The 567923-nt window shown below is 40.3% G+C and overlaps 9 protein-coding genes and 1 pseudogene across 18 annotated transcripts; 6 read left to right on the forward strand and 4 right to left on the reverse strand.

Annotated features, from left to right (window-relative positions):
- The first annotated feature begins 25000 nt into the window (after positions 1 to 25000).
- LOC107525964 (AP-3 complex subunit sigma-1-like) lies at positions 25001 to 25789 on the forward strand (annotated as a pseudogene).
- A 10152-nt stretch (positions 25790 to 35941) lies between these two features.
- Positions 35942 to 73796, reverse strand: PPM1A (protein phosphatase, Mg2+/Mn2+ dependent 1A). Its single transcript, XM_087820062.1, has 6 exons — positions 73386 to 73796; positions 50083 to 50936; positions 47465 to 47582; positions 43234 to 43342; positions 41551 to 41608; positions 35942 to 40572 (listed from the first exon to the last, which is right to left on the reverse strand). The coding sequence occupies exons 2-6, from the start codon at positions 50914 to 50916 to the stop codon at positions 40543 to 40545; spliced, it is 1149 nt and encodes a 382-aa protein (XP_087676188.1). The 5' UTR covers positions 50917 to 50936; positions 73386 to 73796; the 3' UTR covers positions 35942 to 40542.
- A 51010-nt stretch (positions 73797 to 124806) lies between these two features.
- DHRS7 (dehydrogenase/reductase 7) lies at positions 124807 to 140671 on the forward strand. Of its 4 annotated transcripts, none has more exons than XR_001602101.2 (7): positions 124807 to 124939; positions 130681 to 130833; positions 133109 to 133215; positions 133683 to 133922; positions 136404 to 136526; positions 137652 to 139157; positions 140479 to 140671. XR_001602101.2 is itself a non-coding variant. In XM_016198212.2 (7 exons), exons 1-7 carry the CDS (start codon positions 124807 to 124809, stop codon positions 140521 to 140523), a joined length of 1017 nt encoding a protein of 338 aa, XP_016053698.2. In that variant the 3' UTR covers positions 140524 to 140671. The 4 variants fall into 4 exon arrangements, 2 of the variants coding, with proteins under 2 accessions (XP_016053698.2, XP_016053697.2); XR_001602102.2 differs by having other exon boundaries at positions 137652 to 138382; XM_016198212.2 differs by having other exon boundaries at positions 137652 to 137867.
- Positions 140672 to 143930: 3259 nt separating this feature from the next.
- Positions 143931 to 175056, reverse strand: PCNX4 (pecanex 4). Of its 4 annotated transcripts, none has more exons than XM_016198206.2 (11): positions 174810 to 175056; positions 164759 to 165503; positions 161104 to 161283; positions 160505 to 161019; positions 160146 to 160246; positions 159898 to 160020; positions 157419 to 157779; positions 154689 to 154792; positions 151811 to 152847; positions 151266 to 151452; positions 143931 to 144804 (listed from the first exon to the last, which is right to left on the reverse strand). In XM_016198206.2, exons 2-11 carry the CDS (start codon positions 165445 to 165447, stop codon positions 144553 to 144555), a joined length of 3549 nt encoding a protein of 1182 aa, XP_016053692.2. In that variant the 5' UTR covers positions 165448 to 165503; positions 174810 to 175056; the 3' UTR covers positions 143931 to 144552. The 4 variants fall into 4 exon arrangements, with proteins under 4 accessions (XP_016053692.2, XP_016053694.2, XP_016053695.2 ...); XM_087820091.1 differs by lacking the exon at positions 143931 to 144804 and adding an exon at positions 147732 to 148009 and having other exon boundaries at positions 174810 to 175055; XM_016198208.2 differs by lacking the exon at positions 174810 to 175056 and having other exon boundaries at positions 165331 to 165418.
- Positions 175057 to 201572: 26516 nt separating this feature from the next.
- Positions 201573 to 290809, reverse strand: LRRC9 (leucine rich repeat containing 9). The gene is made up of 33 exons (XM_087820109.1): positions 290690 to 290809; positions 284027 to 284105; positions 283552 to 283770; positions 282304 to 282444; positions 281703 to 281766; positions 281368 to 281438; positions 277554 to 277736; positions 274435 to 274590; positions 271336 to 271532; positions 270070 to 270201; positions 261280 to 261456; positions 260837 to 260954; positions 258772 to 258904; positions 256747 to 256869; positions 255660 to 255775; positions 252513 to 252725; positions 246969 to 247088; positions 243274 to 243465; positions 242053 to 242178; positions 239988 to 240122; positions 238783 to 238960; positions 236460 to 236680; positions 234988 to 235110; positions 227028 to 227158; positions 224943 to 225051; positions 224136 to 224275; positions 220848 to 220984; positions 217797 to 218014; positions 215874 to 215942; positions 211391 to 211531; positions 207308 to 207452; positions 202707 to 202875; positions 201573 to 201612 (listed from the first exon to the last, which is right to left on the reverse strand). Exons 2-33 carry the CDS (start codon positions 284072 to 284074, stop codon positions 201573 to 201575), a joined length of 4485 nt encoding a protein of 1494 aa, XP_087676235.1. The 5' UTR covers positions 284075 to 284105; positions 290690 to 290809.
- Positions 290810 to 305499: 14690 nt separating this feature from the next.
- On the forward strand, positions 305500 to 459451 carry RTN1 (reticulon 1). 2 transcript variants are annotated; one of them, XM_087814173.1, is made up of 9 exons: positions 305500 to 305740; positions 383854 to 384627; positions 390841 to 391590; positions 452678 to 452885; positions 455791 to 455929; positions 457268 to 457337; positions 457816 to 457862; positions 457948 to 458006; positions 459230 to 459451. In XM_087814173.1, exons 1-9 carry the CDS (start codon positions 305500 to 305502, stop codon positions 459270 to 459272), a joined length of 2331 nt encoding a protein of 776 aa, XP_087670299.1. In that variant the 3' UTR covers positions 459273 to 459451. The 2 variants fall into 2 exon arrangements, with proteins under 2 accessions (XP_087670299.1, XP_016053758.1); XM_016198272.2 differs by lacking the exons at positions 305500 to 305740; positions 383854 to 384627; positions 390841 to 391590 and adding an exon at positions 438551 to 438619.
- A 6121-nt stretch (positions 459452 to 465572) lies between these two features.
- Positions 465573 to 507015, forward strand: CCDC175 (coiled-coil domain containing 175). The gene is made up of 18 exons (XM_087815589.1): positions 465573 to 465729; positions 467657 to 467742; positions 469640 to 469751; positions 471986 to 472121; positions 475280 to 475508; positions 483575 to 483684; positions 487279 to 487360; positions 488978 to 489114; positions 490996 to 491106; positions 493996 to 494067; positions 495119 to 495254; positions 495774 to 495905; positions 499196 to 499334; positions 499866 to 499945; positions 501287 to 501439; positions 504060 to 504162; positions 505588 to 505631; positions 506857 to 507015. Exons 1-18 carry the CDS (start codon positions 465573 to 465575, stop codon positions 507013 to 507015), a joined length of 2178 nt encoding a protein of 725 aa, XP_087671715.1.
- A 4403-nt stretch (positions 507016 to 511418) lies between these two features.
- JKAMP (JNK1/MAPK8 associated membrane protein) lies at positions 511419 to 523946 on the reverse strand. Of its 3 annotated transcripts, none has more exons than XM_016198204.2 (7): positions 523848 to 523946; positions 521745 to 521836; positions 521007 to 521161; positions 519180 to 519341; positions 517439 to 517620; positions 514026 to 514102; positions 511419 to 512198 (listed from the first exon to the last, which is right to left on the reverse strand). In XM_016198204.2, exons 1-7 carry the CDS (start codon positions 523849 to 523851, stop codon positions 511980 to 511982), a joined length of 891 nt encoding a protein of 296 aa, XP_016053690.1. In that variant the 5' UTR covers positions 523852 to 523946; the 3' UTR covers positions 511419 to 511979. The 3 variants fall into 3 exon arrangements, with proteins under 3 accessions (XP_016053690.1, XP_016053688.1, XP_016053689.1); XM_016198202.2 differs by having other exon boundaries at positions 519180 to 519386; XM_016198203.2 differs by having other exon boundaries at positions 519180 to 519386; positions 521745 to 521818; positions 523848 to 523944.
- Positions 523947 to 524089: 143 nt separating this feature from the next.
- On the forward strand, positions 524090 to 533816 carry L3HYPDH (trans-L-3-hydroxyproline dehydratase). Its single transcript, XM_016198201.2, has 5 exons — positions 524090 to 524638; positions 528163 to 528332; positions 531210 to 531332; positions 531422 to 531559; positions 532686 to 533816. Exons 1-5 carry the CDS (start codon positions 524122 to 524124, stop codon positions 532809 to 532811), a joined length of 1074 nt encoding a protein of 357 aa, XP_016053687.1. The 5' UTR covers positions 524090 to 524121; the 3' UTR covers positions 532812 to 533816.
- A 3093-nt stretch (positions 533817 to 536909) lies between these two features.
- Positions 536910 to 538373, forward strand: GPR135 (G protein-coupled receptor 135). Its single transcript, XM_016198251.2, has one exon. The coding sequence runs from the start codon at positions 536910 to 536912 to the stop codon at positions 538371 to 538373; it is 1464 nt and encodes a 487-aa protein (XP_016053737.2).
- The last annotated feature ends 29550 nt before the right edge of the window (positions 538374 to 567923 follow it).

Here is a 567923-nt window from a genome sequence, read left to right on the forward strand (position 1 = left end):
TAACAGATTATAGTTATCACCTAACAAAAACATAGGCAATCTGACTGAAAGGGTAAGCTCAATGCTTCCTAGTCTTTGCATTATCTCTGAAAGCGCTAGCACTTATCCAATTCACTTTTGTGTCCATACTAGACTAGAAGATCCTGAAAGATCCTCTTCAGCTTATCAGAAGTAGAAAAAGGATCTTCTCCCATCACCTCCACTTGACTCTGGGCCTTTGTGACCCTGCCAAAAATAAAGATAACATAAAGAGGAAGAAATGTCATGAAATGTGTGATTTTCTGGCCAGTGACTTGAGCCCCCTAGAGTTTAGACATGATGGGCAGTGGATTCTTTATGCCACGGAACATGGGCAGTGAAGACAGAGGGCTTGTCTCTTTCATGCTAAGAGGTAAAAAGCCTTCCCTCCCCTTCTCTAAATACCTGACTTTTCCTCAGTCATCCTCAAGATTATGGGCCTCAGTCACTGAATTTACAAGTCAATAAACTTAGAAAGTGTATTATTCACTATGACCTAACCCACTTATAAATTAACCATAAAAGAGTAACTCTCTCCATAAGAAAGCCAATGTTTTTCTCGCATTCTACTACTGCAGGCAACTAAGAAAAAGCTGCTTGTTTTACATAACTACAAATTTGTTCTGAAAATCTGAAAGACTGAATTTTGCTAAGTACAGATTTTGTTTATTTCCATTTCCTGGGTGTTACCCAGAGAATGTACAAAGGAATAATTGTAACCCAACAGTAAATGCTAGAAAACAGGCCAGAAAGTCTACGATCAGAGGTGTATGGCTTTGCTGACAAAGAAAAATATCCCTTCTTAAAAGTGAGTTTCAGCCCGGCCGGGCGTGGCTCAGCGGTTGAGCATCGACCTAGGATCCAGGCGATCGGAGTTCTATTCCCAGGCAGGGCACATGCCCGTGTTGCGGGCTACAGCCGATCAATGACTCTCATCATTGATGTTTCCATCTCTCTCTCTCCGTCTCCTTTCCTTTCTCTGAAATCAATAAAGATATATTTTTTAAAAAAAGTGAGTTTCAAAAAGAGTTCTTTTACATTTCACTGTAATACTACAAAAAAATAAACAATATCCGTGGTTTCCTTTCTTTAAAAGAGTATAGGTTTTTCAGTTTTCACCATCAACTGCCACAGCTTATGAGATAGTTCGAAATGCTCTGCAGTTACCTGGTTTCACAAATGCTCCCTTGAAATGGCTATAATGGGAGTTGATCATATTTCCTACCAAGGCAGGATTCCCAGTGCCATAGATAGCAACTGGCACGTGCGTTTGAGAAGTGGGGGCCTCCAGGACAACAGTAAAAATGGGAACCCAAACTTGCTGCACTGTGAGAAAGGCTCTATCCCTCATGGTTGCTCTAGCCCACATACATCACGAGAACAGAGAAGTATTATGCACCGTGTACGGTCACTTAATAACTGGGAACATTTACTGAGAGTGTGCTTGGCACTGTTCTGAGTACTTTATGTGTAAGAAGTTCTTCCTTTAATTATAACAACCTTATGAATAATTATCTCCATTGCACAGATGAGGAAACTGAGGCTTATGCAAGAGAATTGTCCCAGGTCACAAGATGACTCAGAGGCTCACTCAGAGGATCCAGCTGAGGTTTGCTTCTCTGAGAGCCTAACCCGTAACGGGTGCGCAGGAAGCCCCGGTGCAGTTGCCTCTGTTGTTGCCACCTGCTGGCCTGGAGCGACCTTTGCCCGGGTGGGAACTGGATGTCAGTGCTGGCCGATCAAGATCTCATTCCATCCTGCTCTTCTTTCTAGAACCGCGAGGCACAGAAAGGTGAAGTGAGGGAGCTGGGACTCCATCTCCGGCTTTCGCTCCCCTGTCCTTGTACCACACTTCTCTCTGCTTTTGACAAACTTGCCGATTTCACTGGTAGCTACTCTAGCACCTTTACTATTGGCAAAGTTATTGGGAGGGGAGCTTTACTATTTAATTGCAAACTAAGGGCTTTCTCAGTTCCAGTCCCCCTGCGTCAAGCATTTGTTATCTCAGGTAGGATCACTGCACCTTGACTGAGTGGCTGACAGACCTTCAGTTCTGGAGAACAAGAGTGCGTTGTAGACCGGTTTCCCTGTCACTTATATTACTGGATACAAGATGAGTCGACTTGTTTGCTAAGATGGTCTAAACAGCTCAGATCGGCTGTACCACAGTTTGGTCACTTTGCTCACCTGAACATGATTTAGACCAAAAGAAAATATTCTGCCCACATAGCTATTTCTCTCCTCTTTACCTTATGACACAGAAGGTATCTGGAGGGTGGAGCTAGGCCACACTCACCCTCCCTCCCTGCGTCCAGTCCATAAATGCCATGGCCTCTCTGTTAAACATCAGGCAAATGATGGCCTTTTCTGGTTCTAATCCCCAGGATTAAACCTTCCAGGGGGAGAGACGCCCAAACAAGCAGGGATAATAAAGTGTAATCATGAGAAGGGCAAGTTGAGGGGTTTGTGTGAGAACAGAGGAGGGCACCCCATTCAGGTCGGAGGCCAGGGGCTGATGAAGTCTTGTCAGAGGAAAGACTGGAGACCTGAAGGCCGGATGAGAATTACTCAGAGTGAATGTCCTGAGGAAGGGGAGAGGAAAAGGTAAGACAGGCGTCGAGAGAGAGGACGGCACATTCATGGAACCGGGAGGGGTCCCCAGAGCTACTGGTAGCCACTGATTTACATAAGGGCTGAGGGCCTCCTGCAAAAAAGACTTTGTCCTTGCCAGCTGGGGTTTGGAATAGGCGGCTGTAACCAAAAACCAACTGCAGGAAACGCCTGCAGGAAACGTGGTGGGAGGCAGCCTGTTTACGTCACGTGTCGTGCGGTGTGGGCTTCTGTGCGTGCACAGGAAAGACTGTGACATTTTGGGGCTCAAGCATCCTAGCAGTGGAACACCTTCCCCTCTACCCTCAAGCTGAGTACAACTCAGAAAGCACATGCTTCTTCTCACTGTTCCTGGTGGTAACTTGGATCTCTGGCCTTACAGTGCAGCCCCCACATTCCAGTCCTATTGGTCTCAGGGCATCCTGTCCACGTGCATGGAGCCAAGGAGGGTTTTTTGTTCTGTCCACATGGGGGCAGTAGTGACAGGAATGAGCGTAAAGCAACACTCTGCCCGCACAACACGTTTGTGAACTCTGGAGGCAGAGCCCTGGCTCAGGTGGCAAGAAAGAGGGTATCGCTCAGTATGTATTATTTGGGAGCTCAAGCAACCTTGTTCTGGGACCCAGACAGGCAGAAGTGAAAACAGATTCTCCTCCCTTCATGAGAACAATGGTGCCCCTGGTATTGGGACATGGCACGGCCTCAGCCCTATTGCTGGAGGTGTTCCATAGCCCAAGGGTCTCAGGTCTGGGTGGTTCTTGCTAAATGTTAAAATGTAGCACAGTATTTTGTAGACCATCTGTAAACAGGATGAGCTGACAGGAACTCAACCTGAAAGTCCCAATGGCAAAGAAATCAGCATGTCATTGACCAAATAATGTGTATGAGCAATGGCTAAGCCTCCCTCCGGGACAGAGCTCTGGATGTGAATCCTGTTTCCTTTACTTGATGCAAATAAACAAAACTACCTAAGGAAGACCACATCTTGCTCTTGCACACAACACCCCAAGTGGCGAACCCCTTGTGTCGGGTAACAGAGGCAGTGCAACAATGGCAGGTGCCAGCCTGAAGGGAAACCTCGATGGACTTGTTGGATCCTGACGTTGAGGAGTTATGATTTGGCCGCCACCAGCTGCCATGGATGGCTGGGACTAATAGGAGGATTCCTGTAAGGACCTTGGGTTCCTAGAAATACTTTAGAAAGAAGGGACTAGGTAAAACAAGGCGTTTTTTATGGCCAGGTAGGGAAAAAGGGACTTGGGGGCCACTGAAATTTGGTCATAAATCTGTTTACAGCCCTCTCACCAGCTGAGGAAGGTGAGAGGTGTGGGTCACATCCAGAAGACGTCACTAGCATGGCTAATCGTGATAAACTCCTGGAGCTCAGAGCTGCTTCGTTGAGTCCACTGTAGTACTTACTGCATGTCTTTCACAAAACAAAATGTTATAAATATTTGACAATGTAATGCCTGACTTCACATCTTGCTCTTTTATCTTTCTGGAAGGAAAACTTCCAGCCATGAAGGCATGAGGATTGTGGTGACACAGAATAAGGTGTGTTCTCACTCCCAGGCATGTGCTTGCAGAGAAACGTGCTGAAACTCCCCTCCCTGGGACATCAATATCTCTGAAGATTTTTTTGGACAAAAATTGAACACTTTAACTAGTAAGTAATTTAAAACATTCTGAATTAGAACAGGCATGGCTATATTAAGGAGTCGTATATTTTTTAAAAAGCACACTGAATCCTGCATATGGTATAAGCACTATGCGAAACTCAATATAAAAATAAGATAAAACAACTGACTTCAAAGAAATACCAGGCTTGAAAAAGGACCCTTAGAATCTCACCTCACCTCCATCCACCCTCCCTACCCCCCACCTCTTCATCTTTACTGCCTTTGGCCAGTGAAGATACTTGAGTAGCAAAGTCTGAAAAGCAAGTGTGTGTGTGGGGGGGTGGGGGTGGGGGGGTCATAAGATACAGTCCTAACTTTCTCAATAGTAACAGTCCACTTTCTACTTAATAATAATAGCATCAAAAATAACAGCTAGTGTTCATCAAATGCTTACTAAGTGCTAAGTACTTTTAATGCCTTAACTCCACCCCCCACGCATACATCATTTGAGGTCTATACTATCGATGTGTCAGTTTACCCATGAGAAACAGAGGAACAAGACAACTGGAAGTTACACAGGGACTGTGGGACGGATCTGGCTTTCAAACCCTCAGCAGTCTGGCTTCAAAAATCCAGCTATGCTGCCCCCTGCTGGGTAAATAGGTTGTTGGTCCTAAGCCAAAACAACCAGCTTTGGGCTGCGCTGGTGGCCAAGGGGGAAGGAAAGGGGTGGCCTGGCAAGAAAGCTCTGCCCCAAGAGTATGCTTTATATTGGCAATGTCCAATGATCCCATTTGTATTTTCTTGAGAAAAGTGTGAATGTTAAGACAATCAGCAAGAATTAACAGGCAGATGCAGTGAGGAAGCTGTCTGAGGGGAAGCAAAGCAGGAGAAAAGAGGCAGAAAATGATGCAGGGAGAAGAAAGCCGAGTCCCCAAGCCCCTTAGCACCTGGGATAGATGACATGGTGGCCAAGTCCCTAGAGCCGCCCTTGGGAGCTCACATCTGCCGTTGAATCTGCAACAGTGAGAAACAGTGCTCTGCCTCTCCATAGGCTGGGGAAGGGAGGGCAGCTGGCTGAGGCGTTTCCTAGGTCTCCTCACGGGCCACATAAACTTTCAGTCACCCCCCAGCATCTAAGGTGGTCTGATGGGCTCTCTATTCTTTTCAGCCTGGAAACCTAACACAATACCAATTCGGTGTAGGGGTTTGGGTAAATCCCTCCTCTTTTCTGGGGCTCAGGTGTCTTTTTAGTAAGTAAGGCAGCTGTGTTCTCAAGCAAGGGAGATATTGCCCCACTGAGGGCACTTGGAATGTGTGTGTTTGTGCGGGGTGGTGGGGGGGTGCTGCTACTGGCAGTCAGCACCCCGGGGCACCTAATGGCCCAGGCATTTAATGCCCCTGCTGAGAAACACTGTATGACTCAAAGTCTATATGGTTATTTCTTTTATTTAAAAAAAAAAATTCTATTTATTGTTGAAAGTATTACAGATGTCCCCTTTTTTTTCCCGATTGAGCCCCCTCTACCCTGCACCCCCCCCCCCAGGCCTTCACCACACTATTGTCTGTGTCCACGGGTTATGTATATATGCATGTAAGTTCTTAATCTCTCCCTGCCCCCCTCCCCGTTATTTCTTCTTATAAAAGTATAAATAAATCTATTTTAAGTTTGGAAGTTCCACTAAATGGGCTTCTTGGAGTTGAATGTTAAAATATTAAAGGGAAGCAAAAAAATAGCTCATGATTTATAGGGAGCTTTCCAAACAGGCTTTTAAGCACTGGGTGATTTTCTAAAGGAAACAGCTTTGCTATGACTGGGAGATTTCTGGCGTGTTTCTAATGCCTGTGAGCTCTAAAGATCTAAAGCCATGATCACATTAAACACAGATGTCCTGTGAGCCGGAAAGCATTCTGTTGATAAAATTGTATGGCAGAATTTTCTTGAGTTGCAGAAAAATAAATAAATATTTTACTTAAGCCATGAGTACCTGGTCTCATTTGCCTGCTAGTGAGGGCTAATGGGATGTTTGGCAAAGTCGGACTGGACATACTTTATTAAGGGCCCTTTTTGTAGGGCCAACTGCAGTTGCCTTTTTTGGTCCTCTCGGGTCACACATGAACCTGTGACAAATTTTAGGCATTCCTTACTGCCTGTGTTATTTTTGTCTTATCTGAGAAGCAAGCGCCTTATAAGTAACTCGATTTTTTAAAAACTTGTTTGTATCCTAAGTGATTTCTGTGAAATGGTGGTTTGATAAACCATTTATATTTTTAAAACATACTTTAAAACATATGCATAACTGTTATAAAGTTTTAAAGTTCATATATTACCTTAAATCATCCTGAGTAAGTGTAACTGTAACTATAATCTATAATGATAAAACAATGGATTTTTAAAAATCCAGATTCTATATAGAAGACAGAGGGATTAAAGGGGAATATGTAGACCCATGTTTGTAAATGGGCACATACAAGTTTTAGGATAGAGTTGACTTAAGCCTGAGTGTGAATGTGTGAGTGAGTGTGTGTGTGCAATCAGTTATATCTAATATGCCTTGTGGCCTTATGTGGCATTCTGGTATTAACTTTCAAATACTCCTTAATAAGTAACTGGTAAACTGCTCAGCCACTGTTACCGAAATGAATTACTAGTACTGTCAAAAGCAAGATAATTTGACAGGTAGGTTAGTCTGTTCTGGCTTATCTAGGGCAGATATACAATTTCTTTCAGGCTTTGGAAACCACTGAAACAGATCCTGTGGCAGAGATGAGGGGATAATTATGCTTGGCCATAGAGCTTAAGGTGGGGAAGAAGGGAAGTGAGAACATGAGGGGGGTGAAGGGGAGTTATAAGTGTTACTAGATTGTGGTCCCAGTGAACTTGGGTACCAGAGGCCCTGCAATTTCTGTCTGACCTAAGAGTTCCCCAGGATGGAGTCAGAAAGCTCATGTTTCTTAATGCCTCATAATCAAATTTTACTCTATGCACAGACCCACATTATTGGGAGAAGCCTGCGTGTAGCCAAAGACCCTGCCACCAGAAGAACTTAAGTTCATAAGAAAGAATTGGAACTTTCTCCTATTTCAAACATGGGTTCCTCCATCAACTCTGCTTTTTTCTTTGAAATTACTGAGTAATCACAATAATACCTTCACCTATGTGGAGGACCCTTATGTCAGATTCCCATTAAGTCAAAAGGAAGGATTCTGTTTACAGGAGATTGTCACCGGCCCCACTGCCAGTGGACACTGGCCACAGGTTTTTTTGGTTTATCTTGCTTCTTGCAAGCTCCACACTGACAGGGATTCTCACCCGTTTTGTTTAGTGTGTGAGCATCTGGACTTAGCACATAAAAGGCTCTCAATAAACATTTGCTGAATGAATGAATGAACCCTGGCCTCACTTAGTTTCAGTGAAAAGCACTGCAGAGTGACCAAGGAGAAAATAAAGCAGCCTGGGTCCCTGCCCTGTGTGGATGGAGCTTGAAGTCTGTGAGGTGGGAAGAGGAGGCTTCTCCAGGGCCTCTGCCTCACAAGCCAGAGTGGTCAGGGGAAGGAACCCCCAGGCGTGTGGTCATTCTCGCAGAAAGTCTGGACACAGTTCCTCTGCTCCCTCTCAGGACAGTCCCCATTGATTTAGAGATGAGCCACCTGATGTATACAGTTTGTCTGCCCTTCACTCTTCAATGGTGTTTGCAGCTTGAAAATTATAGTAACTGTGGCTATATTCAGTCCTCAGAAGCCTCCAGTACCGTCCCCCTTGGCCCCGGCCACCTCGGAAGCCTAGCTGCCCCTCCCTGTCTTCCAGGAAGTGTCCCTGGCTGCCGGTGCTGGCCAGTGCCATTTAATTGTATTATTTCCAATAAAAGTATTTCTAAAAAATATATATCTCTAAAAGCCACTTAAGTTTTCTACTTTTGTAGGACTTTCCCCATCTGACTAAATCTCCCCATCAGGGGGAAAGAAGTCATCTGACAGCTACCACAAGCTAAGTGTATGGATGACTGATTCGGGGTTTGGAAAAATAGGTTTGCCACCTGGACATCGTGGCTGAGACCCATTACGCAAAAAGGCAAGTCTCGGACGCGGCTGGGTGTCATCGTTCGTGCCAGCGCGCCTGCTGCTTTACCAGCGGCCGCGGGGCCTCCGAGGGCTGCGGGGCAGCGCCGCGCCTCCTGGGCGCACCCCGCCCGGGCGCACCCCTCCCGGGCGCACCCCTCCTGGGCGCACCCCGCCCGGGAGCCCTGCGGCGCGCGCCCGGACGCAGGCTGGCGCGGCTCAGTATCATCGCCCGAGGAGATTACGGGGGTCCGTGTCCGAAAGCGGGGAGCCTCCTGAGCTGGGCACCGGCTGGGGGTGGGGGAGCGGGCCTGGAGGGCAGATGGAGCCACCGAGGGCCCCCCACCGCGCAGCCCCGCGGGGGAGTTAGACCGGCGGGCGCGGGAGCCCTGCTGGGTTGCGGGGCAGGGAGCGCGGCCAGGCGGCGAATCCCGCACCCCCGGGGCCTGGGAGCGGGGCGTCCGCAGCCCACCGCCGCCTCGCGCAGCCCCGAGTGCCCGGGGCGTGCGGGACTTGTCAGCGCGCCCTACATAGCCGCAGACAGCTGCCATCTGTTATGCTTAGTAACAGCCCGCGCTGCTCCCCTCCCCCCGAACGAGCCCGTCTTGGTCATTAAGCCCGGAAGTTATTTTTTAATGACTCCCACTCCCTCTCCAAAGCCGGCGCGGCCCCGGAGGCAGCGGCGAGTCTCCCGCACCGAGCCCGCCCCCCGCCTCCGGCGCCCGCCCGCCCGGGGCTACCGCAGGCGCTTCAGCCAGAGGCTGGAGCGCGCCCCGCCGCGGGCTCCGGGAAGAAAATCCGCGGGGCGTGCACCATTTTCATGCACCGCATTTCAGTCCTGCAAATTCGAAGTGTAAATTGGGCTAGAATATGATTGTGAATGAGACCAGACGTCATGATTAATTTATCACCGTGCTCCAGATACATCAGCTAAAATAATATGAACTTGAAGGAATGGTTCTTCCTGCCTTTGTTTTGCTGGTGAACTCGAAAGAATAGATCACTAGAGAAATAAAGGAGATAGGATTCCACGCTCTTCTTGAATTGGCAAAGCATGAATGTTATTAAACATTCTCAACCAGGTTTCTTCCACCAATTGAAATGGAATTTGCCCACTAACACTTTACATCGGCCTATGTTCCATTCTCATTGACACACCCTGAGCTGTTGATAAACATTGAAAATGAGCCTTTTCATATTTCAGGCAATATTTGCGATACCTAAAGTTCTGATTCCTCAACCGGATGAATGTCAGAATTGTCAAGGGCATATCCAAGCAAAATGTGGTCCATGAACCAGCAGCACAGCAGCATGTTCGGGATTGTTAGCAACGCAGAATCTCAGGCCTCACCGAGACCTGTGGGATGGAATCTAATTTTAACAAGACTTACACATTAAAGTTGAGAAGATGTAGCTTTTTAAAACCATAAATACCTTTGCCCAAACACCTATGTAAGCAGCCCAGGTGACTCTTATAAGTGAGTTTATCTGTTTGGTTGTCCATGAATTACAGAAGCAAGGAAGCTGATGAATTATTTGGTTAAATACCAACACACTGACAGCTTCATAAGGAAGACTCAGAATTGGGAAGGTAGATTTTCTCCTTGTAAAACTGGCTTATTCACTCCCAGACTGAGTGTAAGCATGAGAAAATTTGTTGCTTGGCCATTAAAGTCATCCCTCTCCCCATTCAAATGGTCAGACTATTTATCACAGTACCTTTCATTTGGAAGGACACAAATGTCCTTTATGCTGATGGTCAGCACTGTTTAGGGCTGTATTGGAGGACTGGACTTCACAATAAAGGAGGGATGTGGAGACCTTGGCAAAGGTTCAGAAAAGATTCCTAAAGTTTATTTTTAAAATTCAAAGTGAATCGTCAAATTGTGTAGCACTATCTAGAAAATGGTCCATCCACTGATATAAACAACATAGAGAGATTTTCACTTTTAGGGAAATAAATATTAAGGAGGAGAAAAGAATGTCTCTGGGGCACAAGTTCTCTACCTTGGTGGCACATTGCAATCACCTGGGAAGATTTTTGAAATTCCATTGCCAATTAAGTTGGGATCTGTGGGCCTGACCCAGGCATCAGTACTTCGTAAAGCTTCCCACATGATTCTGATGTAAACTAGGGCTGAGGAGAGAGCAGCATGCCTCTAAGTACTGTGTATTAGTGCCCAGCAGGGATTTTGTTAAAATGCAGGTGCTGAGTCAGCAGGTCTGGGTGGGGCCACAGCTTCGGCAGTTCTGACAGGTGCTCAGGTGAGGTCAAAGTTCTGCTCATGCACCAGGCTTTGAGTAGCAAGGTTTTGAAACTAGAATAAGCTCTCTCCCCATAAGACTCCGTGGTCTTATTTCACACCATCTCACACTTCCTATGGTTTTATGACATTTGTCAACACGCAAAAGAGATAACTTCAACCATCCTAATCCAGTGAAAACCAACATCAAGAACACGGCTTTGGATGGAAATATTTAACAATGATCAATATGTCCTTGAATGGAAAAGTATTTACAGAATTTAAAGAGCAGCAATGTTCCTGACTTTTCTGGACAATATTACAATTCTCATTCTCATGTTACTCTTCCCTCGAAATGGCTTTAGTAATAGTAGGGTCACCATATGGTATCTGGTCAAGTACAAGAGCAGCTGGGTTGCTGGCATTGCTGCAGCTGTGCTAGTAACATCTGGTCCAAAGCAGAGCCATCTCAGAACCTAAAGGTTTCCCTGAGTTCAGAGCATAGTGAGAACCAGCCACTTTGTCAAGAGGTCCCATTTAACGGTCAACATAATAGGGCAAGTGAGTAAAGCAAAATTTTAAAAAGTAAGCATATCCACAGTGACAATAATAGCTAACCTAAATGACAGAGCTTTGCTTGTTCTATCTCATTTAGTCAACCTGATGGGGTGGTTACTTTATTACCCCTATTTTGCAAATAAGACAGCAGAGCTTAGACATGGTGAGACACTTGCCTGAGGCCTCACAGCTAGAAAGTTGTGGAGCCAAAATCGGAACCCACTTCTGTTTGATGCCGGAATCCACGCAGTGAGTTCATCCACGTGATAAGTCTAGCCTCCTGTTTGGGAGTTTCTATGGATAGTTCTGCTGCTATAAGTGGTGTGTTTATGTTTGCCCTAGACTGTGGTCTAAATATCTTCAAAAAAGCAGCCTTTAAAATTTTTAATTAGCCTGGTTCCCCGAAGATAAAGCTCTTTAAAGGTCAGATGTTAACTTAATCCTCTTTGGGTTATCATTGAAAAAGATCAGCCAAATTGACCTTGACAAAAGCGCCTCAGAGGCGTGGGGACAGGCAGGCCCTGGATATCAGTGGACACAGACAGCTGCTGTTACAGGAAGGGGCATTTTCTGTGCTTTTGATAGCAGGCAGATAGGCTTTTCTTGACAAGAGCCTGAGTGAAAAAACTTAATATTCATCTTCAGTGTGAATGAATCATGTCCTCCTGACATTAGATCCTCCGCCCGGGGAACACCAGGCTGGCCGCCGAGGGGCTGCATGAGGCCGACTCAGTGACCATGAGAAGAAACAGAGCGTGAAGGAGGCCGAATTCTGTCGCCAGGAAGGGCGGGCTCAGCACAGCTCACTGGCCAACGGGGCTAGCCAGCCACACAGGACAGCAAAGGACCTCCGTTCATGTAACACATTCGCTAAGTCACACTGACAGTCAGGGTTTCTAAGATTTCAACTTTAAATGCAGAATTTGCCTGAGAAATAAAGATCTATCCACTTTGAGTCAACACGGGAACAAACAACTTCACACATGACAAGCATAAAGCACCACTGAGCTCTGGGCCTCTGCAGGTGAAAGAGGGAGGCATCCTGACCCCCGAGGCCTGCAGCCTCCCTCATCCACACGGGGAGAGTGGAACAGCTATGACCACCATTGGCCGGGTGGAGGCACCAGCTTGGCCTACCAGAGCCCTTCCCTGGGGTTTTTAAAACTGGCAGTGGAAAAAGGAGTCTCTGTCTTCCCAATGGCAGTGGAGGAGGGAAGAGGCTCAGGAGCTGCAGCAGCCCCTCTGCCTCCCACAGGAGGAAGCTGGCCTGCCTGGCACAGCCGATAAAAAGGCCAGGGAGAGCTCCCATGCACATCCCAGTTGTTCCTGAGGCCCAGTTGTTCCTCAGATTCAGTTGTTCTGTCTAGATACTCTGAACTAACAAATCCCCCTGCCTAATCTAGTTTGGCTAAGTTTCTATCACTTGTCCCCAAGCAAGTCCTGACTCATCCAGAGGAAGTGTGTGAAATCTGATGTAGCCCTCCACTTGGTTTTCAGTGTCCTTTCCTCCAAAGTGGACAAGCAGCACCTTTCTGCGGTGACACTGTTTTCTCCCATTCCAAACCAGCAGCCGGTGGCTCCTTCCCAAAGGATTTGGCCTTCAGTTTTCTGCCATATGGTCTTAAGAAAAAACTAAGAGTTCTAAAATGTCTCCTCTGGAGAAAATTTGCATTTTTTTTTAAAAGGAAAAAGGAATGCATTTTAACTCAATAAGCTGGTGAGTGCAGGTGACAGCGTGTTTCCCAGCTGCTGCGCACATATCACAGTGTAGACCCTGGAAGGTTAGGAGTGGAAGAGGTGGGCATTCATGGCACCTGCCTGACAATGTGTGAGGCACATTATACAAAAGATCCCTTTTACATGAATCTTCCCAATCACAGATAAGAATTGCTAGCCCACTTTGTAGTGTAGCTGAGAAATATGATTTTTAACTATTTTCTAATCCCTCTACCCATATCCTTTCTCTTACCATTCAAACATTCATGAGGACTTCCTATATGCCCTCCCCTTAGGGTAAGACTAAGAAAGAAGGAAATTCTTGGTGTTTGAGTTCAAAGGTAGATTTTAAAAATCTATAGCAGATTCATCTCACTTTAAAATGTAACAGTCACACATTTGATTTTTTTTTTTTTTTTTTAAATTCTAAAAGCTTTTTCTAAATACTCAGGGCTAAGGACAAGTGGACCTAGAGTCTAGACTTTATTCTATAAACCAGGGCCAGCAGGCTATGGCCTGCAGGGGTAAAGTTTTGGAAATAAAATTTTATCGAAACCCAGTCACACCCATTTGTTTATGTATTGTCTATAGCTACTTTTGCACTAAAACAACAGAGTGGTTGCAACTAAGATAGTATAGTACTCAAAGTCTAAAATGTTTATTATCTGACCCTTTTGGGAAAGTTTGGGGGATAGTGGACATCGTGACCTCTGTTTTCCAGTCTCTTCAGTCTTGTCTTTGCAGTAAATTCTGGAGTGTTCTTGGCAGGTTCTCACACATAATACAGATCAGAGAACCTCTGCATAAAACATAGAAAGGAGGAAGAACTCAGGAAGAGGTGGTATTTTCTTCCCCAAAAAGGAGATAAGGTTTGCCCTGCAGGAGGAGGGGAGAAATATAAGGAGGGATAACTAGAGCTTAGAAGTTTCTGGGTTCTGGAGAACTTTCTGAGTACAGATCCACCATCCTGAACTAAGTCCAAAAGAGAGAATGAGAAATAAAACCAGAGATCAGCTTGGATGGAATGGGAGAGAAGAGGAACCTTTGCCTGCTGGTGACCACATGAAGGGTCTGGCCGCAGCCTGAGCGCAGAGTGGTATGCAGGAGCATCCAGAAGTCTCCTGTGTCCCCTAAAAAAGGCTGGAGGTGACTGAGAGAGCTGGCAGCCTTGGGAGAAGTCTGAGTTATGACATAGGAATGCCATCAATAAATTGGCTGGAACATATATATGTGAGAGGCCCCAGCAGGACAAGAGCATCAGCAGGCAGAGCCAGTACCCAAGTGCCGACAAGGACTGAGGATGTCACGTCTTGGATGCTCCACCCTTAATGCCAGAATAATGCTCAGAGCCCCAATTTCACCTTCAGAACTCAGATTACCCCTGGAGAGAGAGAGAGGTAGAGGGTGGGATCGTTGTCTGAGTGGTTTCCATAAAGTGCTGAGTGGGCTGCCTGCAGCCTTAACCTCACTGTCACCAGTAGCTTTTAGCTCATCTTTCAGAAGTTCTGCCCCAGTGACGTGTCAGCACTGGGACATCAAACTGGTGTCCAAGACAGCACCGTCCCACAGGCCTTTCTGCTCCAATGAACATGGTCTATAGCTGCACTGTCCAGTACGGCCGCCACCCCCCACAGGTGGCTACTGGGCTCTTGAAATATGGCTGTGCAACTGAAGAACCGAATTTTTAATTTTATTTGATCTTTATTAAGTTAAGTTATAATTCAAATAGCTATAGTATAAATCTAAGAGATTAGGTTATTTCCCAGGTACAAAATGAACTAACACCACTTTAAAAATTAAAAGGAGTAACTGGAGAGGTCCAGTGTGAGGGCCAGTGGGCATGGTAGACCTGCTTCCTAGTCTCTTCGGTCTCGTCTGTGGAGTGAATTCCTGGAGTGTCCCTGGCAGGTCCTCACACGTCAGACAGATCAGAGAACCCAGATGAAGATGGAAAACACAGATTGTTTGACAGGAGGAGGCCTCAAGAGCTTTTATTTTGATCCTCACAAGCCACCTGGTGCTGGTGTGGGAAGATGGACAAAGAGATCGGAGATGCGGAAACAAAAACAGATCTAAGAAGACACCCAAGGTAAGGAATACGAGGTGGAGGGGCAGGGCTGGGCGGGAGGTGACGCAGCCCCCTCCGCTGCCCGGTTTCCGCTCGCGCTCAGCCCCCTCGCCACCCGTCAGTCTCCCACACCAGCTGTATTTGGCCTGCCTTCATCCCTCCTTTCCTCCCCATCCAAGCCTGTAATTACTGCCACCAGGTGTCGTTTCTCGTTCTCGAAGCTGTGAGTGGTAATTTGCCAACCTCCACGGCTGTTTCTTTTTAATAACAAGATAGGCTGGGTGTAATGTTACATCACTAAGGCTCCTTAGACAATGGGAAAGGAGATGGAATTTACCCAGGAACAAAGGAGGCTGCAGCTCGCTTCTCTTCAGCCTTAGATAATCCTGTGGGATCGACTGCGGGGCTCGGAACAGAGGCGGGAAGGAAGGGGCTTGCTGCAGAAGGTCCTGGTCGCTGCTTAGCAGACCCAAGCGCGACATTTACTCTAGCGCCAAACTGAGATTAAGGTGAAGCAGCCAAGGGCTGCTGCTCATCCATTTCGGTTCGCCAGTGGGGCCCACAGAGTGGTTAGCAGAGTGGACCCGAGGGCATGCTTCCTGGGCTCAAGCCCTGGCTTAACTAGAGCTGCCCCCTCGTGCAGGTCAGGCACCCTCTCCAAGCCTCTATCACCTACCTCATGGTGAGAGATTTAGATGAGATGCTGCATGGGAAGCACCTCGTGTAGTCCCCGGCACAGGGGACACACAGTATCAGTCACGTGGTGGAGCTCGTTTGCTTTGCATTTTTTGGCCTGTGCAAAGTGGGAGAGAGTAGCCGTGTGCTTTGGACGTATCCCACCCGCTAGGCCGTCATGTCCCATATCTTGGAGAATGAAACGGTGCACCTGAAGCTGGGTTTACGTGTTTCTTGCTTCTGTGGGCTTCCAGGCAGGTCTCTTTCCTTAGGAAGGACTGAAAAAGCCTTGCATGTCTTTCACCTGGCTCAGGACACCTACCCTGCTGGATTGAGAGGCTGGGAAGTCCCCTCCAGTGAATTAAGAGATAAGAAGGGAGTAATTAGTAAATCACTTTCATCTTGGATGAACAAATGACATATCGTGACTCAAATATGAGGGACTACAAGGTGTGTGTTCAGTGTGTCCCCCTGCTTTGGGGTTTCTTGGCAGTTGAATGCTGAGGTACCAGCGTCCCTGGCAGGTTCTCTGTCTCTTTGAGACCAATGCATTTTCTAAGCAGCCAGTTCTGGGGGACATAACAGTCGTGTTTCAGAAATCGGGTTTCCCCACCACTCCTCGCCACCATGCCTGCTCCCTGCCCACTTTCCTCTCTCTGAGAGACATTTAGGAAGGACTTAGCAAGTCCAGGGTTTTGGAATAAAGTGGAGTGGTGAAGTGGAGCACCTGGGGAGGGGTAGGAACATGAGCGAGGACAGGGCACCTGCCCTTGGGTGAAAAGCGTGATGATCAGCCAACCATTCCCCTTCCCTGACCAACCTATGAGACTTCGTGATAAGTCCTGGCAACAGCTGAAAACACTGTCTGTCCTCCATTTAAAAAACAAGCAGTCATGGTTAAAAAATAATTAGGCCAAATTTAGTCACAGAGATACAATTCATTGTCATAGTCCTGGGCAGCGGGGGCAGCCCGAGGATGGGCACTACCCCCTCTGCCCTTGCTCCTAGTTCCATCGGAGGGGAGACCACAGGTTGGCTTCTGCACTCCCAACGGCCAACAACCTGCCTAAATACATTTCAAAGGTGATTTTTCCAAAGTCATGCTTACCACATGGTGATCTTGAGTTTTTGTGGTGAAAAGATTAATTTTGGCCAATTTAAACTCAAGACCCAAATGGAACTTACAAGCAACATTTGCAGGGCTATATAAAATATCTCTTGCTATTCATTCATTCAGCTCGACTCACTCTGGCCTGGGAAGCATACGTCTGAGGCCAAGGGCTCACCCTGTGCTTGGGAAGCGTGGGTGGGAACCCTCAGGTGAGCCTTCCTCCTGCCCATGGGGACCAAAGGTGGCTCTGTAGGGGCTGGAGACACTCAGGGAAACTTGCTGTTCAGAAGAACCTCCCACCAACCACTGTGGCTATGGCTTTAAAGAAATTGAAGATGCTGTGAAGAACCCAGCAAGACATGTTCATCTGAATCCACAGATTCCAAAACAGACATGGGGGCTGGGCCCATGAAAGAAGTGTCAGCTGACCTGCTGACAAGCAGAGGGTGGGGTTACTGGAGGACTCAGTGCACACAAAGCTTCCTCAAGTGCTGGGTGTGTGCCTCCCATTAGTCCAGCCAAAGTGCGCCTGGGCTGAGGGCAGCCCTGGGGGAATAGTTAGGAGGGGTTTGGAATGACAGGGGCAGCTCTGTGGACTCGGCCCCTGCCGTGCTCTCCCCCATTTACAAAAAAACAGCTGCATCACAGACTGGCTGATCTTGCTCCCCAACCCCTTGGTCGAGCAGAACTGGGTGGGACATGGAACATGCCTGGGAGACTCCAGGATGGGACTTTATCTGTTGTCTCCATAGTAACAACTATCACTTATGGAGCTCCAATTAGGGAGCAGCCCTGAGTTAAGCCATTGACCACAGGCTTGGCTCAGGGCAGAACTAACATCCCTTGTCAGCTGGACACTGCCGGTCTTCCACTCCCTGCTCATTCACAGGCTTGTCTCCTACCTGTACAGCATCTAACACTGCTCCTCAGCGACAGGAGTGACGTCTTTCCTACAACTTTATCTTCTACCGAGATTAGCTCAGGGGCTTGCATATACTGTTGGAAACGCTCAGTAAAACCCTCCACTTACGTAATGGATGTGATGGGACTGAGTGCCTGCCACACTCACAGGTGAGCTTGCCTTATCCCACGTGATCTTGCTGCCCAGGTTGAAGGTTGGCCCTTGAGGTTAAGGTGGCTGTTTCACAAGCTGGCTGTGGCCCAGGGAGGGAGCTCAGCTCAGCAGGACTTGAGAATGGATGTTGACTGGCCAGCCACTCAGGTCCTCTCCTCGGGGGAATTTGCATTAAAGGTCTGCGGAGGAAGCCTATCAGTTGGTGGCAGCCAGAGTAGTAGAAAAGAGCTGAGTCATAAATGGGGTGGAATCTTGAAAGTGACCAGCAATGGCTGCCCACGGAGAAGGCTGGAGCTGTTATACCCTTGAATGATATAACCCCAAGGCTTTGTTTTTCTAGCTAAAATTACACGCTATATTTAGGAACATGTTTACTCTTCTACAACCATCATCCAAAGACATAAATGCTGTAAGAGATTTTGGGATGAAAAACCACCAAGCAGTTTCTAAGCTGAGCCCATTGTTTTGAAGTTTCTAAGTGCTTTCCATGGCCCCGCCCTCCTCTTCCCTCCCCTTCCTAACCCAATTCCATGGCCTCACCTGGCTGACTGGAATGGGAACTCTGGCCATGCAGACTATTCCTAGACTATAGGTCACTGCCTTGCTCTCCAGACGGGATAGGGGTTGAGAAATCAAGCTCTATTTGGATAAGTTGTATTTATGTCTGGCCAGGGAGGGGCATTCCTAGGTTATGGTAGATCCAGCTTGGCGTCTGTTTCCACTTAGTGCAAACAATAGATGCCTTCCAATCTGTGGGTGCTTTTTGTCGATACCTCAGTAATTTAAATTTTTTCCTAACGTGCATTGTCTTTTTCTATCGTCATTATAGTTTACTTGTCCCCAGATATTGGCGAATTGAATATATTTAATAAATCTACATATATCTATATGTTATCAACATAAGATGCAAACATGTTTACATGACAAACATTGCTTACAAATGTGACATGATAAACAACAAAAGTGACTACATTCTAGAAAATAAAAGAAGTCTTGGATTCAGCTAATAACATGGAAAGCTGATACTATAACGTAATCTATAATCTCCTTTCCCAGATCACTGCAGACCTGAGGACATCCAATGTGGATGCAGTGAGAATAAAATGTCACTGAGTTTTCCTTAGGATATTTTTATATTAATGTTGTCCAGAAGATGAAGCAGTTCCTGAGAGTTCTGACTGCAGGTTGGTGCATATGGGCTAGGAGTTAAAAGGGTAGGGTTGTCAAGAAGCAAGGGACCTCAGATTCCAGTCAAGATGGACTATCTGGGACCAGATTTATCTTTCCACATGAAGCAATTAAGGAAACAGACAAAATATTTGAAACAAAGTTTTTTGGGACATTGGACAATCAGGCAGCAAGACACATGGATTGAAACGTAAAACATGAGCCCCATGAATGCCCCAGCATCCTGCCTGGGAAAAGGCTGTAAAGGGAGGGAGAACCATGTGGGGCCTGGTGACCTCCCTGCATTGAGCAGACAAAGTTGGGAATCCAGGGAAGCCAAGGCCACTAAAATTCTTAGGAAAGAGCGCCCGAGAAAGCTGAAGAAGGGAAGAGCTCCAGAGATCCATGCAAGTCTGCAGAGAGGTCCATGCAAGTCTTCAGCTGAGTACCAATCAGCACATGCATGTGAGAAAACTTAAGGCCAAGGACAGAACCCCTCAGCACTGGCAAAGGGTAAAAATATTCCATATTTTCAGTAGCAAACTTTGTTACTTCAGTTTGGGAAATTTAAAATGTATCACTCTCTATTTGATGAATAAAGATGACTAGTTAATGATAAAACTCTTTTCACACTGGCTACTAGGAAGCCCCAAACCAAGCAGAGCCCACACAACATGCAGTCCATATACTAGCCTTACTCCAGGCTTAACAGTACTTTTGCTATTACTGCTTCCTGTCTTAGTCGGTATGGGCTGCTATAACAAAGGACATAGAGTGGGTGGCTTATAAGCAACAAAAATTTAATGCTCCTAATTTCTGGAGCCTGGAAGTTAGAAATCAAGGTGCCAGCATGGTCGGGTTCTGGTTAGGGCTCTCTTCTGGGTTGCAAACTGCCATCTTCTTGTGTCTTCACATGGTGCAAAGAGAACTAGCCAGCTCTGTGGCCTCTTCTCATAAGGACACTAATCCCATTCATGAGGACTCCACCCTCATGACCTAATTACTTCTCGAAGGTTCCACCTCTAAATCCCATCACATTATATTGGAGATTATATAGGGTTTCAGCACGAGCTTTATATATGAATGTATGAAACCAACGAACATTCAGCCCACTGAACTTCCCTTCATCCCTATTCTCTCTCTCAAAAAAATAATCACTGGATTATAAATTTTTGAAAACTACCTTTTAGAATAAGGCATTAAAAATGTCAAATTGGGAAGAGGAAACAAGATGGCGGCGTAGGTAGCAGCTCCACCCACTGCCTCCCGCAACCACATCAAAATTACAACTGAAGTGCAGAACCACCGTCACTCAGCCTCCTGAAATCTGGCTGAACAGAAGCCCCACAACCAGGGACCTGAAGGAGCATCGAGACCATAGGAGGGGCGGAGACGCAAGCGGATTGGGGCTGCAGGGTAAACCCAGGAGGGAATCTTGGCGGCAGAGGTTTCCCGGAGGAGGGAGGAGGGAGGGGTCCCAGCCCCACAGCAGGCTCCCAGCCCAGGGCTCCAGGGTCGGGAAGAGACGTCCCCACAACTCCGGGCTGTGAAACCAGGAGGGATTGACCCTGAGGGTCGCGGAGGCTGCGGGAGCCCCAGCAGCTCCTCCTAAAGGGCCCGGCACGGACTCACTCGGACGCTCCCTCTGAGCCCAGCGCCGGGCGGCAGCCTGAAAGGACCTGGGACACTCGGGGAGGAACTGACCTGCCTGGAATCCGGGCGAGAGGTGGAGGGGCGGCTTCCTCCCAGGCAGAAGGGCTGGCGGAGGCCATGGCTCCTTGGCGAGTCCTCCCCGCACACAGCCGGCAGGCAGGCGCCATATTTGAATCGCCAGCACCTGACTCTCACCTTTGGCCCCGCCCCGTGATTCCCGGAGGCCCCGCCCCCTCCACCTGCAGCTCATCCAGGCCATTTCCAGGGGCTTTTCTGTGCAAGTGGCCTCTCCAGCCCCATGCTTAGGACTTTCCAAAAATCTCTCAAATAAGCAGCAGCGAGCCCCATACGGCTTGATAAGTGACCCAGGCCTGGCACTAGCGGCAGCCTGCATTGGCTCATAGCTTGGCCTCTGCTGGACACCTCCAAGCCCAGCACAAGTAGCAGCTAACTACGGTTTGCTGTGTAGCTCATGCTGGGTGGCCCTGGGCAAATCACTGGCAGAGGCTGACTTTGCACCTCCGGGGAGGCCCCAGAGACAGTGCACCTGGTGGTCAGACTCAACCACGCTGGATTACAACCCTACCACATCCACGAGTGACACACTCAAGGCGCGCACTTGGTGAACACCAAAGCTCCGCCAAAGTAGATCCTGCTCCATAGGGGTGGCTCCAGCACAGCAGCTCTTTGGCTGTAGTTGCAGCTGGTCCTCACAGCCAATTGGTCTGGGGGTCAATTCCTCCCAGTGATGCCAACAGCAACCAAGGCTCAACTACAACAGGACAGAGCACACAGCCCACATAGGGGAGCACCTAGAAGGCCCAGCTCAGGTGACTGGGGAGGCTGAGCCACTGGACCCCACATGACACCTACCACACAAAGCCACTCTACCAATTCCAGGAGACATAGCAGCTCTACCTAATAGATAGAAACAAACACCTGGAAGCAGCCAAAATGTGGAGGCAAAGAAACATGTCACAAAGGAAAGAACAGAAGAAATCTCTAGAAAAGGAACTAAATGAAATAGATCCAAGCAAGCTAACAGATACAGAGTTCAGAATTTTGTCTATAAGGATGCTCAAGCATATTATTACAAAAACAACTGAGAAAATCGATGACATAATAAAGTACCAATTTGGAATGAAGGCTACATGAACTGAAATGAAGAATAATTTACAGGGAATCAACAGTAGAGTAGAGGATGCTGAGGATCAAATCAACAATTTGGAACATGAGGAAACAAAATTTACCCAACCAGAAGAGCAAAAAGAAAAAAGAACCCAGAAATATGAAGATAGTATAAGGAGCCTCTGGGACAACTTCAAGAGACCCAACATTCATATTATTGGGGTACCAGAAGTAGAAGAAAGAGAACAAGAAATTGAAAACGTATTTGAAAAAATGATGGAAAACTTCCCCTGCTTGGGGAAAGAAATAGACTTACAAGTCCAGGAAGCACAGAGGGTCCCAAACAAGAGGAACCCAAAGAGGCCCACAGCAAGACACATCATAATTAAAATGCCAAAGGTTAAAGACAAAGAGAGAATCTTAAAAACAGCAAGAGAAAAGCAATTAGTTACCTACAAGGGAGCCCCCATATGACTGTGAGCTGATTTCTCAACAGAAACCTTGCAGGCCAGAAGGGAGTGGCAAGAAATATTCAAAGTGATGAAAAACATGGAACTACAGCCAAGATTGCTCTATCCAGCAAAGCTATCATTCAGAACTGAAGGTCAGATAAAGAGCTTCACAGATAAGAAAAAGCTAAAGGAGTTCAACACCACCAGACCAGCACTACAGGAAAAGTTGAAGGGTCTTCTTTAAGAAGAAGCTAATGAACAAAAGAATCTGACGAACTAAATAGATTCAGAGACATGGACGCATGCAACAGACGATCATATTTCAGAGGAAAGAGGGAAGGGGGGTGGAGGGTGGGAAGAGATTAACCAAAGAAGTTATATGCATATGTGCATAACCCATGGACACAGACAATGACAGGGTGAAGGCCTGGGGAGAGGGTGGGAGCGAGGTGGGGGGGGTAAATTGGGGGGATATATTTTTTCCATTGATTTTTAAAGGCAGAGAGAGGAAGGGAGGGAGGGGGAGAGAGGGAGAGAAAGACCAATGTGGGAGACACACATTGATTGGTTGCCTCCCACATGCACCCCAACCAGGGCTGGAGATTGAACCTGCTACCCAGGTACCTGCCCTTGACCAGGAGTTGAACCAGCAACCCTTCGGTGTGCAGGCTGATGCTCTAACCACTGAGCCACACCAGCCATGGCAGGACTCATGTTTTAAGGGGGAAAAAAACTAGTTTTGACTTTTGGAAAAGCTAATGAAGCAAAGATTAGCAATGAAAGTATGTCTATAACTTTCAGGGTTGATGGAAAATAGAAATCTGTAAGATGTAAAAGGGAATAAAATACTTAAAAGGAGGGGGAAATTGATGTAATGTTCTCTGAGATAAATGCTTTTGATAACAGATTATCAATATCTACTCTACTTGCCAGGGTACACTGTCCAGACTCAAGGCCAAAAATGCTGGGGTGAAGGAGACAGGAATGCTTGGGGAGGGGTAAAGCCTAGAGATGGAGTAGGAATCAGAGTCAGATGGGATGGCAGTTAGTCAAAGGCAAGGCTCAGGACTGGAGTGGGGACCAACGGTGGGTTGAGAATATGTTGGGCCCCTGTGTTAATTTTCAAAAAGCTGAAAATTGGAAAAAGGGAAAACCTTTCCTTATAGTAGAATACAGAAAGAATGGAGTTGGAAAATCAATTATGTTAAAACTGGTGAGAGTTTGATTCAGAACAGACTATTTATAGTCTCAGTCTCTCTGCAAATTATACATTAATTACAAAGGGGAAAAACAATGACTGGAGGAAGAAAAGCAGGCATCACCTTATCTGAGAGATCAAACATCACGTCACCAGTAATGAAACAGACAGATGACATGTGCCTCCTGAGTGATGCACCAAGGACATGACATTAGTTCTGCGGTAGTTCTGCCAAAGTTGTGTAATCTGCAACTAATAATGAGAAAGCATTGGACAAACCCAAACTGAGGAATGATCTCAGAATAACTAGCCTCTACTTGTCAAAAGTGGCAAAGGCATTAAAGACACAGGCAGGCTCCATAATGAGGAAGCTAAAGGGACATGGCAGCTGAGTGCAATGCATGGTCCTGGGTTGATCCTTGAAGTGGGAAACAGAACTATGGGGGAATTGATAAAAATTTGAATGTGGACTGTGGATTAGGGAACTATTTTATCAGTGTTACATTTCCTGATTGTAATAATCGTATTGTGATTATGTAAAATATCCTTGTTCTCGGGAAATACACATTGAAGTATTCAGCGGTAAAGACGCACGTTTTCAAAGTATTTTCAGATTGTTCAGAAAAATTGTATCTATACATACATATATACACACATATATACGTAGGTCACAGAGATATCCTGGACTTGGCACAGACACTGACACCACTTTGTAGTCAGTGTCTCTCTGGGGAGAGGCTAGTGCATTATGTGAGGCAGGAGCATTTGGGGAGTATATGGATGAAAAGGGTGTGGCTGTCGGGAAGCCAACCAGATGAATTATAGCAGACAATTGCCGTAAATTGTTGCCCAGCATTCACTCCCTCTTCCTGTGTTGATGTCCTTTGGGAAATCTCTTACACAGCATTATGTATAGTCTTGGTGCTTCACTAAATTTTGGTGTCTGTCCCACTATGAAGCAAAGACAATAGACCTTTCCTCTAATTACTTTGGTTCCCGCCCCTTTCCAGGCCTGGTTTTCCAGCCTTCCTATTCCTGAGCTTCTAATGGCCTTTCTATAAATTTCACTCGTTGCTTTAGTTATCGAGAGTCAGGATCTAATGCCTGGAAAGGAAGGGCCCTAACTGATCCATCACTGTGTGGCAGGCACAGTGCTAGGCGTTTTGTACACAGTGTCTCACCAGTTCTCACAGCCTCAGGGGGAAGGCAGGCATATAAAGGCTAATTGCCGGTAGCAAGAACCGCAGAACCCATGGGGGCTGTAAGAGCTGTGACTACCGTAGGAATCAGGGTTGATCTTCACCAGCTAAGCAATAGGAAGGGGAAGCAGCACTTTGCAAGCCTTTTGTCTCCAGCCTGTGTGTCCAGTGTCAGGTGACGCAGGAAGAAAAAAGGAATGTGGACTGTGGATTAGGGAATCATAAATACATCATAAATACAGCTGGTAACCTTTTCAACAAACGGTGCTGAGAAACTGTGTATCCACGTGGAAAAGAATGAAGCTGGACCCTTACCTTACGCCATATACAAAAATTGACTGAAAAATGAATCAGGGGTGGGTGGGGGAGGATCCCCACTGAGATCCCAGGAGAGGGCGGCCTGAGTGCTCGCCCCCAGCGCCCACCTGGTGAGCCTGGCTCCGCCCTGAGCAAGGCGATGCTCATCTTCAGCCACCAGGGGAAGCCTCGGCTCTCCAAGTTCTACCAGCCTTACAGTGAAGAGAACGGCGAACCGTCAGGGAGACATTCCATTTTTATCTAAGAGAGATGAAAATGTTTGTAATGTCCTAGTATTATTATTATTAATATATATATATTTTTACTGACTTTAGAGGAAGGGAGAGGAAGAGGGAGAGACAGAAACATCATTGATGTGAGAGTCATTTGATCGGCTGCCTCCTGCACGCCCCCTCCTGGGGATCGAGCCCGCAACCCCGGCATGTGCTCTGACCAGGAGTCGAACCCCCATCTCCTGGATCCTAGGTCAATGCTCAACCTCTGAGCCACGCCAGCCAGGCTCCTAGGATTATTAATTGGAGGATCTGACAACAAACTGATTTACAGACATGCAACGTTATAGTTTGTCTTCTGTGTGGATTCTTCAGAAAGTGAACTTGGCATTTTAGATCGAATTCAGGCATTTGTGGAAACATTAGACAAGTGTTTTGAAAATGTCTGTGAGCTGGATTTAATTTTTCATATAGACAAGGTTCACAGTATTCTTGTAGAAATGGTGATGGGATGGTATTGGAGGCCAACATGAATGAGGTTGTTATACAAGTTGATGCACAAAATAAATGAGAAATCTGAGGCTGGCTTAGCAGGAGCTCCAGCTCATGCTGTATGAGCTGTAAAGAATATGAATCTTTCTGAGATCCCAAGAAATATTAACATTGGTGGCATCAGTATAAAAATGCCAAACCTGCCCTCTTTTAAATAAAAAAATTTAAAGGCCACTCCCAGGTAAAATCCAGGGGGCAAGTCATTCAAGTTTACCATGCAGTTGTTTACGAAAAATAGAGGAGAGTCTTTAACTTTTGCTTTTGGATTTAAGTCAGGGTACTGTGTAGAAGTTGTGTAAAATCAGTATGGCTGTTCAATGTTGTTTTTCTTGCACAGTGACTTTGAAGAAATTGAATAGTTCCACTGTAATTTTTTAAAAAGTTGACTTGAGAGAAACATCGATGTGATAGTAACATCGGTTGGTTGCACCCTGCACATGCCCTGAGCAGGGACTGAACCCGAAACCTGGGTATCCACCCTGACCAGGAATGGAACCCACCACCTTTGATGTACAGTACGATGCTCCAACCAGCTGGGCCGATTTCTTTCTTTCTTTTCTAAACTGCATTCCTATGCCCACCTAAGGCATGCCTCCATGTATTGGCAACAACAGTCTATCGAAAAGTTTGAGACATTTCTTTGAATTATCTACAACCCAAAATGTTGGTGTTTTGTATGGATGACAAGCACAGCATTCCTTAATTCTTTTTGTTATTTGTCATGATTGTTATTTAAAGAACCAAGTATGTATTGCATGAAAACATGATGACCTTTCCCTCTTAGTTTAAACTAACTCCAGGGTAGCTGGACTTCTAAAGCACCTTTCTGTTTGCCTGATATCTACTTTAGTGATATTTTTTTACAACCCTCTGACTCAGCTAAGTAAATAAAAGTATATTTTAACACTTAAAAAATAAAAAAATAAAAAATGGATCAATGACCTAAATTTAAGAGCTATATAACCCTTAGAATAAAACATGGCTGAAAATCTTCATGACCTTGGATTAGACAATAATTTCTTAAGTATGACACCAAAAACACAGGCAATAAAAGAAAAAAAAACTGGACTTCACCAAAATTAAAAACTTTGGTGCATCAAAAGACACTAGAGTAAACAGCATAAACATCAATAGAGTAAAAAGACAACCCACAGGAGAAAATATTTGCAAATCACCTCTCTGATAACTATTAATATTCAGAATATATAAAGAACTCCTACAACTCAACACACCAAAAAACCAAACCACTCAATTTAAAAAATGACCCAAGAGCCCTGGCTGGTGTTCCTCAGTGGTTAGAGTGTCAGCCCACAAACCAATGAGATTCGGGTTCAATTCATGGTCAAGGGCACATGCCAGGGTTGTGGGTTTGCTCCCCACCCCCAGTCAGGGTGATTGAGGCAATCGGTTGATGTGTCTCTCTCACACTGATATTTCTCTCTCCCCCCTCCCTTCCACTCTTTCTGAAAAGCAATGTAAAAAAGCACATGAAAAGATGCTCAACATCGTTAGTCATCAAGGAAATGCAAATCCAAACACAGTGAGAGACCACTGCACGTGGATTAGGATGGCTATTATTCAAACAAACAAACACACAAACAAACAAACAAACAGAAAATAAGTATTAGTGAGGACATGGAGAAACTGGAACCCTCAAGCATTATTGGTGCGAATGTAAAATGGTGTAGCCCCTGTGGAAAAGTTGGGCAGTTCCTTAACAAGTTGAACATAGAATTAAAATGTCACATAGCAGTGTCACTCTTAGATATACCCAAAAGAGAATTGAAAACAGGGACTCAAACTTGTATACACCAATGTTCATAACAGCATTATTCATGATAGCCAAAACCCAAGTGTCTCTATCAACGGATAAATGGAAAAATAAACTAGTATGTACAACATGGGAGTAATATTCAGCCATAAAAAGAATGAAATTCCTACATATGTTATAACATGGGTGAAACCTGAAAACATTATGCTAAGTGAAATAAGCCAGGCACAAAAGGCCAAATAGTGTATGATTCACTTACATGAAATACCTACAACAGGCAGTTTCCTAAGACAGAAAGAACAGCAGTTGCCCAGGGCTGAGGGGACGGGAGGGGAGAGTGGAGAGGTACCGCCCAACAGGTGCTTTCTCTCTGGGATAAAAATGCTCTGGAAACATAGTGGTGATGGTTAAACACTGTGAATGTACTTAATGCTATGAAGTTTTATGTTTAAAATGATAAACTTTATTATGTATATTTTACAATTAAAATTATGTCAAAAGGTAATAAAGCTGGTAAGATCTTCCTTAAGAAGTTAATTTGGGTGGTTAATGATGATCAAAGATGTTTGAAAAAATACTGTTTTTTCCCCAGCTTGAGAACTTTTTTACAGGTTATTTTAAATCATGCGGGAAGATAAATCCAGTACATTTTGTGAATATTCTTCAACATATACAATAACCCATATTTTTAGAATTTCTATTTCATCTTTTCCCTACACCACCAGAAAATGTTTAGAAAGACAAACATCAAATTTGGAGGCTTAAGGTAGTCTAACTTAAAATATAGGCTCTTTGGCAAACATAAAATTCACTTTAGCGCCCCAGAAACACCTGAGATAACATATCATTATCTAGAGAGGTTGAGATAATCACGTTCCTGCTGGCGTGTGAAAGTACAGAGACAGCACGAACTGTTTGCACACGAACTGCCTACTGAGTCTCAGAGGCAGAAACGCCGACTGCAGCGTGGATGGCAGAGGCTCTGCGAGGGGCAGCTTCAGCACGTTTCAGGGGTAGCGATGGCAGGGCTAATGCATTTAATATTCGTTAGTAATTCTCCCCTGCAGTGTGGGGCAGACTGCTGCAGCAGCAGGAACGTAAGTGTCCAGTGGTGAGCACAGCCCACACTGTTGGGTTTTGCTTTTGTTTTTTGCTCCCACTTACATTCAAAGAATTTCTACTCCAAAGAATCACATGTACTAAGAAGAAAATATGTTGTTTTACCTCATGTCCCAGCCACAACTGTGTAGGTTACTGCTTTAGAATGGAAGGAAGCAGAGCACCGTGGGTGGAGGGAAGCTTTCTGATGAAAACAAAGGGTTTTGTAATGTTTACATCCAAATGATCATATTCACAATGAATGGGCTTTGGTAATAGCTTTAAAAGAAGCTCAAAAATATGCACATAATGATACATTTTAAGATAGTCACATCAGAAACAAGTTGCTAATAAACTTAAGGCCCTGTTTAAAATTATGAGATATGTTGTCCATTGTTAAAACTTGGAACATGATGAACTCGCAAATACCTGACGGCTTTTAGCTCGAACTTCATCTCCTGGATATTGATGCTACGTTGTTTTGGCCGGGAGGGTGGTGGTGGCAGAGGCCGCAGCGGCTGCGCAGCTCGAGCAAACAGGAAACCTCAGCCAGCATTTCGTGTGGCCCCCGCCTCTGCCTGCAGACGCGCCTCAGGGCGCAGCTCCAGTCGGACCACAGCGCCGGCTCGGGCTGGCCGGGTGCTGGCCAGGCAGCCCCGCAGGGCTCGCTGAGGTTATGCAGCATGTCTTCCACGGAGACCCACAGGTCGGCCAGACCACTGCCCAGGCTCTAGACAGCCCACAGCTCTTCCTGAGCCCCTGAACACTACACTTGGGTGGGGGACATGACATTTTTCTGATTGGATAATCAGCCAAAATTATTTAAAGACGGTTACGTCTGGGGCAGCACTGCAGTGGGTGGTGTATGGGCAGACAACTTCATGCATTATTGAAATGCCGCTGCACTGGAGAGTAAAGCTGATTGGAGGCAACCAGTATCATGCAACTCAGGGAGAGCCCTTTTCAAGAAGCAAAGCACATAAAAAGCAGGCTTTCTTAGGGATGTAGCTCCTTCTCAGTCCCCTTAGGTCAGTGTGGGGAGTTCCTGCTAAGACCAACATCCTTCCCTACTTAGCTTGCCTGTTTCTTCTACTTGGGAAACTCTTCCTCTGCCTATACAAATTTAACCTCACCCTAAACGGCTGGTGTTCCACTTCATTCCCAAAGATGCAGGAACACTGACCTCTCATGAGAGGTGATCCCTCATGGTCTCAGTCTCTCTGCTACTGGCACTTGTTCATGTAAGACTGTCTCCGGGAGCGTACAGAACACCAACCTCATTTTCTGCAGGAGCATACACACCCACAGGCTTATTCAGCCATCACATGCATATTGGGCCACCACGGTTCACAAGTCTTCCTTTTCGTTCAAGTACCCTTGAAGTTAGATGTGACTTTGGCCAATGACACAATCCAGGTAGAGGGAACAGCTAAAGCAAGTGCCTGTAAGACCCTAGGGTTTGAGTGAAACAGGGAAGTTCTGGGGACAGCCAGCAGGGAGCCCAGTGTGGCTAAAGCAGACTGGGTCAATGTGAGAGGTCACAGGGACCAGATCATATACGGGGCTTTGTGGGCCACTGCAAGGACTTTGCCTTTTACTGAGTGAAACAGGAGCCACTACAGGGATTTGAACAGAGGATATAAAGCGGGGCAAAGGAGGGTGCAGGCACTCACTGGGGATGGGAGGGGAGAACAGACTTTCAGCGTGACTTTCCAACTGAATCTTTACTGCCTAAGGATTTTTTAAGCTGCTCAGGTCATTCTCTTGCCGGTAGGTGGCAGGTTGATAACCTGAGAATAAAACTGATAATAAAAGGGAAATCTGCAATCCTTATCTTAAACCTTATTTTAACTACTTTACTAATCAAGCATACAAATGATAGTTGACAAGTGAAGTTAGATTATTTCCTCCTTCCCCTAATACTTGGGGGGACATAATGGAGGGAGAACAGAGACTTCACTAACCCTGCATTGTTGACTGCTAAAAAACCTCACGATTTATGGGGCCTAAATTGATGAATTCCATTTGAATATCAAAAAAATAGAATTTTCTTTACTTAAAAAAAATACCTGTTTTTTACTTTAAAACCTCCTCTTTTTGCCCTTAGCATTTATCTCCCTTTCTTTCCCTCCTCCAGTCTCTTTTCCTCTTCCTTGTCAAAAGAGACAACGGCCAACTTCACTAAATTTCAGGTAAGAGTCTAAGATAATCAGATTCTAAGATGAAAAAGTACAATTATTTTCACATATACAAATTTTTATACCTGAATATGATTTTTGAACAAGTGTTTGACTTTCAGTCCAAGAAAAATAAAATAGCAAGACAGTGCAAGCAGATTCAGAGAACCAACTATGTGATCTTCAAAAATTGCTACTGCTTTCTTATCTCAAATTATGAAGACTTTCCCTCTAGGAAGTTTATTTCTTGGAGCCCTGCTCTCCTGAGGTGAAGGATTTACCAACACTGTGGTCCCTGTCAGATGCCAAATCCATCTGGTTGTGAAGCAGGCAAAACTTTCTGAAGATCAAGTTGAACCAGTAACACTAGTGACAGGAACTGTGGGGTTGACAAGGATTCTGATATATGCATATGTAACACACTTATAGCCATACTGTCACTAAACAGTCCAGTTGTAAAAAAATCAGGACAGAGCACATGGCAAATCCTTATGATATCCAAGGATGCAGAATTCAACACCCTCAGATTTTTCTTAAAAAATATTTCCAAAAATCCTAAAGCAGAATGTAGTCTAGGACCTTCAGCCTCATTCTATGATCTAGGTACAGAAGCAGTTTCATTGCCCATATTAAATGCTAAGGTCTCTCTCTCTTTTTATTTTATTAAGGATCATTGTAGCAAAGAGTCTGTCAAAATACATTAAGAAAGGCAGACAGTTATAAAAGATGAATTTATATCAGTTACATGAGACTTTTATTTGCCTAAAATGACAAGTTTCAAAAAGCCACTTCCCATGTGCTTCTACTACATCCAATCACTAGAAAATTTGTTTTGTTAGGCTTGTTCTGGAGACTTTTGCTTTTAAAAAACCTTTCAGTTTTGATAGTAAGCAGTTAAAATATCAATGGCTAAAATAAGAATTCTGCTTTTATAATGATATATAGTAAATCTTTGTTTTCTTCATTAAACATAATCAAATACACATTCAAGACTGTTATACTGAGCATTTACAAGACAGACAATCCCAGAATGGTTTCAGTATGCTAATGTAAGGTACACATACAACTTCTTTGACCTAAAACAGTCACAACTCTTCTAGCAAACCCTTTGATTTTTAAATACTAGACAATTTTAGTCAACAGCTACCAAAACAAATTGCAAAATATAATACAAAAAAGATGCTTAGGAAGGGCACAGCATGGCTACAACCTAAGTCAGAGTTTGTCACCTAGAACAAAGTTAGAGTCCTTAACAAAGACTGCACTTAAGAATAGCTCAGAGCCCAGTCGGGCGTGGCTCAGCGGCTGAACATTGACCTAGGATCCAGGAGATCGGGGTTCGATTCCCGGTCAGGGCACATGCCCGGTTTGCAGGCTAGGCAGCTGATCAATGGCTCTCTCATCATTGATGTTTCTATCTCTCTCTCTCCCCCTCCTTTCCTCTCTCTGAAATTAATAAAGATATGTTTAAAAAAAAAAAATAAAACAAAAAATAAAATGCACAGTTCAAGAATTAAAAAAAAAAAAGAATAGCTCAGAGACTTCAGTGATGTCTCACAGTCATAGGCTGAGTTGGATCCATGTATCTCAACACGTTTAATAAAATACTTGAAAGGAACTCTCCACTCACCTCAATTATACAATTCAAAATAAAACAATAAAATCATTTTCCCATCTAATCTTTATGTTTTATTACAATCCTGCCTGAAAACTAAATTCAGTATTATTTCCTTTCCAGGTCATTGCTGATGTAACATTTCTCATACCAATGTCTAAACAGAAGTTGAGCATCTATGAAAAGTTGGACAATAAATCAGTAATTTAAAATAAGTTATATATTTGGTATTATCTATTCTATCAAACTTCATATTTGCAAGTTTGTTCAAGTATATATGGCTTTTCTTTAAACCTGTCATCCAGTTCTAAGGATCAATTCTAAGGAGACATGATTAAATGGAAATATAAATAATGAGAAGTAATGACTTGTAATCAGATCATTCAAGAATTTCAGAAACTAGTAAGTTGAACCAGATAAAACTGCCATTTTGGTAGATCAAAAATGGTCAAATATTGGAAATTTTATTGGTTTGAATTAACACTAGTAAAAGCTTTTGTGCAGTTACCAGGAAATCCATAGGGAAAATGCTTTGGTCTGAAGACCCAAGCCTGAACCTAAACTACAGCAGAGAATGAACGACACACAAGTAGTGTGTTTAGCAAATCCACTATTTACGTAACAATACAGTTATTAACATGAAACACACCATCTAACAAAAAGCTTTTTAGATACTTTCAATCACCTTAATAAGGTATCAGAACAAATAAATATAAATTTCATGTAGACAACAAGCAGCAGCAGAGCACAAGTTTTGTGGCAAGTAAACAAAGTCCTATGGAGGGCATGCAAACCAAGTTTCTCTGGGGTAATTAATCTACAAACACTTTTTAACTGGAATAGAAATTTCTGTCATTTGATGAGAATTTCAGTTTGAGCTATTAAATGGTAACAAGGGAAAAAGAGAAAGATGAGTACCCCAATATTAGTTTCCCAGTAAGTAATCAAGGAGAAACATAACTGAAATAAATTTTACTAAAAAAACAAACAAAAACAAACCCACAAAAACCTAGCTTCAACTTTCAAATAAAAAACTAAAACAGGTACTAGCTACAAATAATAGCCAAATAAATACTTATTTGCCTCAACCTTACTTACGACCTTTGGTTAGGAGGCCTCATTATTGTGTTTTCATTACAAATTTTATAACAAACAAAATTAAGTTCTTGCAGTCAAGCTTATAAAATCAGTCACATTTTCAGACAAAAGCAAACCAGGTAATACAGCCACTAATATAATTAGCAGAGGAAGTAAGCATCCTTCTCTCTCTCTCTCTCTCTCTCTCTCTCTCTCTCTCTCTCTCCTACAAAGTGGGCACTACACCAGGGATAATATGTGGGGAAGTTCTTTTGCAGACCACTCCCAATTCCCAATCTCAACTCTTCAAGAGAGTAAGAAATATATAAATCATCTGTAAGAAGACAATGGGAATGTTCTTGCCAGAGGAACTACCTCTGGCGCTTCTTTATTTCTGGAATGTTTTCATTGAAAAAAACCATCAATCAAACTTACTGGCTTTTAGTAATCTTCCTAAATTCAGGAAGAGATGGGTCTAGTTCAAATTGTGACTATCAGATACATCTTTTATAGCAAATTAACCAAGTTCAGTTAAAAAAATTTTTTCTTAGGATCTCCTAATAATTTCAAAATTTCCAGGTTTCTAGACAGAAAAAAAATGCTGCCTGCAATACCGATAACAAATACACACACATTATGCAACTGCCTGTTTATTTAGTGGCACCAGTTCTGCAAACTAGAGATTTCTACTTTTCATCTCACATGTAATTTGCAACCATTCACAGGCTGAATGAAATTTCTCCAACGGACTTGAAACAAAAAGTACACTCTTAAAGTTAGAACTGAACTCACTTATTTTCTTTGGGCCAGGAAATGGTATATAATACAAAATATTCATTTATGGAATTTCTTTAAAAGTTTGGATCACATAAACTGCAAAGAGTGGGTGAGTTACTGTGGAGAATTTTGTTATACACTGTATTTAGGAAAAATATTTCTGCAGTTGTATTAGCCTCTTTACATTTATAGATTTAAAAAAATCAATCTATATATTATGCAACATACTATTAACATGTATATGGTCTCTCCCCTCATTTATACAAATTAAGAGAAATCATTTCAAGAGTGAAACCAAACAGAACAAGGTATAGTACTACAAACAAGGTATTTTCCTGCAGGTATGTATGCTGTTGACTTTGTTAACGGCTAACCAGCTTATGAGTGGTTTCAAAATTCCCACAAATGGGGAATTAAATAAGCTGTAACTGAACATCCAATTTTGGCATCAAATGCAATAAGCTAATGAATTTTTTCATGGTAGTTATATTTTAGTAGAAATATCATTAATCCTATATATTGGTGGCTGTATGTCAGATCCTATTTTAACATTCTGTATCAGTTAAGTAAATATCTAATTTTTTGGAATCTGAATTGAACATTTAATGAACTCTAACACCAGGAAGCTCAAAATCTTAAAATCGGAGTGAGATCTGACAGTTAAATCTGTTGTTTGTGAATATCTTGCATCTGCACCATGAAGGTCAGAAACATTCCAGCAACACTCAATTTCTGTTTTACCTCTTTTTTGTTGACTTTCAAAGTGGCAACATCAGAGAATAATGTTACCCTCCAAAACTATCCTTACACTATTGTTTCACCTTTAATCACTCTCCATTTCCCCAAAACACAACCTTTAAAAAGACTATTTTAATGTCAGATTCCAGCCTAGGACTACATCTACCTCCTCTATTTTTAAAAAGAAACAATTCCTTAAGAGTCAAAGTAGTTTGATGTCCTTGAAATATTTATGGCGTTGCAGGAAAAAAGCTAATGCCCTGTTGTGCAATAGTATGGGATCTTAACCTGAACCACTGCAATACTGTATACTTTGGGGAGTTCTGTACATTTTCCTGGGTAAGGAAGTCCCTAGGACTCATTAGTCTCAAAGGGCCTATAACCCTAAGACTAAAAACAATTACTATAGTGAATTTATGCCTATATACCTAAACCTAATCATTACCCAATCGCCTACAAAAATCTAACTTCAGAGAGTACCATACAAACGCAAATGTTATTAAATGTATTTTACTGGATCAGGAGGACCATGTAAAAAGAAAGGAAAAACTAATTTTTCTAAACATTTAGTTTAATGACAAAGCTATCAGTAGAAACTGGGTTTGGAGCAATGAAAAGAACTGAAGTTTGGGTTTTGTGGTGAAGAAACACTGCATTCGTTTTTCTCAGCTGTTTCTATGTTGAAGGAGCAGTAATTTTTATCATTTTTCCCTTAGTGGAAAAATCAAATTATCTTAAGAAGCAACTGTTGGTTCTTGCAGGTTTATGTAATACAACAGCTCTGAATAATACACAGCTGGGTCCAAGGAAGATCTTCCTATGACTTTAAAAATAATTAAAAGTAATCCTCCTCTATCATCCTCACTGGCATAGCCCCACTCCTCCATCTCCCAAGTTTTCTTATTTTTGGCCCAGTGTTACATAGTATTAATTGGCCTTGGTGAGGTAATATATTAAGTTTTCTTGCTAAAAAATAGAATTGGCCAATTTCAGTTTGGAAAAAGACAGAAAACACTAAGGGGCTAGTCCAGGAAATGAAGCAACATTTCATGCAGGATAAGGGGGGAAGGAAGGGAGTCATTTTATTATCAATTTAAACAACCTTTTCCCCCATCTAATAAAAGTGTAAGTTTTCAACTTCAACTTCAATACATTTGAGGTTTTCTTACTGACACGCTCCTAACCTGCTGGTAACATAATTAGGAAAAGATGAGATCAGAAGCCACGAGTTTAATACATAAAGCAGGTAAAAGGGCAATAATCTGTGTTGAGGTGAACAGAAGCGGAAATGTTCATTTGACAATGAAATGGAGCCTAATGCCTCTCATCATTTCTGCATACAGCATTCTATCAGTAATAACTAACACCTAACTGACACACTATTTTGACCAACAAAACAATACAGTATTATACTCATAACACACAGAAAATGTATTCTTAAATATTTCAAGCATACTCTGAAGTAATGTTTAATTTAAAACAAATACAATCCAAAACTCATGGCACATTACTGAAAGAAATAAAGTAAACTTAGGCTTCTAAAATTTTAAACTATAAAGAAGTCTTCCTAAATCCTAAAAAAAACCACCCTAATTAGAAGACTAGATGACTAAAAAAATGGTCACCTCACCAGCAGGACCTGCAAGCAAAAGTGTATTAAACTCTTTAAGGCTCCTTAAACCTCAAATGAGTGACATTTATATACTGAAATATTTACATAGTATTTTCTGATACCAAATTCTAACATAATACTATACAAATAGCAATCAAAACATTAACAGGCTTAAACCTCTCAAACTTTATGAATTAAAAGTATACACATCATTAAATGAAAATTAAAACAAAACAAAAAAGAAAACCCTCAACCAATTTAATTTCTTTCGGAAATCACAAACTGAATTCCCATATGAATTTGTCCAGTAAAGACAGGCAGTGTAATTATTTTTAAAAATTAAAACATATAATAATGATTTAGCTAATATTGGATATTAGCACTGGCAGTATGTTTTCAAGAACAGTTTTACTTAAACAAGATAAATTTAGCTATATCTATTTTTTAAATGCCTTAAACTCAAAATTCACCAAAATTCCCAGGGTTGTAGAATTCTAAGAAATCCATTACTTTTTTCTCTTACTTGCTGCTCTCCAGCAGGAGAGTAAAGGCCATTTGTTAAAGGCAATCAAGCATACTGAAAGGACTTGAGCTTCATCAGTCCAATTTTATTCCTATGCTGAGCAAAATTTTCTTTTGAATGAGATTTTTAACTTTGTGGAAGAAATAAACAGATTTTCAAGTGAATAAAGGAAATACAAATCAGTTCTTTAGGGCAGATACCTGCCTTGTTCAGAAAATGATCTGGCAGACACTAGGTGGACATTAACTATTTTTTTGGATGAGTGATCCAGTTATATTATTAACATACAATATATTATAAATTCTATTCAAATCTAAACTCCTTGAAAGCAAGGACCTATTTATTCATTTCTTTATAGTACAAGATGCTTTGCTGAGAATAGTGTTTTGCAGGTAACTACTCAATACATTTTGCGGAAAAACTGAGTTATCAGCTGAATTAATAATGGTCAAATGGATGATCAATAAAAGTAATGTTATAATTAAGAGCATCTGAATTACATAACTGATTTATTTTTCGATCCAAATTTCTTAATGTTATTTAGTTTAAAAAAATTAAGTGGCGGAAGCAGTACACTAATTGCATAGTGCTCTAGAAGCAAGTTAATGCTTTATAATTAAAAGTGTTCGAAATAGTTCTAAAGCTGAGTAAGAAAAATACCTCTAGGATTTTTACAAGTTAATGCTAATATTGAGAATTGATTTTGTTATCTGTAAAAGTATATTCCCTAAGAAAGTAGAAATTAAGAGTTTACCTTGCTAAAACAGTAAGAGATCAGTGAAATTCTTTAATGTTAGGGTAATAAGAATCTGCTATACAAAATGAATCTCCTATTAAAAGCAGCAAAGTGGATTCATCCTCTTAAGACATTTAAATGAAAGCACATTTTGAATAGTATATCATCATCACACATGAACTTTTTCCCTCCAAAGAGAGTAACATACAACACATCAAAACTTTTGAGGCATTGCCCTGAGATGCTAATTATCACACAAAAGGGGGTGGGAAGTCAAGAATTTAAGTGGTACAAAAATGAATTGCACAATAGAGGTGCAAAAATGCCTTTTAAAAGTGCGGTGGGTTCCCTACCACCACAATTATCCCCAGGAATGAAGAACACGTAGTTTGCTGTTATAACGTATAGTTTCTGTGTTTTTATAACGAAAAACTGTATCTAATATGGCAATGCTGACTCATGTGGAAAAGATTTAGTCTTCTTAGATCACACTTCCTATAGTTTTCTCTCACTTCCAAGCCTAATTTCAGTACTAATAACTTTAACAGAGGAATATTTTAACCTCTTTTTTATTTAAGATTCTCAAATTTAAAAAGGCTCTATATATGCTGTTATAGTTTAAAATAAGTTCTATCATATATCTTACTTGTGACTTAAGATTTTTCATTTCAAAAACTAATTCAAGGTTTTGAAATTTCCAGAACTAAAAACTTGAGTCTACTTAAAAAATTAAGGACCTGGCCTGCTGTAACAGGGATTTAGTTTTCAGTACCAGTACATCTGGTAATCAATCTATACTAGAAGCACTGCTGTTTATTAAATGTGCATTTAGATGCTTGCAAAGCCATAACTTGAAACATTATCATACTTCGCACTCTACCACAGATTTAGACAGTAAGCATTTATTTGTAAATTACGTACGGAATTGGTTCTGTAATTCCAACTGTTATGAATTTCTAAATATAAATAGTACTTGTTTTTCTTCATTCATGCTAGATTAAGATATAAATTAAATACAATTAAGTTACATATAATCGCCTCATGAATAAGAGGGATAATGAAAAAATTTTGCTGGTACGTAACTACTTAAATCTGAGACATTTCACATTACTTTTCCCACTATTCCCCTAACTTTACATTAGTTGTAAGGCAATATATACAAATATGTATATTTCCAAATTATGGAAAAAACAAAACAAAAATGATTATATTACCTTTTATACACAAAGTTTTGATTTTGTGTTCAAATGTCGTATTTTAATAGTTTCTAGTGGGAAATCTGCCTACTGAATGATTAAATTACATGGTGATAAATACAATATTCAACCTAAAGAGACAAAAAATACAGAAGGGCACAGAACAGTAGTCTTTTCAATGTGACAGATTTAAAAACTTACTTTCACATGCTTAATCAGTGGAATTTGAGCCTAAATTAAATTAGGTTATTTTTATATCTATAGTTCTTTAAAACTTTGAAAGTTATTTTTAAAGGCCAACAACTAAATATTATCAACATGCTATATTTCAAATCACAAATACATCTTAACTACTTGGATTCTAAAGACATGGGCCAATTAAAAATCACAGGCAAACACACTCACAAACACACACCACCTACCATAGTGTTAGACTGTCAAGCTCTGACAATTATTTTAATTAAACAGTAGGCAAATTCAAGCTGATACATATCTTAATGAAAAATAAGCAGCCAGAAAGAAACCCATTTAAGAAATAGATCAAGGAACAACAGAGACTTAAATCTTTTAGTCTTGCTAATGGAAGAGAAACAGTTCCATCTATGCCTTGAGTAACAGGATGTTCCAATTAAGAGACTAACATCTTTCCCCATGAGAAACTTCTCACTTACAATGGCATGGTGTTTTAAAAGGGCAAGGTAAAGGAGGAATTACACATACATGATTAAATTTCTTGTTTGTTAAATCAAGCTTTATTGATAAAATGGAATTCAGAATATCTTCCTAGGAACAGCAGCAGGCCCAGCCAATCATGATAGCAAAATGTGGCAGTCTCCTACTATATGTAGGAAGCTGCTGCTTATCAATTAATAATTAAATGTAAGGACTTGTAAAAGAGGTGCAAAGAATCAAGGCATTTTAGCCCCAAGACTGATATTCTTATGAATATACTGTATAACCTGCAATACTCATGGCAACAAGTAGAGAACAACCTAAAAGACAGTTAAATGAAGGGACCAGCTATATCAACAATGCCAATCCCGCTGCCAAGAACATTAAGATAGTTTCTAATTAATTCCCTGGATGCTCGGCTTTATCAGATTTTGGAATTTTTCTCCATAATCATGTGCACAGTTGAGCGTCTAGCTGACATGGCTGCTGCTCTCCCTGTCCCAACCCCAAGATCAAACTCAACATGACTTGAAAGGTCTATATATCTGTTGAATCACACAACAAGCCAAACATTTCTTATAACTTTGATAGTGATTTAAAGCAGTTCATAATTAAATATGAGTATTTTGTACAAGGACAATTACACTTTACAAAAAACAAAATCATACAACAAAAATTGCTGGAGTCTGATTTACAACATGAATTATGGTTTGAAATCACGTTTACATAAGTCTCAAATTTACAAAAAAATAATCAGTTCTGGGCTAGCTGTTGTACTGCTGAAGTTCTCTGGTGTATCACTCTCACCCATGTCATATGCCCTTCTTTAAAGTTGAGGATGGATGTTAAAAGGTTCAATGAAGTTGAGCTGTACTCTCCTTTGGAGGTGAAGGTAAACTCCATGGCTACTTGAGCAGTTTTACCACATATCATCAGCTGATGTAGAGTCCTTTATAAAAGGAAAGAGCAAAACAAGAAGCTAAATTAAAGCTTAGAAGTGCCAAAATACATTATTTTCTGGATAATGCAGGAAGATAGGTTTTGTAAAGCTGACTTTCAGAATATGATTTTTATAGTATATGTGTATATGTGTATATGAAATATCAATATTTAACCTTTCCAAAAAATTGTTAACCTTTTGTTTTGTAATAAACTACTACTTGAAACATGATTTACCATGAGGTTGACCAAATGTATTTCTAAACCAATAAAACTACTAAAATTTTTATTTTTTCTTCAATAAAACTCAATTTATTTTATTAGAACACTACTTTTATAAACTTTTTATTGTATAAGAGATTAAGACCTCAAATAATATGAGATTTGAGGAGGCTTCATAATGCAATATATAAAATATTTCAGAGCTTGCCCAAATGATTTGAAGTTACCACTTTTCTGTGCAAACCATATTATAAAACAACTGTAACAGGAAACTTAATTAAGAATGGCATTCTAATGTCTATTTACATGAACAGAATTCTCTACTTTAATATTTAATTAAGTATTATGCACTTCCGGTTCTTGGCAAAGGTATTTCCAACCATAAAAATTACTTAAGTGGAGATGGGCATTCTGAAGTTCTGTTGCAGCTGCTTAAAAACTCAGAATAATTCAAGATTCTGAGTAGAGATACTATTCTCAACTTCAAAAAAATGTTTAGTGGAGGCAAACCTGAAGTTGATTGCTTGTAGAGGCTTAAAAAACCCACAATTGCAAAGGGACTTTCTTCTTTTTTAAGAAAGGTGGCCACTCACCATGATTATGTCCTCAATCACTAGAACTGTGGTGCAGGCAGAGTTCAGAGCAATCAATCAGGGGTGTGTGTAAAAGAATGGGTGCAGTGCACAGCTCTGCAAAAACAGGTAGGAAGGATATGCATTTAGAGTGGAGGGGAAGGGAAAGCAGAGGGAACTAAAATGCTACTTACAGTGTCATCGTTTTTGTAAGGATTCAGTCTATTGAAAACGGCTTCAATTACATTCCGCCTAAATTTTAAAAAATGCAGAAAGTTAATTCTTCTTCAGAGCATAAAACTGTTAAATAAATCACAGCCAGGTGTTCATTAAAATGTCAAAGATAATCTTACACTTGGAAATTATTTTAGTTCTATTTCTTGCTGTCAATAAGTGAACCTCACTTTAAGATACTTGGGGCCCAAAGTAAATTTACTCTAAAATGTAACATTTCTACCAACCTGATTACTAGAAGACTAAAAAACATGATTTTTAAAAAAAATTTAAAAAATCAGCCTATATGGTCTATTTCTACTTGAACTGGCTTAAGTGGTTCTGAGTAGGCAATGATGATACAGTTCTTAAGATATAATACTAATAATATATTCTGGTTAAAAGTTGAATGTTAGTTTTGAAGTAGAAGGAACTTCAACTTCTGTGGTAGTAAAATAATTTATATATATTTTACATTTAAGTTTGTGTTTTTTTGTACTACCCATTTAATACAGCTTTATTAAAACTGAAATGTGGCCCTGGCCGAGTGGTTCAGATGGTTGGAGCGTCATCACCTACACCAAAAGGTCTCAGGTTCAATCCCTGGTCAGGGGGCATACGGGAGGCAACCAATCGAAGCTTCTCTCTCCTCCTAACAAAAGAAAAAAAAAAATCAATTAAAACATATCCTTGGGTGTGGATTAAAAAAAAGAAAATGAAATGTGAAATATGACATTTCCTTGATAAATCCAAGAATTAGTTTTTGAATAATATTTTGGTAAAAAAAAAAAATCTGTAGTGGGATTTATAAATTACAGCTTCCCTACTTCCAAAATCAATTTGAAATAATTTTATAGACAATCATTTCACAGAAGGTCATAAGGGAAGAAAAGGTTTCCAAAAATAAAAGCTTCAAACAGGAAGTTTTATAATGGCTATTTAGTGAGAGGGATTATAAAGAATATGGCTGCCCTTACAGAATACAGTGGAGAATCAAAGAAACTAGTCAATATATCTTTGTAGGTCAATTATATAGATACCTGAGGTAAAAATGTTTTAAGCTTTAAATTATAAAATGGCATAAAGTCTCCACTTTAGTTTATAAAGATGTTATCTTAATATTTAACACAGGTAAGTCTAGCTCTATGAAATAAAGGGCAAAGAGAAAAAGGCAAGAAATGCAACCTTACACCAAAACCCAACCTACCAGCAATCAACAACTAAAAATACTGGGAAAAGTCAGATGAAAAAGAATGGCCCTGATGGAGAAAGGTGCTAATCTCTGGGGTAAATTATCCAGAGTTTTTGACAAGATCAAATTATAATAGTAGGAATAATGACACTTAGAACTTTGTAGTGCTAAAAAATTCTTTCACTATATTATCTCATTTATGCTATACAAGGAAATCAATATAATCCAAACCTCCACTAAAGACAGCCTTCAGTGTAATTAGTTAAAAACAGTAACATTCTGATACCTATTCTAAACAAGCACCATATATCATTAATACTGAAAAACATTGAACCACAAATTAAATGTTCTGTAGATACAGGTAATTGTCTCACTTTAGAAATTAGGTCAATATACATTTAATCAACAAACACCAAACATTTTCATGTACTATACTGAGATAAATCAAAAGGGTGTGCAGAATGTAACTTACTTGCTTGCCAATTCACCTCCTGGTGGGAGGCTGGGGATGTTCTCAGTTGCTAATGTGCGCATCACATGGACTAAGTCAGGGACGCCTTCCCCCTGCTTCTTTATGATTTCTGGGAATCAGAAGTACTTTTTTTGTAAGTGTTATCCAAGTTTAATTTTAAAAAACTGAAACAAAGATAACTTAGGTTTTTAAAGATGGCATTTACCACATCTGAGATTTTCTATACTGGTGTTAAGAAAAAGAAATCAAGTTGACCTTTGAAAATTTATGACAAAGGGATACACAAAATGAAACAACAAATATTTTCCATAATTAACTGCAAAGGATGAAAATAAACAACAAAAATGTAAAAGCAAAAATTTCATGTTAAAATCAATGTATTATATAATCAGAAATATGTGTGTACAAATAAGAATATTCTTCTTAAATGCCAACTAGTTACTTCTGAGATCAACTCCTCTTTAGACTGGGAACACGTTTCCTGAACTTTGCCCTGAAAACACACTACAGATTTTTTTAAAAAAATAAACAATTTCAAGATTTGAAAAATAACAAAGTAACCTTTAAGTATAGGGGAATTTACTGATCATATACTAACGCAAATTATTTTTACATATAATTTTATATTTGTAAAATGATCCATAAGTAACATGTGCAGATTAGGTTAAGTACTCAAACACCATTCTCAGTTTAATTTTTGTCTAGCATATCTTTAAGCGATAAAGAGATATGTAATACCTTTTCCTTAGTTGATTATTTGAACAAAGCCTATAGAATGGGAAAAAAGTCTAAATTTCATAACAAAATTTTTAAAAAGAAAAATGATATATCATACAACTGCATTTAAAATCATTAATTTCAAAATATCCAGTTATTAAATGAGTATAGTGATATGATCTGCAGTGTTGCCATGCAGATGCATAGTTATTCATACCACAGAATACCAACAACTATGTACAAGCAACTTAAAGAACTCTCAAACTATTTACTTTAAGTACAAGAAGTCTTTACTTGAAGTTTTAGCATATTTATGCTAAATGCAAGATCATGCCAAAGGTATTTGTGTAAGTTTTGTTCAGTTTTTTGTTTTGTAATGTTTATACTGAGAGATTTTCTTTGTCACCTTTGGGGCGAGAAAATTATCATTCTAGTTCTCAATTTGTAAATACCTTTGAAAATAACAATGCATATAAAGATCTTTCATCCTTTGATCAAACCTTAAAATATTAATTCATCCTTAAAGCCACATATTAAAAGACAGACAATACTACCCATATTTCTTTAAAATGGCTCAAACTATCCTTTTAGAATTAAGGCCAAATTTTACCATCTATTATATTTTGCCTTTAAAAAAGAACAGTCTTAAATCTGAACAAAAAGCAAGGATCTCAGATTTGGTTTGCCAAGTTCCTTTATTGTGTAATCTTTAACATCTAGTATATTTATTCTACATGGTTCTAGTGCTGGAAATCTGCTGTACAAAAATAAAGGGATTTGATGTTTACCTAAACCGCACAATTTCACAATCTAAAGCTGTATTACACTTAACATACAGACTCTGCTAAGCCAATACAATTATTGGATAGATAACTAGACATAATAGAAATGAACACTGATGATATATTCAATCAATGATGGTTTCAGGTCTAAAAAACATTACCTTGAATCATCTGTTTGATGTATCTTACATCTCCATTGTTAAAATATAAATAAGGGTATTTTAGTGGTGAAGAAAATTACAGGAAGACAAATTCTTAAAAAAAGAATTTAAGACTTTAAAAACTGTTAATACTGCCTGTTCCACATGGGATAATACATTTAAACTACCTGGCCATTAATACTACACTAGCCTTGCTTCTTTCTGCTTTTAAAAAATAAAAAGAATTTTAATAAGTATTCCTTTAATTGTTCTTGGACTATACATTTTAATTAGAATTGTAAAAAGCCTGAATGCCTTTATTGAAGAACACATATGTACAGAAGATAGATGTTTCACATACTCATATATAAACACATTCTGCTCCTCCCCATTTCCCTTTACCAAGTCTGAGGGATTCTAGCAGTTATCTCCAAATTAGCAACTTTAAAGCTTGGGTAGTCAGTAGCAAAGATTTAAAAAGTACCTACATACAAGTATAATCTTAAATTGGCTTAGAAGGGCCACAGCTTTAGGCAGTATGGTTTAAATTATGAGCTGAATCTTTTCACAACCCAAGAGACAAGTTTTAGAAGGGCACAGATAATAGTAGGAAAGCTGAAAAACCTCTGCTCTTTTCTGCAATGTAGACAGAAAAGCCAAAAGTATTCAAAACAATTAAAATGAAGTTTAGCAGGTCACAATAATTTACCAAAGGCACGTATTTATAGAAAAAAAGAAGAAGGTATTCGGTGTCTGTTTTAGAAAATGTAGTATTTTTCGCTTTTTAAGACATACCAACTTTTATAATGCAAATAGTTACATTCTTTCTATGTTTTTAAATATAGTAGTGGTTTTAATTAATGTAATACTTATTTTCCAGTTGCAGTCTCATCAAATCTACCTTAGTATCACATAATAATCCCCAACTGAATGGTACAAGTGTAGCACTACAACATATCAAAAACATTGAGTATTAGTGTAAACGGTTCAGGTCGCAATTCTTGCTCAATAATAAACAATATAAAACTTAATAGTGTAACATAAAATTATGTATCTAAAGCAATTATTTAGAATTGCATCAAAAACTTAAGCGTGCATACTAAAAAGAAAAGTAGCAATTTACTTCTAAAATTTGATCCCATTTCATAGTAAGTAAAACTAAAGTACTTATTCTTGTTTCTTTAAATTAGTAAGAAAACATATATGCCCAAGTTACTTTAATGTGCTAATAAATATCAACTAATCCCAAAATATATTCTTCTTACGGCTTCATACTTTTCCACCTACCAGCAGTTTAAACCAATATGATATGACTTGGTACCATTCTAAATATTTTATTTTACTGTATTATATATAAATAACTTACATTGAAATGATTCACTTAAAATGTAAAAATTCTAAGACCCTTGGTGAGGAAACAAACTCATTGAATAGCATGTCCAATGAATGAAATACTAAACAGTACATACACACAGTACTAAATATATCACTATCAAGTGGAGAACTATAAAAACATAATAGCAGCTCTAGATAGAACCACAAATCAAAACCAATCATGATTCTAACATCAGATTGATTATAATTGATATCAAACAGTAAAAAGGGAGAAAACAAAATTAAAGTGCAGATTTATTTTAATAATGCAGGCACGGCAGCATATAATAGTGTGGTAGGTCAATGCTTACATGCTATTAGAGGTCTTTAATGCGCAAATTAATGACATTGGGAGTGCAAGATGCTTTTTACTGCTATTATAGGTGCGTCAAATTTTTATGCTTAAAGAAACTGCATAATTTACATGCTTATGGCATATATGCAGTAAACTGGAATTCTCTGAGATTTAATATTTATACCAAAGAGTAACTGCATTAAGGATCATTTAAATTTTTTCAAATATTTAAAGGCATTACACTTGAAAGTTACAAAATCTTTCTAATTGTCTCAAAGTAATTTGCAGAATTCTGACAAATACACTCCTGGAATTCCAAACTTATTTCTTAATTATATTCAGCATTTACATCTCTGCCAGGTAGAGACCTAATATGTCTTCTATTCAAGGTCTTTGTTTCCAGGCGTGGCAGTTTATGACTGTGGCAAGAAAGCCTTAAAACAGTTTAAAATAAAAATTTTAAAGTGGTGGCACATGAAAGTTTAATAACCAGGCTGTGATCTTCAAGTTATTAAAAAAACAAAACTCCTAAAGATCTTAAATTCATATACACAACTTTACAAAGATGGCAATCAAATTATCACCATCATAAATAATATGTTTATAATTAAACCACAAATCAGACTTTCCTGGCATAAAATTAATCATGCCAGTGAATTCATCAAGAATTTTAAAGCATACAAACACTTGAGCCTTTTTAAACAAAAGTATCCTGAACAGAATGTACAGGGCCACACCGGTTGTTATTTCTAGTATAACTGTGATAAAAACAATCACAAACATCTAAACAGCTACTACAGAAATGCTCTTTCTCACTAAACACTAGATGTCAAAGGCATGTAAAGATATAAAAGCTAAAATGTTAAAGTTTGTGTTGAGGTTTTTCTTTAATAAAGCTACTTATTTTTTGTTAAATGATCCACCTTCTACTCTGCTTTCCAGGTACTTGTCCAACTCTGCCTCCTTCTTCACTGCTTCTGGCGATACTTTGGGTGCATTTGGGAAACAGATCAATATCACACTCATGTTGTCTCGACTTCCCTGGGAAGAAAAAAGTTTGAGAAAATATTTTGGTTTTCTTTTTGCTCTTGGAAGCCTTGAGAACCTTTACAGCCATTGCAATTATAAATATATTTGTTTTAGTGAAAACATAAATTGTTTTTAAGAAGAAAAACACACATGTGAAAAACTACACATGTGAAAATTACACCTCTCCTAACACATATAGCATATATAGTACACAGTATAACCAACACTATAAAAGACAGGATTGAAGCCCTACAGGTTTAATTCCACTGCAACATCATTTTTAAAAATTCTATAAAACAAAAATATTTCTGAACATTTACTGGTGGCCTACTCAACTTGAAGTGATACCTAAAGACAAACACACATATACACAGACATTCATTTAATTCAACAAAATGGTAAATTCCAGTGGTATTCCTCAAACAGGATTTGACCTGTAGCTACATGTATACTTGACAAATTTACATTTAAAATAAATGGTAGGGCTAATTAATTTGCTTAAATAGACATGGAATTGGAAGTAAAACTACATATATAAAGTTTATAAACCAGCTTTTAACTTTCATAATTCAAAAAAATTGACAACTTTTAGAAAGCACATTCATTTTTAAATACACCTAGGTATTCAAAATGCTGTAATTAAAAGATTTGAATCGATATTGGACACCCCATACTTCCCCTTCCTATTAGTAATTGGAGTTAACATTTACATTTTAAATATTTAACTTCCACTATATGGGAAAATTGACCTTATACCATTAGTTTAAGCAAACAATACAAAGAATTTAATAATAAAAAATCTTGGGGGAACTGTATAAAATGTGGCAAAATGATATGGTATTGAATAATTTTTTAAAAAAAAGAATAGTTTTTTAAAAAAAGGAGAGAAGAGAGAAACACTTACGTGAGAGCACAACATTCATTGGGCTGCCTGTGCGCCCCCTACCAGGGATCAAGCCTGCGACCCAGGCATGTGCCCTGACCAGGAATTGAACAAGCAACCTTTTGGTGCACCAGATGATGCCCAACTGAGCCACACCAGCAAGGGGTGAATAATTTTAAAAACAGAGTAGAATACAGAAGAGAAAAACTGGAACCTGAGCCATAATCTACCAATATCTGAATCTGACAATTCTCCTTAGAAAACAAAGAGCTTTTAATTTAGCTAACATACTTAATTCTCAAGTGCTACAGAAAAAAACCAACAAATAGATTCTATTTATGCATACTAAAAGGGACAAAGAACATGTGCATCACCCCAAATTCAGAAATCAACAGTGTACACTAAGTTGTGGCTCTATTGATTTTTTAAACTTAAGTGTTGAATGTTACATAAACTTGATTTGTGTTGGATGTTACATAAAACTAGTTTTAATTAAGATTTTAAATAGAGTTGGCAGTGTGCATATAAAACTACAAAGAATATTGACTTTCTATTTCTGCATGTTAAAAGAAAATCAAATATATAGCCTTAGAAGAGTTGTACATAATCAACATTTGTGTAAACAATCAAAGAATTAGTCAAGGAGCATTACTGACAAAAGAGAACTGTGGTAGAAAGAACACTAAACCTAAGTCAGGGCTTAGACTCTGGCCTTAGTGCTACCAGAGAGGTAAATTGTATAACCCTGTAGAAGTCATTTTTAACTTCTCTAGGACAGGGAGCAGCATGTGTCCAGTAAACACTATTTGCTAAACTAGGCACTTCATATGTATACATTAGCTCATTAATTTAGATCCTTAACAGTCCTGAGTTAAATACTATTATCTCCATTCAATAGCTAAGACAGGTTGAACAATTTGTTCAATACTCTACAGTACAAATGTAATAGAGGTAAGCCTTGATTCCAGGTCTGTATGACTTTTAAGTCACAGAGCCTTCTCTGGTTTCAGCTTCCTCTGTAAAATAAAGGTGCTGGACTGGCTCATCTACATACACAATCCCATCTGATCATTCCAACAGCCCCACGAGACAGTGTATTAATATTTCTTACCTTTTTTACAATTAAAGAAACTCATTTTCCAGATACTTTAGCTTACCTAAAGCCATACAGTCTTATAACAAGTTCTTCTGACTCTACGTCCAAAACTGTATTACATTACACCAACTGATCACTAAATTCTCCTTGTTGGTGCTACAGATTCATTAGGCCAGTCTCAAAGCACTAAGTGTACTGAAATATCACATGGTAAAAATATTAAAATTGGAAATACTTTTCATTTACAGACACTGAGGCCTAACCTCTTGCTATCCTTTTTTTAAAAACATGCGCTTTTATATAATCTTTTTACCTTGGACAATGCTACACAATATTAAAAAGTTCAAGTTAGTCATGGTTACTAAAAGACTAAATATTCATATTATAATTCCTGCATATTTGGTAACGGGGTAATTTATTTATATAAAGTGTTCCTATGTTTCATAACTGGTGAAGTGTATCCTGCAATTATGCCAAAATCTTATTTTTGAGAACTACCAGGTTCTAAGATGATTAAAAAAAAGTCTAGCTACCTTATACAAACAGGTGTCGACTACTTCATTGCAAACTTTCTCAAGGTCATCAGTGACTTCAAGTCTGGATCTTACAAAATCACAGAGCTCTTCATTTCCCATAACATCCCAGATACCATCACATGCAAGGATAATGAACTGATCATCTTCTTCAGATCTTTCAATATCATGGACTTCAGGCTCTGGTGAGACAAGCTGCTCTGTAGGACCTTTTCCATGGACACATTTGTAATCAAAGTCCCCAAGGGCCCTTGATACAGCCAGAGAGCCATTCACACGCTGAATCATTACAGAACCACCTGCATTCTGAATTCGTTCTTTTTCCAGCGGATTACTTGGTTTGTGATCCTGTGTGAAGAAGTGAACTTTCCTGTCCCTACAAAGTAAACCTCTTGAGTCTCCACAGTTAATGAAATAAGTATGTTGAGGAGAAATTAAGACACCCACAGCTGTTGACCCACTTCTATCTGCTCCATGTTTCTTCTCTGACATAACTCTCATGTGTTCGTCAATCTCCAGAAAACCTGTTCTGATTCCATTCTTTACATTTTCCACAGAAGGTGCTCCTGCAGACCCTTTAAAATCCTGGTTATTGGTGATGTGATCTAACAAATGCTCACAGCAGTATTTGGCAACCTGAGAACCAGCATGCCCATCATACACAGCAAAGAATGACCATGTTTCAAGTCCACTTGGCAAACCAATCACAGCTGTATGTGCATCCTCCATTTCAACTCGCCAGCCCTGCATGCTGCTTAGCCCATATCGCAACCCATTACCCTGCCCCTGGGCATTATGTTTTTCCATCTTTGGCTTGTCTAAAAATGCTCCCATTATGTCTTGATCCTTTAGTTCTGCAAAGAAAGAGAAATAAGAAAGTTAACTATTTTGTAAACAAACTACATATCCAACAACCTTTTTAAGAGTGAAGGAAATACAAAGCTAGCTTTCAATAAGGATTCACAACTCTCGTGATAAGCAGACACTCATTGTATCACTATTGCTTACTTGGAACCTGGAGATCAACAAGGAAGAACTGGGGGAAATGACTGATCAGGAACAGCTAAGTGGACACCAGGCAGAGAGAACGAAAGCACCAGGATAAAAATGGCAGATCCGACCCTCTTCAAGGCATAACCACTAGAGGCAGAAAGAAGACTTAGCAGTAGCCATCAACTTTATACATAAACTAGGCCATGCCACATGGTTAAGGATGCACTAAACATGTCTAAGAACTAAGTTGTATGTGTATGTATTGAGAAAAGCTAAGTGAATTCACAGGATATACTAAAAGCCTACTAACTCAAAAATCTTAGTGGAACATTAAAACATTCCAAAGTTTGATCCCAAATTACCTAGTTTTATTCCTATTCCATCAACCCTCTGAAAAAGTAAAAAGTGATTTACTCACAAAGGTTCAAATCTGCATGCTCTTTCCTTTAAGCCTTTGCTCATGTCAGTCCCCTTGACTGGAGTCCCTTGCCTGTCCTCCCTACTTATAAAAAAAAAAAAGCATACTCATCCTTTAAAGTCTACTTAAATTCTACCTTTTCCATAGGTTTTTTCAGTCTTTGATATAGCTAGTAAGTTATTAAATTACCATAAGTGGTCTAACTTCAAATTTCAAGTTGCAAAGCAATTATACATACATATAACAAAGCTTATATATAACAAATCAATCTACTGGTATTCTATTAATCTAGTGTTAATAACATGTATCATTATTATTGTACTCCGTGATCATCAGGTATAAACTGTAAAGGAGATGAAAGGGTCTATGGACAGCCCTGTGGAAAATCCTGAAAGTTCAGCTAATCTAATCCTTTAACAATAATCAAAAGCTAAAACACCTGGTCTGGAATGGACCCACAAAAAGCAAGCAGACAGTTGGTCAGGACTGTGGTTGGCCTTTACTTGAGCAATAGCCTAGGAATGTAGAGACTTGGGGTCTAAGTCATCAAATGAGTCATAGCTGAACACAAAGTAATCTGAAAAAATGATAGAATGAGATTTAATGGAGATGAAGGAGAGATGGGTAGTAGGGAGTAGGAACGGGAAAAAGTACCTAGGTAAATCAGGATACAGTTATGAGACTAGGGGATTAATGATGTTCGTGATGCTAAGTTCTGAGAAGCTAGGAGAAGGGAAGAAGAAAAACGAAAGAAATAGTTTACCAGCAACCTCTTCCTATTCCTTTTCCTACTAGGGTCAAACTAATACACAGGCAGAGAAGTCTGGCTGACTGGTCCAATAAAATAATCTCCTGCCTACTCCTCTGCCCCCTATAATAATTCCACTAATGGAAGGTAAATAATGAAAACTAGTCATCTTCTTACATTGGTATTCATCATTACCATTCTGATAACTGAGTTGATACACATTATGGCAAGGGTGAGTATTTTCACTGAACAAAGATTAACATGATGACACCTTAATGGCATTAAGAATTCTAAAAACTCCCAGTGTTTTACAAGCATTATCTCACTCATTCTCCTCAACAACTCTTTAAATTATATAATAACATTATCTCCAATTTATAGATGAAGAACCTTAGTGATACTAAAGAACTTGGTCAAAGTCATTTAACTGACAAATTTAGAGGAATCAGCACTCTATTTCAAGCCTGCCTGACTCAAAAGCACCATTCACTACTAAGGCAATGGTCTACAAAAAAATTATCTGTGGACCTTCTGAAAACGTAGGTATCTGAGGAAAAGATTAGATGAAACGCCTAGATAGGTAGGTAGGTAGATGATTGGGCCAGGTGAAGGTATGTCATCTGCTGAAGGTAAATAGCAAGTTGCCTTATCTCTGGTACCTTGATTCTTTTAGCTGGCTAAAGAGAAAGGGAAAGGTATATTTAAGATGCTTGATGCCTCCTAATGTAGCATTCCTTATCTGTACAATGGGCATATTAATACTTACCTCTGAATGCTGCTTCAAGATTTAAGTGAGGTAATGAATGCAAAGTAGACATATAGAGTCTGACAAAAATTAGGCACTCAGAAAATGGAAACTAAGCATTACTACATTCCTATACACATAGGCACACCTAGTGTCAGGTAATTCTGATTATTACCTAACAGGGTCCCGACTGTGTCTTTTATAGAAAAATACAGGAGTTATTTTCTAGATATACATACGAAACTACCAAACAAATAATTCTTTAAAGATAAACAGGGTACACTTCCTAAAAGTAAAACCCAAACTTTTGAAATACATATATTAGAAATGTAAAAATGTAACAAAGTCAACCATCTGATAAAATTTTAGGTCCAGCTCAATAGCAAATGTAAAATATAGTCATTGGCAAATTAATTTTGTGGTTGAACTTGAACATACTGAAAATAGGCGATTCAGAAATCTTATCTCCTGGGATTCTAAGTAATTTGTAGAACTATAGCTACATAAATATGGCAGGTAGTTATGTAAATATAATACTTGCTAGACATTATTTACTTATAAGTGAACTACTAAAGAACATTTTATGTAGTCAAATTATTAAATTGGCATATATTTATAAATAGTAGACCCCCAAGGGGATTCAATTTGTCCATGAAAGTTTAAGTTTCTGAGAGAAATTTTAGTTCTCACCCAATCTTAAATCTACTCTGAGCACATGGTGGGTCTCATCAAAACACTAGCATTATCAGTTGATCGAACTTTTCAAAATGAATTCAATAATGATACAACCAGAAAATTTGGTGGGCATTTTGATCTTTTAAAAATTTAACTCCCAAATTGAAAAATTGTAAGGCTGGGCCAGAAAGTCATTCATTGCCCTGGCTGGTGTGGCTCAGTTTGTTGGAACACCATTCCTTGCACTGAAAGATACTGGGTTTGATTCCCAGTCAGGGCACATACCTAGGTTGCAAGGTGTATACGGAGACAACTGATCAATGTTTCTCTCACATCTGTTTCTCTCTCTTCCTCCCTTTCTCTCTAAAATCAATAAACATATCCTTGGGTGACGATTTAGAAAAAAAAGTGAAAATCAATATATTAAATATTCAAGAAGTGAAGAGTACAAACACACATACACACAAAACCTAAGGAAAGCTGAAGAAGTGTATTATGAAAAATTAAGGTAAATAAAACAAATTATATGAGAGAAAAGTGAGTAAAATAGGTAAATCACTAGTTAGCCTAATTGAGAAAAACACTACTATTAAAATTGGAAACTAAACAGGCTATACTTACCTCACAGATAGAAAGGTGTTTTATTTCTTGTTATATATTTTATAAAACACTGTGCAATTCTTTGCTAATAAATTTGAAAACATGAAAGAAACTGACAATGTCCTTGGAAAACAAATTATCAATTTTTTTTCAAGAACTGACAGCATATTAAGACCTGTAACTCTGGAACAAAATGAAAAAGTTATCAAAGAACTATCCCTCAAAAAGAGCTCCAGGGTTAATGAAAAACAAAAAGACTGAAGAACCGCCCTGGCTGGTGCTTCTCAATGGTTAGAGAGTCAGCCCATGCACTGAAGGGTTTCGGGATCTATTCCTGGTGAAGGGCACATACCTGGGTTGCAGGATCATTCCTGGTCCTGTCAGGGACATGTGGAGGAGGCAACCAGTCAATGTGTCTCTCTCACATCATGTTTCTCTCTCTCCTTCCCCCCTTTCCCCTCTCTAAAAATCAATGGAAAAATATCCTCTGGTGAGGATTAACAACAACAACAAAAAAGACTGAAGAACCATTGCAGGTTAAAGAAAACCATAAAGATATTACAACAAAGTGTAATGTGTGATTGTGCACTGCCTTATATATATATTTGTGTGTGTAAAGAGAATATACACATGCATACAGAGAGGGGAAAAGAAAGTTTATAAAACAAATGTGGCAAAATGCTAACAATGGTTGGTCATTAGGTTTGACTGTCCTTCCCCCCCGCCCCAAATTTTCTGAAAGTTTAAATTACTTTCAAAATAAAGTCATTAAAAATAAAAGTGCATTGGGCAAGACAATTTCATAACCAAGACCTTTCAAGCCATAAAAGAAATATAACTCCCAAATTATCTAAATTACCTAGAACAGAGAAAAAACTTCCCACTTCTTTTAACAAGCCTACCATAATCCTGACATAAAAACTGACAAAGATAGCACTAACAAACCTATAATCTAAACACAGTCATTAACACAGATACAAAAAACCCTAAGTAAAACACATTACAAATCACCAAGTAGCATTTATTTTAGGAATTAAACTATGAGCCAACATTCAGCAACCTATTAATGTCATCTTTTAAAAAGTTCAAAGAAGAAACACCATACTATCATCTCTTCATATGCTAAAAGGGATCTGATAAAATTAATTCTGTAATACATATTTCAAGCCAAACAGAAAGCATAGTGATTAGAACAATTGCCAGAAAACAAGGATACCTGCTCTTATCCCTATTATTTAGCAATGTCTAGAAATAGTGATCAATGCAGGAAGTCAAGATTTTTTTAAGAGGTATAAAATTATGAGACGAGATCAAACTATTATTTGCAGATAACGACTATATGATGGCAAACTCAAAATCTAAAACATAATTAGGAATAAAGAAAGTTCAATAAGGTTACCCTATTATAGAAATAATAACAATCACTTAGAAAATATAAGTATATCTAATTTTTGTTCCCAAATCTTGATTCCAAATTCATATGAAAGAATGTTTGAGAATAGCCAAAAGAGTCTAAAAACATGAGAATTTGCCATATCTAATGTTAAAACAATTTAAGAGGGAATTGATCAGTGAAATAGAACTGAGAGTCCAGAAAGGGAACTATAAAAACAAAAATTCAATAAATGGTGTTAGAACAGCAGACCTACACTCCTGCCCTCCTATGGAGGGTAGCTGAATCCCTATCACACATCTTAAAATAAATATCAGGTGACCGAAGATTTAAGTTTGAAATACTAATAAACCATGCAAGTATATCTAGGCAGGTATTTCTATAATCTTATGGTAGAAAAGGACTTGATTTAATATAAGTACGACATCAATGGCAAAAACGAAAAGACTGACTGCAAAGGAATAAAAAGTGACTCCAGAGAATAAAACCCCTACACTATAAAACAAAGCTCATAAACTTGAATGGTATTTTTAAATAAGTATTTGCAATATATATAATAAAGACAATATTCCTAAAATAGACAAAAGGCTCCTGTAAGACAATAAAATGAACAACTGAAAGGAAAAGAACTGGGCAAAGAACAAGAACAGGCAATTCAATTCATAAAAAAATACAAATGGTAATAAATATGTGGAGCAATGACTACCAATCTCACTAGCCATTAAACACAAATGTTTTTATGTATTACTTTATCAAAAATTCAAAATTTATTAATACCCACTACTGGCAAAGTAGTAAAAATATACCCTTTTTGTAGGTAGGAGAGTAAACTGGTACTTTTCTGAAGGATATGTAGGATACACATTCATCTTAAATGTTGACTTCCATTTAAATATTACATATTTACACTTTGAAGTGCTCCTGTTTCAAATGTATTTAAAAAATAGGTTAACTAGAAAATAGAACATTAAAAGACTGAGCCACCTGCTAAAGATAAACTCTTAAAATACAAAGTACTTTGTGAAGCTGAAACTCCTGGGCTCAAGTAACAGCGATGGACAGAAAGTCCACATACAGAAGGGAACAGTAACAGGGACTAACAATGTCCCTGTGAAAGGCTGGTATAGACCCCAAGTTCACTGAAGTTATGTGCTCAGATCTTTTAGCCTGTGTCCTGAAGAGATATGGCTAATCTTTTTTTTTTAATTGAATTTATTGGGGTGACATTGGTTGGCAAAACCATATAGGTTTAAAGTGTACAACTCAACAAAACATCATCTGCACACTGCATTGTGCACCCATCATCCCAAGTCTCCTTCCATCCCCATTCCCGCCCTACCTTGGCCCACCTCCACCTCCACCTACCCCTCCATCCCCCTTTCCTTCTGGCTATCAGCACACTGTTGTCTGTATCTATGTGTTATGTATATATAGTTTTTGGCTACTCCCTTCACCTTTCACCTAGGCCCCCCTCCCCCCTATAGCTGTCAGTGTGTTCCATGTATCCATGCCTCTGTTTCTATTTTGTTCATCAGTTTATTTTGTTCATTTAGATTCCCCACATATAAGTGAGATAATATGGTATCTGTCTTTCTCTGACTGTCTGAGATAAGCCTAATCTTGATGTTATCAAGAATCAGGGGAACCAAGCTTTCAACATAAGACATGGTTTCAGACTGGACACCCACGCCAAGGCCAAGATGCAAAAACATCAGATAAGAAGGGTGAAAAGAAAGAAAACAAAACTAATCATTTGTTTAATACGAGACTGCAAAACCAAACTCCAACATACATGAGAAAAACTAAACTAAGATGGAGAGCCAATAAAATCAACCACTGTAGGAATTCAATCTAGAAGGAAAAATAGCCCTGGCCGGGTGGCTCAGGTGGTTGGAACGTCATCCCGTACACCAAAAGGTTGCAGGTTCCATTCCTGGTCAAGGCACATACCTAGGTTTTGGGTTTGGTCCCCAGTCAAGGTCGTACAGGAGGCAGTCTACTGATATTTCCCTCTCACATTGCTGTTTCTCTCTCTCTCTCTAAAATCAATAAAAACATATCCTAGGGTGAGGATTAAAACATAAAAATCAAGAAAGAATAATTTGTGAATAATTTATAATGTGTATGTTTAGGATCCTCCCAAAGTAAAAAAGAACAGTAGACATGAAGGGAAATTTTTTTAAAAGTCAGAAATCAAACCAGAATAGGTAGCTGTTAAAGAGAAACAGAGAGACAGAGAGAGAACGTGAACAGGAGAGAGTCACTGAGAAACAAAACAACTGAGGCCACATAAACTCCAGATGAACAAAAATCAAGGTGTAAATTAGTAAATTGGAAAATAATGCTTAAGAATTGCCTAGAACACAACACAGAAATTAAGAAGAAATACTGGAAAAGCAATATTCAAAGACATGAAGGCTAAGGAATTTTCTAGAACTGAGGAAAAAGAGATGAGTCTTCAGATCAACAATATACTTCGAAGAATACCCACAGATAATACAACATACACATACTTAGGATTATGGGAATGTGTTTGGAACATAAAAAACAAGACAAACAAACAATAAATACTAACATTTATATCACACTTAAAATATGTAGGGCTCAGTCCTAAGTGCTTTACATATACTAATCATCACAACAACCCCTATGATACAGATACTATTTCATTATCTCTGTTTAGACTTGACCAAGGTTTCATAGTAAGTAGTGGTGATAGGATACAGAATAGGAATAAAAAAGAGACGAACTACCAGAGAGAAAAATTATATACAAAGGCATAACAATTACGTAGAGACCAGACTTCTCAGAGATCCAACTCTGCCAACTTTCATAATATATACAAATGAAATATCATCTTGAGGGTGCTCATAGGAAGAGGGAAAAGCCTATTAACCAAAAATTCTTTATTTGCTTTAAAAAGGAAATTATAATGTGTAAAATATACTTTCAGACAAAAACTACCATACTCTGTCACTAATAAGATTACTAAAGGATACACTTTAGCAAGAAGAAAAGTGAACCAAGGAGTGTCATACAAGGAACAGTAAGTACTATAGAAACTGGTAAAATATAGTTGATTACATTAGGTGTTAACTAGAAAAAAACTTTTATGTTACAAAAAGGGGAAATAAAATTGTTGGTAATTATATAAATGATGGAGGAATGTTTATTAGTGTTTAATCAAGTATGAGCTTATAAAAAAAAAGATACAAGGAAACAAGCTGCCATGAGTAGGAGTTAACACATAATAAGTATCCCTTAAAACTTCATGTAATTGGAAATAGCAAACATAAGATATAAAATAACTATGTATGAAATGTTTAACAAGATTTAAAAAAACAACAGCAGTAAAACGAGAAAGAAGAAATTATTTTAAAAATTACCAGGCAAACTGGGAAAGAATTAAATACCACTTCGGAAATTTAAAAAACAAACAAGAGATATTAAAAATTCAAAGGGTAACTTAAACAATGGGTTAGAAACAGATGCAGTAAATTAGCTCACTGAGTTCAAAAAAATTAAAAAATAAAATTATGTTCACTTCAAAAAAACTTCAAGCAACAATGACAGAAAGGGGGAGAAGAAAAAAAAAAAAAAAAAATCTCCAATGATAGTAAATAGCATATTCTACAGATGCAGGAGCTAAGAAATTTAAGTTTTGGACATTGACACCCATGGAAGTCCAACAACTATTAACTAATCTCTATGTTCAAAATAACTCCCTGGAATTGGCTATGTATAGTAATAGTAGGGTTCTGTAGACTCTTAATATCAATACTTATTCCACTAAGGGAATCAGAAAACACCAGCAAAATAATGGTACCTTATTCCTATATAGTAGAGCTTAATCTCATTGAACAAATGCTCTACTATTTTGTTTTTTTCTAAATACAGTTAAATCATAGCAATCTTTAAATTCTCACATCTTTAGTTAAAGCCAGAAATTTCTTATAAGATCCTTTAGTTTGTAGTTCACAGGATCATGGTCTCTGTTTCTCCAGTCTCCCTTAGGACTAAATTTTCACAGGTTTTTCTGGTTAAATATTCTTGCAATAAAGCTCAATCCTATACACAGTTAAATCAACAATTATTCTTAAGCTTCTCCTTCTACAATGTAACTAATCTAAGAAACAGTTATGAAGATTTACAGTTGACCCTTGAACTACAAGGGAGTTAGGGACACTGTCCCCCTGTACAGTTGGAAATCTGAGTATAACTTTTGGCTCCCCCAAAACTTAATTACTAATAGCCTACTGTTGACCAGAAGCCTTACCGATAACATAAACAGTCAATTAACACTTATTTTGTATGATGTATTACATACCGCATTGTTGTTTTTTTAAAACCCTCACCCAAGGATATGCTTTTATTGATTTTACACGGGGGGAGGGGGGAGGAGAGAGAGAAAAAAAAAACAATGCCCTGCCACAGTGGCTCAGTGGTTGCACATCAACCCATGAACCAGGAGATCACAGTTTGATTCCTGGTCAGGGCAAATTCCTGGGTTGCAGGCTTGATTCCCAGTGGGAGTGTGCAGGAGACGGCTGATCAATGAATGACTCTCTCTCATCACTGATGTTTCTATCTCTCTCCCTCTCCCTTCCCTCTCTGAAATCAATAAAAAGCCGTGGTGCATTCATACCATGGAATACTATGCAGCTGTGAAAAAAGGGATCTCTTACCCTTTGGGACAGCATGGATGGAACTGGAGAGTATTATGCTAAGCGAAATAAGCCAGTCAGAGAAAGACAAGTATCACATGATCTCACTCACATGTGGAATATAATGAACAAAATAAACTGTTGAATAAAATAGATCCAGAGACAGAAGCATGGAACAGTGTGATGAATTTCAGAGGGAAGGCGCAGGTGGGGGAGTGGATGGGGAGAGATTAATCAAACAACTTACATGCATAATCCATGAACACAGACAATAATATGGATGAGGCTTGGGGGTGGGGCAGATTTGGGGTGGAGGGGACCAATGGGGGGAAAAAGGAGGGACATCTGTAATACTTTCAACAATAAAGATAAATTTTAATAAATAAATAAAAAAATAAGTAAAAAAGAAGTATGATCTGTTGCCTTCCGTATACACCCTGAAGGGATCGAACCCAAAACCTATGTATGTGCCTTGACCAGGAACTGAACTGAAACCTTCCGGTGTACAGGATGACGCTCCAATCAACAAAGCCACCCAGCCAAAGTGTATATTGTATTTCTGCAATAAAGTAAGCTAGAGAAAAGAAAAGCAAGAGAAAATAATTTATAGTATTTACTGAAAAAATCCGGGTATAAATGGACCCATGCAGGTCAAACCCATGTTGTTCAAGGGTCAAATGGTCAGGGTGGGCAAAAGTAGGTTTACAATTGTGAGTACACAAAACAGCGTTTATCCTTATACTATTCTTTATTATTATAATATTACCCATACCAACTGTAAACCTACCTTTGCACACCCCTGTATATGGAGTTCTTTAAGAAAGGAATATGTGCTTTTAAAATAAATCATACACACAGATATTTGGTTAACTTGGTTTCCAATACTAAAAACATTCATTTAAATCAGATTATACATTTTATCTGTTAAATAACAAATTTCAGTTGTTCCAAAAAAAAAAAAAAAAAAGGTAACCTATCTACATCGCCAGCTCCTTAAAAAAGTTACACACAAAATACTGTAGGAAACATTTCTGATCAAGAAACTGAACAAAGGGATTGAAACATTTCATCCAAGTGGTCACATACAGGTACTAACAGTTCCTATTAGTTTGTACTTCCCTCCTCCCAAATTTCCATTTTGCTTATTGTAGGACTTTACTCACTTTAAAACTCTATGTGGGATTCTGGCTCTTTTGAGGTACTTCTACTGACTGTCCTTAAAAATCTCATTAACAATTCTAATCCAACCAGAATGTCCCTGATTTATCAAATCAAATAAGATTTTCTTTGGCAGCGACAACTTCTCAATTAGCAGCCATACTCTAGCTAATTCTAGCCCTCTGAAGCAGCCCACTGAATATGGCGCACCCAGAAGAGGATTCTGCCCTTCCAATTAGGAATCCCCAAGGGGACAATGCCTTTAATTTTCTGTGGGACTTGTTTGAAGAATAATTCCAAGGTAAAATGGGTTTCCCACTCAGCAGTTGTTCAAACCTGAAAATCTTGAAACAACCCAAAAGACAACACATGACTACGATTCAGCTTCAAAATGCCTACACAGTCCTAGCAGGTTTTTCTTGGTGGTTAGAGCGTGAGCCCATGGACTGAAGGGTCCCAGGTTCAATTTTGGCCAAGGGCATGTACCTTGACTGCAGGCTTGGTCCCACATTGGGTGCATGCAGGAGGCAACCAATTGGCGTGTCTCTCTCACATCGATATTTCTCTCTCTCTCTCTCCCTCCCTTTCACTCTCTAAAAGGCAATGGAAAAAATATCCTCGGGTGAGGATTTGGGGAAAAAAAAAAAAAAAAAAAGCCTACACAAAGTTCTGGGAAGAAAAAATGTCAAGGGTACTAATCCTCATAAGAAAATTAAATTATCATTTGTGCTTCACTTACATTATCGCTAAGATTCAAAATTTAGAACTGAAAATTTTAAGAATTTTGCCTATCTTCTTAGCTTCTATTACATTATAACATCTTTGCCTTCTATGTCTTTCCCTCTAGGTCTTATTCTCTCCAAAGCAGCTGCCAAGTTTTATTCTTCTTTCCACAAATTCAGTGTCCTTGCAAATTTTATACCATTTTTATTCCTGCTCTTACCACCTTGTCCCTCCCCAGTCTGAGCAGTCTCTTCTATTTTCCGTCTTGCTTTTAATTCTTCCTCATTCTTGGGCTTAGGGGAATAAAAAGGCAGAGTTCAGGCAAGCCAGCTGCAAAGGGAAACATTTTACTGAACTCATGCAAATATGAGTTTGAGAAGTAGAAGATAAATGGCCACTACAGCAATATTTTAGGGAAAGCTGGGGGGCTACTGAGCAACCCACCGTGAAAAGCACTATTACAGGTGAAGATGAATGGTACATACTCACTGAAGTTATATTAGTGAAAAGCCTGAATCTTGGTTTAAATTTGCATACAGCCTTCCAATTATTGAATAATTTTTCCTGGTCAGAGGAGAAAATAACCATTATTTAAGCTACAAAAGGAGGCTAAATTATTCTTAGCAGGCTGTCTCTCATGAGATATACAAGATGTTGATAAAGGCTAGAAATCACTGGTCAAAAAGTTATGTGGATTCCACCTACAGGAAATATCCTAAAGACAAAAACCTGCAGAGACAGAAAGATGAGTGGTTAACAAGGGCTGGGGGACATGAGAAGAGAGAGTGACTGCTAATGAGTACAAGGTTACTTCGGGGGTGATGAAAATGTTCTAAAATTAAATTGTAGTAATGGCTGCACAATTCTGTGAATACAATAAAAACTACTGAGCTATAAAATTTTTTTTGAGCTATAAATTTTAAATGGGTGAATTTTATGCCATGTGAGTTATATCTCAATGATGCTATTTAAAAAGATTACTACAGCTTTATATGGCTTTCTGTATCTATATTTTTTTTTACATAAGGTTAAAAAGATGGCAACAGATTATATGCATTAATATGGAAAATACCGTATTAAAATGTTTTTAAAGATTAAAAAAGTTCTCTGAAAATTCCTCAGCTGCCCAATATTTTCTCAGCTTATAGCTTCAACTAAATATTTACTTCACTCTTTCAATTAAATATTTACTCAACCTTCTCCAACAAACCAAATTTCATCCAAATGAATTCTAATACAAGACTGTTATTGAGTTAAATAATACCCTAATTTAAGTGCCCTAAATTAAAACTTTAAAAACAAAATTTCAAAAAGCAAACTAGCCCGGCCAGAGTGGCTGAGTTGGATGAGCACTGTACTGTGCATCGAAAGGTTGCGGGTTCAATTCCCGGTCAGGGCACATACCTGTGTTTCAGGTTCAATCCCCAGTTAGGGCACATACGGAAAGCAACTGATCGATGTTTCTCTCTCTCTTTAAGCATGTCCTGGGGTGAAGATTTAAAAAAAGAAAAAGGCAAATCAAAATCGACCAACCTAACTAACTCAAATAAGGCACATGACAGGTCATTTTTTCCCCACTAAATATTACTAAAAAATAATTAGCCTTTGCTGAATTTGGTAAAAATTTACAAATAGCTAAACCACAGTCAGTTTGCACAGATATTAGAAGCAGTTTCAATTACATAAAATGTGTGAGACAGAGCTGCTACTTTTAATGTTTCCCTTCATGTGTCACGATTTTTAATGTATCACCATCTCCTAGACATGTGTTGTGATCTGAATTATATACTCCATAAGGTAGTCTTTATAAATTTCTACAAAGATATGCACCACACAATTTTTAAAAGTAAACTTTATTAGTACATAATTGCCTGAAAAATATCTAAGCTAAATTTACTTAGAGAGTTCTAGTGACTATAAAAATTAGATACTGACCTATTTTCACTAACAATTATAGTACAAGCAAATCACTGAAAAGATTTAGAGGGCATAGAGCTACTTAGTTTTTAAAGTTTTCTAAGAGTATATTGGTATTCACAATCTCAACTTGCCTCATCTGTTAACTACTTCAAATTTCTCAGTTTTGGATAACTTGTGTTCAAGCTGAGAAGTGGATTCAATTCTCAGTTTACTAACTTTTAATCCTTGTATATATGTGTGAGGCTGTAGACTCAGTCTGACCCAGAAAACAACTGACTTCCTCAGCCAATCCCTCCTTTTTTCTTTTGCTTAAAAACAAATAAAACCCCTCACACAGAGCATTTAGAAGTGTTTGCTGATAACCTGGTACAATTAAGTTGAAAGAAGGAATAATAAAACATTAAATATTTAAGATGGTAAAAGGTCATCTCACAAAATATGTGGAGGTTCTAAATATTTGACTCAAGTGAAATGTCCCCACTGGAAAAAGGACCAAAAAGTATTTGTCTCTAAGAGACAGACTTCTGTCCATAAAAGCTAACATTCTAAAAACAGAATCATTCACTGAGTCAACCCATGAGATGCTTTGTGTGTATGGAAAAGGGTCCTGAGAGAGTAACAGAAAAAGGTTCTTTTTTAAATGAAAATTCCATCTTTCTAAATACATGCAGAAGCGCGCACACACACACACACACACACACACACACAAAATCTCCTATACTTGATTAGCCAGACCTCAAATGACATAGCCCAAAAAGACATTTCTCAACTCCCTCCCACTTCTCCTACCCAGTTCCGTGTCTCAGGAAATAGATCTACCATTAGTCATGAGCTCACAGAATCCTGTATTTCCTTTATCACAGCACATAAGACCCTGTGAATGAATTATATCTCACTTTAGATTTTAAGATCCATGAGGGAAGGGTTCGTGCCTTTTTACTCATAGTACTTGCCACATCGTGACACTTGATTAATATGTAAGACAGATGAATGACAGCCATCACTGTGACTTCTTCCTTGTCAACAGAGTTAGGAATTCTTTTCTACCCAGGTATTCCCATAGAAATTGGCCTGCAAACAAACTGTATTCTGCCATTTCCACTTTGTTACTCTATAGAACACACATCACACTAAATGACTCAGTAGTTGTTGAAGTACTTGCTTATATTATCAGGAAGCATGTATAAAGATGGAGCAAGCGAAGACAACAGATATGGAGTAATACAGGATTAAGCTGTGGGTTGACCACAAAACAAAAGCTGCCAATTCTAAGATCAGCCTCTTGACATCCAAAACAGCCTTAAAGACTCTCACAGCAAGGATAACATTCTACCGCTTTATAAAAAGTGAGCATTTTATTTACTGCCTATATACATTCTGAAGCATGATGGCATACTTCAGAGATATTTTTCTAAAGCCTGGTTAAGTTTTATGATTCTGTTTGCAAAACAAAACCAAAAAATAATATACAGCCTTTCTTTGCTTATCATTAATATTTCCACTTCTGAATTTTGGTAACAAAGGTAAATAAGCAAGCTTCATCTCCTATTGACAAAATACCAAATTTGATGGAATTTTTTTACCCCTCATGCTAAAGAAAAGGAGCAAAGTTAAGAAAGTAAGACATTCATTCATTCATTCAACTTGGTAATGATTTATGGTTCTTATTCTTTGAAATAGCACAGCAGTTCTTAAGCATATCCTTTAAATAAATATTAAGCCACATACAGCATGACTCAAAACAAAAAACAAACAAAAAAAACCCTGTTTATCTACATCCCTGCCTGAGACAGTAATATCACTAATGAAAACAAAGCACCAGCCTAAATCTAAACTGGATTACACACGGTCTATGCTCTCTCATAGTCTGCTATATTTCTGGCTCACATTCAATTTTACCATGTACTCATCAGAAAATGAGCAGGAAGACTCTAAGATTCAACAATCATATACTGAGCATCAATTTAAAAAGAATGAAACTTGGTCCCTGCTTTCAAGGAATTTATTTTTTATAAATCTAAATATTAAAATGTTCCATTTACAGTCTAGTCTCTCCTGTAAGCCCAATTAAGTAGCTTGTATTTAAAACGATCTTAAACTCACTAAACATTTCAATTGAATAAAGGACTAACAAAACCATTTATGTCAGTGGGTTGCAAAGTAGTGGACATGAATAAAATAAGCCATTAAACAAAACTGTGTATGGTCTGTGGTACTAGTATTATAGCTGTATCATATATGTTTTTTTTAATATTAAAAATTTAATAGTTCTTCTTGGTGAAAAGTTCTAAAAAGGAGCTGACATGACACGCGGTATTGGAACTTCAAATTTAGCATACACTTTCACTGCAGAGCCCAACTCAATCACAAGATTCACTTTTTGGGTAAGATGAAACTATAATCATACCCTTCCTATACAAACATTTTCTAACCCATCACAACTGCCAACAGATTCTTTTAACAGTAGCAACAAAACTGCAGTGACCCACATATATAATTACTTTGAAAGATCCAATGATGTTTTGTTTTTTGTTACTAGCTGTCAAACTTCGTACAAGTAACTTATAACCTGTTTCAATTTCCTCATCTGTTAACATACAGGTACAATTACTATGTATCCTATATAGATAAGAATATTTAATGAGATAGAACTTGAAACTTTCTATAATATTGTTTTGCATATAGTGCTCAATTATGCTCTATCACTGTTACTAGCTAATGTCAAGGCTAGAAAAAATGAAGATGCACAAAAAGAATCAATGATTCTGATCTCCTTAGTATCATACTCCAATAAACGGATTTAAGCAGCCACAGACTGCCTATATAAAATTATCCACTTAAATATTCAATAAAGAAAATTTTACATGTATTTTCTAAATACTGGAAATAGTTTAACAGTTTGATAAGGTTTAAAGTTTAGCTTAGAGGTTTTAATGAAGGCTATTCATATATTAGACATTGCTTTGGTTCACATTAAATCAGTTGATAGTTGCTAATACAATGTCTAATAACTGTGATTCCCACAATTTCTCTGTGTAAAAGGACGTACAGTTCATAATACTTGTAAATGTAACACTGGAAACAGAGATGCATGATTATGAATGTCCTGTTAAGCTTCAAAGCCCAAACATAGAAAATTAAAATGAAATCTTCAGGTCCAGAATCAGCCAACCTAATTTTTTATACCAACATAAACTCTGCTACATTTCAGATTTGTATAATCTTCATTCTTAAATATCCAGGTTCAGCCAAAATAATATATAAGTAATATAATAATCATCTGCTCCCAGAAAGCTAACTTCTTCCATCACCTCCAAGAGCAATCACTTCCACTCTAATGTAGATTTTGCCTAACACTAACAAAACATCTGAATGTCTGCTATCCACAAAGCACTGTGCTAGGCTTTGGGTATAATAAAGTTATTGTACTTTGCCCTATGAATTTTATAATTAAACTAAACACACAATTATAATTAAAACACAAATACCTAACAGTAAATCATATGATTAAAGCCATACATATAATACAATAGATACTGCTATAGAAGTACAGAGAAAAGGAGAGAAGAAATACTCTGGTGATCAGGGAAGGTTTTGTGGAAGAGGAAATATTAGAAATGAGTTTTGATAAAGGAGAAAACAAAAGCTGAAGAAGGAAGGGAAAGAATTCCAAGCTATCAATCAGCATAAACAAGGATCCACTGAAAAAAAGTACAGGGTGTGTTCCAGAGATGGCAAGTGTACCAGTTTGGTTGAAATTAGATCAGTCCTGAGTACAATCATGGAAAGTGTCAAAAGCCAAACCAATAATATAAACTTTATTCTAGAGGCAAAAGAAGTCATTAAGTATATTGAACAGATATACAATATGATCAAAACAGTATTTTAGAATTTTGTGATGTTTATAGAATAGGGGAGGGAGATGCAGTATAAGATGCTAGTGGTAAAGAACAGTTAGAGTTCAAAAACCATGGTTTGGGTATGAGGTAAGAAGAATGGAATTGTTCCAATGCAATTCTTCCATTTTAAATAGCCTAGGACTCACATATAAAGCTTTAATGCCTTTTATGAAAACTTGCTATTTTTTTGTACAGGGAAAACTAAGTTAATTAGAAAAATTTTGTTTTCTTACTTTCATTTTTCCTGTAGAAGTATCTTCTTGCCCATTTCTAATCACAAACTGTTAACTCTTCAAAATACCAACCCTTGTATTTCCCTCACTGAACACTGTAGTCTGAACATTCGCCTTTGCTCTACTCTCTTCCTTTTTACCCTCTATGTAACCACCTACTCCCACCTAATCATGAACTCCAAACCCATGACTTTCCTCCAGCTTCCTAGTCAAACCTCCTCATATTCAACTCTCCCATTACCTCTTAACTTTTAGTCTATTCACATGTAAGTACTATAACCCACAACCTTTACAACCTCTTCTAAAGACTCTACTCACACTCTCTCTCCTTTAGTTCTTACAGCTTCCAGACTCAACAACTAAAATTATACTCAGAACAACCCTCTCATACCCATTAAGTCTCTATTCCCCCAGGTATCTCAAGATTTCATGTGCTCGGTAACAGCATTTGCTCAATAACAAGAGCTACCACATTTCTTTGGTACTTTCTCTTCATGGTAGAAAATATGTCAACTTCTTTACATAATTATTTCATTTAATCTTCAAGATTACCTTATGAGAAAGGCTTTTCCATTTGACAGATAAAGAAAGTTGAGGCTTAGAGAAATTAGTAGCTTGCCCAGGATCACCCGACTAGGAACTTTTACCTTCTCTTCATAGCCTTCAATGTGGCTCTACGGACTGTGTGTACTCAAAAACATTTCCCTTAGTATCAATCATTTGAGAACATTGATTCCATTTCTCAATTTGAGCAATGATAGTTGAAGACACAAAATTAGCTCTGGGAATGAGGAAATGAACTTAACTTCTTAAGCCTTTTCTGAATGTTTTAGAAGGGACCCTTGTATTGAAAGACTAAATTTACAAAGACTTAATTCTAGGAAGCTGGATCAGAAGTATTAACAGTCAGTTTTTTACATTTTAATTCCTAGGAACAAGAGGGCTCATCTAATTGGAAAAAAGTCACTCAGAAACATTTTTAAAATATATTTTTTATCTACACAGATCTAATCCTGGCATGTAATTTCAATTCCGAGCCTATATTTCATTTGTGAAACAGAGATAACATATATTTTAGAGGGCTGTGGTGAAAATTACAGCCTGACACAAATAAATGGTAATAAATTACGGCTTTTATTATTCACTTTCTTCTGATCCACGAAAAGTCAGCCCCCAGCTGACGTATCTTTTCTGGGGCTTCTACTGGGAGACATCTTTTTTTTTTTTTTTTTTTTTTTTTTTACTCAAAGCATAGGTGGTCAGAAAACCAAAATAAAAGTAAACTGAAATGTCAGAACAAGCTGCTCTTCTCTTTACATTAGCCCCTTCCAGGTGTTTTAAGAATGCAAAAGCTATCTTTTCCTATCTCTTTTTAAAATGTCTTACCAAGCACCCTATTCATGTGAAATACATTATGTCCTTTAGAAAAAACATACTGCTGAGGGTGGAATTGGTCAGATTGGCTATTTGCTGAATCTCTTTTAAATAAAAATATGTATGTTCAAATTAAAAAATAATAATAAAAGTAGTGTGGTCTCATAGGATTTTAACTCAAATCATATCAGCCACAAAAACTCTAATGACTTTCAAACTGGATCCTAAATATGAATGCAACATAAACTTGGTCAATGGATTCCAAATAAACATATTAGTAATTATAAAAACTCAAGCTCCCTCATTTATTGCACATTTTACTCAAGGAATGTTTAAAACATTTCTAATTTTATAAACACAGTATTAAGTCTACTTTACTAATACTGTATATGCTAATACGTAGTACCTTTCAGTTCCTCATAAAAACTCTAAAGTCTATTACAATTTAGATAAAGGTATACCGTCTCTTAACTGTTTATTTTCTCCAGCTCCTCCTACCTGCCTCAGCAAAACAAAAGCTAGGTAAAGAGATTATCTAAGTAGTACAGAGATAACTAGGACATGCAAAGGTCAAAATCAAAAAGGGATATATCCTGGAGACTCAATAAAATATAAAATTGTCGTCGCTTGAGTAATATGAAGTACAGTAGATATTAGAAAGAGGAAAAAAAGAATATAATCAATCTTTTGATTGTGATACAATTTAACTCAAGCTTTTTTCATAAGGACCCAGGTGAGGGTAAAAATTCAGAGAATTTATACATTGAGACTAATAATAAAATAATAAATGAAGCAACTGAATTTTAAAAATTTTTGTCACCAACATCATTTGAGATGGGAAACAATGTATTCTGGCATAAACATACTACCCAAGGAATAGGAAGACACAAACTTTTACCTACTTTACCTAGTTGCCTCGTAACACCTTCCCCCTCCCCCAACTCCATATATTTTACAAGGCCACACCTTGTTTTATCTTCTAGCCTAACCCTTGTTGGACTCCACTTGAGTTGATTTTTCTCACATGGCTGACTCTTTCCTCTGACTGGATTAAGGATGGAACGTAGTCAAGAGTAACATTCATTATCAAGTCATGTCATGCCCTCATTTTATATACTTGTATCTATCAAACATTGTGATACTTGGGGAGGGTGAGGGAAGTAGAGTAACTAACATTCACGGGCAGGTGCCCATGTAAGAGTTAGATAATCATTTGGGGTGATTAATCTAAATATCACCTTATAATTAATTATTTCTACATGATCACAGATTTATATCAGCTCTCATGAGTGAGAATTTCAGAGATAACAAGCTCCCTGTGGACCTATGTCATCTTTAGTTTTAAATTATTAAGTAAATAAACATTCATAGTTAAACCAGAATCAGCTATACTATTAGCCATTATAATAAATAAATAGTCTAGGTGTAATCTGAACATTCAATAACTGTAGGTTTTAGTAACTACTTAGCAATATTTACCATGTGACAACATGATGTTGTTATAGATTTCTTTAAAAGAAAAAATAGATATTAGGGAAATTTTCAAATGGAGGTTCGTTAACAAGATAGGGAATACCCAACTGGAACTGACAGAAAAATCTTAATTATGTGTTTTCATAATAGCCTTCACATCAAACTACCAAGGGCCATGTGATTGTTCAAACCTGTAGTCTCAACCACCCTTTGTCTCCTATGGAATCTCGATCCCCTTTCCTCCCAACAGTTTTTCTAGACTTCCCAATCCTAATAGAAAAGTCAATATAGTCTACCTACTGGATTATCTTTCCTAAAGAACAATCAAGAACTTAAAATTCTTTTAACTAAGACAAAACCCCAGACAGAAAATCAGCTTCAGAATGTTGAAACATCAAAGTACATACCGGGCATTTGGTCAAGGCATATTGAACAAGATAATAAAAAAATTTAACAACTGGACAGTACATTTGATAATATAATCTACCCTTTTGGCTTTACTGATTTGTAAGTTGAAACTCAAAAGGTTAAAGGACTTATCCATGGACACAGATATTTTGGAGCACAGCCATGACTAAACAATTCTCGTCTCCTAGTGCAGTGTTCCCTTCAACAGTTTATACTGTAATTATGGTCATCACTCAGCCCTTCAAACTACAACATAAACAGATACAATCTGTGTTAAAAAAAACAAAAAAAAACACATATATATATATATTTATACATATGCCATGTAAAAGTTTTGATGACTGCAGCATTTAACCATGTTATTTCTCAAATATATAATGAGTACCTCGCCAAACTTTACCAGTCTTAATATACCTCTCCCATAATGACTTTGCTGATGTGCAAAAATGTTTAGATATCAAGTAAAAAAGTCTTAAGCAACTTCCATGTGCAGTACATTAAGTTAAAAGCAATTATCCCTGCACGATTGTTAAATTAGAAATAATGTGAGTTACACATAAGAGGGTCACTATCTTCCTAGCCAGTTTTTTAATCTGTAAAGAGTTACAGAAATACAATATTTGGCAAAGGCCCAACATGTAAAAAGACAGAAGTATAAAAATGAGGTTGTTTCAGTTAAGGAGATGGAGAGCAAGCCCTGCTGGAGCTCTGAGGACTCCGGAACCCCTAAGGCTCAGCAGAGTACTGTTTAAATAAATAAAGCCTCTGACTCTTCAGAGCTCTTTGCATCTAAAAAGTGGTTGTATTTAAAATCCCAACGTGCAAATTTGAAAAGATTACGCCTTATTCCTCAAAACAATTTTTTAAATTTCTAATTTCTTTCAATGTCAAAATCATTTACTGTGGGGAAATATATCTCCCATTGACTTTATACTTCCGATACTCTTCCCGTAACTTAATAGAATGCCTTCGGCTCATTAGTTCAATTAGCAGAAAACTTAAGGGGGGTGGGTGGCGTATAGATCTCCTGTCTTGGACAACTGAAGTATGACCTCTGTGGATTTTTAAGTACCACGTGGTGCTTGAGGAAAAGGAAAAATGGTGATGGAATTTTCAAAACGTATCTAAAACTGTGGTTGGTAGAAGGCTCTCCACAGCCAGAAAATAATTCAAATCCACAAACAGCACAGAACCATACCTCAACCAAACGCTAATATCAAGAACTTTTACCCACACAATTTACACGGTTAAAAAGACGAGAAGAAATCAGTGTGGTTTTACTTCAATGGATCTGTTCGATGCCTTAATAATGAATGAATCGGAGGCATCACTGACGAGTTCTGAAGGAACCTCACTCTCAGCTCTGCCCCCTGTAAAACCTGAAGCAAATTCTACAGATTCTGGTGCGTCGAGGCCAAGTTCGGTCCAAAGGCAGCCCCCCGCACCCCGCCCTTCTCCCTGACGGCCTCCCTCCCTGTAGTTGGAGCCCAGGGCAGCGGGGCGGGTGGGGGCGCCGGGAACCCCCTAGCCGCTCGGGAAAAGTTCCGCCGGCAGCTCTCGCGCCGGGCCCGCCCGCGGCCCTTACCCACGTCCCCGCCACCTACACCAAACCCAGCCGAGGGTCGCGCCCCCTCCCCGAGCAGCAGCCAAAACACCCCGCCCCCGCCTCCCCGCCGACGCCCTCGCGGAGAGTTAACCCCTCGCCGCCCGCCGCCCGGCTCCGAGGAGGAGGCTGGGCCAGGGGGAGGAGTTGTCGCGTCTCCTCCCGGGAGCGCCCCGGCAGACGCCCGGCTTGTTTACAGGCCCCAGGCCCCAGGCCTGGCCGCCGCCGCGCAGGCCCGCGCCGCCCGCCCGCCCTCGGCCCGAGCTTCGCGCTTACCCGGAGCAGCCGCGGGCGGGCAGGTCCCTGGTCGGCCGAGGCGGCGGCGGCGACGGCGGCCGGGGAGGGGGCGGGATGGGGGTCACCGCGGCGGCTGCGGACCAGGTCAGGCAGGGGAGAGGGGAGAGGAGGGGAGGAGCCGGGCTGCGTCCAGGCCCCCGGCTCTCGGCGCCCTCGCGGCTCAGATCATCCGGGCGTTGGAGCGGGAGGCGGAGAGCGGGTCCCTGAGGAGGAGGAGGAAGAGCCGAAGATTCATCGCTTTCGCGCCCCACCTGCCTGGAGCCCCCCACCCCCCTCCCCAACCACTAGTTCCTGAGCTGCAGCCGCCCGAGCACCCGAAGTTGCGGGCCGGGCCGGCCCGAGACCAAGACCACTGCTTTGTCGCTCTCGCGCGCGCCCCCGCCCCTAGAGTCGCCGCCGCCGCCTCGAGCGCGTACCCGCGCAGGCGCGCTCACGACGGAGCAGGGCCGCCCCTCCCCCACTCCTCCGCCCGGCCCGCCCCGCCCCGCCCCGCCCCGCCCCGCCTCGCCCAGCCGGCTCAGCCGCCGCTATTGCTGCGGTGCGGCGGAGCAGCCGGAGAGACCCGGATGTCGTTGGGCAGGAACTGCGGTGAGGGCCGGCGGGCTGGCCGGGCTGTGGGCAGGGGAGGGGCAGCCGTAGATGACGCGACGGCCCTACCCAGCTTTTCCCACTGCGAAGGCCGGGACTTCAGGCCGAAGTCGCTGTATCCCAATCCCGGGTCGGAACTGGGCACCGGAGCTGGACAGTGTTGCGACTGTTAGGAGCAGTGGAGAATCGAGCCTCTGCAACTCGGGCAGATGCTGTCCCCGGTCTCGGAAGCTCTCCCTAGGACGTCCGCGCCTCCCGCCCCGGCGCTCCCACCTGTCTGCAAATAAGCACCCCACTTTCCGCCTAGATGCGGTCCACAGAGCCCGGAGGACCGACCCTGCCCCTTCCTCCGCGGGCGCGGGCGCGGGCTGTTCGCCGGGCAGCCCGAATGCGCGCTGAGTTCCAGGCCGCCGCCAGACCCCCTCCCCCAGGGCTCTGGAACCATTCTCCCCCGGTGACCCCAGGAGATCCATGCAAATGCCCCAGCCACACACCTCGTGTCCCGAAGAGCAGCGACACACACACCCTACCGCCACCCACTCACATGCACACGCACAGGGCACATGCGCTCAGTTTCTGGCAGGTTTTCTGTCTAACTCGTGGAATCCCACATTGTATTTGCACGTTAGGCAGTCACATGGTTCTCTCACTGGGGACCTCCAACGACCTCCAGCGAACTTAAAGGAAGATTTTTTCAAAATCTAGAATATAATTAGAAACGTAACAGCTGCTTCTATGAAGACTTAGAGATCAGCTAAACCTAATTGAAACTGCACGTGCAGGGAGCCAAAATCCAGTTGAGCTAGCTAGACTACGGAAAACCCGACCCACGCTGTTTGCAGACGCCGGGGATACAATGACAAACCCTAGCCGGCCAATGAATCAGAACTTGGGAGCAGTACATCACCAGCTCGGGTTCCCATTGGCTGGGGAGCCTTTCCTCTCTTGTCAGAAGCTTAACCTGTTCATGGATTTGACCTACACCACATTTGCAGGAACAGAAGTTTAAAAGAAATATCCATGTTTTTTAAAAAATGCTCTAGTATATGCAAAGAGAAAAACAAATACGGACATACTTCGCTGTAGGAGACGGATACTTTAAAAAGAACACTGAAAAATATCAGTCAAATTGGGTTCTGGCCAATGAAATGGTAATTTGTGATGAGGCCTCTGCATTTTAACTCAGGAGTATACTATAGAGAGCAAGTCGTATGTCCTAAAACCACTGCTTTGTTGCCCCAACTCCTATTTTGTCTTTCTGTCATCAGCAACCATTTAGCTGCTTTTAAAACTGTAAAAGCCATCTCCAATTTCTTCAATGTGACTCTTTTGGGAAGATTCTGTTCCTTTCACTTTTAGGCCTGGGACCCAGCAACTGGATCAAACAGGATCACTAAACGGTCACTGGCAGGCCAAATCTTCAAGGAACCTCGAAATCACCCTACCCAATGTGTTTGGGGTTAGAATTCCTTAGAGTAAGATATGAAGATGGATCATTTCCAGGTATACAAAGTAAAAATGAAATTCACTTCTGCACTTAGTCCTAGTATCATGTGAGGGCACATTTCCTAATTACCTCTTCACACACTTGCCAAAAAAAAAAAAAAAAAAGGAAAATTAAATCAAAGATCTTTGAAACTGCCTTATTGGAATCCCTAATACTTCAGACAAGTAACAGCATGATTAGCATGCTAGTGGACTCATTACCATTCTGAAATAGAAAAGCTCATGTGGCAACTGCTTTTTGGAGTGTCTTAGGAAACAAACTTTGTTATTCATAAGACAGAACCAGGGTTGCCAATGGCAGTAGTGGCATTGAACTTGAAGGTCTTGACTGCCTTTCTACTTCCTTTAGGAATCCATACCTTTCTTCTCTCTGCTTTATACTTATAGGAGAATCTGGGTTAATTATAGCAGAAGACAAAAAAGAGAAAATATGAACATAAAGAGATTTTTAAGGAGTCTGCACAGTGTACCAAAAATTGCCAATAAAACTGCATTTCCCTCTATTTCTTATTTCTCAATACAGCTTGCAGGGACATATTGGTATGAACTAGGAAACTCGTGGGTTGTAAGATTAACATTTTAAAATTTATAACAAAGGAATCTTAATATTGTCTGAATAAATATGCTTGATATTATAATATCCCCTTATAATAAATATTTTCCCTAAATATTATACTAAATATTTCCTAAATATTATACTATTTAGAAAGGGGCAAAAAGAAATTCAAAAAAAGAATGTTAAAAGTTTTCTTTTGAAATACAAAGATTTGTTTGGGCCTACACATGTTAGGGATATTCATAGTTTTAGTGAAACAGTGGGAATAGACTGCCATAACTGTAGTTTAGTATAATTTTTATAAGTATATTTTAAAACTATCCTACTCTGCTTTGGAAATCTGTTTATATTTTAATTACCGAAGAAGATTTTCTGAAAGATTGGCTTTCAAGTCCTGAATTTAAGTATATGCTTTTAGTCTAGTAATCGGGAGGCTTGGGGTGAGGGCAGGGACTGCAGCAAGGAGTCTGAAGCTTGGACCAATCAGTAATACTCTCTCCTCCTTTTTTCCCACAACCATGATTTAAAGGAAAGGTTAACATTCCTGATTCCAAAATTACTATTGTGAGTCCACCCAGGAGGGTCACTCCTGAGACAGCCTTGCTCGGGCTTCTCAAAATAAATCTCAGCAATTTAAGCGCCTCCTCAAGGGAATCCCTGAGGACCCCCCTCACCTGACCCATTCATCCTTCCACACTGAAGCCAGTCACTACTGAGTTCCGAAGCCAGCAGCCATGGGTGCAGCCCCCCCTCTACCTTTCATGTTTCCTCACAAATGTCCTCTTCATTTGTCCTCTCTCTTCTTTTTGTTACTCTTTCCTTCTTGTTTCCTTTTTATCTCCTTTACCCTTTATCCCAACCTTCTTTTCTTTCTTTTCCTTGGCTTAGTCCAAATTACAGCTTCTGCTAACCACTTTCTATTGAACCAGCACATAGGAGAGAGTGACTCGTGCCCCTAAACTAATCTTGTTGGGGGGGTGCCCCTCACTCTAGTCCCCCTTCCTCCATCTCCCCCCTCCCCAACACATCAGGTCATGAAAAACTTAGCAGTTTAAAGGACTGTCGCAGAATGAAAGAGATTAGAGAATTCTGTCCTGTGTGACATCACTGAGGGAACTCAGCAGTCTTCTGCTGCCGCCTGGGCTCCTCCTGGTCCCTGAGAGAAATGTGGGCACTGTGAGCACCACGGGCGAAGCCTTGGAGAGTCTGTAGAATAGGCTCTTGCCTCAAGAGAACCATATACGGCCACAGCCTTATAACATTGATGTGGCTCTTGTCAGACAAGTTCATCTGTTCAACAGATAATTGTGTGCCAGCCCCTGTGCTGGGTGCTGGGGTTAGATAATGACACCAATGGGCAAATGCCCAGCTCCCAAGGAGCTGATATTATAATGAGGGATAGAGACAAAGAAGTAAATAAACAAGGAAATTGTATGTTGTGCTCGGTGCTGTAAAGAAAAAAAATAAGGAACTATGTCAGGGAGATGACTAGAAACAAGGAGACCCTTCTAAGAAGGTAGCATTTGAGCTGAAGGATGAGACCCTTCAGCTTTGCAAAGAATCACAGGCGAGCTTTCTAGGCAGAGGAATCAGCATGGGCAAAGGGCTTGACGTGGGAAAGAGCTTTGGCAGAAAAAGAGTTGTCTACAGACTCAAGAGAAGTTCAGCAAACTCAAGGCAAATGTTTTATAAAGTCACTCAACTTTAGAATTTCAACTTAGGATATTTGGGATACTTAATCCAGTTTACAATTAGGAAACTGCCTTGAGCAGAGGGACATGATCCATACAAAATAACTTAGTGAATTGGTTTAGGCCAAAAAAGCAAAGCAGCTTGAAAAGTCAAAATTAAAAATCAAAGGGCCTTTATGTAATTATTGAAATTAAGAAACATTCCACAACCCCCAGGGAGAGTTCTCTTCAAACAATCCAAGAGCAGCTAGAAATGAGTAAATTATAAACTTTGAAAAAAATTGTTTTTCTCCCAATATAGATAGCTGTGAGTAAAGACTAGGAAAAATTTGGACTTCTTGACAGCATTTTTTTCCCCTGGGTGTTCACTGTCTAATGAGGGCAACAGCGAAGATCTCAAACTAAACCATACCTTTGAAAGCTGCAACACATTTTGCATGGTTAGCAACGGTGGCCTGGTTGAAATCTGGCTCTGCACTGCCACTTAGACCAACCAATTTAATACTCACAACTCCTGTGAGCAGGCAGGGCAAGGACCGCTGTTCTCATCCTTAATAGGAGAGAAAACTGAGTGTGAGAGGGGTAGCAACTACTCAGAGTCACCAAAAGTAATGACGGGTACCCAGGTTTTTCCCATAGCCTATGGATCAAGCCTAGCTTTTATATGCCAGTAACAAAGGTAGCAAGGAGAGTCAAGAGGTGGAAAGAGCATGGCATGGTGTGTGCAGCTGGCTTGTATTAGCTCAGGAGAGCTGGCTGTTAAATTTTTAGGAATTTTGCCAGCTGTAAACTTCCAATTAAGTAAATTTTAAACAAAGGTAATGTATACTTAAAACTCGTCACTCTCAAATTATTTTAATATAGCTTACTATTATTTATACTTGAGGTCACTTACGTGTATTGTGTGTGTATGGTAAAAATTCTCTGTAATGTGTTACTTCACATCTCTTCCCAACATCGCATTCAGTGACTTCACTTTGCTTGCTTGAAATTGGCTGTGGGGGTAGTATTTACACCATAGAAGTCAGCAAATGCCACAATCAGGGTTTGACTTATTGCTTTGTTGACTGTCTAGACCTAAGAAAGTGACGAAGAAAATATTAATAAAGCAGATTAAACTTAAAAAGCATGTTGTTGTATATAGCCGTTACATGGTGAGTAGCACAAAAGCATCCGATTCAGCAAAGAAGTCACTCACATCATGGACAAGTATGTTCCCATATAGTACACTTTTGTTGTTTCACTTTTTTTTTTAAACTCCTCACTTGAGGATATTTTCTCCATTGCTTTTCAGAGAGAGTGGAAGGAAGAGAGAGAGAGAGAGAGAGAGAGAGAAACATCAGTGTGAGAGAGACACATCAATTGGTTGCCTCCCGCACTCACCTGGACGGGGCCAGGGATCAAGCCTGCAACCCAGGTACATGCCCTTAGACCAGAATCAAACCCGGGACCCTTCAGGCCGCAGTCCGATGCTCTAACCACGGAGCCAAACCGGCCAGGGCTGTTGTTTCACTTTTATCTTAAATGAAAATATTAACCAACAGGCATGACAAAGTACATTGGAAGAGCTGGTTATTAAACATTTATCAGCACACCACTGGATCTGCATCCACTGTACCAGCTGGGCCACTTACTGGCTCCATGACTTTAAGCAAATCACTTAAATTATAAGTCTCAGTTTTATTCTCCACAAAATACTTCCTCTCATGATGTATTATGAAAATTAGAATAGGTGAGTCACCCTTGACCACCAAGTCCTTCTTCCTCCTCACTGGTAGACCTGTCCTCTCACTAGTTTGTATATGGATACATGTTTTCTCGGTCTCCCTCGTATCCTAGAGCAGTTCTATATGTGTGTGCCAGCACACACTGATATGTCTTAAATGGGTCATAGACATGACAAGGTATTGATCCCTTAAACTCTTGGAACGTTCAAGTGAGGTTCAGCTTCTGAAGCCCTGAGATGATCCCATCTGATCACAAGCAACCTCATTCAGGTACCCTTTGTGTCACAAAAACATTATCTTTGTATTTGTATCATGAAGTGAAAAAAGTTGGAAAACACTGGCTTACAGCATGGGTAATGTGATGCAATTCTGATAATGGAACCTGAGGGAAAGTACTGGGGAGATAGATGTGGGAGAGATTTTTCTCCCTAAGAAGAAGAGTCACAAGAGAGAAAATGCCTTCTTCATCCATATATATCTATATGTGAGCCTGGAACTCCTGGGTCATCTTGCCAAGAAGGGGAATGATGGCAAGAATCTGAGTCTTTCACATTATTGAGCCATTGAGCTCATCCCTGGAATTATCTACCTTGGTAGCTTTTTTTGGGGGTGGGGTGGGGGTGGTGGATAATAAATGTTCCTCATTGTTTAAGCCACTTTTATTTTTGTATTTGGTCATTTGTAGCTAAAATGACCCCAATACAGTAGAAGAGCTGGTATGTCCCTGACACTCAGTGAGTGCTCAGAAAGGTTAATCACCAAAACAGATCCTTTACCTTTATTTTTCTTTATTTTTTTAAATTGATTTTTAGAGAGAGAGGAAGGGAGAGGGAGAGAGAGAAACATCGATGTGAGATGGAAACATCGATAGGCTGCCTCTCGCATGCCCCCACCGGGGATGGAGCCCGAGGCCCAGGCATGTGCCCTGACGGGAATCAAACCGGCAACCCCTCAGTGCACTGGCCAACGCCCAACGAACTGAGCCACACTGGCCAGGGGAATCCTTCGCCTTTAGAAAAGCTGCCAAGGTCAGCTGTGCACTAATCTTATCCTTTAAATATTCAAGGTATTTTTAAGTATTTAGATTCACTGTTAATCTCTAGCTTTTTTTTTTTGGATATATCAGGAATCGAACCACAATCTCCTGGATCCTAGGCTGATGCTCAACCGCTGAGCCAAGCCTGGACGGGCTTAATCTCTATCTTGATCATTACTTTTAGGAAAGAATAGTAAAAATGATAATTGAAAAATGAAGTCATTTTAATCTTGAGCACAATTACAGAGATATTAATATGCATTTTCTTTTCTTCAGGATCTAGATAAACTAGAGCTCTATTACAGAAAAAGGTAAAAATCCATTTGTGTTCTGCAAAGTAGAACTAGAACCAATTCGTGGGAATTACAGAGAAGATAATTTTAGTTCAATATAAGGGGATAGGAATGACCTTGACCTAGAATGTGCCAACCTCCATACCAGGCCCCTTATGGGTATTATTTATTTCTCACAATAACTTCGCAAAGAAGATGCTATTTTTTCCATTTTAAAGACGAGGAAACCAAAGCAGAGAAAAAGAGCTCTTTTGCAGACCTAATACCATCTGATTTCAAAGTCCCTGCTTTTTCTGTTGCAGAAGCTGACTGGATCTTCTCAATAACTTGCTCTCTCCTTGAGGCCCCTTCCAATGCATTTTCCCATCCAAGAAAAAAGAACAATTCCAACAATGATATCTTTACTGAAGATGTGTCTTGGTGAGACGGGAGAGGAGTTATGCTGCACATTACACAGAAAAAATATTTCTCAAGCTTCGTGTAAAATTGTTACTTTTCCTAGAGTTTTGTTTCCAGCTGTACCTCCTCCATTTTCCTGCTCTCTCCACTCAAGGAAAACTTCTCTCTTACCTTCTAACACATTTTCCTTTCCTTTTGACACATTCCTTAAAAATCCCACTTAGCAAGACAAAAGTTAACACAATACCCATTGACCCCCATCCCACAAGTCACTGTAGAGCCCATCATCCCGCCATTGGTACAAGCAGGGCAGAGGCCTCTTTGTAGAAAAGCATCAGGTAGTGGGAAAAATTCAGGTTAGCATCAGGCTGAAAACTTAGTAGTTTATGGTAGGGACCAGTCAAGTCACTGTAACTGTGAGTTGAGGCTGGATGTGGGGGAAGAGTGGAAGGTAAGAGCAAAGGCCCTGGGGTGGAAGTAAGAATGGCATATCAAGGGACAGACAGAACTCTGGGATGTCTGGGGCATAATGAAAGAAGGAGAGAGTGTTAATGTAGGCAGGGTGCCTGTAGGCCACAGTAAGGATTTTGATTGTAAGTGTATGGAAAACCACTGGAGGTCCTTATGTAGGGGAGTGACATGATCTGATTTATGTTTTGCTCTTGCTGCAGTATGGAGAAGAGATTTTAGGAAAGCAAAAGTGGAAGTAAAAAAATCCTTTCAAGTCAGTTTCATAAATCCTTACAGAGGAAGCAAAATTAGTTTTCAGCTTTTAATGGCATCCAGTGATTACATTTTCATGATAGGAATATGGTCTCTCAGAGATCTCTTGTTCCTGGGGCTCATGTTTTCATTATCTGGGAACTGTACTTAGATATTTTTGCCAATGACTCATCAAGTAACCTTTGTCGGTAAGGTTAGTAAAATGTAGCAAGGAGTACCTTACAGGAAAGGCCAAAAGTCATTAGTTTCCATTTAAGTGGTTCTATATAGGTGAGTACTTATTGCCATCAAAAAAATGCTCTAAGAATCTCATTACTCTCTCTTTCACTACTCACTACTTTCCCAACACACATCTGAAGCTGAAAATTAATTCTAATTAATTTACAGCTTGTATATCTAGCAAAGATGATAGTACTTAGGTGTCTTACCTAAGGCACACATTTATATCTTAATATGAAAGTCTTTAGATCTATTACAGTTGAGTTTTAATATTTGGTAAGCAAATTGCCTTGACATGCGTTGGTGAGATAGGGTAAAAGAAATTTAAGAAGGGATTTTAGCAAAGACCTCAATAATATCAAAGATGAATTCTACTTCTTCCACAACCATGCTTAGATCCAGTCTTGCTCATGAATCTTTGAAAGAAATACATACACTTCGTATATTCAGTCGTATTTGCTACTGGATTTTCTGCACTTAATCTAATGATCATATATTGGTGGTCTCCAAAGTAAACCTAGAATAGGCCTTTGACAAAAGACCATGACCAATTTTATGTTTAATCTTTTAACTAGTACATTATAGATAACCCAAGAAATATTTTATAATAAAAATTATATGGCTATTATATTACAACCATGGAATCTATGGTTTCTACATTGATGAGTCAAACAATAACATCTGCCTATGGTGCCAAATTCAGCCTATGCACTAGATGGTGTAAAACATAAGCACCTACCATTGGAAAGAATAATCCATCATTCAGAACCAAGTACTCATTCAGAACCTACCATGTGTCAAACCATTAAACATGGAGATGGATGCAAATAATAGCTGCTGTAATATATTATAAGCCTCCTATTTACCAGATTCTTATATATGTCCTATCAATTCTATTTAAAACATCTGTTAGAAATAATTTGTTGTTCAAATTACATTTTATGGCAATTGTAAGCTCTTGAAAGAAATATTTAATAAAATATATGCATCTGTACTTTTAAAGAACCACATGTACATCTCTTTGGGGTGAGTAAAAGTACTGACCTTTGTCCAAGTAGGCAAGACATACAAAACTCTTTTGTGTTGTCAGTCACAACAAAAGCATAGATTTAAGGGAACATTGTGAGTACTTGAAACATGCGATGCCAACAGAAAAATTTTGACTTGATGTAAAGAGCCAGTGATTTGTATGGCCTGGTGAGTCATGTGTATCATATCCGGGGTATGTACCCATAAACACTGGCTTAAAGGTAGAGTCAGGCTATTAGACTGTCATCACTAAACTCATCAGCACGTGTCAGTCCTGCCTGAATGTGAAAGCAAAAACTAAAATACAGAAACATATGGAATTGACAACACATAAAATTTCTGCCACCCTACACTTGGGTTCTCAAAGGCAATGTTACAAAAGGGTGTTCAGAAGCCCAAGAAATGCTCCTTGTAATTCTGTCTAATTTGGATTAGCTAGATCCTTCTTGGTTTTTAAATATTTGTTTGAAGTGTATTAAGGGCAAAAACTTTCACTGATTTGTCAATAAAATGCTCTAGATGATGTAAATCTTAACCCCCATCTATGAAAAGAATTAAGTTAGTCAACTACCAAGTATGGAATAAATGTCAGACCCTATTAAAAATGGCAAGACATGCAAATAATAGCTACAATTTTTTGAGCATTTCCTGTTTGCTAGAATCTTTATTTCTACAGTATCTAATGTAATACTGATAATATCCCTTCAAGGTAGCTGTTTTTGCTCTATTTTGCAGATGAGAAATAGAGGCTCAGAAAGGATAAGTCACTTGTCAAATTAATAGGGCAAGTGAGTGGATAGAATATGAAGTCCATGTGATTCTAATTTTTGCTTTTTTTTTTTTTTTTTAGTAACACAAAACTGAAGTTTAAAGTATAATATTGGTGTCTATTAAAACATTAGGCTATACAAAGAGGGTTTTAGTCTTGGCTTCGATACTATCCTACTGTGTGCAACTTAGGAAAGTCATTCCATCTTTTTGAATTTCAAGTTTCCCCGTATGTAAAATGAACGTGTTGAATCAAATAATTTTCACACTCCCTTCCAGCTTTAACCTTCCACCACTCTGTCAAGGAAAAATCCTTGACTCTGGAACCGGACACCTATTTCCCCTATATTCTAACCCGTATTTCTGTCCTCCATCTCAGTATAATCTCTTCTCCAGACCCAGAATCTGGAGCAAGGTTGGACACATGACTTAAGTGGCCCAGTTAGAGTAAATCCCAGGAATTGTTTGGAATTCATTAGAAGAAAGTCGCCCTGCTCTTCTGTGATTGCTAGTGGTAGGGATATTGAGTCAAGTCCATGCCTAGAGTCAAGTCCTCCTCTGGAATATTCAGTTTTTTGAGGCAACATACTCTCTGTTCTTTTTTTTTTTTTTTTTTTAAATATGTCTTTATTGATTTCAGAGAGAGGAAGGGAGAGGGGGAGAAACATCAGTGATGAGAGAGTGATTGATCGGCTGCCTCCTGCACACCCCCGACTGGGGATAGAATCTGTAACCTGGGCATGTGCCCTGATGGGGAATCGAACCCCGATCGCCTGGATCCTAGGTCGATGCTCAACCGCTGAGCCATGCCCGGCCGGGCTCTCTGTTCTTTATTAAGCCAGTTTAACTAAGTATTTCTGCCTGTTGATTCATAGATGTCATAATAGGGATACCCTTGAAAAAAAAAAATGGGTTGGATTTGCATGAGGAGTAGACTCTTCAGTAAGGATAAGTTATGCCCAGAACCCTAGAGAAGGGAATGGATTGGAAGCAATGTGTGAAGAGGCAATTAGGTTTCAGGAAGAAAAAGTTGTATGAGACCTAATTGTCAAAGATTTTGAAAGCCTTCAGGAGGACTTTAGACTTGATGGTTATGTCAGATTTATTTTTTGAAAAATACCCTTATGATATTTTCTTTTTCACCTCTCTTCTTCCAGACCTTGCCATTCTTGGATCTTCTCCCATTGATTTTGGGCAAGTGTTTGGATCTTCCTCAACAAATAGAATGTGATTAAAGTGACACCGCCTTACTTCCAAGGCTGGGGCAATAACAAGCATTAAAGTTCCTACCTGGTTCTCTGTCTTTCAGGCCATTTACCCTGGGAACCACGCTACCGTGTTGTTAGGAAGCACAGGCAACGTGGAATGGCCTCTTGTAGGTGTTCTAGTTGCCTGCCTATTGTCTCTGTCCCTAGTTCCTGGGAAGCAACCTCTAAAACCTTGGAATTTCCCAAGTGATAAGAGCGCCTTTGCTATTCCTTACACTCCCTGATAGGTGAGTAATGGTGGGCCCTTAGTTTAAACAAAGAGGATGACTCAGGACAAAAGCTGACCACCCCAGAAAGACCAACCACGTGATTAGAAGGTTGGGCTTTGGGCCCTGGCCGGTTTGGCTCAGTGGTTAGTGTCGGCCCTCGGACGGAAGGGTCCCGGGTTCAATCCCGGCCAAGGGCACGCACTTTGGTTGTCCCCAGCTCCAGTCAGGGCAGGCGCAGGAGGCAACCAATCACCTGGATGTTTCTCTCTCTCTCTCTCCCCCTTCCCCTTTTTCTGAAAAAGCAAAGGAAAAAATGTTCTTGGGTGAGAATAAAAAGGAGGTTGGACTTTTGAACTGAGGGATATTAGATCAACCTACCAGGAAGATCTAAGGACTTGGAGGCTGAGTCACACGGCCAATGATTTAAATAATCATGCCTGTGAAATGAAACCCTAATGAAAACTCTGGATGCTGGAGTTTGGGTGAGTTTCCACAGTTGGCAATACTCTGCACATTGTCACACACTGATGTGCTGGGAGAGGAGGCCCAATGTAATGAGAGTCCTTAGGAGGGGGAGGTGGTAAGGGCGGAGTCAGAGAAGGAGATGTGATGATGTAAGCAGAGGTCGGAGTGGTATGAGGAAGGGGTCACAAGCTAAGGCGTGCGGGTGGCCTCGAGAAGTTGGAAAAGGCAAGGAAACGGATTTTTCCCTGGAGCCTCCAGAAGCAGCGTGGCGCTACAGACAAATAGTATTTCTGACCTCCAGAGCTGTAAGACAATAAATTTGTGTATTTTAAGCCACTAAGATTATGATAATTTTTTTTTTTTTTAACAGCAGTAAAAGGAAACTAATGCATTTAGTCCCCCCTTATATGCAGGGTATAAATTCCAAGATCCCCAGCCGATGCCTATAACCCTGGATAGTACTAAACCTTATATCTACTATATTTTTTCCTACATGCACATACATACCTTTTCACTTAAAAGAAGCACTTTCAGGTTTCTCTTTAGCATATTTGAATTGCCAGAATCACTACTTTTGCACTTTGGGGCCATTTTTAAGTAAAATAAGGGTTTCTTGAACACAAAAACTGTGAGACTAGGACAGCTGATCTGATAACCCAGACGGCTCTGGGTAGGTAGCACATACAGCGTGGATACACTGGACAAAGCGATGATTCACGCTGAAGGTGGAGCCAAACAGGATGGCATAAGAGTTCATCACATTACTTAGAATGGCCTGCAGTTTAAAACTCATGACTTGTTTATTTCTGAACATTTCCATTTAATCTTTTTGGACTGCTTTCCTAGGGTCACCATAACAAAGTACTACAAAGGGGCTGGCTTAAACAACAAAAATTTATTGTTTTACAGTTTGGCCCCAGAAGGCCAAAATCAAGGTATCATTGGAGGCCACGCTCCCTCAGAAGGCAGTGGGGAAGGATCTGCGCCAGGCTTCTTTTTGAGCTTCTGAGAGTTTCTTGGTTTGTGGCAGCGTAACTAAAATCTTCACATGGCATACTCCCTGTATATGTCTGCCTTCAAATGTCCCCTCTTTACGAGGACACCATACTTCAATATGACCTCATCTTAACTCATTACATTTGCAAAGACCCTGTTTTCAAATAAGGTCACATTTGGAGGTACTGGGATTAGGGCTTCAACATAGGAATTTTGCAATGACACAATTCCACCCACAACAGGGTTGTAGGTCCCAGGAGACTAAAAACAAAGCTTGTCAAGAAGATGGGCAGGGTAATAATAATACCTACCTTTTATTCTCACAGGGACTCTTCAAGGTGGGTGTTTTTACTTCCACCTCAAAATGAGGAAACTGAGGCTGAGAGGGGTAGGCAATTTCTCCCCATTAGCACAGTTATGCAGCGCCAGAGCTGGGTGCATACACAGATTTGTCTGGCTCCAAAGACCAAGCCTTTAATCACTTTGCTCTCTCACCTCCAGGATTCATGAAAAGAGCAAGTGACCTGGTTTGTAGGCCTAGTTCTGCCATATAAGAAGCATGAGACAGTCAATAAATCATTTAATTTCTCCAGGGCTTAATTTTCTCTTCAGCAAAATGAACCTAATAATAACATGTGGTGAAGTACAAGTGCTTCATAAACTGTAAAGCATCCTGCCCCCATAGTAAGTGTTGTGCAGAGTGGCATGAGCATAAGGCAAAGACAATTAGCATGTGTTCTCAGTGGAGAGTGAGGATATATTTGTGTTCCCTAGGTTTTCAGAGTTTGTGCTGCCTTTTATGACACTCTGCCTTCCTTACATTGAGTCTCTCCATCAGCCCGTACACCTATTTTCTAAGATCTTCCCCCCAATTTAGACCTGAATTTTGTTGACTACCTGCCGTAAGTGGACATATAATTTTCAGGCTACATTTAAAAAAAAAAATCAACAACAAATTTTCTAAGTTGAAACCATTGTTTCACTGAAACAGTTCTTTGGGTAGTTATGGGGGAAAAAATAGTGTCCAAAGTACTACAGACTGGTGGCTTATAAACAACTGAAATTTATTTCTCAGAGTTCTGGAGGCTGGGAAGTCCAAGATCAAGGAGGTGAGGGTCTGGTGAGGGTCTGCCTCCTGGTTTATAGAAGGCCATCTTCCCATTGTATTGTCACATGGCGGAAGAAGTGAGGCTCTGGGGTCATTTAAAAAATATGTATGTTTTTAATGATTTCAGAGAGAGGAAGGGGGAGGGAGAGAGAGATAGAAACATCAGCGATCAGAGAGAGTCATTGATGGGCTGCCTCTTGCAAGCCCCTGACTGGTGACTAGGCCTGCAACCCGGGCATGTGCCCTGACCAGGAATCAAACCGCAATCCCCTAGATCCTAGGCTGATGCTCAACCACTGAGCCATGCTGGCCGGGATCTTTTAATATTCTTTAAGGACTTGATTTTTAATTACTATATAATAGTTTAGGCTATAGATATATTACAATCCATTTAACCAATTCCTTATGGGAGAATATTTAGATCATTTCCATAATTTTGCTACTCTAAACAGGGCTTAGAATACCCTTTAGCTTAAATGCACACACTTCTAATTATATCTAAGGACATGTCCTGAGAAATGAAAATACTAGGTTGGAGAGCTTTCTTTATATATTACTATATCAGTGAAGCAACAGAAACCATTTCGGGAGTTTCCTGCAAGGTGTTGGGCATCCCACAAATTTGTCAGGAGAGTTAGAGCCTCAAGCTTAGAAAATGGGCAGGAATGGAGACAGACTGTGCAGCCAGAGACCCAGCCAAGGCCATGCCACAGACCCAATGCAGTGGGGATTCCTCTGTCATTGCCCCTGAGGCTGAATGAGAGCCATGCTTGCTTTGCCACAACTGCTGGTGCTGGGCCTGGATTTTGGACACTGGACGTCATTACTGGCACCACTCCCCTACAGATCCTTGAAACTGATGCTACTGCAGCCAGAAAGAGTTCTGCTCTCTCCCAGCATATCAGCATGACAGGCAACAGACAAACAATCTTGGGTCATCACATATTAGTGCCCAAGCCTAGGAGCTGGCAATGAGAGTACCTGGTGTGTGTACCTCCCATAGAGAGAGAGATGAGGCCTGCCTTCTTCCAAGACTTGCAAGGCAGGAGAGTCCTGTAATTGTCAGTTTGATAGGCAAAAAATAGTACCTTAATATTATTTTAATTTGCACTTATTTATTTGCTAGAGATAATGAACTTTTTGGATAGACCCATTGGTGATTTGTGTTTTTCTTTTGTTAACTGTCTAATTATATCTTTTGATGACTTTTCTATTCAAATAGTTAGCTTTCTATGGGGGCATTTATGTGTCATTTTTGTAAGTGCTCCTTTAGTGGTAAGAATATGAACATTTTGACAGCTATATATGTCTCATCTTTCCTCCAATTTGACCTTTAACTTCATTTAGGAATTTTTAATTTTAACCTGCAGAAGTTTGCCACTTTTATAAAGCTAAGTCTATCACCTTTTCCCACGATGTTTCCTTACTTTACCTTTAAACTTTGGCTTTCCCTAATCAGGAGTTAGATAAACATTCACCTATATTTTCTGGCTAACCCAAGTAAATCTAATTTCTAAATCTTCAGGTGACCTAAGCTGCAGAAAGGAGATGTACATTCTAGATTATGAGAGGAATAGGAATGGTGTGGGCCCAGGTATTAAATGCCTCCTCTTCACCCCAGCAGTGAGAAAGGGATTCTTAGGAGCCCTAGGCTTATGGGGATGGCCAAACACCTGACCCCGGCACTGGACAGATGAGACCAACAGCAGTTTATTAATCACATATACTTACAGCCTGGGGGGAGAGGACACTGAACTGCATGCAAGGCCATATCGGGGTTGCACTTGGGGACAGAGTGAACAAGCAGGGGCTGTGGGAGGCAGGCTTTGTAGTATCAAGAGGGAGTGGTGCCCCCGGATTCCCACAGAAGGATGTGATTGGCTTGTTTGAATAATTCTGTGAGCTGGCAGGGAACTGAAACCCTCTACTTCGGGATAGGCAGGCACCGTGCCCAGTTTTTGATAAGAAGGGTTGTTTGGCAAGGAGGCCTTATCCACAGGAACAGAGTGGGGTGGGGAACTTGCAGTTAGGCCATTCAAGGACCTCTGGATTTTACAAGATACCAAGGCAGCACATAATATTGAGTCTTAATTTCACTTGCACTTCAGGACATTGGTTGATGATGGGCCCCAGTGGTTAGAAGGGGAGAAAATTCCAGGAGAGAAACTTAGGTCCTGAAAAGAAGTTACTTTAACCTTCAGAAATCAGAGATCTCAAAACAAAATGGCAGAAGGAAGAAAATTATCATGACAGGTTGGGAGCTGGGGGTGGGCAAAATGAATGAGACGGGTCAAAAGGTACAAACTTCCAGTTAAAAATAAATAAGTTTTGGGGATGCAGTATACAGCCTGGTGGCTATGATTAACAATACTGTATTGCATATTTGAAAGTTGCTAAGAGAATAGATCGTAAAGGTTCTCATCACGAGAAAAATTGTAACTATATACAGTGATGGATGTTAACTAGACTTATTGTGATCGTTTTGCAATATATACAAATATCAAATAATTATGTTGTACACCTGAAACTACCATGATGTTATATGTCAGTTATATTTCAACTTAAAACAGAAAAAAGAAAAGAAAGGGGAAAAAGGCAGGGTGGGAGTCAAAGGATTGAGCTAAAAAGGATACCACCGTCGCATCACGCAGGAGACTGCTGAATGCCCCCCAGCTCATGCCCATTGAATTCAGTAATGGAGACGGTGTGTCTGTAACTCAGCTCACCCTCTATGAACCGTCTGTTCCCTTAGTCAGTGCTGCACAGTGAGGGAGGAAGAAGGGAAAATCGTGGCCCTGGTCCCTAGAGACCTTCATACCCCGTCACTCCGGTGATGACAGCTGTAGAAAGCAGCCAGAGAAACTTCTGGGGGCTTCCCAGGGGTGTTTGGCCATGATCTGACATAAGGCGCTGGGCGGTACTTTCCAAACAAGACAGACCTATCTGGGTCCCGGGGTTAACAGCGTAAGGTACTAGGTCCCACATTACTCACTTTTCACCAGGTATTAGACGAGCACCTACCAACCCCCCAGAATTTTGTATCAGGTTGCTTAGGACAGAATCCCTTCCCTCAAGGAGCTTCTAATATCGTTGGGAAAATAATATTATTTTATATGAAATGGCAAGGTATGAAAGTGTATTAATATATTCCAAGAAGAAGAGCATGGAAAAAGAATGCTGTCGTAGAAGTCAGTATATTTTCTTTATATTGCTTACATTTATGCTTTAAATAACTTACTATACAAACACATTATATGGTGAGACGCTTTTTTGGGGTTAATTTTACTAAATTTATTGGGGTGACACTGGTTAATAAGATTATATCAATTTCAAGTGTTTAATATTATAATACATCATCTGTATATTGCACTGTGTGTTCTCCACCCAAAGTCCAGTTTCCTTCTGTCCCCATATATTCGACCCCCTTTACTCTCTTCTACCTCCCCCACCTCCCTTCCCCTCTGGTAACAACCAAACTGTTGTCCGTGTCTATGAGTGTTTTTGTTTGTTTTGTTTGTTCATTTGTTGCTTCCCATTTTACATCCCATATATGAGTGAAATCATATGGTTCTTGTTTTTTTCCAGTGAGACACTTTCTTGACCTATGAGCTGAATCTCTTGTGCGCCCACAAACTAATACTGGCTAAAGTTTCTTGTCGCTTTGGAACGTGTTCATTTTAGCCCAAATATGTACAAGCGCCAGTTAAGGGGGGTTGGGTACGGTAGGGAAGACCCCTCGCTCCTCTTTTTTCTGAGTAAAATGACAACCCCTGGGCCCGGCAGCGTTCACTCCCTCCAATCCTCCATTCTCCTTGCTCTCTTCCACCCCCACCCGCAGTCACTTCAGAGACACCTGAGGGCAATTAGAGGAATAGATTGGGGTTTGGTCATTTGGAAGATAAATCAGATAAATCCAGAGGGTTTAAGACAAACTCCTGGCCAAAGGTAGAGTTTGAATCATACTGAGTAGGTTTCTGTCCTTGCTGGGCACAGAACTTGATCATATCAACATTAGCCCAAGAGTTCTGCCTCAATTCTGTGTTACTTTTGGTCCCTAGGTCAGTGGTGGGCAGTCTTGGCTGTTCCTCAGCCACTTGTGGGTATTTTGACTATAAAAGCCCAGGTCCTGTCCTCAGAGCTTCTGGTTTAGAGAGTCTGGATCTTGTCCTGCAAAATCCATTAGTGTCAGAGTTGAGATGAAGAACAGGCATTTACTTAATGTAAAGGGAAAACTTTAAACAATCATAACTGATCAATAATATAATCATCCTTTCTGTGAACTCGTTACTGGAAAGTTTTCCAGCAAAGGCCAAATTTATGAACAATTACTCCTCTTTCTCTGTCATAAAACATAACTATACCCTAATGCCCCTTTTCTACATTATCTCATTAATCCGCACAAATGTCCTGTGGGATAGGTGTCATTATTATTCTCATTTTGCAAATGAGAGAAGTGAGATGTAGGGAGTGTAAATTATTGCCTATGATCAAATAGTCAAGAAAAGGTGATAGCAGGACTACTGTGGGGATAATTCCTGATCTCCTACCCCATGTGGCCTCAATTTGAAGACACGTGCTGGCCCAAGGAGATGGCTGAGAGACTTGGCCATTTGTCAGTTCATTTAGGGACCCTTAGGTCTAATGGAGATCAGAGTGGGATGGGGTGGGGTCACCAGAGCCAGAGATTTCACTGCTGCAGATTTTTCTTTGCTAGTTCCTCTTGCTTACCCATCTCAGGCCCTTGACTCCTTCTGCTTGGTAATCACGGAGGAAATAATTGCTACCATTTTCTAAAGGCTCCCCATGTGCCCAGGACTTTGTGAACTGAGTTATATAAGCTATTTTACCATTACAGCAATTCCAGCAGAAAGATATTAGATCTATTTTACAGATGCAGAAACTGAGGCTAAATGTCTTACCCAGAGTCACATGGCAAGCCATGAATCAAACTCAGATGTATTTGTGGTCAAAGCCTGTGCCTTACAAAGAGGTCTCTTTTGGGGCAGTGATGTTCTGAAGGGCAGGTAGGTAGACATGAATTATTTGCACCCTTCGTATCTCTCACTATCTCTGTGTAGGCAAGTGTGAAGGCTCGGGGCAGCACCGTGAGGGCTTTGTTTTAGCCCCAAAGATGACATTTCATTGGGGCTTCTCCGACTGAACAATTATACGATATAAGAGGCTCTAGGATTCCTGAAATTCAACCGGCTATTAGGTTCACGGCAGGTACAACATAAAATGTGCACGTGCACACACACTCACAAGATTATATGTGTAGAGGATGACCAGAGCATGGGTGCTGGCCCTGTCTGCCGCCCTACATTTAAGAAAGTCCAGAGAAAACGTAGGCCGACCCAGGGCTTTTTTGAGGACATAGTTTTACTCTACAGATGAAACCGGTTGCCAGACACTTAGATCTTCTAAAAAGCCTTGAAACCAGCTCCACTCTCCTCATCCTCTGGCCTCAAGCCCTCTTTGGCAGCTATGAATCTGCTCAGGCCACATCCATATCACCAACCCTCTCCCTGAGGACTTTCTAGCTTCCCAGAGAGGTCTGGGGTCTGCAGTGCCGGCATGGAGCCCATGCTCCTTGGGTGTCTAAAGGCCACTGCCACCATTCAGGGCTAAGAACAACAGGAAAATCAAGACTTCCAAAGGGCACGCTGGTCCTCTCTTCTGCACTTGGGACTACAGCCCAGTTTAAAGCATGAGATGGACAACTGTCCACTTCTGGTACTCAGAATCGCACTTTGAGTGCTGAAGGGTTCCTCTTGACGGCCTACTCTTGCGCTTTCTAACATTCAATGTGCCGTCTGTATTGGTAGTCTTCTGGCTGTACCCTCCCCAGGACACAGGGTCTGGGATTGTGCAGGAGCCTTTAGGTACTAGGCACTCTGGGGAGGGCATGCATGATGGCATGGGCCTCTTGAGGGTGGCAGCCGTTTTCAGGATGTTGTCAGTTTGGCTCATGACTTTGGACTCAGACAGACTTGGGTTTAGATCCTGACTCTGCCCCTGAGTAGCTGTGAGCTCTTAGGAAGGTCACGTGCTTCGCTGGCCTTTGTTTCCTCCTCTGGAAAATGAGGGCACTAATGCCTGCTGTGCATTATATGCTAATATATATTATATGCTAATGAGCATTGCGAATTTCCAGTAGGGGGATGACCAAAACCGAACACGGAGTCATATGTGTCATTTAGGCCTCACTGTGAATGAGCTTAATCAAAACCTTGCCAAGGGAGTGAGAGATGGGGAAGTAGAAGCTGTGGGCTCTGAAGGTGAGGAACTCTGTCTCTCTCCAGCCTTCCTCCAAACAGAGACCCTGGGAGCAAAGTCAGGTCATGCCTTGTATATGTGAGGCAGGTGGACTGAGGACAGCTCACCCCACAACTGACGTTCGGCCCAGGAACCTCAACCTAGACCTGAGTTGTCTTTACTGCTGTTCTTACCAAAAGACTTCTTACAGCAGCGATGGAGGGATTTCATGTTTGTCGTCTTTAATAAAAAGTGACTCCAACAACGCAGTGCAAGGTTGATGTGTCCCAAGAAACAGACCTGTTCTCTGTCTGGTTTTGTTTTCTTTTATTGCTTCTGAAACCCAGCATTCCTCTTTTCATTGCTGGCTTGGGATACAGGGCAGTACTGGTTTCTCTCAAGTGGATTATCTGTTTTGAGTTGATTGAAAAAATGAAGCTGGCTCAAAGAAGGGCCAGGTTAGTCCTAAGGATAATGACAATAGAAATAAAAGGGTGACACATAAACCAGATGGGCATCCAAACCTGGTTGGTTTCCTTATTCCAAGTATTGACTCTGAGAAGCTGTGTTTGAATCAAGCCTGAAACCTCACAAAGGATACAGCGTGAAATGAGATCGACTAGAACAGAGCTGGAATGTTGGCTGTGATTCCTGGTGGTTCCAAGGTGTCCCCGCGGTATCAGGGGTAGCGTTTACAGGCAGAGCCAAACTGTGAATTACGAAGAGTCTGTCTCCAGCCCTTCTTTTCCATCTCCAGCTGGGAAACTCAGACTGCCCCAACCCCCAACTAAAGGCCGCATTGTCGCTTCCCACCTCAGCCTGTCCAAGGACCTAACTTATTTCCATCCCATTTATTCAAGTCCTGATCCTACTTTTAAAACTAATCGCTTAAACATGTGACTTCCTCATACGGAAAGTATTTGGATGTTGACGAGGGTCTTCTGCTGAAACCAAACAAGTCACTCTGGTGGTGGGAAGTCAGACAGTAGGATAGATGCTTCAGGGCAGATTGCCCTTCGGGTTCCTTCAAGCCCCACGCTGGCAGCTGCCTGCCTGGCATGGTGGGCCTGGTGCACTTACAGACCCTTGCTGCGGAGTAAAGGTAGGTCCAAGGGCAGCCCTGCACCAAATGGACCCGAGAATAGAAAACAGCACATGGAGATGGTATTTTGTCCATGGGCTGGGGATTACTATCCTAAGCAGCCAGTAGAGTTTTACACAATGAAACAAATGTGTTCTGCACTCTTAACGTTTAAATAAACATGGAGGATTTATTTCTAGCCATAATGTAAATTGGTGATGTGGAAAGTTATGAAAAAAGAGTGCATGCTAAAATTTCAGACCTCCTGGTTTCTGTCAGCATGCTGTGTGCTTAAGTAACACTGATTTCTACATAAATAACAACCTCTTATACAATATTTGTAAGATATTTTACTTTAAGAATTTCCCCCCTTTTAAAAAAAAGATACTGTTAATATGAACAAAAGTTTATGAAAACTAACATCAGTAAACCAAGGACAAAGTACTATATATATATTTCCATTTGAGCTTTTGATTTGCTGTATTTATGTTTAAAATTACAATGGAATAGTCTAGCTGGTGTGGCTCAGTGGTTGAGTGTTGACCCATGAACCAAGAGGTCATGGGTTCTATTTCTGATCAGGGCACATGCCTGGGTTTAGGGCTCAATCCCCAGTAGGGGGCCTGCAGGAGGCAGCCCATCAATGTTTCTCTGTTATCATTGATGTTTCTCTCTCTCTATCCCTCTCCCTTCTTCTCTCTCTACAATCAATAAAAACTTATATATATATATATATATATATAAATTACAATTGAACACTGTGACCCAAGATATCCATTCCTAAAATATACCATGGAATAGTGCCTTTCCAATCTGTTTTGACTTTGACCTTCAGTAATCTATTCTACCCTGTGATCCAATACACATATACAAATACACACACAAATGAAGTTAAAGTTTCATAAAACAAAACTTATACTTGTTATATGCATTATACCCTAGCATTTCCCATTCTATTCTCTTATATATTTTTCTTTCTTCCTTTTTTATAAAAATTGATATTACTACCTAGCAGCAAGTTGGGACCTACAGTTTGAAAAAACATTGCCTTAGAGAAATTCTTGTGCATATATATGAAAATGTCCACAGCAGCATTGTTTGAAATAGCAAAAAAGTGAGAAATGCATATGGCTAATGAAAAATGTGCGTAAAGTAATTGAAGGGGTATGACTTGCACTAGGTATTAGGAAAGAGCTGTCTTAGGAAATGACATTGAAATTTAGACTAGAAGGCAAAGCCTGGCAAAGAGTGTTGTACACTGAACAGGCCTTGAATAAGCAAAGAACTTGGAACCCTCAAGGAACTGAAGGAGGCTGATGTGGTTGGGTTACAGTGAGCCAAGGGAAGAGACATGGGATGAGATTGGGATGGTAGGTGCGAGATAAATTATGCAATACTTTGAAGGCAATATTAAAGATAGCGGATTTTTATCCAGGTGCAATGGGTTTCCACTGAAGCATTTTAAGCTGGGAAATGACATGATTGAATTTATCTTTTCAATCACTGCCCTGGCTCTTGTATGAAGAATGGATTTTAAAAAGAATGGAGGAAAATAAATGAAGAAACTATCGTAAGAGTCTTTAGTGGTTTGGATTTGGTTAGAGTGTAAACAAAGAGAAGTGGATTGATGCTGAGAATATTTTACAGGTATAATCTATAGGACTTGGTAGATGACTTATTTGGGATTGAATTGGGGCCTAAAGGAGGGAGATGAGATTGAAGGTAAGGACTACGTCAAGGATTATGTGCCTAGTACTCTAGCAAGAACATTTGGGTAGATGAAGATGTCATTTATTGATGAAAAACACCAAAGGGGGGACACATTTGAGTGGGTAAAGATTATGAGTTTGGTTTTGTAAATCTTAAGTCAGAGGTACCTGTGAGCCATTCGAATATAGAAGCTAACATCTATGCAAAGCTGGAGCTCAGCAGGGAGATCAGAATGGAGATACACATTTGAGAGTCAGCAGCCTATACAGACAAGAACAGTCTGGGAAGACAGAACAGAGAAGAAAAGAGGAGAGAGACTAGGATAGAGCCATGACTTTCAGAGGTGCCTTGAGAAGGAGGAATCAGGCCAGGAGTCTGGTCACAGGGATGACAGTAAGCCAGGAGTGTGCAGTCTCATAGGAGCCAAAAGAGGAGCATGGTTTAAGAACTGGTCAGTTGTCAACAGTGTCAAATGCTGCTAAGAAGTTAGATATGATGAGACTGAGAAGTGTCTTCTGAATTTAGTAGCATGAATGTCACGGTAACCTTAGCAAGAGCTGTTTTCATAGATTGGTGGGGGTAGAAGAATGAAAGGAAGAGACAGTGAGTACAGATAACTTTTGTGAACCTTGGCTGGAGAGGAGAGAAGAGTGGTGGGAATACAGACAGAGGAGAATGGATCATCAAGGGAGGTATTTTTGTTCGTTGTTTGTTTGAGGGTAGGAGACATAAGAGGATGTTTGAATGGTGTTTGGAAGATTTGGTTAGAAAATAAGAGGCTAACTAGGCAAAATTGAGAAGATAACCACCAGAGCAAGGTGGTCAGATAGAAGGAAGATCGTGTGTAGCAGAATGACTTTCGATCTGCGGAGAGATGTCTCCTCCACTGTGGCAAAAGGAGAGGAAGAGGGCTGTTGGGGGGTAGTTCCTGTCTGGTGAACGCGACACTCCTTGTCAGATGAGTTAGGTGTGGATGCATTAGCTGCAAGTAACAGAATATCCAACCAAAAGCGGCTTAAACAAATAGTTTTATTTTCCCCCCTTAATGTAAAGTCCAGGGCTGAGCAGGTCTGGGGATGGCTCATCAGCAACATCATTGAGGACACAAGCCTTTCCATCCTTCCATCCCATCATTCTGCGTGTGACAATGAGACCTCCCCCAACCTGCTTTTACAGATGCCTTCTCACAAGAAAGCATCAAAACAAAGAAAGGAAGATTCTTTTTTAAGGAAAACCCTCTGCCATATTCCTCTGAGGTCTCTCATTGGCTAGGACTTGGCCACATGCTCGCCCCTAGACCAATCACTGGCAAAGGGGACTGGGGATACTATGACTGGCTTACCACAGTAGTATTTAACCATTTCGCTTGGGACTCTAGAAGAATTTTGAAAATTAGGTACCTCCTTTCATATGTTTAAGTTGACATCTAAATAGTTTCACCCAAAATTTAAATGGTTAATAAAAATGTAATGTCAATGAGCAGAAAAAGGGGAGACATCTATAATATCTTCAACAACAAAGATAATAAAAAAATTAACTTCTGCTATAATACAAAATTGCTATTAAATAATAAAACTCATATCATTCTTTCAAATGTGTCCAGTAAAACACAAATACTATCGTGGTTTGATACTATTATTCATTAAAACATGAACAAACTCTTCTTCAACAGTTGGACATTTCATCAGTTATTTTTCTTCTTGAAATCATATTTTGAAATGCATCTTTTGATGAAATGCATTTAAAAATTCGTTTCTTTATCCATGGATGAATATCATTTGTTGCTTGAAAGAAATAAGGTTCAGAGTCAAGCCTGTTCCTATTTTTTGTTTTTATAGACGTCAATGCTGAAAAACGTACATGTAAATAGATAGATGGTAATAAAAGAAGTTTAGGCATGCACTACTATTAAACTTTTTGAGTTCTTTGTGAGTTACAGAACAAAATCCCAGTTACCTATAATCAAAATCATTTTTAGTTATCTATTAAGCTTAATTAGGTCCTCTTTCAATATGGTTTGAAAGAAAGAATTGGAATCTACCTGATTTGCAAAGAAATTTGTTAATCAGGTATTATTCATTCGTTTTCTCAATACCTGAGAAAAAAATTTAAAAGGCCCTGGCCGGGTGGCTCAGTTCGTTGGAGCATCGTCCCACACAACAAAAATTGTAGGTGTGATTCCCAGCCAGGGCACATACCTAGGTTTCCGGTTTGATCCCCAGCTGGGCATGTACGGGAGGCAACAGATCCATGTTTCTTTCTCACATCAATGTTTCTCTCTCTCTCTCTCTCTCTCCCCCTTCATCTCTCTCTAAAAGCAATTTAAAAAAAGCATGTCCTTGGGAAAGGATAAAAAATATAAAAAAGAAATGTCTTTTACTAAATGACAATTATACCAATCACTCATTTAGCTCCATTTGTTTATGGAGCTTAAATTGGCTCAAATCTGTTAAAACACTCTGTAAAATTGGAAATTGTATATTGACATATTTTTCTTTTAATCTATAAACAAAAATATAGACATTCATACTAAATTTTATGTTTTTAGGTCTAATCAAAGGAAAATGAAACAAGTATACCAAGAAGCAGATACTTGGGAATTACAATTTATAGATAGATTAATAATTTTATTTCACGATTGAAAATGATTAAGTTTATAACTATGCATTTGGCACAGTTAGAATTAAATATTTTCATCTAGAGGAGGAAGCCAGCCTTATATCCTAGGTTGTGTTTTAAGAACTTATTGCCCTACATTTGTACATTAATAGAAATTCTACTTTTTATAGTGCAGTTGAATTTACTTTGTGAAAAGCTACAGAAAATGAAAGAGAAAGAGGGGCAGAAGTTAATAAGCCCTTTGTAAAGTCAAGTTTACAGAAGGATTATTAATGTTTGTTATTACTAGGGCTTCCTGGAAAGTGCCCCCTGGAGTTGTGCAATGTTACCGTAGTAGCTGTTAAGGGCATGGTGGAATCTAGTACACAGTCTTGTTGGGATAGTCCAACATTTACAAGGATGGTAGGTATAAACACATTAGCAGAGAAGTGTCTGATGCTGGCAGCCAGTAAGAGATGTTCAGTTAAGAAAAAGTGAATGTGAATTTACACCCAATAATGTTTTGGTAAATATTAGTGACAATGTTTTCCTACTAGCCTAAACAAGTGAATAAAACATGGACGCTGACCCACGTTCCTTTTATTCTAAGCTCTATTGTTTACCCGTTGGAAGTCAGCATAGAAGTTTCCACCTCTTTCTTAAATCCAACAAAATATGCACAATTGAAGACACAGATGGAGACTACTCATTTGAAAGTGCTTTCTCACTACTGTGAGTGGTGAAGAGTGAGAGAGACCAGCTTTGATGCTGATTGAGGTTTGCCATCTTAAAAATACGAATTTCAAGATAGGAGAAATCTGGGACCCTCACCATGGATAAACTCAGGTACACCATCTTTAAAATTTCTAAGTCGTTAAATGAATATTGTCATCACTCCCACTGCCACACTCTACAGTATATCTTAATTCAAAACAACCCAATATAGTCCAAATTCCCCATTTCTAAAGCTGCACTTAACTCTTAAAGGAAATATGTTATAAAGGCACAAATCTCTATCATGGGTTTATAGTGCCTTCATTAAAAAAGCTTCTCTGATCTCGACATTTTGAAATATCTTTTGATTTATAGCATCATAGCTTACATCAGTGTAAATCACCCCACAGTAAGATTTATGAAAGGTGACATGTATTAATTTCTTCCATAAACTCAAGTGAGGGTAATTTCGAGAGGGGAGGTGAGAACAGAGGACTGGTAAGGCATTTTCAGGCAGATCAGTTCAGAAAAATTTGCAAAAGATAGTTGAAGATCTGTGTGCATATTTCCTTGGAAAGTCTTTGTGTTTCCCTGAAGGTTCATATAACACAGATTAAAAACTGATGGCTTAGCCCAAATGTGATGCCATCTCACAGATACAAAATCAGGATTCTGTAAACAGAGACAAACCTCCAATGTTTGCAACAGGTGTTTTTCTGAGAGTGAGGAGGAAAGCGAGTCAGAAAAATAGCAGCGGCGGAGAGTGGGAAGTCAAGCTTTCTAGGGAACAAAAGTCAGCTCGCCGGGTCCTGTGGACCACCTGCTGAAACCTGTAGTTGAGATGTTATTGCCATACCAGCCTGGATTGCTTTTGTTATATTTATGACAACACTTAGTGGCTTAGGCACTGGCAAGAAGATATGCACCACATTTAAACTATCCCCCCAAAAGGGGAGAAAATAGTTGCAAGAAGAAATTCTCTCGAATGGGGAATGCCTGCCAGTTTGTAGGCAAGGGAGAAGGCATTCAGAGAGACAGAAGTGGTACAGGTCTCATGTGCCGCTGGCTTGTCACACCTAGGAGAGAAAGAATGAGGGAAAGAAGGGGGGGAGCAAAAAGGAGAGAGAAAGAGGAGGGGGCAAGAGACCAGAGAGACAGTTTACAAAGTCGACGGGGAGGAGGTTCAGTTGATATTACACACACACACACACACACACACACACACACACACACACACACGCACATATGGTTCCTATCAATTGCATTTGTTCCTTTCCTCAGCAGCCACCCCCTGACACTGTCACGGATGACCATGGACCTAATCTGAGAGCTTTGGAAGACCGTCCTCCCCTGACCGCACATTTTCTGTCTTTTCCTTTCTCCCTGTGCTCTTACCGCGGGCACGCGGCCTGCTCAGCTCAGCCTGCAGCCCGAGGGCTCAGCGTAAGGCCTTCTCGTTTGCTCCGCTCTTCGGCTGCTGCTCTTTGCGTGGAACCAATAGATCTGACCTACTGCCATCCACATGGTCCTGCCTGTTGGGCTTCTTGTAATCTCCTGCTCTCATTTTTTAAGTCTGGCAAGGTTTAAAGGGATGACAGACACAGGAAGAAAATGCAGCTAAGTGGCCCAGGAAGGGATTACGCCCAAGACTTTGACCTCTTTACCCTGTGTTCCTCACAAAAGGAAAGAGTAGTCATTGGTCTCAGTCGCTCCTTCCCAGGTTCTCTTCTGCAGCTCAAGAAAACCAAGCCTAAAAAGCGCTCCTTTCTCCTGAACTCATTTTCACCTAAACAATCATGAGAACGATTTAATTATGTGACAATGAACTGCGAGAACATAGAGTCCCACTCCTTTGTGGCAGTCTTTTCAAGCAGAGTTTTCATTTGCCAGCAGCTTGATGTCTGACGCTCCTAGGAAGATCCCTTTAAGATCTAAAGAATAAAAGATGCCCCGAATTTGATGATCTGTGAGTTCCCCGTTAAGTTAACCAGTGTTCTACCAACTGTGAAATGAAACAAAGAACAATAGGACAAGTTTTAAATGATTCCTGAAAAAACCAAAACTGAGCACTATTAAAAGACATGGCAAAGGCTATAAACAATCAGTGGAGATGGGCAAATATGTAGTAAAATTTAATATATGTATGTGTCACTTGGCTCAACAATTCTTTTCTTTCTTTCTTCTTAAAAATTCTCATCCAAGCATATTTTTTCCATTGCTTTTCAGAAAGAGTGGAAGGGAGAGAGGAAGCGGGGGGCGGGGAGGGGGAGAAAGAGAGAGACAGAGAGAGACAGAGAGAGATCGATTGATTGCCTTCTGCGGGGCCAGGGATTGAATCTGCAACTGAGGTTCGTGCCCGTGACTGGAATAGAATTTGAGACCCTTCAGTCCTTGGGCCGATGCTCTACCACTGAGCAAAACCAGCTAGGGCTCAACAATTCTTTTCTTAGGAAATTAATGCTTCGGGAACAATTAGTGCAAGAATAATGTATGACAGAAAGATATTGTAATGACCTAAATATCAATCAACTAGATTTGTCGAATAAGTTATGGTACAGAAAATATAATGGATTACTATCAAGTCATTAATAAAGATGATGGAGTGCGGCATTTATTGACACAAATAGGTGCCCACAACATTATGTTAAGTAAAAATGCTGATGATAGAAGAGTGTGATACCACTGTGAAAAACCTGGAAGAGACGTACTACAGTGCGGCAGGGTGAGCGGAGAAGCTCACGGTCTTCTGTTTCTATACCATTGATTTTTTATAATAAGCATTCATGGCTTTCATAATCGGCAGAACCACTAAAACCATTCCACTCACAACCCCCATAAAACACAAAGAAATAAAAAGTATACGTGTGAACTAGTAAGAACTGACATAAAAGGTAATGCTGCTGGCCCCCCTTCCCCCCCCCCCCCCCCCCCCCCCCCCCCCCCCCCCCCCGGTACTAGAATTCAAGGTCAGCATCACTATGGCCGTGAGGCTAAAAGGTTTGATGTTTCAAGAACTTTGCTGAAGAAATTCACAGGCCTGAGGATTTCAGGAAAATCAAAAAGCTGTCTCCTTTTATGGTGTTGTGTGTGTGTGTGTGTGTGTGTGTGTGTGTATGTTTGCATGCCCTCAGGCATAGCTTCTCATGCATCTGTTCCAATGAACCTCAGAGCCTCTGGGTGAATGTCAAGGGTGAGGACGCTTCACATTCCCCCCCTCCCTGGTCCCCAGAGGAAGTCCTCCTTTCAGAATGTGTCCCCAGCACCAGTCCTGGGAAAACTCCCCATAGAGGAGGTTCTCCCCACCTCTTCTCCAGGGACTCTCTTCTTCCTCTAACCTCCTTTCTCATCACTCTCTGTCACCTGAGGCTACTCTCCAACTGTCTGTTTTTGTCAATTGTGGTCCCCCACTTTACCCACCTTCCTCTCACAGCCCTCCTCCCCGGGCTCCAGAATAACACATCCTTCTACTCCTGTTGCCTTGTTGAACCACAACAGCATCGGGGCCGGGCAACTTTCTTAGGAGGAGGTAAAATCCCACCGTAGTGTAGGTAATAAATACCCTGACAAGTACCATGTCACCAGGGCTCCTCACACCCTAGCAAATTAACCTGGAATAAACAATCTGTGATAGTGTAATTTTAGCCAGAGTTACAGGCTAATAAGGAAGATATTTTGGGTGGAAGGAAGCTAGTTAGTATCAATATAAGGACTAGAACCCTTGTTTCCCTGTCTCCCAGTCCAGGGCCCTTCCAGGAATAATTTGCTGCCTCTTGTTTTCCCCTTCTTTGAGATTTACCATGCTTAGATCTATTTTATAATGTAAAGAAAATTCCATCCTCTGTCACTCTAAAGGGGAAATATATATTGCTATAGAATATGCACACAAAGCTGATTTGAACAGTGTTTTTGTCATTGTGCTGTATCAAAGGCTTATTACATTATAGTATTTCCAGTTTAAAGAGAAAAAAAATCAAGATATTTTAACCCCAGCTATATTGTTTGACAGATAGTGAGCCCTGGAGCCAGGCTGCCTGGATTTAGTGAGCCTATTACGTGCAACAGCTAGCTCAGCCACAAGTTAGCTATGTGACCTTGGGCAAGTTTACTTAACCTTTATATGTTTCTATTTCCTTTTCTGTAAAACACAGACAGACAGTAAAAGTACCCACCTTATATGGTCACTGCAAGCATTAGATGAGTTGATGCACATAAAAACACTTAGAATAGTGCCTGGCACAAAGTACTCAATAGATATTCCCTATTATAATTCTCAGTTGGAGAAATGAAAGTATGGGTCAAAATCTACGTATACATTTAGTTGGATGTTCAAGTCAGCAAAATATGTCACATATATTGTGAGAATTATCAGTAAAACTTTTAAAAAACAATAATAAATAAAGGCTTGCATTTCTGGGTATTACAATATGTAAAAACAATCTATTCAATACAATCAATGAAATAAAGTGAGACTATTGCAACAGTAAACAGAACAGTGAAACAGAATAGAAATCATTGAAAGCAATCCTAAAACACGCATGAATTTAGTATCTTACAAAATTGACATTTAAAATTTGGGATGAAAACTTGAGCCACGCAATACATAGTAGTAAAACATAGTGAACAGTTAAGAAAAGTTGTCAGATCTGTTTTATGATTTACACCAAAATCCAGGTGAATTAAAGAGCTAAATGTAAAAACAAAATGAAAACATAATAAGATGAAAAATATAGATAATAAAGATAACTACTAATTAGTCATCAGGGTGAGATAGGACTTAATAAGCTTGAAATTAAAGAAAGACCCCTGGCTGGGTGGCTCAGCTGGTTGGAGTGTCATTCTGTACACCAAAAAGTTCGGGTTCAATCCCCTGTCAGGGCCGTACTAGAGGCAACAGACTGATGTTTCTCTCTCACATCAATTCGTCTCTCTCTCTCTCCCTCCTCCCTCTCTCTAAACATATCCTCAGGTGAGGATTGAAAAAAAGAAAAAAGAAAGAAAGAAAGAAACTACAAAGAAACAACTGAATTTAAATACACAAAAAATGTGAAACTTCTGTAAATTAAAAAGATAAAATAAGAATTTAGAAAAAAGTTGCATATGAGTTTAAGAGCCTTAACATATAAAGCTTGTTTATTAATCAATAGGAAAAACAGTGTCCACTGAAACAGAAAAATGGATAAAGAACATGAGAGGTCGCCCAGTCAGGCGTGGCTCAGGGGTTGAGCATTGGCCTAGGATCCAGGAGATAAAGGTTCGATTCCCGGCTGGGGCACATGCCTGGCTTGCTGTCTTGATCCCCAGTAGGGGGCGTGCAGGAGGCAGCCGATCAATGACTCTCTTGCCATTGATGTTTTTCATCTTTCTCCCTCTCTCTCCCTTCCTGTCTCTGAAATCAATAAAGATATATTAAAAAAAAAAAAAGAAGAAGAAGAACATGGAAGGTTAATTTCCAAAAGAAGAACTTTAATGGCTAATATATAAAAACATTTTAATTGAACTAATATTTAAAAAAAACCAAAGTTTTAAAATGAGATCGTGTATTTCTCATCAAATATTTAAAAACTTTTGTGAGGGTTTGGGAAATAAATATTTTCAGGTACTGTTAATAGGAGCGTATTTTGCTATAACTTTCTTCAGAACATTTATTTATTTATTTAATTTTAAAAAGCTATTATTATCATTATTTTTTCACAGACAAAATGAAGAGGATTTCCACTGGGAAAATGTCTAACTCAAAAGCTCCTCCCTTAGGAGGAGCATGTCATTCTCTTACTCTTCAGGACATTCTAGTGATAAGTGTCAAAGGTCTTAAAAATGCGTATACCCTTTGAACAGCAGCTCCACTTAAAATTTATCTGAGGGAAATAATCAAGGATAGTGGCCAAAAGTTTACCTGCAAAGATATTAAACCTGTCTCATAATAGAGAAAAATGGAAGAGCACAAGGGCTGGGCAAATGGATTATGATTGTTACATATGCAGGAGTAATATGCAGTCATAGAAAACAATGTCTTAGGAGACTATATAATGATATGGAAAACTGTTCACAGTATATTAAATGAGGCCAGTGGCTTATAAAACTGCGTAATACCAATACAAATACTTTTAATATGAATTTTAAAGGCATGGAAGGATATACTTTAAATTCTTAACAGTTGTTTATTTTTAAGTGATGAAATTGAGGATTATTTTATTTTTCTTCTTTAAGCTTTTTCTTTATGTTCTATATTTTCTACAGAGAGCATGTATTATTTTCGTTGACATGTTAATTGAGATAATTGTGTACTCACATACAGTTGTAAGAAATAATACAGAGATCCCAGGTAGTCCTTACCCTTTAGCCCTCAATGGTAACCTCTTGCAACACTGTAGTAAATATTGCAACCAAGATACTGACATGGATGCAATTCACTGATCTTGTACAGTGTCTTATTTTATTGTACTCATTTGTGTGTGTGGTTAGTTCTATGCAATTTTATCACATCTGTAGGTTTATGAATCCACCATCGCAGGCAAGATAGAGAGCAGCTCCTTCACCGCAGAAGCATCCCCCCTGTTCCTGATGCCCACCCGCCTCCCTCCTGACCCTTAACCCTGGAAACCACTAATCTGTTCTCTACTTCTAAAATTTTATGTTAAATAGGTTAAATAAATGTTTAAATTTGTTAAATAATCTACAATATGGGATGTTAAATAAATAGAACATTACATGTTCAAAATGTTAAAATATATTAAAGTTTGGGATGCGAATGTTAACATTTGAGTGTAAAATAAATAGAATAATACAGTATGTAAACTTCTAGGACTGGCTTTTTAAAAACGCAGCATAAAATTCCCTGAAAAGTAATCCAAGTTGTTGCGTGTATCAGTAGTTTCTCTGTCTCTGTCTCTGTCTGTCTGTCTGTCTCTCTCTGCTGAGCAGTATTTCTGGGTGTGGCTGCTTCACAGTTTGCTTAACCATTTGGCCGTTGAAGGACCTCTGGGCTGTTTACAGTTTGGGGCTATTATGAGTAAAACTGCTATGAACATTTGTGTGCAGGTTTTCATTTAGACATAAGTATTCATTTCTCTGGGATAAATGTCCAAGAGAGCAATTGTGATGTTTTATGGTATTTGTGTGTTTAGTTTTTGGAGAAACTACCAAACTGTTTCCAGAGTGGCTGCAACACTTTATATTCTCACCAGCAGTGTAAGAGAGATTCCGTTTCTCTCCATTCCTTGCCAAGTGTCTAGTGCTGTCACTAATTTTTATTTCACCATTCTAATAGGCGTATAGTAATATATCATTGTGGTTTAAATTTACCTGATAGCTAATGATGGTAACAGCTTTTCATGTGCTTATTTACTATCTTCACTAGAGAATATCTGTTTATGATTCTGACACAATGCTAATTATTTGGGGATTTTTTAAGTGTTGAGTTATTATTTTTTATATGTTATAGGTTATAGTTACCAGTCCTTTGTTGGATATGTGGTACGCAAATATTTTCTCAGTCAGTACTTTTTCTGTTTATCCTGTTCACCTGTTATTTCACAGAGCAAAGGTCTTTTGTGCTTTGTTGTGTTTGGGGTTTTTTTTGCCTATGAATGTCTACTTGATTTTAAAACTTGTCCAAAGAGCATCTGAGAAACTAGGTATTTTTGACAGTTCTCGTGTAAGATTGCTCGGTTATATACAAAATGTCCAAAGGTGCATACTCTAACCTTTGGGGTTATTTGTCGCACCACATAGAAACTATTTGCATTTCTAGCGGACAAGAATGTGTAAGTTCCCTCCACTCTGACAGAGCTGCAGACATCCCAGACAATAGAAAGTCAAGTTCAGCACAGCATTGCTTCTTCCCAAGTTTCGTAGTGTGTCAGCAACACAAAACTAAGCTCGGGGCAGTGAGAATCCCCAGGTCTTGAGCTTTAAATGATGGCTTTCAGATGCACAGGTAGTGATGCAGCTCCTGGCCCATGGTAGGGGGCTTAGTTTGGGGGAGACCATTCATGCGGACCAATCAACTGAACGGATTGTAGGTATTTTGTGTGCCGAGTGAGTCTGAGAAAGCCTAATAGACTTAGCTTAAATCTTTCCGGGCAGCAGCTTATGGCCAGGGGCCTAAGTCAGGTGGCCTCATTGATCAGGGCAAAATGCAGCGACAACTCTCTACTCCTCACTGCTCTTGTTATTTGAGGTTCCATTTAGCCTGTTGGAGTCCTGCCAACAGGCTAATAGTCCCTGGAATGCTTTTGCCTTCATCTCAGAGCACATTCACCGGCCACCACACCCTACAGGGACTGGCCAGTTAATAAACATGACTTTTCATGACTCTTCATGACAGTGATAGACAACCCTAATTTTGCTCCAGAAGCTGCAACCTCGACTTCTCTGTTGGTAGGAGAAACTTCTGCTATGAATCTCAGAGGGAAGTCAGGGGTGGGTGGGTGGGAAAAGATTAACCTAAGAACTTACATGCATAACCCAGGGACACAGACAATTGTGTGGCGAAGGCCTGGGGCGGGGAGGGGTGCAGGGTGGAGGAGATCAATGGAGGGAGGGAGGGGACATTTGTAATACTTCCAACGATAAAGATAAATTAAAAAAAAAAAAAAAGAATTCTTTTTCCCTGTGCACCAGCCTCCAGGACCTGCAGAGAGCTTGCATTTCCTGCTCAAAGTTTTTCCAAGACACATTTGCTGATTGTCTAGTACCTGACTTTGAGGAATTCAAAGGAGCACATTTATTCATTAAGCAGTGCTTCTGAACCATGCTCCTGGATAATCCAACCCTGCGGGTGGCTCAGTTTCATTAATCAAGGTCTCTACTTACTTCTCTACCCTTCAACTCCTACTTCAATGACCTAACAGTAGTTTCTTTTTCTAGAAGAGGTGACTTCTCCACCTCCTCATCCCTGACAGACAGACCTTTTTGTTAGTCTCCTCTGTATCTTTTTGCAAAATATAAACTATAACATCACAGAGAAAGGAGCATAAAACACAAATGTAACATTGTTTAATGCGAAATCATAAAGTGAAAATCTGCAAAACCATCAATCAAGAAAGAGTATTGCCAGGCCAGAAGCCCCAATGTGCCCCCTCCCCTCCCCTCCCCTCCCCTCCCCTCCCCTCCCCTCCCCTCCCCTCCCCTCCCCTCCCCTCCCCTCCCCTCCCCTCCCCTCCCCTCCCCTCCCCTCCCCTCCCCTCCCCTCCCCTCCCCTCCCCTCCCCTCCCCTCCCCTCCCCTCCCCAGAGGTAACTGCTATCTTGACATTGGAGTTAATCATTTCCTTACCTTACTTTTTTGTACGAATCTCTAAATAGTATACTTTTGTCTGCTTTTAAACATTTTACAAATGGAGTCATATATCTTGCTTCTTTCATTAACCATTATGTTTATGAGCTTTCTTCATTTTGTTGAGTCTAAATTTAGTTTGCATATCTTCCTTGTTATAAAGTAGCACGTGATTAGGTCACTTATTTGCCCATTTTTTATCTATTCTACTGTTGATCACTTGAGTTATTTTCAATCTTGGATGAATAGAAATAGTACTGCGATAAACATTCTTGTACACATTTTCTGGTTCAAATGTGACAATAGTCTCTCGAGGGTAAACTCTTCGTAGTAGACTTTCTGAGTCACAGTGCACGGTTGTCTCGACTTTAGATGAGGTCAGCTCGGCCTGCCAGTTGACTGTGTCACCGACAGTCCCCGTTTCTCCCCGAGAGCAGGCGTCCTTTCAGCATTCTGATGGGACGGCCTGTGTTGCTGGGGTTTTCATAGAGTGATGCCTTTGTCCTTTGGTCCTCTGGGCCCATACACACCAAAAGTAGCCAAGCTACCTAGCGCTCAGTTGGGTCTTTTGAACACTTAAGATAAGTTTGTAAGGCATAAAAATATTTGTTGCATTTAATGACATTATCAGAAAACAAAAACCAAATATTTATGACACTCAACAAGTCATACTGTTTTTCTGTAGTATTTCCTTACAGACCTGACTCAATTTATTGCTTCAATGTTTTACATAACTGTAGTCACAACATAGGTATGATTTTGTGTTTTGCTCTGTTCCCTTTATGGGGTATCATGAACATTTTTTCCTACCTGCTACGTAAAATTACTAATAATTATTGTACGCTGTGTAATATTTTGCCAATATTGGCAGTTCTGGGGGAGATAGTTGGGGCAGGTTTTCATGCCCTTCAACCCCACTCTTCATTCCCCACAAGCAACCCCAAGTATTCAGTCTAAGGGAAAAGAGCATGCACTCTGTCTAAATGCAGCTTTAAGCCCCCTGGCCTCTCTTCAACAAAATCCCCTCCACCATGTAGAAATGCTGGTGGTCTGCTGACTATTGAGGGTATACAAGTGACTTAATTGTTCCCCTGTGGGTGAGCCTTCAGATTGTTTCTAATCCTTTGAAATTTTAAATCATGCTCATTCTAAGGTCCATTTTTCTCCCTTTAGACTATTTCCTTAACATAACTTCTTCGAAAAGGGTTAATGAGTCAGAGAGGAATGTTTTCTGGGTCTTGATATATATAATACTGAAGCACTCTACAAAAGTGGTGTTCCAATTTATAGTTGCAGAAAGGATGTACGAATGTACATATTAAACTAATCAGTGTCCTTAGTTGCAAACTAAGAAAATGTATTGATCCTTCCAGAGGTCCAGAGAGTAAGTCTTGGAGGCTCCACAGCCATAACTGATGCCCACACAACACTACGGGACTGTTCCAGAAAAGACAATGTTGTTGTCAAGAGAAGACAATAGCTCATGTGCTGAGTTTGGGCACTGGCTGACGCAAGGACCTTTGCTGTTCCCAAAGCTGAGCACCTCTGCTGTCATCTCCATCAGAAAATGAGTTCTGTGCATCATCTGCTCCCTCCTGTTTCCATTTTCTATAGCAAACTCTTAATTGGATATAATTGTAGGTGACATGTCTACATCCCTGTTTCAAAGAAGCTTGGCAAAATGAGTTGTGTATTTTCCTTAAGAACCAAGACTTACAATAAGACAACTTCCCCAAATATAAGAAGGTTGTTCAAAAGGTGCTGCTGGTCACAGATATGATGTATGTCTGCCTCACCTTGAAAACTGCCAGCATTAGATAACTAAATTGTTTTTGCTAATCGGTTATACAATAGTTCTTTTTTCATCTATCTGATTACTAATTAAATTTTTTTTCAAGTTTCTATGTGCGAATTTTACATCCACTCACATCTATTATGAATATTCAGTCCACCTTCTTCATCTATTATAAATATTATAAATATTTCTATTAGAGATATCTGGAATATATTTATCAATATATTTCTCATAGATGCATAGAAACTTTTATATACCATAGAGATTAACCTTAGTTGTCAGTTTCTCATCTTTGCACATCTAAATGTCACAATCATTCCTGCACAAGGTGGAGGTCGGGTAGGCTCAGCTTGCCTGGCCTTTGCGCCCTTTCATTGCCATGATATCATTTATTCTAAGAAGCAACTGGTCTATTGACATATGCCCAGAGAATTCCAAGTAACTCTAAAAGGAGAAGAAAAAGTGAACCTCAAATCACAAATATTTGTTTTATGCCTTTGCACATTTCATGAATCCAGTCATTTTAGGAAGCGTAAGAACATTACACCTTTCAGTGGCTGAAGTAAATATCCACGTCTCAGGTGGTAAGTTTTGAAAACGTTAGACTTGACCTTGACAATTTTCTCCCATCTTCATCATGGACTGATGAGACAGGCAAGGGAAATAATATTTGTTCTTTATGTCTAATCTTTCATCCAAAAGATCATTAGTTCATAAACATGGACCTCAAATGAGACCCAAGCCTACTTCTACATTCTATAAATGGCCATGTTACATATGGGGGGAAATAGCTAAGTTATTTTATTAAGGTTATAAATACTTTACCAACAGAGTCAGAAATTGGATACTTCTCGATTTTGGTCCCTCGTCGTTCCTCTCTCATATGCCTTTTATACAGGATTGTACAGCTGCTAAGTCACATTCTCAAGAGCCAGGGCATTAGGCAGCATTCTTTGGGGCACCAGGCCATGCGCTTTCCTCCTCCACCAATAAAAGCACAAAAGGTGCAGGTTACCTCATAGACCTTTGGGCAAATGCCTGAACCTTCCTGGATCAACCTGCCCGTGCTTTCTGACACATACAGATTCGCCCTTGCTGGCTCTGCCCATGGTGGCGAATGTCTGTGGAAGGACTTTGACGGATGAATGGCATTTTCCACTACACGGTGAATTGTGAGCTCCCCTGGATAATAAAAATAAATCCAACCAACATGATTGCATTTTACAGAAGGGGTGGAAGAGCAGGGAGCGACCAATCAGAAGTATCTAAAGCACTGAATTATGCCCCAGAGGAGTCATCTTGCATATCCTTGGTTCTGTTTCCATGGTAGTAAGGATGGCTTGGGATATTCAAAGGCAATTTAAATGCATTTAGGCCACAACGTACAAGGGGATAATCTTAGAAAAGTCAGAAGTGAGTAAACATTAACAGCTAGTAAAATAAGCAGTATTAAAAACCACACCCCATCTTGCTTCCTTTTTTATTTAGTGAAAAAAAAACAACAAAATATTTTTGACATCTGGAAATTATGCCTGCTTCTAACTCGGGCTTAGGATGACTCATTCTGAGATGGTGTTACAATGATCATGTGCTAGAATACAGAAATTTGGGCTGTTTATTTTTTAAATTTAATTTTCAGCTCAAAGGTATGAACTCTCATCACCATTCTCCCCAGGGCCAGCCTCAGGAGTGTGTAGACCAGGCTTGAAAGGGTGCCCCCACTGAAAATACAGCTTTTTGATGACATGTTAGAATTGGGGGTTCCTTTTTTTTAAGTGCTGGTGACTTTTCAGTCTTTCACAGTCTACAGGGGGAATTCAAAGTCCCCTTGGAGAAGGAAACTTAGACTTGCACTTTAAACACCACCAGTTGTGATCTGTTAGCATTCTGGCAGAAACCTGGGAAGGGGGTTTAAGATAAACAGAAAAAGAAAGAAGAGACTGAACAAAGAAAGCGTGTGTAGGAAAGACAAAAAGTCTATTTCCTAATTTTCCTCTAGGGCACTGCTTGAATTGCAATAATGGGGCAAAAGCCTCATGTTGCTTTATTTAATTTATAATTTTGTTTAACAAATACATATATATAGTTTTTTGTTTTTTTTGAGAAAGAGGAAGGGAGAAGGAGAGAGAGAGAAACATCAGTGTGAGAGCGAAACATCTATCAGCTGCCTCCTGTATGCCCCCCACAAGGGATGTAACCAGCAACCCCGGCATGTGCCCTGAGTGGGAATCAAACCACAACCTTTCAGGGCACAGGACGACACCCAACCGAGACACACCAGCCAGGACTGTTTAACAAATATTTTTTAGCACTTACTAGATGTTAGACAACATTCTGTGCACTTTACAAATAACAAATAATTTATTCCTCATAACAACCCTAAGAAGTAGGCACTTTTATTATCTCTATTGGATAAATGAGGAAACAGGCACACAGAGGACGAAGTGAGGGTCCCAAGGTCACCAGCTAGTAAGTGACAGAACTTAGATTCTGGATGCAGGTCCAGATGTGGCTCCAGAATCCCACCTTTTAACCACTCCATTCTGCTCATATAAGTGAATGTGTTCAAATCTCTTGGAAAGCTTTGGTATTAGGGGATGTGGTGAGAAGAGAGATCAATTTAATGGTAACAGCCAGCTCCCAGGATTCATCTTTCAGGCGAGAATATCTAATGATGTCTGCAGAAGACTCGGGAGACTTCCTTTGCTTTGTGGAACATATAGAGAGCAACAGCAATTTGCTACCTCTGTACTCATCTTTGAATGGAGATTTTGAAGTTGATTAGATAAAAATTTTAATTTTCACACAAAAGAGAGTTTGAACTCCCACGGGGGGGGGAGGGGCAATTGGGCATTAGCTAGATGGCCCATGAAGGAAACTTCACATTTTGTTCATTTGAAAACAGAGAATAGTGGGATGGGAGAAAAAAGTAGGGGACTCAAAGTATTTTGTAGACTCTGAAACTCTTCTATGTAGTTTAGCATCATGGGGATTTTCTTGGCTTTCACTGTGAAGGTAGCATGACCCTCTCTCAATGAGGGGTGTGAGTTAGTCACTATTTCCAACCGTACAATTGCTTCATTATGTCCACACCCACATTTTTCTGTTTATGGCCAAAGAAAAGGCCCATTGTTGATGCCAAATCACCATCTGAAAACAAGAGTATCATAATTCACCTAAAAGATCTTAAACTGTTCTGGGGAACAGTATATTTTATCTGAGGCTGGAATGCAGTTTTTAATTATCCCTTATTTAAGAAAATGGTGTTAAATCTTTCTAAGTATTAAAAATACCTAGATCTTTAAAGGTATTAAATCTTTAAAGGTATAAAAATTATTCTTCACAACCCTCAGAATTTGTGTTTTACTTTTTGAAAACGTTCTGTGTTTTGCATATTAGTAGTTTATCCCAGAAACCTGGGTTTCTGGCCAGTGAGGGCTGCAGAAGACCGAAGTGGTTGTAAGCCATTGTTCAGAGACCATTGCATTTCAGTTTCAAAGGAGGGGGATTCTGGTTCCCCAAGGAACTGCTCTTTCCTGTAAACAGAAAACTGGTGGTGGGATGCTGTTACTGGCATCCTTGGATTGAGGCCAGAGATGCTGCTAAACATCCTACAATGCACAAAACAGCCTCCTACAACAAACAATTGCCTGGTCCAAAATGTTAATAGTGATGCGACTGAGAAGCTTTGCAATAAAGATTTTCAAAACTTTATTTGTATACACAGTAAGTCAGTCCACCTTGGTTGTTTACCAGCTCACGAGGGTGCTCAGCAGGAATCAATGTTTATAGAAGCACCATTTCAGGGCTTAAGGTTCCAAACTACACTAAAAACAATTTTGTGAGCTAGCCCAAGGACCTAACCTTTGTTTAGAACTTAGAAAAAATATTTGCTAAGTTCTAGTCTTGCAATGAACTTTTGGAATGCTCCTGTTTGAAAATTGGTTGCTGCCTTGATGGCATCTCTCAGTTCAGAACACCCGGATAATAGTTTGTGTCTGCATTGTTCAGCTTCATGCTTTTCAGCTCCTAGGAATTCTAACAAATAAGTCACCGTTAGTAGGACCTTCTGTTGAACGAGGACAGGGTATCATGGGGGTAGAGGTTAAGAGGATGGGCTTTGGATCCAAGTGCCATCACTTTTGGATGGGTGGTTTTCCAGCTTTAGTCCTCAGTGATTTTTACAGACTTGTTTGAATGATATGAAATGGTTTATCCAAATGTGTGCTCCAGTGCCTGGTACATAGTAGATGTTCAATTAACAGCAATTCTCTTCTCCTCACCTATTTTTTTTTTTTTTTTTTAGGGAGAATTCTTCCCTTCTCCTACCTCATTAAAATGAAACATCTACCCTTTTGGAAGGACTGAGAAGGGAGCTTCTGTCCTTGCTTCCGCCTGTTCTATTCTTCTCCAAGGGGGGAGGGAAGGCCCATCTGATTGGTGAGATTTGAGGAAAGGATATTTAGTAGAGTCCCATGAGTTCACATGGAGCTTTTGTACAAATGAGACAAAGGTTCCCCTCTGGATGGACACAGTCTTTGACCAGAGGGCTTAATTAGCAGGCAGTATTTTTTTAAAAAAATTGATTTTAGAGAAAGAGGAAAGGAAAGGGAAAGAGAGAAACATTGATGTGAGAGAGAAACATAGATTGGTCTCTTCTCGTATCTGCCCTGACCAGGGATCAAACCTGAAACCTGGGTACATGCCCTGACTGGGAATTGAACCCATGACTCTTCAGTGCATGGGACAATGCTCCAACAAACTGAGCCACATGGCCAGAGCAGCAGACAGTATTTTTATACAACACAGACTCAAACCCGTGTGCCCAGCTTGGCTAGTGGAGTGTGGGCTGGATTTCAGCCCTATGTGCCCCTCAGCTGGCACCCCGTGCAGGAAATAACTTGCACTAGTGCATGCACTGTCATCTTTAGAACTGCCCTGCCTGCCACAAGCTTTTTTTCCCTCTGTGGGCAAGCACCCTTGGATCAAGGCTGCAGGGCGGGCTTCCAGAGGCAGGCCTGTCCCTACTCTGTGCTCGACAGGTCTGAGGCAGGTGACCATTTTCCCTGTGGAAATGTGGCTGCTCCGCAAATCTTGCCTGACTTTCAGGGCCTAGGAATCTAAACTTGGGGGAGGAGTAGGAAGCCTGATCCTGGCTGCAGGTCCACACAGCATCCTCCATCCGACTCTAACTCTATTGCTCCAGAGGGGACAGGGGCGAGATTAGCATCTCAGAAACTCCCATGGCCTATTCCTTCATCTATGCATCCATGTATTCATTTATTCCAGAAATGGTTTTCAGCATCTTCATGTGGCAGGTACAATGCTAGAACTTGGAGGTGAAACTGAATTAGTCACAATCTCTGCTCTAAAAATGCTCACAGCCCAGTGGGGGAGAGAATCAAGTGACAACAGAGTGGTGTAGCCAGTTCTCTAAGTGACATGTATATGGGGTGCTTTGGGAGCAATGGGACCAGATCAAAAACTTAACTCAGTCTGAGAGGAGCAGAACAATCCAGGCTCTTCCCAGCAGAGGCTACATGGGAACTGAGCATTAAAGGCAGAGAAGGGGCTTTTTCAGGCAGAGGTGCAGTAAGGGGGAGAATGGCATGAAGGATAATGTTGGTGTCTGGTGGACAACTAGGTGAATGAATCGTGGTGACGCTCATTAGGAAAGAGGGTACAGAGGGAGAAGGGTTTTAGATTGTTTTAGATTGTGTGTCGCCTTTAGTTGTCTAGTAACTCGGTGGATATAGGAGTTTGGAGGGAAGGGAAAAAGAGAAAACCGTATTTTTATTGAAAACGAATATATGCCAGATGTTATGTTAAATGATTTACGTGCTTTATTTCTTTGAATTTTCCTCAGACTCTGTGAGTTGGGTATCATTATCTCCACTTTACAGATAAGGAAAGCAAGGTCTTTCTCAAGGCCGCCATGGCAGGGGTGCAATTTGAATCCAGATTGTCTGTGCCCAAGCCCGTGTCCCGTCCAGGATCTGAACTCTTTCTGGGTGAGATGATGGAGTTGGGGCTGGAGAGTCTGGTTGGGAAGTCTTTACCCCACAAATGATGGCTCATTCTGCATCTGCATTTGTCTTGTTATGATTGCATCCAGGTGTACTTGTCGCTGCAAATTATGGCCTATAGTTTAATTTATATTAGCCTGCCTCCCTCCCTTCCTTCCTTCCTTGCTTTATAAGAGCCACTCATCTAGTAGTACTGGATCTTTTAATTACTGTTTATTTTTCCCGACCAGGGCTGGGGACCGAGCCTGCAACTGAGGTTCGTGCCCTTGACCGGAATTGAACCCACACCCTTCAGTCTGCGGGTCGATGCTCTAACCACTGAGCCAAGCATGCTAGGGCTCAGTGGGTTTTAATGCTGTTATTATGTCGGGTGCAACAATTTCCTGGCTGACTCTCAACCAAGCACAATTTAATCTGCTTTGATAAAAGCATAACATTTTCATAGCTGGAGGGCCAATAGCTGAACAAGAGCACAGTTTAAATTTTCTTTCAAGAAGGCAAAAGGTTTATCCCATGAGCTAGAATTAGCATATGCACTGTAAGAACTGCAGCTGGTGATGTCACAAAGAATGTATTTACTTGAATTTATTTCTGAGGTTGCCAAAGTTGGAAAGCAGTCCCCATTTACTCTGATGAGAATTGTCTCTGTCACTCTGCATCTCTCTCCCCCTCATCTCTACCTCTATTTATCTGTTGTCTCTCAGGCTCTTTCTCTTTGTTAATGCATTGGAATTCATTTTTTAAAATTATAATTCTCAAAATAGAAAATTAAGGCTTCTTTTGAGGAACATTTTTATTTGACCATGTTAAGAGGCCTGGAGGAATAACTAGACAGCTTGGGTATCCTGGTTTCCATGCACCTTTCATTGAAATTAAGAAAAATTATAAAAAATTCTGTTTAAATAATCTTGGACATAGCTATTAATAAATACAGTTCATCCAGTAGAGGGCAGTACTGACTTATTCATGGACACCTTCAATATAAAATTTAGTTATGAAAAGCTTTTCTTTCTTGCTTTTTTAAAAGGAAGCCCCTAACAGACAATAGGTGCTTTGAATTCATCAAAAGTGCCTTTGTTACAAAGGAGAAGCCTAGCCATCAGCTTTGTTCTCTGAACGTCTCAGTTTCTGTGCTGCTTCACCACCGGTACTAATGAAAAGGTACATTTCTAACTGCAGAGCTAGACTAAGGTAGTGCAGACATCATGTCCCACTCCTCCAATTCCAGTCCTCATTAGTGTCCCTTCATTGACTTTGCTTAGGGACTCGTGCTGGGGACAATGATTTGGGGTATCAGTGGTGGCTGCTGTTCCTAACTGATCCTTGGGCTGGTTTGAGGCTCTGGAGAAAAGCGTTTGGGACATCTGGGATCCAGTGGATTTACACCAGCCTTTGTGAGACTGAGCAGAGAGAGCAGCACATCAGGCATGGGGGGGTGGGGAGGGGAGGCTTTCTTCTCTTCGTCAGGAAACTGGTGACGGATGGTCTTGCATCCTGCAGAATGGAAACCTTGGAGACAGAAACCTTGACACCAAACTCGATGTTCTTGCAAAGATGGGTGGAAGCTGTGAGGTTTCCACAGTTGATTCTGCAGGAATCAGTTATGGACAAGTGGGAGTAGAGGCAAAAGATTAGGGCAGATGAGTTGTAGTTGTTGCCGACACCTGCCTTGCAGGTCCATGTTAATCTCTGCTGTGGGGACCCCCCACTATAGATGGGAGACATTGTGATAAGAAAACAGTTACTTTGCCCGGCCGGGCGTGGCTCAGCGGTTGAGCGTCGACCTAGGATCCAGGTGATCGGGGTTCGATTCCTGGTCAGGGCACATGCCTGGGTTGCAGGCTAGCCGATCAGTGACTCTCTCATCATTGATGTTTCTATCTCTCTCTCTCCCCCTCTCCTTTCCTCTCTCTGAAATCAATAAAGATATATTAAAAAAAGAAAAAAGAAAACAGTTACTTTGAGTTGCTGCCAAGGCATTATACTGCATAACAACCCTGCTCCCATCCACAGTTTGAACATTTAGATAAGGACCTGATCTTTGGATTCTCGCCCCAAGTTCCCACTTTGCTTTCCCCATGGTACCTTTTAAAATAACCACTTAGAGTTGAGCCCTCGATCTTGGCCCCAACCACCTTCTGTATAACAAGTGCTTGCTACCCTAATCCCTGTCTCCTGCTCACTAGTGACCCGGGATACAGAGCAGCCTTCCCCTGGCTCAGCTCTAACCACCCCCACCCTCATTCTGGGATCTGTAAGTAATAAATCTGGTGACTTTACTTCCTTTGTGTGAGTATTGAAACTGTGCCACCCCAGGATATTGACACCCCCAAGTGGAAGCTTGGATGCTGAGGGATCCAAGTATTGGTGGCTTGTGCCCCCTCAACCAGCAGGTCATAATCAGCATATTCTTAATTTAACACACCAATTAGGGGTCTCCCAACACAGGCATCTTTTTTAGATAAATACTTCATCATTTTTTTATTGAAATATAATCAACATACAGCATTATATTAGTTTCAGGTGTAAAACAGAATGATTTGATAGTTGTACATATTGAAATCACCACAATAAGTCCAGTTAACATCCATCACCACACATAGGTACAATTTTTTTCTTATGATAAGAACTTTTAAGATCTACTTTCTTAACTTTCAAATACACAATACAGTATTATTAACTATAGTCGCCACACTATACATTATATCCCCAGGACTTATTTATCTTATACAGTAACTGAAAGTTTGTATCTTTTGGTCACCTTCACCCATTTGACGCAAGCCTCAACCCCTGCCTCTGGAAACCACTGATCTGCTCTCTGTATCTATGAGTTCGAGTTTTTTATTTTATTTTATTATTTTATTTTAGATTGTACATGTGAGATTGTACAGTATTTGCCTTTCTCTGTCTGACTTATTCCATGTAGCATAACACCCTCAAAGTCCATCCATGTTGTTGCAAACAACAAGATTTCTTTCTTTTTTACAGCTGAGTAATATTCCATTGTACATATGTACTACATTTTCTTTATGTATTCATCCATCGACCGGCACTTAGGTTGTCCATGTCTTGGCAATTGTAAATAATACTGAAATAAATATGGGGGTGCAGATGTCTTTCTGAGTCAGTGTTTTCAATTCCTTTGGATCAGTATCCAGAAGTGGAATTGCTGGATCATGTGGTAGTTCTATTTTTAATTTTTCGAGGAGCTTCTTGTGGGGAAAATATTCTTTCCCCACACTTCCTCAGTTCCTTTTTTCACTCATAGGGTCTTTCTCTTTTTTCCCAGGGACTGCTAACCTTGAAGGATCTGTATTTTTAAAATTATTTTTATAGATGATTTCATTATGGAAGTTGACAGTTTTCTTACACACAATTGCCTTCATCTTGGATGATTTATGCTGATAGGACCTGAGTCCATACTATAAAAAATGGCCATTACTAAAAGGAGGGAAAGTGGGGTACCATTCTACCACAGCTGGAGTTAAAAACTAAGGTTACTGATGATACAAAAAACCTTGGTTGTGGGTTTATTCAAAGCATTTCAGTGACACTCAGAGAAGTCTGATTTATTCAATTCTAAAAACTCTCATTCTAATATCAATTTCAGCTGAGAACTTCAAGGAGGTTGAGCTGACAAGGAAAGAGAGTTCAATTCAACGTGGGCTTACCGTTCGTTTGTTCTATTAACACTAAGTACTGTAGACTCTTCAAAAGAAACACCAGCCTTGCTACTTTAGGTCAAGGAACTTAAAGTTCCTTTGGGGCAATACTATATTAACCCTGAAAATGATTAGAGAGCAATATCAGACATAGTTCCCATCAGAAGTAATTGTAGAAGAGATGAGACTAGGGAGGAGGTGATTATGTCTCCAGGTAACCTGAAAAGATTTTCTAGAGGATGGGAGTGGGAAAGAGGGAGTGAAGGTTTGCAGCAGAATTGGAAAGAGAAGGAAGAGCTGTTTAAGGAAATTTAATTACTGCAAATAACATTCTTTAAGACATTTCAAGATGAAAGGAAAGCTGGGTAGGCAAGACTGGAAAAATGCAACATTGAGGAGGGAAGCTGTGGTCTTTTTCACTTTCATTATTGTTTTAAAGTTGTATTTGGCTTCTGCCAAGGAAAACAAGCACCAGAGCATACAAGGGACTCCAGGAATTAGAGAGGCCGGAAGTTCTGTTGCACAAAAGCCTAGAACTTTCTCCATTTGACCATCCATTGTTCTCAGCCATGACCTAGTTTCTATGCACTCTTAACTGGGTCCCTGTGGGGCTTCTAGATTGAAAAGCTTTTTGTTTTTAAATGCTTAAAAATAAGAAAGTCGCCACTGTTGATGCCTGTCCAATACATGCAGGTGTTAAGTAGCAATTAAATGTTTTGAAGCTCTTTCTAGTGAAAATTAATCAAGAACAGTGTCTCAATATTTTGTGTAATTAGACCGTGGTGTTGAGTTCATTCTGTTTTTATCTGTGAATCGTGGCCTGGATAGGGAGGCTTTCGCCCCACACTAGAATACGCCAAAACAGACACTTCAGCTGAGAGTAAGTCTGTGTGCTGTCAGAAGCATGCGGCAGGGGGCTGAAACAGAGTGTGATTTCAGTCCTTTCTCCCTAATTGTGAAAGGATCCTATCCTAACTGATGGGCCATCGCCTTGGCTCGTGGGCCTTGCACGATGGGCACATTCTTTAGTGCTGTCCTGGCCTCATGAAAAAAACACCACGACTTTAGGAGAGGGAGCAGCCGATGCTCCTTCCAAATGGAAATAGAGAAGGGAGACTAAGTGACAGTGATTCTCCCCTTGTCTCCTGGCAGATGCTTAAGTTTCCCCATTCATAGAGGAAATAACGTAGCTTATGTTCGAATCGGTATTTTTTTTTTTTTAATTATTGAAATTTTATATTTAAATGGTTAAAATTCTGTCAGCTCATGAATGGACCGATCCAGGAGAGACTGGGGTTCACCTGCCCCACCGGCCTCAGGAAGCTCCTTCATTTGTTTACCTGTCCTTCTGCTTTGAGCACTTTGGCTCCGAGTTTTGCAATAAATTCTGTGCAAAGTGGGAAGAGGCAATTCTGATGGCTGCTATTTGTGAAAAGAACTTGCTGAGCATCTTCCCCAGAGGCAACGGATTCGGAGGCTGGATTTTTCTCACTGGTGAAGAGATCGGATGAGGACAATTTTGCACTGCAAAGATATCCATTATAATAGTTGTTTTTCTAATGAGAGTAACAGATTCTTTAAACATAATTGAATTCCAAAATGAATTATGCCTCTATTTAGGTAAATTGAAATTTCCGATGTTGAAATTTGTATATTAATGGTTGTTTTCATTTTCTAGTGCATGAACTGCTGTTGAGGTGAAATGACTGTGTAGTTTTATTACAGTTTGTGTCTTAGGGGTCTCCACAGAAATGGAACCAACAGGAAATACATATACACATATACATATACATATATATACACATATACACAGAAATTTAGCTTAAGGAATTGGCTCACCTGATTGTGGGGGCGATCAAATCTACAATTTGCAGGCTAGGTCAGCAGGCTGAAACTGAAGGGACAGTTGATGATGGAGTTCAAGTTCAAAGACAATCTGGAGTCAGAACTCGATCTTCCTCGGGGTACCTCAGTGTGTTTTTTCATTGAAGGCTTTCAACTGATTGGACGAGACCCACCCACATTGTGGAGGCTAACTTGCTTTTCAAGTGTACTTTTTAAAATGTTAATCACATCTAAAAAATACCTTCATAACAACAATTAGATGGGTGTTTGACCAAAAACTGGACACCATGGCCTAGCCAACACGTAAAATTAACAATGACAGCTTATAAATTAATAAATGCAGGTACATAAAATTATGTATATAAGTTTACAATAAGTACATACACTGGAGTGAGAAATTCATACTGGACGAAATTATCAGATTAAAAAGCAAAGACATATTTTTCAGACTTAGATGTTTCAAGCTCACATAGACTTCTTAATATCTAGGGCTGGACAGGTCAGAGATTATATACTTTGGGTGAGTTTTTTCTGGGTCTGGGCCTGCTGTCCCATCTCCCACTGCCCTAATTGCAATGTGCAGCTCTGTTCTCCTTTCACCCTCCCAACAGCTGGAGTTTGTGATGGAGAATCAGTTTACCCATCCACAGTATGGCCTGGCTTGGGACACTACCGCTAACTCAACCCTTATATTTTACAAAAAGGGATACAGGCATAGAGGAAACTCTTTGAATTTGTTCATTGCAGTGAGACTCAGTGTGGTATGTTTAAGCACCTTATTTTTAAAAGTCACTCATCATAAAGAACATAAAACCCCTATTGTAAAGGTGACAAGCCAATGAGGGCCACTTTTGAGCAATATTATTTCAAGTTGTAATAGGGGTAAACAATCAGTCAAGATCAAAGGTTAGCTAGCTCATAGTTTCCTCAAGGAATCCCAAACCAATTTCTGATTCATCACAATTTAAAAATCCTTATCCCTTTCACGTGTGAGGGGAACTCTGTGGATGCAGAATATACAGCTTATAAACAGAGTCCCTGACTTTCAGGTTGAAGTTTAAGAAATTATAATAAAGGGAACAATAAATAGTTAATAATGAGAATTAATAGTGAGAATTACAGAAGATGAATTACTGTGTACAAGCCCCTGTGCCCATTACAGGCACTTTCTCGTTTAAATCATACTCCATATTCTTTGTGCGCACAGATAAAGACATAATTTAATCGGGGCAGCCCAGGGTGCAGTTACAAACTTCAGCTGGGTTGGCCCAGGTCCCCAGTCTGAGCTCCCAGCGCTAATGCTCGCGGGCAGTCATGGCCGAAGCGGCGCTTTCTCGTCGGGCAACGAGGCCAACGTCACTTGCAGCAAGCTTTCCAAAGTCAAGCTGACACGGGGCCAATCTAACTCAGAGCCTGGGTTCCTCCCGCGGGGGCTGGATCAATTTGGTTTGTTCGAGTCATCTAGTTGAAGAAAAAAAGGAGGAGGCCGCGTCCTTAAGTGGAGATATTTGTGCTCTTCCTGTTGACACAACCAGAGCCTTGAAAACTGCCCGCAAAACAACTGCTAGAGCCGATTCTGCTGTGACAAACCCACGCCCTTTGTTTCCACGGCGAGCCGAGGCAGGGCGCACACGCAGGCAGCCCGGGCAGCCGCCGCCCGCGGGGGGCACTCGGCGCGCCGCGCGGGGACACCCCACGCCCACGCGCGCGGCGGGGGAGGGGCTCCGGGGGCGGTGCGGGGCTGGGCGGAGCCCGGAGGCGGGCGGGGGGCGGGGAGGCGGCCGCACTGACACCGCAGCGCTTCTGCGCGGCCGGGCGCTGTCCGCCTTCCTGCGGCGGCGTCGGGCGCGGGGCCGAGATGAGCTGGGACCTGCTGCTCTGGCTGCTGGCGCTGTGCGCGCTGCTCGCGGTGGTGGTGCAGCTGGTGCGCTTCGTGCGGGCCGACGGCGACCTGACCCTGCTGTGGGCCGAGTGGCAGGGGCGACGCCCAGGTGAGGACCCTCGGGAGAGGGAGGCGGGCCCCTTGCGGCCGAGCCTGCGCTGCCCCCGCGGCCGTCCGGGTGGCGTGAAGCTTCCGCGTCGCAGGCTGAGCCTCTCCCAGCGGCTGCGGGGGGTGGGGTGGAGGCTGCTCTGCGCTTTGTTTTCTCGCTTGGGCGCCCAAGTCCTGGGCGCGGGACGGGGCGGGTTCCCCCGCACCCTCAGGGCTGCCCGGCTCCGGGAGTGCGCCTGCTGCGCGGGGCGGCGGTCCTTGGAGAAACGCGCCCCCCCCGGGCTTGTGAGGGGGACAGACCCCTTTTAGGACGCGAGCTGTGCGTTTCTACTTGCTGAGGCTGTTTACTCACCGCTTCGCACTCTCCTGGGGTTTTGAAACGGTAAAATTTGATATTGTAAACGAAAAGAGGACCTGGACCTCCGTAAATTCAAGAAAAAAGTTTTTATTTGGGTCAAATTGAGGACATGCCCGGGAGAAGAACTCCAAGAAGCCTTGGAAGTGCCGCGAGGAGCGCGAGGGCTGCTTGTATTGGGGGGGGGGGGGGCGCGGAGTGGAGAAGTGCGTGTGGTCAGGGATGAGCGGTTTCCCGTTAGCTGGGAAGGACCTACAGATAAGGTTGGGACGTCCACCTGTGACATTGGGCAATCTGGAAGTAGACTTTGGAAACATTTATTCTTCAAGGCAAACTCTTACCAGGATGAAGAAAGAACAGGCACTGCTTTCTATAACCGTTTACTTTTAATGTTGAAACTGTTGAAAAGTATGTGTGATTAACCCCATGGAATTTGCCCAATGAGGAATTTGAAAGGCTCTGTATTCTCCTTTGGTTACTCATTTTTAGTTAGAGCAGTTAAAACGTCCTTTCTTTCTCCACATCATCTGGATTTCTCCACCTACTTACTCATTGGAATACGTAAAAGTATAACCCCAGAAAGAACTGAGTTGGCATTTCGTTATTGGCATACTAAGGGGGCATTTTGCTTGGCCCTTTACACACGTGACCTTTATTTTTATACAAGGACTCGTACAAAGTAAGCTTTGCTAATCTTATCTTCCAGGTAGGAAACTAATATTCATAGAAATTTAATGACCTGCCCAAAGTTAGGCTTTGGATCCATGAAGGCGGGGGAAGTGGGATTTCCCTGGACCAAGTTTCCTGTATGAAAAGATTCATCATGTGAGGCAGTTTGATTGGAAGTGAGAGCTGCTGTGCTTTCAAAATGGGGCCAGGAGAGAAGGGAAGCAGTATTGCTTCCATGGGTGTGAAAATTGGTTCTTGGGGACTAAAAATCTTAAGAGGGTACAGTGTGTCCCTCCAAAGCTCAACCCTACCTGACAAAACCTTCTTCTTTGGTATTTCATTTCTCTCATTCTTTTTATGGGGGGGGGGGGGGCGCGGGGCAGAGTATAACAAGTGCAACACTGACATTATCAAGTTCATATGTGTCTATGCAAGGTCAGTGCTGCAAAACTATGGCAGATTGATGGCTGTGATTTGCAGACTCTCCCTTGATAGTATGATCCATCTCAGGAGATGGCACGCACCTGCCTACTGGCTGCTGTGTGGATGTTTATGTTTGATCCTCAGTAATTTTGCATTAACTTGGACTTTGAGAAGTACAAAGAAATAGTTTATATTTTGTTATTTAATTCTACAAAAGTTATCCAACCCGCTAATTATATCAAGCCCTGAAAATGTTGACAACATCTAGCAGCTACTTAATTAAAAGGTATTTTCACATTTCAAGCAAAAATTAAAAGTTAATGTAATTACTAAACATAAATTTAGTTACTAAACATAAATTTAGTTACTAAACATAAATTTGAAGAACTTTGTTTTTTTCAATGTTTTTTACTGGAAAAATAATTTTGGAGGATTTTAAATACATTTAATTACATTGCTATTATGTGGGTATATAATTTGCTAATTTGCATATGTAGTTTAATATGTTATTTAAGTAAACACATTGCATTAAAAGTTATTCAGCAAATACAGATATAAAGTTAAGTTAAATGTTAAAAGATTTTAATTTTTAAATTCGGCCATTCTTGCTGGAGTAAACTTTATAGAACTTATGTATAAACCACAGATATACATACAGTACATAAACAGATACATAGTATATCAGTGGAATTAAAATTCCATGGGGGAGTTATTAGGGAAAAAAATGACTTACAGGACTCCTGTGGCTAGGGGTGATAACAACAGAACAGCTCAGACTGGAAAGATGGGCAAACTCTTATCAAGGTGAAAAAAAAAATTATCCTCCTTAAGTTCTCTGGAGATTTATTATTTTTTATTACTAGCAAATGAACAGTATACTCACATAATAGAAAGTTAAAAATACAAAAGGTTATACAGTGAAAAGTCAAGCTCTTTCCCAGCCTTGTCCTCCAGCTACGCAGTATGCCTTCCTGGAGGCAACCACCGTTTCCCACCTTCTATGTGTCCTTCTAGAGAAATTGTCTGTGTTTCCAAGCATATATCTCACATGATGACATTTAAGGGTGACTAATTTTAGATGCTGCACGTTGATCCAGAAAAAAATCTATGGCACAAGTCCAGAGTAGGGAGTCTCAACAGCAGCACATGTGAGGAAAACTCAGGTTTTAGTTGACAGTAATCTCAATATAGGTCCACTAGTGAAGTGAATGCCAGAAAAGTTAGGCAAGCCTGGGAGATATTTAGTGTCTTGAAGTAACAAACTGCAAACAACAACAGATGTCTTCTGTAACTTGTGTCTGCCTCTGTGCTGGGCACTGGGGACCCAGCAGTGACTGATGCAGCCACTGTCCAGGCCCTCACACAGCCTGTCTTCTGGGGGACAAGGGAAGCAGTTCAGTCATCTCGCCCTGTTCTGAACTGTACAGACCCCGTGGGAATCCCGTGTCCTGCTCAGGCCAGCTCCCTTCAATAGGGACATCGACCAACTAGAGCTTGTGCAGAGGGGTGTGAGCGGAAGAGTGTGGAAACCTGATTCCATGTCATCTGAGGGAAGGTAGCAGAAATTGGAGGTGTTTATGTATTATGTAGCCTTCGAGAAGCGAGAGAGGAGAGGACTTCGGGAAGACATGACAGCTGTTTTCAAATAAATGCAGGATTGTCATGTGCAAGGCAGGCTTGATTTACTCTTTCTGATGCCAAAGGGCGTCAGATGCTGGCCAGGAGAAGTTAAAGGTATAGCCCATCGATGTCAGAATCCTTGAACTCCTTGAATGATTAGACTGGTCCCCAAAAGGAGCAAGTGTCTCAGAGGTAACTAGCTTCCTCCTCCTGTGAGGGAATAAAGTAGAGGCTAGTCAACCTGAGGAGAGAATTCTCAAACTGGGTTTGGGGTTGAACCATAAATTTCCTCTCAACCTCGAGAATCTGCTTCCAGAGGCTTTTGAGGGAGGCCACTGTGTATGCCAGATCCTGTGGAATTGGCAAGCAAAAGTTGGTGCTAAAAAAAAGGTTTTCTTCTCTAGGAAGGTTCCAGAACTGCAGGTGTACTAAGGTAAACATGAACCTGGGGTTTTCCTCATTGGACTGAAATAACATTTGCATATTGGGGTAAAAATGAAATCTTTGTTAGTGCTATGCTAGTTAGTAAATAGTTACAAATAACCTGTATTTACCCTAGAGTCTGAGGATTGCAGAACTTTGGAACAATGAGTGGTTGATGAATGAATAAATGGCTCTCTGAATATACATTTTGCCATTCCTGAGAAAGTCCTTCAGGAAGGGGGCTCATTTGTGCCTTTCTGTGAAAGCACATTAAATGATGGGAAAGCTGGGTAGCCTAGACATGGTATTTGGGATGTTTCCATCTTTAGTTCAGATATTTACACAGAACCTCTTTACTGAGGACAAGTTGCTTTTTCTTGAATGGCTAAGAAACAGTTGGGTTTTAACATATTGATCATATTAAAATGTGGGCATCATAGACTAGTGGTCAGTGTGGATTATGGAGCTTGGTGTACCTGGGCTCATACCCCAGCTCTGCTAGGGCTCTCGGGTGTTCATTCCACAGTTTTTTATAGTACAGTGTGCTAGGCCCCGAGGACGCAGCAAGGAACAAGGCACACAAGGTCTCGGCCTTAAGGGAGTTTATAGTCTGGTGGGGTAAATGAATTTCTCTGAACCTGTTTCCTTTTTTTATAAAATTGACATAATTCTTATTTTATAAGGTTCTTGGGAGGGTGTCAATAGGTAATGCATTTAAACACATAGGAAGTAACAAGAAAACGTTAAGCCATTAGTAACCCCTTTGCCCTTGGCTGGAGAAATTGGAACACACAAGTTATTGAGTGAATATCTTATGTTTTGCTGTCAAAACGTCCATTTGTTAAAGAATTTTAGCAATAATTACACTTGACATTTTATAAAGCACCGACTATGTGTCAGACCCAGCTCTGGGAACTCTACACGTTTTAACTCATTCCTCTCAACAACCTGTGGAGGGGTTTTTATTATGAATCCCATTTTCCAGTTGTAGAAGAGTAAGGCTCCGAGCTCACACAGGAGCGGTTCACCGCCGTGTGCGGTGGAGCTGGGATTCGAACCCTGGCTGTGTCCGGAGCTCAGACTCTCAGCCTGACAGGTTGTGGAATCGCTTGACTGAAATAGTAAACTTGTTCCCTGATTTTTAACTTTTCTAATTGGAAACCAGGAATACGTATGTTAAGTGATACCTGGCTTGCTGTTTTTGCTAAATCACACATATTTTAATGAATAAAAGGCACAGAGGAACGTTTTGTGACAGTGACGCTGCGATTTTAAGTAGACAGTGGCTGTCGTCTCCTGCAGTGCAAATACACTTTCATTGGACACAAGGAGAATAAGCCACTCGCCGTTCCTTTATTACTCACCATTTTTACCGTCTTTGGCAGCACCCGAGCGGGCAGGCAGAGCTGGGCATTTCACTCCCTGGCCTGTGCTTTTCTTAGCGGGCAGACTGCCAGCACCTCCTAAGGCGAGAGCGCAGGCATTTGGGGAACGCCTTTGCGAAATGACCTGTACCTGATAGGCATCAGGTATGCTCACAGTTGGGGAAAACATGACTTTAAAAGTCCAGGGTGGCTCCACCATACCATAGAGTAGAACTTAGCGTATTCAGATTCATTATCAATACCTCCATCGCAAGAAATTAGAATCATAGAACTGAAACTGGGTGGGACCTTGGGTGATCATCTTACCTGAATCCCTCCTTTTGTGGAGAAGGAAAGTGAGAATGTGAGCCTAGGCAGACTTTCTACTCACTTACCTTCCGTTTTCTCCATGAAATACATAGGTTAGTAGAGCCTTGAAGTCACACCGTGGAGTTCTAAGGCTTACCTTGAAGTGAAGTCTGGAAAACTCCCCCAAGAGTCTGGAATACACAAAAGAATGAGTTGCTGTTACTGATGTGATTTGTATTCATGCTTTTTAAAAATTTTTTTATTGGGTAGGAGTTGTTTTCTTAGGATATTTAATTTAAAAAGATTTAAATCACTTTATTGAGGTATGTTGATCATATAAAAATGCACACAGTTAATACATACACCTTGATGAGTTTGGAGATAAGTATACACCTGTGAGACCATCACCACAAGCAAGGCCATAAACGGGATATTTAAATTTTTAAGTTCCACACATTATATCTTCACAATTAGGGGTATTGTTTAAAACCTCCCCCCCCTTTTTTTGGCTAATCTTTGGATCTGGGTGTGATTCACAGCTTATTTTCCCCCCCTCAACCCTCGCTCTTTTCTCAATAGAATGGGAGCTGACCGACATGGTGGTGTGGGTGACTGGAGCATCCAGTGGGATTGGCGAGGAGCTGGCTTACCAGCTGTCTAAACTAGGAGTTTCTCTGGTGCTGTCGGCCAGAAGAGTGCATGAGCTGGAAAGGGTGAAAAGAAGATGCCTTGGTAAGGAAATCTGAAACAGCAGCAGTGCTTCTTAGAAATAAATCAAAATCCAAACCCAAAGACAGTTTGGGGAATTTCAGCGGCAAAAGTGGGATTTTCCCGGGCAGTCCACTCTGGTTCCAGATGCTCCAGGTGTGTTCACCCAAAGCCTCTTCCTTTGTCATCCCTTAGTTAGCTGCCCTTGCCTTTTTCTTCCCTTTTTCTGCTGCCTTTCTATTTTTTTTTTGGTACTGTCTCTTGGCATCAGGGAGTGACCACCAATTCTCTCAAATGTTGGTGGATTTTTAGGAACCAAATAAATGCCTTATATTTTTGTTTTAAAGAAGGAAGAGTTTGGTTTTTATGTATGACAGACATGTATGTAACCATAGAAATTTAATTAGAAAGGATTCTGACTCATTCTGCTAAAATGTCCGATGTTGAAGTCATATGAGACGGTATAAGATTGTTGTTATAAAGGATGAAAGAACAGGAAGTGAATTAAGTGTAAAAAATACAACTTGAGATATTTTTCCTATTAATATCTAGGGTGACACCATTTATTTTTGTTTGGGTTTTGGTATAGTTCTGTTCACATTGAAAGCAGCCTTAAGTAATAAAGTTATTACTTCTCATGGACATTTATTATCTAAACTGAGATAATTTTGAATTTGCTAGCAGACCATTTATCTGGTCATCTACTTACCATACTTTAGAAATCTTTCTTTCACTTTGCTGATGGAACTAACCACGCAGCCATGCAGAACAGTTGCCAAAGCCACAAGGGCTCTTTCAAGATACTGCTTTCAAAGGCCTCTTGTGTTTCTGCCCTGGGCTATTTCCTTTTTTGTTGTTGTTTTTGGTTAATCCTCACCCTCGGATATTTTTCCCATTGATATTTAGAGAGAGTGGAAGGGAGGGAGGAAGGGGGAGAGAAAGAGAAGGAAAGAGAGAAACATTGATTTAAGACACAGTGATCGGTTGCCTCCTGCACCCACCCCAACTAGAGCCAGGGATGGAACCTGCAACCCAGGTATGTGCCCTTGAGTGGGAATCGAACCCTCAACCCTTTGGTGCATGGGGGGGGGGGGCCGGCGCGCGGGATGCTCTAACCACTGAGCACACTGGCCAGGCCTGGGCCATTTCTTATGGTGGTTGCTTTCCACTGTTGAGACTTGCAAGCCTTATACTGGCAGAGATGAACTGTGTCAACACTTCTTAGTGGGTATGAGGCTGATTGTTTTTCTTATATCTGTGCAAACTGGTGCAAACTTTTCTCTTTCTCTTGAAATACTTATTGTTTCACAGTTTACTCTTTTGCCCATAAAGCCTTTATATTCCTTTATTTTTCTCTACTTGTTTGTTTTTTTCTTATTGGCATTACTTGTTGCATTCCAAGGTTAGAGTTCAAGAAAATTAGTTTCAGTTTTCTTTTTTTTTTTTTTTTTAATCCCCACCTGAGGATATTATTTCCATTTGATTTTTTCAGAGAGAGTGGAAAGGAGGGGAGGATGGAGGGAGAGAGCAAGAGAGAGAGAAGAAACATTGATGTGAGAGAGAGAGACAGATTGGTTGCCTCTCGCACACAATCCTGGGAGGCTGGGGATCAAACCTGAAACCCAGATACGTGCCCTTGACCAGGAATCAAACCCGTGACCCTTTGGTGCATGGGCCAAGATTCTAATCACTGAGCCATGCAGGCCAGGGCTTGCCTTTTATTTATTTTTTAAAAATGAACAGAAATAGAAAGGGCCATTACAATCCAACATGTTTCCTGGTTGGGAAGTCCAAGATTATGTAATTTTCCTTGTTTGCCTCCTGGGATCCTTAGCCTCTGGAAGCGTCTATGTGTCATGTCACTGGAGAGCTCTGAGCTTCTTACTGATCTTCAGCATAAACTTTGTTTTTCAGTGTGTGTTAAAGAGCAACTAACTTTGTAAACCTATCATAAAACAAAAGCACCTCTTTAAAGAAATTGCTCCAAAATTATTTTTTTTGGAATGTAGTATAGTCTTGATTTCTTCTAGTCTGTTCCAATGTTAGACTGTTTATGTACAAGTTGAGGAGAGCCAGTCTACTTCCTGTGTTCCCAGCCAGCTTTTTGTCCGATAAGACGTTGCCGTATTACCACCAGTCCTCTTCTTGATCACCGAGAAACTCTTCTACAGGGCCGCTCAGAAATGAGTTTGTTGCCAAGTCTGGTTGTAGGATGTGTGTTGAACTTCATGCAGGTAGCAAGGAGCTTGAATGAACTATTGCACGACTTCCACACTAATTTTTGAGTGTCTTTATTTAGAGAATGGCAATTTAAAAGGAAAAGATATACTTGTTTTGCCCCTTGACCTGACTGACATAAGTTCACATGAAGTGGCTACCAAAGCGGTTCTCCAGGAGTTTGGTAAAGTAAGTAGCATTTTGAATTGATAAGTTTTGCTTTGAAGTAGCTGCAAAAGAGATTCCCATCTGTGGTGCTATCATTAAAAGGGTTTTAGGCAAATGGGTCCATGCAGTGAGATCAAGGCCCATGAGTTTGGCCTCTTAATCTCTGAATCTTTGGCTTTGTGAAATTAGTACTTTTAACACCTTAACAAGTACTAACTTCTCCATGTAGAACAAAAGAAGCTAAAAATACAGTGCCTTTTATTTTTATGACATTTACTACTTTCCATAAAGAGTCACCTAAAATAGGAATTTAATTCCATAGGTGAATTCTGTTTTTTATTTTATGTTTTTATTACTGACTTCTGCAAATACACCATTCTGTGCCAGTGATTCTTCAGGTTAACAATATAAGCAATCATCCCTAGGGATTCCATCAATCCATCTACAGGTTGTCACCAAAGTGTCCCTTTTCTAATTTTATTGATTAGATCGACATTCTGGTCAACAATGGTGGAAGATCCCAGCGTTCTCTGTGTGTGGAAACCAGCCTGGATGTCTTCAAGGAGCTAATAGAGCTTAACTACTTAGGGACAGTGTCCTTGACAAAGTGTGTTCTGCCTCATATGATTGAGAGGAAGCAAGGAAAGATTTTTACTGTGAACAGTTTCATGGGTATCTTGTCTGCACCCCTTTCTAGTGGATATTGCGCAAGCAAGCATGCTCTTCGGGTAAGGCTGCTCAAACTAACTTTGATAGAATTGACCTAAATGTATATGGGGGATATGGCCATCACTGCAAGAGGTCATTGGAACTGGGCAGTGATGGAGAAAGAGAGAGACCCAAGGAGACCTTTGATAGATGACCTCCTCGGAGGATGCTAAAAAAGGCTTGAGCCTCACATACCTCCTTCTAATTCAACAAATGTGTAATGAGCACCTACACTGTGTCATACCCTACAACAGATCCTGGGGATATAAAGATGACATATGGTCCCTGCCCTCAAGAATTATATAGTCTAGTCAACATGTCACCCTTCGCCTTCTCTTCATTTCTACCACATCTTCATGGCAAATTTGGGATCCACCTCTCATTTCTTTACTTACTTAAGGATGTAGTTTTCCTCCCCATTTCTGTGACTTCTTTTTCCTTTCCCCTTGTACGTGGGATTTATCTTACCTGGTATAAATATGTAAGTATGTCAGAAATAGGAACTGCGCACTAGATGATTAGCCCTGAGCTTCATATCCCTTGCTGGGACTAGCTTTGACTCTATTTACCCTGGGTGCACTGGAAGGAGAAAATCTAGTCAAGGCAGAGGCCAGGAGAAAAGCTTGATTTGGTTTGCTTAACTTATGAGATGTGAATATTAGGAACAAATGAATGTTTAAAGTTGGCTAAGAGTGGATATGAAGAAATGTTAAACTATAACATGGGACATTTTAAGTCATAAGGCCAAGAGGAGAAGAATGATTAAAGGAGACACATAATTTATAATTAATGCTGTTGAAGGTCAGTTTATATAGAATGTTTCACTGTTGGAATAATGAGATGATGGCTGAATGATCATCAGTTTCATGAAAACGTGAAGCTTTGGTTCCTTAGTACGTCCTTTCTGTTGTGGAAAGCATACAGTTGGAGAGAGTGACGAAATGGAATGCTACCCTGATGATTTCCTCATACCTGGTAATATAGGGTATCAGTCACTTCCTGCAGGGCCGTTGGGCAAGTCTCAGGCTGGTAGATGAGGGAAGGCAGCTGCCCCATCTGTTTGGCACCTAGTGTCTCATAAGACATGCAGGATGCTTTCAGTCAGATGCAATCTGAGGTGTCTGGCCTGCCCTCCAAGACTCACTGTTTTATTACGGGATTTGATCCTCTGACACAACGTGGCAGATTGAGACTCTGGTTACTTACACCAGTAGCCGAACATGGAAACCAGAAGGCTCTTTGAAGAGTACATTTCCTTCCCCGATGCCCATCAGAGCTATAGAGTGAACTTGTTTATCAATGAAAAGTTCCCACACTATACTAGGTGTGATTTCAGACAAGGAGAGGTTTTAGTGTCCGGCTTGTTGGCTTTCATGGCGCCTGTCCTCTCTCCTCTTTGCTGAAGAGGGGCAGACAGTTAAAGATATGATTCATTCATTCACTTAGAAAGCCTTTTTCCTGTCCATCTGAGTTAGGCACTGTATTAGTCTCTGACAGCATGAATCCTCATAGGCCCTGTGTTTGTTAGGGGTCAGGGTTAAGAGCTGGTAACTTTTTAGTGTTGTTGGATCATAAATAAATGTACCCTGGGTTAGCTCTTTAGGCTTTTCAGTAGTTAACTCACCTAATAACAATGTAGTCTTGGACCATTTCCTAAATTAGGGAAAGTAGATGTTTACTCCCTGTTTGGTTTAGAAATGGCCAGTATCTTTAAGGCTAGAGCAGGGGTGGGGAACCTTTTTTCTGCCAAGGGCCATTTGGGTATTTGTAACATCACTTTGCGGGCCATCAGAATTAATCAACTTAAAAATTAGCTATGAAAAAAGCTTCTAGATTTATTGAATTTTGAGTGCCGCCTGTGGCTGCCTTGGCAGGGCCAGACCAAATGTTTTCTTGAGCCGTATCTGCCTGTGGGCCAGACGTTCTCCATCCCTGTAGAGTCTCACTTCTCAGAAAAGATGACTGTTAGCTGAAACCAGTTGTCTGTTAAAGTAGTAATAAATAGAAAAAGTTGGGCTCTTCTTGATGAGAGTTTCTGTTAAGTACTAATCCCGTTCACTGCCTCTTGCCCTAATATTGGCACTTTTGACCACTTTGAGGGATAAAAAGAAACCAAATCTGAGTGATTCTCATGGGAACATGCCCTCCTTTTGGAATAGGGATATGGGGTTTGGTCTAAGTAGCGTGTATCAGAATCTCCGGGGGGTAGTTTTTCACCCATCCAGCGCTTGCCTACCATAAAAACACTGATCGTATGATCTCCCACTACCAAACAGGTGAATCATTCCTACCCGGAAATAGCTGAGAATGCTCTTCTTGATTGCCTAATAGGATTGCACAATTACAGTTCCTGCTCTCTACTCATATTGGAACATATTTTTATAATGTGCCACTATTGTCCTTCATAAGTAGTTGAAGAAAATTTCATGCTACTAGTAAACATGAAATATGTGTCTGTATTTATTTTATTCGCCTTTTTTTTTTTTTTTTTGGCCTACTAGGGTTTTTTTAATGGCCTCCGATCTGAACTTGCCACATACCCAGGTATTGTAGTTTCTAACATTTGCCCAGGACCTGTGCAATCAAATATTGTGAAGAATGCACTAATGAATGATATCACACAGGTAAGAGCTTCTAGTTGGGGTAGAATATGAATGCTTTAGTAGTCGTATGTTGGTTGTATATTTCTGTGCCTCAGGGTTTTCCCGTTAGAACTGCTTATGACTTATTTACAAACCTTAACTCATGGCATTAGGAAAATTGTTAAGATTACCTGATAGTGCTTTGGCAGCCAGTTTTAATAAAGGCTAAAGAAATTGCTGAGATACTACTGGTAAGTAATCCATTATGATGTGATGTAAAAAACTCAGTTTCTATCAACTCACAAATTATAATAATGCTAAGAGGTTCTGTGTGGCTGAATTTTTTATTATATTCAACTTACTGGGCTTTTAAAGAAGAATCAGGGTGAAGGAGCTTAGCAAAAGACTCAGTGCATTGTGATATTTTTAGGTTAGCCTCACCCAGGCTTGTGCTTCCCCCAGCTCAGATTACACATAGTGATTTATCAAATCAATAGCAGATGTCTCTTAAAGAATCCAGTGTCACTCAGTAATACAAAATCCCTCTAAAGACCATGAAATTTTCCTTCTCCATTAAGATCTAGTTCTACTGAGACATAAATGTGTTTATGCTTCTATGTAAGTATTCACCCAATTATAGGAATCACGGGACTTGGAAAGTGGACCTGGTTGTTACAGTGATCCGTGTGAGCACAGATGAGTTACTACCTTTCTGAGTCTCAGTTTGTTTATTTATAGAATGGTAGTGGGTTGACTAGATTAGCAGTACCAAAAAAACCACTTTTATCTTTTCCTCCACTTTACCCCCATGGACTCTGTGTTTTATAGAATTTCATTTGTTAAATGTATGTATTAATTCGCTTAAAGATTTTTATTACTAAAGTGATATATAATTATTAAGTACATTAAGATGATACAATTCTAATTAAAAGCAAAGAACCTTCATCTTTTAATTAGCTTGCATAGTCTTATCTGGTAAGTATCTGATTCCTGTTAGGCTTTTTGAAATATCATAGACACCTATTAGTACCTATGGGGTTCTAAGGAGGCACGAGGTCACATCAAAAAGTCACCCAACCAGGTGACTTCTGGGTCCTTTCTAGCTTAAAAGTTATGTGAAATACCTTGGGTAAATACCACTCACTTAATTTTTTAAAAATTTCTTAGACTGTCGATAGTGTTCCAGACCAGTCCTACAAGATGGCAACCAGCCGTTGTGTGCGGCTGATGTTAATCTGCATGGCCAATGACTTGAAAGAAGTTTGGATCGCGGATCAGCCTTATTTGACGCTGGTATATTTGGGGCAGTACATGCCCACCTGGGCCTGGTGGCTGACTGACAAAGTAGGGAAGAAGCGGATTGAGAACTTCAAGAAGGGCCTGGTAAGAACAAGTTACACGTCTCTCAGTACGCATCAGTCTTTAGGAAAGGGTGAAGTTTCCTAGCGTTTAAAAACTTGTCTTACTAACTCGCCACTAATCTCATGATACCAGTACAAAAGACATAAAAAGTATTCTGTCACCCCAGGCATAGCTGTTGGTCTATTATAAATTACTACTGGTCTTGGAGAAAGAAGTTTGCTGCAAGGTCAAATCAAGTCGAAGATTGCCATTTTTCCTTCTGCACTTGCTGTTTGACCAGAGTATGTGCCACGTGCTCTTCCTCCTCACAGACTCCTACTCATCCTACAAGTCTCAGCTCCGGTGTCACCTCCTTGGGTTGATACCTGGCCTCCCATCTCATTTCTTCCCAGGACTGCGTGAACCTCAGCCCTGTGCTTACCTTTGTCAAAGCACTTACTGTGCTGTTAAACTGATGCGCTCTTGCTGGGTAGTGCTGGTTCCTTTGACTTGATCCAGAAGCACTCTGCTCATCTGAGATGTGCCTGTGTCCCTGTGTAAGAAAATGTGCTGATCACTCATACTTTCAACACTCATTCTTTTAGAAAAGAGGAATATTATGAACAATTTCTGAGAAAATTGTGACCATCAAAAGAGTTTAATGTATAAACCGCACAGGAAATGTCAGGAGTTAAGCCAAAAATTATAGATGTGATTATACAAAGAAAGGTTATTTCTTTGGATGGTTTTATTGTTGAAGTATTTCTTTCAGTGATACTTTTAGAAATAAGTCAGTAGGGACTGATGTATAAAGAATTGTAAAATGGGATCATTCCATATACATCATTAGGTAACCTACCACTATTTAAGCGACCCATGAATTGTTAGCCATTTAATTGCTTCAACTTTTTGTAGGACAGTCAAAATGAATTAGTGAAAAAAGCAAAAATGCTTAAAATGCTTAGAGACGTAAAGGTTATCAAACTTCCATGCTGTACTAACCCATCCAGAGCTTGAAAAATCCTGAAGGGCTATACATTTTCTACCAACTTATACTATGACCAGTTTGCTTTGGGCCAAATCATAAGTGTTTTGGTAATGTTGGGGCTAGGTAGTGTAGGGTGGTTATAAACGTAGAGCTTCATCAAAGATTACATCTGAGTTTTAAATTTGGAGTACAGCTGATATAGTGGTATTGTGCCCACTGATGGATAAGAGTCCAGAGGTAACGGCCACCTTACTAGAGAGGTGACACAGCATCCTGGTGCCAGGCTACATGGGTTGAAATCTCAGCTCTACTCCATTCAGTCCCATGATCTAAGGCGATCTAAGGTAAGTTACTTCTCTCTAAGTCAATATCCCCATCTACAAAATGGAGATTAATGATGACAATAGCATCTAGTCATAGGATTGTCATGGAGATTGAGTTAGTTAGTATGCGGAAAACTCTTAAAACACACCGTGGAGTGTTATACTTACTGAGGATTAGCTGTTGATGCTTTCATTTAGGTGGTACAGGAATATTGAACTCACAGATAGTGAAGATCAAAGAGTTAAATAATAGGGCAGAAAGATGATACATTATAGAAATGATTGTTTCAGAGGGAAAAGAAGGACCAGGGGCTAGAGTTTTAGTCCCACTGTAGCAGATGTTATTTTATTTACACAATATCTAAGTGTAAAATATAAACATTCAGTAAATCTAGCATTTGATTACATCTAACCCTTGCTAACAGTGACGGCCTTTCTCTTCCTACTACTCTCTTTAATATATTGCTTATTACATGGTCTTATTGCTTTATCACTTTTTTTTTAATGATAAACTGGGCATGATTTCATTTCCCACTATCATTTCTGAGAGATTATACTTCCTTCTTCACACAATACCATAGAAACTTTAAAAAATTGTTTCTCGCTTTTTACTCAATTCTCTCCTCTGTGCTTCTTTCCTCCACGTTGTTTTCTATTATATATATCCATCTCCTTATTGTGATTTGTTTATAAGTATCTAAGTTAAGAGAATGCCAATATAGCTTTATCCCAAACTAAATGTACTTGGTGATAATATTTGAATTTGTTTCTGTCCTTGAGGCTAGGAACAGCATGTCTGGAACTTTGATGAATCTTTATTATTTTAAGGGATTAGGAACAATAGCTGCATTGAATTTTGTGTTTTATTTTTTGTCTTAGTGCAAATTCTTGGTAGTGGTAAATGCATATCTCGCCAAATGAAATGTCACACTCATCTTAGGGATGATTGAGTTACCTTGTTTTACATTTTAAGCAATATTCTAAAAGTTCACAAGTCATTTTAGAGTTATCTGTAAAATATTTCAATTCTAAATATCTTGATTCTTTGTAATTGTTAAGGCAAGTCAGTGTAGGTATGATATGCTGCTCCAGAAGAGTAATAATAGAGATTCTAGCATTTACAAAATGACATGAGCAGATGCTTACCAGTGATAGAGGAGATAATGATGTAGATCTAGAATTTTAGCTATGAATTTTATTCTAATTTAAGCATTTGCCCAGGTTTTATAAGGATTCTCTACAGTGAATCATAATTATATAGCTCCTTAAAACAGAAGGAATTGTCCAAAATTGGGGTAAATACAAGGAGGGACTGATTCATGTTACTGTCACTTTGTTACAGGCTGCAGATGATTATTTTAAAGCCTGGAAGAGAAAACATGACTGACAGAGTACTTGCATTTTCAAGCCCCTGGAAGGAGAAACAGAAAACATGAAAACAGCCATCTTCTTGTGCACAAACGACTAACTTGTGATTTTACTTCTTAATAGACACAACTTTCCTTTCAATATGTAATAAACAATAAATAAAAGATTGCTATGAGTCTTGCAATAAAGATGGTAATAATACTGCACTCTTGGATAAAAGAGCATTTTAACATACTCTAGCGTTTATGCTTAAAATCTAGGTTAGCAGAATGCTAATCAAAGAATTAAAGTAATCCATTTAATGGAAATGTATGGGGTATTACACAAAGCTGAGTGCTGGGTAATGAGCAGATACAAAGAAATATCTGAATGGTCCTGCTACCAAGGTGCTCACACTCTCTTAGAAGAATTGACAGGGACAAATGACTACTTAAAAGTGGGAGGTAGGACTCATAGCCATAATTTATTAAACACCTATTATATGCCATTTGCTGTACTGAGGTGCTTTGTATTAGCTAGTTCATTTATTCCTCATAAAAGCACACTAAGATAGGTGGTATCCGACTTTATAGATGCCCAAAGCAAGTAGGTGTTACTTTCCCAAGCTCACGGGGCTAGTAAGGGGTAAAGTCAAGATTAAACCCCATTGGCAACACCTTAGTCTAAAATTAATTTTACTTAAATCTTTAGCACCTTCATAGATAACATGCATAGGCAACAATTGAAAATCAACAAATACTCCTTAACTATCTACTGTCAAAGGGGGGGGTGTAACAGGAGAAGAAAGTCATGGTTCTTTATAAGCAGTTCAGTTTATAGCCAAGGTAACATACATAAAATAACTAGACGAGCTGTTGAAGTTGGAGGCCACCCTGGTGGCTGGCCTTGGGAAAGGGGGAAGGTGATGTGTGGGGGAGGTACACCATGGGGTACGGCAAGTAAAAGCAATGGAATAAGTGCACACAAAACAACATGGATATGTTTTAGAAGCGTGGTGATGAGTGGAGAAAGTGAAAGAACTGGAACACAATTCTGTTTATACACGCACAAATTTATGTGCGTAGAAGGTAGTGCTCATTTTGCAAGAAAACACAATGAAAAGGTGAACATTAGATGTATCGTAATGGTTGCTTAGGATGGGGGGGTAGGATGGGGATCAATTGTAATAAATGAGGGGGCTCTTGTACAACCAGTGATGGAAATTATGATTAAAAAATCACCACACCTGGGGTGAAAACAAAAAGATGGATCATTGGAACGATTCTAGAATGCTACAAAATAACATGATGTGGCATGGTGCAGGCTGTGAGTGCAAACAGTTCAGATTTGCAGATTAGTGTGGAAGCTCTTTGTAGAGAAGCTGTGACTTGCACTTAGCCTTGAAAGGGTGGACTTTAGACTAAGAGGCTTCAGGAGATCAGGGTCCAGGGCAGTTTTTTTACTTGTCATTGACTCTACAGTGCTTGGCATTGTGCTTGCCAACATTTAGGGTTTGTTGAGCGTATGTAAACCAGGCATTCTTTGTCTTCAGAATGTCACCAATGAAAACTCAGAGGCTGAAATTAGCACAGAATGGTAGAAGAGGTATAAATATTTAGAAATTATTTTTAGAAAGTCATCTGTATGGTGTTTTTCTATAGCACGTAATTCATAATATCCATATATAGACATTCACTCATCCTCAGGCTCTTTTGTCAGCAGACTGAGACGGAAAAGCAGATTTTGGTCAAAGTTCATTTTCTCAAAGATAGTCCAGAACTGTGAAACCAAGTGTTCACATATTGACTTTTTAGAAAGTGTTTATTATTTTACAGACATCTCATTTCCTAATGATCATCTCCAATGGCCCTTTGAAATAGGAAGGAAAAGGTGTGTTCCCTTCTACCAGTGCTGAAAGTGAGGCACAGATGGGGTTGTGTAAGAGGACAGCTGGTGAGTTGGTAGAAGAGTAACCAGTAGAAGCTGTGGCTTTAGGGTTAATCTGCTGAACTGCTGTGTAGATCAGTAAGTATTGTGAGACCTTAGTCACAGGTAATTATTGACTGGCAGATTTAATAAACATTCTATTATTTTTAACTACTGAAGTATAATTGATGTACAATAAACTGCACTAAATTAAAATGTACAATTTGGTAAGTTTTATCTTTCTCTTTTTGCTTTATTATACTTTCCTCCTTGGTTAGCTTAGTAGTTATACACTTATTTTTATTTTCTATTTTAGTGGTTATTCTATAGGTGACAGTCAAGTCTAAGTTAGTTGGTACTTTAAAATTCTTTCTGGATAATACAAGGAGCTAGAACTCTTTAACTTTGTTAATTTCTGCATCAGCTTTTATGCTGTTATTGTCATGTATTTAAACATTTTAACCTCCAAAATTATTTTATATTGTGACTATTAATATAGATTTAACCGTATACTTTTAAAAAAATATTGTCCACTCCTTGTATCCCTGAGCTACTTCAGAATCATTTTCCTCCTGTCTGAAAATATACTTGTTTCCTTTTATGAGAATCTGCTGCTGCAGGTCCTGTTTGAAAGTGTCTTTATCTCCATTCTAAAAGAGTTTTGGGGGAAAGGCTGAGTATAGATTCTGTTTGCAGTTCCTGTCTTTTAGCAAATTTAAGATATTCCACTGATTTCTGGTTTCCACACATTCTATTGAGAAGTTGTGTCTTTCTGGCTGCTTTTATGATTTCCTTTTTATATACTTTTCTCTTAAGATGTATTGGGGTGTGGTTTTATTTATTATGCTTAGGTCTTGCAGGGATTGATGGCTCTTAACAATTTGATAAATTTTCAGCCATTATCTCCTCAAATGTTGCTTCTACCAGATTCTCCCCCCTCTCCTGGAATTTCAGTTACTTGTACGTTACATCTCATGGTAACACTGTGTGTCTTATCCTCTCATTGTACTTTCCATTCTTTTGTGTCATGTTTTATATCAGATATTTACTTCTGACTTAACTTCTAGTTCACTAACTCTTACTTTAGCTGTGTCATTTCTATCAAATATATTCACTGAGTTCTTAAGCGTGATTAATATATTTTTCAGTCTGAGACTTGTCAGTTCTTCTGTATAGTTTCTAATTCTCTGCTGAAACTTTCAATCTTGTGTTTTATATCTTTATATGTACCAAACATAGTAATTTTCAAGCCTGTGCTTAAAAACTCATTATCTGGATGCCCTATGGGTCTGTTCATATTGTCTATCGCTTCTCTTGGGTGTTGATCATGTTGTCTTATCTCCTCAGGTACTTTATTTTAGATTGCCCAATATTAAATATGAAAAATTGTAAAAAAACTTGGAAGTTCAGTCCAGAGATTTACATTTGCTCTGGGTAGTGGCTAGGTACAAATGGCTAGTAATCTAGAGTTACCTTAACCCAGTTTTCGGGATTACGAAGATTCAAACTGCATCAAGAGGATACTTGGAAGAAAAAGATTTTATTGGGAGAGATTTTATTAAACACTTTTAAGGTTTCTGAATTGAAGTATATGAAAAGAAAATAATTACATGAAACATTCAGACCTTCAGACCATGTTAAATATTAAAATGAAACAGCACAAAGTTTGAAAATATTATAAAATTTAATTGTATTTCAAATATATGTATACATTATGTAGCCTTTAACAACATCCACTATCATTACTTAAAACACTGATATGTATCTCTTAAGTATGTAAAAATTACACAGTTGTTGACTTTTGCAAGTCATATCACCTATCACACATTTAAGAAAGCATTAAAAATCCATTCTCTAATCTTACATACGTTTTATATTTAACAAAGCCTACCACAATCCATTGGGCACAAATATTGGCCAAAAGTTGTAACTTTTATGTTAGACATAAGGTTTTTTGTGTTTTTTTTTTTTTTAAACCATTAGGATAGGTAAGAGAACCAACTTTATAGAGCTTAGCTTTTCCAGGCATCTGACTTGTGGGAGGAGAGAGGAAAAGTCAGCGAAGTTTAAAAAATCATTACTCTTCTAGAATGAAAAAAATAAAGACATCTCATCTGATGACATTTACAAGTAAATATGAGCTCTAATACAAATGTATATGGAGAGGATTTGAAGAATAAATTGGATATCCCAGGGGAGGATCAGCTGCTTGTACTGTAAGGTTTCTAAGAAGTAGTGGATGAGCTTGTATACTATAACGTTCCTCGTCGTCATTTGTGGCATAAAGCAATTCCCATGAAAGATTGGCCCACTGACCTCTAACGGCTTCAGCATTTAACTTCCCAACTTGTATCAATAATTCTTGAAGGGTAAGTACTCTCCCAGTGTAAACTCCCTTTAAAGTATAAAAGGGGTGGGGGAGAAAAAAAAGATTATATTCAGGCCTTTATATTTTATTTATAAACTTAGAAAAAAAGTCCATTGTATTGAGGCAAACTTAAAAAGTGTTGTATTAAATTGTACACACAGGAGTTGCTTGTCTTCAGAATTAGGAGTCAACTCTATTTGGTAATTATGTGAATAAGTATGAGAGAGAAAATTCCCTGACAGCCATTTCACTCAATGAACAGAATAGCAGAATCTCACTACTTCTCTTTCCTTCTCTATTCCTTCATCCCATCTGGCCTCAGCAACGCGTAAGTCATAAATACTAGTCAGTGGACAATCACACAATAGGCTCTTTCTAAAAAACAGCTTCACTAAGATATAATTCACAGTCCATACAATTTACTCATGTAAAGCATATACAATTCAACAGTTTTTAAAATATATTCAGATATGTACAATTATCACCAATTTTAGAACATTTTCATGACCTCAAAAAGAAACCTTGTACTCTCACTATTACCCTGCTATCTCTTCATTCCCCTAGTCCTAAGAACCATTAAAGTACTTTCTAACTCCATAAATTTGCCTATTCTGGAAATTTCATATGAATTTTCATATGTGTTTTTTTGTGACTGGTGTCTTTAACTTAGGACAATGTTTTCAAGGTTCATTCATGTTGAGCATGTAAGTACTTCATTCCTTTATGGCTGAATAATATTCCATTGCATGAATATACCACAGTTTGTGTATTCATCAGTTGATGAACAGGTTATTTCCATCTTTGGCAATTATGAATAACCCTGCTATCAACATCCATGTACAAGTTTTTATTTGTATCTATGTTTTCATTTCTCTTGGGTATACACCTAGGAGTGTTATAACTGGGTCAGATGGCAATTCTTTGTTCAATCGTTTGAGAAACTCAGGTTTTTCAAAGTGGTTGCCTCATTTCTGCCACCATTGTATTAGAGTTCCAATTTCTCCATATCTTCCAACATTTATTCTCTGATTTTTTTTTCCTTTTCCTTTTAGCCATGCTAGTGTGTATGAAGTGGTGTTTCATTGTGATTTTGATTTGGGTTTCCTTGCTGATGAAAGATGTTGAACATCTTTTTATGTGCTTATTACCCCATTTGTATATCTCCTTTGGAGAAATGTCTATACAGATCTTTTGTTCATTTTAAAACTGGGTGATCTGTCATTTTATTATTGAGTTGTAAGAGTTCTTTATATATACCAGTAATAGGTCCCTTATCAGATATATGCAAATTTTTCTTCCATTCTGTGAATTGTCTTTTTACTTTCTGAAGGTGTCCTTTGAAGCACAAATGTTTTTACTACTGAAGTCCTATTTATTTTTTCTTTTGCTTCTCATGTTTTTGGCATTAATATCCAAGAATCCACTGCCAAGTTTGTGAAGATTTCCTCCTTTGCTTTCTTCTAAGATTTCTATGGTGTTAGCTCTTACATTTGGGTCTTTATGCCATTTTGAGTTCATAAATGCATATAGTATGAAGTAAGGGTCTACAGTTGGTTGAACAGCATATTTCAAAGAAGATATATCCCAATCCTATCCCATGGCACCTATGACTGTGACCCTATTTGGAATGGTTCCTTGCAGATGTAATTAAGTTAAAAGATCTCAGGTGGGCCCTAAATACAATGACTGGTATCTACTTGAAGTTTGCTGAGCTTCCTGGATGTTTAATGTTTTTCAATAGATTTGGGAAGTTTTTGGCTATTACCTCTTCAAATAATTTTTTCTGCTCCTTTCTTTCTCTCCTCTCCTTCTGGTATCCTCTTATGTGTATGTTCAGCAGTTAATGGTGTCCCACATTTCTGTAAGGCTCTTTTCATTCATTCTTTTTTCTCTCATGTTTGGATTGCATATCTCTATTGATGTAGAATATTCAAGTTCATTAATTCTTCCACCAATTCAAATCTATTGTCGGCTCTCTAGTGAATTTGTCATTTGGTTCTTTTTTTTTACAAATGATTTCTATCTCTGTTGATAGTCTTACTCTATGTGATGTGAGATTGTCAACATACCTTCCTTTACTTCTTTTTAAAAATATGCCTTTATTGATTTCAGAGAGAGGAAGGGAGAGAGAGAGAGAAAAACATCAGTGATGAGAGAGTCACTGATTGGCTGCCTCCTGCACACCCCCGACTGGGGATTGAGCCCACAACCCAGGCATGTGCCCCAACTGGGAACTGAACCGAGATCTCCTAGATCATAGGTTGATGCTCAACCACTGAGCCATGCTGGCTGAGAACCGAGATCTCCTAGATCATAGGTTGATGCTCAACCACTGAGCCATGCTGGCTGGGCTACTTCTTTTTAAAAAATTGAGATAAAGTTGACATATAATATTATATTAGTTTCAGGTCTACAACATAATGATTCGATATCTGTATATTGTGAAATGATCACAGTAAGTCTAGTTAACATCCATCACACATAGTTAAACATTTTTGTTTCATCTTGTCATGAGAACTTTTAAGATCTATTGTCTTAGCAACTTTCAAATATACAATGCAGTATTAACTAATAACAATAATTCTTTTTTTGTTTTCCTCACCTGAGGATATTTTTTCCATTGCTTTTCAGAGAGAGTGGAAGGGAAGGAGGGAGGAGTAGGAGGAAAGAGAGTGAGAGAATACACTGATGTGAGAGAGACACATTGGTTGGTTGCTTCCCCGCACATGCCCCAACTGGGGGCGGGGAGTGAACCCACAACCCAAATACATTCCCTTGACCAGGAGTTGAACCTGCAACCCTTCAGTGCACGAGCCAACTCTCTAACCACTTAGCCACACCAGCCAGGGCACTAATAATTATTAACTATAGTTACCATGTTGTACAATACATTCCCAAAACTTATTTTGTAACCGGAAGCTTATACCTTTTGAACACATTCACCTATTTCACCACCACCCCCAACCCCTGCCTCTGGCAACTATCAATATATTCTCTGTATCTATGAGGTTTTTAAAAAAATTTTTAGATTCCACATGTAAGATTATTATGTTATTTGCATTGCTCTGTCTGACTTATTACACTTAGCATAATGCCCTCAAAGTCCATCCATGCTGTTGTAAATGGCAGGATTTCCTTCTTTTTCATGACACAATAATATTCCCGCACACACACTGCATTTTCTTTTTCCGTTCATCATCAATGGACACTTAGGCTGCCGTCCACATCTTGGCTATTGTAAATAATGTTGAAGTGAAAACAGAGATTCATATATCTTTTCAAGTTAGTGTTTTCATATCTTTTAGATAAATACCCAGAAGTGGAATTGCTGGGTCATATGGTTACTCTAGTTTTAGTTTTTTGAGGAACTTCCATACTGTGTTCCAGTAGTTGCTGCACCAATTTACATTCCCACCAATAGTGTACAAAGGCTCCATTTTCTCCAAATCCTCACCAACACTTTTAATTCTCATTTTGATAACAGCCATTCTAACAGGTATAAGGTAATTACTCACTGTGGTTTTGATTTGCATTTCCCTGATAAGTGATGGTGAGCACCTTTTCATGCATCTGTTGGCCAGTTGTATATCTTCTTTGAAAAATGTCTATTCAGATCCTGCTTTTTAACTGGATCATTTTTTGCTATTGAGTTGTATGAGTTCTTTATATATTTGGTGTCCTAGCCAAAAAATCATCTCCAAGACTGATGTCAAGGAGTTTACTGTCTATGTTTTCTTCTAGGAGTTTTATGGTTTCAGGTCTTATGTTCAGATCTTTAATACATTTTGAATTAGTTTATGTGCATGTGGCTGTCCAGTTTTTCCAGCACCGATTACTGAAGAGACTGCCCTTTTTCAACTGTATATTCTTGGCTCCTCTGTTGTAAATTAATTGACCATATATACATGGGTTTATTTCTGGGCTTTCTATTCTGTTCTATTGATTTATATGTCTGTTTATATGTCAAACCATATTGTTTTTGATTACTATGGCTTTGTAATATAGTTTGAAATCAGGAAGTGTGATGCCTCCAGCTTTGTTCTTTCTCAAGATTGCTTTGGCTATTTGCATCTCTTCTGGTTTTATACAAATTTTAGGTTGTTTGTCTATTTCTGTGAAAACTGACATTCAAAATCTGACAGGGACTGCATTGAGTCTGTAGACTGCTTTGGGTAGTATGAACATTTTAACAATATCAATTCTTCTAATCCATGAGCATGGACTGTTTTTCCATTTATTTTTGTCTTCTTCAAATTCTTTCACCAACGTCTTAAAGATTTTTCAGTGTACACATCTTTCACCTCCTTGGTTAAATTTATTCCTAGGTATTTTATTCTTTGTGTTGCAACTGTAAATGGGATTGTTTTCTTAATTTCTCTTTATGATAGTTCATTATTAGTGTATAGAAATACAATGGATTTTTATATATTAATTTTGTATCCCACCACTTTACTGAATTAGTTTGGTGGAGTCTTTACGGTTTTCTGTATATAATATCATGTCACCTACAATTAGTGACAGCTTTACTTTTTTCTGATTTTGATGCCTTTTATTTCTTTTTCTTGCCCAATTGCTCTGGCTAAGACTACCAATACCATATTGGAATAAAAGTGACAAGAATAGGCATCCTGTCTTGTTACTAATCTAAGAGGAAAAGCTTTCAGCTTCTTACTGTTGAGCATGTTGTTAGCTGTGGACTTGTCATATAAGGCCTTTAATATGTTGAAGTATATTCCTTGTATACCCATTTTGTTGCACACTTTGATTTTTTAAAGCATGGTTTCCTTTAGTCTTTTGAACATATTTATGACTACTTTGAAATCTCTGTTAAATCTGACATCTGGTCACTCACACAGGCAATTTCTGTTGTCTTTTTCTTCTTCCTGGTATATGGGTCAGACTTTCCTGTTTCTTTTCATGTCTCATAATTTTTGTTGAAAGCTGGACATTTTAGATAACACTATAGCAATTCTGGGTACTGATCCTCTCCTTCCCCTACTACAGGGCTTGTTATTGTTATTTGCTTATTAGTTTAGTGAGTTGTTGGATGACTTTAGTAAATTAATCCCTACCTCCCTGATAAGTGCTAAGTCTTTGCTATTGCTCCCTGGGTAGAGCAGCCTTGTGAATGCTGTTACCATGGGATAGCAGTGGTTTTGGCAGGGCTCTTTTTGTTAAGTGTTCACACCTAGCTGTTAAATGCCACTGATTGTTCTACATTTTCAACAGTAACCTGGGGCATAAATTGCGCCATAGACTGATCCAATTTGGCTCCTTTGAAAGAATAGCTTTGGAGATCAATGTTTGAGATTTGTTCTAACCCCAGGAAGGCTCTTCTTTGCTGTTTCTTTCCAGGTTCTCTCTGTTAATCTACCCAGCCTACAGTTTAGCTTATATCGTGAATGAATTTACAACTGCCTCTTAATTACTTTTCACCACAACCTCCATAGCTTTTGAGAGAATCTTAGGCTTCAATGTGTCCACACTGTTTTGCAAATGATGTTGGCTCCTTTGGGAAGAGATTTGTTTTTTTGCTTTTTGTTAATAGTTTCCTTCTCTCTTTGCACAAAATCTCCAAGGCAGAGCTCTGAATCTGAAGGGGAGACAATGATGTGTTTCTCTCTGAGTGACACCTCTGCTTTAGGAGATAAGTGCTTGGTAGAGGAGGAGCAGTAACCTAAGGGGAACAAGTAACCTTGTCTTGCCTCTCCCAGTGTGGAACCTGTACCCTATGCAAGGGTGATTAGGGCCCTCATATTCTCAGAGGCACCATGTTCAGGTTAAAGCCTCCATCCAGTAACTTGGGTTATCCAGAAAGGAGTTCTCGTATCTTGACTATACAGGCCCAGAACCTAGCCTCAAAGCAGGTAGCTGAGAGTCAGATGAGAAACGCTGAAGTCCTGCCTCCAACTGGCAACTGCACATCTGCAGAGCTTCTTAGGCTCTAATGCTAGACATGGAACCCCTAATAAGCTCATAACATTGGATCTTTTATACTGTGCATACTCAATGACATTTTAAATGCAATGAGAACAAGTACCAAATCTTTCTTAATTTTCACAGGTCAGATATGCTTCAAATAAAGTATAAATGTCAGCAAAATAAATAGTTTGCCACTTACAAATTAATTTCTTCTAGGAGTCAAATCCAAAGTGGTAATTCCTACACTTGAATTTAGCATAAAGATACAATTCTTTCAGTCAAATATGCTATAGCAAATTACATTTACTTGACTATCCTATAAATCAGTTATTATACAACAACTACACAACATTTTTAATTGGTTCTTATTAAATTTGTAATAATAACTAATCAGTCATTTTAAGATTAGTCTATGTTGGCCATAAAGTCATGATTATAAATGCCTTGAAACTATAATTAATATGTAGCATGTCATATCGCTATCACTTAGTTCAAATACTTTATAACTCATTTCCATTCATTAAGGTAATATATGAAAATATTTAAAAACTCATTTTTAACCTTACCATATTAGGATCATATCCCAGAGAAAACAAATATGGTTTTTCTTGTAAAACTGCTTCCTTCCACTTTTCATCAGATACCAAACCAATGTACCAGTCATTTTCATATTCTTCAAGGTAGTTAGTTAGCTCTTTAAAGTCTTCTATTGGACCTAAACTTGCTTTATCAATCATTAGTTTCAGTGTATATCTAAAGAATAGAGAAAAAGAATTTTTTATCAACTTTATAAATGAAATAGATTTTGTTCAATTAATATTTTTAAGACATTAAACTGAAATGATACATATTTCAGATAGAAAGGGAGATATGATGGGAATTAAAGTGAAGAAATCCAAATGAAAAGTAAGTTCCCCACACAAAGAAAACAAAAAGAGGTATAAATAAAGTGTACTCCTGATACAATCACAACACATACTAAGCAATTTTTTCATTTTTATGAGTGATTATTTTTAAAATTAGAAATGAAGGTTTATCTCCTTCTAGGTTATGAAAATTCTCAACATATTCCTGCCACTGTAACAACATGTATATAATCAAAGTGAATTACCTGAAAGCTTTCAGTGTCAGCTGGAACAGTTCTGGCTTTTCAGTCAGCCAATCCAGGGCAACAGACCATGGCAAAACACCACTGTAAACTCTCAATATATGACCAGGAGTAGGATCCATATTGTCTACTCCAAGTAAACTAAAGTAACAAGTCATTACTGCATGAACATAAAAGTCTCTTAAAACTCTGTCCTTTGCAATTTCTTCCAGTACATTTGGGACATTGTCTTCTGAAGGAAAACATTCCAGCTGCCTTAAGACAAACTGGTACCAGTCTCCTGGAAACAGTAAGCTCATCTCCCTCATTCTGGAGTTAGGCAAACAGTTAGAAGTCCACTCTTTAGGTAAGCTTAATAGGTGAGAATGAAAACAACTGAACTCCATGAGAGGAATATACGCCACGTCTTCTTGTTTTCCTTTGTCAGCAGCAGGGTATCCCAATATAACTGCTTTGTAAAGACTATTTTCAGGAACTTTGCCTACAGAATGATCACCAACCATGTGTGATTCTACTGATCCTGGAAGAGGCAAATTTATACTTTGCAAAACTTTTACTTGATCTTTTTCATCCTTTCCTTTTTTGGTAGTTGGCTCATCACCCCAAACATCATCAGACCAGTCATCTAAAGTTTCTGAATATAAACTAACTGTGTCTTCTGGGGATTTGGTTTGTGGTGAAGTATTCAAACTGGGCAGGATTATTAGAGATGCGTTCCCTTTACTTTCAGTTTTGTGAACATTTTCCTGCATGCTGGATCTTCTGGAGCAGTACTGAATAAGTATCCACACAAGTACTTTAACAAGGTCACCTTTAAATTCTCTTAAGTTATCATGAGAATCTATTATGCCAGAGAGGACATTCCTGGCATCAGAATAGAGTTTCACGGGCAAAACAGTACAGGGTGTTAGGATACTTCCAAAGTGTCCATTAATAGAACACATTTTTGTAGATTCTTCTTGTACAAAGGCACCTTCAAAAACTTCGTCAACTCGTCGAGCTTCAGCAGTGTGACATGATGTCTCTTGCAATTCTAACCCCTAAGGAGGAAATTAAAAAGTACTCAAGTTTATGTTTACTTATTACACAGAGAAAAGCAACTCGTTTTGTAAATGCTCATGGATTTCTCAAAATTAAAATACTAAAAAATGTAAATATTTTCTTTACCTCAAGAGCTACACCTTTACTCAGATTTAATGGTACTTAAGCTATCTGATGTTGGATACAGAGATAAAAAGTAATACCACTATTTCAAAAGAAATTATAGAAATTCCACTAGAAATTAACAAAATAATTTTATTGAATATGATTGTAATTTTTAAAGACTGTATCTGTAGTCAAGGTTGAATCACACTTATTCAAAACTTTTTTAAGTTAGAAGAACTTTTGGAGGAATAAAAATAAAACTGGAATTACATAATATGCACAGCAGTTTTGAATCCTTCCCATCCCACTTTATATGAGAGCATTATTCTATGGATATGCCATAATTTATTTAACAGTTCTCATGTTTGTTTGTTTTACTATACTATAATAATAATAATACAGATTTATGTATTTGATTATTGATTTATGTATTTGATTATTGATTTATGTATTTGATTATTGTTTTGATTATTATTATCTGTCTCCTCCCACTATAATGTCAACTTCATAAAGCAGCTACATTTTGGTTACTACTACATCTGCAGTGCCTAAACCAGTACCTGGCACACAGGAAGTATGAAACAAAGGTTGAAAGAATGAATATTATGAATACATTCTTATATGAATTTTAAACACATTTGGATTACTGCCCTGGAAGGAATCACTTGAAGAGGATGTACCAGGTCCCTGTTTACTATTATTATTATTGTTTATTTATTTATACATTTTTACAAAACTATCAGTGTCTTTAATAAAAGGTAATTCTGTCAGGTTCTATTATGATCCAGCGAGAAGACATGAAATGTGACATCAGAACCTTTTCTTTTTAAGAATAGTTCATTGATTTTTTTTTTTTTTTTAATTAGAGAGGAAGGGAAAAGAGAAACATCAATGAGAGAGCATAACATCTATCGGCTGCCTTCTGTACACCTCCCGCAACTGGGCATGTGCACAGGACAATGCCACGAGCCACACCAGCCAGGGCCATCGGAACCTCTTTTTACATCATGGCTCTACTAGATGCCAGTACACAATCCTGAGAAGGGCACTTAATCTCTCTGAGATTCCTTTTCCTTCTTTTTCAAAGAAAAATAATCCTAGCACATTGGGATGTGAAGATTAAAGTAATGAAAGTGCTTTGTAAACTCTAGTGCTATATAAATGTTAGTAGATGATAAACAAGCTCGTGTCCAAAAACACTGAAAAAGAAAAAGAGATTGCCACCGAAAGGTATGTCTATACAACATGTCACGGAGCACAAAAGATCAATGAAAGGACCCACATGATTTATTATTATAAAGCATTATTAGGTTTCATAAGCAACTCTAAGGCGGCATTCTGCTCTAAAAGGAAGGAGAAAAATGGTGTAGAAGGCAGGAGCAGTGGGGTCAAAAGGTTTTTGTTAAATTGAGAATGCTTATATGATGGAGGTGTGAAAAAATATTACTGAGTCATACTTTTGAGATGCTCAGCTAGATTGGGATAAAAAGAACAGAACTAGATGAAAAGAGGGAAAGTATATTTTGTTACTATGCTCTATTACATAATCAATACTAATCTGTCTATCAATATGTGCGTACTAGAATATACTTTACAAACCCCTAAGTGTTTTCACAGGTAACTAAAAAATACTCTTTCAAATTGAGCTATTCAGTGTTTGATGCATACATAACAGGTAAAACTTTACACATGTACTATAAAAATAGTACTAGAGAGGTTTCAAATGCATACTGACCTTAATGTTAATACAGCAGTAAGTATAGCCACGTTCTAGAATCATTATCCATATTAAACGATCCTGAAAACGGCCCAAATAATGAGAACCAGGTAAGAGGAGACCTAAAAGAAATTCGAAGAAAAGAAAAGTAATTGTTTAAGCTCGTTTTATTTTTCCACATGAATCTTCAAAATTGATAACACATTTTCAACTAATTCACAACTCTTTTGACCCTCTCTTTACATCAAAAATAGAAATAACTATTCATTGCATATCATGAGGCATTAAATTAAGCTCTCTACAGGTGATAATTCATAAAAAGTCAAGGATATGGTTTCCAGAAAACAATAAATTAGAACCTGCTACATAAAATCCTAACTACATGTTAAATATATTAGGAAAAGTATTAAATACTGTATATAAAAGCCAACTTCACATTAATGATTTAAAACATTGTGGATATTTTTATACACATGCATAAAAAGTGTTTCTTGGGGCCCTGGCCAGGAAGCTCAGTGGGTTAGTGCGTTGTCCTGATATGCCAAGGTTGTGGGTTCAATCCTTGGTCAGGGCACATACAAGCATCAACCAATGAATATATAAATAGAACAACAAATTGATGTTTTCTCTCTCTGAAAAATCAATAAATTTAAAAAAGTTTTGTGGGATTAAAATTTACATGAAATGCTACCTACCACACTGTACAAATGCTTTTAAAACTTAGTTTTTCTCTGAACATTATGTCTGAGATTTGCCCATGTCAGCTGCAAACAGCTCAAAGTCATTCACTGTAACTGTACTGAGAAATCACTCTATGAATACAGATGAATTTGAATATTTACTTCCCATTTAAAAAACATGTCAGATGCTTCCAGTCTTTCACTATTTTAATAATGCTTTAGAAATTATCTTTGTGGAAGTCTGCTTGTAAAAGGTGTTGTGCAGGAAAGAGTTAACATAACAGAACGATATGCTTTGAAAGGCCTGCTTATAACGTTGGCACTTGATTGGCATCTGGGAACTTGTATTTCAGTGCAAACAATATAGTTAGCTTTCCTTTGGGGAGTCTGGAATTTTGGTATGTGTTAGGCAGAGAGGGTGCCTCATGACCAGCCCCAATAATAGCCCTTGGCACTGAGTCTCAAATAAGCTTCTCTATTAGTCAACATATCACACATTGTCACAACATATTGCTGGGGAATTAAGCACATCCTGTGTGACTACACTGGGGGAGGACACCTGGAAGTTTGCATCTAGTCTCTTTTAGCCCATGTGACTTTTCCCTTTGCTGATTATGCTATGCATCCATCCTTTAGCTATAAAATATCTTAATACAACTATATGCTGAACCTTGTGAGCCCTCCTAGCAAACCATCAAAGCCAGGAATGGTCATGAGGACCCCAAAACAGATGTGTAAGAGTTTCTCTAGAATTGGAATCACTGGATCACGGACCCTAAAACTGCTATCACTAGGTGATGGGATATGTACATCTTTACTACAGACTATAAGTTTATTCTTCAAGGTGACTGTATAAATTGACACATTTCCTTCTAGGAGAGTTTGAGAGTTTCTGTTCCCCATACACTGGCCAATACTTGCTAATGTCAGACTTTTTACATTTTTGCCAATCAGATGTGTGTGAAATGTTACCTCATTATTTTCCAGGAAATACTTTATAACACACTTCTTGGCGGAGTGTAATTGATTTGCTAATGAAGTATAATTTCTACTTTATTACCAAGGTATTTATCACTTCAGATGTGAGATTAATCTTACAGGTATTTTAAAGTGGCACAGCACTGCATAATAAAAATTAATTGGAACTGGATAAAAGTATAAAATATTTCCTATAAAAGGAAAATAATTATTCACAAAAAATTTGTACTACAAAGATAAAGGTTTTTCTAAATTATCGAACATAACCATAGTTAAAGAAAAGCTCAACCCAAGTAAACATTTCATTCATATTCTAATTTTAACTGCTACTCTGACTGGCATCAGTTTGCTAAGAAGTCATTGCTCATATCTGGGGCTAAGGCCTATGGCAGGTGATAATACACTGTTGTCATCAGCTTACATCTTATCTAAAACCAACCAGTATACCTTTAGAGGTATACTTGAATTTGCAGTTAGTGTATGACAAAATTATAAAAGTAACATACAATTATAATTATCATAAAATTAGTTCATTCTCATAGAAAATATTGCTAATTTACACAGCACTTCATTTTGGGAGGCAACCAATCATTGACCAAAGCCTTTATGTTACCTTGCCCTGTAACCCTGTCAGACTGCTAAAGTTGTTACATAAGAACTAATAATATATGAGCAAATTCCCTTAAGCTCTTCAATCTGATACTATGTAAAATAAAGCTACTTTTCATTCTTTATGGGTCTAAAGCTACTGCATCTTCTTGATATGAACTCATAAATACATAAAAATTTTGGGAGATAAGGTGTTTTCATGTTTCAGTAATGAAGCTACAACCTGACTTTATTCAAGAAAAAGTTTTTAAAAGATTGTCAGATCACCTTAATAAAATTTCCCCTTAGTATTTTTATTTTATAACTTTACCTCAAAATAAGGAGCAAGAGATATTCATCTATTTCATATTTAGTCTTTCTGCCTATAATCAAAGTATTAGAATTTGTGTAATGGTTGGCTCAAAAGACTATTTTTCTGTGTGTGCATGTTTTTTTACTTTAAATACATTAGTGACAATTTAAGCACAACCCATTTACTTACCTAAACTTCCAGCTACCATTGCAGACTGCAGAGCAGCGGTCAAACCTGGGATCATCTGGTAGTAATACACTGTATCTGCACACGCGCAGGCTGCAGTGCCCACCACTCCTGGCCAACTCTGGATAGGTCGGGGAAACCCCACCAGGAACAAAGGAAGGGTGAAGAGAGGGAGTAGGGGAGAAGACAGTAGTGTAGAAAAAACTATGAAGACCAACACGAATGGACAGAAAACAATGTTGAGTATACATAAAGTAGTGGCTGATTTTCTACGTTTTTTCTCCGACCATGATGCCAAAAGTACAGCCACAGCAAACTGCAATTTAGAGATGAACTGGATCAGACGATCACGCATGATACCAACCTGTAAAGACATAAAAATAAATTTTTATTCTTCGGGAATCTTTTATATTCCTTTTTTATTCTTAAAATGATTTTTAATTCTTATTCTTTATGTTATTCATTTCATGACATGCACTAAAAGTCTATTAGACTAAGAGTTTAGTGAGGTTTCAGGATACAAGATTAATATTAAAAAATCAATTATGTTCTATACTGTAGCAATAAACAAGCCAAAAAAATTAAGGAAATAATTCCATTTATATCATCATAAAGAATACAATACTTAGGAATAAATTTAATAAAAGCATAATACTTGTACATTGAAAACTACAAAACACTGTTGAAATAAATTAAAGACTTACATAAATGTAAATATATCTCATGTTCATGGATGAGAAGAATCAATATTTTTAAGATGGCAATACTCCCCAAACTGATCTACAGATTCAAGGCTATTCCTATGAAAGTTTCAGATGCCTTTTTGCAAAAAATTAAAAGTCAAAACTAATATTTACATGGCAATGTAAGGATATCAGAATAGTCAAAACGATCTTAAAAAAGAACAAAGTGCTTGGCTGGGCGGGGCTCAGCGGTTGAGCATCGACCTAGGATCCAGGTGATTGGGGTTCAATTCCCGGTTGCGGGCTCGATCCCAAGTTGGGGGTGTGGAGACAGCCGATCAATGACTCTCTCATCATTGATGTTTCTCTCTCTCTCTCCCTCTCCTTTACTCTCTCTGAAATCAATAAAGATATATTAAAAAAAAAAAAAAAAAAGAACAAAGCTGGAGGACTCACACTTTCCAATTTCAAAACCTATTACAAAGTTATAGTAGTCAAAACAGTATAGTCAAGGATAGGTATATAAATGAATGGAAATGAACTGAGAGTCCAGAAATAAACCCTCATTTGGTTTTTGACAAGGGTGCCAAGAAAAGTCATTGAGGAAAGAATAGTTTTTCCAATAAATGGTGCTGAGACAATTGTACATCTATATACAAAAGAATGGATTTGGAACCCTGTATCACATCATATATAAAAATTAACTCAAAGAGATTACAGTCCCAAACATAAGAGCTAAAACTGTAAAACTCTTAGAAGAAAACATAGTAAATGTTTATGATCTTAGAATGGGCAGTGTTTATTAGATATGACACAAAAAATACAAGCAACAAAAGAAAAAATTGATAAACTGAACTTTACCAAAATTAAAAACTTTTTTTGCTTCAAAGGACATTATCAAGAAAATAAAAGACAACCTAAAGAGTGGGAGAAAACTTTTATCAGATACCTGTCAAGAAACTTGTATCAGAATAGAAAAAGAACTCACAGAACGCAACAATAAAAAGACAAATAATCCAAATAAAAGTGGGCAAAGTACTGGAATAGGCATTTCTCAAAAAAAAAAAAAAAAAAAAGTATAAATGGCCAATAAGCATGTGAAAAGATGCATCATTAGCATTCAGAGAGATACAAATCAAAATCACAAAATAGAAGTTCATACTCACTATGACTATAATGAAAAAGTCAGATAACAAGTGTTTGTGAGGATGCAGAGAAATGAGAATCCTCATGCATTGTTGATGAGAATGTAAAATGCTGCAGCCACTTTGGAAAAATATTTGGCAATATGTCCATATAAAAAATTTGTTCATGAATGTGCATAGCAGCATTACTCATAATAGTCAAAAGTGAAAACAACCTAAATATCTATTTTCTAATGAATTAATCAACCAAATGTGTATATCCATAAATCAGGATATTACTCAGCAACAAAAAAGAACACTGATACATGCTACAATATGGATGAACTTTGAAAACATAAGTGAAAGAAGCCAGATGCAAAAGGCTCTATTGTATAATTCCATTCATGTGAAATGTTCAGAACAGGCAAATCCGCAGAAACAGAAAGCAGATTGATGGCTGTGGGGGCTGGATCAGGGGGTGGATGTGATGGAGAGTAAGAATGAGAAATGACAATGTAAAAGAGGTCTCTTATGGGATGTTGAAAATGTTCTAAAATTAGATTGTGGTGATGGCTGAAAAATTCTAAATATATACCACTGAACCAAATATTTTAAGTGGATGATTTTATGGTATACAAAATAAATCTCAATAAAGCTGTTAAAAAATACATTTACCAGTAAGAGCTTGATTCCTGTATTTAGGCTTCTGTTCCACCATATATCTAGACTGGAGGTCAACAAGTGCGCTGCAGATACAATGACCGTCTCCAGTAAAGCATTTTCTGTATGCTGCCATACCTACAGCACACAAATTATCCACTTGATTAGGGAGAATTTGATAACCTATGTAAACTATTAGAGTAAAAAAAATCACAATTAAATTTAGAAATAGGAAAATATTATTAAGTGCATACTAGGATTACCATTCTAAAAGCTCTTGTGAATCCAATGGAGACAGACACAGAGTGGAGCCCTTGTAAGGAACTGTCCAATGAAAGAAATGCTATCATAGCAAAAGGTGACACTAAGATAAACAAAAAAAGACAAATTAAATTAAGGCAAGGTAACCCATTCTACCATATTTTATTTTGGCCAATATGAGGTTTTTTTAATGACCACTTAAGCAATTAACTAAAACAAACAACCCTCCCCCCAAAACCACCAAATGAACCAACCAAAACATAAACACTTATATGAAGTATATTTTACACAAATATGGGAATTCTATAACATTTCTGTACATTCTGTAGATATAACACAAAGTAGATTTTTACCTTCCTACCTAGATTTAGCAAAATCCGTCTGACAACACCAATCTTCATGAGCCTTGCTTGCTTCTCTAAGAATAATGTCACAGTTTGCACATCCTTTGGATAGAAAGGGTTTCGGAAAATTCCAAAGATATAGACACTTTGAATTTCTCTAAGTATCCATAGTATTATAAGTACTATCATCAAAACATAGCTAACAATAGCCTGGGGACTGTTTTTGGAAATCTGTGAGCAACAAGCAAAGTGATGCAGTAAAATACTTTCTAAGAGAGCCAAGACTAATATAATGATGTGGAACAGGCATTCCTTCCAAATAAACTGCTTTTCTGAGCCAATGGGTGAAGCCTTAGATTTGGTTCCAACTCTGTGTCCGGTTACACTGTGTTTGAAGACAAAACCCATCTCACTTAGGTTAAGACTCAGTAAGAACCCAAGTCCAGTCATGAAAAGAACCATTCCAACAGTGCTGGGAATGAAATACGATGTTATAGCTGTTCCAGAAGAAATGATGAACATTATTAATAACCTGCAGAGAGAAAAAAAAGGATATGTTTGAAAGAAAAAATGTCTTTTAAGAGTTACATATAACTTTAATATTTAAAATAATTACCATAGGTGAGTAGACACAGGTGAACCTCCAAGGCCAAACTCTAAAACCTGCTCCATTGCCCATAAGAAAAGCGCATCGGGTGGGGGCAGAATCCCTAGTGCCCACAGAAAGGGTAAAAATATGAACAAGATGTGTAAAATCTGATTCATTTGTTCTAGAGCTGGTATATTTACCATAAACCTATGGGAAAAAGAAAATATTTAAATCACAAGAAATAATACATAGAAGAGAATCTTTTCAGGAAAAACAAAACATACATACACCACCACCTCCCCACACCATACATATCATCCCCCCCAAAAAACAAAAGAATGCTACAGAAAGGTCCTAGTCCCAAATTCCAAAAGATCAACACGTATAAGTTGTGATCACTGTCCTACCCTCCCTACTCAATAGTGTAAAAGTTTATCACTTAGAGACTATGTGGATTCAAATGTGGAAAGAAGGAAGATGTCATTAAAATTTATTGAATAAAATTGAATTTAGGAATCTGTACAACTGAACTGAGCCCAGGGCAAATATATTTCTCCCTTAAATGTATAAACTACATTGGCTAAATTCTACCAATGATTTTTGAGTAAAAATTTTTAAATTTAAAATTGTAAGTAACCCTGAGAAAGCCAAAGCCTTACTGCTGTTCACACATTAGTAGCTGGCAGAGAGGAAGCTCTTCCCTTTCTTCTAGTCTCTCTTGTACTGTCTTGTGCCCAGGTCCCAGAATTTGAAGTTAGTGTAGTTAAAAGCAGATCAGCAACATTAGGTTATGAGTGTGTCTCTGTGGGTTAGCCTGGAAAGTTAACTAGCACTTATAACACTGTTTCTATTTCGTATATACAGTGGTAAGGATTTGAGAATACAAACAAGTATTACACAATCTCATAAATTAGAGATGGCTTTTCTCTTAAGCTGATAAACTAGTTCTTCATACAGCACTGACCAGTTAAATACAACATCATTAGGTGATTTCAAATAATTTAATAAAAACTTTAAAGCACAAAAGAATAAACATTATTAATATGTTACTAATTTTTTGGAATGAGGTTAGACAATCACCTTGTCTGAAAAGCAACAATGTCATAGCACTTATGGAGTTCCAGAGATAGCTTAAAAGAGGTAAACCTCAAAACTTATAACTGTACTTGAATATCTGAGCTGCTAGAAATCAAAGTTGAGGAAAAAGGCAACTTCTGTAATAGTCACCACTTAAACGTATGTTAACAGTCCAGAAGCAAATGCATAAAAACTACAGATATAATAGCATAATGTGTCTGGTCACACACATATGAGGACTATGCCAGCTAATGCACTCTGCATCATAATGGATGTCCTTCAAATTTTTATAAGCAGAGAATTAATGAACACAAGGTTACAATGTGATGCTAAATTAGAGGACAATACTTTGTGTAGTGTAGTTTAAAATAAAACTCATCTCATCCTGAGAAGAAAACATTGAAGTAACAAAAAAGAAAATAGAACCACACACAATAAGCCACAGGAAGGTCAAGGAAAACATGCAGGTATGTACAGTTTTTGTTTTTGTTTTTAAAGATAACACTTCTCTTTAGACTCATAGAGAGCAAGTGTTCAGCTCATGGGGCATAGAGGGATTGAGCAAAAAAGAAAAAAAGAGAAAGAGCTCACGGGTGAGGGAACATTGTGGTGACTATCGGGGGGAGGGGAGGGGATGGAAGTGGACGAGGGTCTGGGGGATAAATGGTGATGAAAAAAAACTTCTCTTTTAAATTACACCTTAAAATAAAGATAACAATTCTCTTGCTAACACAGTCAAGGAGAGGATAACATGTAAAAATAATGTATACTAAGGAAATATTTTATCCAAATTAAAGATTTACTCCCCAAATCTTTTTGTTCTTAACATAAACAATAAGCAATGGCATAGAAAAGTATTTACATACAAGGAGATCATAAATAAATAGAGGCACATGTAATTAAGGTAACCAAACGTTGTGGTTATGTTCCTGTGCATATGGCTCAGCCCCAAATAGGTTATTATTGTGGTTAATTCTTTTACATAAAAATGTTTAAATTCTAATGTTTTTGATACTATAACAAGAATATTCTATGGCAAAAAATTGAGCCCCCAAGAAAAAAACTTTGTTTTCACTCTAACCACCATTAAAATATTTCAAATTCTATACTATGATTCTCATGCCCAGAAAAAAAAGTTCTTTATAGTGATATAAATATGCATCTTCATTCAAGCAATTCCTGAGAGTCTATGAACAAAGTATTGTAGATTTAACACTTGTCTTTGATAAAACTACACAAAAAGAGTCATTTAAAATTATTAATACACACTGTACTGGGTAGAATAAAGAAGGGAAAAGAGAAAAGATCACTATACTGTGGGACTTGTCTCTTCAATGTTCACATTCTCTGAAATAAAATTAAGACAATTTGATATATTTGGCAAATGTCCAAATCTGAATACTGTACAAATTTCATACATTATTTATCTGCAGTATCACACCTAATATATAAGGATCTTCTTGATTCTTTACTTTTTGTTAATCAGAAGCTAAATATTTTCTAAAAGTGAAGTTGGAGCTAATTTTTATGCACAAAATGTCATTCTTTTCTTTAAAAATAGATTTGAACACTGCCTTTTCTTTTAGTTAAAAAAATCTTCTTTGTAATTATAAAACTATAAACATTGAAAATTTGTATGAAACTGAAATAGAATACAATAAAAATATTTTATGCTTTTTTTTAGAAATGAGTAATACAAAAAGCAAAGTAACCGAATTATAAATTGAGATTTTTTATTTTTTGAATTTTTATTTATTAAATTGACTTTAAATTTCTCTTTATTGTTGAAAGTATTACAAATGTCCCCCTTTTCCCCCCAATGATCCCATCCCTTCTATGTCCCTCCCCCCAGATTAGGCCAGGGCCCCATCCTCATTACCCTAATTACTTCCCAAAGGCCCCATCTCCAAATACTATCACATGGGGTGTTAGGGCTTTAAACATATGAATTTGGGGGGAACACATTTAGTCCATAACATGACTATCCATTTCTACCTGCACACTAACCTGTAAAAGAGAAAGCTGCAATCTACAGAGAAAGAAAAGTCAGATTTAGAAAAGGCAAGCAAAAGGGGTTTAGAAAAGGTAAGCAAAAGGGGTTATCAAACAATTTTATAAACAATTTTGTTAAACACTTTTTCTATTTTTCTTCTGTAGCCAATTAATTTTTAAAAATCAGTATTTCTTCCATATAGTTACTATAACAAAACTAGATGTTATCTATTCATCATACACTCAATCTGTACATAAAATTTATCATTTTTTCCTCACAGTAAAGTTCTATCTCTTTTCAAAGGTTTCAGCCAGCTACCATATAGATTCATAGCTCCTTATTTAAAGTGAAACACAGGATTGAAATTTTGCTTATTTATCTTATCTTATACAGGGTTTTCTTTTTACTCTTCAATAAGATTTACTTACTGCTTTAGTATGTATGTTTAACAGAGATTAGTCCTAAGAGATTAATCATCAAAACAAACTACCACCTAATGGTTTGTCCTGATGACTTCCAACTCACAGATACATTTTTTAATACTAAGGAGAGTGCTCCTATTGTGTGTGTTTTAAAACAAAGCAAGTTATAAAGTATTTGATAGTGTATTACCTGTATGCAAGATCTACAGAAACAAAGAAAAAAATATAAAGAGGTCTCATAAGAGGAATAATTTCATAAGTATCTTGGGTTTGGAAAGTCGCAGTCTCTATAGCTGTGTTTACAATTAATGAATATTCTCCTGTACATAATGTCATCCATCCAAAGACAAACAGTAGAACAGCGCCTCCTGCACTGCCATACAGCAAGGTCATTCTATTTGGGAGCAGATACCATGTTCCAAGACCACACATTAACCCGGCAAGAACAGAATGAAAAACCATATTGGCTATATATTTCTTCCCAGGAATTAGAAATTTGATAGTCTCAGCACCAGTACAACTTGTAAATTCATGTTCATCTTCCTCTGCTAAGATATCTGTGCTTAGCATTCTTTCTACGGTTGACGATTTGTTTCTGGCGTATAAACTTGTGAACTGAATGACAAATGCAGTGAAAAGCATTAGTCCGCCTGAGAGTGCTGCTGTGTAATAGTCTTCTAGGATTCCTAATTGGTACAAAAATGTTCCTATTCCACCCAAAACCCATGGTGTCAGAAAAAGGATAATTTGATTAATATATACGTAAGGGGGGGCACAATAGCCTAATTTGAGTCGAGGGCCTCCAAGCACAGTCTGTGGAAATCGCTTCAGAAAGAAGTCCTTTTTGTAATCATTCAGTAGAGGCACATCAGGACTCATCCTTCTCACTCAGGAGTATCCTGAAAGTCACATCCTTTTCTGTAACAAAGCAGTCTCTAAAAAGAAAAGGAAAAAAGTCACTATTTGGAAATGCCATACTTAAAACATTTGGGAGAAACCCCACATTTCTATTTTACCTCCTCAATTCCTTCAAGGGCTGGATTTACAACTTCATTTCTCTACCTCCTCCCCATTGCCTGACACATACTTGGCACTAAACAAAGAGTTGCTAAGTTGTTTTTTATTTGGAAAAAACACACACACCACATTCATTATTAATTTATCTAGAACTTAATATCTGGAATTAAATCTTACGTTAACTCACATTTTTAGATTGTGAGACCAAAGGAAAGTTTAAAAAGCCAGTACTTTCAACTCAAATCTGGTTTAACAATCATTTCCCTGAGGACTTTTGTTTGAGTAACTTTTTCCTCTATTACAAGGGTCAGCAGATTTTTTCTATAAAGGGCCAAAGAGTGAACATTTTAGGTTTTGTGGACCATATGGTCTCTGTTATAATGACTCAACTTGCTGTAGTTGCAGAAAAGCAGCCATAGACAATACATATGTAAATGGATATGAGTGGTTGTGTTCCAATAAAACTTTACAGTATTTACCCAAACCGGCTGTGGGCTAGGTGTAGCCTGTAGGTCAGTTTACCAACCTCTGCCCTATAAAACAAGGATATTCTCTATAATTACCTTGAATTAAATAGAAATGGAAAACATAAATACTAAGTATTGGTCATCACATCACTTAACAATAATAGTAAATTTAGGATTTTCAGATAATTTAAAAGTTAAATCCTGCTAAAATAGTAGCATTCTAATAAAGAGTCACTGGCATCTCAACAAGTAGTAGAAAGAACAATGATTTCATTGTTCCAACCAAAAGACTTCAGGCGTCAGAATAATGCTTATTATTAGCTACATTACCACAGGCAAACCACTTCGTGATTCAAATTTTAGTCTTTCTGTTGTCAGTTTTTAAAAATCTACCAGCACTAGGAAAGTATTTGAAACAAGAAGACCCATACATGCTTTAGTCTAGATCGGTGATTTTCAACTGGTGTGCTGCAAGAATTTTTAAAACCAGTCAGGGGCGCTGACCTCTTCTCCCTTAAACTATCAAATTAAAAAATGACAGCAGCCAACACAATAGCCATCCGGTGTGAATGCCCTCTCTTGAATCATAAATATATAGGTCATATATGAGTTGCATCTTCTTGGTCACATCTCATAATGAGGTTGCATCTGATTGGTTAACTCTTGGTACCAGAAATCCTTATTTACAAGTATAGGCACCTGATTTTTTAAAAAGTCACTGGATCTAAAGACACAGAAGCATGGAACAGACTGAGGAATCTCAGAGGGAAGGTGGGGGTGGGGGGTGCGGGGGGAGAGGTTAAACTTATATGCATATATGCATAACCCATCAACACAGACAATAGTGTGGTGAAGGCCTGGGGTTAGGGGTTTGGGGTGGACGGAATCAATGGGGGGAAAAGGGGGGACATAGGTAATACTTTCAACAATAAAGATAACTTTTTTCAAAAAAGTCACTTTAGAACAAAAAGGGTTGGTAATTACTATTATTATTTTTTTGTAAATCAATCAAAACTATACCTATTCTTTTTTGTCAGATAGGCAAAAAAAATTTTTTTTGGTGTGCCGCAGAATTTTAGTAATTAGTTTATGTGTGCCATGAGATGAAAAAGGTTGAAAATCACTGGTCTAGATTATTTTAAGGACCACAAAAATCTGTATCTTAAGTAATGTGGATTCTCTTATTTTCAACTTTTCCTCTTCCTAGGATATACTCAGTAACTTATTCAGAAAAACAGTTGCCTGACACAAGGTTAGCTAACAAAATATCACCTCAGGGATCCTATGTTGTGCTAGAAAAGAAAAACTATGTTTAAAGCCATCTTCACAAAGACAGACACATAGACCAATGGAACAGAATAGAGCACACAGAAGTAAACTCTTACATATACGGTTAAATATCTGACAAAGGTGCAAGACCATTCAATGGGGAAAGGATAGTCTTTTGCAGCAAATGATGCTGGGAAAACAGGGTATCCACATACAAAAAAATGAGGTCAGACCCTTACCTAACACCACATACAAAAACTATTTCACAATGTAGGACCTGAATGTAAGAACTAAAACAATAAAACTCTTAGAAGAATACAGTACACAAGAGAAAATCTTCCAACACTGGATCTGGCAATGACTCCTTGGATATGACACCAAAGGTAAAAGTAACAACAACAAAACAGACAAACTGAACTGAATAAAAATTTAAAAAGTGTGTGCATCAAAATACACTATCAACTGAGTGAAAAGGCAACCCACAGAATGGGAGAAAATATTTGCAAATCATATACCTGATAAGAGATTAATATGCAGAATATATAGAGAATTCCAAAAACTTAACAAAAAACCAAACAACACAATTCAAAAATTGGCAGCCCAGCCGGGCGTGGCTCAGCGGTTTAGCGTCAACCTAGGACCAGGAGATCGGGGTTCGATTCCCGGTCAGGGCATATGCCCGGGTTGCGGGCTGCAGCCAATCAATGACTCTCTCATCATTGATGTTTTTATTTATCTCTCTCCCTCTCCCTTCCTCTCTCTGAAATCAATAAAGATATATTTTAAAAAAAAAATTGGGAAAGGACTTGAATAGGAATTTCTCCAAAGACAACACACAAATTCCAATAAGCAAATGAAAAGATGCTCAACATCACTAGTCATTAGGGAAATGCAAATCAAAACTATAATGAGATATCACCTCACACCCATTAGGATGGCTACAAAAAACAAATATTCATGAGGATCTGGGAAAACTGGAACTCTTGTGCATGGTTGTTGGGAATGTAAAATGGCACAACTTCTGGGAATGGTGGTTCCTCGAAAAAATTAAAAATTGAATTACCATAAAACCTAGGAATTCCACTTCTAGATATACACCACAAAGAATTAAAAGCAGGGTCTGGAAGAGATATTATATACTCATGTTCACAGCAGCATTATTCACAATAACTAAAATGTGGAAGCAACCCAATGTCCATCAAAGGATTAGTGGACAAGCAAAATGTGGTATATACGTATAAGGCAACATTATTCAGCCTTAACAGGAAGGAAATCCTGCAATATGCTACAACACTGATGAACCTTGAAGACATAATGCTAAGTGAAAGTCAGTCACATTACAAATGATTCTATTTATATGAGGGACTTAAAATAATCAAAATCATAGATGGAAAGAAGAATGATGGTTGTCATGGGCTGGGGGTACAGGAGAACTGTTTAATGGGTATAGTGTTTTACAAGATAGAAAGAGCCATGGGGAAGGATGGAGGTGATGGCTGCACAGCAACGTGATGATGTACTCAGGATCGCTAGACTGTACACTGAAAAATGGTTAAGATGATAAAATTTGTTATATAGATTTTACAACACATAAAAAAATGTAAAGCCAGCTTAAAATAGCCTTTCTTCCCGTCAGTTTAAAATAGTTTTTCTGCAAGTCAGCAGGGGTAAACATTCTGATTTCAGTTATTTATGAAAGATGCCATCAGATAGGAAAATAAACTTGATGGCTTGCCTGGGCTTTTTGAAGAGCCTGGATGTGCCTGAACTTCTCCCAGGGAGTTAGGAAAAGCTGGCCTCCCCTGCTCCACTGAGGCAAGTCAGGAGCAAGGTGAGATGGCTTGCTGGGAAAGGAAGCCTAAAACTGAAGATACTTATCAACCAGGTTATCTAGCTGCATGCATGTTACTACTTATGTTCATTTAATTTTTTGACTATTCTGTGATTATATTCCAAACAGTGAAATATTCTGAAGATCTACTCTTAATGTGGAAACATGGAAAGATTCCCAGGATATAATGAAAAGTGAAACAAACACAGGAAGACCCAGTTGTATGTATTTTAAAAACAAGAGTACATACATTTGTATGTATGTATACATGGTTGTGTAATTTGTATAGGAGTAAAAAATTTCAGAAGGCATACACACTATGCTGTGTTTGTGAGTGTATTTTACATGACATTTTTATATCTCTTCAGATTACCAAATATCCTCTCGAACTCTCAACCCCATGCCCTGCAAACACATTCTGTGTTTTTCATCCTCAGTGCCTCTGCTCAAACCCTCTTCTTTGCCTATGACATCCTTCCCTAATTAGTAATTTTATCAACTTTCAAGATTCAGCCTACTCCTTTCTGAAAATTCTGCAGAGCACTTGGGCAAAACTGAGCTTCTCTTCTCTCTGTATATCAAAAGCATTGCTTGTTCATACTACTCATCTTGTAACATGTATCAACATAAGGAATTTCTTGTATTGTTCACCTCTTCACATGCTGTCTTTTCATATGTCTTTCTTTTCTCTACTAGTAAGTTATTTGTGAGGGGCTAAATCTTGAGATACTTCTGATTCTCCATAATATTTAGTAAAATACCCTGACATGGGAAGGCATGCAATACATTAATGGCATAGCTTAAATAAAATGATTAAAGTTGAAAAACATTAAATACTGCTGTTTAAAAGGGAAGTTGGGCATATTTACTGTTTTTGAAAACTTCTTCCAGCATATACTGTTCCACTCAAAACAGTAAATTCTTTATTCCCAGTTTTTAATTGTTTGGAAAGTATCTCCATTCATTTTTATTTTATTATTTAAAAAAAAAAAATCTTTATTGATTTCCGAGGCAAGAAGGGAGAGAGAGGGATAGAAACATCAATGATGAGAGGGTCATTGATCGGCTGCCCCCTGCACGCCCCATTCTGGGGATTGAGCCTGCAACCCCGGCATGTGCCCTGATGGGGGAATTGAATTGGTGACCTCTTGGTGCACTGGAGGATGCTCCAGCAACTGAGTCACACTGGACAGGGTGGTAATTTGTTATCTTAATGGGCTATTAAAAGAAAGGCTGAGATACAAAAGTAAAACAAAACAAAAAATTAAAAAAAATAAAAGGCTGAAGGAAACAGGATTATTTGCTCTACAGAATGTTTCTTGAAAAGGGATCTATGGTCAAAGACTGTCATCTTGAAGAGTCACAAAGACTATCAGAAAGCTAAAGATTTTGAAACATCTTTGAAGTTAAAAAAAATACCACAGCAAACCTGCTTAAAGTGTATCATTTGAGTTTTCCCAACTTATTTGACCATGGAACCCATTTTTCCCATGATACCTAATAACGGATCATATGTACAGTGTTTTATGGAAACTACTTTGAGAAATATTGGCCAGGGCTTCAATTATAACCTTAAAGACTTAACTAAGCCAAGGAGAATTAAAAAGATACACCAGTTAAGGAGGAATGTCATGAACGAAGAAGGCACACAAAGAAAAAAAATTATGAGGGAAATTTGACAGGTAGCATATATATCAGGTTGCTGAAAGACTAATTTAAAGTTTTTTTTTTTTAAGAACAAAAGAGGATTAAATGACACATACTGGAAATTCATTAAGGCAAAAATTATGATAAATTGGTACTGTTTGACTTTTAATTTAATTACAGATCTTCGAGTATTTTAAAAATATTTTCTTTGTAGGGAGTAACAGAGATTTTCTAAATCCTAATCTGGATTACTATTACAAAAAATAGAATAATTAAAACTTAATTCCTGAATGATAATTTGGCATTCCCTTTGAAAGACTTAATTCCTGGACAGATTGGTGCATTTATACAGCTGCTACCTCCAACATGTTGAAATGAAAAATAACTCAAGGCATACAGTTGGCATCATAATACTGATTTAGGCCATATGCTTTCTTCAGATGCTTCTCTGAAAGCGGGAAAACAAAACAGCCATAGAAATGTTGCTTTATTTAGAATTTGCACCAGGTTTCTTATACATTATCCAGCGGGTAGGAAACAGATCGATATAGTAATTTACTAGGAGACAATTCTTAGTTACCAAAACTTTAACTCAGCAATCATGCAAGACACTAGCCTGAAAATCCACTAAAACAAAGAAAGAGATTAAAAGTGGCAGTTTTCTGGAATTATACTGTACTCAATTTATAGTTCTCTAAGTTTGGCAAACAGAATTTCTAGAAACAGAAGTTTTAGCAATTGTCCGATTTTTGTTTAGCGAAGATTACTTTTTAGAAATCTATCATTTATTTTTATTGATTGATTTCATTCATTGAATCCACATATTTCTTTTTCTGTTAGATTCGGATTTTTTTTTATAGTAAGAACATTTAACATAGGTTTATCTACCCTTTTAACAAAATTTTAAGTGTACTGTTAACTGGCAACACAGGTCATACACTATATCTCTAGAACTTATCTTGTATAACTAAAACTTTATAATCATTAAACAGCAACTCTCCATTTCTTCCTCCCCCAAGTCCCTGACAATCATCATTCTAAACTCTGTGTCTAGAAGTCTGATGATTTTAGATACCTCATACAAGTGGAATCATGCACTATTTGTTCTGCTGTGACTTGCTTATTTCACTTACCATAATGTCTTAAGGCTCATCCATGTCCTTTATGGGAGGGTTTCCTCCCTTTTTAGGGGTGAATAGCATTCCATTGTACATATATACCACATATCTTTATCCATTCATCTGTTGATGGATACTTGGTTTGCTTCCACTTTTTCACTGTTATAAATAATGTTGCAGTGAACATGAGGGTCAAATATCTCTTTGAAATCTTGGGTAAATATCCAGAAGTGAAATTGTGGGATCATATAGTAGCTCAATTTTAATTTTTTTGAGGACTCCCATACTGTTTTCCATAGCAGATGCACCATTTTGCATTCCCAGTGTACAAGGGCTCCAATTTCTCCACATCCTTGGCAACACTTTAAAAAAATATATATATATAACAGCCATCCTAACAGGTATGAGGTTCCACTGAATCCATCCATACTTACTGAGCATTTCTGCATTGTGCCTAAACTGTTTTGTTGTACTTTCAAGAAACTATCTTCTAATATATTTGTCAAATTTTATTAAATCTTTGCTTTCATATTTTCTTTTACCCCTGGGTATTCCTTTTTATAGAATCCTATTATTACATGAATATGATCTAGTTCTCTGAGAATATTCATTACACATATGTGTATGTTTGCATGTGTAGATAAATATCATTTTTTTTTTTTAGGTAAATTGTTTCTTTGCCTTTTATTTCTATTAAAGTGTTCACTTTCCTTATTAATTTGAAAGAACTTTTTACATATGCAGGATATTAACTTGGACACGTTAGAATCCTTTCCTCCTCTATGTTAACTTGCTGTCAAAGTAGTTAGAAGATGCTGGTGAATACTAAAGATTACATTTTGATCATTGTTAATATAGACTAAATGTGTTATTCTTCCTTTCAAAGAGAAATAGTTAAATAATAAATTAGTACTTTCCATAAATTTGAACTTTTGAATAACTTTTGAGTACTTACAAAATGATAGGTGATGGTAATAAGGCTGTTCTCTGACCCAAAGGAGTTTACAATACAGTAGGGTAGAGATAATTTTCCTTTCAAATAATTGTTACTGGTAAAAGCAATTTTGGAATTATTTCAATTTTCATTACCAAGAGAATAAGCAAGAAACAGAAAGTTAGTTTATAAATAACATAAAATTATTAAACAAAATTAAACTTGTCAAGAAAAAAATAATTCCTGTTTATGTATAAAAATGACTGCACAAACTGTCAGTAGAGTAATAAATAGAACACACTCAAGCATGTTCCTAAAAAGTATTTTTAAAAATCTAAAAGGGAATATACTAAGGTTCTACTTTTCCAAGCATCACCACCTTTACTAATTTGGAAAATGGCCAACAAGCACATAAGATGATGCTCAGCATCATTACTCATTAGGGAAATGCAAACCAAAACCATAACGAGATACCATTTCAGTCCACTTGACTAACAAGTATAGGTGAGGTTGTGGAGAAATTAGAACCTTCAAGTGATAATGTAAAATGGTGTAGCTGCTTTGGAAAACAGTCTGGAAGTTCCTCAAATGGTCAAACACAGAGTAACCACATAACCTAAAAATTTCATTTCTAGATATTTACCCAAAAGAAAGGAAAACAAGTCTACACAAGAATTTGTACATGAACTTTCATAGCAGAAATATTATTAATAGCTCCAAAATGGAAACAACCTAAATGTTCACCAACGGATGAAATAAAAAGTGGTATATACATACAACGTAAGATCATTAGGCTATAAAGAATGAAGTACTGAAACATGCTACAACATGGATGAACCTGGAAAACAGAACTCTAAGTGGAAGAAACCAATCACAAAAGGCCACATATTGTATGATTCCATTTATATAAAATGTTCAGAAAAAGCTAATCTATAAAGGCAGAAAATAGACTAGTGTTTGCATATGCTGGTGAGGATAGCGAGAATGGGGGAGCAGCAGGGAGTGATTGCTAAAAGGTGCAGGGCTTCTTTTTGAGGTGATGATAACGTTCTAAAAGTTGCACAATTATGCGACTATACTAAAAAACACTGACTTGTACAAGTCTTAATGGGTGAATTATATAGAATGTGAATTATATCTCAATAATATTCTTACAAAAGAAAAGGTCCCAACTCGGTATTTTCAGTGGCAATTCATAACTAGTAGGCAGCTCTTTAAGTAGGAAATTTAAGAGTAATGTATACGCCCCAAACATGCAAATTACTGAAATGGCAATATTTGAACTTGGAATGATAAAGGTTTTTGGGATCTATCATGGGTGACAAAGGATAACCCAATAATATAAAGGGTGGTCTTTGCCCTAATTGCAGGAATGAGTTAACCAAAACTAAACAAAACACCTAATATTATACAGCTGAATAAGAAATAAATAATAATAGAGCAGATAATTAATTTAGAGGCCTGATAAATAACTTCTGATGGAGTAGACTTCATAGAAATAAACACTGGTCCCTCGACGAAGAGTTGTAGACAGAGGGAGCAGATCAGCGAATAAAGAGTTATTAATGGTCAGGGGGCCAGAAGTTCACCAACTGGGGCAAAAGTGGTTAAGTTGGAGATAGGAGAGAAAAAGTCCAGTACCATCTAAGGAGCATAATTTGTAAACTTTATTGGGGTAACAAGGCCATCCCTAAATCAAGACTTAAAAGGCCATTTTCCATTTCACAAGTGTTTCTTAGAAACAAAATGTTTTAAGTCAACAGGCTAAAATAGTCTTTCAAAAGAAAATTAAAATCACACCGGACTGATACTTCTAGCGTCTCTGGAAGTTAATAGTCGCACTTGAAGGTTTTATAACGAAGGAGAAATCTATCGCAATTAAAACTGCAAGAACAACACTAGCTTGGAATGTAAGGCAACAAAGAAGTCCCCAGGTGGGTGTTGGGGACGCAACATACCTCTAATCACCCGAGGAAAGAGGCGATGCAAAGGCATCCCGGGACTGCATTTTTGCAGGTGGACAGGCCGGCGCGCCCCCAGGAGAACGCCTGCGGCCCAGACGCGGAGCCGGGGAAGCCGAGCGGGCCAGGCAGCCAGCCCTCCTCGGTCGCGCGCAGGCCCGCTCCGCGTTTCCATGGTTAACGTCAACGCCGACTAGCGCCACCCAGCGTGGAACCGGGCGCGCGCTCGGGGCGGGCCGGGCGCCTGGCTCGCCACACCCCCAGGCCTGCGCCTGCGTCCGGCGACTCCCTGCGGGCCGGCCGGGCGGGGCGGAGTAGGGGAGGTAAGCGCGCTCCGTACGCTCCGGACTTGGGCCGTAGCTCGCCCGGCCCAGGGCCGTGGTAGTCGCTCGGGATCTGGCCTTGCCTTGGGCCCAGATGCGGTACAGCGGTTAAGGGGGCGCACAGCCAGCCCTGAACTTTCACCCGGACCGCACCCTTACGCAAGAGCGTCGTTGCCCTGGTGACGTGACGTTCCTTCGCGGGCGTGTGTTCTCGCGTGGATAGAGGTGCGGCCGCCATTTTGCTAGCGTCCGGGCTCCCGTGGTATGGCTGTGTAGTGTAGTGCGACTCCTGCGACTCAGGGTCCTGCGACCTCCATTAACCACATTCGCACCTTGGCCGCCACCGCCCTACACGCCGACGGTAATAAACGGCTTTTAAGTGATAACGTCCTATTCGGCTTGGAAGATTTGAAACTGCACATAGTGCTAGCTATAGCCCCTTTGTTGCATTCCCCCCTCCTGAGTGGTCGCGACTCTATATTTAAATATAAGGAACCCAAATGCCCATCGTTGAAACATGTTACTAACGTATCGCTCTTTATTAATAAGGTAAAGTCCCGGTGTTCCAACTGGAAAAAAAGCGTTGTGGTGAACTGTTGTTACTTAGCATTAATTTCAGATCGGGGAATCATTACAGGGTGGCCACAAAATCCCTGGTTTTGCTGGTTTAAAAGTTGCCCTGTGCCCACTGCCTCCATTTTCTAGTTTCTTCCTCGTGTTCTGGACACTGTCCAGATTGTCGGTTGAAAGGCAGCCCCTGAGAGCTTTAAATTAGTCTGAAATGATTTAGACCGTCCTATAAGGGAACTGAGGCCAGTTTGTCGGTATCAGTGTGCCCGAGTTCCCCCTTGGCGATGGGTGCGGAGACCCGGGCAATTCTGCATGGTTGAGGGGCTTTAGAACTGTCTCATTTGGACCTCCTAATCTCAAAATTATATATGCGGCCTATTTTGTTGTTTCTTTTCTGGCTTTACTGGAAGTGATGCCTTAGTTCTTAAGCATTTAGGTTTTCAGGTCATAATGAGGAACATTTTTTTTGTGTTAATAGTAAAAGAAATCCAAGGCTTATTTAAAAAAAATAATAATAATAACTATCCAGAGCAAAAGCGTAGTTTATTGGAAGCATGTGGAAGAAAACTGAGCAGCGTCCGTGATGTGCATATACTTGTCTTCAAGGACACATTTTACAGATAAAACCTTTCATAGTTCAGTGTGAAGGGAAAATGTGCTCCTGTCATCTGTCATGTTTTACACTCTTTGGGGAAGACATAACCCCAGCTATCCTGGGTGAGAATACCGCATTAAGCATCTTTGAAAAATAAGCGACTCCTGCCCTGGCTGGTGTGGCTTAGTTGATTGTCTTCCGGAAAGGTCACTGGTTCTGTTCCAGGTCAGGCACATGCCCGGGTTGCGGTTTGGTGGGGGGTTGCATGTGGGTACATGGGATCAATATTTCTCTCCCCCCCTCTCCCTTTCTCTCTCTAACATCAATAAAAACATTTTAAAAAGAAAAAAAAAAGCCTGGCTGGGCGTGGGTTGAGCATTGACCTAGGATCCAGGAGATTGCAGTTCAGTTCCCGGTCAGGGCACATGCCTGGGTTGCTGGCTCCATTCCCAGTTGGCGTGTGCAGGAGACAGATGATCAGTGATGACTCTCATCATTGATGTTTCTCCCCCCCCCTTTTGTCTCTCTGAAATCAATAAAGATATATTTAAAACAACAACAACAAAAGAAAAACTAGCTATTTCTAAGAAGTCAGCATATTGTAGTTAAGAGTAGAGGCTCAGGAATCAGGAAGCCTGAGTTGGAACCCTGATACCACTGCTCACTGCGCTCCTTGTGTAGATTTTCAGTTACAAAATCTCTCTGGCACTCATTTCCATATCTTGTAAAATTGGGCTAATAATAGAGATGGAACTTACACCAGAGGAAGTTGTGTAGACTGGATTAAATCAAATAACTAAAGCTCTTAGTAAAGAAACTAACTGGCACAGCTTAAGTGCTTACCTGTTACCTCTCTGTAGAGAGGCTGTATTTATAATACCCTTTTTCATCACCCCAAATTACACATGACCCAACCAGAAACATTTTTGTTAAAATACCTGCAGTAGATATTTGGTGGTTAAATTTTTCTTTTTTCCCAATGTTTGTACTTTGCTTTATCCTAGAATAAAATGAGTAAAGCTTTATAGTACAGACCTTTGGTTAATTGTGTACAAAGTAATCATTTAACATTTATTGAAATAGTGGATGCTGTTTGCCACAAACCACAGTAATTGCTGCAGATACAGAGTCAAATAAAACATGAACCCTATCCTCGGAATTTACCAAAATATCACTTGGGAGACTGACAAGGACATCAGTAATTACAGTGTGTGATAAACAAATATGCACTGGAGCTATAGAAACATGGAAGAAGGACACAAAAGTCATACTTGGGAAATTCAGATGGCTGCAACCAAGTTTTAAAAGAGAAGTAGAAGTTAGCTGGGAAATTCAGATGGCTGCAACCAAGTTTTAAAAGAGAAGTAGAAGTTAGCTGGATGAAGATATGGGAGAAGAGGTGTTCCAGGTAGGGGTTCATTCATTCATTCATTCAACAAATATTTAGAGCATATATAGAGTCAGGTACACATATACCTTATTTAGTCTTAAACTTACGAGGTAGCTTATTATTCTCATTTCAAATATAAGGAATCTGAGCATCAGAAAAGTAAAATAAATGATAAGATCTGGAATTGAACACATCTGTATGTCTCCAATATCCACATTTTTTTGTTACCCTGCTGATTCACATAAAATGAAACTTTATCAAAAACCTGGAGCTGCTTTTTCAGCCAGAGAAAATGTTTATTCAGGCATTATAACAACATACATGTTATTGTGTAATGGTAATGCCCATTTGCAGTTCATACAGCAGTTACTCCTCTTGACAAAAAGTAAAGAAACAAAACAAAATCCTCACTCTGCCCCATTGCCCATAGACCATTGATTGACCAGAGGGCTCTGAAAATAACCATGCAGAGCTGCAGCACAGGGTAGGATGGGTTAAAGAGGAGGTGAAATGGCCTCATGGGATTAGGAAGCTGAACTTCCAGGGCAAGGCAGTAGAATTGCCAAAACTTGGTAAAATATTGGATTGGGGGTGGGAGTGGGATGGGGTGGGGAGGTGGTGGTAAGGAGACCAAAAAAAAAAAGATGACGCTAACCTTTAAGCTGGGTGACCACAAAGTTTGAAGTACTCTAAATAAGCACAGGAGGAAGAACAGGTTTGGAAAGAGAGACAGTCCACTTGAGACATGTGTTTGAGGAACTTGTGGGGTATATCCAGTTAGAAATAATTAGATTGGACCTTGAGGAAAGAAGTCAAGACAGATTTGGGAGTATTTTTACATTTTAAAAAACTTGAGCCCTGCCTGTGTGGCTCAGCGGTTGAGCATCGACCTGTGATCTAGGAGATCACGGTTTGATTCCCAGTCAGGGCACATGCCTGGGTTGCTGGCCCGACCTCTGGTGGGGGGCGTGCAGGAGGCAGCCGACCAATGACTCTCTTATCATTGATGTTTCTGTCTCTCTCTCCCTCTCTCTTCCTCTCTCTGAAGTCAATAAAGACATATTAAAACAAAAAGTTGAAATCATGAGATTGGAAGACAGTGCCAAGGTTTGGATATTAGTGGGCGTGAAGAAAATCATCAGGAGAGAAGAAAGGGGTTCTGAAATAAAATGATCCATTTCTTACATGGGTTGTTGAAATTCATCTCATTGCTTTATATCACAGATCATGATTTGCGTATAAATGCATACAAAGACCACATGAATGGGCATGTGGTGGGTAGAAATTTTAGTGAGCCCCAGCATGCTCACAGGCGTGTGGGTTGGATGACATTGAGTTATGAGGACATGATGAAAGAAAGGGAGTGACCAATCATTAATTACAAAGTTTCATACCAAAACTTTCTTTAATATAGAAAAATTCCATACCACATAAGCATTAATAAATAGAAACATTAAACAATGTATAATGTAATCATAGCTTTGCCATTAATTGGTTTAAGCTTTGTTGTGAAATATATTTTCCAATTACAATTTTGAAAATCTTACAGTAATTCCTGATGAGGAGTATAGGGTGAAAGGATAGAGTTTCTCAGATTTTGGGTTTGATTAAAATTTTTGAATTTTCTTGTGTAGCTCTTAAGTTTCATTATTGTTTCATGTCAGTAACTTCACAGATTAGATTTTTAACTTTAGAAGTGTTTCAATTAATATTATTTTTGAATATTATCACCACTGGAAACTTATTTTTTATTTTTGAAAATTTATTAAAGTTTAGTTGGCATACACTATAATTATTTTCAGGTGTGTTCAACATAGTGATTTGTCATTTATATACCTTACAATATGATAACTATAAGTCTAGTTACCATCCATCACTGATAGAAACTTATTTTAGATAATCATTTAAAAAGAACACAGAATTATTAGTAGACTGAAAATTACTAAACTGAGATATTTTAAAGGCTAGAGTTTCATTTAAAAATTATGTTAAATTTTATAAAAGTTTGTGAATATAACTTCAACAGAAGATCAAATTTTAAGAATAACCAAACTCTGTAAATATCCACAGGAGTATTTATAATTTGACTCTATAAAAATTGTTACAGATCTGAATTAATTACAATGATTCCCCTTTATTTGGCACATATAATTAAGAGTTGACTGCAGATTTCATAGTCTATTCCTAGTGTCCTGGGAATAAATATAAAAAACAATATCCATTGTTGGTAGGATATTATATTAGAGTTGAAAATTATAAATTTGGAACATCAATTATCCTCTTCTATTGATTGTGTTATCAAGGATGGGATGTGTTATTAGTAACGTAAATTTCTAAAGCTAGAATTGAAGTTAGTAACCTGAAATAGGTGTCCTTTTCCTGGCACTTGCCTACCAATTTCTTTGTTTATAAATGTACCAACTGTATAAAATTAGTATCTTTACTTTCCTATAGAATGAATATATAAGGAAATGCATTGAACAAGTTGCCTGATAAAATTTCTGTTTGAATTCATAATTAAATAAGAATGTGGGGGTGGGAAGAGAGTTAGGGGTAATTTGCCTAAAGGTAGAGGAAAGCTTATATACTCTCTAACAATCTTTGCAGAGTCATGATTCTATTGCTGTTGAATGGAAAAGTTCACACTGGTTAGAATTACTTCCTATAGCTTACATTGTGATGCCCTATTCAGGTTAATATATTTAAAAATATGAGAACTGGAGGTTACTCACAGATAAATATTTAGGGAAAATGAAACCACATTTGGTAAATAAAATTTATACATTAAATATAAAAAACAGTATCAACAGTGTCCATTGTTGGTGTGATGGTATATTAGAGTTGAAAATTATAATAAGTTTGTTGATATACCAGTAAATTTTGAGCTCTGATATTCAGAGACTGCTCAGTGCTTCATCAATAGGAATTCTTAAAGTTAGTTTATTTTATATTAAATAAGAGCATTTACTGAATTTATATACTCAAGATTACTGATTTCTAATGTTGCATATAAATTCCTAATTTTTAGTACGGTACATGTAAAATATGCATGTATTAGTGTATTTATAGATAAGTATACATGTAAAATACTTGTACATTTAGAAAGTATATGTTATACATAATATGCAAAATAAAATACATGACAGTCCTATTTTATTGAACCAGCAATGACTAAGTATTAATAGAAGAAATTTTCATATGTGGCTTATCTTTAGCAATATAATTTTAAAGTACAACAATTTTTAATAAAATTTATGTAGGTAATTAAAATTTTCTATTTTACTGGAGATGTTTTATAGGCGCTTAAGTTTAAATGAAAACCAATGTATAGAGGTTAATGTTAGAATAATTATTAAACCTACTGACTTTAAAAGATTCTGTTTATGAGTTTCAAGCCAAATATTAGATTCATGTTTTTACATAGAAAATGTCCTCCTAAAAGACTTTGTAATTAGTAGAAAATGTATATACCAGTAAAGAGTAGCATGCAAGAAAGATGCATTTATTTGTAGAGGTAAACCATATATTAAGAAACAAACTATGGATTATTTAACAGTGTTTTTTAATAAAAAACTAGCCTATGGATTTTTTCCCTGTGAATTTTTTTCTTTATAACTTTTTCTCCTGGTGACAATAGTGAATAAAATTTTAAAGACAAGCTTTCTTTAAGGGTATAAATGCCCTTCCTAACACATGTGATAAAACCAAACAAATACTCATACTGTCTACTGAAAAAATATATTTTTTATTCTGAATGACCCAATTAGTGTAGAGGCATACTCTCTGAATTCCACAGTTCAGTATCCCTGGACAACTTGTTCCTGTATCATGGGTATACTCCAAAGTACTCTGGGCTAGAACACTGGCCTATGAAAGCATAAAAGAGTTACATTTACTCTGTAAAAAAAGGACTTCCTTTGTTTATGTATGTCTCCTTTACCCAGCATGCATTTTCATTAAAAATATAGTACATCTTAAAAATACTAACCTGAATGTGATGTGGATTCTTCCAGAAAGAATTTTTATTCCTTTTTCTCCTGATGCACGTAGTGAAGTGTTTACTTTATGAGACAGTGTATAATCTTTAAGAACAACAAGGGGGCCCTGAGTGAATTTCCCCTCCTTTTTATTATAGCTCCAATATCCCATCCATTACTGCCTCCTCCCAAATAGAACGATTCATTCTGTTCAGAAACAAAAGCAGCCCTGAGAACACTGTGAGATACTTGTCCTTTTTTCATAATATCCATTTACTAGACCATTATTTTCCTCACTCCTTATCAAAGTATGAACCCAGTAACTGATTTCTTCTTTGTTGGATAAATGGCCATGGAAACTTAATTCCAGATTAAAATAGTGGAAGTTTAATATGGTGAAGGAAAAAGCCAATGATTTTCATAGTGTTATATAAAGCATATTTAATCAGAAATAGTAAGATCTGAGTTATAATTCACTGTCAGCAAGAAACTTGATAATTTGACATTGGGCAAGTCTCTTAAATTCTTCAGATTTCATTTCCCTCAAGTGAAGAGATTGGGCTATATCTCTAAATTTGCATTTAATTCTAAATTTCTGATGTATTATTTTTGTGTTAAATTTATCATGGTATGGATGGAAATAAAGACAGGCTATAACATTTTTATGCAGTTTTTAAAGGTGTAACCAAACTTTGAAACTTAAGAGTGAGCTAGCCTTATTGTTAAGAGACCTAAACAGATTACTATTGGGGAACTAAACTCTGCCAACTTCTGTATTGACCACTTTTCCTGGGACAGTGATTTCTGTTAGTATTAACATAATGGAATATGTCATCTTAATCAGAATTCATTAAGTACTAACTATTTACTTTCTTAGTGCTCTTTTTTTAAGGTCAAATAAAATGTTAAAGCCAGTATTGCTAAGATTTCTGCTACATAATAGTCAAATTATGTTACGTTTAGCCTCTTTGATTAAAAGTAGTAGTCAAAGATGTCAAAGCCCTCAGAGGTGATTTTGAAGATGTGGAAGTGCTGTGGCTACCCAGGCAGCAATCAGAAACAATTAGGAAAATGTACCAAATGCTTCCTTCTTTCTCTGGGATGCTTGGCAAATTACATTTACTATTTCAGGCTAGTTGAATTTTAAAATAAGGCCTCCACCTAAGCATTTTCAAGACAGTTCCAATCAAAAGATACTGCTTAAAATTTTCTTATTGCTATAGAAATGAAAAGACTGATTGTCTATGTTGATTAGCTTGAAGATTGCTTTGGGGAGAATTTGACAATTCTGGTAACATTCCCACAATTTACAACCTGTGAAGAAGAATCGAATCAGGATAGTTTAAAGCTTCCTTTTTATCTGATAATTTTATTCTACTACTTTAACATAAAGAAGGGATCCTTGGAATGTATATTTTTAAGTGAGTATATAATTGATTTTATAATGATTCTTGAAAATTATTCTCAATAAGGTCAAACAGAAAATATATAGCATGATAAATATACCAAAGTACTTACTGATGCCTACTATGTGCAAAATATTTTGTGCTAGTCAGTTTAGCAGATACAAAGATGAAAAAGAAACATTATTTAACATCAAAGAACTAGAAGTTTAATGGATAGAAAATTCACAAGGAAAAAGAACAAAATAAGGAAAACAACCAATTGCACTTCAGTTATGATGAATTAAGTATGGCTGATACTGTTTCATTTGCTTATACATAAATGCTAAATAGAACTTATATCTCTGATACCACAAAATGTGACAAGTTAGGAAAGTGATCCCACAATATTTTATGTTTAGAAGATAGCTTATAATTGAGTGAAATTACATTACACTTGGTGCTGTATAGGAAAATGTTTAAATACCAAGAAAAAGATCTTCATGCTGGCAAGAAGATTTTTTTTTTATGGATCTTCTAATTTGAACAAAATAAGATTCAGTGTTAGTGAGGATCCAGTCAAATGGCATTCTCATTTATTCATTTATGAATTCAATAGTAAACATGTATTGTGTGTTTACTAGCAATAGGCAGGTTGTTAGGAATTAGTGATGCTTAGAAGGATAACAGTATCTCCCTTCATGGGTCCCCCCCTGGTAAGAGTGCTAGGGTAATACAAATCTATATGATCCCTTTGGAAAGAAATTTAGTGATATTTATTAGCAACTCTATAAAAATACGTACACCTTTTAACTGGTTAATATGTTCCTATGGAAACTATTCAATAGAAGAAAAATAATTTATGCACATGTGTTTATTGCATATTTCTAATGCTTAAAATTGGGGGCAACTTAAATGTTCAAAGCTTTGATGATTAAGGAAATAATAATATTTCCCTTTGGTTGAATATAATACAGACATTAAAATGATTACATTGACTTTGTGTTTTTTGTTTGTTTTTGTTTTTACATTGGCTTTGTAATATGGAAAATGCTTAGATGTATAATGTGAAAAAACAAAAATTATATAAATTATTATAATTCTGTAAAAATACACAAATGAGAAAACTTTTGTACCTTAGAAAATGGTAGTTGTATTAGCATGGTGGTATCTTAGATGATCATTTCAGTATTTGTTTTTGAAACATTGTATATTATTTTAAAATAATTAATAAAACATTTTAATATATAAAAGTATCCCCGCTTTGGAACCTTTGGGCATTGCTGGTGGGAATATAAAATGGTGTAGCTGCTGTGGAAAATGGTATGATGGTTCCTGAAAAAAATAAACATGGAATTACTATATGATTCAGAAATTCTACTTCTGGTTATATACCCAAAATAATTGAAAGCAAGGACTCAGACAGATTTTTGTACACCACTGTTCAAAGTAGCAGTATTCACAATAGCCAGTTGGTGAAAGCAAACCAAGTTTCCATCAGTGGATGAATGGATAAGCAAAATGTGGTCTATACTTACATTGGAATATTATCCAGCCTTGGAAATTCTGATATGTGCTACAACATGGATGAACTTTTAAGATATAATGCTAAGTGAAATAAACCAGTAACAAAAAGACAAATACTGTATGATTTCATTTATATGAGATACCTAGATTAGTCAAATCCATAGACAGAAAGTAAAATGGTGGTTGCCAGAGGCTTGGAGGAAGGGAGATAGGAAGTTATTGTTTAATGGGTACAGAGTATCAGTTTTGCAAGGTGAAAAGATGTCTAGAGATAAGTGGTGTGGTGATGATTGCACAACGTGAATATAATTAATGCCAGTGAACTGTACAATTAAAAATGGTTCAGACAGTAAATTTTATGTGTATTTCACAAATAAAAATGGTTGAAATGGTCAGTTTTATGTTCTGTATATTTTACTACAATAAAAATAATTTTTAAGTGTTCCTGAAGCTATGGATGGATTTATAAATTTGTATCAGAAATTGAAAAGAGGGCTAGTTAATAGATTTAAGAGTACACTACAATGAAAAAATGAAATGTGTAAAGCAGTTGGAAAAAGAATTTTAAAGATATCTCCAAATTCTATTGTATTATTCTCAAATTTATGACTTGAAATCTATTCTACTTATTTTTCATGCTTTGCTTTTTTTTTCCCTAATCCTCGAGGATTCAGAGAGAGTGGAAGGGGAGAGAGACAGAGGGAGAGGAAGGGAGGGAGAGAGAGCGAGAAAGAGAGGGAGGGAGGGAGAGAGCAAGAGAGAAACATCGATGTGAGAGAGACACATGGATTGGTTGCCTCCTGCGCACGCTCTGACCAGCACTGGGGATCGAGACTACAATTGAGGTACATGCCCTTGGCTGAAATAGAACACAGGACCCTTTAGTTTGCAGGCTGAGGCTCTAATCATTGAGTCAAACTGGCTAGGGCTGCTTTGCTTTTTAAGTGCATGTATGTTCATAGTAGCAAAAAAATGTTGTCAGACTGAAATGAACTTTTAATGTTCATTCACAATTTTAGATGTGAAAGAGATGCTTGTTTGTGTTAGAGGTAAAAAACCAGAGTTCCAAAGAAGTTAAGAGTGTACAGATAGTTAATGACAGATCTCACTAGAATGGTCCCTTTACTTTTATTACCATGTTATTTAAGCACTATACCACCTCACTCAGCCAGATTCTAATCTTTTGCAAATTAATCTTATGAAACATTCAGTTATTTCTTTTCTATTAGGAAATTCTTACATCAACATGAATTTCCTATGATATAAATTAAATCTTTTACTCCTGCTTTTGACTGTCTCAAGAAATTAACTTCACAGCTTTTCTTTTCCCAAGCATAGTTCCCTTGTCCTAAGAGAAGTTGCATTTTCTTTACTTTTAAAACTGATCTATTTTATGAATTGATGGCCAAATATCCTTTTCACCCCCACTATAGGAAGTAGGAGAACTATATTTCTTCAAATTATTCTTTAATTGTAGGACTCAAAATAGAAACAATATTATCTCATAGATTTTATGCATTGCTCTAAATCAGAACACTTTGGTTGTGAAATTGAACCCCATAAGTGGACTTCTCAATTATGTGAGCCATGTTCGTAAGTGGTTGAGTGTTGACCCATTTACCAAGAGATCACTGGTTCAATTTCTGGTCAGGGCACACGCCCAAGTTGAGGACTTGATCCTCACTAGGGACCATGCAGGAGGCAGCCAGTCATGTTTCTCTCTCATTGATGTTTCTCCCTCTCTCTTCCTCCCTTCCTCTTTCACTAAAATCGATAAAAACATATGGAAAAAAGTCTGGATTTAGGTATTCTAATGTCACTATGACAGTTCCATGGGTGGTGGGGCAGTCCATTTTTCTATGCCATCATCCCTAAAGTTATTGCCTCCTGAGCCAGCTACAGCTCCTCCATCATATTCTTCTTCCAAGCCACAGGATAAATGGAAGGGAAATTGTTTTCTTTTCCTTTTTAAAGAGACTTACTCGAAGTTTCCATACAACACTGCCACATACATGTCATTGGTCAAAACAAATGGCTACACTTAGCGGCAAGGGAAGCACTCTGCATAGCTAATAATCAGAGTTCTTTTAGTGAAGGAAAATGATAGAACAGATGCAGGGAGATAACTAGTTGTCTTCTCCATAATTTCCACCTCTTTTACCTATCTCTAAATATTTTCCCATCTTTCTCCTTAAGACATAGTTTATGTACTAAGAATACTTTGTACATTTTGTTCTGTTAGTAAAACTTGGAACAAAAAAGCAAAATAGTAGTTCTTTTGTAATAAATATTTTGTTTTCTAGAATTACACAGTTTTTATTGTATAATTATTTTTTTTCCATTTGCCTGAACAGGGTGGTTAAATTTTTTTACCAAAAAATGCTATTTCTTCAGTTATTTTCAAAATACTGTGGCTTCATAATGTATTCAGTTTTTATAAAAGGAATGCATATTTTCTTTTTAAAAATTGTTATTGAATTTATTGGGGTGACATTGGTTAATAAAATTATATAGGTTTTAAATGTACAATTATATGATACATCATCTATATATTGTAGTGTGTGTTCACCACCCAAAGGCAACTCTCCTTCCATCACCATTTATTCCCCCTTTACCCTCTTCTACATTCCCCCCACTCCCATTTCCCTCTGCTAATCACCATACTGTTGACTGTGTCTATGAGGGTTTTTGGTTTTTTTTGGTGTTTACCAGGTTTTGCCGCTGCAAAGTTACTATTTTTCTTTTTGTAATTGAAAAGTATCTTGTGGGGAAATTCTTAGAGACCATTCAAATATTCTGTCATCTATTAATTTTAGTATCCATATATGATCCTTAGGTGCATCAATGATTACTGTGATGGTTGCCATAGACATAAGTATTCTTTACATGTTTCATTGTTTTTTTCTATATCACCAAACAATTCTCCAGTTCTCAGTGGACACTGACTGGGTGTATTACAAATTTAACTCAATTCTGACACTATCTGTCTGGAGATAGCATCAGATTACATGGGTTAAGGGCTCAGTCTCACAAGACGTCTTAAAACAAACACAAGTTCAGGTTGTTACCTGTGCTTCTGATAGACTGGCTGTAAATTGAAGATTCCCATGAACCCCCTGCTCAATAATTTGCTAGAGTGGTTTACAAGATTCAGAGAAACATTTACTTATGTTTACCAGTTTATTGTAAGAGATATAAAGAATACAGATGAAGAGGTAATAGAGCTCGGTTCAGAAGGGTCTCGAGAATAGGAGCTTCTGTCTCCATTGGAACTGGGGTGCGCCACCCTCTTGCCATATGGGTGTATTTACCAACCTGGAAGCTCATCAGACTTCTTTTTCAAGAGTTTTTATAGAGCTTTAATCTCCAGTCCCTGTTATTCTTCCCCTTCCCGGAAGTCTGGGGTGGGGCACAAAGTTCCAATTCTCTAATCACTTGGTCCTTCTGGTGACAAGCTTTGTCCTGATGCTGTCTAGGAGCCCCACCCTAAGTAACCTTATTAGCATAAGCTCTGTGTGCTCTAAAGGGGCTCCTGAATGACAAAGGCACTCCTACCACTCAGGAAATTCCAAGGGTTTTAGGAGCTTTGTGCCAGAACTCAGGGACAAAGACCAAATATATTATTATACAACATAGTCTATTGAATACAGGAGAAAATTGTGTGCTCTGATTAGAAATAAAGATCTGTAAATGTCATCCTGATTGGAAATTCTTTATATCAGTAGGTTAAAGACAAGGCTGAGATGTTTTGTGAAAGTTACAGGAAAAATTGTGTGCAAATGTTAAATTACTTGTGCCATTTTCTACTTCAACTGAGAAGAGCACAGATATATGATCCATTTATCTCCATTTTGGGGGTCAGTATGATTCTTGATGGGAGCAAGGAACTTCTCTGTTGACCCTTACTTCTAATCCAGTTTTTCAGTTTGTGGAGAATAAACCTCTTGGCCCATAGCAAAGGATGTGAAAGCTATGTAAGTAACAAGGAGCTAGAATTCCCTAAATCTCCAGCCAACTTATACTAGACAAGAATATAATAAGCTCCTCCATTTTCTCAATTCAAAAACCCTTTCAGGTTGTGATTGCCATAGGTACTATAGATAAGGTACTAAGGATATGTAGTAATTGATTACATTTTCTGATTCTTTATATACAACACAAACTACTCAGAAACTCACATCCCTAGACTTTCCCAAAAGGTAGAGGTAGCCAGCTCATGGGTTACTTTGCCTTTTAATTCATATGTACTTCATGTGCATGAGGTTTTTTTTCTTCATGATAATACCACTTTCATATGGTGGGGCTCCCACTGCCATGACAACCAAAAGTGGTTATGAGGAGGTAAACCTTTACCAAAGCCTTAATCTTTGGTAGTAATATTAGCTTTCTCACTCCTTGGGTTGAAAAATGTAAAACATTCTATAATCCTGTTGGCTTTCCTGTTTTGTCTAAATTTCCTGTAAATTTTGATACATACACTTTCTTAAATTTACTAACCAAACTCACTTCATTTCTGCTAACCTTAATAAAACTAAAACAATACACTAGCTTTCCTTTAGATTAATATTGCTTTACTCAGCATTTCAAACACTAAAGTAGAACATAAATTATTTTTGTGTGTTTAGAAAAGACGAAAATTTTCATGTAGGATCTTCTGGATTAGGTTAAGGGAGTGAACCACTGTCCCCCAATTTCTAAAAAAGAAACAACAGGAACAAAAAAAATTTACCATCAACAACCAAACAGAGAAGGACCTAACCATAAACTTCAAATACTGGCTGCCAATAAAAGAAACAGAAAAATTCTGGAGTATACCTAAAAACTACAGTTAATAACCTTAAAGGATAAAGAAAAACAGCATAAAAAAGGACATGAAATCATAAAAAAGGACCACTCAGAAATGAAGAAGACAATATCTGAAATGAAGACTACACTGGAAGGAGTAAACAATAAATTGGATGAAGCAGAGATTCAAATCAACGATTTGGAAGACAAAGTAGAAAAAAACACCCAATCAGAGCAGCAATAAGAAAAAAGAATTCTAAAAAATGAGGATAGTTTAAGGGATATTTGGGACTACAGGAAGCATAACAATACCTGCATCATAGGGGTACCAGAAGGAGAAGAGAGAGAAGGGATTGAGAACCTATTTGAAGAAATAATGACCCCAAACTTCCCTCATCTGGTGAAGGAAAAAGACACAAGTCCAGGAAGCGCAGAGAGTCCCGAACAAGAGGAACCCAAAGAGGCCCACACCAAGACACATCATAATTAAAATGCCAAAGGTTAAAGACAGAATCTTAAAAGCTGCAAGAGAAAGACAGTTAACTACAAGGGAGCTCCCATAAGACTGTCAGCTGATTTCTCAATGGAAACTTTGCAGGCCAGAAGGGATTGGCATGAAACAGTAATGAAAAGCAAGGACCTACAACCAAGACCACTTTCTGGGTAAAGCAAGGCTATCATTTAAAATTGAAGGACAAAGAGCTTTCCAACAAGAAAAAGCTAAAGGAGTTCATTACCACTAAACCAGTATTGCAAGAAACGTTAAAGGGCCTTCTTCACTAATCATCAGAGGAATGCAAATTAAAACCACAATGAGATATCACCTCACACCTTTCAGAATGGCCGTCATTAATAAATTAACAAACAACAAGTGCTGGAGAGGGTGTGGAGAAAAGGGAACCCTTGTGCACTGTGGGTGGGAATACAGATTGGTGCAGCCACTGTGGAAAGCAGTATGGAGTTACCTCAAAAAAAAAAAAAAAGGAACTGTCTTATGACCCAGTGATCCCACTTCTGGGAATATATCTGAAGAAACCACAAGCACTAATTCAAAAGAGTATATGCACCCTTATGTTCATTGCAGCATTATTTATAATAGCAAAGATTTGGAAGCAGCCCATGTGCCCATCAGTAGATAAAAAAGCTGTGGTACTTTTACACAATGGAATACTACTCAGCCATAAAAAAGAAGAAAATCTTACCCTTTGTGGCAGCACGGATGGACCTGGAGAGCATTACTCTAAGTGAAATAAACCAGCCAGAGAAAGACAAGTACACTCATATGTGGAATCTAATGAACAATATGAACTAAAAAGCAAAACAGAGACAGAGTCATAGATAGAGAGCAGGCTGACTGGTGTCAGTGTGGAGGGAGGGTTGAATGGCTGGGTGAGAAAGGTGAAGGGATTAAGAAAAAAAATTTCATCGACACAGACAACAGTATGGTGATTACCAGAAGGAAAGGGGGTTGGGGGGAGGTAGAAGTCAGTATATTGGGGATAAGTGGTGATGGAAGGAGACTTGGCTTGAGGGTGGTGAACATACAATACAATATACAGGTGGTGTATTATAGAATTGTATATCTGAAGCCTATATAATTTTATTAACCAATGTCATTCCAATAAATTTAATAAAAAAGAAAAACTATTAGGCAAACATTTTATCTGTAATTAAAGTTCCTATATTTGTGAACATAATTTTTTGGTTATAAAACTAATTAAAAATATGGCTTCCAGAATTCAAGTCTATATTCCATGCTGCACATCACAACTCCAAAATGACATTAACATCTTGTTGTAGAAAAAGGTGTCAGGTGTTTAGTTCCAAGCCAGATGAGTAATGAATTATGAAACAATTTTTCCATTGGCATTTTTTGCATTTTGAATTTTAAATACAAGACTCGATATCATACAAATTTATGTCATTTAGGCACTATATGTACGAGAGTCTTGGCAGGAAACATGGCACAGTCAAATAGGGCACTGAGGAGGAAGGGTCTAGTCCAAAATGTGGATAGAACTGAAGGAAATGAACCACTGTTGATGAAGCATTACAAACTTGCAACAGCCTTAGGCCTGAAGGTGTAAGAGGAGAGAGATTTGACTAGAATCCAGAGTTTTAGGAGAGCCCAAGAGGAGCTGTGGCCCTTATAAAGGAATACAGTTACTACAAAAGCATAATCTCACTCTTTTTTCCACTCCTTGATATACTGCCAGTGTCTTCCATTGGCTAAACCCAACTGCCCACTAGTGAGAGAAAGAACCCTGCTTAATGTTGTCCATAAAAGTCATTCTCTAGAGTCACAAAGCAGGAGAAAGGTGGAGAATAGATCTGGAAGGGCAAATGAAAACTAGCACATTTTATTTCAGTAAAAGTGCAGTTGATTATATTTCTGGCTGCTAATTTTTCTTTTATCTGGCCTCCTTTGTTTTGGTTATATGGCAGGTCCCTTAGGTGTCCTGGGAGAAATAATTTCATAGAGCTTGGGGGTTGGTTCTGATATTGTTTTCTCTGTTATACTGATATATTCAATTGAAGATTTGACCAGAGACTGTACATAACTGATTTTGGCCTCCCAGATGGTGAGGTGCACATCTTATATAAAAGAACAGTAGAAGTATAATGTCACGTAATAGAAGTGATATTGTATGTAGTACGACCAATATGTGACATATTATTCTTCGGGATAGTTGTGTATCCTTTGTTCTCTGCTATATTATTATTCATGTACTTCTTTAACACATAGGCCGTTTAGCTGTGGTAAGCCTGATCACTGAAAAACTGGGTTTATATCAAATGAATAGTACCAATTTTTAAAAACTTAAAATTCATAAGTTTTTCTTTTTTTAAAAAAAAATTTATCTTTGTTGTTGAAAGTACTACAGGTGTCCCATCCCCCCCCCCAGTTGACCCCCTCCACCTCACTCCCACCCTCTCCCCAGGCCTTCACCCCATCATTGTCTGTGTCCATGGGTTATGCATATATGCATATAAATTCTTTGGTTAATCTCCTCCCACACTCCACCCTCTTCCCTCTTCCCTCCGAAATATGATCATCTGTTGCGTGCATCAATGTCTCTGAATCTATTTAGTTCGTCAGATTCTTTCGTTCATTAGCTTCTTCTTAAAGAAGACTCTTCAACATTTCACATAGTACTGGTCTCGTAGTGATGAACTCCTTTAGCTTTTCCTTGTCTGAGAAGCTCTTTATCTGCCCTTCAATTCTAAATATAACTTTGCTGGGGAGAGTAATCTTGGTTGTAGGTACTTGCTTTTCATCACTTTGAATATTTCTTGCCACTCCCTCTGGCCTGCAAGGTTTCTGTTGAGAAATCAGCTGACAGTTGTATGGGTGCTCCCTTGTAGGTAACTGCTTTTCTCTTGCTGCTTTTAAGATTCTCTCTGTCTTTAACCTTTGGCATTTTAATTATGATGTGTCTTGCTGTGGGCCTCTTTGGGTTCCTCTTGTTTGGGACTCTCTGTGCTTCCTGGACTTGTAAGTCTATTTCTTTCCCCAGGTAGAGGAAGTTTTCTGTCATTATTTTTTCAAATAGGTTTTCAATTTCTTGGTATCTTTCTTCTCCTTCTGGCATCCCAATAATATAAATGTTGGGCCTCTTGAAGTTGTCCCAGAGGCTCCTTATACTATCTTCATATTTGTGGATTCTTTTTTCTTTTTGCTCTTCTGGTTGGGTATTTTTTGTTTCCTCATGTTCCAAATTGCTGATTTGATTCTCTGCGTCCTCTACTCTACTGTTCTCTAAATTATTCTTCATTTCAGTTCATGTAGCCTTCATTTTTGATGGGTATTTTATTAGGTCATCGATGGTCTCACTTGTTTTCATAATAGTCTTACTAATATCCTTAAGCATCCTTATAACCAAAATTCTGAACTCTGTATCTGTCAGCTTGCTTGGTTCTATTTCATTTAGTTCCTTTTCTGGAAATTTCTTCTGTTCTTTCATTTGTGACATGTTTCTTTGCCTCCACATTTTGGCTGCTTCCAGGTGTTTGTTTCTATGTATTAGGTAGAGCTGCTGTGTCTCCTGGAATTGGTAGAGTGGTTTTAGGTAGTAGGTGTCCTGTAGGGTCCAGTGGCTCAGCCTCCCCAGTCACCTGAGCTGGGCCTTCTAGGTGCTCCCCTGTGTGGGCTGTGTGCACTGTCCTATTGTAGTTGAGCCTTGGTTGCTATTGGCATCACTGGGAGGAATTGACCCTCAGGCCAATCAGCTGTGAGGACCAGCTGCAACTACGGCCAGAGAGCTGCTGTGCTGGAGACACCCCTATGGAGCAGGATTTCCTTCAGTGGAGCTTTGGTGTTCACCAAGTGCGCCCCTTGAGTGTGTCACTTGTGGATGTGGTAGGGTTGTAATCCAGCGTGGTTGAGTCTGACCACCAGGTGCACTGTCTCTGGGGCCTCCCAGGAGGTGCAGAGTCAGCCTCTGCCAGTGCCTTGCCCAGGGCCACCCCGCATGTGCTACACAGCAAATGGTAGTTGGCTGCTACTTGTGCTGGGCTTGGAAGTGTCCAGGAGAGGCCAAGCTATGAGCCAGTGCAGGCTGCCGCTAGTGCCAGGCCTGGGCCACTTATCAAGCCCTATGGGGCAGAAGGCCAGCTGCTGCTTGTTTGAGAGATTTTAGGAAAGTCCTATGCATCACGCTCGAGAGGCCACTTGCACAGAAAAGCCCCTGGAAATGGCCTGGATGAGCTGCAGGTGGGGAGGGGCGGGGCCTCTGGGAATCACGGGGCGGGGCCAACGGTGAGAGTCAGGTGCTGGCGATTCAAATATGGCGCCTGCCTGCCGGCTGTGTGCAGGGAGGACTCGCCAAAGGAGCCATGGCCTCTGCCAGCTCCTCTGCCTGGGAGGAAGCCGCCCCTCCACCTCTCGCCCGGATTCCAGGCAGGTTAGTTCCTCCCCGAGTGTCCCAGGTCCTTTCAGGCTGCCGCCCGGCGCTGGCTCAGAGGGAGCGTCCGAGTGAGTCCGCGCCGGGCCCTTTAGAGGAGCTGCTGGGGCTCCCGCAGCCTCCGCGACCCTCAGGGACAGTCCCCGCTGGTTTTTACAGTTCAAAGTTGTGCGGACTTCTTTTCCTGGCCCTGAAGCCTTAGGCCGGGGCCTGCTGTGGGGCTGGGACCCCTCCTTCCTCTGGGAAACCTCCGCCACCAAGATTCCCTCCCGGGTTTCAACTGCAGCACCGGGTGTGGGCCCGCGGCCGTGTCTCCGGGATTCAGCCCCGATCCGCCAGCGTCTCCGCCCCTCCTATGGTCTCGCTGCTCCTTCAGCTCCCTGGTTGTGGGCCTTCTGTTCAGCCGGATCTCAGGAGGCTCCGAGTGATGGTGGTTCTGTATTTTAGTTGTGATTTTGATGTGGTTGATGGAGGTGGCGAGTGCAGCTGTTACTTACGCCACCATTTTGTTTCTCTCATAAGTTTTTCATATTTTATACAGTCTTACACCTTCAATTAAATTAGTGAAGTTTGATTTTATAAATTTTAAAAAATAATTTTTGTTCTCCCTCTCAATATCCGAAGGCTCATAAACATAATGAATAAAATTACAAAATTCAGTGGGAAACAAATAGTATATTAATAATTGATCTCAAGGTTAAAAAAATATTTGTGACCCAGGAAGGAAGAGCAGCTTATTTATAACCAAATATGAATAAAATTACTCTAGATACAATCTTCTGCTTTGTTTTTATTTCATTTCCCTCAACTAGGCTCATAATAGTTTTCATTTTTGATCTTTTCAATATAAGTGAAAAAAACTGATCAAAATATGTGCAGAATCAAATATTAGAAAGAAATATCTAATTTTTTAAAGTTTTCTTTGAGTTAAAAGAGAAAAGTGGTTCCCAATCAATAACTTTTTTTTCATTTTTATTTTCTCCATGAAAATAATGCTTTTAAAAAAGTAAGTTTGGCTTTTATTATCTTTAATAGCTGTTTTTGATGATTTCTCTTCTGAAATACTCATGTTGTAAGTACATATTTCTACTTTTATTTTCTTATAATGCATTAAAAAACCTGAAAATAGCAATATATTAAAACAATTCCATGATACTAGGTAATCTTCACAGTTTCTGAAGTCTATTGTAGGTGTTGTTTAACTTCTTAATATAAATGTCATTTAATTAGTTAATGCTAAGTCTTAAAAAGATTAAATAGGTATTTACAACACTTAATAATGGAATTACTGAAGGATGACAATTATGTGACTGACATCATAGTTACTCTTTTTGAGAGTTAACATTAACAAATGTTTGGGCTTTATTTAGTTTCTATTTATAGAGGTTTTAGTTCTATTTCCATAAATATATCTCTATTCAAAACATATAACAATATAGTGATGCTTCCGTTCACTATACATGAAAATATTAGAACTTTCACCTAGCTTGAAAAATTTAATGAGCATCTTAGTAAATTGAAAGAACACACACATGCAAAAACAAGCCAGAAGACAAGAGCACAAATCAGGGATCTTGGCTATAAGCAACTTCCAAGGTTATAGCCTCAGTTTAGGACACATTCTACACTTCTCTTCAGCTACATTTTTCTAAAGTTGTAAATCATGTACAACTATAAGGCTGAGGTACTATATAAATCATTGAAAATAAAATTTTATTTTATTCTACTTCTAAAGCAGGAAAGTATATCAATACTTTCAATGAAACTTTTCCTAAAATCTAGGAAACAAGTCTTCTGATTGACTTCCAGCTAATTTAACACATTAAGCCATTCAGTCATCCCAAGGTATCCCATTTTATGAGTTACATGTGTTATCCAAATTAATTTTCAAATTTTTGTAATTGTACACCTGCACCTTTGCCACTAACTCTAAATTAGCCTTTTTTGTTTTTCGAGGACAGGAAGTTTGACATATACAGTGCACTGACTGAGATAGACTACAATATTAAATTATCACAATTATATGAGACCTATATATTGTATTTTTATTTGCACGTACTGTGTATGTGTATATGGTATGTATATATGAAATTCACAGATGTACACTATGCTGTTGCTTAAAAAATCAAATGGTGGCAATTTAAAGACTATTTTGTTGTTAATAAGGGCTTAATACCAAAAACCGAACAGAGTCCTTCACAAGGTAAATTAACCAGGGAAATATGCCAATTTTGACTTCATTTCCATCCTATTGAATGACTGCATTCATTCTCTTTAGGTTTAAAGCTCTTCATTCTACTGTTCCTCAACACTATAGAATTCCAGCTTGCTTTTCACCTATCTTTTAACAGTTTAACATAAATGGCTGGGTCAAGTCCATTGTTCCAATTGTATGTAGCTTAAAAAGCTCTGCAGTATTTTACTCTTTTCATTGTATCTGGCTTCCTTGAGTGCTCTGCTCACTGCATTTTACTCGTACTCTGTTTTCTAAATCCATTTATGTCTATTCTTTCTGAGACACTTGTTCGTCTGGGAGCTCAAATTGACTTCTCCCCATTCTATTTCCTTAACTAAAAATGCACCATTAAGGTTGATTGAACTCTTTTAAAGCACTTCATAAAAAATGAAAGGCCATAAGAAAGTAGGCTACCATTGTTTGTAAATACCTGTTTTCAGCCAAATTGATAGGAATGAGAAATAATTGGAAACTTATAAATGTTATTGATATATTTTTTACAGATTAGTCTTTTTTGTTGTTCTTGAAAAACATACTTGTAAAACATTCGGGAGGAAGGAGGGAAGAGGGGCAGCATTATGTTATAATTAAAGACGGAACAAATAGAGCTAAACTTCTAAGATTATCTGAAACATTTTCTAAAACAAATAGTGTTTTACAGTAAGCAAGACGTAAAACACATAGGTTCATGATTAAAATCTACACCTTTTAAACCACATGACCTTAATTTTTTTCTATTTAAGATTTATGTAGATATTATTTAAAAATAAATGTAACCATAGATGGTTCACAAAAACAGTTAAGATAATTGCTAACATTTTTAAATTTGTAATGTTTAATAATGGAACTCTATAGGTATAAAATATTTTTAAATAATTAGAATTAGAATTATAAATGAAAACCCAGATGAAAATGTAGAATATCATTTGTGAAAGTATTTCACATTTGTTTTTATTTAATGTTTGATCAAAATGTAATTAATTTACATAAGTTACCAAAATATATTATACCAATGGACTTTAATTCAGAGCATATGGAAATACTCTAATTTTTAATGATACAACATAAGGAAAAATCTATTCTAATTTTTAATTATCATTGCAGAATCACAGGTATTTTATATGGAAAATGATGGTGTTGATGAATTAATTGGTTTTTTGATTTACCTAAAAGCGCTTATAGTTAAGGTAAGGCCTAATAAATAAAACATAAATGATAAATAACTTGATTTCAGGTCATTAACAGTTTTAAAGCTACTTCTAAGTTCCTTTGAATATACTATTCTATTTTCAGGTTACAGCATTTCATGTTTTTGCCAAAAAGGCACTTATTTTAGTTAGAAGGGGTAAAAAATCATTACCTAAACAAAATGTAAAAATAAATATGCCGCCCGGCCCGGCATGGCTTAGCTGTTGAGCATCAACCTAGGATCCAGGCGATCGGGGTTCGATTCCCAGTCAGGGCACATGCCCGGGTTGCGGCCTTGATCCTCAGTTGGGAGCATGCAGAAGGCAGCCGATCAATGACTCTCTCATCATTGATGTTACTATCTCTCTCCTTTCCTCTCTCTGAAATCAATAAAGATATATTTTAAATAAATAAATAAATAATAAAAATAAAAATAAATATGCACAAATTAGATCTGAGAGACGTCTTCTTAGTACTCTACAAAACAATTTTATTCACAAATGAAAAAAAGTAATAGAATATTATAATTCATATATTTATAAGAAAAACTTGTAGAAATAAAATATTGCTAATAAAATAACTGTGTACTTCTGGCTGACTGTAAACTAAAACTGCAATTCTGTATAGGTTTTCTTTAAAAATATTTCAATAATGGAGGAAAGGGCAGAGATGAACAAGGAAAGTAGTTAAGCACTTGGAGGTCATCCAGAAGCTCTAAGTTTTATAGCAGAGCAGTAAAAAACCCAGCCAGTTTCTATCCCATAAAAAACCTGATTTGATTAGATTCACTGAATAACCAACAGAACTTGACAGAAGTGCTATAAAAAATTTACTTCTTTTTATGTAACATTTAATTGAAGTTAAGAGCCTACAGCATGAGTAACAGTAAGATCCAATGTTTTAGAATATTAAGCACTTCTCGTAGTGTATGATAGCTTATGAATAAGCAGTGAAATGACATGTTAAATATAAGGATTATTTTAAAACTAGTTATGAGTGCCTGCAAACACACACAAAAATCTGTTCACAACCATAGTTTATTTTGTATCAAGTCAGAGAAATCCAGAACTATAAAAATAGAAGTAAATAAAGTTCTTAATGTACAATTAATTATAGCCTATCTTCATATGTCAAAATCAGAAGAGCACTTTGGCATAATTTATATTTAGTTCAGCATTGTAAGCTCCTAATTTGTAGTTAAAGTGCCCTAATTTTTAGCTTTCCAAGTTGTTTGTGAAATTGTTCTTTAATTTAGAACAAGTTGAATAATCATGCATATGATTGCATGCAAAATAAATCTATCAAGACATTTGCTAGGAGCAAAGAACTAATTTTACTGTAGAAACTTTCCCTAAATACACTGGAAGAAAATGAATAGTTTACAGTTTTTATATACATTAAGGCTCTACGACAGCTGATTAAGTAGCATTAATCAGATTTACAATTAGTAAGAATTAAATGTCAATTTACTTGTACTAATCAAAAAGGCAATTAATTTGGAGTTGAAAAAAATCTAGGATTTGGTATAATATCTACCCTTTTCCTTTTTAAGCCATTTTATCTATAAATAGAGATATTTCATATCTACTTCATAGGCTGGTTATGGGGATAAAACATGGGCTTCTAGTTTGTAAATTTAAAGCACTACCTGTCTGTTTTGTTGCAATGAGTTGTGAAGTGTTACAAATAATTTGTAACTATAACTTAAAATTTCAGTTTGTGAATGATTTATTTAAACAATTTAGAGCAAATCTAAAGTCATGCCTATAAAATTATCCCTCATGTTCAATTACATTTTCATTTGTTTTGTTGAATAAGAAAGGGTGAAATTATTGCTGTTGCTTTATGAACTATGCATAACCAATGGCTTAACCTGTCTAAGCATTTCCAGGGGAGCATGCTGATCATGTCAGTGTCATCTGCCCTCATGGCAAAAAAAAAAAAAAGTAAAAAAAAAATTGGAATGGCTGTGCTAAATTATGTTAGTAATCATCCCTTCACTGCTTTTATATAAATTATTTATTATATATTTGTACTAAAATAATCCTAAGGTTGAGTTTGTGTCTGTTTTCTATACAGCACCTAGCAATGCTTTAAATATGTTTATTATTATTCTTAGTATTACTATCAAATTATGTATTACAAATTAATTTATCTTCAAGGAGAAATTCAGGTGTAGTTTAAAATTTATGAAATAAGATATATTAAAATGTAATAAGTGTACATAAAAATCATTATAGCTCTTACATATAAATGTACAGGAAAAATAGCTAAAAGACAATATGTCAAATGTTAAGTGGATGCTGGATAATGAGTTGCTTTTTCTATTTTATACTTTTCTATTCTTGTAAATTTTTCTACATGAAAACCTGTTACATTTATTTGTCCCACCAGAGATTTTTATTTTAAAAGACACATTTTATTATGAAAGTAATATATATTCAGGATTTCATTTATACATTATCATAAAAGAAAAAAAAGGCAGATGATGCCCAGTTAGCAATAGATAGTAAAGAACAGACCCTTATCACTGTAATATAAGCAGTTGCCAAAACTAAAGGGCAACAAAGACATCTTCTGGACACCTTAAGAACTGCACAGTTTTTTAAACAAAGGATCTTATTTCTACCTAAGAGTAATAGTTGTTTAAAAACCACACATTAAGAAGTGTAAAATCAATTTGTATTAGGTTTAAAGTTTTAAATATTACATGATTTAATTACAAAACATACAGTATTTAAAGAAGAAAAGATACAAAATTGTTGCATACACATTGGAATTAGTTTCCAAAATATCTTTGAAGCTATTTCCAGATAGATTATAAAATACAAATATTTTAGTAAAATTAATTTATTTTCATGTAAGGAACATAAAAGAGTATGAAAACTACATGCAATGTTGAACCAATACTTGAAATATTTAAATAGAATAGGTCATGAATCATGGAGCTCATTAATATCAAAATCTGATTGGTAATTTAGTCTTTAATTTGAAGAATTGTATTTAACAAACAGTTTTTAAGCACATTTAAAATCATATTTGGTTGATTTGTTATATGTGCTAGTACTATGCAATGTAATATTTTAGAAAAATTATCTCCAGTGATACATAATTATTAAGGATCCAAATTTTAAGTGTCTACTCAGTTTGAACATGTGTTCTTTTCAGACTAAAGCAGCTTGTAAAATTATAACACTATAGGCACAAATAACCAATTTTGTATATGAAATAGTACTCAGTTATTCTTAGAGCATGACTGACTGGTTGCACTCACATCTAGCCACCTTCAGGAAGAACTATTGATGTCCATGGTTTGCCTCTAAACAATTCTTAGGGCAGACCCAGTTTGAGGATTTTCCCCCCCAAGTATAGTCCTAAAGAAACTAATCTGTGATTCAACTAGCTAAACTCAGCTTGCCTTAGTTCTAGTTGTGTTTGGTAAGAACTGTATGCTTTAGTTTAAGGTAACTCCAAATGAACAGGTATTCTACAAATGAAAGTATGCTTATGTCCTAAAATTACATTTCTTAGTATCTTCATATGATAGACCATAATGAGATTTTGTAACTAAAGTCTTCTAATATCAGGACTAAATATTTGAGTCTTTGGACTTTGCTTTATGTCACTTGTATCTTTTCAAATTGTTGTATGATTTTTCTAATATAGACATTTAAACAAATAATTAAGATAACCATAAGGAAAGTTTGAGAGGATATTAAATAAAATTCACTAAGGGTGACAAAGATTATCTTCATATGAAACTGAAGTGCTTCAGTAACATAAGTAACACAATTATCTTACTTTTTTCACTGACATTGCTAGTTTTTGCAAACTACTACACAGTAATAGGTTTCTTGGTGTATGTTCATTTCTCTTTAGGCAGTTACATTCTATTTGATCTTGTGAAGTGTCTCCCAGGAATTCTGTCAGAAATAAAATATTTGAGTCAAATAATGTTTACAATTTCTTAATGGATCAGCTAACTTAAGGTAATTCAGCAATAAATAATTTCTGTATTTTATACGTGTAAAATTCAAAGACATACAAAAGAGAAAATGATCCTAATTTTTGGCTATCTAAAAAATGAGTTAGCCCTGCCGGATGTTGCTCAGCGGTTGAGCGTTGACCTAAGATCCAGGCGATCGGGGTTCAATTCCCAGTCAGGGCACATGCCCGGGTTGCCAGCTTGTTCCCGTCGAGGGCGTGCCAGGAGGCAGCTGGTCAATGACTCTCTCATCATTGATGTTTCTATCTCTCTCTCCCTCTCTTTTCCTCTCTCTGAAGTCAATAAAGATATATTAAAAAAAGAACAACAACAAAAAACAAAACAAAAATGGGTTATCCTGAGGAATCAGTGGGACATGATTGATTACAGCAGGGAAGTCAGTGCAAGAGCCAGGCCTACTCTAGATCTGCTGCTGAGCAGATCACTCGAATAGATGAGCCAGAGCTTGGCTACCAAGAGGCTGGTGAACAGGTAACAACTGGAAATCAAGGCAAACAGGTTTTGAACATCATAGTGAATTTTAAATGAGAAGTAGCAGGCTCTTAGGCATTGAGTTGGCCTCTAGTGCTAGAGTCCAGAAAGGAGGAAGGGCAAGTGGGAACTATATAGAGATCTGAAGAATTTACAGTATTCTTGGCCTTTGTGATTTCACATAAGTGAACTGCTTTGCATATTCAGTAAGTAGAAGTGACTTGGGAGAGAATACAATTAAAAGTAGTTCCCATGTACTGTAATTATTTCAATTTTCCCTCACATAAGTACTATGTGAGCACTATTCTACCTTGATAGACATTTCTAAGCCTTTTTGAATTATGACATAAATATACTGGACTTTGGGAAAGATTTGGTGAATGTGGGACAAGAAACCCTATGTTATCTGACAGTTTCCCCCAGTTCTGAGTAAATATATAACAGTATATAACAATATTTCCTATTTTTATACGTGACTAGCAAATTTAGGGAGGTGTTTTAAATGATGAGAAATGATATTAAAACACAGAATAGCTTTACCTCCCGTCATCTTGGTTGCTTTGGTACATTTGTGCAGTTGGAGATGCCATATTCTGATGTGACATAAGAGACGGAGAGAGATTTATTCCTCTGAGTTGCCGGAAAGCTATTTCTGCATGAATGCTCCGAGGATTATTTGTCAGAATCCCTGCATTCTTGTTTTTTTTGTCTGAAATTAGGAATTATGAAACAATGAGAAACATTAATAAAATAAATGATAAAAATTTGTCCTTCAGCTGAATGTATGCTATACATATTACATAACATGAATTTAAAATATTTATAAGTATAGAATTGGAATGTATTTCTAGCACTTAATGCTACTTAACTCTCTGAGCTAATGAATCAATTTGCTCCTTTCTAGGTATTTTTTAAATTGAATTTATTGGGGTAACATTGGTCAATAAAATTACATAGGTTACAAGTTTATAATTCTAAACTATATCATCTACATATTGCGATGCGGACTCACCATCCAAAGTCTAGTCTCCTTCCATCAACATTTATCCCATTTCCCTCTTCCACCTGCTCTCTCTCGGTAATTTTAAAAAATATAAATATCCAGAGATGTGTACTATAATAAATGTATAGATAAAGTGACCATACTTTCAAAATAAAAATTGAAGCAGCATAGTCAGAAAATAAGAAATACAGGACTTTTCCAGAAAATCCTAAAAAATAGTTGCACAATGAAAATCTTGAAGAAAGATATCTGAGAAGTAAGTTAGGGAGATGAGTCCAGGGTTGAACTAATGCCAATATATATACATTCAGCAATACATTCCTGACGATGACATTGTATTGCTAAGGAGCCTAATAACAATTCAGTACAACCAGCGATACAGATAGCTATATTTACTGGATAAAAGCATAAAATTTTGACTACGATTAAAGCCTTGAAGCCATAAGTATGTAGAAGTATGAAAAATAAGTTAAACAAAAAATATCTTAACAGAGTAAATTATGTTGAGTTTCTTTTAACTGAGTTTCCTTTAAAAATACACATAGGACAATGTTATTCTTAGTAAGCTGTTAGCTCTTTTCACAGTTATTGTAATGTTCAGTTTTATTGTCCAACAGTGGCCTGAGGCAATATAGGATGTTAAAAGCAATGGAAGAGATGAGCCCCTCAGAGAAGGAGCAGCTTCTCTCATTTTCATCAAAATGGTAGCCTGTGAAGATCGGGAATTAGGAGAAAGGTTGATCTAAGCCTGAATTAAAATGTACATACTAGAATGAACCACTTCCATGCCCTGTCCTTGTAATATACTTTCTTTTTTTAAAAAAAATTATCTTTATTGTTGAAAGTATTACAAATGTCCCCCTTTTTCCCCCATTGACCCTCTCCACCTTGCACCCCCCCTCCAGGCCTTCACTACACTATTGTCTGTGTCCATGGGTTATGCATATAAGTTCTTAGGTTATTCTCTCCCCCTCCCACTCCCACACCTGCCTTCCCTCTGAGATTCATTAGTCTGTTCCATGCTTCTGTGTCTCTGGATCTAATTTTGTACATCAGTTTATTTTGTTCATTAGATTCCACATATGAGTAATGTCATGTGAAACTTGACTTTCCCTGACTGGCTTCTTTCACTTAGCATAATACTCTCTAGGTCCCAACATGCTGTCTCAAAGGGTAAGGGATCCTTCTTATTTACAGCTGCATAGTATTCCATTGTGTAAATGTCTGAGAAGATGCTTGATATGATTTCCATCTTCTTGAACTTGTAGAGACTTGTTTTGTGTCCTAACATGTGTTCTATCTTTGAGAATGTCTCATGTGCACTTTAGGAGAATGTATATTCTGCAGCTTTGGGATGAAATGTTCTGTAAATATCAATTAAATCCATCTGATCTAGTGTGTCAATTAGAGTCACTGTTTCCTTGTCAATTTTTTTTGTCTGTAAGATCTATCCAGTAAAGTCAGTGGGATGTTAAAGTCCTCTACTATGACTGCATTGCTGTTGATCTTTCCTTTAAAGTCCTCCAGAAGTTTTTTTGTTTTTTTTCCCAGCTGGTGTGAGTCTTTTGTTGTGAGGTGAGATTCTTGTAGACAGCATATACTTGGATCATGTTTTCTTATCGATTCAGCTACCCTATGTTTTGATTGGAGCATTTAATCCATTTATATTTAAGATTATTATTGATAGGTACTTTTTATTGCCATTTTATTTCTTTATGCCTATCTTTCTCTTTATCTCTATTTCAACTTATTATAGCAGTCCCTTTAACATTTCTTGCAGTGCTGGTTTGGTGGTGATAAACTCCTTTAGCATTTTTTTGTCTGGAAAGCTCTTTATTTCGCCATCTATTTTGAATGATAGCCATGCTGGATACAGTATTCTTGGTTTCAGATCCTCATTTTGCATTACCTTGAAAACTTCATGCCATTCCTTCTGGCCTGTAGAGTTTCTGATGAGAAATCAGCTGACAGCCTTATGGGAGCTCTTTGTAGATAACAGATTGTTTTTCTCTTGCTGCCTTTAAGATTCTCTCTTTGTTTTGGATTTTTGGCATTTTAATTATGATGTGTCTGGGCGTGGGTCTTTTTGGGTTCTTCTTGCTTGGGACTTTCTGTGCCTCCTGAACTTGTCTGACTTTTTCCTTCACCAAGTTACGGGAATTTTCTGCCATTATTTCTTCAAACAGGTTCTCTAACCCTTGCTTACTTTTCACCTCTTCTGGCACTCCTATGATGCAAATATAATTGTGTTTCATGTTGTCCCACAGCTCCCTTAAACTGTCCTCCTGTTTTTTTGGTTTCTTTTGGTTTTGGATCTCTGGTTGAGTGAGTTTTTCTGCCCTGTCTTCTAATTCACTGATCTGATCTTCAGCTTCCCCTAATCTTCTGTTTATTCCTTCCAATGTTTTTTTTATTTCTACTATGTCATTTTTAATTTCCTTCATAGTTCCTATATCATTTCTCATGCTGTTGAGCATTCTTATGAGCAGTATTCAGAACTCTCTATCTGATAGATTGCTTATCTCCATTTCATTTAGCTCTTCTTCTGGAGAATTCTTTTGTTCTTTTATTTGGGGCTTGTTTTTTTGGTCTCCCCATTTTGGCCGCCTGTTTGGATTTGTTTGTATGTATAAGGTAGATCTGTTAGGACTCTCAGTCTTTTGGATGGCCTCTGGTGCAGGCCAATGTCACATGCTGTTGTGACTGGCCTTGAGTACCCTGTTTGAAGCTTTCCACATTTCACAGCTTGTGGTTCCCTCTGCTGGGGCTTAGTGTATTTGGAAAGGCCCACCAAGGTCTGCTTTTCCAAGCCCTGGGTCCAGAAGCAAATCAGGCAAAAACTCAAAGCACCCAGAGGCTGATTGTTATTCAGACTCTTAATGAGCCTCAGTCTGTAGAAACTCCACAGGGTGGGGTGAGAGGTTTTCAATGGGTGGGGCAATTGCTTCCCTTTCCCCCGAGGTAAACGCTGCTTGGATGGTAAATGTCTGTCTGAGAAAGATGTGATCTGCTATATGGGGGAACGACCCAGCACAGAATCCAGATAGCTGCCCTCTGAGCTCTATCCCCCAAGCTGCACCCCTGGATTCTCCCCACACAGCTCCAGTCTACTCCTACATCCAGAGCCCAAGGTGAGTGACTGCACAGGAAAGTTTGTGTGTTGGCCCTTTAAGAGGCTGCCTGCACTTCCAGCCCTCTCTTCTTGGCAGACAGAAACCCCGCTGCTTTTTACAGCCAGATGTTATGTGGGCATCTTTCTCAGTTCTGGTGCTCTGGTCTGGGAAGCCCAGCTTGGAATTTAGGCCCAAGAGTTCTCAGTGGGAAACCCCCACAGCTGAGATATCCCTCCGGACCTTCAGCTGCTCCCTGTGGGAGCCCAGCCAGCCCTCTCATGCCTCCGCACTTAACTACCAGCCTCTATGTGGTCTACACTTTAGGTCATTGGTTATGATGGTGCTCTCCAGCTAGAAAGACATTGATGTGAGAGAGACAACATCTTGGTTGCCTCCCGCACATGCCCCGAACAGGGCTGGGGATCGAGCCTGCAACCAAGGTACATGCCCTTGGCTGGAATCGATCCTGGGACCCTTCAGTCTGCGGACTGACACTCTAATCACCGAGCAAGACCGGCTAGGGCTTGAAACTTTTCACCAATATTGTCTTCATGAATATTTTACTTATTATTTCAAGGATAAAGTCTGATCTTTTCTTTCTAAAATATCCTTTTTACCACAAAAGTCTTGTTATCAATATTTTTAAACCTCTGATTTCTGCTTTAAGCAGGATGTACTAATGAACTGGTCTTAGTTGCCATTTGCTATGAAATACACAAAATGAAATAAAAACTTTGAAAAGAAATGTAAGGAAATAATTGTGCAAGTATCACAAAGTTCAAATTGCAAGCAAATGTTTAGTTATAACATTAATAGTTGAGCAGAACAAAAAAATACTACAGACTTCTTTGAAATCATAATGGCCACACAAAACTTGAATAGACATGCAATTTTAAAATGTAAATTTAAAACATACAATTTTGGGTAGTTATTAGAAATTAAACTGAGTTTTGTTTCAGATGAAGTGGGCTTTTTTTTGGTTTGTTTGTTTGTTTAACATTCACTCTGAAACTGTGTCAAAATACCTTCAATTTCAGGAATTAAAGTGAAGTCAGATCCCAAGTAATGGCTAAATCCACCAGGCAGAATTATATTTGTTATCTTTATGGGAGACGCTTTCACTTGGCCAAATGATCCACCATCCATAGGAGAGTTGGCAACAGGAGTAAACTATATAATAAAATTAAAAAAATTAAGAACCCTCACCTCCAAAACTCAAATCAATAGGTTTAGTTCTTATCACAAGCCCCACTTGATAATAAACATTTTTTAGGTTATGAGTTATATACTTGCATAAATTCAGCGTTAGTATGAAGCAAAAACTGTGAAACAGGCTTTGAGTGTTTAACCTACAGAACATCATGTTCTGCTTTTTTAGGTGCATTGTATTCATCACTAGAATCCAATGTGAGGGCACTGCCCCCTTTCCAAATGGTTTCACAAGGAAAGTAAAGAAATTAAGAATTAAGACTTTTCTTCTTTGTAATGTTCATTTTTTTTTTTCTAAACAGAAACTTCTGGATGGTAGGAGTTATATTTTCTACATTGTTGTATTCCTCACAATACCTCATTAGGAACCATGCAATTAATTAGTTTTTCAAAAACAAACAAATAAAATGAGGGCTAAGAAAAGCATCTTATAACAATCACTTTTAATGAATGTACTCGATAAATAGTGTTTACCTTTTAAGTTAGTTGAGGATTAAGAGGCTTTTTAAAGAATTTCAGGAATCAGTAAGTAGAGTAGGGAGACTTGGTTTCCTTAGAAATTTGTGCTTGCTCTGTCTTCGTTAAGACTGATCTTATACTTTAAAAAATATAAATTCTGAATATATGATTCAACTTAGAGACATAGGCTTTTGCCATTTGTATAAAATTACTGATTTCCTTCATACACCAGTAAGTGTTACCCAGAATGGAGCTTTGTAATGAACACTAAGGATCAGTCATTTTCCCGAAGCTGGCAAGTCCCAAATTCCCTAACTAATTCCTTTGTAGGGCTCTTTCCCCATTACTAATCTAGAATGTTGTCAGATTTTCTTCTGAAACCAAACCACCAAAAATGTTCTGGTTTAAAGGACGACTTTAGATTTCATCGATTCCTTCTTTATCTGCTGTTAAAAAGAAAGAACAGCAGCAACTTCAACAAAGAAAAATACATTAGATAACTGATAAACTTCAAAAATATTCTTGTGTTTCCTAAATAGCTAAAAGAAATAATGGCTCAATTTTGTTCTAGCCATGAAAATAAAAATTATTATTGAATCTTAAAATAGGTTTTCCTAAAATAAAGACTTCAAATATCCCCTTTATATTACTATGTGTAGATAAATTAAAAAAAAATAAAATTACTTATAGAATAAGTTGACATATATGATAACTTAATTCTTTTATATGGCACTGATTCAAATGGTGAGAATAGGTATCTAGAATCACTCAAGATAACATCATAGCATAGTAATGGGAAAATGAGTTCATTAGATGAGAAATAGAAAAGACTAGCCAACAAGCACTGGTGAATTACTCATCATTGACTAAAATTTGAGTGTATGTACTTTTTCTGCTATGTTAAGTCAATTAATAATATATATGGAAATTATGATCTTTAAAGTCGTTCCAAGTGATTTCTTTATATGTAATTTAGTGAATTTATATGTAATTATATGTAATTTTCTAAATTTAGTCAACATTACCTTAGACTTTATAAATTTTAATGTGACAATTTTTGTAGGTCTCTCACTGGAGCCCTCAGATATATGGTGTGGTAGGCAGAACACCCCCGCCCCCCAAAATGTCCATATCCTAATCTCCAAAACCTGTGAATACATTACCTTACATGGCAAAAGGGACTTTTCAGGCATAAATTAAGGATTTTGAAATGAGGAGATTATCCTGGTTTATCTAAGTGGGCCCAATACAATCTTATGATAGTATAATTTTATAAGAGGGAGGCAGGAGGGCCAGAGTGAAAGAAGATGTAATTTAATGATGGAACCAGAGGTCAAAGTGATGCCATTGTTGGAAGAGAGCCATGAGCCTCTAGAAGTTTGAAAAAACAAAGAACAAATTCTCCCCTAGAGCTTCCAGAAGAAACACAGCCCTGTCAATACTTTTGATTTTTAACTCAGTCAGACTGAGTTTTGGACTTTTGATTCCAGAATTGTAAGATAATAAATTTGTGTTGTTTCAAGCCACTAAATTTAAGGTAATTTGTTACAGCAGCAATAAGAAGCTGAAATTTTCCACTTCTGGAATCAAAAAGTGACTTGCTCCAGAAATATAAAACAGAGAAAGGGAAAGGATACTTAAATCACTGAACTAAATTTTATTTGATTATTTATTTTCTTTTGAAAGACTGGAACCTGTGACAGTAATTTCAGTAGATGACATTAGATGGTGCACTTTCTTAGATATATCAGAGAGATTAGTAGCTAAGATTTTTTTCACAAAATATAGTTTTTAGAAAAAAATTCTGGAGATATAGCCCACAAATAAACAAATTTCCTTGACCTCATCTAGATAATCTTTATTAACACTGTACAACTTTAAGTCTCACAGGCCCCTGTAGCTACTTTGACTTATAAGAAGCCTCTTGGTTAATCAAAAAAGTCAAGGTTAATAAAAAAGTCAGGGAATAATTAAGAATTATATGTATAATTAATATTTCTCTTTAAAAAAATTTTTAACATAAAAATACATTCACTCAACAATCTTTTGATGAAGGGCCAAAGCCTTTTCTGTAAGCAAGTGTCCCTTAATTGGCATTTTATCTGATTGTCCATGGATAAATCCACACTTAAGGTTTTGCTTATAAAATCTAGTTTTGGTTTCTTTAAAGTAGCAACAATTTAAAGACATGTGGAGAAAATTTGAACAAAAGAATCTGTCTAGATTTAAAAAATAATTTTCCCACATATTTTGTCTGAATTTTTAAAATTTCCCCCCATATTTTACCAATTTTCCCTCTCCCAACCTAATCTGACACTGTGGCTGTGCTTGTGTGTAAGAGAGATTGATCTTTATCCAGACTTTCCAAAGTATCCCATTTGGTTTTCATAGAAACAGATAAATAATAATTTAAAATTTGCATTTATAGTGTATCTGTTTATTTAAAATAAGAGAACTAAAGTAAAATTTTGAAAAATCACAGTCAACTCTTGAAAAATATGTGAATCTATTGCTGAAGTCTGAAGTGGACCAGAGAGGAGTCTACTAGTACAGCACGGTCAGTGTGCTCTGGGATTTAGTTGTGTTGGGTAATCTAAATGAAAGTATGTACAGTAAGTCTTACCTCTTTCCTAAATATAACTTTTAAAAGTTATCTTTGTTTGCTAAGGTCCATGCTCTCTGGCTTTCACTTACATTAGAGGTTCCAGTACATTCTCATTGCAGTTCTCCCCTTCCCCTGCCCAGTCCAGGTCTTCATAATCTCTTTCTTGGATTATTCTAAAAGCCTCTTAACCAGTTTCTCTGTCTCTGGCTTCCTCTTCCTAAATCCTTGCAAAGGCACAGCTCTAATAATGCTGCTGCTTTTTAAGAAAACCATAGCTTTTCTGTGTTAAATTTAGTCTTTGGAGGATGGTCAATGATAGAATTTCATAAATATATGCTTTGGTGGCTGCTTCTCTCTCTGATCTCTTTCCTACCTTGGTCAGATACCTTTTTAGGGTTTATGGGTAAAAGGCCCAATTATTCTGCCAATATACAAAAAAACAGGTACACATCTCTCGTTAGATGAACTATATAGCCCAGAGAGCTGAGGTTAGAATTCCTTCCTTCCCTTCCTATCTACTAAGTGGAAAGAGTTTTGTTAGTTTCTGTTTATAAAAGTGATATGTTGTAGTTTCTTACCTTCTAGCATTCTTGGACATATTGAGCTTTATGTCAAAGTATGCTATTAGAAAAAGGAGCTTCCCTGGCTTATGTGTGTGTATGTGCTCTATTCACCAGATCAAGCCTTTGATAGTAATCACTAAAAAGATACTAAATAATCTACAAAAACATCATAGCCTAGGTTTAAATATTTAAGTAAAAATGCATAAGATAGGATGTTTATTTACTAATAATTTCTATATTAAAAGAAAAAGTATAAATAATATAATGATTACCGAATTTTTCTTTGCTTGTAGTTCAGAGAAGTGAAGTTCAGCTTTTGTTCTATCATCTGAATTCACAGGAATTCCATCTAACATCTGTAAGTTAGGTAGTCGAAATATGAGCACGTGGCGATGTACCATTTTTCTACAAATCTGAATAAAGATAAAAATAATTTATTCTTACGAAAACCTTTTATTTCAAAGATTAATCTTTATAGAAATTTAGCATAGGCAGCAAAGAGGCAGATGATACAAATATGAGCTCCCTTTTTGAAAGATTTCTCAATTTCCTATTATGCTAATAAAGGTAAGAACTTTTCTTTTTTCTAACCAAGGCTACCATTTGGAGGTTTAGTCTTTTTTAAAAAAGTGTATATATAATATTGTTCATTAACTCCAGACAATCCCAACTCAGGAATAGTATTATATTATAAAAGTTCACTTGTAATTAGTTTGAAATCTATTTCAACAGGCACTATCCAATTTAATTCAGTACACATCTATTGAACTGTGTGATCCATCACTTCATAGTGCCAAACTACTCTTAAGAATATTTGCATATGTGCATAAGAAGGTGTGTAGAAAGAGTTAACATAGTAGGCCTGAGGCTGTTATTTTTAGAAGGGTCTGCTTGCAAGGAAGCTTTTGACTAATGTTTGGTACTTGGATTTGGAAGTGTTCCCACCATTTCTTAACTGACAAGGATAGTTCACTGTACCTGGACTACTCACACAACAATATGATTTATGCTCATCCTATTTTCCTTCTGGGAGTCTGGAATTTTGACATGTAATAGCAAAAAATTTTTTGAATGCTAAGTCTATTGGGATTCCCTGGGCAGAAACATAACACAGATGTTGCTGCATTTTTGTTGCTGGGTGAAGAGTGTGTACAGTGTGACCCCTCATGGGAGAGAAAAAGCATAAGGAAGTCTGCACAGGGATTCCTCCAGACTCTGCCTGTGTCTTTTTCACTCATTACCTGGCTGTGCATCCTCATTATACCACTGTAATAAATCTTAGCCATAAGTACAATTATATGCTAAGTCTCACAAGCCAGCCCTTCTAGCAAATCCTTGAACATGGAGTGATCGTGGGGACGGACAACACAGTCATGTGTTGCACTGTTTGTGATAGCAAAACTTTAGTCATCAAATAAAGGGACGAATAAACAATCTATTTTTTTAAATGTAGTAGACAAATACACATTAATGGAGAGAGATCTCTAAGACATATAATTGAGTAAAAGGAAAAATTTGACCACATTTTTGGCCATAAAGCAAGTTTAATAAATACCAAAGATTGCAATAAATAGACTAATTCCACCAACTAAAATGTAATAATGTGGCAGGCTAGTAAGAAGCTAGGAAAAATCCTGAGCAAGTGGAATAGGGAAACTGAGACAAGAAAATTAAACAAGGCCAAACAGTTTGGGCAGCTTGTAGCCAGCTTGTGAATCACAAGACCTTATCTTCCTCAACCAAGGACACTTGAGAGCAAATGGTTTATACCTCTCCTTCCTAACCAGAGAATACATAGCTTAAATCACCCTGGCCAGCTAAACCCAAGGACAGATGAAGTCTCGGGACAAATAGCAAAAACCCTAAAAGTACTGGATTGGTATCACTTGTGGGGGGAATGTTAGGCAGAATAGTTAGCTGCTAGGGATGGAGGTGGGGAAGGGGGAAAATGGGGAGTTTACGTATCACCCACTGAACAAAGAAGTCAGCAGTCTTGGGTCTTGCCAAGGTAAAATTGCCAGATGTTCTCATAACTTCAGGGAAAAACCACAACAGTGTAAAAGGGGGACCTTGAAACCTATAGGAGGGAAAAGTATAAAACTCTTGAACTCCTACCAGGTACGGCACTCAGACTAGCTGAGTTGCCTGCTTGTGCTTTATGCCAAGTGTATTCTTACTAATTCACTTGCTTTGCTTCCTTTATAAATCTGCTTGCTTTGCTTCAACACTGCTTTCTGTCACTCATTTGAATTCTTTCATGCAAGTGTGACAAGAGCTGAGGAGAGGAGAGCCCCCTCCGAGTTAGGACGCTCTCCGGTAACAACAACATTAGAAATAAATTGCCAAGAGATAACTAAATACACCTCATAGATTTGAAAGTAACACACACCTCAATAATTCGTGGATTAAAGAAGAAATCTTTTGGAAAGTAGATTTTAAGAAATAAAAGGAAAAACATTACCTATAAAAAATTTTAGGATGCTGTTAATGCAAAATTCTGTAACCTAAAATTTATTCAATTACAAGAAATATAAAAAATTAATAAGCTAGGCATCTACTTAAGCATTTCTAAAAAACAAATTCTAAGAAAAAGAAGGAAATAATAAAGAGTTGAAGTTAATGAAATAAAAAAATAATTTACTTGATAAAACCAAAATATGGTTCTTTGAAAAGAGTAATACAATAGACAAAGCTTTAGGAAGACTTGCCAATAATAAAAGAAAACAAACAAACAAAAATCAACAAACTTAGGTATAAGAAAGGTGAAAAAACAGATATAATGGAGATTTTGAAAATTCATGAGTACTATAATAAAAATACATTTAAAATTTAGATGAGGACAATTTTATAGACAAATAAGACTTCCCAACACTGACTTTTGAAGAAATAGAAAACATGACTAGATTTATAGCCATTGAAAAATTTGAATAACTAGTTTAAATCTACTTATTAAACCCAGATGGTTTTAGAGATAAGATCTAATCATACTTCAACGAACACATGTCTTCTCCTATATAAGCTAATTCATAGACTAGGAAAAGAGGGAGAAGTCCCCAATTAATTTCACGAGGCAAAAAAACCCAAAAAACATTTTTGATGAACTTGAATAAGAAAATTATAGGATAATTTTACTTATTTTCATAGATACAGATAATTTTACTTATTTTCATAGATACATGAAATCATAGCAAACTGAATCAGCAAAGTATTAACATGACTAAGTAGTATTCATCCCAGGAATTTTGGGGTGGTTAAACACTAGAGTATATTAATGTAATTGACATATTAACAAATGAAATTAGTCAAAATCCAATATCCATTCATGATAAATACAGGTATTAAATTGGAATTAGAAAGGAACTTCCTTAAAATGTTGAAGGTTATCTACCCATAACCTAGAGCAAACATCATATTTAATAGGAACAACTTAGAAGCATTCTTTTGAAGTCAGTAACCTACTATGATTGTATTCAACACTGTACTAGAGGTCTTAAGAGAAGTAAAGGAAATAAAAAATAAGAATTAGAAAAAATAATTGAGTCATTTACAGATAATATAGTCTACAGAGAAAATGCAACAAAATTGCAATCCATTAGAACTAAAAATAGTTCAGCAAGGTTCCTGGACAAAGAATAATATGCAAAAATCAGAATTTCTATACTCTAGCAGCAAACAATTAGAAAAACGTAAAAAGATATTGTTTAAAATAGTTATTAAAACAACAGAATAAATCTAGCCAAAGATGATTAAAACCTTTAGGAGAAAATTATACATCTTTATTAAAGGGCATTAAAAAATGTAGGACTATTTGTGTTTATGAACGGGAAGGCTTAATGCTATAAATATTAGGGGAGACTGCTTATTGTATTTCTTAGTGGAAATAGCTCTCTGATGTGTCACTACTATGCTCTCTCAGTGTTTTCACTTCTCCACTGGGGAGATAGAGTGACTTAATAAATATGGAAATATTGAATTGGACTTGTTTAGCTCCTGTCTTCCCTTTTGGGAAAGAGCTTATTGTTGGGAAAATGCTTTCTCCTCCTTAAGGAGAAGTTCTCCTCCCATGTGGAGAATCCTGTCAAGTATTTTCTGCTACTTGTGATCATGATTGCCTATTTCTGGAATCTGTTAGTAGGCCCACTTAGCTTTCTCACTAAGCTAAGCAAAATATTTTCACTTCTCCTATTGTATGCTACGATCATATTTCTCAATCTGTCCAGATGTTAGGTGAATAAGGATGCTACTTATTAGATGCCTTCAAAGACTCCAGCATGAAAGGTGGCAAATTTCTCCCAAAATTAATTTAAAAATTCAGTGCAATTCTAATTAAAATATCAAGATTCTCATACAACTTGAGAAGCTGTTTGCTAAAACTCATAAAAAATGTAAAGGGCTAAGAATAGCCAAGACAGTGAAGAAAGCAAAACAGAAAGTGGAAGAGAAGAAGAGGTGCTTACTCTACCAGACATCAAGACTTAATATAAAGCTTTAGTAATTAACAGTGTAATATTGGTATACAGGGGTTGGCAAATAGGCCAATGGATATAATGTAGAACCCTAAAACTGACACTCTTATAAATGACAATGGTAGTTTATTGAAACCAGTTGGAAGAAGACACTAGTCAATAAATTGTGCTTAGATAACTGTCTATGAATAAATAAAACAAAATTTAATCCTTTCTCACTTTATAGAAAAATAAATAATATACAACTGTAAAGAAATTAATTAATAAATTAGAAAAGTAACATACACACCGGATTGCCATAAACTGTAAGCTCTCTGAGAGAAGAGATACAATCAAGTTTTTCCAGTTCTGCTATATCCTGTTAAAAAGTAAATAAATTATTATTTGGTTAGATCCAACATCTTCATATACACACGGATTTGGGTCTAATTATATGTAAATATTGGATTGCAGTAGCTCATGGTTGAACCCTGTGAAGTTAGCTTGAGTGACAATATTCTGTATTGCTGATTAAAGACAAGTCTGTGTGATATTGATTCCAAATACATGATTGGGAGAAATAACATTCTAACATGTGAAAGAGGCCAAATGATAGCACTTGCAAGGAAAGACCAGCTTGGCTGGGTGTGGCTCAGCGGTTGAGCGTTGACCTAGGATCCAGGAGATCGAGGATCCAGGAGATTGTCAGGGCACATGCCCAGGCCGCGGGCTCAATCCCCAGTGACTCTCTCATCATTGGCGTTTCTGTCTCTCTCTCCCTCTCCTTTCCTCTCTCTGAAATCAGTAAAGATATATTTAAAAAAAAAAAAAGACCAAATTTTTTTCCTTAGAAAACTTATGATCTATTCTAGGACTCAGATTTAGTTGGTTAATTCCCTAGAGGACTGACCCAGAAGTGTGGAAAAGAAGGTGAATCCAGTTAAAACAATTTCAAATGTACATATTCAATAACCTTAACCATAAAGGAACATGTAATATTGAGTAGACTGCAGCCTGAAATATTTGCAGGGTATATATATATATATATATTTTGAAAAACGATTTCCCTAGTTGAATTACTTGCCTTCCCTTGGATAGGATTATTTCTTATTATCTATTTAACATTGGTGAAAGTTTGCAAATACTTTACATTTTATTTTTTTGCAAAATTATTTCTAAAATGGTATTTTTGACAAAATATAGGCAATAATCTCAGTTTAAGGTTGTTGCTAGTTTATAGTAATAAAACAAAGTTATTGATATGATCCTGTTCTTATTTGGAATGACAAGTAGATAGAGCCAATTCATCTAGTAACTATACAAAATTCAGACTTATTTTAGACCACTTGGAAGTAGAATTTTATTTTAAAATGACTGATCCTTACTATTTTGATTTTGGAAGTATCATAAAGGGGGACTTTGGAAAAGCTCTGACAGTCAATTATTTATAGATATCTTGTGCATTTGACCCACAGGCAATATCTATCTGTGGAACCAAAACTTGGTTGGGAAGCATAGAAATGTGAAAAATGTTATATTATTATTATTATTTTTAAATATGTTTTTATTGATTTCAAAGAGAGGAAAGGAGAGGGAGGGAGAGATAGAAACATCAATGATGAGAGAGAATCATGGATCGGCTGCCTCCTGCATGTCCCCTACTGGAGATTGAGCCTGAAACCCAGGCATGTGCCCTGACCAGGAATTGAACCGTGACCTCCTGGTTCATGGGTCGATACTCAGCCACTGAGCCACACCGGCCTGGTGAAATAGGTTGAATTTTGAGCAGGTAAAACTAAGACAGGGTCCTAAGGAAGCCTTGACTAAGGGAGAGATGGAATATTAAATCATAATCAGGAATTGATTCAAATGTCAGGTAGAACAAATCCATATGCCAAGTTTGAAGGACCAGAGGTAGTCTGGGATTGAGATACAGAAATAGCATGGACCAAGGGTAGTCAGGAGCAAAAGAGATCTCAGAGAGGACTGCTGAGAAGAGCCTTAGAACATTTAGAGCTAACTTTTTTTAGCAGGTAGATGCCTGTGGGTTGGAAGCAGAGTGGACATCTTTGCATCACAGACTATATATATTCCTCTATATCAGAATATTTACATGGCATATAAATGATAAGTAACACACTAGCAAAATTTTCATTGGTATATTTGGAAGCTTCACATTCAGAGGAGTTAAGTAAGTCTTGTAAATCTCATAACAAAAACAAAATAATGTTACCTGGATTTTATTATATCCTAGGAAGAGTTTCTCTAGTTTTACTAAAGATTGTAAATTGTTCAGCTCTCGTAGTCTGTTTTCTTCCAGGTGAAGTGCCAACAGGGAGCTTGGTTTGGCAAAGGCACTGTCATTAAATGCTCTGATGCGGTTATGGTCCACTACCAATTCCTGAAGTACAAATAAGTTGTCAAGTCCTTCAACTTGACTGATTTCATTCCCTGAAAAAAGATAAGTCATTATATATCAAGTGAGCCCAAACTTCCTGAATAAAAGGTTATCTATCTTTATTTAAATATTTTCCATACACTTATTTTTTGAAAAAGTATTAAAAAGAACATATTTCCAAGGAGAAATAGAAATGTAATTTTTTAGAAGATCCCTTCTTTTCAGGGACAAGCTCATTGAATATACAACCTCTCTCTGGTGCCTTTCCTGCCTATCTACTTCCCTCTAAATTGTCATTTTGGTTTTTGCTCTTACCATGTTTCCAAATTTGATCTTCTAAAGCAACGATTTTCAACCAGTGTACCATGGTACACTGGTGTGCTGCAGGAATTTTTAAAACATGCAATACCTATTTAGTCAGGGCACTGACCTCTTTCCCCTTCAATTGCCAAATAAAACAGTGACAACAACCAACACAATAAAAGCCATGTGAATCAAAATTATACCTATTTTTTTTGTCAGATTGGCAAAAAATATATTTTTAGGTGTGCAGCAGAATTTTAGTAATTAGTTTATGTGTGCCATGAGATGAAAAAGGTTGAGAATTGCTGCCCTAAAAGTTGCTAATTGTTTCCTTTTTGTTGACTCAAATTGTCTGCATCTAATTTTTTTCCACATAGGACTCATTGTTTTCATCAATTGATTTTGAACCTTTTATCCTCAATTTCTCTGACATTTAGAGTTTGCATTTCTTGGTTTTTCTTTCAAAATTTCTTGCATGACCCTTTGCTAGTTCTTTTTCTCCTAATGCAGGGGGAAGGAACAGGTGTTGAGGGGGTAGGGGGTAGTGTGTTGGGGGGTTGTCTCCATACCTCTTTTTGGCCTTTCATGTTTTCTTTATATTTATTTCCTGAGTAAGCACAAACAGTTGACTTCACTAGGCACCTCCACTGTATATTCTAAAATATACATTTCCAGTCCTGACCTGTGGTTTAGTGCTACTGCTTGGAAATGTCTCCATTTTTATGTCTCAAAATTGTCACAATGCAAACTGATCTTTCCATACTGCAAATGAGCAACCTTTCCCAATGACTTTATCCTACTTTAATACCTCTTTTTGACCAATTTCCTAATGAAATCATGAAAAACATCTTGAACTATTTTTTCCCTCCTTATATATCTAGTTAGTCATTAAGTCCTAGTAGTACCTTCATTTAAACTGCAGCTTGGACTCACCTCTTAGTTTCCCCACTGACACTACTGTAGCCTGGGCCCTTATTGTCAGTCATGCTGGATAGAAAATGCATGTGCTTTGGAATCAGAGCTGGCCAGTATTTAGGTAAATTATTTAAGCCCACCGATCAATTCCTTTTCTTATAAGATGCATATAAAATTGCTTACTAGGTTGGGTTGCTGTGATAGTTGAATGACATAATCTATGTAGACAAACACTTTGACCAATGACTCAAATGGCAGCTGTTACTGTCAGAGTAAACTGCCTCACTTCCTGCATAAGGCTACCTCATTCTAACTTGCCACACCAGACGCAGCAACATGACACACTCCTCCTTCACATTCTTAGATTAAAATAGACCTTCCAGGGTTGGGTTGTCTGCTTTTTTTGGATGTCAATGTCTCTTTTAAAAGATCTGACATTGCTGTGTTTGGTTTCTTGTTCTTTTAAGGCTAAGTCTCCATATTCTTCACCCAACTGACAAGCACCTTTGAAACGCAAAATATGTATTAAAAAACTTAAAATATGGTCTAGAAAAGTCTGTCTTTCAGAAAAAAATTATTATACTCAGATCAACTATACAGTTATCTCCCCATATGTCTCACTGATGTATCTCCCAACCTTTTTCTGTCATTAAATATTTATTTTTTATTTTTTTTTTATTAAATTCATTGGAGCGACATTGGTTAATAAAATTATATAGGTTTAAAGTGTACAATACTAAGATACATTATCTGTATATTGCATTGTGTGTTTACCACCCAAAGTCGAATCTCCTTTCATCACCATATATTTGACTCCCTTTATTGTTAGATTAATGTTCCAAACCCTGTTTTTTTCTCATTCTGCTTTTCTAAAAATTTACAATTCCTACCTATTTTCAGCTGCAAAATGAGCATTAGTCATCATATTGATCATGTTTAGAAACATTATAACTCTCTTAGAAAACGATATACTCTTTGTTTTCGTCAGGTTGGCCCCTTTTCAAGTGCTGGCCCACAGACACCACAATCTTGCCCTTGTGACTCTCTCCTTCCCCACCCCCCACTTGCAAAGCTCTTGGTCATCCTCACCTTCAATCTAAAGTCTCTATCAATCTTTCTAAGAGTCCTAGATATATAGAGGGGTTAATGTTTCAGTTTCTCTTTTCTCTAAACTTCTATTGCACTTAAGTTAATAACACATAGTCAGAACTTAATTTATCTTTGTTTCAGTATGTCTCTATAGGTATATCTTAAACTACTTTAGAACAAGGATATGATATATATTACAACAATATAGTATTTCTGCATCTTTTTTAGTACTTAATACAATTCTGGGTTTAATAAAGTACTTGTGAATTACTCACTGGTTAATTTTTATTGTTTTTAAAATAGAATATGATATAAAAGTAAATTATGTTGTAATACTATACTGTACGACTGTAGTCCTAGGATATTGCATTCTCTAGGGCAACATTCAACAATCCTAGAATATTGCATTGACATTATTTATGTAAATAATCCAAAAAACCCCATTAGTGATTACTAAAACATTTTTGTCAGTGAATCTCTTTACGTAAGTGCTGATGCTTGCGTTTGCTCATCGGAAAGGACGATTATCAGGTCAGTTTTAATAACAATGACTTACTCATTATCTGCATTGGTACTCACCCTGGAGAAAGAGGAATTTTAAATTTCTTAGTCTGTTTAGTTGTAGCTGAATTAAATTACAAATTCCATTGTAGCCCAAATGGAGAACTTCTAAGTTGTGCATTATTGGAGGCAAATTTTCATTGCTCATTATATCTCTGAAACACACATGTAAGTTTGATCCCATAAACTTAATTTCAAACCCACTATATCATAAAAAGATAGTCTGGTATGTACTTAACATAAATTGAAGTTAAAAAAGGGATGTATTTCCTAAGAATTAAACTGTAATAAGTTGTCTCTATATTTTATATAATAATCATTTTTTGGTCTTTAATAATATTTTTATATGGTAAAGTACAGAAAGAGTTACTTAAAATGAAAAGCAAGAGCAAGTGCAATTAGCCAAGAAAGAGAAAAAAATGCATCCAGACTGGAAAGGAATAAATAAAACTGTCTTTATTCTAAGGTGACATGATCTTGTATTTAGAAAATCCTAAGGAATTCACCAAAAAACCAAAAAAAACAGAAATGAAAAAACCCCCAAAACAACTCCCCCCCCCCCACTACTGCACTAATAAATGAATTCAGCAAAATCACAGGGTAAAAAATTAATATACAAAAATAATTTGAATTTCTATGTATCAGTAATAAACTGAGAATGAAATTAAGAATTCTATCCACAATAGTATAAAAAAGAACAAAATACTTCAGAAAAATTTAACAGAAGAAGTGCAAAATGTATACACAGAAACCAACAAAACATTGCTGAGATAAGTTAAAGAAGATCTACCTAAGTGGAGAAATATTCCATGTTCATGGATTAGAAGATTCAGTATTACTAAAATGGCAGTCCTCCCCAGATTGATCAATAGATTCAATGCAATCTCTATCAAAAGCCCAACAGGCCTTGCCCTCACCTCCTGAAAATAACCATCTAAATAACCATCTTAATTCTTAATTTCCTAACAATTGTAAGGAAAATTCAAAGAACCCAGAATATCCAAAACAATCTTTAAAGAGAGTAAAGTTGAAGGGTTTACTATCCCAGATTTCAAAACTTACTGTAAAGCTGCAGTAACCAAACCAGCATGGTACTGGTAAAAGGACAGATACATAGATCAATGGAATAGAACTAAGAGTCCAGAAATAAACTTCTACATTTATCATCAATTGCTTTTCAGCAAAGGTACCAAAGCAATTCAGTGGAGGAAAGAATAGTATTTTAAATGTGCTGGAACAAATAGATAACCACATGCAAAAAGATGAATTTAGACCTCACATTTTACCTCACAACATACACAAAAATTAAGTGGTTCATAGTCCTAAATGTAAGAGACAAAACATAAACCTTTGAAGAAAACATGAGAAAAACCTTTGTGACCTTAGGTCAGGCAAAGAGTTCTTAGGTACAATACCAAAATCACTATCTGTTAGAGAAAAAATTGATAAATTGGACTTTATCAAAATAAATTTTTTTTTAAAAAAGACACTAAGAAAATAAAAAGTCACACATTGAGAGAAAATACTTGTAAATCATTTATTTAATTAAGGGTTTATATTCAGAATGTTTAAAGAACTCAATAATAGAAATTCAAGCAAACTAATTAAAATATAAGCAAAAGATTTACACAGTTCACCAAAGAAGATATAATAATGGGTAATAAGCATATTAAAAGCTGCTCAATAGCATGAGTCATGAGGGGAATGCAAATTAAAACTACAGTGAAATAGCACTTCAAGACCACGAGAGTGATAAAAAAGACAGACAATAACATGTTCGTGAGGATGTGGAGAAATTAGAACCCTAATAAAGTATCGTTGGTAATGCAAAATGGCGCAACCACTTTGGAAAAGAGTTCGGCAGTTTCTTAAAATGTTAAACATTAAATTACTATACAACCTATCAATTTCAATCCTAGGTTTCTACCCAAGAGAAATGAAATCATAAGTGCACACAAATATTTCTACACAAATGTTTATATGGGCACTATTCATACTACCCCTGAAGCGGGGACAGTCCACGTGCCCATCAACTGGTGAGTGGGTAAACGGTGGCATACCCGTACAGAATACCCAACATACTCAGCATAAAAAGAAGTGAGCTAAGACATGCTATAGAGTGGATGAGTGTCAAAACATTATGCGAAAGGTAAGAAGTCAGATGAATAGACCATATACTGTATGATTCCACTTACATGAAATGTCTAGAAAACAACCTTATAGAAAGTAAATGAGTGGTTTCCTGGAGCTAGAGGTGGAGCAAGGAACTGATTGCAGAGGGATCTGAAGGATCCTTTTGGGGTGTGACTGAAATGTTCTAAAACTGTATTGTGGGAATAGTTGCACAGCTCTATAAATTTAGTAAAAATGATATACTTAAATGAGTGAATACAGTATGTAAACTGTACTTCAGTAAAGCTGTTAAAAACTAATATGAATAGTCCCCAGTATAAAGGATGTGTATAAATGAAATGTTCATAGCAGCTTTAATCAAAATGGCCTCAAACTGAAGACAACCCAAATGCTCACCAATGGTAAATGAACAAGCAATTGTCATATAATCTATATAATGGAATACCACTCAGCAATAAAAATGAATCACTGACACTTGCAACAAAAGATAAATCTGGAAAGAATTATGCTAAGTGGAAGAAGTCAGACACAAAAGACTACTTACTATATGATTCTAATTATATAAAGGTCTAGAGAAGGCAAAATTTATATATAATATATAAAATATAATTATATTTATGTTCTACCAAAAATGTGTAGGAAGGTGGGAGGTGTGTTCTCATCTTCTTCGTAATATGTCTTTTCTGTCGATGCTGGGGCATTAAATAACCAGATAAGTAATTTAGAGACAAAAGCAAAACAAAAGAAGCCTCAGCCCATCCTCCTAGGTTAGGGGTTCTTTTGTGCAGGGGATGAAAATGTTCTGGAATTTAGATGGTTGTCTCACAACTTTGTGAATATACTAAAATAATCACTGAATTGTACATGAGGGTGAATGTTATGGTATGTGAATTTTATCTAAATTAAAAAAAACTCAAGGTCATTAAACATACAAGTTGTTTTTCATTCTATTTTTTTACAATATGGATGTGAAATGGAGGAAGCAAGGAAAAATTAATGACAACGGAGTATTTTGAGTATCTTTTTATTTGTGAAATTCATCTTTGGCATGTAGCTATTAAATAAGTATTACAATAAGCTAAATGTATGTTACTGCTATCATTAATATGACTTACTGCTTTTTAAAATTCCCAGCCAAAATTATTTATAATTGTAAAAAAAAAAGAAAAGTACCTGTTTAATTTTGAGGTTCCTTGCTGTCCATACCCACTTGAAGGCACTTTCTGGTAGAGTACTTGTCTGTTGGTCAAGTGACTGTGAGGCTTTAGTCTGGGCATAATTGATTCAATATGATTATAGTTGAGGCATAAGACCTACAGAAAGAATACCTTATTAATCAGGCATTAAAAAATAAATACTGATATGTATATCTTTGGTTTGAGATTATTAACATCTCAAAAACTATTAAAATGGTTGGACTGTATAACACAATTTAATAATAGTGTTAAAATGACACATTTTTATATTGCAACTTGTCTGGATTTGGCTTTGAATGTGTTTTTTTTTTTTAAATTAACTGACATGCTGGAAAATGACAACATTTTAAACAAAATAATGAAGATGCTAGAAAGCTGCTTAACTTTCTCAACTGCACTGACTTCTCCAAGACTGACTTAGATGAAATAACTCTTCAGCTGGTGGAATTGCTGTTTCCCTAAAAGACGATAGGAGATGACTCAGTAAAGCTATAGGACAGGAGGCAGCGAGGCTGCTTTGAGGACTGCAGTGTCCTCCAGCTTCATCCTATACCCACTCGCTATGGAGGCAGCCTTCCAGCCGACCCCCTACACCGAGTAAGACTGACTGCTTATAAGACAATCACATAATACTGAGGTCAACAAAAATAACTTTTTCTTGCTTGGTGAAAAAAAACCACTTTAGGAATATTGTTTTTCTTTAATAACATAAAATACATTTTAATCCAAAGTAAAGAAGATTACAGCTTACACTGAAAACTTTGAAAGGAAATTAGTGACTCACCTTCACATTAGGTAGATAGATTAATCCACTGAATGAGGTGAGATTATTGTTCTGTAGATTCACATTACACACATTTCTAAATTGGTCTATTGGAATCAAATCCACAGTTCTGAATTTAGACAAAGTAAATACAGTTACAATTTTAATAGGAAAATTATATAGGTGAATCCCTCATGTACAACGCCAAAAGCATTTTTTAAAAAATCTCACCTGACAAATGCTATGAAAAACAATTGCCTTCATATAAAACGTATGGGTCAAATGATCAGATAAATACATTTTTTGGAGGCACACATATGTAAAAAAATAACATAGAATTTCATTGCTTTAAAACATATATTACTATATAAACATAACACTTTCATAAAATAAACTAAAAAAATAAATTCACATGTTCATGAAATCATAGTGAAGTTGATATGATAAGTCATAAGATTATCAGGTTGTAAACTGTGGAGGATGTAAGTGAAATAGGTTATTTCTGAAATGTCAGGAAGGGGTTAGGAATGGGAAAGAAAAGATGAAAGCAAGTGAAATCTTTGACAACAGGGTTTTCTGTGGGATCTCCTGGAAATTTTTATTGCATTCCACTTTGTAAGGATGTTTTAGTAACTAAACAAAATGCTTGATTCCTATTCCATAGCTTTACAACTCTCCCACCTTCCTTTGAGTTGTGATAGAGAAGTGCATAAAGCTAAATAACCTTAACCTAGCCACTTCTTTAAACAAATTCTAAACCCTGCAATTATAATTATAACATACTTTTATTCATTCAACATGTTTTCATTAGTATTTCCTAAGTGCAGACAATATGTTAGAAAAGATTGCAGCAAATATGAAAAGACACTGGTCTCTGCCCTCGAAGAGTGGGATTCAGAAAAACTGAAATAAAGAAAAATTGCTACAATAGAGTTAGGTGTAATGGCATTTTAGGAAAAGAAAAACCTATTTGGGGAAGTCAGGAATTACTTCACAGGGCAGAAACATCTTAAAACAAGACTTGGAGAATCTCTAGTCATTTGTTAGGCAAACTAGAAAAGAGTTCTAGGCAGTGGAACAGGCATAAGTAAAGGCAGAAACATGAACATCATCTTATGATTGAGACTGAAGAACTAGAATATTTTAGAATTTCTGGAGCATAAAGAGTTATGGGGCAATAGAGGTAAGGATTATAAGAGATAAAAATATACAGCTAATTAAAGGATTTTTCTATGCTGTATAAAGGGACTTTAAATTTTATTATGTAGACAATGGAAAGGCACTGAACAATGTTGACAAGGGAAGTTTTCTGATAAAACTTGCATCTTAGAAGGCAGAATGGATAATAGTTGAACTTGCAGGGAAGGTTACATATGAAACAAAAAGATCAAAAACTTTCTGAAATAGTTCATTTTCCAACATAGTCCAATGGCAGTGACTATGGAAAGAAGGAGGGAATTATGAGACATACGTAAGACACAGACTCTGTAGAACATGGTGATTAATTAAAAACAGAGGACAAAGGAGAAAGAGAAATAACATAGATTTTTGACTTGGGCAACAATAGGTGGGTGTTGTTTTCTAGTTGCCATCTAGAAAGCAATTGAGCATCCTAGTGAGGAGCCTAGGTTTGAGCTAAATTTGGGGGTCACTGTCATAAATTAAAACTATGGCTAAAGATGTCTGCCTATGATGAGTGCAGAATAAGAAAAAGAGAGGCAATAAAGGGATTTATTAACCAGGAGGACAGTGGACATTCATAAAAATAGTGTCAGAGGAGTGAAGCCAGATTGCCTTAATTAGACTGATATAATGTGAAGAACAAACATAGTATATTCTAATTTTTAAAAGCTTGGTTATAAAAGAAAAGGGAAACACAAGGTCTTAGAAAGAGATTGATGACATTTTTAACCATAGTGTGTGATGATAAAAATTATTAGAGTGTTTCAAAGGGTGGTGAAGTTAGCATGAGATTTTGAAGTTAGGGTAGATAATCTTCTGAATTATCAGTTATATTTGGATAAGATGTATAAATTATAAGCCTTAGAAAAATGATAATTACATATTTAATTATAAGGTCAAAAAACATATAATAAATAATTATACCTGATGGATGATGAAGTCCAATTTAATTCTTGCATTTGGGTGAAGTTTGAATGTCCTTGTCGTTCTGCGATCATGTCAGAAGTTAGTCTGCCACCAAACAAATCTTTTGCATACTCAGTCTCTGGTGGGTCCTATATATGAGAACATTTAGAAAGTGATGTCTTCCCTTACAGATGACTAAATAAGTTTAATTCTTTGGTTCCAGGTCAAAATGGAGCAGACTCATTTCTCCTCATTCCTCCTAATAAGTACAACTAAAACCCCTGTACATTGTATATAAAATAAACATAAGGAGACTAAAAGGTACAGAGAAGAAGACAGACCAGCTAGGGACCTTGGGACTTGAGGAATGACATTGTGGTGAGTTCCCTGGTGTGTTATTGTTATTTATAATAAAAAATATACATTTGGTCTTTATCCAGTGTTCCTGGCCTGGCCATATGGTGAGGCAGGAGGGCAATGGAAACCTGGCCTATTAAAGGGATGCCCATATGGGGCATGGCCCTATGGAAATTTGAGGGGTATATTAAAGTAGGTCATGTTGATGCCCATTAGAACGCCCTTTTAGGTTTGGAAGGTAATTGGAATTGACAAGCAGATATCCCCCTATGGTTAGTTAAGGTGGCCACATGGGTCTACGAAGTAGGTGAACATTGGGGGTCTACAGCAATGCAGAGATGGGCCGAATCTAGACATACTCCCTTTGCATCCTCTGAGGCACAAAATGCCAATAATCCTGTTCTGTCTGCCAGATGGCCAAATTGTAGATTTCCCTTGGGGGAAGGCCCTGAACATAGCTGAAAGTCACACTGAGGCTGGTAGCCCTATAAATGTTTCTTGGTAGGAATAAATTCTGACTGTGGACTGGGTTTTGCTTACTCAGTGGTAAAAGCAAATGTTCAGAGTGCTATAAAAGAAATGGAAAAGAAGAAATTACAATAATTTGGACAACTGACTGTTATTTCTCCAGACCAAGGAACACACTTGACAGCCCATAATGTTCAATGATGGGCAGAAAGATATCCTCCTAAGAGTAGTAGTTTGATAGAGAATTGGAATGGGCAATTAAAACATTGGTTGTCTAAAACATGGGGAGATAAAAGCATGAAGGGCTGGTTTATATGCCTTCACGAATGCTCACACTCAATGTCAACATGAGTGGGGCTAAAGGTATGTCCTCACTGGTTATATTTTTCTGTTTTTCTGGTGGATCTGGGGAAGAGAGGTTGGGGAAGGATGCTGGTATGACTATGCAGTTCTAGCTAAGAGAGGATGATAGTGTTGATATAATCATTTTACTGTTGTTTCGTCTTCCCTCCATCACCTCAACTTTTTTTCCTACCTGATGCAGTGGTCACAAGACCACAGCTGCAACAAGTGCTGGAAACGGATGATTTCTAAGCAGTGAAACTATAACTAAGTTTTTAAACCTTATGTCAGAATTCATTAGGGCCTGATGGGGTGGGTTTTGTCTTCACCCCACCTGGCAAAATGGGGGTTAACAGTGACTATAGCTGAACTGCCTGGTGTCAAAAATAGCCAACTAGTTCTGTACTTGTATCAGCTCAGCCTATATGAACAACACTGAACTGATGGGGAGGTATTTGCTAGACTGGTATTGCTGTTTGCTCTAGACCAGCACAGTGACTGAGCCTATTGGCCCTTCCAAAGGTGGAAAAGATTGAGTATAAATGGAAAGGATAAATAGTAGTTACGAGGAAAGGAATTAATAAATAGGTACATAATGAGGAAAATCTAATATTACATTAATACCTCAAAGAGGCTCAGAGCAAGAGATGATATTGTCTCTTAGCTCAATTACTCCGGATGTCTGAAAGGGTGAAGCTGTTTTCCAAGATCACTCCTGCTAAGGGAAGCTGACAAGGTCTCTAGTGGAAACCTGCAAATCTCAGTGGCCTCACCATGGGAGAAATTTTTATATGATTATGGACTGGATAATGACTAGATGGGATTGTAGTTATATGCTAGTATCTTTTGAATTTTATGATTATTTTTCTGTAAAAGATCTGTTTTCAAAGACAGATCAGATCCTTTAGGGATAGACTGTGATACTGTGATTTATAATAAGAAATATATATTTTATCTTCACTGTTCCTGGCACATACCTCTTAAAACCCTTGCAATTTCCTATATAAGAGCTATAGGGCCATCTTTTGTTATATTTGGTCTTTTGTCATAGGTTCCTGAAATAGCTCCAGAACCACAAAGGCAAAAGGTGTCTTGTTATTCATAACAAGCTCTTTTCAACCACACCTGAATTTATGTTAATGAGTGACTTTTGGAAAGTCACTAAGGATGGGGGCTGGTTGCAGGGCAACCAACCATGATTAGAGGGCTGGAATTTTTAGTCCTACCTCCTGACTTCCAGGGAGGGTGGAAGGGCTATAGGTTGAATCAGTCACTAGTGGCCAATGATTTAATCAAGCATGCCTACACAGTGAAGCCTCCATAAGAACCCAAAAGGAGGAGGTTCTGAGAGCTCCTGGGTTGGTGAACATGTGGAGGTGCGGGAGAGTGGTGTGCTCAGAGAGAGCATGGAAGCTTCATTCCTCCCTGTACCTTGCCCTATGTATCTCTTCTATCAGGCTGTTCCTGAGTTATAACCTTTTAAAACAAGTCAGTAATCTAATAAGTAAATGTTTTACTGAGTTCTATGAACTGCTTTAGCAAATTAATTAAACCTAAGCAGGAGGTCATGTGAACCTCCTATTTACAGCCAGCTACTGAGAAGCACAAGCGACAGCTTATGACAGGCATGTGAAATGGGGGTGGGGCCGTACTGGGGAACTGATGGGATCTGATGCCATCTCCAGGTGGATAGTGTTAGAACCAGGTTCACACACCTGGTTTTGGAGAATTGCTTGATGTGTGAAAAGCCTGCACATTTGGTGTCAGAAGTATTGTGTGATAGTGGTGTAAAAGTAAAGAAAATAACAGAAGTGAATTTTCCCTTTAGACCTGGGTTTTCTTTTTGCCTCATATATGCTGCACTAGGTGCTAGAGAAGCCAGAAGTCAAAAAATGCCAATAAGAGAAAACAAAAAGTCCACAAAAAGCCTGCTTCCTCTTGTCAAAGACTAGGAAAGGGGAAGCCAATTAATCAGAAATAATTATAATTATTTCTTTTATATAAAATTCTAACAATTACCTGACAAGGATTTCAAAGCAACCATACAAAAATGCTTCAGTGAGCAATTATGAACATGCTTGAAACAAATTAATAAATAGAAACTCTCAGTAAAGAAATAAAAAGTGTCAGCAAAGTAATAGACGATATAAAGAAAAACCAAATGGAAATTTTAGAATTGAAAAATACTATAACCAAATAAACACAATTGATGGGCTTAACAGCAGAGTAGAGAGAACAGAGGAAAGAATCAGTGAACTCAAATACAAAACAATAGAAATTACCCAACCTCAACAAAAGAGAGAAAACAGATTTTAAAACAAATGAGCTTCACCTTATCAAGATAGACCACATTCTGAACACGTGGAACTGTAACAAAAGATTTAACATTAATAACACTGGATTTCTAGAAGAGAGGAGGAATAGAATGGGGCCGAAAAAATCTTGGAAGAAATAATGGCTGCAATTTCTCCAACTTTGGAAAAAGCATGAATCTACAGATTCAAGAAGCTGAGCAAATGCCCAAAGAGGAAACCCCCTAAATCCATGTCAAGACACATAACCATAATCAAATTTCTGAAAACTAAAGACAGAAAAAAAATCTTGAAAGCAGTGAGCGAGAAATGAAATCTTACCTCTAAGAAGAAAAGTTTGAATTATAACCGGTTTCTCATCAGAAACTGTGAAAACCAGAGAATGTTGTGTCACATTCTTTTAGTTGAAAAGAACTGTCAACCCAGAATCCTATCTATATCCAGAGAAAATATCATTCAGAAATAAAAGGGAAATTAAGACATTGTTACATGAAGGAAACTAAGCAAATTTGTTGACAGCAGACCTACCTTAAAAGAATAGCTAAAAGAAGTTCTTGAAACAAGGAGAAAAAAAAAGAAAGAAAGAAGCGGCTTGGAATAAATACCAGGAAAAAAGAAAGCATCCTGGGAAGATATAATACAATAGATTTTTCTTTTACTCTTGAGTTTTCTAAATTATATTTGATCAGTTGAAGTAAAAAAATCATAATATTATCTGATGTGGCTCTTAATATATAGAGAGGATATATTTAAGGCAATAAAAGAGGAGAAATAGACTTAAAAGCAAGTAAGATTTCTAATACTTCACTTAAATTGGTAAAAATGTAAACACTAGTGGACTATAATAAGTTATGTATATGAAATGCAATGCCTAGAGCAATGAGTAAAAAAAATCTATATAAAGAGATATACTAAAAAAAAAAAAATTATAAAATGTTCAAGTAACTTGCAGGAAGCTTTATCTTTCTGAAAAAGAAAACAGAAGAGAGATAGAGGAAACAAACAAAACAAAAAATAAAATGGCAGACTATGGCACTCACCTTAAATGGAAATGGTCTACACTCACCATTTAAAAGCTAGGAGTTGGCAGTGGAGAAAAGAATATGACCCAATTGTATGATGGCAACAAGAAACTAATTTCAAATATAATGCTATACGCAGGTTGACAGTAGAAGGATGGCAAAGGATATACCACACAAACATTAATCAAAAGAAAGCAGGAGCGGTTATATTAATATCTGATAAAACAGACTTAAATGCAAAGGAAATGACCAGGGACAGAGAGGAACATTACGTACTGATGAGAGGGTCATTCTACCAAGAAGACACAACAATCCTAAAGGTGTATGCATCAAACAACAGAGCTATGAAGTAAGTGAAGCTACAGTCTCTAGTTGTTCTAGCAAACATTAATGTAGGTATTACTGTGAAGGGGTTTTGCAAGTTAAATTAAAACTCCTAATTTGTTGACTTTCAATAAGGAGATCCTCTTGGATAAACTGGGTAGGCCTGATTCAAGCAACTGCAAAGACTTAAAAGTAGAGCTGAAACTTTCTTGAAACATAGAAGAAATCCACCTACAGAAGGCAACTTTGGTCCATGACAATGAACTGTCCATAATCTTCCTTTCCTGATGGTCTGCCCATTAGATTTCAGACTTGCTTAGGCAGCCTCCACAATTAAGTATTCCTTGTAACAAATCTCCTAATGTACATACACACACACATATATCTCCTACTAGTTGTGTGTTTCTGGTTGAACCCTGAATGATACAATCTCAAAATAAGTTTAAAAAACATTAATTCAGCCTTAGGAATAGCATTGCTTTTGCATCTTTCATAATCATAAAAATAACATTTGATTAATGTCTTTCTAAATCAGGAATTAGCAATCTTTTTCTGTACTTTTCTTGTAAAAGTATTTTAAAAATAGAAGTATGTAGAAAGAGTCTATGTCCTCCCTTGACTCCCACTCCAGAGAAGGCACTGTGATTATATGTCCAAAGAGCCCTGGACAGAGGGAGGCTCAGCTGTCTAGGCTTTACAAGTAAAGAGTCATGTCACTTGGAATAAGTCATATAAATTCTCTGGAGTTCTTGCATGGAGGCATGGAACAGACTGACATATCTCAGAGGGGAGGGGGGAGGAGACAGGAAGAGATTAACCACAGATCTTTTATATATAAATACATAACCAAGGGACACAGATAATAGTGTGGTGAAGGCCTGGGTGGGGCAGGGGCTGAGAGGAGTGGAGGAATGGGGAGGAAAATTGGGGGACATCTGTAATATTGTCAACAATAAAATAAAATAAATAAATGAATGAATAAAAAATAAATTCTCTGGAATTCTTTGTGCTTATCTATAAAATAAAGGATTTGGATTATGTCATTTCTAAAGTCCATGTCCATTTATATCTTAAAAACTCTAGAATTATATTGCTCTTCTATCTCCCTCTGCACCTACTTTTTGTAACTTCTTTTCCTCTTTAAATTTCCTAAATGGAAGCCTAACTTGGATTTATTTACTTTCTCTACCCTCTTACCTTAGACGACCTTACATATGTTTTTGGTTTTAACTATCAACTTTCTTCAATTTACTTCCAAATCTAAACAAATGTAAATTAAATTTCCATATTTAAATTTGTTCTGTTTCCAACCTCTTGCTTGGCATCTCCAGTCAGATGATCCACTATCATGTAAAACTTAATGTGTTCAACACTAATCATCTTATTTCGGAAAACTGCTTTTCTTATATTCATATTCCTGTTACGATATTTCTTATCGGTATAGACTCAGACCTTGTACTCTTCCCTTTCCTTGTCCTTCAAATCCAGTTGGTTGCTAAGTTCTGTCAATTCTCCCCAGTATTTCTCATACCTTTCAGCTCTCCGTTTTAAAGTCAATTCCCCTTGGTTCAGGTTCTTATTACCTCACATGTAGACTACTCTAACAGTCTCCTATTGGTCTTTCAAAATCTATTACTGTAAACACTGCTGTTAGGTTAAATTTCCTAATACATAGTTTTGAATATGTTTTCCCCCTATTCAATCTTCGATGCCCTCCCATTATGTCTCAAAGTCTAAATTATTCAGTCTTGTCTTCATGTTCCATTATTAATTCATATGTTTATACTCTACCTCATTCCATGAGAATTTGTGGCGGCTTACAGGAAGCACATATAATCCAACAGTAAAATGAAAATAATAAATAGTGAAGATCAGGACCAAGAATGATCTAAGTTAGAATAGATCAGAACTGGGGTAGGGACAGATAGACCATGAATCCTACAAGGTTTTGGGGTATTGAACCATAAATTTGGCCCTGATCTTTTAGGTAGACAAAGTGAAAGGAAAATAGTTAAATAACACTCATTGTCAGTGAGTAGAGTGTAACTTTTTCTTAAGGCAAAAAGTTTTTCCTACACTTATTTCTAAAAGCACTTTCTCATGTGGTCCTTCGATGAGGGCACAGAGAGATAGGAAGGATAAGATCCTCACCAACATCATTAGAGCAAATGCAATACTAGTTTCATAAGTCTATTTTAAAACATCCCTCAATGAAAGGCGATACCTAAATAAAACCCAGTGTACAAGATTCTAGAGAATTTGTCTGTGTTGGGGAAGAATGTTTTTGATTTTCCATTTTGAGGAGGATCCCCAAAAAGGCTAGAATTAGCTATCTTCTCAGAGCACCTTGGGGTCCCAAATAATCATGAACTATCTCTCAATTTTCTAGAATATTTGATGAATTTTATTATTTGACAGGAGCTAGGCAGTGTTACACAGGGAGCCTTTATATTCTTCCGTTGTTTGTCATGCACTCACCCTGTTACATGGAAACCAGGAGCCCTGTACTAACACAGTTGTTATAGAATCCAAGTTTCCAAATATTGCTTTCATATTTAGTCCTGAGTAATTTTTCTTTACTGTTCACTAATAATGTTGACATATTATTTGTTGGTTCAAGTTTATTTTTCTTAAATATAACAACTGTATTTTTCCAGGGAATAGGAAGCTATTTTTAGGCCCCAGAGCAGATTTTTGGTAGGGCTCCAAAGCAGTTTTTTTTTTCTATCCTGTCCCATAAAATTGTGCTCTTTACTTTTTAGGCATTGAATCAGTGGGTACAAATGTAAGCAGCATCTTCCCCCCACTGCCACCTCAACTTAGATGATTAAGAAATGGCCAGAGAAGGGTGGTGAACACACAGTACAATATACAGATGATGTGCTGTAAAATTGTGCACCTGAAACCTGTATAACTTTGTTAGCTAGTGTCACTCCAATAAACTCAATAAAAAGGGTAAAAAAGAATTGGTCAGAGGAAAAAGTTTTAAAACCCAGGTCTACAGTGTGTTTTGGAAACCTAGATATTAATAAGCATAGTAAGTTTGGATATCATACTAGTGATAAAACAATGTGGAATATGATTGTGGCCTGTGGATCTGTGAATAGGCATATATTCCATATGGAGCAAATGCTGAGTCATAAAACAACTTACAATTGAGATTCCATCCAAAGCTTTCAGTTCTGGAAGATGAAATATTACAAACAACCGGTAGTTTTCTTGATTCCATACAATAATGTTTCCATACACGTCTAGAATGACCAAGTTGCATAAACCCTGGGTAATAAAAATACATACATTTAAAGTGATACATATATATCAAATTTCTGCTCCTTAAGAGTTTAACTATCCTTGAATTTTAATATTTGAATTACCCTATCATTTTGTAGTGATTTGAGTGCTTTTAAGTATACTTTTTAGTGCATTAAGGTCCAATGTTGTTCAATATTCAGTGGCCAATTAAATGATCAGAATCTTTTTTTAGGATGCTGGTGCTAAATGTATCATCTATCAGTGGTAATGACTTGGAGGGAACTTAGATAAGTTTAAAACAATATGCTTTATTTATGGAATACTGGCCTATTAAATAGCATGTATATGTGTATACAGATATAACAAGAATGAAATAGCTATATCCTTTGTCCCCCTTATGAGGGGATAAAACCGAAGTGCTCCTACCTTCTGAGAGTGTAGCAGAATTCGTCGTAAGGGAAAATGTGCTTTCCTGTCAGAAAGACATTTTGATATGCCCTTGTTGTGAAGGAAGGGTCCTGAGTGGGCATGGCTGAGAGAGGTTAAGATAAGAGGGAGTAAAACTACTCTGCATCATAATGTGGAATAGTTTATTTTGTTGTTGCTATTGTTGATTAGGTTGCCTCTTTAGAAGAAGTAGTTATATTGGGGAAGTAGGAGGCGAGAAAGCTGAACTTAAGGAAAGATGGGAAATGGGCCTACATTTTGTTAGGAGATGAAGTCCTAGTATCATATAAGCAAAAGAAAAGGGGCCATGGTGGTGAGAGTTCCAGGGGTAGGAAATGGCCATTCAACTTTATAAATAATCAAGTCACACATTACATCTGAAGTGAATTCCTACTCTGCACTGTAGTAAACTTCCATTTATTCAAACTTTCAGTAAAGCCTATTATACAGTAGCTGGAATTAGAGGTTTCTTTGGGAGAATTAAAAAGAGCAAAGATAGGCAAAGTTGACCAGAAAGATGGAGCCACCAGTAAGAACCAGTAAGTGAGAGATAACCAAGAATTATGCCAAGAACAGGAAATGTTAAAGAATCTCACTCCCTATTCAGGCTGGGAAATCCTTAGAAATACGGAGGAAAGCACTGGTTAGGGGAAATGGAGTTTGGGTTATTTTATTTGAGTACTAAAAAAAAATTTACCCATGGAGATTATCAACCTGGGGACGTTATGGTAACACATACATGTGTTTGTATGTACACATAAATTGAATGCAAATACATTTTAATAAACCTTGTTATTCTTGATTTTTGTTTTCTTCTTTACATTTTTCTATATTTTCCAAATCCTGTATAGTAAACATGCATTACCTTCCTAGTACAAAAACATAAAAATATTTTAAAAAACAAAAACATTACCCCAGATAGTCACCTTTAAATTGTAGATCTCCTGATTGAGAGCAACATAGTTATTGCTTATGTATAATTCAATTAGAGTAAACACTTTTTGCAAACCACTCAATGAAGTGATTCTGTTGTTCTCAAGAGAAAGGGAGTGAAGATGAAGCATGTTATCAAAAGTATGCTTTTCCAAACCAGTGAGAAGATTATTGTTCATGCTGAGGTGAGTTAATTTAGTCAGCTTGGAAATGCCTAGAAAAATAAGCAAATTCAAGAAAAGTTTCAGACAATACTGAAAGGTTAATTTAAAAAAAATTTGGTCATTTTACTGTTTCTCTTTTTCTAAATTCAAGTGGCCTTATGGTCTATAATATTAACCATCATTGTTTTTCCTTTCACTTAAGGATATCGTGTGTATCAAGTCCCAGCTAATGTATTAAATTCCAATTTTGAATTTCTAAGTAGACTCATTAGCTGGTAAGGGAAGGAATTATGTAGGAAATACTAAATTTTGCCTTCCAATAAACTTCAAGTGGTATAATTAAGATTTTCACCATCACAGTAACACAAAGCTCTACACAAAGCTAAGAGACAGTCACCAGCCCCCATTTTAAAACAAGGGTAAGGAGCTGGAGCACAATACTCTGGCAAGTATTCCTCATTGTGGCATCATTTGTATTAAAAAGAACCAATTAGGCTAATTTTACCTTTGTATGATTAAAAATACTCTAGACAGAACTTTAAAAAATGCCACCTCTCACCACCATCTAACTCCTGTGTATGTTATGTAGTGTAGGCACTTTCTAACCAGAGGTAGGAAGGTGCAGTTGAAAGACAAGAACTTTGGAGTCAAAGTTGGTTTCAAATGTGTCAAAGTTGGTTTGGGCCGTAGGTAAATCATGTAAAAGGATGTAGCCTCTGAGCCTCATTTTCCTCCCCCACAACATGGACATTCTGAAATCTACTTCCAAGGGGCCACGGAATTAAATGGAATGGCATTTGAAAAACATCAGTTACAGCTTTTGGCAGATAATTGGTCCTCAGTAAATTTTATCCACTCCCCTTTCACACCAGCTTCTATCGTGGACTGTGCAACGCTGGAAGTAAATCCACCTAGGGCATGTTAGGATAAAACCATCAGGGCAGAAATCCTTAAATGGATATTGAACCTATCTATGTCTGGAAAAATGAAGAGAAATATCTGTTAAAGTTTAGTGGGGTAGCTGTCTTCTCTGAAAAGTGGATATAGAGAAAGTGGGTATAGGTTGGGGGATTTTTCCCCTCAGTGGGATTATGGAAGGGAGTAAAAAGGAAATAGGGTTTCAATTGTATATACAAAGCACAACAACGCCCTGCTTATGGGAATGGAAGACTAGTGATGGTTCTCAACACAAATGCCTGAGCTACCCTCAGGCTTACTCAACTGAAATCTACAGAGGCCTGTGAATTTGTATATTCAATAAGTATCCCAAGTGATTCTTACGCTCAAGCAAGTTTTAGAAATATATTGTTAACAGCCATTAAAATAAAGTATAACAAATGTCATACATGCTGCTTTAAAAGATATTTAATATTTGCTTTTGCATATGTAATTTTTTGAAATAAACTTTTCTATTTTATGAAGAAGGTAGTATACACACATGCTAAAAATAACCCAACAATTCAAAAGTGAATAGAGTATAAATTAAGTCTTTTTTCCAGCCACGATTTCCAGTTCTTACCTTCTGTCCTCACCAAGGGCAGCCCTGTTACTAAAATACACATTCAGAAATATTCGATACTCATGTATGTGTGTGTGTGTGTGTGTGTGTGTGTGCACGCGCGCACGTGTGTGCATATCCAGACAGTAATAAAGCTGCTTCACTGTACTTGCATGTGGATCCATATAAAAGGTTATATAGTACATTTTATTTTCAGCTTCTTGTGAATAAAATTTTCATTTTTGTTAAAGTCTTCAAATTTCCAAATGTAACCTTATTTCCATAATTTGAAAAATGAACTGGGCTGTATTATCTTTTAAAAAAGGACCTCGTTCATTCATTCATTTCTTTCAACTCTACAAATATCAATTACTGCCTAGATGGTAATGTGCTGGGTTTGGTAATAGATGGTGAACGCTGGCATAGAGGAGAGGAGAGGGGGCGGAGAGGTGAAAGTCAGCTAGCTGGGCTCATTATATGCAGTAGGTGGTCACTGATCCCACTGAGAGTGTTTAGAATACTCTGCGCCAAACCTTCTTGGAACTTCTCTAGAGATTTTTCTCTTCAGAAATTGGATCCTTAGTATTACTCATTTTTTGCTCCTGTCAATTAGACATTCATTTTCTAAGACGTTCAGTTTCTCAAATTCCTTACCTTCTATCTTTGAGATGCAGTTTCCATCTAATGTGAGCTCTTCTAAGTTAACACAGGATTCCAAGCCTTCCATTTTCGTGAGGTTGTTGTTGTTGAATGATGCCCATTTCAAATTTTCCAATTTTTCTAAATTTGTGATTTCAAAGAGATGTTGCCCATCTAAATTCAAGGCAGTTATCTGTAGAATAATTAACATATTATATGTTACTTCTGAATCTCATCAATAAATTCAGTGGTATAAGATAAAATGATTAGGGAAATAATTCAAATGTGGTAACATCAAAGGAATTCTTTCACAATAAAGATATTGTGAAACCCTTAGGTTACAAAAAAGTAAAATTTGACAAGGTTATAACTTGAAGAGGGACTTATAGGGTATATGGTCTTTGTGCTGGGCCAGTCAGATTCCCACTGCAGCGAGGGACTTGTCCCAGCTGCTGGGAATGCCGTTGGCAGAAAGCTTTCAGCTGGCAGCCCCTTCGGGGACAGCCTCAGCTGCAGAGAGCTGCCTCGACCAAGGTCACACTCCATCCCAGGTTGGCCCACATCCAATGACAGAGGGATAGAAAGGCCTGCCATCTCAGCCCAACTTGGAACAAATTTAAAGGGCCATTCTAATTCCAGAACTCCCTGTGTGGTCAGCCGAGGCTGTCACTGGACCTGCATCACAGCGAAATATCTGTATATATCCCATAATAAAAATAATGCCACTAATATCTTCCGTTTTCAAGGTTCAGCTTTTATTTGCCAGTTTCTATCTTTGGCAAGATCTATAAGGGTGTTTTATGCAGCAAGAAGCTGCTGGTGCTCGGAACTTTTTCCTGTATCCTTGGCTGAGTTCTGACTAGTTCCCCTAGTCCCTTGCCAGGAATTTTGATTCCTTTTACCTCGCCACCCAAACTTTTGGTTTGACCTCTGACTCTGAGCTTTAAAGTTTGCTTGCTTATTTTGACATCTTATCAGAATCTACTCTTTGGTTTTGTAGTCTGCCTTTATGTGAAATTTCCAATTCTATGGTGACTACCATCAAGGCCTAGCCCCCATGACATAACTATGCACAACTTGACCTCCCTATTTAATTTTAATTCAGCTCTTCCAATTTTCTGCACCTTACCTATCTGTGTCCTCTTTATGATATACAGACCAAAGATAACTAAAAATCAATTGAAATTAAGTTTATTGGGTTTCATAGAATTAGCCTTTACCTTCAAGTACCAGTTTCCGTTCAGATGTGAATGTAGTCCTAACTTTGAAATCTGTGTCAGAATTTTGGCAGAAGGCCATATACTAAGTATCCGTGGTCTCTCCTCTTTAATGCTAGAATGCCGTAAGACAGATACCTAATTAAATAAAAAACATATGATGAATAAAGGAAATGGCATATAGAAGTTTGTTTATATATAGTTAAAAGGACTATGTCCTGGATGAGTAGCCCAACAAATAATTTCAAAATATGACATTTCCTTTGCCTTAAAATGTTTTCAATGTCTAGATAAACCTTAAATTATGTGTTTCACTCTGGTTTCTTTAGCAGATATTTAACCATTACAAATAATATTTATAAAACTGTGACAGGAATACTGTAATACAAACACCCATATAATCCATCCATGAAACCAGCTTAAGAGCTAGAATATTCCTACTACCCATCCTAATCTTTTTCCTCAGACACCACCACTTAAGTGAATCAATTGATCCCCTAAGGAATGATCAAATGATCTCAAATTTGTATCTACCATTTGCTTGTTTATTGACCTATGTTTGTGTCTGTAAACAATGTATCATTTCATCTGCACATATTTGAACTTTATGTATTAATATGTATGAAGTCTTCTATGACTTTCTTTTCTGCTCAACATTATATTCATGAGATTCATCTATGCTGCTGCATGTAGCCGTAGATCATCCAGATATTATTGCTATATAGCATTTCCTGTCAACTCTCTTGTTAATGAACATTAGGGCTAATTTCAGTTTTTTTGCTATTATAAACATTCCTGCCATGAATATTGTTGTGCATGACCCCTGGTGTATACATTATATACAAATATATACCCAGGTATATACATATTCAGCTTTAGTAGATAATGCCAAATTGTATTTGCAAAGTAGTTGTACCAATTGTAACCGTTACTTCAGATCTTTGCTGAAACTTGATATTGTCAGGCTTTAAAATTTTTGCCAATTGGTGGCTGTAAATTGGTAGATCATTGCACTTTTAATGTTCATTTTCTTGAATACTAATGTGATGGAGCATCTTTTCCTAAGTTATTTGGCTGTTCTGATTTGCTCTCTAGGGAAGGGTCTGTTTAAATCTTTTGCCCATTTTTTTGTTTGATGGGTTGTCTTTTTCATGATATATTCTGGACATATAAAGAATATCGGTTGTTTGATGTGTTGCAAATTTCTTTTCTCAGTACAAATTTCTTTTCAGTTTCATCCTGGTGTGCCCTTTGAGGAACAGATGTATTAATTTTAACATAGACAAATCCAGTCTCTTATAGTTTTATGCTCTTTGTTTTTTGTGTAATAAATTCTTCCCAAATCAAGGTCATAATGATAATCTCTTATATTTTCTTCTAAAACATTTTGGTTTTTATTTTTACAGCGAAGTTCTTAATGCATTTGTCTTAGTGCTTTTTATTGGTCTGTAAAGGCAGCTCTGTTATTTATCAAGTTTCCATGTATGTGTGGGTCAATGTTGGGTCTTTATATTCTGTTCTTTTGGTCTGTTTGTCTAATGCTGTGACAATTCCACATTGTCTTAAAGGATTTTAGTAAGTTTTTATTTCTGGTAGGGTAAATTCCCAACTCTTCTTCAGGAGTTAATTGTATTTTTAATCAACAAAATAGTTTATTTCCTTCATTTTTAATAGATCCAAAATTAAACATTACATTGCTTAAGGAAGTAATATTTAAATTCCTCACACAAAGTAAATAGTTAAAAAACTAGACTGGAGATATTTAGGATGTTGAAGCTACTTTGTCCAAAATATAGCATTATTAATCTGGGTAATATAGGCCTTTCCTCTCCTTCAAATTAATAGTTTTGTTTTTTTCAACCACAAACATGTAACATCCATAGTAGGTAGATAATTCACTAAATGATTTCTCATGGCCTCTAACTTACCTTATTTATAGAGAGTTAAATGGGATATTTTTTATTAGCATGCTAAGAGGATATAAAATCTTAATAACAAAACAAGAATATGGGAAATACTACTTGTATATTCTAAATAGCACAAGAAATGTTAAATAGTAAAATCTAACCTGAGTAATCTTTGTTCCACTAATAAATTTCATAGCTGCTGCTGCTTCTTCCTCAGAAACTAGGAGTCCATCTAAATGATTAAGTGTCTTTAATCTGCCAATAACACTCAGCCTTAATGTGGCTGGCTTGGGAAAAATAACAAAAAGTTAATTTTTACAAAATATTACATATGTTATGGCATGGACAGGAGTGCTTCTTCATTCTTTCCCATATGACTCAGAATTATGCATCTTTTATTTTAATGTACATTTGAAAATAACGGCTTAACTTAATTCTTTACATAATAGTCAAAATTAAATTATATTTATGAATTAATCTGTTCTGTTTGGAGGTGGATGGTTCTACTCCTATGAAGGGGGGAAATCCCATAAGCTGTTGGAAAGTGACTGGTGAAAGTGTTCAAAGAACAACTGCAGTGCCTCCTTTTTATCTAGATCAGCCGGCAGCTAGTCAGCTACGAGTGTGATTCAACACGGATCTTCAGCCCTTGACATTTAATTCAGCAACAGGGAGATAGCTGTACTGTGGTCTGCTTTGGCAAAAGAAAAATATCCTTTAACTTTACAGAGCAAAATAGGAGAAATACAACAGTATAAACAGTCATATAGTCAATTGAATAAACCAGTCATGCTTTAAAAGTGTTGCACAGTCTTATATACATTTTTGGAAAGCAAGAAAGGAGGGTTCCTGAAACTATAAACCTGGGGCTTGTTTTAAATATTTGGAGATACACTTAAATAGAATCATTGGGTACTGAAATTTCTTAGCATGAAGCTATGTATTTCTTGATGAGAAAAAAGTGTTCAATTTTTTTTTATAGTAGAACACATCAGGGGAGATGACAAATTTGTTTTCCCCTTAATAGTATGTTTCTTTCCCTGTAATTCTATTATTCTTGTTTCCTTTGCCTTATTACAGTAGAGTTCCAGCACACTGAGCTACATAAACTCTCTGAAGATTTGCAAATGGCAATGACATCTAACACTCTTAAAGCCATAATGCTCTCAAACTATTAGAGATTACAAAAAATTCTGATGTGAAATTACAGCGTTTTTTATAGTAACATTTGATTCATTTGATCACTACAATAAATTTAATTTAAGGAATTCTATTACAACAAAGATAGTTTGCCTATTTCTGGCTATCATTGAATACTAGTGAGAAAATGGCTTTGAAATAACAATAATTGTTTGCTTTTTTATAACATGTCTGTTGCATACCTTTTGCCACGGATTATGTCGGATGTCAAGAGTGAGAAGGCTTGTGGTGTGTTTGCATAATATATTTATTTCATCGCCAGATTTTTTTAGTTGATTCCAGCTCAAGTCTAAGTGCTTCAGTTTCATCAGGCCTCTAAATCCCTCAAGGGTTATCACGTGGTTATGGCTCGCATCCAAATATTCAAGGTTATACTGCAATACATACAAAGGGAAGTGATGCCGAGGGGATATGGTTTGTGTTGATGTAGTTCTTTCCTCTCTGATCCTCTAAGTATCCCACGTGCTCTCGATAATCCTCACAGGAAACCTAAACAGTAGTTACACTGCAGTCGTGGTATCAATGTACTCATGCTCCTGAAGAGCTACGGGTGTTTTATTTTAGTCATTTCCCTTCATTGTCGCTCCATTCACCCTTATAACATAGAGTGGCACTCTTTGTTTTCAGAGAAGAGAAGGCAAAGAAAAACTGGGGAAACAATTTGTCCCCCACAAACAAGGAATTACATGTCTTACTCTTTAGGCTTTTGGTTTATACTACTGAACCCATAGCTAGGTTTAAAAAGGTTTATCTTCAGAGGTAGAAACCACTGAACCTATTCTATGATTTTCTTATTCAAAAGTGCATGCTTTTTAATAATAATTTTGAAAAATCATTAAAGTAATATGTTCTCTGTTGGAAGCTTGGAAACTACAATAAATAGGTACAAAGTAAAAATAGAAAACATATAATTATATTGCTCAGAAAGAATGGCTGAAAACATTGTTTTTTATTATATGGACATATATATTTTTTCTTGTACAAAACAGATTGTATTAGAATTTTGTATCATTTTAACATGTTCACATTATCATTAAATGCTCTTCAAAATTATTTTTAACGATTGCATAATAGTCTAATATGTGAACTATTAGGATTGCTTTAAACATTTTTCTGTGGACATTTAAGTGGCTCCCATTGTTGGCAACCAAAGACCATGATCATGATACTTTAACTGAGAAGCTGATATTTTTTGGAAAGGGCTTTTTAGAAATGGGTGTACTACTTTTAAGGATTTCTATATTGTTAAGACTTTTGATAAATAACTGCCAAATAGTTTTCAAGGAAGTTTGTACCATTTTTTTTTCTTCCAACAGTAGAATATGAGAACACCCATTTCTTTAAATACCTATCAATCCACCTGCCTCATTTTAATTTACATTGTTTATTACCAGTGAAGTCAAACATCTTTCCATTTCTTTATATTAGCCATTTTCAAATTTCTTCTTTGTTTTCATTTATTGTGCTTCATGTCTATGGCCATTTATTTAGCCAGAGCTTCATCTTACTTATTTGTAAGAAGTCTTTAAAACTTTGTTACTTGCATTTGTTGCAAGTAAATTTTTTCATAGGTATACACTAACTTAGACACAGAACAAGAAAGAGATAAAGAGAACTTTAAGAAGATATTTTGCAACATATTTTATGATAAAAATAATATTACTATAGATTAAAAATGAATTGATGTATTTACAGCTTAATTTAAACAATTGTTTGAATTTAGCATAGAATTAGTCATTGCTATAGAATGCATAGTTCATATTGTTGGAATAGCATTATTATAGTGGTTCAGATTTCAGGAGTTGAATGTACAGGTCATTAAAATCTAAACAAATGTTCTGGAAACCAAATAGTGTTACTGACTTTTTATTCCCATGATTAAGCATAAAAAACTATCATTTCTTGAACTAAAGAATATTTGGCAGTAAAAAAGTATTAAGAAACATTCTTTTAAAATTAAATCAATTATACATTTTCTTTAGGCTTTCCTATAGCAACACTTTATGACAGAAGAAAATGAAATAACATTTAATATGCCCAAGAAACTGTAAGCCAAGGATTTTATAGCTAACAAAACTGCCTTTTAAATATAAAAGACGTAGATAAACTATTATTGACTTGCAGTAACTGAAGGGATATTGTTTTCATAAGCCCTTCCTGAGGAATCTATAATAGAATACTTTTCAGACAATCAGAATGTCTAGAGAGATACCAACCTAAGGCCTGATGATGAGAATTAAATATATAGTTACCAATTAACTTCAAGGGAGAGTTGCACAGTGTAAGGCTACATGCTCTGACAAGGTGGATATAGTGTGATGATTTTAGTTATTTTTTAAACTGAGGAGAATGAAGAGAACATACACAGTCATCCTGAGACTACTTTGTGTATCATAGGGGATAAAACAAATGAGTAATTAATTATTAAACATTCTGCCACCTTGTATCCTTGAGCGGTCCTGAAATACCATTTCTCTCTAAAGGAAACTAGGGATTATTGAAGAAATGGCTGATCCCATGCTGCAACAGCAAATGCATAAAATGTGTGTGAAGCATCTTTCATACCAGGTGGCGAAGAAGCTATCAAAGACCACTAGTCATGGCAAAGGGAGCTAACTTTAAGAGGCTGCCCTGGCTGAGGACGAGAGAACTTGAACTTCAACTGGGACAGTCACTGCAATGGATAGACTCTCATCAAACATGTTTAAGTTCCTGCATTCCTAATGATCTTAAAACAAACAAACAAGAAGTAAATTGCTTATCTTTGGGAAATTATAAGGAATCAATTCATTATCTTCAAAACTGGTAAATGCTGATGCTGAACAGGACCCAACTGTAACATGGAGCAGACACTCTGGACACTGGCTTTGCTTTTAGCTCTACTGAAACCCCAGTTACACTCCTTCCAGGACTGGATTAAGGGAAATGGGACTTTGAAAACCCAGGGATGTAATTCCACGCAAATAAAAATCACTCATCCTCTGGTGCGAGCCTCAGAAAATTCTATTTCTCGTGATATGGTAAGGACTCCACCCCCAGCAGTCAGTGGGGAAAGGGGTACCCCATTCCACTGGTAACAGAACCACACATGTAATTAGTTTTGTTATATAGTATATAACAGGAAAGCAGAAGCCAGACAAGATCCAAACTGATGTGCATATGAGCATTACTGTACTTTCCCGTGAACTATGAGAAGGCAAACACAGGTCAAACAAGAACTATGCATGTGACACTCAGGTAGAAAGGACAAGGCCGAGAGGAAAAGAAATCACATGGATAATGGACAGACGGGAAGAATTCACACTATTAGATGTGAAATAGTAAGAGCAGAATAAAATGGAAACGACACTATCTAGAGGATATACATTTTTTAAAGTCTTAGATATTTTTATTTTTAAAAAATGTTTTTATTGATTTTTAGAGAAAGAGAGAGAGGGAGAAGGGAGAGATAGATAGAAACATTGATGAGCTGCCTCCTGCATGCCCCCTACTGGGGATTGAGCCTGCAGCCCAGGCCTGTGCCCCGACCTGGAATTGAACCCACGGCCTCTTGGTGCAAGCTCTGATGCTCAACCACTGAGCACACAGCCGGACTCCAAAGGATATTTTTAAAAGTCTGGAATAATTTTAATAAACTTATTTTAAAGTAGCTAGAAATCAGATATGACCACAGGTATATACTTGCTTTGCAAATGGAATCTAAATCTAAGACCTATTTTAGAGAAAGTAACATAGTATAGGGTATGTGTGTTTTGTTCCTGATCTGGGCTATATAATCTTGAATATGGTATATATGAGGCCATAATTACAAACATAATTTATCCATTAAATTAATAATTCTGTTTTACTTAAATAATTTCAAAAGAATAGTTCTTACCAAGTGGTATACATCATCTAAACAGGTAAATTCATTAAAGCTGATATTAAGTTTTCGAAGTCCTGTTAACTTGGAGAGATCTCTTAGTTTACTCAAGCTGTTTCCATGTAGATTCAGACTCTGAAGTAAAATAAAGTATAAATTTAAAAATAAGACAGATCATACTCTACACCATAATTACTTAAATAACATTAAGATTGAGCCAATAAGAAAAAAATCTAATGTATTATTTTAGAAGGTATAGTTTATAAAACATCATTGGATCTGGTTCTTGTTTAATTTGATTTTCTGCTTGGTCCCAGTTTATCAATAATTTCTTAAAATTCTTTTAAGAAAATAGTTAAATATATTGTTGAGATATTTATTAGGGCGTATATATTTCTTAGGCTAGCCAGTGAACACTGTAGTCCCTAAAGATTTTGGGTATTAGCTAGGAAACCTCACGAGAGAGAGGATGGCAAGGATATACCTTGGCCATGGGAAACTGAGGGCACTGGACTAAAGGAGGAAGGCTGAGTGAGGGTGCTGACGTCGGAGGACAGAACATCAAAGAAGGAGATGGAAGAGTGGCTAAGACCATTTCTATATCAGAATTTGGCCCAGACTTCCCTGTTCATTTGTCCGGAACTACATAAAAATGAATTTTATTATATATTTTTATATTTGGGGGAGACCCCAATGTCTACGTATCTTTCTGTCTTTACACCATTGTGAATGGTATCAAGTGAAGATTATATTTATGCATAGTCTACAAAATGAACATTGGCAAAAGAAAAATATTAATAGTTTACCACAGTATTCACAATAAATGGATATTATGATAAAATCAGGTGTCTACCTCCCAATCCTCTTTATTTACAATCTAATACGCTATTATATATACCATGGACATGGCTAAATTCTTGGCAGGGAGAAACAGCTAAATGCCAAATAGTTGTCAAAACTTAGCTAAAATAGTTAAGAGGGGCCAATTTATGCAGACTAGTTTATTCTGCAGGTGACATATAGGCATCACTAGTTTATTCTGCAGATGACATATAGGCATCACTAGTTTATTCTGCAGATGACATAAAGGCATCATCCATGGTAAGCTCTACAGATACCTTACACTTAACATGCTCGTAACTGAATTCATCATCTTCCGTATAGATTTGCCTGGTAGTTATGTTGTCAATCCTGATTAAGAGTTTTGCTGCCTGGCTCAGCAGTTGAGCGTCGACCTAGGATCCAGGCGATCGGGGTTCGATTCCCGGTCAGGGCACATGCCCGGGTTGGGGGCTCGATCAATGACTCTCTCATCATTGATGTTTCTATCTCTCTCTCTCCCTCTCCTTTCCTCTCTCTGAAATCAATAAAGATATATTTAAAAAAAAAAGTTTCGCTGCCTAACAGATATTGTTGATCATCCCCTTTCCCTCTTTTCCACGTTCATTTGTCTCTAGAAATGTTTCTCAAACCAATCACTCCATACCACCACCACCAGCAGTGCCTTAGTTCAGACTATTGGTTGTCCTTTGGACTGCTACAATAGTGTTTACTGATTCCCACACCACCAGTCTGACTTCAGTTAAATCTAACCACAAGCTGCCAAAGTTAGTCTTTACAGAGAGCCTGTTCCTTAAAGAATCTAAAATTTTTAATTTGTCTTCTAAAATCCATCCTAATGTGGCTATAATTTCCTACTCTTCCACCTACAGCTTCATGGTGCTTCCTTGTATTCCAACCTACACCTCTGCCTTCTACCAGTATACACCCTATGTTCTAGTACGTTGAATTTCTCAGTGTTCCCTGGAGACAACATGCCCTTTCAAAACCATGTACCTATGGGTAGAGTATTTCCTCTGCCTGGAAGATGTAAACAACTAAATTTCTCATATCCTTCAAAAACCTGCATAAAACTCACCTCTTTCTGTGGAACTCTCCCAGCAACTCCAAGCTTCCTATATTTTTTACATATCTGTCTCCTCCACTAAAATGATGTTCTTGATGCAGGAAAAATAATTTCTTCATTTTGAACCCCCAATACTTACCTCATTGCCTAAAACATAGCAAATGCTCAGTAAATGCTAGATGAGTAAATCATTGCAAAAGCCAGACTATAACTGACAACCCTAATTTTTACTATTTAATTGTGCTGTAAGAGGATATAGAATTGTATGTTACAAATCTGGGGTTTTCTATACATTTTATTTATTTTTATGTATGTTTTCATAAAACTCAATCAAATGGGGAACACTGAAAAGAAAATAAGAGGTATGTACCTGAACTTTTCTTATAGTAGTGGCACAAAGGAAGGAAAACTAACGATGTACTGTCTAAACTTTCTTGTAATATCTAGTATTCTTACTAGAAGCGCTAGAAAGTTAGCTGGCTTTTAAGCAGTATAAGCAAATTGAAGATGAGAAACCCCTCCATTCGTCTGTTGTGGGTGTTGATCAATCAGTGCATTCAGGCTCAGGTCATAGCAGGCCCAGGTATTCTGAAATTGTGTTCCCCCACCCCCCCCGCCTTGGCTTTTCATCTTAGAAACCAAACATAATAAAAAGACCTACTTTCTGTTGTAGTTTTAAACTTTTATTTAATCCCGTTAAGCCCTCAGGAATACATATTATAGAGTTTTAATCCAGTCAGAACACTTATTATACCTTTCATTACTAAGGCTTTACTATCAAAAATTTATTGCTCAAATATGAAATCTTGATGTTACAGTGCAGAAACTAATTTCTCCATACTCTCAGCTAGAAGATCGCTCCTCCTGTCATCACTGTACTGCACATTTACGAAGAAGATGGTATTATTGCCATTACATTGTGAAGATTTCCTTCCTCTCTAAGAATAACTGGTTAGGTAGGGACTTACTCTCTTTGAGATTTGGTGGATGCTAACAATGCACTTTCACCAAAGCAATCCCTAAACTTCTTGAAAAAGATGTTTTCTGAATATTTTCAGAAGCAGACTTAAAACTATTAACTTCACTTACTATTTTAAAGAATAATTTTGCATTCTCCTTTTGTTTCACACAGTCACTTGAGAAAAAAGTTGTCATCACAAACAATGGATCTAGAAGTGTCACAATGGAGCAATGTAATTGACTTAGAAGATAGTAAAAATCAATGCAATGTACAGATCATGTATCAAAGAAATGTACACTTGAAACCTATATAATCTTATTAACCAATGTCACCCCAATACATTTAATACAAACAATAACAAATCACTTCTGAATTTTTATGTGTATCTCAGCTTTCAGAGCAAACATAGAAAGACAGTGTTGTATAAGAATAACTTGTCTTCTCAAGTATTCTTATGAATTTATCAATCAAATGTCAGTTCTGCAGGTTCAAGTAAACAACCCACTTTCTCTGTAAGAACCACTTGCTGTTTATGAAGACATTTTTTTTTTAGCAGGTTGCTAATGAATATCTCATGTGTGCCAGGTATTGTGCTAGATAAACGGTAGAGCTGATCCATACAGTGTTTGAGTCAATTAGAAAAAAGGCACTCTTTCCTTAAGACATTTTTTTTCCAGGTTTTAGAAAATTGTCACAATATGCCACTTTTGTTAATACAAGAAATTTTACCACAGCCCGGGCGGGTGTGGCTCAGGGGTTGAGCATCGACCTAGGATCCAGGCGATCGGGGTTCGATTCCCAGTCAGGGCACGTGCCCGGGTTGTGGGCTAGGCAGCCGATCAATGACTCTCATCATTGATATTTCTATCTCTCTCTCTCCCTCTCCTTTCCTCTCTCTGAAATCAATAAAGATATATTTTTTTTTAAAAAAAGAAACTTTACCACAGGTTGTCAGAAAATTGTTGTAGTAAACATACTACTTTATGATTTAAAAGGTGCCCCTCTTGTGCAATGCATACTGCCCAGTCTTATATTGCCCTGGTCCTGGGATGTACGTGATTAAGAGCCACCACAGCCTCTGCCTCTGTGGAATTTAGTGTCTTGGAAGGATACCCAGCATAGAACAAAGGAATACGACGTAGACTCAGGCAAGAGAAGACTTTAATGCTTAAGTATATATCTAAAATATGTGTGGCACTTCACTGAGAGAAGGGTGTCTGGGGAGAACATTCCATGCAGAAAGACTAACAAGTTCAGAGGCTCTGTGTTGGCTGCAAGCAGAATGCATTTCAGAAACAGGAAGGAGGCTGAGCACAGAGAGCTAAAGGGAGAGTAATATGAAGAGTCTGGAAAGGTAGCTGAGGGACCAGGCCATGCAAAACTTTATAAGCCATAGAAAAGATTTTGGTTTTATTTTAAAACAATGGAAAATCATTTGAGGATGTCAAGTACAAGTCGTGAGGGGTGACAAATGTGCCATGATCAGATTTACATTTTGAAGGTATTACTCTGGCTTCAACATGGAGAATGAGTTGGGGGTTCACAGTGGAAGCAGGACAGACGTCTGTTGCCTAGCTCTGGGAGGCACCCCCTCCACCTTTTACTGTGCTATATTGAATTATATAATGAATGGCATCCAAAGAACTCATTAACCATGCACATTAATATGCCATGCACGGTGCCTCCTGGAGTTGGGCAACGGTGCGATGGTAGAAGGAACTGGTAGAAGGCTATGGCAGTCGTCTAGGCCAGAGATAAAGGTAGTTTGTATAGAATGGTAGCAGAGATGAAATGGACAGATCTGAAAGTCAAGATAAGGAGGGAGGCTTAAGGAGGTAGAATTGCCATAGTAAAAGTAAGTCATTTCAATAAGTTAATTCAATTCTGTTGACTAATTTTGTAAAGGTAATGCTCCTATATTTTGTGTTAATTAATCCTGGAAACTGGTTTGAAATCTATCTGTCTTCATCTTAATAATTTAAGGAGAGTTCATTTGCTACTCAGGAATAAAATCCCTTGCAAACTAGCAGGATACCTCTAGACCTACACTGTCTTGTATGGTAGCCACTAGTCACATGTAGCTATTGAGCACCTGAAATGTGAGTAGTCTGAATTGGGATTTGTATAAACTATACTCTGGAACTCAGACTTATTATGAAACTATCTGATTAATGAATCTTAATATCAATTGCATGTTGAAATGGTAATATTTTGGGTATGTTGGATTAACTAAAATATATTACTGAAATTAACCTTGCCTTTTAATTATTTATTTATTTATTATTTATTGATTTTCAAGAGAGGGAGAGGGAGAAAGAGAGAGATTGATTTGTTTTACTTATTTATGTATTAATTGGTTGATTCTTCTATGTGCTCTGAGGATTAAACCTGCAACCTTGGTATATCAGGATGATGCTCTAACCAACTGAGCCACCTGGGCAGGGCCAGTTTTTAAAAAACTTTTAAAATGTGGCTAACAGAAAATTTAAAGTTACATATGTGGTTACTATTATATTACTACCAGAAAACACAGATCTAGTCCACAGAGAAAGAAAGGGTTGGGCACTTTTGAATTTGACAGAAGGATGCCTGGCATCTTCAGATAGGTGGTGTAATATCTTTAAATTTCATGATAGATTCTGATTCCAAATTCAAGGCTCTTGTCCCAAAATTTTATCAACATAATACTTACCACAATATTACTGTATATGCTAGTCTTGGCAAGGGAAAGTATTGTTTTATCATCCAAACTAATAAGTTTTGGTTTGGGCTTGATTCTAGGGTCCATTTTTATAACTTCATCATCAAATTTCAATTCCTGAGACAATACTGATCCTTCTGAAAATTTTTTGCTTTCTTCTAGAATAACATTGTTGAATGAAGAAAATAAAGATTGAGCCTTGACCTAAAAAATTTATTAAAAATATTGAAAATTTTGTTGCTGTATTTATCATTTTGAAAAAGAAATAAGCTATCTAGAAAATGTAAGTTTTTTCAGTTCTATAGTAATATTGATGATGATCAGGATTACATTAGGAAATGTATGAGAGTACGTTAAAATTGTGGGCTAAGAATAGGTGTAGGGTATTCATCCCCTCCCACTAAAGATTTCTTAAAACTAGCAAAAAATAATTTAAAAAATTTTATAACGATGGATAGAGCACCAACAAAAAACTAGAAATTGTGAGACATAAATCAGAAGGGACTGAACTGACAGAAATAGGAGCAGAAATGTAACCTCTAGCCAAAATATATGCAGGAGATAACCACTTCGAAGGGCAGGTCCAGAGAAACTTGGTGTTCAGAGTGTTGAAGTAAAATAGCAGGAGTATGCTCCAGGTAATTAGTAATCAGGTAATTAGGTAATTATGGTAAGAATTACGTATGGGTGAACAAGAACAACATGAGCACACAGAAAGGCTCTAGAAAAAAACAAAATGGTCTATAAGAGAGTTTTCAAAAATCTGGGAGAATAAAGCATCTATAATAGAATAAAGCATCTACTATAGAAAAAATAGGGCAAACACTTCAAAGTTGAAGTGAAAACAATAAATGAAAAAAAAGTTCAATAAATGCTTTGAAAAACCAAATGGATATGGCAGCAGATCAAATCAGCAACATGGAAGCTAATACTGCAAAATCTTCCAGAACACTGAATTTTAAAAATGAAGACGTAAAATATGAAAGAAAAAAATTACAAGATATGGATGATCTATTCAGAATTCCAATGTTTAATTAATAAAGGTTCCAGGGGCTTTGACAGAAAACAGAAGAGAGGAAATAATCAAGGAGTTAAGAGAAGAAAACTTCCCTGGAGTGAAGAAAGAACTGAATTTTCAGATTGCAAGAGCTCATGAAGCAGCCAGCAGAAGAAAGATGGAGTTGGTGTCTTTGCTGACGTCACTGAATAGTCACAACCGTCAGGAACTGCCCACCTCTCAGCTTCTTCTTATTTTAGTTTCTTCTATATACTGTTTGTCTGGGTTTCTGTGTCTTTTGCTGAAAACATACTTGACTATTACAATCCCATTTATAATAACAATATAAAATATGAATGCCCAGAACTATACTTAACAAGAACTCAGACCTATATAAAGAAAACTGTAAGAGAGGACTTGAGTAAGTGGAATAACTTATCATGTTCCTGGATGGGAGGCCCAATACTGCAAAGTATTCATTTTGCCCTAAATTAAGTTTTAAAATCAAATTCTAATAGGATTTTAAAAACAGAACTTAATAAGCTGATTCTAAATTTTATTTAGAAAAGAAGATGCTCAAGAGTAGCCATGAATTCTTTTTTAAATGAGTTGGCAGAGGAAGGGAATTTGCCCCATCACTTATCAAAACATATCATCAAGGTTGTGATAACCAAAATAATGTGGTAGGGGATCCAACATTAGACAAGGAGATGAATGGAACAGACAGATCTATAAATAGACCCCTTGTATGTGAAAATAATTTTAACAATAAAGATGGTATTTTAAAGCAGGGCAGAAAAGATGATGCTTGTCAAGTAGCTATTCATTTTTAAGAAAAAATTATGATAACCCTATGTACCTCACACAATATAAAATGATACCTAGATGGAACTAAAAAGCTAAAAGTTTTAGAACAACCTATATAAGACTTGGAAGAAAATAAAGAATATTTATATAAGCCTTCTGAAATAGACATCAAATTCAGAATACATACTAGAAAAGACAGAGAAAAAATCTGACTTAAAAATTAATGTGTAAATTACAAATTAAAATGACAAGTTTTATTGATATGAGTAAAATTACAATATAAGTGAGAGAAAATATTTGGAACATGTAGGCACAATAAAGGATTAATATCCAGAATGCATATAAGAATTTTTCCAATCAGTATGAAAACAATAGAGTCCAACAGAAAATGGTCAAAGGCTATAACAGGTGATTCATAAAACTATAAATAATCTATAACACATGAAAGAATAAAATATCCTTTTTTGCCCATCAGAATGAGGGGGGAAAAAAGATTGATAATATCTTGTGTTGGTAAAGATGCAAAGAAACAAATGCTGTCATACACTGTTGGAAATTTGTAAAATGGTAAAAGCTTTCTGGAGAGTGCTGGCAAAACCTATCAAAATTGAAAATAACTATCCATATTCTTCTTCAAATCTATGCTGCAGAGAAACATCCATATCTGTGTAAAGATGTGTCTATAATGATGGTCACTGAAATATTGCTTCGAATAGTAATAAAACTGAGAGCAACCTATGTTTCATCAACAGGTAAGTCAATAAATAAGAGTATTACTGAATGGCATGCACCTACCAAAAGAATGAGGCATAGACTTCTATGTCCTGAAGAGAAAATATGCCCCAAATATATTGTTAAAGGCAAAAATCTTCACAGAATACTTAGAACATCTTACAATGTAGAATGGTATGTGTTGTTATATATGTCAATGCACAGAAAAAGTTTGCAAACAAACCCACAAAGATGTTAACTGTGGATGCCTCATGAAAGGGAGTGGGGATGAAGTGAAAGCAGATTTTCATGTTTATTCTATATTCTTCAATACTCTTCAAAATGAAACATAATATACTTTTTTGATTCTTAGATAGATTAATAAACAACAAATTCAGTAAGTTCCAACTACTGTATTAAGTTAGTATTGGGTTTGAATCTTTCCAGTGGGACTTCAGCCATATGCTACTCGTGTAATATATTGGCACAATTAAAAATGATTTGTTTTTAAATTTAAGTATATATACATATGTATAAAATAAATTTGATATAACATTATTAGACTTCAAATTAATGTTCTTTTCTCATTTAAGTAAATCCTAGTTTTAAAAATACATTCATACCACTGTAATATACTCAAATTCAACGATGTATTCTGGCAAAACAAGGTCATGATCAAAGATGAACCACTTGCACTGCCGAAAGCTGCAATCACAGTTTCTTTGTCCCACTATTGAATCTAGAGTAAAATCAGAAACAAAAACAGGCAAAACAAACTCTTCAAAATGAAACATTATATACTTTTTTGATTCTTATATAGATTAATAAACAACAAATTCAATAAGTTCCAACTACTGTATTAAGTTAGTGTTTTGTTTTGTTTTCTTATATATTCCCACACTGCCTAGATAGCTTGTTAATTCTATAAACACTTACTAGTTGCCCTTTTACTACATAGATTAGTGGGGTTTACTTTTATTCATATTATTTCCCCTTTCATACTTTTTCCCTTTTCTATTCAATATGTGACCACATAATTTTGACAAATGTATTACTTTAAAACCTTTGTTGTTAAGAGATGGGTGGGTTTTATCTGAAATACATATTATACATCATATATAATACATATATAAGATTATATGTCTGTAAAATATAAAATTGTACAAAATAAAATATTTGCACACACACATATAAATGACATTGAAGTAGGGGACAGAAAAATGGAAGCTCATTAATAGTTAGGAATATTTTTTTTTTGTAGAAAAGTTTGCAAACTACTTTAAGTAGAGGTTAAATTATAAGCAACTGTATTAAATACAAACATTTTGTATTCATAAAGATGATTATGCTAAGTGAAATAAGCCAGTCAGAGAAAGACAAGTACCACATGATCTCATTCATGTGGAATGTAATAAACAAAATAAACTGATGACCAAAATAGATCCAGAGACAGACGCATGGAACAGACTGAGGGATCTCAGAGGGAAGGTGGGGGTGGAGGAGTGGGTGGGGAGAGATTAATCAAAGAACTTATATGCTTATATTCATAACCCATGGACACAGACATTGTTATGGGGAAGGCCTGGGGGTGGGGTGGATGCAGGGTGGAAGGGATTAATGGGGGAAAAAAGGGACCATCTGTAATACTTTCAACAGTAAAGATAAAGTAAAAAAAAGATGAAAGCACATTTCTCTTTATGGCAGACATACTTAGTATACATTTTCGAGGAACGAACACTGAATTAAGCATTGGATAGTTGGCTTGACTGATGGAGTCCTGTTCACGAGCCTGACCACTCTGGCCAAGGAAAGCCTTTGTAATGAGGAGGATGCCTAAGTTGAAAAAAAAAATCACTTTTAACAATAATTCATTTTAGTAATTTTCCAATATCACTTTCCTTATTGGCCCCAGACTTGACTGTATGTTCTGTAAAGGCAGAGATCCCGGCTGTCTTGTTGCCACTGGATAGCACATAGCACATTGCTGGATCCAAAGGAGGAGCTCAGTAAATACTAGTTGAATAAACGAAATGGTTATAAAAGGGGAGCCCTGTGATTGTATCAAGCAAAGCTTTATAGAAAAGAAAGAACCCAGTAATTTAGCAATGCTTTTATTAAGTAACTTAAAATAAGAAATCTGTTGTTCTTAATGTTAGCTAATGTAAAAATCCACCTGTGGCTTAGAGCATAGGAGACATTCAGCAAAGGCCTCCTGAGGGGAAGGATAAACACCTCCTTCTCCTTGAGATGTTAGGGAACCTTGAGATCCACTATACCCCAAGGATCTCCAGGAGCCACTGGATTCTTAGAGTAACTTCTAATTACTGTGCAGGAAACATACAGAAGACTTTTTAAAAAACCATGGATAAGTTATAAAATGTTAATTGGTAGAAACTCATTGCTTTGGAAAGCATATTTCAGAAGGATATAGAAAAACACCGTAGGTGTTTCTTAGGGTGGGAATGGAGACGAATGAGAAAAAAGAATTAAGTCGTTTTTTCAAATAAAGAATCCTTTCTAGATTCAATAATCTCAGTTTTCTGATTATTATTAACTGAATGAAAGACTACAAAACACACATAGGTCATCTTAGCAGAGCTATAGTCTGGAACCCAGAATATCACTCACATAAGTAAGTTAACCAAATTTCTGACTGTTCAATCTTCAGGAGGCTGGAGAGTTGAGACCAGAAAATAGGCGTCCCTTACCCGAGACCTGATCAGTTCTCCTCATTATATATTCTTTGGTACTGTCCATTAATACCACATCTTTGTAGCTCTTAGGATAACTGTAATTTTACATTTATTTGCATAATCATTAATGTTTGTAAGCACCATAAAGGAGAAACTGTGTCTAGTTTGCACTGACTTTCCCTGTCACCTACCAAGTGCCTAACACCCACCCAGTAAGCATCTGCTAAGTACCGGGGGGGGGGGGCTGAAGAATGAACAGCGGGAGGGGGTCAGGCAAGAGGGGACATGATGAGCGGTTCTTTTTCCCTAATCTGCAGGTACCAGGGAACCTCTTCTAGAGGTGTCCTACGAACTAGGTTATGTACTTTTATTTACATATATTCAAGATGCAAATAAAGTTCTGATGACTGAAGAAATTAATATCAAAAGTTTATCTTTAAAAAGACAACATAAAGCAATCTATATACTTTGCAATGGGTCTTTAGCCAATTTTGGATTTATAACCAGATTTTCTTTTCAGCTTATATTTTTATAATTAAGGACAAATAAGGCCTGTCTTCCTGACTGCTCTATATGATGGTGATTGCATAAATGGGCCAAGTTCTCTTTTCTCTTTCCTATGAATTTGGGGTGTGCGGGGTATGTGTGTATGTGTATAATATATATATTTATATGTATGTATAAATATATATATTTATATGTATGTATAAATATATGTATGTATATATAAAGCTTATTTATTTTAAGATGCAATGAACAAAAGCAGACTGTGAAAAGTGTTTATATCACATAGGTTGGATTAAATATGAGTAACAAATGAGTCTTATCCTATTAATGCTGACACATAATAATCATTCAGTAATATTTATTGACAACCTGACTAAGAGATGAGAAAGTCATGTACCACTACACTGGTAACTACTAACTAAAATGGGTTTCAGAAAATCTTCCAGGTTGATAAAACCAAGTATCAAAAATGTTATGAAAATGACTTTAAAGACTTAGAATTTAAAAGTTTGGAAGTAGTGCATAATTGTATTACCATGTCTAAAGAGCTCATTGTCAAAAGAGTTTTTCTTCTCATTCTTGTACTTTTGCTGTAGAAATTCAATTCTGGGACACTCACACATACTTAGGCTGTTAGCAAGAATAACAGCTTCTTTTCTGAGAGGCAGCTGTAATGAAAAAACAAAGGCAGTATTTTTACAAAATTGACAGTGCTTCAACTTCAATATTGTGGGTTTATTATTTTACGTTTATATTTCTGGTTAAAAAAAAAATGCAGACCAGACCCAGACTCACTGAAAAGAGGTAGATAACCTTCAGGAACTGGTCCAAGAACCTTTTTGATAAATTTTAATAATACATTTTACTTGAATATTTCCAAAATATTATCATTTCAATATGTATAATCAATATAAGAAATTACAGTCTTGTTTTCTGTACCATGTCTTCAAAAATTTTAAACTTAGAGCACATCTCAGTTCTGAGTGGTGGCATTTCAAACGCTAAGCCATCACATGTGGGTAGTGGCTACTGTACTGGACAGAGCAGTGCAGAGGACCGCTGCGGGGCTGAGAGATGTTGCGTCTCCTTTGGGAGATGCAGGAGTTAAAGCACTAGCACAACGTCTGGCAGAAAACACCCAGAAATGTTAGTCCCATCCTCCCCCCACCCTCTGTACCCATGATGGTTCATAGTTCTTGGCAATGACCCTGAGCTCTGCACTCTGCCGACTAAAGCCCTCAATCCCACCTCCTCCGTTTCTCTTCCAGGAGGTGAGTGAGGGCACTCTGGCACACCACCCTGCTGAAGCCACATGGTCTCTGGCCTGAGCTGCTGTTAGCACCTCCTGCATATAGTGCCCTTGTCATTTGCTCCTACTCCCTCCAATCCATTCTCCACTGAGCAGCTGGGAGGCTTTTTCTTTTTTTTTTGGTCATTTTAAAAATTGTGGTGAAAAATATGTTAAAAGCTACCATTTTAACCATTTTTAAACGTACAATTCATGGGCATTAAGTACAGTGCAACCACCACCACTACCCATTTCCAGAACTTTTCACCATCCCAAAGAGAAGCTCTGTACCCACCAAGCAATGGCTTCTTATTCCCCAGCTCTCCCACCCCACTGGTGACCCCTATTCCACTTTCTGTCTCTACCAATGTGCCTATTCTAGGTACCTTCTGTAAGTGGAATCATATAGTATTGATGTCTGGCTTCTTTCACATACATAATGTTTTCAAGGTTCATTCATGTGGTAGCATGTATCAGAATTTCACTACTTTTTATGGCTGATTAATACTGTGTTATAAATATATACATTGTGTTTACCCATTCATTTGTCGATGGACATTTGGGTTGTTTCTACTTTTTGTCTCTTGTCAATAATGATGTTAGGAACATTGATATGCGAGAACTTTTTATGCATATCTCACTAAATCCTAACTACAACTCTGTGAAGTAGGTACTATTATCATCTTTATTTTGCAGATAGGAAGAAACAGGCACAGCGAGGGGAAGTCCCATAGCTGGTGCGTGGGGAAGCAGGATTCAAACACAGCACTGCTTTCCTTTTATGCGCGCCACGGTGTGAGGAGGGCTAGGGAACACTGCTGCCCTACAGCTGCCTCCGCAAGAGGGCGAGGACTGAGAAAGGCTGACGATACCGTGGCGCTCAGGAGTGGCCAGGAACAGAGCAGCGTCGGCACCCGGGTAGGGACAGTGAAGCAGAGAGTGAAGAAGTGGTGGCAGTAAAAGGAAAGAGAAAGACCGGATGACAGCTAGAAAGCACAGCAGTTAAGTGAATGTATGTATTTTCTCAAGATGGAGAGGACCTTGGACAGTTGAAAACAGGTTAAAGAAATAGATTTCAAGATGTCAACAAAAGGATCACAACATAAAAAATAAGATGCCAGATCAATGGACTTAGTCTTGTACAATCCAAAGAATGAGGATGCTATGCTTCTACCATGGCACTTAGCTTTCTGTGAAACAGAGGCTGCTGCGCACACATGCGGACAAGAGCCCTGAGAGGCAAGCCAGGCTTGGCCAGCGGCAGCGCTCTGCTGCCAGGAGGACAGCGTGGCTCTGGGGCGCTTCGTGCTACCTTGCTTGTTTCACTGTCATTGAATCCTCTTTCAAGGATCTGTAGCAGGTGCTTTTTCTTCACTGTAACTTCAGGATCAAAAACATAGAAGAGGCATTCCAGCATCTTTCGATAGCTCCTCAAGAATAGACACAAAAAGGGAAAAAATGTGAGAGCCGATTTTTAATAAGCTTACCCATAAATAAGAAGATTGCCCAGGATATATCCCAATTACATTGGATGCTCCAGTGTCATTATTAAACCTCCACTCCCCCTCAGTATCCAAAAAAGCCCAAATGTGGGTAAACTAGGAGGTCATCATGGTCAAAGATGATGCATGGAAAGGAAATATTTACTAAGAAGGTACATTTTCAATCTTGTAAACTTTTAAAGCAGAAAGACATTTTTACAAAATAAAATCTGGCATTTAAAAAAAATGTTCCTTATGGAATTTAACTTCTTACTCTGAATCATGCATATCTTCATTGTCCAAAAATGTTTGGAATTTATCTTCAAATTTTAGTCTCAGAATACGGTTGTTAACTTTGATGACACGTTTTACTTTCACTCCTGTAATACCATATGTTCTGAAGTCCCATGAACAAAAACGTGATAGAATTAATTCATAGCAGGAATTAAACCTATATGAGGATACAGGATACATACACAGAAAATAACAGATTTTCCTTAAAATGCTGAAGAACAAAAGTTACATATAATAGTTATATCCCACATTTTATGTTTTTCCCCCTAAATATATATTGTCATATAGGAACCATTATGGTTCAAACTGGGCACACTTATTCAATCAATAAAAGAGATGCTAAACTTTGAAACATAAAATTAATAGTTCTTTTATTATTATGGATTTATGCTGGCTGAAAGATGTATTAGTAGAGCAGTCCTGCGTTTCTGAAGCTCTTTCTCTTTTGGCTTCAGTAAAACTACATGTTTCTTGTCTCCTGCACCTTGGGTGCTGCTTCATGGTTTTCTTCGCTGCTGCTGTTTCCTCTGACAGACTCTTGAAAGTTGGGTGGCTCCAGGACTAAGTCTTTGGCTCTCTGGTTCCCATGCACACTATGCCTAGGTAATTTCATCTGGTCCTTTGGCAATATACAATACAAAATATTACACACACACACACACACACACACATCTTCCAACATTTTATTTCTAGACTTTTTCTCTACTCAACTTATCTGGATAATACCTATGCCAGATATATCCAGCTACCTACTTGATATGCTCCCTCGCATATGTAATAGGCCTCTCAAACTTAACCAATGCCTGCCCCTAAACCTGTTCCTCTTGAGTGTTTTCTATCTCAGTATATGGTACCACCATGTGACTAGTAGCTTAGGTTAAGACCCCAGGAATAAACCTTGCCTCCTCTCTTCTTCACCAATATCTAATTCCTCAGCAAGTCCATTTGGCCCTGCATCTAAAATACATCCTGAATATGACCCTATTTTATCATCGCCACTGTGATTAGCCTACTCCAAATCACCATCATCTCTCGGTGGGACTACTGCGATAACTTCGTAACTAGGGATACAGACGTGAAAGAGGCAGGGTTCCTGCTGTCATGGAGCCTATATTACAAGGGAGTTGGACAAAACAATATAATAAGACGTAAATAAAATAATTTCTAAACTGATAAGTGCCTTGAAGAAACAAGAGGTTTGAGATAAGGAATAGAGTGGGGGCTACTTAAGAAAGATCTTGGGTAAGATCTTTCAGAGAAGATATTTGAGCTAAGAATTTGAGGAGGAGGAGAAGGGGTGGGCCATGTGAAGATCTCTAAGCTGCTCTCTGCTGCCCTCATCTGGCCATGATCACAATAATTCTGGCCCTGTCTTGAAGTCTCACAGAATTTAGATTAAGATGAGATTTTAAAATGGATCAATTTGAATTTTGAGCATTGCCTTTTTCACTAGCACAGACTGAACCAGTGCCGCCAGGAGCTGCCCAATTACTCCTCCCTTAGAAGTGAGAAGTGAGCTGCCCAAACCAATTCCAGAAGAGCTCACAGCCTGATAGAGGAGGCAAATGTGTAGTGTTCCTATCCAGCACAATGCTGCCAACTAGTTTGGAGGTCCGGCCAAACAGCCACATTATTATGTGGAGTGGGAAAACTGCAGGCTACAGTGAGAGACAAAGGAGGACACTACATAATGATAAAAGGAGCAGTCCAACAAGAGGATATATTTGATAAACATTTATGCACCCAACACAGGAGCATTTAAATATGTAAATCAAATCTTGATGCATATAAAAGGAGAGATTGATAGTAATACAGTCATAGTAGGGGATTTTAACACCCCATTGACATCAATTGATAGGTCTTCAAGACAGAAAATCAACAAGGAAATAGTGGCCTTAAATTACACACTAGATCAGATAGATTTAATTGATATCTTCAGAATATTTTACCCAAAAGCAGCAGAATATACATTTTTTTCAAGTGTCCATGGAACATGGAACATTTTTTAGGATAGACCCAAGTCTCAATAAATTTAAGAAGATTGAAATGATATCAAGCATCTTCTCTGACCATAATGATATGAATCTATAAATCAACCTCAAGAAGCAGCTGAGAAAACAAAGTGATGGAGGCTAAATAACATGTTATTCAACAATGAATGGGTTTACAATGAGGTCAAGGAAGAAATCAAAAGATAGCTTGAAACAAATGAAAATGAGAACATACCCATTCCAAATCTATGGGACATGGCGAAAGCAGTCCTAAGAGGGAAATTCAGAGCATTACTGACCTACCTCAGGAAACAAGAAAAAACTTAAATAAACAATCTTACTTTACACTTAAAGGAACTGGGGGGAAAAATAATAAACAAAGCCCAAAGTGAGTAGCAGGAAGGAAATAATAAAGATCAGAACAGAAATAAAATAGAGTCTAAAAGAACACTACAAAAGATCAATGAAACCAAGAGCTGGTTCTTTGAAAAGATAAACAAGATTGACAAACCTTTAACCAGACTCATTAAAAAAAAAAAGAGAGGACCCAAATAAATAAAATCAGAAATGAAAGAGGAGAAGTAACAACAGACACTAAAGAAATACAAAGGATTGTAAGAAAATATTACGAACAACTATATGCCAACAAATTGGACAATCTGGAAGAAACAGATATAGATTCCTAGAAACATACAATCTTCCAAAACTAAATCAGGAAAACATTAGAGAAGCTGAATAGACTGATTACATCTAGTGAAACTGAAGCAGTAATAGAAAAACTCCCAACAAATAAAAGTCCTGGACCAGATGGCTTCACAGGCGAATTCTACCAAACATTCAAAGAACTAACACCTATCCTTTTCAAAACTATTCCAAAAAATTCAAGAGGAGGGAAGACTCTCAAGCACTTTTTATGAGGCTAGCATCACCCTAATTCCAAAACCAGATGAAGATACTATAAAGAAAGAAAATAATAGGCCAACATCCCTGATGATCATAGATGCCAAAATCCTCAACAAAATATTAGAAAACTGAATCCAGCAATACATTAAAAAGATCATACGCCATGATCAGCCCTGGCTGGTGTGGTTCAGTGGTTAGAGCATTGACCCATGCACTGAAGGGTCATGGGTTCAATTCTGTCAAGGGCACATGTTTGGGTTGTGGGTTCGATCCTCAGCCCCAGTAAGGGTGTGTGCAGGAGAGTCTATGTCTGTCTGTCTCTCTCTCTCTCTCCCCCCCTCCCTCCATCCCTCCCCCCTTCCCCGCTTTCCCTCTCTTCCACTCTCTCTAAAAAAACAAAACAAAACAAAACAATGGAAAAATATCCTCAGGTGAGGATTAACCAAAATCATCATCATCATCATCATCATTATATACCATGATCAAGTGTGATTTATCCCGGAGATGCAAGCTTGGTACAATATCTGCAAATCAATAAACATGATATACCACATAAACAAAATGAAGAATAAAAACCACATGATAATATCAATAGATGCAGAAAAAGCATTTGATAAAATCCAGCACCCATTTGCGACAAAATCTCTCAGCAAAGTGGGAATAGAGGGAACAGACCTCAATGTAATAAAGGTCATATGTGACCAACCGACAGCTACCATCATACTCAATGGGCAAAAACTAAAAGCATTTCCCTTAAGAACAAGACAGGGATGTCTCTTCCGCTTTCACCGCCCAGATTCAACATAGCACTGGAAATCCTAGCCACAGAAATCAGAGAAGAAGAAATAAAAGGCATCAACATTGGAAAGGAGGAAGTAAAACTGTCATTGTTTGCAGATGACATGATATTGTACATAGAAAACTTTAAAGACTCCACCAAAAGCTACTAGATCTAATAAATGAATTTGGCAAAGTAGAATACAAAATTAATATTCAGAAATCAGTGGTATTTCTACACACCAGTAATGGACTATCAAAAAGAGAAACTAAGGAAACAATCCCATTTACTATTGCAACAACAACAAAAATAAGGTATCTAGTAATACATTTCATAAAAGGAGGTAAAAGACGTATACTCAGAAAACTGTAGGACACTGAAAAAAGTTATTGAAGAAGAAACAAATAAGTGGAAGCATATACCATGCTCATGGATAGGAAGAATTAACATCATTAAAGTGTCCATACTACCCAAAGCAATCTATAGATTCAATGCAATTCCTATTAAAATACCAATGGCGTATTTCACAGATCTAGAACAAATATTCTAAAAATTTATATGGAACCAAAAAGACCCCACATAGCCTCAGCAATCTTGTGAAAGAACAAAGTTGGAGCTATCACAATATTGAATATCAAACTATATTACAAGGCCATTGTAATCAAAACAGCCTGGTACTGGCATAAGAACAGGCATATAGATCAATGGAACAGACCAGAGAGCCCAGAAATCAACCCATGCCGTTATGGTCAATTAATATTGACAAAGGAACCAAGAGCATACAATGGGGTAAAGATAGTTTCTTCAATAAGTGGTGTTGGTAAAATTCGACAGGCACATGCAAAAAAATGAAACTAGACCACCAACTTACACCATACACAAGAATAAACTCAAAATGGATAAAAGACTTAAATGTAAGTTGCAAAACCATAAAAATCCTAGAAGAAAACGTAGGTAGTAAAATCTCAGACATCTCTGGTAGCAATATTTTTGTAGATATGTCTCCTAGGGCAAGGGAAATAAAGGAAAAAAATAAACACATGGGACTACATCAAACTAAAAAGCTTCTGCACAGCAAAAGAAACCTTCAACAAAATGAAAAGGGAGCTCGCTATATGGGAGAACATATTTGCCAATGATACATCTATCTGATAAGGGGTTAATTTCCAAAATATAGAGAGAATTTATATGACTTAACACCAGGAAGACAAACAATCCAATTAAAAAATGGGCAAAGGACCTGAATAGACATGTCTCTAAAGAGGACAAACAGATGCCTAATAGACATTATGAAAAATGCTCAAAGTCACTAACTATCAGAGAGATGCAAAATAAAACCACAATGAGATATCACACCTCATACCTGCCAGAATGGCTGCCATCAATAATGCCACAAAGAAGTGCTGGTGAGGATGTGGAGAAGAGGAAACTCTTGTTTACTGTTGGTGGGAATGCAGACTGGTACAGCCATTGTGGATACAGTATGGAGTTTCCTCAGAAAATTAAAAATGAAACTGCCTTTTGACCCAGTGATCCCACTTTTGGGAATATATCCTGCTAAAGGATTCCAAAACACTGACTCGAAACAATGAATGTACCCTTAGGTACATAGCAGTATTATTATTTGCCAAGATCTGGAAAATAGACCAAATGCCCATCAGTAGATGAGTGGATAAAAAAGCTGTGGAACATTCATACAATGGAATACTACACAGCCATAAAAAAGAAGGAAATCTTACCTTTTGCAACAGCATGGATGTACCTGGAGATTATTATGCTAAATGAAATAAGCCAGTCAGAGAAAGACAAATACCATATGATCTCACTTATATGTGGAATCTAGTGAACAAAATAAACTGCCGAACAAATTGAAATGGAAGCCTGGATACATGGAACAGACTGACAGCTGTCAGAGGGGAGGAGGGTTGGGGGTACTGGATTAAAGAAGGTGAAGGGATTAGCCAAAGAACATATATGCATGGCCCAAGGACACAGACTACAGTGTGGTGATGGCCAGAGGGAAGGGGGGTGGGGCTAGGTGGAGGCGGGCAAAGGGGAGGAATTTAGGGACATCTATAATAGTATCAAGAATAAAAATAAAGAAAAAGAAGAAACTACTTTGTACATTATTTCTACTTTATACGGGCTGTGTGTTTATCGTATCATTCCTGCTTTTACTATATGTTAGTTATTTTCGGTTTTATGTGTTAATTGGTATAATTTGGTCAATTATTTTTGGGGTCTGGGAATGCTCAAAAAATTTCCCATATAAATTAATGTTAACTGCTTCTTCACTTTACACCATTTTGGCTTATGAAAGTTTTCACAGAAATGTTCTACTTTAGAATAGCAGGGAAACCTATATGTGAGTTCTAGCTCTACTCCAGTTCATGGGCTAAATCACTGGCTTTTAAATATTAATAAAAAAGAAGTCAGTGCAATTTAAAGCATTTTAGTCATTATTTCTTAACATACATAAAAGATCAGAGCTAAGGAGGCCAAGCTTGTAGTACACTAAAAGTAAAAAACAGTCCTTGAAATTCTGCCAACATATACTTGATTTTCTCCTTAAAATGGATCAAGATATTTTTATTAAAAACAAGTACACAATTGTTAATGCGTATCAAAATCCATCAAAGTTATCTAATTTACTATCAGGCTGACATAGTTACCTAAATGGCTTTTTAGTCATATTGCTATTACACATTTTTTCCATTAATATACTTGTTTTGTAAAGAGTTTACTTTACAATAAGTTAAAAAGAAATAATAAAAAAATTATGTTTAGAATGAGTGAATATAAAGACTGAAAAATTATACATGCATCTTGCAGAGAGACACCATTCAGGTGGCCACTATGGAAAGCAGTATGGAGTTTCCTCCAAAGATTAAAAATGGACCTGCCATTTGACCCAGTGATCCCACTTCTAGGAATATATCCTAAGGAACCTGAAACAGCAATCACAAAGAACTTATGCACCCCTATGTTCATAGCAGCACAATTTACAACAGCTAAGATCTGGAAACAGCCCAAGTGCCCATCAGTAGGTGAGTGGATAAAAAAGCTGTGGTACCTTTTTACCATAGAATACTATGCAGCTATAAGAAAGAAGGATCTTTTATCCTTTGGCACAGCATGGAGGGAACTAGAAAGTATTATGCTAACTGAAATAAGCCAGTCAGAGAAAGACAAGTACCACATGATCTCACTTACATGTGGAATGTAATAAACAAAATAAACCAATGAACAAAATGGATCCAGAGACATAGAAGCATGGAACAGACTGAGGGATCTCAGAGGGAAGGTGGGGAGTGGGGAATGGGCAGGGAGAGATTAATCAAAGAACTTATATGTTTATAAGCATAACCCATGGACACAGACACTAATCTGGGGAAAGCCTGGGGGTGGGATGGATGTGGGGTGGAGGGGATCAATGGGGGTAAAAAGAGGATATCTGTAATATTTTCAACAATAAAGAAACGGAAGGAAGGAAGGAAGGAAGGAAGGAAGGAAGGAAGGAAGGAAGGAAGGAAGGAAGGAAGGAAGGAAGGAAGGAAGGAAGGGAGGGAGGGAGGGAGGGAGGGAGGGAGGGAGGGAGGGAGGGAGGGAGGGAGGGAGGGAGGGAGGGAGGGAGGGAGGGAAGAAGGGAAGAAGGGAAGAAGGGAAGGGAAGAAAGGGAAGGGAAGAAAGGGAAGAAAGGGAGGAAGGAAGGAAGGAAGGAAGGAAGGAAGGAAGGAAGGAAGGAAGGAAGGAAGGAAGGAAGGAAGGAAGGAAGGAAGGAAAGGAAGGAAGGAAGGAAGGAAGGAAGGAAGGAAGGAAGGAAGGAAGGAAGGAAGGAAGGAAGGAAGGAAGGAAGGAAGGAAAATAAAAATTAAGGCCTCTACTTATTTGCATGGGAGCTGGAACAAACAACTTTTATATTTTGTACGTAAAAATCAAGTGTGGTGTTTAGGCAAACATTGGTAACTGCTGAGCAAATGGATTGTATTGATACAAAAGAAGTATTTTAAAAGGTCTCTTTCTTCCTTAGGCAGAGCTTCTTACACTTTTCCATCAAAGCACCCCCATGGTTTTTGAGAATCACATCTTATAGAAATCAGGGGTTTGGTTTAAAGTAACCCCTAACAATCACACATTTTTCCTTCTAAAAAGTTCATGCAAATTTTGCATTTTATTCCATAAAAAATCACAGTTTATTTCAACACTGACTGGAAGTAAAATTTTCCCCTGGGGTGTTACACCAAGTCTGTTCTATAGCCTTACAGGTTTCTTGGTCTCTCTCCACACACCCAAATTTGCAGTATGCTTCTAGAGTTTTAGGGCAATCTTTGGCTTGTTCACGGGCTTCTCAATTTTGAGAAAATGATTGCAGAAATATGAAAGTACTAATTAGTGATATTTTTATGCAAAGGCTTTTTTTATTTTAAGGATTTTTGTTGTTGTTGTACCCTCTAGTTGAGGCAACACAACACATCCTTGTGTCTACCAGGAGGCCTTGTTTCTGAAGTGTGGATGCTGGCTTCTTGCTTCTGTTTCTGGCAGCTCTCTCTGTGTTTATCTAAATGCACTGTTCACCCAGATTCCTGGTTTTTAAGTGTATGCCTTATTTTAACTCATACAATCTCTGTGCACCCTGACTCTAGCTAGCTCTAAACAGTCTGGTGTGACTTTGATCATGGAGAGTCCAGAAAATTTCCTAGACAGCCTTCTCTGGTGTTTGCAACCTGCTGCTGCCAATCCTGCTTTGCCATTCCTTCTCTGTTCTAACTTTTCACCCAATACTCAGAATCCAGCACTATGTCTGTCCAGAAATAAACATACACAAAAGTAATACTTGACCATAAACTTTATATTCTGCTCTTGGGCTAAGGGAAATTGGGTAAAGAGCAATGAAATACCATTAGGATGTTTCAAGGTTAGCTTATGGCAATGATGTAAACAAAGTAGTAACTGCCAATTCTCAATGAATGAATCTTCTGTATAAGAAGTGTTTTGAAAATGAGACATTTTAACATTTTTATAAGTTGATATTTTGGTTGATGATTCTAAGCACTTTAAATTATTTTCAAAGCTATGACTAAATTTCAAACAGATTTACCAGTCATCAGATCGAGTGCCTTCTTCAAAGTGGATATTTCCTACAGTCTCCAACTCAATTGACAAAAATGGGATCAACAACCCACAACTTTTCTTCTTTCGCTTTACTTCAATACGATAAATTGCTTCAATTCTATTTAAGGGGGAAAAAAACCTATTAAAATAATCTACAAATCACAACATTAAAATTCATGATTGATTTTTTTAAAAAGCTGATGTTAAAATACAAGACAGTGTGGTGTTAATATTTAAACCATGTAAAAGACATTCTATTTTTGGCAGCTAAAATTACCTTAATGTTTGTTAACCTCAGAATAAGTGAAAGTTAGAAGACTCTCCTGGCTCCACCACTTGCTCTTAGATCTTAGACAAGTCACAACAGTTTTATGCTGCAGTTTCTCAGTAAAATGGCAATATTAATAGTACTTTTACCTGAATGGGCTTTTTTGAGGATTATATGCAAAATGCATGTAAAGCTATTAGCAAAGAGTTTGGCACAGAGTAAGAACTCAATAAATGTTTGTTATTATTTTGTTTGCATTATTATAGGACAAACTAACTTAGCCACTTAGTGCCCCAGTAAATTAAAAAAAAAAAAGAAATCACAGTACTTACTAAGTCTTCTTGCTTTATACTTCTAGTTAATATTCAACCTGAGTTTGTTTCTACATTATTCCAGACAACTGTGTATATGCTTTGCCCAGTCTCTTCTATGCCATGAGCCTTTGCACCAGTAGCAGTTAATGTTAAAAACAAACAAACACAAAACTAATGTTTTTAGAGTAGTGATGTGACAGGAAGCCATTCAGAGGAAGTTCACTGTTCCTAATTAAGCATTGCCTCTATAAAAAAAAACTATATTCCAGCTTGCTCTGGCCCGTGTGCTCAGTTGGTGGAGCGTCATCCCATGCACCAAAAGGTTGCCGGTTTGATTCTGCTCAGGGCACATGCCTGGGTTGTGGGTTCATTCCTTGGGTCTGCGAGGGAGGCAACCGATAGATGTCTTTCTGTCTCTCTGTCTCTCTTCTCTCCCTCCCTCTCTTCTCTTTCCTCTCTCTCTAAAGTCAATATAAACATGTTTGGAAAAACCTATATGCCAGCTTTGAACCAATGATGCCTATATCTCTACTAGGAAACACATTTCATGATTTACTTAATACTATAATTCTTTCCACTCCTGAAGGAGGGCACTGAGCTCGACTGATGGATCAGAACCTTCTATTCTCTCATTTCAAATTTGAACAACTAGATAATTCATTAAACATACTCATCTAGTTTTTTGTTCCAGAATGTTACTCTTTCATTCAAGGCATTGAGTTTGGTCAGTATCTTCTGCTGAAGGCTTGGTTCTTCTGTAACAGTCTCAGAGATCTTTGATATTTCAAGCTTGGTTACTTTATTGTTACTGGATCTTTCATTTTGTCCTTTGCTGGATCCCTTGAGTTCAGTCAGCTCCCGTTCCAACTGTTGAAATCAATGTACCAGATAGCAAAATTTTTTAGTGGACTCTATTAAAAATATAGTTAATTTAAATCAACAAAGTAGAAATCTAGGTAATAAATAGGCCAAACTTCATAAAAAACAGGGCTAGCATGTGATTACAGCTTTGGTATGAATTCAGTCAGCCAGTTTCTTTTGACTAAGGGAAATACAATCTTAAATATTCCAAATGTGGCAATTCTCTCAACTGAAAATGAGAAAAGCAAAGAAATTGGTTTTTAAATATTACTGATAAGTTTGCTTCTATTAAAGCCAAAGTAAAATAATAAATGTTTTGGTATAAATATTTAAACTTCAAATAATGTGAACTTTGTCACACTTACTTTTAAAATTTTCAATATTTTTTCAACTACTTTGGTATTCTGGGAAAAAAATCATAAAAATACACAAAAGCGCGCGCACACACACACACACACACACACACACACACAGTGCCCCCCCCAAATGTATATAAACTTTAACAGCTGATAGCTCAATTTTGAAAATGAAATGTATTTTAATAAACGGTGCCTTTATAATTATTCAAAGTGTGTGTATACATTTTTTGGGACATCCTATACATATATATGGGTATAAATTTTCCCATTTGTCTCAGTCTCCTATATGGCTCAATATAGCAATATCTTTATTTAAAACTTTGATATTTTGTTTTGTTGTTGTTCATAATGAACTTTTTGCATTGTTTGCATTTTGTAAAGTATTGTATTAAATATGATTTATCTGAGGTTTGGGGCCCTTCCTTAAATTTTGGGCTCAGGGTGAGCACATAATTTGCCTTACTCCAATCCTAGCCTTGTAGGAATTCATTATAAATTATACTGTGCACACAGAGGTGTATATAAATAGAAATTTATTAATTTTTTGCATTGCCTCTCTATAATGGCTGTATCCAGCTGTTAAAAAAATAAATTAAGCATATTTATAAAAATGCCTGTGGTTTATATCCTGTGGCTGTTATTTTTCACATTTGCAGGTTTTATTTAATACATGCATCTGTACATAAAAATGGCAAATACAAAATGATTTCCATATAGTGGATCTCCTGTGATGTTTATAAAAAAATAATTTAAATTTTGTTAATGTTTTACTCTAAGAATATCTTTCTGACTATAATATGAATTTAAACCTGTTCGTTTTAGAAAGAGTATTAAATATATTTTTAAAACTTGATTTTTAATGGCTATATGCTAATCTAACTTAAGAATAAGTAATTCTTCCTCATTAAACATTTAGGTAATTTTCATTTTTTTTGTTATTAATAGTGTAGTGATGAATATTCTTACATATAAATATATATCCAAATTTTTAGAATAGAATGTTAAAAGTAGATTTATTGGGACAAAGGCCATGAGCATTTTTAGGCTGTTACTATATATGACCCAATTATGCTTCCATCAGTGGTGTGATAGTGTCATTCCCATCTTTACCAGGCTGAGTACTATCGTGTGTTAAGCTTTGACAGTTTTACAGGTGAAAATGGTTACTTGTTAATTCACATTCAGAGGTTAATAATCAGGTTGAGCTTCTGTCAAATATTTATTAGTCAATTTGTCACTTTTTATTTCTTTTGTAAAATGACAGTTTATATATATACTTTGATCAATTTTTCTAATTAGACATTTACCTTTTTTCTTGTTTTATTTATGGGTACATTTATACTAAGGATATCATGTTTGTCCGTCGTGTTTGTTGAAAACAATTTTTTCAGATTGTCATTTGTTATTTTCATTAATTATGCTTTTTAGTACAAAAACATTTTACCTTCTTTTTTCAATCAAATCTACATTCTGTTCCTTTGTGGTTTCTTAGCATTTCTTTTATTTGGCAGGCTGAGTTCAGTTAAATCTATATAGTCTCCAGTTTTTTCATGTTTTCATAGTTACATTTAAATATTTTATCCCCATTGGTGTTTACTTCGGTAAAATGTGAATTAAGGATCCAATTTCCCTACCCCTGGGTAATTTAACTAGTTTTGTAGCACCATTTGTTGAGTAACCCATTATTTTCTCTTACTTAAAAATATATAGTTCTTTTATATACAAAGTTCTGTTTTGAGGGAAATAATCCATAATTTTTCAGGATCTACTTTTAGTAAAGGAAATCTAATTTATTCTAAATAAGAAAGCACACACAATATAACTACTAAAGAATAGCTTGGTATAAAGTTCCTACCTTGTTGTATACCTTAATAATATTAGTAATGAGATTTTTCATCTCTGTAGACAAGAAAATGAATTTTGAGCACAACCTACTGGTGTCTAATAAAAATGATGCTAAAATAAGCCTAACAGATCTCTATAACTCTGAATCATAATGAATTAATTACTTAAAATTTTTTGTATATTAAAAAGTATTATTTTTTGTTAAAAAATTGAAATTTTAATTTTTATATATAAAGCCTATACCTTTTATGAACTGTAGAGTTCTAAGTGCAGAATGAAATTTAGTTAAAAACCTGAAATTAACACATTTTGGGAACAAGCTTGTCTTGAAACTCAGTATTAATTTTAAAAATATAGGGGTGTGTGTGTGTGTGTGTGTGTGTGTGTGTGTGTGTAGATATATATACGATGCTGCCTGGCCAGATAGGGCTCAGCGGTTGAGCACCAACCTAGGATCCAGGGGGCCGTGGTTCTATCCTCGGTCAGGGCACATGCCCGGGTTGTGGGCTCCATTCCCAGTTGGGGGCGTGCAGGAGGCAGCCGATCAGTGACTCTCTCATTATTGATGTTTCTATCTCTCTCTCCCTCTCCCTTCCTCTTTCTGAAATCAATAAAGATATATTAAAAAAAAAAAAAAAAATGCCATCTTATTCATCAGTTTTCTTAAGATGTAGCCACTGAAATTTTACAGTATTAAATCTTACATTTTTTTTCATAAAGCTGAATAATTTTATTCGTTCTTCTGGCAACTTCTGTAATTTACATTTTCGATCATTCAGTTTTTCAAGGTCTTCATTAAGATGCCTCTGAACGGTTTTTATACGCATATTGTAATACATGATTTTTTTCATTGCTGTGGTCTAAAAATGAGAAAAAAACAGATTAGCTGAAATAAAAACATTATAGGTAATTCTTAGCAGTATATTATGAGTGCAATATGTTCTAAATAACAGTTTGAAAATTTTGCATGCTCAGTTACTATTAATGATGATGTTGAAATGATAATGGCTACACAGAGTTCTATATTTAAACTTAATAAGTAAAATATAAAATTCCAAGGATTTTGAGAATAATATTAAATTTTTTAATTTTTAAAATTCATCTTTATTGTTCAAAGTATTACAGATGTACTTTTTTCCTCCATTGATCCCCTCCACCCCATATTCACCCCACCCCCAGACCTTCCCCATGCCATTGTCTGTGTCCATAGGTTATGCTTATAAACATATAAGTTCTTTGATTAATCTCTCCCCACACCCTCCATCCCCACCTTCCCTCTGACATTCCTCAGTCTGTTCCATTCTTCTATGTCTCTGGATCTATTTTGTTCATCAGTTTATTCTGTTTATTATATTCCACATATGATCTCACTCATATGAGGATAATATTTTAAATGTGAGGCATATTCAAATTTATTTCCAGGGTTACAACATAAAGAGACTACAGATAGAATTCAGTTTACAAAACAGTATCATTTATCTAATGAGGCAGTACTACTAAAGCAAATATATAACTACATTTTTCCTATTTGATTAATTTAGGGAAAAGTAAAGAAATTAAGAATTAATAGCAAATGTAATATTAAATTCATTTTTAAAAAGCATGGCTAAGAATAGGATTTCATGTGTTTGGGTTTTTTACCAAATCTATAAAAGGATGCTCTAAATGAACTTGTTTTAGATTGAGCAAATGACTAAATTATCAGTCTAATCCAACCCAGGTAATTCTACAAAAGAGCAGACTCATATATCCAGCTACTTGTTGGACATCTCCCCTTGTATGTTCAAAAGATTGTTTGAAATTTATAAGCTTAAAATTAAACTGTAATTCTTCCTCCTAAATCTACTCCCCCCATACTCTTCCTCATCTCTTTCAGTTGTTCGGGCCAATGACTTGGACTTATTCTGTACTTCTTCCCACTGCACCTCACGTCCAGTCTACTAGCAAATCCAGATGAGTTCCATCTTCTAACTGCTACCAAAATCTGACTACTTGTTGCTACCACCGCTACTGAAATTGGGTAGGAAACCATCAACATCTCTCATCCAAGTTGCTGGAATTTAACTGGTCTCTCTGCTTTCACCTCTTTCCCTCTAATCCTCTATTCTTAGTCCAGTATCCAAAAGGATCCCTTTAAAACATGTCATCTCTTCATCCCTCTGCTTACAATTTTCCAGCGGCCCCCACCCCATCTCACTCATAGTGAAAGCAAAGTCTTTACAACATTCAACAGCGTCCCCTGCGTCCTGCGCCCCACCACTCCTGTTCTCCGTCCCGTACTTCCATCCCCCCACTCTCTCAGCTCCAGCCCTGCCAGTCTGGGTTCGGAATGAGGCATGCTCCTGCCTCAAGGTCTTTACACTTGCTGATCCCTGAACAGCTTGCTTCCTTAGTTCCTTCAGATCTCTGCTCGGATGTCACCTTAGCAAATCCGTTCCCAATAATTCTACATAAAACAGCCCAACACCCCGTCCTCTGCCCCTACCAACAACCCTGTTTCCTTCACCCATTTCTTTTCTCCACAGCACCTGTCACCATCTGATATACTCATTGTTTCCTTATTCAGTTGCTTATTGTCTGTCCTCTCGCAGGAGAATGTGAGCTCCAAGAAAACAGGGAAATTTTTGCCTGTTTAGGTCACTCTCTATCTCTACTGTCTTGAACACTGCCTGGAATGTAATAGGCGTTAAATTTTTGTCAGACAAATGAACCAGCCAAGTAATTTCATGAAGCATATTTGCCCTGCTCACCTTTGCAGAAATAGCCTGATGTAAATAAAACTACAAAGAGGATAATGGAAATTTCAAAAATATGGTTGTCACTGCAAAATTTTGCTGTTGTTTAGACTTAACATTGTTAGAGAAGGCATTCTTCCTTGGCCCTTCAATGAAACCAAACATCTGCTTAATATTGCAAGGCAGTTTACTTCTTAGATTGGGGTGAGAGGGATAGTAATCACAGTTTTGGAAAAAAGAGAGAATGGGATTTGAGAATGCATTCTTAGACTAGCAAGAGAAGAGAAACAAGATAATAAAGACATTCTTTATCTATGTTGAAATGATGGATGAACCACAGGAAAGAATGGAAAGGGCCACATGTGGGGGCATCCACATGCTTGGAACATTCTACGTACTCAAAAGCTATTTATTGGATAGTTAACTAAATGAACAAATGGGACAGGGAGAGGTAGAACTATAATGTGGAAAGATTATTAATAAACATGGTAACTCCCTATGCACTCCATTATAAAATTATAGATCCTTTGGTGGCACATCAAAGTAGACCCTTTACTGGGAGGTTCACCATCACTGGCAGTCCTTCAATAGTTCTCTTCAAGATTTCAAAGATCATCAAGATTTTGGCAGTGTGGGTGGTTCCACTTATATTTCCAGGGAACCCCAAGTCATCTTGAATTAGATAAAATTGACCTAATCCTGGCATAGTACCATCCACCATGGATACTTTCTAATTTTGATACATAAAATTTCAAATATTTTATTTAGGCTTTATTAATGTTTATATATATAGCACTAGTTCAATTATTCTTAACACTGATAATTTTTCAGATTTCCTTTTAGTTTTGTATAAATTAAAATGTTTTTTAAAAAAATTATTTCACCTTTCAGTACTGTCATCAAAATTGAGGTCCTAGTACTAATTTTATTATTGGTATATGTTTTCGTGAAATATCCAGCTCACTGGGGCAAAAGGAGAATTGGTGACAAGAACTGACAGGAGAATACTACGTACCATATGTGACACAGCCAGAATGAAGCAGTTTATTAAACTTAAATCACAGATACTTGATTAGAGATGCACTTACATCTGCCAGTTCCTTGATTGGCTTTGCTGACACATCATACGTGTCAAGTCTTTGAAGGCAAGGCAAGTGGTACAGCACATGTGTGGAATAATTACACAGCAGACAGACTGGGTTGGTTTTATATTGAGGATCATTCAGACATAAATCCTTTAAGCGACGAAGCCTGGTTAAGTTAGTAAGGTCCTAAAACAGCAGCAGTAATAATGTTTAATTAATTGCGACCGGCCATTTCCAAAGGAGCCTTTTCAACACTTGAGATGACCATAATGTAATGTAATACATTCTAATTATCTGCCTAAAAAGTTAAAGTGATTTAGATGGATAAAATGTTCTTGTCTAATGAAAAATACGCTAAATATATGTACATCATCAATAATTAAGTAGCAGATTCTAACTATGAGTGTAAATTGTACTGTTAGAAAAAGGCCAAAGAATATTTACTAAATCCTGTATTCCGCCTGCAACCTTGGAGCCAGTCACCTGAGCACATTTACTCTCTAGACGGTTCCTGCAGTGCTCAGCTCCTTTGTAACAGCGCCCCTCGTGCCTGTAGGTCTCCTACCCCTTCACCACCATTCCCCACACTGGCCGCCTACGAGCACAGCTCGCCATTTTCCTCCGCCTCCAGATTGGCTCTTGTCATCAAAGACTATGGGTCCCCTGCTCTATTACAATCACCATTAAGTTCCTAATTTTTAGTTGATTTTAAAGATATTTTTCCCCCTGTAAATTCCTTTTCTACCTATTAGGGACAGCTGAAACCTAGCTTTCTCCTGAGGTCTCGTTTTTCTCACAACCTGTAGAGGTGGAGGAGTTGATAACACACTTCCAGACTGTTTCTCCTTAACACCTTTTACCTGAAGCTTCAGTCATCTTTCCACTTGTCTTTATTTGGCATCTGGTCCTTGCTTCACCCTTCGTCTTGTTTCTTCCAACTTAAACCCTGACATTTTATGCTTTAGCCACATACTGAACAACTTGAAGTTTCAGAATGTACAGACCCGATCTTATCTTTGACCCTAACTCATGCTGCTGACGTTGAGTGGATTGGACTTCACCCCAATTTAACCTCTTAATCTGTCAAGGCTCAACCTAAAATTTATCTTCTCTGGGAGCCTTGTTTCATCTCCCAAGCTTGGGGTAGATGCTCCTCCTATGAACTCTTAGCCACTGGGCTTCCCTCTGTCATAGAATTTATCACACCCTACTGCCAATTACTTGTGCATCCACAAGTCTATAGATCAAGGGTCTATATGGGCTTTGGACCTAAGAATGGTGGTTACGTTTTTAAAGTGTTGGGGGGAAAAAAAGAACACATGACAGGGGCCATATGGGGCCTACACAGCCTAAAATATTTTCTACCTGGACTTTTACACAAAAAGTCTGGCAATTCCTGAGATAAACTCTTTGAGAGCAGGGTTTGTGTCCTGTTTAACACTGCATTCTCAGCACTCAGCATTTAGAACACAGTAGGCACTAAATAAATATGTGAATTGAATGGGATGATTATTACTTTCTTCCAACCTCCAAGATATCCTCATATTTTCCTCAATAATAGCATTACTAGGGTGGTTTCTGGAGTAGGAGGGTGCTGTGGTGGGGTTGCACTTGAAAGGATGCAATGCTAATTAGAAGAGTCAGATCAGAGTTAAGGGAAATCTAAAGCAAAAGCCAGGAAACATTAGCTCTAAACATAAAGTACAAACAGAATGGGGAAACAAACAGTGAAGTCAGGCTGCTAGAGTAGAAAGTAAGACAGTTAGGTAGCCAGTGTGTCTCCAAACTCTCTCTGGACAAGTGAGAATTGTCCCTCACTCTGTTCCAGCCACACAGGAATTTTAGTTTCTTGAATTTGCTGTGCTCCTCTCCACCACTTAGGTAATTTCTCACTTTGTGCCAAGTGCTCTTTCTTCGGTAACTCCTACTCATGTTAGCTTAACATTCTCTTTCATAGCTCCCTCTGATTCTTCTGCTGGAATTGCTCAAGAATGCCCTTCCATTTCTCACCTCCGTGCCTTTGTGTGTGCTGTCTTCCCCCTCTCAGAATGCCTACCTGCCGCTGCCTGGAGGCACGCCCACAATGCCTGCTGACATTCCGTCAGCCTTTCAAGGGGTGACCATACCACATATTTCCTCTTGGTTTTGACCAAGAAAATAAAATTTTGTTTAAATATCTTTTTAAGGTGCTTATAACATTCTGCCTCATTCCATAGCTTTTTTGGTGTCTTATATTCTCTGAGTAAAAGAATGACTATTTTAATACTGATCAATTAATAATTGTTTCTATAATAAATTTACTTATCTGTCTTCAGTATTGTCTAGAGGGAGTGCTGGAATATGCACCTTCAATCTGACAGTTAAAATTATGAATGCCATGCTTTCACCCACATTATATGCCATAAGCATGAACCCTTTTTATGTTTTTTCTCTTCCATTCAAGTAGTTGACAAATGTTTATTAAGATTTATTACATGTCAAGTACTGTTTTAAGCCTTGTGAATAAAGCAGTGAAGAAAACAGGTGAGGTTCCTGTATTCATGAAGCTTGTATTCTAATAAGGGATGTGGATCAGTGCTAAGAGGAAAAATAAAACAGGAAAGAGAGATGGGAGAGCTTCAGGGTGGGGAACGTAACGTAGCAGGGGTTTTGCTATTTTACTGAAATTGGACAAGGAAGGCATCACTAAGAATATCACGTCTGAACAAATTCCTGAAAGAAATGAGGAAATCAGCCATGAGGATACATGGGGGAAGATGATCCAGCAAGTGCAAAGGCCCTAACGTGAGTGTGTGCGAGGAACAGCGAGGAGACGAGAGCGGCTGGAAAGGAGTAAGCAAAGGGAAGAGTGGTAGAGCTGTGGTCAGACAGACAGTTGGGGGGCTAGATTATTTACAGTCTTCTGGGCCACTGTAACCACTGACTGACAGCTTTTACTCTGAAAGAGAGGAGAAGCCAAGGGAGGGTTTTGAGCAGAAGAATGATTTGATCTGACACGTTTTTGAAGGAACAGGCTGTTGTGTGAAGAACAGATTGATCATAGTGAAAGGGTTAGCACAGGGAGACCTGTTAGGAGGCTTTTTGTTGTTGCAATTACGCAGGTTAGAGATGGTGTCTTACACCAGGTCGATAGTGATGCAGGTGGTCAGAAAATGGTCAGACTCGACATATTGTGAAGGTAGAGCCAATAGAATTTGCTGATGGATTGAATGTGGAGTATGAAGGAATGGGGGAGTCAAAAGGACTTTACGTAAGAATTTTGGCTTAAGTTACTAGAAGAATGGAGGTGCTATTTAGAGAGGCGGAGAAGGGTGCAGCAGCAGAAGGTCTGGTGGAGGGGAAATCAGGTCGAGTTAGGATAGGAGATGTCTATAGTTTGGGGAGTTGTTAGGGAAAGTAGAGATACCAGTATAGGAGAAATAAGTGCATAAAAGATATTTAAAGTCATTAGACACGATGAGATTATTTACAGAGTGAATGCAGATAGAAATAAGAAAAGACGCCGGGACTGACCTGGGGCAGTCCATTTTGTGGATGCCAAGAAAGGATGAATAACCAGAAGAGGTATAGCTAGAAAGATCACAGGAAAACTAAGAGAAATTAGTACCTTAGAAGCCAAGTAAATAGCTATTGTTTGGTTTTAATAGTGTCAGATCATTCGAGTCAATTGAGTCAGGTAATTCTAAAATTTCCGGGAGTGTTGGGTAGTCCAAAACGATTAAATTATTTCTTAAAAGGGACTGTTTAGTCCATTTTCTGCAATAAGATGGTTCATGATCCAGGTTGGTAAATAAAAATGTATTCCACTTAAACATACCTTGAAAGAAGATATTTGATTACCAGAGAGGTTTAATTTTTCCAGTTGTTCATTGGGATCAAGACATCGACCTTTAATTTAAAAAACAAGATGTAAGAAAATGAAATTTCTTGTTTTACTTCCTGTTCATATCCTGTCATATTTCTGAGTTGTACATGGGTATCATTTCTTGCATGTAAATAAGACTAACAGTAACACCATATAATTAGTAACCACTGATTTAGAATCATAGATTTAACAATGCTATGCAGAGATATACAAAAAAAGTCTAAAGGAAAGAAATGTACTTTTTATACTGATAAAATATCTTACATTCCAAATGAAACAGTACATACCAATGCTGCTTATTAGATTTCCAGCAAGGTTGAGATCATTTAAATTCTTCAAAGTTTGCAAGCCCTAAAAATTTAGACAGTATATAATTTAGGAGAGATCACTAAAATCTATATTTATGAACCATCTGACCAACCTGGTTAGTTCTCCAGGTGCTCTGAGCACTGCGCGCTGAGCGCAGAAGCCAGTGGCTGCCTCCATGAAGCCATCTTTGCTCTCTGACCGGGGAGAGTGACTGCGAGGAGCGAGCAGAGGGCCGTGGGGAGGAAGCCAGGCAGCGGAGCAGGGCAGAGAGCACATCGCACAGAGTGTGTTTATACATAAACTTAGGCAAGTTACACATACAACTTCTGCAAACCTCTCTTTCTTTCTCTCTTTTTTTTTCTCTTTTTTACCTCCAAAGACGAAATAACACTTTACCTCTCAGGCTTGGTAGGAGTAGTAAAGAAAATAATGTGGAAGGAACTCTCTTTGTTAGTTCTTAACAATAGTTATTAAACTAATCATGAATATTTTGGTTCTTAAGCATAATATGATCTTGGACATTCTGGTTTAAACTCCACAGTCGTAATTAACTTTACATATGCAGTGAAATTATCTTACCTCAATATTTTTAATTGTATTGTGGTTCAGCCAAAGAACCTCCAGTCTCAATAATTTCTCTAAATTTTCTATTTTGGAAATTTTATTATAATATAAATACAGTTTTTCTAAATTTCTACATTCTCGAAGACCTCCAATTTTCTGTAAAAGAAAAAAAAAAGACTGAATAGTGTTATAGCTTATTGTTGCCATAAATCCTTTTCATAAAGTAGATATTAGGTATATTTTCTTTTAAAAGTCACATTTTATTGCAAAATCAATATCCAGCAAAATTAACTAAATTTTTTTTATCCTCACTCAAGGACATGTTCAGTGATTATTTTTAGAGAGAGAGAGAGAGAGGGACATCCATCCATTGCCTCCCACACATGCCCTGACCGGAAATCAAACCCACAACCTAGGTATGTGCCCTGACTGGGAATCGAACCCTTGACATTTTAGTGCACAGGATGCTCCAACCAACTGAGCCACACCGGCTGGGCTAACTGAATTTTTTAAAAGAAAAACATATAACCTCTCCACCTAAATACAACTATTTTCAATTTCATATTCTCTTTAAATTTAAATAAACTCTATACCTAATTTTATATAGTTATAATCATAATACCTATACAGCTTTGTGTTTTTTAACTTAAAACCATCTAAAATGTTTTCATAATTCTCAAATTATAATATTTAATAATTACAAAATATTTCATGAAGTTTATAATCATTTTCTTTAAAATAACCCTATATGTGGCATATTTACATTTCAAAAATGTAATAAATAATAGAGAAATAAATACTTCATGCATACAGTTGTTTTCTGTTGCAGAACAGGGATTACTGAGTCAAATGGTATGTACTTTTCTTTGGCTCTTCATACTTCTTGCAATATTGCTTTTCAATATAAGTGTTATAATTTTCACTCTACCAATAGTATCTAAGTGAACTGATTTCATTTCTAAGCAATAGGTATTATTTTGTCTGATTTGATTACTAAAATGTAGATATGTCTATGTTTTAACTCTAGTTTTTCCTGTGTATAGATCTATTTCTATCTTTTGCCCGTTTATCTAGTTTTGTTTTGTTTGTTTTACTGGATAAAAGTTTTATTGCAATTCATCATGTATGGTCTTCCCCCCCCCCCCCCCCCCCCACTTATCTGTTTTGAGCCAGGTCTCAAGCATATATTTCAGTGAATTATTTTTCCAAAGCCAAATAATTCAGTATAAAATGTTTCATGTAAAGTTATATGTTTAGACTTACCTCTAGACAGCATTCGGCAATCCAGAGTTCTTTAAGTTCTGAACAAGTCTCTAATCCTGAAATTTCTTTTATGTCTTGAGCAACGATCGTGAGACTTGTTAAATTGGGAAACAGTGATAATCCGACGATACGGGGATACCCTGAGAAAAACATCTCCAGATTTGAAGTATCTGATCCTTCTTGTACAACCATCTCATAAGATAAACCATTGCATAAACACTGTTTTCAAAAAAGAAACTGGGTCATTATCTATTTAAAATAATCAGAAAATGATTTTTGCCAATAGAAATTATAAATCGTCAATTGCATGGATGCCATTTTTACTCTCAGGAACATTATACCATATATATAATTTTTCTGATTCCAAAGGCCATGCAGTAGAAGAAATTTCCAGGTAAGCTCCAGAAAGGAGTGTAAAATATCCCATTTAATATTCTTGCAAATGTGGTTGAAAATAAATTTGGCCTTAACTCACCAGTTCTTTAATAATTTCTTCTTGGTTTAGGTTTTCACATTCAATCATCTTCCATTAAAAATAAGGGTCATAATATTATCTATTAAGGAAAATAAAAAATTAAAATAAATACTAGAGCTATGTCATTCCATGTTGAAAGGGTCCTTATGCTTACTTAGGTGCAACTGCCCATCTGTGGCTTGAAATCTTCACGCAGTACATCATCAAGCATCTGTCTGGGCCCCAAGACAGTCCATTCCATCTATAAAGTTTTCTGTTAGAAAGTTATTTTTTTATTCTGAATTTAATTGTCTCTTTATAGCGTCTTCCTATTTGTCGTCATTTTACCTTCAGGTTCAAATAAAACAAGTATAATTTTCTTCCATGCTATCAGCCTAATTTACCAACGTGAGAAAAATAGTCATCTCTTGTCTACACCCTTACTTTGCCTCCAGTTCATGTCTCTTAGTTCCCTAAGTGTACTTAGAGAGCACAGAAAAGAATCCACAGGGCTTAGCTACATATCTAGCATGCTAACAAATGTTTATTAAACTGAGTTAACCGCCCTCGCTGGTTTGGCTCAGTGGTTAGAGCGTCAGGACCCCCAGACGGAAGGGTCCCAGGTTCGATTCCGGCCCAGGGCTTGAACCTTAGTTGCAGGCTCCATCCCCTGCCCTGGTCAGGGCGTGTGAGGGAGGCAACCAGTAGATGTGTGTCTCTCTCACATCGATGTTTCTCTCTCTCTCTCTCTCTCTCTCTCTCTTTCTCTTTCTTTCTTCCACTCTCTCTGAAAAGCAATGGAAAAAATATCCTCAGGTGAGGATTAAAAACAAAAAGAATTAGCCGACTTCTTCATTTTAGATTATATGAACTAATTAATACCTAAGTAGCTTCAATAAAATTTAACCCAGCTTTTCATAATTTTTAATATTTTCATTATATTATTCCAGACATATACTATTTTTAAAAATATAGGAATACTGGTTTTTAATATTATGACACGACAAAGCAAGATGTAGAAATGGTGTATATTGTGATTCCACTTTTTACAATGATAACTCCCCCACAGATACGTGTGTCTATGTGCATATATATGTATATGCATGTGTGTGTATGATTGTGCAAGGAGAAAATATGGAAAGATAGATACTAAGTTGTTAACATGAATTATCTTAGATGCAGGTGAAGGCTGATGTAGTTATAATAGGCATGCCAGGTTGGATGGGGCTAGATCTAGGCAAAAACAGAAAAGAAAAAAATCCACACTTTTAAAATACCATGTTTAGTATTGTATAGCATGAATACAGGGTGTCCCCAAAAATGTATATATACTTTGAATAATTATTAATTCCAATGGGTTAAATCTGAAAAGAGAGAAACATCAATTGAGCTATCAGCTGTTAAAGTGTGTATACATTTTTTGGGGACATCATATATATGTGTGTGTGTGTGTGTGTGTGTGTGTATCCATTTATTTATTCATTCTACTGTTGGTAGACATTTGGACTGTTTCCAGTTGAAGCTAAATAGTGCTCTCTGAACGTTTTTGTCATACATATTTCTACTGGTTAATACCTACAAGTGGAATGAGAAAGAAACTATTGTTTTTTCTAACACAGATCATTCTCACAAACACAATGTTGAGCAAAGGAAGCCACACAATGAGTATATACTGCGTGACTCCATTCATGTAAAATTTGAAAACAACTAATCTCTGGTATCAGAAGTCAGGAGGGTAGTTACCTTTCAGGGTGAGTGACTACGAGGTGGCGAAGAGGGGCTCTGAAGTGCTGATGAAGATATAGTTCTTGATCTGGGTACTGGTTAAAGGGATATGTGTTCACTTTGAGAAAATAAAAATTAGATTCCTAAGACATATGTTATACTTAAGTGAAATTTACTTAAATGTTTATTTAAAAAGCATTTATATGCTCACTTTTATTCATCTATGCAAAGTAATGTAGGAAGTGAACCATAAAGATACATAGGGGAAGAACATCCCAGTAAGTGCAAACACCCTAAGGTGAGTGTGTGTGAGGTATGGTCAAGAAACAGTGAGGAGGCCACAGTGGCTGGAATGGAGTAAACAAGGAGGGCAATGGTAGAAGCTACAGGTATATACATAAATTAAAATTTTAAGGCAAAAAAATGGTGGCTAGATTCCATGTAGTCACCTAACTTCTCTCCCCAAATCCCACTAGAATAATAGGGGAATATGAAAATAAGAAAGAAATGTGTAGTAGTGCTAGGAAAAGAGCACTGATTGCCAAAAATGTTGAGAAAGGTCTTTTGAATGAAGACAAAGATAATGGCATCAGATTGAGAGAAAAGCCAGAGAAAGAAGCTTTACAAAACTATCCTAAAAAAATTCCCCAAACTCAGAGCAGCGGTGATTGGGAAGAGAGTGGCTGTGGCCACCCAAAGGGACCAAATCAAAGGATTTTGAGATCTTCATCAGAGTACTGCACACAGTCTATCTTAGTACTCAGGCTTTGTAAACTGGGGACATAGTTCCACCATGCTGAGCCAAGGAGGGAGGGAATCTAGCTAGCACCACAAAGAAAATATCCTAATACACTGGATTCTACTCATTTCTTCACTCATTCATTCATTGATGTACAGAGGGCAAATATCTACCAGTCGGAGAATGATGGGGTGGGAGGAAAGAGAAGACTTCTCTGGTAAGTTAGTATCTGGGCAAAGAGTTGAAGGAATGAGAGAGTGAGCTATGAGAAAACCTGGGGAAATGCATCAGGCAGAGGGAAGAGCAAATGCAAAAAAAAAATGGAGTGAGAATATAGTTGCCGTGTTTGCCAAATAGCAAGGAAAGTGATGTAGCTGGAGCACATCCAGGGAATTGGAGACTGGTAGGAGGTGAGATCAGAGAGTTTTGCAGGGCCAGGTCAGGTGCTGTCTTGTGAGGCCCTTGCGAGGATTTTGGATTTTATTATGAGTAAGATGAAAATCCTTGTAAGGATTTTAAGTGGAAGAGCTGCCTTAAGTTTTGAAAAAAGATCACTCTAGCTACTCTTGAAAATAGACTTGTAGGGTCAAGGGCAGAAGCAAGGAGACCACTTAAGGGATAGTTGTAATAATATAAGTGAGAGAGGATGGTGTTGGAGCAGGGTGGTGGTAGTCGGGACCATGAGTAGTTAGATGATGGGTCTGTAGTGAAGGTAACACTGGTCATTCCTTCCCTGCTTCCCACTGGCAATTGTCTCATACCCTATTCTTGAACAACTTATTACAGCATAGGCGGCAGGAGTGGCCAGGCAAGGGAGCGCTAAGCAAGGAGCAACCTGAAAGAATTCAGATATTCCATCAGAGGCCAATAGACAGATGCAGGCCATCATCTTCCCTCCCTGGGCTTATCTGGATGGCACACCAAGTAAGGGAGGGCTTGTAGCATCTCTTCTCATCAGAAGAGAGGCCCCTACGTTCTGGTTTAATATCTGTGAACACCAAAGGAAAGCCTGCCTTTCCACCACCACACAAGGGACAAAGCCTGCCCTCTGTACCCCACCATCCAAATGGTGATCCAAGTTATCTAGTCTATGTCCAAGATATCTATTTCAAAAGAAATTAACTGTTCCCTTGGTTATTCACTAAATTATCACATGGACTTGAGTCTAATGTCGGACTTTCCGATCTGTTCTCTCTCTCAGCTCTATTTCTATAGTATTACCCTGTTTTATTACTGTGATTTATATTGCGGATTCCCACATTGTATTCTGTTTGGAAATTTCTTGGCTATTCTTTAATATTATTTTTCCAAATAAGATTTATGATTATTTTGTATTTGGTCTTTAAAAATTCACATGGGGTTTTGAGACTCCATTGTAAAGATTAATTTAGGAAGAACTTCCATCTTTACAGTATTGAGTCTTTCTTGAGAACAAGGTATAGAGCTCTCCACTTATTTAAGAAGACTACCTTTTCTTGATAGAGAAATATGCATATTTGGGGTACTAACCTAACCTTGCATTCACCTGTTTTCCTTTCATCAATGCCCTCACTTAGGAAAAAATCTTATTGTAATTCATAGTTAATTAGCAAAACAATTTAATTTTAAAACTCTAAATTCTATAATTTGCATAATTAAATCTAAATTATGAGAACCCTGGACCTTCCTGGTACTTATAAGCCTTGTGTGCTTTTTCTAGTCACAAGTGGACTCAACGCATCCAACTAAAGCTTCTGATTCCATCAAGACATGTTGACCAGCTTGTATTCTCTCTCCTGCACTTTGGGAAACCTCTTTTTAGGCCTGCCCATCTAAGAGACCACAGGCCTCTCTAGTCCCTCCAGGGAACCTGGAACCACCCGAGCTTCTACAGCTTTCACCCTTCAAATCTCAAATCTTTGATTGATCCAGTCAGCTCTCTCCTCTGCTCTGGAACACTGCTGGAAGATTTCACATAACCAGCATGGAGTTGAAGTCACTACAAATGCACGTCTCTAACTTCAGCTGGACCTTCAGCAATAAACATTTTATATGTTCCTCTTCAACTTCATTTTCTAGGGAGAGTAGGACTAGAGTTACAGACCTAGGACTCATGACATAGGGACTATTCTAAATTTCTACTAGTCTTCTCAAGTTCTCTCTCGCAGCAGATACTCTTGTCCCCGTCTTCACAGAGAACAGTGATGCTATCATAATTCACATTCCTTAAATTCCCTCTCCTCCTAAAAATGTATGCTTTCTCTTCCTGACTTCTTAGTAAGAGTATTTTTTTCTCTTGTCCACAATGAATCTCTCTTCCTGTGTATTGATCCCACCCTCTTAAGTCTCTATCAGAATATTGCTGTCAATCTTTCCTCCTTCTCATATGTTCTCATCTTTTCTTCTCTAGGGTCTCTATATATGAATGTCAGGTGGTTCCTAACTTTAAAAAAAATCCTCCTGCCTGTATTCTATGAATAGCTGGTTTTAGTTAGATACCTTTACAGAAAAACTAGTCATTAGCAATACTTCATTACCTCCATTCAGTTCTCAGCTCACTGCAATCTGATTGAGACACCTCAGGCCTTTACAGTTTCTTTTACCAAGATCAACAATAATCTAATTGCCGAAGACAGTAGGCATGTTTCAGCTCTCAACTTGAGTCTGAAATGGCATTTGACAATGCTGATGACTCTCTTTTTTAAGTTTTCCTCTTTGGCTTGCCTTTTTCTCCTTAGCTTCTTTCTACCTGTTATTTCAAAGCTCTTTTCTGAGCAACTGTCTCCTTCTTGGTGAAAAATTACAAATCTGTATCTTCCTCTTCTCTGTGCAACAAATCCTACTACCCACATGGAAAGCTCCGACTGAATGTGTCACAGGCATCTCAAACTTAGTATGCTCAAAACTGAATATATTTTCCAGCCAGCCTGCCACTCCTAATGTATGCCTTCTCTTGGTAAATGACATCATCCTTCTAATCATCCTAGTCAGGAACCTGGGACTTTCCTTTCCCAAGTTCACTCACTCATCACAATCCTTCTGCATATACCTCTTAAGTGTCTATCACTTTTTTCCTCCTCTCCATTCCAATTGCCTCTTTCTTGGTTCAGGCCCTCATCATTTCACCTTAACTGGATGCCCTCCCCATAGTCCCACTTCTGTCCAATCCATCCTCTGCAATACTGTGACAGCCGGCCTCCTGAAAGGTAAATCTGCTCACACTCGTCCCCTTGGAAGGTATCCATGGTCTCTGTGCTCTAACTCTTGCCTACCTCTCAAGCTCAGCAACCGCAAACTCCCCAGAATACCTCGGGCTTTGCCACAACTGTATTTCTCTAAACAGGCTGGGATATTTTTATACTTTGGGATATGCTGTTTCCCTTACTTAAAATGTCTTTTTCCCTTGACTTTATGGCATATTCCATACATCCTTAAAGATTTAAATCAAGAATTTTCTATGTGAAGACTTTCTCTCTGGTGGCATTAGAATCATTCTCCTCCTTAAGACTCCATTTAAGGCCTGCATATATGCCCTGCAAATGGAACCTGTCCCACTGTATTGTGATGCTTGCAGGTCTTTCCTCCCTATAGCGTTACATGTTCACTGAAGGCAGGGACCATGAACTTATCACAGTGCCTGGTACACACATGGCATTTGATGAAAGTTTGTTGGTTTGAATTGTCATACCACAGGGTCCTTTATGGTATAAGCTAAATACCTGCTGTACATAACCGATCAGAGTATAATTATAATTAGAGTATAAAGGACCATGTTTCTGTCTGCCATGAAAGCTGGGTAGGGTGTCAGTCTGAGATAATCAAATTTCTTTTCCACAAACTAGAAGCCCTGTATAATCAAATTGTTTTCTCTCTTGAGTATAAAGTGGTCAGAATCCATCCACTATCACTGATGGGTCAAGCACCCCTACGGCTGGAGGTGAGCAGGATAAAGTCTGGCCTAGGAGGGCTTGTTTCTGCCCAGGTACCGGCACAGGAAAGGCTGTGCAAGTGGCTGGGGGCCACCCTCCCTTGCCGTCTCGGGGTACTCACGGCCTCAGATAAAGCCACGTCACCGCCTCATTGTTGTCTCCACTGCACCATTCCCGGGCCCTCTGACTTCAACTTTGCTTCTCGCCTGTCTTTCTCCTGGTGTGGCCGGAGACGGACAGAGGCGAGCAAAGGCTCCCAGGCCAGGCTACAGGTAATGGACGCCCAAAGGCCACCAGGTGACGGACACTCACCGTATCCCAGAGAGAAGACGGATTCCGAGGCAATCGAGACAGGTGGGCGTCTCCGAACTCCTAGTCCTCGCCTTGCAGCGGCGGGCTCCGCCACCTCGCCGGCCCCTAGCTCGTGGCGATGTGTACGCTCTACCCAAGCGGTCGCCTAGGAAACCCGCTCCGGCCTCGGGCCCCTTGGGGTGGGGAGCGGGAAGAAAGGGGCGGGGAAAGCAGTGGCGGACCGGTTAGGACCAGGCGGCAGCAGCCTCCAACCAATCAGCACGGGCGGGGGCCCTCCCGGAAGACCCCGACGGTGCTCCTCGGGAACCCGCCGGGTGCGGGCGGCCCGAGGGTCTTTCCGGGCCGGCTGGCGCGCAACTTTTCCCCTGCTTTCGCCGGCTCAGAGGACGGGACCGGAAGCGACGAGCTGTGGGCATCCTGGCGGGGACCTAGCCGTCGCCTCCTCGGTCCTGGCCCTCATTGAAAGTCTCTGACCCTCGGGTCCTGGAAACCCGGACCTCGCAGCGCTGGAATCCCCCAAACGTGGCGCTGTGATGTCACAAGGAGGCCGGCCACCGCGGCGGGCTGGGATCCCTCTGCGGCGCGGCCTCCTTTCTGCGGCCGCCCGCGACCCCCACCTTCCAGGAAGGGAGCTGCGCGCAGCCCGCGCGGCCGAGCGCGGGCCGGCTGACGGAGGACGGCGCGCGGACAGACGCCCGCCGGCCCCCGCGGCGAGGAACCGGGCCCAAGGACGGGGTCTTCCTGCTCTCCCACGGGCGTGGGAGGGCGGTTTAATAACTAAAGTGTTCAGGAGGCAGAACATATTTACAAAATGAAGTTAAATGTAAAGAGGGAGAGGGAGGGACTATGAAAAGCGCGGGCAGCAGGGCTGAGAAATGAATGAACTTCGTAAAAGGCAAATCAAAGGGCAGCTCCCGTTTCGTTCTCCGGACATGCGCCGTCCAGCGGCGTCGCAGCCACGGCCACTGCCACTGCCACGGCCACAGCCACAGCCACGTGTGGCTCTTCAAGGCCTGGAATGTGCTAGTCCGAGTTGAGATGCGCTGTGAAATACACATCGTATTTTGAAGAGTTAATATGAAAAAATAGACAATTTTTTGTATTGATTACATGTTGAAATGATGATTTTGATATATTGGGTTAAATAAAAATGTATTATTAAAATTCCTGTTTCCCTTTACTTTTAAAAATAGGTGATTAGAAAATTTTAAATTACCTGTGTGACTTACATTATGCTTCCGTTGGACAGCCCTACTATGTTTTTTTGTGTTTCAGTTGGTTTGTGTAGAATATGACGTTTATTCAAAAACAGTGTCTGTAGTGCTCGTTTCCGTCACCAGATGGCCACCTCATTCAACAGACTAGTTTTAAACTGTTTTCTCAAGAAAACTATAGGAGCGCAGATTTTAAAAATATTTCCATTAATCTAACAACTAACAATAATTCAACATAGCTGTCATGCCTTATTGAATAAGGATACTGACTTAATATTGCCTGCTGTAAGCATAAATAAACATATAGAAAAAGGTAAATTTTTCCTCTACATTTTTTATTTCACAGAACTTTGTTTTCTTATTATTGATTAATTAAAATTAATTAAAATGCTTGTGTTTTGTTTATGGATTTAAAACAAATACCAAAGAAATCTGATTCATATTTGTACTTTTTAATATTATCTTTCCTGAAAGTCTAGTTGGACAAGATAACCTGTCTGGACAAATTTTTATCTTAGTGTATAAAGACTAGATAATAGTTTAGAGATGTAATCTTTTAGATTAAGAAGTTGGATCAGAAATCAGATGAAATATCTGCATCAAGCTTCTCTTTTTGGGGGGATGCAGCTCTTTTGGGTAAAAGTATAGTGATTATCATAGTATAGTATTATAAACCTGCTGTGACTTTCCCAACCAGTACAAGACTGGGAGAGAGCTAACACACAGTTTTCTTTATATTATATAAACAGGTAACTTTAAGAATGTATTTCTTGGTTAAGCTCAAGGATTTGGCCAGCCAACAAATTGAGTCAAGAGTTCCTGCGTAGCTGTAGACTAATAGCCACTGGTGACTTGCCAAACTAAAGCCTTTGTCCTGAGTAATTTTAAAGGAAATATGTTGTTAACATTCCAGATGGTATTTGGAGCAAAAGGTGATTACTGTTAAAAGCCATAGGCGGAATACAAAACCAGTGATCAGCCTCGTTAATCCCCTTTTCTCACTTTAAAGTTTATGATACGGTTTTATGTGTCTATTAAGGAAACAATGGAAATTGAAACCACTAAAAGTCAAGCAAACTAAATAAACATTGTAAGTGAAATAAGACTTCATTTCATTCATCTCTTTGTGCACACTCCTAGACAAAGGACAAGCATATAAATGTAATCTCTTTATTTATGGGTAAAGATATCTTGAATCTGGAAGCGATTGGGCAGATATATTACCATTGATTATAACAAACTTACTGGTCACTGCCAGACTTAAAGAATAGTCATTTAAACAAAATAGCAGTGACTTTACAGACCTAAATAAGAAAATCTTGAGCTGCATAATAGCTTGTTAATTAAAACCTTTTTAATTGATTGTTAAATTTATTTCCCAAAAGGCCCTATGCTTATTGGTAGAGAACTCGGGACATTCAAATTACAATTTGGCTTTGTAATGCCTTCAAGTTTAATTCCAGAGAACCATAAAAGTCTGGAGATTTCAGATGCTAATTTAATTTTTATGTTCTTATTAAGATTTGATCTTTATGCAAATGAATACTTTCCAGTTAATGATTTTATTAGATTATCTGTGAAAATTCAATGGCACCCATTTGAATTTTATATATCACAAAAAAATGAATGCAGCACAAGTTAGGGTTTACTTTGACAGTGGAAGAGATAATTATGTGGCACTTCTACAGTCATCAGCAGAGGCTCTCTTATTATTGATGTCTGGCAGTGAATATATATCATTCGATTAAAAGTTGGGAGTTGTTCTCAAGTAGTTTTAATTAGACTAATAGAATGCTATTTCTAATCGGTCTAAGAAAGTTAAATAATCTTTGTCCATGATTTGCTGATATATAATTAATAGCTTTTCTTAAGAGACAGCCAGAATGGAATTGTAATGAGGCACTTGACTCTCTTAGACAATAAAACCTACTCATTTTACCATCTCATTTATATTTGCATTTAGCTTTAAGGTAGCAAATTGAGGAACAGTGAACTTTTAAAAAATTAATTTTTTAAGAGAGAGAAAGAAACGTCAATTTGTTGTTCCACTTATTTATGCATTCTTTGGTTGATTCTTGTATGTGTCCGGACTAGAGATGGAACTGGTACCTTTGGCGTGTCAGGACGACGTTCTAACCATCTGAGCTACCCAGCCAGGGCCTGAATTTAAGCAGAGATGATAGTCTTAATTCACTAGAAAGCTGACCAGTTGTGTGGAGAATTCTTTCCTCTTTCCCTCCTTTCTTGGGGGGAACTTTTATTTATATCACAGGCTCAGAAAGTTGATTGTATTCCTCAGTATTATAATCATTTGTTCATATAAGGCCCTTGTTTTATTTTTATCTCCAATTTTTTCTCCAGTTCCACCCCCACTCCAACCACAGGTACAAATCTAATGTGTCTTATAAACCTTGAGTTATGAATTTATCTTTGCACCTGTCTTTGTACATTGTCTTGGTGTGTCTGAACAAGGCCTTTATTAGATTAGCTTGTTCCTTGAATTCTTCTGCTGGGTGTCGTCAACACTCTCTTTCAGCCCTAACTGTCCTCAGAATCTCCTAATCCCCCGTTTTAGCTCTTCTAGCACTACACCTTGCTATAAATATCTACCCAGCTACCCCCTAGTATTAAATACTCCCAGTTCCACCAGTCTTTCTAGGTTCTTAGCTACACTTCTCTCTGACCTACCTGACTACCTTGCCTATGGCTACCTGCTCTTTTTGGTCTCTACTTGGCCTAGCCTACTCTGACCCTAGCACCAGGAGGGACTTAAAGCTAATGAATTGAGCTTTGGCTTAATCTTTGGACAATTTGGTGCTATTCTTAATTGCAATAGCCTGTTTTTGTCATTATTGAAAACATGGCCCTCCTCCTAACAATGCTTTCAGGCTTTATGTTGCTTTAGTGGTGGTCAAAAACTTCCTCTCCTATATCATATAACTTTGGGTGGTTGGAAGGGGCAAGGGATGGAGAATGGTAAACTTGTGGAATAAGTTTGTAAAAATGCTGAAACAGGGCTGAGTTAGAAAGGATGTTGCTACCATTATAATTGCCAGATTTTAGTGGATGTAAGAATAACTTAAGGTGCTTTTTAAAATTACTGGCCTATTTCCAGTGGATCTGACTCAGTAGATCTGGGGTAGGGCCCAGGAACAAGCTTGTTAAGCTAGAATGTCAAGTGATTCTGATGTAGTTGGTCGCTAGCCCATACTTTGAGAAAATATTCCTCTATGGGGTGTTCTGAACATATGCTTGGGGGAGGAAAGACCCTAATAGTATGAGTGTACTAGAATAGATGCAGGATGGATCATCTCTGTGATTTTCAAATGCCTTTTGGGTTTTTTATGGTGCTTGACTTGTTTTCCTTAAGCATTTGGTAAGCTTGGATGGCAGGATAGAGAAAAATGGAAGGAATAATATATATATTTTTTATCGTTCTATATGATAATATTCCACAAACCCCAAAAGTATTAGAGACTGTTGGAACTCGGTGGCCTGCCCCAATCATGCACATCACTGAATGTCTTGAGGGGAGATAATTCCAGAGACTTGACCTTTACAGTCTCACATTTGGATCGATTCAGCTCAGCAGATAGTATTGCTAGCCACAATTGAGGATTTGATGAGCGAATGGTTCAGGTCCCTGGAGTTGTGTGAGTCATCCAGAATCTGATTGCACCCCAATTCAACAAGTACCCAAAATAGTGTACCTCAGTGGGGGCACTGCCACAGACTGGTTGGGAGAAAGTCTCAGAGTACCTGCATCACTGTATTCTGAGAGGTGAACATACCCCATGAGAAGTGGGGCTCCTAGAACCAGGATGGTAGCTTCAGTGGTACTACAAGTGTACTGGAAGTTTCGATACTTTCAGCTTCTCTCTCAGGAATGCTTTGGTTGGCTGTTGGTTTCTGGACAGAGTCCAGGAAAACCACAGGACTTGCTAGGGGAGCAAAATGCCAGCTTTGAGCCAGACCACAAATTCTCAAATGTATAAGAAGTGGCATATAATACACTCAGGATTACAGTCTTTTAGTGATACAGACTAGTTATCATGAGTAGCTAATTCTCAAGGTTGGCCACCTATGGTTTTACTTCCTGTTGGGCAATGAGGGCTGCTGCAATGTTTGGCTCCTGGGTATGTCACATAAAATGCAATGAGCATGAAGCTTTATGGAATATTTTTATTATGGTAACATTGGGAACAATATTAGGCAGAAATAGATGTGGACCATAGTTATCAGCCCAAGTTTATAGTTCCGAAAACTTCTTAGGTTGGTCAAACTTGCTGGGGAACTGTAGGGTGATAGATGCAGGTGCTGGGGTTGCTCCGTGATGAGACTCATCCCTTGGTAGGGGCCTCATTACACAAGAGCTGACTTTTTCCATTCCCTCTCTCAGCTTGGAGCTTATAAATGGCATAGTGGTTTCCTTGCCCAAATGCAAAGAGGAAGAAAAAGCTGGAGTCAGATTAGCCTAAGTACATTAGTTTAAATGGTCCCCAACGAAGCCACCAAGTTTGAGAATAATTATGCAGATTCTTGAGCTAGTATTTAAGGGGCATTGAGTCAGCTCCAATCAGTAAGCACAGTAATCTGGAGAGAATCACAGCCATTCCACTTAGGGGCCCAAATGGACTGACTATTCAGAACTCCCTGAAACTCATTGCTAGAGTGGCTTTAATCCACTCTAAACTGACTGAGCTAAATGAAATGAGCAAGCTAGGCCAAACCCAAGCTATGGCTCTTCTATTGACACTGAAGTTTCCACACCCAGCCTTCAAAATTCACCCCAGTTAAGCTGTGGATTCCCCATGGCAGATGAGCAGGAGACTATCATCACTGGAGATTTGAATCGCTAACCCTCCTGAAGAGGTGGTTTATGAGGAAGTCCAAATTTCAAGGCCTCTGTGCTTTGCAATATTTAGGAATGTTATGACCTTCCACATGGCCTTGGTATTCCCAAGTGGTACCCTTCTAAGCATATTTGGGGTTAATGGGCAGAGTAGGCAGGGACTGACAGAACCCAAGAGGTTGACTTCAGAGCCTGCAGGTGCCACAGCTGCACAAAAGTCTCTATCCCATGGGTGACAGCTGTAGAGAGCAAGAAGCCAAGGAGCGGAGAGCTAGTGACTCAGGTTTATCTGGGAAGTGTGTGGAGACTTGCAAGGTGAAGAGAGGCTGAAGTGAAACTACTGAAAGCCAAGTCACCAGAAGTGAAGCCACATCTGAGGGGGAAATCAGGACAAGCAGGGATTGAATGCTGAAGTCTAAGCCACTCCATCCCCAGAAGGAAAGTATGGGTGAAAGCCAGGACCCAGGATATCACAGGATCTGGGGTTGTCTGGTGGAGACCCTGGGTTGATATCAGGGCTGGTATGGAAGAGCATCGTCCCTTGGAGGAGGTGACTTTGCTTAAAGGATCCTCAGTGTGTCTTGTAGTGAGACTCCTCACACTTCATTTATTTATTTAGTCGTAATATATTAAGTATCTACTATATGCTAGTCACATATAAAATGTGCATATAAATCAGTGAGAAAAAAAGACATCTAAGAACTCAGTGATACCCTGTTTAACGCAACATATAGGAAAAGTTTATTTTTACAGGACCAAAATAACTCTTAGTCAATGCTCTTTATGGGTCTTTCACCATGGCGCTCCTGGCAGGGGGCGCAGCTGGTCTGCCCAGCACTGCTGTTCATTTTTTTGTTGTTTTTGTTTTGCTAAGTAGCAGAACTTGAAGTTAGGCATTAGAGCTGCATTGCTCATTAAAAGGTATACATGGGCTTTTCTTGATTCAGTCCAATGCATAATCCTTATCTTCCTCTGGCTTCCTGGCCATTAACTGATCCTAGATGCTTAACATAACCTTACATGTATAATTTACAAGCAACACTTATTAGTATCTAAAAGATGCAAATAAGTAAATAAATAAAAGATGCTGACTTTTCATTTAAATTCTTTTTTTTTCCTTAGAGAATTCAGAAAAGATGAAAAAGTTTAAAGAAGAAAATCAACATTTTCACAATCTGAGAGATAACTTCTGTTATGATATTACAATCTGCAAGGATTGTTGAGCTTGTTCATAGCTTGCTGAAATGTACCAGCCTTGGGGAAGTTAAGCATCTCCCTCTGAGGTCAAGGGCCTGTGATTGCCTTCCTGCGACTGCCCCCCCAGGGCGGTGTGGAGTGCCGGCTCCAGGCTTGACCCCTTATCAGAATCTAAGCTTGGCTTAGTGAAGCTGAGAATCCACTATGAGATATGAGCAGTCTATGAATGCTGAGTTATGTATTTGGGGATGCTGCCATTTACAACAGTACTGACCTGCTAAATTTATAAAGGCAAAACGTTGAATTTCCAACACTGGTGACAAGCTAGAGTAGGAATAACGCCTGGCAGGAAGATCTTTCTAACATCAATTAAGCTGCACAAGAAGTCATGATTCTGTTGAATAACAGTATTCCAGAGGATCATCTAGATGTTCCGCAGAGCAACTGTCTCTCTCCGTAGGATAGTTGGCCTCTTGCTGTTCAAACAGAAAGCTAACCCTTTGACTGATGTTCTAGTATGCTGTGCCCATTTCAAAGAGACAAAGTTTGATGTGTTTGGGGGTTTTTTGCTTATTTTTCAAGTGAAACAAAACAGATCCAAAGTATTTCTTTCTCTTTATTGACTATGTGCAGGTATCCTGGACTATCTTCATGCTAAGGACTTTTGTTTGGAACCTTCTCTTAGTTTATTTCCCAGTCATCATAGTCTTATCCTGATTGATCATGGTCTTACATAGGGGTACACTGGGAGAGATGACCAGTGGCTCAGGACAGCTCATAAGTACATGCAAGCCACAAAGTTTGTGTGGTCCTATCTGCTCTGTGACACCAGTGGTCAAACTTGTATTATGGTGTACGTGGAATCATAAATATGAACTGGCTCTCAGTCCTTTCACATAAGAATTCCCCTCGACTCTTCTTGGCACTCTCATGTAGACATAAGCTTCTACCAAGTACTGTTTCAGGTCCCCATTTACAGTGGAGTTCCTGCCTAGACCCTAACTTTGATGGAAAGGCAGATTTATGGATAAAGAGCTCCAAGAAAGGAGGGAACAAAAACAATTTCTCCTCAGGCCAGCCTCATCCCCCTAGAGACCTAGGGACCTGGGATTTCCTAACACACTTGTAAGGCTTGAAGATTAGGCCATGACGCTTCATGACGACTACAGACTCTTGGAAAATGGTATGGCACTTTTTCCCAGGACATGTTGGGGACATATGAATAAGGCCAGAGCCCTTCAAACTGGAACTAACCCCCATAAGTATAAGCCAACCACTAATCGGGGGTTTCAGCGATTGCAGTTCTAACTTGGAAGAAAACGGATTTCTAATGCGCCTACTGAGCTGTCCAGGGTCCTGACTCCCCCCGGGGTATCAGTACCTCTCCTGTCCTTGGTCTCGATGCTGGTGGTTCTGCTTTACATTCTGAATACTTCGGGTGTAGTCCGTGAGCATTGATCTTGACTACCTCTGCAGTTTACCTTGAGCTCTGCTGAGCCAGGCTCCTGTTAATGACGTACTGTGAACAAGCTGAAAAGTTGATTGCATTGCGTCAAGACTTTTAAGTTGGAGAGCATGAGGTTTAAAGTCAGAAGACTCAGACTTTAGTAATAGCTGCATTAGCTATGTGATTTTAAAGAAGACTTGGAAGATTCTTTAGAGCCTTGGTTTTCTCATCATCCCTGAACAATAAAATGTGAAACATAAGTGACAAAAATACAATGCAAAGAGTGTTTGAAAATATTTGAGGGTTGTGGGCTCGACCCCCAGTCGGGGGAGTGCAAGAGGCAGCTGATCAATGACCCTCTCATCACTGATGTTTCTCTCTCTCTCTCTTTCTCTCTCCCTCTTCTTTTCTCTCTCTGAAATCAATAAAGATACATTAAATATATATAAATATATTTGAGGGAAAAAAATCTGACCAGAAAGTAAACACGGGACACAAAAGGCAATTCACAAAATAATAAAGACAAATTACTGGCAGGATATATAAAAATTAACTCAAAATTGACCAAAGACCTAAATATAAGACCTAAAACTATAAAACTCTTAGAAGAAAACACAGCTGTAAATCTTTTGATCTTGGATTAGGTAATACTTTTTTAGATACAACACCAAAAACACAAGTAACAAAAGATAAAATAGATGAATTGGACCTTTTTGTGCAGCAAAGGATACCATCAAGAAAGTGAAAAGACAATTCACAGAATGGGGGAAATTTTGCAAATCATGTATCTGATAAAGAACTTGTATTCAGAATATATAAAGAACTTTTACAACTCAATAAAAAAGACAAGTATCCCAATTTAAAAATGGTCATAGGATCTGAATAGACTTTTCTCCAAAGAAGATTTTTTATATTTTTGTATGTATGTATATATTTTACCATATATATATATATATATATATATATATATATATATGCATATTTTCATACATACAAATGGTCAATAAATATATGAAAAGATGCCAAATATCACTAGCTATCAGGGAAATGCAAATCAAAACCACAATGTGATAGTGCTTCATACTTACTAAGATGGCTGTAATAAAAAACAAACACAGATAATAACAAGTGTTGGCAAGGATGTAGAGAAATTTAAACCACCATACACTGATGGTAGACTTTTCAAATGAGACAGTTAATTTGGAAAATAGTCTGACAATTCCTCAAACAATTAAACAGAGTCTCCAGATAACTCAACAATTCTTATCCTAAGTATAAACCCAAGGTAAAAGAAAACATGTACACAAACTTGCACACAAACACTTATAGCAGCATTATTTATAATAGCTAAAAGTAGAAACCTAAATGTCTATAAACTAATGAGTGGATAAACAAATTATGGTATTCATACAATGGAGTATTATTTGCAAATAAAAAGGAATGAAGTTCTGCTAAATGCTATAACATGGGTGACCCTTGAACACATTATGCTAAGGGAAAGAAGCCAGACCCAAAAGGACACATAATGTATGATTCCACTCATATGAAGTGTCTCGAATAGGCAAATTTATTTTGTAGATTAGTGATTGCCTAGGACTGGATTTGGGGTTTTGGGGGTGTAGAGTGACTGCTAATGGGTATGAGGTTTCTATTTGGAGTGATGAAAATGTTTTAAAATTGTGATGATGGTTGCACAATCATGTGAATATACTTAAAACCAATGAATTATACACTTTAAATTGTATTATATGCAAATTATATCCTAGTAAAGTTATTAAAAAAATAAAAATTACCAAGAAGTGCATGAAAAAACTCCTAATTCATTGGTCTTCAACTAAATAAAAAAATTAAAATTATTGTGAGATACCATATCTCTCACCAAATTTTAGGAATTAAATGTCTGTGTGTGTGTATTAAATGAGATCTGCTTGAAAACTGGAAAGAACTATTCAAAGGCAATTAACTTCTATCATGTATATTTTGGTTTGCTTCTCAAGCTCAGAATATCTTAAAAGGTGTTTTAATTGTGAATCCAAAGCATGGAGAATTCAAGTTACAGATTTCTGAATTCATGTATTTGCCCAAAGAAATAAGAGGTCTTTGCAGTTTTACGCAAATGTACAAATTAAGAAAATAAAACTGGATTCAATGGAAAGTGAGCAACTCTCTTCTTCCCACCCCTACTGGATGGAGGACATTAGGAGCATCTATGGGTTATCTCCTCGGATGGCAGATTAAGTAACAGCAGCCACTCCCCATGGACAGGAGGAGCCTGGTGTGTTTCAAATGTGTTGTGCGGTATTTGTGAGTGCTGTTGTGGTCCCCTGGAGAAAACACAGCTGTCTCGTGCACCAGCCTATAGCTTCTATTAGTTAATTCCAATCTAAACATTTTTTCACTGCAGTAGGCAATGGAGAACTTTTTCCGTATCAAATTCAAGAGCATCCACACTCTGTAGAAGAGTGGAACATGTTGCAGAATGAGCCGCACGTCATACAAATTAAGCCCCGAACCAACCCCACACACAATGACCAGAAAAATTTGAGGCTCCAAAGTGAGTCTCATCTTGAGCCAAACATTTATCTTACTTAGAAGAACCTTTCAAGTATATTTATCTTTATGTAAGGTGTGCCTTTCAGAATAGAGGAACTACTATGAGAAACAGACCAATGGTAACTCAATATAGGGGATTATTCCTCACCTGATTTGCTTTAAGTGCCTGACGTGTTTACTGTTGACTCTTTGGTCTTTATAAATATAAATACCCAGGCAGAGCTTTTACTATGATAAACCATTTTCTGGAAATAATTTGGCATGTGCTTTTATATCTTAATAATACTTTTTACATACATCAACCCATTTAGTGCTCTCCCAAACCCAATGCCAAAGGTACTATTAAAATATCCAGGTTACAGTTGAGGAAACTGAGACACAGAGCTATTAGGTAACGTTAATATTGAGTACAGAAAGGATTTCATCTTGGTTCAAGTTCCTTGCTTGTGGTGCTCTTCCTGCATGTCCCCGCCCCGCCTTCCCCATGATATAAGGTTTGGTGTAAGTTAGGAAGCTACTGTTAAATAAACATTCTACACCAGATTCCTTCTTTTGAAAAAAATGAACAAAACTTCTTTCCAAAAAACAATAGCTAAGAGAAAGCCTGACAGTTCTTTTGTCTCAATTCTTTTTGCTAAGAATCCTTCCCAAGTGCGAACCCTATTTTCTTTGTTTCAAAAACATTTTAAAGCAATTCATAACTTAGAGCAGTGATTTTCAACCAATGTGCTGTGGCACACTGGTGTGCCACAAGAATTTTTAAAGCATGCAATACCTATTTAGTCAGGGGCACTGACTTCTTAAGTTGTCAACAGTCAGCATAACAACAGCCATCCAGTGTGAATGAATCAAAATTATACCTATTTTTGGGTCAGATCAGCAAAAATATTATTTTTGGTGTGCTGCAGAATTTTAGTAATCAGTTTATGTGTGCCATGAGATGAAAAAGGTTGAAAATCGCTGACTTAGGCAACTATGCAAGCCCTGGAATTCCATCGTCAACTGTGTGTTATGGTCATCAATTTTCAAATTAGTCAAGCTTTGTCAGGTTACAGGGGTGCAAATGTAAAATAAATAACACTGATAAACACTGGTAATCTCAAACCATAGCATAAACCTGAAAATTTCTTCCCCCAGATGGATAATTATTTGTATACATCCAGAGGTGGAGTCCAATAAGTAAAGATAGCTGTGAAAATTGCTAAAACTGAAACAGTGAGCACACCTTTTCAGCTGAGCAAAATGGAGTCATTATCATATTGGAATTTTAATTAAACGAAATGGAAATGGAAATGGAAATTTCCTATCAAAATGGAAAATTTTAGTTTCCTCTAACAAGTAAAATCTAAATATACTTAGCTGGCTATTTCTTCCCCACATTATCAATTAAAGTATTGATTAGAACCTGATGAAATATGGAAAATACTTAGAATCATATCCCAAAACTCCTTATCATTTTAGGCATATCCCCAAGCTCTTTATCAACCAAGAGGCTTACATAATTATTCGTTTTTAAATGATGATTTTCATTAATGTTTCTCAGAGAAACAAAATAACATACTCCATAGTATTTTGTATGTAACTGCCTTATCATAGCAATTCTCAAAGTTTCATTGCCCATAAATAACCACTTAAATGTTATCTCATTAGAGTTTTCTATGTTCTTGGCAGTTATTAATAATGAAACTATGATAGATTTCCGTCTGGTATTTCTAATGCTTTAGGGCATTCTAAACAATAGATCTGAAAAGTCTCACAAGTGCCCCCAGATCACATGACAGGATTAAGCTCCGAGGAAAGACTGCAGTGAAGCAGTTTTGCATTATAAAGATTTCTTAAACAGGCTTATTTTCCTATAGGAAGACTTAAAAAATCTTGATGATTCATGAAAACCAAGAATTTTTTGGTGGTTGTTGTTGGAGGGGATAATTTTTTATAGCTTTATTGAGGTAAAATTTAAATATATATATATATATAATTGCACATACTTAGGGTGAACAACTTGATAAGTTTTGACATATGTATATACCTGTGACGCTATCACCACAATCAAGATAATAAACATGTCTATCATAATTCTTAAGATATCAATAATGTAAAATTTTGGTGATCATTAGATCCTCAGGGACATCTGGCACTAATAGGCCGTATTTATTGTCTATTGAGTGAACACATTTTCTCTAATTTATTGACACAACGTCTTTTGAACATTAATGTACTAGCAAAACAAAGGCCGGGCAAAATTTAGACTTTTAAGTTTCAGCATTTTTGAGGAACATCTGAATGGTGCTGAAGTTGAATATAAAAACCAACAGGTATGAAATCCTCAGTATGCCTATGGTGGGCTAGCAGTCCCGAAAGCCTCCCACAACGTGAGCTCATGCCCGGCCATGCAGCAGAAAAACCTATTCACCCGCCCTCTGTGTGGGACTGAACCTTATTTTTTTCCCTCCACCACATTATTTTATACACAAGTTACGAAACAAGAAAGCAGAAGTCTTGTTTGAAAAGATGGGTCTAAATATGGGAATATTAAGTACATTAGAAGGCAAGTCACTTCTCTCTGAATTTGTTTTTCCATCAAATATCTTCTACCTTATCAGAGAGCGCTGTAAAAGCAAAACAAACAAACAAACAAAAACCCCAGAGGCAGAAGCAGCAAGCCTCCTGGAACGCCCAACTTCTCAAATAAAATAGCACAAATAAATGCAGGCCCAGACAGCTCCGACCTGCGTGGCTTTGCCCCGTGGTTCCGAGTGAACAGCTGCGTTTGTCCCGCGCGGCGGGACGCCACTGCCCCGGGCGCGGGCAGGACTGAGGTCTGGCAGCTTCCCCGAGGGCCTCCCGAGCGCCCCTCGCTGCGCCCCTCGCTGCGCTCCACTCCTCTCCGCCCGCTCTGCGCACAATCGTTTAAGGGCTCAGCGCTTAGCCTCGCGGGGTTGCCAGTCCCCGTCTCCACCTGCCACCAGCACCCACCTGCACCCTCCCCGGCAGACCTACGTCCCCTCCAGCCGCCTTCCTCCGCCCGGGCCCCCAGGCCACCCGTCCGGGCTTAACTTCGTGAGTTGGGAGGGCGGCTTCCCCAGTCGGTCACGCGCCAGCGGGGGGCGGCTTCTCCCTGCGCTTCCTTTGCTTCCTCCCCAAATGAAACTAAGGTTCAAGAGGATTTGGCACGTCCCCGAAGCCGGGCCCGAGGCGCGGGGGACGCGCGGCGGGACGACCCTGCCCGGCAGGCCATTTCCACCTGCGCAGTAACGGCGGGCGAGCGGCGCGGCGCGGCGGCGGCGCGGGAGCGGGAGCGGGAGCGGGAGGAGGAGCGCCGGCGGCGGGGCCGGGAGGAAGAGGAGGGAGAGGAGGAGGAGCTGAGGCGGGGAGAGCGGCGGGCGGCGGCTCGGCCCGAGTAGCAGCTGCGGCCGCGGCGGCGCCCACACCGCAGCCTCCCCCGAGCCCGAGTCCCGGCGGGGACAGCCGCAGGGGGCGCCGGCCCGTCCAGCCTCCGCACCGCGGCCCCGCCAAGCCGCCGTCGCCGCGCCGGGGACCGCCCGCCATGGCCGCGCCGCCGGATCCCCAAGAAGAGCTGCTGCCGCTGGCCGGCCCCGGGTCCCCGTGGCTCGGGGACCGGAGGGAAGGGGAAGACGAAGCGGCGACGCTGAAAGGGGCTAAACCCGCGCCGCAGGCGGGGGAGTCCGGCCGGGGGTTGGGCGCGGGGCCCGGGGAAGCCGCACCGCGGGATCCGGGCTCCAGCCCCGCCCGGCCGCCGCCCGTTGCCATGGAAACTGCATCCACAGGTAAGGCGAGCGGGCGGGCGCCGCTGCCCCGCAGCCCCGCAAATGGCGCCGGGGACCGGGGTCCCCCAGGCGGTCCGGCTCCCCGCAGCTCGCCTCTGCGCCTCCCTCGCGCGCTCTGCCCGGAACGCCGGTCTCTCCCCAGCCGCCCCGCAGCCCCCGCTTCGCCACAGGCGACTGCAAATGTTTCCGGACCGGTAGAAAACCTGAATTTTATTTTTCCAAAGACTCGGAAGGAAACAAAATACCGTTGGTTGTTTTATTTAATGGTCATTCTTATTTCGGCTTTCGAAGCGGCCCTCGTAGGCGAGCGCAGCGTCCGGGCGCTGGAGCGCCCGCGCACAAGTTTCTTCCTCCCGCCGAGGGGTTGGGGGCTACGGGCGCTCGGGCCGTTGCGAGGATTCGGGGGCGTGTTTGCGCGCAGCGTGCGCGCCGGCGACGGGGACGCGGACCGCAAAGCGGCGGGCGGGCGGGGGGTTCCCCCAAACCCGGCCCTGCCTGGGGCAGGGATGTCGCTGTGACTGTCCCTTACTCTTTCCCTCCGCGGATCGCCACACCCTGCTCCCTCCCCTCCCCCATCTCCCCGTGGCGCGGAAAACGGAAATCCCAAGGTGTGCACGGCTCATTCGGGGGGCGGCGCGGCCGGGGGCCGCGAGTTGTGGGAGCCCCGCCCCAGACCTTCGGTTTCCAGTCGCCCGGGTGCAGGGAGCGTTGAAACTTGGAACCCCTTCAAGCGGCGGTCCGGGCCCTGGTGCTAAAAGACTTGAGTGGGGCGCGTGGAGGGTCCAGTTTAGCAGCAGTTTGGACCCTGGCGGGCTTTTGAACATCGCCCTGGGTTCGGCCTCCCTTCGCCTGACTCCCCCAGCTCCGAGCCGGAGCCTCCGCTCGGGCGCCCAGCGGGGACCAGGGGCGCTGGGGCTTTCTGGCCAAAGGATGCGGGAGGCACGTGTTTTGGGGCGGGGGCGCCGGCCTGGCAGCGCTGGTTTTCTAGGGAGTAGGGCAGGGGGTGCTCTGTTGTGTTCCCGAGAAAGCTCTGCCTTGGTGGAAGGGGAGTGTGGCGGTTTGGAAACACAGCTTTCCAAGGCCCGGGTCGTGGGCGCTCCCAGCGGAGTGGGGGGGGCCGCGGGGCCGGCGTCCCTGCCCCCGGCAGCTGGTTCGCAGGAACCCCCTTTCCCGCGCCGCCGCCGCTCAAGGGTCCTGTGGCCCGGCCTCAGGCAGCGCTAACTGCTCCAGCGCAGGGTCTGAGCTGAGAAAAGGAGGCTTGGGGAGCGCGTCGAATAAAACGTCAGCATTCTGAAGGGAAGGGAAAAAGCCGGGACCTTGTACTAGCAAAAAAGGAAAGACTTAAATCAGAAAACTCCATTTGTCTTGTTAATTACTATATGGCGGGTGGGAGGAGAGGATTTAGTTTCTTTTTCAGATGGAATCATGCAATGTAAGGCAGGTATTGATGTTTTAAAAAGGGTGTGTTTTTATTCTGAAAAACACCACCAATCATGCCATCTTGACGGAAATTCTGTCATTTATTTTTATACATTAATGGTAATCAAAGTTCCTAAAGAAACATTTCCAAAAATATTTTTCAGCGGTGTCCTAGAATGAACATATCTTTGAACACCATTAGAGCTGCACTATGAAACTCCATTAGGACTATATTTTCATGTATTCTTATTGCTTCTGTCCCTTTTGTGGTACAATGTTCTTAATGAAAAGTAGCACTTTCTTTCACTTTTCATGTCTAAAATTTATAATGGGCATGTGAAATGATGTCTGTTACCAAGGGAACTTTTAATACACCATGTGTAGGCTATACAGCATGTTAGAGTTGTTCATCAGGAGTCAGTGCCATCATCTAACAACTTTATACAAAGGATGTTAAGAGCAATTGTTTTGTTTTTTTCATGATCAGTTATTTCTGGAAATGATTCAAAAGGAGAATACAATAACACAAGGATAGAAGAATGGCCCTTTGTTTAAAGAAAGAATTTAAAGTTAGAACATTTGAACAAGATGCAGTGGTAAGAAGTTAACTCATTGGCCGCTTTGGAAATTAACTCATTGAGTATTGCGTGCTTGGAAGGCAAAATAAAGAACAGAGTGGTGAATGATCTGGAGAAATCAGTCCAGTGAGACTTGGTTCACTAATATTGACTTAGAGATAATCTGACTTAAGTTTCTAGATGATTGATGAAAAAGAGATTTTCCCAATTTACCTTACTTGGACCACAGTGCTCATAAATTTATATTTTTCAAATGTTGACTGTGGTATTCTGTTGGAAAAACTATTCTTAGTCTATAATGAGTTACATAACTTTCAGAATGATTATATATCTATGTTTATTCTGTTTAATATAATAAATTGTACGATACACATTGCCAGTAATCTTCTAAAATCCATGTGGAGGCTGGATTGACTGTCTTCATTTGTGAATGTGTTTGATAGACATGTGGACACTTTTTTATTTGGAGTCATTTCCAGTAATCCCCTTCAGAAGGTGTAAGTTTCTGTCTCCTGTTTTCTTTCATCTTTTGAGAAAGCATCAGTTCTATTGAAAGGGGAAGGAACACTACAGTTACTTTTATATTACAGAACAGATAAGAAGAATAAAAAGTTTCTGATGTACTTTATTTCTCTGGATATAGCCTCTGTGCTATAATCAGTAACATTTCTGGCAGTAAGTATAGTATATGCCCTTTCATATAGGGAATTGAAATTAGGTTAAGTTAAAATATAGAAACAGTCGCATACCCTAAAAATACATTGATAAATTTTATCAAGGCTTTCAGCATAATTTCCTCCACATGAACTTATTGTTCCAGGAAACTCTTCCTGCTCATTGCTCCTCAAAGGCACCGTAGGCCTCCCTGCCCCCTTCTTTTTTCTAGGCTGTCCATGTCCTTCTTATTCTGAGGGTTTGGAGAAGAGCTGTGGATTATCTTGCTCAATATTGGGCCCGTCCTGGCTAGCACAGATTGTGGAAAGTTTTTATTGTATATGAAAAACCATTGCAGTTCAATTCAGTTTGGTAAACATTTATTGAATGTCTCCTTTGGGTAAGAATCTGTGCTAAACACAGGTTGTGGTTTCCTGGAGCATGTGCATCTTTCTGTTTCACGTTAGTATTTAGTTTAGTTAAACAATTCCTTTTGTGTCATTTTTCATTTTCCTCATTCTCAAGTAATTGCTGGAAGCTAGACTAGAAGGGCATTATAATAACCTAACCATGTGGGCACAAGCCTGTGAGTTAGTTTTCTGAGGTTGACACAGGATAAATAAGTATGAGCACAGATTGCTCAGACAACATGGCTGGGGGAAAAGAAAATCTATCATCTGTCTATCTAATTGTTTAATTCTGTCATCTTCATAAAAATAGCTGTGGCTGAGTATTACTCAGAGCTCTGGATTAGTTAGTTGTGCTTTTCATTTAAAGTTAAAATAAATTATTGACTAAGGGAGATTTGGAAAAGGCCTGTAAAGTATAAAGGGCAGTGAAAGAGTGGATGTTTGAGACAGAGATACAGAAGGGGGTACAGTTATTGAGGGCAGTGGGAGACTGAGATGGAGTGGAGGACAAGGTCATTGGAGGAGTGGGGTCCAGAAGAATGGCAAGGCCAGGCATGAAATAATCACCTGTATGGTTACTGGAATCACAGGGAACCATGGCAGAGATTGGAGAGTGACAGTGAACCAGGTGCTGATACCTTTAGGAAAGGACAGAATGGCCTGGGCTTAAAAGCTGGGGAGTTTTATAGGGGAGGGAAAAACAGTTGCCTGTAAAATTATAGATGTAAAATCCTCACTGTAGGTTCTGAAAACTCTTTAATAGGTACAGAATGTAGGAGACGCTACTTAAAATAGCGCATTGTGGGGAATGGGAACTTTGAGGGTTGTAATTAACTAAATATGAGCCAGTGCTATGGTGAAATTACTAGAATAGCTTATGCAGTTTTAGGCAGTATTAATAGAAAGTCTTGGGTGCACATTATATGAGGTAGTTTCCCTAGATTCTGTTCTAGGCAGGTCAAAGTCAGAGTCTTGTACTAAATGGTGTAGGCCATACTTGGTGAGACGTTAATGAGCTATAAAATGGTGAGGGCAGGGTGACTAGTTGGCAAGGCTTCTAGAAAAAATGCCACTTGAGAAATGGTTGAAGAAATTAAGAATTTTTAGCCAGAAGAAAAGAAGAATTAAAGGAGATCTGAAAGTTAAGTTCAAATACTAGAAGAACTCTTACGAAGCAAACAAAGAAGACTTGCCCCGGGTGATTTCACAAGGCAGAATTGGGACTGGTGAGTGAATCAGAGGAGCAGATTTCTGTGTAATGAAGGAGAAAGTTGTAATAATTAGGACTCCCCAGAAAAGGAATAGATTGTCTCCCAGTTAAAGTAAAAGCTGATAACTTTTAAAGTAAAAGCAAAGTTGCAGTTTATTAGGGGAAACTTAGAAGGAAAAGTGTTAGTTCCACCAAAATCTTTATACCTTCCTAAAATAAAACAATACCCTAACTTTACATTGTGGTTGTTAACACGGGCATATTTTTCAAAAGTGATCAGTACACTAATGAAACCAGAAATAGTGCACATTGCAAAATCCAATGTTAACTTCAAATTGACTACCTAAAATGCACTCTACAAAGTTATGGCCTTCTTTAAATTCTTTCCTAGTCCTCCATTGTTGAGAAAAACTCCATAATGTAACGTACTTGCTTCTTAAGAACTACACAATTTTATCCAGTTGTGGGCTATTGACCTAAATGTGAAACATTTCTGCAAGCATCTCTTTTATTTATTATTTTCCCTGAACTATCATTTTCATTTTTTCTACTGTATTTAATTCCATAAATATTCAACATATTCTAAAGTATTTTGGAAATTCATTAAACAATGATGTAAAGCTAAAAGCGTCATATGAATCTCTCTTTAGTACTCTACCTCACTATCTGTATATTTATGACAGATTATTCATTGTAAAACCATGTTTGTGATGTTACCTAATGAATTACATTTTAACTGGAACAGTTCTGCATTCTAACTTCCATGTCCAATCCACAAATGGATTTTCAGATTCACTTACTGCATGAGATTATTATAAAAGCAGTTATAGACCAGATTTTTGCTTCCAGAATGTGAGAGTTTGTTGAGTATCTCATATCTTTTAAAATACCTAGAATTTTGTTTTATGCATAGCAAATCTCCATTTTTTTTTTTTTTAACAAAACAACTCTTGGATAACATAAAATTGTGTGTATTCAAGTTATTGCTGATCTAGTTGACAAACATTAGAATAAACACCAATGTCATGTCTACCTTTGGCATGAATTTTTCATCTGATGCTAAAAAAATTCAGGGATCCTCAAAATACAGTCTGTAGACTACCTGCTTCAAGACCCCATGACACGATTCACACTCATCTCAGGGAAACAAGCCTGCCAAATGCATGTTAAAACTTTAAGAAGCAGTGATTCATTGACTTTCCTCCTATTCCTAGCATTTTTGCTAGGAGTTGTTGGGAACAGAGGGGTATGAGCTATGTCCCCTTTCCCCCATTTCTTCCGAGCTTACTATCTAGATGGGAGATGTGACTGACAGAAAACAAAGATAAACTACTCAAGTCATAGAGCAGCCTGGTGCTTGGTTGGATGGTACAAGCTATAAGTACTGCAAGAATTTTATGATTCTCTGGGTTCTGAAATATCTGATCTCTTGGAAGAGGTGAAGTGCGACCTGCACCTAAAGGATTAAGCAGAAGTGAGCAGAAAGGTAGTTCAGGTGTGTGGAGAAACATGGGTGACGCCGTGGAGATGAGCAATGACTAGGTTGGTTTAACCTGCCCAGACAGGTGAGGGGAGGTAGATTCTGGGGGGTTTGAAAGCTACACATGGGACTCTAGCTTCCTTGTTTATGGATTATGGGATCTTTGAAGGTTTATATGTGGAGGAAGTAATATTCTAAAGCTGTGTTAAGGAAGATTAGTGAAACAGTAGCATAGAAGATGAACTCAATGGGGATGATCCTGAAACCTGCACATTTTGCTGAAAGACAGCTGACCCGATAGCATCAGTTTCAGGGCCTCGAATACGTAACCGTGGACAGAAAGAGGAAGGAAGATGAATGGCTTCACAGGACAGTCAGTAGAACTTGGTGACTGATAGTACATGGGGGATGAGAGGAGGAATGGATTAGCTCTGAAGTTCTGTGCACTGTGGCCGAGCGAATGTTGGTACCACAGAGAGATGGGAGGGGGACCTGGTTAGAGAGGTGAGGATGACAAATTCATTTTTAGTCATATGAGACTTGAAATGATGGAAAGCCATTTGAGTGGAAATCTCCACTTGGCGCTGTAGATAAAGGAATAGATTTTGAAGATGAAAACAGAGTTATGTTGATGTAGATTTAGAGTTAGAAGAGCAGCGATAGAATAAATTAGGCTTTCGAAAGAGAGATTCTGTAGTATGGGAAGAACAGGGGCCCAAGAATAGAGCAAGAGCTCCTTGTCTCTTACTGAGTGGCATTAGGCAAGTTTAAATACCTCTCTGAGCCTCGGATTCCTTATTAAATATGTGTCTACAAGACTAGATCCTGTTGAGTTCCTGGCAATCAAATGGTAACTACTCGTTATTATGGTTTCATGGGAGCCAAGATGGCATGGTATGGAATGAACCCTGACTGAGAAAGCAGATTTTTCTCGTCTTGCTTTGGCACCTAATATCAAGTCAGTGTGGGCACATCTGCTTTATGTCTCAGTTTCTTCCTATGTAGAACAGGCCTGGTGCTGTTGTCCTGGCTATGTTACACAGCTGCTGTGAAGATAAAATGAAGTGATGTGAGGCGGTACATGCAAATTGCAAATTACTGTATATTTGCAAGGTACTGTTGATTAGAAACCCGGTCAGCACTGTGACTGGCCTCAGATGCAAGAGAGGTCTAGGAGAACAGAGATCGAGAAAAAGTCATGCTACGTCAGTCAGCCTTACATGTTTTAATAGAAAATGCTTGCTTGATCCTCTGGACCTCAGCAAATATCAGTGGGGAGTGGCAGGAGAGCAAGGAGGAATGGGGGTGGGGGGAATTCAGCTCTGGGAGTCCACACTGGGAGGCATTTTTGGCTATGAGGAGTACTGTTGGAGTGGTGTCCAGCGCCATTCCTCACGTTCTAAAGAGTGATCTGTGACTGGAACAGGGCTGAGGTGTGCCCGTGTGGCCCCTGGAGGGAGGGGGCACAGCAGATGGCGTCTATTCCGATTCTCCTGCTCAGCAGAGGGGCCATAACCACAGGAAGCTGTCCTAGGTATGCATGGAAGTCGGTCTGGAAGAGGTATAGGTGGACCCAAGAACCTAGACTCTCAAGTCTCATGCTTTCGCTGTTGCACCACACTGCCCGTCTGCCATTGAACTGTACCACAAGGAAAAATGAAACTGTCTTTCAAGACGACAAAATCAGGACCTGGAATTCAGCTTTATCTTCCAGAGAGAAGGAAGTTTTAGGAGGAGACTTAGCTGGAGAGACAGGAGAAGAGACACAGAGGAGGAGGAAAGGTGGAGAAGGGGGGGCAACGGGGGCACAGGAATGGCGATGGAGGGAGCACGCTTCACCCCGGGAGTGGACACCGACAGACGAAGGGGAGTAAAAGAAGACATGGAAGACGGGGAAAGAGAATTAAGGGAAGTACCCAGAGGGAGGGGGGCCCTTTGAAGAAGCAAAAGAAGTAATATTTGTATAAATGGGTTCATCAGAAAGAAGAGAACTGGATAACAAAGGTTTCTTAAATCTAGACTCCAGAGTGAGACCAGGGTTCTTGGCCTTATTTCCCTTGGAAACTGAAATTCACACCCTTACAGCTGCTTAGGGCCCCTGGGGGTCAGGGCGGGAGCTGGGCGCTGGGCGCTCTGTAGGGCTCCCCAGAGCTTTCCCAGCCGGCCGAATGAAATCGCTCAGTGGGCTGACTTAGGCCTGTGGGCGGGAACGTTCCTTCCACCTTCGGGATTTTCCAAAGGACTCATATTAGCTTTCTCGAAATGGAGAAGAACAGCTCAGGGTTTCCCCTCAGATCTGAGAGGTTATTTGTAAACTTTCCCCGTCTGCACAGGTAGCTTTGGGTAGCAGTATCAGGGTTCGCTGGTTTTTCTCTTACCATGCTCCAGGATAAAAATGTGCTCTGCACCTTGACTGGGGAATGGGGTAGTTAAGGCAAACAGACGAAATAGATAAAAGTGAAGGATGTTCACATTGATTCAGCACCTAGTGCCAGGCAGCCAGGCACTGTGATGAACACTTTATTACCTTCTTAGATGAGCGTTAGGATCCACGGCCTATGGAGTAGGCAGCAGAGACTGCACTATTGTTTGGTTAATCTGAGTAGTGGTGACAGCTCATTTGCATGATTCTGTTTATCTGTTTCCAGCCAAGGTCATAAACTAGGCATGGAGAGGAGCCTTCCATCCAGGTCCCTCAGGTTGTTCAGGATGAGGGACCAGGTGTTGAGGTTCAAGTCCTAGCTGGTAACACAGGTGCTTTTTCAAGAATGTTTATTTAAACCACATTCTTCTTAGAGTCCTATTAAAATAGTCAGCTAAGAATTTGTGGTCCTTCCTATCTTTTCATCAATGATGATTTTCTTATATGTCCTTGTTCATATTGTATCAAGTGCATTAATGTTTCTTTCTCCCTCTATAGACAGAAAGTACCCTGGAGGGTAGGCCTTTCATCTCCAATAGTATCTATAATCCTTGGCAGAGAGTATAAAATATCAGTGTCAGAATTTTATCATTTGATGATTTCATTTTTTTCTATGATTACATAAAAAGATCTTAATACCATATTGGGATTATAACACATTTTATAAGACTTCACAGAATAGTCTGTGAATCAATGACTATTCAGAGATTTTAGTGGGACTTGGATCTTTTATGTATAATTCATGTGACCAATATTAAATCAGTGACAGTGTAAATTCTTGCTCCTATTTATACGTCATAAGAATAAGCAGCAGAACTTTTTCATATGTCAAGCCACTTTGAACTTTTAAAAAAACCTCTAGAGTGCTAACTTAAAAAATAAAAACAGTTCTTGGTAGTTAGGATTAAAACTATCTGATGATAAATGAATTCTGTTAACATTTTAAAAAATTAATTGGGTGCATGTCCTTGATAAGGCATTCAATTACCCTGAGAATTTACATAATAAAATGCAGTGGTTTGCTCTGAGATTAGTTTGACACAATTGCCATTAACAGTTCCTCCTCCTTAGCACCTGGTGGTTCACCTGGCACCTCTGCCGTCAACAAGGGGATGCTGCATTGAGGTGTGACCATTACAAGTCAGAGCTTCATTTCCTATTAATAGTAGAAATGGTATGGCAAATTAATCTGTTATTAGTTTGTGGAAAGCAAGACATTGCAGTGTTTTCAATTCAATTCTAGCCTTTTGAAATCTGAGCAGTTACTTAAAATGAAGGAGGTTCCAGTGAGATGGGGCTTAACAGCGGGTTTGGGCTTGGTGAAAAATTATTTCAGGTGCCCCAGCAAAGATGGCCTGGCTGGAAGTTTTTATTTGAGATATGTAAATGAATTCAGGCCCTGGACTCACTTCCTCACTGCTTCCTCTTCCTCTACTGGGCCCTGCTTATGTATGGTGCTGTCTCTTCATGTGGCAAGAAAAGTCTGTGGGGTCAGGAGTTGGAGCTGCTCAGAAGGGACTGTTACATGAAGTTGAGCGCTCTCCTCTGGGAGGGCTCAGGCAGAGACTGTGATCACTTATCAGGGTCGTTTAAAAGGCGGCTTATTTTTCAGGTGGGAGGTTGAACCAGATTATCTCAAATATTCTTTACATTCTTTTTGTCTTAGGATTCCATGACTTTTTACGATAAAAGCACAGAATTTTAATGCACTAAGTTGTGTGAATGACTTTGAAATGACATATATGTTTTTAATATTGGGGCTTTACACCTGCAGCTAAAACTTGTCTGAGCCCATATGAGCAAACCAAAACACCATTAATGTAAGTTAACAAGGAATTTTCATACTTAAAATGATTTTCCACTTATTATTTTTGTGGCACTCTTAGAAGATGTCTTTGATTAATAAAATGGAAACACTGATGAATCACTGTGTTCTTTAAAATACTATTGATAGACAAAATATTTTATAATGAAGTGTACTTGTGGTGGACAGTGTTAAAGAGATGGGAACTAATTATTCATTCTTACACACTTACATGCCAGGTATTGTGCTAAATGTTGTAGGTAGGACATTTATTTATTTATTTATTTATTTATTTATTTATTTATTTATTTATTTATTTATTTTAAATATGTTTTTATTGATTTCAGAGAGAGGAAGGGAGAGGAAGAGGGAGATAGAAACATCAATGATGAGAGAGTTGTCATCGATGCGCTGCCTCCTGCATGCCCCCTTCTGGGGATCGAGCCCACAGCCCGAGCATGTGTCCTGACTGGGAATCGAACCATGATCTCCTGGATCCTAGGTTGATGCTCAGCTGCTGAGCCATGCTGGTCAGGTGATAGAACATTTCTAAAAGCCTCTTTCCTCAAGAAACTTATAGTCTAATGAAGAAGATAAATAATGCAACAAATATATTTTATTGTGAAGAAATATGATAGAACTATGTACATGATGGTATGTCAAACATCTTAATAGAAGGGAAGGTTAGAAAAAGCTTTTTGCTGGAAGTGGTTCTGGAACTGAGTGTCAAAGGATGAGAAATTAGCAGGATAAGGCATGAGGAAGACTATTCAGAGAGAACAGCACTGCTTAAAACCATATTTCTCCCTTCTAGCTTTTTCAAAAAGGAATACTTTGTGTGTGTTTTGCCTCCCGGACTCTAGGTTTCTAGAATGGGGCATAGGGGTACATAGCTCTTTATCTAAATTTGTATTTAAGACTCCAGATTATTCCTGGTTCATAAGCAAAAGCAGGCTCCTCAAACTGACTGCTTGTCTGAGAATGCTTATGGCTTTCAGAATCGATTGGATGACTGCAAATCTCAAACAGGGATGGAGACACCTGGCTAAGGACCAAGGGTACTCCAAGCCACACTAGCTCTATATTTAAAAAGTTCATATTTTTAAATATAGAGCTAGTGTGGCTTGGAGTACCCTTGGTCAACTGTTATGTTTATATAGGGTGTCCCCAAAAATGTGTATACACTTTAACAGCTGATAGCTTAATTTTGAAAATGACATGTATTTTAATAAACACTGCCCTTACAATAATTCAAAGTGTGTGTATACATTTTTGGGGGGCACCCTCTAAGTTCCAACTACTGCTGTTCCCAATCTACTATAGTGTAGGTATGTGTGATGCTGGGGAGTTTTTTCTCCTTTACCATGTCCTCTATAGAATTGTCGATGCAGCTACCTCAAACAACTTTGTTTTCTGGGCCTTGAAAGATGTCATGTGCTAGAAAATTGTTGGGGAGAATCTTCTAGGGAAAGGATACACTGAGTACAAATAAATAGAGCTGTAATGCGGGGTGTGTGTGTGTGTGTGATGACAAGTGGTTCTGTGTGTGTCTCTATCCCCCTGGGGAAAGGGAAGGGAGCATGGAATGGTGGATAGGGACTGTACTGTGAAAACTTAAAGCTGTTGGATGACATACTAAGAACTGTAGATTTTATTCTTTGTTGACAATAAAGAGTAATCTCAGGGGGTTTTTAAGTGTGATAGATGCTCTCTCAAATTTGTGTTAAAGCACTCTGGCAGGTTCGAGCGGGAGCATGGCGAGGGGTGGGAGGTGACTTGAGAGGCTTCCACAGCGGTCCCATAAGATATGGTAAGGCCAAAACTCTGGCGGTGGAGAGCAAGAGGGATTGGGATGGAGAGGTTTTTATGAAGTACAGTGGGTAGAACTTGGAGATGAAAAAGACAAGAATCATTGCAGTTTCTGGCTTGGACATGTGGATGCATAGTGATGCTGTTAAGTGAAATGTGGATACAGGGAGAGAGAATGAATGTAAAAACACTTTCAAAGATAATAGCACTGCATTACAAATGTAATGTATTAATATTAAATTTGTATTTCGCTGATCTTGTTTTTAAGGTAATGGTCATCCACAGTATTGATTATAGAGATGTAGAGACACCATTAGGAATCACCAAGCTAGTGCTTTTATAAACACTGAATGAGAAATGCAAAGTATGAACCCTTTTAATTTTTAATTGATGCAGGGAATCTACAATGTCAAGTTCATGTATCAGGTGATTAAATTTTTACTTTGGTTATAGATTTTACTTCATTAACTCTTTATGATATGGAGAAACATGAGCTAGTTCTACTGATTGAACATAGATTGATTGCACTTGCATCTTTATAATCTCTCATTATTTAGCATCCATAAATATTAAGTGAAATTGTTGGAACCTCCCCTCCCCTTCACATTAGCTGTAAGATCCCTCCCCTTCCCCCCGGGCTAAGTGTAAGAAATTGATTGCTCTGGTTGCAAACTCAAGAGGTCCCCCACCCCTACCCCACTCTTGTCAAAATTTCTCTCCCATTCCACATTCACAGTGTTGTTCTTTCTGCAAGAACAGAGGTTTTGACCATCACTTACTTCCAATGTATTTTGATTGACATGTTGAGGCAACCAAGGATTATCTCAGCAGCTCTATTCAGACACCTGGGGATGACAACTCACTTGTGAATACCCGGTTCACTTCTCGTATTTGGAAATTGTTCCCTGAAGGCTTTGTTTGATTCTCACTATATATGTCCATGACTTAGAACAATGCTGGGCATATAAGAGTGTTCAAAACATATTTATTGAATGAAAGAATAAACGAATGAATGACTAGTTTTCTTTGGTGGAGTACAGGGGAGAAAACAAGACATCTAGAAGCAAAACAAGCCTAAGCCCTAAAATTTCTAGGTACTCCATTTAGAAGGTGCCATGTGCTGCTTGACTGTATGTTGCCTATTTTGCTTTTGTATTTTTCCATTTTAAAACACTTTTTCTACATAATAATCATAAACTCTTCTTTTTCTTCTCATGTGAACAGCAAGGCCACTATTACAATCTGTTTTTTATTCCCCCTCCGCCCCTGAAGTTGCATTTATAAGTAAGACCTGCGTAATTGTGCCTGTGAGGACACCACAAGCTTTTCGTGTTCTTTTGCCCCTGCAGGTCTCACCGTCCCATTGCTAACCCAGCCTGTATTCTTGCAGAGAGGCAGGGAGCAAGGGAGTCCCAAGAGGATGCTGAGATTCTCAAAGCAGCCTTTTTCATGGAGCAAATTAAGGACAAACAAATCATTTTGGGATTTTGACCTAAATCTTAACCCATTTATTTTCTTAAAATAAATCTCTTTTTTTTTCTACTGCCTTTTAAATGTTTGTAAAAAAGCATTATGCTATAATTGTTGCTTTCTAAATGGAAGACTTGGAAAACAAATGACACTAGTGACAAAACTACGATGACTATGCAACTTACGAACATTTTATGAAATTTAGCGGTTTATAAGATGTAGGCTGTACAAGTTTTGCATTCCTTCCAGTGTTTTAGACTCACAAATTCCTGTCTCAGATCACACGTGCCTTCCTTTTTCTGTTTTAGCTTATCTTTCAAAGCGTACAGTTACATATGCGTAGCAGATATTACTAACAGGTATTTAAGATAAAATAACAACAACAGTTGTAATTTATTAAATATCATCCACATGACAGGCTGATCTGTGATTTTACTAAGCCATTTAATCTTTTTAAAATACTGAGATGTAATTTACATACAGAAAAGTAAACAAATCTTACTTGTAAAGGTCAGTGAATACACATTCATGTAACCATCACCCAGATAAAAAGGAGCGTTTCCATCATCCAAGAAGGCCTCATTCATACCACTTCTCCAGTCAATCCCCCATTCCCAGAGGCAACCATTATTCTAGCTTCTATCATCACAGAGCAGTTTTGCCTGACTTGGAACATATATGAAGGGAATGATTTTGTATCTGGCTTTTTCCCCCCTTACTAAGATGCTTTTGAGATTCATTCATGTTATACATGAATTGAGAGTTTATTTTTTTGTGTTACTGTGCAGTATTCTACAACATGAATATACCACAATTCGTTTATCTAGTCACTTGTTGATAGATATTTGGGTTCCACCCTTATTTTTTGGGTATTATGAATCTATGAAAAATTTTGAACATATTATTTTGTGGACATGTGGAACTATTTCTCTTGATTATTTATAAACCCAGGAGTATAATGGGAAGGCATAGGGTAGGTCTATGTACTTAGTTTTAGTAGAAACTCCTCAAAGTTTTCTAAAGCAGCTATATCATTTTGTACTCCTCTCAACAATACATGGGTTTCGTTCCGCATCCTCTCCAGCACTGCTATTGTCCTATTATTTAATTTTAGACATTCTAGTGGATGTGTACTGGAATCTTCGTGTGGTTTTCTTTTTCACTGAGATGTATCAAGGTATCATTTATGTATGATAAAATGCACTCATTTTACATCTATAAAACCATGTAACTACCACCCAAATCCATTTTTAGGTGTAAGTGTTCTGTAACTTCCAATTAGGTCAAGTTAATAGTATTTTTCATATATTGTCTGTTAACTCTTGGTAACTGGGGTTGTATGGATAATTAAGCAATAATGCCTAATGCATCCATTTTATGGATCTAGAATAGTGCTAATTATGTGCCATATTTGAGAACATTGAAAAATACTTTTTTTTCAAATAATTTTTTAAGTGCTTCAATTTCTTGCACATTTCTCAAATCAAATGATTTCTCAAATTATTTTTTAAGTGCTTAAAATTTTAGTTCAGGAAGGCTGTTCTAGATCCTTACTGTTTTTTTGTGTACTTATTTTAACCATTCCTGAAAGGGACTTTTAAGTCTCCAGTTATGATTGTGGATTTTAATGTTTATCCCCTTAATTTTCTCCGTTTTTGCTTCATATAATTGAAGCTCCATTATTAGATGCATACACATTTATGAATGATATGTCTTTCTGACAAATTGACTCTTGCGTAATTATAAAACTATGCTAATACTTATTTTGAAGTGTACCTCATCTACTTGCGATATAAAAATTAAGGTAGCCAACATTTACTGATCCCGTACTATGCATTAAGTGCTTTTCAAAATGTTGTCACTTTTTTTCTTTGTTTTTATTACTTCGTGCCCATTGACCAACATTTCCCCATTCTCTGTAACCCCTAGCTCTTGGTAACCACTCTTCTACTCTCTGTTTCTATGAGTTTGACTTTTTAGATTCCACGTATAACTGAGATCATGTAGTTTTTGTCTTTCTGTGTATGGCTTATTTCACTTAGCATAATGTCTTCCAGCTTCATCCATGTTGTCACGAATGGCAGGATTTCCCCTTTTTTAAGGCTGAGTAATATTCCTCCTTTATACACACCACATTTTCTGTATTCATCCATCTGTCGATGGGCACTGGTTGTTTCCATACCTTGGCCACTGTGAAAAATGCTGCAGTGAATATGGGAGTGCAGATACCTCTTTGAGGTACTTTCTCTGCAGATGTACCCAGAAGTGGGATTTCTGGATCCAGATATTATGACATTTAATCTTTACAACAACCAAATGTGGCAGGACTTTGTTATTTCCAATTTGCAAGTGAGGTAATTGAGGCACAGAGAGGCTATGAGGAGCCCAAGATACCACAGCTGGAGAAAGGTAGAGCTAGTCAGGCTGATGGGAAATTCTGCGCCCTTAGGCGCTGTGAGGTGAAGGTCGAGGGTGGAGGGTATAAGCCTCTCAGCAACTTTCTGAAGTCGATGAATGCAGTTATTTCAATAATGAGAAAATGGAGACGGTGTTTAGGGGAGCTCGCCGGCATCCAGCATTGCTGTCTGTAAAAATCTGCCGGGCCCAAGCCTCGTCCCGGTGCCAGGGAGGGCCCTTGCTGGAGTGCGGCCGAATCGGGAGGAGCGGAACCATGCGGAGTGAAGCGCAAAGCGTGTGGCGGGCTCCGGACGCTGGAGGGGGGTTAGAGATGGTTCTGGATACCTATTTTGTAAAGTTTGGGAGAAGGAAAAAAAAGCAAAAATTAGAAAGTTTAATTATAGATTACTACTAAATCAGGTAATTTTAGAACCCGGGAAACGTTAAGTTTACAAGGCAGAAAAGAATCAATTAAAAGTTTTCCCCCCATGTGTTTAACGCTGAAAACAGATTCTCAGTTATTTTTTACATGAATGAGCATTTTACAATGGAAATTCATTATCTAAAATTAATTATATGTATTAGAAAAAAGATGAGTTTTCCCTGTGTGCCAAATTGAATTTATGGACTTCTTAGACTTAATTTATGGAAAAAGTTTCCTGCTTCAGAATTGGAATTAGTAAAGATTTTGAATCGCTTCTGATGTTTCCATTGATTTTATTATAAATATGTAGCTTTATACTCTGCAAAACCACAATGCATTTTCCTACTGTTCTGAACTTTTGCTTTTTTAAGCCTGTAAAACCAAAGTGGTTTAGGGCGTGTCAGAGCATAACAGCTAAACAGTTAACCTTGGTTCCTCGGGAGGGTGGGATTTTGGTGGGAGGAGGACGATTTTTACTTTTTAAAATATATATATATTTATTGATTTCATAGGAAGTGAGAAGGAGAGAGAGATAGAAACATCAATGATGAGAGAGTCACTGTTCGGGTGCCTCCTGCACGCCCCCCCGCTGGGGATCAAGCCTGCAACCCGGGCATGTGCCCCAGCGGGGAATCAAACATTTTACATCTTCACTACCAGTATATGACCATTCCAGCTCCTCCATGTTCTCACCAACACTTGGTGTCAGTCTCTTTAATTTTGTCTACTCTAATAGGTGTGTGGTGATATTTCATTGTACTTTCACTTGAATTTACCTAATGACTCACGATGAGCATCTTCTCTGTACTTATTTGCCAGCCATATATCTTCCCTGATGAAGTATCTGTTCAAATCTTTTGCCTATGTTACTAGATTATTTTTCTTATTATTGAATTTTGAGTGTACTTTATAAATTCTCTACCTAAATGTCTTATCAGATATGATTTGCAGGTATTTTCTCAGTATGTAGTTTGTCTTTTCATTCTTTTAACAGTCTTTTTGAAGAGAAGACATTTAAGTTTTGAAATTCATTAGTGCTCGTCCTCTTGATTCTTCTTAATGAAATGATTTTTAAATCAAAGGGAAGTTCTGAAATATTGTTTAGAAGAATCTTGCAATATTTCAGAGCTAGCATTTTCTTTGGGGAGCAAGCATGTCTGCGTTACCTTTCTTATTGTTTGTGCTCTGAATAAGTGGAAGTTACCGTGTTACTTCCCAGAGCATGCATATTCTCTAAAACCAACGTATAAGTCATGCCATTAACCTTTTCACTATTACTTAATGTTTTCCTAAAATTAAGTTTTCTACATTACTGCTTTGGATATTTGTCACCCACCATGAGGCAGTCAGTATTTCTTATATTATTTTTCATCCTTCTTGTCCCTCTTAGACTTATATCTCTTGTGTGAAACTGTATGGATATAATTCTTTCATTTTCAGATAAATCTCTGAGTTACAAGCTGCTTCTCTAGGTTCTGCTTCCTAGAAAATATTTGTTCAGGCTTCAGTTTGTCAGTTACCCAGAGGTCTTACTGTTTTACGTTTCTCCTGAGGCCCTTTGTCATAGTCCCTTCCCCTTGTCACATGCTCCGTGTACCTCAGTTATAAAGACGCTCCCTGCTGTGCAGTCTTTGTAGAGCACAGTCCTTGACTCCCTGTGTTCTCAGGAGTGAAGGGAAAAGTGACTAAGTGGATTCAGTGACCATTTATGGGCTTTGGGAACTTGTAGATAAATGAGGAGAAAGGATAAATTGTCTATACTTTAGTATAGTTAATTATGAATGATTATTCATAGAGATAAATTGAAGAGCAAATATAATTATTTTTATCTTTATAAAAGAGAATCTTTTTTGTCTTTATAAAAATATAAATATAATTATTTATATTCATAAATACAACGAACCTTTTCTGGTCCTATAACCCTAATTTCACATTATATTTTTTCCCATCTCCGCTCTGCACTGTGACTCGGAAGTCAGATTGCCAGAATGTATAGAGATTGTCACTGTGATGCCAGGAAAATGTTGCCTCTAAGTGCCTGACTAGAGGGGTCATCTTTTGTCCCCAGAGGGGGCAGAGTGTTGGCTGGGTTGAAGCAGTATGGCCCTCCTTGCAAGTGTGGGGGCAGAGAATTGTTTTTCTCTAATGTCAAGAAGCTAACAAAGTTATAATTTATCATTTTTTCTTTTGATTTATAACCCGTACCTTTAACTTTTTCTTTAAACCCGTACTCATTGGGAAAATGATTTAAATATACTTGTAATTTTTTGTGAACTGGTCCAGGACACAGAGCTGAGAGTTCTAAGTGTTGCTTCTGTGTCTTCCACTTTGATTGACACTAGTAATAATAATAATAGATAGTAATCATTTTGCCCATACTACATGCTAGGCACTGTTCTAAGGGCCTTATATATGTTAACTCACTTATTCGTTACAACCACCCTGGGAACTAGGCCCACTAGTATCTTCATTTTACAGAAAATTGAGGCATAGAAAGGTGAAGCACTTGCTGAGGTCACACTGCTAGTTAGGGACAGAGATGTTCAATCACCAGTGGTATCTGGCTGGCTCTTAGGAAGGGGCTCAGATATGATCTGGTGCAATCCTCTGATTTTAAAGATGAAAAAAAGGAGACTGGAAATGGGTCAATTATTTGTCCAGAGGCATGACCCCTAGGAGGCAGAGCTGGGGTTTGTCCTTAGGCAACTGTCACCCTGTTGGGGTTCTTTCCCACGATGCTGCCCCTGCTACCTTCTGTTTGCTGGACGATAGTCGTCTGTCGCCTGGCTTCTCAGTCCTTGTTTAGCACGTTCCCTTTCGCTGCCTGGGCGAGAGAACTCCCTAAGCTTCCTTGGCTGTGGAGCAGGTGCTGGTGTTGCAGACTGTGGGAGAGAGGGCTGGGCTGGCCCTGTAGCTTGCTGTTTGATCAGTTTTTTACATCATGCACTCGAAGGGTCAGCACAAAACCTCTTTAATGTTGGCACTGAGGACGCCTGGCCACTTTAAAATTCAGACTGATTTCCGATGTAGCTGGATTGCTTTCCAGTCGGCATTAGCCACATCGATCCAGATTTTCTATAATGCCTTCAGGAAGGCACTGTGGCAGCTGGGCTGCTGGGCAGACGGCTGGACTCGCAGGGGGGCCTCACAGGGGCCCGTGCCATAGGTGACTGTGTTCCAGTTAAATTCATTTCAGAATGTGCTTTGTTGTTATAAGAAAATCACACTTAAGACTAAACAAGTGCCATTATGTTTAGATAAGTCAGACAGGAAAAGACAAGTATGATATCACTTATCTATGGAATCTAAAAAAGTTAAACCTGTAAAAAACAGAGTCAAATGGTGGTTACCAGGGGATGGTTTGTGGGGGAGGGGATTGATGGTGTTCAAGGGTCCAAACTTATAACGCGTAGTAAATATTTTTACTGTCCTTCTGCCAGATCACAGGCTCCCTAAGGGAGCACATCTGATTGATCGTCGAATCCCTCCCAACACAGTAGTGTGTGTATAGAGGTCACTCAAATGCTTATTAGTGAACAAACGATGGATTGCTGGGTAGTTGCCAGCCCCGTGGGGAGAAAGGATGAAAAATAAGACGCTCATCTGAAGACCTGAAAGGGGTTAAATATTCTAAAGTTCATCAATATCCAGCTTCACCGTAGCTTCAATATTGAGCTCCTAAAACCCTAGGAGGTTGAATAATAAAGTATTTCGCAGAAGTGGGACAGCCACTTAGCTTCACTCCATTAGGCATAGAATTTTGCCCTGTACCATTTATACGCCACCTTGCTTCGTTACTGCCTGTAGATTTGCAGCGCTTTAAAAAGTTTGTCTGAGCTTCTGTCTCTTTAGAGTCAAGAATTTCACACTGAAATCATGATACTTCCCCCTCCCCCACTATTAGATTTTTGTAACCATCTACCTGTGGGCTGTGAGGGTGAAAAATCACACTGCCAGTTGCAGTCACAGCGCATTCACCCCTGTGGCGTAGCAGCTGGCTAGGTGTTCCATGCCGAAGATGCTTCTGTAGCTGCATCTGTAGCAAGCCATTGTCTGAGACAAAAACTGGGCTATAATTGCACTACCGGCATCTGGTGTTAAGGCGGCTTGTAGTTCCTGTGCTGCTGGTATGCAGGTGGGTGTTCTGCGGCCTTCCCTCCAGGCCACACAGTACCTGTTCCTCCTCACCAGTCTCTTCTTTCAGACCTCTGTCTTCTTCCCTCTGTGCTCCTATCCATCCAGTGTCCTCCACAGTCCTCTTAAGGTGGGCTTTGTCCAGCCCAGAAATGAGCACAGCACTCCAGGGAGAGTCAGGCTGGTTGGACCACAATTCCTGGCTTCTGTTTAGGTGTGACAGCCAGCCTTCCTCCACCCCCACCCCCCTTCTCTCCTTTCTAATGATATGCTTAAACCAATAGTTCAGCTTCAGTGCTGAGAAATATCATGGGGTAGACTTGATCATATTTGTTATTTGTTTAATTCTTTAGCTCTCCTTTTAGAATACACACAGGTCGTCAGGAAATGATTTTAAAGATACACAGAAAGAATGTCCACTTCAAAAGAGATGATTCTGAATTATTGTTAAAGACGTGAGATTGCATTTTCCAAGCTACTTTCCAGTGCAAGGTGAACAAAAGTAAATAAGCCTCCCCTGAACTCGTTTCCTGGGAGATAAACTTATTTTGGTCCTACATGGCTCATTACACATGGAAAGTAGCCTGTTTATTGCTTGTATGGGAGAACTTAAATTAGCTACCACAGGTGAGTAGAAACAAACCATGCATAGGCTGCAACTTCTGGAAACATATTTTACAGAGGTATTTGAAATCAGGACTTGTCTCAAATGCAAATATATCCAGACTGAAAGCCCAGGAAAATTTGACTGCAGAGGGGCAGAGAAAAATGCCCTGTGGTATCAGATGGGCTATTATTATGGGTCACTTGGGCTGGTCGACCTGAGGCTTTTGTTGAAAGCAAGGTAGAAACTGGTTTGAGCTTTTTGTTTGTGAAGGATAGGCAATGACTAAGAATTCCTCCTGGGACAAGGCTGCCTGATTTATTTTCAGTTACAGCTGAATAGTCCTTGGAGTTGATGTAGAGAGTTATGGAGTTTATTGTTTTCTAAATAATGTTTCCATGACTAGTTGCTAGGGTTGGGTATGCGCTGAGTGTGGGCTGGTGAGTGACTGGGTGGGCAAAAGAAAATGGTCTGTCCAGGTTGCTATGGCAGCCAACAGGAGGGCAAGTCCAGTGAGAAAATGAACCCGAGAGATACAAAGAAGAAAACTGCAATAAGAACCACACATTTGCACGTCCTTGTTGGCTGAAGACTCATTTAGTGCCCCCAGTCCTTCACTTGGCTGGATGCTTCTTGTCATCCAGACACCAGCTGGAGTGCGACTTCCTCAGAGGGGCCCTCCCCACCACCCACTCTAAGTACCACGCCCAGCCATCACTCCCTGTCAGTCAAGTCTGTTTTACTTTCTTCTTTGTACTCATCACCAGCTGATAGTGTGTTTTTGCTTATTTGGTTATTGTCACTAGAGATGTAATAACCATGAAATCAGGGACTGTCCTTCCTCCCTGGATCCTCAGAGCCTGGTATAGAGCCTGGCACAGAGTAGGAGCTCAGCAAACATTTGTTAGATGAAAAACTGTGTGCTCCTTGCCGGGGAACCCTCTATTTTTATTCATCTCTGAATTTTGAACTTCTGGCTCAGAAGCATTTACTGAGCAAATGTGGGCCACTATAAAGCAGGAGATTATCCCTGTGACCTTTGTCACTTGTTCCCAGGAGCCATTAGCCAATGCAAAGTCTGTAAGGAACCCAGGGGCTTCCAATGAGCTGTTCAGAATTATGGTTATATGGCCAGGCTGGGGTTGGAAACATGGTGGAGGTGAGGGGGACACAGCTTGCTAGAAAAGAGAACAGCAATCACTCACAGTTACCAAGTGCTTACTGTGTGCCAGCCACTGTGCTGAACACTTTATATACACTGTCATTTCGTTCCCACAGCTACATAAAGAGGTCATTTCTATTATTGTACCTACTTTGGAGATTAGGAAGCTGAGGCACAGAGAATTTAAGTAACTTACCCAAGATCGCCTAGTTGTTTATTTGTGGAGCAAGTATTCAAATGTATGGATAGGATTATGCTGAAAAATGAGACAATTTGTGAAAAATGTTTAGTTTGTGCTCATAAATGTGTGTTCTCCCCCTTCTTCTCCTCCCTCTCTCTCTCTTCTTGATGGTTCTTTTCTGATCTCCTGATAGGGTGGTTCAATGCTTTTCCATCAACTTCTTTTTTATCTCTCTAGTAGAGAAATATAAGTATACTGTGACATACTTAATAGTGCAAAACATGAGGTACAAATAGAAAAGCCAGTGCTAAATAATGAAATGTATGAACTGAGAATGGGTGCCACAGACTGTTGGGTGCTTGATTCCAGTGTGCCTGCAATGAGTGGCAGGTGATGAGGTTACAGGCTTCTGGTCTGAGCTCAGTTGCTAAGTAGCTTTGTGACATAGGGTATGCCATTTAGGCCTCTACAGACCTCTGTTTTATCTTCTCTAAAACTAAGGGTAAGATGGGGCACTGAAATAGTTTGTAATGCTACGAGCACATGATAACTTTGTTCCGTGGCCTTCTGTGCTTTGTGTGGACTCAGTGGTTTGAAGAATGCTGCAGTGGCTGGCCTCACAGCAGCAGTGCTCCTGGAGACTGAAAGGCCCAGATGTGACACAGCTGTAGCTGCATAGCAGGCAGCTCCCCCTTCAGGCTGATAAAACTTAGAAAAATTAGATAACACATTTTAAACTATTTTACAGCAACTTGCTGTGAGTTAGAGCATTTTCCTGGACACTGCAGGCTTTTGACATTAGGGGAGGGCTAGGAGAAGAAGAATTTTTGCCTAAACACTGTTAGGGCTTTTAAGCCACTGTGGGTCGTAGATGGGTAGCCAAGAGGTCAAGTTCAGGAGGGTCAGCTAAGATTTTCAACAGAGGATGGGGAGCAGTTTTTCTTCTTAGTGGACACTTGCCAATATCTGGAAACATTTTTGATTGACATGACTCAGGGATGCTATTGGCATCTAGTGAGTAGAGTCCAGGGATGCTGCTAAACATCCTACAATGCACAGGATGGCCCTCATCACAAAGAATTATCTGCCCCCAAATGTCAATAGCACTGAGGTTAAGAAACCCTAAACTAAGGCGGGGGAGCAGACAGTCACATGTAGAAAATCCGAGATCAGAGATCAGGAACCAGGCCAGCAGACTGAACAACAGCAGGACAAAGCAGCCCAAGGTAGGAGATTTGGGCCACAAAGTTTCAGGAACTCAGCTAAGGATTAAGATTTTAGGCCAGACATCTGGAATAAGCACAGGTCACCAGCAGCATGAGCATTCTTATATGCCATCTGCTTTCTGAAATAGGAGCCTATTTTTTTTTTTTAAGGAGCTTCCTGATGCTGACTTCTCATTTGGGGTCAAATCTGGCATCGAGAAATACTTCTAGCACTTGATCCTCACTACACCTAGTTGAGATAAGCATGGCCTGTGTTGTTATTATTTCCATTTTACTGCTGGGCCCTCTGAAGTGATTGCCACATATTGCACAGAAAGCGAGTGACAGTCTTCAGATTCCCAAGTCTTGTATTTGTTTGACCGATGAGGGTGGAGATCAAAGTAAAATCACAGGACCAGAATGGGGGAGGCAGAGAGTAGGATGGAGATAGTTTTCCTGAGTGCCCTACCATCAAAGCTGAAAGATGGGAAGGAAGTGATCAAAAGTGGGTGTGTGGTTTAAGCTCAGGTGTTAGCACATAGGAATTGAGAATTTTGTCACTTTTTATTGAGCAGGTCTTATTAATGAAATCAAGACTGTCATACAGTATGACATTAACTCTAATGATACCTTGAAATTGGGGATCTAGACTTCTCAGTTAGTAAATAAAAAATTAAAAGGTAAAATGCTGTGCAGTGGTTCTTTTTAAGTGAAGGCCCTCAGCACGAGAATTGTTGCATCTTCCTTCAGGTGTTGCCTGGTCCAAAGGAAGCCAGGGGAGTATTTTCCTGGACAACAGATTTCAAGAATTACCACAAAAACAAAGGTTTGCATGGCAAATACTATCCAACATCTTTTCTCAAAATCACATTCTGGGTAATTTTAGGAAGTGATTGTGAACTCTCTGGCACCCCCCTCCCACTCCCATTAATTTAAACCATCAAAATAGATGTCACCGAATCCAGAAAATAAAGCTGAAATATTAGTAGAGGTCCATGGGCCCTCCTTCAACATGTATTTATTTTATAGAAGCTTCTATACAATAAGAGCAAGCAAAATCAAGAAAATAACAAAGATGGTAGAAAGGGAGAAAAGATTTTTCAGTCATTTTGCCAGGTTAATGTTTATTACATAAAATATAACTAGTGCTTACAAACGTGGAAGGACTGACGTGATGGAGAAATCGACACAGTAGTTAGCGACTGAACAGTTGCTGCATCCCGGGTATCGGGCGTAGCATTTTAAGAGCATTATTTCACTTGATTCTTAAATAGCGCTGCTTAGGTGAATAGTTTGTTTGAAATGACAAAACATAAAATAGTAAATCAGTTTTTGAAAACTGTTTAACGTAGTGAAGAGACCAGAGTGAGGCCTCTACTGGCTTTCGCCTATTCAACCTGCAGAAATAGCGAAGACAATGAACCGCCCCGCTGACAGCTGCGGCGGGAGGGCTCCAGCCGGGCCGCAGGCGCCCAGCTGCGGGACTTCCCTAGGGGCGTGGGAATGTGATGCTATCCAGCCAGCACGGCCACTCTTCATAATTTTTCTCAAAGAAAAAAATGAGACGGAGAATAAATGTGTAGGTAGATGTTTTAGTAGAGCAGCACTTGCCCGTTAGTTAATAAGGAAGCTGTTAAGGGCATTGTGGCATATTTATTAAGAGGGCTACATGACAGCCTTTAGAAACAACAGATATGAAGATTATTTACTTCAGGACACCAACAAATATGAAGATTATTTACTTCAGGCCACCCCGTTGTCAGGACTGTGTGCTGTGAGGGCTGTTTTGACAGACAGTTGGAGGAGGCTACAGGGCAACTTGATGACTTTTTTAGGTACCGATTCAGGTCTTTTTTCCTGCCTGTTTTAAAAAATTACTTTCTCCCCTATCAGGCGTTATATTGTTCAGGTTCTCCTGTGTATCAGGTCATCACTTCCTTTATTTTTGATTTTTATTTATTTTTGTTTTTTTGTTAATCCTCACCAGAGGATATTTTTTCCATTGATTCTAGAGAGAGTGGAAGGGAGGGAGAGACAGAGAGAAACATCGATGTGAAAGAGCCACATCAGTTGGTTGCCTGCAACCCACATGCACCCTGACCGGGGCAGGGAACCTGCAACCCAGGTACTTGCCCTTGACCAAGAATCGAACCCACAATCATTGGGTGCTCAGGCCAATGCTCTAACCACTGAACCATACCAGCCCAGGCTATTTTTCTTCATTGCATTTACCGCCATTTGCAATTACATTTTCATTTTCCCTACTTCTAGTTGGTTAGTGTCTTATTCCCTCCACTGGACTGAAAGAGGTTCCATGAGGACAAAGACCATCACTCTTGTAACCCCAGGGCTTGGCTGGGTGCCTGTCACACATGGGTATTTAGTAATAATTTCCTGAATAAGTCGGTATATATCAAATTTGAGCTTTATGTTTGACTATTGCCCTTCAAAACAGACATGTTTCTTAAGATGCCCTCTCCTGTTCTCTTGTAAGCTCACCATATACTGTTCATAATGCCGAGATTTGCCTTTAAAACATACATAGAACAACCCTTATTGGTACTGGGCACTTTATAATTTGATCTCTTACAGTATCATTATTGCGCAACTTCCTTTGCCGCCAGATCTTAATTTTATCCTGAATGTTGGTTACAGCTTGGTTGGAATCTTCCATCTTAAAATACATTTCTACATACAGCAAATATTTATTAAGTGCCTGGTCTGTCTGAGGCACTATGTGAGGTGCTGGAGATGCAGAGCTAAACCTGATTCCATTCTGGTTTCCTAGGAGCTCCCTGGGGATCGGAGAAGGCAGACAATTAGTCTTGTTGCCATGTGGTCACCTCTGTTGTGATAGAGAAATGGACAAGCTGCTCGTGGAGATGGCTGAGGGTGGACAGTGCCTTCCTGGGAATGGCTATTTTGTTCTTTATAAAAGATCTGAATCAGAATTAATTAATCATCTGAATATCTATTGTGTTTGCATGTGTGTTTGTGTGTGTGTATTTGCACACCTTAGTCCCTAAAATTAGACATGTAACATTAAATATAATCATAAAAGAAATAGGAGAAATTGTGCTTCTGTATAGTAGAGGATGTTGTGTAAAATAAGTGGTTCATATTTCTAAGAACAGGTGACAGGCACGGGTGACTGCACTGTGGCAGAGCCAAGAGGTACTGCTAGCAGAAGTGGTGCCCTGAGCAAAGGCGTGAAGATTGGAGTTGGCAAGCAACACAGGAAACAGAATGCTGATTAACTGGGCAACTGGAGAAAGATGCAGGTACAGAAAGGCCCAATGGGTCCTTTAAGATGTGGGAATCAGAAGTATGGGCATGAGAAAGAAAGGAGGACTCTAAAAGCGGGAAGAGTACTGAACAGGTTGACCACAGAGTCAGGATTGGGAAGGGAGTGTGAAATTGGTATGGAGCTAGAGAAGGGCCGAAGGATGGAGAACTGGGAGAGGAAAGAGAGCCCATCACGGAGCACCTTTGTGCTCGGTGAGGACACAGAGAAGGCAGGTGCCCACAGATAACCTCCGCACAAGTGCCTGGCTCAGTAGGCATTGGTTGATGACCTGGAGCTTGTGGTGAGTTAAGAGAATGGGAGTTGAGAGGTGAAGACACTATAGATTACCTACCATCTGAGAATCTTGGTGTGAAGAGAATGAGATAGACCATCTCATACATGCAGGAGTATGTAGGATTCAGGACGGATTTTTAAAATCAGGAGAGAATTTTAGTGTGAGAGGGATAGGAGGTGAGCAATGGAGTGACGTCTCTGAGCAGTAGGGAGTGCTCCAGTGGGCTGGAGGGAGATTTGCACCCTATATTGGGGTCCCCAAACACTCTAGTTCTTCTAGAGCTATCATCCTGAGAGTGTAAAAGCCATCCGGGGAAGTTCTGTTTCTGTTTCAGGCTATAGAATGGAGCTTTATACAGGTTAGTGTGCAGAAGGGTAAAGAACAAACATTAGTAGTAGGAGGGTCATGAGTGCCCATGACAGTGACCTTAACAAAAACAAGCTATCTGAGAAGAAATAATTTTTCAAAGTACATATGCATTGTCTTGCTACTAAGTGTTGCATCTTGGCAGTAATTTATTACAGGCCCTGTTTGGAGGAAATGAGTAACGCACAAGACTTTTGAGTCTTGATAAAATAGCCTGGACACACTGTTGTGAGAGAGATATAAGCTCAGCCTTAAATGTTACTATTTCTGTTGTTTTAACAAAGTAGCTGATTCTAAATATTGCAAGGCAGAAAATCTCAAAAATGCTATATATGAGGAAATCAGGCAGAATACAAATCAGGATAACTTGTCCTCATTGGGATAAAATTATTCCAGAGAGAACTTGGCTGCCATTCTAAACTGTGGACATTCTATATTTATTTCTTTGTTAGGGTTGCCTGTCGTAGCCTAAAATCATTAAGTTTGCTTTACACGGGTGAATGAATGAGAGTATTCATAGATTAATTTTCAGCAGTTCCAATCAGGGTTTTCCCCAAGAATATATTGAAGTAGGCACCCATCTTGCTTGTTAAAGCCATGGATGCTCTGATATACTATTGTTTGCAAAACTGAGTTAATGGGTTAAAAAATGTGAGAGGGCTCTGGCTGGTATGGCTCAGTAAGTTAGACCATTGTCCTTGTACCAGAAGAGGCTCACCGGTTTGATTCCAGGAGGCAGCCAATTGATGTGGCTCTTCTCTCTCTCCCTTCCACCCTCTCTAAAAGTCAATAACAAAAATGTGAGAGGGAGTGGCACTTACGAGAATTTCAATTAGCTTTTCCTTCCCATAGTCTTTTTCTGCATTGAACTGATGACTCTTTCCAGAGACATGCTGACTTCATGTCTCCAGAGCCTGTGCTTTCAAATGTACAGCAGGCGCCAGGCTGTTGCGTGTTGAGGATCCCATGGCACACCTGCCCTGGCCCAACTCTAGGCCAAGGCTTGCCCTGGCCCCTCATATGCAGCCAGCTAGCAATCAGGCTTTCTGCTCACTCTCTACAGAAATCTTGTTGATGCCCAACTTTTGGCCTTTGGCTCTGTTATCTGCCTTGATATATATACAGTACAGTAAGAGCCTTAGTTGACCTCCTTAGATTTTTTCCCCCTGGGTGCCTAGCCCTGGGTTAACTCTCCAAGCCTTCAGTGAATGTGTAAGTTCTGTCTTTTTTTCTCCCTTCACCTTTCCCTTTTCTTCTGCCCACATGTGGACAGGATGTCTAACATTGTGCACGAGGGCAAATCCATATTAAATAGGGCTTTGTGGAAAGATGGAAGGAGTTTGGGCCTTGCAGGAGTCCTACCCTGAAACTGCCTACAACAAGGCTTATTTTATGTGAGAAAATTAAACCCTCTAAAATGGGATTTCTGATAAGATGTAGTTGAATGCAGTCCCAGTTGCCTCATCTCCCTATCAGTTCTCGCAGTGGTTCCAAAACTTTTTGATAATGATGTTTGTCATTAAAATAATTGAAAACAGCCCAGCTGGCGTGGCTCACCTATGATCCACCTATGATCTGGGAGATCGAGGTTCGATTCCCATTCAGGGCACATGCTCGGGTTGCGGGCTCAATCCCCAGTGAGGAGGCAGCCGAACAGTGACCCTCATTGATGTTCCTCTCTCTCTCCATTTCCCTTCCTCTCTGTCTTAAATCAGTAAGAACATATTTTAAAAAATACAATTGAAAACATATTTATATATATTCATTTGTATTTGTATTTATTTATAAGCTCTCCATATGTATTAGTATATTAGACATAAAGGAAAACAGGTAAGTTAAAGACAAAAACATTTAAAAGTAATGTATTTGATCTTATTAGTTAATGACACAAAACCTTTTTTTTTATTTTTGATACTGAGCAACATGTTTGTGATTTAATATGCTTTCAAATTTTTTGAAGGTTTTAGCCTAACACTTTGTGTTAAAAAGATCTAAAGGTCTGTCTTCAAGGTTAGCTTAGCTCTGTGCTTGATTTTATTGGCTGTGAAATCTCAGAAAGATTTCTTACAAAGATATATTTGTTCTAAAGGAATAAGTAGATCACTGGTAAAATTTATTAAATGTAGATGCTAATTTTTTCAGTTTCATCTACCAATAGTGCAGAGTTGTTTGATTAAATTTGGCCAGTAAATCTTGGTCTTCCCTGATGACTTTCCCTGCAAACTAATTGGGACAATGCTTTTTATACTTTACAATTAGTTTCAAAACCCACAGACAGGAGATTCTCATGTGGAAGAATTTTAGGTGAATTGGAAAATTCAGTTTCCAATTCATTATGTGTAGATATGAGATTTTTAATATATGACACATCATTTTCAGCCAAAAAAAAAAAAAAAAGCTAAAAATGAAATTGTTTCCAATTATTCATTTTCAGAATGCTCCCCCAGAGCCCAAGTCTCTTTTGAAAGGCCTTAATTTCCCCCTTCATGGTTAAAATCCCACCTTTATGATGAAGGGAGAATTTATGTGTGTGTATTTTTATTAAAATATCTACTTGGTACCATCTTAGAGAAGGCATTTGTCATACCAGGAGAGGTCAGCAAATTTAAATTACTTGTTTGTTTTTGTATAATAAAACAACTGTATCAACTGAAAGTTTGATAATTCTTTTATTTATTTTTTACAGTGAGATTAACAGCAAACCTTGATGTGATAAATAGGATTTTCTTGATTACTCTCCACCTCACTGCAATTATTGAAAGATTATGTTTTATTTCAGTGGGTTGTTTTTATAGTAAGTACAGTCAGTTCTGCTGTAAAGCTTACTTGAAAATGAGAATTCATTCCAATGCAGTTGATATATTGGGAAATGCTGAGCATAACACAAATTTTGTGTTTGCTTATGCACAATTTCATCCCTGAGAAACACTAACGTGCACCTAGGTAAATGCAGAAAACAGCTGAATCCAGGCACAAACACACACACACATCCCTCAAACTTCTCCCAGCTGCCTCAGTTTACCGTGTTACAGACCATGTTATATGTGTTGCGAGCCACACTAGTTCACATCTGGTGTTACAGCTTTCCATCTAGCTTCAGATAACCTGTCTTCACCACTTTATAATAACCCATGAGCTATATTTCTTCCAACCCCATTTCCACAAACCTTCAGGTCTTTTTCATGGTACAGTGCAAAATTTATTATATATTTATATATTTCTTAGCCATTCAATGCATGTAAAATTGTGCTTCTGTTTTTATTAAATTTCAGCTTAAAAAAAATTGGCACTTAAGTTTTTGAGTGATGTGCCCTTACTTCATTTTCACCATAAGCCCTGTTGTTTTTATTGCACTTTTGCGTAGTGTGGTGCTGTGATTTTTAGGGATGCATCTGTTCTGTTATAGCAGAACTGACTGTGCACTGATGACCTCCAGTAGCAGTGTGTGCAATCGTGACTGAACTTCTTTGTAGCAATGGTTTGCTTGTGAATTACTCAGGAATGGTTTTACCTGAGATGCTTTTGCTGCAGCCTTCCTTTTCTCCTTCCTAAGGAGAGAAGTATTTATAGTGATTCTGATTTAATTGGTCTGGGAAGGGACCTGGCCATGAGAATTTTTAAAACTTAGTTAATTCTAATGTGCAGTTAGAGCTGAGAATCACCGCTTGAGTCTCCCCAAAAGTAACTCTGTGTGTATTTTATCACTGGAAACAGATACTAGTAAATAGCATAAGCTGAGACATGTTGAAATCCCAGTACTTTCATCCAAGTATAGCAAAACTCCCACATTGTATAATTTGTGCTAATACACTCTCTTCAAATATGCAGCAATATTTTTAATGCATCTTTCAACAGTATTTTCTGGGTTGATACACATATAACATTAAGCAGCACTGAAAAAATGGTAATAGTTGACTTCATGTTTAGGATGCTCAATTTTTCAATGTTGCCAATTGTGATGATACCACCATTAGCTAATGTCTCAAGAATCAGCAGACACTTACTCGATTCATCTTTAACAATGGTTGATATAGATCCATATTTCAATGAACAAGAAAACAAATTCCAGTGTTCAGATCTGATTAAAGTGATATTGATTTTGCTTGTAATGTGGCTGATGAGATCAGACAAGAAGTGACAGCCCATGTTGGGGTCATTTGTTTGTATTTGCATTATTATTATTATTATTATTGTTTGGTTAATCCTCACCTAAGGATATTTTTTCCATTGATTTTTAGAGAATGGAAGGGAGGGAGGGGCAGAGAGAGAGAGAGAGAGAAACATCGATGTGAGAGAGACACATCAACTGGTTTCCTCCCGCATGTACCCCAACCAGGACTGGTAATCGAATCTGCAACCCAGGTTCATTGTAGCATTATTACTGCTATTGTCAGTCCGTGGTTTCTTTGGAGGGATCTTTTTAAGCCACTTGTCCATGTTGTGAGGGTTAGCTTAATAAAATAGGTGGTATAATCTATACATGGTTTTAACTGAGCCACAGCTTTAGCAATGTCCCCACATGCTAGTGATTGAGGAGCTTCACTCTTTTCTCTTTGAAATCCCCATCTGCTGTGTGAAAGAAATACAGGTCAAGTGAGGGAGTCACTGTCCATCCTTATACTAGATATTAATAAGGTTGAATTATTTTTTCAATAAAGCTTATATTATACAGGGTGGGGCAAAAGTAGGGTTACATTTGTGAGTACATGAAACACAGAGTTTATTCTTGTATTATTATTTATTAATTATTATTTTCCATATGAACTGTAAACCTACTTTTGCCCCACCCTGTATTTGTTAAAGAACAATTGAAAGCTGCTGGAAATTGTTTTTTTAAAAATCTTTCAGAGGAAATTAACAAGTTCCTTTTTCAGAAGGTTTTCCTTCAAAATCTCTGAACAGACCATTTTCTTTACATATATTTGAAAAAGCATGAAAACCAGCCTGAAACACTATTACTACCTTAGTGGGGGCTGGAGGGCTCCCTTGTGCCCTCTGCACTTAGTAAGTCCTCAGCTTTGTTCAGCTGCTTGGTGGGGGTGGGGGAGTGCACGACCTAGGGAAAAACCTCTTTCCAAACTCCTGGGCAGCCTGTGGAATTCTGTTATTTCCTGTCCAATGAACATGTTAAAGCTAAATACTGAATGCTGATGCATACAGCATGGAAGGACAGTTAATGAATTCATTAATTATGCTTCTCTTTATCCTTATATCCCACTAAGCAATTAATTTGAGTAATCATGGCCTTTTGCTTTGGCTTAGTGATATTAACATGAGAAAGTATTTGCTGAATCTGACTCCCTGGTGTAAAATGTTGGGAAATTCCAAGGAACTTATGGAGATGAAAGCACACTTTTATTTATTGCAAGTAAGGACCAATTAACAATGTATATTAGAGTGTATTGAAGGAGCCGGGCTCATAGGTTTCAAACAAAAATGTCCTTGCCCCCAAACCCTTTCCTGTCTGCTTTGTGGGACCCGTTCTTCCCTGCTCCTTGGGTGAATGCTAGAGTGGTTCCATAACTTGGCTGGTCACTCTTGGAAAACAAAATGTCCTCAGCTACCTTGAGTGGCAAGAAACTCAATCATATTTTGCAGTTAGGTCAAAGTCAAACTTTTGTGGAAAAATCAAGGTTTATGACACTATACTGTAAGCTTTCCAAGAAAAGGCTCATTTATGGGTATGATTAATTTAAGCATCAGTGGTTTTAATTTTAAGCTGTTACATGCTTGGAATATTTCATCCTTTGATATAAACCAGGGCCTTGTGGGGAAGCAGTGGGCAGCCAAGGATCAGTTTCAGTCAGAATGTTCAGAGACAGAGAGACCTGGCCAGACATAGCTAGGTTCTTAGGCCCCCAAGGCTGGGGACCTCCCTCTCTTCTCCTACCTTGCTTATGGCTGTGAACCTGGATTCTGTGTGCCAGAAACAGTTTTGGAATTTAGGGGTAGAGCAGTGAAGAAGAAAAAGTCCCTGCTATTAGGGAGTTTACATTCTAGTGAGGGTGGGGTACTGACAATGTCAGAGCGTATAAGTATCAAGAAGAAAAATGATGAGACTCAGGAGGTAGCGATTAGGGCTTGGGGGTGCTGTTTTAGAGGGGTGGTCAAGGTGGGCGCCTCTGTGGAAGAGATCTTTGAATACATGGCATTACACATGAAGAGAGAAGGTTTTCTTTAGACACCATTTCCAATATCCAAGCAGGAGGCTGCTGGATTGTTCAAGAACTTCACCAATATCCGACCATAACCTAACCCCAAATCTCACTTGCTATCATGGCAACTGATTTTAACTGTATTAACAAATCTTTTTTCTTTATCCAGGATAATGTCACAACCTTGCCAAGGCAGAGGCAGGCCAGGTGCCATCTTTTCGCCAGTCTCAAAGTAACAATAAAATAGAAAGAGCCCTTTATAAAAGGATCACTTTTACAAAGAGGAGAAATGGAGTTGGGAATTTACAGGTGACATTTAATTCTCTCAGCTTTCACTGCTTAGAAAAAAAGAACCTACCCAACAATCCACCATCCTCTCAGTGAAACTGATAAAAATAACATGTCATTTACACTGGGATAAACACACTGGCCAGGCAGAAAATAGCTGTCTATCTAAATGAAATCACCGGGACAGGATGCCTCCGTTTCTCATTTGACTGAAAAAACAGCTGGAGAGAGGACACCTGGAATCCGAGCCCCCTGGAGCTGTGATTCGGGCTGGCTCACCTGACTGCCTGTTGAAGGAGGAGAGAGAAAGAAAGTTCTGTACAAGACACTGCTGCGTGTGACTTGCCCCTACTCTCAAGGAGTTTCTATGGGAAATCCCCTTACACGCTCATAATTCAATCCAGGTGTGAAATTCTTCCAGCCCTTTCAGTACGTTTTCACCCTCCAGGAAGGAAACGAGTGTCTCGGGGAATGAGTGGCCTATTTCCCTCAAAGGCCAGGTCTCCACAGTCAAAGCAAAGAATCAGGGCAACTATCCAGATAATTCAGGACGCCCAAATCTACCCTGGCCTGAATTAAGCAAGGTAAAAAGCAACCTTCTTTGCAGGATCTGGTCCCCCACATAATTCTAGAGGGTTGAGGTACCGCGCCCCCCCCCCCCCCCCCAGCATTTTCTTACTCAGGAAATTGGCATCATTTACTACCTCAGACAAGGGAGAGGTAAGAGTATTACTGTGACCCACTTTCTCTGTCCCTGGCTCTTTCTGCTGGATACATTACACTTGGACTTCCATCTGAACAGCCCTTTCCTTCCCTGAGCTGCACTGCCTGTGACCTGAGGGGGAAAGAGTAGTAAATAGCAAAGGGAGGCAGCGAGCAGGTGGTTTATGCCTCTTGACTGGGAGCTTCAGAGCTGTAGGCCCCAGGAGCATGTGCTTTGTCTGTATGTGATAGAGGGCTCTCCTTTTGCATTTAGGATTTTATTTGTATTTGTTTATTTTAATAATTATTTAAACATTATTTAGAATAGTTTTGGGTTTACAGAAAAGTGGTGAAGGTAGTCCAGAGTGTTCCCTTAAGCCCCAAGCCCATTTTCCTCTATTGTTAACTTCTTACATTTGTTGCAATTAATGAATCAATATTGATATACTATTTTTTAACTAAAATCTGTACTTTATTCTCATTTCCTTAGTTTTCCTCTATTGTCCTTTTTGTCTCAGGATCCCATCCAGGACAGCATATTACATATTACATTTAGTTGTCCTGTCTCCTCAGCTCCTCTTGGCTGGGACAGTTTCTCAGATTTTCCTTGTTTTGGATGACTTGACAGCTTTGAGGAGTACTGGTCAGATATTTTGTAGAATGCCCCTCAGTCGGGCTTTGTCTCATGTCAAGATTACGCTGGGGTTATGGATTGTGGGGATGAACATCATAGCATACAGTGTCGTTCTTGGTGTTTCAGTCAGGAGCACGTGATAATGATGTGACTTACTGTTGGTAACGTTAACCTTGATCACCTGGGGGGGTGTTTTCCAGGTTTCTCTACCAAGTTTATATCAGTAAAGTGACTGATATAAACTCTTAATACCACACTTATTGTAAGTGTATATTCATATTTATATCAATCTATATAAAATACACTTGACTCTTGAACAACATGGATTTGAACTGCACGGTCCACTTATATGTGGATCTTTTTCAGTTGATCAGCACAGTTCAACTGAGCCTCAGAGTTCAAACCCACATTGTTCAAGGGTGAACTGGCAGTTGGGAGGCCATGTATGTAGAGGCTCGACTTAAGTTATACGTGGGTTTTTGACTCTTAAGTTGGAATCCCTGACCTGTGCATTGTTCAAGGGTCAACTGTATATGTACAGTCCTGGCTCCGTAACAACATTGAGGTCAAGATGCACCGCACATAAAGGTGGTCTCATGAGGTTATAATGGAGCTGAAAAATTCCTGCTACCTAGTGACGTCATTCCCAGCCCTCATACATCATAGTGCGGCACATTGTTCACATGTTTGTGGTGACGCTGGTTAAACGAGCCCACTGTACTGCCAGTCATATAAAAGTCTAACATGAAATTGTGCACAGTCGATAGTACTTGATAATAAACAACTGTGTTCCTGGTTTACATCTGTACTATACTATACTTTTTATTCTTATTTTAGAGTGAACTTCTTCTACTTATAAAAAAAGTTTGCTGTGAAACAGTGTGCCACGTTATGGCGTCTACCTAGCCTTGTGCGTCGTGTGTTACCGCATCTCTTGACTGCATCATTTTCTCTGGTCCTTGAGTTTTAAGTGGCCTCTTATCCTGGGAAAGTAGATATTATACCCGTCATTCCAGAGACTTACTGTGCTGTTCTTTTTTATCGTGGACAATAATAGACAACATCCTGTCCTTAGACTGGGAACATATTTTCTGTGTTTTTCTCCTGGATTAGCATTGAATACATTGTCTTCTCGCTATAGACTGTGGCCATGATGAGTTAATGAACCTCTCAAAGCTGAGTCATTATTATTTATAGTAGTAACAACAACAACAATATATATTTAAATTTACTAAAAGCCATATACGATGCTGGGCACTTACATTTATCTCATATAACCCTTATAGCTTTAGAAGTATTCTTATTTCTATTTTATAGGTTATCGAATCTCAGAAGGTTGATATAACTTCCCAAGGTCATGCAACCACCAGGGAAAGAGCTGGATTTGTACTAAGAAATACATGCCTCCAAATCTTGTGATCCTAATTGCTGTAAAATACTACTTTTCAATAACACTAACAGAGATGCACCAGGCAAAAGTAATGAAAGGTAGACTTTCACTTTTAATATGATTCCAGTGCTTCTACTTCCATATAGGGAGGAAGTGGACCTATTGCCTTCGACCAAAGGAAAGACTCTTAAGATGGGCAGATAGCTGGCAACATTCAGACCTTTCAGTGTATCTTTAATGCTGTGCCATGTAGGTAGCTGCCTCTTTGACTATGCTGAGAAGCATTCCTGGGTTGTTCTTACTAAATAGTAGGTTCTGGTTACGGGTTGTACAATGGACTTTTGAACAGCTCAGGAGAAAGATCTCTTTACTGCTTCACAGGGAGAAAACTGCCGGATATTGCACTGCCTTTTCCCAATGAGAATCTACTGTTTCCCACTTTGACTCTGCCCGACTTTGGAATTTAGATGGCACAGTAGGGTGCATTACCAATACAATCGGCCCACTTGAATTAGGGAACCCAAGGTGGTTGTTAGACAAGGGAATTTTCCCCTCAGTATGTAACTGTCTCATACTCTGTGCTTGTAGAACTTGCTCAGAAACCAGTGCAGAGTGATGGTGATGAAGATTTGTTTAGTGTTTAGCAATAGTGTGTTATGTAGAATGAGAAGTTCAGACCACGTCATGCACAATAAATCATAAGTCTTCCAAAAGAATCCTCTGTGGAAGCCAGAAGCTCATGTTATTACAAGGAATAATGGGGACAATGTTCAGAGAATTCAAGTGACTCCCTTAGAATTTGAAGGAGTTATTCATGAATTACAGTGATTTGCATTGAGTTCATTTACAAACTTAACACACCTGATCCTTTATTCATTAACTCAACACACTTTTATTGCGCCCTGACTCTGTGCAAGGCACTGTTGTAGGCATAGGAGGTAGGGAGATGGACAAGATAAACCCACTGTCCCCCAGGAGCCCAGCCTAGCGAGTGAAAGAGGTCAGTAAACTGTCAGAAATAATGTGATGAATGCAACCAGAGAGTGTGATTTCTTTGGAGAGAATTAGATACTGTTGACAGAGGTTAGGGAACACTTTTGCTTCACAGTGAGAGTGAAACCTGAGCTGAATCTTGAAGGACTAGTAAACAGAGAGCCCTGGCCGAGGAGGAGTCTATGGAAAGGCACAGAGATGTGAAGCAGCAGAGAATGTTCCTGTAACTACAACTGCTGATGTAAGGATAGCGTGTAGACTGTCACAAGGAAGAGCCGAGACATTGTTCAAGTCCTGTGTATCTTGCCTAGAAGTCGGGTTAATTTTCTGCAAGCAGTGAGGACATCAAACAACAAGATTGCTGTAATCAGACTGAACACGTCACAGGGCACCGTCTCATTGTTCTCTATCTGCCCCAGGACCTCACTCAGTACTCGGGGCATAGTTGGTGATTAGTACAGGACTTTTGGATTGATGTAGATTATTTTAATGATCATATTTATTATAAACCCTCATTCTGGTCTTTTCCTCATCCTGAGTAGAGCTCCTGCCTGGGCACTGGGAGGACAACAAACTCATCTCCTGTGACCATCAGCAACAACTGCATGCATATACATCCAGATCTGTCATTTCAGGTACCTATGTGACGCATATATACCAAATATCAGTGTCAAGACTTGGCCCTTGATCTTTTAGCAAACACCTAAGTGAGATGTTTGCTTTAAAAACCCTGTAAGTGGCCCAGCGGGCATGGCTCAGCGGTTGAGCATTGACCTATGATCAAAGAGATGAGGTTTGATTCCCCATCAGGGCACATGCCGGGGTTTTAGGCTCCATCCCCTAGGCGGGGCCGTGCATGAGGCAGCCTGTTAATGACCCTCTCATTGATGTTTCTCTCTCTCTCTACCTCTCCCTTCCTCTCTCTGAAATCAATAAAAATATATTTAAAAAACAAACCCTACAAGTGAATGCAGCTTCCTGGGCAATGGGAAGTTATTCTCAATAATGTAGACGAACACTAATAATACAAACCAATGGATTGTATGTGTTAGAAGAAAATCAGAATTCTGGCCCAGCCAGGCGTGGCTCAGAGATTGAGCATTGACCTAGGATCCAGGAGATCAGGGTTCAATTCCTAGTCAGGGCACACGCCCGGGTTGCGGGCTGCAGATGATCAGTGACTCTCTCGTCATTGATGTTTCTATCTCTCTTCCTTCCTCTCTCTGAAATCAATAAAGATCTATATCTATATATCTATATCTGTATCTATCTATATCTATATCTATAATCTCTCATTAACTGGCCTAAGGAGTAAGTGCCTACACTTGTAATGCTATTATTTTAAAAAATATTTAATGTCATCAAGTGAAAACAACTTGGCTAATTCCAGTTTGTCCTATCAAAGATTAAAATTAGTCACAGAATATTGAAATTAGCCAGTTTGAACTTCAGTTGGTATGCACACAAACATACACACAATATGGAATTATTTTCATGTAGAACTAGGCAGATGGGATTGAGATTCTGCTAAATTGGAGTGGATATTAAAGAGGTTTAAAAGAACAAGTGGCAGTGATTTTGGTAGATCATAGATGATAGATTATTGCACCCATATGGGAAAATCTGTGATAAAGGCCAGCGTGGAACACTGCTGATTTTCCTCCAATATTCATTCTTTTCTTCTGCCATAGTGGAAGACTTAGATGTACGTATGGCTGCCCAGATAGAGACTATATATCTCAACCTCCATTATATTTAAATGGGGCCATACAACCACCTTCTGGTCAACAGAATATGACCATAAGTAGTATATGCTACTTCTGAATTTCACCTTTAAAAGAAAACTGTATGCCATTTCCTTCCTCTTTTTTTCCATTTCTCATCCTTCAGTGAACACGGACTGGTTGATAAGCCACTTTCAACCATACAAATGACAACGCATCCAGGGTGTGACAGGGCAACAAGATGGAAAGAACCTGGGCTCCAACACCATGGAACCATCATATTCACCCTGGACTAAGTCATGGTTATTTTGGGCCTTTGTTACAACCAAAGCTTTATCCTAATACAGTTGGGAAGCAGGAGGAAGATGTGTCAGTCAGGTGCCTTTGTGTTGTGAATAACAAAAACTCCATCCAGACTGGTCAGAGCAATGGGAAATCTATTGGATGCTGAAACTGGAAATTCCTGAGGTGGGCAGGCTTCTGGGGTGATTTAATCCAGTGACCTGCAATACCTTCAGGGCTGTGATGCTTTTGTCTGTAATTCCTTCCATCTGTCTTCCTCTGTAAGTCAACAAGATATTGCTAGCAGCTCCTAAGCTACATACATTTTGTTAATTTCCCCAGTGAAAGGATGTGGGGGATATGCAAAGAGCTTCTTGTTTCTAGACCACTGAACAAAGTAATTGAGTTTCTTTTTTTTTAATCCTCACCAAGGATATTTTTTCCATTGCTTTTCAAAGAGAGTGGCAGGGGGAGAGACACACACATACAGAGAGAGAGGGAGATGTGAGAGAGACACATCAATTGGTTGCCTCCCGCACTCACCCCAACTGGGGCCAGGAATCAAGCCTGCAACCGAGGTACGTGCCCTTGGCCAGAATCGAACCTGGGACCCTTCAGTCTATGGGTCGACGCTCTAACCTCTGAACCAAACCTGCTAGGGTGAGTTTCATTTTGACTGAAACAATTTTAGGACACAGGTCTATACCTGAATTACTCTCTATGGCCAAGATAATGTCATATACTTACTAGCTTATCTTTGGGTTATCAATAATTGTGGTAAAGGGGATATCATCCTGAATAGTTTAAGCCAGCGAGCATTCCAGGAACTGGAGAAAGGGTCAGTCGAACCCAAGGTTCATGGCTGCTACTCAGTGGGAGTGGAATGTAATAGATGCTGGGGAACCATCTAGACAATGTCTACCCCTAACGATGAGCATGGGGCTTATGTGGTACAGGAGAAAAGTACACATACTGTCATGTAGGGACAATGTATATAGGATTGGGCAGGGCTGCTACAGACAGTGTTTAAGAGTAATGATTGGGATCTTGGACATAATTTGGGCAGTTAGGCTAAGGCTAAGAGCAGGCCAGGGTGAAGGTGGTTTTTGACAGTAGCACAGCAGCAAATGTAAATTAATGATCCCATCCTAAGGGAAGGTATGCCAGGGGAGCTTTTTGATCTTATCACTGTGTGTGTGTGTGTGTGTTCCTGAGGAGGTGATGGCATTTTTGTGAATTCTGGGATAAAAAGGCCCTAGGGTCAGGGAATGAAATATATATGATTAAAAACACATTCACACACTTACAGAAATTGGTCCCTTATTAAATTTCAGAGGTTATGAATTAGGTAATTTTGTTGTTGTTGCTCCTGTTTTGATTTGCCTAAATTATCCAGAGAGTTGACACAATCATCTGCTCTGCCTTGGCTGAAATGACTTGGAATGGATCCTGGTTCTTTTGAACTTAAGGGGGGAAAAAAGTTGTATTTATAGCTTATCCCAACCTTTGATTCTAAGGGAAGCTGAAAGTAAAGGTGGAGACTATAGTTTCTATATCCTGAATCATCTGGTTGTGCCCAGCATAGACCTATCTCTGCTTCTGTCCCTTGGCAGGACAAATAAAACTAGGAAATCAAGTTTCTGTAGAAAAAAATCTTAATTTTCTCTAGAACAAAATAAAATATATAATGGTTTAAAAATGTGCACTCTGTGTTAATTATTATAGGCAGCTATGTGAATGCTAAGTCTTTGTTTCTCAGTAGAATTCCTATGCTGTGTTTTCTTCAGAATCAGCCAGCTTCAGTCATTTCTCTCCAGGGTTGTCATGGTTTGATATTGAGGCCAGAGTGGATCAATTGCTTGAAACAGTATTTTTAGGACATTTAAATATATATATATGTATGTATGTATATCAGGCTAAGATTGTCACATGATTTCAGATAGGTGTTCATTGTCTTACTACCTAGCTGTTGGCACATAAAATAATGTAGATAATTTCAACCCAGCATGACCCAGAAGGAAAAAGAAACATTTGTGTCCATCCCAGGGGCCACAAAAGAAAATCTCCTTAACAGTTCCAGTTCCTGGAATTCCCAGGAAATCTAGGAAGTACTAGTGATCATTTCTTGTTTCCTTCCAGTGCTTTTTGAAGGATTCTGCTTTTACATTCTGTTTTGAGGCTCTTGAGGTTCTAATATTCACCATTAAATGTGGTTGTGTTGAACATACAGTGACTGCATCTTGACATTTCAGGTGAAACTGGAATGATAGTAAATGCAAAGAAAGCATGAAATGGAAGATTCTGACCTCCTTCTCAGAGTGGAGACAGAGTACTATTGGTCCTGGTTTAAATTCCCTGGCGATGCTAAAGACAGTTGTCATCTTGTCATTTTTTAAAAAAATACCTAAAGCTTACCCAATTAAATATGCCCAGTTCCTTACTTGGCTTTCAAGTTTACTTACAGATGCCCCCGCATGTAGGCATGTATTTCAATAGGTCTGCTACCTCTGAGCCTTTTTTCCCCGCAGGTTGAATCGATACTCTTATATGTTCTTACTGTTGAATAGCGAAGCTTACTTAGAGTCACTTCTGGGAGGAGAGTCCCTGAGATACATAACCTGAGCTCTACTTCCAGGATAAGATGGTGCGAAGCCGAATCACAGAATCTCCCTCTCCCAAAAGCCAATGGCCCGGCCTGAGACTGAGTAAATTTGAAAACCAGCCAAGTGTGCTGGGAGCTATAGAATAAAGGCAGAGGTACAGCTTCATGCAGTGGAACAGCCAGGGAAAGAAGGAACCACAAGGCTCCAGGAACCTTCAGGGCTCCTAACTCCGTTCCCTGCTTCCTGCCCCCTGAGGCAGCTGAGGGAACGGAATGTGAGTGACAGAGCCATGCGTAGTCTCTCTAGTATCCTCCATCTAGAGCAGGGGTGGGGGGCCTTTTTTCTGCCAGGGGCCATTTGGATATTTATAACATCATTCTGGGGCCATACAAAATTATCAACCTAAAAATTAGCTATGAAAAAAGCTCCTGGATTTATTGAATTTCAAGTCCTGCCCGCGGTTGCCTTGGCAGGGCCAGACCAAATGACTTTGCTGGCCTGTGTGGCCCATGGGCCAGACGTTCCCCACCCCAGTCTAGACAGAAGCAGGGTGTGGGTGAGCGCGCATCCTGGGGGAATTCAAAAAGCCCTTCCCAAGCCCCCAGTGTCTACCAGAGGAAGAAAAGCACCAGGACTAACCTTTATGAAACTGACCAGGGGAAAGACAGCTGAGCCAATAGGGAGCGCCTATAATTACCCTGAGCAAATTGTTTCCAGCGCTAATTAGTGATCTAGCCCGCTGGGGATGAAGGGCACTGCAAATGGGGAGGTAGGAGGTTGGAGGTAGAGGTACATGGAGGGCCCGGTTGTTAGGCCATAGCAGGATGTTAATTGAGCCAAAATGCCCTTTTTTTTTTTTTTTTTTGCCTCTCTTGACTGGTAAGACAGTAGATCCACCACTGGATGGAAGAGACACAGAAAGTAGACAGTAGGTCTGTCTAAATGAAACTTCCTTGGCTCCACGTTTTTGGGAAATTGGGAAAAATGAAGATAATATCCTATGACATAGTATGACTTAAAAGGTGTGGACCCAGATGCAGGATCTTTATTTATAAGGAGTAAGATGCAAGATCCCAGCCAGGTCTGCTAACCATAGCTGCCTGCAGTCCCAGCTGAACTCACCCCTGCATGGAATCGGAACTCACCCCTGCATGGAGTCGGAACTCACCCCGCATGGAGTCGGAACTCACCCCGCATGGAGTCGGAACTCACCCCTGCATGGAATCGGAACTCACCCCGCATGGAATCGGAACTCACCCCGCATAGAATCGGAACTCACCCCTGCATGGAGTCAGAACTCACCCCTGCATGGAGTCGAAACTCACCCCTGCATGGAATCAGAACTCACCCCGCATGGAGTCGGAACACCGCATGGAGTCGGAACTCACCCCGCATGGAGTCGGAACTCACCCCTGCATGGAATCGGAACTCACCCCTGCATGGAGTCGGAACTCACCCCGCATGGAGTCGGAACTCACCCCGCATGGAGTCGGAACACCGCATGGAGTCGGAACTCACCCCGCATGGAGTCGGAACTCACCCCTGCATGGAGTCAGAACTCACCCCTGCATGGAGTCGGAACTCACCCCGCATGGAGTCGGAACTCACCCCGCATGGAGTCGGAACACCGCATGGAGTCGGAACTCACCCCGCATGGAGTCGGAACTCACCCCTGCATGGAATCGGAACTCACCCCTGCATGGAGTCGGAACTCACCCCTGCATGGAATCGGAACTCACTCCGCATAGAATCGGAACTCACCCCTGCATGGAGTCAGAACTCACCCCTGCATGGAGTCGAAACTCACCCCTGCATGGAATCAGAACTCACCCCGCATGGAGTCGGAAGTCACCCCGCATGGAGTCGGAACTCACCCCTCCGTGAAATCGGAACTCACCCCTCCGTGAAATCGGAACTCACCCCTGGATAGAATCGGGACTCACCCCTGGAGAGCTCTCAGACTGAAAATGACGATGAAAGCATCGGATGATCTAGAGGAGAGCCAAGAAGCACTTACACAGACTTGACAGAGCCGTTCAGGTTGACTGTGAGCAACGTGAAAAGAAAACATGGACACTGGGCGAGAGTAAAGGAGCGAAAAGGAAAAGGAGAGAGGATAGGATGCTGAGGAGAGGATGGGTTTGCCTGGAAGAAGACTGACTGTGAAATGGAAATGTGATCCGAGTGTTGCTTTTTGCTCTAAAGAACTCAAAAGAGCATGGATGCAATGCAGAGGGAGCCAAGGGCAAGATGATGAAGCTATGGAATGAGGTAAAAGGGGGAACGGCAAAGTCGAGGACATAGGTGGAGGGCCAAAACTCTACTGTTAGCCAGTGGCATATAAATACAGCCCGAGAAAGAGGAGGAGCGTGAGTAAACCTGGAAGTGCAGAGAAGGAAGGTCGTGAAGTACTGAGTGGGCATAAACGCGAAGGAAGGGATTTAGACATTAGACGACAGTAGTTATGGAACTCAAAGATGGTAACAGCAAAGGGAAAATTGTTGTATCTGAGTTAGAAAATAGAACAAGTGGGACAGAGAAAATGCTAATAGAAATTAACAACAAAAAAGTCTGAAATCATTGATTCTCTAGATCAGAACATCCTGTGTTCCAGGAAAAATTGATACAGAGCCTCAATGCCAAGACACACATTCTCTGGTTAAACTTGGAAGCTAGAGAATCAATTCTTTCTATTTTTAAATTTTAAAAAATTTTCTATCACAATTGACATTCAATGTTATATTAGTTTCAGGTGTATAGCATAGTGATTGGACCAAGTGATTCCCTCTGATAAGTCTAGTACCCAGCTGGCTCCATACATAGTTATTACAATATTATTGACTGTATTCTCTATGCTGTACTTTACACCCCTGTCGCGATTTCGTAACTGCCAATTTGTACGTCTTAATCTCTTCACCTTTTCACCCAATAGAGAATCAATTCTTCAGGCATCTTTTTGACAATTATAAACAATCAGCTGCAAACTGGAAAAATCAGGCTCACATCAGAATTCATCAAGGCAACAATCAAAGCTAAAAGACAATGAAGCAAAGTGTACAAAGTTCTGAAGAAAAAGAGTGACTTGGGAATTTCATTTAATTATTAGTTTAAAATTTAAATATGAACAGGCAAAAAAGAATAATACGAACCCCTATTGCTACCACTCAAAAATAACTACTATCAATGTTTTGTCACATTCCTGCCACTTTCCCCAAAGTGTGTGTGATATATAACAAATGACTACATTGTTACTGTTTAAAAAGTTACACAATTGCAGCTAAGTTAAAATGTCCCAAGACACACACTAGACTTTATTATTAAAGTTCAGTATGTATATCATTTCAGTATCCATTTTTATACATTTATATGTGCTGATAAAAATCAATACAATATTTTAATTTTTTATATAGTTAAGTGGTATCATGCTTAATGGTACATATCTACCATTTTGCAACTTGCTTCATTTTTTTTAATAAAAAATTTAGACCTGTCCTCATTGATATCTTAATGCTTCTTATTTTTTTAATGTATAGACTTTATTACATTGTATATAGATACTTAGATTGTTTCTAGTTTTACAAATAAAACTGCAGTGGACATCTGTAGGTGTCTCTATGTGCACAAATGTGAGTGTTCTTCTAACGTAAACATTAGAATTTCTGAGTTGCAGGATTTGTGCATTTTTTAGTTTGTTCCAAGCATGTGATACCCAGCCAAATTGTTTTCTCATTAAAATCACGGACAGATTCCATCTGTCTTAATTATTTAGCATTTTCCTGTTTTGTCAAATGCACTTAGACCAATGAAAGAAAAGATAAAATAAAAATAAAGAAGGTAGCAAAATACTGTATGTGAAGAAAACCTGAGAGAATCAAACTAAAAAAACTGCTCGAAATGTTAACAGAATATGATAAGGTGGCTCATTACATAATTAAGTTAAAGATATAAATAATAGTATGAAAAAATCAGAGATCTTATTTGTAATAATAACCAAATGATAAAGATATGTAGGAAAAAATTTAACAATATTATGTAATATGCAAAAGGCTGATGTAATATCAACATTAAAAATCTACCAAAGGATGTACAAGAAGACTTATGTAAATCTGTCCCTTATGTGTGAATAGGAAAATTTTAAAAGTTGTCATCTTCCCTAAATTAATCTCTAAATAAATGTCAGCTAGAAATCAAGATATCCTTATTGGAATTTGACAAAATGGCAGTCAAGTTCCTTTGGAAAAGTAAATCTGTAAGGACAGCCAGAAGGTTATAGGGAGGGGTGAACAGTGGCCTGTTAAGATAATAACTAGAACTGCTTAGAGCTGGGGAAGGAACACATTGGTGGGGATGAATGAAGATTCCAGAAGTCAACTAAAATTCATATAAATATTTGGCATTTAAAAATGAAGCATTTCAAATTACCAGTAAGTGGTAATTTGATAAACGGCCGATTTACTTAACTGACAAAAGTAAGAACAATCCTGTAAAAATAAGAGAACTTGAAAAAGAATATGAACAAGAATTTCATAGATCAATAAATACAAGTGGCAAACAAACATGGACAACAAATATTATGATTACATCAATCATAATGAAAGAAAAGCCAAATAAAACGAGATGTTACTTTTTGCGTACCTGATGGCAGTGTTCTTGGCGTCCCCTAGTGCTCAGTGTTGGCCAGGGTGAGTGCAAACCGGTGCACAGCGTTCTAAGGAAATATTTGGCAGTATTGTTCAACAGAAACAAGAAAGCACATACTCTTTAATTTAGCAGCCCCGTTGCTGGAAATTTACCCTTTGGATAAATTTACAAAAATATATGTAAATTTTGGGGTACAAGGATGTTGATTGGAGCACTGTTGTTATAAAATGCTGAGTAAAAATGAAAAGTCCACTGATAGGGTCAGGTTAAAAAAATCCAAGCACATTCATACAATGGAATACCTCTGAATCGTTGCAGAGAACAAGGCAGATCTATATTTGCACATGTGGAAAGAGCTCTGAGATGAATTAGTAAAAACAAAAAACGGGAGAAATGTCACATAGATAGCATAATCTCTTTGTATAGAGTTCAAGGTTTTGACACAGGTATGGGGATAGAAAAAGTATAGAGACTGATTTAGACTAATACAGGCACATAAGAATTCCCTGAGGGACACAGAATATGCAAGGTTGGGGCATCAGAAGGAGAGGAAGCATTTTTTTTTCCATCTTATGCCTTTTGTCCTGTTTGTGTTTTTAACAATGTGCACGTGTAAGGATTGTGCTTATCAGCCAGTCTGCATGGAACCACACCAGTCTCGCCATCAGCCGCCTCATCGTAATCCCTGTTAGGAGAGGGCACATCTACCATGTTCGTGGCTTTTTCTTTTGTTATGACGTCACTGGCAGGTAAAAGCTGCACAGAAGAAAGGCAGAGAAGATCAGGTCCTGCACTTCTGTTACTAACACTAGTGGTCAGTGATGTTTGCTGAGTGCTTCCAGAATGGTCTCAGTTCCTGCTTTCAGGGACCCATGAGACTGGTACTATTTTCATGCCCATTTGACAAAAGAACCCTAGCATTCGGGACAACACGGATCGACCTGGAAGATGTTCTGCTAAGTGAAATAACTCGCAGAAGGACAAATACTGCACGATTCCTCTTATATGAGGCACCTCAAATAGGCAAAGGTATAGACGTAGTCAATAGAATTATGTTTCCAGGGAAGGGAGGAGAGGCTACGGGGAGTTGCGGTTCAGTGGTATACAGTTACGGTTAAACAGGATGAATGAGTTCCAGATATTTGCTGTACAGCATAGTGCCTGTACGTACAGGTATTGTGGACTTAAACATTTGTTAGGAGGGTAGATCTCATGTCACATGTTCTTATCTCAAAAAGGGAGGGAGGGAGGGAGGGAAGGAAGGAAGGAAGGAAGGAAGGAAGGAAGGAAGGAAGGAAGGAAGGAAGGAAGGAAGGAAGGAAGGAAGGAAGGAAGGAAGGAAGGAAGGAAAAGAGACACAAGGAAACTTTTGGAAGTGATGGATATGTTTATTACCCAGATTGTGGTGATGGTAACTCAAGTATATACATATGTCCAATTTCACGCAATTGTATACATTAATTATGTGCAGTTTTTCTATACCAACTGTATGTATATCAATAAAACTGGGTAAAAAACTATAGACTGGGGATTACAGAGATATAGTTACTTGTCCAGGCCCTATCTATAAAGAGGCAGGCCAAGGGTGTAAAGCCTGGTGTGCCTAACCCCAGCTAGAGCTTTCAACGCTATTACGTTACCTCTATTGCACCCTTCAGAGGATGCCTCACCTTCAGGATGCTTTAGACAGCATTCCCTGGTCCCAGGCAAACCACCATTATGAATTCTTTTCTTGATGGAATATGTGTTTCAGGTTCCAAATACTGACTCAAATAGCTTTTGGGAAATGCAGCTCCTTTATAAGCCAGGGACTATCTGAACTTAATGTTCTTTTGTCTTCAATAATACATGTGCTATAGCAGGAGTTCCTTAAGTACTTCTCTGTCCCTTTATTGCTTTCCCCAAATAAGTTCTGACTGCTCCATTTTGTAGTCATCAGGACTATTTCTGGTACTTCAAAGGTATATTTTTGGAATTGCTCATTTTGCTTCAGTGCAGTTTTTAAGTCCTGACATGATGACATGATGACTCTCACAGCTAAACACAGTCCTAGGCAGGTCACTATTTTTTCTCACAATGGCTATGTTGGCTCAGACAGCAAAGCTGAAATAACTGGCCAGAAGTTTAAGCCATTGATAAAGTTTTAGCATACATATTCATCACACTCTTCGAACTGAAATTGAAGGGGAGTTTTCCATAGTTTATAAATTTCTACCTCTCCTTTACTTTATACTGTTACCCTTTCTTATAACTCTTTCTGCCCTTCCCTAAAATCCAGAAGCTGAAAGAGACCAGGCCAGCCATAATCTTCCCTAATTTTAGTAATAGTGTTGATAATAATAATAACTGTTACTTATTGGTGCCCATCTGAGCCATGCATTGTTGCAGGTACTTTATAGTCAGTATCATTTATTTCTCTACATGGCAGGAAGAGAAGCTCAGGCCTACATTTCCGCCACTAATAATTTTAATTGTAACTGCCATTTACCTACCATGTACTGTGAGGTCTTTCTCTTCACTCCAGTTTACAGATGAATAAAGCCTCTAAAGGGTTGCACCAAAAGTCTCATAAATAGTGTCACTGAAATTCGGACCCAAATCCTTTGCTCTTTGGTGGACTTAAGATAGAGTTTAATCTGGGCCGTGTTAGACAGACGGGTAGATTCAGTAATATCTAGCAAGGTGCTGGCCCCTTTTTCTACTGTATGTGCCTGTGGTCCCTGTTGGGCCATTGATTTCTGGGGGCTACTGATGGGACCTTCTCCTTCCTGGAAGGTGAGGCATTAAGCTTCTTTTTATATCCTTCCGTTTGCTCACTGGAGGGAAATTTACTGAGCCTTTATGGCCAGTAAGAGAAAGCACAGGGAAGATGTTTGGAAGAAAGAAGAAAGGACTGCCTCCGTGGGTGGCCCAGTGTGGCCCATGCCTGCGAAAGCTTCAGCCCTTCAGCCTCCCTCACATCCACTCTCTCCTCACAGAAGCCAAAAGGACTTCAATCCTGGAGTTCAAGTCAGTCCTGACCTTCATGATGAGTGGAGCGGTGGGAGTGTCACGTATTAGAAAAAGCAAGGGGTGTGAAGCGAGACACGACTAGTTCCAGTTTCAGTTATACCACTTAAGAACTGTCTGACTTTGGGCAAGTTCCTTTACCTCTTCCAGACTCAGTTTCTTTATCCGAGTGATGGTGATAATAGTTACAGCACAGAATGTATGATGGGACTAAACAATAAAGTAGGCAAACTTTCTTCAAATAAAGTTACTTGCCATTTGATATGGAAGCCAGGGTAATTCTGGGAGAAATTTTAATTTATTTAAATAAGTTTCCAAACAGATGGGAGAGAAACAAATGTAGTTAGAGACAAAGCACCAGATGACAAAATTTATCTTGGCACTTAGATCTTACGTGTTTTACTTGTGTTACAGTTTTTCATATGGGTTTTAGCAATGCACTTGTATCATTAGGCATGAAAATTAACTCCTAACGCAAAATGAGGCTCTTTTAAGAAGAAGAGACATGAAATCAGTGTTGAAGGAAGAATTAAGATGAAACAGCTTGAGCACTGAGTGGTGTTATTAATTAATGTAATGATTGGGAAGCACGGTATTTTGTAAATGGAAAAGGTGTCCAAGGCTGCATAAGGGTCGGTAAAAACTGAGCTGTTTGGAACACGAGCCAGCATGTCTACAGCTGTAAGCCACAGACACCTCTCTGTTGGAAGAAGTTACTGCAAGATTCACTCACTGAGGTAACCTCTGGATCAAATTTTGCAGTGCTGTCTGAGCTATAAAAACAGGTCAAAATGGGAAAAAAGTGACAATTAGAAATACACTTAAATCTATCAGTAGGTTCAGAACAGCTTTCTGCTATTAAAATGTATCAATTTAAAAGTGGACCTCTAAGTCCAAGAAATTTACCAGTTCCCACTCATTTCCAATCCTGTTTCCCTGCAATATATGTCCCAGTAGTTACAGAATCAAGTGTCATTAATTACTCCTCGGCCACTAAGAGTCACTTAACAATGCAGATTTGCATATGGTGTACATGTTTCACAACAGTGAATTCTCACTATGAAAAAAGAAGCCCCGCCGACTTGCCTTTCCAAAAGGCTCTACCAAAGCAAACTCCCAAAGCGCACTCCCATACGTTAGATTAATATCTTCTTCACCGTACGCAAAGCCCAGAAGCCGTAATGGCCAAGATCCACAGGTTTGGCCGCATATAAACGAAATCTATACAGACAAGATTAATAATCAGAGTATACAGGGTGGGGTAAAAATAGGTTTACAGTTTGTTTAGAAATAATACAAGAATACAAGAATAAGTTCTGTGCTCTGCGTACTCACAACTCTCAGCCTACTTTCGCCCCACTCTGTGTGAAGAATTCCTCTGCAGTAACGGAAGGAAGACTGATGACCTGACAAAATGCGCAAAGCATGTGCAGACTCGGTGCGCAGGGGAAGAGCTGACTAATAGCCAGTGAGCATTTTAAAGACCCATTCCCTTCTGGAAATCAGGAAAATGCACATTCAAACCGTGGAATACTATTTGTTTGACCACCAGATTGGGAAATTAAAAGATATAAGATTGTATTTTCTGTTCTCAACAAGAAATCCGACTACACAGAGTGTTTCGTGAGTAGAGTCTCCACTGACAACCAGAAGGCCGTGTGGGAGGGATCACATCCCACACCACACAGCTTTGACCACCTCACCTCCTGTCCCCCTCTCTCCCTTTTCCACATGCCCAGTCATCCCGCCCTCCACCCCTTCAAAATTCAGGTGGTGCTTTTCCCTAGTGCTCCCAGACCCTTGGGGAGTGTAATCGAGGCCCGCTGCAGCTGCTGCTCCTGTGGGGTGTGACCCCACCAGGGTAACTTCCTTGCCGGCTTCCCTCTCCCCTCCCCACCTCACCCAGAACTTTAGTGAGTGTACTGTTTGTTCTCTATCTTATTGAACGTGCAGTAGAAATTTGGAGATATTTGTGACTGACTGAGAACACATATACAAAGGCCTGCAAGGAGGTAATGTACCATAGGGACCAAGGGATGGGTATGGATTAGAGACTCAGCTCGTTCACTGTGTCCTTGGACGACTTTCTTAGCCTCTGTCTTTCTTCATTTGTAGAATCAGATTAGCAGAGCTTTCCTTATGCAGCTGTGGTGGGGTGCAAGTGAGATGATATATGCAAAGTGTGCCAAGTGCTTAGCACAGCACAGGGGGTCCTGGTCATCAGGGCCACTGCCGCCACCCCCAAACCATCCCTCGGCATAGCCCGCAGGCTAGACTTGGCTCTAGCCGCCTCTACCGCCCCTTTGGGGGTAATGATCCATCATCCTGAGCAAGAAAAGGGAAGCTCATGGCTGAGACTAGAAAGAGAGGACTTGCACCGACACACGACTGCTGCGATTCAGCAATATCTTAGCAGCTACTTAGAAAAGGCGGTGAAGTGCATGCCTTTTCTGGCAGTAATAGGGCGGCTATAAATCAGGACCTCGACCTGAAAAACAAAACGTTGCAGCTTCTTAGCAAATCATGAGCACAAGTAATCCTGCCTTATCCATTTAGTTACATTTTGCCTCTTTATTGCCTCTTAATAATTTATGTAGGTAAGAGATTTAGGATGAGAGGCCGACTCTCCCAATTTCTGCAACTGTGCAATGAAATTTTATTGGTGCTTTAAGATGGTGCTAGTGCTGTCAACCCAGGGGAAAATTGCACTATCGAAATTGACAGAGTTATTAAATCTTTTCAGCTGTAATTCTTGTTTCCAGCTACTTTTCATGGTGAAAGGAGAGTTCAAAACCAGAGGATTAAAATGAAAATCTACTGTTTCCTCTCTGCACATAGATTGGGGTAGACAGTGTTGCTGGGTAGTTATCTGACAGTAACGTGCCAGCATGACCCACCTTTCTGTACTGTGAGTCCTTAGACCCTTTCCTCGTGTCTTCACGGAATGTCCAGCTTTCATTCCAGGGATGTTTCAAAGGCTTCTGTTAACTTTATTTTAAAAGAGTAATTCTTTTTTAAAATATTTTTATTTTTCAATTACAGTTTACATTCAGTATTATTCTATATTTGTTTCAGATGTATAGCATAGTGGTCTAACCTACTCACTGCCATATTTTACAGTTTTAATAAGTCATGTATTCACAGAAAAAAATGTATATGAAAAGTAAATTTTAAATGATAGGCGCTTTAGAAATTCTTATAATTAGTAAACACCTAGATGGCAATTAATTATAATAGGAATGGGGGAAAGGGTACATGAAAAGTATTCATAGTTATTTGGAAGGAAACCAAATAACGACCAGAATGGAATAGGTTATGGCCGTCAAAATGACTAGTGGTGTGAACCATGTCAGAAGATGGGGCCAGATTTTGAAACAACATTGAGTAGAAAAAGCAGAGACTCAAAAGTATATCCCGATTACAGCTAAGTGAGACATCAGCATCTACAGTAACAACAATTGGAACAGAACAGGAACATGAACAGTTGATGACTGATAGTTGGAGATTTTTTTAATAAAATATTAAAGTCTCCAGTGAAGTTATTTAAAAAGAAAGAAAATGGTCCAAGGGGTCTTCTCTAACCTTTGTTCTGATCTGCTCTGAACAAGTAGGGAGGCGGCTGAGTGATGGAGAGCCTGGGCTGTGGGTTCAGATCCCGACCCCCCCAGCCCCTACCCTGTACATGTGACCATGGTCCAGACACTTCTGTTTCCTTATGTGCATAGTGGGGGGATAAGACACCAGTTCGTAGCATTGTTGGGACACTAAATGAGCTGCTGGAAGCCAAAGGGGCTTTGCATGGTCTGCTCATTGTTATGATATAATCACTGCATATTATATACTAATAAACCTTCCTTCCAGGCAGTGCCACGCCCTGGAGTAGCATCCAATAATAGTGTTACAGGGAAAAGGGGAGGTGGAATCAGAATCTGAAAGGCTTCCACTCTGCTTCCAAGATGAATGCCTCCACCTCTAACATCACATCTGCTGTTACAACTTGCAAGTGAATTAAATAAATGTTTGTGGAACGAATGGTTTTGCAGCAACTTCCTGTATTTACCTTGCTCTCTATGACATAATTGGACTCACTGCTACTAAAACAAGCTTACATTGTGGTAATTTACAGTCTCCTCAGTCCTTGATTTGTGAGAAGCACTGAAAAGAAACAAATAGAAATGGAGTTGCCCTTAAATGGTTGAGAGCTGGAGAGGAGGGGAGGAGAGGGAAGGGAGAAAGAAAAGAAAAACTGGTGAGGTGTGTGAGATCTGAAATCTGCACTAGACCTTGGCCTTCTACTTTCCATAGCATCTTCATTAAGTTAAAATAGCCCTGTTCCATATTTCCTCTTGAGTTTGATAACCACCATCTTTGGTGATGACCTGAATGGCTGGTACTCTTCGGTAACTTGCTTCTGTCACGGTTTTTCCTCCCCGAACTGCCTCTCGGCTTCATGGCAGTTAGATATAAATCCAAGATGCCGTGAAGATTGGTTAGTATCGGCCATCGTTCTCTTTAACATATTTGAATTTCTTCGTTCTTACTGGTTCTATTTACATGCTGAGAAAGCTGGGTTTCAGTGCAAGCACCGCACCTCCTCTGCAGACCTCAGGGTAGAATTTGTCACTCGTCCCCCCTCGGTGGCCCTGCAAAGATCCCTTTCACAGCACTGTGCCTCGTCACTGTCAGCCAGCCCAGCCTTCAGCCAGCAGGGAAGCTCCCTGAGGGCAGGGATCGCATCTTTTCTCTTTTGTCCCCAGTACTTAAGCGGTGTCTGGCACAAGAGTGGCGAATGAAAGATCACAGTGAGAATGTGCAGGAAATACCAATTAGTGCAGAATTCTCTGACTTTTCCTTTGAGTCCAGATAGGACTTAAGTGTAGAAGGGAAACTTGACGATTCTGGGTTTAAATTCCTGTCCTGCTATTGACTAGTGATGCAGTCCTTGCTCAATCATTGAACAGTTTGCCTTAATGTTCTCCTCTGATTCTGCAGGGTGGAGGTAAGGGGAAGAAAAGCAAGGAGGTTATAGCAGTAATTAAAGACCTTAGCAACATATGGACAACTTGAATGTGTATGCACAGAGCTGGACTAGGTGCTCTAACAGATTCCAGGCAAATTCTCAGAATCACAAGCAGCCTGGTAAGAATATGCCAGAACACCATGAAAATGCCTGAAAAGGAGCACAATGCATGATTTTCCGTATACAGTAGGAACCATTTGCCATTCTCTGTTGTACAGAGTAAAAATGTTGGGAACCCATTTCTCCTTGGCTGGTTCCAGCTCCTCAGCCCACACCAGAAATGTGGGTTTGGTTCCCTGAGACCCACCTTCCCTCTCTGCGGCCTTCCCGGTGCCCTCATTCACAGCCCTGGCTCCACCTGGTAGCGCTGAGCTGAGGCTTCCCCATTAGCTTCTCCAGCCCAGTGGGCAGCTCCACTTGTATGTTTCCCAATCAGTTTACACCCAGGGCATTTATTTTCTCTCTTCTCAGCCCTCTTCCTGCCCTTTGTATGCGGGAACGTTATGTTACCATCCACCCAATCAGCCTTGCCCGAAGCTCAAGGATCGCCCCAGACTCCTCCCTCCCTCTCAGCTTTCACCCCCAAAGGGTATAAAATCCTGATGATTTGTCGTCTTTTAATATCTCCCTGTCTACTCCCCTCCGTCACCACAGCCACTGCCCTAGTTCGGGTCTTCACTACTGCTCTCCTGGGCCACTGCTGCATCCCCTAGTCCGATCTTCCACCTCCCAGACTCACCTGCTCCAGTCTGTCTGCCCCTCTCCTCTTCCAGAGTCACTTTTCTGAAATCTGGTCAGATCTCCCGGGCTTAAGGCACTTCGGTGACTCCTCATGGCTATAGCGTAACGTCTGAGGTCCTTGTACAGCATGTGAGGCCCTCCCTAACCCGACCCTGCCCACCGACTCCAGCCTCGTAACCTGTGATCCTGCGCCTCCGATCTGTTTGCTCTGCCTCAGGGGCCCTCGCTTTCATGTCCTGAATTTCATGCCTTTGTTTCCAGGGCTCCCTCCACCCTAATGCCCTATTACTGGTCTATTTTGTAAGCACCTGCTTATATTTGAGGATTCACTGCCCTTCCCATAGGCTTGCCCGTCCTCTCCTATATAAGCCTGCTGTATGCTGGACAGACATCCTGACCTGTGCCATATTTTATTTGACTTATTTGTTTACAAACCTCTCTTGCTCAAATAGACCAGGAGCTCCTGAAGAAACTGGGACTTATTTGTTGTTTCATTCCACTGGCTGGTATACAGAGCAAAGCAGTGAGCACTCAGTGTTGGACGAGTGCATGACTAAGTATGGTCTCAGGCTCTGTAACTTACTGTGACTTGGACAAATCATGTAGCCCAGCATCAGTGATTTTTTTATTTTTTAAAAAAATGAGTTTAAAATATCTCCAGCACAGTTTTTTTTTGAGAATTAAAGAAAACCAGTCATTCATTGATTCAGTAGACGGAGTAAAATACCATGATGAACAAAAACATACATGATTCCTGCTGTCAAGAAGGCTACCCTCTAGTCAGAGAGAGAGAAAACAAAATCACAAAAATGTAAAATTCCAATTGTGATCGGTGCGTCACCCCTATAGAGGATTTAGAACAGTGTGTGACCCACAGGAAGCGGTTCATAAGCATTAGATATCATCGTCTAGCGATCAAAGCCTCCTAGAGAGAGGCATCAGATTCGAAATGCCGTGCTAGCTTTTGTCTAAGTTAGAGTAAAGCTAGCTGCTATTTTTAAAAAAGCCAAAGGTGTATAATTGCTTAAACACAGTACAGGTTTATTTCTTACTCACGTGAAGTCTAAGATATATGTTCCTAAGCAGCCTGCACATGGCTCTCAAATGGTAATTCAAGGACCAGGCTCCTTCCATATTTTGGCTCTCCCATCTTAAATACCTGTGTAAGGTTTCCGAGGTCACACGAGACAGGGACATCCAGCCAGCAGACGGGAGAGGTAGCTGAGATACTCACTTCTTAACCCCCTCAGGCTAAAAGTGACACACACCACTTCTGCTCACAGTCTGCTGGCAAGACCTGCTCACATGGTGTCACCTGGGAAGGGAGCTGGGGAGCGTGGTCCCTGCCGGGCAGCCGCCTCGCAGCAACGCCCCAAATGTAGAAGGGCAGCGCGAACAGGTGCCCAGGCAGCCGTTGCCGCCGTAGCTCTGCAGGTGATTCCTGTTCATTATTGCAACAGTTTCCCCCCGAAATGTTAATTCAGTAAAGTGATAGTCAAGTGGTTACTTGGCCATCTTTACCTCTTCGATGAATAAGAAAATTAATTACCAGGAAGATTTTCTTTTGGAGGAGGGACTTACAGCCCCTTGTGGGGATAGTTGTGGGTGTTCTGTGAGTTGGCTCTTGGCTGACTTTACCATACTACCTACCACTCCCTATAGCTCAACTCTGAGGGTGCAGAAGTACTGTGACCCGATCTATCCACGTGGACTGTGGTTTATTCAGAAGGGAAACATTAATAATACAGATCTAAATGTTCGATTCCGGATGAGAATTACTTGAATTTCAGTAATGTCACATGTCTTAATTTGAGGCCTTTGGGGAAAAAATAAAGCATTGGACTATTCTGAACTGAATTTGATCAGTGGAGATAGAGACTGCCAGATAGCTTCGTCTTCAGTCATACTTTGGGCCTGAATTATTTGCCTCATTACTTCAGCTCTCCATTTTGCCCATGTTGACACAGCTGAAATAGCAGGTGACACAGCTGAAACTGCAGAGGTGGAGAGAAAACAGCATCTCTCCAGAGCCAAATTATAATAATCTGTGTAGTGGTTCATAGGTTATAAATCACATTTGTACTTTTTTATTCAGAGTTGCTTTGGGAGGAAACTCAGCAATTTTTAAAGTGAAGTTAGTAAGAAAGTCACATTATTTTCCGTAGAACAATAAAGAGCTGTGCTATCATGAACTCAGCAGTTGTATTATGCTTTAATCCTGCTACTTAAGGCATTTAAAGCCCTTCTTTCATTTGAATAGTGAACTGACAGTTCACTGTGGATACTCTTACCATAGTGTGTATACCAGCCCAGAATTTGTAAGTCTGACATTCTAGTTTATGTGTACAGGTTTATCCCGATATTTCAGTAATGGGGAAATAACAGCAACTCACTTTTATCAACACAAAGGAGAGGGAGGCAGAGATGAATAAAACCTTCAGGTAATCTAAAAGCCTCCTTTCAGTCATTGCATCCCACCCTCCTTTTATGATGTTCTTTTCCGAAAGGCCGAGTATTCCCTTCTTCTCCCATCTCTTGCCCTATTCTTTCCTCTTCTCCTGGGTAAGATGATTGATGAGATGGTGGAAGGTGGGGGGAAGGAGGAAGGCAGGCAGCAAGTGAAGAGCAAGATAAATCAGCCCCTGAACCCCTGAGGAATGATGGTGCGCCCACCCCCCTGGAACTGCATGTGCTCGTTCCTGTTAAGATCCTTCAGTTGATGGGAAAACTACTTCTAATTCTTGATTATGGAAAAAATTAGCTTTCCTGATATATTTAAAGGCTTAATCCAAAATGGGAATATTTATCATCTGTAATTTAATACTGTTACTGGTTTAAAATGAGTTCTTTTTTTTGTGCTGGTTTATTTATCAGCAATTAGCTTTTTGCATCAGAAGATATATAATAGATACATGATACTTCTTCATTTAGTCTTGGAACCACAACAGTAAATTACATGATACAGTGCTGTCGTTAGTTTTTTCTTAATTAGATTTGATATGATACTGTTTTTACTATAACAAGAAATAAGTGATGAGACTTTTTCCTAATGTAACTAATGAGACATAATAATAGTTTATAGCTAATGAAATAGAATACCCACATGTCTCCTAGATTTATGCTTTACTGTCTTTGGGGCTCTTACATGAGAAGCCACTTAAAATACTTAAGAAAAGGATAATGCAATTAAAGCCCAATTTATGAACTACTTTAAGGTCAGGAATTATATCCTTAATTAACAAATTTACTACCACATTAATTTATAGCAAACCATCTGAAACTCACTGCGCTAAAAATTTACCGTAACAGTATTCATCAGAGCCAGAGGCAGTGCATGTTGGGCACAGTGTGGACCTCATCCCCGGAATGCAGGGACTGGTCCCCAAAGAGCTCCCTTATTAGGGGGCCATTTATCTGGAGCTTGCTCACGGGGCTGCCAGAGACAGAGCCACAGGGTTTCATAAATAATACATCTTTTCATTTTTCCCTAAGCCCTAAATTCCCCATCTCTAAAATGACAAAGCCAGTCCTTTATCGACTAATAAGGATATTACTCTTGGGTCACCCAAGTTCTTTGAAAACCTGAGATGTTAAATAATGAGGAACAAAGGCTGCGTGTCAGTCTTGTTCATCTTGGGGAATGTGTGTTTTTCACAGCCTAGGAGCTCCCTGGTGCAGGACTGGAGCAGCCCAAAAGATGCACAGTCATAGTTTTATGATTTAGCATCATGTTAGCTAAGGAATCCTTCAGCAGCAAAGATTTCCTTTTAGTATAACCCCCACCCCCTTAAATTTTAGAGAGGATAGAAAGAATTAGGCTGTCTTGGAACTTAATTTGGAAAGGCGTAAACTGTTATTCTGACCTGCTTTTGGTTCTTTGATAGCACTCATGTCACCTAATAGAGTGCTGAACACACTGGAGGCAGTTAAATGTACTGACTGACGAATTGGGCAATGGAGCCGGCAAATAATGTGCATGTTTGCATATGGAGGTGACTAAGGAGTGGGAAATCTATGTGGAATAACAACTCATTCAGACTTAAAACAATCTCAGGATCTTGTAAAAGATGCAGAAACAACAGGTTGATTCATATACTTTAGTCTTTTAAAAGTCAATTATATGATATAAAAACCATTTTTTAATGTTCTGTAGACAAACCATCAGTTGACTGAGTAAAACTTCTGTTTTTCTGACAACTGAGTGTGTCCTTAGCCTCCAGATACAAAAAGTAACTTTGGTGCTGTTGTCTTCAAATATTCTATTTATTCAGCTTTTATGAATCATTTTAGGCTATGTATTATCAAAAGTAATTACAAAAGGCAATAGCAATAAATAATGATTGGAATACTGAAAGCCCAAAACAAAATGGTACTTGGACAATTTAAATGTAAACATTCCTTCTCACTGTTTCTTATTGTCTCATAATTTTAAAAGGCACAGTGTCAAATGACATGAATTCATGCACAAGTAATTCTTCTGAGAATGTCTTGTCATAATTGGAATTGCACATAAGCCTTTCTTTCATTTACGTTAAGGATAATTGAACATGAAGCACTTCAGTGAAGATTTCAGCATATGGGAGAAGGTACCCAATTCCATCGTTTATTTGAAATTTATGGAGAGAATATTCAAGCAAAAGAATAATCTTTATGACCTCCAGCGGCAATTTGGCATTTTATTATGAAGTATTTTCATGGTTGAAGATACAGTATTCTGTTGGTAATGTGCCTCATATACTGCTTTGTGTATGCAGTGTGTGGGTGTTTAATAAATACTATTTGATGATAAGGCTTAATTTAGCCATGACATTTGATGAATGCTTGTGATTCCCATACCTCCATGGTGCTCACAGATGCACTTGGGTTTTAATTGTGTTAAAGTTAAGGAGCCAATGTAGCATATTAAAAAGCAATGCCTGCACTTCTTCACATAGTTCAGACTGATGGGTTTACTAGCAACTCCTAATTTTTAGTCAACCTGTGTGGTGAGAAGCCTGCTGGAGACTCCTGTAGAGGCCTATGGTTTTGATGGATTTCATGGTTACATTTGGCTCCCTGCTTCTACACAGACATTTTGCAAATATGAAACCAGAATATCAGTTGGGGAATGAGAACGTAAATGGGTCATCACAAATCCATCAGAGTTATTAGTGAAATGATTCAAAATACAGATCCTGTTGATGATGGGTGACTTGGATATAAGGAAAGTTCATGCTATTACCCAGTTCTTAAATAAAATACTCAAGGCTGGCAAGCCTTCTGGGAAATAAACCTAGTTTGAAAATCTAAATATTTTCATTTTTTAATACCTGTAGCTGATCTAATCACTATAATTCCATTAATTTCTGGTTTATGAAAATAAAGATACAGATACACATATATGAATAAAGCTTGACTGTAACAGTAAGGTTTCAATGGTGAATTCTGGGAAGGAGCCATCAAAATGAGTGGAGTTCTGAGAATACTGAACTGGCCTTCATGGAAACCTGATACATTTCCAGAGCCCCGCCATCTAACTAAAAGGAAATCATACATTAATTGTTGAAAGCCCAAGGTCTATGTTGTTTTTGGCTTTTGGTTTGTTTGTTTATTCTGCTGTGCTCCCCATATGTAGAGTCAACTACACCAGCTAGTCTTTTTCTTAAGACTCGGACTTTCTCGTGGCTGCGCTCATTCTGCGTCTCCGCCTGGGGAGGCAGGTGGCACCCCTCGCTCCTGCCGTCGCCACCCTCTCCCTCTCCGTGCGCGCAAACACCAGCTCCTCGGGCTGCTCCGCCAGGCCCCGCGTGGGAAAGGACTGCTCCCCCTCCCGCATTCCCGCGCGCTCTGTCCCTCCTGTACTTTCTGTTCCTTACCTTCTGTTACCCTGAGCCAGTGGATTGTAAGCCCTGGAGGGCAGCAGGCTGTGTCTTAGCTGGTGTCGTGGGAAGTGTGTGTGAACCCTGTATGGAAGGTGGACTTCAAGTGACCACATGATGAATCAAAGTGGATTTTCGCCCCTCAGCCAGTCAGGGATCTTGTAGACCATTGTGTGATTAAAGCAAAGAGAAATAACCCTTTTTTTTCTTACTTCTAAGTTTAATCTTAATGCAAAACCAATCTGAATGGCCGCTCTGCTTTCTCAGCTTCTTGCACAATGGGACCAATTCTGCAAGGAGCAGGGCTCGCTCCTGAGGGGTCCCAGCACAGTTCTCCTCAACTATTCTGGAGTTCTAGAGGCAAAACAACTCATTGCTGGGCAAAGTGTCCATGAAAAATATATTTCATTTATAATGAGGTTAAGTAGTGAATTCATGATCATAATATACAGCCTCAGAAATGCTTGCTATGTATTTGATACTGACTTTCTTCAGGCACCAAATCAAAAACTGTCTTTCTCAAAGGGTGTGTGTTCGTAGTGTTTTGAAAAACACTCTAATGGAGGAGATTGCAGTGCACAATGACATGACTTTGTGTAAAAACTTTCTGGCTATCACTGTTTTCATTTGTGTGAGCAAAGAAAGGGAATTTTTAAAACATTTGGTGATTCCTGCTTTGTAAACGTGGTCTTTCAAAAAAATTATTGAATTCTTATTAAGTGCTAAGTACTATGCTAGGGATGCAGAGACAAGAGGACCATTCTTGCCCTCAAGTATCTCCCAGTTTAGTGTGACTGTAATACAGGGTAGACAACCATTCAGTAAGGTTTGTCACTAGCTGGTTAACTGATGCATGTGTCCCTCCACATAAAGGCGACAATTGTGGCACATTCAGAGATCAGTAATCCAGTAATGGCCTATTCTAGGGCTTTTATGCACCTGTATAGTATTTGCACCCTGGCCCATGATCAAGAGTAAGAACAAATGAATCAAAACATAGGAGGGGGAAGAAACTGAAGGAAGGCACCCTAAGGAAACAAAAAATTGCAGTTTCTTCTCGACTTAAACGTCATCTCTTTAGAGTGGCCTGAGCATCTTATTTAAGGTAACCTAACCCTCCCCACTGATAACCTTTTATTTTTTCTCTTACCCACTTGTTTGTTTCCTTCAGAGCACTTGTTATAACTCTCAGTTATTTTACTTGTCTGCTGTACTAGTTAGAGTACAGCCTAAGGTGCTATAAGAAAGATACAAAATAGAGTGGTCATACAAGCTGATTGATTTCTCTCATTAACCAGTCCAGAGGCAGGTGAGCAGTCAGGGAAGGGTCTGTCCCAGGAGACACCCAGGGCTCCCAGCTCCTTCTGTCTGGTACCCCATCACCCCCTCCAGAGTTGTTAAAGCTGGCTCAGAGAGACCTTGTTCATGGACCAGCTCATGGGAAGGGCAACTAGCGTCCCCTTTAAGGACATGATGCAGAAGCAGCCCCCCTCGCTTCCATTCACATCCCAGTCACGTGTCCGCTCCAAGGGGGAGGTTAGGAGGTATATGTAGTCTTTAGCTAGGTAGCCATAGGCTAACATTTCTTGGTGCGGGGCGGGGGGGGGGGGGGAGTGCCTATTGCTAAAAGGAGGAAGGACAGGATAGATGCGGGGTGGGGACACCTAGCAGCCCCTGCCATGCCTGCATAGTTGTTTGTTTGTTTCTTGTTTGCACCTGCCATGGGGCCAGAGACTATACAGGGGAGAGCGAAAGTAGGTTTACAGTACATGTGGAAAATAATGCAATAATTAATAAATAATAATACAAGAATAAACTCAGAGTTGTGTACTCACAGCTGTAAACCTATGTTTTGCCCACCCAGTGTATCTGTTTCATTCACTGTTATATCCCTAGAAACTGGGGTAAATGCCTAGCACATAGTAGTAAGTATTAGATGAATAAAGTTAAATAAACATAGAAAAATGTCATGTTTGCTGTATCATTCTTAGATTTGGTTTGTCTTCATAAATCTCATGGTATTACCAAAACTCCACGTGTTTCCACATATTTATTGATTGGCATGATTGAGACTTTTAGCCATTGATTGAGCCATTGGTTGTGACCTAGCATGGTTACTGGCAGGCACATAACAACTGTTCAACAAATTCTAAGTTTGCTTCTGTGTCTTTCAGTCAGGAAGAGAAGATTCATGTGTAGGATATAAAGATATGTTGAGAAAAAAATACTGCAATGATTAATCTTGCCATTCAGAGAAGAAATCTGAAGTATTAAAGAATTAAATTAAAGAATTCCCTTCAAGAGGTTCATTTTAAAAAATCAGGCCTCTCTGGAGTCAACTGACAATGACCAGCATCTAACAGGCAACTGGATCTGCTCACAATATAAGACCATCTGCCTTACCAACCTCCAGGGAATAAAAGAATAATATGTTGAATAACATACGTGCGTGCACTTGGAGCAAACATAATAAAAGCAAAGATAGAACAGAAGTCCTTTTGCACACTTAGGAAAGGGAAGAGCTGATTCTCTGATTTCTTTCCAATTGCTTTTTTCAAGAAGCGTTTATTTTGAAAACCCCTTTGTGTTGAAGGACAGATTTAATTCCAGCGAATTGTTAACCACATTTTTACAAAACAGCAACACTTAAGTGGAATTGCCTGTTGTTTGCGGCTCAGTCTGTGATTTCGGTACTTAACCAAAACAAAGTATAATTCTTAGGAGTCATAGTTAGAGGATGTAGAGGATAATGCCCGCAGATTATTTTTAGAAGTTTTTAAAAAATCATGAAAATTTAATGCTCATATTGAATTATTGACATAGTTCTTGGTTGCTGGTTCCTTTTCCAGGACACATTTGGTTTTGGCTTCTGCTCTCATTTTATGAAATCTTAGAGAACAAAGAAATGCAGTCTCCTCTGCAAGCTCTTATTTATTTACGGTTTTACCTTGACCATTTTAACTGTCCACATACTAGCTTGTTTAGGGAGTCTATTTCTGCCTTCAAACATGACAGGTCCATTTCTGACCACTCGAAAAGGATAATACAGTGCCCAGAGTTCAGATGGAATATATAAAAATTCAAAAACTAGCTCAACTTATTTGACCGAACATTGGTCTGTCTTTGGAAATCCGTTACCTATTCTTTAGCCTGCAAAAATCCTCCACATCCTTTAGGCTGAGTTGAGATCCCTTCAGCTCTGTGCAGCTTCCCTACCCAGGCACTTACGTAGTGAAATTCCTTTCTTTTGAACCCATCTACAGTCTCTCTGAGAGCTGTGCTATCCAGAGCCTAGAGCTAGGCTGAATGGTAGTCCTGTGGGTACTCACTGTTTTTTCATAGCATCTGCAGGAACCACTCTTTTCCTTAGCCTCTGCATTGTTGAGTCCTGCCCTTTCTTTGCTACGTTTTCCACAGATTTTTCCAGTTTGACATACAGGTTGGACACAGAGAAGAGCATTTTTTCCTAGGCCATTTTTCAAATTGCTGTGTAGTAAGTAAAAAGACATTTAAACGTATTTACATTCCTGAGCCTCAGTGGTCTCATTAAAAAGTCATGTACGCCAAGGATGTTCATTGCAGCGTTGTTTATGATAACAAAAGAATGGATGACAATAAATGTCCAACAGAAGGGGAATGCTTAAATGGATTTTAGAACACTTACTTTATGGAACACTGACTTCTAAAAATTTAAGGCAGATCTCTATATACCTAAATGGAAATATATCCTTTATATAGTAAATAGGCTATACATATACAAATATATACAGTATGTACATATATACACACATATACATATGTATATATAGTATATATGTGTAGGTCTATCTATTTATAGAATATATACAGCCCTAGTATAGAATGTGTGTGTATATAGATCTGTTTATATATATATATAAAATCTGCTAATAGTATATATGAGTACATACACAGGTGGGCAAAAGTAGGTTTACAGTTGTGAATATGAGAAACAGTTTATTATTATTTATTAATTATTGCATTATTTGTATTATAACTGTAAACCTACTTTTGCCTACCCCTGTGTTGCTCTGGTATATTATAAATAAATATATGTAATGTTCTTATTGAAATAGAAAATAAAATGTCTGCAACTCCCCAAATAATATCTGTTGTTATATCTAAGAAATAGAGGTAGCGATAGGACTCTTTTTTTTATCTCATGTACTTCTGTGTTTTAAAATTTTTGTAGTGATCATATATTATTACTTTTATATTTTAAAAAGATCACACATTCATTTGACATGACTAGCAAACCTGTAGGCTGCCATTGTGGAAGACGATTGAACTAATGGTTCAGGTCACTCCTATGCTCTAAAGTAATCGCTGGATCCTTGTTTCCCAACCTCTGTAAAGCCTTCTCCCTGGCTCCATCCTCCCAGGCGTCCCTTCTGGCCTGAGTACCTGCTGCTTCTCAGACTCTCCTGCTGGAGTTGGATCCTTTTCACTCGTTACTAAGCCTTTGCTATTATTTCTGTCCGTAAAATAACTTCCTACTGCTTCCCTCTGCCTCTCTAAATCATACATATTTTCAAAGCCAGAGTGCACGACTCACTTTCCTGACAATAGCAACCCTTTCCAAATTCCTAAGAACACAATGTATTTTTATAAAAACACAATGTATTGATCATCATGTAGTTCAGTTACATTAGAAAAATGCAATATTTTCATTACCCCCTTAGAATGTGCAGTTGATTGAAATTTTGCAATGATGTCAGAAACTATGCATGTTTTGAATTTATTGCTTATTATTTATAGCCCTTTTTCTTCCTGAGGATGAAAGGAAAGTGGGAAGAAGTCTTGATGCAGTTTCCTGACTGAGCACTCAGCGCTTGGATCGATACTCCCACATTCCGGCCTGTCAGCGGCTGAGTTACTGTCCCGCTGTAAACACCGTTTACCTCGGCCCGTAGATCAGACAGCTCAGAGCAGCAAAATGAGCTCTGTTGTTGATAAAGGACATTAATCTTTCTTGTCACTTTCCTTGATTAGTATGGCTACCTCTGGGTCCATTTTCTTTATTCCAAGCAGAATAAATTTTCTACATATACAGTATTTTGATCTTTACTGTGTGTGTGTGTGTGTCTGTGTGTTAAAGTGAAAGGATTTGCCTTTGAGTCTACCAAGTGATGTGTCCCGAATTCCAGTTTTTTTGCTAATTTGTCCCAAAATGTCATTCACTTGTTTCTATTCTTACAACCTGTGTTCCAACATGAGATTATGTTTGAAATTAGGAGTGCTCAAAACCCAAAATTGAATTTCAAATATCCCATGACTAGCAGAACAAAGGAGTTAGATTTTGAAAACTTGAGGAAGAGGGCACACTGTGTAAAGGCAAAATGGTAGCTAATGACAACTGCGTTTGAAAACAAAAGCATTCTCTTCCGCCTGTGCACCTCAAAAAGGCGTCCAGCCTGTGAGTTTTCGAAATCCACTGTGATGTACTCTTAGTAAGACATAAGTCCTAGAACACACACTTTTTAAAAAAATGCGTTTTTATTTCAGAGGGAGGAAGGAGAGGAAGCGAGAGAGAGATACATCAATGATGAGAGAGTCACTGATCAGCCGCCTCCTGCACGCCCCCGACTGGGGATCGAGCCCGCAACCCTGGCCTGTGCCCTGACCGGGAATCGAACCCTGACCACCTGGTTCATAGGCCGACGCTCAACCACTGAACCATGCGGGCCGGGCCGAACACACACTTTTTGCCACAACCACTTACCAAATGACATACGAAATGAACATTGATCCACCGATTCCACTTGGTGCGGAGATGATTTCTTTCTACTTCACTGCATCATGAGATGTGCCGTGATTCCAAATTCAGATCCGCCTAGATTTGCTTGAGAAGCCAGCCACAAACCAGTCAGCCTCCTCGGTCCTCACAGAAACTCTGAGAATGGTGCTAATAGCATTCACTTTGGAGTCCAGTTACCCTAAATCCAAGTTTTGGTTCTGTCATTTATGGCTGTGTTCCTCAGAGCAAGTTCCTTACCCTCTCTAAGCTTTAGCTCCTTCATCAACAGCATGGGTGGGTTAAAAATACCTCATGGACTATGTAGGCCTGTGGCTTTTCTGTCTCAGAATGCTGCGCCGTAAAGCACAGCACAGCGCCCGCCAGGCCGCGTCCTCCTCGCTGTGCGGCTTGCCCTGTCCCGCCAGGCCCTAGCTCGCCACAGCTCCCCGCAGCACAGTACATGCCGCCACGCCACGCCACGCCACGCCACGCCATGCCACGCCACGCCACGCCACGCCACAGCATGCCATAACATGCTTCATACTGCATCAGGCTGCATGGCATCCTGTGTCATCAGTCATCCTCACCTGTCCTTCCTTATGCACCTCCCAAAGCGTGTCACTTCACATCGCATTGCTTCAGATCCCCGTGACCTATGACCAGTTCCCAGCACTGGCACAAAACTCAAGACTTTCAGCGGAGAATGCACACCTCTGGCACAGGTGTGTCCACCAGAGGAAGGGCTTTTTTTTTTTTTTTTTTTGTCAAGACACAGTGTTGACTGGTGGCAGCCCTACAAGGATGGCCCTGTGCAGTGTGGCCATAGAATTTCCTTTACAAAATACATTCTCATGGGAAATCCTAACTCCAGCTTCAGCTTGATCTTGTGTGTTATTCCAGACCGAGGTAAACCCCCTTTCTAGGGTCTTCCGCAGTCTGTTCTGGTAGATGCAGGTCTTAGGCAATTATCATGAAAATATGTGCATCTCATTTAATGTCTTTCCAATTTATGAAATATGCCCAGTGATGTGGCTAAAAGTGCATTTTGGAATTAGGCTGTTATTTAGAAAAAACAAACTATGTCCCCACATGTCTTAGCTGGCCACAGTTGCAACATGAGCTAATAGCATGCAGCAGGAAGTATAAAATTTTGTGAATAAAAATAGGAAGTTTAAGTCAAAAGAATAAAAATTTGGAGGGGAAAGAGTCTCACCGTCCCTCACTTTCCTCATTAGCTTATAATCGGGTCTGGGTAAAATTCTGAACAATGACTAACCAGCATGGATAAGTGTGGAAACATACTCATTAATTCATTTCATAAGTATTTCCCAAACAAAACCTATGTGCCAGCAAGTGTGCTTAGCTGAGGGAAATAGCGCGATGCAAGGTGCTGTCCATGTCTCCTAGGAGCTCACAGTGCGAGGGGAAAAAGCTTGTGGAAGTGAGAACGAGGAATGTTCTGGCCTGAGCCGTGGGACAGAGAGAGAACACGTCTGCCTTCAAGCCTTTGAACACTTGTCATGTGGAAGAAGGAGGCCGCATTGGGGTTTCCATCATAGTTCGTGCAACACTGTTACCATCATCCCACGTTGTTTTTCTTTGTTTTTAAATAAAATTAAAAATGTAAATAGTAATGCATATATTCGGTTGAAAACTAATATTATTTTTAAAAGTAAGTACACAGTGAAAAGTCTCTTTTCTACTTCTGTCACTCTTTATCTCGCCCGCCCTTATGGGTAATAAGTAGTAGTTTTCTGGGTGTTCTGCCAGAGCTGCTTCATTCACATACAAACAAACATTCTTATTTGCCCCCTCTTCCCGCATGAGAGCTAGCATTCTGTGTCTGCTTCTGTGTATCTGTATCCATATCTATGACACATATCCTGCATCTTACTTTTTCACTAAACAATATTTATCTAGAAACCTCCTCATCAGTACTGCATGGAAATGGCCTTCATTCTGTTGTCCAGCCATACAGTATCCTATGTGTAGAAGCACATAGTTTGTTTACCCAAGCCCTGATCATGGACTTTCAAGCTGATTTTAATTTTTATTTCAAACTGTACTGCAATGAATAGCTTTGTACACATTCATTTTGTAAATATGCAGGTATAGCTAGCTATAGGATAATTTCTCTAAGTAAAATTGCTGGCTCAAAGAGTAAATGCATTTGTAATTTGGATAGGCACTGCCAGATTGCTCTCCTTAGGGCTTATATCATATTCTACTTCTACCAGACCCTTCTCAGCATGCAAATGCCTGTTTCTCCCCAGCTTCATCAAAGAGTGTATTGCCACACTTCTTGGAATTTCCCCCAATCTGATAAGGGAGAAATATCATTTTAGGGTTGTTTAATATACATTATATGCATTTTTATGTTCTGGGTCATTTATATTGCTTCGTCTATGCAAAGTGTTTATTCTTTGTCCATTATCTAAAAAAATGAATTGGTAGTCTTTTTTTCTTGATTTCTAGGAACTCTTTATATATTAGAAAGATTAGTCCTTTATGTGTGGTATTGTTTTCTAATTATTTGAGATGTCTGTTTCCAGTAATAGACTTTGAAGACAAATGTGGAACTAAAGGCCAGAAACTAAAAAATAATAATGGGCCCTTAATATGTGATTCTTAGTGCTTTGGTTCCACCATCTCACTTAGTCTTCACCATAATCCTATGAGGGGATTATTATTATTAGCAGATGAAACTGAAGCACAAAGGTATTAGGAAAACTGCCCATGGTCACACAGCTAGTAAATGGTGGAGAGAGTATTCAAAGTCACGTATTTTACTCCACAGCCTAGGCTCCTAAGTACAATACTTATTAATAATTAGGTTTATATAGCAATATTTGTATCATTGGAAATATTCAAACTAAGGTTGGGGTATGGTCAGTGCTGAATCTTGTGGATGAGATCCTAGGATAGGAAGGGGGGTGAATTAGATAACTTCAAAGAACCTTTCGGTCCTTCTTTATTCTCTTCTGATAATGCCATGCCTGACCAGAAATATGAATCCGGATGCACGGTATTGAGGGCGCCGTATGGGATCTCCCTGCTCCAATCGTGATCCTCCAAGAGACCCTGCCACCCACCAGCATCGCTGCCACAAGCAGCCAGGGCAGCCTGAGCTTCCAGTTGCAAACAGTCGCTTCATGGTGAATGTTTATGACGCACTTGGTTACTAAGCCTTCGTCTGTATGGAAATGCCTTTTATTTTGGTGCTTTGCACACTGTCGAAGTTCAGTAAGCCTTTTGATTGGATTAACACATGATTGATGGTAAAGCTTATTCTAAAGGCTCTTAAATGTGACTCATTCAGATGGACTATGGAGGTAATCAGTCAGTAGTTACTGAGCACATACTGTGTGCAGAGCACAGTGCTACAGACTTGGGGATGTGACGTAAAGACATGGTTCTCAGCAAGTGTACAGAAAACAGAACTGGTGACAAAGGCAGTAAAGCCCATGAGCCCCAAATGAATGGTCACAGCCCTTGGAGTAGAGATCGGGGGGAGAGCACTGAGGAGTGGGGTGTAGGGGCGGACTGCCTAGAGGAGGTGAGACATCACTAGAGACTCTATGTGGACTTAGGGAGAAGTGAAAGCCTTTCAGTGGAGGGAAGGGCCTGAGTGAGAGCATAGAATTTGAAAACTTGTTTGTGGGCTTGTATGATGTGTTTCTTGAGCGGCTCAGAAATAAAATTACAAAGGTAGACGAGGACCTCATTGATGAGGATCCTGAATTCCAAGCCAGTGGGTGGGCAAAGATGACCACTAAAGGCTCTGGAATAGAGAAGTGACATGGGAAAGCGGTGTTGTAGGGAAATGAGTATGTCAGCCGCGTGCAGGGTGGCGCACAGACGAGGCGAGGCTGGAAGCTGGAGAACACAGGAAACTATCACAGTTATTTAAGCAGATGGTGATATGGGTCTAGCTGGGAAGAAAGGGGAAACGTAAATGTAAAAGAAATTATGGGGATTAGCTAGATGATTCTATGTAGGGGGAGGGAGCAAAAGAACCATTAAAATGCCAACTATTAAAACGCACAAATTTATAGTGCATGTTTTTGCTACTATTCATGTATACCTAGCATTAAAGAAATGTGACCAGGAACAATTATTTTCCTCTTTGGAAATCAGAGAGCAAAATTCTATCAACAAATGATAAATAGATTGGGGTAGCTCTTTCTTTTGTTCCAAAAGTAATTCTTTGTATGGCAGAGGTAGCCTTAGAGCTTTCTCTGTATGGAAAACATGGAGAGTAGAAAGCATCTAAATTAGGTGGGTGGATAGTGGAGATGGTTACATAACTCTGTGAATATACAAAAACTGCTGAATTGCACACTTTGAGGAAGTTTTATGGTTTGTGAATTATAAATCAATAAAGCTATTTAAAAAAGCAATGAGACTCTGTAGAATTTTAAGGCCTTTTTCTTAAGATCTAAGTAAATTTTAAATAAATATTCACCTCTGCCCTCCCTGTCCAAAGGATTGTCTCCCAAGGAAGGCCATAGAATTACATTTCCACCCTTGGACAGCAGGCAAAAAATCTCTCACACGTCCAGGCTCATCAGAACTCCCGCTCCCATTCCATCTGAACCTCTGCGCTTTGTTCTTTCCAAGGCACTGCTGCGGACTGTCAGGGACGCTCAGGCCGTGGTTTGTCTGCCAGGCCAGGTTTTTTCCTCCAACAGAATTTTCTGCTCAAGTGAAAACTCTGCAGGCAGTGCAAGCCCTGGCTCTTCAGAATGGAAAGAAAACCCCAAAACTTGCTGAATTATTTTTTATTAAGTGTGAATTTTGCAATCCCAACAGCTAAATCTGTTATTCTGAGGGGCAAGCTTTAAATAAGGCAGTGAGTTGGGGAAAGAAAGAGTAGTTACTCATATTCTTAAACACCCGAGCATGTCATCTCTCAGGCTCATTTTTTCTTTTTCATGCTGTTAACTAATCACATAGATAAAATGTTAAAGAATGAGTGTACCGGGGTTTCTCAGCACCCATTTGTCATATTAACTCACAGGCCACTTAATTTCAGAAAGAGAATGTTTTCTAGGTGACATAGAGGCTCCCGGAGCCTCCCTGGCATATCCATCCATTCTTGATGGCTCCGTTGTCAAATGTGTCACAGCCCCCACACTGTGGGGCTGCTGATTTCTTAGCACTCAGAAAAGATGAGTGGGAGTTTCGGAGAAAGAGCTGCACAGCCTAACCTCTGCAGGCTACTGCCATCCATCACATGGGCGCCTAAGGGCAAACCATTCTGGGAAAAGTGCAGATTCACTTCGGGTCACTTTCTGGTCTTTAGTTCTTGAATTTGAATGTGTATCTCTCCCACCACCCCCACGGTCATTCCAGTCATTTTATTGTGCCCCCCCTTTAAAAAATATTTCTCGATTTAATGGGACTAATGCTCCCTATACCTGTTAGTATTGGCTCAATTCAGACAATAATTGGTATTTTTGCTTTGCTTTGTTCTTGTTTTTAAACCAGATGCTTCTCTTGTGGAGCTTGTCTTCCTCTGTGCTCAGAAAACCTTTTGGTATAATCAGTCTTTCTTTCTGGCATTCTCTCTGTTTCCATTTCAGAGCAGTAAGAGGGGCTTTATGAGTTAAACCATGACCCTTTATCTGTACCCCAAGGGGTCAGAATGAGCTCCACCCACAAGGGAGAAAGCTCATCCATGGGTACTGAACACTCTCATTTCTGTATTGTCTGTTGTCTTATAAATTCAGCTTTTCACAGTCGAGTCAGTTATCACCATGTTTGCTGTGTCAGCAGTATCACTGGAAAGTTCTTAACAAACAACCCCCAGCAGACAGCAGTGGCCTTGCTCTCTGGGGACTTTAGCATCTAAGGCAGACCCCAGAGGGCAACATGAGTATGGATGGCTATACCGAATTCCTTCTGGCCCCAAGGAGCCTGATCGCATGTCATTGGAGATAAAGTACCAAACCAATGGACAGGTGGTAATACGTTGCAAATGGTGAGTGTTCTTGCAAAATAGAGGTAAAAATAAAATCCACAGCTCTCATTTATTGAGTGTGTACTACACGCCAGGCACATAGCTAATCTCATTTAATCCTCTTAACGGTCCAATACAATGGGAATTATTCCCCCATTTTAAAACTGAATAAGCTGAGGCTCAGAGAGGCTAACTGGCCCAGAGCCTCACAACTGACAGTAATAGAGCCTGAATACAAACCTAAGCTGTCGGTCACCAACTGAATGATGATTCTGTGAGGATGAGTTGGAGCTCAGAACTGGAATTTTAGGATTGAAACTTGCAGTGGGGAAAGTAAAACCACCTTCAGCAAGTCATCTCATTCCTTAGTATTGCCAGAGAATTAAATAAAACGAAACACCCACCCCTTATGAAGTTACTGAATTTGTCTAGCTCATGATAGTATTTCTGGTCTAGGACACTGGTGGCTACAAAAGGCTGGTTTTATCAGCACACGTGACTTAATGGCAGTAGTTTGAGCTCATTTTTCTCTTTCTTCCATTTAGTTTTTACTAGAAATTGTAACCAATGGATTCTTCAGTTTTTATTATAAGAACTTTCCTGAACAGTTATCTGTAAAATGAATATTTGAAACATCAGTCCCATTTTAAATGCATCCAGGTAACTGAATTTGTGGCGCCCTCCTGTCCAGCCACCTCCCGAGAGGGCACCTGTGGGCCCACCCATTGTATGTCTTTTTTCACGGGAGTCGGACTTCTAGATGCCAAGGAAACAGCCAGAGAGAAAGAAGTCAGATGTTCCAAGGAATCCTCGGTTATATAAAGAAAGCAGTAGTTTCTAGTCCTGGCAAGGAAAGCGCTTTCATTGAGTGGATTTGCATTTAACAATGTAACAATATTGGTTCCTACGAGGGTAACTGGCTCCTGCTCTCTTTCTCAGGTCCCACATCTGCCAGCTTTGCAGGAAGAGCTGACAAGAATTAATTGGCTTTGGGGAGCCTGAGGCTCAGCTTGGCTTCCCAGTTCCAACAATCCCACAGGACTCTGCTCGCATAATTTACTGTCTAGTAGGGCTTTCTGTTTTCAAGAGTTCTAACTGATAGGCACCCTGTAATGTATGTACGTTTTCAAATTCAATAAGGTAGAACCTTGAGAATCTTTCAGGGTACTTAGCGCAAGCTAAGAAAATGGGGCACGGCCACATTCAGAGTATTTAGATTATGTGTTGCTTCTATGAGGTTTCTGATACGGTCCCATTTAAATATGTGATTTACACAAGTGACTTTGTTCCTCCTTGTCTAGTTGGTGGTATTTGAAGAATGTGGCAAAGGGGTCCTTTCTGTTTCATGTTGGGCTCTCTGAGCAAGACAGAGGTGGTAGGATAAAAATTTCAGGGGTGGGAATTCCTCCCCAGTGTTGATTCTATCTGCAGTCTCTCTTTTAATGCAGATGTATTCTAGATTCTAGTCCCTCAATTGTTGCCGTACATCTGGAAAGCCCCTATAGGCCATGAATCACCTCAGGGAAAATTTATATTGAGTCTGTTTTACATCAAGGAAGGAATAAAGGAAATCATGTCCAAATACAGTGGCAGCCAGTCAGTATAAAAATCATAGAAAGTTGGATGGGACTTCTGTGGTTTTCTCATCCAACTCTTCACCAAATGCTGGTTCCTCCCTAGACAGACACTGGGCCCCTCTCTATCTGATTGCCCACGGGGATCAGAGCACCCTTGTTTCTGAGATGCAGCTCTGTCCCGTTGTTGGATAACTTGAATTCTAGACTGTTCTTTCACTTGATAGATTAAACACATCCTCTTTGTAACTTGCATAATTAGCCCTAGTTTGTTCTCAGTAGCTGCATAGAATAAATTGATTGGTCGACTGGTTCGTTCATTCATTCATTTTGTATTGGGTGTCTACTACACAATATAGTGTGCAAACCATGAGCATCAAACTCCAGGAGCTGACAGGTTCCCAGGAGATAACTTGGACATAGAGAAGTCATATGTCATGCATGCCACAGGAGCAGTATGATTACGTGCTATAGGAAAGAAGAGGGAGAACAGTAGGAAGGGGTCAGGTCCTGCATGTGTGGTCAACAAATTCATCCTGGAGAAGGGGCATTTAAAGCTGCTTAACTTTATGGTTTGAGGTGAAAAGTCAGAGATTTGGGTGTAGAGATTGGAAGGATAAAGTGCTAGAGAAGTCACGGAGAGTGGATACTAATCAGAGCTCAGAGTTTGAATTGGAGAGTGAAACGGGGCCTGAAACCCAGTGGCGTGAATGTGAGATTGTGAAGAGCAGTGAAGACAGGGTTGTGAGGCCAGATGGCATTCACATTGTCTCAAATGCCAGGCTGCAGAGTTTAAGGATTATCCAGTGAAGCAGGACGGAACCCTGGGGCCAGTTGCTGACTTGTGTTTAGTGTGATAACTGGTGTCAGGAGACTGTGGACTGGAGGGCTGTGCACTATGCCAGGTATAGGAGATAAGGCCAGGAGCCCTGTGGTGGCCTCTGCAATAGAAGCACCGAGTGAGAGTTGAATGTTAATGACTGTGACGCAGCCCTGGACACTGCCTACTGTGTATTCTCCAGGAGAGCATCCCCTTCCCCACCCCACCCTCACCCCCAGACAGTTCATATCCAGGGGCAGGCCCCTCCTTACTTTCTGGTGAACAGTTGTTAACACGGGGGAGCGGTTTCAGATAATTGCGGTAGGAATGGCAGAATGCAGGTGCCCATAACGAAATATCTCAGGGTTGGTTTCCCTGCCTCTAGTGAGGTCCCATGTAGGCTGAGCCCGTGTAATGAAAGAAGCTTTCAAAATTCTTTAGGATAAATGTGTGTGTGCACACATGAATTTAAATTTATTACCTTTTTCTTTGGTAGTCTATATGGTGGGCAATAAGGCTTATCATTAATATTATTCCTTTTGCTGTTGAGCCTTTTTTGGTCTAAATTGAAAAGGGGCTGCCATATGCAAAGGAAGCACAATTAGAAGCTTCACAGAAATGTACAGCTTTGAACTGGTCACAGATTTAGGCCACTTGCTGAGTGAAGTGAGTATCGTTAGCCATTTGGGGGAATCTGCCAGCCTGTCTTCTCACAATCCTGTTACTTGTGCTTAATTCTAAAATTGACACCGTTTAAATTTCACAAATATTTATTGAGTACCTACCATGTGCCAGGCCCTGTTCTAGGTGTTGAACTACGTTAGTGAACAGAATAGTCAAAGATTCCTACCCTCATGGAGCATGCCTAGCAAAGGGAGACAATCAATACATAAGTAATAAATAAGTTAATTTTATGGTATATTAGGAGGAGGCAAGTGATATGGAAAAAAAGAAAAGGTAGAGAAGGGTAGGCGGGAACAGGGTTGCCATGGAGTGGGGAAGGCAGGGCAGGTTGCAGTTTTAGATAGAGTGGTCACTGTTGCCTTCCTTACGAAGGTGACCTTTGGGCAAAGATCTGGCCGTGATGGGCTTAGGTATGCAGGTATCTGGGGGAAGCAAGGTCCAAGGAATGGTGCTGAGGCAGGAAAGTGCTAGAGCGGAGAAAAGGCTTTGTGCTTTTTTCATTCCCCTTAGGCAATGGCTGGTGCAACCCAGAAAAAAGCTAGGAAAATACAAAAGGCATGTTTATTTGTAATAATGCTAGATTCAAAATTACTGGGGGGTGGGGGGGACTTCACAAACTGATTTTACGAAAGTGCAAAGGGCATGAGGGGAGGTTTCTGACTTCCAGACTGCTGGAGCTTGAATCCTGGCTCTGTTGCTTTCTGCCTATGAGATCTTAGGTGAGGTACTTAGCCTCTCTGTTCCTCAGTTTCCTCATCTGTAAATGATGCTAATAATAGTATCTGTCTCCTAAGATTGCTTTGATGATGAAATGAGTCCATATTAATAAAAAGCTTGGAATTATCTGCCATACAGCAAACACTCAAATATTAGCTATTACTGTAATGCTTCTACTTTTATTACTTTATGAGTTGGTACCATAATCTGGTACCACTTTGGGTGTGTCTTAAGGGCTGTGTGTGTTTGTCTGTATGTGTGTGTGTGAGATGTGTTTGTATGTTGAGAGTATGGGGCTTAATTTATAAAATAGCTGTAAGAATTGGATAAAATCCAACTACTTAGCATATAGCAACACCTCAATAAACATTCATTTTCTTCCTTTCTGATGACATTGTACAGCCAAGAAAAATAATAGAGGGTTTTCCGCTTCTGCCTATTAGTGAACTCTTGGCTGGTTTATGAGTAGAATGAAGGCCAGGTGCAAACAGTCTATAGACTCCAACTTGGAAACCTGCTTTGTCCTTAGCACCACCAGTGGAACTAAGGAACCCCCAGTGGGTCTTTGTGGATATCACTGGAAGGCAAAGAATGGGCAGTAGATGAGTGAATGGGGGTGAAACAAAATGAGAAAACTGAAGAAGTGGGGAAGAGCATCTTGAAGGTGATACCACTTTGGGATGAGTCCATCGGAAAACTAGGAGTCCCTTTCTCTGAGGACCTTTAAAAAGAGAAGGGATGGCGTCCATCCAGGTGGAGCAGGAGTCCCTGGAGGAAAGGGCTGGACGAGAGGGTCTCCTCAGGCCCCTTCCAGCTCTAACAGCAGCCCTTCTCCCAGCCGAGTTTCCTAGTTGCACTTACCGACCTGAATTAGCCTACATTTCCACCTTTGCTGAGTCTTGAATACTTTAGACACAAAGAGGGCTTCTGTTGAATAATACTAAGTAGGACCAAGTCACTGTGTATTGAGAGATGTTGGAAATCAACTTTCTAGCCCTCTGGTCTCTGTCCCCAACTTCTGTATCCGTGGCAGCTATGTGAGCCTCTATAATCTGCTGCCTGGGACACCCCAGTGCTGTGGGCTATCAGGGAGACAAGGGGAATGAATATTCCAGTGCAGAGAGGGAACCCTGAGGTCTGGAGGAGAAAGGATGCCGTGTCTCCACAGGGCAGGGCGGGTTGGGGGGTTAGGCAGGGGAGAGGACTGAAGCCCAGCGCCCACTCACCGTCTGCTGCTCTTTTGGTCCCCAGGTGTGGCAGATGTCTCCCGTGCCATGGATCATCCCTTTTCAACAGCGTCAGAAGATGGGGAAGGAGCATGTTACACGTCTCTGATTTCCGACATCTGTTACCCGCCTCAGGAGGAGTCCACATATTTCACGGGAATTCTTCAGAAGGAAGATGGCCATGTCACCGCATCAGAGAGCCCTGAGGAGCTGAGTACCCGCGGACCCTCCTTACCGGATGTGCCCGGGACAGAGCCTCATGGCTTATTTAGTTCTGATTCTGGAATAGAGATGACTCCTGCAGAGTCCACCGAAGTGAACAAGATCTTAGCAGACCCTCTGGACCAGATGAAAGCAGAAGCCTACAAATACATTGACATAACCAGGCCAGAGGAGGCGAACTACCAGGAGCAGCGTCACCCCAAGGTAGAAAAGAAAGACTTGGACTTTAAGAGTAAGGACGCTGAAATCTCAGTAAAATCCGAAAAGGTCCGTGAACCAGAGAAACCAGCTCCTGTGGAGGGGAAAATCCTCAAGGACCATTTATTTGAAGAGTCAACATTCGCTCCTTACATAGACGATCTCTCCGAAGGGCACCATAGGGCCTCCCTGGTCACTGCCCCCGTCAAAATCACACTGACTGAGATTGAGCCTTCTGTTGAGACTGCCACCCAAGAGAAGACCCCCGAGAAGCAAGATACCTGTCTGAAACCGAGTCCTGACACAGTCCCCACTGTCACCGTCTCAGAGCCTGAAGATGACAGCCCAGGGTCCATCACTCCTCCATCTTCCGGGACAGGTAAGGAAACTGGTACCCCCGCCCCAGGAAGACCCAGGGCACTGGAAACCCAAATGTTAAGGAATCAAGATTTGCATCCAAATCTCAACTGAGCTGATTTAGTTAACATACAGCTTTTCCAGTCTTGTGCCCATTGTCCAAATGTTGAGATGTGGAATATTCGTTGAAGTCCTGTAGAATTTGCTTTGTAAGAAGTTTCTTAAATTGAGGGGAAAGAACGACACACTGGAAACATTAAACTCCTCCTGTGGGCCCACCATTCAGAGCAGAGAGGGTGGCACCGTCTGCTTCCAGGGTAGCTTTCCTCCCAGACCTCCTGGAGGCATCATGTGTCCAGCACCTTGGCTGTTCTCCTGAGATCAGCCGGGTCACCTTGGGCAGGGCATTTGCATTTCTGGGCCTGGCTCCAAGTCAGTACAGTGAAGGGAGCTTGCCTCCGGATCTTTTGGAGGGTCATGGGCAATGAGAGGTAACATTGTCATTTTTATCTTTTAGTGTATTGCGATGTGCATACAGTTTTATTTTTTAAACTAAAGGATTTATTTGGATAGAATTTTTTAGTTGAAATTCACTAGGTTGTGATTTTATTCAACTTGAATGTTCTATTCTGACTCAGGCAGGGTGTTAAACCATAATTGATATATCCTCTCAAATACAAAGGGGGACTCCCCTACCTGGTGAAAAGCCAGAGTGGTAGCAGGAGCTCCCCCACCCTGTCCTGTGCATCTCCATTCCATGTGCATCTCAGTCCTGTGTGCATTTCCATCCGTGTGCACCTCCCATCCTTTGTATATCTCCATCCTTTGTGCATCTCCATTCTGTGTGCATCTCTCATCCTGTGTGCATCTCCATCCTGTGTGCATCTCTGTCCTGTGTGCATCTCCCATACTTTGTGCATCCCCCATCCTGTGTGCATCTCCGTCCCATGTTCGTCTCCGTCCCATGTGCATCTCCATCCCATGTGCACCTTCCATCCTGTGTGCAAATGCCCATGAGATATCAGGATGAAGAGAGCAGTTCGAGGGCCTTGAATCTTCCCCTGCTTCTACTCGCTGGCATTTTGACCCTATCCCAAAGTGATTTACAAACCTTTTTGATTTATAGAAGGTAAGTCCAAGTGTTAGAACAGAGTAGACTTAATGGAAGTACCTACTGTCCTGTTTCCCTAAAGATTTAGCATCATTTCTTCCCTTTCCCAAACCTTACCTCAGACTCATTCAACTATAAAGCTCCAAGGGTCTCAAAGATCCACTGCACCTAGTCCCTGACTTTCAAATTTATTCACTCACTCAACAAACACTTCCTACACACATTCTTTTGGTTGGTCACACTCTACTAAATACTGGTGATTACAGTTGTTTAAAAAATGTACACAAATCGGTCCCTGCCCTCCAGTGCGTCAGTTGACAACAGAAATTGTCAACCTCTGGTGTGATTTGTGTTCTGAGAGAGGGAAACGTAGAGTGCTGAGGAGCATCAGAGTCCAACTGCTCCCCAGGTGAACAGAGACCAGAAGTGACTCTTAAAAGAGCAGGAGGAAATAAACAGGTGAAAGGGAGGGGTGGCCTTTCAATCCAAGAAGATACAAGGACAGGAGGTGTGAGAATATAGTGAATTTATCATAAAATATAAGTTTCGATTTGGTTGTGATGACAATTAAGGAAGCTGAGGCCCCAAGTGAGTTAGATGTGACTTGTCCCAACCTGCAACATGAGATAGGGACATAGCTGAGTCTCAAAACCTCCTGGACTCCTTCTGCCAGTGCATCATACAACCCTTCTATTATTCCATGAGATAAAGATATTGATGCTCTGGAGATGGAAGCTACATTACTAGCTGTGTTTTACAGAGCTCCAGAGTTGCCTGGTGATGGGTCCAGAAGAATTTCAGCCAGCCTTTAGGAAGAATAAAATACCCCAGCACATATAAGTCCACTTGCACGGCACATGCCTCCAATACAAATTACAGTTTACAAAGTTGATGCTCAAGACTTGATACAGGGTTTATTAGTTATTATTAGGGAATTTCTATTTTTTAATAGCCATGACCCATTGGGGTTCTGGAGCAACTTCAAGAGAAAACAAAGACAGATCTGGCTCATGTGACCTTGGCGTTTTATGATCTTGAGTTGCCCACTTGATAGCATGGGCTTAGGGCAATGGTTTTCTCTGCAATTGCTCCAAGTAAACATTCTAAGCAAGGTTTATTCAAGAAGGAGATAGTCCCTTGTTCCATTACACAGTCTCTTCCATGTTCAGCTCCTCTCTCCACCCAGCCTCCCCATCGTAACACCTGAGTCATAAAACAACAGGTAAGAATAAAATTAACAGAAGAAATAGAAGGAATCAGCTTGTCATTGAGACCTTTCTCCTTACTCTTTTTATCCCCAAAGTTTAGCCTAATCCCCTCCCCAGCGTGTGAGTCCTTGGCATCATCTGACACACTGCCTGTAGACACTGGAAGACTTGGGCTTTATTACATGTGGGTCTTGGGTCACTGCCATTTCCAGCGCCAGCAGATAAGGCAAACACCAAAAACACATAGACTCCTACATAGAAACCGAAGGAAAGGAAAACATTCTAAACAAAATGAGTTCTGTTTATCATTGTTTAATAAATAAGGAAATCATCTATTGTGGGGAATACTTCTAATTATGTGAATTGTGAATCAGGAGAAATTCTAATTTAGAACAGTTTCTAAGTGTCTAGAAAAATACAAGATACAGTGTAAGAGAGGGATGGGAGGTGGTGAGAAAAGGCTTCTGTCTGCTGATGGCTTTGAGCCGAGATCTGAATGGGGTGAGGGAACAAGCCATGCAGATAGCCGGGAACGACAGCCAGTGAAGAGGCCGGGAGCTGGGAATGTCCCGTGTGTTCAGGTTGCGGCTGGGAGGTCAGTGTAGCTGGCGTGGGGAGAAGAAGGAAAGCGGCAGCGTCGGGTTTGTGTTTTCAGAGGATCCCTGGGTGCTGAGTGGGGAATGAGCCAGGAGCTAAGGGGCGACCTGAATGGCAGCGTTATTCACAGTTGGGCACTGGCCACTGCAGCTTGGTAAAGTGGCCCATGTTCATGTTTCCTTGTATCTTTCTGAATTATATCATCTTTATTGGCAACAGCAACACATCTTTCCAGGTCGGGCAGTTCTAACCTCCTCAGCTTCTGGATTTTATTTATTTTCATTGACAGTTTCCAGCTTTGCTGTATCAGTCTTGACACATAATAACCAGTATCTTAGCCAGATGCCCATGTGATTTTAAACAAGAGTAGGGAAGCTTCTGTTTTGTTCTAAATTTTCCCCAGATTCCTCCTAGCACTTTGTTAAGCTTGAGTTCCCAGTAAGAATGGAGGCCAGTGTCTACAATATCTGTTGAGTTCCTTGTGACTCATAATAAAGATGGATTCTTTTTAAGGTAGTGCCTTCACTTGCTCGAGATGAAACCCATCAGGGCCCTTCCTCCCATACCCCACAGCTGTCGGATAACATCCTTACTGTTGCGTAAATAAAGCAAGATCCTTGAACCTTCTTTGCTGAACGCTCTAACGCTGCAATTTTCAATTGGAGGGAGATAGGGTTGCCAGATAAAATAGTCACATTTCATGAGACACACTTATACTAATAAAACATTCATTGTTCAGCTGATAATTCAAATTTAACTATGTGTCCTGCATTTTATTTGCTAAGTCTGCCAACCCTAACTGGAGGTGACTGTTAGAATCACCCTTGGAGTGAGGTGATTACAAAATGCAGATGTGTGGGCCCCATCCAGACTGACTCCTGCAGGTCACAATTTCTGAGGACAGTTTCGAGCCTTTCGCCTAATGCAGAACCAGCATTCTAAAGATTTGAGCTGGCCCTCACGCGAGCTCCATTTAGCAGTACGTTCTGTGTGCCAGGTGCTGCACTCGGAGCTGGGGATATGATTGTGGACGCGAAAGTGCCTTGGCTGCCCTTTGCCCTCATGGTGCTTCAGCCTGGGGCTGGGGAGACCGGGGGAGGGTGAAGAGACCAACATCAATCAGATCATGACCCAGACAAATACGCACCCCCGGGGCTCCCAGTAGTGCAGGATGTGTGGGCACCAGCCTGTTCCCGAAGGACCCATTCCCAGGCCGGCTTGCACCCAGGCTGGGCTGCCCTGCAGGGCCACTTGTAGCCCTCTGAGCCCAGGCCCTGCCTGCCTGCCTGCTTTGTGGTCTCCTAGGAATGTTGAACAAGCAGTCCTAGCAGTTTAGATGGTCAGACAGAGAAACTGGGAGAATATGAGCTACAGGAAGGGAAGATGTTCATGATAAGAATTTCCTTCCTCTGTCCCATCAAAACAGCCCCCTGTTCTGACTTCCACGTTCCTGGGTATGGAATTCCCGCTCATCTTATTCAGGTTCACCATTTCTGAGTGACCTCCGACACCCCATTTTTTTCCCCACCCACCACACGTGCCAGGCGCTAAGTCTGTGGTTTTTCTCTCTTCGGTGTCTCTTAAATTGTCCTGTCTTTTCTGTCCCCATGGCCACCACAACTCATTAGGTTGCCATGACTCCTCCTCTCAAGGACTGCAGTATCCTCTTAATGCGTCAGAAGTCAGAAGTAATCTGGGAGCTGTCCGTGAAGTTAGGCAAGCAGTCAGAGCAGAATCCAGATTGAAGGGTGCATTCATTCAGATTCAGATAAATTCCCAAATCTCAGTGACTTATCATAAATAAAGTTACTTCTCACTCATACTACAGTCTGATACAGGTCAGGCAGCTCTCCTGTAAGTACCAATTCAGGGAAAAACCCTCCTTCCATCTCTTTTTTTTTTTTTCTTTTTCTTTTTGAGTTGGCTTTGTTGAGATACAGTCCACATAGCATACTATTCGCCCATTTAAATTTTAATGGCTGCCTGGCCTAGTGTGGCTCAGCTGTTGAGTGTCGGCCTAGGATCCAGGTGATCGGGATTCGATTCCCGGTCAGGGCACATGCCCGGGTTGCGGGCTCAATCCCCAGTCAAGGGCATGCAGGAGGCAGCCGATCAATAACTCTCTCATCATTGATGTTTCTATCTCTCTCGCCCTCTTCCTTCCTCTCTCTGAAATCAATAAAGATATATTTTAAAAAATAAAATAAATTTTAATGGCTTTTATATTTACAGAATTGTGTATCTATCACCACAATAAATTTTAGAGCATTTTCATTACCCCCCCAAAATCCGTTACCCCTTAGCTATCATTCCCAAGTAGTCTTTGCTCCCAGAAGGGCCAGAGACTACTGTCTAAGATGTTCTGAAGACCTGCTGTATGGCTAGGGAAAACCAAGCTCCTGAAAACTGTTGTCATGGTGATCCCAGGTCGTCTCATCTAAGGGACAGAAATATCAGCAAGACTGCCAGGGAGGTTTTCAGACCATCTGGATAGACATCAGGCAGAAGGCAGCCATTCACCCAGGGGCTTGGTGGCTCTCAGGGACTGGGTGGCTCTCAGGCTTCGTGCTTCTTGGGAAGGTGAAGAGAGAGGGCAAAGAACAGTGGTGGGCTCCAGCGTTCCAGGCCCGGTGGGACCTCACACTGTAGTAACCTGCACAGCCTGCCTGGTGGAATGGGCAAAATCCCTCTTATATGGATCCACCTAGTTACACTTTTCACTAAAAAAGAGTAAAATTATTATTTCTTAGGGGAAATGTAAAGCTCAGAAATCAAGTTGTATATAAGGATCCAAATCAGCTTTCTTTGTCTTCTTCAAGGAGGGAACACAGACACCAGTGGACAAAGGAATAACTGATGATTTTCAGATTTGTTATATTGGTGGGCCAAATTAGAGTTACATCTGACAGATTAACTGATGAAATACGTGACATCGGAAAACTTCCCTGGGAGAATAAATCAGAAATTAAAAACAATGACTTCTAGAGCCTGGGCCACATTGAAACAGAAAAACCTACTGAGGTGCTGCTGTTGCTAAGAAATTCCTGGGTCACTTTTTAAATAGCTAGATGAGGTATATAGGTGTGTAAAACACTGGTTAATTGGGCCATAATGCTAATTAGCCTTGTAGTTCAGGTGGCCTGTCTTTCCAGCATAGCCCTGGAAACAGGCTATTTTTGTGCTAATGAGCTATGTGTTTCTCAAGCAAGGAGAAAACATCTCCCCTAATGGAACTTTGTTTTATTTCTTCTCTCTGTCCATCTGTCTGTCCGTGTGTGTGTGCGCCTCTCCCGCTCTCCTTCGCCCTGTGGGATGACAGAACCATCTGCTGCAGAATCCCAGGGGAAAGGCAGCATCTCCGAGGATGAGCTGATCACTGCCATTAAAGAAGCAAAGGGGTTGTCATATGAAACAGCAGAGAGCCCACGGCCGCCGGGCCAGGTGGCCCACAGGCCAGAGGCCAAGGCCAGGTCCAGGCTGCCCACCGTCCCCAGCCCGCTGGACCAGGAGGCCAGCAGCGCGGAGTCAGGGGACTCGGAGATCGAGCTGGTGTCCGAGGACCCACTGGCGGCCGAGGATGCGCTGACCTCTGGCTACGTGACCTTCGGCCACGTGGGCGGCCCGCCGCCGTCGCCGGCCTCGCCGTCCATCCAGTACAGCATCCTGAGGGAGGAGCGCGAGGCTGAGCTGGACAGTGAGCTCATCATCGAGTCGTGCGACGCATCCTCGGCTTCGGAGGAGAGCCCCAAGCGGGAGCAGGACTCGCCCCCCATGAAGCCGGGCGCCCTGGACGCCATCCGGGAGGAGCCCGGTGCCCGGGTGGAGGAGCGCACGCCCAGCCAGCAGGGCCTGGCCGAGCAGGGCCCCTTCCTTAAGTTCCCCTCGGCTGTCCCCCAAACTGGCCAGGAGCTGCCCTCTGGCGACAGAGCCCCAGCACCCGAGGAGCCCGCGGTGCAGCAGAAACCTGCCGAAGCAGCGAGTTCCAAAGAAAGTTTCGCGGCCACAGAGAGCCCCGGGCCGCAGGATCCCTGCATCACGCCCCCTCTGCTGTTTCTCAGTAAGCAAAAAGGTACAGTGAGACGGCTTTCCCGATCGAAGCGGCTTGTCTGCTTAGTGGGCTTTCCATGCATGTCCGGGTGTTCAGGGTGTTCAGCCTCAACCCTGTAGTCATGTCCTAGCTGGTCAAAGGGGTAAGCACAGAACAAGTCCGGGGGCGTGGGGAGGGGAGGAGAGAATTCAGATTCGCAGCTGGGACTTTGTGAACTGCAGCCTGGGCTGACTGAGCCTGAGCATCTGCAATGATGAGCATCTTCCAAGATCTCCTGAATGGAGCCGCTGTGCCCTTCCTTTCATTCCAGGCCTGGGTTTCCTTGCTTGGGAAGGGATGGATTTTTGTTTTACTCCAGGCTCAAGACAGGCACCAAAGTTGGATCTAGAACCTCTTGTTCCTAACCAAGACCTAAGGTCACTAAATTATTTTTAAAGTCACTTACAAATTAGAAAGGTTTTAATTTGACCATTATATTTTACCCTGAGAGATCAGAAAGTCTTCAAATGCAGGAAAAGGGGAAGTCATTCTTTTATGTTCCAGATATTGTATGTGTTGAGGGCATTCTCCTTCCAAAATCATCTGCCACAACTGATTGTATTATAGAATTCACGAGAGGAATCAAAGAGCCAGGCCAATAAATTAGGCCCTCGACAGTCTAGTTAATGGGCTACATTGAGTGAAGGTAGAGAACTCTCCCCAGCTCCTGGGTGGAAAACACCCAGGTAGAACTTGAAATCAAAACCTAAAGCACGGCTTTTTTCAAGTAGGGCCCCTCCCACCCATCTCCTCTGCTTTTTGTTTCTTTAGAAGTATTTTGTCTTTGGGGGATAAAAGATTTCGAGGGTACACCCTCCTTCCTGTGTATGCACTAACTTCAATGATGTTAGTGGCAATTAAAGTGCTTCATATAAAAATAGAGTGCAAAATCTTTCCCATTATAGATTAGAGGCTAGCTTCTGCATTCTTTAAAATTAACACATCAGAATAGGGAAATCTAGAGGAATATAATAAAACAAACCTAGAGGAATGCAGTAAGTCAGCCTATTGCATGGTTGCTGGTGGCTTAGTCACGAGGCATCATATGGGGGCCAATATAAGTGACTCCTGATTTCCCAAATTACTCTTCCCTGTAAGTCTAAAATATACTTAGTGTTGATAGGGAAGATATTTGATAACAAATTTAACAGAGGGAATGTGTATTTGTTAGGTGACTTAAAACTAATTTGGATTCCTTTGCCACCACTCTCTGATGGGAAAAGGACCCTGCAGGGAGCCTCGCAAAACAGAATTAGCACGAACAGCCAGCTGTTCCCTGCTGTCCTGATGCCTGAGCTTGAGTTCATGTCGCTGTACAGTAACAGGCATGTGTTTTCCTAACTAGTGTCCCTGAAATAGCCACCATGCTGTGCACAGTGCTGTTCAAATATATTTATCCTCAAAAGTAAACAAATCTGGAGGCTAATAAGGAGAATTTGGAATTGTGCATGCCCATTTCTCTCCCCAGTAAATCTGAGAGACAAGTATAACAGCTGGGACTGACTGAGTGACCATACATCTGATGAAGTGCTATGCGATGGAAGCCCTCATCTGTGAATGTAAGGCTTCAGGGCATTTTTATGGCCAGTTCTGTGTCATTCTAATCCTGTGTGAGTTGCCCCATATGGCTTGAACCCTCTGCTGCCAAGTTCAGACGTTAGAGAGGAGAGAGTGGCAGTCTTTTCAAAGGATTAAGGCATGCTAGGAAGCATAACCTCCACACTCTCCTGCACTGAGGCTCCTTTGAAATCCAGTCTCCCACTGAAACTTACTGCTCAGCGCATTGCCTATGAAGAGAGTCTAAAAGGCCGTTCAGGGCCAGCCAAGCACTGGAGGTCCTGGGCAGATGACTCAGTGCCACCAGCATGTTATTTGAGCTCTGAGGCTCCTTCTGGTCTCACCTGCTCCGTCTCAGCAGGTGAGAGGATCAGTGCTGCCCAGCCTCTCCCAGGCTGTTCTTGATCACTGTCAGTGGACAGTAGGATTATGCTCATGTCAAGCAGGACGGACTCCTTTCAGCAGTGAGGTCAAGTTAGCTGTTTTCCTGCTCTTGCTCAGTGAAGTCACTGGCAGCACAGATGCATTCAAGTTCAGGTGTTCACAAGTATGCTCATTCCCATGGCTGGGGAGCCATGCTGCTGATGCTGGGCTGAGTTTTAGAAAGGTCCAGAAATCTTCAGAATAAGACTTGGCAAATACCTGATGGTACCATAGCGTGTACTGTCGGGAGCATCAGGCTTTACTGGTGCACTTGCCCTCACAAGGTTTATTTTGGGAGCTCTCTTGCCTTTCAGAGACCTCTGCTACTGTTGTACTGGAGACAAAATTCAATTTGTCATATTCCAGTTTCCTGACTGTGCACCCCTGAGCTCCTGCTACCCTGTAGTTCTGTTCCCCCACACCTTCCAGGTGACCTGTGTGAACATCAGGCTCCGACAGCAGAGATAAGTGTTCATGGCTGCAAGGTTCGCCCTAACTGTTAGGAACATCTGAGTGAGAAGCCAGCAAAATACCCAGTGTATCCCCATCAGGATGGGAGTGTGGCATTTACCAAACCTATTTGCTTGTGAGTCTTTTTTATTAGAGCGTGTCTCAGGGTTCATCTTCTAGGAAATGCTTTGGGGCAAATAGCATTCACTTTGCACTCACTTCCAATTCCTGTATTCTGACTACCTTGCAACTCAAAAGTATGGTGCTTGGGCCAGCCATGTGGGTATCCTGTGGGAGCCTGTTAGAAATCTCAGACTCTACCCAGCCCTATTGAATCAGAATCTGCATTTTAACAAAGATTCCCCTTGCGTTTTCTATGTGCATGTTAGAGCTCGAGAAGCAGTGTTTTAGACTCCAGCAGCCAGCTTTCACATTCCTCCCTGAAGCCGTTCTGATAAAGGTCACCAATGACAACCTTCTTGCCCTCTAATGGCCTCTTTTGAGTCTCATCTTTCTTGTCCTCTCTGATAATTTAATGTCATACTGCTGACCAGTTCTTAAAACATTAGTGAGAAAGTAATATGTTCATAACAATAAATTTAAACTGTACAAAATGGTGCAAAGTGAAAAGCTAAGGCTCCCCTATTGCACCCACCTTCCGTTTCTAATTCTCAGAGATGAGCCTAGGCTTTTGTTGTTGTTTTTTTTCCTTTCAGACATTTTTTTGGAAATATTTAGGCATATACAATTTTTTATTGCACAAGTGATACCGTATTGAACAGGCCGTTTTATAACTTATTTCATTTAACAGTGAAATCGGAGACGGTACCACTCACATGGACATTGCTCTCTCCTTCCTGGAACTTTTCCTCCCTCATCTCTGATGTTTCTGGTTTTCTCCTTACTCTCTGACCTCTTTTCCAATCTCTAGCTACCTTCCACCTAGCCCCTCATTTTCGTTTTCAGCTATGGCTGTATGTGTAGCATCGGTGGGGAACGTCCAGCCTGTGAAATCATTTGGTCTGGCCCTGCCAAGGCAACCACAGGCAGGACTCGAAATTCAATAAACCTAGGAGCTTTTTTCATAGCTAATTTTTAAGTTGAGAATTTTGTATCACCCGTGAATGATGTTATAAATATCCAAATGGCCCTTGGCAGAAAAAAAGTTCCCCACCCCTGGTGGAGCACCTCCCAGCTCGCTGGTTTTCGAGAAGTCTTCTGAGCTCCAGTTCCATTTTCCAAGTGCTGACTGGACATCCCATAGGCCCCCTAAGTTCAATCCATTAATGTTCTTTGTCAAAGTCTTCTTTCCTTCTACTCCCTTCCCTTCCTATTCTGAAAAGATATCATTCAGGCCTCACTTTGGTGTGAACATTCAAGTTAGGACTGGATCTGAGTAAAGACTCATCAGCCTGCAACAGAGTTGAAAGTACAACCTGATTGTGAACACTTCAGTGGAAGTCTTGCACTTTAGTGTTTGGTTATAAAATTATCATCCAGATGATCGGGAATATTCTTAATATTTGAAAAATTATCATCAAAATAAAGGTACAAAATATAAAAATTCTCTCTGTAGAACTCTCAAGAATGTACCCAGTGGCCCCAGTTGGAGAAATACTGGTTTAAGCCACTGTTTCTCAAAGTGTGGCCCAAGGACCGGGTTCCTCAGAACCTCCAGGCACAAACCTGCACTTTTAATAACCCGCTGGAGAGAACTTTGGCTGTACCAGTTGAGCTGAGCAGCCCAGACCTGTAGTAAAAAACACGTTGGTGAGCCTGCCCTAAGCATACGGCAGTTTTTAATTAGAGACTGAGAGGGCACTCAGCCGCTTCCATCCCCTCCTGGGCCCCGGGAGGCAGCCTCTGCACCTTCTGTCTGGACTCTAGCTATAGCAGCCCCAGCTTGCAGGACTCAGCCCCTAGTGGCAGGGAAAAGCTTATCTCCTCCTTGGGGGAGTGATTTGCAGGATGGCTACCAGATGGAGGTCTTCTCAAATAGACCTAGCATTTATGAAGTTTTCATTGTTATGCCAGATATTGCTTCTGTCCTAAAATATTTGGGAGAGAAGCAAAATAAGTGTGACCCACTTACTTTTCTTCTTGTAATTCTAAAAACGTCATTATACTCTATATTTATTTGCTTCCCTGAGACTGAATTCATAAATCAGGCTGTAAAGATTCTTGGCACATCTCTTTCTTTCACAGTGCAGATTCAGAACCAGCCTGAGGACTTGGGCCCCTTCTGTTAGAGCTGCTCCCCCCGTGCCAGCTTTCAGCAAGATGGGCCAGCGAGTGCCAGATAAGCCTGGCTCTGTGAGGATGTGTGCCATGTAAATACTCAGATGGAGGCAGTGAGCTTCCGTCTGAGGCTATTCAAACAAACAAGTTGCTTTTGTAAGACATTGCCCAGGGACAGAAGGAACTCTTCTGGTCCAGGCTTCCCGACTGAGGCTGCTGGTAACCAGCTCACCTCACTGTTTTTTCCTTCTGAAGCTGTCACAAGATTAGCATTTTCCAGGATTACTTATGGACCTATGTTTTTTAAATGGTGGCTTCAAGACACTGGGGGGGTTTCCTTCTCTGCCTTGGATAGCGTTGCTCCAAACTTTAGTGGCCCTAGAATTTATTATTTCTAGGGACAGATATTTTTGACACTCACCTCCAGGGTGTGTATATAGGTATCAAATAGTTATTATACCTCTAATATTTTGATGCAAATTCTTTGGGACACAGCATACCCTACCTTCCTGATAAGCTTTGCTCGAGCACAGAGTGGGGCGTAGATTAGCTCCTAAGATGGATTCCAGTCAACCTTGAACTTGCCTGTAGAGACAGAGTTCACAGATGGCAACACTTTAATGCTTCTAAGGAATAATAACCCTATTTAGATAGTGATACTGATTTTCTTTCCAGCCCCTTTATCTCTCAAATAAATCATCCTCACTTACTGATGCAATCATGGGACTTAGAGGATAACATTCACATACTTCTCAGAGCCAAGACTGGCTCCAGGGGGTTCTCCACCCCTTTTAAATGTTCCCCTCATTTTCCCCTGAAGTCTAGATGGGATACTCACAGATATGGCCTCTAAACTTCTGGATCCTGTCTTTGCAACCCCACAGAACACTCCCGTAATACAGAGTGACGCAAGTTTTACCCGGTGTTAGGCCAGCACTACCCAAGCAAGATCTTACCAATTCATTCCTTCACCCTTCCTTTGATTCAGCCGATATGACACACTGTGTGCCTGACACTGGCAATACAGCGGTGACCAAGGCAGACAGGACCCACCGCTCACTGGGCTTGCATTGTGGGTGGGGTCAGGTTAAACTAAATGGTAAATATAAACGAGTGATGTGTGAGAGAGCACCTGGTGGTGGTGACATTTAGGAAGGTCAGAGAAGGAGTTTTAAAAGGTTCTGAGCAATAGTACGTGCAAAGTCTGGAGGCAGGAAAGTTCTTGGGTCATTCTGGAAATGGAAAAAATGGTCTGTGTCGCTTAGAGTGTGGTAGGCAAATGAGAGTGGCATGAAATGGGGTTGGAAGGTTGGCAGTGCCTTTTCATGCCAGGGTGCAGAGTTTGGCCTTTATTTCAAGCATTGCAAGAAGCCACTGAAAGATTTTTAAACTAGGAAGTAACATGACCTGCTCTGCATTGCTAAAGGTCACATTGGCTGCTATAGGGAGAAAGGATTGGAGGTGGACCAGTGTGGAAGCAGGAAAATCCATGGAGAAGCTGTTGCCATGGGGCAGGCGTGAGATGACAGTGACTGGGAGAGGGCGGTAGTAATGGGGATGGAGAAGCCTGGATGGGTTTGAGATACACTTTACAGATTGACTTAATAGGACTTACTGATATCAGCATTGGGTTGGTGGTGGGGGTGACTTTATCCCCAAAACCTTTCAAATTGTGTTTGTTTTCATTACCATAATGATTACAAATATCTGCAAAAATATTTACAATGGGGAAAAAATACCCCAGACTTTGATGCTGTTTCATTAGTCGTTGAACCCATTTTTTGTGTCAGTTCTTGGGAAATGATCCATTTGGGGTAGGATGGCACTGAAATACTCTCTCACAGCTTGAGCTCTGTATCTAGTATATTTGCGTGGCCAAACATCTGAGGGCATAACAGTCATCAGTGTGTTTAGGTGGCAGCGGTGTTTGGATGGCTGAGACGAGCTGGAATGAGGGTCAGATATGGTCTCTGTGAATGTTAAATAAGACACGTAGTGGGTAGGCAGGGGTTGTGGACTAGCCAGTTGGTTATTTAGGTAGAGTTAGATATAAGTTTGGCTAGAGCCAGTAACAAAAGCTTCAGAAAGTCCAAAATACAATCCAAACTATGAATCAAAATTATACCTACAGACAAAGAAAAGATAGCAGCCTGCCAGAAAGCAGAGGCTAAGTCAGAGAAAAAGTAGTTGGCAGGCAGACACTCAAATTAGGATCTGAAACGGGAACAAGCATACTGCCGGGCCTAGTTACTTCAGCCCACACTGACTGGTCTTTATCTGCGATCACCATAGTGGTCCTCTTAGGTTTTAAATGGCCTCGGCCTGAGAAGCAGACCCTCTTCTGCCAGAACTTTTCTCTCTGCTTGTAGAAATTGGGGGCAGGTGATTAGGGGAGTAGATTAGGGGCTCAGTGGAACTGTTTGTTGTTTCTAGACAGTATTTCTCAAAGTGTGGTTGGTGGAGCATTTCCATCCGAAGCCTTTTGTTTCTAGGGACGGGCTCAGGAATCTGCGTCGTTAAGTAGCTCCAAAGTGAATCCTCAGTCCATCAGAATTTGAGAATTACTATTCTAGGGACTGTGTCGAAGGTGATCTGTCAAAGCCCTGAGCGTAATCTCTGACAGATTTCCCTCTAGTCCCCAACTTTTCCCAGGGCCTGTGCCAGAATCCTGAAAGTTGGATTTCTGTTGGGGCTTTGATGTTAGTTCAAATGGGTCGTGTGGGGTTTAAATTGAAATTTATACTGTTAACGCTAGATTTCCGCCTCCTCATGGGAGAAGGGGAGGGGAGGTCATGTGGGCATACCCTGGCCTCACCAGCTCGCTCTGGGGGATGTTCCTACCGTCCCCCCACCTCATGAAGCTCCAGAACAAAGACCCAAAAAGGACATGGTGGGAACACAGATAGCTAACCCCCCATCTCCTACGGGCCTCCTAGATCAGAGGGGTCTTCCAGATGGCCTCTGTCCATAGCTTGGAATATTCCTGGGAGAGGGAGAAAGCCTGAGGGTGGGGTTGAGCTGTATGCTTTCAGTCACAAATGGGGAGTAGCAAGCTTGGTCTTATTACACAAGATCAAAATCTTCACTGTCATTAATAAATTATTCAGTGAAAGCTGTGCATTCTGGTAAATACAGCATTCCAGCTTAACTCATCCCTTCTGGCGAGTACCTCATTTTCTTACAACTCTTGGCTGAGCTGAAATCTTGGGGGATTTATCCACAAACAAAGTACTTATAAAAACAGAATATGTGTTCCAAAACTAATTCTTTTACTTCCAAACTCACTGTTGCTTCCTTCCTTCTAACATTTAGATTTGTTTTATTCTGCATCTAACATGAGAGAGGAGGAGCTCAAGTGAAGCCGGACAGTGGCTGTTCTTATCGATTATCTGCACTCATTGTTAATGTCTGTTGCCATCCAGTGGTTGTGATGAAAATATCCAACCCCTCTGCTTTTTAACCTCATCTCAGACCGCCACAATTTAAAATTTACAGGTCTCCTGGGTTATGATGTAAAAAATTATCTCTTTAAGTGATTTTACAATGCCTACACGACTGGATCATCTATGTGGTGATCAATCATTTAAATCACCATTCACATTTTCCTTGGAACAAGCACAGGGCCAGAGGTTCAAAAAATATTCTTAAATGGGTAACTTAGTTTTTTCCAGAATTGAGGTTAAGGTGGACCATTAATTTTAAGCCTGAACCAAAACATAGGATATAATGCTATGCAGAATGTACGAACCATAGTTTTGTACTAACTGGAGTTTTGGAATCAATACTTTCATTTTAAATTGAAGTCAGTGGTTGAGGTAGTCAGATGTTCTAGGTGATACTGTGGGGTTAGAAGAGCCAGCATTTGAAATAAGATCTCCTGATTTAAGATTCAATATCCTAAATATATAAATAGTTTTATAATTGGACACAATATACACAGCTAGTTCAAGTGTTAGCATGGTTAGTCAGCTGGAAATGCAGTCTAATACCCTGAAAAGAATTTAATTTTTAAAATTTTAGGTTAGCCAACTTATGGTTGACTCAATTGTACATAGAGTCAGTTGTTGGAAGTAGATGAAATCACAAATAACTTGATTTTAGCTAATTTTGATATAAGTAAAATGGCCTCATTATCAATTTGTCCCTTTTATTTATTTTTTTCTTCCCTTTGTAGGCTGTTCATATTTTTAGGCTGTTTTTATTCATCTGAAAACAGAATCTTGAAAATTTTGGGTACGTTTTTTATATTCCACTAAGATGTGCTCTAATTCCAAAGCCTAAAATCTTGGCTTTGCTTTGATGTCTAAAGCCTCTCATGGTTTACATTGTGGTCCTCATGGAGACCGCGTTTCCTGTTAGTGTGGCTAAAAACATGGGGGCCTTGTGGATGGAGAAACCTCTTTGCCAAACCCCAGAGGCTGAGGGCAAAGTCCTCTGTGAAGGAGACATCTTTCTGATTTTAGCCTTGCTGTTCATTTGCCAAATCTGGACTAATTTGCCTCTAGGATCATTCAGTTTCTCTCTCCCACTGTATATAACATTTGACCTTGTAATTTATGTGATGCCCATTTGGTAACAGCTGAAGATGGTAACTCTCCCCCAGACTGATTCTCCCTCTTCCGTAGTGTAGAGTCACTGCTGGGAAGTGGCTGCCCAGTCCGGGGCTGCTTTTCCCAGCCCTCCTGGTATCTCGGTGAAGCTAGGAGCCTAATTCTTATCATGGGATGTGAGTGGAAGGGATGGCAAGGTGGTAAAGATGCAGTTGTGCCTTTTCCTCCTTCAAGGCTCTAGGCCGAGGGGATGACAGACGGGAAGGAACCTAGGTCCCTGATTGACTACCTAGAGGAAAGCTGCCTGCTGATGAACACTCCCATTGATCAGTTAAGCTAGTCCAAAAGAAATTTCTCCCATGGTAAGCCACTGAAAATGGGGTTATTGTTGCTGTAGCCAGCTTCATCCTGACTGATAGGATAGCCCATGGTGTAGCGTGGGGCTGAGAAAGGTCTATATTGGAATGTACGTTGGAACAGATGCCCCAGAGTTGCATAGTCAGTGCCTTTCTTCTTCTCTGTGCCTTTCTGCTTTGCTGATGTCCATGAGCCCTACTGCTAGAGCTACTGGTAAGACAATTCTGAGCAAGTCAGAAAAAGACAGTTCTGATTCCAAGATGTTTTATTGCTACTTCCCAAAATATTGTCATAAAAACTGATCAGCTCTTTAATAATCACAAATAGCTGGTGCCCTCTGGAGTTGTGCAAAGTACGCAGTATCCCTGGTGATGACTATCAGGTCCACCAGAGCAGAAGCAAAGAGGTTTCTATGAGATAGACCATGAGGAGGACTGGAGAGGTCCCTCTGTCTAGGGCTAGCCCCAGGCAAAATTGAGAAATAGGCACAGTATCTTGGGGCCCCCTGACTCCTGCCACTCATGTATCCTCAGTCTCACTGCTGTCCCTCAGCTACTCAAGGCCCCCACTTTGGGGAAAGTGCTCCTGAGGTTTCCTTTCAAAACACACGTTCCTGTATTCTGTATCCTTGGGGTCTTTCATGCTCTCCATTTCTTAGAGTGAACTCGACAGGTTTATTTGATAAACCAATTCTTTTTCCTGTGTTAGTGAACTAGTGTGTGATTCCTCCTATGCAGCAAATCTCCAGAAGGCTCCGAGGGTCTGAAGGAAGGAGCCACCTTAGGGAGTGGTAGTCGAAGGCTCCATTCTCAGCGGTATGTGTTCTGAAACACAAACATATCAGAATCTGCTATAAACCAGAATGCCAATTTATAAATTTACACTGGAGATGTACCAGGGAAACTCCATCCTAGTATGGAGATCAGTTCATTGTTGCCCGGTGAGCATAGAATTGGAACAAGGAGAGTGCATTGTTTCACTGGAAATTTCCATCACATTTGGCAGCCTGTGAACTGTTCTGTTCTCTAAGGACTGGGATCCTCAACTAGAATCAGAGAAGCTGCTTCCTGAGCCCCTACCTGAGGCCCTTTCCAGTGGCCCCTTGTCTCAATTCCCCTTCTCTAAACACTGCATTATTTTGATTGCATTCCCCCTCTTCACTGGGACAAGGAGTCATGGGCCAGCTGGGCTTGGATCCTAGCTCCACCACATATTACTAGCGGTCTGATTTAGGGCAGGCTAACCTGCCTGTGCTTCAATTTTTTTCATTTGTTTAAAAGGGAAACTGGTAGCTGCATCAGAGAATTCTTGTAAGGATTAATTGACATAATTTAGGTTAAGTAATTACTCTCATTTTATTACTATTTAAATATTTATGTTAATAATAAGTATACAATGAGATGGGGCTTTGGAAGAATCTAGTCCAGTTACTCATTTAATGCAAGAATTCTTTCTGCAACATATTCTTTCATAAAATATCAATAAGTTTACAAGTTTTCTTTATGTGTCACAGTCTGGTTGCTTTGCAATGATTTATAGGATGTTGACTTGATCTGACTTATAAGCTCTTTCCCAAGCATATTGTGGGACAAATTGCCTCTGGGGAGGTTTCCTAAAGCCAGCTGACCCAATTTATCATCTTCTGTTGAATGTTTTTCCCCAAAAATATATATGCTTATGCCCCAACCTAAATACCCCAGAGTATAATCTTTGTGTGTAATGTCCACAGATCAGTATTTTTTAGTGTTTTCAGGTGATTTAAAATCTCCACCCGGAGTTCATAGACATTGAGCTCACCCCATCTGTGGTGTATGGCCTCCTGTTACCTTCAGTTCCATTTGTTTTCTCTGCTCAGGCCCTGGCATTCTGTGCTTTTTTGACTCTGTTAGGCCATGCTGCAGTAGCCAAACCCCAAATCTCAATGGCTTAGTTCCATGAATGTTTATTTCTAGCTCACACAAAATCTGATGCTACTCAGGGGGGCTCTCCCTTATCCAATTACAAATGGATCCAAGCTCTCTCTGTCCTGTGCCACTGAATATCAACATATGACTTCCCAGGTTGCCGTGACAGGGGAAGAGAGCTGGGAGGTGGGGCACGCTAGTACTTCAGAACTTTCTTCTGGAAATGCCATGTCACTTTTGCTCATGGTCCACTGGCCAGAATTAGTAACATGACTGTCCCCTGATGCATGGGGCACACTGGAAACCTGGTGAGCACCAAGTCCTTATCACAGACTTCTTGCACAATTATCTCTTGCTCTAGGTCTTCGTAGCACTTATTTCCCAATATATTGTGTGTGCATTTGTTTATTGCTCCTCTCTACCACATAGACTTTAAGCTCTTTCAGATCGCACTCTTTTGCTGCTGTAGTTCCAGTGTCTACCATGGTGCCTGGTAAGTAGTAGGGGCTTAATAGACATGATGAATAAATAACAGTGACTCCAGACCCATAGGTGAAACCACTGAAGTATATTATGGAATTTTATTGTATGTCAGTGTGTTTTATAGCTTGTGTGCTCTTTTCCAAGAGCTCATTTAAGTCTTACTGAGCCCAAGGAAAGGTTAAAGACTAATAAGCCGGTTAAGAAGAAACCATGGTGTGTGGATCCCCGACTGTTACTCACGAAGAGCAGCTGCCTCTTGGCTGTGCACTCCTGGGGTGAACAGGAGAGGGCAAATATAGTTGGCAGAGCAAGATGCTCTCTGAGGTTCAGCTGACGTAGCCAGTAAGAGATCTGAGTTGACAGAGCAGAAGGTGACACCACTGTAGCCTGTGTTCAGCCTCTCTCTGCTGAGCCTGTGGAATTTGTACAAGACCAGTCTATTGAAACCTTATAACCCCTATAAAATGGGAAGACTTTCTGCATTGAATGCTTGCTGTTATTTTGAACACAGCAGAGCCCAATTAAAAAACAAGGCTTGTTATTAAGTCTAGTTTAGAGACAGGAGCTATTATGTAATGATTAAGGCATGGGCTCTGAAATAAGACAGAGTTTCAACCCTAGTCCACTGCTTGCTGAGCTAAAACTTCCCAAGCCTCATCTGTAAATGTGGCTAATAATTCCTACTCTCTAGAATAGTAATGAGGTTTAAATTGAGTGCACTGAGTAACATTTTTAAGGAGCTTAAGTTAGTGGAAGACCTGGCACGTTGAAGCGGCAGCAGTTACCACATTCCGCGGTCGGATCGTGTTCTCGGTCCTAGATGCAGCTGTGCGCCCAGGGTGTAGTCAGGAAGCGCTTCCCCAGGATGCGGGAGGCCGCGGGTGGCTCCTCGGGGCCAGCCCGGCCTCGCAGGCCGCTGCGTGGCGGCCCAGCCCGTCCCCGAGCTCTGCCTGCCGCCTGAGCACTCGGCCCTCCTGCTCCCGGGTGGGGAGGATGGAGTGAACCCCTCACCCCGTCACAGCCCGCCTCAGCCCCCAGCCCTCGTCCTATCGGGACGGATTTCTCCCAGCTCAGAAGAGTGGCCTGGGAGGTAGCGGCCGTGGCAGAACCTTAGGGCTACTCTCCTTCAAAAGGGACTGAATCCGTGGCAAGCTTGGAATGACTCAGACTCCCCTTCCCCACTTCCCCAAGTGTCACTCTATCCACAAAAAAGTGTATCCCTCTGATTTATTTTTAAGCTACCTTCTGAATAATCAGATTCATCAGGAATATTTGAAGTGATATTTGAGGGCGAGCTTTAGCTACAGTCCACAATGATAGACATGGAATCAGCCTTTTCGAGTGGAGAGACAAATCCTTGAGGGTTTGTTTCTCACATAAAATGCTTCAGGTGACTGTCATTTCTCTCAAGCTCTCCATTTTTGTTATACGCTTTCAGTTATCCTAAGTGGGGATTAAACTTTGATGTGGCTCTAATTTAGAGCAGTCTCTTGTCTGCCCAGTCCCCTATAGGCAGGCACACTGGCACCAGGCTGGGAACAGGACTTACGCACAATTTCTGTCTCCATCCAGGGGTGTTTCTTGTAACATCTTGCTTGTTTTGCACGTTAGGATTCATCTTTCTTGTCTAACATTTTCACGCTTTCAGAAATAATTATGCATGCACTCACTCCAAAAATCCATATAAAGTATTTCACAAGCACTGACAGAGAATCGTCATCCATAAAATACATGTATTTTAATCATCCCTTTAAGAAGACAAAGTTATGGTTGGCCCTTCAAACACTTAACTCTTATCTATGATTTGAAAATGAGGATTCATGCTTCTATTTTTTCAAGATATAAATTATTATAGAAAGTTACATACACAGATTGTAGAGAATAGTATAATGAACTTCGAAATCTATATAAATAAAATTTAGCAATCATTATCATTTTTTCATATTTATTTTATCTACTTTTGCAGGAGGCATTTTTAAAATTAAGTCACAGCCATCAAGATATTTCACCCAAAATGCTTCAGTGTCCATCTCTAAAAATAGCATTTTCTTACATAACCACAGGACCATTGTTACATCTAATAAAACAAATACTTTAACATCATCTAATGCCAAGTTAATATTCAGATTCCCCAAAGAATCCAATTTTTTTTTAGTTGATCACTTTTAATTAGCCAGTGAGCAAATATCTCTCAACTTCTGTTTTTCCACTATATTGATTGTGATGAGAGCATGGAACAGTGGGAAGTTCCCTGGGATTGTATATTACATGATGATCAAATCTGTTTCCTTTTTTCTGAATATCTTATTATGGAAATTTTCAAACATACAGAATAGTTGGAAGAATTCTTCAGTGTACGCCTGTTTACATGGTTCTATTTTTTATTTTTTCCCTGACTTGGGGTGACTGAGACTTGATAGTGTCTATAACTCAGATTCAGTGACAAAGTGAGTATTCTGTGGGGCTTCTTTTTAGGTGGAAGCCTTAAATAATGTTTGCAAAGCAGGTGGATAATGTGCTGATTACTTTGCTTGGTTTATAAATCTTGAGAGTGTCGTCTCCCAACTGGGTAGCTCATTCCAGCCTATAAACGTTATTAAGCCTGACTCCCCATTGACAGATTTTTCTGGGCCATCCGCTGACAGCAGCATCGCCACTGTGGTTTAAGTGAGAAAATGACAAGCCACCCTGTCTAATACTGAAGCAGTTGGAATAGGCACTGTGTTTACACCTTACTCCGTGTCAGTGGTATGTCAACATTTTCTAAAAATATCATGCAAAGGTACTTGGAAAAGAGAAAACAAATCTGGTTTTTAAAGCGTCTCTCTGAGGGTTGCTGCCGTTGCTATGGAGATCAGAGAAGCAGATTTTCACGGCTTTACCACGGGCTGGCTTCTGAGCAGATTCACGAGACTAGGCTTTTCTTTCTCCTATTCTGGGTGGTTTTGTTAGACATGGCCTTGCCTGAATAATATTAACATAGTGTTTGTGTGACAGCACATTAGATGCTAATGCTTGGAGTTGTTTTTAGCAGCAAGATTTAACAATACAGGATTTGTTTTTTTATCTGCATGTTTTTAAATAGACTGACTCCCCTAATCAGCGTCGACACAGAGCTCAGCTTGGAGCACAAGGAAATGCTAGTTTAATATTTTAGTGCCATCTGCTGTAAGTTTCATGGCATTTTTCCCCGTCTGGCTTAATCATAGCAATTCTCCCCATCCTTCATTAGTCTTAGCAGAACACAGCAAATCTCTTTCCAAATCTTTTATACTGATTGGCTGTTTCTTTCTACTGATCACTGGGCGAGGCTCTAGGTGTTCGTATCCTGAAGATTTCTGTTCAATGGAATGTATACGTATGTGTGATATTATCAAGCAGTTAACACATCCTTACACCTCTCTGCTTTATCTCAAATGACAGCTTGATGCATGATGAGTGAACATTCATAAATTCAGCAACATCACTCAATCAATCATTATTGAGAACCTATTACCTGCCAGGCTCCTTCCTAGGCACGGTGGAGGGAGTAGAAAACAAAGCAGATGCCCTGCTCCCATGGGGTTCAGTTAGTGGGAGCCTAACAGTATACAAGTAAACACACGTATCACAGTATCACCTCATGGTAAGTGCTGTGAATTAGAAAAATAAAGCAGGCTAGGGGAAAACGATTTTAAATAGGATGGTCAAATATAGATGGTAGAACTAAAATATTGCCATGGACATCTCTAACGTGTTATGGCTGCTAACAAGGACAACAGATGTGCCTTCCAACCCTGTGCCTTGAGGCTCTTGTTAAAGGCAGACTCGTCTTATTGTTAGCTAATTAGTTTTCTTTCAACATTAACCAGAAGCATTGGACAGATGAAAAACAAATTTGTTCTGTGGAAGCTGCCAGACAGTTTCCACTATTGCTATGGAACTGGGTGGACATTGGACTCGACTCAGGTTGGCTGTTCTCTGATTCAGCACATGCTTAGAGCACCTGTGTGTGCCTAGTTCTTTGCTTGGTTCCATGGGGAACACCAGATAATTTAAAATCAGAACCTGCTCTCCAGGAGGTGCTTTGAACTGAATACTTTCCAACCCTCAGTCCCTCCAGGGCGTAGAATGAATGCATATGGAGCATTTAAATAATAACACCAGGAACTGCTATGATTAACTCTCACTACAGATGCTGTCAATCTTGAGGACAATCATATTGGATTTCAGAGGAAGGAGAAGTACTAAGATGTCCAGTGCATTTCTCTTTTTTTACCTCTTTAAAGATCAGTTTGAGCTGAACATTGAGCCCTGTGGAGACTACTAATATTCCTGTCATTAGAAACAAAGGAGATTCTGAATGAGGTAATTAGAACTATGAACAATCAACATGGATTTATGTGTGTGTGCACACTTTGGCTTATACATGTTCACACTCACGTGCACATGCTCATTCATTCATTCATTCATTCATTCAACAATAAGTCTCAGGTACCTACTGCATGTGAGTGCTGGGCTGAGGAAGATAAGATGAATAATACAGTTCTTGCCCACAAGGCATTTGTAGGGACATACGTATAAACAGGTTAGTGCAACAAAGTGTCACAGGAGCCATGAAAGCAATGCTTGTCCAGCCCTGTCTGTGTTACTGATTTATATGAGCATCTGGCCTTTCCATGCCTATTTTCCCATATCTTAAAATCTGGAGCAGGGAAAAGTATTAGTAGAATAATGATTCCTATCCCTTTCTTAACGTAAAGAGAAAGACTGAATTATCTTGGAGTGATGACAATATTTTTAGGGTTACTGGGAAATGAGCCACATAAAGAATTGTTGCTTTAATAGCTTTGGTACCGTTACCAGACGCTGTCGTGATAGTCCGCCAGTGGGAGAGCAGCAAATGGTAAGAGTGTGTCTTATCCCAGTTACCCTGTTTATGTAGTGTAGGTGGGGCTGGTGGATAACTTTAGAGACCGATCAGCCCTCTGTACAATTTAATGTAAATGCTCACCTCGGTGCATGCTGATCACAGGATAGCTGCAAATTGACGGGTGAGTGCTGTGCACTCCTAGGTACGCACAGTGCTCCCCTGCCCTGTGCCTGGGAGCCTGGGGGAGCTTGCACCGATGCAGAACTGAAACTGAGTTTGGAAATAAGGAGAGGCTTTGAATGTCTTATTTATCCCCTACTCACTCGAGTGCTTTTAATAAGGTTTTTCTGGGCGTAAAGGAGAGATTTAAGTCCGTCATATTACCCTTACTGTATATAAAATTTCCATCCAGCCGAGTCCTACTCGGCAAAGCCAGGGAAGTATTTGTTGGGCTAACTAAAGGCTGCACATGCTGCTTTTTGCTGAATCTTTATAGTGCTAATCCAGCTCTGATTACCCACGTCGCCTCCCTTCCCCCAATCCAATATGCTCAGTTGGCATTAAAATGGTATTTCTGTGGTGTGTGGCACAGCCTTTGTGAGAGGTGGATTTCCTTTTGACCACAGTGTCGCGGAAAGTCAGCAACAGCAGCAGCGAGTCCAGCTCCAGGACCAGCACTGGCTCTCCCCCAGGCGCTCTCACGGCCCTGCCCCACCTTCTCGCCTCTCCTTCCCCTAGCTGGCCGTTTGCCTCTTCAGTTTCCTTTACTTCTGTGCTATCCGTGTGGAAAATGCTGAATTCAGAAGGAAAAAGCAGCCCATCCCTGCATGCTGTTTAGGGGCACCCTGCCAATCGAAACAAGGACTTATGTGTAGATTCCAGTGACCCTGGGCCTGCGGAGCTCTGAGATGACTCTTTAGGTGCCAGTGCGTTCCCGAAGCTGTTTCTCCTTCTCTTGGTGGCAGACCATCCTGTACCCACTGCTCTTCCATTCCACCCTCACCAGACCTAAGGAGTCGTGTGTTGTGAGGGAGCGTTGTTAAATACTGGATAGGATTCCTGAGCCATGTTGCATAATCTTCTCAGTAGATCTTTGAACCTGGCAGAGAAATGATTATTTTGGGGGTGTTCCTTAAAGGGATTAGAATTCAGGGATTTTTATGCTGAGACTATGTTATGGTCTGAATATTTGTATCTCCCATCCCCAAATTCATATTTTGAAATCCTCATCCCCAAAGATGATGTAGCCTGCATAGGTGCAAAAGGAAAATTGAGTTTGGGAATGGGGAGAGTGGGGTCATTGGGAGGTGCTTAGAGACCGTCGCTTAACCAGTGTCACAAAGGTTCACTCCTGTGTTTTCTTCTAAGAGTTTTATAGTTTTAGCTCGTACATTTATGCCTTTGATCCATTTTGAATTTTTTATTTAGTTTGAGATAGGAGTCCAGCTTTATTCTTTTGCATGTGGATATCCAGTTGTCCTGGAATCATTTGTTGAAAAGACTCTGTTTCCCATTGAAGTGTCTTGTCATCCTGGTCAAAAGGCAATTGACCATAAATGTTATGGTTTTTTCCCCTAGGCTGTTAATTCTATTCCATTTATCTATATGTTTAACCTCATTGGTACCACATTGTTTTTGATAAATGTAACTCTGTAGTAAGTGAAATCTGGAAGTGTGAGTCCTCCAGACTCATTCATCTTTTTCAATACTGTTTAGGCTGTTCTGGCTCCCTTGCTTTTCCATATGAATTTTAGAGTCAAGTTGTCAATTTCTGAAAAACAGTAATTAACAGGGATTGCTTGGACCTTGCAAGGATCCCGTTGACAGGGATTGTGTTAAATCTGTAGTTTGGGAAGTGTTGCCATCCTAACAATATGCTGTCTTCTAATTCACAGATGTAGGATATTTTCCAGTTATTCAGGTCTTATTTAATTTCTTTCAGCAATATTTTAAACATATCACTGTACAAGTCTTGCACTTCTTTATTAAATTTATTCTTCATTTTTCTATGCTTTTTGATGCTATCATACCACCACTTGTTTTTTAAAATACTACTTTATTGGAATACAGCCACACTCATTTGCTCACATATTATCTTTGGCTTTTGTGCTACAATAGCAGAGTTAAGTAGTTGCAACTGAGACTATGCAGCCCACAAAGCCCAAAACAGATACTATCTGGCCCTTTACAGAAAAAGTTTGCTAATCTGTGTTCTAGAACATAATTCGTTTTCAGAAATCTCTGATTCTCTTTTTCTCCCTGCTGTGTGGTAAGATGGAAGAGAAATCAGAGTCATTTTATGTGATGTTGTGAAATAAAATAATATTGGATAGGATGAGTTTTGGAGTTAGTAAGACCCTAGGTCCCAGTCCTGGGTCAGCATTCTCTGTCTGTTTGATATCTCTGAAATTCTGTTTCTCCTCCTGGAAATTCTAGTTTCCTTTTCTTACGAGGAAAGCTAATGATTTGCTAATGTCATATGGAAGAGCCAATGTCAGGAACTGGGCCCAGAACTCAGAACTTTTACCTTTTTGTTCATTTTTATTTCCTCTGCTTGGGAGTTAGATCTCTGAAAGTTGCTCCTTCCCTGCTCCACACACTAAATTCTTAATGCTAGCTTGCTAGATGCACCTTTATTATTTCTCCCATTTGCTTCTTTTTCTAAGTGCAGAAAGATGTGTTGGGTACTCAGTGCTAGGTAAGATTGCAACAAGTTTTGTGTTCCCCTTAAGAAAAAGATGTCACTCCATGTCTTAGTAGCGGTGTTCTGTTCAGCTCATAAACATGTAGGACTCATTTTTATTGGCCATCGTTAGATAGGAAACATTGCAGTCTGAGCCACCAAAAGCACATCTTCTGCAGTGTCTATTTGCAGTATCTGCTCTGTTGGTATAAATGACAACAGCCTTCCAGCTGGAACAGATTCAAATGACTTTCCTCCTGACCATATTTGAATCCAGCCTGGAAGAATGTGACTATACCCAAACAGATCAAAACACTACTCAGCGGCTCCACTTGTACAGGTAAAATGCAGATTCCCAGTCACAATGGAAAGTTTCAGATTGCTTCAAAAGTAATCATGTGGTTATCTGGGAAACAAAGATTATCTGAGAAATAAACTTCAAATCTTATGCTTACTGCAAGAGAGAAGCTTTTCTCAGTCATTATTTTTTTAGCTTGATTCATAATGCTTTGCAAAAAAATGGCTATTGTATTAATAAAGTGGCAGGCTATTACGACTGCTCATTCTTTCAGGTGGGACATAATATTAGAAATCATCAAGTGTTGAAATGACGTTATCTTTTTCTGGAAATCAAGGAACCTCTGTGTTGTTGTTTTTTAACCTGACTGGTCGAAGAGTTCAGAATCAGAGAATTTCTGGGTTGGAAGGTACAGTACAAAAGACCTTATGAATATTCTCAGTGACTTCCAGCTGACTTTTCACCCTTGGTCAGTTCTGAAATTTGTCGCATATGTCGATGCTACTTCTCCACCAATCCTATGGTATCATGTAGGGCCGTAAAATAAAATATAACCGTCATGCTAACCTTGAATCTCCACTTTTTCAGACCCTGAATTTCCATCGCTGTCAGTCAACACAGATTGGTTTCAAGTCCATGTGCCATTTATCCCCTTTTGTATGCCCTCTAGGTCCTCCAAACCCCTTTTCTGAGTGGTGTGCCCAAGCGTAACATCTTTCTGAGTAGTATGTGAGCTGGATAGTGCATTCCATGGGGAGACCGTGGACTCCCTCACTGTGGACCCCCATTGTCTATCAGTTCAGCCTGGGACACATCACCTCTTCCTCATTTTCGTCACGCTGTTGACTTGTGTTGAGCTGACATCATCTAATACCCATAGGTCTTTATTTATAGAGGCTAGTAATAAGCTACATTTCCTTAATCTCACATTATTTTGGTTGGCATCTTGGGTAGTAGTACTAGAGCTTGCATTTTATCTTCATTAAGCTTGATTTTATTAGGTTTACACCATTTTTCTACTCTGTCAAGATTCAGAGGGATTCTATCACTCAGTGCATTTTCTGTCCCTGCCAGCTTTCGCATTATCATAGGTATGATCTCTCACTTCCTACATATCACTGATTAAAGGTTTGAGAGCTCAAAAAGCCTGTGATGGGCTTTAGAAACTTCTCTCCAGACTTTTTTCCCTTTTTAAAAATTTAAGTATAGTTGGTATACAATATTATATTAGTTTCAGATGTACAATATAGTGATTCGACATTTATATACCTTACAATGTGAACACCACCCTAGGTCTAGTAATCATATGTCACTGTGTGAACTCGTCACAGTATTATTGACTATATTCCCTTTCCCTTTTTTACCCATCCCCCCCCCCCTCTGGCAACCATCAGTTTGATATTCTTTCCAGATTTAAGTTCAATTACAGAAACATTTATTCATCATGTGCTTGGTAACAGCCTGTATTCAGAGTTGGAGTTTCAGTGATAAATAAGGTAGGACAGTAGTCTCAAGCAAATCATCACTCTGTATAGAAAGACATCCAAACAAATGGCCATAGTATACAGCAATGAGTGCAGTAACAAAGGTGTGAACAGGGGACACAGAGGCGAGGCCAGCAGTTACCTGGGGAGGTCAATGGTCTGTGTACCAAGATGAGGTGAGGGGATGGTTGAGCCAAGTCTTGAAAGAGGAGGAGGCGTTTGTGAGAAGAAAGGAGATTGCCTTTCATTAATAAGCATTTGTTCATAGGAAAACAAAATGCTGTTTTCCTGAGAGCCCTTCCCTTGAGCCCTAAACTGAGAGGATCCCGTGGTTCCTTCACAGCGTTACAACTATCACATTCTTTCAGGACGGGCAGCTCTGCTTAAAAATACTCTAGAACTTGTGTTTTCCCCGTGAAGGTGGTTAGGAAGCTCTTACTAATGTTTCTTAGATTTAGGGCCTCAGGACCAAGAATAGGAAATCCTGAAAAATTGCTTCGTGATCGCTTATCCTTACTGGCCCGAATCTCTGCTTTGTGACAGACTCGTCCGTCTTGGAGGAAGAACGCTTGTGCCGAGTAGATTCCCAACAGCTGTGTTATAGTAGCTCCCAGCTTCTTCAGTATATGAGACCCCTGAGACTCACAGTGGACTCCACACCTTCGTAGAAATTTACAAATTTGTTGCTGGCAACAAATGGATTTGTCACCAAGTCTGCCAGCCTTGGCTGTAGCATCAGCTCAGGCAGCTGTGGTGAATAGCATTTAACATTTATTATCTCTATGGGGACAATCAATTCAGCAAGAGATTTACTCCTTTAAAAACTGAAACAAAATTAAATAACCTCTTTTCTTTCACATCGAGACCTGAGAATATAGAAGTACTTGTCCTTTTATTAAGTTATGCTACTGACTTTTTAAGTGGTGTCTTGGCCCTTGGAATGATGAGTGACTTGGGCACAAAGCCATTTGAAGACAACAGGGTAATTGTGCAGTGGGCCAAGCCATTCATTTAGTCGGAAGTGACCATGCCATTTAGCAACGATCCTGCGGCGTTTAAAAGCAAAGTCATTCTACCTGCTGCCTCAGCATAAAGGCACATGTCCTTTTCTGTGGGCAGGCAGGTAAATGCAAGTATTAAATAGCTGTTGACAGTAGAGAAGTGGAGAAGTTTAAAACTTAGCTGAATAGTTGCTCTGACTGCAACAAAGTTCCCTGCTACTTCTGTCTAAATTTCCAGGGAAACCAAGAATATAATAAAGGTCCTAAAAAAGTAAAATTTTCAAAGCTACATTAAATTTCTGGTAGCCTGCTATTCTTTGCAGCTTTTATCGTGGTTTTAAATAACAAATTTATACCTGTATTCATTTCTTAATGATTGTGTTCCCCAATAGCGTGTATGCTCTAGGAGGACATGGGCCATGTTTCATTGTCATTGTTTATATGCTCACTACCTAGCACGGTATCTTACTTGACCTGCAAGAACTCAGGGTCCCGTGGAAGAAAAGTGATAATGACTTGTTGCTCCTTCTATCTCTGCCTCTTGAGCCCATAGCCTGGCTTCCTTGCTGGTTTTGCACATATGACCCTGGAGCTGAGTGTACCTGGAGAGCAGGGCCACTGGGGAAGGGCCTTAGGGCAGAGTGAATGCCAGAGAAGAATTTTCCTTTGGGTAATCGCTTTCCTCCGGGTCAACTCCTACTCAGAGGCAAAAGCAGAAGCAACATTTCTAGGCCTGTCTGGGATGAGAAATAGTGGGCGGAATCCACATGTATATGCTCAGCCTGTTCTTTGCCTGTCATTTAAACAATCAGTATGGAATTCCATGTTCCCTACCTTTATTCTTTCCCTCATTCAATAAATGTTATTAAATACCTATTGCTTGCAAGCCCTGTATAGGCACCACGTGAAAATAAAGAGTAAATAAAAATATGAGTAACATACCAACCCTTTCTGATGGAATAGCGTACCGGTGGATATCACCCTGGGAAGGTTTGCCTGCTCGAAGAGGATATGCGTGGTGACGACCGAGAGCACCTCCGGATCCTGTTTCACCACTAACCTGCCATCCTTTTGATTAACTACTGTTTTATATAGCATTTTAATTTCTGCTGGTTAGCTAATATTTATTTATAACTTTGATGTTCATGTCAATGTTAATAATTACTAACAGAACGTTTACTCCATACCAGACCAGGACTTGACATATATTAACTCACTTAATCCTCACAGCAGCTTATGACGTATATACTAATATTGGTCATTTTCATTTTACTGATGAGGAAGCTGAGGCACAAGAAAGTAAAGTAACGTTTTCAAGGCCACGCAGCTAGCGAGCGGCGAGGCCGCCGTTGGAGCGCACGGCCTGGCTCTGGAGTCTGTGTTCTTCCGCCCTGCGCCTTCCTGCCTCTCGTAGTTGAACGGAGCCTATAATCACCTTTTTTCTTGTACTGCCCTCCTCCTCCTGTTTTGAAATAAAGATTATACTTGCGACATGAAATAATGCAGGTAGCTTTCCTTCTTTGTCTGTTTCTGGAGCAGCCTGTAGAAAGCAGACGTCACCTGGGCTTGGGAAGCGTGGTGGAGCCACCTGGACCCGTGGGGTCTGGTTTGGTTTGTGTGGAGGGCGCCTTTGATTACCGTTTCAGTTCTTTAAAGGTTATTTTCTGGTTAAGATTTGGATTCTCTTTTTGTACTAATTTGTACTATATTTTCCCCAAATGTTTCAGTTTTATCCTAGCTTTATAGTTACTGATTTGTACTGATTTCCGTAATACTTTGTAATCTCTGCCGTGTCGTCCCCAGTTCCTGCCGTGTCGTCCCCAGTTCCTGCCGTGTCGTCCCCAGTTCCTGCCGTGTCGTCCCCAGTTCCTGCCGTGTCGTCCCCAGTTCCTGCCGTGTCGTGCCTTGCTGCCTCCTTTTCTTCATCAGTCTGATTCGTCTTATTAATCTTTACAAAAAAGCAGCTTCTGGTTTTTATCTTCTTCATTTTCGTTGTTTTCTTCTCTATTCCATCAGTTTATTTTCATACTGATATTATTTCCTTCTTGTTTCTTTGAATTTTCTCTGTTGCTCTTCTGAGTTGAAAATGTAGCTCATTTGCGTTTATTTTCTAATTTCCTGACTAATAGACTTAAAACTCTCGAATTTTGACATGTGTTTTCACTGTCATTCAGATCTAAGTTTTTATGATTTCCCCTATGATTTTTTAATTTTGTTACATTTTGGTTAGTTTTGAGTGCCTGTAATGTTGATTCACTGGGATTTATTAAGGTTTTGTTCATGCTCTAGCAAGTACTTGATTTTTGTATGAATGTTTCATGCGTGCTTAAAGAAAACAAAATATATATTCTCTTTCGGCTCTAAAGTTCTCTATTAGTTTGAGCTTATTAATTATGATATTTAAATCTTATATACACTTTTGCTAATTTTTGTGTGTTTGATCTATGAGTTTCTGTGCAGGGTTTTTAAACCTTCCAATTTCAATTTTTGATTAATCTATTTCACCCATCGTTTGACCACTTATGTCTTATGTATTTTGAGATTCTAGCTTGGGCCTCTCACGGTAAGCCTAGGGAGTGGCAAAGAGAATGTTCCTCAGAGAGGAAAGCCTCTGCTGTTGTGATCTGGGCTTGACTTTCCCGCCTGTCCCACCACCTCACTACCAGCCGCTCCACCCCATCACTCAAGCATAGCACCACCAGGTGACCTTGCCTTTCTGGGAACCCCTCTGTCTCTTTACCCTGGAGGAGGAGCGCATGTTCTGGTACCACCCTGAGACCTGGGACTGTTGTTTTTCTGCCTCCAGTGATCTATCCCAGGGTAATTAGAGGAAAAGAAAACCAGGCAACTCTGTTCCAGTCTCTCCTCTGTGGGTGCCCATCCTTTCTGGACTGCGGTCTGCTGTCCACCCTGGAATGCGGCCACTCTTCCCACGAGGGGTTTCCCCATTTATATGTGAGTTTCTGAGATCCATCAGCCTCCTTTCACTTTCTGTGCCATCTCCAGGGTTAGGTTTGGGGGAGGGGACAAGCAGTTGGTGTAAGGTCACAATTTTATCAGGCTACTTTGTGTTGTATAACGAGTAATTTCCATATTCTGTTTACAAATTAGTTCATGATGTTGGGAGCTTGGCAATCAATTGTGAATATTATGAAAGGTATCAGAATCTAACAGAAATTTCAACCTCAAGTTTTGAGGTTCTCCGACACCATCTGGCATTTTCTCAGTTTTGTAATCAATGTACTTCAATGTCTTTGCACCATGCAAATTTTCAGAATTATTTTCGGAAGCTTGCAATTAACATTTTTTAAAAGAGACATTTAATTATCCTTTGTCATAGGAAATATGTTGCGACGTGGGAGAGGAGGGTTATGTAAGTGTATAGGCGCACACGCTCGCGTGTAATTGTTTCCGTTCGTTCTTGTACCGTTTCTCAATCATTTACACCCATTGGGAGTGATTTCTCCCCCCTTCCTCACCTGTCCTGAACTGTGGCTCTCCTCCTCTCCAGATAGATAATCTGTTGCATTTAATTACCACGCTAGCACTCTTTTATTGAGAGTTGACTAGGATCAATATTTTGTTTAGTAAAAAAAAAAATCCTGCCTGACTGGGCGTGGCTCAGCGGTTGAGCGTCGACTTAGGATCCAGGCGATCAGGGTTCGATTCCCGGTCAGGGCACATGCCCGGGTTGCGGGCTGGCAGCTGATCAATGACTCTCTCATCATTGATGTTTCTGTCTCTCTGTTCCTCTCCTTTCCTCTCTCTGAAATCAATAAGGATATATTTAAAAAAAAAAAAAAATCCTGATTTAAAAAACTGGCCAGCTGCAGAATAAGAGACTTTTCACAGAACATCTGACTGAAGAAGGCAGATGCGGTGAAGACCCTATGGTGAGAGGTGGCACTTAGAATTAAAGTGAGGTTTCAGAACCAAATGGGCCCCTCGCTCTGAGGTGCATCTTCTTAAAGCAGATCCAGGTGTGGACAAAGGTGGAGGGAATTGAAGAAGTCCGCCTGGTTCTGAGCGTGTTTGGAGTTCAGCAGGACTCCCTTTTTTGGCAGAATTCACTTACTGGTTGTGGTATAGACTGACCTTTGGGTTCTCGGGGATTCTTTGACCGTGTGCATTTTCTATAGCAGCCTCACCTGAACGCATTTTAGGCAAAAGTAAGGCACAGGGAGAGGAACCGCCTGGGGCAGCAGCGTCCATAGAGAGTGAAAGCCTACTTTGTACAGAACAGCCAAGACCAGGAGCCGCATTCAGTTCAACAAGCACAGAAATGTCCATTAGTATTCTGGTGAATGTTCAGAAGTTGAGTTGTGTGAAAACCGCTCTTCAAGGCTGCTCCGTACATCTCACTGGACCTCTGCTTCCCCTGTTGGCCCCCGCAGGCTGCTGTCTGCGTGGCAGCTACAGAAGTGAGATTCAGAGGATGTCGGCACCGGGGCCATGCATCGTCCCAAAGCTCTCCGAATAAAATCCGGGCTCCTTACTGTGACTTAAAAGTCTCTGCAAGATCTAACTTCTGCCTGATTTTCTGACCTGACTTCCCACCACCTTCCTTCTCCTACACCATTTCCAGCCACATGACCTACTTCGTGTTTCTCTAGATGCCAGGTTTGTTCCCGCCTAGCTTTTTACACCAGCTGTTCTCTTTGTCCAGCAGTCTCTCCTTTCTGGATTTTTCTATGGCTGTTTCTATCTTGTACTTCTCTTCTTAGCCTACATGACATCTCCTTAGAGGGGCCTTTTGTGACCCCTGAATCTAAAGTAGCTACCAGGCTAGTTGCTTGTACATTTCCCTGTTCTGGCTCTCTCTCTAAAGTAGGTAAACTCTGGGGGAGCAGCAGGACTCTAGTTGTATAATACACGAAGGCCCTGCCGCCCGTGTTGAAGAAGTATTGGGAATTTTATGCAGGGCCCCTGGTTTTCATATAGTGGCAGAATCCTAGGGTACTAAAGAAAAACTTACAATCCTTAAATAGTAATGCTGGGAAGAAATTTAGAGAATCCTTATTAACCTCCTTCACTTTAAAACTGAAGAAAACCAAACCAAGATATTAAGTGACTTTCCCAATAATTACAACTGGTTTATAGCAAATCCAGGAACAGATGTGTATTAATAAATCAACAAACAGGTGCAAAATAGGAAATTCAGGTAAATCATAGTAACCACCCTAAGTAAAAAACAGAAACTAAAACGCAGAGTCTCAGTTGGATGATTATGCCATTGCAGACTAAATGTACGCTCATATTTTGCTTGACTCATTATAAACCTTTAATGCAGAAGCTTTCTTAGTCCATGAAAGTCACTCCCTAAAATTATTACTTTTATAAGCTACTCAAAGCACAGTGCTTGATAATGAAACAGGGTAGTCTTCATAGTGAAGGGAGTTGGCTTTGACGAGAATAGAAAACCAAGAAGACCAAATTAGATGGGTCACCACTTTTCTTTCGTGGCAGACAAAGGCCAAAAACACTTCTCTGACTAATAAGGTCAACTACATGAAACCAAAGAGATTAAAGAAATAGGAGTGTAATTCTAAAGCAAGAGAAAGGAGCCCTTCACGGGACCGGCTACTGAGCTAGAGTATCTAATCTTTCAGGAAATAGAAATGAATGAACAGATTTGTAACTTGGCTCACCTGGTTTGAGGAACAAAGAAAGTTTTCAGAAGTTGTGGTAAAAACCCATCGTTTGTGACATTCAATCATACAGTGAATGGATCTGAGGAGAGCTGATTGGAAAGTGTTTTGGGACTAGCCAGACACAATCCAAACAAGCATCTTTCAATTTTGTAAAAGAAAGTTTTAAAAAGAAAGAAATCCGAGTCTTAAATGCTTAGTAAATTGACAGGTAAAAAGGTTTATATTGAATCCGTATCATTTCAAACCTATAGCTATGTTTTCCATTTCATATTGCAAATGTGCAATTATTTTTACTTTCCCTATTCTTGGATGGTTTGGAAATATTTAGATTTTAAAAATAAGTCATGGTGTTAGTTCATAAAAATTCATACCACCTTCGTACATTTAAAAACTGGTTATTAATGTATTTATTCAGTGAAAAAAGCAAAAGATGGATGCCAATTAGCGATTTCCAATAGAAACAGAACATGAGATTGAATTTGGAATAAGCCTCAGTATAAAACCAAAAGAATGCCTTAGTAAGAAAAAATGGGGTTTACAGATCCACATATCAACCACAGAGTGCGTATCATCAATATTTTATGTCATTTGACTTTTTAAATATTAACCAAGAACCCAAATGTCGTTCCCTTAGCTATAAATCAAATCTCTACTCCTTTCTCTTGCCTGTATCCTTAAATGCTAAATGCCCCTACAAGCGAGATTCCTATCAAGCGAATCAATGCAGCATGGATTAGAGATCACAGTTTTTGGAAGGGGACTACAATGGGACTAAATATATTCCCTACTATCAGTCACTTTATTGTAGAATTATAAGGGAACTTAGAAATTATCCACTTACATCCCCAGTGCATCTTTAAGAACTGCTGAACCACGTGCTCTCTGAACACAGCTGATCTTGCTCCATGGAAACAGTGGTTCACTCTTATGAAGTATCAGTTGCTACCCGTTGGAAAATATGAGTTACTGTTGCAGTTGTAAAGTTTAATCACTGTGATGTGATTAAACACTACAGCTTCAGTTGGTTCAACACACATTTATTAAGTACCTACTTCTGCCGTGTTCTGGGGATACAGAAGGTGATTATGACCCAGGGCTTTCCCTCTAGCAGTTCAGGGAGTAAGTAAAGCAAGGTCAGTCAAGATGACGGAGTCCCTCTGTGGGGCAGAGATAGTCCATCTACCAACAGCCAGCACAGTGCATGCATGATATTGGATTCTTAATAAATGGTGACTGAGTAACTGAAATATTATGAGAATATGTGCAGGAAATAGTGATGCCACAGAGGAAGGGAGACAAGAGGAACCCTGAGCTAAGTCAAGGAAGATGCATAGCTTGCGGAGAGGGGGCGTACGTGCGGGGTTCCAGTTGAAGAGCAGAGTACCTGCAAAGTCCCCAAGGGGGGCACAGCGTGTGGGCTCAGGGAACCAGGATAGTTCTGTTTTCTTGGAAGGTAGGAAGTCAGTGGTGAAGCCAGGAGAGATGAAGTGGGGCAGGTGGGAAGGAGCCAGATCAGGTAGGGCAGGCCAAGGAGACATTAGCTCCTTAAAGGGGACTGCCATGATCAGAGTTACATTCTAGGAAGAGTTCGCTATGCCAGGGATAGATCGGCCACCCAGAGGATGTTTAGAAGGTCATAACAAAAACCCAGTGAGTGGTGGTGAGGGTCTAAACTCTAAGTGAAAACAAGCAGAACTTGAGAGAGATTTGGGGAGTAGAAGTCAAGGTGTGAGTGTGGGAACGAAGGGGGCAGTGGAGGGAACGAAGGGCCTGATGTGCCCCCTGCGCTCTGATTTGACTGACTGAGAACACAGTGCGAGACCGTGGTGCAGGAGGGGGGGTTCGTAGGTGCCTGCGGGACGTTCAGAAAGACGTGCACGGTAAGCAGTTAGCGACCTGGGCCTGGAGCTCAGCAAGGCCCAGGCTGGAGGTGCGGCGGTGATGGTCAAAGGGACCCCACAGAGCTCCCTCCCCGTCACCATGCATGTGAACCGGGCGGATGGCTCTCACCAGAATGTGACCATGCTGGCGCCTTGATCGTGGACGATCAGCCCCCAGAACTGTAAGGCAGTGCTGTTGTTTATAAGCTCCCCCTCTCTGGTCTTTTGTTATCTCAGCCCGAATGGACTAAGATAAAAGGTACAAATATTTTAAGACTCCTATTGCCACAATGCTTTTTCAGAAAGATGACATAAATTGACACATCTATCAGTCGTATATGGCAGTGCTGTGAAGCGTATTATAAAGCCTGTGTGGGATCATTGGGAAACCGGGAACTGTCACTATTCCCCTGTACCGATTAGTTCCAATTAGCATAAAGGTGGGCTTATCGGAAAGGTCACTACTGTCTTTTTTCTTATTTAACCTTTAGGCAGGAGACTCTTAAAATGTAGTTCAAAGCACAATACGTTCTGTACGTTTTGGATGGTCATGAAGATCGGAAATGTTTCTCTAAAAGAAAGAAACAAAATGTTTATTTAACTGATATCAATGGGAAGAGGGCTTGTTATTTTCTTTTTAGTAAAATCAAGCAGTGCTTAGCAATCATTGTCTATTTTGGAGGGTTTTATGGCTTCTTAAAAATAAACAAAAGAACAGTAAGTCTCCCATTTATTCAAAAGCAAAGCTTTCAGGAGGCAGTAACCAAGGGCTATATTGCTAACCTGATTATTCCAGAAAGAGTTCTGCTCAGCTACCATGGTGACGGGTACTATGGAAATAGACTCACTTCCTCAGATGTATTATACATGCCTTGGGATATGAGGGCAGCCGTTGCAGCAAACATTTTATTGTTGCTACATTGTAGAGGTTTACAACATACCAAGGTTTATTTAGCTTATGTTGATAGGGCTGACCTAGGTGTTTTTTTTAAAGGTTCTATTTTAAAAAAATAACAAAAACAGTCTCCATCCTATTAGACCTAAAATGGAATGAGAGCAGGTGGCAAGGCTCATGGCCATTTCTTAAGAGAATAAGCAACTCTGTGAGGAAGCTCCAGAAAATTACACTATATTCCAAAGAACTTGAACTTTGACATGTCTGTGGCTATAGGTGATAGGCAGAGTCTGAATTATTTAAATCCAAAAATTAACCCCACACTTTAGCCAGGCAGCTCATTGGTCAGTTTAGTGTTAATTTTAAAAATAATGTGAAATTATTAGCAGTGATTACTAGTATTAATACCTATTTTGTGCCCTGCTTTTTTCAGAGCTCAGCCCTCTTTTAACAGCCCTAAAATGTACATATGTCTAGTACTATAAGCATGTCATTCCATAATGAGAGAAATTAAGGCATAGAGAAGAAATAAAAACCAGACAGTCTCAGCTAAGAGGGTTGGCATTTGCATTGATAAAATTTAGAGTCCCAGTCACCCGCCTTATCTTACAAACATTGATCCAGTGACAAAGATGAAACCTAAGTCAAAAGGCGTAGGGTAATTATTGTGGCTCTGTTTAGTAGATAATGCAGTTGGGCAGAGAGCGCTGTACTGCTGTTGAATGTTGGAACATCTACACAACTCCTGACTCTTAAGTCGGAAATCCAGAGCACTCCCCGTTTCGGACCCGAGCCACCCTAACGGTGAGACCAACTTAGCATGAGGCTCGCTCAGTACGCTCGGGGTAGGGGTTACATTGGCCTTTTTCTGCTTGGTTCCTACCTGTTCCTAGACCTTCCCAACTGTCAATATCCCTCACAATTTGTTCTCTCACTTTCCAAATCCCAGAAAACAACAAGGTCTAGATGTTCCTTGCTTTTTGAATTCACTGTTAAACTCAAGAACTAAATACTTTTAGATACTAAGACTTTGCACCTAGGGTTGTGGTCCCTAACCTTCTATGTGCATAAGATTTACCTGTGGAGCATGTGAAAATGCAGATTCCCAGCCCCACATTCTGATGCAGGGCTAGGGGGAGGCCCAGGAGGCTGCATTTTAACCAGCTTTTCTGGTGCCTCGGAAGCAGGTGGTCTGTGGGTTGCACCTTGACACCAGAGAAGCAGTCTGTCAATCTGTTGGAGCCTCACCCATACCCGCGATCCTAAGCTTGATGGTGACGAGGGGGAGGAGGTTAGGGCACTGGCGCTGGTGAGAAGGATGGCCCGCGCCTGAGGATCCAGCGAGGAGCCTTCTGCCCTTGAGGCCCTACCACGTGTCGTGTCCCAGGCTGGATCTCTCTGTCTATGTGCGAAAAGGCAGCAGGCCTTTAGTGTTCACAGAAGAGGCACGAGGTGGAAATCTGGGGTGTGGCAATGTGCAGCCTGAGTAACTGCTCCTGCGCCGGTGAGAGCCGTCTCTCGTTCCTGTTTAAATCCACCTTCTTCTCCCAGGCAGTGGAAACCAGAGCGTACATTAAACAAAGGCCAGGCCCAGCCTTGGACAGAAATGAAACGTTTTGTAACTCCTGGGTGGCCTCTTTCTGCTGGTAGGAAGCCTGGCTAGAGTAGCTACAGTAATTGAGCTGGGCCACGTTCACATTACTGTGCAACCCTTACCTAAAACTCTGGAGAAAAGACCCCTTTCTCGTTCCCCATGCACCCTCACCAAGGCTGCCTAAGCTCAGGCAGCCTTCCAAGTCCTCTTGGAGCCCAGAGTGGGACTTTTCCCCGTGGCAGGTTTCCCAGGGCTTATATGATGCCCGCTCCCTTCTTGGCAGTTCAAGTGAAGTCCTCTATCTCTGGCCACAGCACTGGAAGTCGTTGTTGTAAATAGCTCTGACTAATTTATCTTCCTAAAATGCTTAGAATAGCACTTAGATGCCAAATACTTGGGTGGGAAAAGGATTTTATTTTTGTCAGAAATACTATTTTAGGGGATTGTTCTAACATTAAAAGACCGAAATGGGCCATATGGTTTGGTAGGAAATTTCCTTCCCGAGGTAAAATCCATGTGACGGCCTTACATGAGTGGGGTGGTTACTTTCCCACTTTCTCTTAAATGAGGGCATGATTTTGTATTAAATTTGACTTCAAGCTTCCTGACTGAGCAAAAAAGCCAAGGCAAAAAACTTCTTTTATTCATCTGTTCAACAAATAACCAACCATCTGTTAAATAACTATCATTATCTAATAAAATATAATTTATTTGAGAAAAGTTATACCTTCCTTGGTATTAATTTGGAAAATAATTTACCACATGGTGTGACCTTTATGTGGGTTATATGAAACTCAAAATACTAAAATAAAGATACAATGATTCTCCTTGGACTCAGACGGCATTTTAAAGTAACATCCTTTAAGGTCCTGCAGTGACTTTGTTCAAACGGAGGCCACCAAATAGCGCTTTACCTGCCGCTGTGGAATGGCTCTCTGTGCTGAGACGGACGGTCTAATTTCACCCGCTTCTGAATTGACCCCGGCTGCTTGTTACTGAACGGCTTGCTGGCCTATTTACATATGTGTGCTGAGAATTATCTTTTTCCTGCTTATGGACCTGAGCTGGGGAAGTCAGACAGTGTCTGAAGCAGTGAGGCTAGTAAGTAAACTTTTCCCCCTGCCTTTGTATCTTAACCAGCCTGGATGTACGCCTCAAAGCCCAGAGAGAAAGTGAGGCCCACTTTAGAGACTCCCAGTATTTGTGCTTCCAGCCAGTCACTTCCTAATCACTGCAGCATCAGGTTGCATGGTGTCCCTCTCAAGAAACCAGATGTCAGAAATGTAATATCTGAGCTTTCTTCTTTTCTTTTTGTGGGCTAAACAAAACATGAAACACACACTATCCCCTTCTTTCACTGAATTCGGAGCCCAAGTCCAGCTCCATAGGGCGGACATACTGGGGAGGCTTGGAGCCGTCCCCGACCTTGGAATTGGCCTTTTAAGGTTCAGAAGCTTTAGACGCTTAGTTTGCCCAGCCCCTGGCTTCTCTGGCGCAGACAGCGGGTGGCGGTTAGGACATGTCAGTGGACAGTAGCTTACCCTGGATCACAGCTGGAGCGCTGAAGCCAGGCTAACCCGGGTCTGAACTTGACTCTGCCACTAAGGGCTTTAGGGGTGGAGTCAAGTTGCCCAATCTGAGCCCCAGATCTACCCCTTACCCCCTGTAAGGAGGGAGCCTTAGCAGCCCTCCCTTACAGCTTCGTGGGGAGGATTAAAGGAGCTTCCACGGGGAGCACAGCCCCAGGGCCTGACACTTGGTTATGTTAATGAACGCGTGCAGCTCACTGGCGCTGCTCTTCTTTCCAGTGCGGGACGCTTTCCTCTGCTCCGACTTACCTGTGAGTCACAGTCCTTGTTAGTTGCAAAGGAGTAAGGAGAGCAAACTCCTGATGGTTTGTCTTAGCTAACGGAGGTCAAAATGGGAAGTAAGGATCTTCCTCCACAAACCTGGTGAAACCGCACGAAGAAGGGTGTTCAAAGAGGGAAGACTTCGACACCTGCCCTGTCTTCTTTTTCTTTTCACAAGTTTGACTCTCTGACTTGTCTCTGCAAGAGGAACCTCTCTTTAAAAGCTTACATCACACGCCAGGGCGCTTCACGTCACGTTTAACATCAGATGTCAGTTTCGCTGAATTACCTTTAAGTCAGTGCCTCTGACCTTTAAGACTTTTAGAAACCATCATGATTTAGAAGATTAGGTTAAATCAGAGGGAAAAGAAGAATATAATGAGAGCACAGCTCTGTCTTTATTTCCTAGCACACGAGTGAGTCCGCGCTGACACTGAAGCTGACTCAGGAGGTGGCCTTCGCTGTATTGCTGAGGTCAGCAGCCCCATGAGAAGACGCACCTGTCCGGGCCTCCCGTTAGGAGCTTCTAAAGCATTTCTACAGGGCCACTGGACAACAGAGTCTATAAGCATCTTTAAAACTCACCTCACATGCGTTTTTAGCGTAGCACTCGCTATATCCATTGTTACAAAAGAAAGAACACTGCGCTGGCCTGGCAGCTCAGTCGGCTGGACTATCGTCCAGTACTCCAGGGTCGTGGGTTCTACCCCCGGTCAGGGCACATACAAGAATTGACCATGAATACATGAATAAGTGGAACAACAAATCTCCCTCTCTCTCCCCTCCTTTCTCTCTCTAAATATAAATAAATAAATAATTGTTTTAAAAGAAAGAATGTCTTTCTGGTCCCTGAAGCTTCTAGACGCACTGTAACACAGATACTATCCTACACATCAAAAACTAGAGAGAGAGGTTAATGATTGTTAGGTTGGCTAAGGGTAGAGAAATGTTCGTGTTCTAGGAAGCACGCTATTCAATCTTAGTGTTTTTATCCCTTTGGGCCCCTGTGGTTGGGTGCCGTAGAGCTTTGCAGTGTGTTTGTTCTTGTACATACTCCCCACAATAATGGACTGTTCTTGTCCTTTGTCTGCTTACGTTTTCCCTAACACAAAAGCTCCCCTCTGAAATTCCAAACCTTAAATAGTGGGACTCTGGTTTTGTAGATTCTGGCTGCCTCCTGCTGAGAAAAGAATTCAGTGCTTATTCAGCAGCTTCCTGGGCTTTCAGATTAGTGTTTTTTAAAATATCCTCCTAGATATGTTAGGGGTGGTTTGTAAAGTTGCAACTGTTTGCAGAAATGTACTGCTGGGCTGTAAGTGTTTAATGAGATCATTATTTTTAATCCAGTTTGTGGTCCTTGTTTGTTAATGCACGTTCAGCAGAGGGAACTTTTTTTTTTTTTTTTGGTGACTTTATACTAATGAGGCACTATTGTAAAATCATCAGTCTCTCCCTTCTGTGATGATTTATTGAGAATGTTCTTTTAAATTGATGGATAAGGCATAGTTTTGCAATAGCAACCCATTCGTGTAGTTATTCTATTTACTGTAGTGTTCTGTCAGAATGGTCAAGCATGACCTTCAAAGAAAATGGTTGAAAATGTCTAACTTATTCATGGTTGGAGGAATGGGCAGAAGGTGGAGACAGAAGGTGTTGCTGCTCTGCCCTGGAACAAGGAGTCTGTATAATGGGGAAGAGACCAGGTGAGGCAGGGCTAACTCTGCTACCGGACCTCAGTCAGTGATTCATCAGTGACTTTTGGCTGCAAGTTATAGAAAATCTAACTACCATCAATGTGAACCATGAGGACATTGTTCACGGAATGAAGTTTAGAGGTAGTAATACCAGAGACATAGGTGCCCTGCAGATCCTAGTGTTAGGGCACTAGACTCGTTACAGTTTTCGTGGCATCTCCTCATGATCACAAGGTGGCTGCAAGAGTGCCAAGCATCATGTCCTCCTAGAAACCTGAGGACACTCAAGGGGACAAAAGAGGTTTTGTTTTTCATCAGGGAAATATTTCTTACCCAGAAATCTTCCAGCAGACTTCCTTTTATATCTCTTTGGCTTAAACCTGGTCCAGTGCCACTCCTGTGTGCAAGGCACTCTGGAAAAGCTGTATGTTTATCTATGAGATTAGATAGATGATGATAGGTAGATAGATGATAGATAGATATAAATGTCACATAGCTTTAGGTCACTCTACATTTTTATAGGCTCCAGAGTAGGAGGAAGACATGGGAGAAGAGGTTTTGAAATGACTGTGGCATCTACCACAGTGGGCCCGCCACATTTTAAGGCATTCCTTCCATACGGACCTCTGCTCCCGCCTCGGCCTCTAGCTTGCTCCCCATTTCCCTTTCAGGCCTTCCCAGTCTCCTTAGAGAAAATTTGGCCATCATTTATTTTCCTGGAAATGTCAGAACATCCCCTTACAAAAACAAAACAAAACAAAATGTTGCTGTTACATTGTTCGCTCTTCCAGCCCTCTGTCTCCCCCTCTACGCAAGACTGCCACTTGGTGTCCCAGCGCCAGGTCAGACTCGCATGACCGAGCTAAACCCCAACACCAGCCAGATTGAGTTAATCAGCAGGAACAAAGAGAATAAATTGGAACATTGCTGCTGATGATGATAGTGGACAGAAGGGGGCTGTGGAAGACTCTGATGTCAGTGATTAGCAGTTTTATTTAAAAAGCAATTAATGGGACTTCTGGTTCGGACAGGATGGTGCAGGCCTGTTTCTCCCCATTCACTCCCACCAAGCTCAACCATGAAGTCTGGAAATACTCCAAGAGACAAGCAAAGGAAAATTCTGTAAGGTGGTTAGAATGTGAACCAGTTTGAGACCCCAGATTGGAGGAACAATACAGAGGCAGGACGTCTTAAATCCCCCTCTACAGAACGTTGCTCAGACCTGGTGTTTTTTGACCCTCACCTCACTGCAGTAGGGAGCCCAGGCAGGTCCGTTCTCCCCAGATCAATGGGAGCCTCTCTGATAACACCAGGCTAGCCTGGCGGAACTGGCAACATAGAGTCAATCAGGAACCCTGCCAATAATGAGCATCCAGGGGAAATGCCCTCCTTCCCTGCCAGGCCTGACATTTCCCTTTTCTGCTAAGAGATACTGAGGCGGGCAGGCAGAATCGGGAAGCCTTGGACTCAGCTACAGCTAATGGCCCAGGTCTGGAAGCCTCAATGTCCCTGTAGCTTGAGACTTTCCTCCTTTCCAGGACACACCAGGGCAGCTGGGAAGCACCAGGAGGCGATCCCACTGTACTGCGCCCCTACTGACACTCAGCAACCCTGTGTGGTGAGACCTCCTCTGCCCCCTTAGGCAGCACCAGCAGGGACGAGGGGCAGCCCCAGTGGTGCCAAATAAACAAAGCAGACCAAAATACCCTGCAAAGGTTCTGAAAATCAAATTGCCTTTCGAACTACAGTGAACAAAGTTTGACCAAGACCCACATGCTAAACCTAAACAAAGTGCCTGCCTATTAAAAGAAATGATTTAACTAGGAAACAAAATCTCCTGACAAAATAGACCAAACATCTGGGATGCAATAGAATATCACCCATCATACCAGGAACTAAGAAAATCACAATCTGAAGGAGAAAAGACAAGCAGCTGTTGCCAACACCACAATGCATCAGATGTTGGAATGAAGTGAAAAGCATTTTAGAGTTGTCATCATAAAAATGCTCCAACAGCCTGGCCGGGCGTGGCTCAGCGGTTGAGCGTCGACCTAGGATCCAGGCGATCGGGGTTTGATTCCCGGTCGGGGCACATGCCCGGGTTGCAGGCTCGATCAGTGACTCATCATTGATGTTTCTGTCTCTCTCTCCCCCTCTCCTTTCCTCTCTCTGAAATCAATAAAGATATATTTAAAAAAAAAAAAAAAATGCTCCAACAATCAATTGCAAATTCTCTTGAAACAAATAAAAAAAAATAGAAAATCTTAGCAAAGAAATACAAATTATAAAAATACCAAATGGAAGTAGAACTAAAATTTCAATAACAGAAATTTTAAACTTGGTAGATAGCTCAGTACTAGAGTGGAAACAACAGAGGATAGAATCCGTGAACTTAGGGACAGAACAAAAGAAAGGAAATAGGCTGGAAAGAAAAAAAAGAACAGAGCCTGGGGACATTTTGAGAAAAGAACAAAAGATCCATGATTTGTATCAACAGAGCCCTAGAGAAGAGGAGAGGGAGTGGGGTTGAAAGAATACTTGGGGATATAATGGCTGAAAACTAACCATACTTGACAAAAGATAAGCCTAAAGATTCAAGAAGCTGAGCAAGACCCAAGCAGGACAACCCCCTGCCCCAAATCTATGCCAAGACACATCATAATTAAACTTCTGAAAGCTCAAGAGAAAGATGACATCGTGAAAGCAACCAGAGAAAAATAACAGGAATTCAGGTGACTGCAAATTTCCCATGTACATCCGGGGAGGCCACAAGGAAGTGGAACAATATTTTAAAGTGCTAAAAGGAAAGAACTGCTAATTGTGAATTCTGCATCCAGTGACACTATGCTTCAGGAATAAGGGGGAAACAAAGACATTCTCAGATGAAGAAAAACTAAAAGAACGTGTCATAAGTAGACCTGCCCTTAAACGCTGGCTGGAGCAAGTTCTTCAAGCAAAAAGGAAATGAAAAAAGAAAGAAACTTGGAGCATTGGGAAGGAAGAAAGAACAACAGGAGGAGCAGAAATATGGGTACAAAATAGACTACTTGTGACTTTTATAAATCATATTTGGCCACTGTAACAAACACTAAAACACAAATGCTGATGACAGGATGATATTTAAAGGTGGGAAGGTAAACGGAGGTAAGGTTTCCACACTTCACTTCAAAGTGGTAAAATGTTGGTCCCGGTAGATTGTTATAAGTCACTGTATGTATTGTAATATCCAGAGCAGCCACTAAGAAAATTATAGAAAGAGATAAACTCAAAAAACACTATAAGTAAAGCAAAATGGAATCCTAAAAATATCAAGTAAATAGCCTACAGGAAAGCCAAAAGAAAGAAACAAATAATGAGAACCAGTGATGAGAAACAAATGGGAGACGAACAATATGAAGATTTAAGTGCTAATGTGTCAATAATTACCTTAAATACTGATGGTCAAAGCACACCCAGCAAAAGACAGAGATTAGCAGAGTACATAAAACATGACTCACCTACACACTGCGCTGCTTACAAGAAACTCACTTCAATTTCAATGACAGGTTTAAAGCAAAAAAGATACCATATAAACATTAATGAAAGAAACAGGAGCGGCTGTATTAATTTCTGATAAATCAGCTCTTTCCAATTCCATGCTTTTTTTGCTATAAGCATGAACTATTTTATATATGCTCGAGAAAAATACAAGTGGTGATCATGCTAATTCTTGTGAGTGAGCCCCTGACTGCCTGGGTAGCAAATAAGAAACATAAAATGAGAACCACCCATGGTCAGAGGGCAGGGAGGTGTGAAAAGCAGGTCTGAAGAACCAGATCTCTAGTAAGAAAAAACCACACGTACAGTCATGCCCGCGCTTGGGGGAAATGTGCGGACTGCAGAAACCCGTCCAAGCTACGTGCTTGGGAAACCCGCAAGGGAAACCCTGAGAGGCGGTGGGCAGGAAGGACCAGGGGAAGGGCCGGCAGTGAACTCAGGTTGCCGAGGGCTCGAGTGCAGTGCCGGCCTGGGCCAGGGGGCTGTGCTGTCGGGAGGGCTGACACGGAGCACTGCGCTGCCTGGAGGTGGGCTGAGAAGAACCCAGGCTGCCCTGTAGTGCTGCCAGGGTGTGCCCTTTGCAGGAGTGCCTGGCCAAGATCGCCTGCGAGGCCGCTGCCAGCTCGCACTGCTCACCAGGCCTCACACCGAGATGCAGCATTGCAGCCATCTGGAGGAGGAATCTTATTCTAATGTTTTCTTCCATATTCTTTAAAAAATATATATATATATAATTCACATACCACACCCTTTTAAAGTGTACAATTCAGTAGTTCTTAGCTTATTCACTTAAGTTGTACAACTGTCACCACTAATTTCAAGATATTTTTATTACCTTCAGAAGAAACTCCTCCTTCCTCCCCTCCCCTCCCCTCCCCTCCCCTCCCCTCCCCTCCCCTCCCCTCCCCTCCCCTCCCCTCCCCTCCCCTCCCCTCCCCTCCCCTCCCCTCCCTTTCTTTTCCCTTCCCTCCCTCCCCTCCTTCTTTCACTTTCTTGTCAGTTCCCTTGGTATATACCTAGGAGAGGAATTGTTGGGTCATATTGTGACTCTGCGTTTAACTTTTGAGGAACTACCAAAATGTTTTCCGAAGTGGCTGCTCCGCTTTGCATTCCCACCAGCAGTGTATGAGTTTCCTCACATCTTCACCGACACTTGTTATTTTCTATCTTTTTAATTATATACGTTGTAGTGGGTGTGAAGTAGCATCTTATTGTACTTTGGTTTGCATTTGATGATGCTCATGGTTAGCATCTTTCCCTTTGATGATTGGTTATTTGCATACCTTCGTTAGGAAATACCTATTCACATCCCTCGCCCATTATAAATTTGGTTGTCTTTTAGTTTATTTGAAGAGTCCTTTATATATTCTGGATACATGTCCCTCGTCAAATATATGACTTATAAATGTTCCCTCCCATTCTATGGGTTGTTCTTTTACTTTCTTAACAGTTTCCTTTTATACAGGAAGCTTTTTTTGAATGATAAAGTTGATGAAATCTAATTTATCTATTTCTTTTGCTCCTTATGTTTTTGGTGTCATATCTTAAAAACCTCTTTCTAATACAAGGACATGAAGATTTATGTTTTCTCTCAAATTTTGTCTTTGATCTGGGCTTTTTTTTTTTTACCACTACTCACCTGAGGATATTTTTTCCATTGATTTTCAGAGAGAGAGGAAGGGTGGGGAAAGGGGGAGAGAGAGAGAGAAGAAAGAGAGAGAGAAACATCTATGTGGGAGAGACACGTCGATTGGTTGCCTCCCCAACATGCCCCGACCCTGGGCCAGAGGTCAAACCTGCAACCCAGGTATGTGTCCTTGACTGGGAATCGAACCCTCAACCCTTCCATGCATGGGCCAACACTCTAACCACTGAGCCACATAGGCCAGCGCAGCCTTTGATCTGTTTTGAGTTAATTTTTTGTATATGGTGTAAGTAAGGGTCCAACTTTGTTCTTTTGTATATTCTGTTGTGTCAGCACCATTGTTGAAAATACTATTTTTTCCCCATTGGATGATCTTGGCATCCTTGTCAATAATCAACTGACTATATATGCAACAATTTATTTCTGGACTTTCAGTTCTATTCCACTGATCTGTATGTCTAGCCTTATGCCAGTACCACACTGTCTTAATTACTATAGCTTGTTTTGAAATCAGGAATTGAGGGGCCTGTAACTTCGTTCTTTTTCAAGATTGTCTTATCTATTATGGGTCCCTTGCATTTCCGTATGAATTTTAGGACCAAGTTGTCAATGTCTGGAAAAAAAACATACCTAGCTGGTATTAAAATGAATAAGAAAACAGATTATATGTAAAATATTACTAACTAATATGACTTGCTTGACACTTATAGAACACTTCCCCTTAAAACAAAACATGTACTCAAGTCCACTTGCATATGTGTCAAAGTAACTCATATTCTAGGTTCTAAGGCAAGCCTCAACAAATTTCAGTTTAAAGTTGTACAGCGATTGCTCTCTGACTACAGAAGAATTAAACTGAAAATAAACAATAAGGATACTTAGAACAAGTCCTCAAAAATTTACAATTCTATATAATCAGTAGGCCAAAGAAACAAATCACAGGGACTATAGGAAAGTATTTTGAACTGAGCAATAACATTAACATAATATATCAAAACTTGGTAGATGCAGCTGGAACCGTGATTAGAGAGAATTTTAGACTTTTTTTTTTTTTTAATATATCTTTATTGATTTCAGAGAGAGGAAAGGAGAGGGAGAGAGGGAGATAGAAACATCAATGATGAGAGAGTCATTGATTGGCTGCAGCCCGCAACCTGGGCATGTGCCCTGACCGGGAACCGAACCCCGATCGCCTGGATCCTAGGTCGACACTCAACCGCTGAGCCATGCCCAGCCGGGCAAGAATTTTAGACTTTTAAATAAATATATTAGAAAAGAAGAAAGGCTGAAAATAATCTAGGCTTCTGTTTAAGGAGATAATAGAATAGCAAAAAAAAAAGGTAAAAGAGTTGACAATTAGTAAATTCTCTCATTTCTTCCATATTTGAAAATGCCTAACTTAGTCTTGCTGGGTATAGAATTCTAGATGGCAGTTCTTTCCACTTACTACTTTGAGGATATTATTCCATTGTCTTCTGGCTTTTGTAATGAAAAGACTGCTATTGGTCTGACAGTTTCTCTGAGGCAATCTTTCTTTTATTTATGCCTGCATTTAAGATTTTCTCCTTGTCTTTGATGTCTTTCAGTTTCACTGTGATGGGGGTCAGGGTACTGATTTCTTTTTGTCTTGCTTAGGGCTACCAGTTCTGGAAAACAGACAAATTTGGATAAATTATTCAACGTCCTGTTACTCCTCTCCTTGAAACCCTGCAATGTCTCTCTCATTTATTGACAGTACTACTCAGATCTGTCACAGTCTGGCCCCTGCATGTATCTGTAATTAAATTTACATACCTGTTTGCTAGAAAAGCGTCATCACTCAAACTGGTGACCCTATTTCTTGTTCACAACTTAGCGTAATCACCTGCTCAGAAACCCTTCCTCAGCCTCCTCTTGCCTCTAACCACTCTCTGTTTTGTGTTCCACTCTTTCCTGCTTGTGCAGCTATCAGTTGATTGCATTTATCTGTTTATGTGTAAATCTCCCCCCCACCAGACTCAAGTTTCTGGTGGGCAGTTCCCTTTGTAGCACTTAGTATGAGCTCTATAGATGTTTGTAGTTTGAATGAATGCATGAGCAAATGAATCAGGAAAATGAAGGCAAACACTATTACCTCATAGGGATCTTTTAACAACTAAAATATATACCATATGAGAGAGCACCTGGCAGAGAACAAGTGTTAATCTGCTGTCTGAACTGAAGACAATTTATGCATTATTTTGGTACAGTGGATTATATACCAAAGTGTTAATTTCTTTCAATTTCCTTATAACATGCAATAAAGCAGAGTTCTTAGTGTTCTTTGATCATAATGAAGTATTGTTTTGGTTCTGTGCTTTTTCTTCTAATTGCTATACTTCTCAGAGATAAAAAATTATATACATACATAATCTCAAGGCGTTCTGTGAGGATGCTTGATATAGATTACCAGCTATTACAGTCTGTCCATTCTCAGTGCATCTGTGAATGCTCTTCTCTCATGTGCTATCCTAACGACTTCCTCTTTCTCTTCCCTTAGGTGTCTGCTGTAATTTTACCCTGAATTAGGCCTTTGCTGACCCTCCTTATAAAATAACAGACTTCCACCCACCCCCATTCTCTGTCCCCTTGTACCTGCTTTGTTTTCCCCGGTACAACTGACTACAACTTACTTCTTTTATTATTATATGCCCTCCATAGTACACATGAGCCTATAAACTTCTTAAATGTAGGAACTTTTCTCTGTGGATAGAACAGCATCCAGCTGTGCTCAGTAAATATTTATTGAATAAATACATCAATGTAGGTGCCACTGATCCTCATCAGTAGGATCCTTATGCTACAGGAGACAGACATGATACAGCCACTCTGGGCATGGTAGGCTTCAATATTCATCTTAATCTGGATAAGATTACAAAACTTGACTATTTTGCTTTTCCTGAGAACAGACTGCCTAATGCATGATTTCATCCTGAAAACTAAAGAAATCACTTCCTCTCCTGGCAGGCACCTAAACCAAGTTCTAAACTGGCTGCATACAAAGCCCGTCTGTTCTCTCCTCCTTTAAAGACAGTGGCATTTCCTGCCTGCTTTTAGCAAGCTTTATTTTCCTTTCTGTTTTCTTTCACTTAAGGACAATTTGCATGTCTTTTCTACCCATTTTATCATTTGGATCTTGGCACAAGGTTTCAATTAGTACTGTGTGGACACTTGTGCAAAGAAAGTCCCCATTTACAATATCTATAGGAAATAAATTCTTATTATTTCATAAAAACAAACATCTAAAGCTACAAAGAGGTCCAGAGATGATAAATGACTTGCTAAATTCATGTAATTAACTTTTGCAACACAGGTGAGTGTAACACCCACATCTCCTAATTTCCAGGCAAGATCTTCGTACTCTTCTGTGTGATTCCCCTTCAGTAATTTCTCTTACCACCTCAGCATTCATCTAAAGCCCCCACCCCCAATTCTTATTTCACTAGTGTGTCTTTCTATGGAATCAAGCATCTTACCTCCTCAACCTTCAACTATCAAACTGCTATATTGATTTTTGAGATGCCATCAGACTTTTCTCTCCAGACTTACAATACTGAAAAGAATGGGGTCTTTCAGCTAAACTAGCATTGCAGAGTCAGCTTTGTGGCCAGTGAAACGCATGGCCCAAGAAGCCTGACCCAGTCCGCCCCCCCCCCCCCCTTGAGGAGGGGCTCGCCTCTGCCTCCTCTTACTTGCTGCTCGCACTTGTTGCTCAGTTCTGACTGTCAGATCAGCAACACACACTGGCTGTAGTAACCTGGTGGACAATGACTACTCACCACTGAAGACACCTGGGGGCACCTTCGGGACTGAAGGCTGATGGCTAGGGCTATCATTGAACTGGCAGTGCCTCCTAGTGGCCAAGGCTCCAAAGGTTTCCAACCGAAAAGCGGCCAGGGCAGCAACAAGCCACCTGGCAACCCCTTCCCTCTCCATCCCTCTGAGTCTTGTCCCCACCTGTTTGCAGTCCATCCAACCCCACATCATGCAGTGAGAATTCATCAGGTACCAGTCTTTTCAGTATTTTGCTGACTGAATTCCCAAACATGACCATGACAATGAAAAAAATTGGGAGGCGAAGGGTAGGGAATATAAATATTAAAAAGTCACTAATGTCTCTAGAGTAGGTCATTTTGAAAAGTGCTTTGTAATAATGTGGTCACCGGTTTCCCTTCTCATCAGATCAGTGGGAGCCCTAACACCCCTTCTCTTGTAGAAGACTTCAGCGGCCCAGAAGTGCCAAATCCTCCTGAAGTCATTCCTGTTAAGCTTCCATAAGAATCATTTCAGATATGTTAAAGAGAAATTCAGAGAGGTTTAGCTGGTTTCTGTGGAAGCTTGTATTCTAAAAAGAACACGCATTATCCTAAAGATCACATTTTAAAGTACATATGCTTCAGAAAATGAAAGATAAATCCGATCTACAAGCATAACCTTGAAATTACTGGTACAGGATACCCAAATATAGATTGGGTCTGGGGGGGAATATCACTGGGAACTGTGGAGGAACCCCAAAGGCTTCACTACTCCAGGAGGAGAGAGAACTCCTATGAAACCAATAGGCCCTGCTATGTCAACAGATGAAGTGGGAACTCTTCCTTCTATGTGTCCCTGTGGTCCCCAAGGCATCCTCTGTCCTCATGCTATGTCTCATCTCCTCAAGGGTCCCTCCACCAGGGCTTTCTTTCCCAGACAAGCCCAAATTCCATTCCTTTCTTGTGTGCTGTTTCTAACTTTTCTTCATGGAAAACTTACGGATCCCCTGCCCATTCTCTCAAGGCCTTGGTGTATAATCTGGTGAAGGGTTTCAGTAGTAGGCCCCGGCCCATTCTGCTCCTCCCATGGAGACGTGCATTGGCATGGGTCTCCTGAAGCCCTTGAGCACTGGGCCTGGAAAGCAACTTCAACTAAATTATACCCCTGTCCCCGCCCCCACTCAGTCTCAAAGGGGATGTCGAGGCAGAATCACATCATCCTTGAGTTCTATTTGAATGTCCCCATCACTGGAGTGTCACTGCGGTGACCAACAACTCCGTGTGCCAGAGTCCAAGGGCTTCGGTCTGGCGCCACTGGCGCTGCATTCTGACTCGTGTTTGTTCATCCAACCCACGGAGCTGGAGGCAGGGCCGCAGCAGAAACACGGGCGCAGGGGCGGACAGTCGCGTTTCTTCACAGGCTGTGGCTGTGGCTGTGGCTGTGGCTGTGGCTGTGGCTGTGGCTGTGGCTGTGGCTGTGGCTGTGGCTGGCCAGCAGAGGTTTTGATAACTGTGCAGTATTACAAACGAGAGAGAGAATCTTGTGATTGAAGAGGTCAGGCAATTAAAATAAAGCGTGGCCGGAATGTAAATATTTGGGGGGCAGAGAGCCGAGTGAGCCATGGCGACAATCAGGGGGCATTACGCTGAAGGCCTGACGTTTGTACTGCCTTCGACTGTGTCTTACCCAACAGGTTTCTTGGATTTGTAAGAAATTTCTAGAATGTGCCCCCAGCCAGTCAGAAACTCCCAGAACAGCGCGATCCTCCATGCTCACCCCTCCCCCGGGCCCTGCCCCTCCCCCTCTCCCAGGCCTCCCCTCCAGGTGGGACCCAGCCTTGGGGTGGCGGGGCAGCACCCCCGTCGGGCAGCACCCCGGGCGCCGGCCCAGCTCCGCCGGGAGCGCCGCTGCCCGCTGCCCGCTGCCCGCTGCCCGCGCCCCGCGCGCAGGCTGCGGGCCGGCCGCGCGCCGCTGATTCGCTGCCGCGGAGACTGCGGCGCCCGGCGCCCGCCCCTCGCCCGCGGCGGTGCAGCCTCAGTCTGTCTGCGCCGCGGCCGCGCGAGCGGGAGCCGGAGCCGGAGCCGGAGCCCAGCCGCCGCAGCCGGGCCGCCCCCGCCCAGGACAGCGACGAGCCCGAGCCCGAGCCCGCCATGCAGGCCACTGCCGATTCCACCAGGATGGACTGTGTGTGGAGCAACTGGAAAAGCCAGGGTATTCTCTTTATTTCAGTAATGCATGCCCGCCCGCGCGGCGCCGCCGGCGCAGCCCGCACCTGTGGGACCTGTGCATGCTTCATCCCGAGGCCCTCGGGGGGAGTAAACTCGTTTTGTCAAAAATCAAAATGGGTCGTGTTTGATGTTTTTTGTCTCTTCCCTGTTTATTTGGTCGACCTCCCACCGCCACCCTTTTGTTTTCTTGTTGTAAAGCTAGCCTTTTAAATAAGCACCCTTTGCCTCCTCGCGGCGCTCTCTTGGGATCCGCTGGTCGGTCGGCACTTGTTTAATCCCTCGCCATTCCCGGAGTTAAAACGCTCTCTTATTGTTCCGTGCATCCCACTGTATTTCATTTCTGCAGAAAGGTTGCAGTCTCCTGGTAGACCCATTAGCTGAGTGGGCTCAAGTGCATCCTTTTCAGAGGGACACACCCATTTCAGGGTGCTTATTTGTGGTCGCACAAAGGAGACTGGGAGTGCAGACCAGCTCCCCAAGGCCTGGAGATGCGATGGCGCAGCCACAGATGAGGAGGGCTCACTTGGGAGTATTTCAGGGTTTGTCTGTTTTCTGTCTGTCATTGGGGTAACTTTATTATTTATTGATAATGGGTGTCTGTGGAACAAGTGGAGGGAAATAAAAGCGCCGCACGTTGCCCCCGGCATAACAGATTTCTTTTGAAACAGTCCATATTAGCACTGGGTGTGGCCGCCTCCAGCCTCGCTTGGATTGCTTTTCAGCCATTTTTGTTCAGCCTCATACTTCACACATCGTCTCTCCTTTGTTACATTAAGATGCCCTCCTTCGCCTTGCTCAGTGTGAGATTAGGAGGAGACAGATAATTTGCAAGCATGAATTATGTGTAGAAAATTAAGGTGCTTGTAAGATGAAGTGTCTTTTAATCTATAACAAATACGGTTCTGAAGAAGGTGCATTTGACTTAACCTGCAGGGTTGCAGCATCCCTCAGGGGACCAAGAATACTCTGGAGCAGAAGCTGGTTTTTTGGTTTTGTGTGTTTTTTTTTTTTTAAAACCTGGCATCTTCCCCTTGTAATTTTATATCTCAGAAAGAATAGGATTCCTTTTCATCTTTAATGCCCTGTGGGGTTTTTCTTTGGTAGATTTTTTTTTTTAAAGCAAAGAAAAAGTAAACAACCTTAGAATTAAGACAGTTGCTCTGCCTCTTATTTGTCTGTTGGGTAGCAGTGACAAAAAATACAGTAGTCAAGTTCAAATTGTATGGGTCTATTGGAAATACAACTGTCAAAAGTAAATGAATGGACCTAATACATTTAAAAGCCAGGACATAAATGTATGGCAATTTGAGAGTATAATTTTAGAGAATGAAGACAATGATATGAAATAGGACATGTTTTATACAGAAGACAGAATTTATACAAAAGTCTTGATAACTTACATTCTTGTTATATGTTTAGATATATCCAGTTTATTTGATATACATACTCAACAACCAGCTATGGCTTGATACAACATCAAGTTTAGTTGGACATGAAGACGTAACAAAGTTGGTTTTTAGACTATGATTATGGGTTTCTTCTATTTTGAAAAGTAGATACCAAACAATGGCACATTTTCATTTTTATTTGTATAAAATATAAGACACATTTTATCATAATCCTATGTATTTTGGCTCAGTTGACCTTCTTATGGGGGTGGGGGTGGTTAAAAACGCATGGACATTTATAATCACAAAATGACAGAAAGTGCCATTACTTATCCATTGAAGACAATCATCTTCATTTCCAATTACAGCTACTTGTGAAGATTAATGAAAGATCATTGAGGTCCTTTTATACCAGTGACCTTTGGTAGTCTTCAGCGCCATTGATTTCCTTTTGTCAAATAGAACAAAGCCATTACCTTGAAAACTGACTAGTAACTAGGTGGGTGGGTTTATAGGCATAAAAGAGAAATGGTAAGAAGTAAGTATTCCCTTTTCTCTCCACTAGGAGAACTTTTCATCTAAATTAAATCTACAATAAGATTTTTGTTTAGCATTGTCAATGTAGCGTCTTCATTTTAGTTCACTTATCAAAAACAGTTGCTGTTAATTCTGGCTGCACATTAGTATCACCTAGGGAGCTTTAGAAAAACACACAAAGTATATCTGTACCCCTAGAGGTTCTGAATCAATTGGGCGAAGCATCAGTATTTTTAAAAAGCTCCTTAAGTGAGCTTCGTACAGTCAGGTTTGAAGCTACTGGTGTTTAATAATTCTTAGTGAGCCTAATCCATAGACCAGCAGAGCAAGGCCCGGTATGCAAATGATGAAATGGTCGTGATCTGGAAGCAGCAGAGATGACAGTTAAAAGAAGCCCATGTAACATTGTTGATAATGTCCTCCAGAACTATTCCAAAGAGGAAGTTTTGATTGGAAAAGGGAATAAAGAAAGTGAGCTTCAGGTTTCCTCCATATTATTAAACCTTCCATGAGAAATTACAGCCCGTTGTATATCACATGAAGACTCTACTGAAACCAAATACACTGTATCATGAGAACTGTATACACGTGCAAAAGGAACCTTCTATTTATTGCATTAGTATATAAGACTTCAGCTATAGACAAGAACATTTAAAGAAATTAAAAGTCCACATTATAAACTGCACAGATTCTGCTTTCAATTAAAAAAAATTGATACTAATACCAATATTGGTTAATAAACCAAAGCATATTCTACTCAGTGAAAATGAAATAACAAAACAATAAGCTAATAAAATACATACATATGGTAATCTTAAAGACAACAGCAATGCTAGTATTTATTGGGCACATTTACTGAGTGCTGTACAGTACTTGCATCACTGCATTTAATCCTCACAAATCATGTGATGCGTACATATGATGTATAAGTTTTATTACTGCCCCATTTTATAGGTGATCAATGGAGGCTTCTACCCAGGAACACGGCTAGTAGTTCCAGAGGCTGGATTCGCGCCTAGACTGCCTGACGCCAGAGCCCCTCGCATCTCACTGCATCTGCCTCCATGGTAGATGGCTTTTGCCTGAATGGTTTTTCTAAAAATACGAATTATCTAGGTAATGGTGATTGCGTGGATTTAATGACCCCTCACATTTACATAGTTCTCATTCGTCCAATGTCTTCTTACTTGAGGTTTTCAATTTACTCTGGGACATCAAGAGTCTCAAAGAGGTTAAGTGACTTGCCTAAGGTTCCTTGATAAGTGGTATGTTGGGGAGTGAAGAGGTGACTCGGCTTCACATCTAGACTCTTCCCGTCTCCGCACTCACCGCGGCTTACGAAGGCTGTTACAGAAAGTGAACTCATTTGCCTCTTCCGAGATATTTCCACAAAGGTTCTCTGCAAACGGCAGAATTCATCAGCGAGGCAGTGCCCTTCACCAGTGGCTGCTGCCGTTGTCGTCATCACCGTCATTAATTCATCACCCTAAATTCTCCACCAGTGTTATCCGTGTGCCAGTCACTGTCCTAAGCTCTCGTTACCTACCTTTCAGTAAAGACAGTTTTACAAACATAAAGGCAGACCGGTATCACCTTCCATGAAGCATAGCATTTTTTTTTTAAAATATATCTTTATTGATTTCAGAGAGAGGAAAGGAGAGGGAGAGAGAGATAGAAACATCAGTGATGAGAGAGTCATTGATCGAGCCCACAATCCGGGCGTGTGCCCTGACCGGGAATCGAACCCCGATCGCCCGGATCCCAGGTCGACGCTCAGCCGCTGAGCCACGCCCGGCCGGGCCTGAAGCATAGCATTTTATTTGGACTCAATATCATATTAGAACACTGTACAAATATTACAACATAAATAATTACATTTGCAGACTCCCTCTCTGCAGATTCTGAGGAGAGCCAGCGGGGAAACTGGCTTAGCGGGGGGGGTCTGGGGGGAAAAGAAGGAAACTCATTACACAGATAATAGACCAAATGTAGGTGGTTATTGCGCCATTGAAAAATAAAAGTATTCTTTCTCACAGTGTATTATATTTTCCAGAGACTCTGTATGAGGGAATGTTTCAAAGTTTTGGGGGAGAATAATGGATTTATTGTTCTTCTAAAAATGATACGTGCACATTATGAAAATTTCCATTTCTGCAAAGAGAGGTTCAAATGAAAGTCACAAATCACCCAAAGTCCTACCACCTACAGTTAATCAATGTTAATATTTGCTGAATATTTTCCAGTATCTCTACCATATCAAATGAAGCTAGAAGGCTAGGTAGGCATCGAAAACAGCGTTTATAAAACAAGACTACATGTATCTCAAAATATATTTGAAATAATTAAATGGGAGAAATTGACACTGAAAGAATTGCTGAACTGCAAATGCACGGTTCTTTACTATATAAGCTATTTCTACCTAAAACTAAGAAAAGGACTCTGATAACCATCAGTAGGTTAGAATCAGTTTTTAATTTTATGTTTTGGGTTTAGACTGTACAGATGGACTCTCTGCAGTGTTTTTTTTTTTAAAGGAAGATCCTCCATGAGTGAGAGTGGCAAAAATGTTGATCTAAATCCATGTCTTCAAGAAATCTATGATTTTTCTCAGATTTTTCTGAATTAATATTTCTTTAATTAAAAAAACAATACTCCTGATACTCTGTGACTAAAGCCTTAGGATTCCTCTATATTAATAGGGGTTGTGGATGAATTCTTTCCTCATAACCAGCAGGCCCCTCCTGCTGCATCGTTTTACCCAGTTCTCTCTCTCCCCCACATCCCCTCCATGCCTCCCCCACTCCCACTTTCTTTGTATATTCAAAATGGTTATTCTTTACTCAGTTCTTTTTTATCTTTAGACTAGTTAATACATTTGAGACCAGAATGTGTAAAGTCATTGATATATTTAAAATTAGGTTATAATAGACTCAAGTTCTAAAATCCACTGAATCCAACAAACAAAAGCTAACATGGTTGGATAGTTTTCAGAATATCACCTTCTGTTTGGAAATAATTAAATGTGTGTCACTACCACATTTCCTGCACTTCTCACCACGCTCTCCTAAGTCATGTGCATATTTGGCTGTGTATTAATATCTACATATTGGTCACCTTTCTGGTTCTTATGAAAGTACACACAAACGTTCAAAGAAATACAAAGCTCACAATTTGAAAGCTAAGAATTTGACATTAAGAAGTCTTTAAAAGCCATCTTCTGCCAACTTGACAATAATAATAACTATGTTAAAAATCTTGATAATTACAATTGTATTCCAAACGTATAGCATATATATTTTTAATAAGACAGCATTGTTAGGAGTTTTAGACTTAGAAGTATAGAGTTCTATTTCCTCCAAATATATTTGAGCTATATTTTTAAGTTAAATCTGAGCATAGTTGTATTGTAAGTTTCAAGCAATCAAATCCTTAAATTCTTTTTTATTTTCATTATTGCGAAAGGGGGAAGGAAATTAATTCAAGCATTACTTACACGTTCTTTGCCCAAACTTGTATTAATTATGAACAAATGAAAAGTCCAACTTTAACAGGTTTGAATATTTAGAATTTATTGCAGTTCTGCTTGTTTCACAATGGGCACGCTTCAAATGTGGTCATAATGGATGTCTTGTCTTCAGATACATTCCATCAAACTGCATATCAAATCTAGTGTAATAAGGGTCAGGAGGGACATCATATTTTATTGAACGGAACAGAAGTACAAAGAGAAATCATTCCTTATCTTTATCTTACATCTTTTTAGCTCAAGAAATATTTTTGCCATTATGGTCTTGGTCAAAAATTTTAAATATATTCATTTTTTATAAAGAACCAACAGCTGTCTACCTCCATGGTTCTTTTCTATTCCAATACAATGATGGTATCCAGGGTGTGGCACAGACTTAAGATTTTGTGGCTAATTATGACTGGTCACTACTGACCAAACGAACAGTTTTGTATTTTGATACGCCCAGGAAGCTTAAAGAAAGAGAAAGCACATGAAGACATTCATTGCCAATCTTTCTGGGTGCCTCCCTCAAAGACCATGGCCCAAAGCCTGCTTTTCTCTCCATATGGTCATCTCTTCCTTCGATGCCAGTTACCCTGTGGAGACTGTTCCGAACGAGCCCATTTGCTGGAGTTTTAGCAGGAGGAGCTGGCCACACTGTCTCCAGTACTGGGTCCTGCTGTTTCATTTCCTGGCCAGGCCCAGCCCAGCACCGTGACAATGGGCCTAAGCATCATTGTTACCTTTGCAGCAAGGAGAGAATGTGGTCCTAGTGCTTAAACTAGCAAACAGAAACCACATCCAGCTGTTTCACAGAAATCACAAAAGCATAAAAGCAGTTTCTGCCTTCAGCCCAGTATGAAGGGTAGTCATTAGAAGAATGTGTTTGCTTTTGTCTCCCATGGAAGAAAAGTACCGAGATCATTGCTGGCTGTGGCTTTAGTCATCAAATCCTTCATTTCCCGTTGTCCCACCAAAGCTCCTGTAGGGGATCATCCTTGTGGGTGAAATGCTGTGCTTTTTACTGTCTACAGAGCACCAGGCTTAATGCCTCTCCCCCTTCAGACAGCTGCAGAATTATTTAACGTCTAGAAATAGTGCTGGCATTTTTCTCTTGACGGTATATGGCTGCATTTAAGAGATGTGAAGGAAGGGCCTGGAAAATGGAACCACTGCATGTATTTTATCAGCAAAAGTCCCTTCCAGCAGTTCCTCTCTGGGCTCAGGGTGCCTGGATTACCATTTAAAGTTTTCACTTATGTAAGAGACTTTTCACGGCAAAGGAAGCTCATGCACTTGTTGACTAGAAGATATCATCTTTGAAGGTCTCTGTGTATGTTTAAAGTATTTTTGTACATCTATTTCCATTATGTTTCTCCAGTTTGATGCAAAATGAAGGAAGTTAAAATAGGGAACGTTTCTGTTTCTTCTTGATAACTTTTTGGGATATTTTGTTTGCCTCATGAAAATTAGAGAAACTGGCTTTTCTATACTGCTTTGGACAATGGATTGTAAAGAACTGAGGTTTTCTAACCTTCTAATCCTTTTTAGAAGGTAGTCAATTATTAAAATCAATTATTAGAAGCTTGCTAAAAAAGTAAAAGTCAAGAGCATGACATTTTTCAACAGTCCTCTTGTTGAAATGTTCATATTGTCCATGAGTAGAATTTTCTCACTTGCCTTTTAAAAATAGCACTAACTGCCCAGGATGGTGTGGCTAAGTTGGCTGATTGTTGTCCTGTGCACTGAAGGGTCGCCAGTTCGATTCCCAGTTGGGGCACATGCTCAGATTGTGGGTTTGGTTCCCGGTTGGGGTGCGTAGGAGAGGCAACCGATCAATGTTTCTCTCTCTCATTGGTGTTTCTCTCTCTCCTCCCTTCCTCTCTTTCTAAAAAAAATCAATAATACACTTAAAAAAAATAAAAATAGCATTAACATCTCACAGCAAGTGATGCAATGCTGCCTGCAATCTTTTTTGGACCAAGATAGAATATCAATATAATTAGGAGTATGGTGCAATAATGCAGATGCTTGTGCACTACTTATTGCCATTTTATATTATTCACTTATTCCACATTTTTCCATAGATTTTTCTATCTATGAGTATCTGCACCACTGTCTTCTTACTTCATACATTTTTAATAGACTTTCTGAGTACTGCGGCCACTATTAGGTCATATAATGGAATACATTTAAAATAGTTTCACAAACCAAAAAATTCTGGACTGCATCAAAGGGCTATTTTCTAGAAATCTGACATAGCATTTTATTTCCATTTAGCTATTAGTTAAAACTTTGGATCACGTCTGTTTTTCTTTTCTGTTCTTGCTGGGATTATGGAAATGCGGGTAGCACTGATTTCAGTATTTCATTTCTGCCAAATCTGCCAGCTCACCCTTGACGAATTAGCACTAAGTTAGCCCCAGGCAGGCTTCAGTGTGCGCCCCCCACCTAGGGTTTGGGGACGAAGATGAGATCACCAAGCCCAGTCCATTTATCAGGTTGATGGGACACACTGATCTCTCATTTCAAAGCCAAATGATTTTTGGCATAGTAACTTGTAATTTTCATAATAGGCAAAACAATACAGTAATTCACCTGTCCTGGTGAGTATGCTTAGTGAATGTATACTCAGGTGTGTAACCTCTCATCTGGCCTTTCTACGTTAGGAGGATGTTGAAAGAAGAGAAAAGCTACTTCGGGTAATTTATTGTAGTTATAGAGTTATTTATATATTTTTTAACTTGGGGTCTAAGGAAACTTTATTCAAATATCCATTTTTCTGGACTGGGTACTATAAAGCTTCCTACACAAGCTTACATCACCGTAAGCAAAATTAAAATGTGAAAAATTGGCATTTGCACAGCAGATTGGGAACACAGAAATTCTCTTCTCTGATCACACTCCATCACTTCCTCGCCTTCCCGCTGAGTCATCAGAGCTTCGGGCCATCTGCCAGCGCTCCGGCCACACACAGCCATTGCCATTCTCCCGGCCCATCAGCCTCGGGTCTTAACTGCCCCTTACTCCCAGCCTGAGCTCGGGGGGTCATTTGAGTTCCGTCCTCCTGGATCTCTGACTCCCGTAACCAGGCTCCTTGTGCCAGTTCACAGCCGTGGGTCAGCCAGCCCCACCATCCGCCGCTCAGGACACCCAGCTTCAGATCTTGTTGACTGGACTCACTGGAGACCCTAGACTTGAACCAAGCTGTTTACTTTCTGGAGGTCCTTTCATCCATTTCTTTTTGAATCGGTACTATATTTTTCTAGATCATTGCTGTCCAAATAATGAGACACATAAGTAATTTAAAATTTTCCAGTTGCCACATTAAAAAGGAAACAGATGAAATTAATTTGATAATATATTTTATTACTTAATTCAACATATCCAGAGGAGTCACCTTTCAACAGAAAGTTCAACATAAAAAGCATTAATGAGATACTTTACATCTTTTTTTGGACTAAGTCTGAACTCTGATATGTAGTTTCACTTGAGGCACATCTCAGATGGGACTAGCCCAATTTCAAGTGCTCAGTAGCCACCTGTGGCTTGTCACTACTGTATTCAGCAACACAGGTCTCAGCCTTTCCTATTCTTTTCAAGCCCTGCCCCATCCACCTCAGTCTCAGGGAGACCTCAGGACTCATTTTCCAGGGAAGATTTGAGTAAATCTACCTCCAGCCACTTTATGTTATTTCCTTTCCACCTCAACACATGTCTGCAGCCACGGCCCTCCCTTTCCACTAACATTTCCAGGTTTCACTCACCCTAAAGGTTAACTTGTTTCTACTCTTCCTCAAACTACCATCTTCTTTATCACTTTGAACTTCCCACCACTTACTCAACCACAATTGCATCCCTTGGGCTTTCCTGTCTTGGAGGTTTTCTCCACTCTCCTGACTTGGATCATCATTTCCCCTCAGAATACATCCAAATGTAAATAGTCAGCCCTTTTTACGAAATTTCAGGTCCTGCATCCCCAATTGCCTACTGTATATATTCATCTGAACGTCATTGGAATATGATATTACTGGCATTTAACTCACAGCTACTGTAACCAACCCTAGAAAAAAGATCATTTCATTTTCAAGCCTTAAAAAAGTTAATATGTACTGTGTGTAATTGTCAGCTTCTCCTCATCCTAGATCCCTGTCCCATCTCTGCCCCAGGCTATGTCAAAATACCCTGTTTTGATGTCATCCCGTCAGAATGCAGAAGCTTAAAACCAAGTGTCGTCTTTTTCCCAAACCAGCTCACCCTCCGATTTCCTATTTTTGTCAGTGATATGAATCACTCAGTCACCCAGCTTTGAAATGTTGCTTTCACCCTTAATTAGCTCTTCCTGCTTTCTCCCACAGCTAATTAGTCACCATTCTTGTCGACTAATCCCTCATAATATTTCCCTTTATCCACCCGTCTCCTTCACAGATTCTTCACCACATTCACAAACCATCCCACGGCCACTGTCATGGATCCCAGTGCTATCCCCTCCTTGAAATCAACTTTCACCACCTCCCACAACACAAGATACACTGGCACTGATGCAGCATTTTTTAAATGAATGTCCAGTCTTCCCAGCTAGATTCTTAAGAGCAGGAACAAAATTTTATGCTCTCCTCATTCCTGAGATTACTAGATAAGTAGATGACCAATAACTATTTACTGATGGTGATGAGTCATTTTCACTTAAAGAAATATTTCATTTTGTTTATCTAGTTCTGGGAGCAGAGTTGAACATAATCAGGCTGCTCAAATTAGTTTGCGTACTTTGGGGAACATTTAACATATATATAACCATATAATGTGCAAGAGGCAACTGTTTTGTTTTAGAAGAAGCCTCAAAGTCAGGTTCTGATCTTGCTTCTCCTAGTGCTTAGTCAGTCGGCAAGTTTCTCCACTTTTCACTTCCTCGCCTGTTATAAAGCAGCCCCTCTTATCTGTGAGAGATGCGTCCAAGACCCCCGGGTGCCTGGAACCCCGGGTAGTACTGAGCCCTGTGTGTACTGTGGTTTCCCTATACATACATGCCTATAGTGGAGTTTAATTTAGAAACTAGGTACAATAAGAGATTAACAACAACGTAATAAACTAGGACAGTTATAACAATATACTATAATAAAAGTTATGAATGGCTTTGGGGTCATTATTAAGTAAAATGAGGGTCACTTGAACACAAGCACTGTGATACCCCCAGGGGCCACCTGATAATGAGTCTAAGTGACTTAACCGGTGGGGAGCTTGGATGCTGGACAAAGGCATGATTCACATCCTGGGCAGGACGGAGCACCAGGGCACAAGATTTCATCACAGAACTTTCTGAGGTTTCAACTCAGAACAGCATGCAGTTTAAATATTATGAGTTGTTTATTTCTGAAATTTTCCATTTAATATTTTTGGACCATAGGAGACCCCAGAAAGCAAAACTGTGAGTAAGGGGAGACTACTGCAAACCTATCTAAGCAAGTTAATTTTAAGGTTTAAATTAGGTACTGTCTGGGAGTGTTTTGAACATTTCAGAATCTATTTAAATAGATAATTGTGTCACAAAGTACCTGAATCAACATCCCAATGATGTTCTAAGATAAATCTTTTGTTAACCTCCCAATTAGAAACTTCCAGCAATCTTAGCAAGTTTATTGAAAACCTGTTATGTCATGATTCTAAATCAAACAAATGCTACTTGGTTAACAGTTAGTGGCTCTCTGCTCGGCTTCTTCAGGCAAAGCCAGGACCTGGTGCCTGCCATTCTAGAGCTGTGAGTCAGAGATTCAGAAAGCTTTTCTAGAGGATACCACTTTTAATGGGTGGTAAGCAATTTGATAAGTGGGGACACTTGAAAAATAGCAAATTCGGTCTTTGCCTGAAAACTACTTGCAAGGTCTCCCATACCCCTTCACACTTCAGAGGTAGGGCAACATAGCTAGCCTTAGAGCACTCCCTTTTATTTATTTTTTATATGTTTTTATTGACTTTAGAGAGAGAAGAAGGGAGAGGGAGAGAGATCGAAACATCAGTGAGAGAGAAACATCAACATCGATCAGCTGCCTCCTGCACGCCCCCCTTTCAGGGACTGAGCCCACAACCCGGGCATGAGCCCTGACTGGGAATTGAACCAGCATCCTCTTGGTGCATGGGTCAACACTCAACCACTGAGCCATACCGGCTGGGCAGGAGCACTCCCTTTAGACAAATCATGCATCTTATAATGTACCTTTGAACCTTGAACAACATAGGGCTTAGGGGCACCCACCCTTGAGCAGTTGAGAATCTGCGTATAACTCCAGTGAGCCCTCTGCATCCACCTATTCCCAGTGGGGATTGAAAACACAATTGACCCTTAAACAACACAGGTTTGAACTGCTCGGGTCCACTTTCACTCAGATGGGCTGAGACAAGACAGGCTTTGGAGAAGCAGTGCTTTTCCTTTGCCCTCTGAAAACTTACTTGTAGAAGTAACCCCACTCAAAAGAGGAAAAAAATCTTTGTCTCACCCCAAAACATGTTTATGACCCTCTCTGCTACTTCTTACATTGAAAAAGTGTTGTAGAAAAAAGGAAGCTAATCTTTTCCCGAGGAAATGGCTGACTATAGTAATCTTGCTGAGTTCATGTTGGGGGACCAGGTAGTGGTGGTGGGTGGAGAGTGGGGGGGATGGATGACAGATGAGCTGAAATGTCAACACTCTCTCTGGCTTCAGATTGCTGGGATATCCACAGCCTGTTATAACAGAGCCTCCCCTCCTTTAAACCCCTGATTTTCTCTCTAGCCAGCCTGAGGTAGGTCTGCTGTCGAGGGTTAATTCTTTGCTCTGCAGCATTCCTTATGTCCCCCCACAGCATCAGGGCTGTCACTAGGCTATGGGACCTCGGCATACTGTTCTTCCAGCTAGTTACACACTTGTGTATGATGGGAGCTGCTCCCTGCTCTCTCCTACCGGGTCACCTTCATTTTCCTTTGAACAAATGACTGGCATCTAATTCTGTAAAGCAGATGCCTCCAGGTGCCCTGCACATGCAGCTGGCATGTAAGCAACTACCATGTTCACTGGGTTGTGAGATGGAAATTTGGTGTCTTTTTTCTTTTTGAAAATTGATTGCCATAACATTCTGTAAAAACCATTTGTTGCAACAACATGGATGGACCTTGAGGACATTATGCTGAGTGAAATAAGTCAGAGGAAGACAAATACTGTATATCACATATCAAATCTAAACTATCCAAAATCACAAAAATGGAGAATGGAATGGTGGTTCCTAAGGGTTAGGGGGTGAGGGAAATGGGGAAATGTTGGTCAAACAATACAAACGGCAGTTAGAAGATGAATAATTTTTGGAGAGCTAATGCACAGCATAGTGATTATAGTCAACAATATTATATGCTTCAGAGGCTGAGAGAGTAGATACTAAGTGTTCTCCACAAAAAAGGAACTATAATTATGTAACGTCATAGCGGCATTAGCTAACACTGTGGTGGTAAACACATTACAATATACAAATATATCAAATTGACATGTGTACACCTTAAACTTACGCAATGTTATTTGTCAATTATATCTCAATTTAAAATTGGAGAATAGCCCGGTCGGGCGTGGCTCAGCAGTTGAGCATCAACCTAGGATCCAGGCGATCGGGCTTCGATTCCCGGTCAGGGCACATGCCCAGGTTGCGGGCTCGATCCCCAGTCGGGGGCGTGCAGGAGGCAGCCGATCGGTGACTCATCATTGATGTTTCTATTTCTCTCTCCCTCTCCTTTCCTCTCTCTGAAATCAATAAAGATATATTTTAAAATTGGAGAATAAATTTCTGTACATTCTTAAACAAGGCTTCTGTGCTTATGCTTTTTTTAATAATCTGGTGAATGGAATATTCGAAATATTTTCATTTTGTATCACATTTGCAACACGATTGCCTTATTCTCTTGAATTTAATTTTTTTCTAAAAAGATTGAAAGAGGGAAATAACTGAATGATAGATGTGATATAGACTTTAAAGTTTGTATTCCAGACTTTTAAGTCACAAAATGTAAGTGAGCAAAGGGGTTTCTTGAGACACCGCCAGCCCCTCCGTTTGGGAGGCAGGCCGTGTCTCTGTCAGGTGCCCTTGGCGTTGGCTGGGGTCTCCCGCCTGCCCGGGCTCCAGAGGCGCCCCTTCCCCAGAGCCTCCCTTCTCACTGCCGCTCCCCTTCTCAGCAGCAGAAACGTTGGTGTGACTGATGTACACATCTGCAGGCCACCGCTGAGGCATGAAACGGTCAGCGGGGCCTCGAGATACACACAGTCAGTGCCACCCAAAAAGAAAACTGGTTCTTCACAGACTCTTTGTATCTTCAGTTCTGTTTCAAAGTCACATGATGTGGGCCACCGCCCAGAGGGTGTAGCCCAGTGAGACAGGTTCATAGAGGTATGGGTGCTGGAGATTCAACAGCCTTTTCTTACCTGTGAGTGTGTGAGCTGTCGTCAGCGGTGGAAAAGATTCTTCCAGAGCAGATGGAATGACAGTAAGTGCCCGGGCAGGCCCCGTGCCCCCTCCCTGTTTAGGGACGGAAGGCGGGAGAGCCCCGGCGGCCCTGCCCTGCCCTGCCCGCTGAGCGTGTGCTTTGTCTCCCTCAGCCGTTGACCTGCTGTACTGGCGGGACGTCAAGCAGACGGGCATCGTGTTCGGGAGCTTCCTGCTGCTGCTCTTCTCCCTGACGCAGTTCAGCGTGGTGAGCGTGGTGGCCTACCTGGCCCTGGCCGTGCTCTCGGCCACCATCAGCTTCCGCATCTACAAGTCCGTCTTACAGGCTGTGCAGAAGACCGACGAGGGCCACCCTTTCAAGTGAGTGCCAGCCGGGCCCGGCCTCTCCCGGCTCTTCCCCTCGCCGGTGCCACTCCCGGCACGGGGGTCATGTTGCTCTGAGACCTGACGGGCCTCTGAGAGTCTCCTTTAACCCTCTCTTTTAATATCTAATATTTCTGGTGACTTCCCCAAACTCAATTGTCTCTATTCGAACGCATTGCTTTATTGATTTTTAAAAATATGTTAATTACTATGAATTCATAGTACTTAATGTTTATTTATTTATTTTTAATCCTTACCTGGGGATGTTTCCATTGATTTCAGAGAAAGAGGAAGGGAGAGGGAGAGAAAGAAAGAGAAACATCGATTGATTGCCCCCCATATGTGCCCTGACTGGGGATCCAACCCACAACCTGGGTATGTGCCCTGACGGGAATTGAACCCGCAACCCTGCGATGCTCCAACCAACTGAGCCACACTGGCAAGGGCTTAAATACTTAATATTTAAATATAACATAAATTTATTTATATAATATAGATTTAACATAAATTTATATTTAGTATTAGTATTTTATATTTAATTATTACTAATAGTAAGCATAATTCATGATATGTGTACAGTGTTTTGTAATTTGAAAAGTGTTCCAACAATTAATCCTCCCAAATCTGTGAAGAAGGCAGAGCATTATAACCCTTATTTACAGGTGGAATAACTGAGGTTCCAAGAAGTAAAACGACTCACCCAAGGTCACATGGCCAGTCAGTAGCACAGAGCCAGGACCGAGCTGTTGGATTTTTATTTCTGTGCTCTCTTTGGAAGTTTAATACCAAAGGCCAGTCTTCCAAGAGGTGCAAGGTTCATGAACAGTCTTCTAATGTTCCCTCATCTGCGTTTTCATACTGCGAAGATTGGACTGGAATGAATATTGAAGAGCACGTTATTTTTTAAAGGCAGTATACTTGGAAATTTCGTGAAGGGAGGCATTAGCACTGCTGGCTGCATGCCACCCACCCACACCCCAATTTATCTCCTGATTCTAGATTGTGAGCTCAGGCACTTTAGCACTGACTGTCAGTGCCCCCCTCCCCTGGTGCTGGTCCCAGAGTACAGGCTCTACTGCAGGTGTCCTCACCTCCTGTAACCAGGGACAGTGCCTCTTGGGTGAGACACATAGTGCTGCTGCAGATTGTTTATCAGCCAGCCCTACTAATTCACTGGGAAGCCTCAGCCCTCCCTGGCTCACCCTCACCAGCCAGCTGAATCAAGGCCTCAGTGCACCGGGCTTTGAAAGGGGAGAAGATTGTGTTATGGGGACCTGTTAGCAAAAGGAAAAGGCTGCATATCAGATGTCCCTTCCGAGCCTCTGCTTCAGTGTCAGACCCAGTTACAGCCTGAGCCTTCTTGCTCTTGGGATGTGTGTGGGCTTCTTCCAATGCAGAGTTAAGGGGTCTTTGGGGATATAACTTGGCTACACAAGTTCCCATCCCAAAGATGGGAAGAGTGAAGTGGAGGGTCATGTGACCACACATCTGGAGCCCTGCCCTGCCCCCCTCTGCTCTCAGCCATCAGGGCGAGGCTGGTTTCTCCTTCGCTCTTGACCCCAAGACAGACGAGTTACAGGGGCAACGTACCTTTCACTTGGTTTATTTCTTCCAATACCCAGCATAGGACCAAGAACCTAACTACACTTTGCTCAACTCCTTTATGGTCCTTTACGAGACCATTTTAAAATGTAGAGCTTTCCTTTGGCTGGATTGTTTTTATCAGTTAAAAAATACCTGACTTGGAATACATTTTTAATTGAAACATACTGTCTAGACAAATCAGTATTTTTCTATTTTTTTCCTAAACGGGAGAAAGCCCATAATATTTAAATGTAAAGTCCCTAAAACTCAAGCCAAATGCTGCTTTCCTCTTTTCACCCCAATTCCCAGGAGGTGAGCACTGTAAGAACATGGGGTACCCTCTAGGTAGACAATAGGGCCTGTCTCAGAGCAGCGGAAGGGGAGGAGGGAGGAGGGACTCTGCAGAACAGGCCCAACAGGAGGGTGGACGCGTCTGCATATATCTCAGGAGCCTGGCTTGTCTACCCAAGACTTAAATTTAACCATTTGAACAAATGAAAAATGCAGTTACTAAAGATACCTCTCTCTTTTTTTGTTTATCTTTATGTACATGATTATATTTTTTATTGAATTCATTGGGGTGACATTGGTTAATAAAATTTTATAGATTTCAGGTGTGTGGTTCTAGATACATCATCTATATAGTGTATTGTGTGTTCACTATCCAAAATCAAGTCTCCTTCAGTCACCTTTTTTACACAGCCCCCCTCCCCTCTGACAGCTGTCAGTCTGTTTTCTATATCTGTGAGCCTGTTTCTATTTTGTTTGTGTATGATTTCACTTATATGTGGAATCTAATGAGGAAAATAAACAAAGATACCTCTCTTAAAAGAACCAGTGAGCATTTTAATATGACCCAGCTCACTTGAGATTTCAGAGCTCTCTAGATAAAATCTTGGAAGAACTCTCCAGGATTTAAATATGAAATCGCAAAAGTTCTAGATGTCAAATAATAATTGGCAGCTAGGACTTCAACTGTTTAAAAAGATAATTCATGTCCTCTCAGCCAAGAAGAAATGAGGACTTTCACAGTTACCCGGTGGGCCAGGTGTATCTAGAGAATTCAGCAGATGAGCTGATTTTGGACAGTTGCTCTGAATTCCCAGCTCACACTACAGTGCTGTCCTTGGGAAACAGAAGCTGTCACAGTGCCCCACGAGGCACCAGGATTCGCATGTTTCCCAGTGCACTGGGCATGGTGCCCTGCCGCCCCCCGCCCGCAGGATGACCCGGCTGTCATGCTCAGCATGAAAAAAGGAAGATGTCGCTGGTCTGTGCTTCCCTCTGATGGGTACTCTGTGGGGCTGGTTTGTTGCAGGACCTACTTGGAGCTCGAGATTACCCTTTCTCAGGAGCAGATTCAGAAGTACACGGACTGCCTGCAGTTTTACGTGAACAACACGCTCAAGGAACTGAGGAGGCTCTTCCTCGTCCAGGACCTGGTGGACTCCTTAAAAGTATGGTTGCTTATGCTGTTCACTCAACAGGCTTGAGTTTTGTTTTTCCCTAAAGGTATAATAAATAAACCCAAACCTACATCGTGGAGAATAAAATGCAGGAGTTAATTATATTCTAGAGTCAGAAAACTTCTGGCTGTATAGTGCCATGGAGTTCATCAAGTCTAGTCCCCTCATTTTACAGGTGCTGGAACTGTAGCTCAGAGAAGCTGAGACACTTGCCCGAGGCTGCCCAGCGAGTCACTGGCAGAGCTGGGATCAAACCCAGGCCACACAGCTTTTGGTTCTGTGCTTTTTACAACATACCAGGTTGCTTCTCCTTACCATTTTCAGATCCTCTGCCAATTTCCTAAAATTGATTTAAAAATAAAAATGTAATTTGAGGAATGTGAAACACATATGTGCTTTTCTACTAAAAGAAACTCTGGAATCTGCTAATAGTGAGATGGCCATGTGTCCTTACACACTGTGGGCTGTGAGCCCCTGAAGGGCAGAGGCCCTCAGCACCTGCCTGTTATTCCTGGCGCTCATTGAACTCACCTCATTTCTTTGAAGGAGCCACTCTGGCCACCCGACCACCCTATGGCTTACGTGTAAAATCATAGTCCATCAGTCATGATTGGGTGAGACCCTGGTGAGACTGCTGTGATTTCCCTGTGCCCCCAGAGCACTTTGTGCACACCAGGCAGGGATCTTGTGCCACTGGCTGCCCAGTGACTGTTCAAGGAAGGACAGAAAGAAGAGTGAGTGATGTGGCCTTGACCCTCAAGGTGCTTTCCTGGAGTAACACTTTACCAAGTAATGACTAAGGAGAGATAATGGGGAAATTATTATTATTTACCATGGGGCTTTTAAGGTGACATTTCTATTTGTATCTGTAATGTAAATATTGTAGGCTAGAGCAGGGGTCAGCACACCTTACCTATAAAGAGCCAAATAGTAAATATTTTAAGCTTTGTGGGCCAATCTCTGTTGCCATTGTAGCAGGAAAGCAGCCAAAGATAATATATAAATGAATGGGTGTAGCTGTATCCCAATAAAACATTATGAACGCTGAAAACTAACTTCATCTCATTTCTGCATATCACAAAATGTTATTCTTGTTTTGATTTTATTCGACCATTTAAAACGTAAAACCCATTCTTAACTCATGAGTCCACACAAAAACAGGCCAAAGGGTTCTGAGAAAAGTAGACAGGATCCTCTTGCAGTAATTCTGTGACAAGCTTTAAATGCTCCTACGTTTCCTAGTGAAATCACATATTTTGCCCCAAATTCTAATCTAAAAAGAAGTGAGTGAAAGGTTTTAGAAGCGGTGCTAATGACTTCATTCCTCAGTTCGCAGTCCTGATGTGGCTCCTGACGTACGTTGGCGCGCTCTTCAACGGCCTGACCCTGCTGCTCATGGGTAAGGGCGCTCCCGGGCTGCTAGGGGTTAGCCTGTGTGGGTAGATTCCTGGGAACAAGGGTCAGAGACCCTGAGTGTGGAGCATTTCCCTGACCATAGTTCAGTAAAGAGTATAATATATATTACACGTTAATAATGAATTTCTTAGTTTGAAGGTGTGTTTTTTAACCACAACTGGGGGTTTTTTGGTCCTTTTGGGGGCGGGGCTTCTAAGATATATCTGTTCATAGTGGCAGGATGGACAGAAATCCTGTTTCATCCTTGGAGGGCGCAATCTCCCCTCTTTCTAGGGATAATGACTTAATATCTGTAAAGGGCCCCGCATCCCTTTGTTTTCCTTATGAAGTGCCTGTCGTGTTTATCTAGAGTGCTGGCTATTAGAAATGCTGTAATATGATCTAACTATATAACTATTTATAAGCTTAGAGGTACTGACAACTCTCAGGATTTTAATACTCTTATTTGTTTTTCATCCCAGCTGTGGTTTCAATGTTTACTCTACCTGTAGTGTATGTTAAGCACCAGGTAAGTTCTATGTGATGTCAAACATTCATGTTACATTTTGACCTCGTGAACTTTGGACGTGCTCACGATCTCTTCCTTGTCGTAGGCACAGGTTGACCAATATCTGGGACTTGTGAGGACTCACATAAATGCTGTTGTGGCAAAGTAAGTTACACAGTGCACTTTATACAAAGGAGGGACTGCCTTAAGCAGGCATATAAATGGTTGAGGTCGGGGTAATGAAAGGGTAATAAAATAGATTGATTTATGATCATTCGGTTACTTACCTGAGTCATACTCTTGCTCTTTCCAATGGTATTATTTCAGAAAATAAGTATAAATTTTCCAACTCTCAAGTAAACAAAACTCTCAGGTATTTTGGTGGTTTATCTCAAATATCATGATGAATGAGGATTTTTTTTTTTTTTTTACTCAATCAAATCATATATTGTATTTTTCAATTACAGTTTACATTCAATGTTATATTGTATTAGAGTTTCAGGTGTACAGCACAGTGGTTAGACAACCATATACTTCACAAAGTGACCCTCCTGATATTTCAGGTACCCACCTGGCTCCGTACATAGTTATTACAATATTAATGACTGCATTCCCTGTGCTGTACTTTGCATCCCTGGGACTGTTTTGTAACTGCCAATTTGTATGCCTTAATGCCTTCACCATTTTTACGCAGTCCCCCAACACCCCTCCCCTCTGACAACCATCAGTCTGTTCTCTTTCTCTCTCAGAAGTGTCCCAGACTGGGTGATAAATGGTCACTAACTGCATCACAGCTTCTGTAATCCTGAAAAAGTCCATATCTTTGTTTACCTAAAAAGTTATAATTCAAGAAATGTGGGCTTCTTGTATCACTCATTGTCTGACTTACACAATCTTATTGCTGCACAGGAATGGTTTATGCAGACTCACAGATGCAGAGGACAGACTGCTGGTTGCCGGGGGAGGGGTGGGGGGCTGTGTGGAAAAGGTGAAGGGATTGAGAAGTACAGGTTGGTAGTTATGGAACAGTCACGGGGATGTAAAGTGCAGCATAGGGAATGCAGTCAGGGATACTGTAATAACTATGTGTGGTGCCAGGTGGGTACTGGAAATATCAGGGGAAACACTTCGTGAAGTATGTGAATGTCTGACCACTATGCTATACACCTGAAACCAATACAAAATAATACTGAATGTCAACTGTAATTGAAAAATAAAATTTTAAAAAACCAATTCAAAAGAAAAAAAGAATGCGTTTCTGGACACTCATACATAAAAATTATATATTTTTAAATATTAAGCTATTTTGGTCACTTAAGCAGCAACACATAATGTCATAAAATAATTTCATTAATAACACTTGTGATCTTTTGATATTGTCGTTTTAGGATTCAGGCTAAAATCCCAGGCGCTAAAAGGCACGCTGAGTAAACTGACATCCCACCAGGACTGGACACAAACCCAAATGTCTGGAGTGGTAACTGCTCTGTTCTTGTGTGTTACGGCCAATTCGATTGTTTCTCCCCCCAGTACCATAATCTTAGAGAAACTTTGTAACAGCTGTTTTTAGGCTGTTCCTGTACTCTTAGGATATTTCAGTCACTTGTGTCAAGCACTAAAGTATAGAAAAAAGTGTATTAGATGTGGTTTTTAATTTCGTGTTGCTAAAAAAAAAGTGCATGATGGTGAGAGCCCAAGTTTTCTTTCCCTCTTCGGTGTTCTCCTCTCCGCAATGCTTCCGTAGCTTCATGTTCCCTGTGGCTAGGCCGTTCCTGCCCAGCGCACTGATGCAGTAGTGGAAATCGCTTTTATGTCCTTGGGTTGCTGGTTGGATTCATCTTTAATAACAATATATAGAATTGTAGACCAACGTTTTAGTGTTTTTCCAACACACACAACGTAAAAGTAAAAACAGTCGACTGTACTTACAGTAATCAGTTTTGTACACTTAAAATAATTAAATGAATGAATGAGGCCCGAACAAACACGCAGTACTTCTGTTGTGTGGGACTGACAGCTGACTTACCTGGGTGGTCACTATGAGTACCAGCCAGCATGGGAACTTTATTACAATTTGTATCACTTTCTCTGTAGTTCCTAATGGACTTAATTATGGACTCTGGATATTTGCACTTATGTACTTGATATTGAATGCATAAATAAATGTTACTAAATGTCAGACGTCTCCCTCTCTTCTTATGGTCTTACCAGAAAGTGCAAAAGTTACAAGAGACAAAATCTCCAGAGGGCATACATGCTGAGAAGGCTGAGACCAAGCGCTCACTTTACTCCTGTCCCCAGGACCATATGATCCAACCCCAACCTGATATATGGCTGCTTTGGGCTATTAATAGAAATCAGCACAGAGCAATAAAACTGAAAAACACTCTTTATATTATACTATGTGGTTGATGCAGATAGTTTAAATAGTTTTTTAAAAACATGGAAGCGATATAAATCCTTCCATAAACTTCTTACGATAATACGCAACACAACACTGACATGACACAAATATAATTGCTGTGAACTCAGTCTTTTGGTAATTGTTTTTTGAGCACCTACCATGTGCCAAGCACTGAGAACAGAGCTATGAATAAGAGAGACAACAATTCCCGCCATCACCAAGGTAAGTCTAACAGTTGCTCTCTTTTTGTCAAGAGCACAGTTGCCTGTTTTATTTCACTGTTAGAGTCAAAAGTCAAGGATGGTGAGGTAGAAGCAGATGAAAGTCATAGCAGTGGGAGGAATAAAAGCAGTGGGAGCCCTGGCCAGTTTTGCTCAGTGGTTAGAGCGTCGGCCTGCGGACTGACAGGTCCCAGGTTCGATTCCAGTCAGGGGCACGTACTTCGGTTGCAGCTCGATCTCCGGCCCCGGTTGGGGCGTGTGTGGGAGGCAGCCAGTCTTATGTGTCTCTCTCACATCGATATTTCTCTCTATTGCTCTCCCTTCCGCTCTCTCCGAAAAGCAATGATTTAAAAAAAAAAAAAAAAGAGTGGGAGAAAAAAGGAACAGTTACAAAAGCTGCCTTTGGCCAGTTTTGTACACAGGTTTAATAAAGCACCTATGGAGACCACGGGGCAACTGGACGCTGTGCCAACAGCCAAGATGGGGGACATGGGAGGTGGCTATGTGGAAATGCTAACAAAATAAAAGGCAGCGTGAAATAGGAGCACCAGAGAAGGTGAACTTTGGGCCTGGGTCCTGATCTGGCTTTTGCCAGAGAGAGAAGGTTCATTCCAGGATGAAGAAAGAACATATGCTAAGGTGCTAAGACCGGAGGTGCGTGGCATATGCAGTGAGTAATAAGCTGGATTGTCAGGTGCTTGGGATGGGAATGGTCATGTCAGGTAAGCCTGAAAGGCTGGGTCCAGATCACACTAGAAACGCCAGGGTGTCTGTTTGGTCTTTGTTCTTTAGATCTCAGAGTCATGTAAATACACTGAGGGTGCCTATTATGAGATTAGAAGAATATTGGTGACAACTGCAACATAACTAACAGCAAACAGGTGTCAAATGTCTAGGCCTCTACTAAAGTTCTCCAGTCTTTCCCTGATCCTCTCTATCAGCCCAACCTGCCAAGTACCTGCTGTGCACGGAGGAACGACTGAGATCACATGCAGGGAGATGGGACTGGAGCTGGCGATTGATTAGATGTTGGACTTCAAGACCAAGGCCGACCCTGAGAGTTAGCGCCTCCTTAAATTTTGCCCCCGAGGCAGCTCGTGTGCCTCACCCTAGCCCAGCTCTCATACTAGCTGGTCAGGAGAATGCCCAGAAGAGCTGGTTTGGGGAAGGAATATAATAAGTTTAGTTTGGTGCCTACTATTTTTTACGGTTAGTAGATTCAGAAGAGGATTTTTTTTTTTTATGTGTGTTTATCAGTCTCCAACCTTTAAGATAAAATTTATTCTAGATGGCTTTATTCTGTAGAATCAGCCTTCCTGAATATCTGCATGTGCAGCATCTCCCTCTCGCCCGTGGGCCCAGAATTCTTTGCAGGAGCAGCTGCTCAGGAGGAGGGTCTAATGAGGAATTCCCCTTGCTGACAGTGGTGAAGGAAGCTTCCTGAGGAAGTCCAGCCTTACAAAATCATAGGAACAGGCAGGATTTTATGAAATGGAATATGGGGGACATAATATTCTGCTTCCACAGGAGGCATCAGTTGAGGTGATATTCAAGACGATAAATACAACGTGAGGACCCAGGTAAGAAGGGGACCGAGAACAGAACTCCCAGGGAGCCAGAGTGAGGGAGGTTATTCTGAGAGCTGTGCGCAGCAGGGCATTCTTACAGCTTATGGGTGGGTTGAGCAAGGAGGCCTTGGCAGATGAGAAAGCTGTGGTATGCTTTATGGATCATCTCAGGAATAAAGGAAGTGGGGTAGTTACTACACCCTCTGCTCTTTCCCCACCTGTATTACTTTGCTAGTGTTGCCCTAACAAAGTGCCAAAACCTGGGTGACTGAAAATAACCAAAATTCATTCTCTCACAGCTCTGGAGGCTAGAAGTCTGAAGCCAAGGTGTCGGCAGGGCCATGCTCTCTCTGAGAGCTCCAGGGGAGACTCCCTCCTTGCCTTGTCCAGCTTTTGGTGGCTGCCAGCAACCCATGGTGCACCACTCCAGGCCCATGGCCGCCTCCTCCCTGTGCGTCTTCACACGGTTCTCCCTCTGTGTCCAGTTCCCCACTTTATAAGGACACCAGTCATATCGGATAAGGGCCCACTCTAATGAGCTTCTTTAACTTGATTGCCTTTGTAAAATACCCTATTTCCAAGTAAGGTCACATTCTGAGATACTGGGGTTTGGGACTTCCACATATCTTTTTAGGGGACACAATTCAACCCATAACGCCATCCCAGGCCTCACACTGGCCCTTACGCCACTGTGAAGACTCTTCCTCCCATTCGGAGCCAAACCTCTTTCTCCACTTGTTTCCCACTGTCAGGAATTACTGCTGAGGAGTAGTGGGACAGCCTCTCCCTTAACCTGAATGCCCTTGAGAGTGGCCACATGCTGGGCCTTGCTTTACTACTGCAGAGTTCCAGCAATTGCCACATTTTCTTTGAGCAGGGCACCCCCGAGCACCCAAGCTCCAGCACTCTCTTCTGAGTGTGGAGCAGCAGGTGGGAGACGTGAAAGAGCCGCCACGAGCGTCTTGGCGTGAGCCAGCGTGGCAGAGGTTTAACAGGGAATAGCCAAGCTTTGCCTAGTCAGACAGAAGGCTCATTTGCTTTCAGACTCCAACCTGCTCTTCTAGTCAGTGCTTTGGACAAGCATCACCCTCAGGCTCCTCAATATGACTGTTACTTTTTAATTTTCCTTCAGTTCAATACATGCAATGTTACAGAATTAATTTGGCTAGCCACAGTTTCTTCAATGAATAAATCGAATTCTTTTTATCCTGTGTCACAGCCTTTTAAAATAATTCTGCTGGAATTACCTCCCTCTGGCCACTCCCTACTATGCTAGCAGGAATGTTTCAAATAGAAATGAAAGGACACTGAACAGCAATGTGAGAGTTGTAAATATATATGCACCAAACATCAGAACACCTAAGTATGTAAATAAATATTGCCAGATCTGAAAGGAGAAACAGACAACAATACAATAACAGTGAGAGACTTCAGCATCCCACATTCAGTAATGTATAGGACATCTGGACAGAAGGATCAGTAAAGAAAGAATGGCCTTAGCTGGTCTGGCTCAGTGGTTAGAGTGTCAGCCTGTGGACTGAAGGGACCCAGGTTCGATTCCCACCAAGGGCATGTACCTCGGATGCAGGCTCGATCCCGGCCCTGGTTGGGGCACATGCGGGAGGCAACCAATTGCTGTCTCTCTCTCACATCGATGTTTCTCTTTCCTTGCACTCTCTCTGAAAAGCAATGGAAAAAAAAAAGAAATCCTCAGGTGAGGATTAAAAAAAAAAAAGGCAATGGACTTGAGTGAACCGATAGACCAAATGTACCTGAAAGACAAATACAGAACTTTTCACCCAGCAGAAGAATACACATGCTTCTCATGTGTACACACGGAACAGTCTCCATGGTAGATCACCTGTTAGGTCTCAAGACAAGTCTGAACAAGTTCAAGAATATAGAAATCATACCACATATCTTTTTGAGCACAATGGAATAAAACTAGAAATGAGTAAAAGCAAGAAAATAGGGAAATTCACAAATACATAGAAAATAAATAATACTCTTGAACAATCACTGGGTCATAGGGGAAATCAAGGGGGAATTTAAAATATACCTCAAGATTAATGAAAACAAAGCCACAAATTACCAAAACTTAGAGGAGGCAGCAAAAGTACTAAAGGAAGGTTACAGGGATAAATGCTTACATTAAAAAAGGGCAAATATCTCAGGCAGCCTAACTGTACACATAAAACGTTTTGTTTAAAAAAAAAAAACTGGCAAACTCTTAGCTAGACAGAGAGAAAGGGAGAAGGCAAAGATTTTTAAATCAGATGGAGAGCTTAATACCCCAGTGATCTTTACTGGGTCATCTTCAGATGAATCATCATATCTAAGACATTGTAAAAATAAGAATTAAATGAATTAAAAATAAGAAAATTAAGAATATTGCTACTTAAGATCATGAGTATTTGAAACGTCTATAAAATTACTAAGTGAGCAGTAACAATCATCACTGCTACCTTTCTAAATGAAGATGCCACTAGAAACATCAGTGACAAAAATAATAATAATAAAATAAGAAAGACATTTATGCTAAATGTGGGTTGTTTCTTTCAGATCCAATTTAATTTCTGATTACTCTGCAGATATTTCCTTGAAAAAAATCACAATGCCTGCAACTGATAAGGATATTCTATTCTACCATAATGTTACCTTAGGCAGAAATAAACTGATTACCAAGCAGCTGCCAACAAGGAGCAGCTTGATCTGTTCAACTTCTCACAGCAGCACCGCCTGCAGCAGTAAAGCCCAAACTCTTGAGTTCAGAATCCAAGGCCCGACAGTAAGTTCACAGCCCAGGCTGGGCTCCTGCTCTCCCTCCCTGCGCCCCGCACGCTGCAGCCACAGCTCCCGGCTCGCTGGCCTGCCCGGGCCGGAGCGCCCCTCACCCCCGCCGCGCCCCCTGCCCTGGTCGCCTGGCTGCGGCGCAGCCCTGGCAGAGCTGACTGTGCCCCAGGCCAGGGTGGGAGAAGCTGTTCTGCCGTTGTCCAGTCCCAAGGGCTGGGCCAGGGGTGATCTCCGAGGTCTCCCACCTCGGTATGATTTCTGAAAAGTGGGGTAACCATAATCATCACCCCGAAAACGTATGGCAAAGACTAAAGTCGCGGGAAGCAGCTACAGACTGGGCATTTTGTGAAACCAAAATGGTGTGTGACCTGCAGGTGTGTGACTACCCGGCCCATCAGAACCACTGGCGCGCGTCTGCGCAGGTGGAGGTGACAGAAGAGCCAGCTCCGCAGGCCCTTGTGGAAGCTGAGCTCCTGCGGCGCCTGCCGGGCGCCTTCGAGGGGACCCGATGGTTCCGGAGGAAAGCACCAGGGCCCCGAACTGCAGGAACGGAAATGCGAGGAGGAGGGGCAGCTGAAGCGGGGCTCGGCCTTCCCGGGTCGCGTAATCGCTGCGGGTCAAGTCAGAGGCCCCGAGGTCCCGGCCCCGCGCGGGGGCGCCAGCCGGCGCCTGCGTGCGCGTCCTCGTTGCCCCGGTAACGGGGTCCCCGCCTCCGGCCGGGTGGGCGCCGCGCAGCAGCAGCTAGATGGCGCTGCGCTCCTGGTCTCCGGAGCTGGGGTTCGGCGAGAAGCCGCAGGGCACGGCCGCGGTCTCCACCGGCCCCTCCCTGGAGCTATGCACCTTCCCCTCCACCCTGGGCTCCTCGGTGGCGGCCGCAGCGCTGGAGCAGTTTCTGGTTGTGGGTGAGAGGCCCGCGGGCGCCGGGAGGGACGTCCTCGGCGGCGGCCATGCCTAGGGGGCGCTCCGCGGGAGCCTCCGGGGGACCCTCCCGCCCGGCCCGGCGCGCCCCGGGCTGGGGCGCGGCCTCCCCGGCCCCCGGCGCCGAGCGAGGCGACGGGGTGCGCTCCGGGGCTCGGCCGGGTGACCCTCGCCGGCCGCTGGTGACCAGTCCTGCTCTGCCGGCCGTCGCCGGCTGCCGGACCTGCGTTTAGACTGCACTCAGTTTTACCCTTCCCCTCCTGGACTTCTCTTGACAAGTTGATTTCCCCCAACATGATGCCATGGCGAGCTGGAGAGATTAGCAGGCAAACAAGAAACAGTGTTTAGGAAGCTCCTGTTGTGCCAGGCAAGGAAAAGTAGGCTGTTTGGGAGACGCAAGCAGATGGTAACCTGGGGTGGGGCCCGGTTAAAACGCCGCTTCGGTTAGAAAGCTGGACCTGTAGTCAAGTCCCCCGAGCTTAAGGAGAGACAGTCCAAGGAAGGGCGGGTTTGTTTCCCTCGTTTACACCCACAACAAAACGCCTCCTGGCTTTACTCTAATCATCTCATTGTTTCTAAATAATCATATCGATCTCTATCATAATGTTACTCTTAGTTTGGGATAGTGTCTTTTTTTCTTCTTGGATGAATTCATTTAACTTCACAATTCTTTTAAGTTTAGAGGAGTATTTTCAGTAAAAATTTTAACCACCAAAGAGACCTCAGTGATTCCGTGTGTCCAAGGTCAGCTAGATCAGCAGATTCACCCAACCCTAGTACTTAGGCACAAATACTTTTTCTGCTAATAGTTTTTGGACCCTCAAAGATTTTCTTTTAGGAAAAAACTTCATTGAACCTCTTGTCTTTGGTGTGAGTTATAAAATATGTAGCCCTCCAGCCCATTTGCAAGTGGGAACAAGCTTGTGCGTTCATTCATTCCTTAGAAGAAAGGAAAGGAAATAGGCAATGCCTGGCCCTCCCTAGCACACACCTGCTTGCAAACTTGGTAACTGATTTTCACTTGGCCTGGGAGCTTAGTTCATTAGGAAAATTCAAGTGCCCTGGAAGCAAGGGCAGAAATTGCTGTTTACTCTTCTGAGAAGTGAGTAGGGCTATTAAAGGTGTGGACCCTGTAGTCACACCACTTGCATTTGAATCCAGACTCTATAAGAGATGGGCTCTGTGACCTTGAACATATAACATGACCTCAAAGTCTTAGATTTCGTACCTGTGAATTATGAATCATCATAAGGTTACAAGAATCAACCTAGATTTTTTTTATACAGTTAATTAAATGTGTGGTTTGGGGCAAAATACTGTATTTAATATATATGAAAATATCCTTTTTAAAATATATATGTTTTCATTGATTTCAGAGAGAGAGAGAGAGAAAAAAAAATATCAGTGATGAGAGAGAATCATAGATCTTCTGCCTCCTGCAAGCCCCCTACTAGGGATCAAGCCCGAAACCCAGGCATGTGCCCTGACTGGGAATTGAGCCGTGACCCCCAGGTTCATGGATCGACACTCAACACTGAACCACACCAGCCAGGCTTTATGAAAAGATTCTTAAACAAACCTACATTGTAGGTTTCTTGTATTTATCCCTTCCATAAATGCTTGTTGGATTTTTTGTCCTATCCTATACACATCCCTCTATCATGAGAGCTGCAAAGACAGACTCTTAAGAAGAGTTTATCCTCAGGGAACATAAAAGATGTACCTAAATTAGAACACTATGAAATAGATAATAAGTACAAAAGAGATTTATATAAAGTGCTATAGAAATTCAGAGATAGAAGACGTAATTTCCAGCCGAGTAAACATTTCAGTTAGATCCTAAGGGTTAAATAGGATTTGGACAGGTAAATTAGAGATCCTAATCTTCTAATTTTTTTTTTTTCTTTTTAGAACGATCACTGCAAAGTGACTATTTTAAATGCAATGAAGAAGCTAGGATCTTTCTTAAGGACATGGCTATAGCTGTCAAGAAATTGGTATTGTATTACCTATATGAGCTCCCCCCCCCCAATTTTCCTTTTATTTCTTTTTTTCCCCCTCTTATTTCTTTATCAAACTTTAATTTAGCACCAACTCTGTTCAAGGCATTTTAATAGATAAATAGGGAAAATATTTACCCTGAGTAAAAAATAAGTTTTTTTCTTTCTCAATTTATTAAGCATTTTAACCAGCGTTGCTGAACTGTGGACTGTTGCCCAATTTTCCATGCAGAACACTTAATTAAGACCTGTGCTATGGATGAGGGCGAGCCAGCTAAGAGAAGCAATATGGTGATAACAGAGCTCAGTTAAGGGGTGGGCCAAATGGGCAAATGCTTGGGACACCAATATGTGAGCATTGCTTAAAACAGCCTCTGAAATGAATCGCATGTGTGGTGCAAATGAACTCAGCTCTCTTTAAGCAATTCCTTATGTGACTGGTGAAAATCTTTTTGGTCCCCATTTCACTGAGGTAGACCGTGCTGTTCAGTGAAAACAAACAAACAAGCAGAAATTCTTTGGGTTAGACTAACTCAGCCACACAAAGAAATAAAGAATTTCCTTTTGAAATGTCACAAACTTTTCTCTGTTTGGTCCTGGATGATGTTTTACAGTGTTTCCCTGGAAGGATCAGAATGGCGAAGTCTCTTTATTTGATTTAAAAATATTAAATGAGAATCTACTATATAGAAATATGGAATCTAAAAATAGAAAAATATGGCTGTAAAGTAAATGAGTTTGGGTCTACAGACTACTGATAAAAGTTAATCTGATTACAATTATATTTTATGTAAAATTATATGTAGTTGCATATGTGTACTACAGAATTATACTTTATACTTATACTTAATTGATTACAAATAGAGTACATGCATATGGAATACGTACACTCAGAGGCTGTGCGTGTTCCACTGTGCTGTGGTCTTGTGAAAACCTTTTCCTCTGTTTCGCTTTTAACTGTTTTTCTTCAGGAATTGAAGGGATCAACATATTTATTGTGGCTTATTAAAGTATCTAGTATGTCTCCACTTAATATCTGACCTGTGAAATCTCTTAAATAGAGATAAATCCCTCTATTTTCTAAAGTAACAGAGTTTCACTATTATAAAAGCACTACATGCATACTCTGGAAAACTTAGAAAACAATAGACAAGCAAAAGGAAGAGAGTAAAAACCACGATGATCCTGCCACCCTAAGAAAATCACAATTAACTCCCTGATGAGTATTCTTCCTACTTTCAGGATCTAGATGGTGCCTGTATGGAATTTTCTTTTTTATAGAAAAGTGATCATACTATATATATACAATTACGTAACCTGCTTTTCATTACTCATAAAATAGAATGGCAATTTCTCACATCATAAAGTAACTATAGCCATTATGGCCATTTATTACAAAGATGATTTTTTTCCACTAACAGATTGTTGAATTATTTTTCAAATAACCCCACCCCCCAAAATTATAAGTTAATAATAGTAATAACAAGAGGCCCACCTGACTTTTGTTTGGGTTTGTAGGTATATAAAGAGAACCACTTTTCTCTTTATACCTAAGCATCTTTCTATAGGCATTTTCTATTTTTAATTAAGTAACATCTTTGTCAATGTTACCCTTTTTGTTGAAGTCTTTAAATTGGTTGAAATTGCAAATAGGAAACATATACACATAGGGAAAGATGATTTCAGAGTAGAGGAAAATAAGCAGAAATTTAAAGATTAACAATGACACCTTGAAACTGATTGTAGTTATGTTTTCTACTTTCTATTCCAAATAAAAATAGCAGCAGCAGGTATTTAATTAAAATCACATTTTGACCTTTGAAAACATTTATAGGGCATTGTTTAGGAGATAAACTTTATTATTATTATTCTAATATGTAATTTAAAATTTTAGGAAGAAATGAGAAAAGACACCATTGAACTTCTGGAAATTGAAAGCATGGAACTCAGCAGACTGTATTTTCTATTGGAAACTCTTCCTAGTAACATTAGCACAGAACTGGAAGGTATTTTGAGGTTAATAACTATAGAAATTTAGTTTATTGTGTAAGAAAATGAACCAAATTCTTTTGTAAAAAGATGAGTTTATGATTAAACAAGATTAAATTTAGTTATTTCATGTCAAAATATAGCTAGAAAGGGTACACGACACAAACACAGTGAGATCCATAATGATTTTCCTGACATTTTAAGTGGAAATAATACATATATAACTTAAATTTATATAATTTAGTTTCTAAATAGACTAAAGATATATATAGATCAGCCTATTCCAAATTGATATTTATCCAACTAAATTAGGCAGCTCGATTGGCCTACCTCACCGTTCTACTTTCTATCTCTGTAAGTTTGGCTACTCTAGGTTCCTCATATAAGTGGAATCATACAATATTTGTCCTTTTATGACTGGCTTATTTCACTTGACCTAACGTCTTCAACTCCTGAATTCTTTAGAGTTCTCTTTACTTTCTTACTATTCATTCCTTCATTACTCTAATCCTCTGTTATAGTCAATAATCCTTTTTATTTTTACATTTTTTTGTTTTTGTTTTTTAAATGTATCTTTATTGTTGAAATTCTTTTCCCCCCCATTAACCCCTTTCTACCCCACCCCCACCCCATGTCTTCACCCCACTATTGTCTGTGTCCATGGGTTATACATATATGCATACAAATTAATAATTGTTTATATTAAAATTTCCCTATGAATTTACTCTCAGATTTCTATGACCTAATTAGACCCTGATTGATACAGTCAGTTATAAAACAACATGCACGGTGTCAGTCTAGCTTGGTGGGGAAAATACAACCAACTATATACACGCGGAGAAAAATAACAGAAGAAATCCGTGCCGAAGGCACAATTAAGAGTGTTTTTGTTTTATTTTCTTTGGTTGCTTTTTATTGTCTAGGTTGGTTTACTTTTTTATAATCAGGAAAAAATATATTAGAAGGAAAATCATTACCATATGAGCTTATATGGTCCTTGATACCTGCTGAATACTTGAGTAACTTTAATTGGCCTTATGAGCCAAGCTTTGCTACTCGAAAGATGGTTCTTGGATCAGCAGCAGCAGCATCCCCTGAGAGCTTATTACAAAATGCAGAATCTCTAGGCTCATCCCATACCTGCTATATTAGAACCTATATTTCAACAAGATCCCCACGTATTGCATATGCATATTTGAGACATAGAGTTCGGGAAGCCTTGCTACAATGAACAATTGAACTAGTAACCTAGAAAAAATAACCCAGCTGTCTCAGGGAAGGTAACAGTTCACTTCTAGGAAATTTGATGTGTAGAAATGGACCATCCAGGACTTTTTCTATCAGCAGTGATCAGAAATTCATGCATTGTTACCATCTATCTGTCATGCACTGTGGTCACCTTCTGGAGTCTCATGTGATCACACTGATTTGTTATTTGTTGATGAATGATTCATGGGGGTTTTTGTGTGTTTTTTAAACATAGCGGGTTCCCTAGACAACAGAACTGAGGCAATGGCTTTTGCACTGTTATTTTATTAGGGAGTACAATTCAGGGAGGCGGAGAGTGGGATAAGGAGCCCAAAGCAGGGAGAAAGGAGAGCTAATATGGGGTGCATTATGATGTTGACTGTTGTCAACTGCAACCAGTGAAATATGAGAGCATGCCCCTAAGACACAGTTACCTCTTCTCAGGCCACCCAGGTACTGACCCCTGGTGATCACTGGTCCAGTTTTGCCCACCTCCTGCACTCTGGGCTTCCCATGTCTGGATGTGGGTTTCTAAAGAAGCTCCTGGTCAGGGCGCATGCCCAGGTTGTGGGTTCATTCCCCCTGCAGGAGGCAGCCCATCTATGTTTCTCTCTCATTGATATTTCTCTTTCTCTCCCTCTCCCTTCCTCTCTCTCTAAAATCACTAAAAACTTTTTTTAATTAAAAGGAGAAAAAAAAAAAAGAAGTCCCATTGGAGAGGCGACAGGGAAGTCCTGGGCGGGAGATGAGTGGATGGGAAAGGCAAGAATCAGGTGCCGTCAGACTGCAGCAGCCTGAAGCTGCCCGGAGCAGCAGCCGAAATGAGGGGAATGACAGGCAGATAAGACTGAGAGGGTCCGAAGTCGTAAGGAAGAGGCATCTGACACAGGAACATCATTAAAAGGGTATTTCAAAGAAAGGCAATTTGTTCATGATTTGAAAAGTTAGTTTCTACAATTGTGCTGTTTCTCAAATGACAATAACGTTTCCACTTACTTCTAAGAATTTGTCACTGATGCTCGCAGATTAAACCTTCTTGAGATAAAACAGTTACAAAGGAAAATTACAAGGATAAATAATAAAATAGAGTTTCTGAAGACGAGACTACTTGAGCTGAAAGAAAATAATCAAACCCTGGGGTAGGTACTTCTTTTGCATTCAGTGCCCGAGGGAGTCGGGTCCGGGGGAGCGGGGAACTGCCCTAAGGGCTGTCCTCTTACCTGAACAGAAGATGGCCTGGGCCCATGGGGGGGGGGGGGGGCGCGCAGGGAACGGGGAGAGAGCAGAAAACCGTCCACCCCTGCAGTCCGCAGACCTGTAAAGTTTCCGAGGCGGCCCAGCTCCCGAGCGGCAGCCTCTGCGTGTAAATCCCGCACCCCTCGTATCCCCTCCACACGCAGAGGCTCCAGCGGCTTTAGTTTCCATGTCAGCAAAATGAAGGTTACAGGCCTCAGCATCAAAGGGAGAAATCTGGCTGGGTGTAAATATGGTATCAAACCAGAGATATTAGAGCTAGTTTAGTTCCTTAAAGATGTTCAGTCATAACCTACCGGAGGGCTAAGGGTAGGATTAGTTTCCAGGAGAGGATCTGACTCCTGTCAGTTTCTTTTCTTTATTCCTAGCTGCGTTGCCAGCACTTCACCCCTGGGGGCCTCATTTTCTCCATCTGTTAAATGGGGATTACAAGTCTTGACTTACCCATCTCAGGGAGGAAGATAGAGATTCTGAAAGAAAAAGCAAAAAAACAAAAACCTCCAAAGAACAACTCAGTACTGTGAGCAAATTTGCAAGGCTAATGTGTAAATATTAGAATGTCAGTTTGTCAAAATGAGAAATGTTCAAAGAGCTCTCATGATAGGAGGGAAAATCTTCGTGGGAAGCTAAAATAATCAGAGGACTGCTTGGTGCACAAGATTTCAAAGCAAGAGGAATCAGGCAGAGACCTCAAGGCCCAGGGACGCCTTTCCCAAAGTAGACTCTCAGAACACCTGTCCCGGGAGGTGCTCCATGAGAAAGAAAGTTCATCATCACATAGGTTTGGGAAACACTCATTCTCCAGCCCCTGCTGCGGACTCACAATGCAGATTTGTACATGGTGCATGCTCGCCGTGACTGTCAGAGACTGCCTGTGTAGACTAGACCGCCCATTTCCAAGCTGCAATACTCAGCACCGTCACACCCCTACAGACCACTGATTCTCAAACTTCACGGTGGATCAGAACCTCCTGGTGTGTTTGTGAAAACATTACTGGGGACACCCACCCCTGAATTTCCGATTTAGTAGGTCTTGGAGGTGAGGGTGAGAACTTGAATTTCTAGCAAGTTCCCAGGTGCTGCTGCTGGTGCTGGTAGGTCCTGACCACATTTGAGAATCAGTGCTCTAGAGAAATTTTTATGGAAAGGCAAGTTACAGACATAAAGTGGGTTGCTTGATGAGCTAGCATCATCAAGCTACAATTGTTTGTTGCAGCCATTTTTCAAAGAAAGGTGTATATCAGGACCACTCTCTGACAGGTGGTCCTCTCCTGGACAGTCCTCAAACGCTGAACACCTGCAAGCTCTTTGGTGTGCTTTCCTTAGGCTCTGCGTCAGGTTTCTGAGTGCTCTCTTCTCAACCCATCCCGTTACTCCCAGTTAGGGTTTTTTATTTGACTGTTTTCTTTCACTTTGCCTCCCTGAGGCTACTTCATCCTTAGGTCGATTCATTCTTAGAAGGCTTCCCCTACTGGGCCACAAAGCACCCATGGTCTGTCTGACTCCATCTAGCCTACGCTTCCATTTATTGCATTTCTGTGGTGGAGTTGACCTCTAGAAATTGAACTTACCAACCATGTTTCCGTTTTCCTGAACCTTTGCACACAACCACTCAAACTAAAGTCTTTAGTCCTAGGGAACTGGAAAAAGGAAAAAGGTTTTTACATTGTAAGAGCTTTTTAAAATGAAAACAGAAATGTTACCAAACAGGACCTGTCCCTAAGGGCACCTGCCTAGGGCTTAGCATAAAAGAAGCAATAGGAGAGCCTAGACTGGGCTGCTTTGGCTCACTGGGAAGTCAGAGAAAAGGGGCCCTTTGGTGACAGGTTCAGAGAGTTAGCTGCTGCTGCCCATTGCTCTCCTGGTTGCAAGTCTCATAGGGGCCCCTAGAGTTTAGGAGATGCACACGAGAGGGAAGAAAAGGAGGCAGGGGAAGGCGTGGACATGTTCCCAGAGAGAACGCACACATGCTGGGTCCTTTGTCTTAAGAGCTTTTATCTCTTGCAGGCAGGAATCTTAGGGGAGGCCTTAGGGGATGCTTTCAGCAGAAAATTCACCAGTTTTCCAGTTGCGCTCTTTCAGGGTCATGGTCTTTACTGATCGGTCAGTGCCCGGGCAGGGGGTCGTTAGTCATTGCAGCTGGTCCTGGCCTCACCCACCTGGTTTTGCTGCTATTCTGGGCCTGGAGCTGAAATACAACTGAGGCCTAGATATTGTCTCTAGGGAGGTGACCTTCTGTATCTGGCTGTAAATTCCTTGGCCAGTTTGTTCAGCTATCTGTCTCAGTTTCCCTGTTCCACTTGTCCTGGCTTACTGGCCTGTCTCAGAAAGGGTGACAGTTATTCTTCCTCCCAATCTTTTCTTGTTAACCCCAGGGTAGATGTTTCTAGCGGTCTTAAGGTCTTCCTCCAGTGAATGTGACCAGCTGATGTGTTAGGTTAATGTCTCCTTTGGAACTGCAGCTGGGAGAAGTTAAGAGGGTTCACCTTAGGTTTCAAGCATCCTCTGAACAGTGAAGATGGACCCTCTCCTCGCCTAACTCCTGTCCGTCAGAGGAAGGCTAGCTTTCTCCCGGGCCCTCCCTGCAGGACCATGGCATCAGAAGGTGGCTGGAGGGGTGGTGCGATGTTTATCTTTCTTTGACTTAACTACGTATCTCAGGATGGTAACATAGATAGGTCCATGCTACATAGCAAACCGTTTGTCTAGCCAGATTTCATTTACCTGTTCAAAACTTTTTTTGAATCATTACATACTTTAATCCAAAATATCCCATAGTTACTACCTGCTACGTGGGGTGGGTGAGGTGAGGCCAGACCAGGGGACATTCTTGCAGTGGTAAACAGTTACAAGGTTCACACTTGTCTTCTGTTTCCATCTCTCCTCATCTCAACCAAGTTTTTAGGTATCACAAATACAATTCTAAAATCAGTATCCCTTACAACCTCCCCCCTTTATGGTGGTTGATCTCGCCAAACAGACTTTAATTTCCTTTCTTAAAAGCCATACTTTTTATGCCATGAATGATTTTTTTTTCTCCTAGTAAAAAGCAAGAGGTGCTGGCAAAGGAGTATGAAAAGATTGTCCTGTTGTTCAACCACATGATGGGACAAAAAGCTGCAACCACTATCTTCATCAATGAGACTTTCACCAAAATAAACTTGGAGAAAGAAGAGCTAGAGCTTCACAAGAAATATATTCGAGACGTGGAGGAGGAAATAGAAAAAGAAAGACTAGAGTATTTGAAAAGAAAACAAAGGCTGAGTGAAGAGGTAAGTGGCATGATTTATTTTTTATAGTATAGAGTTGTACCGAATCGCAAACCTGAAATGGGAAAGAATTTCTTTGCCCTCAAGGCTAGCCAGCGCTCCCGGGGTATCTCCTGTGAACACGGGGCTGGGGATAGAGTAGAGACCACTAGAGGATAGGAGATGCCTGCATGCCTGCGGGCAGGGAGAGGGAGAGGGGGAGGCGTGGGTGTGCTCCCCGGACAGAGAGGACGTTCACTGCGCCCTTTGTCTTGAGGGATTTTATCTATCTTTTGATGGCAGGCCTCTTAGGGGAGCCCCTTGGGGAAGATATTTGTCATCTGGTTGCCTTAGGCAGCTCTGAGGCTGTGTCTCTAGGGCAGGACCAGGGGTTTAGCCCTGCCCCAGCTTGCTGCTCCTGCTGAATGAATCTGAGAGGAGCACCTGCAGGGGGCTGGGCAGAGCCAAAGGCCTTAAGAGAAAAGAGTACAGTGGTACCTCGGTTTTCAAATGTACTCCGTCTGGAAGACCGTTCGAGTTCTGAAATGCTCGAAAACCGAGGGATCCACAGCCGACAGCTGGGCCTCAGGGTCTTGCCCTCAGTGGAAGCCGCGTGGTATGTTCGACTTCCGAGGCGTGTTCGAAAACCGAAGCATTTCCTTCTGGGTTTACATTGTGGTAAACCGAAATGTTCGTCATCGGAGATGTTCGAAAACAGAGGTACCACTGTATTTTGAAGCCAGCACTTTTGTGAGGGGGTGGGGGTATAATGACAGCTTCTTGCTGTCTGCTGGGCCGTGCTAATTGAAACCCACCATTAGAATGGCTTACTGTTGGCGGTTCTTTGCTCTGCCTTCCGTTGTCCCAGCAGAGGCAGGGTTGCCTCTGTGTTAGGGGGTTCCAGCATCAGTCGTCTTCCTCCCTCGGTAGTGGGGGCCGAGCTCGTGACGAGAATTCCTAGTGAGCTCCCGATGCTGCCTCCCCATGACGGGAGTTGCCGTAACCTCAGGTTATTGGACTCAAGCTGGCAGTGCTGCTGTATTTAATTTTTTAAATATAGAAAGAAAAAGATATTTATTAAATTGCTTTTCTTGAGTCTTCATTAAAAATTTAGAGGAATACAATCTGGCAGTGACCAACATTTGGTTGCTACGGTGATTGGTTTCATGGTAAGAATTGAGCGTTTGAAAAGTTCCAACCAGGCCTAAGCTGCTTTGCCCTTCAAGGCACCTGTTGTTGTTGGTGGAAAGCAGGCTCTTCCAGGGGAAGCGAGGAAAGCGTTTCAGGGACCCACTCATGGGATATTGCGGTGTGGTGGTAGAGTTTATTTGTGATGTAATATCAAAGGAGTCCTCCTCCTGGCTTCCCAGTGTCCCATCTCCCTCCATCCTGCTGTGGAAGAAGTACAGCTGTGTCTTCAACAAGGCCAAGGCAAAGGCCAGTGCCCAGAGCTTCTGCTTCATAGTCCTTTGGAGCCCTCGAAGTCTGCCGCGGGTCCCATGTGGCCACTGGACCCCCATGGTCACGTACTCCCAGATGCGAGAGAACACAAAAGAATGGGCGAATGCAGGTCCTGAGCAGGGGGAGCAGGGGGAGAGATATCTTTGTCTCCTGGGATTGTTCAAAATAACCAGTTAGCTTCCCAAGTTTTCATAGGGTCCAATGATCTCTTTCCCAGGTTAGACTGACAGGCCTCTAGGGTCAAGCACCTCCCCCTGCACTATTTTGATTTTAGTGCCCAGGCCTTATCTACCCCTGCTCCCCCCTCCTACACCCAACCAAGTACCCGAGGGGGAAAGGGAGGGGTGTTAATCCCCTTGGAGGGACACAATGCTGGGATTTCTTGCGTGATGAAGCCGTAGCTTCCTGGTGGAGCAAATAGGCCTCCGCTTGCCCCCTGAACATACTCAACAATGTCTGACTCTCCTTTGCTTCCCTTCCCATCAACAATAACCACAGTAATAGTGTCTTCAGGAATACTTTTACACTAAAACCATGGATGATTCTTCTTGAATATCGATAACTCAGCTTAAGTCGTCCTTAGAATGGGCTCTTTGTGAAGGACCTGGCAAGGAGCCCCTTGGCCATCTGCAGCCACTAAACCAAATTTGTAAAAGCCCAGCTCCTGGGACCTTAGCTGGGCTGAAGCCGGCTGTTAGCCTGGACGCAGTGCTGGAATCAGCTGAAATCCACGTCTCAAAAATAGTGAGGGGCTCCCATCACTGGGAGAGACCTTACTTGGGTTTATTATTATCACAAGAAAATGGAAATTTCAGGACAGTAAGGACCAAAAGGCATTTTATTCCTGTTTTCATGCCGTATTGACCACGATGCTGAGCAGCACTTGGGTCCCTGTGCTGTTTCAAGCCCTCTCCTGAAAGCACTACTCTCTCTCCAAGCACACCAGACACCTATGCTGGAGCTCGCCTACATTCCAGGGGCCAAAAGTGGGGTGCCACAGTGCGGGCACAGCTGACTAGGGGCTGAGGAGTGGCGAGCCCCGTCCCTTTTCTTTACTACCCCTGGGGCTTAAACAGTTCATCAGCGCAGCATAGGATGTGCAGATCTGTGCTTTGCCCACAGAAAGAAGGCTCCGCAGGGCAGGGGTCCTGTCTGAGTCCTTCACCGCTGTTTCTCAGCACTGCCAGCAGAGCCTGGCGTGCGTCGCACATGGGAGGCACTCTATACATTACTTCATTGAATAAGCAAGTTTCTAACTTCATTTTAAGCCCTACGGGGAAGTCCCCCCACTTCTTATTTTTTAATGTAAATGTTAAAACGCAAGAAAGGAAGCTCAAAGGAGCTTAAAACAGGAAATTTGCAAATATAACAGGTTCTTCCTTATGTGAATAGCCTGTCTCAGGGGTCAGATACTAACTATTTAGGGCTTTGCGGGCCATACAGTCTCCGTCACAACTACTTACCTCTGCCATTTTCATGAGAAAAGTAGCCATAAACAACACCTAAATGAATGAGAGCAACTTTACAAACACAGGCGATGGCTGGATTTGGCCCATGGGCAGTAGTTTGTTTGTCCATGGTAATCTCCCTGGAAAATGGTACCAGTTAGGATAATTTCAGATGCAAATGGCAGAAGCGAGATTCAAACTGGCTTAGACCGTAAGGGCATTTATAATCTCACAGCAGGAATTACCAATGCAGTGCAGTGTCCAGGGCTAGTTAATTCAGCGGCTCAACTATCTTCATCATCTTCATCTTCAGGCTGGTTTCACTCATGGTCACAAGACCGCTGCCAGTGACAACTGGACTCTGCTTCCTCATTCAGTAAAAATAGGAAAACCTTTCCTAACCAAGGACCGCAAGGCTTCTTGCCATGTCTGATCCAGCCAGGTTGAGACGCCACCACCCCGTGGCACGGTAATGGGTCCTGAAGGAATGCCGGGGGCAGTGGGGGGACTTGCTGAAGTGGGTGTGAAGGGGAGAGCCAGCAGTGCTCGCTAACGGCACTGACAGGCCGTGGCAGTACCCTGCTAACCCCCTTTACTTCCTATGAAAAAGGAAAGCTATTGCAGGGATCAGAGAGTCTTCAGACCCTAACAGAAAACAAAATGCTTTGTGTTAATATTGTTTCTATAGTTGCAAGACCTTGGGAGAAGGCTTAGGCCAAAGCATAAACACACAATTCCAATTTTCAACAAAATTTATTAATCACAACATTTCCTTCAACTGTGCCCTGGTGTGGAGACAATTGATACTGATCACCTTCATCCAGAGTAGGCACTTTGGTGACGTGGCTTTGATGGGAAGACAGCCACATGTATTTTCATAACTCTTTAATACAGAGTTGCACATGCTTTCTCGGGCCTTACTATTACCGGAGAATTGTGCAGGTGGAATTCCTCCCTTGCTAGTGGACGTGGAGTTCTTATGATATCCTGAGAAAAAGAATCTTCTAAGACTTGCACAAGCGAGCGAGTGACTTTTATTTGCATGGAGTTATATCCCTCGGTTTCAAAAGTCCCATTTCCCTTAAACCAGTCCTGGAAAAGGTGTAACTGGGCTTTCAGCAGAGCTAGAAGCAAAGCCAGTGTCCAGAGTGTCCGCTCCATGGTGGAGCTGAGTCTGGCACAGGATCAGGCTACTTCCAGCCCATCAGTCGGTTGTGTGGGGGTGGGGTCCCCATGGCAGGGGCCCTGTGAGTGAGTGCAGAGCACGAGAGCTCACCCCTGCAACAGGAGTCCCACGAGAGCGAGAGGGCCAAGGCAAGAGCTCCCTTTGTTCAGGAGCTTACGTGCCTCAGGTTTCAGGCCTTTGCAGTGGCCACGTCTCTTCTGGCCAGTGACCTGCCCCAGGTGTGACTGATAGGTAATCACCCCCTTACGTCACATAGACTTTGCTGGGCATGCGCCGTTTCTCCCTTTGTCCGGGCCCTTCCCCCCCGGATCTGCAGGGAACAGCCCTGGAGAGTGTTAAGCTGCAGCTTTCCGGCGCAAATGGCACGCCCGTCCCAGCCGGCTTTCCCTTTGGTCCTTTCCTGTTCCTTAAGAACCAGGTTATTATGACGATATCATTACTACTGTTAGTTGCCTTTTCTTGGTAATTCATTTTGACAGATAAATCCATTGATGTATTTGATTTTGATAAGAGGGTGACTTACTTCATATTCTGACAAGTTATCAGAATATGTTTGGAAAATGGTCAGAAGTCGTCCAGGATTGTAAGCTGCCCTGTCTTCAGTGATTTTGTTTACTCTGTCTTAGTCTGTTGTGTTTCGCATTAAATAATGTGAAATGAGGTTTCCAGACAGTTCTTCCTTCCCCACTTTGACTCTCCTAATCTGCATGGCACACTGTAAATCTGGTGTCTATTGCTATGGTGTTTTACTAATAAACTGCTACAGTGGCTATTGCTTTTATAATTAGCTATTAATGATCAGTGTTTTATTGCTCTGATAAATTTACTATTTCAACATTTAATAATTACCCTTTGGTCCTTGTGGTTCACTATTTTTCCTGTGATGCTATAAAACAGGCAAACCCTGGTTTGGTTATTTATTTACTTATTTAATTGATCTTAGAGAGAGGAAGGGAGGAAGAGAGAGAGAGAAACATCAGTGTGAGAGAGAAACATCAATGGGTTGCCTCCCGCATGCCCCCCTGCTGCGGGTTGAATCTGCAGCCTGGGTATGTGCCCTGACCTGGAATCGAACCTGCCACCTTTTGGTATATGGGATGACGCTCCAGCCAACTGAGCCACCTGGCCAGGGCTGGTTATTTTTTATTGTTGATATACTTAGATTGAATATGGTATACTTAGATTGACTATGAATTAGATTGACAAAAGAAGATTTTCTACACTTTGTTGTCCTCATAAGCTTTTTCATTGGTTTATGTTTATCACTACAGATTAATAAATATGAACAACTCTGTGAATTTAAGAAACAGGACGCTTATCACAAGAAGAGAGAGTTGGATAAATTAAGGCTTAAAGAGATAAAAGTGAAAGATAGAGTTACTACCAACACAGTGGTAAGAAAGAATAAGTTATGCTTCTCAAGCCTGACCCAGGCACCGCTATCTACATATGTTACCTTTAGTATAGCCGGTAACAGGCTTTTTAAAGAATTGATTTTAATTTATGTTCCTGTCATGCTGGAAGAATATTTTTGGCATGTTAATATTTTCTGATACTTTATCTGAAGTGTTACAGCGCAATTGTGTTTTCTTCAGGAGTAGGGTGGGAAGAGGAAGTTTGACATGTCTTAGGTACAAAGATGGGCCAAAATACTAGAAAACGGATTTTTTTTTAAATGCATACAACGCCATATATAACATTTCTATGATATTGCTTTATTTTACATAACAAAATGATTAACTATGGGCAGATTCCTTAATTCTGAATGTGTGATGATAAAACAGAATTTAGGCTCTCCTCTTATATTGGGTATAGGAACATTAATATGGAAAGGAGACTATTTGTTTATTCGTTAGAAAATACTTCAGAACTCTCTGGTTCTATATCTTTTTTAAATTAATAACATTGAGTGAAAGCCAGCACTATGTTAAATATTTTGTGAGGATCATCCTTATTTTAAAGATAAGAAAGCTGAAGCTTATGGAGGTGACTATAATTGAAAAGGTCAATGATAATACCACTTCTATATTAATTAAAACAGAAATGCCTGTTAATCTTCTATCACAATTAGTTGAACTGAGCCTTCATTTCTTCCATGTGGTTATTTCTTCTATCTCTATTGAGAAATACGTGTAAAACTAGATATGGGGCAACAGTAATACTAAAACATCATACCTCTTATCAGAATGCTCAGCTAACTCCATTACATCTGTTAGAGGGTGGTTCTGATCATTTTAATTATAATATATTGGTTATGATATCCAATTACAAACCATCAGTCAAATCGAAACTTCCCCCCAAATATGTGCATTTAAAAATATCATTATCTGGTTTTTAAATATCAACATAGTAAGGAAGTGTGAGTCAGGCTCGGCTCAAAGGAGAACACAGAGGTTGTATAAAATGGATTTGATCTGCATGCCCAAGTATTTATCTCTAGTTTGGGCCTCATAAATAATAAGCCAAGTGCCCTCCCAGTTCTAGCTTGGGAAAATGAAGCCCGTGTTCCTTAATCTGTACTCCAAAGACCTCCAAGGTCAAGTTAGACAAGGCTTGAAGGTGTCGTGTTTCCTCTCCCCAAATCTAGCCTGCCCACCCCCACCCTACTTTACCAACAGAGAATAGTGTTTAAAGCACAAACTTGAGTGTCATAGAGACCTGGGTTCAAATCTTGACTCTACCAGCCCAAAGTTTTATTTTCAATAAAATGGGGCAACATTACTGCCTACTTCAAAGGGCTTTTGTGGAGATCAGATGAGGCCATGCCTGCATGGCTTTTAGCTGAGTGCTTTGTGTTTGGTAAAGTTTGTTGTTATTATTGCTCAAGATTAGAAAACAACATTTTGGCTGCGGGCTAATACTATAGAGAATATCAAGTTACTTCGTTAGAAAATAGGTACTTCATGCAGTACCTTTAGTTTAGAAAACTCTGCAGCCAGGTCAAGCTGATGTCCTGTTGGCAGGAAAGAATAACGGTGTATGAATCTCAAGGGGGCCTGCATATCCAGGGCAGGGGGAACTGAGGGCGAGAGGTAACCGATGCCGGGCTCTGTGGCTTTCAGCATGTCGTCACTAATCCTGATGATCGGTCAGAGTCCTTTCTACAGTCCGCTGACTTTTGATGGCAGTTCTAGGATTTCAGACCCCTTTACTCTGGAACTAGTTACATGGGTGCTTTAGAGAAGGAATTCGTTTTGAGCAGCTGTCACTCCCCTTTCTCACCTGGCAGGATGGAGACCACCTCTGTGCTGCCCACAGCTGTTTCTGTGACCCCCACTGATGTGCAGGGTTAGATGGCATTAAATAGTCTGTCCACAGTGACGCTGTGCTGGAGAGCAGAGGAATTCGGTGAGCTCTGTTCTCCCTCACAAGCCAAAATGCAGACCCAAGGCTCTGATAACGTTGCCTCCCCTTTTCTTTATTACAAAACTGCATGGTCAGAATATCTGTTTCACTATGAATTTCCTTCATCCATAATTCCTTTTTTTAAAATATGCTACCTTTTTTTCACAGTATCCAGCTGTTTCATTTTCAAACTTCTGATTAAATAATTAAGAAAGAAAATTTTTTTCGGCATGAAAATATCTATCAATTAAGGTTAAAGACCCAATTTGTTTATACGTGTTTCTAATGCTCATCCTACTCTCTGGGATTAACATTTTGAAGATGATTATGAAAATACAGATTTGTTTATTTTTTAAGTGATAGTTAAAATAAATTCATGTCTTGAAAGTGGTTTTCATAGTTCTCAAATCCTCACTGCTCTGTTTGGTTACCCTTCCTCCCAAATATTTTTTTTCTGATGATTTCAGAATTATTTCTGTCCAAGTTTGTCTTTTGAAGAAACAATTATGATGTTTGCTTTTATTTTAACTAAAGGACACCCCCAATGTAGAAGTTGAGTGGGGGATACATGACTATTTAGTGAATTGAACCTCTGTCGTGAATCATTTGACAATGATTGAGTGCCATAATTTTTTAAAAATTTTTAATAGATAATTAGTGATCACACTGCAGAGATAACAGAACTGCAAGAAGTAGTAAGACACTGGGAACAACAGCTCAAAGAAATAAAGAAATCCTGTAGTAACCTGGAGAATAAAATGTAAGTATGATGCTTTATTTTTACTGAAGCATGTCTCAATGTTATGTTTCTTACATTAAAAAAAATTTTATTAGATAAACATTATACTCTTTTAGTTTACTAAAATTTGTGTGGTTGTCGGCTTTATAGCAGCACCTCTTCATTTTGAAATGAATCAGTCTTTCAAGCAATCAAGAGAAAATATTGGGGCTGCTGCAGTCAGCTTGGGAGAAGGCAGGGACTCTGTGGAATGCATCACTCCCACTTCAGTTTCTGACTCCCTGCAAGCAAATATGCCCCCGGGAAGGCATTAGTGAGGCTGCAGACACCTACCCATGCAGTTACGGTGGCTGTTCTTAGTCAAGGGGGACTTGCAGAACTTACTGAGAAAACAAGGGAAGCCTCAGGGCAAAAACTTTTATCCATGGGACTGAAACCAGAAACTTCAGAGAATCTCAGTCCATCCCAAGGCCCACAGTCTCTCTTCCTTTTGTGAAAGTGTTTCTTGCTTCTCTCTTTATCTGACTGCTGTGTTCTCCTCCTGGTGAGCCCATGGCTAAGCGTGGCCATTCCAAACCCTCTGAGTTTACCTGTCACAGGCCCATCTATCTTTAGAGATTGGCCAACAGACTCTCTTCCAGGATAATTCCCAGATTTCCCATCAAAAGCCGTTTGGCTCAGCTTTGGACCGGAAGGTGGGGTCTTGTAATATAAATATGACTTCTGGGCCTACCTCCAGGGCTTGGCTTAAAAGAAAAATTGTGGCCCAGCTGGGGGTGGCTCAGCAGTTGAGCATTGACCTAGGATCCGGGAGATAGCAGTTTGATTCCTGGTCAGGGCACATGCCCGGGTTGCAGGCTCCATCCCCAGCAGGGACGTGTAGGGGGCAGCCGATCAGTGACTCTCTCATCATTGATGTTTCTGTCTCTCCCTCTCCCTTCCTCTCTCTGAAAATAAAGACATTAAGTAAATAAATAAATAAGTAAATAAATAAATAAATTCAAATTGTGAACTGAGCAGATTCTGCAAAAGACAAGTAACTTCACACGTGGAATCACATTATAATATGGCTCATTTGTACACACAAAGATTTTAATGTATTGTGATTAAAATTATGTCTATTAAAACAGTTGCCCAGTACAGCAATAAATCATCATCATTGGTCCACACAATAGGCAGTAGTCTTTGCACTCAGTACCAGATTTAAAATGGGAAAACTCATGCATTACTACAGTTCAAACTCAGAGTAAAAAATCTTTTTCTCCGAAAATGATTCAATAGTTTCAGTTCCTATATGTTAAAGACTCATCGTGGAAGATACACATTAGCTCTTAGATTAGTTCTAGGAGTTATGATTAAAAAATCTTACTACACTGATGAAGTTTTATTTATAAGCATTCTTCATGTTAGCTAAATTGTTTTAAATATCTTTTCAGGAAGAAAATGGGAATTCATAGGTCTGCCATTTATAATGGCTCATTTTTTTTTTTTAATCCCAGCTTTTTAAGAGTTTCCATTCCATTGGAATCTCTCACTAAGGAAAAGTGCTTTTGATTAATTTGGTGATTGAGGATGTAGGTTACCCCCTTTTTATTAATAAAACTTTACTCTTTTTTACTTGGCAAATTAAAAAAAAATTCTCTGCATTCTTTTCATGTTCTCACTTGATTCATTTCCTCTTCCTGGGGAGGTGGGGAGAGGTAGCCTAGTTCGTGTTTGGTGGGTTTGAAAAATCAGTGTTGTTTTATAAGATTCTTTAAGAATAAATTATACAAGAAACTAAAATAATTTGCACAACTCATCTTCCTATTAACCCATAAGCCTTAATTTTCACCCCATGAAATCTTTAACCTGCAAGCTTGTTACTTATTTTGAGGTCAAAATATTAAGGAAAAAAACAAAAATCACACAATGCTGAGTTTAAATTCTATGTGTAGACAGTTAAGAATAGCTCTGATGTCCATGGGAGGTTTATAGTTTAATCCTTGTTTTTTGTTATTATTGATATTCAGCATGATGTGTTTGCAGAATGAAGGTGACTCAGTGCCTGCCTTTCTAAATTGCTATTTAGCTGGTTTTTAACACACAGGAAGTGGGGAATTGGAAAGTAAATGTTGTATATAAATGGCATCCAATTTGTGACAGAGAATGTATATTACCATTACAGTGTGGGAGACTATGAAAATTATAGATGCTTTTTAAAAGGGTTGAAATGGTTTCAAAATTGGCAAGGTTGCTAATGACCTCCATCCTGCCAAACACTAGGGATCTAGTCTATTCCTTAAAGTTTTTGGATTCTTAACAGAATGTGACACAGATAATCACTTCAACCTTCTGGAAATATTTTCTTCACATTCTCTCATTTCACTCACTAAACTGCTCCTTCTCAGGACTGTTCACTTGTTCCAGTTCTTTCTGACTTTAAAATGTTGGAGTTCTCAGCTCTTCGCTATTCTGCACTTGCACTCTCCATACATAATTTCATGCAATCTCGTGACTTTAAATTCCTCCTCTATCCCAGTGACTCTCAAATTTATATATCCAGCCTGACCTCTAAATGCATGTACTCTAAGCCTCATTTTACCTTTCCATTTGGAGGATATCTATGAGATATCTCAAATATAACGTGTCCTAAACAGAATCTTAATTCCCCACCTCCTTGAAACAGGTCTTCCTTCAGTCTTATTGATTTACCTAATCAATACAACCAAAAACACAGAAGTCATCTACCATTCGTGTTTTTGTCACTGCCTAACCCTAACCCAACTCTATCTCCAGCCAAATCCATAAGCATGTCCCGTTGCCTTCGTCTTGAAAATATATCCTGAATTCAGCTGTTTCTCATCATCTCCACCATTCACTCTTTTGGATCCCTGCCATTGCCTTCTTCATGGTTTGTCTTCCTATACTAGTGTCTTTCTCCACTAAGTAGCCAGAGTCATCTTTACAAGATGCAGATCAGTTCATGTCACTCCTCTGCTCTGAAAATCCTTTCGTAGTTTCCTTCAGAATAAAATCTGAAATTCTCCCTTACCCTCAGGACCTTATATAACCGAGCCTCTGTCTACCTCTCTCGCTTTCTCACACTCCTCTCTTTGTAAAAACACGCCAAGCTTGTTCCTGCCTCAGGATATTATCACCTTCAGGTCAGCACGTGTCTGGCTCCTTCTCATTGTTCAGGCGTTTCACCAGGCCTTCCAAGAGGCCTGTCCGGTCTGAAGTAGCATCCTTGCTCTCAGGATTTCTCTACCCTTTCCCCTTCTTTGTGTTCTCTGGAGCACTTAACACTATCTCAAATATATTATTGATTGATTGATTGATTGATTGATAACTTGCTTATGTTCTGACTACTCCAACTACGGTGCAATCTTTATGAGAGCAGGTCCTTTGCTTGTGCTGTTTCTCTAGTACCTGCAACACCTACAAAGTACAGGTATTCAATAGTTGCTTTTTAAATCATTGAATAGAATAGTACAGCATTAATTCATCAGTTCAAAAAAGTAAAATCTTTTATCTATGATAATGAATATATAAGTAAATATGTTACATAGAGTAACATGGCTTTGTTGAAAAACATGTCTTAATATGAATTTGTTTGGCTTCCTTTGTTCATAGAGATTTTTTTAAGAAGAGCAAGATCAAACTGGAAGATATGTCTAATATTGAAAAAAATGAATTCTTGATGAAGATAAAGGAGGTAGGAAGACAGAAATGATGATTTTTAGATTATAATTAGATTTTATTTTTTAGTTAATATTTTAAATGTGATAAATTTGAAATTTTCCAAAAGTAGATTTTTTATTAACTTATAATAATCATGATCATTCACAGTAATTGATTCAAAGACTTTATTCCCTCCAGACTACTTTAAGTATACATAAAAGAGCAAAGATTGTCCACGTGAAGATGAATTATTTTCTTGATAACTTTTCGTGTGGGCATGGTTATTTAACATTAGGAATATCCATGACTAATAGACATTTTTCATATGAATTAATTAGAAAAACTAAGAGCTCCTTGCTGTTGTGTGGTACCCGTGAAGTGTAGCAACCTGCAGTGCACTGAATAATGCTAGTGAAATATTTGAGTCTGATTTAGCCCCCAGGAGAATTTGCTAGACATTTTAAAACTTAGGTTGTAAGAAATGTGATGTCTTAAGTCAATAGTCATGGGTGTAAGCCAAGATTTATCCACAAGATATTCAATGAAGCACTTATTATGATAGTCGAACAATTAGACAATACAATTAAAGCTTAACAGAAGTGCCTTGATTAAATGTCAGAGCTTATGATATAACAAATATAATATAAAACAGTACATATAATATGACCCAATTTATTTGTACACACACACACACACACACACAAATACACCAGTCCTAAGACACCTTAACCTGCCTTCAGGTTTCTTTGTGATCACGGACCATGGCTCGTTAGCTTCTGATTCACCCTCTGCCAGAGGGTGAAGCTCTTTGGGATCCCAGACTGACGCGATGGGAGGTTTATCACACTCTGCACCTGGATTAGCTCTAAGTGTTGACTTTTGTCCCCCTTGTCATGTAAGAAAACCAAAGCTCAGTTTTCAAGTGGTTTCTTCCATATCTGTACATGTCCTAAGGGTAAAAAGACTTTTCAGTGCTGGATTTGCCACTGTGGATTCTTGCTTTCCTGTAGAAGTAGGCCTAGTAATTCCTCATGATCTTGTTAATTATTCAACACTTAAAAATTTTTTTTCATCCGGCTATTTTAGCAATCCTCAGCCAGAAGGTTATTTTGCACCATTTAGCCCTCCACTGATGCTAAATCTATCTTTTCCACCTCATTAGAAGCAATTCAATAGAGACATCCAAACACGAAGTTTTTACCTCCTTCAGAACACTAACAGAACCTTAAATAGAAAACTTAACAAGGAGCAAGCATAATATCCAGTCAAAGAGGTTTTGAGCAAGAATTTCTGGTGATATTATACTTTACTCTCCCAGTGTAGTTTATCTTCTGGAAAAAAGAAATGCGCCATAAGCTGAACGATCCCAGCTTATTAATCCCAATACTATTTCAATACGAATTATTACTCTGTGGCTTTGCATCAGTGTTTACTGCCTTTCTACACTTCTGTCCTAACTTACAGAAGAGGCCCCCAAATGTGTAACTGCACATTTGATCTAGAATTAAGGCGCTCACCACTTGTGGCATAGCCCCCGTGTGCTAAGCAATATGCTCAGCTCTGGAGAGGCGCCCACCCGACCCCGGCTCCCCTCGAAGGCACTGTGAATGAAGCCCTCGCCTTCAGTCCCTTTGTCGCCTTTTTCTTCTAGGTGGCTGAAATGCTGCACAAAGCTCACTTAGAGAACAAAACTCTACAGGACAAACTGCACACTCTTAGCAGACAGTATAAGATTGTCCTACAGGAGGAAGAGCAGGTTTTTGCGCAGAAGAAGAAGCTGCAGGATGAGTATGTTTCCGTCTCTGATCCGCACGTGAGCCAGCATGTCGCGGCCAGGGGGTGCTTTCCTTGCTGCAGACCGTTAACTCCACCTGTCATGGTTTTAAAATCCATTGACAACGATATAACATTCATCACCTAATAGTAAATAAACACGCTCCTAATCTGTCTCTATAATACCGAGAAAAACTTCCCTCATGTGGGCCAGATCGAATTCATAAACCTCCAGCGCATTATTTTGACTTCTAAATCAGATCCTTCAAAGCACAGTCATACTTTGACTCCACAAAGCAATCTAGAGAAACCGCGAGGTCCGCCTCCGTCGGAAACTGGCTCTGACGTGTACGCCCTGTCCCCGAGAAGGGTTTGGTCACTGACACTCCTCTGACGCCGAGGCTGGGGGACTGTTCAAGGAAACCGCTGTCTTTCACCGCTCGGTGGACTCCCTGTAAGCACCACGGCTTGTCAGCTCCACCTCCCAGATATTTCTCGGATATACCCTTCCCTCTTCTCCCACTCCATTCTTTTCACCCTCTCCGCCCCTTTGGGGTGGCTTTCTTCCCCTTAAGGGCTCTTCCCACTTTCTGCTTCCCCGCCTCTGTCTCGTCTCCCTCCCTTTCCCTAGAATGACCCTTCCGAAACATCCCAGCTGGGCTTACGGTCACTGTTGTTGCACTTAAGCTGCAGCGAGTTGTTGCAGTCATTTTATCTCATCTCGTTGAACGGCCTACTGAGAAGAATGCTGTTAATATTCTTCAGGCAAAAAGCTTCCTCAGGTCAATACTAAGTTATCAATTTGAAACATAAAATGTACTGATGACAAATAATGGTAACGCTAAAGCGTTTACCACTGTTACTGGTTCGTGTCTTCTTCAGCTTGGGCTGCCATAACAAAATCCCGTAAACTGGGTGGTTTAAACAACAGAAATTTATTTCTCACGGTTCTGGAGCCTGGCTGTCCCAGACCAGGATGCAGCAGGGTCAGATTCTTGCGAGAGCTCCCTCCCGCTTTCTCATGGTGTCCTCACATGGAGAGAGACAGAAGGAGAACCCTAGGGTCTCCTCTTATTCAGGGCACGAACCTCTTCCTGAGGGCCCCACCCTCACGACCTCGTCTACACCTGACCTCCCCCCAAGGTCCCCGGCTTCAGATACCATCGCGCTGGCGGGCAGGGCTTCAACACGCGGATTTGTGGCCGACACAATTTAGTCCACAGTAGTTTTGAAGACGACAAGACATTTAGATAAAATAATTTGTTTCAAGTACGTTCTTATCAATGTTGGAAATGTGAACAAAACCATAATCTTCCTATTATTCTTTCTGCAAGTTAGAGCCAAAAAAAAAAATAACCACTTTTTATAAAATGCTTACATCTCATTTAAGCCCTATACCAGGCGAGATGGGTATTGTAATCCCCACTTTATGGATGGGGAAACGGAGGCTCACTAGGAGGTAAAGTTTCTTTTCAAGTCTCACTCCTGGGAAGAGGTAGAGCCAGTATTCAAAATCGGTCTGACTGACCCTTTTTACCTTTCACAAAAGAATGTGGCAGAAGCGATAAATGTAGTAGGAGAGACACCCACTCAGAGGGATAAGGTGCTGGAGAGATGTTCTTATTGTTTTATGGTTCCTATTGTAGTTAGTGTTCTTTTCATAGCTTGGGAATTTTCATACATTTAGATTTAGCCACCACAAGCAGGAAGACTTTGTTTCTATTTTTACTGATTCATTGGGAAAATTCATTGGGTAAATAGTTTATGAACTGAACTTTCCAAACTACTTTGGAAATTTTTGTGATGGCATATTTTCTTCTTGCTAAGGATTTCAAAATGATTATTTAAACCTTTAACATATGATAGCTCTGTGTGTTGTTTTTTTTTTCATGGCAGAAATCATAAACAACTGACATTTATTGCTCAGAAAGAAAAGTTCCTATCACAAAGAAAAGTAGACATCAAAAACATGGAAGAAGGACTTGTCACACTTACTGAACTTCATCGGTATGTTTCTTGCCTTTGAAATTTTTAATCTTCATTCTTCTCTGCATTTACTTTTTAATAAATAGTAACAACAAATCTATGTCGATTTCTAATATACTATAGAAAAGGAGGTTTATAATTAGCTCTCATCGTTTTACAGTCCTGAAAAGTCATCGTCAGTGAATCTTTCATTGGAAGGATAGACAGGTCTGAGTTCTATACAAGCTGCGAGGCCTGGGACTGGATGAGTTAGGGGTCCAGTGATAAGAATGTGCCCAAACATTATGGCAGCTCTGACCCCCTGTGATGTTTATTTCCACCATTCTAAATCATTTTAATTTCTATTTTAATTTTTCTGATTAGAAAAGTAATGCCTATACCTGATTTTAAAATTCAAATATAGAAATGTGTAACTTAGGGAGTAGAAGTTACCTAATCTCTCCACAGAGATAATCACTGTTAACGGTTTGCTATACATGCTTTCTAATATATGTATTTATTATAAATGTATATATGTATGGGTATATTTATTTACCCAAAACCTGGGTTGTACTCCTTTGTAATTGGATTTTTCCACTTGAAATTATATCTAGGTGACTTACACAATGTTATATGTCAGTTATATCTCAATAAAGCTGGAAAATTATATTGGAGAGCATGATAAACCATAGTCAAATGGCAACACTTGGAGAAGTTGGTGAAAGGTATATAGGAGTTCTTGGTACTGATTTTTACACTTACCTGTTGAGTTTGAAGCTATTTCAAAATAAAGAAAATAATCATATATACAGGACCTCTCTCTACATTCTCTTCTCTAACTGCATAGTATTTTTTTGCAGATTGTACTGTATTTTATTGAACCAGTACTCTATTGATGGACATTTGTTTTTGCTTTTCTGTTTCCTATATTACAAACAATTTTCAAAGTTAATATTAACATATCTCTGCCCACCGATGTGACTTTATAATAAGTCCTAAAAGTTGAATTACTGGATCAAAGAGGGCTGTGTGGTTTTTATTTTTATAATTATTATCAAAATGCCCTATGTAGATAGTACTATAATTTTACACTCTCACTAACACTAGGCACAGAGGAACTTATGCTTTAGTTGGGCACACGATCAAAACTAACACACATGCAATAACTAACGAATCGTCTATGAATGACAGTGTGAATTATAAAGAAACAACCAGAGAAGGGTGAGAGAAAGTGAAGCCAAGGAGTTCTTTGCTATATAAAGATTTAAAACTTTAACTAGACCTTTAAAAGCAAGACAGATTTTTTTTTTGTTTGCCTTTCAAATGGGGAATAGTATCACCACACAGAGAGAGAGAAACAGCTTGAATATCGGACACCACAGAGGCCAACTTATAGAAAACTAAGATGGCTGGTGATGAAAATTTGACACGTGCCACAGAAATGCAGAACAAGGCAGGGAGGGTAGCTTTCTGATTGCGTGTCCGTATATTGTTAAACAATACTTTTAAACATCTATTTCTCATCATGCGAGCCCCCGAAAGGAAACTATAAACCCTTCACCATAAAGAGCAGGAAAGTAGAACTGGGTTGGCCGGGGGTTTATTTTCCTCGTGAATAGTACAGATTTTAAGTGAATTATCCTGTCATCGTTACTCTGGCCACCAGGAAGCTCAGCACCGAGTTTGTGGCCCGATATTGGTATCCATCAAGGATTGTTTTTAATATCGCTGTTGCTTTATTTTAAAGTGGTCAGCTCCTTTGTGGATTAAATTAACTATGTAAATATATAAAATCAGTAACGTTGGGGCAAACTGTGAAGAACCCTGCAGTTCCAGGGGCAGGTATTAGATTTAGGTGAGAAGTTGAGAGCCCAAGCTACGATTTCAAATAGAGAAAAAAACATGAGCAGTGTGTTTCTAGTTGATTTAACAGCATTTCATATTCTAAGTTTCACTTATGAACTTTTCTATCTTCTAAAAAGATATAAAGTCACATTTTATTTATGTGGCCTTCCATTCATCACCGTGCATGAAGCACCTAATAGAGGAATAAATGTAACAAAGGCTTCTAATATCTATGTTAGAGTCTTCACATTTTCATCCATTTTAGATTCGCCAGAAAAATCTTTCATCCTTAATTACTGTTTACCCCTAGTTCAAGAATTTCTATTGACTTTCTGAATTAAACATTTCATCAAGTCATAACTCAACCTAGAAGTCACAGTTCTGCCCGGCCGAGTGTGGCTCAGCGGTTGAGCATTGACCTAGGATCCAGGCGATTGGGGTTCAATTCCCGGTCAGGGCACATGCCCGGGTTGCGGGCTTGATCCCCAGTCGGGGGCGTGCAGGAGGCAGCCGATCAATGACTCTCTCATCACTGATATCTCTCCCTCTCTCTCCCCCCCCCTTCCTCTCTCTGAAATCAATAAAGATATATTTTTAAAAAAAAGAATTCAGAGTTCCTCACCAGTTTGTTGACTCTAACTCCTTCTATGTCACGGTGTTATTCCCCTTCATGTCCTCAGTATGCAACGAGCCTGTCTCTGTCACAAGGCCCTGACTTGCTGTTCCTTCCCCTGTGTCTTTGCAAATGATGACGCCCTTTCCTTGGCGAGACTGCCCGTCTGTTCTGGGAATCCATGTTCCTCCTAGTAAACATGAACCCCCATTAACCTTTCCTCAGCTTCCTCCCCAGAACCTGTTCTCCATCCTTGGACATCCACCCCAACACTTGCAGTCAGTTCGTGCGTGCACAGAATTGTAATTGTCTTTCTACTGGTCAGCCACCAAGGCCTTCAGTTGTTTCACAAGGCTTGTTTTGTCTCCCAACTAGGCAGTAACCTTATCGCGCACAAGAATTATACATAAAGTTTTATATATTCTCACAGCTCCCACAAATGCCAAATCCAATATATTTTTTCATGTTTTTAGAGCAACAAAGGAAGTCTATCGGAAGAACGTAAGAATCCTGAATGAAAACCTGGAAAGAGAAACTCAGAGATGGTAAAGAAAACAAGTTTCCTTTGTGTTATAAATAGTGTATGTTATATGTTATCTGAATGAACAGTGCCCTCAAAGTGGGGAGGAAATCAGAGTACAAGTTAAATTGTGTGAGTTCTCTCAGATCTAGATGTGTTTTACATATGTGTGTGTGTGCATATGTATGTGTGTGTGTATATATATATATGTATGTATAATTTTGCATTGAACAGAATCAAAGTTTTCCATTTCAATGGAGTGAAGTCACAAAAGAGTAAAAGTAAAATTGCCAAGATTTGTGTAATGCCTCTTGTACATCCAGGTCTCCGTGTGAACAGCAGGGGAGGTGATGCACAGGGACAGAAGACAGTGGTTGGGGTACAAGCTCAGCAGATGGGCGACTTCGATTGCTCTGCCTCTAACTAGGCCGTTCCCGCGGCTCAGTTATTTAATAATCCCTCTGCTCCCATCCCATAAAGTGGGGAATGAAAGTAGCTCCGCCTTGTCATAGTAAATGAGATGATCCATGTAAAGTATTTAGATAAGCACCTGGCACCTAGGAAGCACTTGGGAAAACTTAGCTCTCTTTTATTATTGTTGTTGTTTGTCACTGGTATTAATATGATTTATTGCACATTTTCACCCCCAATTATGTAGCTTTTTTATGTTGTGGTAGAGAGAAAAATTTGAGAACCTAGAAGCTTGAAATCTCTTATTAGCACTTTGGGTCATTTAGGTAATTCCATCACTCTTCTGCCTGGGTCCCTCTGTTTTCCACCTGCCCCTCAACCTGTCCCAGCTTTGTCCTTCCCCGAGAGGAGGCGAGCGGCCTAGCGTGGTTTGTCCGCTGCCCTATTGGATGGGCCCTCACAGCTTCTTACTGTGAAGCAACTTGCAGATCTGGGATTGAGGCAGTCAGTGTTTTGTCTTATTTTTCCTCTAATGTGCAGTCTGCACCACCAGTAGCACAAACAATTTTGTGTAATCGTAGAACCTTTTTTGTCTGGCATTCGTTCACCTTTTTAGTAGACTGTTACGTCAATTTAATGATGATGCTTTCTGTTCTAATCTCTAGTATTATAACTCAGTGGAAAATAGCTTGTTTGCTAAAGAAACGTACACGTTGGCTGGGCAGGATAAGAAGCAACTTACAAGAAGTTATGGATAAAATTGAGGCTGTAGAATCTAGACGCCAGCAGTTACTAGACGAGGTAAGGGAACTCAACAGACTTAGTGCCGGCCCCCTGTAGTGCATATCAGTAATTCTCCTTCGAGATTCAATTTAATGAAAAGGTGTTTTCCTTTCTGCTGACTTTGTGTGTAGGGTGAGTTGTGTAACTTTCCTAAGAAACATATCCATTTGCTGTGTATTAACTAAAAGAGTTTAGCAAATGAAATAGCAGTCCTCTCCAGGATACGCTTTTGAAGCCTGTGATCAGAAGTGTGATCATTTTTCAGGAATTTATCTCTAAAAATAAAACAACAAAACACCATTTATTTAGCTTCCATATTTCACCCTCTGCCCACCTTCCATCGTGTCACTTATATTGTTGGGTGAAGAAATTAATCTCTGAAGGGGAAAAAAACCCTTCTAACTGGTTGCTGAGAAATAATAACCTGAAATCCGAGCCAAATCTTATGGAAAGAGATATTAATCTACCTGGCTGTTGGAAAAGACAAAGATGACTGCTGTAAGACAGATGACAAATTCTCTCTTTTTTTCTAATTAGACCAGTTTTAGGAAAAAAGAGATCGTTGACTATTTGGCACAAATTGACGAAGTTACATTAGAATTAAAACATGTGGAGACGAACTTTATCGTTAAGGAAAAACTGTTAATTGAAGACTTGACCAAGTATGAGGTAAGTTTTATTTTACATCTAAGAATAATTGTAGATGGCTATATGCAGGGGAGAAGGGTATATTTCATGCTCCTCTAATTAATTCAATGTAAAATAAATCTTTTAGTATGAACAAGGTTAAAATTTCTTTCTGAATCTTTCTTCTTGTCCTAAAAAGGAAATAGAGCAACAAGAAATATTTTTGTGCTGACTTGGGAACCGCCAAGAGCTGCCCTGGGAGAGACTAGAACTCGGATGCTGGGGGAGGTGAAGGAAAGGGGACAGAAATTACCCAGGGGGCCCAGAGGTGGCAGGTGTCCGGAAACAACACAAAATACACCTTTTCAAGGCCATGGCATGACCTTGAAAGCAAGGGTGTGTTTCATGGAGACCCCATTGGTAGAGAAGCCGAGGAGAGGAGAGATGGTCTGGTAGAAGCCTTCCTGACTCGCTTTGGTTGAAAGGGGGAAAGAGGCACCGGCTACACCAAACAGGGTTTTTCTTTGAAGGCAGCAGGCCCTTGCTGTAGCAAAGGGGTAGGGAGCCTTTACATTTCAAAACTTAGATCTTACTTGGTCCAAGCCCGCTCCTCCTCCCCGCACGTACGCACTCCCCGCCGCCCCTTCCAGAACCCTCTGCAGACAACAGATCCAAGGAGAGCCACTTGTCTCTGCTGCGAATGACAGCAAAGCAGCAGACCCGCCTTCCACACAACAACACGCAGGCAAAACAAATGAAAGGCGGAGCAGAAGGTTCCAGCAAATGAAGAACACTCCGGAAAATGCCCCCGGAACAGATGAAAACTGGGCTCAAACATTCTTTTGTGAATTAAAGAATAAGACCTCAGGGAGGCGCCCGGGAAGATCAGCGCTGCGGGGTGTATGCGGGCAGCGAAGCGCCCTCAGAGGGAGGGCGGGATGGCGAGAGGTGATGGCACGAGGCAGGGGACAAACAGGGAAAGAGATCGCACGACAAAACGGTGCAAAACTAGAGGAAACAGAAGGGAGAGCAGTGGTGGGAAGCGTTTCTCTGTGGGTGGAACCACATCTGGGTGCCGGGTATTCTAGATGCTCAACAACAGCAAAGCAGAAGGAAAACAGAAACTAAGAAAACAGCAGAGCTTGGCCTTTATGGCGCTTACAGCCCAGTGGGGGGAGACTGAAAAGAAACAAGATGAACGGGGAGAACAGGTCATGTATCTGATGGTGCAAAAGGCTATAGAGGAAAGGAAAGCCGGGCTGTGGGCGGAGCGGGTGCGTGGGAGTGCGGGATGTGTTGCGCGTTGCTTTCTGAGTAGGACCATCTTAGAGGGCTCCAGGCCCGCAGGGGACGCGGGAGCATGCGGTGCAGAGGCCTGCAGACCGGGTCTGGGCGGAGGGCCCGTTGAGCATGAAGGCCCCGAGGCAGGGCTGTCCCATCTGAGGAGTAGCGAGGGGGCAGCGGGGCTGGAGCGGAATGGGGGAGAGTGCAGATGACGGGAATGAATCAGTGCACTCAGTACCTCTTTACCGCCCCCTCCCGCCCCAGGCGGCTCTTTTGTAGAGAACATAATATAGGTAACACCCCATTGAGGTTTTTAACACTGCAGTCTGGAGAAAGTTTCTCCTGATTCTGCACTGTGATATTTTTAAATTATGGTGTTTTGTGTATGTTTTTATTTCTAAGTTTATTTATAAGGATTTTAATGGCAATTTGGAAGGGGGCATATCAGGCCAGCGTATCACTGTGTTAATTAGGGTGTGAACAAGTTGCTGTATCAAAGAGATGCCAAAACACAGTGGACATAAACACGATGTGTTGCAAGCCTCTCTCCTTTATTGTGAAATTGACCTTGGCTGAACTTGGCTTCTTGCCCTAGTGGCCTGATACAGATGCACTGTCGGTTGTATGATCAGGTAGCATAGCTTGTGTAGCTGCATCTTGACTGGGGGACGAACTGGCGGGAAACCATGGCATTGGCCTTTCCTGGGTTTGGTGCCTCTTTTAAGTGGGCATGTCCCTTGTGGGGACATAGAAGGTGTGCCCAAGAGATGTTAGGTCCTATCCGGACGTGGGGCTATCGCACCCACTTGTGTGGGTCTCTTTCTCTCACATCTGAGTTATTTTGGTGGGGTCAAAAGGCACTGGCCTCTGGTGGGCTGTGTTCTAGGGCACCTCCTGCTGGGGGAGTGTGCCTCTGGCTGCCCTGCTGGCACTCGTGGTTTTCTTCAAATTATGTGCAAATACAACTTGGATAAAAATAAAAGTGAAAGTTTTTAAGAGTAAACTGGGTCAAGTGTGGCCTATTCAAATCTTAAGAGCCTTTGTATCCAGTTGAGAAGACCCGCTGGGGTGGCCATTACCGCAAGGGAGACATGTACCTCTCCTTCTCGGTCTGAGCCAAAGGAGAGCAGCCCAGGGCCGGGAGGGCAGCTCTGCCACGCTCGGCATGAGGCTAATGCTGTGGGCCCAGGTGGGAGCTCCCATTCTTATTCTCTGGGGGCAGCCGGGGGAAGGAGCAAAGGGCCAAAGGGGCGCATACCCCTCCTTGTTACAGGGACAAGACCCAGAAGTGGCACAAACCAATCCTGCTCACAAACTTGTTGGCCACACCCACCTGCAAGGGAAGCAGAGAAATCACTTGAGCCAGAGCCATATGCTCCGCTGAGACTCCAGAGCCGTGCTAGCCAAGGACAGGAGAATGGATAGCGAATGTGGCTGGCTGTCTCCACCTTCGTCGCCGTTTTAAACCCAGCCTGACTTTCTAAAAAAGGTTCAACTATTACTCCATTTGAAGCTAACCAGGACCTGAGTTTGAATAATTAAGCAGGCTTCATAAACTCGTGTTTGCTTTGGGCGCTTTGCACCCGTTTGTTGTAGTAGTACTATTCGCCCAGTTATTGCTACCCTATTCCCATTTCTTACTTGCATGCACATTTCTTAGAAATTGTGTATATTCTGTCTTGCTGCCTGGTTGTTGTTTTTTGTTTGTTTTCATAAAATATGATCAACCAAGACAAATCCCTCAAACGATCTGGGGGTAGACACAAGGTAGCATTAGCAGAATGGTAGCAATAGAGCTCTAAAACCGAAAGGATGTTTGGAAAGCCATTGAATCTCATCTCCTTAGTTTATAGATTGCCAGAGAGTCGGCAAGCCAGCCAGCAAATATTGTAAAAATATCTAGTATGTGCCATATACCTTGCTATGCACCTCAGGATAGGAGAGTACCGAGAGAGGGCTGTCTCCCTCAAAGAAATTATATCCTACTCCACAGTGTGATGTCAGTTCTCCAAAATCATGCCTCACAGTCAGCTTTACTTTCTTTAAAGGAAAAATTTGTTAAGGAAGTGGAAAGTACCAAAATAAAAGAAGATGAACTAGTCAAGTGCCTCCCCCTCCTTCAGGTGGCAGAAGAAGCCTGTAAGAGCAAACACAGAGAGCTTGAGGAGCTCAACAGTATTCTCACAGGTACATACGAAGCACTTAGTGACTGGCCTCAAGCCCAGCTAAGGATTTCACTGCTGTTTTCTCACCCAGGCGGGTCACCGGTCAAAGCAAGGGTGAAACCCTCCAGCTTCCCCCACCGCCTTTAGCTCTCTGTTTTCTAGGGTTTCGCTCTCTTATCTACGCATTTCCTCTCCTCTGCATCACAAAACCTTACTATTGCTGCTGCCAACTTTTTCTTCTCTAAAGATTGTTTAAAATTAAGAATTAGTAACAAGTATGTTATGTGCTTTCTCTCTGTACTTGGTAAAGGCAGAATCAACTTCTTGATCTACTACCATGTAGAGATTTCTTTCTCTTTCTTAACGTGAGTTAAGCTCTGACTTTAGCTTTAGGAGTCAGACACGGGGTGGAGGCAGCACTGGGGAGCACCTGACTGCTGGGTTTTGTTATAAACCATAGTATTTGACTTTTAAAACCAGGTTGGTGTTTATTTTGATGAATGTTTTTTCAAGCCAGAGAACATTATATTTTCTCTCTCTCTCTTTTTTATAGCACAAAAGCAGGAACAGAATTTACTGAACGATTATATTTCTCAAATGACAAGAGACTTTTCAAGATACTTGAACAACATGGTAAAGAGTCCACACGTTCATTCTTCTTTCTTTTGCTAGAATGCTGGTGTATGCGCACAGTAATACTTACCTGGCACCGTTGGCGTCTCTGGGAACTCCACATTGATTAAACTGACCCTTTACAAACACACACACACACACACACACACACACACACATATATTGATTTCAGAGAGAGGAAGGGAGAGGGAGAGAGAGAAACATCAATGATGAGTCATTGATCGGCTGCTTCCTTCAGGCCCCCCGTTGGGGATGGAGTCCAAAACCCGGGCGTGTGCCCTGACCGGGAGTCAAACCGCCATCTCCTGGGTCCGAGGTCAATGCTCAACCGCTGAGCCATGCCCAGCCCAGGCTAAACTTACCCTTTTAATACTAATGTTTTGAAGTTTTAGTCACAACATACATAGATATGTATATGTGTGTGTATAAGTGTCTGTATGTATATGTAAACAGAGGGAGACAGGGACTCTAGAAGCAACTAGCATGTCACCATAGGAAAACCATTGGGCAGCCTGTTTCCTTATTTATAAGGTAGAGACTGGATTATGCTTTCCAAGGTTCCTTTCTGATCTGTTACTCTGGTAAATTCCCATGAAGGAAAGGGTAAGTGGTCAGAGGTTGCAGGGTAGGGAGGGAGTGGATGAAATGGGAACAGGTAAAGAGATGTTTACTATCTTTTAAAACAATTTATAATCAATAGCTAATGGTAAACATGTATGTGGAGTTGCTTCATTAATAATGGAAACATTCCATTTTTTGAGATGCACTGATTCAAAAAGTAATTTTCAACATGTTATGGGTATAGAGAAATATAAAGGGGAAATTATAAGTGAGAATACCACATATACAATTCTATTTTGTTAATAAGATGCTGCTACAATGATTATGAAATGCATAAAGATTATGTGACTTATAATAGTATAGTAACTATAGAGATTCAGTTGGGAAAACAGTAGGAAAATTCTGAAAAATCCATAAAGTAATATTATTTTCCTTCAAGAAATATGAAATCATCCCTGAAAATCCTCGACAAGTTTCACTCTCCTTTTCCCCACTTTTGCCAGACAGTTGCTCATATGTTAACATATATTGTATTTTGTGAAATTGTCTCAACAACTTACCTTGGGTCCACGGACCTGCTTCCCAGAGTCCATGAAGAAACTTCCATGAATCAGCTTTTGAATTTAATATAAAGTTTTCTAAAGACAGGTGTCCATAGCCTCTGCCAGTGGTTCAGGGATTAATTAGGGCTCCTCTCTGAACGGGGTCCAGGCAGTCTAATCCATGGGTGTCCTGCTCATTGAATACTCTGGGATAACTGTGGGCTTTATGTCTGAGCAGGATAAATTGAAGCAAGAATTACAACAATTACAAGATCAAGAAAGCAATAAAACCAAAAGTCATTTTGAAATTCTAAAGAACTTGGAAAATGAAATCTACACACATGACCTAATAGCAGAAGCCATACTCCTGGAAAACAGACGGTTAAAAGAGGTTAGTTCAAAAGCACTTCAGTTTGCACAGCGGTTTTGGTGCATCGCCTAGACCTGTAATAGTTATGAGAGAATAGCTCTTAAAAGTTTTTAAATGAAGCTTAAAGTACGTACAGAAAAGTGCCCAAATCATAAGTGTAGAGCTCAGTGAACACACCTGGGTGACCAGCACCCAGATGGAGAAACAAAGCATTACTGGGACCCAGATATCCTCTACGTCCCTTCCCGTCACTGGCCTCCTCACGAGGGCACCGCCATGCTGACTTCTAACACTTTGAGCTGGTTTTGCCTGTTTTCGAACATCCTCCGTATGGAATTTCTATTTTCTGAATAAGATGCTGCTGCGCGCTCCTGCTCAGCGCTGTGCTTGCGAGGCCGCCCCTGCAGCTGAGCGCAGCGAGGCCTCGTGCTCCCTGGGTCTGCGGAGGGTGCCACTGTGTCACCCTGCTGCAGCTCACTCGCCCACTCTCCTGTCGATGGGGGTGCAGAGAGCTTCTCCTGCGGGCTCTCACAAATAGTGTTGCTGTGGACATTCTCGGACATGTCTTTTGGTGCACACGTGTACATATTTCTGTTGGGTGTACACTCAGGTGGGATCATGGAGCCATAGGGATGCATAATCGATTACTTCAGTGCCCAGCGCCAGTCTCCCAAAGAGGTAGCAATAATTGCCACTCCGGCAGTGATGTGTGAGAACGCCGGCTGTTTCACATTCTCACGGAAACTTGGTCTTTTTCAATCTAACCGTTCAGGAGGACGTGCAGTGGTGCCCCATTGTGGTTTTTATTTGCGTTTTCCTGATGATCAATGAAGCACCTATTCTAAATGTTGTGGGCCATGCATTTACCTTCTTTGCAAAGTGCTTGTTCTTTTGCCTGTTTTAAAAGTTAGGTTGTCTGTTTTGTACTGACTGTGTCTCTTCTCCCCAGTAAACCAGAATGACCTCTAGGTCAGGAACTGTATCAGGGTAGCCCAAGTGTTTGCACAATTCCTCACCTGTAAGAAGGATTCGGTCCCCTTTGGTGATCACAGTAACCTAATAATGTGGATAATATATTCTTCCCCTTTTACAGATGAGGAAACTGAGGCTCTACATTTTTTATTAGTTGGGAAGATAAAAGCAGTCCTACAGCAATAAGACTCTAAGGAAGAGAAGAATTCCTTTACCTCTCTGGGTAATTGCTGTCATTAGTTCAATGGCAGCAGTTTTCCCAATAGCATGAGCAGAATTAAAATGGCATGAAAGGTACTCAGGTACTTTGAGAGGGGAGGTGTGCTCCACAGAGCCCAGGTACCACATCAGTAACCTGCATGGAGCACATCTTTCTTCCTCTAGTCCTTGAACCAAACTCGTAAGGAACTCCATCCACTCACAGAAATATTTCACTCTGTTGTCTTCCTAGCAAGATGATATATGTTATTTATTAAAATAATTGAAATTTTGTTGCTATTTTGGTAACGAGTGAGCAAGTGAATGGCTGTATGAAAGGCTGATTCCAAAAGTTCTGCTTTTGGATTCAGCGCCAAAGCTCCTGACCCCCTGGATGACCTGTGCTTTTCCCTTACGCACTTGACACTCTGTTTTGCTGATTATATCCCTTCACCCAACACCTCCCCCCCAAGCACCCACTGAGTCCTGAACCCTGCCTGGGGAAGGTGCAGTGACTACAGAGACAAATCAGACACTGCCCCAGGCCCTTAGGAAGCCCACCATCCGGCTGAGGAGATGGGCATAGAAACGAGTAATTACAATTCAGTGTGGTAACACATTTGAGAGCTATGGGAGGCCAACTGAACTAAGCAAGTCCACAAACAGTGATCCACATTCAAGGAGAGGCAGGATTGATGACTTGGACTTGAATTTGGTTTATTTACTATAATATCTGCCAGCAAGCCATGCAAAGGCTGACACAAGGTCAAGGCTGCATGAGGAGACCCTGTACCATGTGCTTAAAAACAGCTCTATGCCCTCTCCTTCTATGGTGGACACTGCTTCTTAGATTTTTATCAGTAATTTCTAGTATCTACTATTTTTCTCCTGAAACTGGACCGGTGCCAAGTCTATATCCCCAAGCCCATCCTTTCTGAGTTCCCAGAGACTTTAGAGCTCCTGAGTATTGGGTGGTCAGAACAGAAAGCCACGACTTTAGTACCAAGCCACCACTGCCACCGTCACCCAACCCAATGAGACACTTGACCCGAGTGAGCAATTCTGTGGGGCCTTCTGACTCAGTAAACCTTCTCTCCGGGGTCTTATGGGGAACCCCTCTAGTCAGGCAGCATTGCTGCCCTGTGACATCCACTGCACACACATTTTGCATAAGGAACATTGTGTATGTGTGTGATGCATTTAGACAATACCTTTTAATTTCTTTTTATGTAAAATTATATTCAGATGCTGTGTTTATTTGGGTGCTGAAACGCTTGCTAGAAAGTAGGATCCTTTATCTCCCTCACAAGAATGTGAGCTTGACAAGGGCTCTGTTCACCACTGTTACCCTTGAACCTGGAACAGTTGGTAGCCCAGGGAGGAATCAATAAACGTTTGCTGAATGACTGCACAAATAACTAACCTAGAGTAACGAGACTGCCTAAAGCAGTGACATGCCTTTAATTTCCAGTATATTGTGTACATAAAGAGCAGGACAGAGGAATACACACAGGGAGGAGAAGCCATGGTGCACATCTCCAGTGACCTGTCTTGGCAGCTGGTGGCTCATTGCGGTAAGTAATGTGTCATGGGTGATCTTTACATATAAAATACAAAGTTTTTCTTTTGTTTAAATAAATTTTAAGTCAGATTTTACTGATTTGCATATGCAATAAATGCACCCGTCTTAAGTTCAGTGAGTTTCGATAAATGTGCATTCCACTGTAACCACTACCACCACAAACCAAATATAGAACATTTTCCTCCCTGGAAAATCTCCCTTATGTCTCTTTGTAGTAGCGTCCCACCCCACCTCCAGTTCTTGGAAACCATTGATCTTCTCTCTGTCACTAGGATTGGATATAAATGAAATGATGGAACATGCACACTTTTGTACCTGGCTTCTTCCACTCAGCAAACTGTTATAAAGATCCATCCATGCTGTTGCACGTATCATTGGCTTGCTCCTTTTGTAGCTGTACAGTATTGTATTACATGGATATAACATTTTTAAATTTCCAACTGAAGGACATTTGAATTATTTCCAGTTTGGGATTACTATTTATTTACAAGTGTTTTTTATTATTATTTTTTAATCCTCACCTAAGGATATGTTTTTTATTGATTTTTAAAGAGAGAGGAAAGAAGAGAGAGAGAAACATCGATGTGAGAGAGGAACGTCAATCAGTTGCCTCTCGTATATGCCCTGACCAGGGATCGAACCTGCATCCTCTTGGTGTGTGGGACATTGCTCCAACCAACTGAGCCACCCAGCCAGGGCTATTTGCAAGTGTTTCTGAAAAGATTTGTTTTCATTTCTTTTGGGGTAAATACTGAGGAGTGGAATTGCTGGGTTATATGGTTAGTGTATGTTTAACTTTATAAGAAACTGCCAAACAGTTTGCCAAAGTGGTTCTACAAATTTTTCATCCCATTAGCTGCAGGATACTCCACATCCTCACCTACACTTAACGCTTGAAATTCTTAATATTTTAGCCATTTTAATAGCTACATAATGGTATTGCATTGTGGTTTTAATTTGCATTTTCCTGATGACTCTGATCAAGTATCTTTTCATGTGCTTTGTGGCTACATGTATATCATCTTTTGTGAAGCATCTTGAACCAATGATCTGTTGTAGCATAACAAATATTGCAAATCATTGTTTTCTTTGCTCACAAATTGCCGGTTTGGTCAGAGCTTGGTGGAGGCAACTCAGGTCTGCTCCCTGTGACCTCAGCTGGGACAGCTTGATATCCAGGGGTAATTCATCAGGTGGGGACTGGCATCATCTGAAGACCCGCTCACTCGCATGCGTGGCGTTGTCCAGTTTGCTGCTTGTTTCAGTGGGAGGGCAAGTCCAATCTAGTTCTTCTGTCATTTTGGGAGTAGACATTTTTACATAAAACAGTTTTTGAGACACAAACAAATAACATTACTTTTATAAAATTGTCCAAATTGTTTCAGTAACCTGTGCATTTTGAAAATTTTTATTTTAGCACGCTATTTGGATTTGTGGGCAGAATTTCAGGTCACCATGAAGGTGAGTTTTTTGTATTTCCTCCATAAGTATCGTATTTCTAAGAGTACTTACCTGACAACCGCGTCCGGTTGCGTGTGTGCGTGTCACAGAACTAGTGTGACCGTCACATCCTAAAATGTGTCCTTTATGCCAAATGTCACTATGAAACCCTAATCCTTCGGGAAACTGTCTTCCCGCTCTACCACTTCAGTTAAAGTGGGAATGCCATTTTTTTACAAGCTCAGTTTGAACACCCTGTTTTAGGACAAGCACACAGCGCTGACCTCCGCGTGTTACCAGCCTTGCAGTGTCCCCTGTCCCTTCAGAGGCGGGCAAGCCCGAGTTTAACTCCTGCCGCTGCCGCTTCCTAAGTATTTAGGGTTTAACATGATCCCTGTTTAGCCTTTAAAACACTGGGTAAGGAAAGCGTTAGTAACGACTTTTTCAGATGAAGCTGCTGAGACTCAGAGAGTTTAAGGAACTTGTCCAAGACCACTTAATGCACTGACTCGGAATTAAAACTCAGACCCGGCCTGATTCCAAAGTCCTTTCTCTTAAACTTCAAGCCTCGCCGAGTCTCCTCTGCAACCCTGTGCTGCAGGAGGTGCGGTGGCTTTCCACGGGGCCGCCACCACCGCCCTATCCAGCTGAACACGAGTTCACGCCTAGATGCAGACGACAGGCTCGTGCTTGGAGTGCTGGAGGCGGGAGGTCAGATGGATGGAGGAGTCAAACGGTGCAGACTTTGTTATAAAACCAGTCATGGGGATGTAATGTACAACATGGCGACTACTTAATACTACTGCATTGTGTGTATTTGAAAGTTATTAAAAGAGTAGCCCTTGAAAGTTCTCATCACAAGAAAAAAATTCTGTAACTATGTGTGGTGATTATGTTAACTAGATTTATTGTAATCATTTCACAACATAATACAAATATCGAATTATGATGTTGTACACCTGAAACCAATGTAATGTTATAGGTCAATTATAGCTCAATAAAAAAATTAACCATTGAAAACGTTTTTGAGTTCAGTCATCAATGCATTAAATCTCATTTACTAATCCATTTTCCTGAGATCTTTCATAGAGCTCTGGGAATTTGCTGTGTATACACACTCATTTTGCATGACTAATACCAATTTTGCATATCTATTTTTGGGATATGATTCACTGGACAGAATATGTTTTTTATTTTATTGCAATTGATACTCACACACTCAAAAATGCTACTGTTTTTTTTTTAGGAATTTGTAAACGGTAGTGAAGAGACATTGCAAGAAATAAAAAATCTAGTACAAAAGCTGAATGAAAGAGATGAGAAAATTGAGCGTATCAGTATTTGGTTACAAGGGAATCTTGCAGAATTGCGTTTTCTATCCAAAATGGACGTTCTTGGTAAGTAGAATCTCAAGAGCTTTGGGTAACAAACAACCTCCTGCTTTTTACTGTAGCTGGTGACATCAAAAAAGCCCCCCCAATAAGAGTGCCCACTAAATAACTTGGTATCCCCAGTAGCCCACCCCTAACCATGTCACAGACATTCAGCTGAACACTGATTATCACTTGTGGAGTCGAGCGCCGTAGTGCTGCAGTGTCGGACAAATCTCCCTTCTTCCTAAGTGAGTTTCTGAAATAACTGAATCTCAACTTCTTTCTGATTTTTTAAATTCTTATTTTAAACACTTTCCAATGCCCTCTGGGGCTTCTGAGATGTGGAAACATTCTATGTAGCAGGGTTGATTGCCTCATGAGTGAGCAGCCCAGTCTCTCCCGAGGAATATCAGCTTCATCCTTAATTCCTACTCTAATATCTGGCTAGAGCCCTGTCCAGGTTCGGGCTGCAGTGAGAAGTGGAGGGGAGCCCTTGCACAGGTACAGCCCAGAGGTCCCGGGGGTCAGGAGGGAGCCCCTTGATAAGGTGGGAGGGTGGAGGTAGAGAAGGCCGCGGAGAAGGCAGGAGGACAGAGTGCAGGGGTGAAATGAAAATATGTCACTCAGGAAGTGTATGGGTTTATTAGAGGCTATTAAGGTTTAATTCTGAAGAGCATCATCACTAGATAAGTAGTTATAAAGGTGGGTTGTATAAAGTAAAATGGAATAGAATAAAAGTAAAATGAGAAAAAGCAATAGAATTAAAAAAACATTTCAATAGTTGGTAAAAATCAACCTTCTGAGGGTATCACTGACAGAAGAAATAATGTTTTTGCAGCTGATGAAACATTTTGTGGGTAAGCCCCTTCTTATCACCCAAAAAGCTGTTTGGGTATGTAACAAATGAAAAGGAAAGAAAAGAAATCATGCAAAGTATATTCTCAGATTACAGTGGACTTAAACCAGAATCGAACAACAGAAAGACAGCTGGCAAATCCCCAGATGTTTGGAAATTAAGCAACACAGTCCTAAATAAGTCATGGGTCAAAGATGACATCTTAAGAGATAAAGCATTTTGAACTAAATGAAAATGAAAACACAATTTATCAAAGTTCGTGGGATGCAATGAAAGCAGTGCTTAGAGTGAAATTTATAGCATTAAAATGCATATATTAGAAGAGAATTAATGTAAAAATAATCTAAACTCCCACCTTAGGAAACTAGGGAAAGAACCACAAGGCTAAAGCAAGCAGGGAAAAATGATTTAGAGCAGAAGTCACTGGAATTCATTAAACCCATTGAAACTGAAAACAAGGAATCTAAAGGGAAAATGAGTGAAGCCATTTGAATGAAAAGCCGGACTTTAGTTAATACTATTGTATCGCTACTGGTTCACTAGTTGTGATAAATGGCCATACTACTTAGTGTAAGAAGTTAACAAGGGGAAACTGAGTGTAGAGCATGTGGGCCTCCCTGAATTCTTTACACTATTGGTGCAATTTTTCTGTAAATCCAAAACTGTTATAAAAATAAAGATTATTATAAAAAATTTAAAACAAAAGCTGTTTGGGTGTTCCCGGTGCCGGTGAGACTGCCTGGGTTTAAGCGCATAGTGGGCCCTGCTTGGCCTTGCTTCGCTTTGCGTTTTCTGGGCAAGGCAGGGCCGTCCCCAGCAGCTGGAGCTCAGGCGGAATTTTAAGAGCTAAATCGTCTCTCAGTGTCCATCGCACTATTTTCACATCACTGAATCTTCCGTTTCTTTGTCTGAAACCTGATGGAACTCTGTGTTGGAGATTTAAACAGACTCTATTGAAAAGCCACGCTCACTGACTAACTGATGGCAGAGTCCCTTTCCCGTGTATCTTGAGGACTGTCTTCTCGATAGGCTGGGGAAAACGGAGAATTGCAGTATGGAAATAAAGGAAATAAAGCAGAGGCACAGAGCGGGCCCGCAGGGCGGGCAGTCGCCTTCGCTTGCGTTGGGCGAAGGCTCAAAGGCAGGGGGACGCGGGAAGGGCTGCGGTGCAGAGGACCGGCTGCAGGTGCGCGCTGGCGGCTGGCGCTGGGGGCCGGCACCCGCTCACCTGAAGCAGGTGCCCGTGACCCAGCAGCGGCCCGTCCGCCTCCCCCTGGCCGGCCTGCGTCTGCGTTGCATCCGTGGTTCACTGTGAACTCTAGACTGCATTCGACCGTTTCTACTGAGTGCCTGTTCTGCGCCACGCACTGTCTTAGGCTGTGGGGCTACAGCAGTGAATGAGAGCAGGTCGAGTCCCCGCCCCAATGGAAATCGCGGCCCCCTACTAAGGTCGGCAAACTTTAAAGGGCCAATGTTTTCGGCGTTGCCAGCCATAAAAGGTTCCCTGTAGCAACTGCTCACCTCTGCCACGGTGGCGGAACTGCCCCTCGGGTGTAGTTTGTCCACCGCTGATACAGTGGGAGAATCAGGTATTGTACAAATGTATGTAAAATTTCAGTGTCACAGGTTTCAGGGGTGTAAGTACTTTAAGAGGGAGACTTGACCTAGTTAGGGAATCGGGAGAGGTCTCTGAAGAACTGGAAATGGAGCTGAAATCTCAAGGAAGATTTCTGCCCTCTTAGCCTCTTAGATTTCTGCCTACTTTTTTCTGCTCCTGGAACACTGGCGTCACTAGGAAGAGAGCTTAGACAGTGGTTCTCAAATGTTAAAATCACCTGTAGGAGGTTTTATAAGTCTTTCCGTTCAGCCTACACCCCAGACCAATTCACTCTGAATCTCTGAGGGTGGGACCCAGGAATGTTTCTAGAAATCTCTCCAGCTGACTCCAATGTATAGTCAAGTCTTGCAAACCAATGGTTTTAGGTAAATATGTAACAATGTAACAGTTAAATTGACCAGTTGACCCAAATTAATCAAGAAAATATTTTGACTAAATTACCTATCCAGCACTGGTTAGCACAACAATTACTATAGCAGCGAGTGGTAATACACTGCAAGGACCTACGCCAAGACAGAGTTGAACTAGGATAAGGGTAGTTTCTGTGTATTTTTAATAACCACGTTTTAACAAGATATTTAATAACATTAGCAATTAGCAACCACAGTTGCTATGAACTGTTCTAGTCTTGTTCTTCAGAATGCAAATTAAAAATGCAGATATGTATTAAGTATTCCTGAAAGTCTTTGCCCGTGAGGACTTGTGATCATAATTACTTGCATGGTTTCTCCTTTTTGCATCCACACTTTCCTGCTAAAACAGGACATTAGAGAAGATAACTTAAAATGGCTCCAAGTGTAGTAGTACAAGAACAGCCCTGCTCATCAGGTTCATGACCCCTCAGGCCTCTCCCTTTCCAGTTGTACAGCTGTCCAACTGAGAGATTCTTTAGGCAACTTAGACTTGTAATGGACACTAATAACCACCCAAACCTGTCTGAGATACATATGTTCATAATTTTGTTTTTATTCCTACAGAAAAGGACAACAAAGAAAGACCTACCAAAAAACCTAATTTCCCATTGGTTGCACATACTGTGAAAAAGCTATTAACATTGAAAAAAAAACCAAAGTAATTCCAAGGATACAACTGCTGTGAATTCAAAAGGCATAAACAAAACTACAGAAAAAGTGAGAAAAGTGAGTGCACATTCTTTCACATTTTGCACCTGTCAACCAAAGTCTTAAAGTTCTAGATTTAACAAATTCGTGTTAACCCCCACCAATAGCAGACTCGGTAAATAACTTCCTAAACAACGCAGGAGAACAAACATGGTCTGATTAGCAGGCTAAGTGCTAAAAATCTTATTTTGCTTCCATGGTTGCAACTGTAAGTCTCTTGAAGTGTTCAGAGCATAAAAATGGACAAGCATACCCTATCAGCCAGCACCACAGGAAAATTGTTTCTAGCTATATATATTCTATATTTCGTTAAATCTAAGAAGTCGTCAATTGTAAGATGCAGTCTAATTCAGAGATTTCTTTCACAATGTGGAAGAAAATGTGTCTCAGGATCAAAAAAATGTGGTGTATGTATCCTTAAAAAATGAGATATAAGAGCCCTGGCCGGGTGGCTCAGTTGGTTGGAGTGTTCTCCCACACACCAAAAGGTTGTGGGCTTGATTCCCAGTCAGGGCACATACCTGGGTTGTGGGTTCGATCTCAGGTTGAGGTACTACTGATGATTCTCTCTCTCTTCCTTTAAAACTGTTTTTTTTTTAATGAGATGTAAGAGGAAGGGAATATGTGAGTACATGTATTCACTTGGGAAAAAGACATTAATCTCACTACCTAATATTTTGAATTTCCACGATTAGTGTGGCAAATACAAATGTCAGAACATTTGAGACTTTTTGTCATTAAGCTTTTCACAATTTTTCTTTACAGAAACAGGAATAATCTGAAGATATCTTCAACCAAACTACCTGTAAACAGAGAACCTGTTATATAAATTATGCTCAATTTTTGTAATAGATCAAAATACTTTATTGGTGAAAATAAATAGGTAAGAAAAAAACAACATACTTTACTTCCATGTTTGCTATCAGACCCCACAGGTATGTGTGTCTTTGTAACATTATACTTGAAAAACAAGTTGAAACACAACAGGCATGCACAATTGTGCCAAAGCTAGGATTTCAGGTTATACTTGTTAAAGTTTTTAATAAAAACAGAAACAACATAGTGCTAGGTACACAGAAACATGATTTTGCTCTGAAGAATAAACTGTTTCAAGAGGCAAGTGCTTCCTATAGGCTTCTCCTGTCATATAACAGTATGCTATAAGCATCTAGCGTATTATACTATATAACAGAGTATTACAGTATTTTGTATTTTTTAAGTCTAACCATAAAGTCTCAAATCAAAAACCAAACCATACAAAACGACCAAAAACATTAAGATATACTGATGGTCTTATTCCCTTGTATGACAGAGGAGTACTAATACATTTTTTTATTTCTTTACTTTTTTATTAAGAATACTTCTTAGTTTTTTTGTTTGTGTGTTTTTGGCATGTTATATTCAGTGTCCATTGGCTCCTTCTGAGAGTATCCGTGAAGGTTCAGTAAATTTTGCCGTGAATAAGTAAAAAAGGGCTGGTGTGGGCACCAAAGCCAAAAGGGGTAGATCTTGCGCGAGTTGATCCACCCTGGAGATGGAGACTATCCCGTAAGCATGAAGCAACCAGTGGCTCAGGAGAACGATCAGTCTCTTCTTTCTGACCAGAAGGTCATAGCAGTTCTGGATCATTGGATAAAAGAAAAAAAAGAGAAACATCATTGGACTGAATCAGCTAGTTCAGATCATTTATTCTATTTTAATTTAAATGCATTAATTAAAAATCATAACCTCAGAATTCACAGACAGGTTGAGCTAAGAGGGACCTAGGAGAGCACCTACACCAGCCACTACACTGCACAGGTGAGGCTTCTTGTGGTCACGTGAGCAGCCAGAGGCAGCACAGGACGGGAGCCCCATCTAAGTTCTAGTTCACACCAGAGTCAATGCTGGAAACACTACGGTTTCTTCTGAAAGAATAGCCTAGAAGGAGAACCCCACATGACATGTCTTCCTCCCGCCCTGACCCACTGCAGCGGAGTCCACAGGTGAGAAACGGGAGGTGCACAAGGCAACTTCCTTAGCCTCGAGCGCTCCTGGAGTCTGCTGCCTGGATTGTCAGAAGGGAGCAGAGATGACATGTGACTACTCTGATTTCCTTTTAACCTTCAATATCGCTCTATAATATGCAGAAGTTGGAAGGGCCAAATTATTATAAATGTGCTAACATACTGAAATGTAATTTGCAGTATTACATTACTTTCTCTTACTAAATGGCTCATCAACTCACCTAAAGCTAGACTGTCTTTTCCTGAGTCACATCTCTATTTCTGATTCAAGGAGAGAGTGCTAACTGAAGTATATGAACATCTTATATAGGAGAGATTCCCAGGGCAGAGGAACAAATAAGTTTCAAGCTAACATAACTACTATCCACAGTAGTTATGGGTAATAAACAGAAATTCAAAAACTTCATTTTATTCAAATATTCAATCATTTCCCCCCCTCAAATATTTCTCTAGAGTTGAAAACAGTACCCAAACTAACTTGCTTCTCTTCTTTAATTATACATACTGCAACACTGACTCAAGGTCAAAGGAGAGATGGGGATAGTATACAAATGGAAACATCTAAATAATCACCATCAAAATACTGTCTAGTTCCTCGGCTACGTTACTCTCCCTGGAAGTCATCCCCTCTCACTTTCTCACTAATGTAACAGGGAGAGACACCAAAATCAAATGTTCCAAAACAGTTAATAACTTATTTTCTTGGGGTCGAGCTTCTTCATGTTAAGAATTATGAGAAAGCACATCTCTTAACAAGTGTGGTGGGCAGCTGAAGAGAGTGCACGGGCACTAGGTTAGCAAGCATGGGGTGGAAGAGTACTCAAGCACCTGACACTTGCTTCCTTACAGTTCAGCCTCAAAATAGAGTCCTAACAGTGACCTTCCACTGGAATACTGACAAGTTAGAGGCACAAATGGGTATCTCTAAACAGGAACAGTACCAGAACTGATGTTGCCATTAATGTTATTTACAAATCACCAAAATATTATAGATATTAGAGGACAAAAGCATCCATAATCAAGAAAATAAAATAGGGGACAAAATATAGAAGGGTGGAGAATGTACAATATAATTACTGATGACAGTGTTGCCACTGTAAAATAAAGTGTAAAGTTAGTTCTATATACAATAAAGCATTTTTATGTCTCCCTCAAAAAGGTGTTAATAAGTTTCAACATTTCATTTTTTGTATGGGTAAATTATGTGATATGATTTTTCTTCTTCAACATGATAGATAGTTGAGCCTAATTTCCCAAGCAAATAGAGTCCAGTACATAATGTTTCATACACATAGCCAGTGAGCTAAAAGCTACTTAGTGACATCCATCAGCCAAGAGTCACTAGAACAGTTAGCTGTGCTACGTCATATCATACGTACTCTTCTCCTACTCAACCATCAATCCCCCAAAAGTCTCTAACAGAGGAAAGCATTTTTCGTACCTCTATTTCAGAAGCCGACATGTACACAGCCAGAGTAACCAGAGATAACACTAATATAATGTATGGGAAGGCGTAATCTGAAAAACAAACATTGGCATTACATAAAAAATTAAGCAAATTTTCTGAATAAACCATCAAAAAAATTGTAACCGTGTATATAATTCTCCCCATAACTGAAAACATTCTCAACCAGTCCTGTGAGAGACGAGCCTTAGTGCCCTAAGGTGGGGCTCAGCAAGGTTTCTCTGTAAAGGGCCAGAGAGTAAACACTTTTGGCTCTGCAGGCCACACAGTGTCTCAATCACCCAGCTCTGCAGTTGTGTACAGCATGGAGAGGCTGGACAGAGGGACGATTCACACCAGGGTTAGGACAGAGCTGGATGGAGCAGGATTTCATCCCATTACTCAGAACAGTGTGCAATTTAAAACTTATGACTTGTTTATTTCTGGGATTTTCCATTTAATATCTTTGGATCACTGTTGACTGCAGGTAACTGAAACCACAGACAGTGAAACCGCGGATAAGGGGAAACGACTGACTGTACTTCAAATATAGTACAGTAACACTACTATAAGCAAAATGTTTTTCTTACAAAAATACCGCCTTTCTCTTAAATGTTTTACATTTATAGCACATTAAAGAGACAGATTGAGAAAAAATACCTTAAATTATTTTTCATATAATTATTTTAAAACAACCTCCGTTTATGAAACCAATCATACTGCACTGCAGTGAAACCTATTCAGAACAATTTCAACTGTTAATTCGGGAAGCAAAAGCCAGGATCTCGGAATTATCCATAAAGGCCTGATTCCAACTTACTATGTAACTGAATGGCTTGCTGGAGATTTAGAACCTTTTATTTCAAGACTGTGAGTAGGATCTCAATCAGCCATTCAAAAAAAAAAAAAATCACATTTCATTTATAATTAGCTAAAAATGTTACTAATGATACAAATTTAAGACCTAGTAGTAAAAAGCCTGAGGAGGAAGAAGAAGTTTCTAAGAAGGCCCAAACCTCGAACCTGTGGGCATAGGTCCTAGGCTCACGGCAGGATTAGGCATGGTCTTATTCTAGGATCTAAAACAATTTGAGATTTTGATGCATTAGGTTTGGTGGTGGGGCTTGGAAATCTGCATTTTAGTTTCCCTGGTGATTCAGATGCAGATCCCACTTAAAAACTGGCTTCAATTAATACTTCCAAGCAGGTAAAAGTTCCTCACTGACATCTTCCTATAGCTCCCAGGGTCTCTCTCCCTAAAGCCTAGTATCTTTAACTACCAGAAGCCTCTTGCTGCTCTACTTTGCTCATATTTTTATATTACCTTGTTATGGACTGAATGGTTTGTGTCCCCAAAATTCTTCTGCTGAAATCTAACCCCCAATGTGATGGTATTGGGAGGTGGGGCCTCTGGGAGGTGATTAGGTCGTGAGGGCAGAGCCCTTATGAATGAGATTAATCCCTTGTATAAGAGACCCCAGAGAGCTCTCTTTCCTTCCACCACTAGAGAACACAGTGAGCTCTCACCACACACGGAATCTGCTGGTGTCTTGCTCTCGGACTTTCCGTTCTCCAGAACCATGAGAAAAGAATTTCTGTGGTTTGCAAGCCACCCAGTTTTACAGTATTCTGGTACAGTGGCGTGAACTGACAAACCAAAAATTATCTATTTTCTCTTTTATAACATCATACAATTATGAGTTGGTATGGTGCCCTCTGGGACTAATCTCAGCAGACTGCTTGGGTTTATATCAGTGCTAATGAATAGTAATGACTCCTGATCCTCCCAATGTGTGTTTTGAGTAGAGGCTTGCTAACAAAATGATCTAAAGACATTCAGTGTGGGAAAGGCATTTTCCAAGATAAGCAGCTATCATGAAGGAAGCAACGGTGTCTGGCAGCCTCCTTGTCTTACCTTTCAAAACCCCTCTCTGCTTTTCATGGTTTTCCTTTCCTCCATTTCTTAACCAAGAGGTTCCATATAGTACTACCCCCTAAAGTCTAGGAATTTGAAAGCTGACAATTCTTAAATCTTTCCAGCCCAGACATCTCTCCCAAGCACCAGACTAACATAAATAACCTGTACTCTTGAATACTCCATGAAGAGCTAAAACTGAATTCACTTCTCGCCAACCTCTCTGCTGCTTCTAATATTCAGTTTATCCGTTCACCAGTGACTAGGTCAGAAAGCTACTTTCACGTATTCTCCTCCCATCCCCTCAACCCCTGTACTAAATCAGTTACCTGGTTTAGTTAACTCTACCTTCAAGTACCTTTTCATTCCTAGTGTCTTTTTGCTTTAGGTCAGGCAGTCAGACGTGGCTTACTGAAATAATCTCTTAATGGGTCCCCCAGGTTGTTTGTCCCTGCCAATTCATCTTCCACACTGCCACCCAGTTATCTTTCTAAAATGCAAACCTAGTCATGTCTCTCTCCTGCCTAAACCCTTTTAGGAGTAGGTCTCTATTCCCTAGAGCAAGAAGAGCAACCTCAAATGCCAACAGAGGCCAGCCAGGCAGGTAAATCGCTGAAGTGGGCAAAATCTAAGAAAACAGGGAATGGCAGGAGCTAGAAGAGACTATAGAATTTCAAATACCATGCAGGCCAACTGAAACGATACATCTGTAAATCAGAACATGAGGGACCATAGACCTGACTAGTCTCCAATCTCTCTTGGCTTTACCCTAAAAGCACCAACCTAATCTTGAACTGAATTCATTACCAAACTACATGACTTGCATAAGGAAGCCCAGTCTTGCCTCGCTCCTTCAGGCCAGAGGCTTGCCCTCTGTGCCCTGGTAGGTTCCATATAAAAGATGGTATCTAACATCCTTGCCATGGTCAATGTCACACTATGTACTCTCAGCTAGTTACAGCTTTCCTAGTAGTACGTAAGCCCTTTAACACCAACTTTTTCCTATTCTTCTTTTGCTAAGTGGTTGGTGAATAAATAAATGGCTATATTAAAGAATATACTGAAGACTCTTTTACTGTAAACGGTTTCCATAAAGAAACTTAGAAGTCTAAAATCTAACTTAATGATAAACAGTATACATTACCAAGAGTAATTTCCATATGTTATATGCAAAAACCAGTTTTTGTTTTCAAATTTACTTTTAGGTTTTAAAAATCTTCCTGTTTAGGTTACAAGCTTCAAATATTCCCTAACTAGAAATCAGTTTGGGTTAGCTGCCACTGATTTCCTGAGAATTTCTATTCCATTTCAGAAAACCCATGCTTTTTTAAAAATAAGGCTTATTATAAGTTCTAGCAAAAATATATATACTATGGTTTATTTTCATGAATTAAAAATAAATCTATTTTGAAGAAAAAGCTCCAAAATTATACTCAGGGAAAATATTATTCATCACATATAATAATAATGTTAACTATTTACCCATCAAACTTACATAAAAGGCCTCCACCAACGGCCTGAAGCACGGTTAACACTGGGAAGAAGTAAAGTGCAGCATAAATACTTTTAAACCGATCCGACTTCCCTAACCCACAGGCAATCTTCTTCACCAGCAGAGGTCGCAGCAGCATCATGAACACCAAGCAGAACGCGTAGTAGATAAACACAATGGTGTAGCTGTAAAATAAATAAGGAGTTACAGTATCAAAATTACGTTTTAAAGTAGTTTATCATTGATCATTTTTAAATCAAAGATACTATAAAAGGTTAAAAAATTATATTAAATCTACCCATAGACTATTCATATTGGCCAAAAGGACTCTCATACATTATTGAAAAGTGCATGCTGGTCCCTTTCCAGGAGGTAGTTTGGAAATGTGTATCCAAAATCCTAAAAATGTTTATATCTATATCCTTCTGTCCAGCAATTTTACTTGCAGAAACTTATCAAAGGGAAATAATCAGGGATATGGAAATAACTATGAACAAGGTTTTTATTGGATCACATAATAAAAAAACCTCAGGAAGAAAACAGAAAACTGGTTAAATTTTACAGTATTCATGCTGGAAATATTATATAGCCAGTATTTCATTAATTGAAGCTGAGGGTACAGCTCTATGAAATCAACAGAGGACTTTATCAGTCCTTTATATATAAATTTTAGCCACACACATATGGAAAGAGAGAAAGAATATATACATGGAATAAATAATTTACAAGGCTTAAAGCTGGGCAGGTGGAAAAGATTTTTCATATCTTTACATCTGGATCTCTTTTTTTTAATTGCCTTTTTATATATGTGCATGTGTGTTTTAATAATTAGTAATATTAAGAACTTCTCAAAAAGGACTATTTCATTGAGCAGATTATCTAATGAAAACTTGCTATAACAATGAGAACATAATTACCAGACTCTTCTATATCTTTACCAAGAAAAATGCATCAAATGAACACCAACGATTTATAGAAATTCTAAAAACGAAGTAGTCTGGGGTGATATTATACAGAATGCTATGAATTTGATACTTTTAAAACAAAACATTCTGATGGAAATTACATTTATTTTGGGGAAAGAAACAAAAATAATAAAGAAAGAACATTAACCCAAACACTCTAATAATAAATTCCGCTACTATTAGGTGCTTCCCATGTGTGAGGCACTGCACTGTATCTGGTATGTATGGGCTTATTTAATCCTCACAATCACCTTGCGAGGGATCATCATTCCCATTTTTTCCAATGGAAAAACTGAGTTACAAGAGGCTCTTAACATGCTCAAGTTAACACAACTGTCAGACCCGGGATTCAAACTGAAGCCTGTTTTTAGCTCCAAGGCCCATACTCTTTCGTGTATGTCAGATATTGCTTTTCTGCTGAGTATCAAAAAGGTTTCCATACAAATCCCTTTTTATGAAAGATATATGGCTGTAATACTTTCAACAATAAAGATATATTTTAAAAAATAAGATAAAATAAAAAAGAAACATATATGGCTTATTTTATAAATGTTTATACACGCTTCAACACCAATACAATAATACTTTCACTTCTATTATACTGAGATGTATTTCTGTTTTATCCTATCAGACGACATATCCCTCAAGAGAAGAAAATCATTTCTGTGTATTTCCCCCAGTGCCTAGATGCCATTTTACAATGTTCAACCTGTTGAAATAAATGAAATCTCTAATCGTAATTTTTCATAAAATGATATTAAGTCTAAGTCAATACTTACAGTGGGTAGACAGCTTCATGAGTACAGTGCACTGTGGTGATGTAATCTGGACTTGGGTTGTAAAGCATTGTGTACCAATCAGAAAGCATCAATACTCGACAGGAACGGATAGAAAGAACGCCCACTGGATCACTCACAAGCAAGGTGATGATAGCTGCCATGCTGCATTCAAATAATGCGGTAATGTGTTGGAAAAGTGCACTGGAACTAGTGAAACAAAAGCAGCACAATTACCGGAAATTTTTAGTGCTAAATGGCTTTTCATAAAACCTGGATACGATTCAAGATATGGCTTCTAAAAAGAAATTTTAACTGTTAACTCCTGAAACTAAGTATCTTCCAAATAGGTAAGAAAAGGCAACCATATATGAAAACCACTTGAAAAGATTTAACCTCGTTTACTAAAAAGGGATTACACCTTGCCAGCATCATATGCAGAAGAGCAGAAATTAGATCTACCTTTATCTTTAGTATCTTGCCAAATTGCTATTAAAAATTTCTTAGTTATTTATGCATCATTTAAAAATTATCTTGAAAAAGGTACACAAAAATTATATGTAATGCATATTAGTTATAAAGTATAATAAATACTGTAAGCTCACCATCTAACCCAATAACTAGAACTTATATCTACCTCTGTTCCTCTCCACTCCACACTCCTGTCTCTATCCTAGAGGTAACCACTATATTAAACTGTCTTTTATCACTTTTTCTTTCACTTCTTTTTTAAAAAAAAAAAAGTTTTATTGATTTTTAGAGAGAGAGGAAGAGAGACAGAGAGAGAGAAACATCTTTTCTTTTTATCACCTTTCTTTCATATGCAATCCACATATGACCACCTGGACCACTTCCATTCCCACCCTAACAGCACGCATTTCATACCTTCATGCCATTGCTCAAGCTGTTTCCTCTGCCTAAAACGGTCTTTTGCCCCCAAGTCTTTCAGATCCTACCAGGCACAATTTATCTCTTCCTTTCTTTATGATTCCAGAGCATTCTGTTTACAATACTTTTATATACTTTTTGTTGATACACTTTTAAGACTGATTTATATTACATTTAGTTGTATATACATTTGTCTTCTCTATAAGACAAATGACTATAAACCATGTCAGTTATCTGTGTATCTCCTCCTCTGATCTTCTGAAACTAAAACACAGTGCTTAATAAATGTTTATGGAATTAATGTGTTAGTATGAGTTTTCGTAATTAGGTAGCAGCTATATTATTTTAACTACATTGTGCTAGATTTCTAGCAGTAAATTAATTCACAAAGTATTTGTTCTAAGACAATAAACAGTTTGTAAACACAAGCAATTCTCTGTAAAAAAACAATAAGGATTATAATTTAAAAATTTTCTTCAGCCCAGCCGGGCATGGCTCAGCAGTTGAGCATCGACCTAGGATCCAGGAGATCTCGGTTCAATTCCTGGTCAGGGCACATGCCCGGGTTGCGGGCTAGGCAGCTGATCAATGACTCTCTCATCATTGATGTTTCTCTCTCTCTCTCTCCTCCTCCTTTCCTCTCTATTAAAGATATGTTGAAAAAAAATAAAATAAAATTTTCTTCAAAAATACACACAAACAAATGTAAAAAAAAAAAATTCCTTCAAGCTCATTTAAAGTAAAACAAAGGATACTTCCCTTAATAATTACTGAGGCATGCCCTATTGTTATGTTTTCTTGCCATAATCAAAAGTAATCAGAATATAAAGCAAAAAAAGGTTTACCACTTTTAAAACATAAGTATAATTACTTGATAAGGCCTTCTAACTGATAATTATTGCAACATCAGTCCATCCAGGTATATTCATAGAAAGTGCTAACCTCTTTTTCCCTGAGTACCATTCGATGAAGAACCAATGCAAAACAAGAGGAAGCATAGCCATGAATCCAAGATAGAGCCAATCATAGAGTTCTGGAGACTCTGTGCAAGGCTGACAATATTTCTGTGCATTTGTTCTCTGTCCTCTTGGACACACCTACAACATATAAAAATAATATTTTATGTACAGATATTACTTTAGAACATTAACACACACCCCCAAATCTTTCTATAAGATACCACATTTCTGTTTACACGTTTCTTTACATGTGCATCTTTTAGAAATAAAAAAGAGAAAGCGTAAGTAAGATAAAAAGAAATCTACACTGTGTTTCCCTATACCTGTATAATGCTCTTAAAGGAGTCCTTTTACTAAATTACTAAAATAGTTGACTAATATTAAATGAAAAACCTAGTTATTAACATCGTATAAAAATAATTGCAAACAATTGTTCTGGAATTGTAACGTTAACTTACTTGGATATCCAAGTCACTATACTGTATCTTTAATAAAAAGTAACTTAAAATTACTATAAAATTATAAAATGTTTTTAAAAACAGCAACTGTGACTGTCAAGAAAGATGTATTATAGACAATCAATTTGACAACACAAAGATTTTATTAATGCCTACATATTCTTTTATAAATTAATGAGTAGACTGAAAAAAAAGATATTCTACATGTGAAAATATTTCAAAAGATTTTACAAATGAAATAATATACAAGCATTAAGACTTACCCCACATTCTCCATAGAGTTCAGTTGAGCCATTTTTAAATAGTAGGGTCTTCCCACAGTAAAGTCCAAGGCATGCTGGTTGAATATCGACAGCTTTTTAAAAACAAATGCCAGTACAGTAACATCTTTTGTAATTATAAAAAAAAATGCAATAATAGTTGAAGTGCTTGGCAGAAATATCTCAACAGTTTCAAGTAAAAAAATCATTTGTATTTTGACAAAAGTCTTGATGCATTTATGTTAAAAATTAAATTTCTCCTTTACTCTGTGACACTGCAAAAAGTTCTAGTGGAACCTTGTTCTTAATACTGTTTCTTATGATTGAAGTCCTCAGTCCTCTACCTACAGGTCAGGATGTATCCCTAGAACTCAAAGCCTAACGTGGGCTTGTCTCCAATGGTTCCGGCCAGCCACTCCCCTTGATTAAATGGTAAGACTTCTGAATTTACGTTGTTTTTTAAACAAGAGGATTAGTAGAGGATCACTCCTTTTTTTTCTCTCAGTCAGGATATTAAGTGCATATGCACGTGCATGCGTGCACACACACACACACACACACACACAATCTATTATCACCTTCTTTCATAACAGAACATATTTTAATACCAAAAAAGCAGGACATAATTTCAGAATAAAGGACAGGCCTGTAGAGTAAATAAATTCACCTTTATAAAACGCTTATTTACACTGTCCTAACTTCTGCCATTTTTGTCGAGGACAGGTGAAAATTTCATCAAGGCTGTCACTGGGCCTCTGACTAATATTTGGGAACCACAGGCCTTGAGACTCAATCCCCTGATCTCAAGGCCTGAGAAAATTAAAAGCAGCTCTACTTTACAAAAATACCCAGGGCCCACAGATTGTCTCTGACCTCATCAACAGGCAGAGGTTACTGAAGGAGGGTTTTTTCCTCAGCGACACTTCCCTTCAGTCACTGATTCACTCACTCCATAAGCATGCACTCAGTGTCAGATTCCACTGGGTAGGGACAGCTAAAGATCACAGAGGGACATGCCAGCGTCCCTGCCTTCAAGGAACCTACAGCCTAGTATAGAATAATTCCAAAACAACTGTGGTCAAATGTAAATTAATTTGAAGATTATGCATTTTCTAATTATTCTTGATCGATCATTTTCCAAATTATTCATGAATTCACAATCTAGAGACAGCCTGGTCACAATGCCCTTTCTCCTTTCAAACTCGAGTAGACGTTTGATTTCTTTCTCCTTTTGCTGCTGAGAAAAACACACACAACTGAAATAGCACTGACAAATACCTCAAGCTTAACAGTCTCACTTTTATCAAAAATTTTTTTTTAAATCCAGGGGCTTCCTTACTTTGGCACTTATTTTTAAACCAACTGGAATCACAATGTTCTAAACTAACAGTCGGAAATGAACTGCTTCAGATTTTTTGAGAAGGCAGAAGTTAAAGAACTGGACGTTTCTTCTACACAGGCACTGCATCTAGTAGGTGCTTAATAAATACATCCGAATGTAAGGAAAGTTTCTCAGACCCCAAGTCTTAAAAACCAGCAAAAGCTTATCAGCCAAACGAAACCCTGACTGCCCGTGTCCGTTCGCTTTCCGCCTGCGAGACATCTCCTTCAGCAAACGAGAGCTAGAACTTTGACCTTTTTTTTTTTTTGCAATCTTTGTGAAGGGCCCTATAAACTTATGTTTGACGCTGAAGCAAGAGACAGTAGTTATGCGCAGTTAGCTTCTGCTTCCTTGACTGTCTTTCTGCACTTGCTAATGTCCGCGCTCTAAATTTTGAAGTCAACCTTTATGTATGTTAAACAAAGGGACCGACGCGGAGGCTGAAGTGACGTTTCGAACATAACAGAGGCCTAGCCTTTCCCCCGCCCCGCGCGCAGCGGGCCTCCCCTCGGCAGCCCCTCAGGAGCCGAGACCCCCACCCCTCCCCCACCCCCCGCGATCCCCGAGCGAGTCCCGGCCCCGGCCCAAGGACGGGAGATGGGAGCCGGGAGCCAGGATGCGCCGCCACCCGGAGGCCGCCCACCGGAGCCGAGCCCAGAGCCTGCAGCCCAGGGAAGAAGCGGGGTGTGCGACAAGCGCTCCCCGGAACCCCAGCGACCACTCACCCATTGGCCGCTGGTGAGTTTCCCCGGAGAAGCTCCGGGATCACCCGAACCGGCCCGCTGCGCCCGGACATCCGGGCCACAAGCGCCTCGGCGGTTCCGCCTCCTGGTAACCCGGGCGACCGCCCCGAAGCCCCGCCCCCGCCTCGCGCTTCCTTGCCCGGCCTCCGAGGCCCCGCCCCCTGAGGGGGCCAAGGGTCCTACCCGGATAGCGCCAAGTACGCGGGTGAGGCCCGGGTTTGAAGCGCGCGCAGCCGGGCGGTGGTCGCGTTCCCGGATGGAGACGACCGAGAGCACGCTGCCGATGCCCCGGCTGCCGCCGCATGACCCGGCGACGCCGGCGCTGTCGGTGGTGGACATGCACACGGGCGGCGAGCCCCTGCGCATCGTGCTGGCCGGCTGTCCCGAGGTGGCGGGGCCCACGCTGCTGGCCAAGCGGCGCTACATGCGCCAGCACCTTGATCACGTGCGGCGCCGGCTCCTGTACGAGCCCCGGGGCCACCGAGACATGTACGGGGCCGTGCTGGTGCGGAGCGAGCTGCCGGACGCTCACCTGGGCGTCCTGTTTCTGCACAACGAGGGCTACAGCTCCATGTGCGGCCACGCCGTGCTGGCGCTGGGCCGCTTCGCGCTCGACTTCGGGCTGGTGCCGGCGCCCCCGGCCGGCGCCCGCGAGGCCCGCGTCAACATCCACTGCCCGTGCGGGCTGGTGGCCGCCTTCGTGGAGTGCGAGGGCGGCCTCAGCCGCGGCCCCGTGCGCTTCCACAGCGTCCCGGCCTTCGCGCTGGCCACAGGTAACCGGCGGGACCCTCCCGCCCCCGGCTGCAGCCCGAGACTCGACTAACTGCACGCTCTCCCCGGGCTGGAACCCACGCCGCGCAACTAACCTGCCCCGCAGCCTTCGCAGTTAATAGAAAGGTAACCCTAAACCACTGCGGGTGTGCATCAGCCTCACAGCCTTCAGGGCTTGTTTGGTGCGTGCAGTGCCCCCCCACCCCCCAGGTCAGTCGGCCTGGGGTCTTGGAACCTGGAGCAGCGCAGAGCTCCGCGCTGCCTCAGCACCGCCTCCCTACCCCCTCCCCAGGCCGGCTTTCCCAGAGGCTTCCCAACCCGGCAACGCAGAGTCCGCTAGGGCCGGGCAAGGAGCAAAGAGCAGCCAGTGACCCGGGGCCCAGGCTGGCTCAGCGCCCTCGCTGGGCACACGGTGCCCTCGGGCAGGTTACTGAACGCAAGTTACTGAAACTCATCTGTAAAAAGTGCTTCCCCTCTTCTTGTGGGAGAATTAAATGAAAATGAACTAAGCAATTTAAATCTTCAAAGTACGGATGTCGCCGCTCTTATTCTTTAAAAACGGGAACAGACTTTGCCTGGGTTCAAAGCCTGACAACTCTGTAAAGCTGTGCAGCCTTAGTCAAATTACTTAACCTCTCTGTGCTTCTTCATGTGTTATCTCATTGAGTTTTGGGGTTTTTTGTGAGGAGTAAATGAGAGTGTGTGAGGCACTACTTAGAATATAAATATATATGTATATTCCTACAGACAGACTACAGAATTTAAATATATATGTATATTCCTGCAGACAGACTACAGAATACATAAGGTTACTAGTTAGTTCCCTAGGTGTGCTGAGCCTTCAGAAGGTTTTGGTGGGTTCCCTAGTGCAGAACCTGTATGTCATGCCAAACAGCTGTCTAATGACTATCACGGTGAGGGAAGTCCCTCCGAGGGCTGAATTCTATCAGTGAGAATGCTTCAGTAGTCCTGACTGCAAGCAAGCCGGGAGCTGATTTAGTCCAGCCAGAAACAGAGTTATCACCTTTTTTTCCAAAGTCGTCAAGCCATTCCCATCATTCTGCTAGTTCGATGTTGATCGTCCTCTAGGACCTGGATTCCAGATTAGCCTGATTCTGAGTAATGCCATCATTGCCCAGGCATTTTTCCGTTTTAGAGCACATTGATGCTGCTTTCCCCTTTACGGGAGAATGGTGTCACATCTGCATTGGGAGGGCACTTAAGGGAGGTGGGAGTTTATGTTTAGAATTGCATCACAAAAACCTCAACAGTGTAACTAGGCATCTAGGCCGCCCCAGCAGCAGATGGGAAGCACTCTTAAATTTTGTGGGAAATGACAGCAGGCAGCAGGACCACCACCACCTCAATTTGGGCTGGTGATGGCAGGGGCAGCCAGCCCCATAGGCTCAGTAGTTCCTGAGAACATCACTGTATGACTGGACAGTAATCAGTGAGCGTTAATGGTCACTTTGAGTCATTAAGAAAATGAAATCCCGAATTCTCTGCTTTGAAAAATACAAAAAAAGGTGGACTGACAGTGTTCAATTAAGATCACTGCTCTGTCCCTCCCCATCTTGGTGACCTTGTGAAAGGGATTCTATTCCTCAGTGTCATGTGTGTAAAATGAAGGTGACAACAGTACCCACCTCAGAGAATTGCCGAGTCCACCTCCACTTCACCTGCTAAAATGAAGACTCCTGAGTTTTGTTCACTGTATTCACGTGCTAGAACGCTGGGTAGTCATTTGTTGAATGAGTAACTAAAATGAAATTTGGAGAATATGCTGATTGACAAATGTAACCATCTGGCCCTCTTAAGAGTCCTATTCCCATTGGAACTTAAACTTCTGGCTTCACTGTCAACATTTATTGCACTCCTAATGTGTGCCACGGACTCCCTACACGTTATCACATGGAATTCTCAAAAGAAACCCTTTGCCGGGGAGGTAGCAGCAATTCCATGTACGCAGGAGGGCACCAAAGCCACACTTGCCGTAGCTTTCCAGCGTCCCTTACTTCCATTGAATTCTTCATTCTCCTTTCATTATATGTGCTTTTCATGTTGCACCAGCATCCAGATAAGACCTTTTTCATTCAGTTTTGCTGTTAAGTTCCACAGGCACGTTTCACCCTTTTGGCGATAAATTTGCTGTGTTTCGACACATCACGTGTAAGAAGGGCTCTGGAGGCTGGTCTGTAACTGATCGCATACTGGCACCTTTGTATGACTGTGCAAACTCAGGAACACAAGAAATACTTTGTTTTTCACAACTTAATTTCTGAATTATTTGAAACTCCATTTTGCCTTATTGGTTGATTTAGCTTCATCCCTCCACTTGCTGCCCCTTTTTTCTGATACATGTGTGAAAATAACCAAGGCCTTGGAGAGGAAGGCCTTTTGGTCCTCAGCTTGCACAGGTTACCGGGAAAGCATCATCAGGCCCCTTCCATGTGGCCCCTGCCCCTGCCTCCCTCCTTGCTGTCTGTCACACCCTGCAGCCTCTCCAAGGTGCTGTAGGGAAGATAACACAGGTCCTCCGTTCTCAGGACCTTCAGCCTTTTTTTTTCAGTCCAGAAGAAACTTCTCTATTGACAGGAGAAATATTTCTCCCTTTAGAAAGCAGGCAGACAGCTCTGTAGGGAGTAGGGTGGGGGGAGTGACTGAGCAAAAAAAAGAAAGCTCATGGACATGGACTACAGTGTAGTGATTGAGGGGGAGGTGGAAGAGGGTATGGGGGGGATAAATGTTGATGGAAAAAATAAAATAAAATCTAGAACACTCCTTTGCCAATAAATCTCTTTCCCCTCAAGGTCTTAGTTTTCCACAAAACCTGCTTTCTCTCCTGCCACATGCCTCCCCCAGAGGCCGTGATCACCAAGCCCACTGGACTGGGGAGGAAGAAGAGAGGAAACTGGGAGAGGGGTAAACAGTTTTACTATCCTGAGATATCATCCAGCCCCATTCCTTTGGAAATACAAATTTGGGATTTCAAACAACTGACCTTCAGGTGAAACTTTGGGTATGTCGGGCTCATGAAAGTGCTCGTAAAAAACCTGATGCAAAATAATACCGTAAAGGTCAATGATTCTACAATGTTTTATTCTGAGTATTTGCCTGCAGGTTACTTTCATGAGATGAAATATATAAGTGAATAAGTATATTTAACATATAGGAAAAATCTCTTCATTTTGTTTTGACATTAAGAGCTGAAGACACCAATATGTGAACAGGATTCCAAATCCTCACTATTTAAAACTATTCCAAGTAGTATGAGAGGAGACTACATTTTCCTTCATAGTTTTCACACGTTGGTGTCCCAGGCTTTTCCTCTCCACCTCTGTGATGTTTCCAGGAAAAAAAGATACTCAAAATAGTTAACAAATGACTAATAGTTAACATAAAGAGGAAATAGTTCCTTCCTCTTTATGATAGGAAGAAGCCCTACGCCCTGGCAATACACACATATGAAAAATTCTATGATTTTTATTGCTAAACTAAAATTTATTTTCAAATACATCTTTTTTAGATCTCCTGGTGGATGTTCCTGGTCATGGAAAGGTGGTAGTGGACATTGCATATGGTGGTGCATTTTATGCATTTGTTAGTGCTGAAAAGTTAGGACTCGACGTTTGTTCTGCAAAGACAAGGGACCTTGTGGATGCAGCAAGTACAGTGACAGAAGCAGTGAAAGCTCAGGTCAGTACAATCGCTGCCATCAAAACATTGCCTTTCTCTGTGGCATGGAGGGAATATCAATTACATGTCTATATAGAAAATTAAATACTATATATTAATTTTAAATTATTAGTAGTACTAAGAATAGGGTACTGGTTTGAATCTCAGGCTCTAGAGCAGAGGTGGGAAACGTCTGGCCCGCCATATAAGGCCTGAGAAATCATTTATCTGGCCCTGCCAAGGCAACCGCAGGCGGGACTTGAAATTCAATAAATCTAGGAGCTTTTTTCATAGGTGATTTTTAAGTTGATAATTTTGTATGGACGGCGAATGATGTTATAAATATCCAAATTGCCCTTGGCAGAAAAAAGGTTCCCTGGCCCTGATCTAGGGCAAGACTGACTATGAGTTCTAGCTTTGCCACTTGTAACTTTTGGAACCTTGAGCAAGTTGTATAACTTCCATGTTCCTCAGTTTTCCAATCTGTAAAATGTAAATTATGAAATACCTGCTTTGTAGGGGGCTATAAGAATAAGTCAATACATGTAGCCCGGCCGGGCGTGGCTTAGAGGTTAAGCATCGACCTAGGATCCAGGCGATCAGGGTTCGATTCCCGGTCAGGGCACATGCCTGGGTTGTGGGCTCGATCAATGATTCTCTCATCATTGATGTTTCTGTCTCTCTCTCTTCCTCTCTCTGAAATAAATAAAGATATAAAAAAAAAAAATTAAAAAAAAAGAAAAAGAAAAGTCAATACATGTAAAGGACTTAGAATAATGCTAAGCCCATAATAAATGTTCAATAATGATAACTATTATTAATTTTAATAATATATATATACTACTGTAATTTGTGGTTATTTAAACATATAGGAAATGTATCATAGTATTCCACTAATTTGAAATGAATGTTGCTTTGCTATATGTGGTCATTCTACAAGACTTGAAAACAATGAATATAAAATACAGCTTACAAGTAGATTTCATTATGTCTGACCAGACTTTCTATTATTCCACAGAGAACATTAATTCCTAATTAGTGAATTTTTCCTATATTGCTAAGAAGTTAGTTAAATAACTACTCAAATAACTCTAGTTTGGGCTTGGAAAAACTATTCTGATAAAATCAGCTTAGATAATAAACAAATCTAGAATATTCTTTCATTTCCAGCACCAGTCTGCCATTGTACCTTGAAATTCAGACCTATAAATAACTCATACACAGTATTTGAATGTTTTAGCATATGAAAATTTAATTATTAAGTAAAAAATAACTTGTGAAACATACTTGTACTAATAATTATTTACAGGCCTATTTAACATGTCTGAAACTTTAACATAATTTATAACAAATAACAAAATGAAAATATATACTATATCCCTGTTCTAAATTATTATTTTTCTAGGACGGTCAATACCAATATGTAAAATTATTTTATCATTGTAACTTCTGAAGCTCTGGATTTATTTACATCAGTTCTCTGTTCCATTAAGCAGACAACTAATAGTTTGAGTTAACAGTTTGGTGTAAAATAATTTCACCTTGTTTTCAATGAAATCAAAAGGAAAAGGCATAGTTTCCTTAACAGAAGTAATTTTGAACTTCTCATTGAAGCTTGAACTTCTCACCAAGATTGCAAAAAGTCGACTTAAGGGAGGAGGGATTCTGCAAAAAATATGAGAAAAAGTTTGATTAGGGATGGATCAGTCAGTAGAACTACTTTGTGAATTGCTGGCCATTCATATGCTGATGAAGATTTAGGGAAAGGCCATTGGGGGAGAGGCTGAAGTTACTATAACATAAATTAGCTTTATTCATTCATTCTTTTAACAAACATTTACTTACCAAGAACTTATTGTATGTCAGACACTACGCTTGATGCTGGAGACAAAGGAAGAACGAAGCCCACCTTCAAGGAGCTCTGTCTGGTGGGGGAAGCACATCAGGGAGCAGTGACCTTGGAGGGTGCTAGAGTAGAGTGGGGCTTAGGTGCTCTAAGAGAACTAGGACGAAACTCCAGTATGCAGGCCTCTTTATCTTGGTTATAAATGGCTCCTGAATTTTAAGAATCCACATCTATTCAACTGCTTTAAATGGCAGGTAATTGGTAGTAGAATGTACTATCTGTAAGGATACATGTGGAGGTAAGATTACAGTCATCTCGGTCAAACTAAGGGAAGTTACTGAAATCCGGGAAAAATTAAACAACCAGACCTGGGAGAACAGGAAGCATTGCACATTTGCCTGGCCGTGCTTTACCACTGACTTAGCTACCCAGGCAGTGCCCACTTCTCTCTGTGTGTATCTGCTGCTTTTCATGATACCGACTGACTTCATTCTTTATAAGAAGTCATTTTTTTCCATCCAGTTGTTTCTCTTACCTACTAGCTTCTGCAGCCCTGTAACTTTTGCTTGCTCCTGGCCTCTCACAGCCTTTGTCTCTATCAATGGTATTAACTTCAGCTCTAGATGCTCATTGCCTCATTTTTCCATGTGATCCCCTTCAAGCTCCTGGGAGTGAGGATATGGTTGCCCGAGCTCTTCCTGTTTGAGCAGCCATGGCCAGCCTGTGGCCTGGCCAGCCTGGGCTCAGTGCTCCAAAGAGTGTGTGTGCTTAGGGGGTGTGTATAGAATAGGACTGTACCTTTAGTAGAGACTGTGCAGGGCAACTTCCTTAGGAAGGGACTCAGGGTAAGAATCACAACTTCCGATAAAACTGTCTGTTCATCGGGACGAAGGTGTCATTCTAGCATTTACTGCCTTGACCTGAAAGGTGTTTTAAAAATGATAAAGATGGAAAAGTGATGTCTAAGAGTGCCTCATATCTGTTATTTAAAATATAAATTCTAATCAAAATATTTATTTTATATGGAGTTGATAATTTTTTGTTATTTGCAGTTTAAAATTACTCATCCTGACAGTGAAGACCTTGCCTTTCTCTATGGAACCATATTAACAGATGGAAAAGATACTTATAGTGAGGAGCCAACCACCAACATTTGTGTGTTTGCAGATGAGCAGGTATTAAAACTGTAATCTTTAGGCACAAAAGCGTGTGATGTGAAACTGGAGCACCATGAACACTCTTACCTTCGTTTATTCTGAAACAGGTTGACAGAAGTCCTACTGGCTCAGGGGTGACAGCCCGAATTGCCTTACAGTGTCACAAAGGGCTTCTCAAGCTGAACCAGACCAGAGCCTTCAAAAGCAGTGCCACTGGCTCAGTGTTCACGGGGAAGGCCGTGAGGGTGAGTGAAACCCTTACCTTTTGCAAATGTGTTACTTCTGAGATTGAGGAGGCCCGAGTTGGGTGAGATGAGTTTCTTCAGTCAGAAGAGAATTTTAAAACAGGCCTGGCGCAGCCGGGTGTGGCTCAGCGGTTGAGCATTGACCTAGGATCCAGGTGATTGGGTTCGATTCCTGGTCAGGGCACATGCCCGGGTTGCAGGCTCAATCCCCAGTCGGGAGCGTGCAGGAGGCAGCCGATCAATGACTCATCATTGATGTTTCTCTCTCTCTCTCTCCCTCTCTCCCTCTAAAATCAATAAAGATTTTTTTTAAAAAACACACACACACAAAAACAGGCCTGTAAGAACTGTGCAGCTAGGATATCGGTTCTCAAAGTGTGGTTTAAAAACCCGTGGGGATTCCCAAGGTCCTTTCCATGGGTCCACAAGGTCAAAATGATAGTCATAATGATACCAAGACATTATTTGCTTTTCACTTTCATTCTCTCACTTCTGAAGCTTCCACTCTCAACCATCCACTGATGATGTTCCAAACCTTTCTCCCTACCCTGCCTACTCTGGGCTTCTCCCCTAACATATATGTTCCTAGCTGTCCAGTAACCTCATCTCGAAATGATTGTCCCAGAGATACTGCACACTCACCTTGTTAAAAAGTCCTCCCTCCCTCCCTCCCCCCCTCCCCCTCCCTCCATGTGCCTCTCCCACCTCATTCCCTGTCTTGGTTAATGGCAGCACCAGGTTCATTTTCAAGCTAGAAGCTGTTGTTATGTTTCACTTGCTCCTGTCCCTCACTTCCCACATACATCAGTCCCCAGGCCTGCCAGTTCCACCTCCAGACTAATTTTGCTCTTCTCCATCCTCACTAAAAATTCCTTTAGTGATGTAGATTCAGTGAGTGAATTAACTTACCTCTTCGCAGGGTTCTGGGTGTCTGGTTTTTCTCCTCTCCAGTTTGCCTCCCACTCTACAGCTTAACTTATTAAAACACAGGTTGCTCTCCTTCCATTGCCTATTGGATTAACTCTTGGGTTTCTTTAAAATGATAAAAAATCAACAATATGACTTAAAGCCAGATGCAGTAGAGCGCAGTATTTTGATTCTGTACCCCTTCCACCTCCTTTTCCAGGAAGCAAAGTGCGGTGATTTTAATGCTGTCATAGTGGAAGTATCCGGACAAGCCCATTACACCGGGACAGCCAGTTTTACAGTAGAAGACGATGACCCACTGAGGGATGGGTTTCTTCTCAAGTGACTTCTGGGACTTTTAAGGGCTTTCTTTTTAAAGCAGTTATTATCTATCAGTAATTTTTATCTGAATTATGTGGAAACCTATATCCAAATTGTACATGTAAGCCAACTCCCATCCCTTTCTAAAATAGCACACTGTGGCTAAATATAATGTCATTAGTATTTGCATATATGTAGGTTTAGGTCTCACGTCCTATTTTTGGCACAAATACCAAAAATTCATAATATTTTTCTAGTTATTAACATATCAGGTAAAATTAAAACCTTGGTTCTTGTTTTAAACTATCACTCTACAGTAATTATTTTGTTCTAAATGCTCTTTGCATAATAGCTTGAATTGTAGCCCTCACAACAATGACTCTTATCAGTTCATTATTTTAATTCTTCCAGCTTTTGAATAAAATAATGCCCTTTCTCTAAGCAGGGTGTAAGGGCGATGAGTTATTACAGGGTGCTCAGCACTTAACATGCAGAGCCTGGGAAGGAGCGGGGTGGGTCAGCTTCTTTGGGTACGTGTTACAGCTGCTGCCGGCTGTTCTCTGAGCTGCAAAACTGAGCCTCTACCCCAGGTAACTGAAGTCTCATAAACTGCTGTGAAAAGACCAACTTATAGTCAGACTTTTGATATATCTTTAAGGCTCTTATGAAAGGGATTGTGTATTGCATTAGTGAAATACAGGTGTATAGTAGAAATCAACCAGTGAATCACTACAGTGGGACAAGTCTCATACTCTACCAACTACATGCCAGGTAGATTTAAAACATGATGCCCTGGTTGGTGTGGCTCAGTTGGATGAGTGTCATCCCATGCACCAAAAGGTCGCTGGTTCGATTCTGGTCAGGGCACAGACTGGGTTGTGGAATCAATCCCCAAATAGGGGATGTGCAGGAGGCAGCCGAGATGTTTCTCTCTTACATCAATCGATGTTTCCCTCTCTCCTTTCCCCTCTTCTCTCTTTAAAATCAATAAAAGCATGTTTTAAAAAATTAAAAAATAAAACATGAAAGAAATGATAACCCTTGGTATTCTTGCTAGTAAATTGTCTGTGAGCTTGTTAACAATACATTTGGTCATTACCAGTCATTATAGAATGAAGTATTAAAAACTATTCAACGTATGATGCTCTCAATATTCCTTAGGCTCTGCTGTGAGGTAAGTAGTATTTTTTTTTCTCAGCAGACAGAAACTGAAGTAATTAATTTATTTAAACTGGCTTTGCCATCCAGCAAATCTGTAAAGACCTAGTTATTTGTCTGATTGAATCCCGACCAAAATCAATTACACAAAAAATGTTTCCCACTCATCCTCTAAAACATTCTATGGTGAAAAAATCACTTCTTTCTAAAAAATGACAGTGTCACTAACTTTCTCCTTTATCAACGTTCCCCTTTCCCTCTGGGAAACTAGCCATCTCCTGAATGCAGCCTTGCTGGGACTACCAGGCATGGGGGATACCAACCAGGCTCTTTCCCCAGGACCTCGGATCTTAAGAGAAATGATTGATTCCGTCTCAAAAATGATTGAAGCAGACTTATTCTGACAGAGCCTTAAAGAGACCACCCTCATTAGTTTCTGCTGTCTCTACCCACAGGGCTGCCCCACCTTCTCTTGTTCTTGGGGCTGGCTGGGAGACTATCCTTTTGTAATCTGAACTTCCCCTATCATTCCAGTAAATTCCTTCCTTGCTTAAGGGACACAGTGCGCTATTTGTACTGCTTATATCCAGAGACCCTAATCCATACACTAGTTCCTTAAAGTCTCTTCCTCCTCTTCATTGTAAATGCCCGAGTTCAGACTCTTTCAGTTCTTCCCTGGGCCATTAAAATGCCTTTTCTTAACTGGTCTCCCAGTTGCCAGATTCTCCTCTGACAGGCACTCAAAAAATGTGTGTTTCTAGTAATTTTCCAGAGTGCTAGGTACTAGGAATCTAATACACAGGCAAAGTCCTAGTCTTCACAGAGCCTACAGTCTACCATGGGAGGCAAGTAATAGTCATGGAAACATAATTATAGACAGTGGTATGTCCTCCAAGCCAAGAGGGCTTCCCCTGAGACACTGACATTCATGCGGAGATGGGGATACTAGGGGACTGGGGGAAGGGGTGGTGGAGCTTTCCCCAGCAGAAGGGATAGAAAGTGCAAATGCCCCAAGGAACTCACAGTTTGATTAGCGTGGAGCAAAATAGAAGAAAAGTGGCCCAAAATGAGAGTAGAGAGAAAGCAGGTGTGAAATCATGCAGTGTCTTGTAAATATTAAGGATTGGGGTCCTTATCCTAAATTAAACGGAGAAAGAGTGTTTAAATAAGTGAGTGGCATGATCAAATTTATTTTGTTGAAAAGAGCATTCTGCCTATAGTGAGGAGTAGGGGCTGGATGTGGGGAGACCCAGTTAGGAGGTGGCAGCAGTAGTCCAAAGAAGATGAGAGCTAAGATTCAGGTGGAGGGTGGAGTGATGGAGGAAGTGAATGGATACAAAGCTATTTAACAAGTAAAATTCCAGGTCTTGGTGAGATTGGACATGCGCTGGTGATGAGGAAGAGAAATTTATCTAGAAAGAACCCTACGTTTTTGGCTAGTCAACTAGATGGAAGGTGGCACCATTTTTTGAGATACAAAATACTGAGGACCAAGGTTTTTAGGAAATATCATGAATTCCATTCCAGTCTTAGTTTACCACCTTCAATGAACTATTTATGCTGTAAATTTCCAGAGGATATTTTTCCTCTCTGAAATAAGCACCCAAAGCAAGAATATCATTGATTCTAAGACCTACAAGTGTACTAGTCATTCTTTCCAGCAGTGTCTCTCAAACTTGACTGTGTATCAGAATCACTTGCAAGGCATGTGCCTGGGCCCCACCCTAGAATTTCAGATTCAGGTTTGAGGCGGGGCCTGAGAATCTGCATTTCTAACAAGTTCCTGATACTGATGCTGCTGGTCCAGGGTCTACACTTGACAAACCACAACCTTAGAGAACCTGAGGGCTGATCACACCTTCCCCCATTAGAAGCCATGCCCAGAAACTTGAGATGCAGCATCCCTGGGCCCGCAAGCCCTTCCTGTTCCTGTATCTCCCAACCTGCCACTGCATCTGTGGTGACTGCCTAGTTGGCAGCACCTGAGACTCAAAACACATCACATTCCAGAGAACTGAGGAAGGCCAGGCCACGGGAAAGGAACAATTGCTCTCCATTCTCTCCCAGCACGTGTGTGAGCCAGTTATGGTCCTGAGGTCCAGGCTCTTTAAAAACAAGGCGACACCCTGCCTCCAACACCCATATGCTAGCTCCTCAGAGCACCTGTAGCAGAATCACCTGTGGGGTTTAGCACCATGGACCTGTCCTCAGTGATCCTGGGAGTCAGCCAGTGAATCTGCATTTTAATAAGCACAGCCCATCAGCGGTTCTCCAAGTGCGGTCATCAGACCAGCAATATCACCACCACCTAGGAACTGGTTAGAGATGCAAATTCTAGGACAGGACCCCAGACCCACCGAATCTGAAACTCTGGGGTTGGGCCCAGTCATTTAAGTTTCAGCGAGAAGCCTAGGAGATTGTTACATGCTCATGTTTCAAAACACCTGGTTTAAACTGCCCTGCCCCCCAAGTTTACGATCTCCGGATTTGAACAGCTTTTCTGTTCAGGTTCTTGATTCATTCCTGAAAACACCCACGGGGAGGCAAAGCAGCCCGCACGAAGACCTCCCTGCAGCGCATCTGTATCGGAAGGAAGCTTTGTTGAATCTGGTCATTGGTGTGGTGGCCTCTCCCGCGTCACCTGGCCAGCGGTCCCGGCGGAGGCGCGTGTGTCCTCCCGCAGCCCAGACCCCGGGCCGCGCAACCTCGCGGGGAGGTGAAGCTGTGCGCCCGCCTTTCCCACGGCACTTGGCCCGCGTCCCGCCCCGCGCTCCTGCGCAAAGCGGCGGTTCCCTTGGCAACGCCTGGAACCGCGTCAAAGGCTGCGCAGGGGCCGGGCGGCCGCCGCCTCTCCCGCCCAACCCGGCTCCCGGCAGCGGCGGCCTCTCGCCCCCGCCCGAGCCGCCCTCCAGCCCGCGGCCGCCTCCCGTGCGGGATGAGCAGAGCGGGGCCGCCGCGGGGCCCCATGGAGGAGCAGCCGCCGCCGCGGGGCCGCCCGCCGGGGTGCGTGGCCATGGCGTGGCTGGGCGGCGCCCCCCGCGGCGCCCCCTCCGCGGCCGCCGCGCCCGGCGGGACCGCCGCCGAGACGCCGGGGGCCCTGCTGTCCTTCGGCACCGTGGCTACCGCGGCGGCCGCGGCGCTGGGGAACCGGAGCGACGGGAGCGCGGGCGGCGGCGCCGGCGGGCGCGCGGCGGGGGCGGCGGGGAGGCCGCCGCTGCGCCCCGAGGCGGCGCCGCTGCTGTCGCACGGGGCGGCGGTGGCGGCCCAGGCGCTGGTCCTCCTGCTCATCTTCCTGACGTCTAGCCTGGGCAACTGCGCCGTGATGGGCGTGATCGCGAAGCACCGGCAGCTGCGCACCGTCACCAACGCCTTCATCCTGTCCCTGTCCTTGTCGGATCTGCTCACGGCGCTGCTCTGCCTGCCCGCCGCCTTCCTGGACCTCTTCACGCCGCCCGGGGGCTCGGCGCCCGCCGCCGCGGGGCCCTGGCGCGGCTTCTGCGCCGCCAGCCGCTTCTTCAGCTCGTGCTTCGGCATCGTGTCCACGCTCAGCGTGGCGCTCATCTCGCTGGACCGCTACTGCGCCATCGTGCGGCCGCCGCGGGAGAAGCTCGGCCGCCGCCGCGCGCTGCAGCTGCTGGCGGGCGCCTGGCTGGCCGCCCTGGGCTTCTCCCTGCCCGGGGAGCTGCTCCGCGCGCCCCGGGCGCCGCCGGCCGCGCAGAGCTTCCACGGCTGCCTGTACCGGACGTCCCCGGACCCCGCGCAGCTGGGCGCGGCCTACAGCGTGGGGCTGGTGGTCGCCTGCCACCTGCTGCCGTTCCTGCTCATGGGCTTCTGCCACTATCACATCGGCAGGGCCGTGCGCCTGTCGGGCGTGCGCGTGCGGCCCGTGACCACCTACGCGCGCGTGCTGCGCTGCTTCAGCGAGGTGCGCACGGCCGCCACCGTGCTGCTCATGATCGTCTTCGTCATCGGCTGCTGGGGACCCCACTGCCTCCTCGTGCTGCTGGCCGCCGCCCGGCAGGCCCAGGCCGCGCAGGCCCCCTCGCTGCTCGACGTGGCGGCTGTCTGGCTGACCTGGGCCAATGGGGCCATCAACCCCGTCATCTATGCCATTCGCAATCCCAACATATCGATGCTCCTGGGGCGCGGTCGGGAGGAGGGTTACCGGACCCGGAATGGGGACCGTTCCCTGCGCGCCCGGGGCCCGGGCCTGCAGGCCCGAAGGCGCGGTCGCCTTGGACGCCGCGGTGCCAGCCGGCTGGGCGCCTGCCGCAGGGTGACCTCCACCCCCACGGGCGGGGCGGCTGGGGACGCGGCCGTGTGGGCTCGCAAAACGCCCGTCGTCCTTTTCTGCCGGGAAGGGCCGCCAGGACCCGCGACAGAATCGGCCAAACAGCCCAAACCTGAAGCCTGGGACACCAGCCTCTAAGAAGGGTTGGGATGCGCAGCTTGTGAGGGCAGATTTTTTACCCGCTTCGTTTAATGATACAGGGTTCTGGGGAGAATCGTGCCATTCATAAAGGCAAACATTTAAGAAAAGAATCAGGGGGGAGGCCTACCACTTCCCCCAAACAACAGACAAGCCAATGTCACCTTCAGAAGTGCCAAAAGGAATGTAAAATGCAAAAATTAAAATAATCTTAAACCACACAACCAAGCATTGTGATTGGAAGTGCCAAAAATGATTAAAATAAAATTCACAGTTACTGAAAAGCTTGTATTACAGTCATCGCACTGTGAAACAAACAAAATCATTGAATGCAGTCAGTATTTGTTCAGACACACAGTTTCAGGAAAGAACAGAGACCCTCAGAATTGCTTACCGCCCCTCTGAACCACCAGCATTCAACAGAACTTCAGATTTCTAGAACATGCCACTCTGACACATGCTTTGGTTGCTTAGGGTGGGGGCAGAAAATTCTTATCCCTACCCACCCCACCCCTCTAAAATCTTTGTGGGGAATTTTAAATTCGTATCCCATATAAAACCATTGTAGGATTTTGAAAAGGTGATTTAGTACCATAAAATTCAACCACCTGAAGTATGAAAATAAAGGAATGTGGCTGTTTGAAAAGGTATTCTAAGATTATACTTAGAAATTAATGTTCCTCCTCCTACCCCCCAAATTATCTGCCCTGGCTAGCTCTGAGGCTTTACCCTTACTCTAATCTGTTGCTTCTGTTTCTAATACATTGGGGGATGCTGCTCTCAGAATGCTTTTGCACTTTTAAAACATAACTTTCATAGTAGGAAACCTTTGTCTTTTGGGGTAAATTGACTTTTTTAGATTCAGCCAAAATTGTAATTTGAAGCCAAGTTGATTGAATCAGGTGAGTAATGTCATATATATTAAAATAAAAGCTCTATAAAGTAACAAGATTTCACTTTCCTATGTGTTTTTTAACTCACTGAAGATGTTTCCTAAGAGGAATTCTAAAATATTTTGAGAAGTGGCCTCATTCTTGGAATAAACATAGACTTTTCTAAGGTAATCATACTCTCCTACATTTGGAAGTTTGGGTACATTTTTTTTAATGGATCCTTGCTTTACAGATATAAAATAATGTAGTCTTTATTAGAAAGGGAGGCCAGGTGTGGGATTATTATATAATGTAATAGGATCTTAATAAATTAGGCAAGTCAGAGAGGTACTTCAATCAAGCTAGAGATATCTTTAGAAATGTGTGAAACAAAGATGCTTTTAAAAAATTCAAAAGCAGAATTCAGGATTTGCGTGTATAAAATCTCATTAAGTGCCGCTCATTTACTCAGAATTTTATGAGATATTTTTGTGTTTTCTCCTTTCTTTCCTCCATCCTGCCTCTCTTGTCTTCAATATTTTATAGCCTTAATTGAATCAGTACCGTAAACTAGGTATGAGACATCAGCTATCCCATAAAGATTTTAATGTGAAGTAGTCACATTTTTTTCTTGTAAAGGTGTTTGATGTGTTTAAGTTTTTGTGTGATAGATAGGTGTATGTCATTATTTTATAATCAAAAATGAAAATATATATTTGTGTCTGAGCTAAAGATGTTTTAATTTTTCTTCTTCTCACTGCATCACCATGATCAGAAGTTTATAAATTATCTGTATATATCTTGCTACACTCAATGTAGTACAGAGTAGATAAAATAATCTCTCCTCTTCAGGACTTGTTACAAAACATATACAGACTTAATGCAGCCAAATAAACATTTAACAGATATCTATAGTATTTGCCTGTTAAAGGCAAAAACAGTATTGTATTTTTTGGCATTGTGAGGACATGGAAGCCATGTCTATGATTTAGGGAGAAATGATAAAAATCTTCCAGTTATGAAAGGCATCACAGAATAAGAGTTCAGCAACTGAGAATAAAGAGCAGAAAAAGAGTTAGAGATCTTGGGGGAAGGAGGCGAACATGTTGCAAAATAGGGCATCACCTGGAACAAAGAATTGAAGGAAGGTATTTGATAAACACATATAATAAATGGAGTAAACCCTCCTGGCGAATGAAGGGAACACCTGAGAGACTGGAAGTGAGAAACTGGTGGCATGAAGGACTTTAGACAGGAAAGAGAGTCCCACCCTATCTCTTGGCAGGGTGTAGTAAGAAGTTTTGAAAAAGGCATGGCTTGGGGAAGAGACCATATTTCAATGGCTCTAAAAGCTATGGTCAGCAAGAATGGGAGGGGCGAGAGACATGGAGAGCCCCAGCTGGGGCTCAGTGGTGAGCGCGTCAGCCCCTAGACTAAAGGGTCCCGGGTCTGACTCCGGCCGAGGGCATGTAACTGATAGAAGTGTGTCTCTCACATCGTTGCCCCTCTCTCCTTTTCTCTCTCTCTCTCCCCCTCCCACTCTCTCGGAAAAGCAATGGAAAAAATATCCTTGGGCAAGGATTACTAACAAACAGAAAGATGAGTAAAGAAAGGCCAGCCACCAACCTGGCCCAGTTGTCAATATTCAGAAACGAAAATTAATGCCTTGAATAAAAGATGGGAGAAGAATGACCCTCCAGTAAATTTAAGACTTAGGCCTTTCCTCATGCTAATTGAGTACACAATTTTAGGGTCTTTGTGGGAAAAGGGGGAAGAGAGGTGTGAAATATTGGGGTGTGTTAAACATGGCATAATACAAAAAGGCCAGAATGTAAACCTTCATATCTCATTCTGCCCCCAGCTTGAATATTTCATTTGAATTAAAGTAACAGCAACAGGTCACACTCAGCATAGTACATACATAAGCTCATTTAATCCTCAAAGCAACCCTCTGTGGGGGGAGAGTATTATTGTGATCATTCCCTCTGCTTTACAGATGACAAACCCATAATGCTGCCTCAGGCTGTTTTTTAAAATATTTTTAATGTTTTTGATTATTTGGAAGATTTTAGTATCGTTGGGCCAATAAATCAAAGTTATATATGCAGTATACATTGGGAGTTCCATTTATGGAATGGAAGTGAGCTCTGTGGACCCACTCCCCAGTGAAACAGTCATAATTGGTGAAAATTACTTAAAAAGCAACCATTTGAAGTCTCTGGACATTGTCCTAAGAGCATGCAGCAGATGAAGAAATATCTACTCAAGAAAGGCTACTCTGACGCGGTAAGAACAGCAAGAATCTGCGGAATTTGAGTTAGAACCCAGCCTCCCCCTGCTCCCAGCTCAGTGTGACAGAAACTGCACTTCAGGTGGGTGCAGCCAAGAGAACGGGGCTCCCTGTCCCTCCAGCTCCCAGCCGAGGTCTGTGGGAGCTTCCTGGGCCGAGCGGGCCCTGAGAACTCACCTTTCCCGGGTGCAAGTGGCAGAGGCTAAACCCAGGCGACTGCAGCCAGGAGGCTCCGAGTTCTCTCTGCCACCTGGCCCCCACTCACAGGGTAGGTGCTTAGCCTCGGGCACAGCGTGCTGGGAATATAGTAAATATATATTTTAGTCTTGTCGTTAGTCTTTGGATGTGGTTCTTCTTTTAGGGCATAATTTTCATCCCAAGGTAGAGTCTTTCCGTTGCCTTAAATGAATGCCTGAGGTGCTCAGTGAAATCGCTGCATTCCAGTTGGACTATAACTCCAACCTCATGGGGACCAGTGTCATTTCAGGTATCGCTCTGTTCGTCTCCCAGCCCTAGAGTACCCCTCTCTCCCAGACCTCACGCAATTTGTTCTACGCATGTACAGCCCAACTTTGTTCCAGAGATCTATGGAGGAGCCCCGTGCAGACTTCTGTCTCCCTCTGTCACATAGCTTCCTTTTCCCTGGGACTCTGGCCCACAAGTTCCAGTCATTCAGCTGCCTCCAACTCTGACTCTACATTCTCAGCTTCGCAAGACCCCATTCTTTACTCGGGCTCCACCTCCCAATGTCAAAGTCTGAAAACTAACCATAGGCAGAAAGATGAGTAATTTACGTAATGCAGATGCATATAAAGCACTTAGCATGATGCTTGCACAGAGTAAACGGGCATATATGCTGGGGTTTATCACGAAACCTTTATTTACCGGTATGAAATTTTATATATGGATAATATTTTATTAAAGTAAAAAGTCCATTATAAAATAATATATTTAGAGTGATCTCATTTTTGGAAAACAAACTTTCATTAAAATAAATCTGAAGGGATATCTACAAATATTATTTTTATGACCAAATAATATTTTTACCAAACTACTTAATTATATTCTTCAGTTGTGAATAATTTATCCCATTATATTATTGCATTAAGCATATGTTACTTTTTAAAAAACGAATAAAGATAAGCCATGAAAGAGCATCTTGGGGGTCGGTGTTGAAGGAGACAGGAGCAAGTCCCTCCACTTGGCTTTGGAGGGAGTGAAATCGTCTCCCTATTTGCTGCAATGCGCCCTCGGCTTTTTCAGGCCTTTCAGCCCTGCAGCCTCTGACTGGGCCCCGAGTTGCTGGCCTGGCCCCTGAAAACAGGCCACCACAGGAACTCTTCTAAGTTGTGTGTCTAAGTAGTTAAAAAAAATCCTGGCGAACATTTAGTTAAGGGGTCAGCTAGTCTTATCTTTTATTTTTTTTATCATAGTGTTATATTATGATTAACAAAATATGCCAAGGATTCAGGTACTTCACGCAGCCAGGCCTCTGTTCAGCCTCCGCACACAGGCGTGAGGGGGAGGAGATCATCTCATCCTGTCGCTACTCCCTGGGCCCTGACTCTCCTGCTGGACTTGCCTGTGCCTGGTGAGGAAGGCACAGCCGCCAGCTCCGAAGAGCTGTTAGCACTCCCCCCACCGAGGGGCCCTGGCTGGGCTGGCTGGAGGGCATCTCTCCCCCCACAGCCAGGGGCTGAGTGCAACAGGCGCCTTTCCTCTCGGGAATGTGCCCTCTGGTCAAAAGGAGAGAAATATCTCCCCTACGTGAAGGCAAAACATGCATCTTCCTAATTTAATATGTTCTCTGCATGGGCCAGTTTAAAAGGAAACAATTGTCAGTCAACTTGTTCCCTCTCCAAAGAGCCTAGCAATCAATTTAAGTGGAAAAAAAATGTTTAACCCTGTTTTACCTTCAGCTACAAGAGACGAATGAAAGGAGAGGGGGCTCTGAGTTCACCCCCCCGGTAGTCACTAGCACCTGCTTATTTCTGGATGTCAGGGGCCCACAGGCGAGTATGTTATTTTCTTGCTAGCATTGTCTGTGCTCGCACTGTAAAGAGGGGAAATATTCAAATAGTATTTTATTTGCGATACGAAAGCCTGAAATACTATTCATTCCCCACAAGGCGGCTCCATTATCAAGTACAACTTTCATAGAGGGAAAAGTATGAACCATTTTTAAAGCAGCACATTATGGTGCATAATTTTTAAACGCCTTAACGTTCCTGACTACAGTTTGGTTCTCATTATCATATAAAAAAGGATTGTATCATCTTAGTGCTATGCAAAGTAAGGCAAATGTATCGTGTATTAAATCCATAATTTAAATTAAGCTGAGTATACAGAACAAGAGAGAGATTTTTGGGGGCGGGAGGGTGGAGGTGGTGGAAGGTTGATAACTCTAATAAAAAGAAATTTCCTTGTGCTTTAGTTATTACACTTGATCTAAGAGTTGTTGTATTGAGCCAAGTTTGGCTTTTGAAGTCAAATAAGAAAAAAGATTAACCTTTGGCTAAAAATGTTTCCCTTTATGTATAAGGCAAAACATTATTACCTGTTTACTAGCTCTTGGCTTAATTGGTAATACACATGGCCATGGAATTATTTAAATATCACTCTTCAAAATGAAAGCAGTGAGTACTTATTGAATGATGTAATATCTTAAAATATTGGTAATGTCATCTCTAAATGGCCATAAGTTTATTTAAAGTATTTAAAAAGGAAATATAGCTTAAATACACAATAAATAATTTATACAATTAAGACCCTTTCAATGTATGACGCTAAAACTAGATACATGATGTAACGCTGTATGATGTTAAAACTTTTTCTTCTGCTTCCTCAATTCTCTGAAAAAATAACTTAGAATAAATATGGCCAGTGCCATAAGGGTTCGATTAACTTTAAGTTTAAATCACTTATTTCGCACCATGTGGTGTGTGTATAAAATATATCAGGGTAACTGAGAAATAAGGCAAATTTCTTTACGTGGAAAACAATTAGATTTATAATTGTGAGGTTTAGTGCTCTAAGGCTCTGTTCTTTAGAGAGTGGGGTTTTGGCTGTAGCCTCCGGGTGCTTTGCTTATATTATTTCATTTATTTTGTATCTGGGTGTTGGAAGTGCTGCTGCTGGAGCCTCAGCGGGCTGGGGGGGGGGGGGGGAGGCGGGGAGGGCCGGGGGCTGGGAGCCTGAGAGCAAGGAGGAGGCAGGTGGAAATGCAGTGAGGGAAGAGCCCTCGCTGGGGCTCACCGGAGAGGTTTACACCCCTTAGCAGGCCCTCTTGTCCCCATCAGCCCGCTGTGCCAGACGGGTCTCTAGTTTTGCAGTCAGTCCAATTTAAGCCTCAATATTATGTTAGAAATGCGAGAGTGAAATCGGCTCCTATGATAACCTTTTAAAGGATTACTGGGCGGCCAGGCAGCTAGCTTCTTAATGTCCGGTCACTTTCCCTAAAGGTCAGGACTGTGCCTCGCTGGCCCTGCTGTCAGTCCAGAGAAGACCTGGTGGCCGTGTCTCAGGGCAGCCCGGCCCAGTGGTCAGGGTGTCGCTGAGCCTCACGGCCGCCCCTGGGCACCGGGGGCTCCTAGTTTCCTCGGGCTGCTCGGGCCGCCTGCACCACTTCACGTCAAAGTCCAGAGTGGATTCTGTCTTAAATCAATAATTGGCATAGATGCAGGACAAAAATAATCTGAAATTAAACACAGAATGTTGGATTTAGCATGGAGTGGGTAACCAGGCAGCCTATCGAAAAAATAATAGTCTTGTGTACAAAAGCACTTAGGTCGATAACACAGGTGAACTTGTCAGATAAGCTCTAAATAGATTCCGGATTGGTTCTTTGTCTTTGGTGCCAAAAAGACTAATCAATTTTGTGCATCTACAACTTACTTTATTTTTAAATTTAATAATGACCAAAGTTCATGAAGCTTTATTTCTAAATATTTAAACATTTACAGAGTTCAGTTTTGCACATTTTTATTTTGGAGCTCACATACATATATTCCTATTGAAAGACATCTATCTATCATCTATCTATCTATCTATCTATCTATCTATCTATCTATCTATCTATCTATCTATCTATCATCATCTATCATCTATCTATCAATCATCTATCATCTATCTATCATCTATCTATCATCTATCTATCTCTATCTATATCTATCTCTATCTATCTCTATCTATCTCTATCATCTATCTATCTATCTATCTATCTATCTATCTATCTATCTATCTATCTATCTATCTTATCATCTATGAGTTTTTTTATTTAAATCATTTTTATTTTTCAATTACCGTTGACAAACTATTATATTGGTTTCAGGTGTACACCCCTGTGATTAGACATAATATAACTTTCTAAGTGAAAGTTATCACCCCAATAAATCTCATACCCATCTGACAACATAACATAGTTATTAGAATATTATTGACTATATTTCCTATGCTCTAATTTACATCCCCTCTACAGCTTACCTTTAAATGATCAAACTGCAGGTGCAATAAACAAAATATTTGTCAACTAATATGGTATGGACACAGACAATGGCTATATACCTTAAAAGATTCTTGTTTTTCCCTAGCTGGTTTGGCTCGGTGGTTAGAGCGTCGGCCACCTGACTGAAGGGTCCTGGGTTCAATTACAGCCGAGGACACACACCTCCATTGCATGCTTGATCCCTGGCCCTGGTAGGGGCGAGTGCAGGGGGCAACCAGTCGATGTTTCTCTCTCTCTCTCTCTCTCTTCCTTCCACTCCCTCTGAAAAGCAATGGAAAAAATATCCTCTGGTGAGGATTTAAAAAAAGAATTTTGTTTTCTTTTTTAATGCATCTTGGCAAGCCATATCCAATGACTGGCCAAGGTGGAGATGCAAAAATCCAGTCCTTTCGCCTTAATTTGGGACAGCTCCGAAGGACCTTCCCAGCCCCAACCTCTTTATAGATCTGCGGAGGCCCTTCCTGCAGTTTTATCACAGTTCACCTTCTCTGGTCCAATCTTGCTTCCCTAGCTCCTTACAACCTCTATTCCTGAGACCACTCTGCAATAAACTTCCTGTATACAAATTTCCTCCTGTATACAAATTATTTTCCGTAGGAAAATACGATGTAAGAGTTTCCTATTAGTTATTGTAAACACATGTGAAAAAGTGTATGTTTGTGATACATTTTATCAAAAATATGCCAGAGCCCTGGCCAGTGTGGCTCAGGTGGTTGGAGCATTGTCCTGTGCACCACAAGGTGGTGGGTTCAATTCCCTGTCAGGGCACACGCCTAGGTTGCTGGTTCGATCCCCAGTCGGGGTTCATGCAGAAAGCAATTGATCGATGTTTCTTTCTCTCTCTTTCCCACTTTCTCTTCATCTCTCTAAAACTCAATAATTTTTTAAAAACCTGTTAAAAAAAAAGACATAAAAATATACTAGAAACATGCTGTGCTTGAGTTTATGTTAACTAAGTTAGCAAGCCTCAGTAAAACAAATGTAAGCCTTTAGCAACAGATTAATATTTGGTAATTAGTTCTAAATCACTGGACAGCATTCTAAACATGCTATTTTAAGGCTGTGTTTTATTTTTAAGTAATTAATATATGTTCAGCCAAATCAAATAAACTGCTTTAGCTCTTTTCATAACACTTGAAGTTAATAAAATAAATACCACTGATGATATGCTTTCATTTTTCCGTGTTTTTAATTTATCACAAATTTTTAACCAAGCTTTGTAGTCACAAAACATTTTTAAACGCCAGGTTTATTATTCTTCAACGTCATGCTTTCAGTAGTTTGGTTTAATTTGTCTAATATGACAAGATTCGGAATTTATTAAAAATTACTTTGCTGACATTTCGTTTCTCGAAATGGGAGATTCTAACTTAGACGCCTCGAAAAGTTCATTTCACAGCCACACGGATGCTGACGAGGCCTGGGAGATGGTCAGCAATACCGCAAAAGTGTAAAAGCTTTTCAGCATCTTTGTTTTTAATAACAGCGTCATTGACATAGCATATGACCCACCCTTAAAGTGCACAATTCAGCAGGTTTTAGTATATTCAGACTTGTGCAACCATTACCACATGTGGCTTCAAAACTTTCCACCACCCTAAAGGCAATGCCCTCGCCCACCAGCAGCTGCTCCCGTCCCCTCTCCCCCTGCGGCCCCTGGCAGTCCCTGTGGGTCGGCCTGTCGGAGACATTTCGGATGAATGGACTCAGACAATGTGTGCGCGTGTTGTGACCTGCTTCTTTCACTTAGTGTATCCATATACCTTGTTTTCGAGGTTTATCTATGCTCAGCATCTGTGAGTACTCTGTTCTTTTTATAGCTTTAGTCTTCTCATTGCTGAATAATATTCTGTTGTATGGATATCTCGAATTTTATTTATTCATTTATCAGTGACCGAATGGGTTGTTTGAGAGGTGGTTTCCACTTTTTAGCTACTATAAGTGGTACTTCTCTGAATAGTTGACATTTTGCGTGGATACATGTTTTCGTTTTTCTTGGGTCTATACCTTGAAATGTCAGGTCATATGGTGATTTTATGTTTAATATTTTGAGGACCTGCCAAACTTGTCCAAAGTTGGCTGCACCATTTTATGGTTATAGATTACGGTTTTGTTTTGTTTTTAACATTAGCTACCCTAATAGGTGTGGAGTGACACCTCATTGTGGTGGTGATTTGCATTTCTCTAATGACCAATACCTGTCCTGTGAAAAGTAGTGAATTAAAAAATGGATGTTAAAGGAAGAAAAGGAAGATTCTGGCAGGAGGGCCTGACGACTGTCTTTAAGTGTTAAAATAGAGGGACAGATAAACAGAGTCGATGCTAAATAGAGGCGGAGTTTAGCTCCATGTAAATGAAATGTGTAATGAGTAGGTTGAACAGGGCGGGGGTAGGTCCCCATTCCCTAGGGATGTTCAAGTAGATGATACGGAAGAATTCTGTAGGGCTGCTCTGATGCCTGGTAAACTTGTGTGGCAAATTTACAGTGTGTCACGCTTCTGGGTTTTTTTAAAATATATTTTTATTGATTTCAGAGACAGGAAAGGAGAGGGAGAGAGAGAGAGAGAAACATCAGTGATGAGCGAGTCACTGATCGGCTGCAGCCCACAACCCTGGCGTGTGCCCTGGCCCGGAATCGAACCCCGATCGCCTGGATCCTAGGCCGACGCTCAACCGCTGAGCCGCGCCCGGCCGGCCACGCTCCTGTTTGAAGCCATACATGGACGAGCTCGGCGAGCACACTGTTCTGATCAAGCCGTTGCTCATTAGCGGGTACTCTGGGAAACGGTCTCCCCCCTGCTGGCGCCTGTGGCGTGCAGAGGGCACCGGGACAACAGAGCTAGCCAGAAGCCCCCAGACTAGGAGAATGCTGATGATCCCCCTGGCTCAGTCGCGCCAAGCCACCAGAAGCCACTTTGCTGACGTTCGAGGATCACAATGTCATTTCTAAATGCTCTCAAACCAATGATTAATAATGTTCTAGAGAATCTTTCTAGAGCATGCTATCATGTTCTGAGATTCACCTTTTTGAAAATCAGAATCTTCACTGTTTTCACACATCTACTATAAATAAGAGGAATAATTGAATTCCTATGATATGTATGCATATGTATATGTACGTATACTTGTACACGTGTGTGTACATATATGTCTGCGTAATCACCCATTGAATGAATAAATGAATGGTGATGACTTAATGGTAGAGGGAGTGATACCAACGAACATAAAGCTGCCTTCAAAATATAAAACAGAGAAAAAAAAATAGAGAAATGTGTGGACAGCTGTAAATAACTTTGCCGTAATTTACTTGACTCCCGGTTTTCCAAAATGCAAATATAGAAAAGAGCTCAACTCTTACTGAGGCTAGGACAGATGATAGAAATACTTAAAATTTTTTTTAGAAAGAATTCCCAAAATGGGCTTGTTTACTAGCAGAGTTCAAAAAAGATAATTATTAGATCCAATATCATCCATGGGAGTTGACTGTGGGTTTTGGTAAGCATTCAAGTACACAGTCTACATGCAGTTTATAGGGAGTAAATCTTGCCTTCAAAATATTTCAATAAAATTAGACAGAAGAGAGAGTGAGCTCTTGCTTTTCCTTATTTCTCACTATTCTCTCTTTTTTCAGTTGAACCATTTTATGGCACACGTATTAATTTCCTTTGCTGCTGTGACAAATTGCCACAAACTTGGTGGTTTAAGACAAAACACATTTGTTCTTTTTTTATAGTTTGGAGCTTAGAAATCTGAAACAAGTCTTACCTGGCTAAAATCAAGGTGTCAGCCAGGCTGATTCCTCCTAGAGGCTTCAGAAGAGAACCCATTCCTTGCCTCTTCCAGCTTCGAGACGCTTCCAGAATTCCTCGGCTTAGGGCCACATCATTCCAGTCTCTGCTTCCATCATCACATGGCCTTCTCTCTCTGACCTTGCTCCTCCCTTTTGTAAAGACTCTCGTGATTACATGAGGCCCACCTGGATAATGCAGGAGTGTCTTCCCATCTTAAAACCCTTAAATTAATTATAGCTGCAAAAAGTCCTTTTTGCCACATAAAGTAACATATTCACAGGTCCCAGGGACTAGGACATGAACCTCTTTGGGGGCCATAATTCAACCTACCACAGTATAGAATATGTATTTTTTAAATAATACATCCTAAATTATTTTTAGAATTAAGTAGGTACATGACACCAATTAATCAGACAACCAAACAGCTCTTGTTGATATTATTTATCTTTTGCTTATATTCACTGGCTTATCACTAAAATTCCTTCCCAATTAAGAGAAGAAATGAATTTTAAAAAACAACAACCGAGCATGTTCATTTCCAACATTGAATTCTGTGTTGATTCAAAAGCAGTACTCAAATAAGTGCTTTTGACTGAATCGGAAAGGAGGGAAGTTGAGCTTTACCTGGAGCCTGAGAGGGCGTCCTGACCAACTCTAGGCTGATAGATGGGTCTGTTCTGAACAGGACAAAACCACGGGCATGTGACATCCAAGTCACAGTCATATGGGGTTACTCAGAATCTCAGACACAGCATTTAGAGAGATCAACTTTTTTGATAGTTAAAGAAAATCATTGTTAAACTTTTTATTGAAAGAAAATTATAAATTCTATGCAGTAGTATGAAATAATAGAGAGATGTTGTGCGCCTTTTACCCAGTTTCCCCCAACAGCAACATCTTGCAAAACTATAGAACAATATTACAACCAGGATACTGATGCTGACACAGACGAGACACAGGACATTCTCATTACCATCAGAGTCCTTCATGCTGCCCTTTGTAGCCACATGCATTTCCTCCCACAACCTTAACCCCTGGCAACCACTCATCTGCTCTCCATTTCTAGAATTCTGTCATTTTAAGAATGTTATATGAATAGGATCATACAGTATGTAACCTTTAGGGACTGGCTTTCTTCATACAGCATGATGCTCTGGAGATTGATCGAGGTTGCATACATTAATACTTGGTTCTTTTTTATTGCTGAGGACTAACCTGTAGTGCTATTCTCAGTATACTATTTTATAGTTACCACAGCATGGTTCGCCATCTGTTGAAAGACATCCTGGCTGTTTTATTGGGGGGCCATTACAAATAGAGCTTTTGTATACAGGCGTTTACATAGGCCTAAATTGTCATTTATCCAGGATAAATGCCAGTGAGTTCAATTTTGGGGTTGTATAGTAGTCATGCATTTAATTTCTAATTTCCCTATTGGCTAATGACAGTGAACGTCTTTGCATGTGCTTATTTGCTTATTTTAACTGCTGTGTCCAGAGGGCCCTTGGTGTCACTGTGAGGTGGATGTGGCTTCCAAGAGAGTTAGTAACCTCTGCTCCAGCCAAAGCTGCCCCATGATGATGATGATGATGATGATGATTTTCTCACCCATTTTGTAAGATTCCATTTAAACAAGGTTTCCTTTTCTAAATGAAAAAAAGTGTGAGATCAACTGACTTCATCTATTTTGCAGGTTATTTTGAAGGAAATGACTCGACTTCCCACAATCCTAGACACAAACTAAATTCAGAATTAGAAATAAATACACTCAAATATATTGGTATAACAATATATTCCAAAGCCAACTACTTAAGCCAGTGGGTGCTCTTTTTTAACTTTGTTATTTCTTTACATGATTTCTTCACAATGAGTACAAGACTCTAATCTTTAAAAGTGAAAATTATATCTCTCACTGATTTTAAAAAGGCTAACACATCTCTCATCATTGGTTTCGCGATTCTGTAGATCAGTTATTAGGAAATAAACCATTCCCAGGGAGCGGTCACGCTGCAACTCGTATACCTCCGGGGGAAAGTTCCCCTACACACACCAGTATTTTAGACTTTTCTTCCCATTCTCAGGCCCTCTCGCTTCTTCATTGAGGAGAGATGTTTTTTGAGCAAAGCCAAACAACTTGTCACATTAAAACACACACACAATATCCCAACTTTTGCTAGTAATTTTCACAGCCCGGCGGTGGGAGTGGCACAGTCAGGGCTCCTGGAGGGGGCACAAGAGGGCAGCGTGCAGCCAGGCTGCTGCTAACTCGCCAGCAACTCCGCGTGCCTCAGGGAGGCCATCTGAGGTGACAGCTGTGGCCGGACATGAGCTGCGTCCTCCCAGAGGACCCAGAGACAGAGGCCACTCATCCCTGCTCCCAGGGGGCAGCGTGACCTCCCCACCCACCGCGTGAGCCAGCAGGGGCTCTCAGCTGTCCATCCACGTGCACGCAAATGGGTCTCCCGAGGAACACAAACGACACAGAACATTTTTCTCCCATGTTCTCATCCAGTCCGACTCTCCTGCTGGGAAATCTGTGAAAAGTCAAGGATAGGCCTGGTGAGAAGAAAATCGAAACAAAATCTACCCGAGCGTCTTCATTCTGCACGTCGGGCCTGCCCCGAGCTGCGATCCCCTCGCTGTGTGTGAGGGCTCCGTGCACGGTGGTCGGGGGGCTCCCTCGAGAAGTCCCGTGCTATTGGCTTGTGCATGGTTTTCTTTTTTCTCTGTGTGTGGTAGGATGAATTAGTGGGGGGTAATCTCTTTTGGAATAATATGTTTTACGATCCCATTGGACTTTGGGTTTGAAAGCACAAGTCAATGTTGAGGAGAGTTTGGGTCAAGGTAGAACAGAGGCCTGCTGGCTGGCTGGACTCCGGGGAAGAGCCTGCTACCTCAGTCCATGCATCACTGGATTCCCCTCCCCAGGCCCTGTCAGGCCCCAGCAAAACTGGAAGGGTGCCGGCCAATTTCCTCTTTCCCATAAGAAGTTAATGGCATTCCCACCAAACTCACGCCAGAGGATCCAGGACTGGCAGGACATTCACTCCTTTTCCTAGAGGAAGTAGAAGGCCCTAGTGCCTAAGAAAATGTGAGACTTGAGCCCATCCCCAAATAATTATGGAATCAAGGCAATTATAGTATCCATCTGGTCTGGCCCTTCCAAAGTAAATGCAGTTGTGAGTTTCAGGGAAAAGGGGTGACATGAAGCGGGGTACTATCACTCTGTGTCCCAGCTTCAGAGTCACACGTGTACCAACAGGCAGAGAAGTGAGAGCCTTTGAAAAGAATGATGAAAAACTGGTGAGGGGCTTTTACAAATATCTCATTCAATCTTCACACCACCTATCAGGAAGGTACTGTTACAAGCCCCATGTGGGAGCCGAGGGGTGGTGAGATGAAATAACGTCCCCAAGTCACACAGTCAGCAAGATGAAGCTTGGGCACTGAGCATGGCCCAGAGCTCTCGTGCTTAACCACGGGGCAGTTCCACCAAGAAGACCCACCACAAAGGGTAATGGGGGCCCGTGGGAGACACACACAGGCTGGGGACTGAGACAGACAGGATCCTCCTAGGAGTCAGAACTTGTGCTCAGTCCTGAAGCGGGAAAAGGGGCTGGAAAGGGGAAGAAGGATCAGAAGTGAGAAATGGGCGGATTAACTCAGAAAGAGAAATGGGACGTACAAATACACAGAGGCAAGGGGCAAGCGTGAGGAAAGCGGAGCGGTGCAGTGTGCTCGGGTCATGGCATTTTGGTTGAACCCAGCAAGCAGGTCAGGGGCAGAAGCAGACGTAAGAATTAAGACTGGAGAGCTTGCTAAGTAAAATTAAACAGAATTGAATTTTGAAGGTTAAGGAAAAGCAGTAAAGGATTTTAAGCTGAGATCAGGATGACAAGATTTGCTTTTCAGAAAGATCACTGTTCGTATAGGGACCTAGGGTATGGTGGCAGTCACCTGTGAGACAAGGAGGCCAGTTAGGGGACAATGCCTTTATCCGGTAAGAAATGACAAGGATTAGACTAAGAGAGTGGCAGTGGGGATGGAGAGGAGGGAATTGGCTTGGGAGACATTAAAGGCAGTGAAAGGACTCTGATAAGGCTGAATGCGGAGAGTAAGGGACAGGGGGTGTCACTGATGAAATAACATGTGTGGGTCTCATCCAGACGTGACGATGGTACTCACTCATCTGGGGAAAGCAGGGTGGGCGGAGGGGACAGGGTTGGGAAGAAAAGGCTCTGAGGGCAATTTAGAGCACACTGAGTTTGAAGCAACTATGGGCATCCAAATAAATACAGGCTAAAGGAGCCTGGGGCTCAAGAGAGAGGCTCGAGCTGGGGAGGTGGGCCTGCGAGCCCTCCGGCGGGACTGGAGGTTACAGGGCTGGGCCAAGCCTCATCCCTGGATCCGAACCCGCCCTTAGCACTCGCTCTCAGGTGCTGGAGCGGGACTCCGCGGACCGGGCCTTTCAGGCTCTGCCAGCAGAGGGAGGCTGCAGGGCCGGAGGGGAGGGGTGCAGCCCCCAGCCCCGCTCCTTGCCAGCGGCCGCAGCGGGTTCCCGCAGCAGCAGTTCTTGTAACACCTGCCCAGCCACTTAGCCAGACTTAGAGACCCCAGCAGGGCCCAGCTAGGCCCCCTGGCCGAGGCCTGGGTCCCAGCCCTGGCACCCCTCCTCTAAGTCCTAGTCTCCATCACCCCGGCCTCCTCCTGCGTTCCTTCAGCCCTAGAGGTGGCCTTGCTGCCTGCGGGTGTCACCTCCGCCACACCCTCGGGCTCCCTCTTCACGGTTCAGGTATCTAGTTAACAACTCTCTGCCCGGCGGACAGTTCCTTGTATTAGTTTCCTGTGGTTCAGGTAACTGGCGTGGCCCCGTCTCCTGACTGTGCCCTGACTGCTGCAGGGTGAGTCGGGCCCCCAAGGAGAGCGCAGAGCGCCCTGAAAGAAGAGAGCTCTGACAGAAAAGAACCCCGGATTTAAGGGCTGACGGCCCAAGGACTGGGCCAGGGAGGCGCTGGCAAGTCCAAGCGAGTGTGTCTGCAAGGGAAAGGTCACCCAGGAAGCAAAGGGAACGGTGGGACCAGGGCGACAAGGACTAACGACTAACGGAGCAGGACTCCTGAGGGGTGGAGTAAGCTTCTTCCTGTGGCTGGGGTGCGTGGGGACAGGGGTGGGTCCCTACTGTGCGGAAGTGATGCAGTTGGAGGGGGGAGAGGGGGGGCAGACTTGCTAGAGCCTCCGAGGAGGGTGGAATAGAGGCTGCCCAAGGGCTTCCTGTGGGAGGAGGAGACAGTCAGAGAACTTGAACCAACGGGGCTCCAATCCACAGACCCGGTGCGCTCTTCCTTTGTCTCATCCTGTGTGGGCCTAGCAGCCCTTTGTGGGGCCCTGAAAAGCCAGACAATGGGATTAATCCAGGGAAGGAGTTTACCTGGTACTCTGAAGAAAAGTGGGTGTAGGCAAGAGAGAGGGGTTCACACGGAGGACCTCAGGCCGAGAGGTTGGCTAGAAAATGAAGTGAGCTTATGGGGGGTGACGTACAGAAATGCACCACCCTCTGGGAGCTCATGAGGGTGTGTGCAGGTTTTAACTCTCTTTTTTAACTAAAGCCATAAAAGGAAAACTTTTCAAATATCCTCTGGCCAGAGAGAAAAACATCCCCCACAGAGACTGGACACTAGTTTTAATCTTAATAAAACACGATCGCTCATCCTTAGGTCCAACCTAATTTACAAATTACCCTTGTCAAATGGCTTATAAATCTGCACATGTAAATCCCTTATTTGTTCTAGGTGAGGAACCGTTTTTGTTTTTTGTTGAGAAGCAGTGTGATGAAAGGCTTAGAAAACTTTAGAACTCCTCAAATATGAAGAACCAGGGATTTTGTTGTAAAGAGGTAGGTCTGCTTTGAATACTCTTTTATTACTTTAAATTTTCTTGGGGCTGAGATCAAGTCTGATAAGCACTTTAACTTAGGCAAATGATGATGGCAATAAAATATTATGCCACTGCAAAATAAAGTAGGTGCCTGGGCTTCCGAACTTTTCCAATTATTTTCTTGTAAATGCACTTCTATGGGGGTAGTTTCCCCCTAGGACAGAGCATAATTTTAAAAGCTTGTGTTCTTTGCAGCCTTATAAATTACTGTTTCCCCTTAATGTTGGCAAGCAGTGATTTATCTCAGTCAAATTACAGACATCACTAGGCGTGCTTTACTGTGTATGTACTTCCCTGGGGCATGCAAGACTTTTTTAGCATATTGTATGAGAGAAGCATAAAAGCTATTAAATTTGTAAATTAAATTTACACATGAATTCTTAGTTTACTCTGATTTGTCATATATTTTGTACCAAATGGCTGTTATAGTTGCATTATCCATAAGCAACTAAAATATACAACTATTAGTAATTCTCGCATGTGTAGAATAGAGCTTTATTGCTGCTAAATATCTTTACATACATCTTTTTCACGTTTGCAATTTGGATTATGAATTATAACACTTATTAATGTTATATCTAAGACTAACCTTTCACTGACATGGAAAACCCTTCTCACATCACAGATTTATCTACGAAGGGCATAGGGAAAGTAGTTCAGCTGAAATAAGTGTTGTTTCCTTTCATTCAATCAGAGAGGCGTGTGAAAATAAAGTGTATTCAGAAAAATATATGGAATAGTAAATGTTGCATAACATGGAAAAATGTTAAATGTTTTAAGGGGGAAAAAGGCCCAGTGCCATGAAGTTCAGGTACTTTCAGTGTCAGAATTGTACCATTAGGCACCGTGGTGGGGAATATTGTAGGAATCTTCAAAAATCCGACAAAAAAGAAGTTACTTAGTAGGGAAAAAATCACTTGTGTCAGACAAATATAGGTTCAAAGTCTAGCACAGCCACTTACTAGATTTTGACCTTGGTCAACTTTAACTTTTCTTAGTCACTATTTCCTTGTCTGAAAATTGGAGATAATTACCTCTCCCTGTCCTTTTGAGAAACTGTTGTGATTGCAGGTGTTAGGTGCTGGCACCCGGGCAGCTGGGTGCACAGTGGCTTCCCGCCTCTGTGGTCCCTGACTTCCTCTCGCATCAGGTTGCGACCTCCCAAATGACCATCTGGGGAGACATCAAGTAAGATTTTGCTGGAACTTAATGGGCAGATGCCACCAACGGGCCATTATCTGCTGACAGATTACAAACTTTAAAATGTGGAAATGTTTATACTTTGAAGACCTGATGCAAAATGTGTGATGGAGAAAAGAAGTTTGCTCGGGAATTTTGTCTCCATCCAAGAAGGGGACAATCATAACTCCTATTCCAATGCCTTGCCATAGAAGCCCCCAAGCATCATTACTTAATTTGGAAACATGGCTGAAAGTGCAGACCCCAAAAGCAGTTGGAATAATCCAGAAAGTTGGAAGGATCAACACAGTGATTTGAAACACACAGGAGCAAATTCTCTTGTCAAGAAAGCCTGGCTTCATCACTCCTTTGCTATCCCATCCAATTATCCAAACACTAGCAGTGTGATTATTTCATTTGACTGTTTATCAGATCTGTCAAGAAATCAGAGTCGTGTCCTAGGTTCGGGAAAGGCTGGCTCCCTGTGACCTTCTCCGCAGCAGCTGTTCGTTCCTCTGTTTCTCATCAGCCTGAGCCTCTGCAGCACAGGACGGCTAGTGAAGGATTTTCCTCCAGGTAAACCCGACAGGCCCGGGGACTGGAGCCTCCCCCATGTTTTGCTTCTCTTCGCGGCAGTGTTGACTCCCGGTAAGCGCTGTGTCGCCCGCCCCCTCGCCTCCACCAGCCCTGCAGGTAGCTCCAGGCTTCCCTCCCGTGCTCTAGGCCCCACCGCTACCTGCCGGCCAGACACCTTCACACTAGCGTCTCACAGGCACCTGAGCTCAGAGCCAAAGCCGAGCCCATCTCTCCTCCTCGCGCCTTTTTCCTGTGTAATGGCATCGCTACATTCCCTAGAGACAGTTTCACAAACCTTTGGCTTCTCTTTTGCTTCCAAAATGTAAGCAGTCGCTGTGGTCTCTGTAGTCTGCCTTTATAAAGCCTTTCGAGTGGACTCCTCATTTACATTTCTGCACTTTCTGCCTATCTCAGGCCCTCAGGGCTACTGCCGTGGCCTTCTGAAGAGCAGCCCAGGTTCGTCGGTTAGACATGCTCATGCCGTCGGCTCTAAGGACGCTGCTCCCCCCCCAAGGGCTCTGCAGCTCCTTATGGCTCGCGGAATCTAAGGTCCCACTCTCACCCACAGCAAGGCTCTCTGCCGATGAGTCCAACCTACTTTCTGCTCCCTTGTATTTCCTCAGCCCAACCAAACCACTTGAAACCAACTTTTTATTGAGCTCGTACTATGTTTTAGACACTGTGATGAACATTTTAAATATATTGTATCATTTAATCCTTACAACATATGATGGTATCATTTTGCCCACTTTACAAGTGAAGAAACTGAGTCTTTGGAAAATTCAGGTAAATTGTCCAAAGTATTATGGTTAGTAAGTAGCACTGAGAAAATTTAAATCTGAGCTCTCCAGATAAACCCTATGCTTTCTTACTTACCTGCCTTTATTCGTACATCTCCCTTCAAGTGCAGTTCTGCAGTGTCTTGACCACAGACATCTGCATATCAAAATCGTACTCACCCTCCAAGACCCGTCAAATGCCACTTCTTACTTGAGGTTTTCCTGATGTCCCCCACTGGTGGTGCTATGTCCTTCATCTGAGCGGGCTGTGTGCTAACACACCCTGGCTCTAGCGATTGGGGAGCCTGTCGTCTCGTCCCCACCGCCGGGGCCGTGGGCTTTTACGGACTGTGGCCATGTCTTAGTCATATTTTTACCCCCTGCACTGAACACAAATCCTGGCACATTCTAGGTGTTCAGTGTTTAAATGAATTGTCCCACAAATAAACAGAATATAGGCTACACTAGGGTGGGCAAAAGAATGGCTAGAAGTCCCTACATTATAGTTTTTGTGTCTTCCCTGGAAATCGTGATGTCCTATCTAGCAACTAAGCAATTAAATATGACACAAAGGAGAGGAGGGTGTCTTACTGAAAGGCTGACCTTTGACATTAAATACCTGGGTCGTGTGGCTTGTTCATCTGAGTAACAGACGCTTTCTTAGTCAGTCAACACTCTGCTGACCAACTTGATTCTTCTGTGGGGCGGAGGGGAGTTATCACCAATTCCTGTTTCTTGCAAGAAGTTATGTCGGGATGTTGGCAACAGCTGGACTCTTTTCTGAGTCCGTGGGAGCAACATTGACCTGTTGGGTTGTCTTCCAGACACCGTCACACTAATGTCTCACTGGTACCTGGGACTGTGTTTATAAACAGTTATGAAATCTGGGGTGTCCTCACTCAGTACGGAAAGGCAGCCAAAGTGACCTGACCCAGTGAGTCCACTCCATATGAAATATATGCGAGCACATGTCCACACAGAAACCGGGGCAGTATTGTTCATAACAGCCAAAAAGTAGCATCAACCCGATGTCCATCGACTGATGAGTGAGTGAACAAAGTGCTGTATCCACACAACTGAGAATCATTCAGCAAATAAAAAGAGATGAAATACTGATACGTACTGCAACATGGGTGAACTAAGAAAACGTTAAGCCAGTCTTAAAAGAAGCCAGTCTCAAAAGACCAAATATTGTATAATTCCATTTATATGAAATGTCTAGAATTAGGTAAATCTAAAGAAAGTGGTTTCCTTGGGGCTGGGGGGGGGGTGAGGAAGGAGATGGGGGGAAATGGGGAGTGACTGCTAAGGGGTGTGGGGATTCTTTTGGGGGGTGGTGAAAATGTTTTAAAATTGATTGTGGTGACAGTTGCACAATTTGCAAATATACTAAAAGCCATTGAATGGTATGCTTTAAATGAGTGAATTGTATAATATGTAAATTATATCTCAATAAACCTTATTTTAAAAAGCAGTCAATTGATATCAAGGATTATTATGGGATAAAGAGCTATGTTAGTCGAAAGGTAATAGAAGCTGCTAAAAATTCTTTTTGAAAGAGGAAATTCAACATATGAATTGGCACCGTCCAAACTTTCTTTCTCAAAACAGATTATAAGGAAGCAGAAAAAAGAAAAAGGAAAAGGTATTTGGTTCTTTGCTCTATTGCTGGGACATAATACTTTCATCAGAAATTATGCTTTTTCAAAAATAGCTTTTACTCTTCTATATCTCGAAAAGGCAAAAATGAATATTTCATCATTTGGATAACGGGGAACTGTTATTTTTAGCTTTGACATTAATTTTGGAAAGCACTTAACACAAACGAGCATTTTTACCCAGCTAGATCTCTGTGTTTGAACACAAACGGGTTTCAACTTATCTAAGCCCAGACCATAAAAAGAGCAGCTGCGCTGGTAATGACTGTTCTGCTCTCTGGCCCCTGGACAGAACTTGACAGAACCCTGGGCCACAGAAACCCTATAAGTGAGTAACTTGGGAAACAGTCTATCAATAGGAAGAATATCAGTTATTTGCCAAAACACACAGCTTTGGGTTTGACCACACAGAGAGAGAGGAGTAGGAGCACCATCGGGCTCTCCGACGAGCTGAGTGAACCTTGGACACAAAGACAGCAATAAAGATATTATGTTCTCCCGAGCAGATGTTAGGGGCGAGCTGAAACCGCATCTCTCACTTTGGCTCCTTTCCAGCTCTCCAGAAGTGGGAAGTGGGCCTGGAAGTGCTGATTCCATGAGAGCGAGATGGACTTTGGCTCCTGGGCTGGATGCCCTGTGCCCCTAAAAGCCAAGGCGCAGGAATGGGGCTGGCTGGCTTTGGTTGGCAGGGACTGTCATTTGCTTCAGAGATGTTGTAGGAGCCTGGGGAGCCTGGGAACCCTCTTGACCAACGTGAGCTAAGCAGAGTGGCTTCGTCCTGCCCGAGGATGGTGCGTGCGGCCACTTGAGGTTCTCCTAACAACCGCACACTCCAGCGCCTCCGGAGTTCTCAGCATTTCCAAACACATTCACTTGATACGCCTGTGTTTTGGTTCATACTATTTCTTCTAGTCAGAATTTCTCTCGTCTTCATCTGGAAACCTCCCGCTCATCCTTTCAAACCTACCTTTGCCGTGAAGCCTCCCCAGGTCCCTTGGGCAAAATTAGTCATTTCCACCTCTGGCCAAAGTGGTTGCCCTCATAGTCCTCAAACTGTGCCTGGCTCTCCCTCCCCGGACAGCAAGTGTCTCAAATATAAGGATTATGTCTCTATTTTAAAATCTGTATTACTTAGCATGTCTGGCATATAGTAAGGATTTAATAAATGTTTGTTAAGTTCCACTTGATGGAGATCCTGATATGTGGCCTGAGAATAGAGAGATAAGGAAGCCAGCTGCCTGGCCTAGAAGGAGCAACGAGAATGTGTGTGTGTGTGTGTGTGTGTGTGTGTGTGTGTGTGTGTGTGTGTGTGATTAATATTAAGTAGGAGATTGTTAAGCTGCACAGCCAAAGCCAAAGGGTTGGCTTTCTCTAATGGGAGCATTCCAGGCACTGAGGAGAGAGAGACTTGTTCAGAACATACTGTAACGAGTATATTCGTTCGCTAGGGCTGCTGTAACACAGCGCTACAGACTGGGTGGCTTAAACAACGGAAATTTATTTTCTCCTGACCCTGGAGGAAAGAAGTCTGAGATCCGGTGTCTCCAGGGTGGGTTTCACCGTGAGGCCTCTTCTTGGCTTCTAGGCGGCTGTCTTCTCCCTCCTCTTCACAAGGTCTTCCTCTTCACATAAGGACACTAATCACACTGGATTAGGGTCCACCCTAGTGAGCTCATTTAAATTACCTCATTTAATTACCTCTTTACAGACCTCACTCCAAGTACAGCCAAATTCTGGGGGGTTAGGACTTCAACACATGCATTTTGAAGGGATGCAATTGGGTCCATAATGGTGGGTAACTGGCCGCTTTGCCTGAGGTTAAGGCTTGACATGTAAGTCAATTCTGAAAACTCTTTTTACCTTCCTTGAACTTGATCTTCAGATCTAAGCAATGTTGACAGAGTCCTTCTAAACTCACATTGAGATGATAATTGGAGCTGGCAACTGTGGAGCCTGAATACTAATGCAGATAATCCTAACCTTTCTCCCTCTTTTCAGTACTACCCGGGGATGGGGAGACCTAGCCTGGGGAGCCTGGGGAACCTTGCAGGCGATGTCAAAGGTACATGGTCCTGACTGCACAATGCAGCCTATATTTCACAGGCTGCTTTTATACCACAAAGGAACGTGCCACCAAAAGTCTATGGCAGCATTTGCTATCTTTGTTCTCTAGTTAGCACCACCCAGCCCTGAACCAGGTTAGAGCTTGTGCATGAGGCTAGAGAGGAAAAGCTGACCCGCTAAGGTCTGTGTTCCGTCCTCACAAACTGGAATTGCATATAGCTGAGGTCACCCGTCCTCAGTGCTGGAGTGAAAGCTGGGCCAGTCAGAGCAACCTCTGAGGGCAGATATCCATTTCAAAACAGAACAAAGAAAATCATTATATATGAAACTGTTCAGAGTGGATTCTCTTGGAAAGAGCGATACTGGAGTAACTTCCTGAGATAAAATAAGTTTGGGTACATGGGGTTGGCCTCCAAAAATGTTCTTCCCTCCTTGAGCTTAGTATTTCTCCAAGTGAAGTCCCAGGCCACCTGGTTGGACTCACATGGGTTCTTAATAAAAATATAGATTTCTGTGCCTACCTGAGGCTGACTGAATCAGGATCTCTGGGTGGATCTGAATTTTTGTTCTTGCCTTGTGTAATTCTTCATTCCAAGTGAACATGTGCAAACTCTGATTTAATAATTTTGCCTGGAAATGTAGGAGGCACACCACCAAGCGAGTGGTTCTACTTGGACTGTGGCCTCCTGATCCACTCAGCCTTCCCATGGGCGTGGGTCACTGGGACTCAGAGAGATGATAGAGTCACCAAGTCCCGATACCATGGATCCAGCGGCTGATTCCCATTCCAGGGCTCTGCCCACACTCGGATTCACTTCTCTTCCTGATCCCTTTGCTCTTTGAAGTCACAGCTTGAATCATCCCTAATTTAAAAGAAAAGTGCTTAAAAGTTTGCTAATCCTAGCATTACTCAGTGTTGATGATGGTGTTGTTAGCGGAACGGAACTCTCATGGGTGGCTGCTGGGAGTGTAAATTGGTTCGATCCTTTCCAGAGGGCATTTTGGCATCTGTAGTGAGAAACTATGAATTCTATTTCCAGGAATGAACCCCAAGGGAAACACGATTCTATCAAATATTCATCAGAGTTTTGTTTGTAATAAATGATAAATAAATGTTCAACGGGGAATTTGTCAAATTCATAAAATTAAAATATTAGGTAAACATTAAAATTTCTGTTGTCACAAAATTCCTAACAGGTGGGAAAATACATTTTATTAAGTTTGTTAAAAAGTAAGATTTTATTATATAAAATCTCTCACTTGGTTAGAGCATCAACCTGATATGCTGAGGTTTCAGGTTCATCCTGTCAGGACACATATAAGAATCAACCAATGAATGCATAAATAAGTGGAACAACAAATCGACGTTTCTCTCTCTCCCTCCCCCTTCCTCTCTTTCTAAAAAAATCAATCAATAAAAAAAATCTCTATATATAATTCTACCCCCCCCCCCAAATTTCTCTATCTCTATCTGAAGAGAAATACACCTAGTTGTTAAAAATAATTATCTTTAGGTGAGGGGTTTCCACAGGCAGAGGAAAGAGCAGGAACCCCCAGAACACCATTATCTAAGTCTTCAGCAAACTCTCATTCATTTCCTGCCTTTCCCTCCGCTTCAGCTCAGATCAGCCAGCTTGAGCGAACAGAAGCTTGGATTTGGGGTGGAGGTGGAAGTCGGCTGTTAGAATGAAACCAAAACATTTTGGCTCTCAACCCTCAGTGTGTAAAGGATCCCCGGGGTACCTGGTTAAAATGCAGATTCCTTGGCCCCATTTCTAGAAATTTCTATGTAAGAGGTGGGCTTAGTTATCTTCATTTTAATAAGCCCCTGATGTAATTTTGCAGCAGGTGACCCGAGGGTAGCAGCTGGAGAGATCCCCAGGGGAGCCCAGGGAAGCAAAGGGCCCTGGGAAGCTGGGGTGAGGGTCACAGGAGTGTCAACTTTTAACATTATTCCTTTCTTTTCCATGTCAACTAGGACTGTTTACTAGAATACTAGGACTTTTAGAACAGCCTGAAAGCCCTTTGTAGGCTAACCTTGAGGGCAGAGCTATCATTTTCAACACGGTTTCCAGTGGAAAATATGTTTCAAGTTAAAAACAAGTTCCCATCTGAACTTTCGGAACTCAGTCGGTTCCTATCCTGACGATCTGTCCCGGCCGCCATGCCGTAGGCCTCCCGACTAGAATTTGGAAAACCATCCCACCCCGACGTAACTATTTAGATGCCCTTCAGTTTTTCACATTGATCTCAGCTCATTTAACAACATAGAAAGAAAAAAAGACAAACTTATTTTTGAGAAAAGGGAGAGGTGTTCACTGTTAAATATAAGATTATTCTCACTCTCATGCCAAAAGCTACAAGTCAGATTTGGGCCTCTCTTTCCCCCACCCCCCCAAACCTTTGGATTCTTGCCTTTTTGGAGAGGGATAGTATGAGGAATAGGGAGTGTGGCTTAGAAGTCCTGGTCAGCTTCTTTAGATTTAGTTTTGAATTCGGAATGGTCCTTTAATATTTTATAAATTTCAAGTTCAATGACTCTCAAAATAAATTATTGAACAGATTTCTTTTGACAGGTATGGAGTAAAAAATAATAAAAACTGCCAGCGCTGAAAATGTACGCAAACAAATGTGCCGTTTTACATTTACACTTCGGTGATGATGATACGCTGTTTAAAGGAAAGTTCAGCTGTGATTTGGAAGCAGGCTTGAGGAGCTGTCAGCGGGAGGTGAGCTGGGACGGCAGTTGTTCCCATGTCTGTCCTGATTGGGTACAAATCGTGGTGAGATTAAAGGGGCTCCTAGGTGCTGCCCTCTCCTCACGGTTGAACTAATTTGCAAAATAAATGAATGTAACAGCCAACATTAAAGTCCCCCAAAACTGAGCTAGACAGTCACAATTTGAGCTACCAAGGACTGAGGGCGCTTGGACTAGATTAGTGATGTTTCAGACTTTAATAACAAAACCCTTGTTAATGACAAACAGCCCTTTGGCTGAAGCAGAAGTGGAGAGCTGGTGCCTACATGTCTGGCCCCTCCCCTCCCTGAAGACCCCAGATTAGACATTTGTATCAGTTAGGATTCTTCAGTTCCCACCAACATGATCTGACTTGGGCCAGTTTTCAGAATTTCTGGGAAAGCTGAAGAACTAAGCTTCAGAAAGGACAGGAACCAGGGACGCTCCTGAGTTCTGGGTGGCAAGAACGATGCTGGCTCTTCAGGGATGGTCATTGGAACCGGACTTGGTTCCTCAGCTCTGATTGCCTTGCCTGGGTCACAGGTCCATCCCTTAATCTAAGGGGTGGGAACATTTTGACTGACCATCTGGTGGGAGAGGATGGTTAGCAGAAGAAAGGGGAGTTGACGGTAGGAAACTAAAACATGTGTCCACTACCGTCCTTTCCGTCTCCCTCCAGCCCTGTGATTCTGTGACTGCTGTTCCAGTACTAGAAAATTCCCACTTGCAACAGCAAACCAAACTGGCCCCAGAGAGCCAGCCACAGGCTCTGCTCTACACCTGAGTTTAATCTCTGAGAACAGCAGCATCAATACAGAAGTAAAAAAAAAAATTAGAGAGATAGTAATGGCAGTGTTTTTTGCAGTTTCTTGTTTTAATTAAATATTTGTTAAGGGTTCACACTCTTTGGTAAGATTATGGTTGATTTTGTGGGGCCTTCAATAAATTTCTTAATTTCCCTGGGCCTCAGTTTCCTCATCTGTAAAATATGAGTCATTGGATTTTTACTGGGTTGTTTTATGGGAAATGCTTACTACAGTGTCTGGCCTTAATAAATGGTAGCTAGTATTCTAAAAGGAAATTTCCTTTCAAATGTTAATGACAGAAATTTATATACTCTGATTTTAACAAGGTCATTTTCATAAATCCATTAGAGCTTGGAGACATGGTGAACAACTAGATGTTCTTGGATTGTCAACAACCAAGGCCGGGGGAATAGCAAACTGAGTGGTGGCCATTCACCAAAGCTGCGGATTTGTGTTCCATGAACACAAGACATGTGGAGGGACTGTGTCCGGGCACGCAGCCTGTATTTATGTGTAACAGCAGCCGGGGCAATGCTGTAGGAAAAATATTATAGATGATCACTTGTAAGATTTACCCTGGCCTTTCCTGAAAAGGTTTCCTCTGCAGTGACTTCCACATAATGGCAGGGATAACATATTCCTGTAGAACTTTGGTATAGAATCCAAATCCGCACACCCTCTGTCCTTTGGCAAACTGGAGGGGTTGCTGTGACTCTTGGGTGCATCATCGTGATGAGTAAACTGCAAATGAGTTTCAGGCCAGCAGTGCCCTGGGGATTTATGCAACCACATGCTCCGGAAGGAACTCACTAACGTAGGATTTTAAAACAAAGAGGGACTGAAGTCTAGGGAGAGAATTTTCGTCACTTAGTTCATCACAAGCACCTTATTAGGGATGGGAAATGTGGAGAGGAACTGTTCCTAGTGCCGATTTACAAATTATCCTGGTGTGACCAGAATTATGTCTGAGAGGAAAAGAGTCCTGCCCCTTTGCTGAACACACTTCCTTCCTCTGGAGATTGTGAATTGGAAAGTTGAGCCTTTCCTCCCAGAAAGAAGCACCAGCGCTAGAAAACTCAGCGCCCAGCCTCCAGAACCCCCAGCTTGCTATTTCTAAAAGCAGCGAACCAGAAGCCTTTGTTGACCACCCACCTACTTCTTCAATGGTCACCATGCTGCCCCTCTGGGCTCTCAGAAGAAAAGGGTGATTCTCACTTCTAGAGTCCGCTTGAAGGACACGGAGACACATGAGATACTAAGACCAAGGGGAAGTCGGTGTGATGCAAACTCATTTCTGTGGCTCAGAGGCCAGGTGGGGAGGGGCCGCTTATGAACTTGGCTGTACTCTTGGCAAAACCCCTCGTTCAGCTGGAGGAGGCTTCAGTCAGCAGCTTATCTGCGCCTGACGGAACAGTGTCACTGGGCCATGTCTGAAGGCAATTTGTTGAAATCATTTCGCATGCAGGAAATCCTGTGTTTACTAACTGGGAAATACTACATAAAGATTTGGATTGGCTTCCCCTTGTAATGCTCTTCCAAGATGAAATTTGGCAACAGAGCCGCTGCAGATAAGAAGAAGTTTGCTCAGGAAATGACAATACAGTGACAGCCCGTTGTACACAATAGGCCTTATTTCTCTGTTCCCATCCTGGTTTTCAAAGTTAGTTGATAGAATCACTTCCTTCAGGGAGTCCGGTCACTCACAGGTTCACGTCTGAGTCCTGATGCCTTCAGGGAGGCACTGCCACCTCCCTGACAATGTCTGAGGAGATGTGCGAGAGACGCCTTAAAATACTGGACTCATCTAAAGATGCTAGAAAATAATGCGTAACAGAGACAGTGAGATTCTCTAGGTTTCAGCTCATCTAAATCAACTAAGGGGATATAAAGTTGGCCTTTTCTAAAGTCACCAGCTTATGCAAGAGTGACTCTAGAAGAGGTCTCGTAACTCAAGAATTACAAGAGTAACTCCAGAGTTTCCTTGTAACTCAAGAGTTTCCTTTAGTCAAAAGATCAGAGGCTGTAGATGAAATCTGATGGACATTACAGAGCATGAAAAGGATGTGTGGTAATATGTTTAGATGGAAAAGACATCAATAGAAGAGGCTGATGAGCACCTAGAAGAAGGGTAAGCAGATGGAGAGGATTATTAGAATGTGTCCAGCACTGTCCAAGAACCAAAGATCCTGGAGATTATAATCCCATTGGCAAGGCTATAACTAGAGTTATAATTAACTCTTTCATTTAACTTAGCTGTGAAACACCCCTTTAGATTACTTGTTTTGTTTTTCTTCGATAATTTTGGTGGTTTTCCAATTTTTAAGTTAAACATTTAGTTCATTTTTAATCATTTATCTGCT

This window comes from Miniopterus natalensis, chromosome 1, assembly GCF_054644295.1.
Source record: "Miniopterus natalensis isolate mMinNat1 chromosome 1, mMinNat1.hap1, whole genome shotgun sequence".
Classification (NCBI taxonomy): domain Eukaryota; kingdom Metazoa; phylum Chordata; class Mammalia; order Chiroptera; family Miniopteridae; genus Miniopterus; species Miniopterus natalensis.

Bases quoted from the DNA above. Each gene is read 5' to 3' on its own strand.
- L3HYPDH (XM_016198201.2), top strand. From the start codon at position 524,122: ATGGAGACGACCGAGAGCACGCTGCCGATGCCCCGGCTGCCGCCGCAT. The intron at 531,333-531,421 runs GTATTAAAACTG...ATTCTGAAACAG, and splicing joins GTGTGTTTGCAGATGAGCAG to GTTGACAGAAGTCCTACTGG. The intron at 531,560-532,685 runs GTGAGTGAAACC...CTCCTTTTCCAG, and splicing joins TCACGGGGAAGGCCGTGAGG to GAAGCAAAGTGCGGTGATTT.
- DHRS7 (XM_016198211.2), top strand. From the start codon at position 124,807: ATGAGCTGGGACCTGCTGCTCTGGCTGCTGGCGCTGTGCGCGCTGCTC. The intron at 124,940-130,680 runs GTGAGGACCCTC...TTTTCTCAATAG, and splicing joins GTGGCAGGGGCGACGCCCAG to AATGGGAGCTGACCGACATG. The intron at 133,216-133,682 runs GTAAGTAGCATT...TTTATTGATTAG, and splicing joins TTCTCCAGGAGTTTGGTAAA to ATCGACATTCTGGTCAACAA.
- PPM1A (XM_087820062.1), bottom strand. From the start codon at position 50,916: ATGGGAGCATTTTTAGACAAGCCAAAGATGGAAAAACATAATGCCCAG. The intron at 43,343-47,464 runs GTGGATCATTTA...TCTGATTCCCAG, and splicing joins CCTGGAAAGCAGAGTAGAAG to AAATCATAAAGAAGCAGGGG. The intron at 40,573-41,550 runs GTAAGTAGCATT...CCTTTTATAAAG, and splicing joins CTTACAAAAACGATGACACT to GACTCTACATCAGCTGATGA.
- CCDC175 (XM_087815589.1), top strand. From the start codon at position 465,573: ATGGCGCTGCGCTCCTGGTCTCCGGAGCTGGGGTTCGGCGAGAAGCCG. The intron at 465,730-467,656 runs GTGAGAGGCCCG...TTTTCTTTTTAG, and splicing joins GGAGCAGTTTCTGGTTGTGG to AACGATCACTGCAAAGTGAC. The intron at 469,752-471,985 runs GTATTTTGAGGT...CTTACTTCTAAG, and splicing joins CATTAGCACAGAACTGGAAG to AATTTGTCACTGATGCTCGC.
- PCNX4 (XM_016198206.2), bottom strand. From the start codon at position 165,447: ATGAGTCCTGATGTGCCTCTACTGAATGATTACAAAAAGGACTTCTTT. The intron at 161,284-164,758 runs GTAATACACTAT...TTTTTCCCATAG, and splicing joins TCTGTAGATCTTGCATACAG to GTTTATGGTAAATATACCAG. The intron at 154,793-157,418 runs GTAAGTAAATGG...AATTTCTTTTAG, and splicing joins AATGGTAGCTGGAAGTTTAG to GTCTCCTCTTACCTGGTTCT.
- LRRC9 (XM_087820109.1), bottom strand. From the start codon at position 284,074: ATGATTGAATGTGAAAACCTAAACCAAGAAGAAATTATTAAAGAACTG. The intron at 261,457-270,069 runs GTAAATCTGTTT...ATCCTCATATAG, and splicing joins GGCACTCGATCTGATGACTG to GTTTAATTCCTGCTATGAAT. The intron at 260,955-261,279 runs GTAAGAAGTTAA...TCTATTCTTGAG, and splicing joins GAAGATATGCATGATTCAGA to GAGCTATCGAAAGATGCTGG.
- GPR135 (XM_016198251.2), top strand. From the start codon at position 536,910: ATGGAGGAGCAGCCGCCGCCGCGGGGCCGCCCGCCGGGGTGCGTGGCC.
- RTN1 (XM_087814173.1), top strand. From the start codon at position 305,500: ATGGCCGCGCCGCCGGATCCCCAAGAAGAGCTGCTGCCGCTGGCCGGC. The intron at 391,591-452,677 runs GTACAGTGAGAC...TGTCTCCCTCAG, and splicing joins GTTTCTCAGTAAGCAAAAAG to CCGTTGACCTGCTGTACTGG. The intron at 455,930-457,267 runs GTATGGTTGCTT...TTCATTCCTCAG, and splicing joins ACCTGGTGGACTCCTTAAAA to TTCGCAGTCCTGATGTGGCT.
- JKAMP (XM_016198202.2), bottom strand. The intron at 519,387-521,006 runs GTTAGCACTTTC...TTGTTTCACTAG, and splicing joins TGGTACTCAGGGAAAAAGAG to TTCCAGTGCACTTTTCCAAC. The intron at 514,103-517,438 runs GTAAGTTTGATG...TTTGTTTTTCAG, and splicing joins CGTTGGTGGAGGCCTTTTAT to ATTACGCCTTCCCATACATT.